Here is a 576,716-nt window from a genome sequence, read left to right as displayed (position 1 = left end):
GCAAAGAAGAAAAATATAAGAAATAATACATGGAGTACTGCCACTAACATGATCATTCTGGTTCCTCTTATTTAAACTCTCTTTAAGCCTTCGCTTGTAATTAATAAGAACTGTTATTTAAAACATTTCAGAAGGACTTCTGTTTAGTGTTGAAACATAAAAGAAAAATATTGGCCTTTCATCATCTCCAAGAGAAAAAAAAAGAAACCCACACGATTTATGTATATACTTTGGAATCAAAGCCCCTTTTAAGTCTCTTGGAGCTGATCATAAATAGAAGCCAAGTCTGATCTCCTCAAATAATAAAATAGTGGAAAAAAAGATAATGCACCCTACAATTTAAGCATTTGGACCACATCATTAAATGTGGTTCAAGTAAGTGCCATTAAATTAGTTCTAAGAATGCAATGCATTGGAATTTGTGTGGTTGGGCTGTGTTTCTCTATAGAAGCAACTGCTGATGAGAAAGTAGTCACAGGGAGACTCTGTATGGTTGCTTTCCCAAGAATGGTTTCCTTTGGATGGATGCTGTTGGCTATTGGCTATTCTTCCTCTAAAGGGGAATTGACAGGGACGCCTGGGTGGCTCAGCAGTGGAGCATCTGCCTTTGGCTCAAGGTATGATCCCGTGGTCCCAGGATCGAGTCCCACGTCGGGTTCCCTGCATGGAGCCTGCTTCTCTTTCTGCCTGTGTCTCTGCCTCTCTCTCTGCATCTCTCATGAATAAATAAGTAAAATCTTAAAAAAATAAAGAGAAATTGACAACTTTATTTTTCAAGTGGAGGAAACATGAATTATACAGATATTAGTGCTAGTACTCAGTTAAGCAGGTTACTTACTAGACAGTACAGTTTTTTTTTTTTTTTTTTTTAGACAGTACAGTTTTGATGGAGGTGCAAGTTTATCCTGAGAAGGAGAAATCAGCTATACATTTGGTGATGAAAGTGGGCTGAATTTTTCCCCAGAAAGGTCAATTCAGATGCACAACCTGAAGCATGGAGCCAACATGTGGTGGAGAGCCTGCTGAAACTTAATACGTTTTCCCACTGAAGTACATTTGGGAGGTAGGGGGAGGGAGTTCAAATAGAGATAAACAGCAATCTAAGACCAGGGAAGCATCCTTAGAGACAATCATTTTTTAGACAGAAAACAGAAAGGCTTATGTATACAGCTGATATTTACATGAATTCCTCCCACTGATGCCTGGGACTTTGGAAGACAGACCAAGAGATAGGGGGGAAGCAGCTGTCTGTGCAGATGTTGTCAACAAATAGGATTTGGAATTCTCATCTTTTATGCAAAAGCCCATAACCAGCGACTTTTACCTGGGGAAGATGGGCATCAAACTGATCTCTAAATGCTGGTGTATTCAGGGCTTATTTCTGAGCTTCTTTTTTCATCTGTCTTTTCTCGCTAGGTGCCCTCACCCAGTCTCCGGCATGTAAATGCAATCTATGCTGATTTAATGTTTGTAAAGTGATGAGAGCCATGCCTTGTTCATAGTAAACACCATAGAAGTGTCAGCTATCTTTATTTATTAGAGCTAATTGCCTACTATTTCCATTTGGATGTTTGATAGGTATTTCCAAATTAAGTCCAAAATGGAATGGCGGGTTTTACTGTTCCCCCAAACCAATCTCCCCCGTGTTGTTTTTCCACCCCTGTAATAGCAGCTTGACCCAGTGACTCAGGCCAAATGCTCAGGAACCGTAGTTGATTACCCTTTTTCTTTTATTCTTCATATCCAATTCATCAGCAAGTCATTCCAGCTAAACCTCTGAAATAGAAAACAAATCTGTCCACCCCTCTCCATCTTCACTGCCACTCTTATTGAATAAGCCTCTCCCTGTCTCTTGCCTGGAGGACTGCAGAAACCTTTTACCCATTCTTTTTTGCTTCTAGTCTTCCATTATGGTCCATTCTGCATACAGTATCCAGAAGGATCTCTTTGAAACATGAATAGGGGTTAGGCTTATGACTCACCAATGACTTGGCATAAAATTAAGTCTCCCTCTGTTCTAGTCCATTTGGGCTGCTGCAACAAAACGACTGTAGATGGGGTGGCATGAACACCAAAACAACAAACAGTTCTGGAGTCTCGAAGTCCAAGGTCAAGGAACTAGTCTGTTTGGTGTCCGGTGAGAGCCCACTTCCTGTTCATAGACAGCTGTCTTCTTAATGTGTCCTCATAAGGCAGAAAGAGCGAGGGAGATCTCTAAGGTCCCTTTATTAGGGCACTAGCCCCATTCATGATGATTCATGATCTATTCACCCTCCCCCCAAAGCCCCACTTCCTAATACCATCATCCTGGGAATTAAAATTTCAACTTACACATTTTGGGAGGATACAAACATCCAGTCTAAGCCACCTTTCCATGAATTACAAAGGCCAAGCCTTGCCGCTCCCCACCTCCTCCATACATCCTATCTCTTGCTCATTGTACTCCAATTAAACTGGACTTCTTTTGTTCTTTTCATTTGTTCCCTGCATTGTTTCTCCCCCCACCATCTTCCACCCCTGTCTCTCACTAACAATGGATTTTTTTCCCTCAAAATTCAGGTTGCAGCTACGTGTGGTGTTGAAGGATTTCCCTGACCATTCAACTCATTCTAAACAAGCTCCCACCCCCCCTTACTCAGGATGGGTCTGTCTCTGCACACATCACCAACTGAACTCCTCTCCTTCCTGTGCGTGTCCTACTGGCACACTGGTCATTTCCACCCACTGTTAGTGCAGGCTTCTGGAGTCCTGTTCGCTGCATCTCAGATGCTTTGGATAGTCCTAGAATAATGAAGAGACTCAAAGAATATGAATAAATACAAAATTATCCAGGAATCTGATCAGTGGGAGGGGCTAGAAACTGGAAGCTTGTTTAGGGAGAGCAGCAGCATGTATGATACGTAAGAATAATACAACTACAAGAGGAGGGATTTACTTAGAACAGGGGTGAGAAGCTCCTTGTAAACTCAAGCTCTTCACGTGCCGACTAGATCTCTCCCCTTTCCTACTCAAGGACAACATTCCAGAAGTTGCTCTTTTTCTATAAAAATCATACCCTTTTTTGGGGGGGGTGTTCTCCTGGATCATTTCCATCATCATACAAAGATGTGATTTTTCTTCCTTTCTTAAAACAAAAGTCAAAAATGACAAAGGAAACCAAAGCCCCAACTTTGGTTGGCAGTTTCCTCTGCCTATTTCTCTGCTCCCCATTAGGACAGAGTTTACAGAAAGGGATGCCTATTTTTCCTGCTCCAATCTCTCCTTTCCAACTCCTCTTGGCACCGCCTCCAATTAGGCTCTCACAGCTTACTTCCAAGGTGTGCATGGCTGCCAATGGCCTCCATGTAACTAGGCTTTGGTCCATGCCTGACGTTTCCCATCAGTAATTCTCACTCTGTCCTCAATTTTTCATGTGACTTCCATACTTCTTATTCTCTTGGCCACGTTTTTTTCTTCCCTGACAGCTTCTTCTCAGTCCTCTTTGCTGGTGTCTCCTCATCTCCCTCAACTATAAGTATTCAAGTACCTCAGGGCTCAGAGCTCGGCAGCTTCTTTTTCTATCTTTACTTACTTCCTTGGTGACCTCATAGAGCTTCATACTTTCAACTTCCATCTAAATGCTTACAACTCCCAGATTTCTATCTCTAGTCTGGACATTTCCTAAGTCTTGCCTATTTATCATCTCCCACAACATTAAAATGCCTGAAACAAAACCCCTGATTTTTTTTTTCAATCAAATCTCCTCCTTGGGAGGACTCTTTATGATTCCCCAGAGTGGAAGACAAAACCTGGGGACCTTGGATCCATACTGGACAACCCCTTCCTCCATCCCCGAGATGCTACTTTTAAAATGAACCCAGAATCTGACAGTGTCTCTCCATTACTCTCCTGGTGAAAGCATTGTGTTTTGCCTGAATTATTTCAATATCTTCCTAATTGTTTTGCCTGTTTCCTTTCTGTCCTATTAGAATCTATTTTTAGCATGGCAATCTGAAAGATCTTTTTAAAACCTAAGTCATCCAAAGTCAGTCCTCTGCTCAGAGCAATGTTTGCCTTCTTGCTCAGAGTAAAAGCTAACTTTCCAATAGACCATAAGGTTCCTGGGAGCTTCATACATTGCCTACAATGGCACCTGGCACATGGTAGGTATTTAATAAATACTTAATAATTCAATAAATTAAAAAATAGGCTCCTCAGAAAGAGAGGCAGAGCAATACAGTACAGCAATGATATCTTAAATTCACTTAGAAACTCCCAGTGAGGGTAAAATACATGTAGAATTTCTTGGCAAATGATTCTCCCTTTTGTGGTCTTTTCCCCATCGCCTTGATTTCCTGTTTCCTACTTCTCTCCTACTCATTTATTCCACTCCAGCAACACTGTCCTTCTTGCTGTTTTTCAAATGTGTTGGATATATCCTTGTTTTGGAGATTTAGTACTTGTTGCTTCCTTTGCTTGGAACTATCTACCCCAAATATCTGCATGACTTACTCCTTCACCTCCTCAAATTCTTTGCTCAAATGAATCTTTTTTGGTAACCTTTTTCTTGACCATCCTTTTAAATATTTTAATTTTACACTCATGACAGCCTCCTCTTCCCTAAAGTATTATTTCCATGCGACAGGTCCCTGTCTCATATTCTATAATTTTATACTTTTATTTGGGTAAATGTAAACTCCTTGAGGTATTTTGGTCTGTTTGGTTCTCTGCTGAATCTTCAACACTTCCATTAATGCCAGACATAGAGGAGGCTCTCAGTAGATGTGTGTTGAATGGATGAATGCGGTATAAATAAATGAACCCTGATGTGAAGGAACTAAAACCTTGGTTGGACAAAGAGTTTGAAAGACAGATAACTCAGGTACTGCAAATAAATCTTTTTTTTTTTTTTTTTTTTTGCACATAACTCAGATTATTTCTCATGGCTGTGGAGAACTTGCAAGTCAGGTCACTGAACTGCTATTGATTGTTGTTGAGGAATGAAGAAATAAAAAGGATGTGCCAGAGAACGATGGACATTAAGAAAAAAAAAAGTATTCTTATTTTCAAAACAGGGTAAAGCATAGATTCAGCAGACTAATATACTCCGAACAGGATTTTGGAATTGATCATTATATTCTGTGCCTAGGCACTAGAGGAAGTTTACCACCAAGATTGAATAAGAGTATACCAAGAACAAGTCATGTTGGCTAAATTAATTTCTTATTTGCTTTGTTGAAAACTAGAATGCCAGAGAAGCATGAGAGATAGAGTATATTTACATTTTAGTAAGTCACTAATGAAAAATCTCCCATTTTGGGGGAAATAAAATGGGGAAAAGTAAGCTACACCTGACATAAATCGATAGATTAATAATTTGTTTGACAATTAGTGGTTTCTATCAGCCTGGATAGAAATTCCACCCCCCAATTTTAATCAGTTCTCCATATTTTGGTAAGCATGCTCCGTCCTCTCCTTTTCTCCTTGAAGCAGAGATCAGTGGTGTACTGTGGCTCTCTCCCTAGTCCTAATCAACATATTTGACTCACTTGGAAGGAATGGCAAAATACACTGGACGACAGAATCTGGATCCAATCCAGTCTAGTCTGATTTGGAGAACAAGTTTGCCCCTGCCAAACTTAAACAAGTTGCCTGTGCTGGTGATATGGAACAGATATAGCTTAGTAGTAGCCCATGTGAAAAGCATTAGAGGTTTGATTAGGTAGGGTGGAAGTGAAGTCACTACAAGTAGGTCCCAGAGAGGATAGTCCAGACTGCTGGGGCAGCTTGCTCCGTGTGCCATGGCTCTGCCATCCTTGGAGGATGCTGTCCTTACCTGTATGGGTAAAATGGCTCCGTTTTATGTCAGTGTCCTAAACTATGGAAAGAAGAATATCTTGGGAAAGTGACTTCCTTTTTTAAAATAATTTTTAATTTACATGTGGTAAATTTCTTTTTTGGGGTGTGTGTTGTCCTATGAGTTTTAACATAGATACATACGTACATATATACATACATAAATACTTACATAGATAAAGATTTTTTAACCATCTCTCTTGATTCTCTGAGTAGAGATCACGGGCTTCTTCTGGTGTTTCCTTTTTGTGGTTCCATTTTTGGGCTGCTCCAGAGACCAAACTATCATATATCAGAGGTACATACAAACAAAGAAAAAACAACAACAACAACACTGCAGGATTGCTTTGGAGCCCGGAACTTCTTATCCAGTTCTCCTGTTCTTACTCACTTTTTAGAGTCCTCCAACAGTTGCTTCATGTATTTTGCCCAAGCTTTCTAGACTTTGTAAGTGGAGAGATGGTATGGGGTGTGCTTACTCCATCCTAACAAGAATTGAACCCTGTGATTTCCTCTTAAACTACGGTGACAGGACACTCTTCACTTCCACTCATACTCTGTTGGTAAGAACTTAATACCAGAGCCACACCCACCCAGTGGCAAGAGTGGCTGGAAAATGCATCCCCCAGCTTAAGGTAATGTACAAACTAAAACTCTTTTACCAAGAAGGAAAGAACAGCTTTTAGAAAACACTGGCAGTCTGCCACAGGGATGATAGTGAAAAATATATTCAGTGTGGCTTGAAAGAGTAAGATGGCTAAGAGGAGCTCATGCTACATGTTTATGAATTTGAAATAGCAGGTTAGAATGAGACTCTGCTTGCCTTCCTCAGTTCTATCTTGGACTCCAAAATAATAGATATCTGAAACTGAAGTGAGGGCTAGACAAGTCAATGTATGCAGAATTGCAAAGGAAATAGCTAAAGACTGGATTGGAATCTGGAGGGGAGTAAATGTGGGCAAGAAATTTTTCAGCAAAAGCTGCAACCTTTATCTTCAGCCTGCCAAGGGGAGCTTCCATGGAGCCACTTGGAGAGCTTCAGTATACACTCATTGCAACTGTTAGGGGACGGGGGAGGTTGGTGCCTGACTCATACCTGAGGTTAGAGGTGGCTGCCTAAGACTCGCTGATGCACCTAAGTTTGTTGAGATGAAGAGCGGACCATAGGTGGGCCATACAGAAAAGAGAACTGATGTGAGGCTATCTTGAATCCTGTCTAATGTGTCCACCTGGAAGAGAGGAATGACCTCAGCAGCAAGAACATGGAGGAGAATGTTGGGTTCTGGGAAGTGGCTCAAACAATGATCATTGAGACAATAAGCTGAAGGAGAAATATTTGTGGAAAGGTCCAGAGATTTTTCAGGAAAATGGTCTCGAGGGATAGAATTCTTTCTCACCCAAAGTACACAAAACACCCACAAAAGTAAAGAGAAAGCTTTCAACATCTGCCAAACATAGAGACAGCAAAGCCAGGTTTATGATTCAAGATCTTTTGTTTCATCTTATTTATTCTAACTTTGGAAAGGGCAGAAATTAGCTAGCAGGTGCAGAAACAGATAAGAAGCCACCCACCACCCACTATAAGCATATGAAATCCCCTCCCTTTTCACGCAGCACGCAGGCTTCCAGCCTGAAGCTGACTGAAGCTACAGAAGTAGAAAAGATATAATGGTTAGATCAAATTGATGATTTTGATTAAGTGGGCATTTTAATTACTGAATGAATGGAGTCTATGTTTATTATTTAAAGTGATTTTAGGAATGTCTGTTACTTAAGAATAAGAAAAATATCATGCTTTTCTTTACTATATATGATTACATTTTAAAGGGAAGGTAGGAGACAAAATAATGTTGCATCTTGATAACACTACAAATTATATCTTGTGAATATATCATAAGTATGGAGTATTTCAGATGCAAGAGAACAGAATCTGGTCTTATTTTCTCACAGAAGAATTTTGAGCATTTGTAGGCACTGTACATCAAGAGGAACACAGAAAGGAACCCTTTACATCAAGTGACCATGGTAGTAGTGGGATTCAGAAGGATCATGTTCCTATTTTCCCAAACTGAAGGTCTATCATGAGGAAGAAAGATTAAACTTGCTCAGGAGTTTAACACATCAACTGGGTGGTAACTTCATAGAGTCATATATTTAATATGACTAAGACTTCTTTAGTGTTATGGGGCCCCACAGATAGATGGGTTGCCTTGAGAGATAGGAGCTTTGCATCACTGGAGATACACAAGTTTCATCAGATGATGGTGTGGCAAGGTTGCTCGTAGAGGGAATGCAAACACTGGGAGGGGTGGTTGAGACTATAGGTTCTATAATCTCTCTGTCCAACTGTGCTCATACTGGGTAGAAATTGTAATATTGAGTCTCAAACACTTTGAGTCAAATTTATAATTACATTTATTCTCTCCTGTAACAAGAATCTACTCTGTTCTGATCACTTCTGTCTATTTGAATCTCACAGGAAATCATCCAAGTGGAAAAAAACTCCAACAAGTTTTTTAAAATCATGAATCCATAACTGAAAAATCTCTTGAATAATGACAGTTTAGCTCAGTCCAAATGATAATTAAATTTGTGATTTATTTTATACCTAAAAAAAAAAAAAAAAGCGCATTCCGGCTTCCCTGTCTCCCACCCTCTTTCATTGTTGCTTCCTCTGTCAATCACCTTCTCTCAGTTTCCCACTAGCTCTTTATAGCTCAATCCACAGAGAAAACAATCTCTGTTCCAACGTGTCCATGCCATTGTCTGGATATATCTCTCTGGAGTCCAGTGAAGGAAGCACAGCTGTTCCTGTTTAAAGATGCAACATGGGGTTCCATGTGCTTGCCTGTTCTCTTCAAGAGTTATTTATGTCAATGGCGCTTACACTTTTCTCAGATTCCACAATTGCAGGAAGCACATGGTGGGTGCTCAGTAAATAGGGAAACAATGATCGCCTTTTCACCTCTTATTTTGAGGTGCTACTGAGATACACCAGATTGGTGTCACAAAGAAAGTTGGATAGCTTTGAGGGGTGCTGGGCATTGCTTCCATTCTAAAATATTTACTGACCATATGGAACAGAGAGATAAAGCAAACGAGATCCCTGCGATCAATGTACTGGTAATCTAGTTGGGAAGATAAAATATGAGAAAATAGTCACAATAAAAGATATGAGTGTGCTAAATGTTGTCGGTAGGCTATTTGGCTTACAGATTTGGGGAGGACCTTGGAGATTAGTGACTTCATACTCTTCTGTTTACAATTGGATAAACTGAAGCCTTCCCAAGTCTCCTGCTGTCTTGACAATCCTATGTCCACATTACTTGAAGTTCTATCCCTTAACGTGATACTTATAGCTTACGTTCCCCGCAGCCATTGTCTTCTCCTTGCAGATGTCATTTTGTTGTTTGGTTAGAAGTGTGTCCAGTCTGAGGGTTGAAGCATGATTGGTTTCGGCCATAACTACCCTTCCTCTATGCCAATGATTGATATAGGGATGAAAGTGTGACGATAGGATTTAAGGGAAATTAGCTGAAGTTTTCTGAAAAAGCTTCTCATTTTCATTGAAAAAAAAAATAGGCAGGTGAAGAGAAGGTTCATTTTTGCTTCTTTCCATTTGCTTCAAGTGTAGATGCTAATGTCTAAGGATGTGACACCTAGAGTTGGGACAGACATATTTGCACCATAAGGGAGACATTTCTACACATGGTAGATGGCAGATTGGTGGAATCAAAGGAAGCTGGGGCCAACCTCTGTCTAAACTTCTTATTAGATAACAATAAATGTCCCTTTGGTTTAATTCTGTGTTTTGCTTTTATTCATAACCATAAACATTGTGAAATTTTATCTTCAGTAATTCTTCCGCTGCTGTCTTTCCACCTCATTCACTTTATTAGAACCTCTGGAACCTGGATTCCATTGTCTCTATGCCTACCTGGAACCCTGGCTCTCACCAGAGGGTACTGAGTCTGTTGCAGCCATTTGAGAGAACTGTCATTCTCCATTCTCCAAATATCACCAGGATCAGAGAGGTATAGATGCCATTACCTTAGATGCCCATTGCCTTGGTAGGCCATTAATTCACTGCTATTATGAGAAAAACCCCTCTTCTGAGGAGGAGGCAAGAGGAAACAGATTGTGATTATACCTGATTATGCCTGATAATAACTACCATCTGGCCAAGACATCCTCTACCCCTGCATGTCATTGTCATGTATACTCCCCACTACTTTACTCCCCAACCCAGGAACTCATCCATATTCCTTTTCTGAAGCCTCTGGCAACTGGTTCACAGGCTTCCTTTTTCTCCAAAATATTATCATCATCACAGTGACTTCAGCATCTAAAGAGATGCCCTTTCCAATACTTGAGTTCCAGAAATAGGTGTTCAATGCTCACTGAAATGGTCTTTTCATTATGCATAACACTGATGCAGTGATTTCAAAACATGCCAGCAAATTCCTTGACACCCCTTCAATCAAGAGGGGGTGTCTGTGTTTTCTCTCTTTGAATTGAGCTGGCCTGAGTGACTACCTATTAATCAATAAAATGCAGTACAAGTGATACTCTGTGAAATCAGAAGTTGGGTTAGAGAAGACCATGCAGTTTCTGCCTGATTCTCTTGAGATCTTCATCAAGGGGAGGCCAGTCTCCATGCGAGAAGTTCCACTACTCAAGAGACAGCCACGCGGAAGAGGTCATGAGTGGGGGCGCCAGCCGATAGTCTCAGCTAAGTCTGTCACCGGGCAGCCTTGTTAGTAAGCCATTCTGGAAATCTAGTTGAGCTTTCAGATGACTCTGTCCCCCAGCCATAGACCAGCCAAAGGGCAGAGACAAGCCATGCCTTCTGTGCCCTGTCTGAATTTCTGATACAGGATTTTTGAGCATATTAACATGCTTATTTCAAGCTGGTAGGTTTTGAAGTGTGGATTTTCCCTGCTACCTGAAGGTAGAGCATCCCTCTGAAAACTTTGTAAGCCAAAATGGCACAAAGCCAAGTTTGCATTATGCCATTTCACTTTGATAAAAGACCTACATTGGTACCTGGTTTTTGCTAACTGAAAGAAATCTGAAGAGCATTTTCACTTTTACAAAAAACGAAAACAAAGCAATGCAACAAAACTTTTCCAAACCAGTGTAGGTCTTTTGTGAAAACAAAGTGGCACAATGCAAACTTTGGGAAAGCTGAAGGGCACGTGTATTTGTTTTGGAGTAATAACAGGATGTTGGCCATTGGTTTTCAAGGGAGTACAGTTTATTTAATGTTCATAAAATTCTCAAGAGAGAACCTTCCAAAGCAGGGAGGGAGGAGAAGACAGTGATTATACCTGATTGCACCTCATAATGTCTATTGGATTTTGAACATCGTGATTGTGCCAGGCACGGTGCTTTGGTTAAGAATGTGGATTTTGAAGGATGCCTGGGTGGCTTAGTGGTTGAGCATCTGCCTTTGGCTCAGGTTGTGATCCCGGAGTCCTGGGATCGAGTCCCGCATCACGCTCCCCTCGGGGAGCCTGCTTCTCCCTCTACCTATGTCTCCGCCTCTCTCTGTGTGTCTCTCATGAATAAATAAATAAAATATTTTTTAAAATGTGGATTTGAGGTCAAACCAATATGGATCCCCATCCCTGCCCTGCTACTTAGCAATTGTGTTTTGGGACAAAAAAGCCTCTGTACCTTTCTGAGTATCAGTTTCCTTATCTGTAAAATAACATCTCATGGAATTTAAAAACAATTTCTTATTTATTTATTTATTTATTTATTTATTTATTTATTTATTTATTTATTTATAAGAGACACACACACAGAGGCAGAGACACAGGCAGAGGGAGAAGCAGGCTCCCTCTAGCGAGCCCGATGTGGGGGCTCAATCACAGAATCCCGGGATCACGACCTGAGCTGAAAGCAGATGCTCAACCACTGAGCCACCCAGGCGTCCCTCATGGAATGGTTTTGAAGAGTAAATAAGATAATATGTATAAAGCCATTGGCACTACAAATGGTAGCTGTTTTTGATAATAAGATAGAATAATATGATTTGTATAGGGCAGCAGTGAGAGATGAAGTTTAATGGAAGTAGAAAGTTTTTAAGTAAAACATAGTTTATTATTTTTTACCAGGGGGCCCCTTTTTGTTGGTATATTTGTTTTTTCTTTCCTAGCCCTTCTTTACTGGTTATAAATTATACTTAAATGTTTAAAGTATTAAATTTAGTTTGTACTAGTCATCTTACTCTGATATGAGACATAAGAAAAAATCTACAATTTTATATCACAGACTAGAACAATGATGTTGGGCAAGAAATTTTGGAATCTGAGAGAATTATGTTTTTTTATTATCTTAAATAAAAGGCTTTTTAAAAAATCAATTTGATCTTTTGATTATGTGTGAGGGAGTGGTTTTAGTTTCTAAATATTATATTTGAGACTCATCATAATATTTATCAATTTAATTTAAAAATACCTACTTAAGTATTTCAGGTATAAAGCAAAGAGCAGGAAAAATAACATTTTTCACTGAGGACCTCCCTCTCGGCCAGATGCTAAACCTTCGTGTTTGAGAAGCTGAGGTTGGTAGGGTGGTGCACAATGAATCAAAAGGTGGAACCGCTGGGCAGGGGGCTAGTCAGGGGTATTTCAATTCCAGTATTACTGGTAGGTAATGTGGTTGTGATTCAAACACGGGTAGGAGACTGGATGGGAAGGTGTGGGCATGAGAGGCTCCCGTGAAGGAAGATTTGACAGGCCCTGGTTTTCCAGGAGTCCTATGGTCAGATTTCCCTCTCCCGCCTCCAGTACCATATCGTAAATCAGTTTTTCCTTTTCCTTGGGGGAAAAAAATAAAATTAACAAAGAACAACTACTAAACAGGTTACACTAAGATATGTGAGCAATTTTGTCAGAAATATCAATTCTACATATTGCAGCAAAGGAAACATGGAATGTTTGCCAAGTTCTTGTGAGAAATCTCTGTCTAAAAATTGTGCCAGCTTGCTAAATATAGATTGTTATGGAGAACAGAGCCAATTGGCCTGTTAAATCCAACTCAAAGAGATGATGGGGTTATGCTGGATCTTACCTCACCAATCACTTCTACCCCAAGGGATGTGGGAATGAGGTCAGGGCACTTTTCTCCCTGGAGCCAGACAGCTTCCCAGCTTCTGTAGCTCTTCTTCCCCTCAAAAAGTGGCAGGAAGTATCCATATGTCCTCATACACCTGAGAAAAGAAGAAATCTCTTATGCAGATGGCTGAAACAAAGCTGTGTATTACTTTTTTTAAGTAAAAAATCCAAAAAGGGCAGTAGAGAAATCCTTTGAAGGCTCTTAGAGTGTCCTGAGACTTCTGTTCTGTGGCTTTTTAAAGAAAAAAGGCCAGTCTGGCTCCAAGGAAGGAATTACCCCTGATATTGGAAAGCACCTAGAAGTGTTAGTAACTGACTGAATGTAAAGGAGTCCAATGGCTCAGCGTGAGAGCTGTAATAGGAAGAGGGGTTGGGTGAGGAGAAAGGGACATGTAGTTGGCTTTGGATGTCATGAAAGTAAGCATACAAATTGCTGTTTGGGAGGGTAGTTTGAGTCCCTGTGAAAGCATAATGCGGGAGGAGCTGCCTGCAGAAGAAGGTGCTGGACTACTGCTGTCGTGGGTTGGATTGTGCCCCCAAAAAAGATGTGTCTAAGTCCTGGTATTTGTGAATGTGACCGTATTTGGAAATAGAGCCTTTGCACACGTAATTAAAGATCTTGAGCTGAGATGATTATGGATTTAGGATGGACCCTAAATCCAAAACCAGTGCCCTTAGAAGAGAAAGGAGAGGGGGATTTGAAATGCAGAAACACAGAGAAAGCAAAGATGTGAAGCACAAGCAGAGATTGGAGGGATACAGCTAGAAGCCAAGGAACATTAAAGGACTACTGCCAGCCACCAGAAGCTAGGAAGCAGGCCTGGAACAGATTTTCTCTCAGAGTTTCCAGAAGGAACCAATCCTGACAACTTGATTTTGGACTTCTGGCCTCTATAACAGTAGGAAAATAAATTTTTGTTGTTTTATAGCTGCAGTTTGTGGTAATTTGTTACAGCAGTCTCAGGAAACAAATACAACCGCCCACAAAGGCACCCACGCAAAGAGGAGACCCAAGATTAGAGGAGGGGGTGTTGGTAGGTCCAGAAGTATGTTATTCAAATTTAATTTTTTTAAATCACGTGAAATATAAAATCCAGGTCCTCAGTGTCCCTAGCTGGTCACAATTCAAATGTGCAATTGCTCCACATGGCAGTTATCCAAGGGGACAGGACAGATATAGTACATTTCTGTCATTGCAGAAAGTTCTACTGGGAAAAAATCACTCTAAGAGCCACAGATCACAGTTTCATTTTTATGGACAAGTAGCATGCATGGGGACTGTGGGCTTCAAATCTGTCTTTTCACTCACACCTGCACCAGAAGATAGCAGTTATCACTGGTAGTGTCACTTTTGATTATGAAGGAACAACAGCAGAAGGGTGTAAATATAGTACAACCACCTGCTTCAGGCTTCTTCCCACCTACCATCTTCCCGAACAACAAACATACTAAATGATAGTATTGATAGACAATTCTCTTCCAAGATGACATCCCAAATCACTAGGACAGAAACCATCAAACATGTTCTTATCTCTGACTGCTATGGGAGTCGTACCCAGGTGAACATATTTACTCCATTCCCTTCCTTGTATATGTCTATTTTCCCTTAAAATTTTAAGAGGGATTTCCTCCCTTATAGCAATTTACCTTCTGGTGGGCTCTGTAGTTATTGAGAACAGCAGGAGCTCCTTGATGGGCTTAAAAAACTAGGGAAAGATTCGTAACAGGAGAATGATGTGCTGTACACTTGATTGTCCCCAGAAGAGGAATCTGGCAAAGACATTAGGATGATTTGAAGGGGTAAAGACTGTTGGTTGTGTGGTTTTGATGAAAATGGGAAAGAAATTATGCTCTGAATTGCAAAAGCTGCTGTCACCGAGATCCACCTGTTCAGAACTATCTTTAGCTGCATTCAGGAACAATTTACCCACATAACCTTTCCTTCCCTTACTTGTCTCCAGGTACAGATATGGAGGAATTTGCAACATTAAAAAGGGAAACAGCATTACAGGATTGTGTGTGTGTGTGTGTGTGTGTGTGTGTCTGTGTGAGAAAAAGAAACAGAGAGAGAGAGAATTATGGGATATACATGTGTGTATGCACCCTAAACACATTACCTTTTCACCCCAAATCCCTCCCTCCCTTAGCTCTTAGAACCACATGTGCTGTTCCCTAAATATACCAGGCTCTGCTGTGTCTCCATCTTTTGTCCTTATCTCCCCTTTGCCTGGAATGCTGATCCATGTCCTCTCCCTATAGCAAATTCTGACTCATTTTCAAGGTCAGTACATAGGTCACTGCCTGTAGAAAACTCCCTTTTGTTATCCTCTTTTCCCTTTGGAAGGTATTCTTGCTTCTCTTGGTTTTCCCTCTTGACTGTCAAACACATTCATCAACCACACGAGATTTGAATTCATTGCATTGTAATAACAATGCAGTGAATTTACTTTTTTATCTGTGGAATTGATTCCAGGGTCATCACCAGTGGACACTCAAGGAAAGCATGCTGAATGGATACCTGAGCTGGGAGGCAGACTTGGAAGTTGAATGGGAAGGTGGTGAATCTCAACTATTCTCATTTGACAAATACTATTATGACCTGTTTTCATTTAGTAAACTTCGTTGGCTTACAGCTTAGTGGTAGCATGTCTTTTTACAACCAGATAAATTGTTCCTCAGAAGTAACAGATCTCTGCATTCTTCTCATCCGTCAACGCGCATTTGTCACTCACACCTACCCACCCCATTCCCATGGCAGTTTTCCTTGTCTTAGTAAATAGCACCCCCTCACACACACATATACACATTCAGTTGTATAAGCCAGAGAGCTGGAGTCATCCTTGATTGTGTTCCCTTCTCTTTGTCTCCTCCTGCCATATCCACTCTGTCAGCACAAACTCTTGACTCTATCCTCATGTGACTTCATCAAGATAAGAAGCTTTTGCACAGCAAAGGATACAGTCAACAAAACTCAAAGACAACCTACAGAATGGGAGAAGATATTTGCAAATGACATATCAGACAAAGGGCTAGTTTCCAAGATCTATAAAGAACTTATTAAACTCAACACCAAAGAAATAAACAATCCAATCATGAAATGGGCAAAAGACATGAACAGAAATCTCACAGAGGAAGACATAGACATGGCCAACATGCATATGAGAAAATGCTCTGCATCACTTGCCATCAGGGAAATACAAATCAAAACCACAATGAGATACCACCTCACACCAGTGAGAATGGGGAAAATTAACAAGGCAGGAAACAACAAATGTTGGAGAGGATGCGGAGAAAAGGGAACCCTCATACACTGTTGGTGGGAATGTGAACTGGTGCAGCCACTCTGGAAAACTGTGTGGAGGTTCCTCAAAGAGTATTTCTCTTTCCTTCTTACCATTTCCACAGCCACCACCGTGACCACCCACAAGTAGCTCTTGCTTGGATTATGGCTGTAGCTTCTTAATTGGTCTTCCCATATCTGTTCTTCACAGAGTGGCCAGATAGACATAGCAACATAAATTGGAGAATTTCACTGCTCTGGCAAAACATTTTAATGGCTTCCCACTGTCCTTTGAATGAAATTGAAATTCCTGAGAATGGGCTAAGAGGCCTTCTGAGGTCAAGCTCTCGACTGTCTCCCAGCTCCTCTTAGACTTCTTTCTCCATTGCATGTCAGTCTCTTTCACACTGAATTTCTTTGTTCACTTCAGAGCTCTCCAGACTCTTCTGCTTGGAACCAAATATTTGTTGCTCTTGGAGCATTGATTCCTCCCCAAATGTTGGGCTTAGTTTTTATGTAACTTCCCCAGGGAAGATTTCCCTGATTGTCGTTCAGTAATATCCCCTCTTGTTCTCTTTCCACAATGTATTTTGTGTCCTACATAGTACTCCCAGAAATTTTCATGAGTTCAGTTATTGGGTATTTGTTCAACTATTGTCTATTCTCCTTCTGGGCTTTAAGCAGCACAAGGACGGAGAACACGTGACTACCATGTTCGTTCAGTCACCATCATGGTGCCTGATACAGACAATATGGTCCATGAAACACACATTGAATGAATGGATAAGTGAGTAAGTATCCAGACTCATCTTACTGTTCATTGGCCATCATAACCCTTCTCATGCTTTCAGACTTATCTCCAATGCCAGCTCTGCATAAAATCTTCTCCAATCTCTCTACATAAAATAAATCCTGACTTCGAGTTCCTATATTGTTTGTTTAAAGCTTTGATGTTGAGAAGCAACATACGAAGTGGTTAAGAGAACAGGTTTTAGAGTAAGTAAGAGTTGAGTTGAATTCTTGTCTAGCATTTGTCACCTTTGTGATCTACTTGGGTGAGTAACTTAAGCTCCCTGACTTTTAAAAAAATTAATTAAATTCAATTTAATTAACATATGCTGTATTAGTTTCAGGGGTAGGATTTAGTGACTCATTGGTTGCATATAACACCCAGTGCTTATTACTTCAAGTGCCCTCCTAATGCTCATCATCCAGTTACCCCATCTCCCCAATCCCCTCCTCTCCAGTAACCCTCAGTTTGTTTCCTAGAGCTAAGAGTCTCTTGTGATTCTCCTTCCTCTGTTTTAGTCTTATTTTATTTCTCCTTCCCTTCCCTTATGTTCATCTGTTTTATCTCTTAAATCTCACATATGTAAACTCCCTGACTTAAAACTTCATTACACCAGGGAAACTATTTTCAATCTCATTTGTATAAAGTGCTTGGCACATAGAGGGAGACTCAATCATCGTTGATTGCTAGTATTATATTGGTTCATAATTTTCTATATATTTTTATACAAAAGTTTTGAAAGTAAGAACTAGTGATCTCTAGGTGACATGATTGAAGACATTTGATGGCTGTGGATCAAGTCAAAAGCAGCTCAATATTGGAGAACATTCTAGGTTCTGGAGCCATAGCAACCTAGTCTCAAATTCTCAGATTTGGGCAGCCCGGATGGCTCAGCGGTTTAGCGTTGCCTTCAGCCCAGCGTGTCATCCTGGGGACCTGAGATTGTGTCCCACATCGGGCTCCCTGCATGGAGCCTGCTTTTCCCTCCGCCTGTGTCTCTGCCTCTCTCTCTCTCTCTCTCTCTCTCTCTCTGTCTCTCATTAATAAATAAATAAAATCTAAAAAAAAAATCCTCATATTTACCACTTATTGTCTGTGACCTTAGATACATATCTTTTCCTTTTAAAATTCTAGTTTTCTGATGTGATTGGAATGATACTGTCTCGACAGGGGTGTTATCCATACGATCTCAACAGAAGTCCAATAAATACAACTTATGCAAGGGCCAAGAGCCAATACATAATCATAGCTGCAGAAAATACCTTTAATACCAATCTATTTCATTCAACCAGGATAGAAACTTGGTCAAACTCAACATGATCAAATCTGACATGACTAACAATGCTCATAGAACTCCTGTCAATTTCTTAAAGCAGCCAAATTTACCAGAACCATGACAAAAAATAATTTTCTCAAATTGATGAATCCAATGTAAAGGTCTGGGCATTTCTCCAATGCTTGCCCATCTGTCCTAGGTAGTGGCTTCAATCACCCCTGCAACAGCTGTGGGTTCAAAGTGAACCTTGACTGGGACTGGATTAACACTAAAACAAGGTCTGTTACAAAGATTTCTGATCAGTTGGTAGGCTCAGCTTTTTGAAGAGATATCTGAGAAATTTGGAGACAGATAAAAACAAAGTTTTCTTTAAAAGAGAACAATAAACAATATCCTCCAAGAAATGGGTATTCAGGAATTTCTAATGTTCAATTATTGAAAAACATATGTAAAAATATTTTTAAAAATTTAAAAGGACATTTTCAAAGGAGAGGAACTGGGGTTGTGTATTGGGTTGAATAATATCCCCCTAAAAATTATGTCCATCTAGAATCTACAAATACGCCTTTTTTGGGAAATAGTTCCAAATAATTTAATCAATGTCCAAGCAGGTGTCATCAACTTAAGGTGAAGTCATATTGGATTAGGGTAGTTTCTGTATCTGATGAGACTGGTGTCTTTATAAGACAGGAATTTGAACACAGACACACAGACATAAAGGGAAGATGGTTATGTGAAGATGGAGCCAGAAATCAGAGTGAAGCTTCCACAAGCCATGGAATGCCAACAAGTATAGCAGTTACTATAAATGACAAGATAATTCTTCCCTAGAGTCTTCAGAGGAAGTATGTCCTTGCTGGCGCCTTGATTTCAGACTTCAATCCTTCAGAACAGTGAGAGGATAAATTTCTGTTGTTTTAAACCACTTGGTTTGTGGTGATTTGTTCCAGAAGCCCTAGGAAACCAATACAGGCTGAAGTCTTGAGTCCAAGACCATGAGCCCTGCCAGACACTAGGTCTGGCTATATCCTTGAGCAACTTCTCCAAAGCCTCAGTTTTCTTATTTGAAAAAGACACTGACATCAAAGGCAGACAAGAACAGAACAAGAAAAGAAAATTACAGACCAATTTCTGTGATGAACTTCGATGCTAAACTCCTCCACAAAATACATGCAAATTGAATTCAACAGCATATTAAAAGTTCATACACCATGATCAAGTGGGATTTATCCCTAAGATGCAAGAATGGTTCATTTGCAACAACATGAACGGATATTGAAGATGTGCTAAGTGAAATAAGTCTGTTAAGGAAGGACAAAAACTACATGATTCTGGTAATGTGAGGGATCTAACAGAGTCAAAATGATAGAAGCAGAAAATAGAAGGATGGTTTCCAGAGGACAGAGGTGGGGTGGAATGGGGTTCCATGGGAATAAAGTTACAGTTACACAAGATGAATAGGCAGAGATCTGCTGTGCAACTTAGTGTCTATAGTTAACAATATGATGCTGTGCACTTAAAATTTATTAAAAGGGTAAATCTTAATTAAGGGTTCTTATACAAAAACCAAAAAAAAAAAGCAAAGGGACACAAGGGAACTTTTGGAGGTGATGGATGTGTTTATTATGATCGTGGTGATGATATCACGGGAGCATGCATGTATCTAAGCCCATCAAATTGTATACATTAATATGAGCAGTTTCTTTTTGTGAATTAGTTATTCCTCAATAAAGCTGTAAACAAAAGTGTTGGTGAATTATAGAGATATTAATGAAAGATCTTTGAAGTATGAAAGAAAGAAAAAGAAAGAAAGAAGAAGAAAGAAAGAAAGAAAGAAGACAGAAGAAAGAAAGAAAGAAAGAAAGAAAGAAAGAAAGAGAAAGAAAGAAAGAAAAAGAAAGAAAGAAAGAAAGAAAGGAAGAAAGAAGAAAGAAAGAAAAAGGCACTTGGGTGGCTTAGTCGGTTAAATAAGTGTCCAACTCTTGATTTCGGCCCAGGTCATGATCTCGAGGTTGTGGGATGGAGCCCAGTGTCCGGCTTCGTGCTCAGCAGGGAGTCTGCTCGAGATTCTCTCCCTTTCCCTCTGTCCGTCCCCTCTTCTCTCTCTCTCTCAAAATAAATACATAAATCTTTAAAAGAATTTTAAAACAGAGAAAGAAAAACAGTATGTATAGAACTCCTCTTTTGTCCTGTTTCCTATTGCTAACCACCTTACTCTAGATGCAAGTGCCTCAGCTGCCCGGTGCGCATCTCACATTTTGCGCCAGGGCCTCTCTGCCTGTAGCCACTTGGGGTTCCTGCAGGACCCACTGCTTTTAGGTCTTGCAGCCCTGGAAGTGTTAGGATGCCAGTACCATACAGGACAACTCTTGACTGAGAGAGGTAGAATACAGGGAGAAAATATTCTGCTCCACAAAGTCTCAGATCATTCCAGAGTGTTTTATGCACAGCTCCTCAGAGCTTCCCTCACCTGCTAGAACCCCAGTGGCTCACAGAGTAAATCATCCAGATAACACAACCCTGGGTTGGTATTCCATACTCCCCTATTTCACTCTCCCTAATCCTCACTCCTTTTCCTTGTTCCCTTCCCAAATTAAACTGCCTGCACACAGCCCTTATCATCACTTTCTGCTTTTGGGGGAACCTAGGCTAAGACACAGAGAGAATCACAGCACTGACCTCACAGGTTTGTTCCAAAGATGAACATTTAAACATATGTAAAGTGCTTAGTCTAGTGTCTGGTGCAGAGAAAGCACTCAATAAATGTTAGCCATTTTCCCCATATGAGATGGAATGTCCTGGAAGATGAATTTGAAATGCACTCTCATCAATCTCTCTTTCTAAGTGTTGAGTGGATACATAACAGTAAAAGTCGTTTGTGGTTTTCAGCTTCAGCTTCCATCTTCATTAACACAAGTGGGGCTGTAATGGTAGAAAACAAGATATCAAATTTCACTCCCCCTTATGACACCCACTTGAAGCCCTGAACCCAAGAACTAAAAGCAAAATAAAACTATTTACCAGCCAGAGGGAAAGGAGAATAACAGCATGTGGCTTGTAAACTTAACAAATGTAATCACAGTAATTGAGCAGCCCAGGAAATAATTTGGCCAGCATAATTATATTACAAATTACATATTGCACAATTAAACAATTACATTTTGGCCACAAATGGAACTCCAAATATACAATTTATGGTGAAGTGGAGAGGTAATTTAAAATGAGAAAAGAAAAGCAAAGGCCCAGAAATGCATTTACATTTATATCCATATTAGAAGGAATATACAAAGCAAACTAATAAAGAAAAAGGCCATTGTTTTCAACAGAAAAAAACAAAACTGAGTTGAATGAATTTGCCAAGTACTATGCAGATGCCTTACCACTCTTTGACTTTCTAGCATATGTAAAATCCAGTAGCCCAATTCTTTCTTATTAAGGAGAAATTTCTGTATTAGAGGTTTTTGATTTGAGCTATTAAACTGGATGAATAAAGTCCTGAATTTACTGGGAAATTCCAAAACTCAATCATTAAAAACACGTTGGAAGAATTTTATCTTATTTTTCCTTGACAAATACATTCTTGAAGTACGCTGATTAGAATATGCCAGAAAAAATAAATAAATTGCCTTCCTCACTCTGCTCTTCGCACTTCTTGGGAATTTGGTTATTTGGTCTGACCCTCATCAAATATTGACTATGAGCTTTCTACCTGCCAGGATGTATTCTAGGGGGTATGGTGGGGACCTTAGTAGACATAATTTGCTCTTGAAATGTATGTTAGATGAGAGCAAACAAACTTTAAACAAATTATTACAAATAATTCATGAAATGATTACAAATGTGTAAAATATCAAGAGGTAAGGGTGCCAGGTTTTGTGAATGCACATATCAGGGACTTCGAACAAAGCCTCATGAGAGAATGGAACCGATCGGGGAGAGGGAGCCCGAGGAACTATATTTACACTGAAACTTGAAGATGCCCAAGAAATATAGGACTCATTAATTATTTCACAATTAGCAGAGGGTAAGGAAGCCCTTCTGGAATTTTTTTACTGGAGGCTCAACACTCCACATCCTGTTGTTGATGGAAACCATCTGAAGGCAAAAGCGATTGGAGAAAATATTCCTCTGTCAAAAAAGAATCTTAACAACAATAAACCCCTCGGTAATTTGGGGATGAGTTCTCTAATCATTCTTGGTTTGCATCCTGCAGGACCAGTGATTTAATATGTCCATTGGATTTTTGATAAATGCTAAAATATCCTGACTCTTTTTGCTTAGTGCTTGGAGTTCAGGGGCCAGATATAAATAGGGTTTTTTGAAAATTGACCAAACGGTACTCATGTGGTCACCATTGATGGAGGGCTTTGCTGTGAGCCAGAGTCTCTGCTGAGAGCTCTGTCCTCCTCGGTCTTCACAACAGTTGATGGAGTGGGGGCTGTTCTTACTTTATTGTGCACATGGGACAACCGGGGTACAGAGGATAAACAAATGGTCTCAGGACCTCAGTGAGTGGCACCTCTGGGAATGAAGCCAGCATCTCTCTGACCCAAATGTCTACTCTCTAGCATTTGCTACCAAGTCTTTCACCTACAGAGGGGAAAAAAAAAAAAAAAAAAAAAAAAAAAAAAGGAATGGAAAGGAAAGAAAAAGAGCAAGTGCCTCGCCAGCAGGAGATTTGCTCCCACCATCTAGGACTGGCTTTCGAAGTGTGGTCCTCATGGTCAATATCACCTAGAAACCTGATAGAAATGCTTGAGCCACTGAGTCTGAAACTCTTGGGGGTAGGACCCAGCAATCCGGATTCTACAAGCCGAGGTGGATCATGATGCCAGTTAAAATCTGAGAACTGCTGGTCTAGGCTACTGTGGAGGGCCCTCCGTATATTTGCTCGGGGTCTGACAATCTCAGCCGACAGGGTGAATCTGACTCCTTTCCTTTTTTTAGTGGGGGATAGCCAATATCAGGAAGTAGATTTTTTATTAAAGATGCAGATTTGAAGCATATTCCAAGCTCTGAGATTTCTCTCTTTACCTCCTACCCCACATTGATTTATAACTGACCTTTTTGGTTCTCAAGCTTTTATATTTTTGATTTATAGCTGCCTTTTAAAACAGATGACCTCCTTCAGAAACTTGCCCCCTCAAGATCCTGGCTTTGTTTATATTTGAATGTGTGTATCTTAGTTGGAAAATGTGGGAGACCCAAGTTAAAATGTGAAAATCTGATTGGATCCTGGGAAGTGTAGATCTTCTCAGTGAAATTAATGAAGGAACTTTTTCCCCAAGACAGGGAAAGCAACACCACAGGGAAGAAGCAACTAATAAAAACAGGAAATCAAAAACCCCAGGGAAAGGGAAATAATAGGTAGGTGGAATTAGGTCTTTCTCATAAAAAGGAAAACAACATTGGAGTGAGATGGGAAGCTACTGGTTAAGTGACATGACCTGAGTTATGTTTTTTTGGTTAGTTTTTTCCTCTTCAGGTAAAAACTGCTCTGAGACTCAGCATTACATGGCTTACAGGTCATATTACAGAGAAAGAATGACATAAGGATGGGTTTTGTGGGTCACCTATCCTGACCCAGGCAAGGTAGTGATCAAATGAATTGGAATATGCTGCATACCCTCTCTGCATCTTGGGGGGTTTGGTGTACATTAAACATTCGCTCAGCACACAAACTCTGCTTCAATAAGTGTTTCTCAAAGTTATTTGATCTTAGAACCATTTTATAAGAATATCTATTAATATCCTGAGAGCATACTGATCTAAAGTCTTCAAGTACCACCGAGGTCAGTGGGGCTGAATCTGTGAGTCTTTAGTATTCAACTCACAAATTGACACTTGTGATTGGTGCTGTTCTGGCTCACTGTTAGAATAGACGGTGGGTCTGCAGGTGTGGTGAATGAAATATGAATCGGGCTCCTTAGGCAAAAGAACTGAGACAGATATTGAGGAAATGGTATGATCAAATATTTTTTTAACACTTTCATGCTGGGTTGAAAGTCCATCTGCTGGACGCTTCTGCTGGATGAAATTCTCATAGATGGTTTGCTGGTCCACGTTGGAATATATTTCATGATAGATTTTTTGCTCTGTATTTTTTCTTTTCTTCTCTCTTTCTCTCTTTCTTTCTTCTCTCTTTCTTTCTTTCTTTCTTTCTTTCTTTCTTTCTTTCTTCTTTCTTTCTTTCTTTCTTTCTTTCTTTCTTTCTTCTCTTTTCTTTCTTTTTTTGCCTAATTTGTGATGAAGGTAATAAGACTCCACCTTGGCTAAGGAGCTTTGGGGAAAACATCGTTCCTGGAAGCAGCAAACAAGACTAGGAGAATAGCGGAGTCAGTCCCAGCCTCTTTGTGCTTGCCAATGAGGTCTTCAACTATAACCTCAGCCTTGCTCATTTGCCAAGCCAGATTTGCTCACGGGCTTCTTTACCTGGTGTGTGAGATCCTCCATGGCCAGGCCTCTGTCAGCCTGTTCGGTCTTCTTTCTTATACCTTGCTATCTCCCCTGACACCGAGCTTCTTCAGTCCTTAAATATACCATGTTCTCTTTCTCTCTTCCCTGAGCCTCATTCCCTCAGCTGCAAACACCTTCCTTCCTCATTCCCTAGCTAATCCCCAGTCCTCTTGTTTCCCAGTGTTATTGAGCTGTAGTTGATAGACAGTACTGAATGAGTTTCAGGTGTACAGCACAATAGTCTGCCTTACGTATACTGTGAAATGATTACCACAATGAGATTAGTTAACCTCCATCATCATGTAAGATACAGTTTTTTTTAAAAAGATTTTATTTATTTATTCATGAGAGACACACAGAGAAAAAGAGGCAGAGACACAGGCAGAGGAAGAAGCAGGCTGCATGCTGGGAGCCTGATGTGGGACTTGATCCTGGGACTCCAGTATTACACCCTGGGCCCAAGGCAGGCGCTAAACCGCTGAGCCACCCAGGCGTCCCCATGTAAGATACGATTTAAAAGAAAAGAAAAAAATGCTTTCTCCTTATAAATGAGAACTCTTAGGATTTGCTACTCTAACAACTTTCATATAGATCATACAGCAACCTCATCCTCTTTTACATCTCAGTTTAGATATCACTACCCTCGGAAGCCTTTTATACTTGTTAGGGTGGTTTTTTTTTTTTTGTTTGTTTGTTTGTTTGTTTTCTAGTTGCAAGTGGTATAAACCAAATCTGTTTTTAAGAAGAAAAGTTATTAAGTGGTTCATAACATTTTGGAGCATCGGCTTGACTTTGGAATCTGACTTGACTGGAACTGCACCTGCTGCCAGCATTGATGCGAAACCTCATTCGGGAAACTGACTTTCTGACCAGTTGACCTGCTAAAGCTTGGGTACCTTGAAGGCCAAATGGTTCTGTGGCAGGTGGCGGGGGGGGGGGGGGGGGGCTTTGTATACATCTTTCTCAGATCTAAATCAAAATCTCTCTGAAATGAGTCTCATCAGTGTAGCTCAGGAAACACACCTGTGCCCTAATAACAAAAGGGACTGGGGTGGCAAGTTTTCTGGGTCCTATTTTAGCAAAGAGGGATACATAAGACTGAAGATTTCCTGAGGAGTCAAAAAGAGATCAAAGATGCTGGGCTGGCAGCTAACATGACACATGTTCACTACTTATTCACTGATTTTGTAACTCTGGGTTAGGTGCCCCCAATGCATTATACTTTCCATCCTGGCATCTTACCCCCCCCCTCCATATTGAAATCAGCTTTTTATTATTTTATAACTTTCCCCAGACTGCCTATAAGAGAAAGGACTCAATTTGTTGTTGTCAGTTTCTTTTTATTCACAATTACATTCCCAGTCCCTAGCTTATATTGTGTGCACACAGTAAATGCTCAATAAAGATCTGTTTAGAGAATATATTTGGCTCCATTAGTCTGGACTTCATAAACCTGGCATTCAAGGAACTTTCATTTATAGCTGCTGTATTTTTTCCTTTTGTGACTCAAGCCAACCTTCCTTTACCCCCCTCCCAGCTTTATTGAGATATAATTGACAGATAAATTACGTAAGGCTAAAGTGATGATTTGATACACGTATGTATTGTAAAACGATAACCACAGTGAGGTTAGTTAACATACATGTTCATCACCTCATACAGCTACTTTTTTTTTAGTGGTGAGAACATTTAAGATCTACTCTTTAGCAAATTTTATTTTATTTTATATTTATTAATGAGAGACACAGAGAGAGAGAGTGAGAGAGAGGCTCCATGTAGGGAGCCCGAGGTGGGACTCAATTCCGGATCTCCGGGATCACACCCTGGGCTGAAGGTGGCGCTAAACCGCTGAGCCACCCGGGCTGCCCACAAATTTTAAATATACCACACAACACTGTTAACTATAGTCATCATGCTCTGCATTAGAACCCCAGAATTTATGTATCATTTATCAGCAGACACTTAGGCTATTTCTATGTCTTGGCCATTGTGAATAATGCTGCAATGGAGACAAAGCTATCTCTTGGAGATAGTGTTTTTATTTCCTTCAGATCTGTACATGGAAGTAGAATTGCTGGGCCAGCCTTACTGTTTAGCTTGCACCCAATTCTATCATTGGATCAAGGAAAATGACCGTGAGATCTGACATTTTTGTTGAACTGGGCACTGGAAATCCCTAAGCTTTTGCCAGCTTTTTATTACTTCAAGCTCTTTTCTTGTACCGTCAACCATTGACTAGAACTTCATTCCCAACCAGAGCTATGACTCAGGAGCAATACTTTCATTCCTACCAGCCTAAGCCCTACACTGTTCCAGCCGGCTGACCCCTGTTCCCACTATATTAGTTTCGCTTGTATATGTCATTCCAGTGCTGTTTGCCTTTCACATTTGGATAGGCCTGATAGTTCAGTTTACTCTGGTAGTTCTAGGACTCTCAGTTCCAGTTTATCCCTTTTCTACTGGCCCAGCACAAAGGACCTAGTGTTCCTTGGAGTCCAGTTCAAATGAGGGGGGATGGATGGAAGAATATAACATTCTATTTTAGCCTATTTGAATTTGAGCTAGGGTGCACTATCTGGGTACAAATGCCAAATGGGCAGTAGTAGGAAATATTGATCTTGAGCTCATGAATGAAATCATAGCCAGAGCTGAGAATTTGAGAGTTATCAGGAAAGGAGAATAGCAAGAGTAGGAAAGAATCCCAAAATGCTAATGTAGAATGGGAAGTGAGGCAAAGACCAAACTTCCAGTCTGTTTGCAAGATGGAGGGAAGAGCTTGTTCAGATGAAGAAGTCAAAAGTGTGAAATATGAAAGAAATAAAGGATTAAGTTTGTGGGGAGATAAAGAATATGAAGTAAAGGATACAGCTGAAGGGATTTTCTTAGAAAGAAGTTGGGGGGAGGTGGCAGATATCCTTGTAATGTGAAGGAAAATAAGCCAGAAGTGAAGAGCCAGAGAACTAGTGAAGTGGGGAAGCAGGGGTTCTAGGGGATTTTCATGGCTGCTAGCTTTAAGTTTTTCAGATCTGCTGAGAATTACATGGCTGAGATGTCCTTAAGGCCCTGAAAAGAATGGAGACCATCTGAAAGAGCTGCTGTAAGGAATAGGAAGGAGCTATTTATGGATGCACTAAAGGATCAGGATCTAACAAAGTGGAATATGTGAGTTTATAGCAGCTGTTTTCACCACTTTGAGGTGATAGCAAATTATTCAAATTTTAAATTTTCCTGAAATTAATAATATTTGAGGTGTGGTTACAAGCTTAAAAATAGCAATAGCAAAAATGAGATATACTTCATATGATTTCAAAATAATTTCCAGTGACTCACATTTTAAGTTTTCTTGGGAAAGGTTAAGTGTGATATACTTCAAAAACAATAGGGCTGGCAATGGAACTAGACTGTTTTGAATGTCTCTGGCATACCAGATCTTGGACTAGGTGCTTTATATGTGTTGTCTTACTGAACTTTCACAGAATCTCTGAGAGGAGGCAACTAATATCTCCATTATGAGGTGCAGAAAATGAGATTTACAAAGGCGTTCTAGTCAAGTCACTCATCTAGTGAGTGGAAGAGAGATGATTTGAACCCAAGTCTTGGAATGCCAACATTTGGACTCTTGTCACTTCTCTATGTTATTCTTCAGGGAGACCTGAAAATCATCTTATAACTTTTGTCTTTTATTATATCCACATTGCCATCTAGGTAATTTCTGATTCTATGAAAGAAAGAAAAGTTTGTTAGAAGATATGGTTGGGTCTACTAGTCCTCAGAAGGTAAGCAATAATAGACAGTAGAGGGAAAAGATAGATGAAGGAGTTTTTAGAATGATTTCCAGAGATGCCATTGGGAAATACTACTTTCTTCTTAAATATGCCAGAAGATTTCAAGCCTTGAAGTGGATTCTAAATGAGAAGTGAGAAAGATAAACCTAGAAAGAGACCTCACATAGAATCATCTTTTATGTTCATTTTCATCTAGATTGCTTTATCACATCACTCTAATTTCTCCCTAGCAACCAAAAGTAAAAAACTGGAGTAGAGATGAACTCTTCATAAGACTAATGTCAAATTAGTAGGACTACTAAAGTTAAAAGCAAATGTGATCAGAAAATCCAAAGGAATGTTCAAGCACATTACAAAAACTAGGGATTTCAGCAAAATCACTGGATAAATGATTAATATACAAAAATCAATTACATTTTTGTTAGAGCAATTAAAACATTAAAATCTAAAAATTATCATTTATATTCGATTTTAGAAGTATCAAATACTTAATATATTTACTTAATATATTTAAAAATTCTACACTGAAACCTTAAAAATTATAACATGGCTGAGAGACATTAATGGTGTCTTAAATGGAGAATTATGCCAGGTTTATGGATAACAATATTTTTAAGATGCAACTATCCTCAAGTTGATCTATAGATTCAATGGAATCTCAATTAAAATCCAGCCAGTTAGTTATTTCGGTAGAAATTGACTAGTGGACCCTAAATTTTATATGGAAATGCAAAGAACCTATGATAGCCAAGAACAAAGTTAGAGTACTTATAATACTATAATGTATATAATAATATATATTAATATATGTAGGTGATTTATCACGCATAAACTTTATCACGCATGTAGCCTTTGGGGGTTTCAGTTTTATGGGGAAAAGATTGTCTATTAGATTTTTTATCTTCAGCAGGCCTAGGTTTTTGTTTTTTTAACTTTTCCATTTGACATATCAACTATAAATATTATACTTTATATTGTATAGTTATTCTACTGGGCAAAGTATCTGAATATTAAGTTTCAGTGCTCTGTTAATTTTTCAGAAATCCTGCCTTCTCTGTCTTTGAACTATTTATTTATTTGTTTGTTTATTTATTTTTTTATTATAGAGAGAGAATGAGAGAGCACGAGAGTGGGGGAGGGGGTGTGGAGGGGCAGAGGGAGAGGGAAAGTCTTAAGCAGACTCCATGCTGAGTGTGGAGCCCAATACGGGGCTGGAACTTTTGACCTTGAGATCATGACCTCAGCTGAAACCAAGAGTCAGCTGCTTAAACGACTGTACCTCCCAGGCACCCCTTGATATTGTTTTTAAGAAAAAAATTAAATTCCGGACTTTTAGTTATTTTTCAGCAATAGAATTTATCAAGGTGCCCAGATAACTTTATTGTTAGGAATGAAAGTCCCTTGTACATGTTAAGTTTGAGACACATTTTAGAAACCCAAGAAGAGACAATGAATAGAAAATTGGTTTTACATGTCTAAAGTCAAGAAAGAGGTCTATACTAGAGATATAAATTTGATGTTATTGGTGTAAAGATAAGACTTAAAGTCATAAGTCTGACCAGATCCCCAAAAAAGTGAATATAGGTGGAGAAATGGTCTAAGGACTCTTGGACACTTAAAAGTTTAGAGATTGGGTAGGTGAGGGACCAATAAAGACTAAGACACATTAGTAAGGTGAGAGGAAACTGGGAAGGTGTAGTCTGCTGAACCATAAGTGATGAAAGAGTTTCCAAGAGGACAGAATGATCAAATGTACCAAATGCTGCTGAAAGTTCAATTAAGATGTACTGGGCTCTTTGGCTTCAACAACCTAGAAGCCAATGACCTTGAGTAGAATAGTTTTGGTGGAGTGCAGGGGGAAAAGCCTGTTTTGAATGGGTTGAATGCAAAATAGAAAGAGAAGAAATTGAAGCCAGCAACTACCAATATGTATTAGTACAAATCAATACGGACAGAGAAATGGGGAAGTAGCTTTAGGACATGTGGAGGTAAGAGGTCTTTTTTTTTTTTTTTTTTTTTTTTGAGGTCTTTTTGAATCTAAGACAAATGACAGCATTCTTGTACATCTGCAAGAATTACCCAGTAAAGAGAAAAAGTAGATGAGGCAGCAGAGATGGAAACAATTTCTGGAGTGATGTTTTTGAGTTGGCAAAGTAGAGGGGATTTCACACATAAGTGAAATCTGGCCTTAGGGAGAAACATGGGCAGAGCATACTCAGGAGACAAAAGAAACTTTCTGAGCACATCTGTGAGTGGGTGGATAGTTGTAGTGGTATGAGCTTGTGGGAATCATATCTTCTGATTTTTTTTTTCAGTAAAATAGGAAACATGTTTATCAACTGAGAATGAGCAGATATTAGAACTTGGAGGAAGAAGGAGGAGGCATGTAACAGTAACCTAGGAGAGTGAATGAATGTGGGGCTGCCAGGTAGCCCAAAGGCCACTTGAAGGGAGAGGTTATGGATTTAAAGTGAAATCAGCCAAGGTAATTGTGTTTTTCTTTAGCTCTGTTCAGCTGTGTGTGTAGTGTATCCCTGCACTGTGCCTACCTCCACTCCCAATGCCAACCCATCCAGCTTGGTGGCCATCTTTCATTGCCACTCAGGACTCATGCTTGGCAAATGCGAGGTACCAAGTTGTGGAATCACTTCTGGCCAGCTGCCCAAACTGAAGTGGCTGGGCTTTTCAGGAGGAAGGAGTGTCCTGAGATCTGGGTCACCGAAGCAGAGGGTGAAACTAAGATGGCAGTCTTAGGCAAATGGGGTGAGTGGAATGGGGCAGAAGCTTTCCGCTTTGTTAGATAAGTACCCACATAATATTCTTGTTCTTGTCTCTTGGGCCACAAAACCTAAAATATTTACTATCTGACAAGGCTCTGAACTACAGAACTCAGCAAGAATTGTGATACATTAGTGCTGGAGAGAGTGACAGTGAGATAGGAGTGAAAAAGCCTCAAAAAATTAGGGAAAATAGACTAAGGGTTATTAGTTGACTGCACCAAGAAGGGTAGTGGATAGAACAGTCAATGGCATGAGATTAAAACTTGAGTCCTGACTCCCTCACTTTTTAAATATTCGTAGAAACCCAGGAGTGAGAATGGCCAAGTAATGGCAAAGGTTACTACAAGGAATAAAAATACAGTTTCAAAAGAGCTTTAAAAAGTCATTGTCTTACCATTATCATTATGGAACTATAAATGGTTATTGTGTTGAAGTAGGATTTAATGGACACTTGAAAACTTATAAAAAGGTTAAGTATATAATCAATAGTGAACCATCAATGTAGAATTTTTAGTAAGTTTTAATGCAGTTCTGAAACCCAGCTTTCCTATAAACTATTCTATGTGTCCTTGGTTTCAACTCTAATGTCTTGCTCATAAGTAAACTTGCCATGCAAACTATTCATTGCCTGTAGAAACAGGGTCCACAGAAAGCTAAAATTAGAACTACCATCCAAGGAATTGTTATTGAATATTTCAAACAACTGAGGCTCTCCTCCATCACCGTCATGGCAAGGTACATACAGGTACATAAATGGAATCATTTTTAATGGATGGGTGCTTTTCTAGGCTACTTTTTTTCTTTTTGAAAATTATCTCCAAGGGCTGAATTACACCTGTGATAGGCAGCCTGAAATGATGAAGAGCACTGAATTTAAGTCTGAATTCCCAATCCAACATTTCCCAGCAGTGTGATATTGGGCAAATAACTAACCCTCTTTGGACCAAAGTTTCCAAGGCAGTAAAATGGAAATAGTATTATTAAAGCACATTGGATTATTGTGAAGAATAAATGAAATGTGTGTGAAGGTTCTTAGCACTATCAGGCATATGCTGGGTAAACATATGAAGTAAGCCTGAATCTGAACTAACAAGATGTTTCATTGATCTTCAGACAACATTCTTCCAGGGTCATGACTTTTTAAAATGAGTTTATAAATTTGTGGAAAAGAGGCATTTTGTTGGAATATTCCAAATGGCTATTATGTGTTGTTTAAGTCATAGGGTAGCACAACTAATAAGCATCTCTAAGATGGAATACAAAATGTTATGGATAGAAACTGAAGTCTTCATACTCATTTATTCTATATAATAGGCCAGAAAACCGATATACTCCAGATAAGAGTGCTGGTAACTTAGGCCCACTGGAGAATCCATGTTCTATTTAAGAGCATCCAAATGCTTTTAACAATATGTTCCCTCCTCCCCTAAATCATCAGATATAGCTAGTGGGCCATCATTTTGTGGCTGTGCATAGACCCTGAGATCTGTGCATGGACCCTGGTGTTGTTGAATGAAATTTCCAGATATTTATGAATATCCTCTTAGTTTTGTTGAGATGCACTGATTTCTATTGCTGAGAGCTAACTAGCAGCATTTTTAACTTTCATTAAAATTAGATCTTTCACTGTATGGCCATTTGTCATAAAGAGACAAAGGTGCTGTCACCTAATGGGAATTTTGCACAACTCAGTAATGAGCTGTGAACAGCAAAGGCCTGTTGAGATATAATCCTGGGATTAGGCTGACTTCCTACCTAAGTGGTTTGTTCTCATAAGCTAATTTCAAAATCACCTGAGACTCAAAATTCTGCTTCAGCAAAATAAAGATTGAGTGTAGTAGGGCTGAAATTTTGGGATCCCTGGCTGTAGCCATAGGACCTGGTTTGGTTGAATTGCTTGACTTCTCCAAGCTTGCTTTCTTCTGGGAGTTTTGGCTTGGCCAGGCCAGTGAAGAGTAGTAGTAGACAAGGGATGAGAGGTCCTGGTGAGTGGTTAGCCTTATCTAGGGAAAATTAAGTTCAAACCAAGAAAATGCAAAAAGCAAGACTGGACTTGAAAATTGGAGATATACCCACAGAGGTCAAGAGTCTAGTAGAAGCAGAAATGGAGTAGGAAGCAAAGAGTAACAGTGAGGCAAGGCAGAGCAAGAGGGGCCAGGCATTTCCTAGGAAGCAGGGGCTGTAATGCTTGGTTTTACCACATGTTAAGAGCTTTCTGATTTGAATCTCAGTTGCCATGGTTTAAAGAGGAAATTGCAAACTAGGGGCCCAGATCAAATTCAGCCCATATGCTAGTGGTAATAATGATAAGAAAATAATGGCTAGCTCTTACTGAACACTTCATACACATGAGGTAAGTTCTAAGTATTGTATACTTATTAGCTCATGGGAACCACCAAATAAGCCTTGAGATGAATACGAATAGTATCCTCAGTTTACAAATGGGGGAACTGGATCAACAGTCAGTTAAGTTGTAGTACCGGGCTTTAAATGTAGGTAGACTGGTTCCAGAGTCTATACACTTACTTACCTACCATCCTATCAAAGGGGTCATATCCTAGTATTAGGGAGAACACACTCAGAGCTTGCAGAATGAGGCCCATACTCTGGTCTGGTGAGGGAGTAGTCCCTAAAAACCAGCTTCCATGCAAAAATAAAAACAGTTTCCACCCCTTGACTACTTTCTTTATGTGTCTCTTGGTCTTGTTCTCACATGACTTTCTTGAGCATCTTTTCATCGCCCCCCCTTTTTGTATATATATTTTTTATTGGAGTTTGATATGCCAACATATAGAATAACACCCAGTCCTCATCCTGTTAAGTGCCCCCTCAGTGCCCGTCACCCAGTCACCCCAATCCCCCACCCACCTCCCTTTCCACCACCCCTTGTTCGTTTCCCAGAGTTAGGAGTCTCTCATGTTCTGTCTCCCTCAGTGATATTTCCCACTCATTTTCTCTCCTTTCCCCTTTATTCCCTTTTACTATTCTTTATATTCCCCAAATGAATGAGACCATATGATGATTGTCCTTCTCCGATTGACTTACTTCACTCAGCATAATACCCTCCAGTTCCATCCACGTTGAAGCAAATGGTGGGTATTTATCATTTCTAATGGCTGAGTAATATCCCATTGTATCTTTTCATCTCCCTTAACTGTCATCAACAAATCATCTTAACAGATTACTTTGAAGGGATATGTTTAACATATTACCTTCACATTTCTTTGAAGGGGCTGTCCTTTTGTTGGCAAATTGTATTTTGCCCACCCAGTGTTTTAAAAACATCAAAAGCAGTTGCCAACATTTTAGATTTGAGAGATTGCACATTCAAATCTTGATTTCCAACTCTTCTTGAGAAATTGGACGACCAAGAGAAGTTCAGGATGGTGTTCTTGCTAACTACTGACATGATGTTTGGCAGAGCTGGTGCTACTACTCCCCAGAGCTCTGTCATCTGCATCCACCTCTGCTGTATTGTTCACTGATGGCACTTGATTTGCCTCAGGAGGACTTTGTGATCCCTAGTTTAAAGGTCCCAGGTGAGTTGATAGCATCGAGTATAGCAGAGTGATGTTAGGATCGTAAGGAGAGATATGCAGAAAACAATTGAATTTAAAATTATAAAGTGGGACTTAAATAATTGAAATGAAACTCCTCAGCTCTATGCATCTATTTGTATGATTTTAGAGTTTTGAATTTTATAAATAATGGCTAGCACCTATGGAACCCTTTCCAGTAGCAGAGAGAAGGCTATGCATTCACTAAACTGGTTCACTTTGTGCCAGTGCACATAATGAAGGTTTTGTTGGCCAGTGCATTGACACCTAGGCAAGACCTTAAGACTGGTTCTGAGGAAAGTGATGTGTGTCATTACGAGGTCTAGCCCTCAAGATCATTCCAGATATAATTATTCTCTTTCTTCCCTTTCCATGGAATCTTGGATACCATGAGTTAAAGATTATGGCATTACATGATAAAAGGATTTAGGGCACAGAATTATTACCTGGAGAACAGCCAGCTGGCATCGACCATCCACACTAGAGAAATTATCTTCTATTTTATTGGGCCACGGAGATTGAGGTTTGCTTGTTACTGTACCTACTGGCAACTACCATGACGAATAGTCTTAATATTACTCTGTTTAAAGCACTTTACATATAGGAGTTCATTTGGTTCTCACAACTACCTTGTAAGTTCTCTGCTATCCCATTTTGCAGATAAGGAGACTGAGGCATAGAGAACTCAGTAACTTGCCCAAGGTTATAGAGCTAATCAGTAGCAGAGCCAGGATTTGAACAGAGGCTGGCTAGCTTCAAAGTCTTACCATTGTCCATACTGTCTCTCAGCAAATTTCTTCTGAGGACATGCTAAGGTCCAGGCAAAACCAAGGCTCTGGGAATACAAAGTCCATAAATGCACACTGTCCCTATACTCAAGGAGCTCACAGTATAACAGAAGAAGTAGTTTCACGCATGATTAGGTAAACTGACATACTTATTGAATGACTGATTGTGTGTCAGACATTGGGGTAGGGGAAGAAGTTTACCCACTGTGAAAGGTGGTAAGAGGGTAAGTGAGGATGGAGATCTATAGGAGGGGTAAACCACTTCACACAGGAAAGACAGGGGACATCTCATGGGACTGAACGGTCTGCTTGGCTCCTGAGAGCTGCTTAGGCTTTTGCCAGGGTTTGAATAATTCCAGGGGCTTGCTAGGCATGTCCTGTTTCTCCTCGAGTACATGCAACCTGAAGCTCTCTCCTCTCTGACTTATGAGCCTTTTCTTTACCCAGTGAAGTGATCATCACTGCTTAGTTATTTTAGGAACAGGAACAGAGAACAATTAAAAAATCATCAATTACTGTAAATAAACCTGACAGTCAATATCCCTCATGATACCATAAACCCATGCAGCTATTGACTCACTAACAGGTGAATAATTCTCTAGGATCAATGATGACAATAATGCTTTGCTAAATTTAGAACCATCAAAATAAACATACAAGTACAGAGGGTCAAAACAATTCCTCATATCCACAGGGAAATTTTCATCAAGTTAATGTGCCATGATAAAGCAAAAACAAGTGGGAAAAAAAATCCACTTCTCCTTGAACGTACTCTTTTTTTTTCCTGTAGAGGATTATAGAATTGTTTTCTTTGTTTCCAAACTTTATGACATTTCATGCAGCAATGATATTAGCTTAGAAAAATGATGACTAGTCAGCATCCACATGGAGGCACTCCTTTTAAGATATTTGTGAAAGAGTCCAATGACCTTTAGCATCCCACAGTTTCAGCTTGGTTATTGCAAATGTTATTTGTATTCCTTGGTTTTTGCTGTTCTCCTCATGTTATATACGTCTTTATGTCGTTTTGCATATTCTGCATCTGCAATGTATAGTGTTTGGCACTCTTTTAACAGTGAAGCTTACAGGAAGCTTAAATTTTCTATGACCTTATATATTCAAATACTTCTTACCATATGTAGGTACATGGAGCTACGTACTGCAATTAAGAGTGAGTTGAGAGAGACCTGCATCCTAATCCCATCTCTGCTTGGCCCTGGCCTTGGGCAATCTCCTTACCTCTCTAAGCCTCCATGTTCTCATCTATTAAATGGAGTTAATGTGAGAATCTTTCTCATATGATAGAAAAGCACAAATTAGTGGAAGGAATGTAGATAAGGATGAACAGAGAAATTTAAAAAAAGCACCTACAGTTGGGTTGAGGGAACACCAAAGACTCATGACATTTCCTTGCTCATGGCCTTAAATAATTTTCTTTCACCCATAAAATAAATGCCAAAGTCTGAATTCCTTAGCTGGCCTTCAATATCTGTATATTTCTCACTCCTTCCTAACTTCATCTTATTAAAGCAGTCTGTGTTTAGATTACCAAGACCTAGGTTCTAGCCCAGAATTTACCATTTATCAGTTGTGTGCTTTGAACAGGTTGCTGAACCTTTCTGAGGCTTAGTTTTCTCAAATGAAAAATGTGGATACAAGTATCTTCTAGGCAATGGGTTGAATGAAATGCTCAACACAGAACCCCTTATATCGTACACACCTCGTAGAATGCTCTCCCTCTTTGATTGTGTGAAAAAGTCCTCTATAACCTGTAAGTCATTCGGAAGAGTTATGTATCATCATCATTTGGACAGAGCAGCTGGTCTGAACAACACTGTATTTATGCAGCTTCAGAGACATTGTATAAATACATAAATGCCTCAGTAGAATGCAGATAGATTTCGCTTACTGGCATCACCAAGTTTCTTCAAGTTGGCAGCTGCCAGTGAAAGACTATTCCAGTGGGATACACTTGAGAACGATGCCATTACAAAACTTAATTAGGACAAAAGGTATGGAACGGAGAAGATTAAAACCCCATGGCCCAGGACATTGCAAATTGGCCAGAAAATAGAGTGGGGAAAAAAGCAAAGAAAATTCTGCCCACAATAGGTTTTCCCTGGGCCTTTCCATTGTAAGACCAGTGACTTCTCCTTGGAGAACCCTCCCTACAGAGAACACTTTGGTTTTGGTCTGCACACTCTTCAGCTCTGTTGGGCTTTCTCTCTCATGAACTCCTTGGGTTAAATCAACTGTCACTTCTTCCCAGACTGACCACACATAGCTCTCCATGAGCTTGTAGAAAAGCAACTCTGTCCACCGCTCAAAGCAGCTCCTGCCTAATCCCATTATGTTTATGGGTGTTGGTCACATTTTGTTTACAGCTACAGACATCAGCATTTCAAGTCCTGTTAATATCCCCTTTGGTTCAGTTCAAATGACCTGTGAAAAGTACTGACTGATCCTTAATGGGACAGTCAATTCACCTTTTCATTCCAACACCAAAAAGTTTTCCACTTTGATATGTATAAAAATCACTGTGATAAATCACATTGAATCCCAGTTCTGTTTCACTTGCTATTAGACCCCATGCCAAATCTTGAAGGACCTGCATTCAATTTGCTTTCACATAATAGAAACTTTTTCCTTCTGAGGAAGGAAAGTTGCTTGTATTTTTCTGGTTGGTAAAAAAGAATTGCTCCTTCTCGCCCATGAATCAGGGGAAGCAGCTCCTCTTACAAATCCTGCAAATCCTCTGTAAGAACATGGTTTATGTTCCTGTCGATAAGGAACAAAACAAAAGAAATACAGTAATGGTGGCATTAGCAAGTCATAAAACAACTACTTTTGAATATTTATATTTTTAGGCAGTTTAAAATGCATGTTCTTTTTAAAAATAGACTGAAGAGATATACCATTTATTAAGCCTATACCAGGTGCAGGGCACATATTCAGTACTTATGAGATTACCTTACTTAATCTTCCCAACTTTATGAGATGATGTTATAGATATTGAGTAACTTCTCCAAAGCTGTGTATCTGCTCAGTGGTGGAGCTGGGTTTGTACTCAGGTCCACTTGATTTCAAAGTCCAAATTAGGGAACCCTGGGTGGCGCAGCGGTTTGGCGCCTGCCTTTGGCCCAGGGCGCGATCCTGGAGACCCGGGATCGAATCCCACGTCGGGCTCCCGGTGCATGGAGCCTGCTTCTCCCTCTGCCTGTGTCTCTGCCTCTCTCTCTCTCTCTCTCTGTGTGACTATCATAAATAAATAAAAATTAAAAAAAAAAAAAAAAAACAAAGTCCAAATTATCTCCGTCTACTCTGCTAACCCTCTCTAACTATATAAACTTAAAAGCAGAATCAATTAAAAATCAGAAACTCCCAAATCAATCGTATTTTTCTGCACAGATTTCTATTTGATTATAAAATGAACTGGTAACTTAGGGTGAATTGGAAAGAACATCACTTGTTTTTTTTAATTTAGGCTCTGTCACTTGCTGGCTGTGTCATCTCAATCAAGCATCTTAGATGCTTGAACCTTCCATTTTCTTATCTGTAAAGTGGGAATAATAATAATATCTACATTACACAGTTGTTATGATTTAACAAATAATACATGCAACTCTTCCTGGAGAATAACTGGAGAGTTGTTCAATAAAAGGCAGCCCTTCTTCTTCTTATACTGAGTGGACATTTACTTGGTGACGACACTGAAAACATTTACGCCAATTAATGCTAATATTTTGAACCAGAAAATTAGAAGGTTTCCTTCATAAAGAATCAAGAAAAAAATAAATGACTGAGAAATGGTTTCTTCATACACTAGCAATTCTAGTAGATGTTAAGGAATTGCTAATGCAACCTGCAAGGCAAATAGGTCTGTAAAAGGTCGAAATAACAAATGCATTCCTTTTCTTTCTCAAGTTTAAAATGCTTAGGGTAAAAATACATTTGTAGCTTTCTAGTGAGCCTTTTTATTCATTCCTTAAAAAAAAAGTCATGCCATAAATTTAACAGGTCTTAAGCTGTAAGTTAGAGTAATTTTTAAAGTGGTAGGCCAAATTATATGCATGCCACCTACTAGCATTTTTCTGAAAACACTAATGTTGCTCTAAATAGTGTCAGAATGGGCGATTTCTGAAAAAGCAGTAAAGAAACACTGCAAGCATTTTATTATTACATTTGATAGTCCTCTGGCTGAGCACTTTCAAATTGGGATTATTCTGGATGCTAAGAATAAGTGAAAACACACAAACATCATCCTGTAAATGACTTCTCCTTCTCCCTTCTTATTCTTTGATAGTAGGAAATATACAGAACACACTGAAAATTCTACTGCAGCCTCTTATTGAGGTGAAAAATTACTGGGGACTCTGCCTAATAAAAATCATTGCATCCAACCACAGAAAATCAGGAGTCAAAAACTCTAACCTTGAATTTTAGAACTTTTTTTTTTTTTTTTTTTTTTTGAACCTCAAAAGTGCATTTCCCTCTATTGGTCTATGAGAACACCATGCAGCACGATGGAACATAGGGAAAGGTGGCAAGTTCCAAGTGATCTTTGCTCTTCCACATCCAGCACAATGGACTAGAGTGAATGCTGGAATTTTGACCTTCCTCCTCCTTTAACCTTTCCTAGACAGCATGCATTCCATGTCTTTTTTTTTTTTTTTAATGGAGGTCTTCCTAGTAGGGCATTCAGCTATTTGTTTTAAAGATTTATTTATTTATTCATGAGAGACACAGACTGAGAGAGAAAGGCAGAAACAAAGGCAGAGGGAGAGGCAGGCTCCCTGCGGGGAGCCGATGCAGGATTCTATCCTGGATCCCGGGATCACCACTTGAGTCAAAGGCAGGCACCCATCCGCTGAACCACCCACCCAGGCATCCCGCATTCCATGTCTTAATGAGACTTTCTCTCAGTTTGACAAAAATTCTCAGAATTTTTGAGATTTACATGTAAGGTTGAGACTGTCAAGAATCAAGCAGCTTATGCAAAGTGTCATGGAATTTAAGATAGAGCCAGGACTCAAACTGAGTCTTTTTTTTTTTTTTCTTTAAATTTTTATTTATTTATGATAGTCACAGAGAGAGAGAGAGAGAGAGAGAGGCAGAGACACAGGCAGAGGGAGAAGCAGGCTCCATGCACCAGGAGCCTGATGTGGGATTCGATCCCGGGTCTCCAGGATCGCGCCCTGGGCCAAAGGCAGGCGCCAAACCGCTGCGCCACCCAGGGATCCCTCAAACTGAGTCTTTTGACCATCAGCCAGCCCATCACTTTGCCCTACAGGAGAACTAAAAGGAGAGTTTGTTTTGACAAGAGCACAAGCAAGAGGAGCCTGTGGACTGGATCCTAAAGCAGGTGTCAGAAAGAGAAAAAGGTGGGACTAGTCCAGTTTTGTCTCATTTCATCCAGAGCAGCCTCAGCCTCTGAGCAAACGAGATTCATGGTATGCTATCTGCTGAGATAAACTAGGGGAAACTAGGGGAGGCACATAAGAATGGGCAAATTTCCATCCTTGTTGTGATGGGGGAGACTAGGACAGTCACCCTCCAGTGCCTGTTCCCTCTGATGATAATAGTACCCACCTCACAGAGGGCCCGTCACTCTACATAAAATGCTTAGGGAAAACTTAACTAAATTACTAAATTGGGAGTAATAGCATAGCTTTATGAAAGAAAGTCCATTCCATCGTAGGAGTGCACATGTGCATTATTACAAATTTGGAAAATATCTTTATTAACAAATACTTAGTGTTTCATATGTGCTTCGCAATAATAAACTCATTTCTTAGTAAGGAAATTTTTTCACACTTTCATTTACAGAGAGGTTATAAAACTTGTCTAAAGTCACACAATTGGCGTTAGATCTAGGATTCAATATCAAGAGAAGTCAGGTTATCGTTCAAATAAAAGGATGAACCAAAAAATATCCATAATCCCCATACCCAGAGACTGTAATTTGCTCTTATGTTAGTTTACTTTTTTCTCCTCTCATGGTAGTTTATTTAGACAATGGATCATTTTTGGGAGCCTGGATGGCTCAGTCAGTTAAGCACCCCACTCTTGGACTCGGCTCAGGTCATGATCTTGGGGTCCTGGGATGGAGCTGATGTGGGGTTCTGTGCTCTGCACAGAATTTGCTTGTCCCTCTCCCTCCTCATCTGCTCCTCTCTTCACACGTACACACATACACACTCTCTCTCAAATACATAAATAAAATCTTAAAAAAATAAAGATAGATCATATTAATGTTTTTATTTGATCATTATATTTTGTCAGGATCATTTGATCATTATACATTGTCAGGCTCACACTCTATGATTTCAAGATTTCAAGATATAGGAACATCATGTATTGGTAATATATGAATATCCCAGACATTATGCTAAGTACTCTACATATATTTTCCAACTTGACCTTCATAGCAATCCTGTCAGTTAGGTCTTATTCTTTCCATATTATTGATGAATATTATTGATGAAAGGAAATTATGCATTAAAAGTCCTATTCTTGTAGCCTTCTTATTCAAAAATAACTATGCAGCAGAAATCAACACGGCAATTTAGAAGCAGTAACGTACCTTAAGATAGGCCTAGACTGATTTTACAGATAAGAAAACAAGCACTGGGAAAAGGTGATTTTTTCACTGTCATGCATTAGGTTAAGGACATAGGGAAGACTAGAACCCTAGATCTCTTAAATTCAGTTGAATGCTCACTCCACATCTCCCCCGCCTCCTCCCACCCACATAGTGTTTTAAATAAAACTATCAGTCCCTTTTCCTGCTATTCATTTCCTCCAAGCAATAGAAGTGACAGAGTCAATGTTTCTGAGCTGATTTGTCCCTTAGCATCTTGCCTTGCCTCGCATACAGCTGTCTATTTGCCTGCAAGATCTTCCACAACTCTGTTGATTCTCATGACTGCTTCCATCTGCATGAATCACCCAAGATATTAACATCCTTCTCTTGTGGGACCTACATTATATGCAGAGGGAAGTTAACTTTGAGCTGAACAAATTGGGTTTGAGAGGACATCTGTGATCCATTTTAACTTAATAGGAATTTAAACAAAATAAAGAAAATACAGTGTGGTTGAGCAGAGATATATGGGGGGATATGGTTAGAATTTTGTCAGGTATAATACAGAAAATCAGACTATGGATTTCTAACTGGTTATGTTAAGAGTACTAAAATGCAATTTTAAGTGCTGAAAATAGGGGTGAGTAGAAATGTAATAATGATAATAATAATAATAGTAATAATAATATCCTACTTAGCACAGGGCCTAGCACATAATAAGCCCTTTAAATAAGATACTTTATATTATCTATTTACCTTCAAAACTACTCAAACTATACTCACTCCCCTGGTGAGGAATCTGAGGGTTTATGTAACTCCCAGCCTAAGTAATTTACAAACAGTACAGCTTGTAGGTGAAAGAACTGGGAGCCATATGTCTTTTTAATGGACACATTTATTTCCCTCTAAAGTATAAGCTCCATGAAAGTAGGGATTTTTCATCCAGTTTTGATCATTGCTGTGTCCTGGAGCCTAGAATAGTGTCTGGCATGGATGTACAATTAAGCACTTAGAGTCTGGTTTCCGTCATTCAACTTAATAGTGTAGCAAGAATGTGAGGGGAGAGATACAACTCTTAACTAGGATGAATTATCTGGACAGACCCAAACAACCAGACAGGCTGTCAATATATCTTCCTAAGTCCATGTTAATGAAGGGACAGAATGTAGTAGAAGGATGCCAGTATGAGAGGAGGTCAGCAGCCATCATATAATGGAGGAGTGATAGTAGTGGCTTGATGCATTTGCAATACATCGTGTTATGAAATGACAAAGCAGCACAAATTGCTTCTATGAAAATAATAAGGATAATGGGAAAGCATCTCTTTCACTCCCTCTGTTTCCAGATTTTAAGATAATAATGATTGCATGCAAAACATTTTGAAGGGCTACTTGTAGCCATTCTGCCAAATGGGATTCCTCAACTCTCTGACTCCTATGGTTCATCTGAATGGGCACAGATCATGGCCTGTGGTTGGAAACTGTGATGGAATGTTTCATGAATCAGCCCAGGCTCTTGGACTTTTGACCCTGTATAGATAACTCTGGAATTTTTCCACTGAAGCTGTAGCTAGTATAAGAGAGAAAGGAATTGGCATAGTATTTAGTAAGATTGAGTCTACAGAAAGAGAACACACACACACGATGGATGGGACAGACTGGATGTGATCTCTGACCAATGAAGGGAAGATAGAATTTGGCTCTGAATGCTTGAGACTGCATGACCTTATTTCTTGACTGTAGAAATAACTGAAATAACTTCAAAATCTATACATAAATGTCTCATCATTTTCTCTTATCATACAATTACAGTAGCAGCAACAACAAAAAAGACCATTGGCACTTGGAACTTCCTTTTTTATTAGAAGGCTCTATGTTATAGTGATAAGGACATGGGTTTCAGAGACAGACAGACCTGGGTTCAAATTCAACTCTGCAAGTCACTTCCTTCCCATGGTCAGCAAGTAACTACAACTAGTTCAGTTTCCCCAATAGCAATTTGAAAGATGAAATACTAGTACCAGTCCCATAATAATGGTATATAAGGGGATCCCTGGGTGGCTGAGTGGTTTAGCGCCTGCCTTTGGCCCAGGGTGTGACCCTGGAGTCCTGGGATCGAGTCCCTCATTGGGCTTCCTGAATGGAGCCTGCTTCTCCCTCTGCCTGTGTCTCTGCCTCTCTCTCTCTCTCTCTCTCTCTGTCTATAATAAAGAAAAAGAAGAAAGAAAGAAAGAAAGAAAGAAAGAAAGAAAGAAAGAAAGAAAGAAAGAGAAAGAAAGAAAGAAAGTCTAGTTCATTAAAAAAATAATGGTATATAAATAAATGTATTTGTTTTTCATGGCTGTTTTAAGGATTAAAGAAAAATATATGTAAAATACCTGATCCATTATAGACATTCTATAAATAGTAAATTACAAACACACACACACACTATATATATAAATAAAAGAAATAGTAAGGGTAAAAATGTATTGGAGCAGGAGTCCAAGATGGCAGAGGAAAAACTCACAAGGAGACCTTAGTTTTGTCTGGTCCCAGGAATTCAGCTAGATAGCTATTAAATCATTCTGAACATCTGCAAACTCAACCAGAGATCTAAGAAAAGAATAGCTGCAATTCTACAAATAGAAAGGTGACCACTTTCAGCAAGGTTGGAGGTGCGGAGAAGCAAATCTGAGAGGGTATATGGGAAGTCAACTGAGGGAGGAGGGAGCTGGCTACCAGAAAGTGATACAAGCAGTGGAGTACAGAATCGGAGCTTTTATAGGTTTGCTTCAGAGAGGGATGTCCTTTCCTGAAAGGCACTCAGGTGGCCAAGCAGGGTGGAATCCAAGGTGGGACAGCATGGTCTCAGGATCCCCAGGGTCATGAAAAGAATGAGGGTACCTGAGTGCCACAGAGTTCGCAGGCATCGGAGTGGGGAAGCCAGCTGCAATCAGCAAGCCCAGGAGTGGGCTTTCAGCTGGGGGTGCCACAGAGCATGACCTGGGGCACAGTGTGTACGTCCACTCCCTGAGCAGGGGCCCAGCAAATGGCAGAACCCCACGGAGACCCCCCTCCATCGCTTGGGAGGCATGGTGCAGGTTCGTGTGGGAGGAATCTACAGAGTTTGGGGACTCCAGTGGGGCTGCCTGCCTGAAGATGGAAATGCTCAGTCACAGGCCGAGTGAGCACCAACTGCCCACCGGAACCAAGGAGACAGGAGTGATGGACTGCTTTTCCCTGAGGGGCGCTGAGGAGCAGGGCCCCAGGCTTTCCGCTCTGGGGACTGCAGGTTGGGAGGCTGCTATTTTCACTCTCATCCTCTAAAGCTGTGGGAAAGCCTTCCGGGAACAAAAGCCACAGAGAGAAACTGGAGCGGATGACTTAGCCTGGCTGCCTGGCGAGGGAGGTGCAATCCCACCCCGGGACAAAGACAACTGAGAATTAGTGCAACAGGCGCCCCCAGAAGCTCAGCGAGAGCATGCAGCCAAGACCAAGTCTACCAAACATTGAGAACTGCAGAACTCCAGCACTAGGGGACTATAGCATATAGAATTCATTGTTTGGGTTATTTTTCCTCATGATTCTTTAGTCTTTCAATTTAATTTTTTCTCTTTCCTTTTTCAGCCAATTTCTTATTTTATCAACTCTTTTTTTAAGACCTTGTTTAATTTTCATTTTTACAATCACAGTCTACCTTTCATTGTATTTAATTTTATCTTGTATATACGTAAGCTTTTCTTTCTTTACAAGTTTGGGATACAGTTTTTTCTAACAGATTGAAATACACCTAGACTCAATCTAGTGTATGGCTCTATTATCTTCACCCGTCTGATCATATTCACTTTTTTGTTTGTTTCTTCTTTTTTTCTGTTTTGTTAAAGTCTTTAAATTTTCATCTATACATTCTATCCTTTAAATGTATTTAATTTTTTTTGTATATATGTGTTTTTCCTTCCTTACAATTTTGAGATATAACTTCTAACAAACCAACCAAAATGCACTCAGGATAGTACTCTGTTCTATTCACTTTCCTGTTTATATTTCTTCTTTTTCTTTTTGGTCTTTTCATTTTTACAATTACATTCTATCCTTTCACTGTATTTAATATTTTTTGTACATATAAATTCTTCTTTCATTACAATTTTGGGACCTAGTTTTCTAACAAATGGACCAAAATGTACACAGGATCCAGGGTATTGCTCTATTCTGTTCACCTGTTTGATTATATTGTCTTCTTTTGCTTATTTATTTTTGTTTTTTGTTTTGGGTCTCTTCCGAGATATTTGTTTAGTGTCTATTTCTCTAGAATTGTTGCTGCCATTTTAGTATTTTGTTCCCTTGTTTATCTATTCTTCTCTGGGTAGAATTACAAGACAGAAAACTCACCTCAAAAAAGAGAATAAGAGGCAATACTGACTGCCAGGGACCTAATCAGTATAGAAATAAGTAAGATGTTGGAACTAGAGTTCAGGATAACAATTAGAGGGGCTTGAAAAAAACATAGCAGATACTAGAAAATCCCTTTCTGGAGAAATAAAAGGACTAAAATCTAATCAAATCAAAATTAAAAGGGTTATTAATGAAATGCAATAAAAATGGGGGCTCTAACTGCCAGGATAAATAGGAAGAAGAGAGAATTAGTGATCTAGAAGACAAAATGATGAAGAATAAAGAAACTAGAAAAAAGAGATAAACAACTAGTGACCAACAGGGTAGAATTTGAGAAATAAGTGATACCATAAAGTGAAACAATATGGGAGTAATTGGGATCCCAGAAGAGGAAGGAGGGGGGCAGAAGGTATATTGAAGCAAATTATAGCAGAGAACTTCCCTAATCTAGGGAAGGAAATAGGCATCCAAGTTCAGGAGGCACAGAGAACCCCCTCAAAATCAATAAATATAGGTCAACACCTCAACATATATAATAGTGAAGACTGCAAATCTAAGAAACAAAGAGAATATCCTGAAAGCAGCTCAGGACAAGAGGTCTGTAACCTACGAGGGTAGAAATATTAGACTGGCAGCAGACATATCCACAGAGACCTGGCAGGCCAGAAAGAACTGGCATGATATATTTAAGGTGCTAAATGAGAAAAATATACAGAATATTTTATCCAGTTAGGATCCCATTAAAAATAGGAGAGATAAAGAGCTTCCAGGACAAACAGAAACTAAAAGAATTTGTGATCACCAAACCAGCGCTACAAGAAATATTAAAAAGGGATCCTTTAAGTGAAGAGAGAGTTCAAAAATAACATAGACCTGAAAGGAACAGAGACAATATACAGAAACAGTGACTTTACGGGTAATACGATGGACTAAATTCATATCTTTCAATAGTTACTCTGAATGTAGATGAGCTAAATGTCCAATCAAAAGACAGAGGGTATCAGATTGGATTAAAAAGCAAGACCCATTGATATGCTATCTGCAAGAGACTCATTTTAGACCCAGAGACACCTACAGATTTAAAGTGAGGTGGTGGAAAACCATTTATCAAGCTAATGAACATCAAAAAAAAGCTGAGATGGCAGTCCTTATATCAGACAAATTAGATTTTAAACCAAAGACTGTAATAAGAGATGATGGACACTTTAAATTTAAATATCTCAAAATAGTAAGGAAGGAAAAACACATATATACAAAAAAATTAAATACATTTAAAGGATAGAATGTATAGATGAAAATTTAAAGATGATGGAGATGATATATCATAAGGGTCTATCCAAAAAGAAGATCTAACAATTGTAAACATTTATTCCCCTAATGTGGGAGCAGCCTATTATGTAAGCCAATTAATAACAAAACTAAAGAAACACATCAATAATAATGCAATAATAGTAGGAGTCTTTACCCACTCACTGCAATGGACAGATCATCTAAGCAAAAGATCAACAATGACACTAGGGCTTTGAATGACACACTGGACCAGATGGACTTAATAGTTATACTCAGAACATTCTATCTAAAGTAACAGAATACACATTCTTCTGGAGTGCACACAGAACATTCTGCAGAATAGGTTACATACTGGGTCATACATCAGGTCTCAACCAATACCAAAAGATTGGAATCATTCCCTGCATATTTTCAGACCATAATGCTTTGAAACTGGAACTCAATCACAGGAGGAAATTTGGAAAGAACTCAAATACATGGAGGCTAAAGAGCATCCTACTAAAAAATGAATGGGTCAACCAGGATATTAAAGAATTAAAAAAATTCATAGAAACAAATGAAAATGAAAGTACAACTGTTCAAAACCTTTGGGATGCAGCAAAGGTGGTCCAAAGAGGGAAGTATGTAGCGATTAAAGCCTTTCTCAAAAAATAAGAAATTTCTCAAATATACAACTTAACCTTTAACCTAAATGGGCTGGAAAAAGAACAGCAAATAAAGCCTAAACCCATGAGGAGGAGAGAAATAGTAAAGATTAGAGCACAAATCAATGAAGTAGAAACCAAAAGAACAGTAGAATAGATCAACAAAACTAAGTGCTGGTTCTCTGAAAGAATAAGACTGATAAACCCCTGGCCAGACTTATCAAAAAGCAAAGAGAAAGGACCCAAATAAATAAAATCATGAATAAAAGAGGAGAGATCACAACCAACACCAAAAAAATACAATTATAAGAACATATTATGAGCAACTATATGCCAACAAATTAGGCAATTTGGAAGAAATGGATACATTCCTAGAGATGTATAAGCTACCAAAACTGAAACAGGAAGAAACAGAAAATCTGAACAAACCCATAACCAGCAAGGAAATAAAGCAGTAACCAAAAACTTCCCAACAAACCAGAGTCCAGGGCCAGATGGCCTCCCAGGGGAATTCTACCAAACATTTAAAGAAGAATTAATACTTATTCTTCTGAAGCTGTTTCAAAAAATAGAAATGGAAGGAATACTTCCAAACTCTTTCTATGAGGCCAACATTACCTTGATCCCAAAACCAGACAAAGACCCCACCAAAAAGGAGAATTACAGGTCAATATCTCTGAGGAACATGGATTCCAAAATTCTCACTGATATACTAGCCAATAGGATCCAATAGCACATGAAAAGGATTGTTCACCATGACCAAGTGGGATTTATTCCTGGGCTGCAAGGGAGGTTCAACATCTACAAATCAATCAATGTGAAACACCACATTAATAAAAAGAAAGGACAAGAAACATATGATCCTCTCAATAGATGCAGAAAAAGCATGTGACAAAGTACAGCATCCTTTCTTGATTAAAACTCTTCACAGTGTAGGGGTAGCGGGAACATACCTTGATATCATAAACACCATATAAGAAAAGCCCACAGTGAATATTATTCTCAATGAGAAAAACTGACAGCTTTTCTCTCAAGGTCAGGAACATGGCACCCTCACCACTGCTGTTCAACATAGTACTAGAAGTCTTAGCCTCAGCAATCAGACAAAAAAAGAAATAAAGGGCATCTGAATCAGCAAAAAGTCAAAACTTTCACTCTTTGCAGATGACATGATACTCTATATGGAAACCCCCCAAGTTGCTAGAACTCATACAGGAATTCAGCAACATGGTAGGATATAAAATCAATGCACAGAAATCAGTTGCATTTCTGCACACTAACAATGAGATAGAAGAAAGAGGAATTAAGGAGTCAATTCCATTTACAATTGCACCCAAAACCCTAAGATACCTAGTAATAAACCTAACCAAAGAAGCAAAGGTCTGTACTCAGAAGACTATAGAACACTTATGAAAGAAATCGAGGAGGACACAAAGAAATGCAAAAACGTTCCATGCTCATGGATTGCAAGAACAAACATTGTTAAAATGTTTATGCTACCTAGAGCAATCTATACATTCAATGCAATCCCTATCAAAATCCCATCAACTTATTTCACATAGTTGGAACAAATAATCCTAAAATTGGTCTGGTACCAGAGAAGACCCCAAATAGCCAAAGGAATGCTGAAAATGAAAACCAAAGCTGGTGGCATCACAACTCTGGACTTCAAGCTTTCTTACAAAGCTGTAATCATCAAGACAGTAAGGTACTGGCCCAAAACCAGACACATAGAGCAATGGAACAGAACAGAGAACCCAGAAGTGGACCCCCACCCCTATGGTCAACTAATCTCAACAAAGCAGTAAGGAATATCCAATAGAAAAAAGACAGTCTCTTCAACAAATGGTGCTGGGAAAATTGGACAGCCACATGCAGAAGAATGACACTGGATCCTTTCCTCACACTACACATAAAAATAGACTCAAAATGAATGAAAGACCTAAATGTGAGACAGGAATCCATCAAAATCCTAAAGGAGAGCAGAGGCAGCAACCTTTTTGACCTTGGCCACAGCAACTTCTTGCTAGACACGTCTCCAAAAACAAGGGAAACAGGCAAAAGAACCTATTGGGACTTCATCAAGATACAAAGCTTTTGCACAGCAAAGGGAATAGATGACAAAACCAAAAGACAACCAACAAAATCGGAGAAGATATTTGCAAATGACACATCAGATAAAGGGCTAGTATACAAAATCTATAAAGAACATATCAAACTCAACACCCAAAGAACAAATAATCCAATCAAGAAATGGGCAGAAGATGTGAACAGACATTTCTCCAAGACATATACATGGCCAACAGACACATGAAAAAATGTTCAACAACACTCGGCATCAGGGAAATACAAATCAAAACCACAATGAGATATCACCTCACATCAGTGAGAATGGCTAAAATTAACAAGTCAGGAAAGAACAGATGTTGTGAGGATGGGGTGAAGGGGAAACCCTCTTACACTGTTAGTGGGAATGTAAATGGGTGCAGCCACTCTGGAAAACAGTATGGAGGTTCCTCAAACAGTTGAAAATAGAGCTACCCTACAACGCAGCAATTGCACCACTAGGTATTTACCCCAAATATACAAATGTAATGATCTGAAGGGGCACCTGCACCCCAAAGTTTATAGCAGGAATGTCCACAATAATCAAACTGTGGAAAGAGCCCAGATGTCTATCGACAGATGAATGGATGAAGAAGATGTGGTGTAGATGTACAATGGAATACTACTCAGCCATCAAAAAATGAAATCTTGCCATTTACAAGGACATGGATAGAACGAGAGGGTATTACACTAAGTGAAATAAGCCAATTAGAGAACAATTATCATATGGTCTCACTCATATGTGGAATTTAAGAAACAGAACAGAGGCTCATATGGGAAGAGAAGGAAGAATAAAACAAGATGAAATCAGAGAGGGAGACAAATCATAAGAGATTCTTAACCATAGGAAACAAACTGAGGGTCACTGGAGGGTTGGGGACGGGTAACTGGATGATGGACATTAAAGAAGGCATGTAATATAATGAGCACTAGGGTTATATAAGACTGATGAATCACTGACCTCTACCTCTGAAACCAATGATACATCATGTTAATTAATTTAATTTAAATAAAAATTCTTAAAAGGGTAAAAATGTATCATTTCCATAAACAATAGTGCCAATTCAAACGAGTCAAGAACATCCTTGAAAAATTATATATTTAAAATTAAGCACTGGACAAAGAATATTAACAAGCAAGTCATAAAAGAAAAAAATGTACGTGGACAACATAATTAGGAGAAATATTTTAACATCATGTGTTGCCTGGGAGATGCTAAACAAACAAAAAATACTATTTTTCACCAACTATATGGGGAAAATAGGGTAGCTTGATAAGATCTTACAAGAAAGACAATATGGGAAAATGGCAGTATAAATTGTTCTGTTTTTATAGAAAATAGGCAGTATCTATTACAGAAAAAAACAAGCATATTCTAATATAACAATTGCATGTTAGGATCAATTCTGTTAAAAAAGGAAAAAGCAAAATGCCATTCTGGACCATAAAACAACTCTTCAGCAAATTTAAAAGGATTGAAATCATAGAATATAGCCTTGATAAAATTAATTAAATTAGAAATCAAAAATAGAAAAATAGCATGAAGATCACTAAAAGCTTGGAAGTTAAATAGCATACTTCTAAATACCTGGTTAAAAAATAAGAGAAGGTAGAGCATATTTTAAATCAAATGGAAATGAAAATACAAAATATCAAAATTCAAGAGATGCAATGATCAAAATCTGTGTGAAATTTATAAAACAGACCATTTACATTAGAAAAGATTACTAATGGTCTCAAGAAATTATCTGAAGTTTTACCATAAGAAACTGGAAAATGCATCCACATACACAAAGTAACCCAAGGTAAGCAAAAGAAAGAAAACAATAAAGTACAGAAATAAAGATAGAAGTAGAAATGAGATAAATAATAGAGAAAATAAGTAAAACCAATAGCTAATTCTTGGAAATTAATCAATATAATTGATAAAACTGTAGACTAATCTTAGCAAAAACAAAGAAGACACAAATTACCTCAAGAATTAAATTGTGATTATCACTATAGATGTATAAATATTAAAGAATAACAAAATATTATGCAGAATTTCATGCCAATAAATTTGATAACTTAATAAAATGGACAAATTCCTTGAGAAAGACAAACTACCAAGCTGTCCTAAGGAGGAAAAGAAATAGCCAGAAAAATCCAATATCTATTCACTATCTTTAAAGAAATGATATTCATATTTAAAATGTTCCCACAAAATAAACTCTATGCCTAGAAGTCTTCATTAAGTGGAATCCGGAAGTAGAGACATATATACATATTCAATTGATTTTTGGCAAAAGTTCCTCAGCAATTCAGTGCAGAAAAGATAGTCTTCTCAATAAATTGCTTTATAATAAATGGATACCATATAATTGAAAAAATAAAACTCGACTCTTACATCACACATAAAAACTAACTTGAAATATGTCTAAATATAAAAGCTAAAACTCTAAGTCTTCAAAAAAAAGATGTTTGTGACTTTGTTTTAGGCAAAGATTTGTTGGATAAGAAGCAAAGAGCAGAAACCATACAAGAAAAATTAATAAATTGTATTTCTTCAAAATTATAAACTTCTGCTCTTCAAAAACTGCTAAGGCCATGAAAAGTCAGGCCCACAGATTAGGAGAGCATTAAAAAAATCCAGTTTAGATTTCTAAAAGCTTAGTGTAAGAAGCCATACACAAAAACTATAGCTATATGCTTTTATTTATCTGAATTTTAGAAATGGCACCAACTATAGCCATAATAACAGATCAGTGGATAGAGAAAGGAATACAGAAAGGCATAGAGGAGCTTTTGGAGAATGATAGATGTGTTCTATCCTTCTCTTGTTTTGGTATTTACCTGATGATATATATTTTATATGCATGCTTGTTAGAACATACCAAACTGTGCACTTAAAATGGGAGGATTTCATTGGATATAAACTGTGCTTCAATAAAGCTCACTAAAATGAACAAATAAACGAGCAGCGCTTGTAGCTAAGGATAGATATATGGGGGTGTTTTAAAGACAAAAACAAAATAGAAAACAAAAGCAAAATAAAGGCTCTAATCTGATTACTTACCCATAATTTATCATTGAATACATTATGGTATATTCAGTATATGCAGCATTATGCATTTTAAGTGTCACATCTATTTATTGATCTGGAGGTGTACACATAGTATTTTGTGGAACTCCAGTGATATGTGTATCATACCCTCCTTTTAGTATTAGGAAAAAAATAAATCATATATTGAGGAATATTTAATTTCTATTCTTAAAAATACTTCAGGATGCTGAGATTAAACATAGGGATCAAGGGAGATTATCACACCTTTTATAAATACACCTGTGCATTGTTTGGTTTTTTACAAAATCTTACAACTTAAACTCTTATAACTTAAAAAATCTGATAAAGTTTAAGAAAGAAAAATAACACAGCTGTTTTCTCTGAAGGACTTGTCTTTTCAATATTACTAGCACATGTTAGTCAAATACAGTGCTCACGTGTATACACTGTCCTCAAAACCTATCATGTTGTATCTTAGCTGTTTGCAGGACTGACTCTTACTAGATCAGAAACCACAGGAGGAAGAATCAAATTCATCTTTGAATCTCTGGGACCTTTTATTGTCAAGTGTTTTTTGAGTACGTACTAAGGGGTAGTGGCTGCCCAGGCAGTGGGCATATTTTCCAGTATGTAACAGAATGTCAAGCCTCTTAATTACTGAATTGAATCAAGGCACAGTAAGTATTTCATGGGAACAGAAGAAGGAAGGCACTAAATGAATAGACCACTTTCCTCTCTAACTAATGTAAAAAAAAGAAAAGAAAAAGAAAAAAACCAAAAACTTAACTGTAGTATCTGTCCACTTGTCATCGGGTTTAAAGTAGAATTTGGCTCTGCAATTTGAGTGTGAAATGAAAAATTACATAAAAGTCCAATTTAAATTGTTTTAAAAAGGAGCCATATGTTCAATATTTGGTGCTCCCTGCTCCCTCCTGTATCCATAAGACTTTAAGATCATAAATCACAAACCTAATAAAAATTAGGACCATCTATTTCATTAGAATTCATGAAAGACACACAGAGAGAGGCAGAGATACCGACCGAGGGCGAAGCAGGCTCCCTGTGGGGAGCCCGATGTGGGACTCGATCCCAGGACCCCAGGATTACACCCAGAACCAAAGGCAGATGCTCAACCTCAGAGCCACCCAGGCAGCCCATCACCACTTTCATAAATGGCATGTGGTCACAAAGTGAAAAACCAATACCTCCTGTACCCTACAAATAAACACTAGCATAGCTAAGGTATGGATTTCAGAGCCTACCTGGGTATATAATCCAAGCTCCATCTTTTTCTACCTTTCAACCCTAGGGTGAATCGCTTAATTTCTTTATGTCTCAGTTTCTGTGTCTGTAAATTGAGAATAACAAAAGCATCTACCTCATAGGGTTGTTATGAGGGTTAATGAACTATATTAATTAATTATGAATCCCATGAAACAATCTCCGGCCTGAGAAGTATTTTATAAATAAAGAAAAATACCAGTAGACCAGTTGTGCTCACTTTACATCTCTGTTAGTGAACATCTCTGAAAGAGAGAAGGAAGAGGAAGGGGCTTGGGGTGATCATCTCGGCCCCAACTTAACTTCTGCCCCCACTTGGCCTTGATATTTGGTATTTTTACCTCCCCATTTGTGATCAGGGGTGCTTAAACCAGAAACACCAACTTCTAAATGAAACTTCTAAATGAAAATATTCGGAAGAAGAAAATGTAAACAAGTCTACCCCATGCCAAATTTCTTCATTCTAGGATTCTGGGGCTGGGACTTTGTCACAAATTTGAGCAATGGTGTTATAAAACAGACTGACAAGGCTGTGAATTGCAACACTACATCAAGCTGGAGTTCTAAACTGTTATACTTTTTTTTTTTTTTTTGCTTTGAGTTTTTACTCCATATGCTTACCATTTCTGCAGACATGCTTTCATGCATTGGAATTTTGATTTTTCAGGGAAAAAAATGCTTGGGATTAAATCAGTCAGGATTTTGCTAAATGTTAGGGCAAGAGAGTTAGGACATTGGGGAATTAGTAGGAAATGAGCTGTGGTGGTGGTGGTGGGGGGTAAATCTCTGTCTCTCTATGCTCTGTCTCCTTCCTGGAATCTACATTATTTAAGCCTGCTGCATTTCCCTATGACATTGTGAGTCTTCTGAAGTGAAAACTAAGTCTTATCTTTGAACAATAAATAGCAATCGTAATAATGACAACAGGCAATGTTTACTACATTGCAGATAGCATGCTGAGTGCTGTCCATGAGTTAGCTTATTTAATGTCCACACTCATCCTGGCCACTGCTTTTATTTCAGTTTAGCGGATGGGGAAAGAAAGGAAAATTAATAACCTCAAGGTTAGAGGGCTAAATGGCACCATCAGGTTTGGGATGAAAGTTTGTTCAGTTTCAAAGTGAATTCCTTGAAAAATACCCTGTGATTCTCATGTAGGGTACAGTTTAGTGCTGGAAACGTATGAGGAGCTCAAAAAAAAGATAAATGTTCCCTCCTCGGGAGGGTGGGGGTGAAGAGGGGGCAGGCAGCTGGATAGAAAGAGCGAGATTGAAAGAAGTGTGGGGTGGCGGGGTCAACAGAATACTGTGTTTTCCATCCTTTAAAAAATATATGTATGGGTGTGTATGCATTCCTTTACATAATTTCAGTTATTAAAATTTACTAGTTTTTATGTTTAAAAAAGCATTTCAGAATAATTGGGCAGGTTTCTTGTACCATAATTGCAGAGACTGTGGTGGTGCTCTATAATGGATAACTGGCATAATGAGAGGGCCTGGACCCGTGGCGCGGAAGGCTTGAGTTGGGTTCTGAATCTACCACTTAAACTTCAGTCCTCAGGCAAGGGTCAACCTGTGTAATGTGAGTCTCTTCACCTTATAAAAGTGCAGATAATGCTAATTGGTGTTTATGAAAGCATTGTAAGTCATAAGGTCCTTTATCCATGTAAACTATAATCAAGTTTTCAAGCTGCTAAGGCTTTATGAACAGTGAGGATTCTTGTCCTTGGTGAACCAGAAAGAGTAGATCAGAGATATATAGGACAGGTGGTAGCATTGTATAAGAATAAGAAGGAGGCATATTTAACCAGAATGATGAAAATGTGGTACAGTTACCCCTTTGATCATGCAAACTGGCCCGTTTCTGATCTCTAGGGGGATAACTGTCAGTTTGATGGGGAAGACAGGAGGGTAAGAGAGCTAGAGCCTTCTGCATGGATGAAGATGTGGCTGAGAAGGACCAGTGAACATGCAGCTTTAGGGATGGAGGATGTGGATTTCTGAAGGATTCCTCAGTCTGGGAGCACAAAAGGAAGATGAGCCCAGGCACAGTTTTTACTGAGCATGATGCACAGTTTAGTGAAATTCTAGTTTGACTGTCTGTTACTATCTGTGTTTCCCTCGCCACCCAATTCACGTGTTGGTAGGCTTAAACACCACCACCACCCCCCACCGCCCATGTAATGGGATTTTGAGAGGGGGCCTTTAGGAGGTTTGGGTGGGGTCAAAAGGGTGAGAGCTTCAAGATAGGGTCAGTGCTCTTTGAAGAAAAAAACAGGGGAGCTTGTTCTCTCTCTTCCCCGCCATGACACACCAAGAAAAGGCCAAGTGGGCGCACCTCCGGAAGGCAGCAGTCTGCAAGCCATGAAGAAGGTTCTCACCAGAACCCAACCACACTGACACCCTCATCTGAGACTTCCAACCTCCAAAACGGTAAGAAAATTTCTTTTACTTAAATCATTTAGTTTGTGGCAAATTTGGTAATGGCAGCCTGAGTAGATTAATACGTAGTAAAAAGAAAAAAAAATCAGGTAAATTTTGGAGAATATAATCAACTAGGCCACTGGTTTTATTCTTAATTATGGGAGACATTCAGTGGAAGACAACTACTTGTATCAAAAAGATGAATATGGATTTACCTCTTTTGTGCTTAGGATTGTCTTTCAAGTGGAATCTACCTTATTCAATCTCTTTCTCTGTACTCTCCTCCACTGCCAATATAACTCACTCAACAGGGTTCAGGCTTGTTAGTTTGGGATTTTTAGGGAAAAAGAATATTGTTGAACACAAGATCCGTTAAGTCTAATTGCCTGTGCTGCCCTACCCACTCCACCCATGTATGCAAGGAGCTTTGCTAAAGAGGATAACTTACTTTGCCACTCACCTGGAACTCACCTATATGAGAGCAGGTGTTGAAAAGATGACTTTCATCCTAAAATCAAAATGATGATAAAAATAGCACCAACTAAGGCTATTTCACTTTTGGAATTAATAATGAAAGAACTTTCTTCTACCTTGAAAATAGAGTTTATCTCTCAATTTAAAAAATATATAAATTGGTGATTTACGTGTGTTCCCAAAACCCTCACTATTTGCCTTGGAACAGTTATGAGTTTTCAGAAGGACATGGAAAAAAAATGCTGGTAAGGCTCATGTACAAGAAATCAACAACGATGGTGTGAAAAAGGCATCTTATTGTCTGGAGATCATAAATCTCTTCCACTGCATCTTTCTTCCAATGAATTAAGAAAAAAAGTGACTGAATGTCAGATTCTCAGGAGTGAGAAAAAAGAAAGCTTCAAACTAAAATGTCCAATCCCTGTGCTGTGATAAGTTACTTCTGGCAGGTTGACAACACTGACTGATCATGGCTCCAGAACCACCTCTCTTCTTGCCTGGAAACTTAACCTTCAGATTTTGGTAGCAATGAAGATTGACTTTGTGCTTCTCAAAGTACAGACAGAGTAATTCAAAAAGGAGAATTGCAGATCTTATCCCATTATGCTAGTAAAGAAACTGATTTAGAAACCTGTTTGCAGAGAGCAGTTTTAACCCTATTATGGTCCAAAATTGAATGCTCTTTTTCAGATGAAATGAAATTTGATCCTTTTGTCAATGACAATAGAGGGTTCATTGCCCACATGTTAGAAGCTTGCTTGTGGTAGGTGATTCCTCAAAATTCCTCAAAATTTCTCAGTAGTTCTAAAGCAAATAAAATCACCTCTAGGTAATCTGATTGTGAGGAAACTCAAGACTTTGTGTATGCCTCTGTCTTGAGCATAGCCTGGCTTGACTGGGACAGACATATATTGTTCTTCAATGCCTCTCCTAAGATGACTACCTGCGCGGCGCAGGTCATGCTCCTCCCTGTGGGAGTGCTATAGAAGGCCTCTAAAGTCCACCTGACTGGCCACGTTCACACTTAGTAGGGCCACTCATTTATCTTGCTGCACTTTAGGCCCAATTTTTGTGTGTCTTAACCATGAAAAACAACTCACTGTCTTTCTGTATTATAAATCCCCTTGATCAGAAGGAAATTCTGCATGTGGCTTTCTTTGTTGCTGTTTTTTCTTTTTCAGGCTGAATAATACTAAATTCTGTACACTTTCTTCTCACACGCCCTGCTTTCTACTTTATAATTCATCCTATGATGAGCTGTGGCTTTCCAAGAGCTTTCTGAAGTTTGGGTTGGGCCTAACCAAAGAAAAGTGTGATGAATGTGTCTCAACAATGAATATAAGTGTTGTTTGCCAGAAGGCCCTCTATCTAACTGAACTGCCTAGGCCTGGAGCTCCTTAAATCACTAAAATTATTCATTACTCTTGTCTCTAAAACCATCCCCTGCTGAAATGAAGAAGGCAATTGGAAGGAAGGAGAGTGATCTTCACAGAGATCTACATGGCAGATTAACTGGCTAACAGCATGGTGTAGGAGGTGGTGACATGGTGGAGGGCAAAGAACTGAGAGTCACTGAGAGTCACAGGTAAGGGATAGCATTTTCCCTACCCTTGCCACTCACCAACTGGGTGTCCTAGGGTCTGTGTCTAAATTTTGGATATTTTATCTGCAACAAGAAGATACTGGAGAAATGTGTTTATGATTCTATTCATGTCTGAAATTTGGAATTCAGTAATGATATGAAGTAGAACTCTGAGAGGATACAATACAAATTATATTTCCAAGGTGACAAAGTTGATGAAGGCTACAGGAGAGAGTGCTCTGTGTTTATGGGGCCTGCAGTAGAGGAGTGTTGTGAACATCTGGGCATAGAGTGTGGGCTTTGGATGCCTGGAAACTGGGGAAGCAATGTGAGAGGGGGCTCCCATTTTGTTCAGAGCCTCAGCCAGTGTAGAAGATAATGTCTCAACTCTTCTGTGCTTCCTTACATAAGCCCAGCTGTGCTGAAATAGATCTCAATGATACTGGGGACATTCAATGTTTACCTCATATATACCTTTGAGTAAAATCTTATTTGTTGAAGACAAAATCATCTCCTCCTCTAGAGTTGCCAAGATGATAAATATCCTGGCAGAAAGGTTGATGACTATCAAGTTCTATAGTAAGCCCAAGAGACAACTAGGATTTATCTTTCCTTTAATTTCAAAACACATAACTCCAAAGAGATCAGCAACCATAGAGGCTTTCTTTGACTTTATCTAATGCTTTTGTCAGTGGTGTCAAAAGAAGTGATAGAGGAGTCTCAAATGAAACAAACACAAAAGTGTCCTTGAACTTTAGATCCAGTGATCTTATGCTCCTTTAATAGTTAAAATCAATACAGCACAGTGGTTAGGAGTGCACTTTCTAGACTCAGCCACATCTGGGTTGCAGGTCTGACTCTGATTTAATAGGGGTAGGATCTCAGTGAAGGCTGAGGATTTTTAGCTTCTGTTTCTCCTCATCTGCCAAATAGAGATACTAAGAATAACATCTATCCCATAGGACTGTCATAGAGACTAAATGATAAAAAGTTCTTAGTCCGATGCTTGGGATATGGTGAGTGCTCAATAAATGTACATCGTCATCATCATCATCATCATCATCATCATCATCAATTTATCTTCCAGGAGGCAAAAATGATAACACTGTGGTTCTAAATGTACAAAAATCACACTCAGAGAAAAGAAGGGCAGTCTTATAGTATGCTTCCCATTTCTGGCAGCTGGATATGGGTCTGGAAAATGAGCTAGAATGTGTGAAATATGAATCTTGTAGAAATAGGAAGAGGACTGCTCCAAGCTAGTCTCCCAAGCCAGGCCAGTGTCTGATATTAAGGCTTCCCTGCAGTCATATTAAAGTATTATTACTATATATTGCTTTGAAAACAAAAGCTGAGACCTGTGTCCTCAAAGTATCTTTTAGGCTATGCTGATTGGTCCATCCCAGCTTCTCATTTTTGGTGGAATCTTTGTTTTGATCATCATGAGACAGAAGACTGAGAATAGACAGATGACTGATTGGTCTGTGTACCAATGCTCTAGTTTGTTTCAAGTTTAATAAATACCAATGGGGAAAAAAACAAAACGAAAAACAAATTTCACCATGGCTCTGAATCTGGTCCTCTATGATTGAAATCATTGTTATAAGGACTGATAGAAAATGTAAACAATATTACAGTTGATATCATCACCACCCACCCAAATTCTTTTAGTGCTTTATGTAGTGGAGATTAGGGATAAGGTGAAATATTGTACTGTTGAGTAAGAGACAAATGTATAAAATCTAAACATGGGCTTTTCTTTCTTACCACAGTTTTTCTGTCAATTCAAAATTCATGTTTTTATTGTTTATTATTTTATTTTGTGGACTTAAACAAGTTCAAGCTGCAAAAATGGCATCTGTGTTTGTACAAGACAACAGACATCATTTGAATTTATTAATATGAAGCATTTTACACCTAGAAAAGACTCAAATAACCAATGTAGTAAGCAGATGGGAAAATATAATAAATAATCTGTCTCTCAATGACATTTATATCTTTTCCTCATTCAGCAATGGCAGACAAAATAGGCAAATGGACTTTTTTATAGTCAGAGTCTAGGAAAGCTTCCTTAAGGCTGCTTTTGTTGGAAGCTTATTTTTATTATGTTGGATTGAGTAATCAAGTGATCTGCATTATGTAATGCAAAAGTTTTAAGTCATTTTAGGGGAAAAAAATACCTAATTTACAAGAGTGTTCAAATGTAAATAAAAGCCAAAAGTGTTTTCTGAAATGGAGAACATTTTAGTGAAAGCACTTCAACCTAAGGCATTTAAATCTAAATTTTGCTTTCAGATGCACTTGTCCCAATACACAAAGCAAAAGAACCAAGAGCAAAAAACTAAATGGGTTTGGGGTGTTCAGCTTGAAGGAGAGAAAAATTAAGGAAAATTAAATTTAAAATTTTCTATTTTAGAAAGAATTTTAACTAAGAGAATGGAGATATATTGTTCTCTGTCCTCATTTACGCTAAAAAAATATTTTTTAATATAAAGTGTCTATGAAAATTACCATACGGGGGTATTCAATTGGCTAGAAGTCACCATTTACTGTTTGCAAGAGTTTTAAAACTGGAAGAAAGAGTGCCTTTTGTGAGATCTTTTGAAATATGATAGAATGTTTTTTTCCAGGTTGGCTAGAATTGATGCAGGTGTGATTTCCTCCCAATCCATTCCCACTCTCTTCAGATTCCTCTAGCTCAATTTGCTGGGTCAGCAAGGTGAATTATATTTCTCCAAAAATGTGATTTCTGCTATGTGCTGTTCAATTAATTAAACAATGGAGGCTGTTAGACTGTGGTGGCTCTAATGCTGGAATGGCTGCTGTAAGCAATCCAAAACCTAAGCCTGTAAATGCCTCAAGGTTATGATATCAAAACCTAAGAACAATGAATCACAAACAGCCAACCAGTCTTTAAGCCACAGCCACTTGGATAATTTCCTTGCATTTCTTCTGCACCTGTTCTGGTTAAGTCTAGCTCCTGGCTATGCGGTGCCCCTCACCACTTCCAGTTTGGTGTTGTCCCATTCCAATAGATTTTTGCTTAAATAAACTCTTAAATTTTTAAATGTGCCTCAGTTTATCTCTAAACAAAGTTTAGGGAAGGATTAGTTAGAGATTAATTCCTCTTAATCTTTATGTCCACCATGGTCAGAGAGTAAAAGTTGTCTGTCCTGCTTCTATCAAGTCTAGTTGAGATCTGTCACAGTCAAATAGGCATTGGGAAAGTAGTTGCATTTCTGAGTGCTTCTCATTGTACTGATTGATTTATACTCTTTTGATGCATCTCTTAAGAAAGGTTATCTCATTGCTTATGGCTGGCTGGTTTTCTTTGTTTTTTCTTTTCTTTTCTTTTCTTTCTTTCTTTCTTTCTTTCTTTCTTTCTTTCTTTCTTTCTTTCTTTTCTTTCTTTCTTTCCTTTCTTCTTTCTCTTTCTTTCTTTCTCTTTCTTTTTCTCTTTCTTTTTTCCCAGTCCACAGGATTTAAAAACTTACTTAGTTCAAAATAGGAACTAGCATAAGTTCATAGGTAGGCTTCCTTTTTTATGAAGGCCACATACAGCCATTCAGTGTGCAACTCAGATTCCCAAAATTCTTTTTAATAATAAATTTATTTTTTATTGGTGTTCAATTTGCCAACATACAGAATAACACCCAGTGCTTATCCCGTCAAGTGCCCCCCTCAGTGCCCGTCACCCATTCACCCTCACCCCCCGCCCTCCTCCCTTTCCACCACCCCCAGTTCGTTTCCCAGAGTTAGGAACCTTTATGTTCTGTCTCCCTTTCTGATATTTCCTACCCATTTGTTCTCCCTCCCCTTATTTTATCTTCTCTGATCCCAGCTGTTCACAGAGTGAGTTGGTATACTTTTGGACAAATGAGAGAATTCTTTCTTCTTGTTCTTGTGTACGGATGTTATGAATTTTACTTTGGGGGATATTTTTTTCTAGTGGAGATGGGAAAAAGAAGCAAAATAGATGATGGAGAAGGAACTGAGCTTTTTTTTTTTTTTTTTTCACCAGGAAGTTATAAGTAGGTAAAACTGACCTTCAAAAATGTTACCCAGGGCAAGGATAACAGATGGGGGAAAGAGACAGAGGTGGGTCTAGCCAGAAGGACACTCAAAGTCATAAAATCAAGAATGGAATGGTCACTGAAAAAAGAGACAAAAGGTCTTTATTATGTATATTACCTGTAACCAGGCCACACACTTACAAGTGTACTTAAAACTAAAGGAGCTGATGAGGGCTTTGGAGTTTGAGATAAGAGTTTGCCACTTGGCAGGTCAATTAATCTCTCTATGCTGAATTTCTGAATGGGTAAAATAAAGATCAGGAGAGTAGCTATCCCTAGGGTTGTTGGGACAATTAAATGCCAAATGTACATAAACACTTAACATGGCATCCGAAGCATAGTAAGAGTTTAATAGATATTAGCTGTTATTACACTGAGAAGTCTTTAGTGAAGAAGAAATTGTAAATACAAACTAAGGGCAGAGATAACTATAACACCTAATAAAGGATAGTCTCTTTATAAAGGTTGCCTTCTTTAGTTTCATTTCAGTGAAGGTAAAAATATTTATAAGTTTTACACTAGATCTTTCTGACATTTTTCCCCCTTAGCATGATATTTATAGAAATATAAGTCTTCATGTGTGTGTGTGTATATATATATGTATAAATATAAATCTAAATATTAAGTTGCTCAACTTTCATGTCACATCACTTAGAATTTCAAGATTGTAACACTGATAGGGTGAACCCACATATTTGAAGGATTTAACACCTTCTCTTTCTCAATACCACTTTCTAAAAAGGACCTCTAGTGCCCTACAAGAAGTAAGACGAGAAATTATGGATCACTAAATTCTAACCCTGAAACTAATAATACACTATACGTTGACTAACTTGAATTTAAATTTAAAAATAAATAAATAAATAAATTATGGGCCTTCCATCTACTCATAAAGATTGTTTTGTTGGTTTGTGGGGGTTTTTTTGGCTCTGATTGGGGGCTTAGGAAATCTGGAGTAGGATGGGGGTATGGGAAGAAATTTGGAGGAAATGTGTTAAATAGAATCCCATTATTTCATCACAGCAATTCTTTGATGAAATCTAATTGGGAACTCTACTACACACTTAATTAACTGATAGAAGATTTCATTTTGAGTTTGGCTTCAACATCAACTAAAAATACATTGAATTGTAAGTCACTTCCAAATTCCAATCAAGCTTCTTTAAGAATATGAATCATTTCCTAATTTCTATGACAACCAACTTATGCTTCTTTTTATCTCATGTGAAGCTCAGAATGACAGTGACCCAAATCAATGCCATCATTAACGAGAGTAACGTAACATGTTTAGATGCCTTATGTTGTTTGAGTCCTAAAGAAGTGTATCTATGCCTTGAAAATAAAAAAAAAAATTAGTTAATAAACTGATGATGAAGACCAAAATTTTTGTAGACAGATATTCAAATTTCATCTGTTTTTTTATTAAATGATTTTCCTCTATGCTGGTCTTTTTTGTTAATCCTCTCCATGCTCCCACTTACTTCACCTCACACCTTCCTTTTAAGCTGTGATAGCCAAACTGATTAAATTCAATAATATTGAATATCAATTATGCACCAGGCAATATAGGAGTTCTAGAAATGTCTAGGTGAAAAGACAGAATCGGTTCCTATGCTCACAGACCACAGGGTAGGCAGGTGAAAACTAATAAAGGAGGAATTGCAGTGGAATAGGGGCTCTGGTAGGGAAAAAATCCAAGTCCCACTTCCTTAATGAAATGGGATCAGATGCCGTTGTTGGAAAGACGGTTTCCCCTCACTTCCTATTTACAACCACAGCATGAAGACACAGCAGTTCTAGAACTCATTTTTTTTTTTTTTTTCTTATTAGTTGGCTGCCAAACCTTGGCCAAGGTAGTGGTCTTCTGCGAGTATGCGGTGGAGGGGTGGGTAGAGAAAACTGTCTGTCACAAGAAGCCATCTTGCTTTCTAAAATAATAATGGTCCCACATGTCAAGTGGCTTGCCAAAAATGTGCCAGCCTTTTAAAACAAAAAACAAAAAACAAAAAAACCTCCTGCTTGTCAGCACTTCTTTAGACTCAACATCCGAAGAGGAGAAACATCTTCTGTTCATCTTCTGATCTTACACATCACCAGCAAAATTGTCAACATGCTACAACACTTAGATCTTATAAGGGGAACTGGGAAAAAGAAAAAGATGACTTAAAAAAAAAACTTTAATTCATTTTCAGCAATGTATAGGGCAATCTACTACCACAAACGAACCTGGAAATTTACCTCTGATTCCAGTTGAAAAGGTTATATTTGAATGCCCATATGCAATATTAAGTAAGTAAATAATACAGCAAATAAGTTACTAGATAAACAGAAAGACATCTAGAACTAGCTAGACTCCAACAATCATGATAGAGTATTTTAAAAACACATTAGTTCATGAATTCAGAATTCCCTGGCTTCTTGTTTCTCCTGAGCTGTCTTCACCTCTTACTCCTGAGCTCTGTCTGAAGGATATGGATTTTCTGACCACATATATATTCATCTCTCCTGCCTTGCTTGTCTCCATCTGTGGAAAATCAACAACAACACAACAGTATGACAAAGATTTCATGGCATTGGCATACTTGGGAGAGCACAAAACTGAAAGTTTGGGCCCTCATTTTGACACTTAATGGATTTTGTGTCCCAGAATAAGTTACTTCATTTCCTTGAGCATCAGTTTGCTCATATGCACAGTAAAGTCTCATGACATATGTATATACTTATTTTTGTTTCTTCAGATGGGGCATCCTGTCACCAAAACTCCTAAGTCACATATCCTCCATTCTATCTTTCAGGCAGATATTTTCCAACTGTCATTACAGTTGTATTTTAGTGAAAGTAAATATATTTATAAGGTTTATATGAGATCACTTAGTAGGTGCCCTCTATGTCAGAGGATGTTGATTATCCCCTGATATCTATACTCCCCTCTTCCCAGTTTTTAGTGAGGCATGTGATCACTTGCATAAAGACATTTCCCAGCTTTCCTTGCAGGTCTTACCACATGTATAGGTCACGACCCATGAAATTCATTCATTTATTCAACAAACGGTTATTGAGCACCTACTATAGTCTGGGCTCTAGGGACATAACAGTGAATAAAATAATAGTTCCAATAAACCCCCTCTCCCACCTAGGTTGAGTTTATAATCTACCAGGAGGAAATAGACAAGTTAGAAATATATTATGTCATGCAATGAAAAGTGCTATATAGAAAAATGAAGCAAAATAAGGGGACAGAGCATGGAAGAAGAGATGAGTGTTGCCTCACTATTCATAGATTTGAGTGGGAATTAGAGTCCTGGGAATGAAGTCTAGCCTGGGAGTCAAGGGTTCTTGTGGTGACTGATGTCAATGGGGCAACAGGCACACTTTGATAATGACAGAGCAGACAGTGATGGTGGGGTTCTGCGTGCAGAGGAAAGGGCAGAGAACACAGAGTTCGGGGGCCCCTTCTATACTCCTGACAATTGTGGTGAGCGGTGGCATGGGGAAGGCAGGAGTGGAGGCATCTGGAGCACACAATTCCTCCTGACTCCTGCTACTATAGGCAGGAGCTCTAGGAGAAGTGGGCATTCCTGCCCATTATGGACATAGAAGTGTCCTGAGTTAGCTTTCAAGAACATGCCTTCAATATTATCTGGTTGGCGCCCTTTTTCTATTGTTTGTCCTTTCATCCACCCTTATGCTTAGAACAGAGATCTCTGATGGCAAGATTTCTAGCAGTCACCTTATATGTGAGGACAGGACCACATTCCAGGGAGTGGGAGGAGCTTGGTTTCCAGAGCACTGTATTTATTTAGTTTTTTCCAGAGGACTTTAGACAGTACAGTCACCATGCTAGCCCAGACAACTCACCTCATTTACTTGAGGGAGAAAAATAAGTGCCTCCTGTTTAAGTCACTATTATTTGGAGTATTTGCTACTTTTTTGCTACTTTCAAATGTAGCATGCAGGTAGAAGGCCTACCATGTATCCCTCGATCATTCTATTTGGGGTAAACAATGTAGTATTTTGGACAAATAAGTGCTTTTGGAGGCAGAACACCTGGAGTTGTGTCCTGATTCCACATCCATTCATTCTCCTTATTTATGGAATGAGAATAATACTACTCAACATTCCTGGTAGAGAAAAGAGCAAGTAGTAAGTCCCAGAGGTGAGAGTGAGTGTGTCTAGCATTAAGAGTTGGAAGTTCAGTATGGCTAGACAATAGCCACTCCAACATTTGATGAACTGGCAACCCACCAGAGTGCCAGGGCATACCAGCTAAGAACTAGCAACCAACAGCTCAATCTCCATGGCATGGCATATGAATCCTTCATGGTTTGGCCACTGCCTCAGTTTCCAGCCTTGTCTTTTGCTGCTCTTCTTTACTCACATTACCCTCTAGACACACTGAGCTGCTTACTGTTGTTTTACGCTCACCCACTGCATCTTTAGCTCCTGCTAACCTCCTGCCTAGCATGGCAGCCTACTGCCCCATTATATAACTCCTACATTTTCTATAGAACATTTCATATGCAACTTGAGTGTACCTCCCCTAGGTAGGTTTTCTAGACAATATCATTATTGTCGATTCCAGTAGTGGGTTTCACATCTATTACTGGTAGTGGGTTGAATGGTGGGCCAATTCCTGGAAACTCTCCACATCCTGGAACTTGTGAATGTGACCCAATTCAAGGGAAAAAAAGTCTTTGCAGATGTAATTCAGTTAAGAATCTTGAAATAAGTTTATTTCTGAGTAGGCACTAAATCCAATGACAAGTGTCCCTAGACAAGACACACAGAGGGGAGACAATGAGGAGAAAAGGCCATTCGAAGAGGGAGGCAGAGACTGGTGTTATGTAGCCACCAGCCAAGGAGCATGGGGAGCACCCAGACCCCTGGAGAGGCAAGCAAGCATTCTCCCCTAGAGTCTCTGGGAAGAGCAGTTCCCTACTGACACCTTGATTTCAGACTTCCAACCTGCAGAACTGTGAGAAAATGAATTTCTGTTGTTTTAAGACAGTTTGTGATCATTTGTTACAGCAGCCCTAGGAAACTAAGCTTTTAGAATTACATGTAAAAAATTGTCTTATGAACCTATTATTTGTTTGTGGCTGTCTCCCCCATGTAATAGAGTGAAGCTCCTTGAGAAGAGGAAATGCATCTTAGTTACCTATCATCCTGTACCCAGCCCAGTGCATGCAGGATGCATGGTTTGTACTCATGAAATAAATGGAAGAATGGATAAATAAATAAGAACTGAGCATTTCAATGTCTCTACTGCAGAATGCCAAAAAAACAAAACTTGTTTTGGTTTCTGAAAGATGTGTGTATATATGTGTTGCATTCTCTCCCTGCCTCCCCACCCCTGCTGGCAGTGCGGTCCTCGCTGGGTTTTACTTAGCATCATACCAAATCGAAGTGAATTAGATATTCATGCCTTTCCTGGCTTCCTGGGGTTTAACCTTCCTTTTGAGTAAGTCCTTCCTGGCTCTCATGGCGAGGCAGTGACTACATGCACCCTACAAGTGTGGGGTGGGGTGGGATTGTGTGTGACCAGGGTCCAGACCGCTATTCTGTACCCCTTTCCTTTATTTTTTTTTTAAGCTGAATGCAAATGTTCAGTTTGGGCACTCATTCCATGTGGAGATGGGTGAATACATGCTCGAATGTGGTTTTCCAACCATGTCACATTTTCACTGCACAACAAAAGGACCGTGAACCACACCCTGAGTGGTGTGAAGCCACAGGCCTTCACAATTAGGTTCCTCACCTGTCAACTCTAATTGGCTCAGATCGACTCACTCCCTGTGGTCTTTACTTTGGTTTGATGTCTCTGAAACCTCATTTCCATCCACTTGTAACACCAGACTCGAAGATTAGGGGGCTGCTGAACACATCTCCTAAATAAAAGAAACCTGCCCATCATTTATCGGTGGGAAAGCAGCTTCTGGCAAGGGGGTGGTGAACACAGCCCTGAGTTCTGGTTTAGCTTTGCCTGTGATTTGCCATGTCCCTGGGGGCTCGTGCGGCCTCTTGGTCTTTCTAGGTCATCCACACAACTCAACAGTCAGCTGTTTCTTGCACACTTTCTGTATGGCCGGGCATTGGGCTAGGTGTTGGGGACACAGCCAAGAATAGAGAGATCATTCCTGCTGTCATGGGGTTTACATTCTATCACAGCAGATAGGAGGTTGGACACACATTCTCCCAGTGAGGCCAAAGGGCTCAGAGAAGATGAAGTGTGTGGATGCACTTTATACATTGTAAAAATATAAAATCAACCAGAATTAGTGATTTTGCCATTCCCTCTTCAGGTATAGGTTACCCACTAAGACTTCTTTGTTGATATTACTGAAATGGGTTCACCTGTGATTGATAAAGGACCATCAAATGTCTGTTTTTCTCCTTGGCAATTTCAACAGGGCTTTCTAGACATGCTAGCAGGGTGTGTTTGGTGTCTGTAGTTACCATGGTTGAGGCCATGTAATGAGAACTACTATCATTAGCTCCTGTTTTGTACCTCTTCATTTTAGTCTATTTGAAAGACAGGATTGAAAGTCACTGGGAGGTTTTTGTTTTTTGCAATTCTTTTTTTTTTTTTTAACTGCCTACCTGTGCTAAATTTAGCTGAAAATTAAGTAAGCATTCATTTCTGGGCTGTTCCTTTTTGTAGATGATATGAAATTGGGGATAAAAGGCATCAATTCTCCATATGTTACTTTAAAGGGAAATGGTTTTGACTGAAGATTAATTTGGGGATTAATATGTGACAGGGCACTGGCCACACTGAAATGACCAGAAAGGTTAAGGGAAAAGAAAAAGAGTAGTATATATAATTCGTAAGTCAAAAAACAAAACAGAACAAACAACCCTAACACTGAACTGGAAAGACTGCATGCAAATTTATGGTAATTTGTGTCACAAGTATCCTGAAATGGGAGGCAGCATGCATGATAAAGTGGAAATAGTTTACTTGTGGAATCAGACAAAGGTAACACTGCAATTTTCCCATCTGAAAAATAATAGTAATTCACATGTACTAGACACCACTTGTAGCATTTCACACTCATTCATTGTCTTGGTTCAGACTCCCATCCTCTTGGTGAGGTAGATATAATGCATAAGATCACATTTATGATTAATGAGAAAAGATACAAAAAAACTTCTATGAAAGCACATTGCAAGTTCTGTTAAAAATATCATTATTACTGCTTTTTAAGACAGAACTCTGCCTAAATCTAGGCCTGTCACTTCCCACATGTGTGATTTTAGGGGGTGACAGGCTTAATCTTCCAAAGTGTCTGTTACCTCTCCATTATAGGGTTGTCATGGTTATTAAACAATAAGACACAGGTAAAGAAGCTAGAGTAAATTCTGGAATATGGAAAGTGATTAACAGAAGCTACTTCCCCCAACAGCAATCTGAACATTGTGGACTAGATAGTATTTATTCTACTCCTAAGGTTGATCTAGAGTAGTGATGACTAATTGAATGTTAGATGCAAATATAACTTAAAATTTTTACTGGCCATGTTGAAAAATTAAAGAGAAAACAGATGTAATTAATATAAATAAGATATTTTATTTAACCTGATTTATTAAAAATATGATTACAATCTGAAATCATAGAATTACTAATGAGCTGCTTTATGTTTTTTGTTACTGTTTCAAATCTGGGGTGTCTTCTACACTTGCAGCACATCACAAATTGGACACTAAATTATCATTGGAAATATTTGATTTGTGTTTAGATTTCATAAAATTAACAGTTGATGGTATAGAATCTTTCAAATAAAAATTAAAATTTCAGTTCCCTGGAGACACTAACCATATTTCAAGTGCTTGATAATCATGGATCTTCATCCCTCCTTATAATCAACCAGGAGTGGGAATTTAATTCCTATTAAATTCCTATAATAGGAATTTTTCTCTGTTCCATCTAACCTCAAGGAACCTCTCTGGATTAGTCGTCTTGGTTTGGGTCAAGGACTGTAGATGTCGCTGGAACTCTAACATGGGACGTGAAAATAATGCCCATTTTGTGTGAGGTTCTTGAAATGAGAGCAGACATTGAAAATAGTTCTGGATCCTGCTGGGTCAGTACTAGTAAGAAAGCTCCAGGCTGGATGAGGCCCAGCCAAAATTCAAGAGACTCTGTTGGAACCAAATAGACTCACTGATTCAGCCAATTTTATTTCTGCATTGAAGCCTCATGTCCATTTGCTGGGCTGATTCCAAAAAATTCAGTTGGTAAGAAATAAGGAAATGACCATAGTCCCAAAACAGAGGACAAAAGGGAGGAGGAAATTGATGTTTTTTTTTTTTTTTTTTTTTTTTTTTAGTTTAATTCTCAGATGGAAAAGATAAAACCTTGAGAGCTTGAGAGACATAGAGGGTAGCAGCTAATTCGAGGAGGGCAGCAGGATTTATTCTCTCGGACAGTGGTAAGATATTTCTTGAAATACTCCACTGGCTTTGGTCCTTCTTACACTAACTAGTGGGTGGAATTCAAAGAGAAACCTAGTTAATAGAAAGAGTTTCCAGCTGGGATAAATGAAAAGACCTGCAGCTTGGAATAAAGGAGCCTAGGGAGGTCACAGTAATCCTGGGCAAACATGTCACAGGAGTAATCATAGAGCATTGATGTAAGTATTCACCATCAGAGAAGCACTGTGATTTAGAGCAATAATATTCAGTGCTTTTGTTTGACCTTCAAAAAGCATAATATTAATAAGTCTCTACAGTAAATAATGAGACTTAATAGCAAAAAGAAGCAAGATAGCCACCTGTACCAGAGTACAGAGTATAGTCCCTTGCACATAGGCTCCACCAGGTGATCAAATTAGAATTCTCCTTTTCGACGTTTTCATGACAACTTTAGAAAACACGTGGTTAACATATGTGCTATGATGTGTTCCTAAATTGAATATTCAAGTTCATATGAGCCTTAGTAGACTGTTGCCACTTTCGCTAGACCTTTTGTTAAGGTCTCCCTTATTTCAACGTTCAGCTGCCATGCAAAGGCACCATGATTTGTACAAGATCCCGTATGGAATTCACGGAGGACCTAAGCCTAGAACTCAGGTCTTCTGAGTGTCTCATTTATCCCATGCTTTCACAGTAAAGAAAACTTGGGCTTTCTACAGTGAAATGTATATACATTTAAAAATGGGGAAAAATCCAAAATTTCTACCAGAATAGATTTGAAATTTGTCTGATTTCCAAGGAATGTATAGTCCCAAGTTATTTGGAATATGTATTCAAGAAACATGATTATAACTTAAAAGCCCTCATATATTACCATTAATACATAATACTTTTATAATCTGTCTTAATTAGGGCAGCATGGTGTAATGAAAAGAGGTTGAGCTCTACTACTTATTAATTGCATAATCTCAACACACACTTCAAGGTGAATAATCTTATTTTTCCAAAATGTTCCTTTAAAATTTTTTTTATAGTCCTTATCAATTTCTAGTGTACCAATTTTTTGTTTTTTATGTTTATCATGTTTTTATGATTATTGTTTATTACCCATATGCCTCAACTAAAATTTTTTTATTCAAGTGTAATTAGCATGCAGTATTATATTAGTTTCAGGTGTACATATAACGATTCAACAATTCTATACATTTCTCAGGGCTCATCAAGATCAGTGTGCTCTTAATCCCCTTCACCTGTTTCATCCATCCTTCCACTCACCTCCCCTCTGGTAGCCATCTGTTCTTTAAAGAGTTTGTTTTTCTCTCTTCGTTCATTTGTTTCTAAAATCCCACATATGAGTGAAATCATATGGTGTTTGTGTTTTTCTGACTGACTTACTTCACTTAGTATTTTACACTCTTGCTCCATCCATGTTGTTGCAAATGGCAAGATTTCTTTTTTTTAATGGCTGAATAATATTCCACTGTATATACCCACATCATGTTTATTACTCATCAATGGACACTTAGGCTGCTTCCATACATTGGCTGCTGAAAATAATTCTGCAATAAATGTAGGGGTGCATATATCCTTTCAAACTGGTGTTTTATTTTCTTTGGGTAAATATCCAATAGTAGAATTACTAGGTCATATGGTAGTTCTATTTTTAATTTTTTGAGGAACCTCCACACTGTTTTCCACAGTGGTTGCACTAGTCTGCATTTCCACCAACAGTGCACGAGGTTCCTTTTTCTCCACATCCTCACCAATCCTTGTTATTTCTGCCTTAACTAAAATTTAAACTCGGCAAGAACATTTACTTTCTGAGTGCTTGTGCTAAGCAGTGCTTATGTGAAATATTTGATCTGAATTCAGATTTCTAAAATGTAACAGTTGAAAAAGTAGATTCACACACAAGTTTTTCCAAATATACTGAAAACATGTTGAGTTTAATGAAAAAGTCAGATTTCTTCTTAGTGGTCTACTAGAGTTGGAGAGCACTTGACCCTTTGGGAATTCCCTGCCCCTGTATGGAGGACATGGGGGGTGAGGGCAGCATTGGTGGTGAAGAAAACCTCCTTTTCTGTCTTCCCTTGGGAGTCTGTGACTACACAGCAGGACAACAGAGGGCCTATCATCCTTGTCCACCTGGGAGAGGAAGGCACTTGAGGAAGAAGTGGGGAGGACAAAATCGCAAGAGGTTGGGAGCCCTGAGACTGGACACAGGCATAGCAGGAGCAGCTGGGACTCGGGCACCCAGAGCAGGAGAATCTCCAAGCTGCCGTAGCATGTGAGAGATTTAAAAGAGAAAAGAAAATCGAAAAGGAGAAACTTTAAATCCTAGGGTTACAAATTGAATCCTTTTCATCTTTGAGGGAAGGAAGATTAAAATTCCCACTTTGGTTGGTTTTTTTTTCCCCTCCCGTATTGGAGATAATATCCATAATAAGGTGGTATGAGGATTAAGTTACTTTTTTCTACTCTTCTCCCAGTCTCCTTCCCCAAGTTTCTGCCTCCTGACTTGCTTCAAAAGCATCCTCTATTGTCCATGTATTTATAACACTTGAAAACAGTGGCTTCTTTGCAATGGTGACTGTGAGCTCCTTGTGGCCAGTTCTGTGTCTTCTTTGTCTTCATGCCTTCAGTGCCAGGCATAGGATCTGATACACACTGTGTACGAAATACATGTTTGGCAAGTGAAAGGAATGAATAAATGAATGAATGACAAGCGCTAATGATAAATGAGCATTCCTATTCCTTGTGTTCAATCCAATTAAAGCCAAATCCTAAAATGCTGAGGTTTTTCCAATAATTTCTTAAAATTCTATTTAATTAAATTAATTATAATTAAATCATGCACATCATCAACAGATTTTTACTAAACCCCTTCTCTGCTCTGTCTCTGGGGTGATACCAGCCATTGTGGTGGGATGAATAATGCCCCCCCCAGCGGTGTCCCCATTTTGGTCCCCAGAACTTGTGAAAATGTTAATTTACATGGTAAAAGAGACTTCAAAGGTGTGATTAAATTGAAGATTTTGTGGAGGGGAGGTTATCCTGGATTATCTAGGTGAGCCTGGTGTAATCACAAGGATCCATATGAGGAAGAGGCTGGAGGTCAGAGAAGAGAGGAGATGCTACATGCTGGTTTTGAAGATGAAGGAAAGGGACCATGAGTCAGAGAATGCAGACAGCCTCCAGAACTAGGAAAAGCAAGAGGAAGTCTTCTTCCTAAGAGCCTCCAGAAGGGATGTAGGCCCATGGACCTACTTTTAGACTTCTGGCCTTCAGAACTGTAAGTTAATAAATTTGTGTTGTTTCAAGTCACTAAATTTATGATGATTTGTTATAGCAGCTATAAAAAACTAATACAGCCATAGAAGTGCATTTCTGAAATTTACAAATTTAATTTTGGCATACGCATTTTAAATATGATGGCCTCCTCTCTTGCTGAAAAGTCAGGCAAGTTTAGACATGTTTCTAGGGACAATATAGGGCAAACATACATACTGAATGGTAAAATATAAATATGTTATATAACAGTGCTCTCAAACATAGAGCAGGCCTTGTGATTCACTAAGAGATCTGCAAGTTTTGTTCTTTCTGATATTCTAAATTTAAATGAAATTCCAGTACTCTGCTAGAACATGATAGAACCCAGCAGCCTTCTGTATTTTTATACATGGACCCTCTAAGAATAGTTAGATATTTTTGAAGTAAAAAGTAAAATCAGCCTGATGAGATAAGTAGGGCTCCCATGTTTAAAATTATGTATAAGACCCCCAAAGTTCAGAGGAAGCTGACTGATTTGATCTGTTCTTATTACTGGCAACCATAGAGGCATTTCTACTGTGAGAACATCCTTTTATGAGGCAGAAACAAGATTGTCTTGTAGCCTCTTTTAATCTCAGAGCTTAGATTGTCCCATGCCATTTTCTTGTTTTGAGGGTCACTTTTCAACACAGGAGCACAGCTGTATGAGAGGCCTCCTTCTTTGGAAATACAAAAATGGCATAGCTTCCTATTATATCTCAGTTTCATTATGGGACAATTTTAGACTGACCCAGGCTGTATGACTCACTAATGTCCAATCATCATGTGCAGTGAAGGTAGCAGAGCTAAGAACCAACCTTTCCTTCAACTGGAAAATTTGCAGACAAATGTTTATTTTATGAGGATGCTTCCTCTTCCCCATTGATCTTATAGCATATAACTAATGCTGGCTGAATTGCAGCCCTAAAGGCAATATCCAGAAACCACTTACATTTCCTGTTTTATTATTTACTGTGGGTACATGCATCACATTATTTATTTGCACCCACATTTCATACATAATCACCCCACTGTAAATTTCTAAGCCAAGGAATGGCCATACATTTCAATTGTATGCTCATCTCCTTCACAGAAAATTATGTGGAAGCATTTACATTTAGAGCCAGCAGATTCAAGAACAGTGTGGAAAAACTCTCTGACAAGTGTCTCTGATCCAAATGAGAAATCGCTACACCACTGTTGTTGCTCTTGTAACACACAGGATTCATCCTGCTGTGGGACTCTACAGGTGTAATGCCCGGCCTTGCAGTTTTTATTTAGAACACCTTTTTCCTTCTAAACTCATAATCTTGCAATGTAGGGATTATGTCTGAAGGTTTTTCCCTCACCTCTCGATAATAATGACTGGTCTTATCACTAATGCATGGTTTTCATGTTTTGAATGCTTACTATGTGTCAAGATCTGTAAGGGAGTTATTTCTTTGTTCAACTCCCCACAATACTGTGAGGTGGATTTTATCAAACCCATTTTACAGATGATGAAATGGGAGTTTATGGAAGTGTGGCATCTTGCATAAGACCATAAGGCTAATCCAGGGCCTAGGGTTGAGTATCAATCAGTTCAGGGCCTAGGGTTGAGTATCAGTTCACCTAGGGTTGAGGCAGTTCACGTTGCCTTTCACAGTATTAGTAGCACAGAATAAATAATGAACGGATGGCTGACTTCTCGAACTCTACCTATACAAGGGCACCTGAGTGGCTCAGTTGGTTGAGCATCTGACTCCTGATTTCAGCTCAGGTCATGATCTCAGGGTCATGAGATCGAGTCCCGTGTGGTGCTTCATGCTGGGTTGGGCATGGAGCCTGCTTCAGATTCTCTCTCTCTCTCTGTCACTCTCTGCCACTCACACACATACTCTCTCTCTTTCTCTCAAGAAAAAGAAGAAAATCTACCTATATATACAACTTTTAAAATAGGAATAAATATTTCATATGAAAAGCAATAGAATTCAATGTTGGCGCACTGAGTCCACTAGCATGTCCTTACCATGCAATAATTTAGACAATCCAGAGCTAAGAGCTGTCTATTGAAGGCCAATTCAATCTCTGCCAAATTCCTGCTACAATCCAGTGCAATGTCTTTTCTAGAGAGGAAGGTTGGATAAAGCTGGGCAGGAACAGGCAGAGGGCTCTGGGGTTGACATTCAGGGTATGATTCCTTACTGAACTTCTTCAAGTGGACACTTCTAGATCTTTCCCTCCTCTGGGAAGTGATCTAGCTGGAAGGGTAGGATGGCTGGCCTCATGGGGTTGTGACCAATGCAGTTGTCTAGAGCCCCACTCTTGGTGTTTAATGCTCTGTGTTTACCATCTTGAGATTCTTAATAATTTCATCTTTGCATTTGTGTTTTGTAAGTGAAGTCTGATGACAATGGAGCAAAAGCTGGGGCTTAGAGTCTAAGCTCAAACAGGTTCATCTTGCCCAGGCTGGATTTTGACTGCTGATCCCTCTACCTGGGGTGGGGTTGGGGGCTTTGGTGCAGATACCAGGAGAGTCAGGATCCAGAATAGCCTTATGTACTGAATTATGGATAGATACTGGGTGCCTGGGAAGGTGTGCCCTTGACTTGTGAGTATCCTCATGACCGAGGATGAGAGGTAGGTAACAAATAAAGAACATACTATAATAGCTTGAGAGTGACTACAGAAGGAGAGCAATATCTTTTTACCTGACCTTTTTTTTTTTTTAAGATTTTATTTATTTGAGAGAGAGAGAGAGTGAGGGAGCGAGAGCATGAGCAGTGGGGAGAGGGACAAGCCGACTCCCAGTTGAGCAGGGAGCCTGACATGGGGCTCGATTCCAGGACATTGAGATCATGACCTGAGTTAAAGATAGACACTTAACTAACTGAACCACCCAGGTGCCCCTTTTCACCTGGTTTTTGTTCAGGGGGGCCTCACATTTTCATTTTATGTTATGTTCAAAAAATTATGTAGCTATCTCCGAAGAAGGATTAAGATCTTTTGGAAGGAAAATATGGCTGCCAAAGCTCACTGAATGGCTTGTTTTTTGTGTGTGGCTGTGCTTTTTTTTTTTTTTTTTTAACCTTGTGAGTCCTTTTTCTTTTCTTTTTTTTTTCTTTTCTTTTTTTTTTTTTTTAAAGAGGGCATCATGTTTTTTGTTTTTTTTTTAAGAGGGCATCTTCTTTTTTTTTAAAGAGGGCATCATGTTTTTTGTTTTTTTTTAAGAGGGCATCTTCTTTTTTTTTAAAGAGGGCATCATGTTTGTTTTTGTTTTTGTTTTTGTTTTTAAAGAGGGCATGTGAGTCCTTTTTCATTCATTTTTTGTTTGTTTGTTTGTTTTGGTATATACTGTTTAGGTACCGATCATTCCTCATTCTTTGCCGGGCACTTTGATAGGAATTTATACTTCCCAGTCTCTTTGGTAGTGAATTCTGGCCAATGAAATGTGGGTTGAAGTGTGACCTGGCTATGAGAAGTCTGACACGATCCTTCTCATTCTTTTTTTTTTTTTTCACTCAAGGACTGACTGGCTGCAAGGGATCTAGCAAGGGACTCTAAAAAACCCTGGAGATGGGATCACCACAAGATGGAATGAGATAGGATTTCCTAATTCATCACTGGAAAGTTGCCTATCAAACTCTGAAGAAATACACATTGATTTTCATTAAGCCATTAAGAACTTGGGATGTTAAGTATAGAAATAATGTTAATTAGCCCAATTAATAATATTTTCAGCAAAAGACATTTGTCTTATGCAGGGTTTGTAAGCCATAGCCTTCAACCCAAATTAGGCCACCACCTGTTTTTGTAAATAAAAATTTATTTTGGGGAACATAGCCATGTCCATTTGTTTATGAATAGTCCATGGCTGCCTATACGTTATAATGGCAGAGAAAGTATGCTCCACAAACCTTAAGGTATTTACTATCTGGCCCATTATAAAAAAATGTTTGCAAACCCTTGGTCTTATGAAAAACTGAAGGGTTGGTTGTACTGACTTTCATAAAATGTCTCTGTGCTGACTTATATGAAGTTATTTAACATAACAATATATTCTGGACAATATGATTTTGGTTCTTATTCTCCTGTTTCTATCACTAGAGTGAGTTGTTGTGAGGTTAAATCCAAGTAGATTTTGCTATTGTGCATGTGCATGTTGATCATGATAATGATATCAATACTACTACTACTAATTAAAATGATAACTGCTAGAACATTCGTTAAGCTGTATATAGCCAATGTGTTATATGTGCATTGTTTGATTTAATTCTCACAACACCCTATGAGATAGAAATTATCATCATATTTTATTGATAAAGAAACTGAAGCTCATATTAGCCCAATATCACTTGGGCAAGTGGAAAGGCTGGAATGATACAATTCCTGTGAGTTCTTGAGGGCCAGGATAGCCTTAACATCTCAAGGGCAGGAGAGGACAGAATTCCTACATATTACCATGGATATCTCTTCTTGAGCCACGAAGGATGGATTTTTCAGATCTGTAAATGAATAAAAAGGATTTTAAACCCCCAAAGATGCAGAGGACAGGCAACACCGTCTGAGAATGTAAGCAATTCTTCAAGACAGAAAGCAAATGACAGGGACCAATTTATTAGCACGGAGAAAACAGAAACCTTCCCACTCTCAAGGGAGAATGTCAAAGAAGAGACCCATTGTCACCAATTCCCAGAAAGGCTCAGGAATTGGAGACACTAGCTACCTCTAATAGTAGAGCTTAAAGATGGGCTGAAAAATATGAGGAGTGGTTATAAGAGGATCATTTAGATCCCCCAGATTTACCCTCTCACTCTACCTACCTTTTTCCTACCCAGTCAGGAAACTTTTAGCCACAGAAGCTCAGTTTTCAGTGATGCAGACACAGTGGAATTGGCAGAGGAAGGAGTTGGGAGCAGAGATCCAGTTAATATGTATTTGATGGTGAGAATAGCAACACCTTCCAAAGCTCTGCTTACAGAATCCTGGTTGCAAGGATCGTACCCTCCAGAAAAGATAATGAAGGAGTCCTCTTTGTGGAAACAGAATCTCCCCCAAATAAAAAAACTATAGATACTGACATTACGGGATCACCCAACACCACTCCCAGTAACCTCCTAGTGAAATCCACTAACCATCAAACTGGCCTATGAATATCTAGCTTTTTAGTGCTTCACTTTTAAATATGAATAGATAGGCAATAATTGGATTTTGAGGGAATTCTCTAGCTATAGAAAAGAGATCAAAACAGAGAAGCAGACTAAAGGGGGATTTAAAGGAAATAAAGACAATACAGGAAGTGAAAAAACAAAAACTGTAAGTGATTTCCTCAAATAAATGAAAGTGAGATGCTGTTCAAAAATACAAAAACAAGGGCAGCCCCGGTGGCGCGCAGCGGTTTAGCGCCGCCTGCAGCCCAGGGCGTGATCTGGAGACCCTGGATTGAGTCCCACATCAGGCTCTCTGCATGGAGCCTGCTTCTCCCTCTGCCTGTGTCTCTGCCTCTCTCTCTGCATCTCTATGAATAAATAAATAAAAAAAAAACCTAAAAAAAACACAAAAACAAAAACAAGAAAGAGCTCTTAGACATTAAAAATAAATTAGCACAACATTTAAAAAAGATCAATAGATGGAAGATAAGAAAATCTCCCAAGAAGAAAAGCAAACACAAATGAAAATTAGAGATAAAATTCAGCAAATTTCCCAAGAATCAAAACAAAATACAAACTAATAGACTCAACTTTTTGTTAATAGAAGTTCTAAAATGAGAGAATAGAAATGTAAAGAAAGAAATTATAAAAGAAAATAATGATGAACATGTCCAGGAATTGAAGGACATGTGCACACTTACTGGATGTCCATCGCAGAGAATGGGATAAAGTATACACGAAGGCACATTATTATAGAGTTTCACAACCCTGGAGACTAAGAGAATCAGGAATGAGACGCCCAAGGAGTCTCCCAAAGGAGACTTCTGCTGGGGTGGGGTGGGAGGGGCTAGTAATCTTTTTTCGACCTGGGTAGTGGCTACATGGGTGTGTTTACTTTGTAAAGATTTGTTGATTACAATTTATATACTTTTATTTGCATACATAAATCTTTACAGTGAGAAGCTCTACTTCAAAAAATAAAGAACACAAAAGCATATTTACAGTATCCCAATTTTACTGAAAAATTATGTGCATTTAAATTTTTTTAAATAATGTGAAGATAATAGAGCAAAATGTTAATAAGTTTACCTCTTGGATGTAGGCTTATTAAATGGATTTTGTTCTTTGTGAATTTATATACTTTTCTTAATTCTCTAAATGCATAAATATTAATTTATTAATCAGAAAAAATTGAAACAAAAATAATAACATTGAGATACTATTTTGCCCTTGCTTATAATATTGTTGAAGATTAAAAAAGACAAGAACATGAGGAATGGTCATCTCATACACTGTTGGTAAAAATTATAAACTGAAACATATATGATTATTAAAATGTGTCCACCACTACCCAATCAATTCACTCCTAAAAATTTATCCCAAGACAACAGATGGACAAGTATGTAAAGATCTTTATACAAGTTTGTTAATTTGTAGCTGTTTATAAGAGTTTAAATGGAAACTATTGAAATGTCCATTAAAAGGATATTGGTTCAATACATTATGATATATACTCAATGGAATGCTACATAATAATTGAAAATGAACACTTAGGTCTTTATTTATTATACTTTTGGATTATAGAACAACATGTATAGTCTGATCACATTTTAATGATTGTAATGAATATGCATATATATTGAGATAGAGCAATCGTGTTTATATCTGGATGGTGAAATTATATGATTTTTACCCTCTCTTCATTCTTTTCAGTATTTTGACTTCTCTTTTATAACTGTATTAGCCTCCCTAGGCGCTAAAACAAAGTGCCATAGACTAGGTGACTTAAACAGCAGACATTTATTTCTTACAGTTCTGGAGGCTGAGAAGTCCAAGATCAAGGTAATAGGTAAAAAAAGAATAATAGTTGGTTCATGGTGAGAGCCCTCTCTCTTTCTGGATTGCAAATAGCCACTTCTCACTGTGTCCTCACAAGGAGAAGATAAAGGATGGGAGAGAGCAAGACCTAAAGAGGAAGTTCTGGTCCTCTTCCTCTTATGAAGATAATAATCCCATCATTGAGGTCCCATCCACATGACCTCACCTAGACCCAACTACCTGCCAAAGGTCCTATCACCAAATACCATCACACCGTGGGTTAGGGCTTTAACATATGATACCTGTGGGACAGAAACACTTAGTCCATAACAAGTAGCAGACATAACTTTTATAATGAAAATGAATGACAAAGCATTTAGTGTGCCAGAGAATAGCCATGTTTTATTCTAATTTTCTTTTATACTTGAATTCCTATCAGTACTTGTTGTGATTTTTAAGGTAGATTTGTCCTTTACTAGTTATGCAGGGGAAAAGAACTGTCTTGACAAAAGCCTTGTATTCCTTGCCTATTTTTACTGGTACATTGGCCTTGGAGTGGAGACACCATAGGTTTAAGTCACAGCTTGGCCGCTCATCAACTGTGTACAATTTTGAGCTCAATTCCTTCAGTGGATAAAATTTGGATTATTCATGCTAAATTCATCTCCCACTCTCCCAATCTAGAACAGTCAGGCCAGAGAGAAGCTCAACATATATTTGTTGAACAGATGAATGACTGACTAAGTGCAATTGTTTTGTAAGCTTGAAAGTGCAAAAAACTTAGCTGTTGATTATGTACTCATTAAAAATGATAACTCAGATCTATATTTATTAACATGGAACCAGTTTGGGCTATAGAATAGTTTGGGTATTATATGATGACTAACATGTTCTTTTTAGTTTGTAGAAATTATACAGTATTCAAAATTATACTTGAAATACTGGGGGCAAAGTCCAGGAGTTTATGAGATGTTTGTTAGTAAAACTATGATCTTATAAATATTAACATTTTATACATATTTAAAATCAAGTTTTCTGCTGGATTTTGTTACTATATAAATGGAAGAACAATATTTTCTTCCAAACATGACTCATCCACAGAAATAGTGGTGTGGTGGGGTATAAAGTAATTTTATGGATAACAGTAAATCTTTGCAGAATAAGATCCCAATCTTTTTATGAAAACATGGGACACACTTCTAGATGCTGATTAGCTCTATGCAGAAACTACAGAGAATGGTAAGTATTCTAGTCATCTATTCTAATTAAAATTTAAATTGAAATCTGGGTTCTAATGAAGAGAAGCTTAGTGCTGGTCCTGTGGGAACTTTTCAGAGGGTAAGAGAGAAAATGCACAAAGGCAAAAAGAGATTTCACACAGACATTCTCTTTCCATGTGTTTTATTTGAACATAAAATTTATATTTTATATAGGAACACATCTTGCCTTGATGGAAGCCAAACACTGTCCTTTTGACATGGACATTCTTAAAATTGTGTCACATCCCAATAGCACAGACCCAACTATGTCATTGTGGACACATTGGCATTATCAGTCTGACACCATGTCTCAGGGAAATTAGGTGACAGCTTGGCTCTACCTGAGAATTGGATTCATTACTACCAATTTTGGGCATGTGATCTGGCTCAGACAGGGCTCAATGTCAAAGGTTGCTGCTGTGTTGGAGGGAAAAAAAAAAAGCTGCATGGCTAAAGGGATAATAAAGAAAGAATAAAACTTAAAACTGTATAAAAATCTTTTTGGGCAGCTTTAAAAATGAACTTTGGAGGTCAAATTATTTTACAAGGTCCCTTTCAGAGATATTTGTTAAACACCATACATAAGCACACACCCAGAGAATGCATTCAAGGGATAGCTTTTTCAAAACATTGAAAAGAAACACAATGTATGGAATAAAGACTTTTCAAAGGAAAAGCATCAAAATGATGATTCCTTACTAAATGAGTTATTGTCATCAACACAACAAATATAAGAAATGAGAAAATGGAAAGCCCCTCACAGTATTTTAGAAAATTTATAGTCACACCATTTGTAAAAGACATGATTTCAACGAGGTCTGTGACTCAAATTCAACGATAGTTTTAAACCTTGAGCTGCATTTGTTGCTAACACATGCCACAAAGTGTGTCATCCCTCTGTCTTAGAGTATATTTCCTGCTCTGTTTCTCCCCATTTATTTTCTTGGGTTAATTGGGGAAGTGAAATCACTTTTCTATTCAGGATTCCTTCTCAGGCAAGAACAAAGGCCTTTCACCCACTGGAAAATATCTGAAAGCAACCATGGTTCTAGAAAGGTAATAAACACTGCAGTGGGGCATCTTTGTCTGGCTGTGAGCGCGCTGCAGATGAATGGGTGTTAGCAGCTGTCCATCGGACACCCCGAGTGGCAGGTTGCATGCCGGAGAGAGAGCTCACAGTTAATCTATCGTGGACTGCATGCAGCATCTCGTCCTGAGCCTTCCTTGGTTACTATGCAGAGGAGAGGCTGGGAGAAGAACATCTCCCCAGCTACACGTACAGGAGGAGCATACTGGAAAACACAGCCTCCCCCCCAACACACACACACACACACACACACACACACACACACAAAACAAAAACAAAAACAAAAACAAAAACAAAAACAAAAACAAAAACAAGGGGAGATCTGACATGGGCTACCTTCAGACTTTGATTAAAATGTACCAAAATTGTAATTTTTTTCTTCCCTCTTTAACTGTAAGACATAGTCAGTGTTGCTTAATGTCAATGCTGTTAATGAAGTTGTCAGGCTTGTCACTTTCATTGAATACCAACTTTACTAAGAAACTGGTACTACAATTACCTCCAGCTCTATACGATTAAATTCATCAAAGCATGCTCAGGCTTTAGACTACATGGATTTTTAAAAAATTTCCCAATGCCTTTGGAGTCGGAAACAACTCAACGTGCCCACAAAAGACTGACACTTAAAATAATCATCAGCCAAAAAATTGTATTTAGGACTTTCTCCTCCAAAGTGGGCCAACTGGGGATTGAATTCCATTCTCCAAGAACCCCCCCCCCCAAAAAAAAACCCAGCTTCATTCACAGGTTTTATGATGCTTTTTGAGACACTTTAGGGCTCTGCATCCCTAATATCTATCTGCCTTTCTCATCCCTGCCATAGGTGAAGCAAAATTCCACCTTTCTCCTTTGTTCATTCATTCTTTCATTCAAGAGATGCTATTCCTGTAACATAAAAAAATTAATAAAAGTTTAAGAAAAATCTATTATATGTATACTGTATGGTACATTTTATTATACTATATAATATTATATTTATTAATATTTTTAGATAAGAAATATTTCTGTACTAATATTGGACTTAGCATTGTAAGTGCTAAAAAATAAGAGTAGATCTTTGAGACCCAGAAATTTTAGTAGGATGGCAAGACATGCATAAGTAGCTAGCATCGAAGGTATAAAGGGGTAAGCACTACAAGGAAGATAAAGCATTATGGGCTGGAATTCAGGTGGGAAGATACGAGAAGGTTTGAGGCTCAGGCTGCATCTGAACTAGGCTTTCAAGAGCAGATAATATTTGACTCTCAGGGGTACTTTCTGAGCTCTCCGCCTCAAACCCTCTGATCTTCACATGGCTGGCTCCTTCTTGATATTCAGTTTGAGATCAAATGTCATCCACTCAGAAATAGCTTTCCTTGAACACCCAACGCAGTGACACCCCCGCGCACACTCACTCTCTGCCACATCACTCTGTTTTCTTATCTTCATAGCACTTCCCACTCTCTGAAATTCTTGGGTTGACTTGTCTACTGTTTTCATTTCTTAGAATAAAAGCTCCATGAGTGTAGAGACCTTGTTCCACTTGATGAAAGCCACCTTCCCAGGGCTAGGACACTGACCGGCCTACAGCAAATGTTCAAATAATGTAAATGAATGAACTGAGGGAAGTAGAGGAGGGAAAGAAGATTTCAGGTATAGGGACAAACCCACAAAATGGTGAAGAGGCTCGAGCACACAGATGTGTACAGGAAACAGTAAAACATGTGGCCAGTCATGGCAGAAGATGCATTCCGGCAGGTGGATTGAGGCAGGAGCCCCGGGTGCCCGATGCTGCTTTAAGAACCTTGGACTGGTTTCTATTGTTGGCAGGCAGCCATGGCTTTTGAATAGGAAAATCACTCAAAAGCAGCATCAGTAAGGCATGGCCTTCCAGCAGAATGCAAAGTAAAGGAGCAGAGGCTGACGTCTGAAAGAATAGAGAACTATTTCACAGTTTAAGTGGGAAGAAATTAGATTCATTCCTTTAGGAAAAGACCATAGAATGAGAATTAATCCTCCACACCTGTGAGTTAGTGTCTCCAATCCTTCTCTCAGGAATGTTCAAGTACTCAGTAACCACAAGCTATGTGATGGGGAGAAGGAGAAAGAGAGAAAGAAAGGATGATCCTGAGACCCCTGTGACCAAGGAGGCCAGAGCTGGTTGGAGAGGGCTTACTTGGGTTGAGAAACACCCAAGCCCTGGGGTCTGCAGAGAGGGTGTGATCTGGAAAACACCTCACACTGTTTTTACAAGTGGCCCTGTCTTCAAGTGGAGGAAACTCAGCGTGGGTTCCAATATACTTTTCCATGTCTTACTCAATTTTTAGGACAAAGAAAATATCCCTCCATAGCATATTAGCCACTGTGTGTACCATCTTGCCATGTACTCTAGAATCTGAGTCTCACATTCTGAGGGCTCTTTAAGAAGATCTGAACATGTAGCAGATGGTGGGACCTGAAGCCAGGTCAATAGGGTCCAAATTCGGGCTCCACTCAGGTGGTCTGCCCTTGAATAACTTATCTAAATGCCCTATGCTTCAGTTTCCTCATTTGTAAAATTGTGAGGATAATAGTAGTGCTGATATGTAGAACTTTCATGGAAATGAATGAACTGTTACATGTAAAGTACTCAGAGGAGTACCCAGCACAAAGAAGTACTCAGGAAAGATTAGCTGTTACTATTAACGTTATGCTTATGATTGCTGCTTCTCATTGCATTCATAGCATTGGGCACAGTACTCAGTGCATGTTTACCACTGCTCATTAATATTAATGAAAAAATATGGCTTTTGTTTATGTTCTCAGGTTATAAAGAAATATCCTAGCAAGCCATACATTTGTCAGTCTCCATAATGTCAGGAGGTCATTTTTTTTTTATATTTTTTCTAACCTATTTGTAGTTTTCATTTTTTAATTTTTTGAATTTTTTTAAATTTAAATTCAATTTGCTAACATATAGTATAATACCCAGTGCTCATCACATCACGTGTCCCCCTTAATGCCTGTCACCCAGAAGGTCATTTTAGATAGAAAACATCTTCAAAAATTTCCCTGCAAGGTTACCAGGTCACTTTCTTTCTTTCCTTTGAGTGACCAGTTCACTAGCCCCCGTGCACATCATCATTATCTTCACCACTGTGCTAGTTGTGGTGTGTTGAACATTCCTTGGGTACCAGACCGTTTCTGTTTGATGCAAATATTTAATAAGCATGTAATGTACACTAGACTCTGTTCTAGGGCCTGGGAACAGTGAACAAAACTGATACTTTCCCCTCAAGGAGTTAGTACTTTATAAATGTGGCTTCATTTAATCTTCCCCAAAGTGAGGATGCATTCATTACCTCTTCCCTTTTATCAGTGAGAGGTTGGAGGCTCAGCATAGCTATTATTTTTTTAGAAAATCATACAACTATTAGGTGGCCAATATAGGATATGACTCCAGGACTCACTTCAAAGTGTGTTCTTTCTAATACACTACACCACTTCCTCAACATCTTGAATGTACAAAGTAATAAATATTCTCTTCTAAATGCCCATAGCTTAATGTTGAACGAAAGCACCTTTATTTTGAAGTTCTGTTCAATTGACATTTCTGAGAAAAATGGAATATAAAACTGGGCTAAAGGGTTGATCCAGATAGAATTCCAATAAAACATTTCTAGGTATCTTTTAACAAATATTTTTGTCAATATACAAGCATGTAGGTATTACTGAATATGAAAGCGGGGTCACTTTTTTCGTTGTGACAAGAAGCCAATACCAAGACGCTGAAGCAAAGAGAAAGGGACCTTACTAGTTCTCCTAACTCAACCACGGGAGGAGTTGGTGGATTCAGGTGTGTCTGGATACAGATGCTCAAAGAATATCATCAGGGCTTGTCCTGTCCTCTTTATTTCTCTGTTTTACTTTCTTCACTTTGGCCTCATTTTCAGGCAGGGAACTCTTTTTGTGGTTGACTTGTCCTATCAGTTTATAATACCATAGGAATGAAAGCCCCTTTTCTTATAAGGAAGTCCTGAGAAAGACTCTATTTGAACCATCTTGGGTCATGTGTCCACCAGGTCTAAGGAAAATAGAGGAATCTAGATGTAAATCATATGCATACCTGAACCTTACAGGTTAAGCTAGGTTTTTAAAGAATGCTGGAGATCTGAAAGGGACGCTGGAATAGCATGGATCCAGTATGGTTAGGAAAGTTCAAAGTTATATCACATGAAAAGCAAGCAAAGCGTGACAGAGTCCAGTAAGTTCACCAAAAGAAAGACACAGTTCATCACTGGAATAAAAGATTAATGTGGTCACTGGGGTAATTTCACTATTTTGTCACAAGGTTTAAATTGTTCATCTGAAACTTAAAACTGGAAAATTTATGTGGGATTAACATTTCACTGGAGTGATAAATAAATACTGGAAATAACCCTTCAAATATAAACATATGCTCCATCTGGGTTAGGCCATAAAACAGTTAGCTGTACTAAGAATATTTTTCTTTGCAAGTTGCCGGAAACTTGCACCCTTGCAAATTTTCAATCTTCCCCAAAGCAAATCCTCTTCTTGAATAAATTTATGACAGAATTGAAGAAAGCCTTTAGGTGATAAATTTTATCCACCCTCTAGACTCCATGCATTTTTCTCTTTCTTTGCTATTTTTCCATAAACCCCTCTTTGTGCTTTCCCCCCTCTCTCCCATTCTTTTCTCCTGCCTATGCCAATGCATTTGTCAATAGCCCCAGACCTGCTTAATTGTGCATAAACCCCTGCCATCGTGCAGGTAGATTGCACAAACAGAGCTAAATAGCTGCCACAGAATGATTTCCAACGAAAGGCCATATGAATGTATGATTTTGCTAAAGAACTCATACTTGTCCTGATACAAAGTTTGTTCACATGTGGAGGAGAGAAGAATGAAAAAGGACTGACAATTTCTGACTACTTCTTATACACTGAACACTGTGTCAAGTAGATTTCAGAATGTTAAGTAAGTCTATATGCCTTTAATGGAGTCACCCTTTTCCCAGCTTTCCATGAGCCAGCTATAATCACATTTTGCCAACAAGCAAACTGGTCTAGAAAGGGCTAAAAATGTGGCCCAAGTCACGCAGACAGTAAAAGCCAAAACTTGACCCGAGTCTGTCTGATTCTGGAAACTTTCTTTGTGTTTTCCAAGTCCAGTTACTGACTGTGATTTTTGTCCTAATACCATGTTCTCTCCATTCTTTCTCCTATATGGTTCTACAATTTCCACTTAAATTTCATCCACAGTAGGCTACTTTAGGTTACCATCAGCTTCCCCATGGATGACAGCAATAGCCTCTTAAATAATTTTTTTTTGAGACTTTATTTAGTTATTCATGAGAGACACAGAGAGAGAGGCAGAGGGAGAAGCAGGCTCCATGCAGGGAGCCTGATGCAGGACTCGATCCCGGGATCACGCTCTGAGTGAAAGGCAGATGCTCAAATGCTGAGCCACTCAGGCATCCTCTTCTTAACTAATATTAACTGACCTCTCTTACTCTCTTCCATTCTATTCTCCACTTTTTCTCTTGAACATTGCTCATGCCATCCACTTTCTTTAAAGCCCATTCAAGTCTTGTAGCATGTTTAGGGGTAAGCTTAAAGTCTTTGATATGATCTGACCCTCACCTACATCCTTAGCTCCATCTTTCATTCTCATTTTATATTCTAGTCATATTGAATTTTTCTAGATCCACAATTATAACATGCTTATTTTGTCCACCAGTCCTTGTGTTTGCTGTTTCCTCCAGCATCTGCCATTTTCTCATTACTTTGCTGACTCCTATTATCCCTTGGGAAATATTTCAAACGTCACTGTCTCTGGAACGCTTTTCCTGACTTCCTAGATTATGTTAGATTCTGCTTAGCACCATGCTTTTCCTTAGCATCGCTCATATCTCTGGATGGAGCATGATCACATTACAGACTGCGTGCCCAGGAAGGGCAGGTATCATGGGAGTCTTGCTCACCTGTGACTCCCTAATATTTAGTGCAGTATCTAACACTGCAGGAGACACTTACTTTTTATATTTGTCAAATGATCAGTGAATTCAAGTTATGCCCCCTGTCTGTGAGTCGCAGTGAGTCTGTGTGTGTGTGTGTGTGTGTGCACATGTACGTATGCAAACAATTGTACATAAGTTACATTACAAATGATATACACTATGATACAGTCACAAAAAATTAAGTGAATAATGAATAGCTAGCTACCATGATTAAATAGTTTATTAAATTACTAATTTATGGGATGCCTGGGTGGTTCAGCGGTTGAGTGTCTGCCTTTGGCTCAGGGCATGATCCCAGGGTCCCAAGGTCGAGTCTCATATTGGGCTTCCTGCACGGAGCCTGCTTCTCCCTCTGCCTATGTTTCTGCCTCTCTCTGTGTGTCTCTTATGAATAAATAAATGAAATCTTTTAAAAAATAAAATAAAATTACTAATTTACTCTTCTGGTAAAATGTATTCATTTAGATTATATAACATCTGTAATGCTGAAGACATGAAGAAATCATTTCTTCAGGATCCAACAGTCTACTTAGGAATGTAGGACACACACACAAAATAGTTAAGCAAAATGGGAAACATCATAATTGCTTAGAAGGCCAGAGTGTCCTGAGGATGATCAGTGTTGGCTGGCATGTTGGAGAGTCTTCATGAAAGAGATGGGCCTAGATATATAGTTAGGATTGGAGAACCAGAAGGGAGTGGGGAAGGTATTCTGGGTAAGGAAAGAGCATGATCAACAACAGAATCAGAGATGGGAGAGGAATTAGCTGGTTTGTATGGAGAAGTTGGAGAAAGGTTTTAGACAGATTGGAGGTGGATTTTATAGAGTCATGAAACCAGAATAAAAGGTTTGTGCCTTATGCTATAGAAGGTAGTTAGGAATTTTCTTGATATGGATGTGACATAAAAATAATGTTTAAGAAAGATGGAATCTTTCCTGAGTCTTTCAGAATGGACTAGGTGTTTCTTGTTTTATCTTGTTCTACTGATCCTAATGATCATTTCATAATTCTTGGGTTAATATGATTACTTCCACTAGACTGCACCTTCTTTGAGGAAGGATGTGATTTTGTTTCACATTCTAAGTGTCTATCACATTGCCTGGCACATAGTCAGCATACAATAGATACTTGGGTGACTGATGGAATGAATTAGTCAATCATTTAAGCATCAAAAGGTAAGATGACTTGAAATTAGGAGAGAAGAGATACAGGAGAGATCAGTTGGTTAATGACAATAAATGAGGCATGACAGGCGGATACTCAGAGTCACTGTAGGCACCACTGTTGGAGGTGTTCAGAATTGAGTGTACTATACTTGGTAACACATGGATTGCAGAGGCTAGATGAGGAAAAGAAGTAAAAAAAGCAGATGTAAAGTGCTGAGAAACTGCAATGGGTATAGGTGAGAAATTGAAAGGAAGAAAAAAATGATGAGCTTCCTTTGAGACATGTCAACTTTATGGTAGCCCAAAGTGGAGCTCCACCAAAGCAGCCAGAGAAAAAGGACAAGATCTTGACTGAGACGTCAGGGTGAGAGTTAATCATTCAAATAAGAGCTTTTGAACAAAATGAGAAATAGTTTTTTTAAAAATGATTCCTGTTTGGGTCCTTATCAAAATTTTATAGCAGAATAATCAAAACAATGTTACATAATCATTATGTTATAGAAGAGAATATATAAAAACATCTTCATGAGGTAATGTTACAAAGAATCGACTGAGGGGCACCTGAATGGCTCAGTTGGTTAAGCATCTGTTTTTGGCTCAGGTCATGACCCCAGAGTCCCAGGATCCAGCCCCACATGGGGCTCCCTGCTTCTCCCTTTGCCCTTCATCTCACTCATGCTCTCTTGTGCTCTCTCTCTCAAATAAAAAAGTAAAATCTTAAGAAAAAAAAGAATCTATTGAAAAATCATATCCCCAGTACTGGATTTTTCATCTATGGCCATTGGGATTATAAGAGATTTTGGCTTTGTTTTGCTCATTCGAATTTTAAAAGTGCTCTAAAAAATTATGAATATCTCATAAGTAGCTATAATGAATCCTGATACTATCATAAAAGTGCATGCTCTGTGTTTTTCAAAGTTGTCTTATCCATTAGGACAAGATGCCAATTTTGCCATATATATATATATATATATATATATATATATATATATATCCTTATATATGTGTACACATATATATATCTCCATCTATTTGTAAAATGTGAAGATGATGAATATGCTAAACTATCTATCCTTTATGGCCATCAAGTTTCTCTACTTTACAATATTATTTTCAATTACGTCCTCAAGTGGCACTTTTATTTCAAAATTTAAAATAGCACACCAGATGATATATATACCTGAGAATAGCTTTACTACATCATAGTCAATGGAAATAAATCCTGCCCCTTTTCACTCTAGTGTACTTATTTTGCAAATCTCCGTTAACTACATGGAGGCATTATGCATACGAGAAGTGGCATTTGTTTTTTTATTACCACTTGGTTGGAACTCACTCAGCCTTTCCCTGCACACTGGTTTCAGCATACAATATATAAAATGGAATCTTTCCAAATCACATCCTTTCTCTGCTTAAGTGTGGGTTCGCCTGTTGCTCACCCTGCAATTTCTCCTTGGTTTCCATATACCCTCCCGCTGGCGCCCCCAGTAGAGCAGTTCTGGAGAACAGTATCCTCCCATCAGTTTAGCGAACAGCTGATTTCTGCGGCAGACCTTTTGGTTGTGAGCAACTGTGTGAACTCCAGTGACTCACACACTCATAATTATGTGCACACGGGGGCTCTCCATCCTGAGTTTGTTTTCTCACCTCCTGTAGTGTTTAAGTCATAAAGAAAGGACTTTTCCACTCTTTCTAAACCCAAAACAACCTGCTTGGGGCAGCCTTCATGAGTCCTTTCGCAGGTTTCTGTTTTCCCTGTCCCTGCTGATTTCTCTGGCTTTCAACCAAGGTTTAACCATAAGACTCCCATCAGAGTCCTTAAAGAAGAAAGGTTTCCAGCATGAGTACACTGTATTAATAAATGAAACTCAACCTTTTAAAAATTACACTGTCAGAAAAACCCATTAGGCTGTAAAAGAGTTGAGGTAAACATTAGATTTTAATATCTACTGCTGCTTAGATTTTTCTGAACTGAAAAATCCCCGGTGAGCACTTAAAACTTCATTACTCCACTGAAAGGTTGTGAAAGGCTATTTAAAGGTTTTCAATTTTGTTGAAGTCTAGAGGTTATTACAGCTGGAAAGAATACAAACCCTAATATTACAAGGAATGAAAGGAATGAAATTTATGTTCTCATCTTCCCTGCAGTTTAATCCAGGTCTATTAGATTCATTGGTAAAAATTAGGGCAGGTTGAAAACTTTTCTGCAGGTTTGATGAAAAATAATATTTGGCAACTATGAAAAGTATTGCTGTCTGCATCACACTCAAGAAAATGCTTTATCTCCCAGTGCTCTGGTCAGAAGTTATTTCAAGATCAGCCTCTGTTGATCCTCTGAAACAGTTTCAAAACTCAAAAACTTAGAGCAAAGTTGTGAATCCTACCCAAAAGTCAATGTCTGCAATTAGACCTTCAACTCAAACTCACAAATACAAAAACTTGGTGCTTATGTTCTTTTTCCATGACTTTTTTTTCAAGTATCCTATTTTTTTTTTTGTAATGGAAGAAATGTGTGTCTTAATTTCCTTTTATTTTGCTGAACTTGGTATTTATATTATTTAACCAAGTGGTATTAGATGCTTTGTATATCCCTCATTTTTATTTCAAAGACCCTCTTGGTTCTCCCCAGTCTCTGAACTGTGGAATGGCTTTAAGCTGAATATAACTTTATTATCCATATGTCCTTCCATATATTCATCCACCTGCCCATTTATCTATCCAACAAACATGGCTAGTACTATGCCAGAGAGCCATGAAAAGATTGTCAAGTCCTGTAAGGTGGACAAGGCAACAAATTGTAACATAGAATAGCATGAGTGCTGAACTGGAAGTGTCCAAGGACCACTGAGCTCTCAGAGGAAGAGCCTCAACTTACCGCCTAACAGGAAGGTGCATTTGAGGAGGAGATATTGGAGGGTGGTTTCAAAGGATGAGTCACTGAGGGAATGGGACAAAAAGAACATTATAAAGGGAATTTTTTACTTAGAAAGGCACAGTGGTATGTAAGAGCACAGCACCTAATTCAGATTCAAAATGGTTTGGTATGGAGGCTAGTGTAAGACGAGTCTGGAAAAGTGGTCTGGGGTGAATGGTGAAAGACTATTGTCGAGAAGTATATTTGATTAGAGAATTTTATAATTTTTTCCTAATTGCAAACATAATAAAACAGACTTACTTAAAAATTGAAAGTTTTAAAAAGCATAAAGGTAAAAAAAATTTTTTAAGTTATAGTAATCCCAACCATGCAATGGAAATCCTTGCTAATATTCTGGTGTATTTCTTTCCATTCTTTCTTCTCTGCTTTAAAAATGTTGGGGGGGTATAGCTAAATCAAATTATCCACAAAATTCTATGAATTGTGTTTTTTTGCAAATAAAATGATAATATATAATTCTGTTATCTCTCCTTCATAATCATAATTTCAATGGTTGCATAACATACCACAATGAGTAAAACCATTCCTTAGTTGATTTTTAAAAAACTTAAACCATTTTAAGCAATGCTGTGATGACTATTTTCTTTATAAATATTTTTTGGGTAATTTTTGGATTATTTTCTTCAGTCTTATTTATCAGATAATGTATATGAGGTATTTAGCATAGTTGGCTCATATATTAGCAATTATTGTTATCAGAAATGAAATCGTTGGGTAAAAAAATAAGAATACTTTCAAGGTTCCTGGTACATATTACTTATTTTTCCAAAATTATTTTAATGATTTTTTTTATAAGAGATAACGTGAAAGTCCCTCCCTCTTTCATTGTATTTTCACCCACAGTAAATATTATCACAAAGACAGCTTTGCTAATTGTTAGTGAAACATAGCGTGCTCTTTTTTAAATACCTACAAATGGTTTATTCATTTATTTTTAAAATTAAAATTCAATTAATGAACATATAATGTATTATTACTTTCAGAGGTAGAGGTCAGTGATTCATCAGTCTTATATAACACCCAGTGCTCATTACATCATGTGCCCTCCTAATGCCCATCACCCAGTTGCCTCAGCCTCCCACTCTGCTCCCCTCCAGCGACCATTTTCTAGGATTAAGAGTCTCATGATTTGTCTCCCTCTCTGATTTGTCTTGTATTATATTTCCGTCCCTTCCCCTATGATCCTGTTTTGTTTCTTGAATTCCATATGTGAGTGAGATCATATGATAATTGTCTTTCTTTGATTGACTTATTTTGCTTAGCATAATACCTTCTGGTTCTATCCATGTCCTTGCGAATGGCAAGATTTCATTTTATTGATGGCTGAGTAGTAGTCCGTGTGCGTGTGTGTATGTGTGTGTGTGTGTGTGTGTATATATATATATATATATATATATATATATATATATATATCATGTCTTCTTTATCCATTCATCATCTGTCGATGGACATCTGGGCTCTTTCCATGGTTCAGCTATTGTGGACACTCCTGCTATAAACATTGGGGTGCAGGTGCTCCTTCAGATCACTACACTTGTATCCTTGAGGTAAACACCTAATAGTGCAATTGCTGGGTCTTAGGGTAGCTCTATTTTCAACTTTTTGAGGAACCTCCACACTATTTTCCAGGGTGGCTGCACCAGCTTGCATTCCCACCAACAGTGTAAGAGGGTTCCCCTCTCTGCTGATCCTCACTGACATTTGTTGTTTCCTGGAAACATAGCATGCTCTTATTTCAATTTATACTTCTTTGAGTATCAGTGATGCCAAATATTAATTTATTGTCAACTGAACTTTTGCATTTCCTCTTCTGTCTTCATGTTTCTTGACCTTTGCTTTGTAAAGGATTTGGAAAGCCCTCCTAGAGAACTGGGACTTTATCCAATTGGCAATAGGGAGTCATTGAAGCTTTTAAAAGTTTTTGCAGTTGTCCCAAAATGGCCATTCCAATAATATCATTCATTGTTTTTTATTATTAGCTCCAGAATAACACTCTTCACATATGATTTTAGGAGGCATGATAATAATATTAACATGATAAATAATAATAGTAGCTTCTATTTATTGCATGCCTACTAAGAACCAGCATTTTCTGGGCATTTCTAATATTATTTTAATTAATCCTCACAACAAAATAAGGTAAGTAGTATAATATATGCACCATAGCTTGAAGTTCAGGAGAGCTAATTTTCATTTTTCCTCCTTCCTCATTCTATCCATTCAAGAGATAATACAAGGAACACCAGTATCCTGTAATAAGATTCCCAGATAACTCTAAGGACATATCTGGGATTAAATATTAAGCATACTTAAATGCTTAATCCTAACATACCTAAACATAAACAATTTTTACTGTTTATATATAACTGCCCAATTGATTTCAAAAACTAAACTATTATTACTGAACTTGTTTCATAAAGAAAGATGATTCATAAAGAATAGATAACCTTTCTGGGAAATCTTAGTAAAGTCAATTAAGCTGTTCAGGTTTGAGGAGTCTCTACAATTTCCTCAAGAAATTTCTCCTCAGTTTTAAGAAAGATTTTGTGGTACATATCCAATTTTGAGAAGCAGCAGACCTTATCTAAATCAAGCAATACAAAAAAAAAAAAAAAAGAAAAGAAAGAAAGAAAAAGAAAGAGAGGGGGAAAGGTGGACTCACAATATTGGCTTTGATTTATGGTTCATTCTTTAACATCTGTTATTTTTTTCATTCAAAAATGTATATTGGTTCCTCTTGCGGTACAAATTAGGAATATTCTTGACACTTGTCCTCATAGAGGAGGAGATAAGCACTGATAACCCCACAATTTCCTTTAGTATTTTAAGTTGTAATAAGTGATTTCAAGGAAAACTATAGAAGTAGTAAAGACAGCTCTGAGGGAGTGAGCCTGGCTGAAAGTAGGGAGAAGCTAATCCAGGGAAAGAGCTCCTGAAGCAGACAAGAATGTGGAAATTTGGACAAACCAAAAAGGTCAGTGTGGTTGGAACCCAGGTTATGTGGGGGAATGAAAAGGAGAGAGGGAAAGAAGATAGGTCAGGAAGGACCCTGTGAAATGGTGATAGTTCTGAATTTTATCCTAGGTACAGTGAGATAGTCATGATCTTCCTTCTTTCCTTCTCCTTTTTAGTAGAGAATAGAAAAGGATGGCTCCACTACCAGGTATATGTGTAGGTGAAAGCAGTGATATTTGGCAGGAAATGGGAAAGGAATCTATTATAAAGTGATTTTGTAGTACTGTAGTAAACTTTCCAGAAATAACAGAGACCCATGGCTTAAGAAAGGAGTGTGTGTGTATGTGTGTGTGTGTGTGTGTGTGTGTGTGTGTTTGCTGCTGTTGAGGAATGAAATTCAACCTGGCAGATGTTGACATTTCTGGGAACTATGAGTTACAGAATATACAATGGGCAGGGATTTTTAAATTGAGATTGTTAGGAAAAGAAGCTTTCTGTGGTAGGTTTCCATGTAGCAGGCAGCAGGGTCTGGACTTGGTTCTGCTGGCCATGTGGAGACACTGGGGAATGTGAGCAGCAAAGTGACATGATCTAATGTGATCTCACAAGGTGACTGGAGGCACTGAGAGAATTCAATCCAGAGGGCCGAGACCACAGTCAGGGGGTGACTTTAGGTGTCTAGGCAAAAAAGCGATGAGATCATGGAGGGGCTATTTATGTGTTGCAGAGCTAATATATATTCTTCTCACATGTGGTCACGAATAGGAAAATGTTACCATTTACATATGTTCAGGACATATGACCTACAAAGAACCTAAATAAGTACTCTTTTTTCCAAGAAGCTGGAGGGCATATGGATTACTCTTATTGGTCCATTTCTATTCTCTTCATTAGTTATGTCAGCCAATATAAATCAAACACAAATTACCTACACCAGTGGATACTGAATTCATGGTTGCTTTTCTGAAATAAGGAGCAGGAGACATCATGATGCTATTAGTTCATCTGCACAACCAAACCCACAGTTCTTATCAGCAACAGCATCTAGATGACTGCCTAGTATTCTTTAGTTTTTGACAGGGCAGATGTCAAGTGTGGGTGGTCAACCATAAGCCTTGAGGGCTAAAAGGGGAGGTATCTTTTGCAAATGAGCAACATGTCTGCAAGCCTGTTGTGTGGAACACCACGCTCAATGATTCTCTCATTCCTTTGCTCTAAGCATCGTATTTCCTCTATGGTCCTTTTAGAATGGGAATATATTTAGTGGGGAAATCACTGGGTTGAATCTCTAGCACACAACGCAAGTGAGTGAATAAGATTGATTTTATTTCCTGCTTTGGAGACCGTGATTATTGTGATCACATTGGTTTGGGTTAAGGGAAAGGGAAAATTGGTACAGAGAGAAAAGGGGACATTGAAAAAAATAATTGATATAGAGAAAGATAGTAGTAGGAATTTTGGGAAAAAAATGAAAAGGAAAAGCTGTCAGCTGATTCCAAATTATGACTAGGTCTGGCCCTGGTACCTAAATAAACCACAGTGTTGTATATATTAGAATGCATATCATCTCAGATTTAGAAAGGAATTAAATATCATTTTGTCCAACCCTCATCTATTACATGAAAGTTCCTTATAATACTCCTAACAAGTGACTATGCTGAATAGGTCCTTGAGTATTTCAAATGACATGCACCCCTTGACTTTTGCAGGCAACCTGAAGTTCACCCTGAGGCCAAGATTGAAATTTAATTAAGTTGTCCCTCATGGGAATGGAGCCTGATCTGTGTTCTCGAAACTTTGTTTTGATTTCCAGGCCCACACTTTCTATATTTATTCATATTTGTATTTTTTCTCTTCTTTCTCCCTCCCTCTTTCCCTTTCTCCATCCTTCTTACATAAAAGGGTCAAAATGAGTCTAGTCTTCTTTTACGTGAAGTTCAAGTACTGAAGACCTATCATCATGACACCCCTCACCCTGCTCCAAGCTGTCACAAGAGTTAAACTCTTTGTTTTGTTTTGTGTTTGCAATCACAAATTACTTTTAATTTCATATTATAAATGCAATCTACCTGTTATGCCCACATTTCACGCTTATCTAGAAGCATTCAGTGGGGAGGTGCTCATTTCAATCCAAATGGGATATAATCTATCTTCTTGCAAGTTTCTTTTGCCTCCAAGTATTTGATTTTGCTCCACAGGTGATGGAAACTCTTTTGTTTTGACAGCTTCCTACAGAAAATAACCACACCTCTGTTGCTAGCTATTGGAATCTCAATTATAAACTGTTCTTTTAATAACGCTATGTTTTTGCTGTATTTTGCTGTATGCTGGGTTCTCAGGGATGTTACTATAATAAAATAGGAACTGTGCTGTGATTGTATAGATTTTCTATCATCAGAATGATAACTTTTAAGGCACCAATCAAATTAATGGTGGTGTGAGTAGGATATTCCCTGCTGTGTTGCTCATCACATAAAATGCCTTCCTCCCAGACTTTCTCGCCCTAAAAAGGTATACACATTCAAATTTTCTCCCTAGATGCCAACGCAAACCAAATACTTGAGGTGCCTTCTGTAGTGCCAAATGCTTCTGAGCCTGGGTCAACTTGATCTAGCCATGGGTAGACATCCTACTAATAGCAAATGTGTTCTTACTTTGACATTAAATGCCAATCATACACCGAACCAGTCATATGCCAGTGCCAAACATATAAAATCAACTTCCAATTCTCTCAATTTTCTGGCTACTGCTCTTTTCACTTGACTTTCATTATATATACACTGTTCTTTTTCTAAAGATATTTATTAATTTATTCATGAGAGATACACAGAGAGAGGCAGAACACAGGCAGAGGGAGAAGAGACTCCCTGTGGGGGGCCTGATGCAGAACTTGATCTCAGGACCTTGGAATCAATCACTGAGCCACTCAGGTGCCCCTATATAAACTGTTCTTAAGTTTTATGATGAATTGTGCACATTCTCACAGCTCATTTTTCTCCCTCTTTAACACCATAAGGTCTTCCTTCCACAGGTAGCTAATTTATTAAATAACATCTCGTTCCTCCTTCAAAACTCACTTCCTCCTATAACTTTTCTAAAGTGAACTTGAGCCTATCTAGAAACTGGGGAATTAAGGATTGCCACCAGAGCTGAAGAGAGGAAAAAGAGAAAAATATATATACTGGTAATCCAAACATTTTATAAGTATGTAATGACTTTATATGCACTATCTCATTTTCCTTTGCTAGGATTATCTAGGGAGGCATGTAATTCAGTCATGGCTAGTCAGCAAGGGACTTTCTGAGAGATCTTGCACTTGCACAGACTGTGCAAAGTTTGGAGCTGTAAGAGGGCTCTTTTTCTCCCTTTCTTTCCTTTCTTTCATACTTGTGGTGTTGTAGTATAAGGATACAGAGCTTGGAGCTACCATGGCCACCCCTTAACCATAATGGAAGCTATTGCTAACAATCCACTGTTGATGGCAAGAGAGAAAGAATCCTACTTCCTGATGATGTCACAAAGATGCTGTATCTGCTAGCTCTTGCAGAGTAATAAATCACTCCAAAACTTAGTTGCTTAAAACAATAACCATTTATTTAGCTCAGGATTCTACAGGTGGCAGTTTGGGCTGGGCTCAGCTGGTTGAGTCTTCTGGATCCAGGAGGTCTGACTGATGCATTTGCGGCCAGTGGCCAGATCAGTGGAGAGCTGACTGATGTGCAGACATGAAGGAGTGTGCACAACTGGGATAGCCCATTTTTATTCCACATGGTCTCTCATCCTCTGAGAAGTTAGTCTAAGCTTATTCACATGGCGGTTACTTAGAATTCAAGGTTAAAAGAGGAAGTGTGTGAAGTCTTTTGAAGCCTAGCCTCAAAACTGGTCCAACATTGCTTCTGCTGCATTCGATTAGCCCAAGAAAAAGGCAACACACTCCAGACCAGGAGGTAGAAATAGGCTCACCCTTGTGATGGGATTGCTACAAAGAACTGCAGCCATTTTTTCCACCTGCCACGAATGCCAAAACAACTTCGGAACTCCCGCCTTTGAATTTCTTGCTGTGTGGCCATCGGATATCTTTCTGGTTTAAACTACTATGAAACAGTTTTTCTATTACTTTCTGCCAATACATTCTAATTGATCCAACCTGCCCTCTAGCATTTCAGCAGCTGACCCTGAAGCTGAGGAAGTAAATGACATTCTAGACAAAATGACAAATTAAACTCTTTCATTCAGAACAAAAACACCCTGTGTGCTACTTGGAGTGCTGGTATACTGAGGAAATTACCCTCTTTTCAGTCAACACCCCAGAAAAATATGCATTTCTTGAGCTTTTGGGTGATTTCTACTTTTATTTATATTTGTTTATTAAATAATTTATTTATATATTCATGAGAGACACAAAGAGAGAGGCAAAGACACAGGAAAAAGGAGGAGGTAGACGCTCAACCACTAAGCCACCAGGTGTCCCAGATTTCTACTTTTAATTGTCTTCTGCTGAAGCATCTGTTAAAGATCAGCTGAGACAATCACCAGCATTCCTGGGTTGCCTACTAAATCTTCTATCTATAGATTTTCTAAGCCTCAATTTCTTCTGCCTTGCTTTCCAGGCAGCGGTTTGCATATTGGTCTCTCCCATCAGACAGTAGGACACAGGGTGCCCAAAACTGTTTTGTATCCATTCCTCCTCTATCACTCCCTCTTCCTGGCACACCTTCCCCATCTCCAGCACTTACCACCCTGCCCAGCATGTAGTGAATACTCAGTGTTTTGCTGAATGGAATAAGATAAATGCTGATAATGACATATGACAGACTCCACCAACCAGCGTCATTTGTCTTAACAAGTATCTACTCTTAAAATTCAAGCCTTACAAGGAAAGGTAAAGGGGCCCTGAGTAACATATAGCTCATTATGAGTTTGTATTAACCATGTTTCTAGATTCTGCAAACTTTATGCTTTAACATCTGTCCTACAGGCCTGTATTGGACATGCTTTATTCTGGACAATCTGATCATATGTCTGAGTCATCTCGCTTTGACCTCCTGCCTCCCTGTTCAACCCCCACTTGCTCCTCTAGAGAAGTCCTCTACCAGGGAGCATCCTTTTTAAATACAAACCAATCATTCAGAGTCCATACCCACAATCACCTTTGTTATTGGGTGCTCAGACACTGAGCTGTTATCCACTGGCCCTAGTCACCCAGGAGTAAGGACCAGATAACGAGGAACAGCCTCTATGCTCCAGAGCCCACTGAAATTATTTGAATTAGCCAATCATAAATCTGTTTGGCCTGCCTTGTCTTTTTCTTCCTTAATAAAAGCTCTTGCCCACAGTTCCCACCTCTCTGCCTCAAGCCCTGCTCCACTGGTTTCCATGCAGCCTTTAATGCTGTGATGTGTACCCCTTCTCTTGGAATCTGTGAGTATAATAAAATATCGTGTCAATGACAGGCATGTCCTGGCTGTTGGCCTTACAAAACCTAAATAATACTTAGCTATTAAAACAGAGTTGATGATTACATATCTGACCAATGTCTAGCCAGAGTCTACAGTAAAGAAGTAAAGATTTTCTTTTTCCTTAAGAGGACTGGGAACGGAGAATAGCTTAAGGAAAATAGAATTTATAGCCTGTTAGAAGAAGAAGGAAAGCCAGTATTTGTCAGCAAAACGAGGAGCTGGATAAGAAGCTCTAGGCACTTGGAGTGAGAGAGTAGAAGGAAACACAAGAAGGAACCTAAAGGAAGAAGGGAAAATATAAAGCAATTCTGACCATTTTGCCATTGTGTCTTCAAAGATTTGTTGAATATGTGGATTGGAGTTGACAGGAACCTGTTTTCTTCCTTTCTCCTTCCTGACTTTCAGAAACTCCTGCAGGTAGTTCTCACATGCAGCCAAGGTTGAGAATCACTGTACCAGAGACTTTTTCTTCAAAGTGAGGTCTTTGGGCCAGAAGCACTGGGCACCACCTAGGAGATATGTATAGGCTTGAAAGAACCAATTGTACATGTCTTTTTCCAACTCCACATTCGGTGACATCATGTTGGTAGGTTGAAATAGGCGAGGGTGAGGGTATATACACCATGGGAATTGGCAAATGCCCTTCTGACCTCTGGTTCCAGAGCCAGTTGTTAAATATTTACCAACATGCCATATCTCAGCGGCTGCTCAGAAATGCAGCATCTCCAGCTCCACCCCAAACTTGATGAATCAAAATGAACATTTGAAGAAGACCTCCAGGTAAATCATATGCATATTAATATTAGAGAAGCATTGATAAAGTCCAAGCTCTTGACATGGCATTTAAGGACTTTCAAAATGCAACTTCATATCTTCCTGCAACCCTTTCCCTGTCACATTGAGTCCCCTCACTAAAAGCCCTCAGAGAATCCTGATCCTTAAATCCCTTAAAATCCTTTAAAACTCCCATGTTTTTTTCTTTATCCCAGAAAACCCATTTCTTTCTTGCTTTGCTTTCATTGCTAGAATTGGATACCATTTCTTCTGACTGTGTGGACAAAAATAATACTTGTTTTTTTTTTGTTTGTTTGTTTGTTTTTTGCCCCCCTTAACTTATCACACAGAGCTCTCTTAGAGTAATGCTTTTATTTCCTGGTCATATTCCATTCACAAATTAATCTCCTCAACTTGCAAGATACCCTAAAGGCCATCCCATGAAGTCATCTCTGAATCCCTGCAAACCAACACATAGTAGGTGCTCAGCAAATTCTTATTAAATCTGGAAATAGCTTCATTTTGGAGATTTAATTCAAAAGTTCTGAAAACGTAGTCAGTTCTTCTAACATATGCATCTAGGACAAATGTGAAAAACCTTGAAACAGGCATAAATGACAAAAGGGGGGAGGGCTCGTCTGCTACGATCTGTGCCTAAGTACTTAGGAATCATGAAAATTAAAGGCTATTGCTGCTTGTTTTGTTGAATAATACATCTGCAAACTGGAAAACTGCATGTCTATTTTATTTACCAGCACGAATGCCCATTTGCTCACACACATAGCTGTTTGCAAGCAAATTTTGTTCCCATGCAAAACAAATGTAAATTTGGCATTAAACAAGTGCCAATTATTTCCTGAATGTGGAAGGGAAAGGAAGGGTGATTTAACAGATAGAGGCTCTGGACTAGGAAGCAGGGAAGGCGGCCTAGCTCAGCTGCACGGGACTTTTTCATCACAAGGAGTGAATGTTTAATCTGCTTAATTGGGTGGGCATTCACTGCCGATGAGCAGGGACCCAGTGTTCCATGTCATTTTCTTTCTCTATGAGATGGCTGCTATGACCTTCAGCAGACTCCTCTGCTTGCTGCTGGGAAATAGGAAGCTAATTTGGGCTTGTTCTCATGTTTCTTTCATACGGTGGAGAGAATTCGTTTGATAAGCCCTACGTCAGTTTTTATTGTGAGGCCTGATTACTGTGATTAATTTTAATCCTACTCGTTACCATTTATGAAGGACCCCACTCGGTGCTAGGCACTGAACAGCACAGCTTCAAGCTGCCTGTCTCAATGGAAGTTTTAACCCTTGCCACTACTCTCTAAGTGAGGCTGTGTTGGCCCAATTTTGTGGATTGGGAAGCTGAGGCTCACCTTCGCATCGTGTGTTGGTGAGTGGCAGGGGCAGAACTGCACACCAGGTCTTTTTTTGGTCTAATTAACACCCCTCCTCCCCTCACTCTACGGTGCCACAGGGCCTCCCTCATCTTAACAAAAACTACCTAATTAATCCTTTTCACAGCTGGACCATATCAATAACTGCTGTTCTGGAAAAGAACGTTATTCTTTTCTATGCGTGTCTTAGAGGAAAGAAGCAAAGTCTACTTTCCTGATACCTTCACCTGCTGTTAGCTTTACCCCTCTTCTCTCCTCACCCACCCCGTCTCTGGGAGTTTGAGGTCTCCTGGGCTTCCTCTCTACCTGGCAATGCAAACCTGCAGCCCTGTGTGCTCTGAGCAGGTTTGTCTTCTCCTGGAGACTTCAGCTTATGCCACATGGTTATACAAAGGCTCCTCCCTTTCTCCCTGTCCCTGTCGCACACTTACACTTAATCCCTCCCTGTTCCTAGTCCTCAGAGTCCAAGCAACGATAGCAGATGTGATGGACTATTTCCTGCTCAGGGCCTAATGAGTTTCAAATGACTTACTTTTAGTTCTAGAAATAGTTAGACATTCAACAACAATGTAATGAGTGCTATTGGGTGTCAGGTACTGTTATAGGCTCTGGATATGCAGTGGTCAACAGCACCGTTGGAGCTTGCCTGAGTGCCTACAGTATACCTCGCTCTGTGCTGGGATCTGAAGGTATGCATATATCCAATGCTGAGCATTTGCCCTTGGGAGTTCATAGTCAACTGGAAGCTCACAGTTTAACCTCCACAAGTAGTAAATTATAATAGTGTTTCTTGAGCATCTGCTATGTATAAGACACAGAAGTAAAGTGACTTGTCTATAGCTACATGGCTTGTGAATGGTAAAGATAAGATCAAAAATAGGCAATCTGAATTCAGTGTTAAAGCTTCTCATTCCATCAAGAATCTCTCAAAAAATTATCTTAATGAAGAAAGCCCTCTTGTAAATTTATTTTTAATGATTTTTATCAATTAATTAATTTATTTGAGAGAGAACGAGAGAGAACTCAAGTGTCAGGGGAGGGGGAGGGGGAGGATGCAGGGCTCAATCCCAGGACCCTGGGAACATGATTAAGCCCAAGGCAGTTGTTGAACAAACTGAGCCACCCAAGCGCCCCTGAAGAAAACTTTTATGATTAAAGATGTCCACTGTAGATGTATTTGTGAAAGCAGGAATTTGGGGATTACCAACACATGTAACCATAAGAGAATGTTAAGTGTTAGTACATTAAAACCTTGAGGGATCTTGAAAATCATTTAGAAGCCCAATACTCACTACTTCATTCTTCTCATGCTAGCGTCTGCAGGTACCTGGCAATATCTCCTAAAGGGAGGGTAGCACTGGCTGCCCAGATTTTTACATTGTTCTTTCTGTAGTCTCAACTATTTTCCCATTCTTATTTTTTTCAGAGGTAAACTTTCTATGGGTATATAAACTATACCTAATCTGAGATGTTCAATCCATTAAGCTGAACATAACTGGTGGCACTGTAGATCCTGGAATCACAAAGAACCAGCTAAGGTTCTAGAACAAGATGGTTTCCAGGTCCTCTCCTCCCTTTAATTGCATGAGTTTCTGTGGTAACAGAAAGGCAAAGAGCAGGAAAGAAACTATAGAAGGCTCTAGCATTGGGGCTTACACGAGTTCTGATGAAAGTTTCTTTGAGGCCGACGAATTGGATTTTGTCTTATTAATCAATGGCCTAAAATTATTATAATCAGTGTCTTTTATATTATCCTACTGATAATGTAGAAAAAGAACAAAAAAGGGAAGAAAAATGAGATTTGTGCCAATAATACCATACAATGGAATATGATGGGTCTCTCAACAATTTTACTATGGCAGACATATCATAAAAATAGTGAACTTTATGATGTAAGTTAAAGTGAAAAAAGTAGAATAAAAATTATATAGGATAAGATGAAGGTCAGATTTATCCTTAACCTCTGGCAAGTTACCAGATTTTAGGATACATATTTTGTACATCATCATTCCAACTGATAACTTGAGCCAAGTGTTCTAGCCTGTCTTTTCTTTGCCTGTTTGCCTAACTTTGTTATATATTTTTGCATCTGAAAAGGTCTCTATATCTATTTTAGAGAAAAGCAAAGTAAAAATAAATTAATAAAATAATAGTTTAATATCTCTTACTTCCTGTCCTATATTCTTTGACCTAGTCTAACCTTTAGCCATTTCGCTCTTCTCAGTACAAGTTCTGCTTTATTAGATCTGAAGATTATTTATTTATTTATTATTATTATTATTATTATTTTGACAGAAAGCAAACAGGAGTCAAAAGGAAGAAAATGCTTACATTCCTTGCCTTTAGTGTCAAGCTTTTTTTTTTTTTTTAATTTTACTTATTTATGATAGGCACACAGTGAGAGAGAGAGAGAGAGGCAGAGACACAGGCAGAGGGAGAAGCAGGCTCCATGCACCGGGAGCCCGACGTGGGATTCGATCCTGGGTCTCCAGGATCGCGCCCTGGGCCAAAGGCAGGCGCTAAACCGCTGAGCCACCCAGGGATCCCTAGTGTCAAGCTTAAATTGAAATCTAAGTGGGGGAAAGAGTAGTGTGAGGGAGCTGATGGTTCAAAACCAGCACGTGGAAAGGTGAACCCCATGTCTGAGTTTTAAGAGCAATGATCAATTAGCCAGAAATTGGTGAGTAGCTAGCATCAGAGGTCAAGTTGGGAATTGCAAATTTGAGAGTCTGGTATCCAAATCAAGTAAACAATAAAAAATAAGGTGAATTCCCAAGGCAAGACCTTGCATGTCAGAGATAAGGTACTAGTCAGGCAAAGGAAAGATGTTCCGGGGTTTGTTATGGCTGCAGCTGTGTTTGGCTTACAATTTCCCTTTACCATAGTGGTCCTTCTTTTCCTGCTTTTTGGGTCTCATGTGCAGTTGCTAACATCACGCAGCTGGGCTGTATTCTATCATGACTGAGATTTCTCCCTTTTGTCTTCCGGTGGCTTCCACAGATTATTCCTTCAGAAGCATTTTAACTTGCGCCAGTTGTAGTTTATATACTATGGAAAGATACTCTGTGTAGTCAGTCCTGTGCCTCAAGGGTTTTGGGGAAAGAGGCTGGAGTGTGTAATAATGGACTGATTCTTCCAAACAGGATCCAAGTCAGTTCTTTGTCTCTCCCTTACCCCTGTGGATGGCACATAAAAGAACACATTGAAAAGGAGTACTTTTCATCCCCAAACTGGCCCCAAGCAATTTCTATGAAATGGTTGTCATTTTACAACAAATGGGCCCAGCATCACTCATAATATTAATAAAATCATTATGCAAAGTAGTTGCTTTTCAAGTTGAATGATAATTTTCTCTTTTCTCTTAGACATCAAAAAGAACCAGATCCTACTACTGATTTTAAAACATACCACCCACCAGGTCTTCCTTGGAAATTCTAGCAGCTTATGTATTTTTGTCCCTGATGGAAACATCTAGCAGCTATGTTTTACTTGTTCATTCATTTGCTCATTCTTTTATTCATATACCCAAGAGACGCCATTTAGTGAGAATTATGATGTGATGGGCACTATATAGCTTCCTTTATAATTTATTAAATCTTAAGCTACTATGTGTCAGTCATCATCCTAGGTTCCACGGATCAAAAGATTATGCACTCAGAGAGGAAGAATAAATAAGTTGAATAAAAGTTATAGTGGGGACTTATGGGCAGATGGACAGTAATTCCTGGGGTAAACAAGAAATCAGGCTTCATAGAGAAGTTTTGAAAAGGTTAGATGTTGATTTAACTTCTAACTGAAGAAGACAAAACAAAATCAACCCCCCCACCAAACCAAAGCTTTCGGACTTTAGCAGGGAAGCACATAGAGACTAAAGAGAATTTGTCCTTGAGCAAAAAAGCTACTATTTCAACAGAAAACTGAAGTCATTTGCTGAAGCGGAAGTACAGTCAGACCAAAGGTATAGACAGCGGTAGATACTATTCCCAGGTATGGTCACGGAGGCAGATTTTCTGAGAAGTGACTCCAATCCCTAGGAAGGGATTCACTGCCTCTCAATGTCCCTACACAGCAGAGAACCCTTGGTAATGCATACTTCTGTCTGGAATAGCTAATGGTGTAACAAAATTACCAATGGATGAAGGCATCTGAGGACTGACCATTCTAACACCATATCATTTCAAAACAGCTTCTTAGGAAGACTCTATGACCTTAAGTATTTTTTAATAGGTGAAAAAAACCAAGAGTTCCTTCCTTAGGTAGGAAAGTTGGTCATCCTCATATATGATAGTATGTCCTTAACATGCTGCCCATACCCAATGACACTGAAAGTATAAGTAGATGAGGGCCCTTCAGGCGAGAAATATTTTTAAAGTGTTGATGTCTACGAGATATGTCATTGTCTTTTTTTATTCGCTAATGCATTTCCCAAGAGACTTGAACAGTCTCTGGCACTAGAGAGTCACTCAAAAAGTTTTTGTTAAACTGAATTGAATTGAGGGGTGTGATATAAGAGCAGATATACCATGTCTGGTGCCAGACTAACTGGATTTGAATCCTAGCTCTGCTCCTACCTAACCTCAGTTTCCTCCTCTTTAAAATGGGACATTAGGTTTATTGTGAAGATGAGATTACTAGAATATTTTGAAAACACTTAAGCCAAGGGCAGGCACACAGTAATGCTATGCCGAGCAAGTATTTACTATGATTAATATTACTCATGTCTCTTAGGCAATGGCCAGTCCTGAGCCGGTAAATTCTGGGATTCAACTTCCATATACATCTGTAGATTTCGGGGCAACTTGGCTTCAGAGTAACTTTTTTCAAATGCACTGCTTGCTATACTTTCATGATTCCAAGCTGCTGTCATTGCTTTTCACGTTCATCGCTTTTCGAACACTGTTTCTGTTGAGGTCATTATAATTCCCTATTTGCCAAATCTAATGCTTTGTTTTTCTTTTTGTTTTTTTTTCAAACTTCATTCAACTTGACTCTCCTGGAGAATTTACAACTTCCAAATACATTCTCCTTCTTTAAATTATTTTTCTTTGTCATTTAGAAGAATATTCCTTTCTGGCCCTCCTCCTAACTTTGAGATACCTCCTTCTTGGTCATTTCTGCCAACTACTCTTTCTGTATCACATTTATCAAAATGACTTATTGAGGTAGTAACATTAACTAACTCCTATTTTGCATATGAGCAAATCGAGACTCAAAGGGGTGTTTTGCCTAAGGTCATACAGTTAATATCTTGGTTTGAATCCAGGTAAGTCTGACTTTTGTGTCTGTATTGATATATAATCTGCTGTTTCACTGATTAGGCTGAGTTAAATCCTAAGAAATCTTGGAGACCATCCTAATAAAATGATAATATTAATAATCACTAACATTTATATAGTCTTTACACTGTACCAGACACAATTCTATAGCTTCACATACACTGGACCCCTTAATCCTCCAAGTGCTATGAGCTAAGTATTATTATCCAATTTTAGAAAAGAGAAAATCAAGGTACAAATTCTTAACAATTCTAAGCAGTTGGCCTTTATTCTGTCAGCAGTTAGACACTCAGAAATATCCTTAAGAAGGGAGGCAACATGACCTTATTTAGTTTCTACAGAAATATAAATTCCAGGAGTATGAAGAATAGAAGGAAGGGATTATTTTGGAACACAGAAATCTGCTCATAGGCTGTTGAGGATAGTCAATATTAAAATGATGAAAGCTTGAGTAACAGTTGTGGTAAGAATGATGGAGGGAAGGGATGTCTGAAGACATTTACCAGATATTTTCATCAAAGTTTAGTGACTGGATGGTTATAGGTGGCAGGAAGCAAAAGAAGGGTGTTGAGGTTCTTTGCATGGGAGATTTCATAAACAGTATGTTTTGTTTAGCTAATTTTAAAATTTGGGGTATTTAGCCATTCAGATTGGCCTTGTGCCCTATTAGTCTTAATTAACTTGTTTCATCTGGAGAAACTGTTCCCCTGCCAGTATGCCATCATGAGCTCTGCTGCTTCCTCCAGCTGATGCATGCTGAGCAGCCACCTTTTCCCTGAAGCCCCGTTCTGGCCCAAGGAAGAGGATTTTGGCTGCTGGCTCAGTGGCCCTTCCACTACTGCTGTTCAGTGACATGGCAACACTCTTCTCCTTGTGTAAGGTACCAGCTGCTGCCTTGCTGGGAGAAAAAGAAGTTAAACCACTCTTGGCTGCATCTTCAGCTCCTTCATGACACTGAACTCATACCCAAGACTCCAGACCAGAACTCAAAACCAGACTTTTATACTTAACATCCCTCTGCCCTCCTCACTTTTTTGACTGATATTGTAAGACTGCAGTTATTCACCTCTGGCAAACATGACTCTTCTAGTGAATTTCTTCTTGCCTTTTGAGATGGGTATCCTACTTTGGAAGTTAACGAGTATATGTTAGGTGTCCATTAGAACCATGAAAAACTTATGTGAGATGTGGATACAAAGGTGAATAGCACCTATCCTGATCTTAAGAATCTCTTGGGTTGTTGGAGGAATCCAAGAAGAAGGCAATATGGTTAGCACAACAGCAGAAAGTATAGAGTGTGATAGGAGCACAGAGGAAGGCACCATGAATGGAAGGCTGCCATTGGTCAAGAGTTCTAAGAAAAGCATCCCAGAGCACCTAGGCAACCAGGTGAGGCCTCGATGACACAGGAGAAGTTGCTTGGCTAAGAGCACGAGTGGAATGGTGGATAGGGTCAACAGGGTAAAAGAACTTATGTTCAGAATCAAGAAATAAGGCTGCTGGTTTAGGAATAACACCAACAGGCTCAAATATCATGATTTGAGTCTGGAATTTATCCACAGGATAATAGCAAGACCTTAACGGGTTTAAGCAGTAGTGTGGTGTGGTCAGCTTTGCTTTTTCAAAGTTATTCTGCTGCAGTGTGGAGGGCTAGATTGGGGAAATCAGAGTGAGGCAGGGAATCCGAGGCCATGGCAGCAGCCAAGTAGCAGCCCTGGAGAATTACACAAAGGAAGTAATAGTGAGAAGAGCATGGGGCAAGCAGATTCAAAGGATTCATAAGATGGTGGATTTGATGAGATTTAATGATTGACTGGATTGGAAGAGGAAAAAGAGAACAGTGTCTCTAGGATATTTCGTGGGCAGTAGAGCTTGACCATCTCTTTGAAAATAAATTCCATGAAATATACTCAATTGCATCACCACATTATCTCCTGAGACATGAAATTTAATTTCCTTTGTTAAACTCCTTGTTTTGAAGTCTTGAAGTTTCTTCCTGGGCTAGTGTCCTCTAATAATATTAAGTATACTTTTGAACCCTGAAGGAGATCCTGTCATTGGCAAAAATCAAGCATCCTGATGAGCATTTATGGATTATCAGTGGCCACAGCAGCCCTCCATCCAATTCAGGAAACTCTTCAATGTACAGAACTTTGAAAAGCACAGCTGTCCCCCCTGGGAGTGAATTATGTCGGTTTTGACACATCTCTATGGTAAAAAGAAATAATTCTAAAGGCCTACTAAATCTTTTCTCCAGCAAGACACCTACCAGCTAACTGGATAATCAGTAACTTTCCCCCCTCCCCCAATTGAAATATTATCTATCTTTAGATATTACCTATCGTCTTACCACATCCATAAAGCCCTACCAACAACACCAACAGAATTTGGTTTCTTCTCCTTTTTCTTAGTGTCAGTTCCATCCATTTTGTCCATCTGTTTCATTTATTTAAGGATTTATTGGGGCCTACCATGTGTTGGGCACTGGTATGGTTCTTGGGAATATTGTAGGGAATGGAACAAAATGCCTATAATGAAACTAATATTTGGTGGGAGAAGGAAGACAATAAATAACTAACCAAATAAATGAACCTGATCATTTCAGAGACTGAAATAGTATGAAGAAAAAAGAAGAAAATATTATTGGAGCTGGAGAGATCTGGGTGATTTATATGAGTCAATGCAGAAGGCCTTACTGAGTCTTGAGTGATCAAAAATAGAAGCCAGTCATGCCATGGCTTAGAGATAGTGCTTTCTGGACACAAGTCCAGAAAGGATAAGTTTGACTTGCCAGTGTAGATGAACACTTTCATGTATCTGCAGCATAATTTATATCCAGTTGACCTATTCCCTACTTTTCCATATTTGCACTCTGTGGGTTTCCAGGCTAATTGGATTATTTGCATACATATTGTTTCTTGCTAAAATCCTACAATTCTTGAGGGCAAGGATATATCATATATTTTATCCTTTTCCCCACAACCTCTAGCACAATGTTGGGAACACTACTAGATGCTCAATAAATTCTTGCTAAATTCAATTAAATTTACAGTAATAGAGCTGTTTTTCATAATATAAATAGTGAACAAAAGAAATATCTACTAAACAACACAATGACACTATAGCAAAAGTTCAAAAACAGTTTATAAATTTTTCCACAAAGACTTGAGAGATATGTTTTCATTTTAGTGATTGCTGTCCTTCAATTAGTTAAAGAGTCATCTGAATTTAAGAAAGCATTTTCCATGACAGCTGTCCACATTTCTGAGAGCAAGGAATTTGCCATGACATGACTTTAGTAATTACAAATAATTTCATTTGCTGCTGAAAGACAAGAGCAGGCAAGAAAAGAACATTTGTTTTCTGTATTCAACACCTAAGTCCTTGGAGCGAGCCAATGGCAGGAAGAGGGGCAGGTCCTAGAATTCTTAGTCCAAGAGGGAGTTGATGAGACACAGAGTGAATCTGAACAACAATAAACAGAATGAGAGGAGACACTGGATCCTTGGACCCAGTCATTATAGCTCCACCCATTATTATTGGAGCTAATAAACTAGGTAGCTGGATCAGACATAGAATGAGGAGTGTATTTAGATCCAAAGCAGGCAGGTCTGGGTGCCCAGAGGATCATCTTGGAAGTAGACTATTAGATGGCCAATTAGAGTCACAGTATCATTTTTATTTACATTCTTTGGCAGGCCCAGGGATGCATATTCTGCCCAGAACAGATCACAGTGTGATGCTTTATTTTGTATCTTCATCTATGTTGACGAGGTGTCACATTTCTCTATTTCAAGGATTTATGGTTATGACCCTGCTGCCATGGTGTCACCCAGGAGCACAGCATCATTTCAAACTGCTCCATCTCTACAATTATGATTCTGAGTTTTCCCCTCTATTCTTTCATTTCCTCTTTCCTTCACTTCTTGAGCCCAGCATTTTGCCCATTCATTCATTAACTTCAATAAATACTTAGAGAGCCTACTATAGATTAGATACTGTTCTAAGCACAGAGGACATAGTGATGAAACAAAGTCCTTTCCATAAAAGACAAGAACAGACAGTTCATAGAAAAGAAAGATGTATATAAATATATAAATAACCTTTATATAAGAAGCTCTGCTTCATTCATAATCAGAGAGATGCAAACAAAACACTATACTTAGATACCATTTTTCACCTTTCAGAGCGGCAAAAAATTCACTGTTGGCAAGACTAAGGGGAAACAGCATTTTTACACATGGCTAGTAGGATTGTAAATTGGTACGATCCCCATGGGGAGCAATTTGGCATTATCTATCAAAATTATAAATGTATGTAGCCATTGAATCACTTTAGGGAATTTGGACTATAGCTATATTTGCACACAGATAAAATGATATATGTACAAAGTTACTTATTTATTTAATAGGAAAAATGGAAAACACCCAAATGTCCAATAAACTATGGTATAGTTATATAACAGAACACTATGTGGCTGTAAATCAAACAATCCCAAAAGTCTCAATTTCAAAAATAAAAGTAAAATGAAGACTTTTTCTAAGCACTGCTGGGGAAGGCCTGCGATGGAAGAGCAACGAGCCCAACAGTGTGTTTAATATGTGTCCTTTAATGCATAAAAGCAGAAGAAAGCTAAACATATATATTCTTATTTGCATATATTTGTATGAGGAACCTGGAAAGATCAATAAGAATTTCATAAATGTGGCCATCTTGTAGAGAGTGATAACTGAAAAGTTGTGGGACTGAAAGACCTCAATGTACATTAAAATCATTTGATTTCTGAAACATATGAAAGGATCATTTAATCAAAGATGTTACAAAGTCTTTGTCCTCTTGGCACTTAGAGTCTAGGGACAGAGACAGAAAATGAGACAATAAGTATATAACATAGTGTCTAATGATTAAAATTACTAAGGTTTAAAAGGAAAGTTCAGTAAGGGGATGGAAGGTGAAAGATGTAGTATTTTAGGTAAGAGGTCAAGGATGGCCACTGTGAGTAGGGAGCAGTAAAAGACAAAACTGAATGAAATAAGAAGGGCATGCAGGGATCCCTGGGTGGCGCAGCGGTTTAGCGCCTGCCTTTGGCCCAAGGCGCGATCCTCGAGACCGGGGATCGAATCCCACGTCGGGCTCCCGGTGCATGGAGCCTGCTTCTCCCTCTGCCTGTGCCTCTGCCTCTCTCTCTGTGTGACTATCATAAATAAATACAAAAAAAAAATTAAAAAAAAAAAAAGAAGGGCATGCAAATATCTGGGGAAAGAGTGATCTGAAGAGAGGGAATCACAGTGGCCAGGACCATGCTGTGGGAACATATTTATTATACTAGTCAAGGTACAGCTTGGGACTTTCAGAGAGGTAGCCAGGGTGAGATTGTGTACAACCTATGGGTCTTTATGAAGGCTTTGGATTTTGTTCCCTCCGTGATTAGAAGAAAATGGGCTTCCCTTTGTCTTCAGATGCTCTGCCAATTCTTCTAGTCCCTTCTCTGTTCTGGCTTTATTTGCCTCCCACCCAGCCAAGATGCCATGATCAACAGTAAAAATGCTCCCTTATCCTCCTGCTGCTCCCTTTTGCTGATCTCCATTCTTGAACAAATTCTCTATCCACACTGCAATGATGGAGAGTGCCGGGTGGCAAGGAACTGGGGATATCCTCCAGTTGTCACCTGGCAAGAGATTGGGACCACCATTTCAGCAGCCTACCAAGAATCAAGTGTTCTCAACAATCCTGTGAACTTGGAAGAGTTTCATCCACAGTCTAGCCTCCGGTAAGACCATAGCTCCAGCTGACTTCTTGATTGTAGCCTTGTAAGGCTCTGAAGAGAACCCAGCTAAAATGGGCCCTGACCTACAGGGATTGTGCAAAAATAAATATGTGCTCTTTTTAAGCTGCTAAATTTGAAGTGATATTATGTAGTAATAGATACTCAGTACGTTATCTATCTGTATTCTCAAAACACTATAATAGGCCTTGATTCCAGCTCTTATCCCTTGCTATTGGAAGTCTGCTTACTTCCTTACTTCCTTTCTCCCCTCTGGCATTGGAGAAGTGTGAGGGAGATGATTACATCTTTCTCCATATGCTGAGATCTTGATGCCATGTAGGACCTAGTTGGTACTTAATAAATGTTCATTGAATGCCTTTCCCTCCTCTAATACTTTTCAAATACTTGAAGAAAAACAATTGGATTCTTGATGGGGTACAAAAGGATAAAACTTGTTTTGCAAGTGAATGAAACTTAAATAGATCACAGAGGGATAAAAATGACAACTGCATGGTGACATGTGTCTAATGCCAACTTTTCAATGGAATCATCTTGATTAATGAGGTCCTTCATTTGTGCAGTCACTAGGAAAATGAAAAGAGAAGGTCTATTTTCTCTCATAGTCTACTTTCAAAGGCATGGCCTTCTCATTATGAATAATCAAATACTACTCTGAAGGAAGGGCAAACTTGAAATGACTAACTTTTAGCTTTTAAGGCCTACTATTAAAGAGGAAAGCATTTTTTATAAAACCGACATTATGATTTCCCTTGGATAATTTCATGCTTTGAAAAATGACAGTGTTCCTATTCCATCTTCTGGTTAACAAATCTGTTTGAGGACTCTCCTTGCTGAGAACATTCCAAGGGTTTGTTTTTAATTTTTTGAGGGAGTTAATGAGATCAAGTGGCATATTATATTGTGGGTTTTTTTTAAATAAATGGGTATCCCATGAAATTATAACACACGTTTCAGACAGAAACCACTGTCACTTAGTATAAGATTTATTTTGTACCCATACATATTTATTATTGTGAATTAAATTCTAGTGTTTATTGTACATACAACACAGGGATCAAAGTCTTTGGAATTAAAGGATGCAGGTTTGTGTCACAGATCCAACTACTGCAAGCTATAAAACCTTGAAGAAACCTGCTGAATGTTCTATGGTATCACTACTCCTACTCCTGTTACCTAAAACCTAGAGAAAGGGTTTATCAGGACCATGAATGCTTGATGTGAGACTAGTACCACTACTTATTAAACATAGCACTGAAGGTCCTGGCCAATGTTGTGAGGAAAGAAAAAAAGAAATAAAAGAAATGAGGATGAGAGGAAAGATTTTAAAAATAATAATTGAAACTGGCAAGCTACTGGGAGAGTCTAGCAAAGTGGTAAATACAAGACCAAAGTACAAACCTTCATAGGAGTTTCTACAAAAGCAATAAGCAACCAGAAAATTTAATTAAAATCAAAACCAACCATTGAAGCAATAAGTATAAACAATCTTAAAAAGGCATACATAAGACTTACATGGAGATAACCTTAAAACTTGAATCAAGAGAGAGAAAATGTTCTGAATAAGTGAAGAGACATTTTTTGCTCTTGGGTGGTTCCCTCCCTTATGAAGCTGTCAGTTCTCCCCTAAATTAAACCACACAATGTCCTGATAAAATCTCCATTGAAGGTTTTGAAGAACTCAGTAAACTAAGTCTAAAATTTTTGTGGAAAATTAAATATCTCCAAAAAATCAAAGCAACATGAAAGACCACAGTTAAGAAGGAATAACTTGTCTTACTGATACTGAGACTTATCACCAAGCCAAGGTGAAGATGTCAGTGCTGCTTGACTCCATCTATGGAGTTAAGGTAATCGCAGTCACAATCTGATGGGGCTTTTGTTTGTTTTATTTTGTGGTTTGTGAACTGTGACATGCTGGTTGTAAAATCTATATGGAAGAGCAACAAGCCAAGAATAGCCACAATATTCCTGCTGGAGAACTATGTGGGGAGGTGGCAAACAAAATATCAAAACTTATTATGAAGCTTTAATAGTTAAGATGAGGTGTTACTATTTCAAGGAAAAGGTAAATTGATCAATGGAGTAAAATATAGAACTCCTTAAGCAGACTCACAGATATATAGAAATCTAATGATAGATAGGAAACTATAGAACAGTGAGAAAAGGATGGATCTTGCAGTTATTGGTGCTTGGAGAGTTGTTATACTACATCATATGCAAAAATCAATTCCATGGATATTATAGACAAATACGAAAGTCAAACCTATAAAACTTTTAGAAGACAATATAAGAAAATAGATCTGTAATCTTGAGATGAAGGATTATTAACTAAAACTTGAAAAACATAAAGCATAAGGAAATTATTGATATATTTGATTGCATTAAGTTTAAGAACTTCTTTTCATCAAAAATAGCTATAAAGAAAATGAAAAGACAAGCTATGCATTGGCAGAAAACATTAACGGCTATGACAGTCAATGGACTAGGGACCAGAACATAGATATAGATACCTGTATCTCTACCTATGTATCTGTATCTCTTATCTATCTATCTATCTATCTATCTATCTATCTATCTATCTATCTATCATCTATCTATCATCTATCTCTATCCATCTATCGATACAGATTTCTATATTCTGGTGCCTATACCTATAGATACATAGATATCTATATAGATAGAGAGATAGCAGAGAGAGGAGGAGACAACTTCCAAAAATCAGTAAGAGAAAGACAAACAGTAGAAAAATACACAAAAGACACAAGTGATAATAGGACATTCAACCTTATCAATAGTCATGGGAATGCAATTTAAAAGCACAATGTCCTTCCGTAGTAAAATGGATAAATTACAGTAAATTCAAACAATGAAATATTATCAAATGAATGCAAAGATGCATTGGCATAATGGAATTAGGAAGACACACAGAATGTTCTATTTCTTAAACTGGATATTGTATATATATGGATTCGTTATGCTGTTATTCTATCTTATACATACCTTATAACCATCCTTTTAGATTTAATAAATACCGGATCTAAGCTATTTTTTTAAAGGAAGGCATAAGTGTTTCCAGGTGTGGAGATATTACTAGAATCTGTCCTATCTTATCTGTGTAAAAGGGCTGGTAGGCCTGCATAGGAATCCTATGATCCATGGGATTTGGGACGTCAGGAAGAAGTAGCTTCCCCCACAAATATTCCTCACAAATTAGATACTAAAAATGAGATTATATTTTTGGCTTAGGTTTTTCTTTCTTAAGAGAAGCCAGGGAAAACTATGGAGCCTGACCATGTTTCTAGGTGGGGTGAAAGGAACTTTCTTTCTCATTGCACAAATTAAAAACAAAACAAAACAAAACATTGTGTAGGAGACAAAAATACTTACGATTATACCCTGTAAACCCTGCTCATTCAACCCACTTTACAAGGCAGTAAAGAAAATCAAATGAGACAGTGACTATAAAATAGACCTGCTGCAGGGGTAAGTGCAACAAATATCAGCTTATATAGTTATCATTACCTTATCATAGGGGAGAATTACAAAATGATTTTTAAATTTTCTTTGCAATAGCATTACAGGAATTTTCACATATATAGATCTACTAAAATGTAGCCATTTAGTTTAGGAGAATTAACGAGGTTCCTAGACTCACAATTCATGAAAATTGCAGGTACTGAAGTTTTAAATATTTGCCATATTCGGACATTCTGCTTAGTGGAGGAGAGCCATCAAAGCACATACCTTCCCCAGCAAGGGGCTTGCAGAAACAATAGTCATGATTTGCAAGTTGCTGCTATAAACTGATAGCTGACCGTTATTCTCAAATGAGGCCATAATTTGCTTTTAACTTTTTCTTTCTAATTTATGTCTTCACTTACTTATTTGTTAACTTATTCGTTAAGTATTTTTTTAGGAGGAGAGATTAAAGGCTACTTGTCAAATTAAGAGTTTGAAATTTTGGTCCTGGGTTTCATTTCTTGTTTTGCTTAATTAAGTTAACATGAAAAAGAAAACAAAAAAGGAACAGAAATTTGGGGCAAATGCAAAGTCTCCAGTGTGAGTCTGATATGGTATAACTGAGTAGAGTTAGAGACCCAATAAGAAATGTCAAATATCAGTGATTTTAAAAATAAGTAAAAACAGAAATTTGGAGTACCAAATTGTATCTGGGGAGGTACATGGTGAATGACGCTGGGATCATCTGAGGAAAGGGGGACAAGAAAATATTTGGAGTGGTTTATGTAATAAGTAATTTTAAAACAGAAAAACAGCCTTTTGTAATGTGATAGAAGAAAAGATACGCTTTATGCAGTTTTCTGCCAAATGAGAATTTGGCAACTTAATATTTCTACAGGGAAAAACAATGCTTAATATCCACATATCAGGAACTAAAAATAGCCAAAAGGTGCATTTGTTTGCAGTACTCTCATAACTTTTCCTTTATGTCCTTGTATGCCTAATGTGTCTTGGTTATATTCATTCTATATTTTTATAGCATTGTGCATAGGATGGAAAAAAAAGACAAAACCATATGTTTGTTGATGACCTGGGTCCAAGATGAGAAAGAGAAATGGTATTTTTATGTCTTATGTATTTCCTATGACCAAAAATGTAATTTTCCAGCTGTTCCTCCCTTGCAGAAGTACATACGCCCTAGAGAGTAAATACACTTCCATTCTGTTTTCATCTAGATGACCAACTGATTCTGATCAATCCTACGCCCCAAGTCTGACAGAGAATTATTCAGACCATTGCTTGATTTCGGTCTGTGCCTAATTTAGAAAATCCAGACTATCTCCCTAAATCATTCTTGCCTCTGACGTATATTCACCAGCTCACTGGGCCCTAATCCACCATTTTTTTTGTCAACTCTTAAATGAAGAATATTCTTCTCTATTACTGTCATGGAATGCCAATGTTGTAATCTTTAATTAGAACCATGCCAAAAATCCACCTTTTCTTTACCCCCTTTCCCCATTAACTTATAAGAGGAATAAAGGTGCCAGCATTATTCTCACCCGCTAAAAGGAATCAATCTATACCAAATTCTCTTGTGTAATTTGTATTAGCTTGTCACCAAGGACAAAATTTACATGTAGTTAAAGATGTGTCACTTCACACATAGCTTCCCAGAACTGCAGTAAAAAAAAATGCATGCTTGTTTAGGCATTAAAAAAATAGAATTGTTTTGAGAAATATAATCCACTTACACAATGAAAAGTCATGGAATGAACGTACCATATGCCAATAGTGATGTGCTTCAAAGAATAATGAGTTCTATTTTGGTGAGCTTGCTTTAAAGTTCATTGACATTATAGCCAATATATTTACTGCTGGCTTGTGAACAAAGCCCAGGTCCTAAGTTTCTGAATAATGGTGTAAAAGAGAGATATGGCAGAAAGATACTGTGTGCAATTTAGTGTTTTGCTTTTTTTTTTTTAATGTGGTAAACTGCCTCACTAATTTCATTTCTTCTTTCTATTTGCTTTGGAATAATTTAACTTACAAAATTTTATAAATAAAAAGTATTTTAATAATTAATCCTGACATCAACTTCAAGGCAAGTCAATCCATTTATAAAAAATTCCTTTATGTTTTAAATTCAGATAGATAAGCTCTTTTTAGGGGGTTATCTCTTTGAAGATGCCTATTAAAAAATTGCAAGTTGTAAAGACACTATTTTCTTCCAGCCATTTGTATTATTTTTGCTCTTGCTAGAACCATGCATACTGTAGGAGCAGAATAAATGCCCGCTTCTAAGAATAAAGTTTTAAACTTCTAGCAGGTTATATTTTTCTATTAAAGTTTACATAGTCTAGTAACTAGATTTTTAATTTTAAACCACAGTTTGAGATGACCCAAAGCAGAAGTCAGCATAGAAGAACAATAATGCAAATGAAAAGTTAAGTCTAGAATTGAATATAAGAGATTATATATTAGAGATTATATATTGTCTACCCTAAATAGTGTGAAATGTAATTAACTCTCCATGAAAAAACAAACAACAAACAAGCCAATAACAAACGAACAAAAAAACTAATTAGAAAACATAGATTTCCTAACCACAGGCTTCAAAAAACTAATTATCAAAAGAAATCATTACATTAATGTTAACAATATCCATTTAACCAAGGTATCTTTTTAAAGTGACTTTCACTACAATAACAGCAATTAAACTAATGCCAGATTTCCTTCTGAATTAGATTAACTAAAATTTTGCTTTTCTTTGAATATTTCATAAGCATATTTTCCTTAGAGAAGAGTGGGATACTGTCCTATCTTCTGGCTTATAATTTACTTTTTGCATTATTGAAATTCACATGAGAAAGAAACATCTGAAACAGTGCATGTCTGAAGTTCTCTACACAGCTTTCATGTGTTTATCATGCAAGTATTTATTCATTCAGTTTTCCGTGAGAGCTCACTATGCTCTAGGAAATGTGCCGAGAAAAGTGCTTACAGTGAAGACAGAGACATCAAGGCCCTTGCTCACCCTGAATTTAAGTTCTATCGGTAAGGGGGGAAATAGCAAATGAGCAAACAAAGTATTGATGATTATGTTGTGTTCGAGAAGGAAATACATAGGATGCTTTGGTCAAGAATAAAAAGGATGGGTCCCTCCTTAGATTTAGTGCTTAAAGAAAGCCTCTCCAAGTTAGTGGCTTTTGAGATGAGACTTGAAGGATAAGAAACTGGTCATTTGGAGAATGATCCAGGTGGAAGGAGTACCAAGTAAATTGGTCCTGAGGTAGCTAAGAGCTTGTGGTGTTCTGGGCATTAGCAGAAGACCACGTGGCAGGTGAATGGAGAGCCACACATGAGCAGCACAAGTGGACACTTGAAGAGCTAGCTCAGGGCATGGTCATTCAGAGCCTTACAAGCGAGGTGAAGAGTTTGGATGTGATTATTTTATTCTAAGAGCACTATGATGCTACTGAGGCCTTCTCATGAGAGTGAGGTGTGAGATATATGAATTTAAGCTTGACACAATTACTCTGGCTACTTTGCAGAGAATGTTTCAAGTATCAAAAGTGGAAAGGAGGGGTCAGTTAGCAGATGCTGTAGTGGTCCAGGTAGGGGAATTCGAGTTTGACTCGGGGTGGAGCCAATGAAGATAGAAATAATGGATGTGCAGTAACTTCAAGGCAGAATTGACAGGACTTATACCAAAGGCTTGAGGGAAGGGGTCAAAAGTAGTCCCTGGGTTTGAGGCTGGGTATCTTCCTTACTTGCAGAGTAGAAAGACAAACTTTCCTCTTCCCAAGGGTGTACATTACATAAAGGTTGAATTTGTTGAGTGTAAATGCCTGACAGTGTAAGATGTAAGGCAATGCAAGTTTTAACATTGATAAACTCAGAAGAAATATTACAGACACTCACATAGTACACTATGGAGAACAAAAGTACTATGCTTTATAATTAGCAGGGCATTGATCCTCAATTTTACTATTATTTTGTTATTCAGCAGATTACTTAGTATCCTTGCTTTAAAGGTTTTTTTTTTCTGTAACATTGCAGTGATGTCAAATACAATAAACTATTGTGAAATTATTAAAATAGCATATGTGAAAGTGTAATATGGAGTACTAGGAGAGAAATAAGCTTTATTAAAATATTTTCATATGGTTTACCTAGCTTCTACATATGAGCATTCTATTATGTCAACATATAAAGGAAGTTTCTGTATCAATGACCAATAAGATTCCATATCCATTTTTTGTTTTTTACCAGAAGATAGTCTCTTAATGCCTTGTACTCTGAAAGAACACATTTATTGAAACCAGAATGATAGTAATTAGCTTCTTTTTTTTTTTTTTGGTATGGTGAAAATATTTTGATGAATCCTCTATAAGAATATTATAACATAAAACAATATCTGTATGAATAAAATGTTTTATGTTAGAATGTGTAAAAGCGCATTCTTAAAAATTTATTATAGTATTTCTAGAAGAGAACTTCTTTTACCTCATTCTAGACACACAATACTTAATGAACAGCCTTACTAATATTTCTAAACTTCACCATATTTTCAATCTATTGATATTTTTCTACTACAAGATAAAATAGAAGTTAAAATAGAAAGTACTCTCTGAAAGCCACAAATTATGATCATCTGAATGAGAGAGAGAGCACGCGTGCATGTAATCCAAGCACAGCAGAGTGTGTAATTTCAAAAGGAAGAGGTCTTAAAAGTAACATAATTCTACGTTGGACCAAGTCTTTATGAATATAGCCTCATTAACAAATTATGCTGTGTGATAAAACACATTACTGAAATCTATTATGTGAAATAAAACTTAGTATTGAAACATAATTTTCACACACTGCAGAGAGTTAATTATTAAATATATTATCCATTGCACAAAAACCCACACTGTGGATAATGATGTTTTTGCAGAGCCCAAGTGTGAATGACAGAAAACCAATGTTTTCATCAGCCTATTTCACACTGATAAAATCACATTAGATTTTACTTATATGGCATACTTAAAAAAAAAAAATACAGAATGTAATACATTCCAATTGTGTAAAATTGAAAAAATATAGGAAAATATTATCAGTAATCCCTGTCTTCACCATCCCATCCTAGTGTTAAGATTTTATAGTATTTTTTTCTGGATATTTTATATATATTGCTCCTGTGTTTTAATTTACCAAAATACAGGAGCAATATATACAGTGCATATAATTTTCTATCCTATGTTCCTCACTTCATATTGTATTGAGAAAATTTCCCCATGTTATATAATGTTCTTTTAATTATGATTTTACTCAGCACATAATATCCTCAGAAGTTCTATTGGAATTTCATTAATTTATTGACTTATGTGTATAAACTTAGTATCTTCACAAGGTACTTTATTTCCATCCAGGCAGATCACATTTTCATCTTCACTTAAGCCCCCCGCCCTTTTTTTTAACCTCAACATCCAAATCTTTCTTCCACATAGGCCATGCAGATTGCTTGTTCAGTTCATTGCCAGGGTTTTTCCTTCCTCTTCAGAAAAGAAGTCTTATTCTACTCTGATTTCTACCTGCCTATTGCTGGTAAAAACGAAAAGCTATTCACTTGTCTACTTGTTTTGTCAGCAGCCACCTTACTAACTTTACTTATAGTTGACTCTCTAGGGTTTTCTTGGTAAAAACATATCATAAGCAAATAAGGAATTATTTCACTTTTTTCAGATATTTTTTATTTCATACTTTTCTTGACTTATTGCATTAGCGACAGTTCCTAGAATAATTATAATTATATCTAGCATAGAAAATATTATTGGTATTAGGATTAATTATAATTCTGCTAATATTCCATTGATGGATATGATATTGCCTGCCATCTTTATATAGCTATTTTTAGCTTATTAAAGAAATTTCTTTTCACACCTTATAAAAGTTAATATATTTAAATCGAGAAGGGTTGTTAGATTTTTAACAAAAGATCAACATTTCTCTGGATGCTGATATACTGTCTTACCTACAATCTATAATAATAATGGTAAAAATAAAAATAGTCAAATTTATTGAAATTTAATACTTGCCATGTACTAAGCTAAGCATTACACAAAATAAAACATCTTGTTTAATTCTTATAACAATTATATTAGATAATACTATTTTATCTCCAACTAATAGTAATCATATTCATACTTTAGAGCTAACTTTCTAATAATGAACATGTATGTCTGCATTTGGGGAATAAATCCTTGTTTGTAATGAATTACTTATATTGCTTGACTCTATTTACTAGTCTATTACCTAGGATTTACTAGTCTATTACCTAGGATTTTTACAGCTTTACAGACATTTGCTAATAGCATTACATTTAATTCTAATCACAATTCTATGAAAGATATATAGTGATCTCTAGTTTCCAGGTGAAGGGACAAGAGCAAAATGAGGGCATATGTAAAGAATTCTAAAGTTACATAGCTAGTAAATGATGAACCTGAGATTTGAATCCAGTAGTTGAAAAACAGAGAGTAAAACCCTATGAAAATCTCAGTGTTACAGATTGAAAGTTTGTGTGCCCCCAAAATTCATATGTTGAAACCTTAAACCGCAATGTAAAGGTATTTGATATGGGGACTTTGGGAGGTAATTAGGTCATGAGGATAGGAACTTCATGATCGGATTAGTGCCCTTGTAGGAAGAGACATGACCTGAGAGAGCATGTTCCCCTCACTCTCCACTATGTGAGGAATATAACGAAAAGGCAGCTGTTTAGGAGCCAGAGGGACTCTCACTAGACTCTGGATCTCCTGGCACCTTGATCTTGGACTTCTCAGCTTCCAAAATGTGAGAAGTAAATATTTGTTATTTAAGCCACCTAGTTTACTGTACTCTATTATACTAGTCTGAACTGACCAAGACACTCATAAAGAAAAATGCACCAGGATGGTTAATAGTATGGAGTCTAGAGCTTCTGTTTTTCTTACAAATTTGTAGAGATTATTTACATATTTTTGGATATAGTTCTCTGCTGGTTTGTATATTGCTAATAAATTCTCTCACTCTTCAACTGTGATTTCATTTTAAAATAGTAATTTATTACACAGAGAAAAACATCAAAGAAATATGCAACCAACTTTTTGGAGTAGTTACTTTTGGGATAGTTACCTTTTATGATATTGGTTCCATAATGTTTGAATTTTATATAATTATATGATATTTATGATCTGAAAAATATGTGATTATATTAAAAGTGATTTCTAGGTCTTCTTTGATAATCTTTTCTGGTATTTCAGCCACTCCTGAGAAGATCTCTACTTTTTCTGCTGTGTCAGCGTAAAAATGCATGCCTTATTTGTTTTTTTGTGGAGTTGAGATGAGAATAATTGGTTGTGTCCTCATTAGATACATGAAAACAATTATATCACAACTCCCGTAACCTTTCCTTTTGAATATTTAACATTTAATGATTTCAAAGAAAGGTGACAAGATAACATTTTAAGAAACTGTAAGATTCAAGCTAATTAACTTATTTTAGATATTAAATTGTCTCTACTCTAAATTACATACAGACTAAACTAAGAAATACCTTAAGAACTAGCTTAACTTTTCTCATTAATTATTTTTGCCTTTTGAACAATATTGGCCCAAACCTAGATATAAAGGAGGATTGGGCAGAAAAATTCCTTCCCCAGGCAAGACTCCTTTACAATTGAGGATAGGCATTATAATATACAACTTGAAATGTGTACCTTACAGACACTTGTCAAAATATGCAGTAGCAAATAAAAGGATATTTATATTATAAATCATGTTTATGATATATCCCTGTGTGCAAACATATCATTATAGAGCTTATGTGTGCATTGTCTTGGTTGTTTCATTTTGGTGAAATTAATCATGCTTTAGTACTTTTCCAGTAGACCAAGAAATCTGTTGGATTGCCAATGTATTTTTTTCATCCTATTGTTAAAAGCTGGTCATCCTTGTCCAGACATAAGTGCTGCTAGACTTCAAATTTAAATATTTATGAGGGGGGAAATTCAAAACATGTCCTCTTGCGGAAGGAAACACACTCTTGCTTGATTTGTCTCATGGGATTTAGGAAGCACTTTTCTCCCCTTGTTTTCTCATCTAATTTGTACAAATACAAATTTCATTAATATTTAAACTTAAATATTAAAAGAAATAAAATTTCAAACACAAAACCTCTGATGTGGAATGTCTCTTTATGGATCTGTGTTTACCAGGCATATCATCAGGACTGTAACTTTAAACAACCATCAATTCTGACTAGAAATCATCACTTAGAACACAACATAGGCCTCTAGGGAATTGTACGATACAAACATGGGGTAACAACAGAAAGGCCAACCACTCTGAAGAGATACTTGAGAGGAGCTTGGGTCCAAATTGAAGAATAGTTTTGATTGCAAATGCTTCTTAGAAATGAAGAAAAAGATTAGATGAACCCTCAGGCAAGTAGTACAGGATCAGTCTCTGGAAAAGGAGATAGTAGACCAGGAGCAGAGGGTAAAGTCCTGGAATTCAATAAAAATGGTAAGTTCAGATGATTCAGTAAGTTATAAATGCTCAGGTTTCCTCTTCCAGGGACTTATGATATGGAAATCTTTGCTCTAGTTGTGAAGTATAGCAGTAACCAGAAGATATGCAAGCTCTCTTTTTGTGAAGCAAATGCAACAGCAGGAAAGATGGGTGAACAAATAATCATAAGATATTGTGATTTAAAAAAAAAAAAAAGGAAAAAGAAAGAAAGTACAAGATACTATGGAAACATAAAACAGATGGACTCACCCGTGGCTGCAGGATCAGACAAAATGTCTCTTGAAAAGTACTACTTAAACTGAGATCCAAAGAAATGGCAAGTGTTGGAGATGATGTAGGGAAAAAGAAACCCTCATGAACTGTTGGTGGGGATATAAACTGGTATAGCCACTCTGGAAAATAGTATGGAGGTTCCTCAAAAAATTAAAAATAGAATTACCTTATGATCTAGTAATCACACTACTGGGTATTTACCCAAAGAATGCAAAAACACTAATTCAAAAGGATGCATGCACCCCTATGTTTATTGCAGCATTTTTTATAATAGCCGTGATATGGAAGCAGCCTAAGTGTCCATCCATAGATAAATAGATAAAGAAGATATATATATATATATAGATATATCTATCTATCTATCTATATATATATATATAATGGGATATTATTCAGCCATAAAAAGGAATGAAATCTTGCCATTTGCAACAATATGTATGGAGCTGGAAAGTATTATGCTAAATGAAATAAGCCAGTCAGAGAAAGATAAATACCATATGATTTCACTCATATGTGGAATTTGATAAACAAAACAGATGAACAAAGGGGAAAAAAGAGAGGGAGACAAACCAAGACACAGACTCTTAATGACAGATAACAAACTGATGATTGGGCAGCCCCAATGGCTCAGCGGTTTAGCGCCGCCTTCAGTGCAGGGCATGATCCCAGAGACCTGGGATCGAGTCCCATGTTGGACTCCCTGCGTGGAGCCTGTTTCTCCCTTTGCTTGTGTCTCTGACTCTCTCTCTCTGTGTCTCTATGAATAAATAAATAAAATATTAAAAAAAACAACTGATGATTATCAGAGGGGAGGTAGGTAGGGAGTTGAGTGAAATAGGTGAAGGGATTAAGAATATGCTTATGATGAGTACTGAATAATATGTAAAATTGTTGAATCACTATATTGTACATGTGAAACTGATAAAACACTATATATTAATTATACTCGAATTAAAATAAAATGAAAAACTTAATAAAAATAAACTGAAGGGGTACCTGAGTGGTACTGTCAGTTAAGTGTCTGACACTTGATCTCAACTCAGGTCTTGATCTCAGGATTGTGAGTTTATGCACCGTGTTGGGCTCCATGCTGGATGTGGAACCTACTTTAAAAAAAAAAAAAAAGATTAAAAATAAAAAACTGAGATCAGAAGTATGATTAAGTATTAGTTCAGAAAAGGAAAATATGGGAATTCCAGGAAGATAATGTTCCTGTCTGAATAAGGATTGTATAGTCTCACAAAGCTGTAGACATTCCATTGTTCATTGTCATATTGTGCTTTGAGTGTCTTTCTTGACATACAGTGAATTCCTGGAATAAGGGAATGTGTCTCAGTCATTGTTAAATATCCAACACCTAGGGCAATTCCTGCACATAGTAGAACTTTCATAAATGTTAAGTGGCTGTATAAAATACTTCTGTTTATTGAGATACCTACAAGAATGTTCATTTTCTCCAGGGTTCTAAGTCTGAATTCTGGATAAATTTCCACTGAGTGGACAATAATGCTTCAGTTTTGTTCTCATGATCCATGTTGTTGGGTTTCCCAAAGGTATGGTCAGTGATAAGACATATTACAAAGCATTATTTTTTATCCATTTATCATTTTTCCATGAAAAATTAGACCTTTATTATAGCACATATGTGTAAAATACATTACTTTAAAATAAAGTGTCCTATACATGTCAGAGGAACATTTTAAAATATAAAAATGGAAAACAATCTAAAATTTATTAAAAGTAAGTGTTGATTTGGGGCTCCTGGCTGGTTCGGTTGGCAGATTATGTGACTTTTGATCTTGGGGTTTTGGATTCAAGCCCCACAATTGGGTGTAGAGATTACTTTGGGGTTTCAGAGCTATACAGAATCAAAAGCTTTTAAAGAGATTCTCTTTAGCAGTAGAATCCTAGTTACTTTCACATTTATTAGAAAAAATAGATTAAGTATCTTAATAATAGTCCTTTTGGCTATTTTCACTCTATCAATATTCTCTTTTCTTAGCTGAAATAGAGAAATGACAGCATACATAGTGTGAATCACTTGTCCAAATATAAACCTCATGATGGTCTTTGTTTCAGGCATAGTCTTCTTGACAGCTTTTAAGATAACCAAAGGAAAAAAATCCAATTTGAGATGCTCTCCAACTTTCTCCATTCTTACCTTAGGCTGAAAATACATTTAAACAGATTATAGGGAGATTTTTGAATGAACTCTCAGTTCTTTCCAAGTGACATGGTTTTCAGAAATCATTTTTTGTTTTTATTTTTTGTTTTAAATCTGCTTCCCAACAGCTTCTGTTTTTAATTTTGCCATAATAGGAGGTTCTTTAGACTACAAAGATTACCCGACAGGTTATAATAAAACAGACTTTAAAATAGTTTCTAACTAAATTTGTCTAAATAGTAATTGATTTGCATAAGGCTTTGTTTTGGCCTTATTCATTTTTGAGGCTCAGGGCTTAGCATTGTATCTAGTACATAGTAGATGCTCAATAGATGTTTGCTAAGTAAATGAAAACATGGACGATGGATATGAAAATCCTTAAAATACCTACATTACTAGAATTTTATGTAGTTCAATTATAATGCTATTTGAGATTCTCAGGTAAGAGGCTCTATAAAGACTTCTCATCAATAATAGTAACAAGCCTTATTATTTGGGAGTGACAGCATATCTTCTGCTTCTTTAATGACTCATATGCCACAGTACATAATGTTTGTTTGATAATGAAACATTGCATCTTCTAGACAGTATGTGAGACATGATGATTTAAGTGGCTGAATTTAAAAATACCTTTCAAGCAGTCTCACTAAATGAACATGCCATACAATAAGGACTAAATGAAATGTTTAGTTTCCAGGTTGAAAATTATTGGTAGCAAGACTGACCTATTTTTATTTTATTTTTGTTATATACCCACAATTTCACTCCCTAATTTAAAACAAAAGTTCTATTATAGTAAAGATAGGATAAATGGCTGTTTCTTATTTTTCTTATGTGCTATTTAAGTCCATAGCCAGAAAGGATAAAGTATCTACACTGGGTAAGCAAAAATTGGATCTAAGGAAAACCACCAAATACTGTACTCAAACAATGTTATTCTTGTGAGTAGCATGATTATAGTAACATAAGAACCAAGAGCATTATAATAAGGGAGGGGAAGAAAAGGAAACTTACATTTTTTTTAACACCCTGTAGATAGTTTTTTTTTTCATGTTAACATTTTATTTAAACCAGTACAAGCATCATGCCTAACAGAAGACTGTCCAAAATAAACATGCAATATGAACTAGCAGAGACTGAAATCACAGCAAAAAGTTGTGCCAGTTGTTGAGTTTGTTAAATGATGACAGGGAACTGTTAAAATTCACAAGACCAAACCATTAATGTTTCAAGCCTCCTGTATGAGATTATATTGGACCATCTAGATCAGTGGGAACTGCCCTGGCAAGTTAGTGATCTCAAACAATATTCAAGTAATATACGTGTATGAACTATATTCCAAAAAGCACAGTTTCTATCACAACCTTAACATAGTTGTTTTGAATATTACAGGAACATAGTCACTGATTTGAAATGTCAAATGGCATAACAAGAAACAGATTTCTCAAGAACAGTCAACTTGGGACCATTAGTGTTAAGTGGCTTGAGTAGATACAGGGTGTTAAAGATACTGGTTTTCTCATTGTTTTATTTTGTTTTGCCTGCTGTAATAAAAATAACATGAACTGGGTTGCTTATAAACAACAAATATTTATTTCTCATAGTTCTGGAGCCTGAGAAGTTCAAGATCAAGGCACCAGTAGATTTGGAGTCTAATAAGAGCCTTTGACCTGATGTGTAGACTTCGTAGTCTTCTCAGTGTCCTCAGATGGTATAAGGGGGGGAAGGATCTCTCTGAAGCCTTTTTTATAAGGGCACTAATCCCACTCATGAGAGTTCCAGTATCATGACCTAAGCACTTTCAAAGGCCACACCTCCTAATGACATCACTTTGGGGGTTAGGACTTCAGTATATGAAATTGGAGGGGTACAAACTTTCAGACCAGGCACTCATAAAATTCTCATGCTCCAGCCTGGTTGGTGAGGCTTAACCTGGTTTTACAGGCCTAGAGACACAGTTAGGAGGGCCCAGGAAGGAGAGCAAAATGCATATGGACATACTTGGAGGCTCTCAGTTGAAAGAGGCACCCTGCTGTGCCCTAGCCCTGAGCCAGGACCTGCACTGGCCAAAAGGGAGTCACTAACATGGGCTCCCAGAGGCCACCATGCATCTGTCATTTTTCAAGCTCACACCATCACGATCCCACCTGGACATGAGATTCACTTTTTTTTCTTGGGCCTTTTTATCATATGCATGGGTGTCTGGCAGCTTGTTTGCCAGAGTGAGGGCTGATGGTTATCCCCCAGCATCAATCTCTCTCTGTTAGAAGCCTTCAAAGAGATTACATTTACAATAATTGAAAGTAAGCTGAGACTTCTGGGAAATGTCTGCCAAGGTAGCACTGGGAGGTAAGGCCCACACTCATACCGTCCTAAGAAGTGGGCATTCTCACTCTGGTAGATTAGGAACAGAAGTCGCACAAGTTTTAGTAACCTGTCCATATTTCCACAGCTGGGAAGCAGAGGAGCTGAAATGTAAGTGTGCAGACAGCTCTGTATCTCCATGACAACATCCTGTTCACACTCTCAGTCATCAATGGGGAGCCTTAATCTGTTCATTAAGCAACAGTTGAGTGAAAAGACGTAGAGCAATCCTGCTATGGCAATGCCATTCCAAAATGATTGAAAAACTCCAGTTCTACCTCTACTTAAAAACTTTAAGGGAGAGTTGATGGCTCTGCGGAATAGTGAGAAAGAAGGTGGGATCAAAACCACCTCTTGTCACGACAGCGTGGCTCCACTTGTGGGAAGAATGTAATGATATGACCACCACTGAACTGACCCAACTCCAGGACTGTCTCATCCTCTCCATGTCACAAAGAGCACTGAACTAATTGTCCAAACATTTGCACAAAAGCATCGTCACCATGTAGACAGTTCATTAAGGGTGCTTTCTTGGGTATGATCACGTGGAAGTACTGCCTGGCAAACAAACCCCAGCTCCACCAAGACGCAAATTAGAAAGAGTAGTCCAGATTGAATGGAGAATGGGCTTTTACTGTACACTGACTGGAAGAAGACATATTCCACCTCCATTCTTAGGCTCCTGAGCTTAATCGGCAACTGTTAATGTACCCAAATGCCAAAGACGATGCAAATACCCAAACTCTACTTAAATCAAAGCAGCTATCTTGCATTTAGATAACCCTCCATCATTTACAAAGTACGGTTGGATATCTGGTATACTTTGAGATGTAGCATAGCCCAATCTGAAAGCCATGTTGTAAAGGGCTTGAATTTATTTCTTACCTAATCCATCCCTCTTATTCTATTGCATTTCAACATGGAATTATCTTCTTATTCCCATATTCCCAAAAGCTCCTGATAACTGAAAAGATTGAGCCAGTGGACCTGGATAGAAGTAAACAAACGCAATTTCTTGCATCAAAGACACATCTCAAATACGTATTTCCTCAGGAAGACGGAAGAAAAGAAAACGACCTCATCACAATCTGAATGCAAAACAAGATATGATATGCACATTTTTTCTCCTTCACTCCATGAAGTTGTTTCTCCCTTTCTCCCTCTATTCCTTCACTTTCTCTCACACACAATGGGTTTTGTATTACATTATCCAAAAGAAAGTCAAGATGCCCTAGGCATCTATGTTAAGGCAATAAAAACTTAATGAGAAAGGCATAATGATATTAGTCATAAAGGTGTTTGTTCCTGCTTTTGTTTGCAAGCTCAGGGTTCTGTTGAGTCGGGAGATTTTCATGGTGCTAAACAATGAGACTTTCTGTCTTCTCCAGTTTGGACCCTAACCTAATGACCAAATATGTCTGCTCATCACAGGCAGAGTAGAGGGCACAAAACACAGAGGAGGTTAGACACATCAGTCTGGGTTTAACAAATCATGGCTGCAGACATCTTGAGGAGCCTTTTAGAGAACATTAAAGTCCTTACCAATTGATAAAGGCCACTAATAATAGTAACTTTATACCAACGCATTCACAGAGGCTGAAAATCATCTTCAAAAAAAAAAATAATAATAAGGTCTAATACAACAATACTACCAACCTCAGCACAGATGATGAAAAACATACATGAAAGCAGGGGAGTCTGAATAAGGAATCCATAATGCGTGAGACTTCTCTTTGAAGTTTATTGTTGAAGGGTTGTAAGCACTTTCTAAGCAAAGATGAATTGGTAGTTTATCTCAGAATCTAGAACACACAGAATTTATCATTTCGTATGGACATTTAATGTCCTAGTCTATTTACAGTGTGTATTCATGTCATTCTAAACCATGTCTTTTGTTTTCATGAGGTCTCAAGTTAAAGTCCCTCCTGATGGTATTTTATATTGATTCCTCTGGAATAGACCCCCAAAGGCTATTTCAGTTAGACTTCAGGGATCCAGAATGGCTGCGGATAAGCAGGTAAGCAGTGTCTTTCAGAACGTCGATTTAACGGGCTTAATCTTGTCAGTGTGCTACATACACATCAAGGCATTGAGTGATTTAAACTTTTTATGACTCTGCTGTTGTTTAGTATAACAAGAACATGTAATCATAAAGTTTTTCATCCCATTTTCTTCTGATATTTAAATAAGCTAGCCTCTTTATCTGCTTCTGGGAGGCATAGGAATTATCTCACACCGTTTAGAGAAGAGTAAACAGGAAGATAGAAGTAAAATGACTTGCTTAGAGGCACAGTGGATTCTCCGGAAAATGAAAAACTGATATCAGAAGTCCTTCCCCTCGGGGCTAATTCTCTATTGCACTTCCTTCCTGAGCAAATATACCAGAATCAAATCATCTCTCATCCTTGTCTTAACAACATCTACTTATGTAAGCTCTGCAAATTCAAAATCCCTACAAAAAAAAAAGGACAGAGCATTTATAGTTGTGACCCACACGATTTAAAGTTAGCTGGGAGGCTGGCAAAACACAGTGTCATGCTGAAGTTATTTTCAGAACAGCAGGCATCTCTTCTAGCAAAGCAGCTAAAAGGATGTCAAACTTGCCAACCTATTTTCTCCAACATAGTTCTTTTAAGATTGAGTGAATGGTAGAAAAATTTTATCTTCCCATATATTCAAATTAATTAACCAGGAGTTATGAGTCAGACTATAAAACAAAGATGCCAGCATGGAGTCTAGAGTTGGACTGTATGCATTTAAAACCTGGTGTGACCACTTATTGGCTGGGAAGCCTTAGTCAAGTTACTTAACCTCTCTGTGCCTCAGTTTCCTCATCAACAAAATGTTGGTTGTTATAGTACTTGCCTCATAGGGTTGTAATGAGGATTGAGGTAATTTATGCGGAGTGCTTAATGCTGTGGCTCATAGTAAGTGCTGATAAATATTACCTGCTGTTATCATATCTACCCAGAACCTAGTCCAAAGTCTGTTATGTTTCTGTCTTTTAAGAATGTGAGCTGTACCCTTGAACTCTAAGAAGTTTTTGTTCTAGTTGGGAGAAAAGACATACAAATAAGACTAGATATACAAATAACCCAATAGTATGGAAAATATACATATAAGTGTATATATATTATACAATAGTAGACCAGATGAAGGAATGGTCATTGATGGCCAAGTAGAAATAGAAGGTTCCATGGGAGCAGCCAGGGTGTCGGGGTGGAGAATTGTCACTTAGCAGATATTTACAGAGCATGACAATGTTCTAGACACTGGATAAAAGTTGACTCCCATGACATCAAGATTAGTTGAAAACTTTCAATGAAGGAAATGGAAATCAAACTGTCATGATATATCAATTTCAAAGAGCAAAAGAAATAATCTGGTTAGGCCTCTTGAACCCATGTTTATGTCTGGATTTAAAGAAAATTTCATAAGATTCTTTCTGGGAGAGGAGAAGTTGGGAGAGGATGGTAAGATGTATATGAGGTCATTCCTTACTATTCTTTCATTCATTCATTCATTCATTCATTACTATTGTTTTACTTTTTAAAAACAGTTAAAAATTAATTAAAAAGTAAACAAAAGACACGGCTGAGTTTTAATTATTCCTATATGGCTAGTACCTAGTATAGTGATGAGTAAATGGTGGGCACTCAATATATTTTTGTTGAATGAGTGAATCAAATAGTCTTTAGATGAATTAGAGAAATATCATCGCAAAATCTCTCCACCCAAAACTTTAGAGAAACAATGATCTCAAAGAAAACAAAAACTGACTTGAATCAGGAAGAGGCATATGAGTTCACTAATGTAAGGACCTATATCTTATATTCTAGATGATACTATAGGAAGAGGCAGCCATCATCTTTTCTTCCCCAGAGAGGCCAGGAAGGGCAGCCTGTGGGAGGGGGAAAGATGACTAGGAAGTGAAGAAAGGGTATGAAAGATACATCAGTCCAATATTTTTTTTAAACAGTAAGGAAGACTTTATTCAAGGCTATTGTAATAGGAGAAAAATATCGAATTCAGCTCCAAATACAGTAAGGGCAGCTGGAGTCAGAGTGAGGGGTTCAGTAGACAGACAGCTCCTGAGTATGTATATGTCAATAGTAAGATATTATTGCTAACCTGGCCTAACAAATTTCTTTGCTCAACAAAGGCCAAGGACTTAAACATCAAAGGTGGAACGAAGAATTTGATCAAATATTAAGGGTGGAGGAGTCTCATTAAAACTGACCTAGCACATTTCTTGCTAAACACAGGTCAAGGTTGAAGCTTGGTTAAAGAGGGAGTCCATCAGAAGCATCCCTAAGGAGTGTGTTTTGGAGTCTAGCTGTGCACCAATGTTTCCCACACTAAGAAGTTTTATGCCTTTATCTTTTGTGGTCCTTCCCAGGGAATCTTAAGATACAATGTTTCAGAAAAAGCTAAAACATGAAGCCATTGTATTAGGCAGCCTTGGGGATCCTCACCCCTCACATTCCTTTCTTTCCCAATGTCCTCGGGCACTATAGCTTTTTCTGTATTCTGTTTCCCTCCTCCTGTAATACAACCAGGATATTATGCAGAGGTTCTTATATTAATGAACTTTTGTGTCTGTTCCTCATTTGAGTCAATTTTTGTTTTCCTGGAGACCATTGCTTTACTGATAGGTTGGATAAAGGGTTTCGCAGTGATATTTCTCCAGTTCACTTAAAGTTTATTTGACTGGTGTATTTGGTAATCCGACAAATATACATTGATTGAGTATCCACCATGCTAGTGACAAGGCATATGAGTCCTTTCCTGGCCAGTGCTGGTGGGACCCAGAGGCTGAACAGAGGTTGAATAGCTCTGAAAGTTGAACAGAGTGAATTGGATTATCTTTATGGCAACATGAACAGACAAAAGCCATACTGCAACGTGGGCAAGAAGAGAAAAGACAGTTGCAGAGACATTGTCTTCATAGTCCAGAGCCAGCCAGTATAAAGCAAGGCTGAACCACCAGCAAATGGGTCCTGTGAGGTGCTTCTGTGTTCTTAATTAATTTGGCAAAGCTTTTGTTATTTTCATTAAAATGTGCCCCAATCAGTCCCTCCAGTGGCAACATAATGGAAAAAGTTATCTACATTTTTCCCTGCTATAGGAGAGTGTTACATCTACTTAAAAATAAACATAAGTGATGGCTTGAAGATAACCCACCTTTGGTATAGATTACTGTATTTGTGCCACCTGTGTGCATTCTTACTCTCATTTTTACCCCTAAATCCTAAGAATTTATCCAAGGGGAGAAATAATTGCTAGGAATGACTTAGTAGTACCCTCCTCAATCACAATACTCACAATCAATTTTCCTCAGTATGCTAGAGATTGCCTCATCCTATTTACATCTGAGCCTCAAGGGGTACAAGACTCTCCACAGTCCAGGAAAGATGATCCAAAATGAGATAAACTCAGATTTCTGCCCCATAGTCACCTGTAGCCCCAGGCTTTGACTTTCAAGTTTGCATTGAAAACATTATCCGGCAAGGCTTCCCTCACTTCACTTTTTCTGGGGAGGTGTTACTCCTCAGGCCAAATTTAACATTTACCATATGCCCAGATCCTAAGAATTCTTGCATTTTATCTGTATGTGTAAATTTGCCGTTTTCTTTAAGGAATAGGAGATACTCCCTCCACTCCCACCAACTTTAAAGGTAGGATATACTCACAATAGCCCTGATTTTGAACTTTTATGGAGTGGCGAAAATAAGTTTGGTGTCTTAAAAAGGACTCCACAATGGTAGTTCAATGTAAAAATTATGTCTGATGATTATCAACTGTGTGATTTCACTGCACTAAAAGCCCTCTGAATTGGGTCCATTTCTGAATAAAGATTGCAACTACTCTCCCAAACACCTCCGCTCTGCTGGAGATCTGGTCCTTAAGTACACTTTCTAGTCTTTTTAGATTCCTATCACATTTGCTTCTTAAATTCTTTTTCTTTCAAGAAAGCCCAAGTGATAAAGGGTAGGTAGCAAATATAATCACCGGTTTCAGCCATGAAAAGGCAAGTAGGGGAACAGGTTTCCACCAGGACAGCCTCAGTACCCTTTCTCTGTGAAGGCCCTTTCCTACTGGGATGCTAATGATAAAGTAGCACCAGCTATGTAAGGGAAAAAAATGGAAGCAAATGAAAAATTGAAAAGACATTTGGTAGCATTACAATTTCTGAGTAATAGGGCATTTTCTGTTAGCAAAACTGCCCTATTTCAAAATGTTATTCCATCAAGTTTTGTGGCTTTATTAACATGTGGATAAGCAGAGTATAACTGGGGCCAAAAAGAGGAGGCCCTACAACAAGAAACCAGATATTCCCAACAGAATGAGCTTGCTGATGGAGGAAGTAGTTTCTCAGACAGAAAGAGGAAGTACCAGAATATTATGATGGCTAAGTTGGCTGTACAGCAATTGTGTTTATAAGAATACAACCTGGAAAAAAATAAATAAATAAAAAGAAAGAATACAACCTGGGGTTGTCACAGTCCAGGTACATCTGGAATAGTTAGATCCAGGTCCCTGTATAGACTCTGAAAGATGGAGTTGGTTATAATAGATAATAAAAGAATTGGCATATTGATCAGTTTCTAGTAAGGAGAATACTTAGTTAGTTGACTAAAGATAATGTTGTACATAGGTTTTTTTTTTTTTTTTTAAGATTTATTTTTGTTGGGGGGAGGGGCAGAGGGAGAGGATCTTCAAGCATACTCCCTAATGATCATGGAGCCAGCGGGGGGCTCAATCCCCGGACCCCGAGATCAGGACCTGAGCCAAAACCAAGAGCTGGATGCTTAACCAGCTAAGCCCAGGAGGCCCAATGTTGCACGTTGTTAAAATTGTAATGCATACTGGTGAGTATGGAATCACCAAGGATGTTAAAGCCAGGTATCAGTTCTGCTTGGACTAAAATCAAGAAATGAATTCAAGAAGTGACCAAAGTCAGAAGTACAAAGCTAGCTACAGATAAGGAAGTAGTCAGATCTCTGGAGTCCTGGTGGCCATTTGTCTCTGAGAACAGTCCTGAAGAGTTGCAACCTTTTAGTGAATCAGAACAAGGTTTAATAGTTATTGACAAAGCCAGGCAAGGGCTTGGTATCAGGAAAGAATGTCAGGTAATACCAGCCAGCCAATCACTAGGGACAAGTTCAAGGAGCAGGATGCCATAGCTCTCAGGAACTGAGGCTCCAGAGACAATACAAAGATGAAAGTACAATGATAGAACTATCAGTCCTTGGAGTGGAACTCAAAATCCAAACTAAAGGTGTATTGAGAAAGACAATGCAAGGCCCAGAAAGAGGTACTAGAATCACTCAAACGCCTCCTACCCCAGATCTGAATAGCAAGGAGGTCCCCATCTGTAAGAAGAGAAGAGCAGATTAAAAAAAAAAAGTGCTTGCCATCCTAGGCAATCCCCAGATGCTGCTTTGCCAAAGAGCAGGATGCTAAACATTTTGAGAAAGACTTTCTGGACTTGACAAGGGAAAATGAAAGCCAGTCTCGTCATTTGACTTTTAAATGATCTCCTGGAGGAAGGTTATCTTGGAAATATTCAGCATAAGGGGATCTTTTTAAGTCAAAATTAAAGCAAGAATTTTCCATTGACAATAACCTTAGAAATTACCATATGAGCTAGAATTTTTCATGTCCAAAATGAGTGTATGCCAAAAAAATGCCAAAATCATCATGCAATACTACAAAGGATATGAGAAAACCTGGCTCTCAAGTAATTTTTGGAAGTGAGTGCAAATAAATGCTGAGTGTAAGAACTTCCTGCTGGGTGATTTATGTCAAAGGACATCTAAAAAGTAAAACTTGAGAACTCAGGTTGAAGAAACAACTAAAGACTAAAAGAGTAGTTTCCTGCTGGTCATGTGACAATGACTACAAATGATTCCCATGCCACAATCCCGTATTTTGTTGCCCATGCAAGGAATAACACTTAGAAGAAGAGAGATTTTTGCACTGAGAGGAAACTTTGAGCTGAACAAATCTCCTTTATTTTCAGAAGAAGGAAATTAAATGTCATGCCCCAAACTGAGCAGTTAATCAGTTTCAGTGCCACCACTGGATTTGGGACCTTGTAATTTCTAAAATTTCTATTAATCCCAATTAGAGCCCTGAAATCTGAACCATATCCTAAAGTCTCTTGTTTCTAAAAGAGTACTCCCATCTTTCTTCCCTTCCAATTAGACTCATTCAGAGTTGCTCAACAGATGGCTTTAGAAAGTGTTAACTCATCCTTTATACATTGGGAAAGAGGTGGGCACCAGTAGCTGGTCCCCTCCCAACCTTTCCCTGGGCTTAGAAGTTGCAGGCCCTGTTTTCCACTATCTGTGCTGGGCATCCAAAGATCTTTTGAGGCCCATGAGAGTTCAGGTTCTCAACTTGCTTCCAGGAAATTTAGCATCAGGAGGCTCTGGATTATCAGTTATCTATTGAATGAACGCAAATCTTGCTTTCGAAGAGTCATTTCCGTGGTTTAAACGAAAAACAATTCAGGAGGGAAAGAAGTACTATTTTCCTTACTATAAAAAAATATTCTCTAGCATTCACTTCGTGTTCAAACAACTCCAATCCTTTGGGGACCCTGCTGACCCCAATTTTTTTGATTCAGCTTAGACTGTGCTACGATTTAGCATAATTAAAGACGAAAAGTAACTTAACTGTCCAAGATTACAATGTCGAGTTTGTGATAAGTGTTTCTCACTGCAGAAGGCTGTCTGGTTGTGATTGAAACACCTCCTCCCACTCTTCGCATCCCACTCTTATCAGGCGCTGCAGTCAGCATCTTTGACCTATATTTGATTCCCTTTTGCAATATGCGCATTTGATCATGAAAGTGCCTGGGAAAGGTTCCTTCTAAACCACAAAACAAGGTAAGCTGTTCCTTATTTGTTTGAATATACAGGAAGCTGGTGACAACCAATTTTCTTCTTCTACATCTAAGTAATCGAAAGGTCAGGTGTTAGGAGGGATTAGGGAAAGTTTATGAGGCAAACAGCCCTCCCCACCACAAGCTTTATCAGAAACAAGCCCAGCTTTCTTTCATAAGCCTCCGGTGGGTGTCTTATGCTCAGAACCACCAAGGCTGGCGGTGTGGGGTGCACAGTTTATCATCCAGCAGCATCTTTGAAATGCCAAACTTTATTTATTGATCTTCCAATTCTCTGTTATCTTCAACAAGCCACGGGAAAAGTAATACATTTTGTATGGATTAATCCTTGTAATTCTACACAACGTACACCCAGAGATAACTCAAGCTCGCTTTGTCTTCTCATTATCTAAACAGACATGTCTTTTTTTAAGTCATCAACAGAGGTCATCTCCCAAATGCCCTTGTGGAATATTCATTAATCAAATAACTAAATTGAAATGGACCTTCAAAGCATTATTCATTTCCCCATCATTCTCCCAACATCAGTTTAAATGCTTTGTGGGTATAATGATTAGGCTGATATTTAATTAATTGTGAAATTGTGAATTAAGGCTAAGTTAAAAGATAAATCATTCTTCAGTGCATGCGATAGAAAGAGAGAGAGAGCCAGAAAGGGCAAGTGAGCTTGATTGGTGGATCTGGTTGGGGATTCTTAGCAAATGTCCCTTTATTCACAGCACCATGACAACATCAGATTTTAAGGTTAACCTTTGTGAAGCGGAGCTTATTTGTCCATTCCTTCTTGATGGACTTCAGATTCATCACCACAGCAATGACAAGATGCTACAGGCCATAGCACAAATCAAGATATAACCTGCTACTTTTAACCAGCTTTGTTGTAGAAAAGGAAAAGAAAACAAATCACTGAAGACTCCAGTATGGAAATCATAGCCGTGATTTTGTTTACTGTGTGTGATGACCAGAGTGCTATTGTTTTTAACCCTAGGTTTGATTCCAAACTAAGGCTTTCCCTGATCATCCCTGCTTCCATGCCCCTACTGTGCACTAACACTCATTGTCAGGAGCATCACCGTGTCAACCCATCATTATTCTTTACGTTTTTAAATCTTCCTATTTCTTCCTCTTTGATTGTTTACTCCTTGGACTTCAGGGTCCAAGTCTTATTCATCTTTATATGCTCAACATGACATCTAAAGCCAGGTTCTCCAACTCAGCAGAGCTGAGTTTGGTTTGCTCTTCCTTCCTCCTAGAGTGTTCTTTCTCTGTCCCCTAGCTCACTCCTTGGCTTCATTCATGTGGCTACTCAGATGTCATTTCTTTTTTTTTTTTTTTTTTTTTTAATTTTTTTCAGATGTCATTTCCTTGGTGAGACTTACTTTGATCACTGTCTCAGTCCGTTTGGGATGCGAAAACAAAGTACCAAACCTTTTTACCCAGATTTATTTTTTTTCTTCAGAGCACTTACTATTATTTAATATTATAGTTGTATTTGTTTGTTTATTGCCCATTTTTCCCCTCCTGGATATAATCTCCATGAGGAAGGAAACTTCCCTTTTCTTTTCACCACTGTATTCCCTATGCTGGTACATAGTAGATGTTAAACAAATATTTGATTTAATTAAATAATAAATGATTGGGGAAAGAAGCTTTCTTTTTCACTGTCATTGCTAAACTCTCAAAAACTACTACAAGAAGAAAATCTGGTTGAGAAGTCAACACACACACACACACACACACACACACACAGGAGATCCCAGAGATAAAGAAACAGATTCTTGATTTGAGTAGTTGAATCCAATGTGCTTGAAGTAAACAAACCCATGCACATTTCCATTTTATGAGCTAATACATTTCCTTGCTTATATAAAATGGTTTATGTTAAGTTTCCTTCATTTAGAACCACACAAAAACTCAACAAATTCACAGTCACTTGCAGGTCATCCATACATTAATTTTATTATCATCCATCTGCTTAGAGTACCAGCTGGTTTCATCTTTCGTGATCTGTCAGTGAAACTACATTTGCTTACCCCTATGGACATTAGCTTCTCCTCAGGCCCCTTCTTTACCCCTGTCAGTGTGTCTAGTTTCCAAAGCTCAGCCCTCTCACGCCAGTTCATCTCACAGAGTATTGGATAACCATCTCTATTTATGACATTTCTGACTAATGTAATCTGACTTGAAACACCTGCTCTGTCCCCCCATCCAATCTCTAGAAACCAGTCCCACCTAGTTTTGCCCACTCGGGTGCTATCAAGCCCTGATTCTGACAGAGCAATCTCTCAGATGCAGAGCACAATAGCACATTACTTATATACAAAAGTTGTCCCAGCAGCTACCTGATTGGAATGTTAGCTCCACTATTTAATAACCATTTAACCTCATGCAAGACACTTAATCTCTCTGTGCCTCAATTTCCTCATCTGCAAATCCAGAACAATAACACTGTCTAACTTACAGGGTTGTAAATGAGATAATTTATGCAAAGCACTTAGAATAGTACCTGGCACATAGCAAGTATGCAATAAATATGGCTATTATTGCTTTCAATAATAGCTAGAACCAGCCCTTCAATGAGATGCCAGAAGGATGAAGATTTTATACTCCCTCATATGTTTCATTAAGCTCAATTGAAAGCAATACTGTCTTTTTTTTTTTTTTTTTTTTAGCCAATCTTACTTCCTGACTAGATAATGAGCTCCTGTAGGGTAAGGATTGCATTTTTTCTTTCTGTAGCTCCAGCCCAGTGATGATCATTAAAAGCAGACTTGGATTGGTTATTAATATCCCATAATCAGTAATGGTTCTTAATATCAGTAAGTATAAATTTTATTAATGAAAAATCAGGGTGATTAGTGACTAGCCTCTTTTCCTTTCTTCCTCAGTGAGCTTTCTTCTGGGTTTAGGTTCCAGGGGACACACTCTTCCTGGACAGACATATGCTGTACCTTATATCCTTGTCTGCTTTCCTTCCCTGGGGAATTGACTGCCCCTGGGAAGCACTTATCAATATTGTGGCCCAGAGCAAACCCTAATCAGCCAGTTGAACTGCTTCACCTCTTCTGAAGTAGAAGCTTGAAACCCAACACGTCTGAGGCCAACAGGATACCCAGAAGCCCTCAGGGTACCAGCAACTTCCTTAACACTAGGCTAAAATGAATTTCCTAAAAGCCTCTTTCATTTAAATCCATTTTAATTACCTCTCTATCTCACTGTCCTAAGAATATCTTGCATAAAATGGTCGCTAATAAAATTTTGATTTTTAATGGATTGATGAATGAATGGATCAGCCAATCAATGAATAAACCAATGAATGAAGAAGAAACAGACAAGAGATATTTACTGTCTTCTCTATCCTAGGGCCTGGAGGGGGAGGCATTTATCTTCTAGATCTTCTAGAGCATTTCTTTTCTTTGCTGGCATTTCAGCATTATTTACCTCTTTCATTCTTCAAGAACTGATCAAAACCCAAAGAAGCTGGGGGAGGTAGAGAAAGTGGATCCAATAGTACTACCTAACAAAAATTCACTACTCTATAGAGTGGCATATATACTACTCTTGGCTATCTCTTTGCTTTTCACAGAGACAAAGAAAACTCATCCTTCAAATCCCAGGAAAGAATTGACTGGCTCCTTAAATAAGCCTTCACAATGCCACACCCTCCCCCTCCCTACTTCCAAACAGCTATTCTAACAGGAGTGGCTTGAATGGAAGGGCCGTGAGTGCTTGCAGTATAACGGATGATGTGTAATTCAAACGTTGCCAGCCATGAGGTTTTGCTGAAGCATGAAGATTGCTAACTTGGAGAGATGGCTGTTGTGGATAAACAAATCAAAGTAAAATTCACAGGTCAATTACTCTGAAGAATGCCCTACTAATTTTCCTTTTTGAAAAAGTACCTGTAAAGGTTTTCAAATGAATCAGAGGCTTTCAACCAGCTCAGCTGCTTTGACTAACAAGTGTTTCTGAACCCTTGGGATAATGATGGAGAGGTCTCCAGGCTACAGGAGTTTAGGAGGTACCACTCCAGAGTGGCACATCCCTTAGCAACCAGTAATGCAACTAACAAGCTACATCTTGTTTTGAGCAAAGCAGAGCTTTCTTAAAATGTGCCAAACAGTGAAAATCAAGTCAAAGTCAAGGCCACCTTTCTTTTTAAAAAAATGAATATTCCAAGAAGTCTCTTGTAATTTTTCACTGTGGTTGTTCAATTCCAAGGCTGCCCAACAAGATGAAGCAGCTGGTTGAGACCAGGAATCCAAGACCTTTGGATCTCATGAATCAGTAAAAATCTCCTGCCTGCCCCAAAATATGAAAACTACCATAGGGTTTCCAACATTTTTATTTGCCAAATATAGGCCATAAATTAAATGACATAAACTAATAATTACTTTCCACTGTGATCATGGGTTAATAAAATAAAAAATAGCAAACAAATATCAAAAAAGGTAAAGAGGATACAATTTCAGAAAGAAAACACAGACCTTTAAATGGAAATGCAGCTTTAAAAAAAGTTCCATGTTATTCTTACTTTTCTAATATCACAGAAGATGGATGCAAACATTACCTCAACATTGGTCTTCAGAGTAGCCTCTGAAAACCAATAGTCTAACTTGTAGCTGTATGGCTAAAATGCTTAAGTAAACGAAGGCAGAGATAGATGTGGGAATTATCATGAAATGTGTTTTAAAGATCCATCCATGTCTCCTAGTGCTGGCCTTCTCCCTGTCTGGCTTATCCTGCTCTCTTGGTACCTCCCTTCCCCCCATATTCAGGTCAGGTGGCCTCTGCCCTCCAACAGAACACCCTTCACTGACTGTTAGGGATAGGAACCTTCAGAAAGTCCCTCCCTATGCTTTTTATTCCTCATCTATAGAAGAGAATGCAGCCAATAGACTAGCCTTTAGAATCTATTCAGTTCTAATTCCAAAGACCTTTCCATTATCATCCCCCCAGAAAGCTCTTTCCTGCTTGTTCCAGGATCCTATCAGTGATATTTCTCTAGCACATCTTCTCCTGTTCTTCTAATACCCGAATGTTTTTCCCCCTTGGGAAGTCAACTCATGTGGTTCTGGTGGGGCTGAACTCCATAGCCCACCCCCATCCATCCCAGATCTGGTACATGACCCAAGCTGGGCCAGCTGGAGGGGGATCTTTGTGCTGTAGTGGGAAAGATGGTTTTGCTGGTTATAGCAAGTTGAATAGCGTCCTCTTAAATTTCTTGTCTACCTGGAACTTTGAAGTAGGATCTTGTTTGGAACAAATTCTTTGTAGATGTAATTAAGGATCTCAAGAAAGATCAGTCTATATTGAGTGTGGCTCCTAAATTCAGTGCCTGGTGTCCTTACAATAGAAAAGAGAGGAAGATTTTAGGTAAGGAGACATAGGAGAAATGCAGAGAAGGCAATGTGAAGGTGGAGGCAGAGACTGGTGGGATGCCTCTGAAGTCAAAGGAATCCCAAGGATTTCCAGCAAACACCAGAAGCTAGGAGGGAGCCATAGAATAGATTTTTCCTCAGAGCCTCCAGAAGGAATCAACTCTGCTGACACCTCAATTTTGGACTCTGGCCCACCTGAACCTCAAGAGAACAAATTTCTATTATTTTAAGTTATTCAGTCTTCGTAGTGATTTGGTAAGGCAGCCCAATGGAACTAATATACTGAGTTCACTGAGAGCCATCTTAAGCGCCAGAGAGAATCTTCCCTAAGAATGGAGGGAGGGAGAATGAGCTTTGATAATAATATTGGGTCCCTGGTTCCAGCTAGGTATGGAGTCAGGGGCACCTCTGGACTTCCCAGTGTGTGAGCCAATAAATAAATGCTCTCTCTTTGTTTAAACTCATTGGAGTTAAGTTTCTGTCATGGATAGCTGAAATGCCTCTGATGAAAACACTGCTCAGCACTGAGATCATCGTATCCAACTTCCGAGGTCCAGCCATGGTAGTGTTTTCTCCACAAAGTCTTCCCTGGGGTCCTCAGTCTGAAAGACTGGTTTCTTCTCTGGGTTCCTACAGCTCTATTCTCCTCCCATACATGATGCTATTAAACTCGTTTTGCCTCCCACCCCCCCCCTCCCCCGGAACTTTAGCCTTCTGAAAGCAAGATCCTCATCCTTATCTTTTTTTATGGCATAAGTTCCATTCCATTTATAAAGTGGGTGCTTGGTGCATATTTGATGAACAGATACATGGAAAGAGGATGGAACTAAGAGTGGGATTTTAGTATTTTTTTAAAGATTTTATTTATTTATTCATAGAGACATAGAGAGAGAGGCAGAGAGAGAAGCAGGCCCCATGCAGGGAACCCGATGTGGGACTCAATCCCAGGTCTCCAGGATCACACCCCGGGCTGCAGGCGGTGCTAAACCACTGTGCCACCAGGGCTGCCCAGAGTGGGATTTTAGTATTGATGGCAGAAGGAGAAAAGAACTATTTTGTCACAAGGGCTCTCCAAAGGCTCCTGATCATACCAAATGCACAAATCCCCAGTCCGCTCCCTCATAGATTGCCCTTTTAAGGAAACCAGCCAAAGACCAGGACCGCTGTGAACAAGTGTTGGGCTGGGTCCTTTGGCAACACAATAACTGCTAGGCTTTTGTAAAGGGGCCACTGTTACTTCAAATCTGAAGGACCTATCATATCACTCTCTTCTGTTTGAAACCTTTCAGTGGCTTCCCACTGCTCTTAGGAAAAAGTCCAAATTCTTTTTCATGGCTCACAAGGTCCTTGGAAATCTGGCTCCTCTTTATGTTTCTCATCTCACTTCCCCAAATGCCCACACCTTGATTCTACACTCTGTCTTCTTGCAATTCCTTGATCCTGTCAAAAGTTTCCTCTGCTCTTTTCTTGTCATTGTCTCCCTCTCTCCTCTGGGTCTTTATTCTTCTTTTAGAATAATCACTCTGCCCCCAGCTATTTCACCAAGCTTACATTAGACATCTGCTCAGTCATTATTACCTCCAGGGGTCTTCTCTCACCCCCTGGATCACCCCAGTAGCATGCTCCCAGAGCACTCTGCACTTCTTTAACATAACTTACTGCACTGCATTGTGATTGCCCATTTGTTTGTCAATCTCCTCATTATATTGCTTGAACCATGTCTAGTTTGATCAACATTTCATTCCTAACACACAGCCTGAGTAGAGATGCTTAATATATAGTTGTCAAATGCTCCACTGGTTACATACATACATACGTACATACATAAATGGGAATTTAATGGTAACTTTGCAAGTCTAACTTGATTCTCGCCATGTCATCCTTTGTTCATCACTCTCAAGGAGTGACCAGGTCCTCCTACCTGGACCAGAGAGGAAGGGAGGGAAATAAAGTCTGTAATATCAGAGAAACAGAGATGGGTCACCGTAAATACAGAGCACCTGTTCCTTTAGCTGTCCATGAGAATAGTAATGGGAGATTACCATGATGTGTTTAGTATTTTAAAGGCTTGATGAAAGTTCTACAAATGCCTATGACAAGCTTGCACATGCTAACAAAACCAGATTGGGCCTGGGTTGTCAGAGGTAAAGTCTGCATATGGCAGACCATGATATGCTTTATTTCTGTTTCTCCTAATGAAACTCTTGGGGATTGCACTCCTACTTGCAGGCAGACATGGTCATGCAAGCAGAATAGCTTGTTTGGAACAAATTAGAAGGATTTAGTTATTACTACTGGACTTCCTAGTCTCATCTTCCCTTGTCTCAGCAAATGTAGCCCAAGATGCCATGAGGTTTTCACATGGACCTCATAGACGGGTTGTGAACAAGAAATAGACTTATTGGGATAGACTATTGAGATTATTTTAAACTTGTTACAATAGCATAACTTACCCGTTTTGACGGAAAGACTACTATTATTATTTTTATAATCTCCAAGATCACGCATCATGCTTGGCACAGAAGATATACACAGTAAGTGTCTGCCAAAAGAACAAATGAATGAGTGAATGAATAGAAAACAATTACCTGAAACTAACTCACTGTAGACGCGGACAAATCAGAAAACAGACTTTGAAGATAAAAAAAAAAATTACATGTGAAATAGATGCCTCCAGGGATTGCTTGCCACAGCCTTATTCTTATACTGAAGTAAATAATTTTGCCAATAAAATTCAGTTAAGAACACATACTTTATAAGAACCACTACTAATAAATCTAAGCTCTTTGATTATATCAGTCATGAATGACTTTCTCCAAAATATCAGGGATGTAGGATTCATTGATATTGGTCTTAGCTTCTCAGTGGGATTTTTAAGACTTCATAATGAATCCAAGAAGTGGTTTGCCACTTACTTGATCAAACAAAAGCCTCTGATAAGTAGTATTAAATCAGTTGGGGACCAATTTTCAGAATATCTTTGGTAGAACTTTGTGACTGTGTGACTATGGGCACCTGTTGGAAATAATAACATGGCATATGCTGTCGTGTGTGTCTTTGCTCCCGAGTTTACAGATGCCCACAGTTTGACGTCAATACCGCAGGCAGGGGCTTTTTTCTCTCGTATATGGATTTTAAATTAAATTAACTCTAATCTTTAAGTCGTCTCCCAGATTATAAAAGCTGAATGCCTCATTAATGATGAAAACAGTAGGAGTAAATGTATTGGAGCAGGTTGAGCAATTTAAGTGCTTTGAAATACAACTAGTCCAAAGCAAAGGTATTGCAAACTATCCAATTAAAGGTTGATTCCAGACATGCTGATGGAGAAAAGCTACTGGAACAGAGTGATCATGGGGAAATAGTTGAGATCTTCTGAAGACAGCTCACTTCTTGCCCTCTATTCTTTGGGTCCTTCTGCTGTGTTCACATGAATCTTGTTTTCTATCTGAATCATGATGGGCCATCTTCTTCCACAACATCCTCCACTTCCAAAAGAGTCTATTAGTTATTTATCGCTGCATTAAAAAATGACCCCAACATTTAGCGGCTTGAATCAACAGTATTTATTTTCTCATAGCTTCTGTAGGTCAGGAGTGTGGCCACAGCTCAGCTGGATCTTCTGCTGCAAGGCACCTCACAAGCTTCAGGCAGGATGCCAACTAGGGCTTCAGTCATTCCAAGGCTTGGAAAATAAGAATTCTCTTGGTGAGGGATCCACTTAATTCAGTTAGGTAGTTGTGAGCAGATTCATTTCCTTGCAGGAATTTGACCTGAGGGGTGTCAGTTCCTTGAAGGCTGTTGACTAAAAGAAATATCAATGGATATTTGTTATTAAAGCAGCCCTCCATTAGCGAAAAAATTCTATGATATGCTTTAATGTTCAAATTAAAATAATTCTGCATTTTTACTTCATCCATCCCATTATGTAACAACAGTTAATACATACACAGGACTTACTACATTCCAGGCACTGCTTCACACACAGTCTGTGCTATTTGTTATGACAGCCCTTGTAAATTAATATACCTGTCATCAGGAATATTAATGTCCCAGGGTGATGCGTCATATAATACCGTGGTTTCCAGTGTCCCCTGGCACATCCCAGTTTCACTAGCTCAGGTGTGGTGGAAAGCACTTGGGATTTGGCAGCCAAAGCAAGAATGATCTTGAGCATGTAAAATTAGGCCAGCTCCATAACTTTCTGTAAAGTGAGACTAATAAGACCTACCCCACAGGGCTGCTGAGGGGATTAATGAGATAATGTGAAAGTGTCTGGCACAGTAGCTGACATATATTAAACCCCTAGTAAATGTCATTTATTGCTTAAATGGCAAGTCACATGTTAAAGCAATTACTAAAGACACAGAAGCATGGCTGCTGTTCACTCTATCTCTATGTCCATGCTATTCTGGAAAGAGATGGGAAAGATTCTCAGTTTTTTCTTCAGTGCAGGCATTTTCTTTATTTGCCCATTGCAATTTTTGTCCATGCTGGCCCAGATCTTTACTACTATCCTCCATTGTAAATGCAAAAATTATTAAATCCAGAATGGTCCAGTTTCCAGTGTTCTATGAACTCTTTAGACTGAAGATGATTCAGAAAATATCTAAGACTCAGTGTAACAAAGAACTCCATCAGAGTGAACACTCCAGCTCAATTCAACCGATGCTTATTGAGTACGTAAAATACCAGGCAGTAAGCTATTTGTCCATAAACTGAAATCCAATGACTAATATAACGAACACAATCTCAGTTTATAGGGAAGCAAGAATAGTTACAAGAACAGGAAAGATACTAATTCCTGTGTGTTTTATATTGCAATTGTAGACACCCTTTCCAAATATAGAAATTAACAAAGGATATAGCTCATGAGATGGTGAGAAGTCTAGATGAGCAATCATTGAAATAAATGGAAACATTAAGCCTAAATATGAGAACCAGGAAGGACACTTCAAATGTTTTAAATTCTTAGAAATCTATCATATGGAAAGAGATCTCATCTCTGTTGCTCTTGGTAACAAAATTGTGACTTATAGTGAGGCCAAATTTACTTCAATAAAAATAAATTTTTTTGCTATGGACCAAATTGTGTCCTCCTACCCCCAGTTCATATGTTGAAAACCTGACTCCTCAATGTGACTGTATTTGGAGATAGGGCTCTTAGGAGGTAGTTAAGGCTAAATGAGATCATAAGGGTAATCCTATAGAATTGGTGGCATTTTAAAGAAAAAGAGAGAGAAATACTTCCTCTTCCGGTGCATATACTAGGGAAAATTCATGTGAAGACAGTGAGAAAGTGGCTGTCTGCTCACCAGGAACTCAATGGGCCAGAATCTTGATCTTGGACTCCCCAGCTTCCAGAACTATGAGAAAATGAATTTCTGTTCTTGTTTAAGTGAAGCATCATGGTTTTTTGTTATGGCAGCCAAAACTAAGACAATGTTTAAAAATTGAAATTGAATGATTTAATGAGCATTGAGTAGCAAGCAGAGGCCCAGACACATGTGTGCTAGAGCGCATGATAGAAGGCATTTCCAGAGTGGTTTAGATGTTGGAGTGGCTGATATTTATGGTCCCTTTCTCCTCTGAGATCCTATGATTTCATAAATCTTTAAAGCCATAAGGACACAAAACCATCTTCTCACTTTATGGAAAATGAAGACTAGATAAATTGGTTTTGTCTCTGTGTTAACTCTGATTGACAGGGGCTGCCTTAAACATGGTTTTGAGAAGGATTTTTGAAGCTGTGTGAAAATAAATCCATGACAAAGAGAGCTAATGCTTATTGGGCACTTGTCATGCCTCTGGCCCTATGTTAAGCACAGTATTTGTATTAATTGACTATATACTTGCAAAACTCTAGGAGTTGGGTCCTAGCAGATTCAACATTTTTTTTTTTTGATAAGAGAATCAGGGCATAGAAAAGTAACTACTCAAAGGCCACATAATTAGTAAATGTCTTCAGACTACAAAACTAGTAGTTTGGCTTCAGAGCTTTTGCCTGTAACTATTACTATATACTTCTCCATCAATCCACTTGCAATATTTAATCTGAGTTAAGGACGCTGAAGAGTTACATGCTCAGAAGTCCTCATCTCATGATCTGTTTTGGGGGAAACTCAAACCAGGAAAAGTGGCCATAACATTTTTATTTAAATGCCATTGCCATTCATACACACATCAGAAGAAATTTAAAGACTATTTAATTAGTTGAGTAACAGATTAGTGCTCAGTATTTCAGATTCTGCAAGTTATATGGAAGCAGTGTTTGGAACTCCATTATTTCTTCCAAAATTCTGGGACCATATTCTCTCAGTTCATGCTATGATGAGTAGTAGAATGAGGTAATATCTGTTATTAAATCACATTTCTCTGGCTCTTCAGCCATACGTCATTGCAGGAGCACCAACTCCTTTCTAAATCAACTCCCACTCTCAGATATCTAGGTAAGCATCCTGAGGATCATGTATGCTCAATACTTACCCCAGTCATCTCCTTCCTTCCATAGATCTCTCCCTCTCATCATTATCTGCTGTTGAGTTTTCTTATGCAATCTCTTGTTCAGGTTACTGATAGTTGCAAAACCATTTCCTGTCCTGTCTCATCACCCAATTGTGTCTGTTGAAAGTTATATTATTGTCTTTCTCTTCTCTGGTCTATATTTGGTCAATCTGCTCAGGTACCCATGTCTGTTGAGTACTCTATCAACAGTCACCAAGTGTGACACACAGAAGTAGGTTTTTCCCCCAAGACAAACACAGCCTTCTCTCCCATTGATCCCATCATGCCCCTCAGGATCTGACAGACAAGCAATACGAGGCATGGGGAATTCCATGTCTATCCTTGCACAAGTCTCCATGTGTCTCACTTTAGAATTTATTTAAAGTAATCCTTTCTATCAAATTGGCCTCAAGAGTCCTGCATCTTTTCTCCTTCCAGAGAATCCCTGTGTTTCCTTTATTGTAAAGAAGGTGAGGAAAGATGATAAAAATCTACAGTCCTTGATCCTGCATTTTAAAATGCAAGATGTTAAAATCAAATAAAGTAGGTCAAGCCTTCTCCATATTTAGCAGAGACTAGTGCTTTCCTGTATCAGCAAATATTAAAGTTGATAGGCAATCAAAAGTGCTATATCTTCCTTTAGTATAAGAAAATATTACTTAGAAGCTAACATTCTATTTTTATCTTAGCCAAAGAAGTGGAACAAACCCAACTATATGACTTTATTGCTTATGATTTTGTAGATGGCTATTTTGTACACTTAAGTAGAAATACTTTATTTGTCATTTATTTGGACAATGAGTAATAGTTAACACTTTCAACTAATTAATTATGGGTGAAGTCTGCTTAAATGCAGCCTGTGGTTGAGCTTATAAAACCCTCAGGGTTTTGAAAGCAATATTTAAAGTTGGAAGGTCTGATAGAATAAAATGGAGGAATGCACAAGGAGGAATACTATTTGAATTCAAGGCTAGAGGTACCTGGGGAAAACTTTAAGTCTTTGGTTTATTTTAAGATTGGAGAAAGTTATGAATATCCTCCATTATTCTGGGACATAATAGCACTCAGTTGGACAAACATAATAAAATGTGTAAGTAAAATTAAATGATGCTGCTATTCTTCCTAATAATAGCAACTGTAACATCTAGGGCATATGCTACATTCCTTTAATGAAAAAAAAAAAAAGAGAATGTAAAAACCTCTAAAGCAGGCTAACACTATTAATACAATAAATTATTTTCTAAAAATTCCCCTCACTAACATCAATGAATGATTTTAACAACTTTCAATGTAAAGAGATGTTGCCATTGGTTTAATGGAGAGAATCATTGAGTTTAAGGACTTTGTCATGGGGGGACTGCAACTTGAACCCTCAAGTCTTTCATCTCCTCCCAAATATGTCACCAGACTCATGCTTAAGCCTATTTGAAATTGTAATCACTGCTCAATGAGGATTTCAGAAACTCTACTTCTAATCTGTCTCTTGGAGTCCATGCTGCTGCTCGGAAGATGAAGTCTTTTATCTCTGTTATAGCCCAGCAATAGCCAGATCCAATCCTTCAAAGTGGGGAGCAGTTGGGGCACTGGCTGAAACCTTAACCAACTATCTGCAGTTTGGCCTCAACATTCTCGCAGTCTAAATCGGGCAGGGGCTCCATAGCTGCTATTTGCCCTGTGCCATCCTCTGGTACCACAAAAGAGCAGCCCTACCTGGGGTGCAGGTTGACCTTTTATTAGCTGAAAGTACTCTTCTTGGTGCATTTGTTACCTTATCTCTTTCTCTTGGGCAAAATGAAATCTAAATGCATAGGACTTATCGGAGGAGGAAGAGAGAAGAAGAAGGAGAAGATGAAGCTGTTCAATATGCAGGAAAGGATTGATGTGAAGGTTACTAACATGATCATACATGTGATGTGGTTAAACATCCTGACCACTTGATGAAAAGAAAACTCATGGAGTCACCCAGTGGGAAAGCCTTTTACCAGCTCAGACCTTTCTTCATCCCAATGAGTGGATATTCCCCAAGAAAGAAAGAGCTTTAAAATATCTCTCTGCACCACAACATCAAGAAGTCTGATTTAACAAACAAAAAAGCAGTATCATCAAGAACATAAACACAGTTTAAGTTCACTAAACTCTATGTGTGTGTGTGTGTGTGTGTGTGTGAAAGAGAGATATACACACAAAGAGAAAGAGAGAGACACTTCTATCAGTTGTGAATTTAAATTGTGTGAAACCTGAAACTTTTATAATGTAGGGAGCCCACTTTAAAAAAAAGAACACAAAAATATAAATGAAATGTGGTTATCAGAATAAATGCTTATTTAGAACAAGAATAGAAATTACAACAAATTATAAGTTTTTGACTGCTGCCAAATACCATAAAAATTTCAAAACTAATGATGATTTTTATTAATTAGCTACCTGACATATCTGTATGTTACTTTTGGCTGCATATTCTCTGATGGCTTCTTCATATGACAATAATTTTGAAATGTAATTTTTCTTAGAAAAAAAATAAAACAATTAGTCATTTAGAATTGTTGACATTTTTATTATCAATAGTTTAGAATAATTTCTTTTACCTTTAACACCAAGTAGATGAAGAAAATGAAGACAATAGATTCAAGCAACTGATGGATGTGCAGCATGACAAAGTTTAAGTGAGATTTAAAATGACAATTATAAGCTCCATGACTCCTTGTTGTAAAATAAACCACTTTTCTATTATGAAGGAGGGTTATCAAAACACCATGAATCTTTGTGAGAAAAATAAATTCTTTTATTGAACAAGACTATATGTGAGACATGGAGAATCAGTAAGTCAAGGTTCCAACTCAGAATATAGAAAAATAGAAGCATAAGTTACCAAGATAAACATTCTTGGACATATTTTTTTTGCTTCTCAAAAGCCTACTTCAAGTTATTGGGAAGAATCAGATTTGCTTTATACATTTATCTATTTCTCATACATATAACAAAGAATTTGTTGAAGAAAGTTAGGCCTGAATAATGTCAAAATGGGGTTACCTATTTTTCTTTGGGATAAAAACATATCCAATCCTAGATAGAAAACATTTTTCCATTCTCAAAGATTTCTAGAAAAAGACATCCAGAGCTATCCTTAAATGGAATGCTAGTGTTTACATTGCTCTCAAAGATGAATTCATGGATCTAACTATCTTACAGAGTGATCTCAGTTTCTGTTTTGTTCCTGCTAAAAAAAGACTAGCTTATGCATAATCTTTTATGTTTCAACCATTCATGCAATTTTGCTAAACTCTCCCCAAGTTCTGTTCTTTTGTTTCTAACCAGGAAAATTCTAGTTGCTTTGATATTTTCTCACATAACTCTTAATCCATTTTTTATGACTCTTCTCCTAATTTGATCCCTCTTTAGTTGTGCAGCTCAGTTTAGCTCATCTTATATAAAAATTTGTTATTGTATCAGTCAGGAATGTGTTTGCCTGAAAGTAACAGAAACATCAACAAACAGTATCTTAAGCAGGAAAGGGGTTTATTTGTCTTAAAATGCAATAAAAGCACAGGAGTAGGCAATAAAAGGCAGGCTGGTAGCTCAGTGATGTCATTAAGGATCCTTTCTTTTCCTTCATCTTCCCTCTCTGCTACCCACAGGATGAGGTCTCTCTCAGCACACTTATAATCTCCTGGTCACTAGATGACTATTGCACTTCTAGGCTCATGCTCATATTACACACAGGAAGATGAAGGAAAGGACTTCACTCCTCTGGCAAGAGCCAGAAGCTATTTCTCTATCCATTGAATCAAGGTTGGCCTTGTAACTTGCCATGACCAAAAGAAGATGAAAGAATTAAAGATATTCCATTTACAAGCCTGGGCCTAAGAAGTCCTGCACTCTATCACTCTCTCTTGGAAACCTGCTTTGATATGACTAAAACTACCATCTAGAGGGAAAAAAAGACCATGTGTATCAGAGATTAGCTGTCTCAGTGGAGGCTACATTAGATCAGTAAGCCCCCAACTGACCCACATCTAGCCACAGACACTTGTGTGTGTTAGCCTAGATTATGAAGACTGCCCAGCTGAAACTTCACCTAAAGCAGTAACCAGAAGAGTCATGAGCTAAGTAAGTGGTTGTTTGAAGCCACTAAATTCTGGGGTCTTTCCTTATGTGGCAAAAGCTAACTGATACATAAGAGTTCTTTCAAGTTACACCATTCCCACTCAGTAGCTCCACTGACTTAAATGAATTCATTGCCGTTCTGGCTCAATGCTTATATCTCCATTTATCATCAGTAGGAACTGAGTGGTCCCTTTAGCTTCTTTCTGCAAACTTCCCATTTTTAGACAAGACAGCAATGAGTCTAAGTGGACTTCTCTTGTGCATATCCCACACATGGTTCCATATTTTTTGCACAGATTGACTGTAGGTTGCTTACCACAGTCATTCCTTCTTGCTTTTAGATGTTGCTGTGGGTAAGAGATCTCAATGTGTAATATCCCTCAATCTTCAGAGCCTAGTTATCAAACGTTTGGAATCACTTTAAGCTTCCTCTCTGTTGGCTTGAGGTGAATGGGGAATACCCCTCTTGCCCTTGAGTGAATGGATAGGATTTACCATATACCACCTGCCTCTAAAAATCCCTCTATCATCTCCTGTAACCCAATCCTTGATACCCAACTTGGTGTACTGGGTTAAGAATCTTTTAACTGATTTGGATCATTCTTTTGCAAATTCTACATTGTGGCTTCTCACCTCATGTTAAAATGTGACACCTATTTTCATTTTATCATCCTGTTCATTGACATAAACTGAAAAATCTGCATGTGGAGACTATTTCATCAGAAAATACTGGAGTCATTTGGGGCCAGAGGTAGAAAGGGGAGGAAGTTAGTTAGCAGCCTTCCAGAATTCAGAATTTAGCAGAAAGTATACCACATCTTACCTCAAATTTTAATCAGAAAACTCTACATTCACTTGAATAGTATCCTTCTCACTTGGGATTCGTAGCTACCTGAAGGGCTATAAACAAAATGTAATGAATGCCAGTGAGAAGGTGTCATAAATGTTGAGAGGACTCCTGGTAGGGTGCTGCAGGAAGCAGCTGCCCTACAATGTCTGTTCTTATTTAACATCTTCATTCACAAGCCAGAATAGGGAACAGACAGCAGACTGATGAAATTCACAGATGGTACTCATTTGGGAGATATTATGAATACCAGGATATCAGAAAAAATGATACAAAAGGACCCAGAGAAGGAATAACAATGAGACTTGACTTTGAAAATGCAAAGCGGTATGTCTGAATATAAAAAAAGAAAATCTCCAACATTTAAATAGAGGAGAGAAAACCAGAAGTCAATGTTGAAAGTGACATCAAGTTGGGATAATGAAATTAAATTTACAAATGGGCCTTTTGAAATAGAGCAGTAAAATTACTACTATATTTCTTAATCTGTGATCTCTGAAAGACGAATTAGGTGTTGCTGTTACGTGCTCCCATATCCTTAGCTTATCACATTGTTTTTATAAAATAACCTTTGGATTTGTCTATCCTTCCTCATCAGACTCTGTGTTTCTTGAGCACAAAAACTGGGTTACACTCCTTGCTGTCAACCTCAGGCCTGGTTCAGTGCCTGGCACATAGTTAGACACTGAATAAACATATCTTGCAAGTAAAAAGGAACTGCTTCTAACAGCATCTCTTTGAATAAGATGTGATGGTGAAAGTCATCAGATAATACTTAGGATTTCGGGACTCTAAGAGGGAGCAAGGAAGAGTTACACAGAAATTGGGAATAACAATAACCACCTTTCCTTTGTACAGAATTTTCATAATTAGTCTTTTATGTTTTTTCTTCAAACAGTAAGTCGCATCTTCAAAAGGGACAGAGGGGTTGAACTCCTCACTATGGAGATAAAAATGTTTGAGAATTGTAGATCTCTGTCTGATTTGCAGAAATTATTTCTGTCAGTTTGAGCATTACATCAGACATACGAGGCATGTTAGCACAGAGGGGAGGACGTGAACATTGACAAGCACAGTTCTCCAAGTACAGTTCTGGGACCTCTACCGGTCCTTAAAATTCATTCAGGGGATCCACAAGGTCAAAATTATTTTCACAGGATACTAAGATGTTATTTGTCTCTTTTAGTCTCATTCTCTTTTGAGTGTACAGTGGAGTCTTCCACAGGCTAAATAATGGGAGGATATCATTGCCTTAATGGCTAGGGAAGTGTTTGCTTGTGTATCCTTGTGGGTGGAATTTTTCACAGCTTGAATTTCTAATGCGACAAATATCGATAGATATGATACACACAAACAAAACCTCTTGGGGTCCTTAATAAATTTCAAAAATGTAAAGCCATCCTGAGACCAAAAAATTTGAGAATTACGTTGAGTTCAGACATTGGCTCAAACAGACGTAGGTTAAAATTCCCATTTCACTGATTTTACCCTTTCCTAAGTCTTAGGGTTCCTGGCATAAGAGTGACATTTACTTCACGGAGCTGTTGTGAGGATGCAATACGAAAATATGGATGAAGAACGGAGCTCAGTGCTGAGCACACTGTCAAGCCTTAATAAGTGGTTTATCATCATTGTAAAGGAGTGATAATGTGCAGTGACTTCCAAGAGCATTTTTATGACCCTTTGGAAACCAGGTTTCCTTTGCAGGACTGCATCCACCCCCCCAAGGACAGTAGAGGACAGGAGTTAAGAGGGCGGAGCTTTCCTTCCTCCTCCTTAAAATCGATGAGAAATTGATGATTCTGCTGCTTCTGACTTTTGGAGGCTGTGGCTTCATTAATTTCAAAACTGCCGCTAGAAGCTCCTGTGTGTAAATCAGAGCATGAAACACATGATGTCTCCCTTCTGGTGGTTAGAACAGGAGGGCATCAGTTTGGAGCAGGAGGAGCAAAAGGGCTCTATGTTTCTTATCAATGGCCTTTACAAAGACAAATCTTTGCCACTGGCAGTAGTCCCGCGTGGAGGGTATCAGGAACCAGGCTTTCTCCCTTCTTAGAGATAGCTGGTTCCCAAGGACTACTGCATTCAAAATAGTAATACTGATGTGAATATAAATCATAAGGGCAATCAAATTTACATTTCTCTAACACTTCCTAGTTAATGCTTTCACATGCACAGATGCTTTCACCAGAGCTAGAAGGTTCTTGGTGATTATCTAACCTTAGCCTCTGACGTAGAATTGACACAGAGGAAAACGGGTCCTAGACAAGTTAAGTTACATTCCCAAGATTATACAAACAATGGAAGTACCACAATCTTATTAAAATTCATGATAATTTGATATGTGCAGAGTGGATGTTATCTATTATGTCCACTTTGCAGATTAGAGAACAGAGACTTAATATATTAACTCTGGGAAACAGTTAAATCTAAGTAGCATAGCCAAGATTCAAGTCCAGGTCATCTGAGGGGACTTACCACTTTATCTACAGAATTACTATCCTAAAAACAAACAAACAAACAAAAACAATAAAAAAGAATTACTGTCCTATTTTCGGGAATTCTTACTTCCCAAAAAAACGGTGGGGTAATGATTCAGGAGATGCTAGCAGTGGCACCTCTACCCTTGCCCTTCCTTCTTCCACCAAAGGTTATAGTCCTCCTCTACTCTTACACGGACCTGTGCTACCTTAAAGCTCCTCAGTAAATCCCTACATTGGACCCGGTATATTGAGGATAATGAGTATATTCGTGGGAGATACTGATACCACTGAAGAACTGGTTTTCCTTAGGCAAAGTTGATGAATGTAATACAAGAAGCACCAAAAGCCTCTCTTGCTTGGGATTTTTTTTCTTGACTATTTCGCTGCTAGAGTGGAAATCATTCCACTACCCATTTCTTAACATTAGACTTATGAAGTCAAATAGCAATGCCATTGGGCAGGGTGACACATTAACTTCATTAAACATCATAAACTGGCTTTTCCAACTCGTATAGATTAGTCCTGTTTAAGGTTGGAAAGGCACAGGGAACTATGGTAAGAGCTATAGTGATGAGTAACTGGAGGGCAATCCGTATCAAAGGAAGTCCTACTATAGTTCCCTCTACTCTGATCTTATGAAGAGATGTTCTCTCTTTATCCCTAAAGCTACCGAAGCTGGCTCATTTGTGCCCATTTCCATAGGAGTTTTTGTGTAGCTCCATCTCAGGCCTTCTTGTCACTAATCCTTCAGTCTTGTTTCTTCCAGTTCACGAGCCAACCAGGAAGCCCATTTGTACTGCCCAGAAGTCACTGTGCACCCATACCCCAGGCATCTCTCCTCCATGCCAGTGTATGGCCAATAGTAGCTTATGACCTGCCACTGTGCACGCTGGAAGGGCTTCAGGCCCACCCGTGGTGAGGTTATCACACAGCAGCAATTCATTCCAGCAGGCACCTATGTGTCCCGCTGACACATCTATCAACTATGTCTTAGCTCCATGACAGCAGGAGCGATAGAGGCGTGCTGGAGCCCAGTCCTTGGCAGGAGAGCTGGTAATGCTGGGAGGCTGGTGGCAGCTGTCACTGTAAAGACGGTAGTGGCAGGTGGGAGATGAGTACAGTTAAATTGTATAGAGTGTTTCACATCATTATTTGACCACAGAACAAGACTTATTGACATGTGGAGGCTCCAGAATTGTGTAGAACACTGGTAGGGTTGCACTGGTATAAGTGTGTATCTGTTTCATGAGCACTGAACAAAGCTTGAATGACATGGGCTCATCAGGAAACATTGCTCTAATATTGTGAAAGAGCTTCATTCTTATGTGTAGCCCCTAATTAGGGTACTTAGAGCGAACTCATGGACCTGGGGCTTGGGTTCAAAGCCCTTCTCTGCTTCCTATAAACTGTGTGAACCTAAGTTATTGGACCTCCTGAGCTTCTGTTTCCTCACCTGTAAAGTGCAAATGATGACAGCTGCCTCATAGGATTTTTGCTGTGGACTTCATATCACTATTTCGCAATCACGAGTACTAGTCTAGCAGTTAACACTTTGTCAAGATGAACTACGTTATGCCACGATAATAAATCAATCTCAATCTCAAAATCCCACAATCAACACAACGAAATCTTTCCGCTCGTACTACATGTCCACTCTGGGTTGGTGAGGGCCATACGCAGGTGGCCAGGCTGACAGTCTCCTCGATGTTGTAACCAGTCACGTGAGACAGGAGGCCATCTCAGTCACCCCAGCCCAGGAGGGTAGCTCTGGAGAGTCTTGCACCAGCCGTCAAAACCGTTGGCCCAGAAGTGACACGGGTTTACTTCAGCCCAAAGCCTGGTCGCTAAAGTGAGTCTCAGGATCTCACCTGATTGCACAGTGTTTGGATAGCTCAAGATTCATTTGTTGAATGAATAAATGAAGGAATAAACCAATAAACAACTATATATATATATATATATATATATATATATATATATATATATATATATAGTGTTGTTTCCATGTGCCCAAACAGTGGTTTACACCTCTTTTTCTTATTTAATGATGAACCAGACTCAACGAGACAGAAGGTTGGCTTACGGATACATTGATAGAAATGCACGATTTCAGAAAGATTTTAAAGCATTCTTTTCCCTTCCTTTCCAGCATTAGTTTAGAGGTTAACTCAAACGCCCCGAAGTGCTGTGTTTAGTTTGTCTCATTTTACAACTACTCGAGGGGAATGTGACAACCACCTTAGGTGTCTCCACCAGAGCTTCTACATCAGTTAGGGAGAGCTGGCTTTCAAGTCGGAATCTCAAAGTCCAGGTCCATCGTAATCGGAACCCTTTGAAGCTTCCTCATCCCCATCTAGTGCGATAATGTAATCTACACGTTCAGAAGCCATCGGAGAGGCAGTAAAGGGAAAACCCGGCAAAAGGAGGAGACGAACTGCTCTCAGGGGTGAAATCTAGCTCGCACGGGTATTTATCTTGGGCAGACACTGTTGTTTAAACTAAAAATAATCACAGCCAGTTCCGTGGCATTAACCGGCTTAGTTACTCCCGCATAAAACCAGGAATGAAAATGAGGCCAAAGGTTAGCAGTGAGTCTGAGGATGATTCTATTTCTATGCTAACGCGGCTTCATCCCAGGTGGAGGAGTGTTACAGGCTCACGTCGATTTCTCGGGTTATAATTAATTTACTTGGGCTGTGTTTACCCGGAAAGGAGGAGAATGCTGGGTGCTCAGCTCACCCCCAGGACGAGCCCGACTACCACTTCCCGCTGGGGAGACCCGCCCCGCCCTTCCTGCGAGCTGCGGGGCTGGGGGCGCAGCCCTTCCTCTTTTATTGGCCTTGTCTTTCACCGTCGTCTCAGTAGGTAGAAAGGTAAACGTATTAATCATCTTGAAATAGACCTCTCTGCCCCCAAAGGACGTGCCCAGTAACACCTACCCAGGGAAAGAGACCAAAAAGAGGAAGGCTCACTCAGAAAAATAAAGGCGGGGGCGGGGGGCGGGGGGTGCAGCCCGGGTGGCCCAGCGGTTTAGCGCCGCCTTCAGCCCAGGGCCTGATCCTGGGGACCTGGGATCGAGTCCCACGTCGGGCTCCCTGCGTGGGGCCGGCTTCTCCCTCTGCCTGTGTCTGTGCCTCTCTCCCTGTGTGTGTGTCTCTCATGAATAAATAAATAAAATCTTAAAAAAAAAAAAAAAAAGAAAAGAAAAAGCAAAAGAAAGGGGGAGGAGAGAAGGCACTGAGACCACCCGAGGGGGGAAAAAGGGAAGCAGAACAATAGAATTTACATAATGAGCAAAGGAAAAAGGTTAAAGACTTTTTTTTTTTTTTTTTTTTAATTCATATGCTGGCTCTTTTTAAGAACGCCTCAAGGATTAGAATAGACATTAGTCACATTCAGACCAAATGAGAGGAAAGCAGACCTGGGATATTCCTTCTCCTTAGGGCCCCAAAACAAGCAAGTGCAGTTTATGTATGGAGGGCTTATGAGGAAGGGGGTGCCCAGAGAAAAACAGAGACCAGACAACAAAACAGAACATGCCCCCCCGCCCCCTGGCCCAGGGAACTAACAGTTTCACCCCTGAAACATCTTGGAGGGCCCTGTCTGTTGTCATGAAGCCATCCTGTCAGGTAGTCTTAAAGTCGGCTTAGTTCTTCCTCACCAACTTCTCCCCTCAGACAAGGAGTCGTCTACCCCACGATGACAGGTAGCCAAGGGGAAACCAAGTGGCAGCTGTTGGCCCCGCAGGCGGTGCCTTCACACCCAGGGCAGCAGACAAAATAAAGCAGAGGCATCTCAGGTAGTTCTGCTTGGTGAGGTGAGTGGCTCCAGGAGTTGCCCGCCCTCTCTAAGTGCCACTGCCCTTTGAACACCGGGTCAGGGTCCCATTTCCCATTTCTTAGCTCCTCTCATGGGCTCCCTTTTGTGTTCTAGTGGCCCGTGGGCCTCTCCCCCGGCACAGTAACTACCATGGGAATCTGATGTCGACTTGTGCCATTATTTTAGTCATGGTTGTGTTACCCACTGGCTTGGCTCCCCAGGGATGGTGGATGTACCTCTTCCTGGTTAACCACTGTGTCCCCACCTCCTAGCACGGCCCTGGTCAATGCAGACATGTGAGGTGGCCATGGAGGGAGATAAAACCATTACCTAGTCCAAGTCAAAGACTGGCATCCTGGGGCGCTGGGGGTGCTCAGTCAGTGGAGCATCTGCCTTTCGCTCAGGTCATGATCCTGGAGTCCCAAGATCAGACCCCACAGTGGGCTTTTTGTTCAGCAGAGAACCTGCCTCCTCCTCTCTCTACCTCTCTCCCTGCTCATGCTCTCTCATGCTCACATAAACAAATAAAATCTTTTTTCAAAAAATAAAAGATTGGCACCCAGACTATCTGCACCTCCTCAGCAATTTTTTTCTGGTCACTACATCCTTAATCTGTGTGCTCCTTAAGGGACTGTCTTCAGTAACTTTCTTACATATGTCAACAGAGGTCTCATATGCTCGGAACCCATTTTCCCTATTGCGAACACCTTATATTCATATTTGTTAACAGTTCATGAACCAATATTGATGCTATTCTTATTAACAATCTCATTATTAATTGGAGCCTATACTTGATTCAGATTTTCTTAGTTTTTACCTGAGGACTCCTTCTGTTCTAGGATCCCATCCGGGGTGCCACATCGCAGTTGCTCATCAAATCTCCTCAGGCTCTTCTTGGCTTGTACCAGTTCCTCAGACTGTGTGTGCTTTTGATGACCTTGACAGTTGGCAGGGCACTGGCCAGGTATGTTGTAGACTAGCCCTCTAACTGGGATCGGCGTGGAATTTGTCTCATGATGAGCCTGGGGTTATGGACTGGAGTGAGGAAGACCACATAGGAGAAGCGCCATTTTCATCGCATGGAGCCAACAGCACAGACTAGACACAGGACTTATCACTGAGGTGGCTGAAGGCTGATCCCCTGGCTGAGGTTGTATTCGCCAGGTTTCTCTACGGGGTGAGTTACACTTACGGGTCTGGGAGTTCTGCTCCACACTCTTGAGAGGAATATGTCTAAAATTTTTTGGGATTTTTCTGCATGGGAAATTTACCTATTCTCCCTCATTTATTTGCTTATTCAATTCTTTATTTATATCCATAGAGCCGAGGAATATTTATCTTGTACTTAAGGCTATAATCCAATACTACACTATTTATTTTGTTGCTTAAATTATTCTAGCTTTGGCCACCGAGAGTTTTTTCAGTTGGTTCCTGTATCCCTTGACATACCCTCATCCTTGTGAGGTTTTGGTGTTGGAAGCACTTATTTTCTGGCAGTATAAGATGCTCCAGGCTCACCTTGTCCTATCCCTAGGGTCAGCATTTCAGCCATTTCTTCAAGGAGCATTTCTTCCTTTTACTGGAGAACATTATTTGAAACCAAGAGAGGGCTGTTAAATGTACTCACTGTTACTGGAGTATTATTGCCTCTAGACCCCCTTAGCTGAAATAGCAAGGACATGTATGTGTGTATAAATCCACAGATATAGACATATCTATACATATTCTTATATGTAACCATCTGTATCTATGTTAAGCTAACCATGGGTTCATGGTGATATCTCCAATTCTAAGTCACTGCTACATGGACCACCCTGGCCTCCTGGCTGTGTGTGTCTGTAGACTTCCACTCCAGTGGTAATAAACTTGGCTTCCATCACCCACCATCCCTTTACTCAGTTGTTTGATTCCAGGCCACACATACAGCAATATCAGAATTGTTGACGCATACCTTTATGTGTCAACCTAGGGCTTTGTCAACTAGAATATAGTGCTTCCTTATACTCATTCTAGTGTTATTTCAGTCTGCCTCTCCCCCCACCCTACCTCCTCTAGTTAAGGTCATTTTCAAGCATTTGTATTACAGTTGGAATGTTCTGTGACATTCTGCTTTCCATCCTGTGATTACCAGACCTTCTAAAATGGTTTTTAAGTAACTGGCAAAAATGAAAATTCACTCTTGGTGCTGTAAAATTCAATGGTTTTTGATAAATGCATATCATGTATCCATAATGACAGTATCATACAGAATTGTTTCACCACACTAAAAAAAAAAAAAAAAAAATCACCTGGGCTTTGCCTATTCAACCCTTCCTTCCCTTTCCTTTGAATCTCTGGAAGCCACTGATTTTTTTTTTTTTCTATTACTAGATTTTTGCCTTTTCCAGAGTGCCATATAATCAGAATCATCCAGTGTAGCTTTCCTAAACCACCTTCTTTCACATAGCAATATGCATTTAAAACTCATCCATGTCTCTTTGCAGATGGATAGCTCATTTTTTTTATTGCTGGATAATATTCCATCATATGGATGTGCCACCATCTATTTATTGAAACCCATATCGGTTGCTTCCAGTTTTTGATGATTATGAATAAAGTTGCTATAAATATTCACTTGCAGGTTTTTGTATGGGCAGAATTTTCAAATCCATCGGGTAATTACCTAGGAGTGCAATTTCTGGATAAGGTATCTAGTAACTTTTAATAACTACCAACTAAATCTCATTGAGGGGTTAACCAAAAATATATTTTTAAACCAATATTTACTGAATACTGATTATGTTTCAAGCTTTGTAGCAAAGACTTTTACATCCCTTTTTTATTTATTCATTCATTCTAAAAATATTTATTGAATCTCTAGTATCATAGCCAGACTCTTTGAGGTGTTGTGGAGGGAGCCTTGAGGAACTTTTTTTCGAGTAAGGTGAAACATAAATGAATGAATGACTGAATACATAAAATGGCAAGTGAAGATGAGCATTTCTAACAAAGCTATGGCAGGATAAGGTGAATTAGAGTGTCAGGAAGGATGTATTTTATGTCAAGTGGATTGGAAAAGGTTTCATGTGTAAGATGACATTTGCTCAGATCCTTGACTGAAGAGAAAGTGGGTCAGGAACAGTTGAAATTCTATGCAGAGGCCCTGAGGCTGTAATAGACCTAGCATGTTCATATTTCCAAAAGAGCAAGGGGGCCACGGTGGATGAAGCCAATGAGAGAAAAGGGGGATGTGAGGCAAAGTGAGAGGAGAGAAAGAGGTTAGAAGAGCAGATTATATAGGATCTTAAGTCCATGGTGAGGATTTTGCATTTTCTTCTGAATAAGACAGGAAAGCTGAAGCAGAGGAGAGGTGGGATCTACCCAACGCTTGCCATGCCCCACTCCCCCTTTATCACCCACGAGTGAAGTTGTGCACTAGGGAATGGCCAGTATGGTATGATGCTGCAAAATCATTACAAAGGTACAGTTGCACAAATTTTACTTGAAGGAGGTGACATGAAGGAAGGGCATGTGACTCCTGCAAGTGTGATCACAACGCCATCACCAGAGAATGGCTGTAGGACGCCTTGTATTCTTTGTGTGTGTCATCGTGTGTGTGTTCTCACTTTCATTCTATGTGTTACTCAAGGAAGACAAGGTCCTATGTTAAATTCTGGGAAATTTAGGCTTAATCATTCAGAAATGTTAGCCTGCCTATAACACTTAATAAGCACTTACTATATTCCAAGGATTTTTCTAGAATATATAAATATTTTTTTCTACTATGTATATGGTTTAATCTACTTAGTCTTCATCAAAAATTCTGTGAATTGAGCCATCATAGAGAAGAAGGAACTGAGTTACAGAGGGATGATGTATCCTGCTCAGAGTCACACCTAAGACACACTAGAGCCAGAATTCATCCAGTCTGTCTGGCACTAGAGTCCTAATCCTTAATAGACTCCCAACTGGTTCAAGCTCACATGGCTTGTGGATGAGAAACTTGATTCTCAGCTTCCTTCCAGAAAAGCAACTGTATAGCTTAGTTCACTCACATGAATTCCAGACACTTTCCTTGTGAGGCTCCTCCCCTTCCCCAAACACCTGTTTACACTGTTGAATTCTACTTCTAAATCCAGGACTGTGTATACAACTCAGTTCTGGCCCGCTGTCTGGAAGAGTGATCAGTTTGGGGGTGGGCATGTGATTCCAATTGCCTAAAAATATTTAATTTTGGAATCTTTTTCCATTGAGAAGAGAGGATCTTTATTTCCACTGTGAAGCTATTAGCGGGCATCTTGCCAGCAATTGAAGAGAGGACAATCTTGCAGCATGGAGTCGATGGTCAAGAGAGTTTTTCCTGAGCTTTTCCATTATTTGAGCCTGTAAGTTCTTTTTGCATAATCCAGTACACCTTGGGTTTTTCTTACCTAGGTCTAAAGAATTTTAACTGATACAATAAGTTACCAAATAAATCATAGTTACATAGCCTTAGGAAAAGCTTCATTTATCAAATCCTAAGTTCAGAACTCTGAATTTTGCTGGCATATGTGGCTGAGGGAGCATTGATGAGACAGCGGTCCTAGCATGGAATTAGAAGACTGGGATCCAAATTCCAGCCCCAGCAGGTAGTAGTAGTTAAGTAGTTTCTGAGCAGGTGACCCATTCCCTAAACTTTGCTTTTCCCTCTATAAGACAGGAATTGTGCCAAATAGCTTGAGTGTTGCAAATGAGATAAGATACATGAAAGCATCTATTGGCATGGCTGGCACATAGTAGGAACTCAAAAAAACTTTAGCTGCAGGCCAGTTGCCCTGTACCAAAAACAGCATTTTGACTGGCAGTTTTCTGAATCATAAGACTAACAGCTTCAACATCCATTAATTGTGCAAATACCGGACATGATATGTGCCAGTCATGATACCAGGAGGCTAACGTCATGTGATCATAGTAGACCTTTCTTCCTATGAGACAAAAAGCTCAGAGAGGTAAAGAAATGTAATCTAAAGTCAAACAGCCTGCAAGTGGCAGAACCAGGATTTGAACCAAAGCTGGTACTGATTAAAGACTATACTTTCCCCCATTTATTGAAATTCCTCCCCAGATAGACTGGCTCACTTGTGTCGAGATGGTAACTTGAACCTGTCTCCTGACTATAGCACATATCTAGGGAGGCCAAATTCATCCCTATTCAATCTATTCAATTGAAAAATCAAGAAAGGTTTGGAGGGCCCTTTTTAAAAATTTCTTATTTTGGAGAAGATGCCGGAAAATCTACACTACTGAGGCCCAACCATTAATTCGGTGAAAATGAAGAAAATGCTTCTCTATCCACAGTTCCCATTTTCCTCCTAAAAGAAGAAGGGGGAGGGCGCGGAAATCCACATTTCTTCATTAAACTCTCTCCTCTTATTCCCAATTAATCTTAATTTTTAAAAGGATCCTCTGAATAATTAAATTGGTCATTGTGGGAAGAGGCATTATGATACAAGGAGACAATTGGTTTTATATTTGCCAAGGTTCTCAGGCCTAGGAGACTTGAATGCTCAAGTGAGAGAAATGGTAATATATTGCTAAAGAGTTCATTCATTGTTGTTTGTTCATCAATAATAGATACTTTCACTCAGGAAGGTTAAGTGACCCATGCGTTATTTGGGCGGCTTGGTTTTGTAGCCTAAAACACACTCAGAAGACAACCACATTCTTCTCCCCTTTAGACCTCCCCTTGCACCTAGAGACTGGTTTGAGCGGGTGTGCTGCGTAACCGGGACTGCAATTTAATGCAATTTCTAGTCCATCTCACTGATTGCAACTATTTAGTACGTTCTCAAAGAAAGATGATTACAACTGGCTGGTTCTTAATGCTTAATTTATTTACATGCATGCCTGCTACAGAGTTATTTTATTCATCTCCCAAATGATGGCATAAAATCATTGAAAAATGATGGGCAATAAACATGGCTATTGCGCTGCAGTCCTCGGTGGAGAATAACACCCACCGTCACTCCTAACATGGGTTGACCTGTGTTCCACTGCTCTTAAAACCCAGCCATAATGAAGGCAGCACAGACATAAAACTCCTTTATTGCTACTTTGTTCTGACAATACTTGCACAATAACAGATTATTTTAGTTAAAATAAAACCCGTACCAAATTGGCATTTTTGTGTTGGTAACTGAAGCAAAACCACATGTATATTTCCCCCCTTTTCTTTCTCTTTCCTTTCTTTTCTTTTTGAAAAGAATGTCATATTAGTTGGAAGAAAGGGTGAATATTTGGAACCACGACTGCATTCTAACTGTCTCTTCTGTAGTTGCCTGGGCAAGGCTATTCACATTAGGCTGAACAAATGCTGCATTTGCATTCTCGATAAGTGCTAGCATTTTTCACATTTCTCTGGCAATTCTCATTTCAGTTAAGAACACCTGAAAAGTTAGCGGGATTGCTTGTCATCCCATCAAAACTGGGAGGGGAAAAAATGGGATTTTTTTCTCTAAATTGCAAAAAGTCTTGAATCAGCAGAAAGTCTTTGCACTTTCTACTTGGGGATTAGAATAAGAATGAGACAATAAAGTGAAAATGGGCAGAATGGGTGTTTTCTTTTTTTTCTTCTTTTTTTTCTCTAACAAAATAGCAGAGGCAAGTTGGTGCCAGCAGTCAGTATTAGCCCACATGCCAGACGGCAGAATGCATTAATGAGTATACTCTCCCTACTACTTCTTATCCAAACAGCATCTAACAGCCTTACATTCCTCCATTTAAAAAAAAAAAATGCAGTGTCTATTTTTTCTCAGCCCAAACAAAACCCACAATCACGTTGCCTCTTTCAAAAATCACATTATGTTATTATAAATAAGGACAAGACATTTCTCTTCAAGGAGGTTTGCTGAAGGACTGCCATGCAAGTATTCTTTGTACTGCAATTATTAGAACTTCTAATAATGTCGGGTTACCCAAAGATGGGAGAGTGGAAAAATCAAAAGGTAACTGAGCATTCTACTTCCAACCTTGTGACCTTCCATAGGAGAATCATCACTGTTAGAGTTTCTAACTTATTTCTGATAAAAGCTAACGTAAAATGATGTTTGAAAATTAAACCACAGAAAGAAGCAGGAAGGAGCCCTAGTTTCATGAGATTTACACCTTTCTCCCCAGCCCTCTTTTTTTTTTAAGCTTTTAAAGGATTCAGACTCAGTGTGAGGCAGTTCTGGCTTCACCGAGATATAGGCACACCTCTGACTTTCTATCCTTAACTGGTCTGAAAGAGGAGAAAATTTTCTTTTTTCATAATTACAAATGTCTCTATTATCCAAAGAGATGAACCAAAAACATTTTTGCAGTTTTGTCTCAAAGCGTGACCCAAAGGCGGGGTATGGTTAAGAGGAGATGATAGGACTGTAGATATTCCATCTGACACAGAATGCTTCAACCAAGAAAGGGGAAAGAAAAAAATAAAAAGTGAAGAAAAGTCTGGTTATTACAGATCCCTTTGTAGAAAGAGAACTTAGATGGAGAAAGCAGTGAAAAACACAGAGAGGAGTTGCTCATCCAAGCCATGCTCTGCATCCCCCTGTCCCACGTGCCTGGCATTTCCTCACCATCCCTCCTTAGTGCTTTGCTCCTTTTCTCAGGATGGAGAATGTTCCGAAATTCTCACCTGGTACAAGAAGTGGTCGGTTCCCAAGCAATCCTGAGCACGGATGTGTGAGCCTGCCTACAAAGGTGTGTGTATAATCAGAGTGGCTATAAATCAGAATTACCTGGTGCTTCAGGTTGAATGCTGCCCCCCACCCCAAAAGATAGATCCATGTCCGAATTCCTGGACCCCACAATTGTGCCTCATTTGGAAAAGGATCTTTGCAGATGTAAGGAAGTTGAAGCCTTGAGGTCAGATCATGTCAGATTATCCAAGTATGTCCTAAATCCAATGACAGGTGGCATTATTCAACTCATATAGAGGAGAACAGACACACTGAGGAGCATGTGACAGGGGACGGAGGCAGAGATCAGAGTGACGTGACCACCAGCCAAGGTGCCAAGGAATGTTGACAGCCACCCAAAGCTGGAAGAGGCAAGGAAAGATTGTCCCCTAGAGCCGGCAGCAATTTAATTTCAGACTTTTAGTCTCCAGAACTCAGGATAAATTTTGGTTGCTCTAAGCCACCTAATTTGTGGTAATTTGTTGTGGCTTCCCTGGGAAACAAATACCGCTGGGGAAAGAGTCAAGATTCCTCTTCCAGGCTGCACCACAGAAGGCTTGCAGGTAGGCTGTAAGCCTCAAAGAGGTTTAAAGTCCTCCCAGGCAATCCCAGTGTACACAAAGGCTTACAGCCAGTGACTTTGGCTCAGGTGATCACACCTGCTTACCAACTAAACTCACTTCCATGCAGACCTCCAGACAAGCCTGATTGGGGAAAATTTTGCCTTTGCAAGTCTGTCAGCTCGATTTTTCTGACATTAGAGTTGCTAAGTTCTCAGGCTCACACAACCATATTCCGTTTATACTACTGTGATGACAATAACAAGATATCGAATCCTACTAGGCACAGTTTTATTTTATCCCCTGTGCGAACTTGCCGTCTAGGGAGGGATACAGATACAGAACCAGGCAATTATAATATGGAACAGGGAATATCCCCAAGGATGAGGAGAGGGCTTTGGAAACTCATGGGGAGGAGGCATATGACCCAGAGTCAGGCACAAGGAAAGATTCCTGAGGGAAGTGGCAGCTGAGGTTAGGCCAGAAAAATGAAAACCTACCGAAAATTGAGTTTCTCACATGAGGGGCTGGCTGAAGGTATCCCAGGAAGAAGGAACAAGTAGCATGAACGAAAGTTGTAGAGCATTGGTTAGCAAACTATAGCTCCTGGGTGGGATCTGCACCCCGCTAACTACTCCCACCCTCCCATATGCAGTTTTATTGGCACACGGCCACACACGTTTGTCTGTGTGTCCCTGGTTGCTTTGGCAGCTCAATGGCAGAGATGAGTAGTTGTGACAAAAACCATTTGGCCTAAAAAAGCCTGAAAAAAAATATTGACCATCTGGCCCCTTTACAGGGAAGATGTGTGTGGTCCTCTGCTCTAGAATCAAGCAGAAGAGCTGACAATCCAGAGAGAGATGCCAGAGAACAGGAGTTTGGAGCGTGAACTGGAGAGTGGCATGGGCAGGAGCCAAGGGGGAGTCGGGGCCCAGAGTCCTCAGAGCCTACCAGCCAGAATGCAAGGTTTGACCTTCAGGCAGAAAGCTCGAGTGAGCCACTGAGGAGTTCTAAGCTGGGCAAGTACCCGGTAAGAACTGTTTCTCAGAAGGAAAACTGACTGGTTTGAGCTGTATTGTTAATGAAATCAAGAGCTAGGCTCAAGCTTCGAACTCTCTGGGGCTAGAAGCCTGGGCGTCTGCATCACTGCAGGCTGACTCCTGCAGGTGAGCTGTACCACCTGCCCTGTGCTTCCTAGGAAGGCAGCCGAATGGGGCAGCATAAGCCCAAGGCTCACCGAAAATGGGCCTTATGTCTCCAGTCTGACCTTCTGGCCTGGCAGGAGAAATAAAGGCCTGGTGACCAGCAGAGAGGCTGCTGGAGGCTGAAAGGCATGATTTGTATTTGTCTCCTCTCCACCACCCTCCCTCCCTTCCTCTTCTTTATATTTTGGTTTGGAAAGTGTAGACATTTCTGCATCTATTTAAACTGGATTTCAACCAATTGGAGATTTGTCAGTGAATGGGGTCGTAATAAATAAAGCTCTCCAGACTTTCTCGGAGTTTGAAGTAGTAATTTCATCTTTTTTTTTTTTTTTTTTTTTTTATCAGAGCTGGTCTTCCATAAGCCTTTTTGATGAGTTTTGCAAAAACAAAATCCATGTGGACTGGAATTCTCAAACTTAGTTTCAGGTTAAAATTAAAGATAAACATTTACTGAGAGTTGATGTTTTGCAAAAAAAAAAAAAAAGTTGTTTCAAAGCCCTCTGTAACTCCAGAAAACTTGGCATGCTTTCTGAAATTCAGCCTTTCATGTTGTTAATCTTCCCCAAGCCCCAGTGATGTGACATAACCTGAAAAGAGCTAACTTAGGAATAAAATTTAAGCAATCAAATTGGTTAACCTTTCAGCATTGACAAATCAGCTTAGCAAATACTATGGCAGGTGTCATATGTGATGGTTGAGGTGTCCAGATGGGACATCAGCTAATGGTCATGCCTGTCACTGACCCATCATTCCAATGAAGAGGAACAAGACTCATTGTCTTACAGCACTGAAGACACACTCCACTAGCTTTGAGCCCAACCATCAATTGTTTTTTTTTTTAAGTTATAGCTTATTTTATGATATTTACTCACAAATGAAAGCACAGCATAAATAATGTTAAAATAGAATAAATCTACTTTCCGTAGAAGGGACTTTACGGGGTTAAGAAGGTAGAATAATGTATGATGACTGAAGGAAGTCTTGATATATAAACAGAAAAACCTGGAGATACAAATGAGTGAAAAGGGGAACAAAATGACTTGGAAATCCCCTTCCCTGGTGACCAAAGGCAAAAGTGACATGTTTGTTTCTGTGTTCATAAGTCTGTGTTTGAAAGCTATTTTTTAAATTGTGACTGCCCAACCAATGAATAGGAGAAGGTATTTTTCACCTTTTCTGACATGGCAGTCTGGAATGGTTTGCAGTGAAATGTTAACAATAGAAAATGAGGTACGTATTATTCGAGGTCAGCCACAGGAAAGCAAGACCTTAACTTATGACAGTCCTGGTACAAACTTGTAAAGGGCTGATGCCCTTCTCAATCGCCATGCTTTGTAACACAGGAGTTAACAAATGGTCCAAAATATGGGTGTAAGAACTGATCTCCCCCGCACCAGTTACAATAAAATGTTTTATAGATTGACCTGAAATGGGAAATAGGAAAATTGGACTATTTGGGGCTTTGCTAAATAGAAACTCCATTTTCCCACTCTTGGTTCCCACAAGGAGGAGAGTTTCTCTGGCTTCTTTATTTTTATATTGGAGAAAAAGAATAACCGAGTATGCTCATCCTAGCTCCCTGTTTCTCTTGAGATGGCTGCCCACAGGGAACATTCTTTTGCCTTTGCTTCTCTGCTGCTCCTGCAGGAGAAGGGTCAGGGGGCCTACTGACTCCAGTATTGGTGTGACCCAGTAGGTATGTCTGCCTAACTCCAAAACTGAATAGTCATAAGTCCACTTGGCTTCCAGAACTTATTTGTCTCCCCAACTTCGTCTCCATCAGCATCTTCATTCTTTATCTCTTTTATGTTTTCAAATTATTCAAAACTTGAGCAGAAGCAAAACCCCAACATTTAGCATGCCTTCTGTATCACTTCAATTAGTATTGGCAAAAATGGTACCAGAAACTTAATGGTCTCTGAGAAGTTTTATCCTCACCAGGATGTTAACACCATATGGGTGTCAGCTGTCCCAAGTTACAATCCATGGACTTTTAAACACTGTTGGAAGAAATGTTCCTACAAGAGCCTAATTTTGGCACTCTGCTTTTACCATTAGAGATAAAGTGAATTCACCTCTATGTTGACTTCATTCTCAGAGGTAGTCACGGGAGAACTTCCTACCTTCTAGCAATGGTTTAGGAATTTGGATGGTGGCAGCTCCAGTCACTCATGAACTCTGTTTAGTACTCTGGCCTTCACAAAATCTTGTGAACATTTTGGTTTTATGTTGCTATGTCCATTACTGCTGATTCCTATCATGAAATTGGTTAGGTCTCAGAGATCTTCCTTCCCCAAATTTTTTGACTTCCTGTGTAATTACTAAATTCAAAATCAGCTTGAACTCCTGTAGGAAAAGTATCTTTTGAGGTATGAACCAGCTACATAAATTTAAGGGTGGTTCACTCTCTTAGCCATGAAGGCAGCTCAAGGAAGTATAAAGGAGGAACAGAATTTGATCCAGCTATTCTTCCCAAGTTTACCAATTATTATTTATATGAAAAGTTATTTCATCTCTATTGGGGAAAAGTGAGTAAAGAGAGTCTGAAACGTTCCCCCTACCCTAAAACCAGAAGGGGAGATGTGGTGCTCAGAACACATTTTTACATTGCTTCTTGGTAAAATTCAATTTTCTTCTTCAAGGGTACAGGGAGTTGCCATAGGTAAAACATTTGGTAAAATGTCTTCTTGACTTTTAGCAGCAGCTGGGGAAAATGTCTGCACCAATGCAGTGTAAATAATTGATATGCTTTTGGACAACTTCCCAATTTATATTTTCTCTTTAAAAAGGTAAAAATAAAACCAAAATCCAAAAGGCAACCCCATGGAGATCAACTAGATGTGTGAAACTCACTTTTTCAAAATAAAACAAACCCAATTCTCATCCCAGCTTGGGCTGAGATGGTATGTGTACTGGCATGTGGACTAGGAAAGACATTTCCCAAAGGGTGAAAAGCGAGAGTCTAGTGCCTATTATTTTAGTAGTCACCTGAAGTATGAAAAGTTTCAGAAAGAAAGAAACTGAAAAAGGTTTAACTAACTCATACATTTATGTCTGGCTGTCCTCCAAGGGGCTGTTAATCCTGTGGCTGATGGACAGGAACTCCAAGCAGAGGTGCTAATCTAAGGGAAGCTGGGAAACTTGTGGGTCGGCAACTTGTAGTTCAGGGCTGTGACTCTGAAATCAGTCAGCTGGGGTCAAATTCTGGACCTTCTACTTATTAGTACTTTGATCTTGGGCAAGCCATTTAACATCTTTGGGTCTCTATTTACTCATATGTAAAATGGTGATGATGATAAAAGGCCTACCTCACTGAGTTGCTAAGATGAAATGAATTACTGTACTTAAGGCCCTGGGAGCAGTGTCTTCCACTAAGTAAACACCATATACCATGCTCTTATTAGATAACCAAGCTAAAATTGAGTAGGAGATGGTAGAAAGAGGTCAAAGTTGAGTACCAGAGACATGCTGGGCCTGCATTAGAGTTCTGGTTGTACCACTAATTCAACAATAGCTGGTACTCAGTACATGTCACTTAACTTCTCTGAGTCTCTGGTTTCTCCTTGGTAAAATGTGGGAAACACAGCCTAACTCCATAGCACTGTCTTGAGGACTCAATGAACACAAAGTTTCTGTAAGTCCTATCCAGTAATAAGATGTCAATAATTATTTATATTCGTCTTTTGCCGTCTTCTTGCCCTAACTTCTGAAGGTCTTCATGGTTTCTTACAACTAAAGTCTATTCTAATAGCCTAAAATATCACTGCACTTGCCAAGATGTTGTAATTGACCTAGAACTAATAAAGTAGATGAGGAAGTGAGGTAAAAGGAACTTTTACTCTCGGCTCCCGAAGCCTTATCTTGAAGGTCGACCTATCCAGAAGCATCACATTCAACCACAAATGTTTATAAGTACCAGAACAACACTAGTAGTCAAAGGAGTTACGACGCCAAAAATACCATCTTTTCTGGCTATGGAGAACTTACGTTAGAGGAGAAGAAAGAAGAAAAGCTCACTAGTAGCTCTTCTGGATAATGACTGTGATTCATGTACCGACAGATGTATAAACCAAATGTTATAGGGGCTGAGAATAGTAAGTGAGACTATCTGGTTTTCCATATGGAAAAACTTTAAGACAGAGGTAATATCTGACGTGTCCCTTAAGGCTGAGCAGGATTTGGATTGGCTGTACATACATATACAGCCAAATACATACCATACCAAACCAATAGGCATTGTCATGGAGTGAATTGTATCCCCACCCAAATTCATATAGTGAAGTCTTAACCCCCATTACCTCGAAATATGACTGTATTTGAAGATAGGTAATTAAATAAAAATGAGATCATATGGGTGGCCCCACCCCAATGTGACTAATGTTCTTATAAGAGATTAGAACCCAGGTGCACACAGAGGGAAGACCATGTGAAGACACAGAAAGAAGCTGATCATCTTGAGCCAAAGAAAGAGACCTCAGAAGAAACCAGCCCTGCTGACTTGACTCAGACTTGCAGCCTCCAGAACCATGAGGAAACAAGTTTCTGTTGTTTAAGCCATTCTGTCTGTGGAGCTTTGTTATGGAAGCCCAGGCAAATGAACACAATCATCAACAAAGTCTAGAATATAGTAGGGTGCATATTCAGGGAAAGTACAATTTTTCTTTTAGCTAATCTGAGTAGGGGATTAGGGAGAGATAAGAGTAAAAGAGGGATTTAAGTAAAAGAATGGAAGACCTTGGACATAGACTAGGAACCTGGATTTTATTCAGTATATAAAGGAGTGTCATTCAAGAATTTTTGAATGGAGAATGGCATTGTTAGGTGGGTCCTTCAGTTTTATTTATAATAGTAAAAACATGGGGAATGAGCCATTTATCTATGAATAGGTGAATTGATTTTCATGGGGGTAGGACGTATTAGCATAGGAAAGACTAGGAAGCACAGAGCAGTGTGGAGGCCATCTTTTTTAAAGATTTTATTTAAATCTTAGAGAGAGAGAGAGAGAGAGAGAGAGAGAGAATGCACAGGCAGGGGAAGCAGAAGGCAGAGGAAGAGGGAGAAACAGACTTCCCACTAAGGAGAGAGCCTGATTCAAGGCTCAGTCCCAGGATCCTAGGATCATGACCTAAGCCAAAGACAGATGCTTAACCCACTGAGCTACCCAGGTGCCCCATTCTGGAGGCCATTTAGGCAACACTTGTAAAAGATACTGAATTGTGAGATTGAGGGGAGGTGGATGGCAGTGGCAAGAATGGAAAAGAAGTAACATCCATCTAGTAAGTCCCATGATGGGACTGACTAGATGAGGTGGTGGAAAGGAGTAAGGAGACCAGGAGAACATCTGAGGAGTGAGTTGGTGAACTCAAATGTATACAGTGAAATGTAATGTAAACATGAGACTTCCTATGTAACAGTACACTGGCTGGAGAACAGTTGGATCCAATGCTGAGGATAGAAGTCAAAGCTCAAAGAAGATATAGAAGCCTCCTGAATAGTGAAATAGTTGTCACCACAACAGTGGATGGACAGGCCAATGGAGAGTGTACAGAAAACCAAGGCTTACCTATAATTGGGAGCTGATGATGACAAAAGATTTCAGGATAGATGGGGTAGTTAACATTGCTCAAAGTTAGAGAGATGGCATGTAGAAGCACAGAATATCTGTTGTTTTTTGTGAGCTTTGAGAGAACAGTGACTGCAATGTCATGGAGAGCAAGGCAGATAATGCCAAAGAACAGGAGAACAGGATTGTGCATGGCACTGACCATGAGTGCCTCCTTTTTTTTTTTTTTTTTTTTTTCCATGAGTGCCTCCTTACATTTAGCCCTCTCCTTTCCTCTTGCCTCACCCTAATCCTGGCCCTGTCATAGAATGAAGTGGGCTTGGCATGAGGCAATAGGGACTCCGAAGACTGGGCCTAAGTGGAGAAAGAATAACAAGTTCAACTTATTTTTATTTTTATTTATTTTTTTTTCAACTTATTTTTAAACCTACTTTATTGTGATAGCATTTATATAAGATAAAATGTGGCCATCTTAATTATACAGTTCAACGAGTTTTGATAAGTTTTTGTAACCACCAATAAAATCAAGATAAGGAATATTTTTACCAACACAAAAGATTTAATGATTTTCCTGTTTCATCTAATATCCTCCTCACCCCCAAGCCCCAGGCTACTGATCTGCTTTCATTCACTATGTATTAGATTTGTCTTCTCTAGAGTTTCATAAAAGTTGAATTGAGCAGTAGGGACTTTTATATATCTAGCTTCTTATTTTAGCATAAACGTAATTGAAGTTCACCCACCTTTTGTTATTATTTTTCTGCTAAATAGCTTTCCAGTGCATGGTTGTACCATTAAAAAAATTATCAAAAAAAAAATCTATTCACCTATTCATAGATAAATGGCTCATTCCCCATGTTTTTACTATTATAAATAAAACTGCTATGAACATTCATGTTGAAATTCTAAATGGTTGAGTATTTTGAAACTGAATATCCCAATTGTTTATTTTTAGTATGGAGAAATGCTTAATTTTAATATTTTGGTTTGTGTATTTTAGTGTTGTGTTAAAATGACTTAGTCCTACTAACATTTTTAAAAAAAATTTGTTTGGATCTTTTATGTGTCCAGGGAAAAACAGAATTTTACTTCTTCCTTTTAATTGGTGTGCCTGTAATTCCTTTTTCTTTCTTCATTGCACCGGCTAGCACCTCCAGGACAATGCTGAATAGAAGTGTAAGAATGAATATCCTTGCCTAGTAGTTCCCAGTCTTAGTAAGAAAACAATTGGTCTTATAATTTTCAGTGTTAGCGGAAGAAGCCCTCTCTCCAAATTAAAAAGGTTTCTTGGGATCCCTGGGTGGCGCAGCGGTTTAGCACCTGCCTTTGGCCCAGGGCCCGATCCTGGGGACCCGGGATCGGATCCTACATCAGGCTCCCAGTGCATGGAGCCTGCTTCTCCCTCTGCCTGTGTCTCTGCCTCTCTCTCTCTCTCTCTGTGTGACTATCATAAATAAATAAAAAATTAAAAAAAAAAAAACCTACTTACGTGAGATGTCCCTACTAACCATCAGAATAGCTAAAATAAAAAAAAAAATACTGATGATACCAAGTGGTGACAAGAAATTGAAGCAACAGGAACTCTACACATTTAAAAAAAAATAAAAAGGTTTCTTTATATAGTTCCAGTTTTTATTATGAATGGATGTTGAATTTTTGCATGCTTTTCCTGCATCTTTTAAGGTAACCATGCTCTTCATTAAAGAAATTACATTGCTGAATTACAACGGCAGTGAATTAAGTCAATTGATTTTCAAGTGTTAGACCAATCTGGCATTGCACTTGATCATTATATGTTTTTATTTTTATATAGCTAGCTTTGATTTTAATGCTTTGTTGAGGCACTTTTTGATTCTATGTACACGAAGAATATTCTGTAGCTTTTTCTATCTTATAGTATTTTAGGATTTGTCTTATGTCTTCCTTAAAACTTATCAGTAAATCTATTGGGTCTGGGGTTTTCCTTTGAGAAAAAATTCAACTTAGGAATTTAATTATTAAAATTGAGGATTTTTAAAGTTTTCTATTTCTTCTTAAGTTCTGTAATTTGTGTCTTTCAAAGAATGCATCCATTTCACCCAGGATGTCAACTTCAGTGGCATGAAATTGCTTAAAATATTCCCGAATTATTCTCTTAATATCTGTCGCTTCTGCAGTGATGGTTTCCCTTTTATTCCTCATTCCCCCTTATCCCATTAAAGGTCAGTCTAATTAAGATTTATTAATTTTATTGATCTTTTCTAAAAGCCAACTTTTGGTTTTATTGGTTTTTCTCTAATTGGCATTCATTTTTCTATTTTAATTGATTTCTATGTTATCTTTGTTATTTCCTTTTTTCCACTTGGTGTCTTTTGTTTGATGTTTTTGTTTTTTGTGGGGTGGGTTTTTTATTTATTTATTTATTTATTTTGCTATTTTCTCAATATGGAAGCTTAAATAATTTAATTAGACTTTTATTGTTTTCAAATGGAAGCATATTCATTTTTCTTTAATCATTGCTCCAGTTGCATCCAGAAAATTTGCAATTTCAAATTTGCAATCCAGAAATCAATTGCATCCAGTTGCATCCAGTTGCATCCAGAAAATGATAGACTTTGTTTTAATTTTCCTGCAGAGCAAAATATCTTCAATATTTTTTCTTGTGATTTCTTCTTTAACCAATAAGCTTTTTAAAAGTATATTACTTAGTCTCCAAACGTTCAAAGATTTTGAAGATTTATTTTTTGATATCCAATTTAATTCTGCATGGTTATATAATATATATCTTATGATTGCAATCTTTGTCTTTTATGGCTCAAAATATAACGTCCTAGTGAATATATGTGTATATTTGTAAAGAATATATATTCTACTCTTATTGGATAGAGTGTTCTAAAATTTAAAATTTGGCCAAGTTGATTTTGTCATTCATTGAGAGTGTTCAAGTCTCCTATATCTTTCCTGATTTATCTATTTGTTCTATCAGTTGTTAAGAAAGGGGTTTAAAATCTGTAACTAAAAATTGTGAATTTATTTCCTCCTTTATTTCATCAGTTTTTTGTTTCATGTATTTTGAAATTCTATTGTTAGGTGCACACACATTTAAATTTGTTAGGCCTTCTTCATGAATTGGTGCTTTATCATTGGGTTATGTCCCTTTTACCATTGATAATATCTCTTGTTCCAGTTTCTTTGATTCTAATTTAGCCACTCTAGCTACCCTATAATTGGCGTTGTGTTGTATATCTTCCCCTTACTTGTACTTTTAAACTGTTTCTTTATATTTAAAGTCAATTTCTTGTAGGTAGCATGTATTTGAGATTTGCTTTTGTTGTAATATGTTCAGGCTGCTATAATAAATTACCATAGACAGGTGGCTAATACACAGAAGAAATTTATTTCTCACAGTTCTGAGGTTGGAAAGTCCAAGATCATGGTGCTGACATGATCACATGAGGGCCTTTTTCCAGATTGTACACTTTTCTCTGTGTTCTCACATTGTGAAAGGGGCTAGGGAGTTCTGTAGGATCTTTTATAAGAGCACTACTCCCATTTATGACAGCTCCATCCCCATGAGCTATTTACCTCCAAAAGCCCCCCACCCCCAACAAAAAACAAAAACCATCACATTGAGCATTAGAATTTCAACATATGGATTTCGTGGGGGACATATTCAGACCATACCAGCTTTCTTTTTTAAAAAATTATTTATTTATTTATTTATTTATTTATTTATTTATTTATTTAACAGAATGAAAGAGAGAGAGAGAGAACACAAGCCAGGGGAGCAAGAGAGGGAGAAGCAGGTGCCCTACTGAGAAGGAAGCCCGACTTGGGGCTCGATCCCAGGACCCTGGGATCATGACCTGAGCTGAAGGCAGATGCTCAGCCAACTGAGCCACCCAGGCACCCATAGCAGCTTTCTTATCCCATCTGAGAAGATCAAATATATAATGTAATTATCAATATGGTTCAGTTTGTATCTATTATCTGGTAACTTGATTTCTATTTGTCCTACTTGTTTCTGTTCATTTCTTTGATTTTCCTTTCTTTTGGATTTATTGTTTTTATGGTTATATTTTATCTTATGATTTATATTAACTTTTCTGGGCTTCTTTGTTTTTTATGTAGTTTCTCCAGGGTTTGCAATCTACATTTTTTACTAAGCAGAGTCTATATAAAATATACCACTTCATCTACAATGAAGCACTTTCTAGTTGTCTTCTCCCATAATTTGTTCTATTGTTGCCATGCATTTTTCCCTACATATTATAGACCCCATGATATATTGTTCTTTATTTACTGCAAATAAGTATTCTTAAAAGAAATTTAAAAGTGACAATTTTTAAAATATATTTCCAATATATTTTCCACTTCCAACATTCTTCATTCCTTTTTGTAAATTCAAATTTTCATCTGGCATCATGTTCCCTTTTCCTGAAGAATCTCCTTTAATATTTCTCATAGTTTAGGTCTGCTAGCAACAAATTCTATTAGCTTTGCTGTGTCTAAAAACAACCTGTTTTCACTTTATTTTTTGGAATATACTTTTACTGGGTATAGAATTCTAGGTTGATAGTGCTATTTTTCTTTCAATATTTTCAATACATTATTCCATTGCCTCTAATTTACATAAAATTAAAATTTGGCATGACATGGAAATGTCAAATAAAATTTCCATGACATCTGAAATAATTCTTATCTTTATTTTTCTATATCTATTTGACTTTTTTCCTTGACTACTTTTAAGATTATTCTCTATCTCTGCTTTTGAGTACTTCAATTATAATAAATTTTGGGGTGTCTTTTTTTCTTTTTCCTGTATACTATTTCTTGTCTCTCTTGGATCTATAGATTTATGATTTTTATCAAACTTAGAAATTTTCTGGTGAGCATATCTTTAGTATAATTTCTGTTCTTCCCACAAACTCTTTACCTGGGGCTTTGATTATAGTTAAATCATTTGACATTTTTTTTGAGGTTCTTAGGTGTTTTTGTTTTGTTTTGTTTTTGTCTTCTTACTCTATGTGCTTAATTTTGGAGTGGTTTCTATTATCATGTTTTCAGGTATGTTTATTAATTATTTGTAATGTCTAATTATTATAAACCCTGTCCAGTAAAATTTCATTTTATACATTTTTTCATTTTTAATTTAATTTTGTTCTTTTTAAATATCTATTTATATTTTTGTCACATTATATTTTTCCTTAAAAATTCTGAGCATATTGAGCATATTTAACATCCTTGTCTGCCAATCCTATCATCTGTCACAAATGGATCAGTTTACATTGACTGATTATCTTTTTCCTGTACAAAGTCATTTTCCCTGCTCTTACATGTCTAGCAGAATTTTTTTATTGAAAAATGGACATTATAAATTTTCTAATGTTAAGTGCTGCTTTTTATTTATATTATTATTGTTTTGCTCTTCCTTGAGTGTCAGTAAGCTGTTAAGTTACTTGTGGATCATGTCAATCCTTGTGAGACTTGATTTTAAGCTTTTTATATATATATATAACATATATAGTATATATATATTTAAGATATATATATATACATATATATATATATGTATATATATATATATATAGTAAGCATGGGGCTAGTTTAGTCATACTTGTAAGCTGTGAGTGTTCTGAAGTGTCTACTGAATGCCTGGTGTATTCAATATGGTCTCTCCATATTGGTTGGCTTCTGAAAACACAAAAAGTTCTAGCCTCATGTGAGCTCTGGGAACTTTAACTTATAACCCCACCAAACAAATTCTTTTCCTTGAAAGTTATTCTTTGGTGAATTTCATAGTTTCACTTTACTCATGGCAGATTGATATTCAGCCAAAGACTCAACATGACCCCCATGTAGATTTCAGTAGCTTTTGCTTGTGCCTCCATTTTTCTGATATCCTCCTCTGAGAATGTCAGCTCCCTCAGACTGTCCAGTATATAATCTCTGTTGCCTTAACTCTGAGACACTGCAGGGCTCTGGTTAGGCTTCTCCTTTCTGCATATTGATACAGGAATTTTAAGGGGGAAACTGACGCAGTCTTAGGGCTTAACTCTGTTTTTTATTGGGGCTCACAGTCCTATGCTGCCTCTGGTCCAGTGTCTGAAGGCAGTTGTTTCCACATTTTGTCCAGTCTTCTAGTTATTTATAGTGGGAGGATGAGTCTGAATCCTGTTACTCTCTCGTGGCCAGACACAAAAGTTGTCTAATTTATTTTTTCAAGGCTGTGCTAAGCAATCGAATACAATATTTAGAGTACCAATTTATAGGACTACAGAGTGGAATTCTGCTTTTTAATAACAGCTATTCGTTATTGAGAATCTATGAGTATACAGCACAGGGCTAGATGCTTTATATATCTTTCTTATTTTGTTCTCATAATAGCTTCTAAAGAGATGTATTATTATCACTTAACAAGGGAGGAAATAGTGGCTGTTAGCAGTAGGGACTAGAGTTCAGGTTCAGACCAGGGACTGTCTTAATGCTGGTGCTGGTCCATTACCCTGTGTTCCTCTCCTCCTTTTGAGATGCATGAAAGAAGGATAATGTGGCAGTCCTTGAGGGATTCTCACAGTGGAAGGAAAATTTTAGGGTTAAAGAAGGGACTAGAAGATGAAAGAGCATGGCCTGGCAAAATTACTGTATACGGGTAGCCTAGTCTCTCTCTGCTCCGTGACTCACAGACTTCCCAGTTGCAGCCCGTGTCCTAATAAAATGGAATTCATGCTTTTCACTTTGAAATGTTCAGTTTAGATTCATCTGCCCTCATTTTCACAGGTTTTCTGCACCATTCCTAACTTTCAGAAAGTTTGCAATTTTTCCTCCTGCCACTTGGAGTCTTGGTTGGCAAAGGCTATGTCTGGCCTCTTATTTAATTTTCTCTAACTTCTTGTCACTCCGCTATGCCCCTGCTGGTTTTCTGTTTGGGATTTTTCCGTCTCTTTCTGCTGCTATTATGAAATAGACCTTTGGACTCTGGGGTTCTTTCCGTAGGGTTTTAAGCATATTTTTGTGATTCCTATTATTAAAAAAAATCCTTCCTCGATTATCAACTTCTGCCTAAGCATGAGCCAATTTCTGCACTTGTATTTTTGGCTATTTCCTCAAGAATGGAGCTCAACCCTCTTTTTCTGCAGATGCATACAATTGCAGCACCTCTCCCCACCCCCATTCCAGAACTAATCAAAGCACACAAACAGCATTCAGAGATTTACTTGAAAACCTCTTACTACTCAAATCAAATAGCTTTTCATCTGCCCTGAATTTATTTAATTTAACATTTGATTTGGAGATTCAACTGGTCATTAACACCCTTTATCAACTTCGGTTATCCTTTATCCTCATTCTGTTTTCCTGTATAAGACTTAACATGCACACAACTGGATATTACTTTACATTCTTCTCTTCTCTGGGGTAGTGCTAAATTCAGTTTGGAAATCAAGATGTTTCTTGCATCCAAATTTGTTACCTATATGTTGCAACTGGTCCCAGAGCTTTTGATCTCTCTTCTTATTAGGATAAGAATTAAATGCATGGTGACAGATAGGTTGTATCATGCATGCCAACTCTAATGCTGAGCTGATGAAGACTCTGAGGATTTGTTAAGCTTAGAAGGGAAAAGTGTGGCTATCAATTAGCAATGGCAACCATGTTAATGGAAGAGGAGGATAGTGACACAGATTTCAAATGTTTGATGATCCTAGAAACTTTTACTTCTCTGATGACGATGGCTATGGGCTGACCTGACAATAACTAATTTAAGAAAAATAAAATCTTAAACTTCCAGACCTGAAATAAATCTTACAGTATAATTACCCTTTTACGAGTGCTTATTTTAGGCCAGAAACTGCTAAATTGTTTTATAATTCATTTACTGAAACCTCTTAGGCACTCTGTGATGTATATATTATTATTATCCAATTTAGAAGCAAAGAATGAGACTCAAAATTATATAGTGCTTGCCCAAAGCCATAAAGCTAATAAGTGGGGGAACCTGGCTATGAATTCAGTTTTGTCTGATTTGAGACCTGACCACTGATGAGAAAAGTGAGACAGAAAAGTTTCACTTGCAGGCTTACGTGGCAGAGATAAACCCATTTTATTTTCTGCCTTGACATGTTTTCATGTCACATTTCATTCCACATTTCCCAGTTTCCCTTGCAAATAGATGGGACCATACAACTGAGTTCTAGCCAGTGGAACATAAGTGGAAATAATACATGCAACTTCCAGGTTCCAGGCCCATAAAACTTCTCCTGCATTCTCTTATGCTCTTTCTTTCTTCCTCTCCCAGCAAGACATGGCCTAGAAGACTGTGAGGTCCTAGGAGTTGTGGATCTAATAGAAGGAAATGTCTTAGGTCCCTGAATGTCTTGGTGATGTAGTGCCCAACGCTGACCACACTGGTCTGTGATATGTGTAAGAAAGAAACTTTTATTATGCTAACTTACTCTAATTTGAGGGTTATTTTTTACCAGAGGTAACCTAGCATGGACAGTTTGTCCCACTACCCAGCACAATGAGTCAAAATGTATTCTCCAAAACATGCTTCTCAAGTTCTGATCATTTGATTTCCTGCCAGTTTTATATTTTACCACAGATGCAAATGCCTCTGTTTTCTATGTGTTGCTACCTTAATGAGATTACTTCTTCTCCATTTTCATTTATTCTGATGCCTAGCAAGGTTTACTGTAGCAGCAACAGCAGAATCCATGTCCTGTAATGGATGCCTGCCATTTCGTATTGACCTGATTTTTGGTTCTATCTTTCCCTGTCCTCTAAATATCTCAACCAGAACTTCTTTTCCCATCAACTGTGCTTCCTTCTTACACTCAATTTCAATTTTTTCACCTAAATAGTATTGTCATTCTGACTCCAGGCTGAGGATTAAAAAACTCAATCTGTTCCCTTAAAATTGGAATTCAAGTTCATATTTTGTAGGGATTCTTTCTCCTCATGTATTGTTCCTTGTTTGGTTGTTTATCCGATATGAATCTTATGTTCCAGACTTACTGGCATCCTTTGAAAGGAAAGGCACTGCTTAAAGAAGTTTTGTGCTATGCCTTGTCAAACACAAAAACATTTGTGCTTGTTAACATTCTGTTGTTATTATGGTGTCTATCTGACGCTATCACATATGTTTAATACATGGTAATAATGTTTATGGAATCACTTCGTTATAATTACAGTAGGGACTCATGATCACAGCAGCAGGAAAGAAGCTATAGGCTTGTCAAATCAGATCATTATAACTGCCCCTTTCTCTATAAGTACATATGGGCAAGCTGGAAGCCTGCTGCCAATACCACCTTGCTGTTAGGCTGTGTGTTCATATGGGGCTCAATTTGCATCCCTGGGGCACATTTCCACACCCCCACTGAGTTATCTCTGCTTAAAAACCCCATGTGATGGGAATGGTGCCCACAGAACTGCCATGGGAGTGCCAGCGATTGAAACAGTAGAAAGAAATTGAGCCAGTAATAATAATAACAACAATATGTATGCATGTATATGTGTGTGGTATATACATCTCATTTTATTTCAGCTTTCAGTGTGAGACTCAATTCTATAGAATACCATTCAGGGAAATGTCACTTTACATGTTTCCTAGAGAAAAGCAAAGAGCAAAGCAAACACTATAAAGAGCAAGAAAAACATTGGCAGAGTTGAAGCAGGTTTTCTTCTAAGATTTGTGAGACAAAACTAATGAGAAGTGGAATATTCCAGAGAAGGAATTGTCCATCCAGGTCAACATTTCCAAAAGTATATTATCTGGAATTTCAGTCCTTCAGAGGTTAATAGGTGCTAACATAAACAGAGTGTTTTGGGCTCAAATGAGTTTTTTAAAACCTGGGTTAACCAAGTTAAATTGGTTTCTTCTTAGGCCTTTTAACACTGTAATGGACAATTAGACTTTAAGAGAGGGCAAGAGCAGAGGCAACACAAGGCTGGTTTTCCAGGAACAACTTATCAAGATCTTTAATTACAGAGATAGGCTTATCAAAATAAAAGTCTCATCATTGCCAGCATTAACAAAGAGCAGCAGGAGGCAGTCCTCTGCAAAACATTTTGGCCTGGAAATTGAGATGCACAGAAAATCTAAGGGTTTTTAAAAGACTTTACTTCGTGTTTGTAATGTACAGGCATAGGCTTTATGCCTCCTTTGAGGCTGTTTGGAAGATAAATAACTGTTCATTCCTCACATTGAATTTATGAGAGAGAAATTATAAATCCTAGATGATACTGACTTGATTTATTTCAAATCGACTTTCACATCCATGAGGTTGGCAGAGAGGACATAGAGCCAGCCCTGCCTTGTCACTTTCCTTCTTAAATCAGGAAAAAGAGGTCACTCTTTGCTGGCACTCTTTTACAAGACTTATTTCCAGCTATATCCTTCTATATCCTTGTACCCCCTCCCTTCTCTGGAACTACCACCATCCCATCCCATCTGTGATTCTGTCTTTGAATCTGCCACTTCTTGTGGTCTCCTTCCATCCTACCTCTTACTATGATTAACTATCACTCAGCTTTATAAAATATATCTTCTCTAGTTACCTCCTTCTCTTTACTACCTAATTTCTCAAAGACTGGTCTGCTGTCTGCCTCTTGCATTTCTTTATTTTGCCTCACTCCTTAACATTTATCATATGGTTTTTATTACAACCATCTCTCCAAACAGAAAATATCTGCAAATCATATATTCTGATAAAGATTTAATATCCAGAACATATAAAGAACTCTTAACACTCAACAGTAAGACAAGTAACAATTTTTTAAATGGGCAAAGGACCTAAATGGACATTTCTTCAAAGACGATACACAACTGGCCAATAAGCCCATGAAAGATACTCAATATCATAAGTCATTAAAACAAATGCAAATCAATGCCACAATGAGATACTACTTCATACTTACTAGGACAGCTGTAATGGGGGGGGGGAACCCACAAAACAAAACAGGTGTCAACAAGAATGTGGAGAACTTGGAATCCTTACACATTGCTGCTGGGAATGCAGAAGATGCAGCCACTGTGGAAAATAGTTTGGTGTCTTCCTCAAAACACTAAACATGGAAAATCATATGATCTACCAATTTCACTCCTAGGTATAAACTCAAGAGAATTGAAAACAGCCACTTGAACAGATACTTGTAAGCCAATAATCATCACAATCTTTTTCACAATCATCAAAAGGTGGGAATAACTCAAATATGATCAATAGATGAATGGATAACAAAACATGGTATATGGCTACAATGGCATATTATTCAGCCATAAAAAGCAAGGAAATTCTGACACATGATGCAACATACATGAACCTGGAACACACACTAAGTGAATAAGTCAGACATAAAAGGAGAAATACTGTACAATTCACTTATACGAAATATCCAGGGTAGGCAAATTCACAGAGACAGAAAATGGATTAGATGTTACCCAGAGTTCATGGGGGGAGGAGGAATGAGAGGTTATCCTTAATAGTCTAGTGGTTACAGAGTTTCTGTTTGGGATAATAAAAAATATTTTAGAAATAGTGGTGATGGTTGCACAAATTGTGAATGTAATTAATGCCATTGAGTTGTACATTTCAAATTGGTTAAAATGGTAAATTTTATGATAAATATATTTTAGCATCAAAAAGAAAAAAAAAAAAGGACATTCCAAAGAAATGCTTCTCTTGGGTGAAACAGGGCTTTGTGTATTCATGGAAGTCTATTCTTCAGGATCTTTGCCACTCGCTTCCAGGTGTCACTCTCTGTAAGGCTTTTCCTGACTGCCCCGCTCTGCTCTTTCCTGGGGCTGTGGCGAGTATAGCATAGGCTCTCAATAAATATTTTTAGAATGACAAACCAGTGAATACAGTCCTAGAAGGAGTTCAAAGAGTTCCTGAGGAGGATAAGAACTGTTATTTCATCTTCCTTAGCGGCCCTCCTAATGACACAAAGATTCACTTCCCTCTCTTTTAAGGAAGTTGAGCCAAAGACTGAGAAGAACAGGAACTCTATGTGAAGTGTAATAAAATGGAGTTCAGGACACACCATCCCAAAATATGGCATCTTGGAATATTGACAGAAGAACTCCAAGATAAATCCAAACAAATAGGCCTTGCTAAGTTTCCTCAGTTTACTCCCCTCTCAGCTCATACCTTTTGTCCTGTCACATATTCCCATGACTCTCCATCCTTCATCAAAACTCACATAAGAACACTCAGGTTTAACCACTTCTTAAGGTCTTCATTTCTTATGAAGGCTCATGCACATAAAATCAATGTTAAATAAATTTGTATGTTATTCTCTTGTTAATCTGTCTTTTGTTACAGAGCCCCAGCTTAGAATTTAGAAGGGAAGATGGAAGAGGTTTTTTCCTTCCCCTACACACCAAAATTAGATTTTTCAAAAATATAAAACCACCATAGTTGCATTTTAAAAATATTTACTATTTCCTCTGCTAACCTAACCAAGGCTGGGCTCCAAGGATCTCTTAACCCACATGAGCATACTGACCTTTTCCAGGGATTAAATAAAAACTAGAACAAAAAATAACCATTGTTATTTAGAAAATGATAGTACTGAGAAAAGGGGAAGAAGGGGGATAGAAGTAAATCCTCTGCACCTAAGTTAATGGAGGTTCTCACTGCTAGGAAAAACCCGGGTGTTCAGACATGGAACCAGGTGTATCCTCATCTGGGTTCAGCTGCCAGTTCCTGCCCTGATGCTGTGAACCCAGAAGAGGCCTTCTGTTGGAGGCTTTTATCTGCCCATTCTGGCCTCCCTCTCTGGCTTGTGCTTGCCAACATCAATGACATGTATTGTCCCCCACATTAAGTGCCTGCGGGATGCAGACCATATATGTGGCTGCTTCCTTGTCTTCCTCAGTCCCTGCCTCAGAGCAGATGCCTCACATGTATTTGTTGAGTGATTCCAATTGAAATAGGAGTTATAAACAATGACATTAGTCACACTGCCAGCACAAATCCACAGGCATTCAGGAGGTCTAAAAATGTAAACCCCTGTGGCCTGCTGAAATTATTGTTATACTGCAGGCCCAACTCAAATATCTGTTCTGCTTTGAAGCCTTTCCCGAATGTCCCCCACTGTCCTCCCTGAACACTGTGTGCACCCTTCTTCAGAGCTAAATGATTATGTGTTTGCTCCCTTTCTATTCTGTGAATCCCTGCTGGACAAAAACAACATTTATGTAGGTCTGTGTGGCCTGTTCCTAATGCCATGCCTGGTGTAGAGGATGCCATTGATAAATAATATTTATTGAACTTTTCTGGTTGCCTCTGCCTACCTGCCTTCCTTACACCTCATCTCTCCCCTCTCCCTCCTTCTTCTTTTCTTTCCCCCCTTCTAGGATCTAAATCTAGAAGTTTCAACGACTCTTCAAGAAGCTGAGTCATGAAAGTACCTACCAGGATTTGGTCATCTTCCCAGGAATCCTTTTTATATCTCCCTAAACATATCATCCCTTAGTCTATTTCCATCCCTTTACCCAAACTCATGGTTCTTAGAACATGGATTCTTTAACATTAAATCCAAAATGTGTGTGTGTGTGTGTGTGTGTGTGTGTGTGTGTGTAGAGGGCCTAAGGAATCTGTGAGCCTTGCCTCCCCAAGGAAGTTAAGAACCATAGATCTAGATACTTTATTATAATATAAAAGATGAATTTATTTTTATAAAATAAATACAAGAATGTGAAAGAAGATAAAAATCATTTAAAATGCTTCCACAGTTTTCAAAGCACTCATTTACCCAGAGGGGAGGCATCAAGGGGACTCTTTTGTAATCAAACGTGGAATAGTGACCGAGCTACTCTTCATCGTATCAGCATATCAAATCCACTCTTGAAAACTGCACAGAACTGTGATAAGCTGTGTCCTACATTCCAGGGAATGTGCAATACTCTCAACAAGATGACAGATTCAGGGTTTTATCCAGAAACAAATTATCTTTGTTTGCAGCTGACCTGCAGAAGTTCAAGTTTCTTGGGTTATGTGGACTTAGAAGGCATCTCCCTTTTGAAAAAGGAAGTACACCACTGCTGCCTCAGATAGATGTGGGGTCTTGGTGGGTGTGTACCTGAGACACACGTGCCAGGTCCAAGAAATAATTTTGAGCAATTACGAATGGTGATCTTGGATGCCTGATATTCAATAATCTGTGTAGTCTCTGGTATCTTACTTCATATGGACTTCCTCATACCCTACATCCTACCCAACACACCTGGCAGGCTGGTTATTAGCCTTCAGAGCTTTAATTAAAAGGATCCCAAGACATAGGATCACAGGCTGTCTTTAGGGGACAGCCCTACTTCAGTGATTAGCAGAGAAAAGAAACAGCTCATGCCCAAAGAAGGCCCCTTTCTCTTAGCAAAAGTATACAGTTAAGGAAGGTCATGTAGAAAAGTGTGCGTTCAATTTCAAGCAACACCAGAGAAATGCTTTCTCACCCAGCAAAACCAGGGGATGGTGTTCTAACCACAAGAGTTCTGATAAAGTAGAAGGCTCTAGGTCTGAAGGGCCAATACACTTAAATTGGGGCCCCATCTTCATTAAGCAAAGTAAGTGGTCTTGGTAATCACTTGACCTCTAACAACAATGGCCACCCTTAACTTAGTAAGAGATTATTTATTATTATCACATTTTATCCTCAAAAGAGGCTTATGAAAAAAAGGGGTGGACTTTCATTCTATAAAGAAGGAAACCAGGATGATGACTAGATAATTTGTCCAACATCCTATAGATACTATGCAGGGAACATGGTTTCTATCTAACATCAAAGCTTATATCCTAATCTGTTACCTTATACTCCTCCTTCCCAAAGAGTTTGCAGGCTTGTGTGCCGTCCTTCTATTTTCTGTATGATTCTTCACTTCATGTCCGCACCCCAGCTACATAACACCCTCAACTATGAAAGCTCTTTGTTCCAATCTTCCCAGAGAGTCATGTCCTATCTTGAATGGGAAGAAATACGCAAGCTAATGAAAGGTTCTAATGATCCAAACAAGGGTCATCAAACTGAGGCCCACAGGCCAAATCTGACCTGCTCCCTGTTCTTTGTAAATAAAGTTCTGTTGGGACACTCATGTCCATTATTTAAGTATTATCTATGGCTGCTTTTGCATTCTAAGTACAACAGTTGTGACAGATACATGATGCCCAAAACCTAAAATATTTACCTCCAGCCCCTTAGAGAAAAAGTTTTCCAGCCCTTGACCTATATTAACACACTTTCAATCAATCTACCTATTTCTAACTCATCTTGCACTACCAACTCCAAAATTACCCTGTGACTTGTATTCCTGAAACTTTCCAGGAACCTGTGGGACAGTATGAATCAACTTACTTCTTATCAGCATTTCACCATGATGTGTACTCGATTTCAGTTTTCTCCTCTCTGCTTTGTCAGTTATCATTTCCTTTGTCTTCCAAAAAAAATGTTGGTATCTCTGCTGCTATTTTAATGCACATTCTCACTGTTCCTAAAGGTTGATATTTCTTTTCTTATCTTACTGCCATTTTTGTGGGATTCAGGAATTTACTGGCTGGTACTTTTCAGAAAATAATAAGCCACTCAGGCATTTCAAGCAGAAAGGAATTTAATTTAGGAAATATCTATGTTTAGAAGACTGTGGTAAAGGCTAGCATTTCAAAGATCAAGTAAAGCCTCTGCTTATTCTCAGGTTCATCATTAGCTTTCAGAGGCAGGAAGTAGCAAGAAGCACAGGAAACTATCTGCAGTAATTGCTGATTTTATGATGCTGCATTAAGGGCGACATTGCAAACCAGTGTCCATGGAGACCTCAGGCCCATGGAGGTTCCATCTCTGCACATTCTTGCTAAAGGTCTTATAAAATGCACATTTGTCTGTCTCCTCCCTTCCACCCAACCTGGAAAGACTCTGGCAAGGGATTCTGTTAAGTGTATTCCCAGGGGTGGGGTGGGGTGGGGAGAGGCTCAGAAGGGGAATGGCGCTGCATTACCAACAGTCTCGTGCAGAGGGCTAGACCAGATGAGAGAGTGAGTTCAATTTGCCATATTTAATTTTTCCACTCACCTCCACCTTTTCCTCTCCACCATCAAGGTTTCTGTAAAGCCACTGTTGCCCACTGGATGGTCGCTGCATTCTAGATCCACAGACATGGGTAGGATTCCTATTGTGGTATGACCGTGGGCAGATCATTCAGCCTTGGCTTCCCCTGGTCAAAAAGAGAGGAAAAAATAACTACTTTAGGAATGCTGTGAAGAGAAGTAAGAAAGTGCATGTTAAATGTTTAATAAATTAAAATGCCACACAAAATGAAAGTAGAACTATGTAGACAAATTAATTCTGGTTTATGTTTCTCACTCCAAAGAATAGCGATGTACCTCTCCAGGGAATACATGTACCTGTCAATCTTGTCTTGGACTTCTTTTTATCTATCCTTTTTTTTTTTTTTACCAAAAAAAAAGCTATCTCAAACCCTAAATGTAGCAAAATGTCACCACTAAACTACATTTATTTCATTCTTCATCAGCCTATGGCAGATGTTCTGATAGATAATGAGAACCCTGAACAGCTCTAAGACTTGAGCAAAAGTGGCTCAGATTCTACTTTTTATTACAAAGCCTTGTTTCTATGCAGAGGCCTCAAGGTTACAAGATGTCATTATTTTTATAATTCCAACTGAGGTTTCTTAGTGGCAATATCAGTCTTAAGTCTTAAGTATATGTTACAGCCCAAAATAAAATATATTAATGTCTGTAGTGAAATAATAAAAACCAGAACTTTCACTAATTTAAAAATAGTCTTTTCAAAGCTAGTTTTCTGCCTTGATTAGAACTACTAAGAAATTAAAATTTATTAAATGTGTAGCAGGATGATGACCCAAAGGAGATTAAATTTCTGTTTTATGTTCACTCTTCTTTAGATGGATGGGCCAGAAAACTATGCTGGAATCATAGAAGGAAGATTCTCTCAGAAAGATGAAGATAGAAGGCTTTTAAATCACTAAAAATAACTTTATTCAGAAGTTTGAGCACATGGTCATCAGTCCATTATCAAAAAGAAGGAAAGAAGGCATATTCAAATTTTGTATGCTTAAAGAAATTTTTTTGTATGCTTTAAGAATTTAAAAGGAAAATAGTCCCAAATCATGGGAAGATCCTTAGAGGGGAAGAAAACAGGACAGTAATTCTGGGTTCACATGGAGGCAGATGCACGAACCACTTTTTAGATCCTCTGGCATAGCTTATGCCCCAGGACAGGGCTTCCTAAAGTATGGCACATTGACCCTTGGGGACAGATAATCCATGAGATCAAAACTATATTCATAATAGAGTAAGACATTATTTGCCCTTTTCCCTTATTTTGACATTTACCCACATAGTGGAAAAGCCATGGTGGGACAAACTGCTTACTCCTAAGCATGGATCAGAGCAGTACACCAAACTATTGGTATTTAGGATATTCTTCATAGCTACATGCTTACATCACAAAAATGCCAGTTTTGTTTAAGAATGCCTTTAATGAGCTGTACAAATATCTTTATTAAACATTGACCCTTGAGTACATGTCTTTTAAATATTCTATATGATAAAATGGGAAATACCCACAAAGCATATCTACTGCATACTGAAGGGTGACAAATATCTAAGGGAAAAGCACTTGTGTGATTATTTGATTTGCTACTTGAACTAGTCACTTTTGTTTTGGACTACCATTTTTTTGCTGGAAAGAATGGCAATTACTTTTTTACTTTGATTTGAGTAGTCGATGGATATTTTCTCAAAAATAAATGAACCCAGGGGTGCCTGGGTGGCTAAGTTAAGCATCCAACTCTTGATCTCAGCTCAAGTCTTGATCTCAGCATGGGTTCCTAACAAAAACAACAACAAAGAATGAACATAGGGTGACAGATCCAGGTTTGCCAGGAACTTCCCTGGTTTTAGTGCTGGAAGCCTAGCATTTTCCCAGGAGCCCCTCAACCTTGAGCAAAGTACAATGGTTGGTCACCCTAAAGGAACCTGCCATTTCAGGGAAAATACTGATAGTATTTGTGGTTGATGATAAAATTTTGAGCTTTCAGGCAAAATTTGTAATTTTGAAAATTCGTATTGACTATTATGAACTTATGGCTTTCCCATAATGACTATTATGAACTTAAAGACTTTTTTGACAAGATGAAAGTGATATTAATAAATGTGATTTTTATACTGTATAATGAAACATAATAAACACTAAAAACTATAAAGATCTGTATATCTTCATGAACCAACATTTTCCAAATGGCCAATGCATGATGTTATGAAGTTTCACAGGGATGAAACATCCATTTAAAGTCCAAGAGGATTCAATGACTTTTAATATAATAGTACAGTTTCTGCAAGTAGTAGGTATAGTGGCAGAGGTGTCTGAGTGCCAGTGCTTCCAATGTCTTAGTTGTAACTCTAATGAGAATGCGTAAGAGACACCAATTAACTAAGGGAGAGAGCCACCTTTCCCTCAAAATTCATGAACATGCTTCTCTGTCTTCTTTGTCAAGTTATGTCTCTGGTAACGTTTCTGAATACTGTAAGCTTGTTACATTGCACAATGTGAAGGAAACCTAACAACATTTTTGTCTTGTCCTTTGAAAATGCAAATAGTAAATTCATTTCCTCCCTTCTTATGGTCTACTTCATCTGCCTTGCCAGTTCTCAATCTGGGGTCAACCCGAACTTCTACTTTTTCTGCTCCTACTCTACAACTGCTGAGTGTAGCTACAGATGATCTCATAACTATGTCACAATGAGCAATGGATAGTTTGTAAGACCAGCTGTGCCCACAGGCTCTTTAGCAATTCCTTACTTTGCCCCTTGTTAGAAATCGTTCTCATTTACATTTAGCTCTTTGTATCAGTATCCTTCTATCCTCTGCCAGATTTTTTTTGAAGGAAGTTCTACACCAGTGTTTCATGGAGAACTGTATTCAGCATAACTCAATTAACTAGGTTGGTGAAAAAGGATCTTGAGAACACATATTTTTGGGAAGCACGGAACCAAACAAAAGATAGATTTTTTTTTTTTTTTGTAGGATCTCTAAGCAGGACTTTACCAGCTAACATGTATTAAGACTCTAATGAGGGTCGAGGTGTCTTCCACACTTCTGACTACATAATTCTTTGTTCATTGAGCATCCAAGTGACTTGCATTCTAAAGTATACACCTAGGGAGATATTTATTCCCTCTAGCCATCCCCACTTTTATTTCTCTGAATTATTTGCCTTCTAAATCAGTAATGGCTTTCTAATCACTTTCAGTTAAGTATTTGCAGTCCTAATATTCAGAATAGCATAATAGTGAAGCTCATGGATGATAGAATCAGACACCCTGGATTGGAATCCTGACTTAGACACTTACTAGTTATGTAAGCTTGAGAAAATTACTTAATCTCTTTTTGTGTTATAATTCTCATCTTAAAATGGGAATAATGATTATACTTTTTCATATTATAAAGATTAAATGAAACATAGAGATTTTTTTTAGAACATGGTGAATACTGTAAAAGTGTTAGCTCTCATAATTATCTATTTTATGTAGTTAGCTTTTGGAGAGAATAGATTAATCTTATTGATTTTATATCCCTTTCCATTGCACAGTTTCTGGTATTAAATAAAAACAAAAACCCCCTCTTCATCAATAGTGATATCTACCATTCTTATAGAGTTCTACAATTTATAGTAAACTTTTGTATATATTAACTCCTCAGATTGTAACAAAATCTTACTAGAGAGCCAGAGTAAGAACTAATATCTCTCTTTTCCTCTAAGGATAAAAAAGAGAAACCACAAAATGAAATAAAACAAAATTAAATTAGACAATTTCCTCAAGATCACACAGGTTAATAATTGGCAGAATTAGAAATAAGACTCTGATTTTGGGCAATTATCTAACACTGCAACTAGAATTCTCTGAAAAAAATACCATAGAAAGTGTTGAGACACTCCAATTAGTGACAAAACAATGTTCTTAGACAAATTATTGCAATTGAAAAAATAATCTGATTTTTAATTTCTTAAATGTGTATTGTTTACTTGAGATAGAAAAGCCATCTAGAATAAAAATTATTTTAAACAATAAGAATAAACAATTTCAAGATGGCATTTGGTTCTGAACAAAGAACTACAATTTGAGTTTTATTTGGCATGCGAGGCAGAAAGGCATAAAAGATGAATTACAGTCTCATTCTCTGAGTACAAATGGAATGTCCCAAATCAAACTGCTCTTTTGAATTCTATGAAGAAATTTAGAAACAAATTAACCATGTGGAATATCAATAAATGCACTTCTGGTGAGGGGGCTGAACTCCTGGGCTCAGAGACATAGAGACATGAGAAATCACTATTTGTTAGAATGGGCAGGATGCTTTAGTGTGGTGCCATTTTGCTTGTGAAGCATTATCCAGCCAATGTCATATCTGCCAGCCCCTATCTGTCCATAGAGAAGGGTACTTAATGTTAGTTCCATAGAGAGCACTTGGTTATATGTTGTTTTCCCTTTGACCCAAATTAGTCCTTTCTCCTCCTTACCCGCTCCTTAAGTGTTTATCTTGAGATTTCCCTTGGTCTCCAACCTCACTCATTTTCTCTTAGCCTTTCTGAACTCTGAACAAGAAGTACTACCAGAGGTCAGACACAGAAGCTGTCTGGGCCATCCTGCCTAATTCTGATGCCTACGTCGTGATTCCAGACTCTTCACCTTACCTAAAACTACTGGTTGTCTGGGATGTGCTGAACCTGGCCTTAGTTACTTTTTTCTTTTTCTTTCTTTCTCTCTTTCTTTCTTTCTTTCTTTCTTTCTTTCTTTCTTTCTTTCCTTTCTTTTTCTTTCTTTCTTTCTTCTTTCTTTCTTTCTTTTTCTTTTTGTCTGTCTGTCTATCTTTAAATTTTATTTATTTATACATACATACATAGGAATAGGACACCTTGTTTATGCCACAGGTTGGCAAACTATGGCTTATAGGCCAAATCTGGCTTATAGACTATTTTTGTAAACTGAGTCTTACTAGAATAAAAACAACCTCGTTCATTTTTGTGTTGTCTGCGGCTGCTTTCACAATACAATAAAAAGAGTTTCTTATTTGCGACATAGACCATATAGTCCACAAAACTTAAAATATTTAATATATGGACCTTTAAAGAAAAACTTTGCTGACCACTCTACTATACTAACAGAAACCCCAGATGTGATCTTCTGTTCATATTGCTTCTCCATTTCCTGACCTTCCAGCTAGGCCTGGTACTACCCACAGCTCTCATGGTCTGCTCTATTCAGAGATGACAACCCATTAGTTGGCTATCACTGATAACCAGGTAGCAGAGGTCAATTACCAAGAACTGTGTTGACTTTTCTTTCAGGATTGATTCCAAGAGGAGAGGCTAGTGCTTCTTTTGTGTTCCTCCAAGAGATTCTTCTGCAAACTTGGGTTTATCTCTCACTTCCATTTTTCTTTAACTTTCTAATCCACCTCCACCCAGTCTCATCAATCTGCTCTCTATGGAATAGGTCCTCCTGAGGTACCCAAATCAGGATATCTCTCTTGGGCAATACCCACAACTTCTAAATTTTTTTCTCAGTCCTCTCCTGGTTTCTGAAAACTCTTGACCTTGGAGAAATTCTCAGGAAAAAAAAAAGCATTATAGTGTCTCAAGTGCCAGTATAAGTATGAATGATTGAAGGCCAGTTTAATATGTTAGCTTTTCTAAGGTAGTCATGCTTTAAGAGAGTTTATTGCCTATGAAAAGTAATGGCCCATTTAAAAGAGGATGTTTTTAGTTCAAGAGGGAACCTTCTTAGCATCCTTCAGATTTCAGTAGAAAGTAGCCACTTGCTACTCTATGTGTAATGACCTACCTATCACCAAGACTTCTACCAACATCTTCAGTGTGGCCATTAAATCTACTAACATCTAGTCTCAACTCTTTCCAAACATCATCTACAACCAAGGGAATATACTGGTCACTTCTGTATTCTTTCCGCTTAACGATCTTATTTTTCTAGCAGGAACGATACATTTCTTTCCACGAACTGATGCATTTCATCTCCTTAAAGTTGTTTTGAACTTATTTCTCCCAGATGACACACACTAGATGTAAGATTCTTATGGGTAGGAACCCTTTATTTTTAAGCTTTGAATCTTCATAGGCGAGTACAATGCCCACAAATAAAAACAAATAATCCTCACCAATTCAATATACTCTTCCATGTCCTTGAACATATTTGAATATACCAATACATTCATCCTCAGCTTCTCCTGCTTCACCATCTCCATTCAGTGCTGTTCTTCTCAATTCAAAACTGGCAATGGAAGAAACATCTCTTGTAAGGTAAATGATTTCAGAAGTGCTTTTCATTCATTTTGAACATCTTGGTATTTTCTGTATGAAGAGGCTATATATAAGTCTCCTCAGAGAAGGTTTCCAAGCATTGTTTCCTTATTATCACACTTGTCTAATACAATGCTTTAAACACAGTTCATGTCTTCTAGCCTAAGATCTATTTTTTTTTAAGATTTTATTTATTTACTCATGAGAGACACACAGAGAGAGGCAGAGACAGAGGCAGAGGGAGAAGCAGGTTCCCTGTGGGGAGCCTGATGTGGGACTTGATCCCAGGACCCCAGGATCATAACCTGAACCGAAGGCAGATGCTCGACCACTGAGCAACCCAGGTGTTCCACCTAAGATCTATCTTAAAATCACAAGTTTAAAAAAATAAAACATAAAGCTAAAAAATAAAATCACAAGTTTGAGATGTTTCAAAGATGTCTCTTCTATCAAAAAATGACTCATCTCATGTCACTTCTGATGACATCACACACTCTCGGTTTAGCATTATTCTTTGTCTCTTGTAAGGTTCATCTCAGAACTATGACAACTGCCTCCTAATAGCTCTAGTTGCTTCCAACTTTAATATATTCTCCATATGGCCACCAGAGCTATCCTGCTAAAGTTGAAACAGGTTGGAATGCCCTGACCTTTCATATCTACTTAACTGAATCTTACCAGTTCTTCAAGAATCACCTTATATCTCTATGAAGTCTTCCTAAATTTTCTTACCAAAATTAATTTCCTTGTTCTCTAAATTCCATAGCCCTGCACGTCTTCATGATAGCAGATTTGAAATTCTGAAAGAATACACATAAATACATACATAGGGACCAATAGCCAAATAAAAAAGAAGGTATCAATAATTAATTGAGACAAAGCATTATGCCCCAATTCAGAACTATAGTAATACTTGGTTGCAGTTTATAGATTAGTCCCTGGGCTTAAGGAGGGCCTCTCTCAGTTAAATCTCAAGAGAACTTCCAAGTGGCGTTTGAGGAGAAAGAATACTGGCAAGACAGTGGGGATCCCTTGTGGCCAGTCTTGGCTTGAAATCCTCCTCAACCTAACCCCCAGTCTCATAGAGAAATGAGAAAGAGGGGAAAGGTCCGAGGTATATGTGTGACAACGCAAAAACAAACCTACCATCTAGCAAATGGGATCTAATTAGCATCTTGTGATCCTACCAATACGATCAGTATTTTCTATCCTAGGGAGGCTTAAAGGAGTGGGCACATGACTGTGGAAAGGAACAGAAATTTAATCCATGTTCTTTTATTTCCCATCTTTTTATCCTATTAACCTGTGAGACTTTATAGCCAAAGTCCATTTTCCATGAGAGGCCTGACTGCCTCCTTGGAGAAGGAAAACAAGGTAATATCAGGGAAGTTGGGCTCCCATGACATTTAACTCTGTTTCTTTGTGCTCCAGAACTAAAACCAATGACATTTTACTTGTGGCTCTCACAAGTTGCTAAAAGTGGGAGAAACAGGACATTAATTAAGTTAGCTTCAAGATCATACTATATCCTAGGCAATATTTAACTGCCATTCTATTTCCCATCTCAAGCTATACTCACTATATATTGGGATAATGTCTTTTAAAGTTTATGAATCTTCCCTTCTCTAATATTTATTGAGCTTAATCCCAATTTATACTGAGAAGTCATCCTCAGCTTTGGCATTTAATCAGGTTTTCTGGAGGTTACACAATGATCATTGCATGACAGCATGGCTCAAGCCACATGATGCCGGAGGTATGCTAATACCTTAAGTTTGAGTGCCCTCCCATTCAGCTTCCCCCAGAAAAATTAAACCTCATTGATAAAAAGCACCTGTTCTGGTTGTCTCAAAGTTATTACAGTCTCATAGCAAATAATTTCCCCAAATTATTCTTGGTCATTTAATTAGAAGTAGCCAGAGATTGCTTCACACAGATGTTTACTCCATTTTTATATTAGAATTGTTTATGGACATATCTATCACCCTGATTAAACTAGATATTCATTGAAAGCAAAGAATACTTTATTTATTTTGGTATTCCTCAGAGTCCTGGTATGGTGCTTTCCATTTGGTGGGCACAAGATACACAGCTATCAAGGAGATAATGCAGGAGGTTTTCAGTTGTTAAGCTGAACTCCCCGGATTTGGTCTAATGCTTTTATTACTGGAAACTACAATCAATTTCTTGAGAACTTTGGGAATGAAATGCTTCCCCATCTGTGGTAACTTTTCATTATCATCTTGATCCATGTGATTACTGGCTCTATCGGCCATCAAAAAGATCCAGAAGGTCCAAGGGATCAGATACAGCACCACAATGATCAGAACCAGACCCTAACCTAGTGGAGTGCCTGAAAATGATAGAAAAAGAGAAAAAAGGAGGGCTCAGCCATAAACAAGATTGCTATTGTGTGTTGTGCTTTGAAAAGAGGAATAGAAAAGCTTGAGTCATTCCAGAAATGATGCCTGATTTGATAGAACTTTCAACTCTCCAATTTATTCATTATAGAGAGCTGTGTAAAAAAATTACCCTGAAACTTAGTGGCTTAGAACAACATGTATTATCTCACAGTGTCTGTGAGTCAGGAATCCAGGTGCAGCTTAGCTGGGTCTACGGGCTCAGGATGTCTACAGGCAGTAATCAAAATGTCAGCCTGAGCTGTAGTCATCTCAAGGCTCTACTGAGGAGAGAGGTGCTTCCAAGCTCAGTCATACGGTTGTTGGCAGGATTCACCTCCTTGCTGGTTGTTGGACTGAGGGCTTCTGTTCCTTTGGGTGTTGGCCGGAGGCCACCTTCAGATCCTTGCCACTTGAGCCTCTCGACAGATTCGCTCCCAAGATGGCAGCTGGCTTCATCAGAGCAAACAAGCAGGCAGTACCAGAGAGAGCACAAATGAAACAGAAGTACCCATCTCTTTGTAAACTAATCTTGGAAGTAACATCCCGTCCTTTCTGCCATACACTATTCATTAGAATTGAGTCACTGTACTCAAGGGGAGGACATCACACAAGGGCAGGATACCAGGAGGCAGAGATAATTAGGGGCCATTTCCAAAGCTGCCTACCATATCCACATTCAAGTATAAATATGTGCCTCCACCATTTAGCCTTCTTCCGGTGCCCTAGTCCTTTCTTGCTCAGTCTTATGCTATTCAGGACCTACATCAAATACCTGGCATTCTTAATAACCACGCTGGAGCCCCTTCCACTTCCACGGCTATGGTAAGGCTAACATCACATTGCGACAGCTGTGAACCATCATGCCAGGGAGCTGTCATGCATTATTTCCTTTCAGATTTTGGAGAACTTTAACTGTTTACATGTTTTAGTCTCTGGTTCCAAGCACAGTTGTTGTTTCCATTGGAGAACAGGGTGACAAACACTGCCAAAATACAGGCTTTAACATTAATATCATGTTGATTAAGTTTTTCTTCACAAGCAAGAATGGTAGTAAAGGTATCCTGTGAGTTTCTTTTTGCATTTTTTGATTACATTATTGCATTGCTTCTTACTCAGGGCAGAAACTCAAAAATCTCTATGCGGAAATGTGTCTCCACCAAAACGAAGATTTTATTCCAAAGCATTATCGTATAGAAAGTAATGCTTCTGATAAAGGCCTTTGTGTTTGCTTGCTCTCTTCAGCACAAATGAAATGAAGATTAATCTTACTGCAACCTAAGCCAGAAATAATACTAATGTTCCTTCTATTGCATTGCTTCCCACAGAGCCACGCAATAAAAGCCCCTAGTCCTCACGTCCTCTGTGCTATCTCACAAGTGACTTAAAGGGACAGTCTGAGCTCATATTAATGCCGGCTTCCCATTGCTAGGCCACCCTTAATGATCTTCTTGTTATATATTAATTCTTCAACAACAGCTCAAAAAACAGAGAAGTAAAGGGAAGCCAACTGTGGGATATAAGGAAGGACTTGGCAAATGTCTTGACTCACCTATTGAGATTATTTTGAAAGGATAAATAATCATCACAATAAGCCAGTTCACTTCTGTACAGATCAGTCCCTTCATTGTCCCAACCTAATTAGAGTCATTTGTATTTAAGGAGATATTGATTTTGCATAATGGTTTTCCCTGGCATGACACACATGACAACATTCTCCTCACTTAACTTGGACAACAATCTTGTTGACTGATGTGCAGAAGCTCATGCTTGGGACTTTACCCCCGGCACCAAAGCCTTAAGAAGAGTTCATGTTGCTGTTCATGGTGTTATTGAATATATAAATAAACCAAGGAAATATCAGAGGGCCAAGCAAGGAAGGGCTGCATTCGTCTGACCTCGTTGGAACCGCTGTGCTGTGGGACTCTGCTGCTCAATTAAAATAAGTTTTGTTGATTCTCCTCTTGGCTGGGCCTCCTCTGCTCACTGAATGGTAACTCTGGTCCATCCCGGGGACAGGTAAAATTGAAAAGTCTTTTTATTTCCATAGGCTTAAGCCAAACCCCTCAGCACAGGCCATTCCGAAGCTGAGCTGGAGCAGGGCTAATGCTGCGGTTGGCAGCTCATGCACGGCCCCTCCTTGACAAGCCGGCCGCTGCTCTTATCCACTTCAGCTGTCTTTTAAAAGCCTCCTTCTCACAAAAGACAGAGCTGATCTCAAGAGCCTGGGAAAATAGAAAATTCTCACACTGTGATGGGAAACACTGTCAAGACCTGAAACTGTAGTGAAGCACCAGACACCAGCGTGTACTCCCAGATAAAGGGAGGGAAGGGGTGTGTGTAGTAGAACCAAGAACAACAAAATTCAGAGACCAGGAAGCTGGAATTTAAAATGTGGCAGAAGGAACCAAGACCAACTGACTCCTCAGAGAGGATCCGGCCCATGTTCCAGTCACTTATAAAGTAGGGTGTATTTTTTCTTCTCTTCTCCTCCGCCTCAAGTAGAATCGTGGGATGTGTGTGTGACCTCTAAGCCTGATACCCTCCACGTCTTTGCTAGGGATCAGAAAGTAGATTGACTTCTTTACTGGGGAAATTAATACTAAATGTGAAATGTTCAAGGTCTTGTTTCTGGTGTTCAGTTTTCTGGTTTGGGTGGGTACTCCATCCAATCAAGACCACAGCTCTGAGGAGGGAGATGTGCCACTTGAAATAGTTGGATCAGATTGTTTTAGGTATTCATCTTACATCCCTTTTGAGAGCCTGACAGTTTGCATCTATCCACCTATGTATTTATGTAGTTCTTATCACCAAGGCACTCTGAAACTCAAACGATAATTTCTACCCATGCGAGGTGATTGGGATGCGTTGTCCCTGCTGATTGATGGAAAAAGTGAGCAAAGTCATAGGCAATGCCTTACTTTTGGACAAATGCCCTTTAAATAGATTTTTAAATTACATAAAAAGCAGGTTTCAAAAGCATATTAATATACATGACAATGTATCACACAGCAAAGAGAGTGCTTGAGCTTTCAAATGTTCTGGGACTGCATCTTCCAACAGAAATTGTGATTTCATTAGCATTTGCGACTAGCCTTCCAGAGACATTTGCCAAAGGGATGAAAGCAGCAAAAAAAACACAGAAGCCCTTCCACGGGCCAGCACAAAGGTGCTAATTAGTGATAGTTTTCCTCTACGGGCAATGGCCCAGGATGCAGGACTCGTGACCATAGACCTATTTCCATTATGCCTAGGAAAACAACAAACACATTGAATGAAATGAAAATTTTACTTTGTGGAGCTTTATGTCAACTAATGGCCTCCAAAGCTACGAGAAGCTATTCTGCCGAGGATTATGAGAAGTCATTTTCTACAGAGGAAATTAGCCCCTGCCTGAATAAGGTGAGCCTGAATTTTCCAGCAGTGAGACTGGCTCAAAACAGAATTGATGAGTTGCAGAGGGAGGTAGGAGCAACATTCTTGCAATCGAAATAAAAAAAAAAAATTTTGGTTCCCTTTAAAACGAATCTGTGCTAACTTACCTGCTCAAAACTCCTAATTTTCCTGAAGAGATTCTTCAGCGAATCAATCAATACCAGCGGGGCCCATTTATTGAATATTCTCCACTGCGCCATGCTTTCTTATCTCATTTCCTTCTCATTATAAATCTGTGAGGAAGACATTCTTATCCCCACTTTCCAGATGGGCAAGATAAGAGTCTGCGTGGTTGGATCGTTTCCCTAAAGTCACTGGAGCCTACTGTGATAAAGCCAGATCTAAGCCAAAGTCTTTGACTTGCCCAAATGCAAGTTCTTTATCCGTCTGAAAGAGGTATGGAGATAAGACTGGTCCCAGATGTTGCCTGGAGCCTAGGCGTTGTTTGAATGAATAAAACCCTCTGCAATACCGCTGAGCAATCTATAAGTAGGTTAATTAAAGAATTTATCTCTTCATTCCACCTGATACTGTGAGAGACACAGACCCAAAGAATCTTTGAAGGAGAACTGTTCATTCCATAATGATATACTGGACACCAGCGGTGTGTCAAATACTGTGCCAGCTGCTGAACCTTGGAAAGGGAAGCTTCTCAGCTCGTTTGCTCTCGCCCTGCGGCCTACGGCAGTGCTTGTGGGCAAAAGGTAGAATGGTAGAAACCCTGTTGATAGGTGAAAAGTGAATGGAGATATAAACAGAATTTGGAGAAGGAGGAAGGGTTGTGCTACTGAAGAAGACAGGAGTGGGCCTGGCTAAACCTTTGGAGAATAGATGCATGACTAACTATCCTTTGAATTTTGAAAAGGGCACATTTAGTAAAGGGCACAGAGCATGTTGTGCACTGGGAATACATTTATTCCTAAGTGATGCTTTAGGATGTAGTAGTAAAACATTGTCCCAGAAGTTTAGGTTATGCCCAGGGAGGTAGTAACAGAAGGGGTTACCGGGGCGAACCCACGAGGTTCGTTTGAAGTGGCCATCAAGGATGAGATCCATGTACTTTGTCAAGCCAACTCTGAGGGTCAGCTCAGGTACAGATTCCACTGGGCAGTCAGCAGCAGTCTGACAATGAGTGACAAGCCTTGGTTTCATGTTATTAGTTATACTCATAAGGAAAAATAAGAGAAGGTTCACAATTGGGATATCCATCACCATTGTAGGTCCACATTCAAATTAGTCTACCGGTAAATCCTAAAGCTGGTTCAAGTGTAAGGAGCTGGAAGGAGGGATATGGATTGGAGGGTGTTGAAATATGGGAAAGAAAAAAAAAAATATGGGAAAGAAAAAAAAGAAATATGGGAAAGAATCCTCCAGAAGGGCCTGAAACGAGGCATGGAAGAAGCCCATTTATTTTGGTGAGACCTGTGTAAAGTTGCAGGAATGCTTTGGGTCCATTCTATTTGTGTGGGTCCTGATCTACTGAGAGCTCTCAGCTAAGAAGGGGGTCTGAACAGAATTTCCAACCATCCTCATGTCTCTCGAAAATCATAAAGCAGGCTGCTGTACATAATTCATGGAAGCTGTTAGAAGTGACCTTAGTCTCCAGTTTTCCAATATCTTATCATTTCTGGGAATTTCTAACTCATTTCCTCTCTCTTTGCACCTTCATCCCACCCTATAAGGCACATGTGAATGCACAACGTGCTCCCTCCTCATACTCTTTTCCCCCTTCACTCAACTCCCCACCTCTGAGGAGAGGACTTTAATCAGGCCTACTTTGCTATCATAACCTACCTCCTGAATTAGAGGTGTTTTCGACTCTACCCCTTCAGATTCCATAACACAGAAGTTCAAAGGTTAGAATAGAGGAAGAATTAAAACTGATTCACAAAACCAGAATTTCTTTTGGGGAAAAGAGTAGTAAGGCAATAATCTGGAAGTGTCCATAGTAGCTTCATCCCTTTATGCAAGACATACAAGATAAATCTCAAAGCAGAAAATACAACATTTGAGACTACTTTTCTAGGCATAATTGACCCTAGTGAATCCCTGGACAATATCATGTATTAACTATTTCAGGAACTGCCTATGGTGCTAACAGAACCAAGTAATTTCCACCTACTGGTCCTATAAGAATATAACTAAAATCATGGCGTGCCCAAACCTGGGACCATCACCATGAGAATGGTCAGTTTTAGGACCTTGGGATAACCAACACTGACATCCACAGAGGTCCTCTGACTTCAAATGTTCTAAAACAAGGCCCAGTGCACACAGGTTCCCAGGGAAAAGCAATAATCCTGGAGTCAAACTGAAGTTTCCCTGTGATTAAACAATCAGTGAGGTCATCACAGAAAACATGTGGTGAGTTACCAAGGAACTGTATTCTGTTTGCATAGAGAAGTGTTTTCCAGTGAAATGTCTGTAACTTGCTATCACTAATCTGTAAGCATATTACTTGAGATGCAGCTTGCTCTCATCCCTGATGAGACAGGAAGAAATCATCGTTTAGGGCTGTCATATAGCAACATTCTATGTTAACTTCCTTCCTTCTGCTTATTCCTTTGCTAACCTAACCAAATAAGAAGCACTCATAGTACAGTTTCCTCACGGTTCTATGGGTTCTTGAAAACCTATCTCTATTTAGTGAGTTTGCTTCCTCATCCATGGTGCCAGAGTGTGGATGAGTAATATCAACCAGGTTACATCTCCTCAAAATGAAAGCAAGTTCTCACTCCAGCTCCAAAGGAGACACTGAAATTCATTCACTCCTTTGGCAAATATTTGGTAATGCCTTCTATAAATATTGTGCCGTATCCTCAACATGAGATATGGTGATGAGCAGATACACGATACTCATGCCACTTAGCCTCATTAGACTTAGAGGCCAGCTAGGAAGACAACCTCTGAGTAGTTATGAGCTCTGATTATCATCAGGTAAAAGCCAAAGGTCAGGGTGTACAGAATTAGTCTGGGAGCTTAGAAAGTCTTCTGCTCCCTCTTCCCTCAAAGGAATATCTGTGTAAATTGAATTTAAATGAAGACTATGAAGTTGGGCAAGAGGGTTCTAGGCAGAAGGTCTAGCATGTTGTCCTTTTGTGAGGATTTCACTCCTCTGCAGTGATTCCTTTTGAGCAACGCCGAAGGTTTATCAGCAAGGGATAGGGGACAGGGGAGTTGGAGAACTCTATCTCAAGGCGACTGGGATGCATATGTCAAATGAAATCCTTGTCAATAACTTTCCCTTTGTACCTTAATTAATGTGTGTCGAACACTTCTCTATCTCCTGCTCAGATCTCTGTCCGTGTTCAACAATTCTGGGTAGCTTCCAAAATGGTGATAGGCGGACTTCTGACAAAAATAGTTGTTTTTTCTTTTTTTTTTCTTTTCTCTTCCATTAGCCATGGCCTCTTGCCATGTTGAGTCTCACAAATGGACACAAACCAATCAATCACCCTTATAAAAATGTCAAAATTCATCCTTCCCTACTGTGAAATGAATACACTGACCTTAACACAAATGTAGAAATAAATTTAAAAAAAAAAAATCTATCCCCACAATGGACCCCTGGCTGCCACACACAGATTTCCACACATTTCAGTTTGACAAGGCTGACATTGCTGAGAAGAATTTCTTCCCTTTTTTTGTTAAGCTGGCAGCAGATAAATATTCCCCCAAATTTACTAATAAGAACTTATTTACATAGAGGCTGTGTCTGTCAAGAAGGATAGATAGGAAGAGCCATTATCTGTCCAGAAGGAAGAAATGAGAAAAGGATGAATCTAACATCGTGAAGGGGGTAAGGGACACTCATTTCATATGGTCTTTAAAAACAACAAAACAGTGAGTTTTCTCAATTTACAGACCATTCAATATTTAACTGTTCCACTCAGTGTCAACGTCTAGTTGAGGCAGCATAGCTCTGAACTTGGCAGATGTCAGCTCCAGGCCTGACTCTGTCACTGGCCAACTCTGCGACCTTGAGCAGGTCAGTTAATAATCTCTCAAACTCTCAAGTTCATCATCTGTAAAACAGTCCTACCTCGGAGAGTGCTGCAGTGAACATCTCTTTTCTTCACCAGCCCGGGCATCCATTTCTACTCTTTTGGTAACAGACCTTTAATTATCTTTGGAGGAGCAGTCTTTCCACCCTCCAGACCTGTAGTTTTGGGGGATGTCCTCACCTCAGGCTCTTGGGATGGGGTGTAGGATCTGCACCTGGACTCTCAGAGCACTGCAACCCTTGGCCATGGGAGCTGCTGCAAAGTCATGCAAGGCTGGGACAATGAAACTCCTACTAAATATATTTTAGGCAAATATTGTGGAAAGTGATCTCTGGGTGCTCAAGTAACTGAGCTGATAGGAATTAGACCCAAAGCTGCTGGAATCCTTGGAGAAAGCTTGCTTAAGAATGAACCTGACAGAGACAGTAAGAGATGGGAGGTAGAGGGAGATAGATTTAAATACTGGGTCTTGCCATAGCTCTGTATTTTTTGGTTCTATCAGTCAATAATTTCTCTTTTTTGCACTGAGCTGTTTGAATCGGATTTCTGAGAATTCTCCTCGAAATAAGGATAATTTATACAAGATTTTTTAGTATATCCGAAGAGCTCCCTAAATGTGTCATGCATTGTGTTGCATGCATATGTATCTGCATGTAGTATGCGTGTTTGTATTTGTATAGGTTGCTCCCTGTAGCACCTGAAAGTTGACCAAAGAGACAAGAATCAGAAAAAATAGGCAAAGCTTCTTCCAGCCATGGCTCTGCCCACAGCTAACAGATCACTTTTCACAACTTCTCATTCACTTCTTTATACAATCTGACCACTGTTACTTGCAACACTGGAATTTAGGAAGAGAGAGAAAAAAAAAAAAAAAGGAAGGAAGGAAGAAGACAGGGAGACAAGACAGCAGGGAAGGAGAGAGGAAGGACATACCAGGCGGTGTTAAGATTTTAAAGGAAGTGTGATTGTCTTGGGGGCTTCTGGTCTCAAGTTGTGTTCTCCCCAAGATCCTATGGTTACTCTGGACCCCAGCACACTCTATCTGTGCTCCATTTCCTCTATGAAAGTCTGTTTTCAGATAAAAAATGATAACCTGAATCTGTTCAGGAACAAGGAACTGGTAATTGCTTACAGTTACTGTTTTCCTGGGGATTTGTATAAAACCAAAAACAAAAGTAACATGTTTGGGTGTCAAGGACAAAGGAGCTACTGATTGTGGAGTACCTACTGTGTGCTGGGCAGTTTACATATCTTATGCAATTCTCAGAACTATTGATGTGAGGTAGGCATTAAACACATTTTACAGATGGGGAAATAGGCTCAGAAGAGTTCAAACACTTGCCCAAAGCCACAGAACGCAAAAGAGATGAATCTGGAATGGAATCTCTGTTTAACTGACCCCAAAGCCCATGGTTTTGTTTACAGTTTTTCCTGCTGACTCTGGGATCCTGACTGTCACTGACACATCACAGTCTTTCTGGCCAGGGAGGCAGGAAACAGGATTCAAAGAGATCGAGCCAGCATCAGGATGAGTTGGTGGTAGGGCAAAGGGCAGCAGAGTGACAAAGTAGATTTTATCTGAGAAGACGAATTTTTAAATCCAATCACAGAAACCACCACAGCACTTTTTATTTTTTTAACTTCAGTTAAACGGGTTTTCTAAACTGCATACCAGCACCTAATCAGTTTGGTCCCTTTCTTTCTCTTTCCCTTTAATTTTATTTTAGGTTCACGACTTGTGTGGTTGGCTGGGGGGGCCGGGGAGGGTGAATTCTCTATACTCTGTGGTTTCCTCTCTGCCATTCTCTGCTTTCTCACATTGTAGTCTTAATTTGATCAGCAGTTATGAAAAGGAAACATTAATCCTGGGGAAAGGGACATTGTTCGTGGCCAGACAGTTTCAGTATTGCTTCTACCATGAAGCATTTTGTGCTCGGATATGAGTTTCGCCCCTTGGGATGCTGTAACTCCTTGACATGAGAACAGAAAGAGGGAATCAAGTTGCTAAGAAGTGGACAGATGACACCTGGTCCTGGGAAGGCCTGTCAGAGATTGTAGCAAATTTTAAATCCCAGTTGAGCCCCTGGGCGAGAGGGGCCCAGAAGAAGCTGCAGTAGTTGTATATGGTCACAGGGGTGCCGGTAGGGAGGGGCACCTAGACAAGGATGAGGAAAGGAGGACAAGGAAACATGAGCTCCTGCCATCCACTGTGATAGGCCAGTCTCCCATGCCGGGGAGTGTAAGCCTAAGGAATTTATTAATTATGATTGTGGCTATCATTTACATAGTGCCTAGTAGATCCAAGGTATCTTTCTAAGTGTTTCACTTGGTGACTTAGTGTTTCACTAAGTGACTACATCATCTTTATCCTTGCAGGAACCACAGAGGTAGATATTATAATGACAGATGAGGAAAATGAGGCCTAAGGCTTAAGCAACATGTGCAGGACTTGCCATGTTCTTAATCACCATGCTGTACCATCTCCTGAGTGTCTATTATGTACCAGGCCTTGGGCTAAGCTCCAAGGATACAGCCACGAATAAAAAAAGGTCAGAGAAATCTCAGACTAGTGGAGGAAGGAGGAAAATGAACTAATTATATAAGGACAGTATATAGCACAGTGCCCAGCCCATGAAAAGACATGAAGTAGATATTTATTGAATGGATGGATGGATGGATGGATGGATGGATGGGATGGGTGGGTGGATGGGTGGAAGGGTGGATGGGTGGAGTATGTAGGATGATAGCTACACAGGCAGAGATAAGCATGGGGTGCTGTGGGAACATAGAGAAGGAACCAAACTCACGTAAACTAGGCAATGCTTGAGCTGACTTTTGAGCTGAGGCAGAAGTTCACTAGATATTGACAACCACCGTATGAGAGTGATGCTATATTGTGATCTCACCATCACCTTGCTCCAGCAAAGCAACCGTGAGCTTTTCCCATTATCCAGGAACCAGAGACTCTAGAGCAAAGACTACATCCCAACCCACTAAGTCTCCATTCACTCTCCTTCCCAGGGTAGCCTTTCTCTGACTTTGGTTTTCTCCTTTCTCTTCAGTACAGGTGGCCTAGCTCCCAGAAGAGACCTATATTGCTGATGAACCAGATAGCGGCATTTTTTTGACTGAGGATCATTAGCATTTTAAAATCAGAATTTTAAGTTTCAGAACCCCATAAATATCTCAAGAATCAGAACCACAATTAACAAAGCCACAGTAGCAGCATAAAATCTTACTTATGTTATATAGTACTTTATAATATCCAGTGGTATCTCAATGTGCATTATTTAATTATAGATCTTAGCCCTGGAAGAGACAAAACAAATCATCCTTCTACCATTTGACATAGATGGGATTCATGCTCAGAAGAGATGAGATAAAGTATCTGTGATCACTTCTATGTGCTGGTTCAATACTGGCTATTGAACATCCTTATCTCATTGAGACTCATGGTAGCCTAGTAAGTAGGAGTTTGTGTTCCCATGTTTGTCACTAAATAAATTGAAGCTCAAAGAGGTTAAGCAACTTATCTGTGGGCCCTGAGGTAGTAAATTGGAAAGCTAGGACTGCAAGCCAATTTTTCTCACCCTCAGTGCAGTGCTCTTTGCATTTTAATATCTTGCTTCCTCATTTCTGAAGAGATTCAGAGAGAGGACTAGTGACCGAGAATCATAACTCCTTAAAGGGTTTTTTCATAGGTTATTACAAATGTTAAGCATCTCTGAAGTCATTGCTCCACAGACCACCCGAACCCAAAGGACTCTGACTATAAAACAGGTGTGCCTGGGCCAAGGGGCAGCTTTGGAGAAAACTGTGACAGATTCAAAGTTTCAGTGTTGGTCTTGGTCTCTTCAATTATCTTTCAGGACTATATTCTCTTCCATTTTTGTCTTTTGACACTCCTTCATCCCATTTAATATTATCTTGTTCCCTATTCCATATCCTAGGTGTTTTAAATAACCATATGGTTCTTAGGAAGTACGTGTGTATGTGTGTGTTGGGTCCACCCAACACTGATTAATGCTTATTAATGAACTCATTAATCTTCTTAAAATCATACCACATATGAAAGTAGCACCCACTGCCACTTGCCAGTTATATCATAAGAACCATCCACAGCCAATCAATCTGATGTCTCACCCTGGGAGCAAAAGTACCCTGAATGTCAAGACGCCAGTTACAAGTATGCTGGCAGCAACTGGACTCTGGTTGCATTTGCAATGTAGAAATGCTGCTCCCCAAGAGCTGGGACAAATGGAAGCAGAGAGGGAACACTGGGCTCAGAAATGTCCCGATGGGTTGGAGTGTCTTCCTTAGTCCCTGTAATAAAAATGGTGGCACCCACTCTCAAAGGCAAGGGGAAGCTGTGCACCTGCCAATCTAAGGGAAGAAGAATGAGGGATAAGACCAGGGGAGTTGTAGGAAGTCACAGATCTGGTCCAGGCAAAAGGAAGTCATGGGAAGCCTGGAGCAGGAGAGAAGCACAATTAGATTTGTGCTCTTAAAAGGTCTGTGGCGTCTGTATGACATTAGAGCACAGAGAACCAAGGGAGGATGAAAGACCAGTTAAGAGCCAGTGCCACAGTAGCTCAGATTAAAGATCAGGGGAATGTGAACCAAGACTGCAGCAAGAGAGACTGAAAGAATAGGAGCCTCAGAGATGGTAAGGAGAGGGTCTTACCCTAGATGAGGCCTTAGGGGTAAGACTGAATGAGGGCTCTCAGCTCCAGAGAAAGGAAGGTGGAAACCACCATCCATCGGCGAAACAGGCCCCACAGCACCTCTGAGTTCTGAGTGACTTCACCAATTGCCTGGTGTTTGCAAGCAGGTCTGTGAATGCCAGTCTGAGGCAGGAGGGAGATCGCTGGTGTCAAACTGGTTTTCTTTGCTATCCTGTCCTGATGATGTTAACACCTCCGGTCTCGTAGGACAACCTAGGGCATTTTCATTGCCATGTCTGGTCAGAGCTTCTGATTTATGTCCTGTCAAGAAGATCTATTTCCTCAGTAATAGTCAAGTTTCCACTGGTGATTTCCTTCCCCTCGGGACCTGAGATTGCAGCTAGCTCTGCTGCCTCCTGGGGCACATCACCTAAATGTTCCCTTGGAAATTGCTCCTGTAAATATTCTCAATCAAAACCCAATAAAATGTCTGGGAGCTTGTACTACCCTGAAGGCTGGGAATTGTACTAAAATCATATTCCAGAATATCAAGCAAAAGGCCCAACTCCGGCCCCATTCCAACAATACAGATCTTGGGAATTATAGCTGAGCCTTAATCAACTGAAGACACACTTCTTTGTTGAATGAAGAACATTTATCTATAATGTTGAGAGGTTTAGAAACACAGCACATGTTAGACACGCTAAAATTGTATTGAGAATAAGGGGGTGGTTTGTGAAGAATTATCATTCAGAGAATTTCTTCCTTTACTAGGACTTTTTAAAAATTCCATCTTATACTTTATACAACAGAACCTCTCAAAAGCAGATGTTCCTAAAAAGCCAATGCTTCCAAATGTGATATTTTTTAACCTTCTAGTGGTATATTAATTAGAGAACGGTCTACACGGCTGTAACAGAGAATACCAAGCAATTGCTCAAGCAAAATAAAAGGTCTATTTATTTCTTGGGGTATAATGAGCACGAGCTGGTGGGTGATCCACGCATCAGTTGGAGAAGGGATTTTTTTTTTCTGCTTTGCTGATCTCTCATGCCCTCAGATACTGTTGACAAACATGGCTAAGGCATTATTTTTGTGTTTCAGCTCATGGAAAGGAAGAAGAGGAGGTAAGCAGACTTCTTCCCGAAGATGGGACCTAGAAGTTGTCCATATCAATTCTATTCACATCCCTGTTGGCCAGAGCTTAGTTTGTGGCAATCCCTGGTTGCCAGGGAGCTGGGGCACATGGCTGCTCACTAGATAGCCAAGTGCCCCCATCAAAAGTACGGGACATTGGGTAACTTTGGCAACAGTTCTACTAAAGAGCTTTCTTCCTTAACATTACCTGGTGAGCCTTTTCCCCTGTGCTCTGGCCACACTAAATTTCTTGAGATTCTGGACATCTCCCTGATGTCTCATATCTCTATGCTAGGGTATGCAGCTCTTGCTCCCAGGAGTACACCTGTCAGCCAGCTTAACTCTTGCTCATCCTGCAAAGCCGATGTCAACTGTCACGTCTTGCATGTATGAAGAACTCCTCTGTGCTGTTAGTTCTCTCAGGGACTAGGAGGTGTTTAGGAGATACCACACCTAACAGAGCAATAATGTGCAGTATAATGCAATTTCTGCATCTGCCTCTAGACCAGGAGTTTCCCAAGTCAGGCCACACTTTACAACGGAGTCCTACTGCAAACCAATTTCATTAGAATCTCTGGGGCCAGGACCTAGGCATCAGGGTCATAAAATATTTCCCCAGTTGATCTGATGTGCAGTTAAGATTGGAACTAGCTTACAGGCAGAAATTTTATCTCTGGACTATTCCTACTTCAGGCAGCAGCTGGCGTCCTATTGACGTTCAATAAATATCTAGCGAATGAACAAATGAATGAATGAAGAATGACTTTCTGCAGAGCAGTGAAACTCGACCCCAAACAAGAATTAACAATTCATATCATTTTCTTGAACACAGAATATTAGCACCAGAAGGGACCTTCGTGATGACAGAGATTCATCACGCCTGACAGATGAGGAAACTACAAGGCTAGAAGATCTCCGGGTAAGCTCACGGCGGAGGCAGGCCTCTGGGCTTCTGGATGCCAGCTTGTCAGATGTCACACCAAAGATGACTTAGTTTTATGAATCTACCCACAACTTTGAACACAGAAGAATCCCTCTTGCTTCTAGGGCTGAGCTCTAGCTACTAGACCCCAGTGAATCGAAATAGAAACATTTGCCATTCTCTGGGTTTGTGATCATTTTAGGCTAGCTCTTCATTGTTTGGAATCTGCTTGTTATACCATTTTACTACATAATGAAGACAAATGTCCACAGTTTAGCTACAGATTTGGTTAATGACAAGATATATAATAATACAAGATAATAGGGCCAGGCCATTGCTTTCTAATTAAATATTTTTGTCAGATTCTTTCCCTCATTAATCTTCTTTTATTTGCGATGCTTTATGGCTATTTTGCCTTCCACCTTAAGTATATGTACACATGTAGTTTTAAGAACTGAAATAGTCTCCTGGTTTTTATGGGAATTGGGCTTTCTGCTCCCTGCATCTGTTTATGTGCAGACGTGTCATTGAGTTTAGGAGGGAAGACATCACACGTAACCCAGACAAGGCCTCTAATTGGTATGCTAGCCCACACAAAGCTATCTGATTGCATTCAGTAACTGGCAGGGACAGAAAGCATTTCCAAGGGAAATAATATCTCACTGTGAATCTGGGAATATCTCTGTAAGAACTGAACAGTAAACACCAGCCTTAATTTTAACATCTCACATTATGCAAATTTTTCAAAGGATGAGGTCTCTGATATTCAAGCCCACCCCACAGGACAGCGGAGTTACATTAGATTGCCGTGGGAGTCGGAGTCAAATTTCCAAGACTTTTAGAGCAGAGGCATTTCCAGAGCATCCTTTTCTCTCATAAGCAAAAGTATTTACCTATTAAGAACTGTTGAAGGCTGAGACTTCCACTGGCTATCTGGCTGCCGGCAACAACCCCTTTTAGGTCGAGCTTTAATGGGGCAGTATTTAGGTACTAATAGCCCTTAAAAGCTGCAAGGTGCAAATGTGAAACGATGAAATCCAGACCGCAATGGCCATTTGCAGAATGATCCTTGCAAAGCCGCTGAGAGATTTGGCGGTTGATGAGGCATCTCCATCAAAATGTGCTCCCAGGAATGCGTTCTCTGTGATACCTGTTTCATTTAATGGTGATCATTCTCACCCTCCACCCCCCTTCCCACAACTAAAGATGATTACTCTGACAGCAAGCTGTGTATCACCCATCATTTTCTGTCAATTTTCTTGCCTCTGGAAAGGATTCTGTTTGGGTTCTTAGATTAATTCTCTAGGCAAAACACTCGCCTCCTATTCTTGCTATTTCTGTTCAAAATAGGTATCCTGGGAGAGTTCACTGAGCAAACAAAACTTAGGCTATGATTTAAACCCAACACACCAATTACAAGTTTTTTTAGGGGGATGGGGCAGTAGAAGGGGGGCTCAAGGGTAACTTTCCTACTGAAGCCCACGTGAGACATGGGTCACCGCATGGGTTCAGCCACACTGCTCTAGTAGCTGAGCAGGAGAACTGCTGTTGATCCACTATCCAATAATCTAAATTGATCACCCATCAATGTCTGAGGCACTGGTTGTATGTATCTGAGGGACATTTATTGCCTAAGAGTAAAAAGAATATGATAATGACACACTAGGCATACAACCATTAGCAAGGGGGTCTTACTAACCAATTAGTGGTCAGCCTTCTCTGATGCCACTGAAGTAGCCCCAGTACACCTTCCAAAATATTTCTTAGGACCAAATCCCTGGGATTAGAGGATTTCACATACTGTTCTTTGTGGCTTTTCTTCCTAATGCTGAGTGCACTCAACATCTATAAAGATGATGAATCCTCATGCCCAAGACTTCATCCCTTCTCAGCTGAGCTGGGGAAACATCTTGACCTATGCAAAAGATATTGAGCGATGAGGGCAGATGTGACATTTAGAGGGACGATGAAGAGGGCCAAAGGCAATTGGAGATGGAATCTGGCCTTATTTCAAAAAGGAGACCAATTTCACTGCAAAACCCTCATCTCTTAATCGATGGGGCTCCTAGGAGGGTGCCCTGCTTCCTTTCCTCCTCCTGCAAAGGAGGAATTTATTTCCCAAATAAAAGTTTTGGGAAAATCTAGCTCTGAGAAACATGCAGAAGATTTTTTGGGTGGTGGTGTCAGACCATGGGTTAGTTACATTTATAATACATTAAGCGCTTGTTAGGATACATGCAGGGATGTAGAGGGTTACAGATAAAAACAGAAATGTATTGTCAAGGAGAAGACTCAGTGTGGATGGTGTTTGGAAACAGCGAGGCTTCACACACTAACGTGGGCAGCTGGAGGTATGCTGGGCTTAAGTTAAGAGCCACTTTCAAATCGTGGCCATAATCTTCCCGAAATCCAGACTGGGGGTTTCAGAACGATGAAGAATCCATTCTGCATCCCATGATAACTCTAGGATCAATGGTAGAACATTTTTCCACAGGCCAAAACATAGGCAGGGCAAAATTTCATCTCAACAGTGTGTCTGACTCCTGAGTCCTCATGAAAGGAGAGGAATTCTGACCCCCACCCCCCGCCCCGCCAAAAAAAAGTTGAGTTCTTGTCCTTCTTCCTTCCATCCCCACACCATTCCCTGGGAAATTATCTTGGTAAAAGGTTATGTTCCTCATTCTTCTACTCCTCTTTTAGACAGTCCCTCAGCAATCATAAAAGGGCTCTGAAGAAGCCGACTGAAGAACCTATGCAGCTCACAGTAACTACCATCATCATAGGCCCTCTCTTCTGCAGAACACCCACAGATACCGGGTGATCTTGTGTCCTACTGAAGAGAACCTGTGGGAAGCGCTGGACTACCTCAGAGATGCCTTCACCTGTCATTATGCTGCTGCCCGCTTAGGAAAGCTCTGGTTCCTCCCTACTCTCTCCCATCTCATTATTCTCTGCTCCACTTCCCTTGGTCTTTTGGATTCTTTACATCTCCACTCCACTGACTACTCCATATTTTACCTTGTGGTCTTAGTGTTCTTATTTATGTGCCCCCCACTTTTTTTCATTATGACTTTGTCACCTCTCAAACCTAGATTTCTTTTTTCATTCCCTTTAACCTCTGCTCCAGATCAGAGTTTCCTTCCCAAGCAAGTTTAAGGGCCCCAATAATAAGGCAAGTTGGTCTTCAGCTACTTAATTACCTTTTACCGCCTCTGCCAACCACACTTTGTTCTTTCTCTAAGGACCTTCCTGCCTTAAAATAGTGTTCTCTCTGTGTACCAGTTTGTATGTGTATGCATTGTTTTTAAAATCGAAGTAGAGTTGATACACGGTATGTCCTCACATTTTTCTTAATATTTTTGCACCGTGACTCTTTTGCCTTTTTAGCATGTTTTATCTTTATTTTTTCCATTCAAAAAATTGTGCAGTGACTATTTTTGTCTCCACATTATGTGCTTGCCTTTCAAAAATTTTATAGTACAATGTCACATACTTGTAAATAAATTGTTGTAATAAAGCCCTCCACATATTTGTTTACTTGTGATATTTGATTTAGCTGGTATCCTATCAAGAAGTCCTACCCATATTTCTCTAATCCTTTTAAATGAAATCTAAAATGGCTTCCCATATTTCTTTGTATTCATGTAAATTATTTGATGCCTCATAAATTGTAAAATCTTTATTGTTCTGCCCAAGAACGCTCAATTTAAAAAAGCCCCTCAAGGCATTTTGTTTTCTTTCTGAAGTCCACATTACACAACAATATATGCCAGATCACCTCCAGTTTCTGAAGTTCTTAGTAATCACACAATCTGTTGTCAGAGTCATTCTTTATGACAGTGTTTTCTTTCCATGTGCATTTGGCATCTGTTTTTTGCACAACAGTATACAGCTTTGAGGGGGACCAGAGAGAATTCTTTTTTTTTTTTCTAGATTGCCTTTAAGACTTATAAAAAGAAAATTATGTAATAGCTACCATTTATGGAGCATTTGCTATGTACTGCCAAGCTCTCCAAGCTTTACATGTCTCATTGAATTCCTTGTAGTATAGACATCTTTATCCCCATGTATAGTCGAGACAGCAGAGTTTCATGGAGAAAAAGCAATTTGTCTAAGGTTATATAGCTCCTGAAAGTGGGATTTGAACCCAGTTTTACCTGAGTCTGAAGTCTCTTACCTATTAAGCAAGACTGCTGTAGCTTTAACAGAAAACCTTGAGTTTTCTCCACTACCATGTGTCAAAACCACAATGTCAGGACTCTATCAGTGATGGAACAGTGTGGGGAACAAAGACCTGGAGACTACATATGACCACCAATGGCAGACATTGGTCCAAAGATTTCTCTATATCCTAAGTGGGAGCAAGTTAGGTTAGATCCTTAAAGCATAGTATTCAACAAACATGGACATGGGCTACATGGTGGCCCAAGCTGGTGGTCAAATCTCTCTCTCCTTCTCTCTCTGTCTTTCTCAGACACACACACACACACACACACACACACACACAGGAGGGGCTAGGCTTATTGAATTACATAACCAGAAGTCAATAATAGACTTGGCTCCAAGCATGGATGACTTCTTAAACAGTATATAAATTGTGGTAAGGATGCTTCTTTCATCTCTTGACACAACTCTTCCTAATTTGGCTTCATTCTCAGGCATGTTTATTCTCTTGTGGTAGCAGGATGGCCACTAGCAGCTACAGGCTTACACTGAACTAGCTTAGCATTCCTAGTGGAAAAGAACTTTTTTTCCCTACTGACTTGATGCAAATCCTGTGATTCACTGGGGAATATGTGGGGAGTTGAATGATGTGTTTTTCTATTAACTAAGCAGTTATTCTGACCAGAGGATATTCATCCCTGGGCCCTGGGGCTAGAGGAAAGAAAGGAGTGTTGTTAGCCCAATCAGTATCACATGAACTGAGAATAGGGAATAGATATTTCTGAAAGAAGATAAGATGGATTCCAGGTACTCATGACCAACAAATGTCACTACTCTTACAAGATGGCAGAGACCTACAGAGCTGAGGCACATGAGCACCAAGGTTGACTCAATACCTGAGCTGCTGAACTAAGTTTCTTAGACTCCAAGTGGCTAAGGACAAGATTAGTCACTTAGTTCTCCCAGGGAGTCATTTATCTCTACTAGCAAAGAACAAAGAATTATAAGAGCAAGGAGCCAGACATTCATTCACTTATACATTCATTTATCCTGCAAACATATGTCCATTCATCCTGCCATTAAACGTTGATGTGACAAACACTGTGATAGGTACTGGGGATGGAGATGAGTCCCAGTACTTTCCGTAAAGAATTCAGTCTAGAAGGAGCAAGACAGAAGGGTCAATCAATATCTGTAACACAAGGAGTTAAGAACAATATTCCATTTTCTCCCAATAGCCCCTTCTGGTAGCAATGCCCTTAGTCTGAAAAGAATTTTCTACAGAGAAAGCAAGCATAGCTCATGCATTAGAAAAACGTCATAATCAATCATGTGCCTGCTTCACTTATTAGGAGTCTATTTGTTCTCTCTGGGATTCTAACAAGAGTCTTCCTTCTTCTTAAGGAATTCTAAATCTATCCATAGCTAATTTTCTCTACAAGTGAATTAGAAACAGGGCACAAATGACCCCCAAATCATTTTTTAATGAATAGCAAAATAGAGTTTGGCTTAGATCCAATACTGGCTTCCTCACTTATTTGATATGAAGCCAGAGGTAAGGCACTTAACATCTCTAGGCTTCTGTTTCTGCATCTGTAAAATGGGGTTGTTAATAGCATGAAGGATTGTTGTGAGAATTACATGAACTATTGCATGTCAAGCTCTTTGCAAGGCACATGGCTTACAGTGAGTGTGTATCAATTGATAATAGTTGTGATCGTATTCTATATGCTATTATTATTATTATTAGATTACTAAATTGAAGATCGGAGAAGGCTAGTGGCTTGCCAAATTTCCCCCAGCCTGTTAATGGCAGGGTCAGGGCTCAGAACCAGTTTTCCTGACTGTTTCATGAGGGATCTTACCCTGACATCACCAGGTTTAACCGTCACGCAGTCTACGATGCCAATTATGCTTGGCTCAGACTAGTCCCAAGATCATTTGTATTCCCTCAGCACATACCTGCTGGGAGGGCGAATATGGCATTGACAAGAATAATCACATTTGACACTTGTAGAATATTTTATACTTTTCAAAGCCCTCTTGCATATGTTACCTCATGTGGGATTAAACATTTGCCATGGGTACTCCATTCATGGATAATCAGAGTGGGAGTTTTATGCTCGTTATGAGATTTGACTTCAGCTTGCTTCCTGGGAGATCCACAAATTGGTTTACTTAGTGTAAGATGCATTCATCGCCACCAGTTTTTAGGGAACTTAGGTCAGCCAAAATTGGGAGTTTGGTTTGTATGTCTTAGGGAAAAATGGGTTTTACAGGGATTTGTTTTGTAGAGGTTGGGGGCAGGGGTGGTGGCAGAGAAGAGCATAGGGATGTGATGTAGAGTTTAAGCTATTTCCAGTGGCCTGACAGGCACTTCTAGGAGGTAAGGATGCCTCCTCAGAATACCGAGGGCTCAGGCTGAGTGAGAGGCATACATGGCCCATCCCAGAAGGATGGGAATTGGCACAGCACCCACTGTCTGCAGTCTTCATGTGAGGCAATGTGTATAAGGCTCTCGGAACTGTACCTGTCACTTAACAAAATGGCAGTGTGGGGATAAAAGCGAGGGCTTCTGAGTCAGACAAATTTGAGTTCCAATACCTACTCTGCTGTCTGCCAATCAGTAACCTTAAGCAAGTCATTTAGTTTCTCTGGTCCTCAATTTCCTTATGTCTTAAGTGGTTATTGGGGTATATACCTCATAATATTGCGATGCAGATAAAATGGATTAATATAGGGCATGTAGGAAGTGTATAAAAATGACAAATATTGTTAATATTAGTTTATCATTAGTAGTGGTAGTAGTAGTAGTAGTTACTCTTTAAGCAGTTCTGAAAGCTGAGTTTGGAGCTCTTTAAGAGAGTGTGCCTCATTCTTGCTAGTAGAGAGCTCTGCAGAGGCCCAGCTGGAAGCTGCCCTCAGGGATGATGCTCAGGGTGGGCTCTCTGACCCAATAAAACCTAAGAGGTCTGGAGGTCAGTGCTGTTGCCAGGAGAATGGTTCATGGCCACTAGTACATGCCGTTACTGAAGGAAGCTATCTTCAGCAGTCCCACACTAAATGGGAGCCCCCCGAGGACAGGCATGGTACTATGCCTGAGATATCCTAGGCACAGGAGGTCCATGAACAAGGCTTGCTTTTGGGAGCTGCCACAATTGTCACTGGGAGACCCTCTTGGAGCTGGGTCTTTTTGGAATCTCTTCTATAAAAAGCCACTGTAGGGGTGCCTAGGTGGCTCAGGTGGTTGAGCATCTGCCTTTGGTCATGTTCTCAGGGTCCTGGGATGAGTCCCACATTGGGCTCCCTGCTTGGTGAGGAGTCTGCTTTTCCCTTTCCCTCTGCCCCTGCTGTCTCTCTTTTACTCTCTCTCTCTCTCTCTCTCAAATAAACAAAATCTTTAAAAATATATATAAGAAGACATTGTTGAAAAGCCTAAGGTCATAGAGGCCAGGAGTAACCACATTCCAGATCTGAGTACTGCAGGAAATATTACTGTTTAGGAGCTCCAGCCCACTCCACTCTACCAAAGACCCTCTTGGCCCCTAGAGACATGGTGAACGTGTGCATATATGTCTCTGTGTGTCTGGAATGTGGTTGGGTAGGAAGCTGAGAGAGTTCATATTTTAGTCTTTCAGCACCCCCTTATGAGACCCAAATGTGAATGGGGCCTAGGACTGCTAAAGAGATCCTAAATTATAACCTGACCACAGGTTCTTGGTGTGATGAGTGGCCCGAGAAAGGGAAGGTTCCAGTAACAAAGGAAATGAGAGCTTCGTATTCTACTTGATGGGAAATAACATTAGCATTCTGCAAAGAGATTTCAGAGAAAACAGCTCTGGACTGAATTATCCTGCTTCAAGGGCAGCCAAACTTATTGACCAACTGAGTTGTGTAGAATAACCTTTGCCAGTTCTGAAATAATAAGCCTCCCACCAACTTTACAGAGTATTTAAAAAAAAATGTTTTAAGTTCATAAAGAGCCTTTTGCTTCTCACATCTTCACCTTCTGTGGCTGCTGGGGATTGAGGGAATAGATTTCAAAGTCAGTCCCTTCTATGGCCTTGGATAACTTTATTACTTCTTGAGTTTTGATTTTCCATTGGGGAATTTAAAAAATATATATTAATATTTATTTCAATGTGTATGTTGTGAACACTCAGTGAAAACCTGCAGAAAAAGCACTTTGTGTAATGTTTGGTGATGATCACCATCACAGTAATAATTATAATATTTATTAAGTGCTTAATATGTCCTACACACTGAGCTTATGGCTTAAGCCTCATAACTATCCTCAGTTTAGGTATTGTTGTTGTTGTTGTTGTTATCATCCTAATTTGACAGATGAAGACAGTGAGACTTTGAGGTCAAGACATTTGCTCATAGATCCGGGATTGAGTCCCACATTGGGCTCCCTGCAGGGAGCCTGCTTCTCCCTCTGCCTGTGTCTCTGCCTCTCTCTGTGCCTCTCATGAATAAATAAATAAAATCTTTAAAACAAACAAACAGGGATCCCTGGGTGGCGCAGCGGTTTGGCGCCTGCCTTTGGCCCAGGGTGCGATCCTGGAGACCCGGGATCGAATCCCACGTCGGGCTCCCGGTGCATGGAGCCTGCTTCTCCCTCTGCCTGTGTCTCTGCCTCTCTCTCTCTCTCTGTGACTATCATAAATAAATAAAAATTATAAAAAAAAAAAAAACAAACAAAAAGACATTTGCCCATAGTGTCACTGCAAGTAGCAGGGCCCTATGTCAAACTCAGATATCCTGATATTAAAGAACAAGCACTGACCACTTGGCCAGCCTACTGTGGTATATTAAATAATTCTTCCACTCAGCCAGTATTGCCTGTACACCTATGAGGTGCAAGGCACTGCCAGTGTCCAATCCTGAACTTCCAGTAACAGCTTTTTTCAAATGGTGGGTTATCAGTTTAAAGTGAAGGACAGATTCAAGAAGATGCTAAAGAAACACTGTCTCTGCTGTTCTCAGACCTGAAAATGAGAAAGTGGCATCATGAAAGGGGAAGCAAATGAAACCTGATGGAGTTAAAGCATGGAAACACAATGAGAAGCAGGTTGTAGTACAGCTTTGTTTGTTTTCTTTCTCTCTCTCTAATGTCATCTATTTATATCATATCCTTGAATATATTTTGGAGAATGGAATTTGAGTCTAATTCCCTTCTGGGCCTAGCACACTGCCAGGCCTTCAGAATGCCTACAGATATTTGCCCTATCAAATTGAACCATGAGCATGTTTGGCATCAGCCAGCTCCAACTCCACTGGGGTAGAGACTTTCAAGAAGCCAGGGAGCGAACTTGGCAGGGATCACCGTTACCCAATTAGGTACTGTGCTTGGGTGATAACAAAATCTACAGACAACCCAAAGCCTTCCTCAGCGGGCAGCTCTTTAGGTGAAATGGAATACAGCTTTGGTCCTCAAGGAACATGCGCTGTGTTCTGAGGCAGCGACACTCAAGGTTCTGGCCAGAGGGGAGGATGGTTGGAGATAGAGCCTGGGAAACTCCTCGGTGGGACACAGGTTTAGTCAGGAAGACTGAGCCATGTTCAAGGAAAAATATCTCCCAGTGCAAGACCCCAGATCAGAGCTCTGCCCGTCAGGTAGATGCCACCTCCCAATTGAACTGAAGATTAACGGCCGAGACCGTGGCCCAGTGGGCTGTGGGACTGTGAGAAATCGACTTTACTTTCCTGCCATTCAACACTAGAATCCAGATGCTCTCTCTATAAGAACCAAAACATAATGTCACTTGATTTCTTCTCTTTTTCGCTATTTTAAAAAGGAAATCACTCACAAATATGGAAAATTTCCCACTTCCCTCATAGGTGTGAGAGAATAATCCATGGCTTTCCAGACAAACAAACCAGGCCCTTGTAAAAGTTTAGGTAGAAGGAGCGAGGCTTGTTTGCACCTCCCAAGTGGCAAGCTTTCCCCCTCTTACCTTGAATCTCTGCTGCCAACTTGCTCTGCACACAGTACGTGAGTAGAAGGGCAGCCGCCATATTGAAATCTGATCAATCAGGGCCAACCTCTTGGATGTCACAAACTCAATCTTACAGATAGTCAGACTACACAAACAGAAGTTCATTATGACTGGAAGGAGGGGGGGCATGTTATTAGTTTCCAATTAGCAGCAAACAGCAAGAAGCTTATCAACTGTTTATAGTGGTGAGCCACTGTCTGACATTAATAGCTCATAAAATATTTCAGAACATTCTAGATTAGGCAAAAGAAACTGAAGAAACAAATCCTGATATAGCTCAGTATTTCTAACCAGCTACCCCACTGAGTCACCTCAGCAATATCTTCTCTTCATTTGACTCCCTAACTCAGTACAGCGGTTCTGTGGGCCAATAAATGTGGCCAAAGCTCTCATCATGCTCTAAGGCATTGTTTTGGCAACCCCTGTGTGTCCCTGCACAAGGAGTTATGGAGGAAGCCTAAGGGACAAAGTGAAAGCCCAAGTTTAATGCTATACCTGCCATTCAAGAGATATAGAACCTTAGACCAATTACTTAGGTTACTGAGTCTCACTCCTTAACATCCACGAGTTGCAAGGTGTAACATTTACCAAGGAGGGTAATTAAGAGGACTGAAGGAGCTCATCTGTGATGGTCTGGCCTGTGATGAGCATGCGACAGACTCTATGAGGACAATGGTAGAGGTGGTGTCCTGTACCAGGGCATCACAGGGGACCAAGCAAGGAGAACCCAAGACCCTCTGGCCACTTCTGAAGGCTGGGAGCCAGGGCCGTTCAGCATTCCAAGGACGGAAGGAATCATCCCTTCTAATCAGGATATTTTGGAAAATCATCACGAAAGAGGCAACATCCGAAACGGACTCCGCCAGGGGAAGACACAAAAGGCCTGGATTTGCCCTGCCAGGCCGGGGGAGGCGGGGGAGCTTGCCCAGCGGCCTGGGGGCCCCCGCTCCTGGGGAGGGCCAGGAACACAGGGCATCGCCCGCCTGGGGCCCTGGACTGCGGGGCGAAGGCCAGGCTTTGGGGCGGCGGGCAGAGCCTTCACGGCTGGCAGCGCCCGGGGATCTGAGGCCCTGCGGGGACAGCCCCGTGCAGGCCTCCGGGATCGCCTCCTCTCTGGTCTGGGCCCTTGCCGGGTGCTCCGCCCCCGCACGCCCAGGCCTCGGCGGCCCGGAGTGGGGCTCCCCTCGCGGCGCTCTGCGGGCCCTGCGGGCGCTAGCGGCTCCCCGGACGGCCAGGGGCGCTCCGCAGCCTCCAGCCCCTCGCTCCGCTCCCCCCGGCGGCCCGCCCTCCCCCGCACCCCCACCCCGCGACCCCCCTGGGCCGCCCTGCACCTGCCGAACTCGTGGCTCCGAGGGCGTCTGCGTGGAGGGAGGGATCTTCCCCACTGGGCAACTCGATGACGTTGAAGCAACGCTGTGATGCCCTCACGACTGCACCTTGGAAAACTCCATGATTACCCAAGGAGTTGAGTGATGTATACTTCGAGTATAGACTTTAAAGGGAAAACAATTGTGTTATTTACTGACCCTTGGCGGGGGGGGGGGGGGGGGGAGAGGGGGGGGAGGAGCACGTTGACGGATACGTGGGATTTTACCATGCCGACAGAGATGAGGCAAAAAAGCAGTGCAAGTAGTGAAATATGGTAGGAAGAAAAGCAAGGAGGGGGAAAGCATCGCAGTTTGAGAAAAATAAAGTAATCCAGGCAGTCCAGAAAACAGTGTTTTTCAGTGAAAGAAAACGTTCATAGAGCTGACAGGGCAGGCTAAATCCCGATCGTGGAGGGCCTTGAGTGTGGGGTTGATAAGCTCGAGTATTATTCGGAAGGCAGTAAGGAGCTGCTCCTAGTCTTCTAACCGAGGATTGTTGTCATCGTCGACAGAAATGTATAGTTCTGGATCCTTCATTCATTTCCTTACCAGGCAAAGAGAAAGGATTTCTTACTGTGGGTAAAAGTTGGAAAATGATGTTCACAGGATAAGTATGTTGAGGACCACCAGAACCAGGAAGATGAGGTTTTTATCAATTAATGTTTGTAGCAATAATAAGCCGCCCTAAAATCTCAGTGGTTTAAAACGATAGCATTTCTTTAGCTCTGTGGTTGGCAATCTGGCCTGGTCTTAGCTGTGTGTGGAGTCAGCTGCCAGGTCCGGGGGGCACTGTTTTATCCTAAGCGGGGACACGGTGTCTCTCCTCCAAGTCTTCCCATGTTCCCGCACGCTAGTCTCTGGGGTGGCTCACCTGGGGCCAGCAGGCTTCCCAGAAAGTGAGCAGAAGCATGCACCGGCTTGGGGCTGGCACCCCAGGACTTTGGCCACATGCTGCTGATCAAAGCAAGTCACAGGGCCCGCTCATACTTCAGACATGAGGAAAGAGACCCACTTCTTAGTAGAAGGAGCTGCAAAGTTCCCATTGCCAAGCGGCCTGGATAATGTAAGAAAACTAACTTGTGGCCATTTTTTTTTACAATCGATAAGACTCCTGCGATTTAACCAAGATACGTACATCCTGTAGACTTATGCCCCTCCTCGATTACATATTCAAGCAAATAACATGGAATCCCAGCAGACCTTTCCATAATAGCAGGGTCAGGATTGAATATGGAAAAGCCCCATAAATGTGGGGCATTCAGGAATCCAAATGTGAGTCTGTTGCAGTAAGTTCTAAAGAAAGGGCTTATGGCCCACCAACCATTTGTAACCAAATGTGTTTGTGACTTCTTACCTGGGACAAAAAAAAAGCAAAATTTAATGGGCTATGAGGGAAGAATTGATCCATGAAGCAATTTGATAGCAATTGCCAACAGCTTACTGAGAATTAAAGTAATAACAGAAAACTGTCTGAAAGGGTTCAAGAGAATAACCTCCAACGCTGAAAGTGAGACCATTTAGCAAGGAATACAGAGAAACAGCCAGCATGACAGTGCTGAGACTGAAAATGTTGAAGGAAATTTCAGGGAGTCTTGATTCCCATCCTTTTTCTTTCTACTTCTTTTCTTTTTAATGCGTGAGGAAAATCAGATACATCCTCACCAAACTCAGCATGGAATTAAAAGGGCAGACAGGATTGCCCATAATTTTGTTAAAATAAATGTTTCTCTATGATGTGTGCGACCCCTCTGCGGTTGGAAAGTGGAGTCTGCTCTTAGCATATCCATTTCTCCTTCTCACAAGCATGTGCACATCGAGAACGGTATTATTAGGCTGCTCATGAATGCCAAGTGCCAAACATTGATTTCCATTTTGGGAAGGGAGTGGGAGGCAGGCCGCATTTAGTCAATGAGTTGGTCGTCTTTATCCAGTTCCTAGCATACTGGTGCCCATAGCCCCACTGTGCCATGACAATGGGACCCTTTGTTGACAGTCTTGGCATGAGCACTAAGGATTAACTGGGCACCGTGCCTTGATGACTCTCAGCTGTGGCTCTGCTCAGTTCAGAAAACAGCTAAGGTACAGGGGACAGTCTGAGAAGGCTTTATTTGTCACTGCCCATGGCTCACCACTGCTGGGGACAATCTGTTATTTGAAAGTTGTACACTGGGTCTTTTATTTCATACATAAGCTACACATGGCTCTTCTCCTTTATGATGAAGGCAGCTAGTTGCATTATTTTCTTGCCAAGAGGTATTTCCAGCCCAGAACATATATGGGGAACACATTTTATTGGGTGACCCACAGCCAAGAAGTTAGTTTTATTGTAAAGTGTGCAGGATGGAAACAAAAACACGTTTTTGGAAGCTGACAGCAAAAGCATAAATAATCACAGAGTAAAATTTAGTCAATCAAGGAAGGTTCTTGGCTGGGTTCATCTTAAGATATCAAACTCAATAAAAATAGGCTTGAAAGAGACATTAAAAGTAGAGCATCTGTGCGTGGGGATGGGATGAGGGTTGTCGTTGTTTATTTGTCCTGCCTGTCCAGCATGTCTTCCTTTTTTGTTACTAAAAAAAAAAAAAAAAAAAAAAACAAAACAAAACAAAACAAAAAACAAAACCTCCAGTGTAATTTTGGGAGTCCCTCACTACCAGCATATCATCGTACTCAGGCTCTTAATTTAGGTGTGGCTGGCCCAATCCCCCTGGCTCCCAGTTAAGCATATGACTCGAGAATGACAAGTCAGGCTATTCAAACTTCTTCCTCTCAGTAATTGGTTCATGGGTAAGCCTTTGACTCAAACCAAGATAATCAGTCAATTTTAGAATTTTGCCAGGACTCTTGGGAGAAGGTTATTATCATTTCACTGAGGCTTTTAAAGAAGTAGGATGTAAATATGAAACTGCTGCGTGGGGCAACATGATCAACAACAACAACAAAAGCAGAGGGAAGGAACAGAGCAGAATAGATTCCAGATGACATTCTGGGCTTCTAGATCCAGCCATGCCTAAAGGTATGTGGATTCCTTGACTTCTTAATTACATAAATCAATAAATTCTTCCCTCTTATTTAAACTAATTGGAGATGCATCCCTGTCACTCGAAACCAAAAGCTCCCTCTAATTACCAAGGTTCTCTATCTCGTCATCATATTTGGGGCAAGGAGAAGATAGAAGCCAAATTCAGGTGCTATGCTTTCTTGTAGGTTTCCAGGGATAGGCCAGCTACCCATTAAGCAGATTATTCCTGTATTTCCTTCTCTTAGGAGACAACATCTTTTTAATGTTCAATTTTTTTCTCCTGATTTAGATTAAGTTCATTTCCTCTCAGAAAGCCACAGAGAAATTCCATGTCCTTCTCCCCCTCAAATTGTCATATAGGAGAAGAGAAAACTTAAGTTATCCCTGTAATCTCATCTTTAAAGACTGACTTGATTCCTCTGATCATTTTTTTGTTCCTCCTTGCTCTACTGACTCAGATATTGTCCTTGTTAGTTTTTTGGAGTAGAGTGGTACTAATCTGATCTGGTAACTTCCCTACTTAAACCCCTCCCACTTAAAAATAAAGTCCAATGTTCTTTCCTTGGGATACAAGGCACCTCATGTTCTACTATGGAAGTCATTTGCCCTAGTCCCATTGCTCTCCCTTGCACTCAGCCTCTGAACTCTTTGTTCTGCTAACAGAAAGTGTGCTCCTTTCCCAGATTTGCCTTGAAAGTAGGCAGGGTCCTAGAAAATTCCCATGGATCTCTGTCTATATAAACAATATATATCAGCACTGTCCTGGAAGCTCATGTTATCCTGAAGGAAATGTTATACTGGTCAGCAAGAGAGATTTGCTTGCCAGGTCTCCCTCCTGGAATCGGGTGACAGCTCTGAGGCCCAGGACTATGTCACAGGCCTAAGTCCCAGAACTCTTGGGGCATCTGAGCAACCTCAGCTGTTGGTTTGAAGAGCACCCCCTGAAGCAGAGAAAGGGGTACCTGAGAAATTTTGAGCAACATATTTCTAGAGATTAGGACTCACAATACAGATTTTGGGGGGAACTTGGCATTTCAAGAGGGGGGATAAAATTTTTCCTCACTAAATATCATCAGTGCCCAGCAGAGATCCTGGAGGAGATAGAAGATGCATAAGAAAAATTTATGAATGAAACCAGATGCCTTTTAAAGTAATGGTCTGACAAGGATTGCTAGAAGTATAAATTCTGATTTCTTCTGCCTCATACTTATTTAATATGACCCAGAATAATGGTAGCTTTTCACAATAGCAAACCAAGTTTGTGGCCAGTTATAAACCTTATTTAACTTTCAACTAACAAAACAGTTCAGGTTTTTCGCTTGAACTTTGGTCTTCAGGGCAGAGAAAATGTCCGAATTTCAAAAATAGTAGGATGTTAATTGTTTTCTTCTCTTTTCTTTTCAATTACACATAAACATAGTTTTGTCTCAGCTGCTCTGCTGTCTTCCAGTTATACCAGTTACCTACAGATGTAGGTTAATTTTGGGTAATAATTCCAATCCAGTATGTCCTGTATGAATCACACCATTTCTCGAGGCTTTAAATATGTCTTACAAATACACCATCCAGAGAAAAATTTAAAGGTGGTGGAGGTATATGGTGTATGATCATTTTACTGTACTTTCTCTCCTGAACTTCATTAAAATCAACAAAAACAACACAAAAAAAGTGAAAAAAGTCAAATTAAGTCAGAAAACAACATGACCCCAAAGTAAAAAAAAAAAAAATCATAAAGTCTATCTGGTAAATACTGTGAGATATAAAGAATAGATATAAGGGAATATAGGGGCCAAAATATATACCCTCGGACCTCTGGCAGCAAAGAAAGATTTCCCTAAAAGTAATAGTTTTCTAAACATCTATTGAATGGTTAAAGAGAAGACAAAAAGGCTGTCAAAATTCTAAGGGAAAGAGAGTAAGATTTTTTTTACAACAGATGCTCACATCCATAAACCACAACAATCAAGACCATACACAGACCAATCACTCCAGACTTCTTCTGCCCCTGTGCCATCCTCTCCTCTCGTCCCCCTTGCCACCTCATTTCCAGGCAGACATTGGTTTCCTTCCTCTCACCATATACTAGGAATTCTAGGTTATAAGTGGAATCATGCAGGATAAGGTCGTTTTTGGTCTGTCTTCTTTCACTCAGCATAATTACTTTGAGAATCGTGTAATCCGTTGTGTGTATCAATAGTTTGTTCCTTATTATCATTCCATGTTTGGATATAGTACAATTAGCTTACCCATTCACCTATTTGTGGGCATTCAGGCTGTTGCCAAATCTCGCTGTTACAAAAAACAAAACAAAACAAACAAACAAAAAAAACCCTGCTGTAAATACATGAACATAAATTTGGATTTGAACATATGATTTCCTTTCCCTCAGCTAAGAACATAGGACTTGAATAGCTAGGTCATGTGGTAGGTGTATGTTTAACTCCTTAAACTGTTTTCTAAAATGATGATATTATCCTAGATTTCCAGGAACAGTGTACAAGAATTCCTTGCCAACATTTGGTGGGGTTAGTCTTTCAACTTTAAGCATTCCAACAGGTATGCAGTGGTATCATACTGTGGCTTTACTTTGCATTTCCCTAATGACTACTTATGCTGAACATATTTTCATGTACTTATTTGTCATCCATATACCATCCTAGGTGACGTGTCTGTTCAACTCTTTGGCCCATTTTTAAATTTAAATTTAAATTTTTAAATTGGCCAAATTTAAATTCCGTTGCTTATTATTGAGTTTAGAATATTCTTTATATACTCTGGATGCAAGCCTTCTGTCACATAGGTAATTTGTGATATTCTTTCCCAGTCAGTAGTTTGTCTTTCCATTGTCTTATGAGGGATCCCTGGGTGGCGCAGCGGTTTGGCGCCTGCCTTTGGCCTAGGGCGCGATCCTGGAGACCCAGGATCGATTCCCACGTCGGGCTCCCGGTGCATGGAGCCTGCTTCTCTCTGCCTGTGTCTCTGCCTCTCTTTCTCTCTCTGTGACTATCATAAATAAAAAAAAAAAAAAATTAAAATCCATTGTCTTATGAATGTCTTATGAGAAGAAGTTCTTAATTTTGATGATTTTTTACTTATTAATTTTTTTATCATGCTTTTGGTGTCATATCTAAGAAATCTTTGACTAATACAAGGCCACAAAGATTTGCTTCCATATTTTCCTCTGGGAGTTTTATAATTTTAGGTTTTCAGGTTTTCAGGTCTATAATCCATTTTAAGTTAGTTTTTGCATTTGGTGTCAGAAATGGATTGAGGTTCCATTCTTATATAAGCATATCCAATTTTTCCAGAACAGTTTGTTGAAAAGATTATCCTTTCTCCACTGAATTATCTTGAGCTCTTCTTTCAAAAAACAATTACCATATATTGTTTCTTTTTCTGGACTCTCTAGTCTGTTCCATTGATATATTTGATTACATTTATGCCAATGCCACATTGTCTTGATATCTTGATTTCCATAACCTTATAGTAACTTGAAATCAGGAAATAAAGTTTTCCAGAATTTTATTCTATTTTTCCAACTTGTTTTAGCATTTCTTGGCCTTTGCATTTTCATATGTATTTTACCAATTTTTATTTTTAGAAAGGCCTTCTGGGATTTTTATTAGTATTTTTCCAAATCTATAGAACAACTTGTGAAGAATTGTCAACATGTTAAGTTTTCCAATCCATGAATACAGTATATTTCTTATTTTAGGTAGGTGACTTTTACTTTCTCTAGCAATATGTCTAGTTTTTATTGCATAGGGCTTATGCATCTTTTAAAATTTTTCCCCAAGTATTTCAAAGGTTTTATTTTTTTTAAGATTTTATTTACCCATGATAGACACAGAGAGAGAGAGAGAGAGAGACAGAGACAGAGACACAGGCAGAGGGAGAAGCAGGCTCCATGCAGGGAGCCTGACACGGGACTTGATCCCGGGACTCCAGGATCATGCCCTGGGCCAAAGGCAGATGCTAAACCGCTGAGCCACCCAGGGATCCCCTATTTCAGAGTTTTGACCTTATGAAATAGTATGTTTTTTAATTTTTAATTTATGATTGTTAATATTATAAAGGGATACAATTGATTTGGTGTGTTGATTTCACATACTAAACTTACATATTAGTTTTAGCAGCTCCATAGGATTATAGGATTCCACAGAATGATCATGTTGCCTGAGAATAGAGGAAATTTTGTTCTCTATTTCCAAACTGGAAGCATTTTGTTTCTTTTGCTTGCACTGGTTAGAACCTCAAGTACAATGTTGAATAGAAGTGGTGAGAGCAGACATCCTTGTCTTCCTTCTGATCTTAGGGGGAAAGAATGTGGTCTTTCACTCTGAAGTTTGGTGTTGGCTATAGGTTTTTATTAGATGCCCTTTACCAGATTGGGGGAAGTTCCCTTCTAGTCTTAGTTAGCTAGTTTGAATTTTTTTTTTAATTTTTATTTATTTATGATAGTCACAGAGAGAGAGAGAGAGAGAGAGAAAGGCAGAGACATAGGCAGAGGGAGAAGCAGGCTCCATGCACCGGGAGTCCGACGTGGGATTCGATCCCGGGTCTCCAGGATCGCGCCCTGGGCCAAAGGCAGGCGCCAAACCGCTGCGCCACCCAGGGATCCCTAGTTTGAAATTTTTATATTAATAATGGATGTGGGATTTTATATAATGCTTTTTCTGTATCATTTGTTATGTCATATGGCTTGAACTTTTGACTATTAAAAATTAATGTTACATAATTTAATAAATTAATGTTAATAAGTTGTATTTATTAATTGTTTAATGTCAAACCAATCTTAAATTCTTAGAATGTACCCCACTGTTGGAATCAATGTGCTAAACTTTCCTTAAGAATTTTTTGTATCTATCTTCATCAGTGATAATGGCCTTTGGTTTTCTTTTCTTATAACGTTATGGTTTGGTGTCAATGTAATACTAGTCTCATAAAATGAATTTGGAAATATGCTCTCTTCTTCAGTTTTCTGGAAGAGTTTCTGGAAGAGATACCAGAGTACTGTTGTCATTTATTCCTTAATGGTTTGGTAGAAATCACTGGTAAAACACTCTAGACCTGGAGTTTTCTTTGTGATAAGGTTTTTTTCCCCCTTCAAAATCAATTGCTTTGTATTGAGTAGGGCTATAGAGGTCATCTATTGCTTTACAGTCTACTTTCAAGTGATATTATACTACTTTATATGTATTACAGGAACTTTACAATAGTATACTTCCATTTCTCCACTGCTAGTCTTTGTGTTAATTGCTATCAAAATTTTCCTTCTACATATATGTTAAGCCCCACAATACCCAATATTATTTTTGTGTTAAGCAGTTAATTAATTTTTTTATTTAAATAATAATGAGTCTGTTTACTTTTTAAAAGTCCCTTTTCTGTGTGTTTAATTTTGGATAGTTTCTACTGCTATGTTTTCAAGTTCTTGGGCAGCCCAGGTGGCTCAGTGGTTTAGCCCCGCCTTTGGCCCAGGGCATGATCCTGGAGACATGGGATAGAGTCCCATGTCAGCCTTCCTACTAAGCAGAGAGCCTGCTTCTCTCTCTGCCTGTGTCTCTGCACCTCTCTCTCTCTGTCTCTCATGAATAAATAAATAAATAAATAAAATTCAAGTTCTCTCACTCTTTTCTGCAATGCCTATTATGCCATTAACCATATTCAGAGTATTTTTCATCTCAGATAATGTAGTTTTCATTACTAGAATGTTGAGTTAGGTCTTTTGAAAATGTCTTTCCAACTTCTATGTAACATAGTAAATCACTCCTCTATCTTCTTGAATAAATCAAATACTGTTAACTGTTATAATGTCCTTGTTTCTTCATTCTATTATCTGTGTCATTTTTGGGTGTGTCAGTCAATTGATTTTTCCTTGGTCTGAATGAGAGAATAATATACTACAAAAAAAATATACCATTGGAAATAATCATAATCTAGGAAACAGAAAAAAATCTAAAGAAAGAAAGAAAAGAGAGAGAGAGAGAGACTGGGGGGAAGGAATGAAGGAACGAAGAAAAGAGAAAAAAAAAGAATATTCTAATTATTTTCAGAGAAAGTCAAAAAGATCTTTTATCAGTAATACAAATACAGGATGGTATGATAGACTTCTACTTTTCCTCCCTGAATCCATGCCATCCTTCTTCCTGATGGCATCCACCGCAGTGTTGTATTCTCTATCTTCCTTTATAGTTGGTTATGACATGTGACAAAGTTCTAGTCCACTTAATGCAAGAAGTCATGTGTGCAGCCATGCTATGTCCTATAGTTTCATTTTCCTTCCTTGTGTGGATGTGGCCAGGACCTCACTCTGACTTAGCATGCAGATGAGAACAGCACCCTGAAGGCTGGCACAGTGACAGATGGAGGGACTTAGGTTCCTGAATGTCTTCAGGTAGCACAATCACCCCACCCACATCAGTTATATGAGAATGAGATACTGTTCTGTATTATTCAAGTCACCATATTTGGGGAACTATTATGACAGCAACTCAACTTTTCATCAATAGTTTACATAATATGAAAAAGTAACAAAGAACAAAAAAAAATGGCTTTACAACAAAATATTAGAAGAAAAGTTAAAAATATGTCCCAGTACAAAAGAAGAGGGGGTAATATAAGACAACAGATAATAGATATAAAGTACAAAATCCAGAAGGTCCACCATCTGACTACTAGGGGTTCCAGAGAAAGGGTGAAAAATGTGCGTAGAAAGAAATTAATAAAGAAATAATATATAGATTCCATTTATATAAAAGGCAAAACAGACAAAATGAATCTTCCTGTTAGCCATCAGGGTGGTGGTTACATTGGCAGCATGATTGGAAGAGAGCACATGAAAAAGGCTGGAATCATTCCATTTCTTGGTTTTGGTGCTTGTTCCAAGGATATTTGCAGCTTGTGAAAAAATACAAAGTGTCCTCTTATGACTTATGCATTTTTCTCTAAGTAGATTATACATAAATAAAATTTTTAAAATAAAGATAATGAATAAATATGGATAAAAATTTCCAGCATTCAAGAGAGAAGCTTCATTTTAAAGAATTTTTCAGATGCCAAAAAAGATCTACAAGGAACATCGTATAATTTCTAAAATTTCCTAACACCAAAGATAGAGATCTCAAAAGTTCCCAAAGAGGAAAAAAATAAAAGATAATCTACAAAAGACCAAGAAGTAGGTAATCAAACAGGTCACCATGAATGCTAGAAAACAATAGAATAGAGCCTTCAAAGTTCTCAGAAAATCATTTTGATTCCAGAATTCTATAAGTAATCAGATTCTCTGATTTGACTTGTGAATGCCTCTCAAGAAAAAATAATTCAGTGAAACAAATGACACCTCCTAACCCTGTTTTTCTTCAGGCTGATCACTGAGTTAGAGACACACACTCTTGTATTTCTGAGTGGGCGGCCATTCAGTATTTACCTACTTCTTCCTTCCAGGCAAATTCATTTCCCTTGACTTCATTTTTTGGTCCTCCTCCTATCTGTTGTGGGCATTAAGTTCAATTATCCAATAATAGATCCTGGTTTAGTTTCCCCGTGTTTATCAAATATCCCAATCTGTTTGTTGATTTAGCCTTGGCAACTTAATTTTTCTCGAACCTCAGAGAACGCTTTATGAACCACCCACATTTCTGAAAACATTAGGGCAATATTCCCCCATATAACACTGTATCTTTTGGGAGACACTTCGGTCTTCTTCTGTGACAAGAACTATTTTTTCAGAGCCTCATTACTGACCCCTTCTTTCCATGTAATGGCCTCTTACCAACCTGATTCCTAAGGATAAGGTCTGCCAAGAGACAGTCATTTCTTTGAAACTGTATCTTCCAGAATGTAAAACAGGAGAGCAACTGGTTTGAAATAATTAAGGGGTCAGGTTTTCTTCACGACGACAGTGTTACCGGTGTCAGAATCGGCTGCTACTCCCATGCCTTCAATTAGATCCTGAACCATTTTAGCCGGAACCCCGGGGTGCTATTCTCGCCAGCTGGTGGCCGGGGGACCCCGCGGGGAGTCTCTCGCTGTGCCAACTCTCCCTGGGATCACATCCCCTCGGCCAGGGGAGCGGAGCTGAGGGCCGCGGGTGCGCCCGGCCTCTTCCGCATCTGATCCACGGTCGGCCCGGAGTTGCCCGCGGTCGGGCCAGTTCGCCTGAGGGCCTGGGCGGCCAGCGGGGGGAGGGGGGGGGGCAAGCGCCGGGCCCGCCATAGCCTGTCAGCCGGGCCACGAGGCCACGAGGGCCTCGGGGGCCTCGGGGGCCTCGGGCGGGAAATGTTGGCGGCGCGGCGCCTCCCGCGGAAGCCGAAGGCAGGGAGCAGGCGGCCTGTGCGAGGGGCCCTGTGGGGTCGTGATTTCCTCAGCCTCCGCGCGCCTCACGGGCCGCGAGACCCAGCCTCTGCCACCGGCGCGCTCCCGTCAGTCCGCGGCCGCAGCCCGCGGGGGCCCCCCTGCCTGCCGCGCTCCAGGGCGCCCGAGGCGGCGCCTGCTCCCGCCGAGAACCGGGGCGCAGCTCCCAACGCGGCACTGTCGCCAGCTGTGGCCCCTGCGGGACGAGCCCCTCCAGGCCGCAGACGACGGCGGGGCGCCGCGCTCCCACAGGCCTCACCGCCGGCCGGCGGGCCCCTGGGCGCCCCGGGCCTCCCTCGCTCCCGGGTCCAGCACGAGGCGGACAGTGTCCCGGTCGGAACCCCGCTCCCCTCCACCTGTGAAGGTCAGAAGGTCTACAGGAATCGGGAACGCGGCATTACTGGCTTCCCACAGCCCCCGTCCCCTCGAGCCTGACTCACTTGACCTGCAGCTCGGCTTCTCCCCGCCGCTCCTGTCCCCCGCCCCCCTTCCTGTAGGAGGGAGAACGGCCACGGGCCTCTCCTCTCCTCCTTCCTTCTTCTCACTATGTCTCTTCTCTACTCTTCTCTCTCTTCTTACTACTGCTTCCACCTCGCCCTGTGGCTTTTCCTCTCCTCCCTCCTTCTTCCTGTCTCTCCTCTCCTCTCCTCTCCTCTCCTCTCCTCTCCTCTCCTCTCCTCTCCTCTCCTCTCCTCTCCTCTCCTCTCCTCTCCTCTCCTCTCCTCTCCTCTCCTCTCCTCTCCTCTCCTCTCCTCTCCTCTCCCCTCCCCTCCCCTCCCCTCCCCTCCCCTCCCCTCCCCTCCTCTCCTCTCCTCTCCCCTCCCCTCCTCTCTTCTCCTCTCTTCTCGCTTCTCCCTCCCCTCCCCTCCCCTCTTCCCTCTCCTCTCCTCTCCCCTCCCTTCCCCTCCTCTCTTCTCTCTTCTCTCTTTTCCCTCCCCTCCCCTCCCCTCCCCTCCCCTCCCCTCCTCTCCTCTCCTTCTCTTCTCCTCTCTCCCTCTCTCTCTCTCCTTTTCTTCCAGTTTTCCAATTCTGGTGACAAACACCACCCGCCTCGCCGTCAAAGGCAGGGATTATTGTGCCTTCTGGGAAAGTAACTGGTCAATCAGAAGACAGTGTCCTTCCAAGTTTAACCCAATTTAGATCCTTAGAGAGCAGAAGAGGGACTCGCGAGGGAGGAAAGGCGCTTCTCCCACCCCCACCCCCACCCCCACCCCACCCCCGGGTGGGGAAATAAGCTCGCGGGCAGGAAAGGCCCCTGGCTTCAGCTCTCGGAGTCAGCACGATCCTTAGCCAGACCCGCTTAGCCAACCGGGGGGAAATGACCGGTATGACTTCGTGGCGAAACATCCCCCTGAAACAGTCTGCAAACCTGTAGGAAATCCCATCTCCCCGGTTCCTGAGGGGTCGGCGCCTAACGAAGGAACGGGAAAACAGAACAAAGGCAGACAACCCAGTCCTGCTCCACATTGAGGAAAGTCCTGGGGCCGAGGGCGGGCGGCTGGGAGGGCTCGGGCCTGCAGGTGCGACCCTGCGCGGGGCCACCGCTTCGGCTGCTCCCAGCCGCCCGCCGCCCGCGGACCCTGTTCCCTGCAGGGAGGGGAGAAGCCAAGGGGGTCGGGGGACAGAATACAGAGGCGGGGCGGGGGGGGGGGACGCCCACGGAGGGAGACAACGGAAGGCGGCCAAAACCCAAGGGCTTTCAAAGCAGGGAGAGCTCATCATCCCTCTGGCTTTGCAGAAGGCGCATCGGCGCGGGCGGCCGCGGACGCACGTGGGCCGCCTGCCCGCCCGGCCCTTCCCAAGGCTCCGCGCTCGCCCGACGCAATTTCTTCTCCTGCGGCCCTGCGTTTGCGGTGGCGCCGGTCGTGGTTGAGGACGCCTCATCCGTTTGTGACCTTGCTTTCCCGACGCCGTGCTTGCTTACAGGCAAGTGCTCGGGCCACTTAACCTTCTCAGTTTCCCCCGGGTGACCTTATGAATTTCCAACAGGAAAAATACAAAATCGTCAATTTGTTTTTTCATTACCCAGAGGATAAACACAAAGTAGGGAAGCCTTTTATCTTGCTGCACCGGCACACCTCCTCATTACTCAGCATCGAACAAACATTTGCTAAGAGTTAATAAATCCGGCGTGTGGCTTTCTTTGTGCAGGGAATGGCCTACCATCCAAGGCAATCTCTCATTAAGGAAAAAGAAATAGAACATCTCATATTTTATTCATGGCCTCAGAATCCCAGGGGAAAAAAAAATCCAAAAATTTATAGACGCAGAGAAATCCAAAACAAAAAGGCTACCACAGTCTTATTTCCAGCGACGCGTCCTGAGTCTCAGCCCCTCAGAGGAGAGGCTCATCCACAAACACAAGGGCCCCAACACCAAGGCCAGCCTGATTGCTCAGATGGAGTCCCGCGACCTTTCACCACATCCCACAGTTACAAGGGCCCGGGGCTTATGAAAGCGTAGCCCTTGAACAAGTCCAGTGGGGAATATATTCTGCAGCCATCCATCACCAACACCCTCTCAAGACGGTTCAGAGTCCCTGTTCCAGCCAGCTGTCCTCTGCAGAGGGGTCCAGGCGCCAGCCAAACCAGAGGCACCAGCACAGCCACTGCAGCAAGCTTTAATTTACCAACGATCCCTAGTCCTGTGAGCTTGGAAAGGCTCTGGTGATTTATTGGACTGGAGCAGAACTCTCATCCATTATAGTTTGTCTTAACTTAATCAAAGGTATCTTCTCCCTTCGGAGCAGCTAACCTACAAACTCCACGGTCACCATGATAAATGTGCCCGCCTGACTTCCTTTTCTGATTACTGTGAATGAAGCATCACAAACAACTTGATCCATTCCGTTAATGCTGCGGCTCCAGCGCCAAGAGGCTGCAGTCCTGTTACGGCCAAGCAGCTACACGGGGAGGCCAAGGTGACTGCACTGGGGGTTTGACTGGGCGATGTGATCCATGACCGCGAGGAGGACAGAACTCTCAGGGATTTCTCAGTTGCTTAAAAGATCCAGAAAAACAAAGCAGTTTCCTTGTCTAAGGGAGACCTTCCTGTCTGTATACCAACAGCAATATGCATCCCCCAGCCTTTACCAAACACACCCACTCACACACGCTCACACACATTCACACCCCCCACATACCAAGATAACCACACCTTTCGCAGAAAGCATGGCTAATTTAGAACAGTCTTTAATCCAAGTGTCTCCTAAACCTAGTGGTTGCCACAGAGATCAAGGATTGTATCTGGAAAAACAAGAACGCGAGGAAATAACAGATATTTTAAATGTTTGTGTGATACATTATGGCCCAAAGAAAACAGAATCATGAAGTAATCGGGCACTTTTCTGTATGACACAAGAGTCTTGGTTTTGCTTTTTAAATGACTTACATGGCAAGCATTCAAGATTAACATCTAGACTTTGCTTGCAATGTCCCGTTGGCAGACAAGAGTTAGAAATTGATGATCACGAACTTAAATGTCATTCTTTGACGGATTCAACCAAACCCTCTTCTTTCAGAGATTCTGAAGTCCTCCGAGGAAGTACTATTATATTCATCTTTGCAACCCTGGCAACTAGGCCAGTGTGTACGCGATCTGCTCAGGGTATTCGTGAAATGCAAATGTTAAACTGAATTGTCCACGTTCAGGAGGAGAACCCTATTCATTCTTGTAGCCTAGTACATATGAACATAATTCCAAGGATAACTATGAACCAGTAAGACCTCCAGTTGACTGCTTTGCTTTTAAATCATAACCTCATTAAAGAGGAACATTTTCTGAATCCCGCTGACCAGTAGGCTGCCCTCAGCCCCATCAACCTATATAGCATTTGAGAGAGTCCAGAAAGACAATGTATATTCTTCTATTTATAGTAAACATATTTTATTCTGTTAAATACATCAGGATAGAAGGTCTCTGCTATACAGTATTAAAATGAAACCCTGCAAAAAGAATAGGGGTCCTTGAATGATGAGTTCAGAGTTTAGATCAGGGCTCAGCATATATGACCCAGGTAAATCTGCCTAGAGCCACTGTTTGTACAGCACAAGAGCTAAGAATGGTTTTGATATTTTAAAAGGGATTAAAAAAACAATAAAGAAGAATATACAACAGAGGATGTATGTGGTCCTCAAAGCCTAAAATATTTACAGAATATTTAAAATATTTACAGAAAAATTTTGCTGATCCCTGATTCAGATGGCATTAGCCTATATTTGAGAGTTTTTGAGTAAAAGTAGTATGAGCAAGTAGAATGAGCAAGCAAATCTTTTTTAAAGATTTTATTTATTTATTTTAGAGATAGCACGTGCGTGTGCAGCGGGTGGGGCTGAGGAAGAGAGAGAGAGAATCCTTAAGCAGACTCCTTGCTGAGCCGGGAGCCCAGCATGGGGCAAGATCCCAGAGCCCTGAGAGCATGACCTGAGCCGAAACCAAGACTGGGACGCTTAAGTGACTGAGCCATGCAGGTGCCTTGAGCAGGGCTGATTTTTAGGTGTGTTGGTCAGACAACAATGTGGAGAAAGAATTGTGCTAATAGAGCTTGTATAAGATAGTAAATTAATGAAAAGAAATTAGAAAATGTATGCAGTATTTTCTCTGGCGTTGTATACTTCCTTACAGGGATGGAATACATTTACAGATTCATGATTGTTCGGGTACAACCATGATTTCATGTAATTTTATTGTTTCCTGAATAGGCATTTAATTTACTCTAATTCTTGGAGGAGAATTTAGCAGGATATGGATTTTAGGTTGTCGGTGTCAAGATGTTATGGAGGTAATCTGTATATTTGCCTTGTTCCATATCATATTTTCTATTTGTCTCTCATGTTCTGCAATTTCACTAGGACCCACGGAGGAGTAGATTTATTTTTATTTTCTGCAATTTCTTTCTAATCAGTGTTTCGTTAGCCTGTGTGTTTATGTATTCTTTAATTAAGAAAAATTGTCAGCCGTTACTTCTTTGAAATTAACTTCTCACCTCTCTCACTCTGTAAAACTCTTCTGAGAGGTATTATTGAAATTTATCATTCTGGCTTTTGCATCTTTAAATGCTTTTTCAAAATTCCTACTTCTTCATCTCTCTATTTTGCATGCTGCATCATTTCTCCAAATGCATCTTCTAGCTCACTGATTCTCTTTTCAGCATTTAATGTATGCTTTCGTCTGTCCATTTAGCTTTTCATTATAGAAACTCTACTTGGTTCTTTTTCAAATCATCTTCTGATCATATTTCATAAGGTCCTGTTTTTCCATTATTGATTCCGTTCCTTCTTTTATCTCTTTAAATATTTTAAGCATGTTTATTTTATTGTCTCAGATTGTACTCTTCTGTTTGTAGTGGTCTCCTGGTACTCTCTGTGGGGAAGGTTATAAGGTTTAATGAGAAAAATTATGGGAGTGGGAAGAACATGGTGTGCAGCCTACAACCAACTTGACATTCATGGAGTAAATCGTGATTAAAACAAAGAGATGAAAGACTTGAAAGACAAGTTGAGATATAATTTAAGAAGAATATTATTGCCTTACATTTAAAAATATTGGAGTTTAAAATATAGGTAATGGCAGCCATGGAATGTTAAGCAGGGAGGTGATCTGGTAAAAAAAAAAAAAAGTATTTTGGGAACTGGAGAATATCAGAATTTTAAGAAACTTTAGCATTTTATTCCCAAAACAAATGCTTTGATTACAGTAGAGGAACTAGATTTTGCGAGATAAGTTACTTTTCACAAAAGCATACAGCTAAAGGAAAACACTATATGAAAGAAAGATAATAAAAAGTGGAAGAGGCAAAATGGTTCGGAAGACCCAAAGTAGCCAATATTATATTGATGGAGAACAAAGTTGGACAACTGACACTACCCAACTTCAAGACTTACTATAAAGCTGTAGTCATCAAGACAGCATGGTATTGGTGACAGAGCAGACTAATAGATCAATGCAACAGAATAGAATACCCAGAAATGAACTTCCACACGTTTATTCAACTGATATTTGACAAAGGAACAAAAGCAATGCAAGGAAGGAAAAATAATGTCTTTGACAAATGATTCTGGGCCAACTGGACATCCATGTGCAGAAGAGGGAATCTAGAACTTCACAAAAACTGATTCAAACTGGATCATGGACCTAAATGTAACATGCAAAACTATAAAACTCCTAGAAGATATTATAGGAGGAAACCTAGGTGATCTTAGGTATGGTGATGCCTTGTTAGATACAACACCAAAAACATCATCCATGAAAGAAATGTGATAAGCCGGACTTCATAAAATTAAAAATTTCTACTCTGTGAAGGGCAATGTCAAGAGAAGGAGAATGCAAGCCACAATCTGGAAGAAAATATTTGCAAAAGACATATCTGATAAACTGTTATCCAAAATAAACAAAGAGCTTCTAAAACTCAACAATAACAAACAATTCTATTTAAAAATGGGCCAAAGACCCTAACAGACATCCATCATCAAAGAAGACACCCATACATCAAAGAAGACATACAGATAAGTACATGCAAAGATGCTCTATATCAAAAATCATCAGAAAAAAATGCAAATTAAAACAATGAAATGCCACTGCATGCATACTAGAATGGCCAAACTCTGGAATGTTGACAACACCAATTGCTGAAGAGGATGTAGGGCAAAAGGAACTCTAACTAATTGCTGCTGGGAATGAGAAATGGTACACACTTTGAAAGATAGTTTGGTGACTTATTACCAAACTAAACATACTATTGACATATGATCCAGCAATCATGCTCCCTAGAATTTAACCAAAGGAACTGAAAACTTATGTCTACAAAAAATTCCGCAAATGGATGTTTATAGCAGCTTTATTCATAACTGCCCCAAATTAGGAGAAACCAAGATGTCTTTCAGTAGGTGAATGGATAAAGAAGCTGTGGTACACCCAGAAAATGGCGTATTATTCAGCACTAACACGAAATGAGCTATAAAGTCACAGAAAGACAAGCAGGGACCTCAAAGGCATATTACCAAGTGAAAGAACCCAATCTGAAGGCTGGATATTGTGTGATTCCAAACAAATGATGTTTTAGAAAAGGTAAAGTTATGGAGTCAGTAAAATGATCAGAGATTGCTGGGTGAGAGGAGGTAGGAGCCATGAATACGCAGAGCACAGCAGATTTTAGGGCACTGAAAATATTCTGTACAATGTTATAATGATGGACGTATGTCATTATACATTTGCCCAAAGCCATCGAGTATATGATACCAAGAGTGAACCTTCAGGGAAACTATAGACTTTGGGTGATTATGACGTATTGATGTGAGTTTGTTCTTGATTAAAAAAAAAAAAATTACCACTTTGCTGAGTGATATTTATAATGGGAAAGACTTTGCATGTATAGAAGCAGGGATTTTATGGGAAGTATCTGTACTGTCACCTCAATTTTGCTGTAAACCTAATACTACTTTTTAAAAAATTAGGTCTTTAAAAAAAAATGTTGGGATGTCTGGGTGGCTCAGCGGTTGAGCATCTGCCTTTGGCTCAGTTTGTGATCCCAGAGTTCCGGGATCAAGTCCCACATCGGGCTCCCTGCATGGAGCCTACTTCTCCCTCTGCCTGTGTCTCTGCCTCTCTCCATGTGTCTCTCATGAATAAATGAATAAAATTTAAAAAAAAAAAAAAGGTTGACTAGAAAACTGTTGTAACTCTGGTGTGAAATGAAGAGATCTTACACTGAGGTATTACTGTTGAGAATAGCCAGAAAACTGTAAAGGAATGATTATCAGGGCTCCTAAATGAGTATGTGTAGATGTTTGTTGGGACAGTGCCTAATGGAAAAGTAATTCCAGATCGAAAGCTGAGACAATTATGGGCCCATTGACATTACTATAGACATAAAAATCTTAATGATATCTTCATATGTTTTTTAATGTTAAGATTTTCAAACAAAATGATGGCAGAGAGGAGAAAAGCCTCTTGGCATAAGATGGACATTCAATACGTGTTTACATTATTTTATTATTATTGTTATTATCATTATAATTATTATGTATTTTACTGCACGGGAACAAAGTTCTTGGGAAGAACTTGGATTTCACAGTAAAATATAGGATATTGAGTATGTCACATCCTCTTTATGTCCCAGGTTCCTTACTTTCCTACCTCCTTAGAGAACTTTTCAAATCTAATATGACAAAGGGATAAAGAACTCTGTAAATACAAAGCATCATTCAAATGAGACAGTATTTTTTCCTGGCCATAGCATTGCAAGCAGAGCTAGAAATCATAGTCTTCCAGGCATACATTTTGGAGTAAAAGCAGCGTTCAAAGCCCAGCTTAACTCCAATGAGCTTTGTGACATTGGACAATTTCTTCTTTTGTTCCCCTGCACCTAAGTTTCTACATCTATAAAACATGTATAATTGGAGTATTTATGGGGTTGCAGGATAGGTGACATTGGGATAACGTGTGTAAAGCAAATGGTTGGGCACGCTGTCGAGTTGGTTCTCTACATTAACTATGATCACTGTCCCGACCTTAAAGAACACGGATGCATCGTATGACTGCAATTACCTTCTTAAAGTTATGTAGTACGGGTGGCTCATGAAAACAAAATTCTGCTGGGATGCTAAGAACTAGAATATCCAGAGGCTTTCAAATTAAAGCTGAAGGATAATTTGATTTAGGTTGAAGAGAATGAACATAAATATATGTCTTTGCCCATCAGACACATATGAAATGGTTAAAAAAAAAAAAAGTACATTACCATTTACTCAACTTTTGTAGTTGGAAGTGAAGAAATCAGAAAGGGAGTGTCATCACTGTGAACATATTTCTTCTCGTAAAAGATGCATTTTCAGAACATGCGGAGTCAAGGAATCAGCTTCTACTATTCTATGGCTAATACTTAATATGTGTACTGAATTTTCTCAACCTCTGATAGTTATGAAATGTAAGCACATTGGCATAGAATATTAAAATAAGTCACTGCTGGGGCACCTGGGTGGCTTGGTTGGTTGAGTGTCTGTGCTCCACTCAGGTCATGATCTCAAGGTCCTTCCTGGGATCAAGCCACTCGTCGGGGCTCCCCGCTCAGCGGGCAGTCTGCTTCTCCTTCTCCCTCTGCCTGCCCCCCTGCCTCCCCCAGCTTATGTTCTCTCCCTTTCAAATAAATAAAGCCTTTAAAAATAAATAAATAAATAAATAAATAAATAAATAAATAAATAAATAAATAATTAAATAAACCACTGTGGACATCAGTGTAGCTGGAATTTCAGGAGTTAATTGGCTTTAGAGCCCAGAAACTATTAATTTCTAATCATCCATATTAACCTGGCAATTGCATATACCTAGCAGGTGCTGCCCAGGAAGCTGTATTTCCTTAGAATTAATGACATGCCCTAATTGTAGCCATTTTTCTAAGTCTCTAGAGTATCTGTAATTAAGAAATTTAACTGTACTTAAAATGATATAAAGTGCCATTAGTCCCACGCTAAATCACTTCAGATTACTGATTTATTTGCCACTAAAATTATCCAGGTAATTTCCTCAAACTGACTAATGTAAAGTTTCACACATGAGTACTCATACTGGATGAAGCTTGGGGTCTTTTTTTTGTAGGGGGAAAAAAAAGTTTGCTTCTAAGCTCCACAAAATTGTAATGTAAATCTGGGGCAGCCCAGGTGGCTCAGTGGTTTAGCGCCGCCTTCAGCCCAGGATGGGATCCTGGAGACCCGGGATCGAGTCCCATGTCAGGCTCCCTGCATGGAGCCTGCTTCTCCTTCTGCCTCTGTGTGTGTGTGTGTGTGTGTGTGTGTCTCATGAATAAATAAAATCTTTAAAAAATAATAAATAAAAAATAAATCTGTGTTGGTCTCTTCTCGGAGGTAGTTTCCTCACTGAGTAGGTTGGACTAGACTAGTAACTGCCATTTAGTTGGGAAAAGTAAAAAAATAAAAAATAAAAAAATATATCGGGAAAAGTTTTTTTTTCTTTAGTGTAATCAATAGAAAGATTCCCTCAAATAAAATCATTATTGAACTGGAATAGCTCTGGATAAAGGAGGAACTCTAAAGAGCCCTATCAATCTCTTGCCCACCTACCTAGCACGATCCCTCCTCCAAACCTTCAGAGCTCCCTGGACTCAACAACTTTCAGTTCCATTATTCTATTCTGTGTATGGCTTCCATTTCAAGTGTCAGATTTGTTGTCAGTGTTTTCATTCTCTGTACCCCCCTGCTAAACTAAAAATTCAGAGAAGTGAGGAACTTCTGAATAATATGGAAAAGAGAAGTAGGATGCAGGTTTCTTAAGTAGATGGTCCAGTCATTTGTGTTAAGGCAAAATGGAGGTGAATAACATCTAGAATTACCACATCCTTTTTATGCCAGCAGTTTACGATGTGGTAAGTGGTTCAACACAAAATAATTATTTGTTTTTCACTTATGTTCTCTTCAACACATTTAATTTTCTAACTTTGCTTATCCTAATAAGATACTTAAGTTTACAGGGGTAACCTGATAACCAACCTGGCATTGTACATGGATGTATACCAGCTTCTACTGGTATGGTAAGAGATATGGTGTTTTGATTCATTTAGGCCAGGCACTGATGTAGGATATATGAAATGGAATTATGTATGCTTGGTTTGGATCCAAGACCCTTAACTTTGTACCATAGTAGCTCACTGCTCCTTGACGATGTCATTACATTGTTTTATGTGAATCATCCAGATTTTATCCTTTCAAGTGATTTTTGTTCCTTCTTGCACTTTTATCTGGGATCATTTTCCTTTTGCCTAAAAATCTCCTCTTAATATTTCATCTATGTTTGCGAATCTGTTCTCTTCATTTTTATTTGTGTGAAAACATTGTGATTCTGCCTACTTTTAAACAGATGTCTTCATTGAAGTATAGAATGTGAGGTTGGCAGGGTTTTTTGTTGTTGTTGTTGTTGTTTTTTCAGTTCTTTAAAGATGCTTTGTTGCTGTCTTGCTTCCATAATTTTCAACTAGAAGTCAGTTTTTAAGTCTTAACTGTTGCTCCTTTGAAGGTAATGAAACTTTTCCAGACTTAGATGGTTTAAAGATCTTTTGTCTTTTAGTTTCAGCAGTTTTTTCCCCAGTGTACCCAGGTGTAGTTTGCTTGCATTCATCTTACCTAGAATGTGTCCAGTTTCTTGAATCTGGTGTGAGGATTTCCATTAGTTCTGAAAATTCTTATGTCTTGAAAGATTGTTCATACCTCATTCTCTCTCCTCTCCTTCTGGTACTTCACTTGACTAGGCTAGACCTGGTCACTATGTTTCATGTCATACAGGAGCTTTTGTATTTTTTCCCCATTCTTTTTTTCCCCTGTACTTCAATACAGACAATTTCTAATGACCAATCTTCCAGTTTACTAATCTTCTCATCAGCTGTTCTAATCTATAACCAAACCCATCTACTGAATTTTAAATTTTTTTGTTCACAAATTTCCATTTATTTCTATGTTTCTAGTACCAATTTTCTGTTGAAATTCCTATTTTTTATTAAGTTTTTTAAATATATCAATCATAGTTGATACATTTGGATCATCTATGGTTCTCTTAATTTTTTCTCTTGTTTTTTAATCATTTATCCTAATATTCTGATATGCCTGCCATTTTTCAAAAGTAGACAAGATGTATGACTATTAGAAATTAGAGAGATAATTTGAAGCTCCGAATGATGTTATTTTCCTCCAGAGTTAGAGTGTCTAATATGATGGCAATTTAGCTCATGTGATTATTTAAACTTAAATTAATTAAAATTTTAAAAAATTGAAAATTATTTCCTCAGTCATACTTAGTCACAATGCAAGTGCTCAGGAGTCATGTGTGGCTAGTGGCTGCTTTTTCATTAGACAAAACAGATCTAGAACATTTCCATCAGCACGTAAAGTTCTCTTAGACAAATCTGCTCCAGAGAATTTCTTTTCACTTCTGGAAGACAGTTACTCTAGTCTGTGATTGAGGTGAGGAGAAGCTGGGTTTTACTCTTTGGGAAGGTTGGCCTATTTCTGGTTCCTCTTACTCAAGATAAAGCCCATCACGGGTCCTAAATAAAATCCTGAGTTATTCTCCCGTCCTCCTCCCTCTAATTTTTGGTCTTTACAGCTCTGTTACACTGTCTGCAGGTCTGGCAAGCTTCTTAATTCCTTTGCTATGACTTCCTGCTTGGTCTCCCAGCTTCTATTTCTAGTACCACTTAGGAATAGGCAAATTCCTTAAGTAGAAAAGAACACCCGTACCAAATATTGAGCTTGCCTCAACGAATTTCCTTTGTGCACCTTGGCTTCTCAAATACTTTCAGTCTCAATATATCTCAGATATCTTCAAATAGGATTTTAAAATCCAGCTTTTCTAGTTATTTCAGCAGGAGGTTACTTGTCACAGCGAGAAGCAGAATCTTCTCATCCTGTCTCCCTATCTGCTGTCAGGCATTCATTCTCCCACTGACATGGTGAAATATGAAAATATTGAAATATTCCTGTCCAAGTCACTAACGACCTCTGTGCTATCAAATTCAATGGTCAATTTTCAGTTCTCATCCCCCACGGACTCACAGCAGCATTTGAACTCCAAATGTATACATTAAACTTCCTACTAGACCGTTGCAATTAAAAATTTAATAGGCATCTCAAATTTAATATGTCTGGTCATAAACTTTTGATGTCCCCATTCTGTTTCTTCCTCAATCTTGCCTCACCTCAGTAAATGACAGCTTTCTACAGAATTCTAATTGTGCTGGCAAATACTTTGCAGTCATTTCTCACTCTTCTCCAGTGACTTTCCATTTTGCTCAGAATACCATCCAATCTCTTACCATGGCCTACAAGGCCATACATGATCTGTCTTCTCTCTATGTTCATCTGCTGGCAGCCTTTTAGCCCCCTCACTTTCATGAACACTCAAAGAAGCTTTCCTCACCAAGGCCTTACACTTGCTATTCCTCAGTGTGGATGCACCTTGCCCAAATATGTACAAAGTCTTTGCTGAAACATCACTTTTCACAAAGGCTTTCTCTTCCTTTCCTTACATTTTTTTCCATAAAAATTGAACCCTTCCATCACTCTCTATCCTTTTACCTTGTATTGCCTTTCTTCTTTGCTCTTATCACCACTCAACAAATGATATACCTGTTTGCTTTCTGTCTTCTTTGCCAGAATGTAAGCTCTATCAGAACAGGGATGTTATCTGTTTCATCACTGCTCTATCCTCATCACCAGCCACATAACTGTAGAAATAACACATCTCTATTTTCCAGGTTAGGAATGGAAGAAACACAGAGGTGAAACAACACTGATCCAGGGCACATGGCTAGTGAGTGGTAGAGCTAGGACTAAATCTGGCAGCCTGGCTCCAGACTCTGTGCTCTTACCACGACATTGTACGCTCTCCAATAGAGGTCTTAGTTAATAGACTCAGCCATGTGTATCCACACAACTTCTTCTGCTTCTGGGATCTGGGGCTAAAATAAAAAGAGAAAACAGAATGGAATCATCTGGAATGCTTCAAATCCTCCCAGAATCCTGCTTGTTTTCTAAAAAGATGAAGAGAAAGAACCCCTATATCTTTTGGGAGAAAGACTGAGGTCCCTTTATAACCAATAATATGTCCGATGTCAAGCCAAAATTAAAAAAAGATTCAAGAGAGGAGGAGGAAGAAGGAAAGGAGGGAGGGAGAGAAAAAAGGAGGGAGGAAGGGGGAGAGACAGAAAGAGAGAGACAGACAGAGAGGGAGGGAGGGAAGTTATGCACCCTCATGCAGGTTCAGATTTTATTTCTTTTCACATCATACAAAAATCATACCACAACTTAACCCTATAATTGACTAAATGTACTTTTTATTGATTCCGGATCGATCTAAGGAGAGGTAGGAGGAGAAAAGGGAATAATAGATTCTCCCTACAAACCAAAACGCATATGCCCTCTTAATAGTTACCATTGGTAGGATAGAGAGAAGAAAGCCAAAGAAGGTCGATCCCTGGCTAGAAAACAGAGTAACATGTGTTGAGAGAAATACTCTGTCAGAAAGACTCAAGGAGCAAGCAGAAGAAGGATGAGTCCAGGGTGGCTAATAAAACCTACCAGTGGTATGGCCTAAGCCCAGAAACCTATGCATAAAGGAGTTTCATAGAGAGTAACAGTTTACTCAGGTGGTGTGTTTAAGACTGGAGTTTAGGGGATCCCTGGGTGGCTCAGCAGTTTAGCACCTGCCTTTGGCCCAGGGCGCGATCCCGGAGTGCCAGGATCGAGTCCTGGGTCGGGCTCCCAGCATGGAACATGCTTCTCCCTTCTCCTGTGTCTCTGCCTCTCAATCTCTCTCTCTCATGAATAAATAAATAAATATATATTTTTTTAAAAAAAAGACTGGAGTTTAAATAAGGTCTTATAGAAATGAGGCAAAGTCTAGTTAGGGAGAAAGTCATGTGAATTTATATGTGCTTTTATTTCTCAATGTTTGCTCTAAAAAAAATCCCAAGGATTGCTACCTTTTGAAGCCACGTATTCTATGTGTGGGCAATTATCTGAGTGTTATTTTCATCTGAAGCTAAACTCTGCCTCTCTATGACTTTCCCGACTGATGCTGCTTTTGCTTTGCAGAGTCACATTGGCGCCCATTTCCCAGACACCAGTTTTTTAGGTGTTTAAAGATAGCGTTCCTATTGCCCTACAGCACTCCTCTGTTATGCCTTCCACTCTTTTCTGTGGTTTCACTCCTCATTCTTGTAAACTCCAAGCCCATGTTCCAATCATCACCAGTTAGACATTTGGATCAGGAAGTCATCTCAAGTTCAACAACACTAAAATTGAACAGAATCACTCTGCTACCCCCTAAATAAACTCTTCCCTTTGACTTTCTGATCTGTCAAGGAGTCATCATCGACTCTATTCTCTACTCTAATCCCAAATGGAATCCATCACCATGTCTTTGTGAACATTACCCTATTTATTTCTTTCTTTCCATTTCCCCTGCCTTGGCTGGAATCCATGACATAATTAGCTCTCCCCTGGACTTCTAATTGGCCTTCTCACCTCCAACTGGCCTTTCTTCCAATTCACCTAACATATTCCAGCTAAATTAATGTTCTTATTAGGAATTGCTTGTCCTTTCTCATGACCATTAAATCAAATTAAAATACCTTAACCCAGTATTTGAGGTAATTCCCAATGTGGTCTGACTCTATGAGATTTGTCCTGAACCAGATCTCTATATCAGCAATAACTACAAAAATAATAATAATAGTTACAAAATATCCACTAATTCTGAATTGCTTCCATGTCTTATTTAAATAAGACTTTTTAGAACTATACTGTTCAACATGGTAGCCACCAGCTGCATATGGCTATTGAGCTCTTGAAATGAGGCTAGTCTGAATTAAGATTTGTATTAACTGTAAAATACACACTGGATTTTGAATATTTAGTGTGCAAAAAGAACAAATTATATTTTATTTAATTTTATATTGATTACATGTTGGAATGATAATATTTGCATTATTAGGTAAAATGAAATACATTACTAAAATTATTTTTACCTATATTCTTTAAATTTTTATAATACAGATCTTGGGAAATTTAAAATTACATATGTGGCTTGAATTTCAGGCTCACATTATATTTCTATTGAATGGTTCTCTTTCAGTATGACACATATATATGCATATGGACAAAAGAAGGGAGACAACTTTACACAATAAAAAGAATGATGGGGTTTGGTGTGAATATTTTGCTTTTTTTAAAAAAAATAGTCTTCACCATTTTAAGTTTTTATAACAAAAAGTATGATTCTTAATTAAGCTTAAAAAATATCATACCAGGGCAGCCCAGGTGGCTCAGTGGTTTAGCACCGCCTTCAGCCCAGGGCGTGATCCTGGAGCCCCAGGATCGAGTCCCACGTCTGGCTCCCTGCATGGAGCCTGCTTCTCCCTCTGCCTGTGCCTCTGCCTCTCTCTCTCTCTCTCTCCTTGTGTCTCTCATGAATATATAAATAAAATCTTTTTAAAAAAATACCATACCATGCCCTCCAGATAACTAACCCCTTCTATAAGATTTCTTCAAGGATCTCATCTAGAAGTGATTTCTTCTCATTGGATTTCCTGTCTGTGGTCTGAAACCTGCTGCACATAGAACCATCCAGGGTGTACTTAAAAATTACCAGGTGCCAAATAGGTCAATTAAATCAAAGTTTCTAGGGGGAGGTCCTGGCATCAATATTTTATAAAAACCACATTAGGGACCACTGACCTAGAGCAACCAATCATACGTGGGGCACTCAGTAGATGCTCCCTTTCAGTACAGTAATTTATTTGTTATTTTATCTCCTTCACTGGACTTATGGTGTAGATCTTTGCAACCTCCATGCTCCAAGGCTTTACACATCAAAGATCTTCAATAAGTGTCATTAAATAGCTACTGAAAAGTTGAAAGGATTTCCATGAGAGGAATCATTGCAGCTCCATGTAACAAGTTCTGTGTGTCAATTACTGAGCCGGTACTCAATACCTCATGTATTCCTCACCATGATCCTATGATGTAGATACTACTGTCACCCTCATTTTACTGATGAGAAAATGGGTCCAATAGTCAGTGACAGACTCAGGATTTAAATACATACTGAACTTAATTGCAAAGCACCCATGGTTATTCACTATTATTCTGGAAAAACGGTAGGCACTACGACTTGTTATATAGGGTATTGCCACAGTGCAGCCAGACCAGATGGGTAACAGATTGATAAAACAAGAGAGGGGGAAAACTTGCCCCTTTGTGACTGAAGTTTGGTGGGGGCAGAGTGGAGAAGAAAGATGAGTTTAGACTGAATGTAGGAGGCATAATCAGGGGATGCTGGGCTTGCACACTGCACACTACTCATCTGTGGGCTAAAGCAATGCACACTGACTCTCCAGAGGCAGGTTTCTCAAACCTTACCATGCTCCCAGTTTTCCTGGGGCCCTTGTTACAACAGAGATTATGATTCAGTAAATGTGTGTGTTGTGGTGGGAGGGGGTAGTAGGGGGTGGCACTGAGATTCTGTATTTCTAACAAGCTCCCAGGTAATGCTAATGCTATTGGTCCTCAGACTCCACGAGTAGAAAGGCTAGTCTCAACCAAACTGTGCAGAATTTACACTCTGAGATTTGCTCACATTGGAGCAAAAATCTTTGAAGAGTAGCCAACTGAATCAAATGTTGGGCTGAATTCAATTCCTCAAGCATTCATTAAGGATCTCCTATGTCCCAGGCACTATGGAAGGTCCTGAGTCTGCAGTGAATTGGTGCCTGACACATAGTACACACTATGAATGCTGAGCACACTGTGGAGTTCACGGATGTCTGAGTAATGATTCCTAAGACACAGTCCCTGCTCAAAAGGTACTCACAGTCTAGCAGGGGAAAGGGTTAAGTAAAGAGACAACTGCAGCACAGTCTGCTATGTGGTATAAAAGAAAGAAACCCATGGAGGAGGGTAGCACGAGAACATAAAAGGCCACCTAACAGAAGACTCCCTGTGGTGGAAAAGGCCACAGTCTCAAACCTCTCGCACAGAGAGGAAGGTTTCCAGCTAAGGAATGCTATGGATCACTTCTGCTTAAAGTTCCCAGAATCCAGGCGTGTGTCCAGCTATTTTTAATTAGCCCTACCATCAGGAAGCATGTGTAATCTCATGGAATGTAATGCCATCCACGCAGGAGCCCAGGAAAGCCTAAGCATTGTCCTCAACCCTGTTCCTCCTTCCCCACCTGTATTCAATGGTTGAAAACTCCTGCCTAATACTCTTTCTAAGTGGCTTTCTCATCTGTCCCTCCTTGTCTCCTCCATTGCTATCACATACTTCAGGTCCTGATAAACACTGTCTCCTGCTTCAGCCTCTTAATGGGTTCCCCTGCCTCCATCTTATCTTTTCTTCCCACTCAAGCACCAGGGAGATCTTCTTGAGAATCAAAGCTGATCATAGCCTTCCCTGTCTCTGAATCTTCAGTGGCTCTTGACTGCATACAAAGATAACATAGAGTTCCATATTTGACACACCCGTCACGTCTACAGGAATCACCTCTTTTGAAGCCACCTCTTCTATAGCCTGCGCTTGGGATGTACTGGATTGGAATTGATTGTCGATCTTGAATCTTGTCAAGGTGGATGATGTTTCCACACTGAACATATGTTGCTGCTTCATTCTGAATGCTGTACATTTCCCCTGCACAAGGCTTCCTCCTACTTATCCTTCAAATCTTAGCTGAGATGTTACTTCCTTGACAAGGCTTCCCTGCTTGCCAAGTCTGGGTAAGGGATGGTTAAATCCTCCAATATAGCAGTTATTTATATGTCGTAATTGCTTTCCCCACTTGAGTCTGAGTATCTTGTGCTAAAGACAAGTCAGCATCTCTTCAGTATCTATTTCTAAGACTAGCACAGCTCCTATCACTTAGTAGGAACTCAGTGAATGCTTGTTTGGGGTAGCCTATCTGGGCCATCAGCCCCATAACAAATACGCTCCCTCCTGGAGAAGGCACGATAATCTAATTAGAGAGTCTACCCAGGGAACCTTACACAAGTCAAAAGTTGGATGTAGGTTGTAAAGGAAGGCCTGTGGGTGTCCCAGTGAATGAGGGAAAATAATGCAATATTTATATAACCAGTACTAACTGAATAGACTAGAAAAAATGAACTTGGAACAAAAAAGCCCTTCTCTGGCCAGTCTAGTCAATGTAAACACTATCCAAACCATCATTTAACCGGCCACCTGGAAATACCTAGCTTCCCAAAGGATGCATTGGCAGCCAAAACTGAAGAAATTTTCCATCATCAGTCGGTTCGTTGTTTTTTTTTTTATCTGTACAATGGCAAGAATAAAAAAGTCTGAATGTGATATGAAGTTCATATCTCATTATGCATTACATTTTAATTACAGAGAATGCTAAGTTAATGATGTGCAATTTTTGAATAGGAATTGCTACTGTTATCAGTAAAACTACAACACTGAAATAAAATTATAGAAAAGGAAATATCACACCATTGTTTCTAAAGAATTTGCATTAAGCTCAGAGAGAGCAAATAATGAGGAATGAAAGGAGTCTTTGTTATTCAGCAATTTCTACAATCTGCCAAAATGTCAAATAATCCATTTAATCAATCAGAAAATTAAAGAATGTGGCAAACCTCAAGGTAGTTTGAGATTACAACTGTGCAAAGTATTTCGACTATAGCATGAATCTATGTCACAATAGCAATTACTTAATGACTCTTTTTTCTGTAACTTTGTTGATGTAAAAATGCAATTTAGGTTTCAAATTAATTGCAGCTGCGATCCTATTTGAATCTTGTATACTTGATTTGAGGATGTTTACACAAATTCTTTCAACTTCTGCTTAAATGAATCTCACGTTTATAGGAAAGCCACATCTATTAAAAAAGGAACTGTTGCTATGTTTTAGCCAAAAATTCAATTATAATCTTCAAGTCTTTCTTGGAATGTGGTAAGATCACAATCTGGAGAAGATTTGGGAGTTTTGAAAAGAAGCATGAAATATTCTGATAATTTAAGCTAGGGCGGGAAAACATTCATTCAAGTATTCAACAAATGTTAGTTCCGTCCATATATAGGCCCTCCTATGTAAGTGCTGGGGAAAAACAGGGGCGAGGCCAAAAACAGGCCTTTCTATTATGGAGCCTAAATTATCTTTGGGAATAAGAGCATTAATTAATTACCTAGTAAATAATTACAAACTGAGTCAAATCTCCTGAGAAAAAGAAACACGGGTGGGAATGTATAACAGATGAAACTGATCTAGACTGGGAAGTTGGGAAGGTGGCATAGGGGAGGAGAAGAATCTGGAGGTTGAATAGAAGTCCTTCCCTGGAAACAAGAAGGTGGAGTGGCAAGCTTGGAGAAGCTTCCAGACGGAGACAGCCATCAGTGTAAAGAGGCGCAAAAGAACTATCATGTTTGAAAGACTGAGGAACTGATGTAAACAGTGAACAGAGTGCATAGATCAACTGGGGATATGAGGTGGGAGTGGTAGACAGGGTCCAGACCCCACAGTACCTTGGAAGGCATGGTAATGACTGTTATTTATTCTAACAGCAAGTGGAAAACCCTTAAAGGATTTTAAGCAAGAGAGCAAGTTGACATGTGAGACTTGAATATGAAGAACTATGTCTGGCTGCACTGAGGCTGGAGGCCAAAGAGACTACAGAACAGAGAGGACATTGACCTTGAGTCGTGGCCATGGGGACAAAGGCAAGTGGACGTATTCAACAGATACATGTGACATACAACTTGAAATCGTTTAAAAACGGAATGAGAACTGAATCAAAGATTATTCCTGGATTTCTACTTTATGCAATGGATATTATTTGCTGACATAGGAAATTAGAGGAGTCCCAGGTTCAGGGCAGGAGATAACGGATATGTTTTGAACATAATGCAAGTGACATACCTTTGTAACATCCTAGTGGAGGTGTCTAGGAGGTAGTGACGTATATGAATATATGTCATCTGGGAAGAAGTTATTGAAGCCATGGACTTAAAAAGACTTACTTAAGGGGAGAGGAGAAAAAGAGCCAGGTCTAAATCCTGAATAACTTTATATTAAGTGTGTGGGCAGAGATGGAAAAGCCAGCAAAGGAAATGAACCATGGCCAAAGACATATGAAGAAAAATAGGAAAATGTTGTCTCATAAGGTCAACAGAAGAGAATATACATTTTTAAAAGGTACTGATCAACAAGGTAGCTGGCCATGGAGAGGTCAGTAAAATGAGAAATGAAATAGTTCTTCAGATCCAGCTACATAGAAGCTACTGGTGAACTTAAGAGCTGTTTATGGCTATGAGTCATGAGGTTTAAGCAAACTGAAGTAAACTGGAAGCAAGCAGGAGGGGAGGCAAAGAAAATGGCGATTGTGGTCATTGTAACATCAGCCTCCACTTGTATCTTTCCTATGTTTCAGGCACAATTTTATTTATTTAAATTTTTTAATTTAAATTCAATTAGCCAACATATAGTGCACCATTAGTTTCAGAAATAGAGTTCATAATTCATCGGTTGCATAAAAGACCCAGTGCTCATCACATCATGTGCCCTCCTTAATGCCCATCACCCAATTAATTACCCCTTGCTCTTATCCCCTCCCCTCCAGAGACCCTCAGTTTGCTTCCTAGAGTTAGGAGTCTCTCATGGTTTGTCTTCCTTTCTGATGACTCCCATTCAGTTTTCCCTCCCTTCCTCTATGATCCTCTGTGCTGTTTCTTATATTCCACAGAGGAGTGGAACCATATGATAATTATCTTTCTCTAACTGACTTAATTTGCTGAGCATAATACCCTCCAGTTCCAACCACATCACTGTAAATGGTAAGTATCCGTCCTTTCTGATGGCTGAGGAATATTCCAATGTATATATACCACAACTTCTTTATCCATTCATCTGTCAGTGGACATACGGGCTCTTACAGTTTGGCTATTGTGGATATTGCTGCTATGAACATTGGGGTGCAAGTGCCCCTATATTTGTATCTTTGGGATAGATATCTAGTAGTACATTGCTGGGTCATAGGGTAGCCCTATTTTTAACTTCTTGAGGAACCTCCACACTATTTTCCAGAGTGGCTGCACCAGCTTGCATTCCCACCAACAGTGTAAGAGGGTTCCCCTTTCATCAAGTTCATTTGTTTTTAAATTGATTTAAATTTAAGTTTATTTGGTTTTAACCCTCAGAGGGAAGACCCTGATATGTTTATGTGGTGATAGGAAAATGTACTTTTATCCCCTCGGAGAAGTGGAGAGATGGTTCCCAGTTGTATGTATCAGGAGAAATGGAGGTGCACCTCCCAATTGTGGTTCAGGGAGACACTGAACCCTGTACAGCTGGCCAAAGAGGGTCAGAATGGGAAATTTTTTTTGTAAAGTTATCTTTAGCCTAAGAATTCCTTTTAATTTTATGTGTGTGTCTGTGTGAGAGTAAAAGGAATGACCTTGAATCTTTAGTTAAGATGTGGAAATCATAATGGGAGAGTATCAGTATTTGTGTACTCTAGTTTTATGATATTTAGGAAGTTGTGGCCTCTCTCTCTAGGAGGCCTTCTCTGATTCCCCCAAGGACACATCCATGTATCCATCCAACCCTGGGCAGGCATTCTCATAGCACTCATCCTACTGATCACTTGTTCAGTCTGGGTCATCCCCCCTGCCATTAGGCTCCACTGAGAACTGTGCCTGTATTGTTCTTGGCACTATCCCCAGCCCCTGGCACAGGGCTTGGCACGTGAACCAGTGAATGAACTTAAAATCTCCACATTAAGTTTCAAGTGAAATTATGTTTTTGCCATTTTGTGTTAATTTCCAACTTAACAACCCTCGAGATGCTACGTTTCCAAAGTACGTAGTTCACCAAGGCATTTCTGCTCATGCATAGCTGGAGCTGAGCTTCAAAACAACTTGAAATGAGAAGGATGGAAATTATACCCAGATTTCAGATGAGGAATTTCAGCTTCAAGAGAGGAAATGAATGTCTCATGGTCACGCATCTAGCCAGGGGCAGCGATGGGAACTCTGACTGTAATTCTACTCTCATGTTCTCCAACTGTTATTGGACAGCATGCTCTGTATTCTATTATCAAAAGCTTGCAGGGGTTGCAAAAGGATGGCTGGGTCACTTTGAAATACCTACTTCTTTCTTCTTGCTGTCACCTGCTCTAGTAGAATTAGGATATAGACCCTCCCACAATCGCACTATTTGCACAAGAAAGTGGGGAAGGTCTAGAAAATGTCCCCAAGGGGGCCGAGTGATCCTTGATGCTTTGTTTCCCTTGTGGGAGGCAGGAAGATTACCACTCAGGTACTCAGAGGACATTCTGCCCCTATAGGGCCATCCCTGCTTTTTTTAGCATCATTCTGATCTTTAAGCTAGAATTACGGGAAAATGTTGGCCAACAGCAGACAGAAAAAAATCAGCTATGGGAGCTGTGATTGGGGCACCCAAGGCCTCTCTTTCCTGGGCAAATTAGCCATTAGAGGAAATAAGGAAATGGGTGAGTGTGTGTGTGTGTGTGTGTGTGTGTGTAGAGGTGGTGTGGTGGTGGTATTGGACACTCATTGCGATCTCAAACCTCTAAGAAGTAGGAGTAAAAGAATCATGTTGTATCACTATATACAAAACACAGAAGGAGGGTTTGGAGCTAAGAGACAGTATGTTAATAACTAGCACACCTAGTAGGAGTCATGCCCCAGGTCTGAGGACTGACACTGGGGGGATAACGAGAATCCTGTGAGAAGCAGCCTGGTGAATCACAATTTTCAGTCTCTCAGTTTCCAAACATGAAAAATAGAAATGAGGATAAACTCTTCCTGGTGAGATTGTTGAGAGGATTAATCAAGATGATGTACATTGAAGACATGGTTGGAAGACAGGTTTTTGGTGGATTACTGTTTTCTTAGTTCCTAGGCACCTCGGAGAAGGACAGAGTATAGAAATGAAGTGAGGAGGGAAGAGGCCATCGGTGTCTTAAGAGAAGGCTATTTCTAGACTTGAGAGGGTAGACCTGCTGACAGATGTTGAGGGTACACCTGGCTTTAAAGATTTGGATTTGATAAAACTGAGAAAAAATATTTACTGAAATTATTTTCTACAATCTCGTAAGAAGGGGCCACAACTAGAAAATACATATTCAAAGTAAAAAAAGTTGCAAAATCATGTATATTGTTTGCACAGCCTGGTTTTTTTCAGGTGAGCCTCACTACTTCCTGCCCTTTAACAAATCTGTTCCCCTGAAACAAATGGATTCACCCATATGTACACATCTGCCCCATTCAACTATGGTGAACAACTGTTCAACTCAGTCATGCTAGTTCCCTTGGGAGGTCTCCCGTCAATTGAGTTATTTACTTCACCTGGGCTCTTACATTTTCTTTAGAGCCATTAAAGCCTATCGGTAAATAACAGTGTATTCTCCATAAGCCATTTGGAATTTCAGACTTCCTGAATTTAATGTAGGCACCCAGGGTAAGACATATATTTGTATACTAATGCTTTTTATCAGGTCTCAGTGTCCTATTTAAGCTATCAACTGATTCACCCCTCAAGATGTGTTGGGAAATAGAGCTCTGTTCATTGTTCTTGTTTACCATGGATGTTAACCAGTTTGATCTTTAGCTCTGGCATTCTCGTAACAATTCAACTTATGAATGAGGTGTGAACACCTTATCTGAAATCTTATGAAAGCATATACATGGAAAAAAAAATATGTGGGGCCAGTTTTGAGGATTTCAAAGGAAAGACAATATAGGATTCCAAAGTTTTTCATTAGTGTACATTTCTCTACTGAGAAATGGGAGACCATGTGTGTTTATCCATGAAGACAGATGTCTTCAAAGGTGTATAGATTTTTACAAATGTATATGCTGATTTGAATAGTCATTCCCACAAAATCTCCAAATGACAATTTTGTGCTAGCTTCAGAGAAGCACACGATCTTTTTCTTTGGTAAAAAGACCAGCAATCTAATTATTTTTACTTATATTTAAAGAAGTGCAATGAATGCTACTAGTTTCTTGGTTGGATTGTAACTTTATGAAATTCAGAAAGAAGATAAATGAGAAGGAGCCAGATTGTGCAAGAGAGACTAAGACAAATAAAAGATTCCAGAACAAGTTAACACAGCAAGTGGAACAGGTAGTTCAACTTAAAAGTTACATCCTACGCACTACAAATAGAGCTAATCTCTCAACATCAAGAGATACTCTTGTGGACATTCTGACATTCATTTTAATAAGGAACAGGTAGGCTCTCATAGGTAAGAGCATGGTGTACTCTGATTCCTACTAGCTGACTCATGGTTTTTAAATATTTTCAGGTGTTGACTTGAGTGCAGTGCTGAGTCCCTCAGTCCTAGACTTGCTAGCCTTGCTTGCAACCAGCAGAATGATCTTGGAACTTCATTTCCTCATATGTAGAATAGGGGAATTAAAGAATATGACTTCTGACTTCCATTTCTAAAATAATTCATCTGATCATAGAAATTAAAGTTGAAAAAGGAAATAGCACAGTTTGATACTCCGGGAAAGAATAGGCAAAAGACACCAAAAGAGCAAGGGGATATAGTTAACTTGGTGAAACAGCATTAATACCAATTTTAAGAAGTCTCAAGCTGTAAGTTTCTGACATCTCCTTTCTAATAGGAATGTGGACTGGTACATCATGCCTGGAAAGCAATTTGGGAATATATACGAGGAACTATAAAAATGCCCATAAACTACAGTCATTCCACAATTAAGAAATTTATCCTAAGTAAGAATTGGCATAAAAGTGATAGGTGAAAATGCACGTCACAGTACTCTAACAGGGGAAAACTGGAAAAACAAAGCCATATGTCTTACAAGAATATAATGCTTAAAAAAAAAAAAAAAAAGAATATAATGCTTAAAGCATGGTTAATTCAAATAGTGAGAAATATCAGTGATTCTTTCTTGTTGTGATATATGATGCCACTATCTTAACACAGAGATGCCAGGAAGTGCCAGATTAAGTGTTACTTCACTCAACAAATATTTGAGTGCCTGCTATGTACAATTCTAGGCTCTGTGGGTAAAGTGGTCCTGGCCTCCTGTAGCTGATTTTCTAGTGTGAAAAAATAATCAATCAATATTTTAAAAGCAGGTAAATATGTAGTACATCAGATGATGAAAAGTGTCATCTGTCGAGAAAGATGAATAAGGGTAAGGTGGTGGGTGTCTGCAGGAGGAGGGGACTTATTTTATATAGGATGGTCATGGCAGGTCTCACTGATAAGGAGACTCTGGGGCAGAGACCCGAGGTGGTGAGAAGTGAGATATGTAATATCCAAAAAGAGTGTTCTGGGTAGAGAGAACAGCAATTCTAAAGACTGTGAAGTAGAAGCAACTCGGTACATTCATGAAATACCTCAAAGTCAGTGGGGCTGGACTGGATGAATGAGGGACAGGAGATGAGACTAGAAAGTGGGGGTGAGTATAGGCCATATGGGCCTTGTGGGTGATAGCCAAGACTTTGAACTTAATTAAGCAAGGAATTAAGTCATCAATATATTTTGAGCCTTTCTTTTGTAATCTAATTTTAGGTGACCAGTATGTTGCTTACATATTCTCTACTAAAACATACTCCCAGAATATTTATAAATCTCTTGGCTAGAAAGCATTTATTCTTAGTGCCTAATTAAACACATAAAAGAGGAAAAAAAAAACAAACCCGATGGAATGAAAGAATGAAACATGGTTGATATTATTATCTTAAGCCAACCAATTTATGTTATATTCTTGATAAGGACTGAAGGTGGAAATAAAGGTAAGAGGGGCCTGGCATCAGTGGCCTGCATCCCCAGATCATCATATGTCTTGGTGTCTTCATAAAGCAGACAGCAGGTTGTGAGGAGAAGAGCCATTCGGTAAAATCATGAGAGATTTCCTTAAATCCCATTCCACTCCACCCTTGGACTATCAATGTTTCAGATCCAAAGAGAGTCTAATCTAGAAGAACAGGGTCTGGGGCAGCTCTTTCTGGCATAGCTACCCTTGGGAAATCTGATTGCAAGAATGGGTTTGGAGATGGTCATGACTATCTGAAGCTCATGACCAAGAGGGTCATGTTATGTGGTGCTCACTGAGATTCAGGGCTCTGGTCCATGTAGACCCCACTGTGATCCAGAGCTGTTGGTTGGATCTCCCCCCAAGTCATGCCTTAATGGTGTGTAACCCATGGGAGTGACTGTGGTGCTAACGGTAGGCAAGTGAGTGTGTGGGCCAGACTGAAACCATTCCCACTCGGGCAAAGACACTTCAGAGGACACATCGTCTCCTTGGTGAGACCCAAATTGTGACAAAAAGATCAGGCTCTGCTATTTGAACCATGGCTTCAGAGTACCTGGGACCATCCGAAAAATGAGAGAAGGATTCTGAACTCTTTATTTCATCTTCTCTGGGAGGCTCACAATTCCAATAATTGTAACATTTTGGGATTTGAATGTGTAAGACAATCTGACTTTTCTCAACCTGCCCAATCCCAGATTCCGTGCATGCTATCCTCTGTCGAGTAAGGTGATGTTGGTGGTGAAAGCTCGCATCTTCCACTTGCGCCGTGACCACTGACAAGACGGAGATGGACTCATTCACTTGAGGAGTGAGATCCCTTTTTACTGCAGCATTCTGTTACACTGGCCAACATACCTATATGCACTTTACCCAGGCATACGAAGAGATTTGCTGCCAACCAATAACCCTGAAGAGACCAGTGGCAGGCTCACTATCCAGAGCTGTTGGGGGATGCTGAGCCCTTCTCAAAGGCAGCCACTAATGCACAAGAGGCCTCATAATTCCAGCAAGTACTAGAGTTTCAATACAAGAATAAAGGAGGGGAGAAACTGAGCGAACACATGTCCATCCTGGAAATCATGGGCATGCTGGCAACTTGGACTCATCATGCCCCCATGGGTGATACTAATTGCAGCCCACTGAGACTCAGCAGTGATTAATTCATCTAAGCAAGTGTGTCCATTAAAATCTATGATCTGCTTTTAACAGTCCTTGTGAAGATATTTAAAAGTAAATATGTTCTCCGGGGTAGAATACTTTATAGGCCAGAAAAATTTTCCAAGAACCACTCATTTGAGCTTCTCATAAATTCCTTGATGAATTGATATTTAAATCCTTGACTCTTGCCCATGAAAATCTGGCTGTTTTCAACCCTCACATGGATCTTACCCTGATTCTAGGGAACTTTTCCTGCTCTGGATCCCTATCGTAATTCTGGATACACCGTTCACTACATGCCATCTTGAATGACTAGTAATGTTGACCCCCCCCTACAGAATTAAGCTCTCCTTCTTGCAGTTCACCTTTAACTGTGTATGTGTGTCAGCTATTCTCTATTTCCCTAACTGTACAATAAACTTCTTAAGGTGATATGGCCTTCTACTTCTGTATTTGCTTCCATCTTCCTCCTTCCTTTCTTTCTCATTCATTTATTCACAAACATCTGAAGAGTTACCTAATGTCTCTAAGCATCAGGGACATGACGGGGTTCTGGATAGGTAGAGGTAAGCATGAGGTTTAAAGAATAAATTCGGGGCGTGTGGGTGGTTCAGTCAGTTAAGCATGAGACTCCTGATTTTGGCTTAGATCATGATCTTGGGGTCATGAGATCAAGCTCCATGGAGGGGTCTGCCCTGGGCATGGAGCCTGCTTAAAATCCTCTCTCTCCCTCTCCCACTGCCACTCCTCCTTTTCTAAAAATAAATAAATAAATAGGGGCGCCTGGGTGGCTCAGTCAGTCAAGCAGCCAACTCTTGGTTTCAGCTCAGGTCATGATCTCATGGGTCATGAGCCTGAGCCCCATGTAGGGCTGCAAGGTCAGCAGGGAGCCTGCTTGAGATTCTCTCCCTCTCCCCCTCCCGCCAACGCACACACAATCTCTCTCTCTAAACAAATCTTCATAAATAAGTAGATAAATAAATTTAATTATAATAAAATAACTCTGGATACAGATATGGGGTCACTGACTTTCACTATCTTTTATTTTTTACAGCAGTACACTTATACCATTGTGTAATTTTTTTTAAAGTTTCAGCATTTGTGTACTTGTGTGGTGCTTTTCTTCATTCACAAGTATTCTATAGACCTTAGTGATAAAGTCAAATGATAACTCCTCTGTGTTTAGAAGTTAAACCAGCACCAAAGTTACAACTGAACTGACAAATCTCCCCAAGTGCATTGATATGCAAATGTAGGGAGGCTATGGCTCAGCCTTGCCAGTGGGCAGTTTCTGCAGAAAAGGCAGCATTTATCTTACTGGGGCAGCCCAGACATTTTCAGAGCACAAGCTAAAATCCCATTGTGTGGAGGAAACAGAGAGGCAAAAGATAACAAAAATAATCTTTATTAGAATTCTCATTGAAAAAAATACAGAACACCAGTAAAAAGGGTCAACAGTCAGAATGAAAACAGTTCGAGGAAAAATATATATACAGAAAAAAAAGAACAGTGAAATAAGTCAGTCATGCACATTAAAACGGTTCATTTAAAAAAAAAAGAAAGAAGAAAGAAAGAGAGAAAGAGAGAAAGAGAGAAAGAAAGAAGAAAGAAAGAAAGAAAGAAAGAAAGAAAGAAAGAAAGAAAAGAAAGAAAGGAAACTATGAATCCAACCAAGACATTTAAGCCACATATGGAAAGGAGCTGCAACTCGACATTCTATAAGAACTGTTTTCTCTCTCAGAGATAATATTTTTAGACCAATGTCTAAAGGGAGGAGAGGATGTGAGATAGGGAGAGAGGGGAAAGGGAGAGGAAAGAAAGGGGGGAAAACAGAACAACTTATATCTCATGGGCCTTTTTTGCAACACGTTCAGTAATGTGCTACTAGGTCCTGTGTGCGTGACTTCAGTTAATCCTTACAGCGGCCCTGCGAGGCGTACTACAAGAGGTTCACAGAGGTTACATAACTTGCCCCAGGGCTCAAAGTTGAAGGGGCTGAGAGAGGAGAACCCAACGCCACCCCATAGCCCTCCTCCTTTCCTCTGACAGCAGGTGCTTCTCTACCACGCTACACCTGGACACCGGACAGGCCTTAGTGGACTGCTGCATCTGAGGCGGTGTCGATCTAGCCCATGAAACGTATACCTTTTTTGGAGCTTGGGAGTAGAGCAATCTGGACCACATTTCCAAGAGGGCACGTCTGATTTGACTATTTCTTCTTTGTTTCAGAATAGAGAACACCACAGGAGAAAGAAGCCATAGGAGGACCGACCACTACCTACCAGGCTGGCAGGCTATCAACAGTTCTCCTAGGGTGCACTGGTTCATCGAAGACGGAGAAAAATGTATGATAAACAGAAACATGCGACCCCGAATGTGCATGTCAATCGATGATCACGAAGATGAATCAACTCTCATAACCTAGATTCCTTAGCTGTCATAAACCCAAGGATAAAGAGACTCAAACACCAAGCATGTAGCAGAGCTAGACGCTAAGTCAGTGCTCCATCACATTCACAGCTGCACAGGCTAACGTTTTCTATCCTGATGGCCCCTTCTTAGTTGATGATTTTTCACAATGTATTTCATGGCTTCCATCCCTACATGAGACTTTATTACTATCACATAGGAATAAAAAGCCATAAAGCACTAGAGTGAATTTATCTTGGTCGGATGCAAAACTTATTTTCTTCACATGACTTCACAACCATTTCAAAGCTAACCAATCATTTCATGCTACATTAAGGAACATTTTAAACTACACATAAGTGACAGGAAGCACACTTAAATTGTGACATCACAAATTAACAAGGTGTTATCCTTCAACGACATTCTTAGCTACAAAGACCAGGAAACAAGACCAGAGACACTCAGCAACACTCAACCATTGAATTCACTGAAAACAAAGGACACTGGGAAGAATTCCTGGAGAAAAGCTCATCACTTTGACATTGGACTTGGAAACACAGGAGGAAAGACGGAAGACAGACAAATCACTGATACGAACCGAAACCAGGGGATTTCATTCAAACCTCTTGCTTCACTTTCTTCCTCGGGAAGCTTTCTTACCGGCCCACTGCCAGCATTCAGACCTTTCATTCTGGAGCAGGTGGACAGAGGGGAGACCTTAGCACCTGCTTAGCCTAAGTCAGCATTAAGCCTTCTACACCTAAATAACAAAAAAGAAGAGAGAGAGAGAAAGAGAGAGAGAGAGAGAGAGAAACCCTACAGCTTGCTAAGAGACCATGAGTGCTAAAAGCTCATCTGCAGACCTCCATGGAGGCTGACACCCCCCCCCCCCCCCCCACATCTGTAGAAGCCAATATCTATGCCAGAAACAATCCGGTGTACTACAGCTCTCAGTGATCTAAATAACTCAGGCCCAGGGCCCCAGAACATTCTTTATGCTGCATTAAAGTGACACTACTCTTGGAGTTGTTGATGCACTTTTAAGTGACCACACTGAAACTAGTTCCCTGTGACCACTAATAACTCAATGCCCTAAGTTCCGATGGATTCGCTGGCCTTTCCAAACTAAGCCTGGAATGCCTATTTACCAACTCCTAAAACAATGTCCCAGACTAATAAGCACTGCCCTTTGCTTTTTCTTTTCTTTTTTTTTTAATATTGTATTATTCAAAGTCAAATAAAAGAAACAAGAACCCGAGTTTCTCGTGAGGGGTAAAGTCTAGGCAAGCTATTTCCACCTGGAGGTTACTGTAATGAAATCTTGGTGTATGTGAATCACAGGGAGGAGACTGGAAATAGTTAAATGAAAGGAAGTGCATACATAAATTCAATTATCATGCATGAAACATGCAAATGATGTAAGCACTGCATCTGAAACTCTACTTTATATTCATTAATCTCAGGTTGCACTTTTGAAGGAGAAAGACATGCTAATTGGGTCCAGATTAATGCACTCCCAAACCTCTCCAATTTGTTTTTAGGTGAGGGTTAAATGATATGTATTAAAATAAACACAGCTGCTCATGTGCCTCCACCTTCCACCTCCCCCACTCCACCTCTACCTCTGCCCCCAGCTGCCTCCCCTCCCCTGCCTCACCCACCCAGCTGCCTCCCCTCCCCTGCCACAGCCCACTCCAGCTGCCTCCCCTCCCCTGCCACACCTCTTTTCCTGTAGGAAGAGGGATGAAAAAGCCCCGACATCTTCCTTTTGAAAAGATACAGGACGAACAAGCCTGTCTCTTAGCCTTTTCTAGTCTTTCCCTTTCCCTACAAGCCACCAAAGTGCAGGAAGAGCATGGATGGAAGATGCCAGACTGCGACATCCGGACCGTGCACAGGTGGGCAAGCCATCTAGCACTGCCATGGTCAGCGGGTTCTTTCTACAAGCTTGGGCCTGAGGCCTCGGACCAGCATGTACTGAAGGGTAGTTTCCAGGTGTCCCCGCAGAGGCTTGACTTGAAGCCAAACCTGCTGCAGGTCGATAGGACGATCCTGGGACTCGAGGTTTCTGGTTGCTGTCCTTCCTCTGGGGCTCGCCGGGCTAGCAGAGCCTGGCCTACAGCACACGGCATTCAAAGGGTCTTTGTAAAGGATCCCTTGCTTTCCCTCTTCCTCCTCCTTCCTGGCAAAATTATGCTTAAAAGAAGGACATTATTTACATATTGACTTCTTGGTTTGTTGGTTTATTTGTACTTGTTGGAAACATTAGTTTGGGACGCAAGGGAATAACACATCTTGGGGAAAATCATATCTTGTGAATAAGGACACTTTTAAAATAGTAAGACATCCACTGTGTGTGTGTGTGTGTGTGTGTGTGTGTGTGTGTTTCTTAGTTTCTTGGACCCAGTCTTGAGAGAAAATAAAACAAAAGAAGAGGAGCTGCGGCCTACTGGGGATGGACCTGGCCACGAAGGGTCCTCTCCGAAGGAGCGGCCACCAAGGAGTTAAAGGGGGGGGGGGGGGAGACAAGAAGCCTCCAGACTCATTTCACACTGAAAGTGATGTTTAATTTGAATCCTGCTCTTCCCAAAGGGAAAAGGTTCGTCTCATCAGCAGGCTCATATCCTCCTCCCCCTCCTCCTTTCAGATGAATTGAAAATTCAGATTGACCATTCATCACGATGTGACACGTTCTTTTTGTCCCGGGCCAAAAATCAAATGAGAGCCTGGGGCCTGGGACCACATCTGAGCAGGCGCTGGCTGGCCAAACCTCCCCGACCGACCGACGGACCAACCGACCGGGGGGAGGGACGTGCACGAGGGATTGAAGACAGGAACGGGGGCACAGACGTACACAGACACGGGAGTGGACGTGCACTCACAGCGGGACACACAGACACACAGAGCGACCGCCCGAATCGCCTTCTGCCTATTTGCGAACGTAGGGTTAGTCTCGGGAAGTAACAACCGGGAACCTGTGCACCTGCCGGCGGCTGCTGCGAGCGCCCTTCGGCGAGCCCCTGCGCTCCGGGCCGCGGGCTCCTGCGAGGGAGCGTGATTCTCCTAAGCGAAGCCTCCGTGGGCTGCAGACGTCCCGGCGTGGAGCCCGACCCGCAGCCCGACCCGCAGCCCGACCCGCAGCCCGACCCGCAGCCAGGCGCGGGCTCCACTCGCGCATCTTCCGCTGGCCCCGTGGGCAGTTCGTTTCCCGTGATGAGAAGTGAGCCTGCACCTCCTTGGGCCCCGGCCCGGCCAGGCGGGGGTGTCCAGCACCTAAAACGGTGTTTTCGGAGGCAAACTTTTTAGGGATCTTCACGGAAACCTATTCCCAGACCGAACCATGCAGCCGACGGAGGAAATGGGCTGTTTACCTTGGAAAAGAACAGGCAGGCTCCTCTCCGCGCAGGAATCCCCGCGGCCTTGCTGAACGTCGTCCAGAAGCGCCTGGCTCCTTGGGCTTCCCGGCATCTGAGGCGGCGAGATAACCCTCGAGCGCGGCCTCCTTCCCGGCCGCCCGGTATTAGCCTCCTGGTGGGCGAGATAGAATACAGCGAATGTAATAACCGCTCTCCACACAACGGGCTCGCTCGCTCTTTTAAATTGAAAATCCCCTTATTACAAAACAAGGGGTGTTCTTTTTCTTCCACCTTTAAGTAGGACTGCCACATTCATTGCTTTTTACAAAAACGCAGCTGCTTTTTAAGCTACAGATAAATAGAATCTGCTAGGCGGTAATTCGACTCGGTCTGAATGCATTATTTTCTAAGACACTTCGGCGAGGGGCTTTTTATTATAAATTGGAATGGACGAGGAAAGTCCTTTTCTCTTCTAATTATGAATGTGTTTTGTTCCCTACTATTAACCCACAATGGCAGATTGATCTTCTTCTGCTTCTCCTTCTTCTTCCTCTTCTTCTCTTTCTGCAGCCAGTTCAATAAATCAACATATTTCCTTTTTTATTTTTCTTTCCGGAAAATTAGAGAGGGCTGATGATTAAGTCTTCATGGACTCCAATGACAAAAATAAAAATAGCACAAGGAATAGGCAAACGCTGTAACCACAAACAGAGACAACGAAGGGGCCCTCCGACGTCCAAGGTGACGAGTCCTGTTCCGACACTGAAAGTTAAGATAAAGGGGATTTACTTGTTCATTTCATTTTAATTAATGTAATTTTAAACAAAATTAAGCTTCCCAGGCATCAGCATAAAGCTGATCTCCTTATACCCATTCACTTAAAAAGGAAGAAGACATAATGAGAGGGTAACATTTCCACAGAGTGCCCTAACCTCGTGTGTTTCTCGTTTGCTTGCTCATTACGTGTGCTAGTCGGTAATTTTATCAGTCATCCCTTGCTTCTGGAAGCAGTGCGCTGAAGAATTAAACAGGAGAGGAAAACGCTGCGATAAAGCCTCTCCGATGAGAATTTCTGCTGACTTTGCTTTAACTCCAAAAATAAACACTGAGAAAAATGGGGGAGCTCCTAATAATATCAAGAGGCAGTCCAGAAACTCCATTAGCCTCGATGTTGCTTTAATTTTGACCCCGATGTTGATATTCCTGAGGACAGCACTACCGTGGCCCACGGTGGCTATGGCCTACATCTATATGGATGTGTCACCTAGCCAACAGGAGGCCTTCCCACGGGGCATCAGTGGGGTTCCAATTAGGGGAGAATAAACACTGCCGCAGCCCGGACAGCGAGCGGGGATGGCCAGGCTGTCAGGAAGCACAGGCAGGTGCCCACCACTAAATCCACGGATGTAAAGCCGATGTCTTCGGCTCCCTTCCTTCAGCAGTAACGGAAAGCAATGTGCTGGAGATGAACTGTGTGTGGCAGACAGTTTTGGAACAATTTCTCCTTGTTTAGGTCATTTTGAGTTTATTTCCAGGAAGGATGATAGTGGGGAATCGAGGGGGACCTGTGTAGACATAAAGGCTGTCATGGAAGAACTCTGTGCTGGGATCACATGCATATGAAAGAGAGAGAGAGAGAGAGAGAGAGAGAGGGAGGTGCCTTGAAATCATCTTTGCATCTAAAGCCACGCTGCCTCTCCTATGCAGCTCCGTCTGAAATTTTTAAAGGGAGGTACTTATTACAAGCGAGATGCAGCCCCGATTTTTCGGGGCACCCACTCTAGCAAGAGGTATATTTGCAGTTAACGGTGGTGACGGGGCTGTTGAGAGTCCACTGCCCTGCCGAAGCTTTGCATCCATTTCCTGTCTTCCGATAAGCCTGGGAACAAAGGAGGCCCATCAGGACGCCAGCCTCAGTCTCGGTGACTACTCGATGCTGTGGCAACAGAAGCAGCCCAGTTTACCTGGAATAAATAACCAGGCCCCTTCACTGAGAAACAAATTGGAGTATATTAGTTATCTCTGTAAGAGTGAAATTGAATCCTCGGGCATCGACATCTCCATTGAGCCACGGCCACAATGACAAGCCTGCTTCGGCAATCAGGGATGTTTATTTCTGTAATATTGATATGTGAGACAAATAGAAGAAGAAAAGAGACCTTAATTGAAGGAGTTCAGTCCTGATTTAGAAGCATAATCTTTGCGGAAATCGGTTCTGCTGGATGACTCACAAAAATATCTTTGTGCCTCTGCTTCCCTCAATCCATTCCCTGACCCTGGTAAATCATGAACCCAGATGACAGACAGATTAGGCCGGGCTGAACGTGAACTTGTCAGGGCAGCATACAGTCACCAGTCTCCGCCGTCTGTATGATTGTTCTCAGGTAATAAAAACTGCCTCTGGTGAAGGTAATATATGCCACTCGAGGCAGAACCCTTGGCCCTCACTCAAGTTTCAAAACCACTAAGTCCGTAGCTCTACAGAAAGTAACCCTATGACTAAGCAGAGAGGAATGCCTGCCCCGTGGCCTGAGACACAGCGGGAAGGTGCTCCAACAATCTGGTCTCCTTCCGTTTTCTCTTTCAGAAAAGAAAAAGGGGAGAAGTCAAGCAAGAAAGAAGGAAGTGACAGGAGAAGGGAAAAGAGGAAGAGGAAATGTCAGAAGCCTGTGGGGTCCAAGTGAGTCAGTCCCATCCTTTCTACACAAATACAATTCTCTTAACGCCCCTGCCGCTTAGAAGCAGACTCAGCTGCAACCCTTTTAAGGCATCACTTTGTGACCCAGTAAACTGAGGCTAGTTGGGCCTGTCTCACTGGGCTTCTCAGAGGATGACGTGTGTGGTTCTGAGCTACGTAGGACGCACCCCGTAAGCAGCACTTTCCCAAGAAGAAACAACCATTAGCATTCAGGGTTGTCACTCATCGGGCTTCTCATCCCCCTTGTGCCTCTCTACCTGGAAATTCCTGATTCAGTCCCCTATCATGCTCCAAACTCTAAGAACACCTGGCAAAACAAACTAACCCATGACAAATGGACCCCTGCTCTGCCTCATTTCTTTCTTCCGCCCAATTCAAATCACTTCACGCTTGCAGTGGAAGGGCTGGACACTGATTTTGCTTTACCTCCAGGTCCTGCGGGTAGAAATGGGAGAGAGGAGGTGCCAGATGTGTAATAATCCAGCCCCAGAGGCCAAGCTGGCCCCTGTTCTGAGAGGGATCGTGGGCATAGCCAAGTCTGCCATTCACTAAGACATGGGGTCCCCGGGGAGAACTTAGAATCCATCTGGTTTTGAACCAGAGTGTTGTCCCCCAAGCCCAATTTCAAGTTCGCATGCACACCTTGCATGCCCCACACCTGGTTGTGCACATGTGCACAGGCATATACACACCTGCATGAATAACCTATTGGGAACGCCACCTGTCAGGGAACAGACCCTGCTCTAGAGCCTCACCTGGAAATCTTCACTCTACCCCAGCTGGTGCGAAAACACCGCAAATAGTGGGTATTTCTGATCTTACCAAACTGCCCAAATACCTCATCTTTACGAAACAAAATACCAGCCAGCCACACTCGGGGTTATAAAGGGACAACCGCCCTAATGTCCCTTTCAAGGTCAACATCTATTATCAGTATGGGTTGAATTTCATAAGACAAAACAGCAACTTCGAAAAACACTCATATCCTTTTTTCTTTTCTCTTCTTTTCTTTTTGGTAGGTTCCACACCCAGCGTGGATCCCAACACAGGCTTTAAACTCATGACCCCAAGATCAAGACCTGAGTTGAGATCTAGAGTTTGATGCCTAACCGACTGAGCCGTCCAGGTGCCCCAAAGCCACTCATATTCTGAAACACATTTTGCATGATTCCATTTAACTTTCAGCAACTCCAGTACTTTTGTTTTCTAAAATGAAAAAAAAAAAACTAGGCTGTATTATGAAGATGAACTTTTGCACAAGTACACTCACTTTCTTTTAAAAATACATCGCGGTGAGTGAAAAAAAAACCGGCCTGCTTTCCAACCTCTTCCTTCTAAACCTATTTTCTGAATAGAGTTGTTTGAAATAATCTCATTTCTATAAAGCCAAATATCTTACGATGATCAGACTTGACAATTACCACACAAGCAAACACAGACTCTTAGAAGGGCAACTTCAAAAGGATTTCTTCCCGCTGATGGCTGTTTGCCCACAAACAGAGAGGCTCCAGAAAGAGGCTCCAAGCTGCGCGGGCCACAGGAACTTCCAGCCCAGATTCTAATCACCGCTGCGCCAGGCAGTGTGAAGGCGATGGACGGGAGCAAGGAGACATGGTGCGTGTGGGATTTGGTGTGTCCTACAAATGAGGGAACACGGGTGTCTTCCCCAGAATCACATTCAGCACAGAGATGCTCTTGATATGGAAAGTAAGACAAGCTTTTTAACTCCTTGTCAAGGCTTCCTGACATCCACCACTTTCAGGAGGTCAAGAAATGTGTCCCCAGCTTCTGTTTTCTGTTCTCCTCCAGGGAACATGGTGAAGAATGGGGCCACCCAGCTGCCTTCTAGCACGTCACACTTGGATGACTCCCATCCTCACTGGGGGTGCGGGGGATAGGGGCGGGGGGAGGGTGTTGGAGGGGAACATGTCCATTGCATTTGGACTCACAGGAAAGAAAAAAATCAATTTAACATAAAAGACACTCACATATTTTTGCCTCTTTGCTATTCTGCAGAGGGTCTGTGGTATAGCTACATTGAAAAAGTTTTACATAATGAAGATTACTGAGGCATAAATCACATAGGTAAGAACTGAGATGTGTGACAGAGACGGGATCTACAGGCTAATTAAATTCAACAAGGGCTTCTGAAAAGACAACATGCCCACTAACCTTCCCAGGCTGATATTTTGTTTTTCAAGGGGCAGTAAGTGCAGAGTTGTCACGGTTGTAGAGGCCACAGTGTGATCCTTTAGCAAAACCTGAGGGGGGTCGAGGTGAAGATGAGATGCATGGATTTCTGTGTTGAATGGATGCCAGAGCCAAGATGCAAAGAATAGATAAGTTAGAGATTCGGAGGAACTAAATTTGAAGCCAGCCAGTAAAACGGATTGAACCTTATTACCTCTAGTCACTGAGAAATTCCCGAGACAGTTGGATGCAATTTGAAAAGGTCAGAAAAATATTTCCTGCACAGCATTACTGCTTCATGGTTTAAGGGTGTACATTTGTGAGATGCCAGCTCTAATCATTTTTATTGACTTTGCTTTCCAGAGACAGACAGACAGTCTGGGAAGCAAGACCACTAGATAAGAGAAAGGCCATCTTCTAAATGAAAATCTCTTGTATTTTGTTTTCTCACTTGTGACTGTGAACAATCCCAAATCTTGCCCATCAGAGGAGAAATCACACCACTTCATAGAAGAATGACGGGATGAAAAGAGAATCTAGGAAAGTACTGCTGCAATTTTCCTAAGGCGAGCTCTCTTAATTGCCATTTATTTAGCCTCTACTATATGCTAAGTATCGAAAGGTAAAGGATGCTGCGCTTTAATCCAAGTGTGAATGTTTAAAATGAAACACCATAAAATACACCAGGGTGTGCAGGTTAATTTATTGTCAGCATTTCCTTTGAGGAATGGCTTCAGGAAAGAGAGAAATCCACAGGAAACATAAGAAGTAAATGAAACATATAAATATAGACTCAAGATATTGTTTTAATGAAGGCTCTGTGGGGATTAGAACCCTTCCGAATACAAAGAAAAAAAGATTTGTCATTTTACTTTAAATGCGACTTGCGTGCAGTTAGAACTTTGTTAGCAAATACATTTGAGGGTCTTTTTTTTTTTTTTTTTTTGGTATGCAATTAGAAGTCAGAACTGACTTTTCAGTATGGAATGGCATGATCCATTCTAACCCCGTGAAGGTTTAATTAACATCTGACTTTTCTGTCTATGAGGAGCCATGTGTTTCAGACGCAAACACAAGACTATTTACTCTCCTCTTGTTTAGCAGCGAGGCTGGAACTTTTTAATGGCCTGCAGACCCAACTGCATGCTTTCTCATGATGGTCTGGCTCCATGATGATGGCCTGGCTGCTCACTAGGGCTTTACAATCAGCAGGATGGCTTTTCTTATAGAAAACCTTCTTTCTGATCCATGCCAGGCCTCATGAGATTCAGGAGTATTAAATGATACCCTGCCATCCACAAGCCACCACTTCCAGCAACACAAGAAGCCAACCACAGAATGGCTTTGCATAATCTCAGGTACCCCCAAGACAAGTGGAAAAGCCGGCTCATTAGCCGGACATCTGAGTTCTTGGCAGGGAGGATAAAATATCCATCTTCCAAGTGACTTCTTCCTATCTTACCTGAATATATCTGGTATGGTTAGATTGGTATTGGTGGATTTAAAAAAACATTTTTTTTCACCTTGTACAACATAATAGCTTTAACCACAGAAAATGCTTATGGACACTTCATGATGGTACAGAAGTTCCGAGTGAATCACACTTAAAACTCAAGCTTTTCCACATCTTCATTTCATAAGCCCTGTGTTACTAGTGGAAAACGTACCTAATGTACACATCTTTTGACTTCCACTACCTAAGTTCTCCATGAGGAAGAATTTTAAGCATTTCCTCTAACCATTAATATCATTAATCACAACAATAATAACAATCCTAAAAGTAGTATTACGAGTAACAATAATAATGATAATAGAACTAGTGACTATTGGTTGAGCATTTACGAGGTGTGGGCACCATGCAAATGTATTGTCTCATTTAATCATCACAGCTAACTGAAGTAAAATAAAGGTGGTTTTTTCTTTCTCTTCCCGTTATTAGCCATGAGGAGAATGAGGCTCAAGGAGAGCAAGAAACTCATCTGGGTCAGAAAACTAGAAAGTACTGATGTGGGATTCAGCTTCCAGGCTTACTTGATTCTAGTCCCTATTATTCAAAGCTGTGTGCTTTGAACCATGCCCCCTGAGCATTCACAGGCCCCAGGAGTGTCGCTCCTCACAGTTCCCAGCATTTCTGGAGTGATGTTGAACCAAATTTCATTGCTAAGATGGGCTGAGTCACGCCCACCAAACATTTGCTGACAGTGCACACAAGGCAGCCACCTTCCAGAGCTACAGGCTAACAGCTGGTGACAAACCCCCTTCCTGTCCTCATGGAATGCAGCACATGAAGGGGAGCCTCCTTCACAGCAGCCTCCCTCATTGGCTGGCGAGGTTCACCTCCACCGAATAAATTTCGGAGCCCAACTGAACACAAATTGCTTTTCTATTTGAATTGTTTTCAAATTATGTTCAGAGAAGAGCAAGAAGAGCAAATTTCTTCCTAGCTGGGGCCGCATTAAGGTCAAATGTGTTAGTTCCACGAATCCTTCTTTGAACAGGATTTTAAAAGGGAAGATGGGCAGTAGCTATTTTGTGATAGTCACAGGCAAGTAAGTAGGATGAGAAGAAAAGAATGATGGGTCACAAAGGCTTAGCACAGAAACTACTGCAGGTCTTTTATGTCAACAGGATGTACCAAACAGAGCCAGGTTCCAACAAATGGTTAGGGTACCTTTAACCGACAATCATTTATCCTAAGCAATTCACCAAATGTGTCCCCAGCCCCAATTCTACCTACGTGTGAGAGGTGATGACTATGAAAGTGTTGAAATGCCAGCTGGCATCCCAGCACACACTGTCCAGGCACCTGTCTACACCTGTCTGCAGTAGGGACCCTCTCAGCCCCTCCTGTCTGGAGGAGAACCTCGTTTACCTGTCAGGCCCCCTCACAGAGGGAGACCTTTCTTCCAACCCTGAAAGGAGACTCTCCTGCTGACAAAGCTGTCTCGGAACTCAAGAGGCACTAACAGGAGCCAAGAGGAGACACAGCAGCAGCTGGGCTGCACTTCTTACAGAATGAAGTCATTGTTGAGGTCCTCCAAGCGAAAGCATTTAGAAACTAGAAATGAGATTAGGTGCAGCTACTGAGGGGTAGAGAGAGGAGCAGGTGAAGAGGAGGCTGGTACGTGAAATGAACTAAGTCTGGAGTCTGAATGCCCCAGGGCTTGTGATTCTTTTGCTTTCCCTCAGTGCAGAACAGGGCAGAAAAAAATAGAATGTGAAATGGGGGCCTCTGCACCCCTGAAGTGCTCAGGGACACAAGGAGTCTAATTCTTCACCAAGGGAGAAACATAAAATACCCTCCAAAGGGATCTAAGTTTTAATAGGTCATGTTGAGAAGTCATTTTTTTAAGCCTTAATTATCTTCCAAAGAAGATGCATGAAAAATGTATTTTTTAAGACAGGTTAATTGGCTAATTTCTTATGTTGTGTGTGTGTGTGTGTGTGTGTGTGTGTGTGTTTATTGCAACCTACTCTCAAAGTACAACAACAATAACGATCTCTGTAAAGAAAAAATAAAACTGGAAGAAAACATCAAACTGGGTTATCATATGAAATTCCCCTTTACTGGATTCTTCCTGTGAGCAGAAACTCAGCTTCAGGCATTAATATCATTAGAATTAACTTTCTAGCAATGATGATAAGAAATGATGACATACAATTAAAATATTTATAGTATTTATAGCAGTAGAAGCAGTTACACCTCAGATGTCAAGATAATGAAAACAGCCTTTCCTTTCTCAACTCTGGATCAAACATAGCAATTTAGCAATTTCTAAAAATTCATTATTAGATTTTTATTTTAATTATTATTCCAACACTTCAATGTCACATGTTAAATGCTTTGTGTACCTGGCTATCCTTCTCAAGAGGATTTTGGTAGCACGAGAACCCAAATGTCATCCTGGTCCATTTTCTTTGAATTACAGGAACCTCCAGAGTATATTCTTTCCTATATTGGGAGACAGTGTGGCTTAAATTTTTCTGAATAATTTTCAAAATCAAATTTGAAAGTTTTCATGAGAGATGATCCTCCCCGGTGGGTGATATGAAGCATAACCTAAGGGGAAAACATGAAAATAATTAGCATAAGATATATTAGCATATAGATGCCTTTGAAATAATAAACAGCAGAAAACCAAAACGCTTATCCTCGAAAGAAAGTTATGAGAAAATATGAAATTAATATACACTTCTCGCATGACAACCTCAGCCTGAAAGCTAAACAGAATATTCTCATTCAGGGAAGGGTGGGATGGCCAGGGAGATGGAGAAATAACACAAACCAGTTCTCCTATGCTCTGTCTTCTTCATCATCACCACATCAATATTCTCTCTTTACCATTACTCCATGCTACCCCTTTTCCTTTATAGACAGAAAACAAAACAAAACAAAACAAAACAACCCAGTAGGAAAACAAGTGTCTTCCTTTTACTTCTTCTGACAGCAACCACCAACTGGACAGATCCAATATTATTTCTCATTTTTCTCCCCTCCTTTAGCTAACTTTCGATCTTTCCGTAGATGGCATAAGAAATGCCACGCACAGTAATTCACTTATCAAGAGGACTGAGAAGCTTCAGATGAAAGGGGGATGGTACTTAGCACTTGTTAACCATGGACCATAAACGCCACTGATTATTTTTAAATTTCGAGTTGGTACAGCCTCTCAAGGTAGTAAGCTTGCATATGTGGTGTGAAAGGAAGAATATGGCCTTTGGAAGCAAAACTCACTTAAAAATCTGATCTGGGTAACCTTGGAAAAATCCGTTAAACACAATTAGTTTGAGGGGTGCCTGGATGGCTCAGTTGGCTAAGTGACTCTTGGTTTTGGCTCAGATCATGATCTCAGGGTCCTGAGATTGAGTCCTGCATCGGGCTCCATGCTCAGTATGGAGTTCGCTTGGCCCTCTCCCTCTGTTCCTCTCTCTCTTAACTAAATAAAATCTTTAAAAGATGTAAAACAAAACAAAACAAAACCCATACTTAGCTTCATATTTCTGTTTCTACAAAATAGCAATGGTGTTGTCTAATTTCCAGATACTTGTGACACATAGAGGTTATATAATAAACACTTGGAATATAGTGGGGCTCAATAAAGACGGCCCCATTCCTTCATCAATGGTTTCAGGGAGAACTCCATAAATGTTTAAATTCTGGGATTTGGTAAGCCTCCTTTCCCATCCCCACTTCATATGTATGTAGACGAGTATATGGTCTAAAGACATTTATTAAGGATAAATGCCACAAAATAATATTTTGTTCTGGGTCCCTGGGCTCCAACCATACCTTAAAGTATCTGATACAGGTAATTGGACTGTCAAAACACAGTCAATGTCTCTATATCTGAATACTATTTACATTATTTCACTTCTTTTATTTTTTTTATTACTTAAAAAATTTTGTTTAAGATTTTATTTATTTATTCATGAGAATACACAGAGAGGAGAGAGAGAGAGGCAGAGACACAGGCAGAGGGAGAAGCAGGCTCTATGCAGGGAGCCGACGTGGGACTCCATCTGGAGTCTCCAGGATCACGCCCTGGGCCGAAGGTGGTGCCAAACCGCTGAGCCACCCGGGTTGCCCTTCACTTCTTTTAATATTTAGTTGATGACCACTTATATAGCATTTAGAACACTAAAAACGGGTCCTTTGCCAATAATACCATTTGCTTTTCTCAATTTGTTTTCAACTTTGAACTTTTGAGTGATGCTAATTACTTAACAAACGTTGTGTGTGTTGGTCTCTTAGCATATAAAGTGAGGAGGAAACGTTCTTTAAAAAAATATGGAACTCTGTAGAGATTTGAAACTCCAACTTGGTTTAAGTCACTTCATTCTCTTTCTGTGGAGCACAGATCTTGAATTTACCCTTTATTATCTAATACCTGCTTATATGTCCAGGAAAAAAAAAACAGCCATTGATTTCTTGAATGTTTGTATTCCCTCATCAATACATAGCACACTGCTGACACCTAGGAATGAGACCGGGATGGGGAAAACCCCTCCTGTATCTCTTTTTGACAAATACGTCACCTAGTTGAGTTTATGATAAGTATTTTGCTGAGAATGTTTTGGCTGCTTTGCATGAACCCAGACTATCCTATGTTTACTTTTTCCTGTTTAGACTTACCTGACTGACCATACGCCTTCAGGCAGACATCATTTTCAGGACACTCCTGCTGAATGTCCTTTAATCCTTCTCTTTTTTCTCCACTCGGGCCTAATAGGGCTTATGGCCCTTGAGGGCCAATTTAAAAGAGAAAATGTTTAGAAAGACACACCCTGGTAAATAAACCAAAAGCTAGTTTTCTTTGGCTTTTGGGATTTGAAAATATTTTGATTGCCTGCATGCTTTCTGAGAATGACTCCTTTGGCTATGAAGGAAAAGAGCCTATTACACAAATCAAATAAATACATATGTATACAGAAGGTAGTCTCAACGGTCTACCAGTCATATCACGGTTAAGGTAAAACAGGTTCTCTTCTGCAATTTCAAAGGGATTTGAGACTGTACCAATTTGTTCCCAAAGGATATTTTGACTTCTTACAGGGCCTAGTTTTAATGCTAATGTTGTGCAGATGTGTTTGTTCTATGTTGTTTTCAGAGTTTAAAACCATTTGAGGTGAGTTAGCAGGGAATGGGCAGGCCCGTCTTCCTGCAAACTCTAAGATCCTTTTCTGTTTTGTCGATATTCTCAAATATCTCAAATACAAAACGTCAAAAATCACAAAAAGGTACTTTGAAACTAACATCTCCTTGACTAAAAACCGAGGTGTGATGATTAAATTTCCCGCCAACACACAGGCATATTCTTCAAATACTCTCAATAAATAGGAAAACAAGTCGGCAAAAATAGCAGTTCATCTACCTCAGATATAAGCCCTTGGAGGATGAAGACGGCACTCAGATTCGGGGTGTACGATGGAAAAACAACAATGATTAGTTGATAACAATAATGATGACTAGGCATTATCTCTTTCAGCTCTACTTAAATCATCCTCTTCCATTTCCTACTTCCTCTTGCCAGGCAATGACTAAGCCTTTATACTGCACTCACAGACCGTCCTTCTTGTTAACTGGAATGGTTTGTCACCTGCTGAACTGGTGGTTCAATAAGAAACTGGCATATTCCCACTTCTCTTCCCATCCAACAACACAAATAATTTCTAAAAATCCACACCTCATTTATCTCTTCTTCAGCTTTAAAGCCATTAGACCTATTTACGTGGAGTCGTGGTAACATCACAGTATCAGACACATTAATGAACAGACCTGTTCATCCCTAAAATGTTTTCCTCATCAAATTCCATGACCTGAGCAACCAAGATGTCTTCAAGTAGGTAAATGGATAAATAAATGTGGTACATCCAGATAATGGAGTATTATTCAGTGCTAAAAAGAAATGAGCTACCAAGCCATGAAAAGCCATGGAGAGAACTCAAATGCAGATTATTAAGTGAAAGAAGCCAGTCTGAAAGGCTGTATACTGTTTGATTCCAAATGTATGATGCTCTGGAAAAGGCAAAACTGGACACAGAAACAAAATTGGTGTTTGCCAAAGGTGGGGTGAGGAGGGGGAAGAGGTTGAATAGGCAAAGCACAGAAGATTGATAGGGCAGTACAAATATTCTGTAGGATATTCGAATGATGGATAGACGTAATTATATTTTTGTCCAAACCCACAGAATGTACATCCCCAAGAGTGGACCGTAAGGTAAAGGTATGGACTTTGGGTGATTATGATGTGTCAGTGTAGGTTCATCCCCAGTAAAAAGCAACATACCATTCTAGTGAGTGATGTTGATAGTGGCTGTGCACGTGTGAAGCAGGGTCTCTCTGTACCTCCCTCTCAATTTTGTTGTAAACTGTAAAGTGCTCTAGAAAAATTAAGTCTTTAAAAAAAATGCCATGATCTGCCATATTTCTGGCCTTGTCATATTGCAGTCCTGATAAAAAAGCAAATATTCTTAGCTCTATACCCTGATTACCCACTTGCTTTTCAGACTGCTAGAAGAGCTTGGGGGCAGCTGCAAGCCAATGTCTGAGAGCCCTTTCCACAGTCAGCAGCTGGAGAGATACAGGAGAGAATGTCTACATTCCTTAAGGTCAGACTCAGTCACTGATTAGTTCAAAAATACTTTTTCCAAAATTTGTTCTCTGAAGGTGGGACACACATGCAGGTGTTATTAAAAATTCTCTAAAAAAAAAAAAAAATTCTCTGCAGCACTAAAACTCATGTGGATCTCCCATTTATCTCTGTGATGTGCAATCTGAGAATCAGAATCTTGGATCTGTCCCACACTAGCAACATGATTTGTTTCCTCTGTACTTGCAATGTCAACTATGGAGGGTTTTGGGTAGAAGAAAACATAAGGGGAAGTGCTTTATAAACTGGTAAGTACTCTAAATATTGTGGGGGTGGGGGTTGAGACATAGTTATCATGGTGATGATGATGATGGTAGTGATGATGATGATGATGATGATGATAATCATAATTGTTACATGAAGACCAGTTGATTTCATAATATATGAAAAGGAAAGTATGAGGAAGCACATAGAGGAAGTACAATGACAAAGTCCAAGAGTGCAATTTAATAGAAACATAAGATTTTGTTTATCTGACCCAGAAGGGGAAAAATCACTAGCTCATTCAAAAGTTCTTGTGTCAAATGAATTTTTCCAAGTTTCTTCCAATGTACTTGAATATGATTACAGGTAATAGATGCCTAACAACAGATGTCATTTATTGGGGTTTGTTACCATATACTTATTATCACTAAGCCTGTTGCATGAATGATCTCATTTAGATAGTAGGGGCAGGAACTGATATTGTACCGTATTAGGTAATACCGAGAATGTCTAATATAGAAATGCAAATTATATAAAAAGAACCAGCAGAGTTAGCCTCAAATAAGGCTATTTCATTTTTGAATGGGATTTCATGGAACTGATAAATTCAAGAGAAGGGATATAGGAAGAATGATTTGGGTACATCTGGACTGATGAGAAGAGGTATCAGAAAAGTGAGCTGGTAAAACAACATGGCTGCATGGATGGACAACAGGAAAGGTTTCAAGGAAATGTGCAGGTCAGGAACAAAATTCCCCATTCTTGATGAACAAGATTAAATCTCCCACCAACAAGTGTCCCTCTTGCTGTGGAACACTGTCCCCCCACTACACAAATCATCCCTGAAAGCTGTGCAATTCTTCCGAGGATTTGGTAGTCATTATATTCTCTGCAGTGTCTACTCCCTGATTGCCTCTGTGACTGGAGGTGATTTTCACCAATGTGTAGGGGATTTATAATTCTATTTTGGCTTCTCCATTTCTTCTGGCCCTCACCTGGGACAAAGCCTATACTACCCTTGGAGGGCTGTGCTCAGGTATGGAAACTAATCTTCAATTTTAATTTAACCAACCCCAATTGTGCAGACACGTTTGATGCTGAAAGTTCTCTAATGTGTCTCAATTTCAGGTCTAAATTTGTCACCATTTGCATCACTGAGAATGAAACCTGAGTATGAGTAAGCCAAGATGGACTCCCCAATACTCATTGTTTCCATGTGGCTTGACAATATGCTTTGGGGTTTGTTAACACAATATTTTAATCAGTACAGAAACCCAGAGTAGTTATTTACAGCATTTATCATCATTTTTCCCTTTCCACACAAGAGCAAGTAGGTGGGCAACTCACTGGAGAGAATATTACAGCATAAGAGAAGTGACTGCTTTTCCAGATTTCTACCTCTTAGAGTAAAATGGGAACACTTGCCCTTGCACCCCTGGTTACACTCAACAGTGTATTTAAGAAGAGCACAGAACTAACAGACTGTGGCTGTGGGATGATTTTGGCTAATCAAAAGGATCGATAAGTTCCTGAGATGATTTATTTTCAAACCCTGAAAGTAACCTCTGACAACACAGGAGATGTAGAAGAGCAGGCTGGTGGGTTCAAATCCTGGCTCTGTCTCATCAGAGTCTTTGTGCTTCAAATTCCCCAACCATAAACTAGGGAGAGTAACAGCCTCTACACTGAAGGCCCTTGTGAGTGCTCAGACCGGGACCTGGCACATAGCTAACCCCATGTCAGTGATGGGCATGACCATGACTATCACCACCATTATGCCCAATGAATCGGTTCATAGTTTCAGAGACAAAAGATCATGTCCACATCAAGCTGACTTTTAGCATGAGGGAGATTAAATGCCATTTCATTATCTCAGCAATAGCCAATTTATTCATTATCATACATAGAGTGCTTATTATGTGCCAAGCACTACAGTATTAAACAAGGCAGAAAAATTCCCTCTCCTTATAGAGTTTACATGGGGGGGTAGACAATAAAGAAATTAATAATATAATGTCTGTACTGATGAATACTATGGGGAAAACTAAAGGAAGGTGGAGAAATGCAGGGTGATCTTTACTCTGTCCCCATGTTCACCATATTTGACACAACAGCTCCCTGCAGGCCCTGCTTTTCCTCGGAAAGGAATTCTCAGGCTGACATTCTAAGGTAACTGCTTCACTGAAATCTCAACCATTTGGCTGCAACAAAAATAATCCAGCATATGAACGCATCCAGATAGACATATGTACACTGGTTTTCTGAAATGTAATGTGTATGTAATTTCCCGAATGGCTGGTTGTCACATCCATCTGGTCTTATTTCCATAGCACTTGAATGCACCACGAGGATATAAACCCTAAAAGCTAGAAAACAGAATTTAAATACCCAAACACATACGAGGTGTGTTTTCAAAAGCAGCAGACAAGCGAGCACTGTGGTAACTTCATTAACTTCTCTGCCACAGTTGAGAGTAGCTGAGACTCAGCATAAAGGCCACAGAACATAAAAGACATTCCACCGGCTGACCTCATTAAGTGGGTTTAAGACAAGCCTGGCGAGCTAATGACAAAAATCTACTTTGGAATTTCTGGACCTAAGAACACTGAAAAAGTCCAAATACACCAAAACTCGACCATGCCTGCTATCTGAAAAGGCGACAACCCAGTGTCAATTAGGTCCATGTGGTTCATGAATCAAACCCCAGGGATGGATGTTGCCCTATTCAACCACACTGAATAGCAAATCATGTTCTGTGTGTTTTTAGGTTTAGGCTCTGGTCCCATTTCCACTGTACAGATGTTGTAGGTTCCTAAATTAACAGTGGTCTCCAGGGAGATGCTCATCAGGCTGCATAAACTGAACAAAGGCCTCGCTGCCATCTAGATACCACACTGTTCTTTAGAAAACATTTTTGCTACTGTTTCCCCTTCTCTAAAAGACCTTTCCTATTTCTAAATTCTGTCAGCACCCAAGGGGTCTGGACCATGTTAGACTCTACTTACTTAAATGCCAGGTGGAATTCTCTGGTTGCTCTAGGAGTGTGTCCACTCCCAACTACTTTTACATCCCTTGAGTGGAGGAGGCACTCCCTTTCATGAAGTGACAGCATGTGTGTATGCCCCACGCAAAGGAAAACCCCTCACAAATACCGTCAACCTTATAGCAATCTTATCATCACCTGAATTTTATAGATGAGCAAGCTGAAGACTCAGAGAATTCGCCCTACCTCAGGCCATCTGATTTCAGAGACCACATTTGTATTCCACCCCCAATGCAGGGAGGAATAAATGCTTGTTGAATGAATATGTAAATGAAAAATAAGGGTATTTTTTATACCCTTAGGATGAAAGGAGGAAGAATCTGCCACTTAAACTATATCCTGTTGCAACAGTAGGTATACAATGACAGGATAGTTATTCAAAGTCTTTGGGGGCATTGTGTCTTATACTTTCTAGATTCCTATGATACATTTGTTTTGCAATGCAAAACATTTGTTAAATATTTGTGGAATCGGTGAAATATTTTAACCCAACATAACAAACAGCACCTGAATGAAATGATTTCCTTGGATCATTTGCCTTTTCCTGATACTAGCTCTTTATATGTAGGAAGAATGGATTTTTTCTAAAATCTGGCTCTTGGTGCTAATTGCTTAAGACATCCCTAGACATGCACCCAGGTTTCCACCTCTGGGCTTTGGGCCAGGCCTGAGGGAGACCTAAATTCCTGGTCCCAGCTTTTCAAACGATAGCTCACCTCATTTCCACAAAAGTCCTAGTAGTAACGGTGGAAATAACAATCTTTAACTACTGTGGGGATCCCTGGGTGGCGCAGCGGTTTGGCGCCTGCCTTTGGCCCAGGGCGCGATCCTGGAGACCCGGGATCGAATCCCACGTCAGGCTCCCGGTGCATGGAGCCTGCTTCTCCCTCCTCCTGTGTCTCTGCCTCTTTCTCTCTCTCTATGTCTATCATGAATAAATAAATAAAAAAAATAAATAAATAAAAAATAAAAAATAAAAAAATAAAAAAATAAAATAAAAAATAACTACTGTGAACAAGTCAATGAGTCAGAGCATCTTCACATATGTTTATTGAGGGGAAACAAATTCCACTCCACCTGTCAAAACCTGAATGATATCCTGAATTTCACAATATATGGTATCCCTGGGCCCTACACTTAAATGTAGTGATATTTACATAGGATGTCACTCTGTTAATGTGTGGAGAAACAGCATTATTAGCTTCTTTTTCCCAAACAGTCCAGAAAGTCTCTGAGTATCTACCTTCATTTCTTCCCTGTCCCTCGATGTAGTAGTAAGTGACACTAGGGAAGTCCCTGCATAGCTCATTTATAAAATAAGAAGAACGTAATGTCACTTGTCCCATCTCGTTACTGTGAAGATTACATATAATAACGTGTACAGAACTATTTTTGAGCCATGAAACATTACACAGCTGTAAGACATTATTAGAAAAGAAGGAAAGTATGCTTGTGTATAACATGCCTTGAGCAGCCAGGTGTTTAATTTAAATCTTATGTTAATGATACGTGTATGTGTAAAAACACACATGCGTACAGCTACCCCTGGGACAAAATGAACCTGTATATATACTGGTGGGAAATTTGAATCACTTTACTGCATAAGACTTCAAGAGCTAATGAATGCCACATTAGGAAAACTTCTCTATCTCTGTTGTTTGATGCAGAGCTACTGTGTTTTAAAAAGTAATTGTATCTACTATTTATTAAGTGTCAACTCAAAGACAGGCATTGGGTTAAGGTGTTGATACACACTGTGTGGTTTATTCATTGTAGCGCCACTCTAAGTAGGTATTATTATCTCTCCATTGCATATGAGTAAACCATGGCCCAAAAGAATTCAGAAATGCCCCCAAGGTCACACTGCTGGCAAATGACAAAGGCAAAATCTGCATTCAGGTCTGCCTGTTTACAAAGCTTGGCTTACCAAGTCAAATCCTATTCATCTGAAATTTGCATTGATTCAAGTATAGCATATGTTATGCTTCTCTGAGAGTGAATTCAAATGAATTCACTTTACCCTTTGTAAAATGTTCAAATGATCAAAAATGTGCAAGTTTTTCAGAATAATAAGGGGTTTAAAACTTTTTTTACACACATCTTTAGAGGGTTTACAATTGCTGGGTCAGGTAATGCATGGTATCTCATAACTTAGATTGCTGAGTTATGAATGGGGTTAATGACCATGAGTTTTACTTACTGATCCCCACAGTTCACTCGAGACCTCGCAAGAGTGCTCCTACTGTGTGCATACCACTTCTCCTGTGGTAGAGCTACATGAAGGTACAGGAGAAGGTTTAACAAAGAAGCAAAAGATATCCCTCAGGAAGTCTACAATCTACCCTTTTGAAAAGAAACCAGCAAACACGAAGCAGCCAAAGAGTCAAATTAATCTTAAAATACATTAGCAATACTTAGAAGTAATAAAACCAAATCAAAATTTCTTCAAAGGATTAAGTCTCTCAGCCTTTAACTCAGTCTGACCTGCTTCCCCCACATGCCAATTAGAGTTCAAAGAAAAGATTCATACACTTCATTTACAGATCTATTGAACCCTGGGCACAAGTGATAAATCCTTAATAAGTCAGAAAGATAGCTATATTTATTCTTAAAATTAACTAATTTGCACACAGAGGTTAAGTGATTTGCCTAAAGACAATTCACTGGAATGTCTGATAAAACTCCATAACTAATTCCATTTCACATTTTACATCGCTGACCTGTTTTCTTATTTTAAGGTAACTGTGTAGAAATGCTAACATGTGTCAGCAAGATTATAGAAAAGATTCTGACACCAAACAAGTTCACCTCTTCACAAAGAGACAAACAACAAACAAAAATTTTTACTAAAACATCTAGGGAATCTCATGAAGAGCAGAGTGCCCCAAACATCACTTGGAATAGAAGACATGACTGAACTTTGCAGGGAGAACTTTCCTTCTTTTCTCTGTGCTCTAAAAGCAGACATACATTTATTTAGCAGTCGCTTTCATGAACACAGCAGCAAAAAGTAAATATACCTAATGACCAAACTGGTTGGCAGACTCTAGTGTCTACACTCAACTCTTCATTTAGGTGATTTTTATGAATGTATTTAAACACACACATATGTTTTGGTTTTTTAACAATGAACTCCCTGAGACTATCCACAGAACATGTGGCAAGCTACTTTTAGCTACTGGGAAATAAAATGCTTCAAGTTTTCAAAAATAAGAATATTTCAAGAATAAAGGAATTTGGCAATAAGCATTTTTGAAGAGACTAATGCTAGAATGATCATCGAAGGTGAGAAAATTCTGAAGGTGATTATTCAAAGCATACTATTAAATAACCATAATTTTATTACACATAAATTTTATTTTAAAAATGCTGGGATTAGCGTCACTGATTAGACAGCAAATACCAATCATATGCTACAACTGGTGTTGATACAGAAAATGGAAGACCAACGGTCCAAGCAGGACTTATGTTCGGTTTTTCTACTTTGATTTAAGCTATTTCAAGGACTCCATGGTTTCCTGGGTCAGTTCATGGTATTTTAGCGTTTTTGTAGCCAAAATAATGAGAACAGAATCATTTCGACAAATTCCTTATGTTTAGTATTAGATTCCATTGTAATTTTGCTGGATCTAAACCTATCTTAGAGAACCCAAATGACACAAAACTTTGGGGATAGAAATTAGCATAATTGAAATAATTCAATTTTTGGTAATTATAATTCTCACTTAAACCTAAATTAAATATGCCAAACTATAATTACGTTCAAATTTGCATCATGAAAATTATCCCCATTTTGCTCATGGCATCTTAAAATATCTAATAAGGGATCTTAAACTCTTAAGTTTGAGTCAAGAGGCCTTATTTTCACAGCCTTTGGGAAGAGACTTATTATGTATTAAGCACAGTTATACAGCCTTTTGGGAATGGGAGGATGGGTCTATTATTCTTTGTGATATGATGTGCAGGATTTGTACTATAATCTTTGGGTACCTCTAAGTTAAATTGCCATTAATGAGCGCTGAGTGCCACAGCAGACAGTAAAAGATTAATGCTTTCTTTGGAGAGAAACTTTAAGCAAAGCAGGTCATGCTTTAGGACACTGGTAATGGGAATCAAAGACACAGTAACAGCTGTAATACTTTAAAACTGGGCACTTCAAAATAAGTATGGCTTTGCTACCCATCTTTAGGTGACTGAAGATGAGCGACAACATCAAGGCAACGAGAACTTACTTTTTAGTGCTGCAAACAGCTCATTGATTCCTAAGAATCCCATGATCAAATTATTATTATTAGTTATTTGGGATGCAAAAAAAAAAAAAAAATCCCTAAAATACTACTCACTGGAAGCTAACTAACCTTTCTACTACTGGACTTCATTAAATTAACCAGTTGATGTGGTTAAATTTGCAAGGTGGTTTATTTATCTTCATCTTTGGGACAGTGGGTGGATGTAATCTGGGAATATATTGGCCAAGAAATAGATGAGTCTGGATGTGCAGGGCTGGCACACTGTCAAAGCACACGATGAGTTTCTTACAAAAAAAAAACATATGAATATAACACCAGTTGAGTAAAATATTCACATTAATACAGGAATAAGGCAGAAGAACCCTGGCTGACATCCCATCTGTTCTTACGAATTAAATTTAGAAATCATATGTAATATAGACATTTCTGTCTGAATATCATAAAACCCTGACACATCTAGGCTTTCATTAGAAAGCTCCACGATGTGACTTGAATAACAATCTGTCTTAGCTAATTAGTATTTTCAGTTTAGCATATTCACTTCCAGACATATTGCTGTTTGCACATGGTAATTTAGGTAAACAGATACCATCCACAGCTGCATCAATTAACACTGCTAATCAAAACTGAATTCAGGTAATTAGGCACATTTATGCAAAAAATGTGTAATTTTGGAGAAAAGCTAGATTCTTCAGTAATATGTCAATAAGTAAAAAAATCTCCTTTTGCTTATGAAGATGAAGAATGAGGGGAAAGAAATCATCATTAATATATACATCATGCAGACAGAGTAAAAATCCCTAAATTAAATCTCAAACTTTAATCGGTCTGTATTTTCAGAAATTGGATATTTTTCATAAATGTTTCTCTCAATGTTTCCACATAGTGAAGTTGATTCACATCTGCCTAAGGATTTAATCATCATTAAGCAGGACTCAAATGGTTAATGAATTCTCAAGTATTTATATACTTAGAAGAGATGTTGGTCAAACTTGCTCTTCCATCTTGCTTAGTCTTTCTTAGGGAAACATGCTCTCAGTAGGTCTCCTTTTCTTACACACTTTACTGTTCTCTGCTACAAAGGACTTTCATTTGCCATTAAAATCACAATAGAAATTTCTAATTTTCATTCATTCATTTTCAAAACGAATATTGTGAATCATTTTCTTGTTTTCCTAAAAAAAGAAACCTATCTGGTAATTTTGATTAGATATTCTAGTCAGTTCAGAAAAACTAGTTTAGCTGTTGATAAGTTATCAGTAACCAGTAACTAAAAATGCAGGGTGGGAGGAAATTAGGCTTAGAGTTAAAGCTAAAGAAAAGGAAACAATTGGGTCATTTTCAAAAGCATTCTACAGTAGGTATGGGAATCTATCTATCATCTCAATTTCTCCTTTCTCTTTTCTGACTTTGAAACTTAGATTTATTTCTTAGTGCAAACCCCAGGACTTTATAATGAAATATTGAGTTCAGTGTCCCTAATTGTATTTTAATGGTAATAGTCACAATTCAGTTTAACAAACATTTCCTTGATACCTTCCATGTTTCAGGCACTGTCCTAGGCCCTTGTGGACAGATACAGGATGGCTTTAGATTCACAGACCAAAAGAATCAACTTTTTAAAAGTGGACCAAGACTCCAACTGAAAATTGATCTGTCAATTCCAAACTTTTGGAACTTCTTATCCTAATTTTGCAAAGGTTTACTTTTTGTCTAACCCCTACTAATTCTTTTGTTCTCATAATAGATCAGGAAAGGAGAACCAAAATTGTTTTTGCCAAATAGCATGTTATCTTTCTCTCATATTGCAGTAACTTCATACAACCTGTATTTTTGTGTATATATATTTATCAACAAGATTTTTCCCACATATTTCCTTAAACTCATTTGGCATAAGCAACTGGATAATTCCCAATGGAATAGAAATATAACAGACCCCTGTGCTTATATCCAGTTTCAAGAGCAGGCATCATCAAACATGGTGGCACATTTATCAATGGTTGTTAAACTGCTCAACCAATGAAAATGTGTGAGACAAGACAGGGATACCTCTGACTTTGACTCAAACAGAATTATTTATGAATTTCAAGTGAAAGATATGCTAAATACTTACATTTTTAAAGATTAAAAAAAAAAAAGCCTAATGGCTGACTTCCAATGAACTAAATAATATTTGGGGAGGGCAATTTTTAGTGTCTCTGAAATAAGTGAAGTTCATTGCATGGATGTGCCAGTGAATAATCTGTCATTCTAAAGCACTTTTGTTCCTTAGGAGTGAATCAAGGGAGAGCCAATTCTTCCCTTGTATGTAGTTCCTGCAATTTAGTAAATTCCTTTGTGTGAGGAAAGAGTTTATATTAATCTAAAACCCCTGTGCTCACAGGCACCCAAAATTTTAGCAACGTGGAAAACAGATATGGCAACACTAGCTCTGATGAAGAAGGCCTTGAAATATGGCACCAGCTCCCAACCCAGTCAAATCACTCTCCACCCTCAGTCTCAGTTTCTGGTTCATAAAACATGGCTCATGGACCCACCTCACTGTGTTGTAGGGAATACCTGGTACATAGAAGGTGCCCAAATCATTCTTGTCAAAACCCAATACAGATTAGTCAGTTATAGGTCCAGAAATACTAATGCTAAACTCAGATTAGTCAAAGTTATTTTATCAAGCAGTTCTCCATATTCCACAGTAATATGTAGAGGTGGTGCTAATATAAGTAGCATGGAATACATCAATAGGCCACATGCCACTTCATTAGGTGCCTTCCAATTCACCTGAAAACTAATTCTATGGAGCTTTCACAATTACCTGGAAAGTTAGCATCAGGGCATTTATTGTGTTTAGAGTATCTTTATTATTTTGTCAAACAAATTCCTAGAAAAAAATTCACTTGACCAATATTAACCAAATACTTTTATTCTAGAAGTACTGTCTGTTGAGGAGAGTAACATTTTGAAAAATTCAGACAACTTCTTGACCATTAGTGATTTTAAAAACCTTGAAAATCCTTGCATTTGCCACTTATCTCTGTTTGGCACCACAAAATGGCTCATAGTACATCTAGTCTTAATTTTTGTGGAATTAAATTGTTGATTCACAAACCACACAATATGCAATGAATAAAATGACACCACTGGTCACTCTCTGACCAGTCTATTTTTTTAAACGCAAGGACTCTCACTAAAATATGTGGCCCAAGAAAATACCAAATGGATTAATTTTGCTTGTTAATGGTAAAGAATGTTATTCCAGCCATAAGAGAAAATGTCAGGTCTGGGACTGGGTGGATTAGAGGGGAACAGATTGCCAGAGACAAAGGCAACAAAGAAATAAAAATGTCTTCTAAATACACTGAAGCAAAACAAATGATTGGATTTGGGATTTAACAAAATCTAATCTTATTTGCCTCTGCCCTTTCAGCACGTCTTTTCTCTATGCTAAGACAATATGAATCTCACCCTCTCAAGCCATGATTTTCTTTTATGGGAGAGATTGCTGGTAACTAATGGCATTGCATAGAAGATATTATCAGTAGGTTGGCATATTCGTTTTTTTATGCTTAGAGGATGTTGTATTTACAATAAATTTTAATGCTCCCGATTATTTTCATTCAGCTCTGGTAAGAGGTAAAATGAGAATAATCAAATTAGAGGAGATTATTGAATTACAGCTGAAGAATGAATAGTGCTTATTTTAGAGATTTAGTTTAGCAGTAGTGTTTGGGGTTTTTTTTTTTTTTTTTTCTTTCTTTCTTTTTGGCGAAGTGTCTCTAACAAGAAAACAAGTATTATCATGGAACAACTGGATTTTTTTTTTTAAGTTGGACATTTAATGTACCTAAACTAAAGCTGATAATCTACACTTTATCAGGCAAGGTACAGGACAACATATTTGTTTACAGCTTATGGTTGAATACTAGCCCCATGATTAAGAATTAGGAAATTATCTTTATAGCAGACAGATCTTAGTCAAACAGATTATTAATCTATGCTGCAAGGTATCATCCAGCTCTTTAGAGGATGCCAGAGTCACTTTGCCAGCTGAATTCTCTCTCACTCTATCACAGGATTTTCATCTTTGACTTCCTCATAGGCCTGGAGTAGAAGCCTATCTTTCAGAAAAAAATTGTTAAAAAAGGTACATGAAAAGCTTGTGCAAAAATAAACCAAAGCACCTCAGGCTTCTTAATTTTTACACTATAATATTTGGGACTTTTGTACCTTGACATGTTCAGAGTAAATGCTTTGATGAAAAGAGAGAGAAGTAAATTACATATAGAATGAAGAGAACTCATATTATCATTTTAATAATCCACAGACACATAAAAGGAAGATGTGTTCATTATGTGATGGGACTTAAAAAAGACCACCGACCTTGTAATAAAAAAATTTAACACGATATGAAAAAATGGAAACAGTTTTTTGAAGTGATGTGAATATGCAACTTTTCACAAGGGCATCTTGAAAAATTTAACAAAGAAAAATAAAACCCAACCATTATGTGACTTTGTAAATAACGAGAGCTTGCTCCTCTTATAATATTTTTGGACTTCATATAAGATACTGAATATATTTATAGACTCTCAGAGATTACAGGCAATGAAATTCTAAACGTTGGAAATAATCAACTTTTACAAACAGCTTCATAAGCAACCGTACCACAAAGCCCCCATTTTCAGGAGACATCATACAGATTTAACACAGATATAATATGCAGTTTAGGTGGCTGCCAGTGGATTAGAATAAAGATGTCACTGTTATTTATTTCTAACCTCTTCAGGATATTTCTAGATTGGTTTTTCTATTGAGAGCACGCATTTTCAGTGTGTGGAGATTGCCTTCAGGCTCCCTGCTTTTTGCGAGGTGGTGGTTTTGATGTTTTGATGGGGGGAGGAATGCCTGAGACTCTTCCACGTGCTCCCAATTATCTACACATTATCCCATGTTTCCTGCCACTGGGATGCTCTCTCCAGAGCTATGATCTTTCCAAAGCATCATCCCATTCAGATGTGCAAAAATGAAAATTAAAATAGGAGGGTTTTTTATTATTATTATTTGAATGACATACGACCTGCTTAATGTTTGCATTTAAATTGGCCAGAATAATTCAGCTCTGGCTTTTAATTTCAGAAGGGTTAATCACCCTAACAAAGGTCAATCAAACTTTAATCTTCAATAAAATTGCTACAGCCCCAATCACCTGCAGGACATTTATTATATTCCTATTTCCATGCGAAAGAATGCACTGCTTTCATTATGCATCACTAATCTTCTAACTCTTTACGTTAGCACATTTTACCAAAAATATTAATTCCTTTGAAACTCTGACAAGAGTTCATTTCTACACATCTCAGGAGATAATCCTGTTTAAAAGAACGGGTGCATCAGCTGTGAACCACTTTCCTGGCTCTTTCTAATCCTCATAGACCTTCGCTGCTCCAACTGAGTTCTTATAATAGGAAATCTCAATGACACAAAATGTTATGGAGGTTTAGGTTAAAACAACATTATATCATTTTAGGAACTTAATCCCCCCTATTGTCTGTGATTATGCCATTCATCTCCTTGTTTCTATCCATAATGTTTACGGTGTTCAAAAGTTATTGATTTGGAGGAAGCAAATGTTAACCATATTTGAATAGCAGCAGAAAGACTTAAATTCATTAATTTGTTCACTCGATAAATATATATTGAGTGCCTATTATGTACCACTTACCAGGAGGGGAGAAATGCAAAGTCAAATGAAAAAAAAAAAGAGAGTCTCTCTCATGAGAATAACACTCTCTTCTGAAAATAACATCCAGAATATAACAAAATAATATCTTAAGCCTTCACATTCAGCTTTTCTTATCAATGTCATTAAATTTTAGGGAAGATTGGAAATGTGTTGAGTCAAATTTTAACCAAAATTTCAACAGACAGTATTTTTCTATTATTTGGACACTTAAAGGGTTTAAAATTCACGATCCCATAAATGGCCCATTTTTAAAATTTGAGAACATGAAATTTGATTCTTATATTTATGAATATATTCAGAGTATCTAGTCTCCCATGAGTAGGAATAAAGCCATGAGAAAGTTTAAATGGGCATTAAAAATATGCATTGTTATGTATTACCTTGTTTCCAAATATTATTTCATTATGTTTAAAAACTGCTATTAACACACACAACGAATGGCATGGGTAAAAATAAATAAATAAATAAAACATTGCTTTATTTATGCCATGATATAGTGATCTGCATGACCGCAGAGGGAAAGTAAAAAACCTCAGTGTAAGTCCCAATTATACTGCAAATCAATTGCTTTGGTATTCCAGCAGTGGTGTGACACAGCATAAACAGCCCAAACTCTACCTTCTGCATATTTTTTTTTTGAGAAACCTTCCTCTCTATGTCTTTGTACTCACAGGAAGCACACAGGCATATATATATACACAGAGGCACATGCTCCTCCTCATCAATATTCAAGTTCATTAATTAGCAATATGTGATGGCTGTAATTTGGGAAACTCCCCAGAGCCTGAATATTCAATCAAGCAAAGCAAATCACAGTGAAAAGAAAATACAGGTATGACAGTCAATGGCCAGACTGGCATTGAGGAATAGCACATAATTTTAAGACATGCTAGTCTTTCTAAATGTTAAAAAAAAAAAAAAACCCAATTACTTTGACGAAAGTCAAGACCCCAGCCTTCCTTCCCCCTGCTTTGAGCATTTCTTAAAACTGAAATAGAACCTCTACATCTTCTATAGCTATACATGCTTTTTTCACTCCCATAACGAGGTTGACACAATAGAATAAAGTAGAGAAATGGCTTTTATTGTTGAGAGAAATAAATCCAATGTTACACGATATAAAATGTTCAATTGATATTTGTTAACAGTTATTCTGAAAACTGATGAAGATTAGATACAATGACAGTCAAAACATTGCTTTATATTTCTATTCTGTATCAAAAGCCATTTTATTATATTTCTGAATTTCCAGATTTGGAAAAAAAAAAACAAACAAACAAAGCTTTCAGAGAATATGCTGTAAATGCTCAAGATGCATATGGATCTTTTTAGGAATCATTTTCATCACAAAAGAAAAAATAAAAACGAACCCACAAGCCACCGAACAAAAACCTTAATAAGAAAGCTCAGGTGTGGAATTATGAAAACAAAACAAAACAACCCACAACAAACATACCTTTGGCTGAACAAGTTCACAATTTCTTGTCTTGCTTATACAGCTTTGCCATTCCACCTTGAGCAAAAGTCAACTCCGTGTCCCTTGTGATCTTTGTGACAATGCCATCATATCACTGGCAAATTTTTCGATTAAACTTTGCAGATGTAGTAGCAACTTTGTTAATTATGATATTAGCCAGCTGGCGGGTACAATCAGTCAACCGCTGTAAGAAAGCCAGACAAAGAGACATCTAATCATTGCAACCAGAGCAGATAAATTTTGTTCCTTTCTCATACGTGTCACAGATTCTATCCCTTCTGACCCTCTCCTCAGCCATCGACTGTCAAATTTAGATTCTGCGAGCTCCCAGCTTCCCTTTATCCCTGCCTTAGATCTGAAACTCCTGGTTATCAGGAAGACACGCGTCACCAGCTGTCTCCGAGCAGGAAAGCAATCAGGTGAATACTACTTATTATCTTGCATTGCTTTCTGAGGAGTGACAAGATTGATTTGGGACCTAGAATACATTCAGATCTCAGACATGTAGTTCCTAGGGTTTTGAGTTCAAACAGTAGGGTATGTGTAAAGTTGCAACAGAGAGTAGTACTTCAACCCCAGTGTTAAGGATACGGGATATTAGAAATTGAAAGAGAATTAAAAAAAAATCTATCAGAATTCTTTTTTCAGATGCCTTTGTATTTTCTTTTCCACATCAAGGTTACCTTGGTAATAATGTCTATGGACAGACTGCCACCCAGCAGAGCCAGCTTCATGCCTCAGTAACTTTAAGTCGACCCACAGAAACAGGATTCTGACATTATGAAGTTGTCTCCACCCATCTCCTTTTCATCAAGAAGAGTACTCTATAAATTCCCATTCCTGGAACTTATCCTCACATAGAAGTTGATATCAAATGTATAGAGAATAACGTGACAAACTGATTTGGGCATGGCAGCCAAGAGTAACTTATACCACTTTAGACAAAGAGACAGATGTCTTTACATCCTAATATAAATTTTTCCTTCAAAAAAATCAGTCTACTCAAACCATATAGAACTGTGATTGGTAGATATACACACATATACGTTCATGAATTTACTGAAATTGAAACGCATATTGGTAACACACATACTAACATTCCCATAAAATGACATTATAATATCTTTTTAAAGTGAAACATTCAGTTGGCCAGTGAAGAGTTTGATCTGCATGGTTAGCCATTAAACCAATGTAATATTTACTAAACGATTATTTTTCCCCAATGAAATGTTTCAACATCAGTGAAGTAATAACACTTATGCTGCAGACTTTTAAAAAGAATAATATATAACATGATGACAAAATTATATTCATCAACAAATTAGTAGGTCTTTCGGGGATGGAAGAATTTAGTGAAAAGTTAAAATGCAATTTGAATTACATTTTAAATAGGAATCCTATATATTTGGCTTCCAAAAGGGACCAAACAGTTCTCTACCTGTGAAAATTGCAGGTACAGTACACTATTTTAATAAATCATGGTATGTATCCTAAATTTACATTTTATTTTCACATGAGGATGTTCCTGTAATGGAAGGTCCAAAGTCCCTGCACTTGGTTTATTTAGCATGAAGTGCTGAAAAGATAAATGTATTTAGATGCAATCTAAGCTATATACAACAGGGATAAGTAGATGTAGGGATCCCCAAAACTACAGAGCAAGATACTTTCATTCCAGGAAGATAAAAGGGTTCCTTAAATCCTATCAACAGAGATGAGAGGGGAAACATATGCTTCCAGAAATTCTCAGACATTTTATCTATGTATATGTCTTTCTGAAAATAAAATATTCTCTATCCTTGGTGTCTGGGGCTGCGTTTAAGAAATATGTCAGGATCCATGAAAGCAAAAGAACAAAGGACTCAAAAATGTTAGAGGTTGAGGGTGTCGTGTGGCATAGTCTCAAGGACAACAACAACAACAAAAATCTTAGACCTGACTTTTAGTGATACTCTGTTAGGAAAGGATCTGGGCTGTCACCTTCATCATTACAGACTTGGTGACCACCATGTGGCCTGGCACGTGGTTGCTTCTCAAGAAGTGCACACTGATGGAGAATGAATACTTTTTTTGCACACATCAGCCTCCCCAAGGCCCAATTTACCCATTTTAAACTTAATGCCAAAAAAAAAAAAAAAATCACTCTTTAGGCCTCATGTTGGTCACTATATATCAATTATCATATATTCATTCAAAATTGTATCTTTAAAATAACAAAAAAACAATTCAGACCTGCAAAGAGTTCGAGATATAATTTTTCTTAAGATTCCAAAATAAATGTTTCAATGTTGTTCACTATTTGCTCCTGTGAAAACAAGTCTAACTCAGAAAGTTCCAATGAGTCAAAAGCTTTTTATTCTTTGACTGAAAGACTTTTTCCCAGGAAATTCAAAGAAGATAAAATATACCACTTATGTAGAGTTTTTCATCGCCGTTGTATCTGTAAGAGAAAATGAAAACAATCTAATATTCCCAAAGAGGAAAATTATTAAATAAATTACAGCAATTACTTGTAGGCAGTCATTACATGAGAATGGGGATGGCTGAGAAAATTAACTTCTTATGACTATAGTGAATGAAAAAAGCAGAATAGGGATTGTTTATATACTGATAACTGAGTACATCTGGACAGAGACTGGAAGGAAAAATGCCCAAAGAGGAAATATGTTCTATGGGACTAGAAAGTGTTCTCTTCTTGCATAGCCGCTTGCTTTGACAGCATTAAAGTTGTTAATCTCAAAAAGTCTGAAAAAGAGCCCCCATCTGTAAAATGGGAACAACAAGAATAATAGCCTCCTGATAGAGCTTTGGTATTCACTCAGATAATGCATATAAAACCTTTTGCATCTTTCCTGCGGTGAGCACTCACTACATATCATAGTATCTTTACTATGAGCCCCACATAAGTGGTCCTCACACATTGATCTATACAACATCTTTTATTTTTGTCTATGAAACATCACCAAAGAGTCGCTGAATTAAACGGCACAATCTAAAACACGGAAAACTAGCACAGAAATATGGCCTAGGTGATAAAACTGATTTATAAAATCATAACAACGGTAATAATTTCAGATGTACAACACGTGGATTTGAGAATTCTATATGTTACTCAGTTCTCACCCTGAGCGCAGTCACCATCGGTCACCACACAAGCAAATATGACACTGTATGGCAAATACACGTCAATGAAAACCTAATGGCAATAATAATAATAACAGATAAACATGACTTCAGTTACAAATTATACTTTGTATAAGACTTACAAGACCTCTCTTATTTTAGAAGACCTCCGAGTCCCAGTTCTGACTTGGGACATGCCAGGCAAGCAGCAGCCCTGCTGGGAATAGTGGAGTGGAAACGAGAAACGGACCCGGAGGAGTTTCATGCTCTTCCTTCTATTTTCCAACATGGTACCTGCTGATCTCTGCTCCCTGTGGGCACAAATTCTGACTATTTCTGCTCCCTATGGGCACAAATTCTGACTCGGAGCAGCATTGCCTAAGCTGCTCTTTCTCTAGGGATGACAGGGCCACACCTCACAACAGGTTATTCTATAAATGCAATGCACAGGTGTGGACTTTTGTGCAGATGGAAACAGTGAGAACAAGGCAATCTAGACTTGGAAACGCCCTCTCTGCAGAGAAGTGTAGATAAGTATTCACCACGGATCCACACGGACCAGTAAATCCTACTTATGCTTTTATCCATGTACCACCAACCAGCTTCTGTTGGCCCTCACAACATGCCTTCTGGTCACTTGAATGTGTTTAATTAAATCTCACACACATGTTTGTTTTATTTCTGCTTCTGGCCCGCTGGATGTAGAACCAAATGCCTACTTCCCCTCTCTATTGCACCGTGGTGTCACGGGGCAGAGAGCCTGCTTCCATTCCATTCCTGGCCCCTCACTTACCAGCTCTGGGACTTTGGGCAAGTTACCAAATTTCATTAAGACTGTTTAGGGATCCCTGGGTGGCTCAGCGGTTTGGCGCCTGCCTTTGGCCCAGGGCATGATCTTGGAGACCTGGGATCGAGTCCCATGTCAGGCTCCCTGCATGGAGCCTGCTTTTCCCTCTGCCTGTGTCTCTGCCTCTCTCTCTCCCTTTCATGAATAAATAAATTTTTAAAATCTTAAAAAAAAAAAAAACTGTTTAAAACAGTAACACCACCTTGTAACACTGTTGTGAAGATTAAATTATACATCAATGGCTCAGCACACAGTAGGCATTTGATAAAGGCTCTGCCATTGCTGAAGTAGCAGGGGAATCACTGGGAAGCAACAGAATTCTGCCATAGGAGTAAGAGACCCGCAATCAAGCTTCTTGGGTAAATTTAGATCCTGGTTTTCTCACTTCAATGACTAAAACCAACAATGAAATAATAATAGTAATAATAACTTCCCCATTAGAGTTGTAAAACTTAAATGACTACTGCAAAGTACTTACCACATAGTAAATAATGTTTGCAAATATTATTATTATTCTGCCTACTGTGCTAATTGGTTATTTCTTCCCTATTGCTTAACTATTGTCTAGTAAGAACAAATAAGGACTTTGAATGTGACAACCTCACGATACATATATTCACAGAGGTCCATATTCATACTGCACCACTATTTGCAAAAGCAAAAGCCTGCAAATGATCCAAAAGTCATCAAAGGTAAGCGGTTAAAGAAGGTTATATTCATACTGTGGAATGCCAGGCAGCCATTAAAATGAATGAAAAAGTACTGATATGAAATTATTTCTAAGATCCATCTTAAGAGAAGGAAGAATGGTGCAGCAAGGTGTACCATATGTTACCGTTTTATTTAATAGAAGTTTGTACATGATGTTTGTATATTTAGAGAATCTCCGAAAAGATATACAAGAAATCACTAACAGTGGTTGCTTCAGTAAGGAACGTGGGGCTTAGGACAGGAACAGAACTCTCCATCGTACAAATCTTCCTCGATTTACCATGGCTTTATGTCTTGATAAACCCATCAAAAACCGAAAATATCACAAGTCAGAAATGCATCTAATACACTTCGACTACCAAATATCATAGCCTAGCCTCACCTACCTTAAACATGTGCCAAACACTTACATTAGCCTATTGTGGGGCAAAATCATCCAATACAAAGCCTATTCTATAATTAAGTGTTGAGTATCTCTTGTGATTTTCTGGATACTGTACAGAAAGTGAAAAATGGGATGGATGTATAGATACAGAAATGTTAAGAGTCATAAGCTTATGGGGGGTTCACCCTCAGTGGCTGACTCAGAGCCTGGAGGTCAAGAGTCAACATCTACCCACTGAGCCAGCCAGGCGCCCCCACAATGTTGGTTGTTTGCATCATAACAGGACCTTTTCCTTTCAATTCTCATTTCAATGCTATTTCAGTAGCATTTGTTGCCTGCGTGAATTTTCTTCACCCAATAAATGCCAAAATGTTGATTTTTTCCAACAGTCTCTCCTATCTCAAAGTATGTCTTCCTTATAAAGGATTTAACCCAGTATATGAGATACAAACTGTATTCCTACATTCTGGATGATTCTAGAAATCATTTCAAGTAAAGTGTCCTCTTCATGTGACAAATGGACAAATGTTTGTCTTCAGACAGGCACTTGGCTCTCAAGGCTAGGTTCTCTAGTTGCCAGCAGAAATGCCCAGAGCTGAGGGTGTCCAATGGGGCATAAGATGCAACTCCTGGCATATAGTCAATTCCACACTGATAACCTGAAAGTTTGGTATGGGCTTCCAACTAAGACTCCTCTTGTCTTTTCAAATATGCAGATTTGAGAACTCACTGGTAATTATAAATGTTATCGAAACATATATCAATTGATAACTTTTTAAAAATATTTTATTTATGTATTTGATGAAGAGAGAAAGAACACAAGCAGGGGGATTGACAGGCAGAGGAAGAGGGAGAAGCAGACTCCCCGCTGAGCAAGGAGCCCAGGACCCTGGGATCAGGACCTGAGCTGAAGGCCAACGCTTAACCAACTGAGCCACCCAGACTACCAGTTGATAATTTTCACAGAGATTGTTCATGCGTCATGTTGCCACCTTATATGGGATGGTCTTTCCTACTTTTAAAAGGTGCATCTGCCAATCACAGATGTCAGCCATCAGAATGCCTGGATTTACAACAGCTTCAGACAACCTGTGGCCTCTGTTGCTTCTCTAGAAAAAACAGTATCGAACCCATAGTGAAAAGATGATGGTTAAAGGGGTTAGCTGATGTACAAGACACAATGGCCAGTGCTTGGGAGCACTTAATACCAGGTGTTCTCATCAGTAGCAACATCATTGTCATCATCACTAATTTTAAACACCATTAGATGGTCAATTGCTGCAGTAGGATATGGAAAACTGCTGTTCTTTCCACTTGCTAATTTTTCTTTTCCAGAGTAAATGCTATTCATGAAATGAACACAAGTTCATACAGCAACTGGTAATACTCATCCTCTATGCCAGTCCTTCTCAAACTTTTATGATCACGTAAATCACTTAGGGATCTTGTTGAAATGCAGATTTTGATTCTGTAGGTCTGCGTGGAGCCTGACATTCCACATTTCTGAACTCTGGAGGGATCCTGCCACTGCTGGCTTTGGGGTATCAAGGTTATGTAGACCCTGGACTTTACAGAGGGTAAGAATGACACGTTTGGTAATAAATGCAATGAATATTAAACAATATAAATATATATATATTTATCTATATATATATATATTTATGTGTGCAACCAAGGAATACCTTTTTCTTCTCTCTTTCATGCTTATCTCTCTGCATTTACATTTCTCAGTCTTCAAGTAAAATGCAGGTGTGCAATGAAAGTACAACTCGTTTCCTTTCTATGTTGACTCCTGCTGCATACAAGGCAAAGGGAAAAAAAAACCAATTATATCATCCACAAAGGAAGGGGCACATTTATAAAATAAATTTTTAAGGGAAAAGGCAAAGATTTTAACCTTGAGATATTTGTTTTCTCATGCTTATGTCTCTGAATTTACATTTCTTAGTCTTCAAATAAAATGTAGGTGTGCAATAAAAGTACAACTACTTTCCTCTTGATGTTGACTCCTGCTGGATACAAGGGGGAAAATCAGTTATATCATTCATAAAGGAAGGGTCTCATTTACAAAAAAAAAATTTTTTTAAGGGAAAAGAAAATGCCTCGAGGCATTTTTTTAAGTAGGCTCTACTCCCAGGGTAGAGCTCAACACAGGGCTTGAACTCATGACCCTGAGATCAACACCTGAGCTGGGATCAAGAGTTGGACACAAATTGACTGAGCTACCCAGATGCCCTTAACCCTTGAGATATTTTAAAAGAGTGATAACTATTATTTCCTTTCTTACCACAATCCAAGTCATTGTTTATACTCATTTTGTTTGACCCAACAACAAAATAAGGTATTAGCAAAATCTTTTTTCTGTGATATGTATGGTACTCTCGTGTAACTAAACATTTACGTCAGTTTTTTAGAACAAAGCCAAATGGTTTAATCAGTAAGAATATTGTACCCTCAGTAAGCTGATACTGCATAACTCTTAACAATTCTGGAAATATTTGCTAAGCTTTCATTATCATCTCTATTGCTATAAGTTAGTTCCCTTGAGGATAAATGGTGAAAAAACAATAAAATTTGAATATGGTAAAATAGGGACTCCTGGGTGGCTTGGCTTTGGATCAGGGAATGATCCTGAGGTCCTGGGATCCAGTCCTGCATCAGGCTTCCTACAGAGAGCCTGCTTCTCCCTCTGCCTGTGTCTCTGCCTCTCTCTCTCAATCTCTGTGTCTCTCATGAATAAATAAACTCTTTAAAAAATGAATATGGCAAAATAATACTCTGAATTCTAAAACGCAGCATCCAGACAAAAGCTAAGGAGTTATATGGTTCAACTCAGTTTTGTTTTTGTTTTTCTCATTTTTTTTTTCAAACTGAGATCCATGGTAAGAAAATATTTACCACAGACTTAAGTACCACACACACTCAGAATACTTTTGAAAAAAATGTGTTCATGAAACAATATTTACTGCATTCAGTGTGCTCTGATAATTCTCTTCTCTTTATTTTAATGGTATTAGTATTAATAATATTTTATTTTAATGTTATTAAAATTATTAAATTATTAATTTTTAATGCTGCTATGACCTATTCAGTTGATTTCAAAGTCCACTGATGGGTCCTTCAAACTTCCAACCTTGGAAAACTTCTGAGAGCTAAGGCTAGGTCTGTGGAAGTTCATGGGTGCAAGGGATGTTTAAGAATTGAGGCCACGTTGTCTTGACATTCACAGACAAAAGGCCTGGTCAAAAAGCCCATACAAGGGCATTTTAATTGCCAATAACAGACCATGTTTCCACCAATACATTCAGTATAAATGTTTTCTTCCCTCCCTTCTCTGGAGGATAATGTAAGAAAATCACCTTTCACAATTAGGTAGAATAATGGTGTTTAAATGAATTACCCAATTACCATTAGGAAGTAATAAGGAAGCAAGTGAAGGATGACTATGGGTCAGAATTGATGAATTCAAGGGAATGTGCAGGTAGCAATTTAGCATCTTTTAAACACATTCGAATATAGTAAGCTGCATTGATCTGGGAGTCACACCAGTAAGCCAAATGGACATTATTCTAACAGAAACTGGAACTTTTAAGGACTGGTAAATCATGAAAAGAGCATGGAAACAGAATGAGATTTTGGTTTGTGTTGATCCATTTCAGGTGGGAAAGGCCAAACTGTACCTTTCAAAAAATTCAAGCGGCACTGAATTGTTATAAACAACAAGCATAGGCATTTTCGTTTCCATTGTGTAGAAGGAAGTCAGCAATCAGGTGTATAAGATAAGAAACTAAAGCCAAGGAAGTCATGGAACCTAAGCGAAGTGACTGAAGCCACATGTCAATGCCTGGGTACTGGCTAGATCTCTTCTTTCCAATTGCAATGCAAGCAAGCAAACAAGCAAAGAGAAAGAACACCAGCACCGCAGTTGGTAAAAGACAGACAAACTGGTGAGAGGGGAGTACTGCTATCTTTAGTGGGTCTTGGAGTAGCTCTGTGTGAAGAAGGATTGGGTAACCTTTCATACTTCCTCCTGCACAGTTATTCTCAGATTCCATATGGGGAGTACAAAAATAGTGAAGAAAATCTCCCTAGTTCAGAGTTGGGTACCATGCGGAGGCTTAAGAGATACTTTTCAGTGGAAGAGAGTGGAATATTTTTACAACAGCAATATTTTAGAGTGATGATCAAAGATCATATGCCTTATATATTTTATCCCTAAATGTTTCTAAGGAAGATGTTTTTTTCCAACAATTCACTAATAGGTAGTATATTTAGTGTATATATGTTAGGATAAAGATATGTTTAACAGACTGGAAGGCCATATCACAATATTCCTCCTCTCAGAGAAAGACCTTTCCACAACTCTCTTACAGGCCCCTGACTCTTATTAAAAGCCAGCTTTTTGCTCTCTGCTGAAATTATTCTGACAGCTTTGACAGCACATTATCATTACAAGATAGTGGTATACTTAAAGATAAATAAGGATTCATGGAGAATTAAAAGTAAAAAGAATTAATACAAGTCTCCAAAATACCAAGTTAGAATATCAAAGGTTACTCAGATAAAAATTTGATATTTTCTCATTCAAGTAATCATACCTTTATATGGGTAAGCAAACAATCCATGCTGTGCCATCAACAATCATCCACTTCCACATCACACAAAAACAAATACATCTCATTTCCAAGATTTGTATAAAAGAAATGATGATATTTTAACATCTTAGATTTCTCAATATGGATTTGTTCTAATTCCAACTGATTTTCTCTGTAACTCAGCCTTTTTCACTTTCATAAAAAAAAGGAAAAGAAAGAAAAGAAAAAAAAGAAAAGAAAAGAAAAGAAAAGAAAGAAAAGAAGAAAAGAAAAGAGAAGAAAAGGATTCCCAGCAGGATCTTTTAGTTACATGGCAGATTTTTCTAAGTAGATTGTATAACTCTTGCTCTTATATGGTCTATTAATAAGATATTACGCTACTACACAATTTACTAAATTGCAAAGGTTGGTCATTCTTACTTTCTGTGCAAATCTAATCCTACAAAAAGCACATGCACATTCATACACACATGGTTAAATACTCTCAACTCTAATGGTCCCTTACTAAGTTATATGATTAAATCATTTGCGTGTTTTTTTTTTCAAGAAAGTTCGCTATGACCAAAAATAAAAGTTCAAAACAGAAAGTGAAGAGTGTACCTGAGTTTTAAATGACAATTTTTATTCATTTATTTGTAAAATTATCCACTTATTTTAAGAGCACCAGCCAGAATGAGAGTTTGGAAGACTATATATTAAGAGGAAAGATGAAACAGATGCAATACACAGCTAAGATCAAAGAGCCCCATCAATTCATTCAGAGAGTCAAAATCCAGCTGAGCCTCAGAGCCCTGTCTGCATAATAAGAAAGGTTGACTAAAACATAAGGATTAAACAGATGAGCTGTCTCCTGCAGAGGCGTGGGAGGGAAGCCCCACTGAGACACTTGTAAAGACACTTTGGAAGTGCACACCTGCTCCTCCACAGTCAAACATACAGGAGACCAGCCTGGCCAAAGATGGTCTACAAAATTGCCAGTTTTAAGAAAACGGAATTTATGTCCTAAGAATGTCTTTTTTTATTTGTCAAGATATTTTCAGTCCAGGAAAATGACAAATTAATAAATCACCTCCATTTTTCAAGGTGACTTATCAAATGCTTGCTTTTCAAAATCAAGTGTGTATTTTCAAGTGTGTGTATTTGATTCAAAATCAAGTATGTCATGAGACAGTATTAGGGAGCTGCCTACCTCATGATCAATTTCTTTCCAATAAATGGTGCTTTTCTTGAGACCACTTTGAGTAACACTGGTAAATATATGCTAATTCTATTTTCCATTCCTAGGAAATTATCATTCTTAGTAGTAGATCCCAATTTTTATGAACATCAGGCCAAGTTCTACTCAGAGCTATGCTAAATTACACAATTCAGTTCCATACAGCAAGAATACAGCACAGAAATCAAATGCATTTAATGTCCTGGGCCCGTGACAAATGGTACATTTATTCTAATGACTTCACCACAAGTTATGTTGTAGCTACTGATAAGAAATTATTCTGAACATAAATACAATTTTCTTTTAAGAAAGCTAAGCTAAGCATGCTGGGCCTTTAGGCTCTACTGGGAAAAGATCGTATGGAGTTATAACATTAGACTCCAAATAAAATTTAAAAACTTTACCTTTGGTATGGATTAACTTTCTCAAGCACAGCATGTACGGTGATTTAAACATGCAATTAATAGACCAAAATATATGGTAAGCATCAGCTTTTGTTTAATTCACCAAAACAAGCAATCCAATTTTGCAGCGAGAGCAAGAGTCTCTCAGGAGTACAATGAGCTGCAAAACATCAGGAAGTGGCTTCGTGGGGTTGAAGTGCAGTCTTTGACCTGCTCCCTAGTAGTCTAATTACATGATCACTCACTCAACCAACCAACTAACGAACTGTTTTTACAGTGTGGATTACGTGTAAGATGCTATGGGGGATACAGAGAACTATAAGTAACAGTACTAAACTGTAGGTGTCAAACGTGTGACATGGATAAATTCTGTAGAAGTGGAACCTTGTGGGTTAAAGAACTGGAGGTCTTTATTTAAGAGGTGGGATTGACTTAGGACCTGAGGGATGAGGTGAAGGGGAGGAAATTGGTTTTCAAGGGGAAGTACAGAGATAAAAGAACATAGAATCCACTTGGAGAGAGAGAGATATATCATTCCATTTTGCTGAGACATATAGAGACATGTGTATGATGTTAAAAGGGAAAAGAGAGGGCAGCTGGGTGGCTCAGTTGGTTAACCATCTGTCTTATGGTTTTGGCTCAGGTCATGATCTTAGGGTCCTGAGATCCAGCCCTGCATCGGGGCTCCATACTCAGCAGGAAGTCTACTTGAAAATCCCTCTCTCAGTCTCTCCCTCGGCCTGCTCTTTCTCTAAAATAAATAAATATTTAAAAAAAATTTTTTTTACAGATTTTATTCATTCATTCATGAGACACACACGCATACACACACACACACACAGAGGCAGAGACACAAGGCAGAGGGAGAAGCAGGCTCCACGCAGGGAGCCCGACATGGGACTTGATTCTGAGTCTCCAGGATCACACCCTAGGCTGAAGGCGGCACTAAACTGCTGGGCCACCCAGGCTGCCCTAAAAAAAATTTTTTTAAGAAAGGGAAGAAAGGTAACTATGAGGAACCTTTGCTGGTTCCCCCCACTCTGCCCCATCTTTTCAGACATGTTCTCTACCAGTAGTCTGGAAAATCACTTTGCATTTCTATCAAAAACTCATGATCCGGACATTGTGGATCAGAATCTTCAGAGATAAGAAATGAGAAACTTGATTTTGAACAAACACACAAATGAGACTATTTTTAATGTCTTAGAGACAATAGGGAACCTTTAAAGTAGTTTGGAAGAAGCAAACTGAAGGATAAGCTAGGACTTTGGGAAGTGAAGATTCTGAGACAAGAAGAAACACTGAGCAAGAAGTCAAATCAGAAGTTTGTTTTTTTTTTTAAAGATTTATTTTATTTATTTATTTTAGAGAGTGCAAGCTCGCAGGAGCATGGGAGGGGAGAGGGACAGAGGGAAAAGATCTCAAGCAGACTCTGCCCTGAGGGTTGCAGCTGACCTGGGGCCTGGGTCTAATCTTAAGACTCTGAGATCATGACCTTGAGCTGAAATCAAGAGTTGGACGCTTAACCAACTGAGCCACCCAGGCGCTCCCAGATCAGACGTCCTTGTTTTAATCTAGATGCATGGTAAGAATAATCACCTTTGCTCTAAAAAATAAAAATAAAAAATAAACTTCCATTTCTCTCAAAAGCAGAAGCCCTTAATCCTAAGTCTCACCACAATTTCTGACATATTAATATTCCAATGTCTTTAAAAATGATTTTGAAAGTCCAACTTATTTCTGTAAGACATAACTGTCTCCTTTAAAAAAAACTTCTAAAAGTACACGAATCTACAGCTGATCACTCCTTTAAGTACCCATTTTCAGAAGGTCTCACACAAGTCTGACCCGTCAGAATAACATCTATACATACTATTCCATTGGTCAAAAATTAAGACAATAAATAATATTCTGTGCTGATGGAGGTACTAAGAAAAGAGGACTATTAATATCTATTTATTTATATAGGTATTATTTATACCTATTTATGAATATACACTTATTGGGGCAATTGGTAATGCCTAACAAAAATTTAAATGTCCACCTCTTTAACAACAACAAAAATACTTCTAAAAGTCTATTTTAGAAAAGTACCTACAGAAGTATATAAGGATGGATAGTGCATGGATGCACACACACATACACACACACATAATGTAATCATTAATTTACAGAAAAAATGATGGAAATAATTTATAAGAGCCTCAGTAATGGAATAATTACATCAAGGTACATATATATTACAGAAATGGTGCAGTTATAGTCACAAATTCTGAAAATCTATGTGTTGTTATGGAATAATGCTCAAGATAAATAATTTAAAAACCAAATTATAAGAATATGTATATGTATAGAATAATCCAATTTTCAATGAAAAAGGCAATGTGTGCTAATAAGTGTATTTATGTACGTCTCTTTATTTATAGAAAAAGCCCCTAGGGGCACCTGGATGGCTCAGTGGGTTAAGCATCTGCCTTTGACTCAGGTCACGATCTCAGGATCCTGGGATGGAGCTCTGCCTCAGGCTCCTAGCTCATCAGAGAGTCTGCTTCTCCCTCTCCCTCTGCCCCTCATCCTGCTCGTGTGTGCTCTCTCTCTCTGAAATACGTTTTTTTTTTTAAAAAAAGCTCATTAACAGTAGTAGGATGGAGGAATAGCACAAGAAATAAAGGGTGAGGTTTTCACTCTAATTTTTACATGTCTGTATCATTTATTTCCTTAAACAAAAAGCAAAAATTCTTCTGTAACTTAAAAAAATAACTTAATATTTATTTTTGAAGTTGTTACAAAAATGAACCTAGTATTTGCAAAATCTATTAAATACTTGACAAGAATTTTTAAAACTTCTGAATATAAGTGACACTTCAGAAGTGTCACTTCTAAAGATGGTGTAGAGGGGAAACCAGCTTCCTTTCATTTTGATTAATTAGTTCTCAAAATTTAATGGACTTGCAGCCTTTAAAAATCATTCAGAAACGTTAACGATTCACGTATTGACTTCTACTTTACAAAAGCCTTTCCATTTTAATTAATCTATCAATCTTCCCATCTGATGGAGGAAAACTTTATATTTGCATCTTTAAAGACAAGAGTCTGAAATAAATAGATACACATAATATTAGAGCTATAGCCTAAATTATATAATTATGCTGCTTGATCATTCATTAGATACATCTCGTGAGCCCACCTTCACTTATGTTCTGATTTATATGCGTGGTTCCCACAAAATATCAACTTATATGAGAAGACTAAATATGAACACTAATTTTCATTTACGTATAATAGCAATCTGTTTTCAAAATGCTTCCAAAATTTGCTACTTAATGTACCAACTTCATACTATGTAAAAGATGGGGTTTTTCCTAAACCAACATCACAATTTTTAAAAATTAGCATAAAGCTAATTTATGTATTTTTTAAAAGTTAGAAAATGTCTTTTTACTCTTAGAGAAAATTCTTAAACATTATGGGAAAAAAACATAACTTTATCATGAAATTCTCTACAGTTGGGTAGATTTATGTATTTCTCAGATCTCATTTTTCAAGTTTTTAGCAATTGGTCTTATTTATTTATTTTTTTTAAGATTTATTTATTTATTTATGATACACAGAGAGAGAGAGAGAGAGAGGCAGAGACACAGGAGGAGGGAGAAGCAGGCTCCATGTTGGGAGCCCGACGTGGGACTCGATCCTGGGACTCCAGGATTGTGCCCTGGACCAAAGGCAGGCGCTAAACCACTGAGCCACCCAGGGATCCCTAGCAATTGGTTTTAATTGGAATGCTGCTCCTTCCAATTCTAAGAAATATGAAAGGAAAAATTAAATATAAATAGTTGTATGATATAAAATGAAATCACATTTCAATATATTTATTTATTTTTATTTTTTTTAAAGATTTTATTTATTTATTCATGAGAGACACAGAGAGAGGCAGAGACACAGGCAGAGGGAGAAGCAGGCTCCATGCAGGAAGCCCGATGCAGGAGTCGATCCTGGGACTCCAAGATCACGCCCTGGGCTTAAGGCAGGTGCCAAACCGCTGAGCCACCCAGGGATCCCCACATTTTCTTATATTTAATAGCACCAGTGGAATGCATACATTACAATAGCACCAGTGGAATGCATCCTTTGCTGTGTATGACACAGTGAAAGGAACAGCTTTACCAAGACTATTCATATAAAATATAAGGAGAAAACTATTTACCCACAGAATTTCCTAGAGTTTGATGGCAATTAGCAAATCTTACAGCTCTTACTTTGTTTAAATTACTTTTAAAGTCATGTTTTACAAATGGGGAGAATACTTCATCTAACATTAAGTTCCTGAGCTAAAGTACTCTTTTCCATACATGTAAAATTAGGAAGTTCAAGAAGATGACAAAAATAATATAAAATGTTGTCTCTAGATGTATGACCAAAGGACATAGTCAACTCCTGTTAGAATAGTTTCTTCATCACTTAAGCATAAATACAACTGGAGGTTTCTCCACCATCTGGATCAAGGACCCAGGACTTTTAGTTAGAAATACTTTGAATTCAAAATTACCCTCAGGTTGATGGAGAACATCTAGGAAGGACCAAAAATAATTCACCAACAAGGGGCTTATAGAAGAGATAAAGCATATACCTATGAAACAAATTAGAAAATATTTTTCAAATGTTTGAGTGTCACTATGTGTAGTACAGTCATAGACTAAGAGGGTGAGCTACAAAAACATCCATAATTTCTCTGGTACTTTTCAAATCCTCAGGTATGGTCATTTTCCCTCCTAAGTATAACAAACATGAAAGCACAGATCACAGAATATGCGTTTATTTTCAGCTTCCTTAATGCTAGCTTCCCTGCTTCAACCTCACCCCGGACTTATCACCTTGTAGCCATGTAAGAATTCCACACATCAGAGGTAAAAATACTAAAGTTCCAAGGCACAGATTAGTAGCTTAAGGGTGTTGTTTGCTATGATGACTTTTATTTCTTAAGACTATCAGAAAAACTTACTCATTTAATAAATACTGTTGAGCTCTACTATATGCTTGATACTGTGTTTGGAATGATGCTGGGAAATCGGAGACAGAAGATAAATAAATCATAAGGTCCCTAAACAGACATGAATTGGTTTTCTTGTTTTTTCTTTTTTTTTTTTAGAGTTCCCTCTCCCCTAAAGTAATCCAATTATCTTTCCTAGCAATGTCTCCCAGGTCCACCATAGCTTATTTCAATACCTTAAAATACCCTTTATTTCTTTTCTTGTTTGTTTATTTTAAAAACCACAGTAGGTATCCTTTACATGTGCTAGGCTTATGACATGTGTGTATGGTTTTCTGTTTGTTTCCAAAACACCTCTTAGGTCATAAGGTGAGGGCTACTGGACAGAAAGAGCAATACAAACATATTAACATTTGTTCTAGTTTAGGTCTAACTGTAAAAAAGCTTAGAATGAAAAGGAAACTGGGTCAATTTTAAATTTAGGCTACACAGACCATATCAGAAACCTAAACTGCTCCCCAGAGACTTCTTTATATTCCCAGTTTAGTTGATGTTATTTGAGATTTGCTTTTGTCTGGACTTAATTGAAAAGTGTCTTTCAATGTGAATACTATCATGCAACACACCCAGGTGTAACCAGGGTTAATGTCACAGCTTTAGATGTGAGAATAATCACTATTAACTTTTCTAAAGTTTTCACAAACCAGACCCTTCAAAGTACTGAAATTGGTCTCAAAGCTCCCCAGTGATTGTGCCGCTATAGAACTTTTTGCTTTTTCTCAAAAATACTTCAACTTCATCAGCAACAGATGAATTCATTAACTTCATTATTAATTCAAATGATTTTTTCATTTTTGTAAGCTCAAGAGAAACCAGCTCTCTCTGTGTTCTATAAAATGTAATCCATCTCTATTATAGTCATGAAAATGGTATTTGTCACTTTGCTAAGAAAAAAAAATCAATATATCATCCAAGGCTGAATAAGCATTTAATGCAATGAATTGAAGACGGTTAGAGAAATTTAGCTTGCCAGGAGTTTAGGACAAGATAATCGAAATCCAGAAAATTCACAGAAGGTTGGCCAATGAAATATATAGATGTGCCATAGAAATTAATATTTGGGCAGTAGAATAACCTGTCATCTCCAATCCTGGTAAGAAAATGGATTTAGACAGGCAAATCTCCAAGGGGTCACCATTTTAAAAAAATGAAAGCAAAATCCAAACATCAAGAAAAGATTTGAATGTGGCTGTTAAATAGGGAAGGCTTCATTCTCATTTCCTATAAAATGTACCAGATTAGAGGGATGCTTTTAGAACTGCATAAATGTAAAAAAAAAAAAAAAACCTTCAAGGTTAGAGACCTGTAGGGAGATTGCCATTGGAAATAGTTTGGCTTGGAGTTTTTGGGGGGCTGTTGTTGGTTGCAGTGGTTAATGACACAGTACAATGGCATTGTCGAGTTGCAGGGCTCAAAGCACAACCTGCCAGTCTCCTGCTCAGAGAGAACCTCTGATCCTGTTCTTCTAGCTTCTATTGCGTTACCTCCAGCAAAAAGAAAGCTTGCCCCCGACAACCTCCTGTCTTTAGAATAACTCTTCCAAACAGAAATTTCTGTCTTGAACTGAAATCTACTTTTTAAAAAAACTGCCACTCTTTGGTTCTAGTCCTGTATTTGGAACAACATAAAGTCAGCCTTTCCTTTGCACCAGTCCCTTAGATGCTTGAGGTCAACTATCATTTCCTCTGGCCCTTTTCTTTTCTGAACATAACCCATCTAGGCCCTTCACCCATTTCTCCTACTACACCACTTACTGTGCACACGGTCTCAGAAAATTCACGGTGCATTCATAAAATTCTTCCCAAGATACTTCAATTTATCAATATCTCTTCTACTTTGTACCATCAAGAGTGAACATAAGAAAGCAAGTATGTTCAATAAGCATAAAATCCATTAGAGCCCTGATTTACTGTGATTGGAAACTACAATATAAAAGTGAATTCCTTCTTTCTCACAGTAGCTTCACGGGATGTGTTTTACGTTGAATTTATGATCAATTACAGCAGAAGCTCTATAGAGGCAGGAATTCTTGTCTGTTTTGTACACTGCTCCATCTTCAGCACTGAGAACATGGATGGCCTCAATAAACATTTGGTGAATAAATGTAAGGAGTAAAACAGCCATTTGAGGATGCTAGATCTTTGCTTATTGCATTGTTAACAAGCTACGTCCCTTCCATTCAATACTCATGAAACTGATTTTTAAAATCCAAATATAGGGCTATGTATCTGTTGAATATTGTCTGGGATTAGATCAGGCATTTGCGATAGCTGAAACTGAATGCAAGTACCTACGCATGAAAAAAAGTGTGACTGTAAAGCAATGGCTTCCATCAATTTGCCTATGAGGCCTGATGGATTCAAAGTCATTTGGTTTTTATCATATCCTATACTTTTCAACTGCAAAGTAAACATCCCTCTGTACATTAACTTCACTTTTTAATCCTGCTCTAAGTCATTATTTCATTACCCTTCAAGTGATAGTCATCATATCCTACATGAGACAACTGAGACATAGCAAAATTAATAACCAGCTTTGGCTCATACCAAAGGAAAATTGCAGGATCAAGACCCAAATTCAGGTATCTCTTGACCAAATCCTATGTTTTCCACCATTCCATGCTCCCCGTTTTATAAAATTGAAAGATGATGGGAAAGAGAAAATCATGGCAAGGAATTTCTAAAGAGAGATACTCTCTAATAATCTTATCTTCCCGATAAGGAGAAGTACCATTCCAAAGAGTTTATTATAAGTTCCCAGTAGAAAACCATTTTTTCCTTAAGATATTTCCCCTTTTCTCCTCTATAGTCTCCAACAACTAGAGATTAAAATACTAAAAGAAAATTTTAACTTTGAAATTTACATCATATTTTTAATTTTCACTCCGATGACTAAAGAAACTGGTAGAGGTAGAAAACAAAAAATTTAAGGCGGGGAGAAACAAGACCCCAATCTGGACTCTGTGTGAATAAACTGTGTTTGCACAATGACAAGGCAACTTCTAAATGCAACTTTAAAAAACTGTGCACGAAAAAAATTTTTTTAAAAAACTGTGCACACATACAAAAAAGATAGTATTTCTACTTGTTTGTTCTGGCTCATGAAAATGAGCCAGAAGAAACTAGTGGTAAATTGAAATTTAAAAAAAAAATTGTTGGCCATTTTGGTGGGTGTCATGTCACATAGAGCGAATATACATGACAATAATTTGTATCATCTGTTGTCCAGAAACAACTCCCTGTATGCTAAAAAGATCAAGGCAATTTTGACCAATGAATTCAAACAACTGCCAATTCAACAAAAATATTCCTTCCAAATAGGCTAGCTAACATTCTACTGAGACAAACTACATAATCACTTGCTTGAATAATGGCATTATAACCATACAATGTACCGACCTTTTTAACTATCTTGAAAATTCAATTTCTTATTAAATAAGAGCACATGATGGTTCATCTTCATTTGTAACAAATCTGTGGATGCTCAATTCAGTTCATAACTTGCTCAATTACAAAGTAAATAAGCAACTCATAGAAATCACTTATTAGGGGGCAACAATGCAAACCAAAGATCTTATTTTCTTTACGGGCTTAAACTGCCCCTCTGTAGTTTTCATGAATAGAATTTTTTAACGCCATTTATTCTTGGCACTTTCAATAAGTGTTCCTCATAGAAGTTTAACTGTTAACTTTCATCAAAATTACAAAGTTGCTTCATTTCTGAGGTCCCGAACAAAGCAATTAAAAGTACTTCTTTGTATTTAATGTGGCAGATGGCAACATCTTAAGAGATAAGTTACACTAAGTCTTCTGGAAATATGTCTCCTCCATTGTTAGGTCTCTGAATATAAATGTGCTTAGGTTAACTGATTTTTTAAATAAGTTTTATTGATTTATTTTTTAAGTTTTTATTTATTTCTTCATGAGAGACACAGAGAAAGAGGCAGAGACATAGGCAGAGGGAGAAGCAGGCTCCCTGTGGGGAGCCCGATGTGGGACTCGATCCTGGGACCCCGGGACCACACCCTGAGCTGAAGGCAGACGCTCCACCACGGAGCCACCCAAATATCCCTAGGTTAACTGATCTAACCGTGCTAATTAACTTACTCAACAAACCTTCATTGACCACCCACTATGTGTCAAACATCATGCTACATCACGGGGATTTGAAGAAATAGGGCACAATTCCTTTTCTTCAGGTAGGTATACTCTAGTGGGTAAGACATAAACAGGAGCATAAAATGTGAATGTGGTGAGGTAAAAATAGAATTAGAGTATTGTCTAAGTTCACAAATGTCACTGGTATCCAGAAATGTGACTGTCACATAGTAGGCCCTCAGCAGATACTTGTTGACTAGATGAACGACTGAATGAATCTCAGTTGCCTGAGAAACAGAAGAGCTACCTGCCTACATCGAGTTCGGGCACTCATGCTGCAGACTGGAGTGATGGATGAGGAGGAAATGTTTGATTTTACTTGCATGTTTCCAGAATATTCTGGCTTCATTTGGGGAGGAGAAAGGGAAAGGGAGCAAGAGAAGATAGAGCCATCTTAACTGTTCATCTAAGAGGATTTTATTTTAAGGTGATTTCTCCTAGATGGCAGTCTCTGAGCCTGTACCTTGGAGAAAAAGCGCAGTTACTTTCATGCTGATCACACTGAAGCCCTAAGTTATAAAGGGACATATCTGGATTTAAGTGGTTGAAAGCAGAACTGGGCCAGCAAGTTCACTATATCATTCACTATGTCACACCCCAGCGAACATATTAATGAAAAAGCTGTTTATACTTGAAGGCAGACTTCACATTTCTGTGACAGTAAATTAAAGATCTGACTTAAGACACCAACAGAATAGAGTAACTCTAGTTAATCAGCTGTATGCCTACAATAGAATCTTTACAAATAAATTTATAATTATCCCTTCTCAAAGGTCTATCTTTATTCTCTCCTGCTAACTAGGATGTAAGTGAGAATTCAAGCAATTACAAAGATAGCTGTTGAGACAAAGTAATAATGGTCTCCTGGTTAAGATCCTATTCAAAGGATGAACCTTCTAAGAACTCATTTTACTATAAAAACTCAAGAAAATTAAGCCAATGAGTCTAGGTTTCTTCCACTTGTGCCACCTTACACAATGACGAATCTAGTAAAGAAAAGAAGCTGATTCCTGTCTAAATATTTGTCCTCTTTTAAAGCTGACTTAGAATACATTAAGTTTCTCTGCTGAAACTTCCAAGATTGTAGTAAAAAATAAAAGCAGTGTTATAAGCCTCAATTATTTAGTGTCTGCCACCTTACATCACTGCATTATCACTTTCAGGCTTTTATATTTTGCCCCACTGTCTTTCTGTCATATCCCCGGATTAATTTCTAACTCTGGGTAATTAATTAATAGATTCTCTGTTCTCACTCCAAAGCTATTCAATGATGCTGAAAAAACTTAGACCACTGGGAAGATTGATGCCATTACAAAAGGATGCCTTCAGAAACTCCTTCAATGCATCTCCCTGCCCTAGTCCTCATGAGCGCTCTGACAAATCTTCACCACTCCTCTCTTGTCCACCCTCAGCTGACTACCTTGCTTCCTACTTCCTAAAGAATAAAAGATCCCAAGAGGTGCAAATATCTTCATTTTACCAGCTGACAATCATCCTTAGCTTCTTTCTTTCTCTCTAGCAGGAAAGAAGCAAACATTTTTCTTTCTAAGGTCTCTCCTTCAGATGGATTAACAACTTCTAGCATTAGGTAATCGGTTTGGCTTCTGCTTCTCTCTTTCATTATAAACATATTTCCTACAAATGTGCTTCATTCTTTTACTTTTTCAAAAGTCGTCCTTTTATCCTACCACTGCTTATAGCTACCCTTCTAGTCCCCTCCTTTCCTTCAACACCAAATGTGTAGAAAATGTAGGCTGTCTGCCATTACTCTTACTTTTCTCCAGTCATATTCGTCATTGCATCCATTGTAATATGGCTTACGTTCCCACTAATTCAGTCTTTCTGACATGACCATAAACTTCCTTATTTCCAACCAAAGGTTGGATGCTTAATCTTCATACTGCTTGGCAGCTTAGTGAAATCTGGCACCCGTAAGACTCCCTTCTGCTTAAAATCCTTTTTTTTTTTTTTTTTTTTTTTTTGCCTTGGCTCCCACAGTGTCATTCTTCCCTAAGGTTCCCTTGCTTCACTCTCTCCTTTGGTAGACTCGCCCATCCTATTCATTCTTTCAATGTGAGCTAGTTTGCTAAATTTCCCTCCATGGCACTCTTCAATGCTTTTCTCCTCATTCTCCTAATTAGAGGTTGAGGAGAAAGGTGTTCTGTTGTTACATAAATATTACCCCTTTTATTTAGCCAACGTTCACCTGTCTGTAAAGGTACTCGAAAGGCCTTAAAATTCCTTTTGAGTTCCATGGCCTCTGGAGATCCCTACTAGGATTTCTTTCAAGTATTTCAAACTTGATATTTATCTCCCACCCCATCTCCAATAAATTATCCCACTCTCAGTACTAATATGAATGGCATTATCATCAGTTACAGTCTTCTGACCCAGAGCAATTTGCTGCTATCCCTGACTCTTCCCTCTCTCTGCCTCATCACATTCATTGGTCGCTAACATTTACTGATACTAACTCAGAAATATTTATTGAGTCTAGCCTTTTTCCATGATTGACAGAGTAAGCCATCTTTAAAAAATAATCATAAAAACAGGGCATTTCAAATCATAAGACCATTTAAAAAAAAGTGTAATCATATATCTTGGTTGGTCTCTTTCTACAAGATTAAAATTCAGATTCCCTTTGCACTCAAAGCTCATCACCAGGCAGCCCGGGTGGCTCGGCAGTTTAGCACCACCTTCAGCCCAGGGCCTGATCCTGGAGACCCGGGATCAAGTCCCACATCGGGCTCTTGACATGGAGCCTGCTTCTCCCGCTGCCTGTGTCTCTGCCTCTCTCTCTCTCTCTCTCTCTCTCTCTCTGTCTCTCATGAATAAATAAATAAAATCTTAAAAAAAAAAAAAAAAAAGCTTATCACCATCTGGCCTCATCACATCTTTTTAATTCATTGTTTACCTCCCCTCCTTCATATGTACATCTACCCAAAACCTCACCATACTGATTTTCCATGGTAATTGTGGGCCAACTTTGCAGGTGCTATGTTCTCTGCCTAGAAAGATTTCCCCTACATTTTCATCCTGCATCCGTTAATAATCAGACTGAATATCATCTTTTTAGGTAAAACCTTTTCCAGTTACCCCACAGAGCTATTAAAACTAACAAAATCTTCTCTAATTTTTTGTGTGGCAATTTATCCATTTTTCTGTCACTGATACCATAGTCTAGTCCTTTAGAACAGAGAAGTTATTTCACTTGTCTCTATATCTCTAGAACATGGCACAGTGCCTGGGAGATAGGCAGTAGTCAGTACATATAAAATTGATATTTTTGATACATATTTTATATTAATCACTGAAAATTAATGATAAACATTCAGGTAGGGGAAGAAACTCACCACACACCACTATTTTAATTTCAACATGTCTATCATGTTAAACTCAAAGGCTACCTTTACAAATTAGCTAAACATGTAGATAATAAAGAAAGTAGATTTTTAAGCCATTTTATAAAGCTATATTTATGGGACAAATTAGGACTCTTAACAAGACAGCCTGAAGACTAACATATTCCTGTCAATTATAATATAAAATCTTATGTGGACATGCATGTTTATATTTTCAGTCTATTTATCTGACGTATATTAAGAATATAATGTATCATGAAATGTACTTTAAATAAATAGCTTAATGTCTACTTCTATTAAAATAAATGGTTTTTCAATAATAAAATAGATTTATTTATTTATTTATTTATTTATTTATTTATTTATGTCCACATTTTAAATGACTCACACCTTCATGTCTTAAATATATTGTATACTTATCCTGTTGTCAATGTATAAGAAAATAAACTGCTTCTCAGATATTTAGACCTAATCATATTTTCTTTCCATCCTATTTGAAAATTTACAAATCAAGTGTTGACCTGCTTTGGTTTTTTTTGCAGTAAGAATGATACAAGTGGAAGTTTTCCTAAATTTGTTTGAAATACTCTGCCATGGCAGTGATATCAAAAATTAAATCCAGCTCCAAAATTTTTCTTTGGACTATATTGAAAACTCTAGAAGAATAAAAATAAAAGTGATTTTGGTAAAAACAGAAGCGACCATGTATTATCCACTACATTACCAATATGCATCCACAACTACATACATCTTGTTAATAGAGAAGAAGAATGAGAGAGTGAGTAATACAGGGCATTGTCACCACCTATATTTATGGTTTTCATGAAAGAAACCATTTGCAATTCACAGCAAAAAGCCTAAAGTATTCATTGCTGCAGAAGACAAGTGTTGCTCTCTGTGAGTTTTCACTATAAACCTTTTCAGTCTTTGTTGTCATATCTGAGCATCTGCTACCCTACAGTAGGAGAAGTCTAAACACAGCCCCATGCAGCTGTCAAGTTCTGTTTTAAACTTTTGTCAAAACCCAAATTCTTTGCAAGCAGTCATTCATTTGAAATTTGTATTCCTCAATGATTACTGGGGCATTCTTAACTGTTCCTGTGCACTCGTGATCCTGTAACATAATCACAGGAGTTGGGTATTAATATTTTTCTAATTGAATATCTGAAGGGAAACCATCACACTGATTTTGCCTCAGACACCTCTGAATAATTTGCACACATCTGACAACTAAATTTCACCTGTTTCAAAGTATAAATCCCAGAAAGAAATGAGAATCTAGTATCTTCCAATTAAAATACTTTCATAGGCCATCAATAGCAAAGTGGAATAAAAATGAACATACCACGAAGATTAAAATGAGAGGCTCTCAAATAAGGGTGACCATGGTTTCCAGGAAGGTAATCCTTCTTATATTACTTCCTTTAACACTTCCTTCTACAATCACAGAGAACAAGTCTAAGAGTCATTTATTCCATTTCCAAAGGGTAGAACTCAGTAGAGCAATAAGCAAGAAGAAATTACTCATTTTCCTTATCCTTATATCCTGGATATAAAGCAAATTGAAGTCTGAAACCATATGTATTAGGAAATCCAAGATATGGTGAAAATAAATATAAAAACAAATACAAATGACCCCTTTTAAAGCATATAATTTTTTTAAGAACGTTTTCTTCATGTTTCTAAAAGGAATTCAATACTCAGAGTTCTCCTTTATTGGTAATACAAAAGCCAAAGATAAAAGCTGAGGTTTTATAATACCACACCCACTAAACACATACGTTATTGTGCTAATAATATTTTTAGGATGATATTTTAATATTGTGATGAAATGCTAAGATAAAATAAGAAGTGTATTTTAAGAAACGTAGTCATTACAGTTTGGATTAAACCTAGTCATTAAAGTGTGTGTCTTTGCATTCTTAATCAGGTATTTACATCTTTCAGTTGGCTTGAAATGTAATATAGTTTAATAAGATAGAGCCATAATAATAAGTGATTAAGAAGGCCCACATTTCTTGATCAGATTAAGAAAATTTCTGTAAGTCCATGAAGAAAGCCTATAAGCTCTGCAATTGTGTATCTGTGGTTTTAAAGAATTCTAAGAATGGACAGCCAATAAAGTGGGTTCAGAAGGCTCAAAGCACATGGGAAAAGGTGCAGAACTGGCTTTTAGTAAGATGTAAAGAATGACGAGTAGAACAGAAAGAAAGAATTAGGTGGGATGAGTGAAGAGGAAGACAAAGCAAGAAAAAGTAGGCCAAGATCAAATTTTGCATTGGGTGTATGTGATGGGAGCTACCACTTGAAGTTCTTGAGCAAGGGAGTGACATATTCAATACAGAAGTCAGCAGGCAGGACTCAAAGGGCTATAATGGGTTTTACAGAAGGGAAAAAAAGATGAAAGAGCGAGTAAAATGTCGTAGTAGTTCAGTGACAAGGAACATAAAGACTGCCATGTACATCATGAAGTGTTTTACCCCAGTATTCTGTCTTTGTGCACCAAAGAATGTGGCTCACTTACATGACCTTGGTACTGATTTCAAGTGATTAGGGATGTATTTCTCTCCATTTTTCCTCTGAACGTGATATCACAGTCCACAGGTCAGAATTCACAGCTCTTTGGGGTATGTATGGAGGGCGACACTGTTTCACACTGACCCACAAAGTATCATTGTTGAATATCTGAACTAATCAATTAGGTTCACATAAACATTTGAACTTACAGCTTTAAAGTTAGAAGGTCTTTACCAATTTAGAAGTTAAAATTAGAAGACCTAGCATGGCAAGATCTATATTCTTACATAACAACACATTATTTTGATTTTCAGACAGGGCATGCCTTCTCCAGCTTGCCAGAGTCCCCACTATTCTCTGGCATTGCTCTGCTTGAGGCCCCTTCAAATTTTAATGTGACCTGCCTGGCTCATTTGAGTTCCCAATCTTGGATCTCAATCTTCCAAAATGGATTTATATTTTGAGATACTTTCCTCCAGTGGTTTCCCTAGCCATGGAAAGTACTAATAAACAAAACTTATCTTCATATACGGACTATTGCTAACAAAGAACTTTCCTAATACAATCCACACAGGCACCCTATGAGCTAGGCAAGGTATTTTCCACCATATTGCATGAAAGAAAGGAAAGTGTAGCAGATCAAGAGACACATGTAAGCTGACCCATTGCAAGTGTCTGAGGTGGCACCAGGTCTCACGTCTTTTGTCCCCTGTTAATTGGTCTTCCCATTCCTGTGAGCTCCCAGAGCTATACCCCAATTCTTGTATCTTGAGTTTTAGCCAACAGGTCTTTTTTTTTTTTTAAGATTTTATTTATTTATTCATCATAGACATAGGAGGAGAGAGAGGCAGAGACACAGGCAGAGGGAGAAGCAGGCTTCATGCAAGGAGCCTGATGTGGGACTTGATCCCGGGACTCCAGGATCGTGCCCTGGGCCAAAGGCAGGCACTAAACCGCTGAGCCACCCAGGGATCCCTCAACAGGTCTTTTATGACATCCAGCCCTATCTCTCATATTCACTCAACATCTGTTCCCCCTCCATTCTATCCTGGGACTCCAAACTCTGCCCAATCTCAGCCTCTATTCACTGTTGGCTAGCTTCGATGGATCCTCCAATTCCCACCTGAAACCTTACTGCCTGAGGAAACTTCCTCAGACATACCCCGCGACCTGGTGCTATCTCTCCTTCTTAGTTACACCTATGGTGCCCTCTACTTACCCTGTTGTCACATGTTCAACTCTAGGTGACTATCTTTGTCTCCATCTGAGCCATGAATGCTACAAGATTGGGAATAAGTGTTGCTCATTTTTTTGCAGTGTCTCCAATCCCTAGAAGAACTCTGCTGGTACGTGACAGTGTGGTGTCAAGATTTTGGTTTTGATTATAAAAATAGTGTTTTAATGGCATCAGTCTGTCTTAAATGAATAGCAACTGACATTTATTGAGCACTTCCTATCAACTTCTTTGGATGCTCAGATGTCTTTATTCAGATCAGAGCTGCATGATTCTGGATGGCAATAGAGTGTATATTTGTACAAAAATAAGATACAGGGATTCACTCGTGCCACTTTCTTATTATCTAGGGTTATGCTACCTTCATCCTTTAGTTGACATGGACTATAGTGGTGAGACTCCTTGCCAATGACCCTAAATTCTGTGTGGCCCCACCCAGGGTCTAGTTTCCAACCAAACATTGTCAGGCAGCTTATTTGGTTCATTGGGCAATTTCTTCCTGCTGTTCCACATTATCTTTTTTCCTTGTTGCTGATGTCTGGTTTGCCAGTTAGCAATGCATGGTTACAATCTTCATTCTTTAAAGTGTTTATTTTTTTTTATAAGTACCATTCTTTTTCCCTGGAATTCTTTAAAAAAAAAGAAAAGAAAAGAAAAAAAGAAAGGAGGAAAGAAAAAGAAAGAAAAAGCTGTTTTTAAACATCTAATCTCCCTAAGATTACTTACTCACTTTCATTTTCTAAAACAAAAGCCTCCATTTTGTCAAGACTCCCATAGCTAAAATTGAGTAGAGATTGCTTACTTTTTTAAAAATTTAAAGCTATCTTAGGTATGCCTTGTCTCATAGATCCTGGAGGCAAGGCTAACGTCCCATTTAATAGTAGGGAGCTCATTAACCACTGATGAATTTTATCATGGGGAAGAAGGAACAAATATGATCACATATGCTGAGTTTTTGAAACTAGAAGGAAACTGTTAGCAGTCAGTGTGGCAAAGACAGTAGGAAGATGTTGTGAGCATGAATACAATTTTGCTTTTAACCACTCTATGTTTTAGATATTGCCCAAACACAGAAAGGTGATGTGGAGAAGCAGAGAAACAATATGAAAATATTCCATAAAGACAGCAGTTCCATTGGGAGGCCAAATAAGAGTCCCCAGAAAACAGGTCATGAATGAAGAGTTCAAGGAAAACCACACTGCACAAAAATATTGTATTTATCATTACTGAGTTTTGTTTTTGTTTTTGTTTTATGTAGGCCCCATGCTCAGCCCAGCGCGGGGCCTGAACTCATGACCCTGATATCAAGAGTCACATGCTCTACTGACAGAGCCTACCAGATGCCCCACTGTTACTAAATCTTAAACTCTTATTTTTCCAGCTCTATATTGTATGTCACCTACTTGTGAAGCCTTTTCTGACTCCATAGCTTGAGTTCGTCACTTCTTCGACAGTGATAGGTCAATCGGTCCCTCCATTTATTACGGTGCTATGATGTTCTAAATCTGTACCTTGTGCCTCCCCAACCAGGCTAGAAATAGAAACTCTTTGGAGGTAGAACCAAATTGCCACAGTTGTTTCTCCAAGATCTAGCAGTCTCCCACAGGATCTGGCACTTAGTGGGCACTCCATAAACAAATGATCAATATTTAAATGATGATATTAAGCTTAAATAATAGATTAGATACCAGGGCAGGGCATTGCTTAAGAACAAGAATGGAACTCCATCTGAATTTCAGAAAACTATGGTCGTTAATGTAACGGTCAGCAAAGGGCTCCTCTATAAGGGCAAACAAGAATCCTCTATTTTCTACCATCGTTTTTACCTTCACCGAATGCAGAGAAAGTTCTATATTAACAAACTGTAACACTGGTAACACAATGATTGCTGCCAACAGGTCCTCTAAGGTGGCATCTCTTCCTTGAAGCCAAAGTCCAAGTGAGATCTACCATAACCAACATGTATGCTGTGTAGATGCAGCATTTCAAACAGTAGTGATGTGTTTGGAGGGCTGGGCCAGGAATCAGGCAAAAAACAGTTTTGTCTTGAAATCTGAGACATGATTTTGCTAAATAAAAATCAAAAATAGTGTCTCTGACATTTTCTGTTTATTAAGCCTTTTTTCTCTCATCTATTTCCTGCAGACACTTCTGCAGATGGAGATGGAGATAGGCACCTGCTACAGATCCTGTTCTCCCTTGGGAAATACACATTTGCTGTTTTTCATAGCCATTCTATTTTAAAATTTGCTTTCAGGAATGCTGAAAAGGGGAAGTTGCTCAGCTAACTTGCTCTGCCCAGAAGAGCACTAACCACTGTGGGAACTAACCAGTTTGCTTTTCTGGCTTTGTGTTATCATGCTTCTTTTAATTTCTTCAGCCTACTTCGATGCAGTGGGAAAGAATATTATTAATCAATGCAACAATGAGCCTGTGCCCTGGAGACAGAGTGATATACCCGTACCACAGTGGTATCTTCATTATCAAATAAATGAATTTATAGCAGTCTAGATTTCTTGGTTCTGTAGGTTATGAGATGATAGGCCTTCCAATAATAGACATATCCCATATAAAATTCAATTTGCGAGGGTATATTGTTAAGACATGCTGCTGAACTTTAGTGAGATAAAAAAAATACAAAAACAGGGGACGTGGCATTTAATTTTATTTTCAACCTGGGTATTTTCAGGTTTGTTGAATCTAATAATACATGAGTTTGTGTTTTGAATGTCTTTATTAATTTTATTTTTCCAGTAATTTATTTTAATTATATTTTTACCAAAGTATCAATCCACAACAGATTTAAATTCAGAGGGAAGAAAAAAGGTCCCCTTTGAGAATGAGAGCACTCAGAATGGCAGTGCAGCATAGTGTGCAGGGTCAGGCTGACCTGGGTGGGATTCCACCTAGAACCATGGGGACAAGTTACTTAACTTCTCTGTGACCCAACTGCCTCATATGCAAAATGTGCCTAATGCTATCTCTATCGCAGGATCCTTGGGAAACCCAGGAAATAGTGGTTTGGTGTCAGAGCCCTGTTTCCCTACAATAAAATGGATATAATACCACTGCCGCAAAGTTGTTGTAAGGATTAGATAATTGGGTAGCCTTGCAGCCCAGTGCCTATTTGGTGTCTAACAAAAACTCAGTTAGCTGTTATTATTATTGAAAAGTATCTTGCCCATAGTAGCTACTCAATAAATACTTTTATTTATTTCTCACTTTTGCATAGAAGATTCTGAAAATGTTAATGCCTTGTGGCCTTACTCCAAACCCCTGAGTGACCCGGTGGCATGGCCTGACCATGCCACATACAGAAAGTCTACAGAATGATCTGTACCCTTTGAGAAGCCATTTGTGGATCTAGCCCATTGGTGTGGACTCCTTGTTTACCAGTGGACATTTGTTTCTCTTCTTCTATTTTCATGGAGAACATTCTCCTTTGGGCTATCTCTGATTCAATTACAAAGCCCTGACAGGAGGCAGCAGACAGGGGTAGGAGAAGGCACCGAAGAGTGATGTCAGGTAATGAGGAAAAATGTCAAAGAAAGATAATTTGATCTCTTCTTTCACAAATTACTAAACATAATGTGTCTCTGCATGCCCTCTATTAAAAAAAAAATTGCTTGAGGAGGTAGGCATGATGGGTAAAAAAGAAGACCAAGAAGCTTCTATACTACTTTTGACTTTAGAGAACGCTTTGATTTGATTGTTACAACCCTCTGGCAGACCCTTTTATTCCCACTTCACTGACAAACTGAGGCTGAGGAAGTAAATGGTTTCCTAAGCATATACTGCTGCTGAAGGCATACTCTAAACTTAAACCCAGCCCTTCGAACTCTGAAAAATGTGCATAGAAAGTGTTACATATACACAGAGAGTATTTTAGGAGAACATCTCAGCCTAATAGTTTGATGTGCAAACAACTTGAAATCATGAATACAGGCCTTTTGTGAAAGAAATACAATAGGCAACTGACAACGAAAGCATGGATGGGGTGTGCACAGAGAAAAGGGGATGTATAGCCGAACATAAAGAAGAGTATTAGGAAAAAATGCTCAAAGGACTTCAGCTTGTGGTCTAAGGCATAACTAGGTTCAAAACTCAGTCATAATTGGAAAAAAAAAAAAAAAAAAAAGGAAAAGCTGACAGATATTCCTAAGTGGCCCCAGGCTTAGAGAGGCAGCCTTTGAGGATGTCAGACAACCCCCAGGAGAGCCCCAGCAGGCACCTTCCACAGGAGGACTAACCTCCCTCCTTGGCCCAGTTAACCACTCCCACTCTGGGGAGATCTCCTGAAGGCAAGGGAGAGATCATACTGTCAAATAAACTTCTCCAGCTGCTGCTGGATGCCTGCGATCTCATCAGCTCAGTATTTGATCTTTGATAAGAGGTTAGTGACCTTGACAAGGGCAACACCTCAAATGTTCTCCGTCATCTAGACCTTTATGTGGATAAATTTCAGGTCATTGCTTGAAAGGAGGTTTTACCAGGAAAGGCAAGAGAGGCAGGGTCTGGGCATCGAGAGGCAGCGAGGACAAAATGCACCTTCTGGTACATTAAAAGCTGGCAATGCGGAAGGCGGATATTGCCTTTTCACGATGTTGTCTAAGATTAGCCATCCTTCTTTGACTAATGCATATAGAAAAATTGTATATATGGGGTATGTGAGTAGCTGCACAGACATGCAATAAATAGGAGCGATACTAAAGATGGTTACTGACGTTTATTGACCTCCTACCATACGCCAAGCACTGTGCTTTATACTCATTATTTCCTGTAATCTTTACAGCAACCCAAGGGGGGGTGGGTATGATTACTTTCCTCATTTTATAGCCGAGGAAGCAGGGTTAGAACTGTTTAAACAGCTAGTAAGCAGTACAGCAGGAACTCAAACCCGTCGATCCAATTCCAGTTTAACTGCTATGTTTATGCATTAACTTAAGCTGCCATGTTTTCAGAGGATGACACAGACACACGCATCAATCAATACCGCAGACCCTGCAGCAGAGAAGACAGAGCCACCATCCACTGAGTTTTTAAGCTCCTGGTTTAACACATACCAAGTACACAAGAATTAGACAAACAAGGAGAACATGCAGCAGTTTATCTTCAGAAAAGATGGGAACCAAGGAGCGTAAGAGTGAAAATGGAAGGCGGATGGGGGTGGGGGTGTGTCAATCTTTAGGTGTGGAGCATGTGCAAAGTAGAAATGGGAAATGAATAACTTTCTGTGCCTCTGGAAGGTAGGAAGTAGAAAAGAAGCTTTAGAAAGCTTCTAAAGCGTGAAGGGATTGCGTTAAGTTCAACAAAAATTTACAGATTTGATGGGGCTTTCTGCTAAATTCTGACAATGACCAACTAAAATCCCTGGGTGGAAAAATGTGCCCAGGATCAAGGAGCTATGGCAATTTACAATTCACATATCTATTGCCAATTCATCTGTTTCACACCCCTGTGAACCTCTATTTTGTACTTTACAGATTCGAATAGGAGCCTCTGGGATAGTCATCAGTGTTGGGGGAGAGGGGTGAACTAGTATCTGGCACATAGCAGAAGCTAAGTAAGTGTTCTTTGAAAAATATCAAAGAAGGGCAAACATGGCACACACGTCTCAAACATCAGATTTTCTCAACAGTAAGCAAATTAAAACTCTTTCTTTAATAAAACAATCACGATATATAATGAAACAGAATGTAAAATGTGAGCCAATTTCTAAGCTAAAACCCAAAGCTTCGAATTAAAAATGCACTTGCTTTGGTACCTGCTTAGGGTCACACCCACACCCCAGACCCTGAGGGAGTCCTTGTGGTTTCCCCTCCACCATTCTTATTACTTGGTTGAAAAATGTGTACAAGAAGTATATGTGTGCAAATAGGTGAGTGCACATATTCAACCCAGACCATGGACCACTGCCTTTCATGTTTAAAAATGAATCCATTTAAAGGAACTGCTATCTTTATGTCATATTAGATAGAAATGGTACATCATTCCTTCTAGCTTATTAAGATAGTGTAGTGGGGCTCTGAGAACCATAGCAGCTGAAGGGGAACTGCCTCCTTCCCTCACTCCTCACCACCACCATTAGGCTATGATTCACATCTCACGTACTTATTTGAATGATCAACAAAAGAAGGACATTTTATTCTCCAGCCTTTTTCATTTAACAAATTAGAAAAGAAACACCCACACAAATCATCCCCTACCCATTTACCCCTTGCTCCCAGCCATGACTATCCTGGGCAAGAGTCTCGAAACCAGAAAGCAATAAGTGAACAAATGCGAGACCTCAGGCAACTGGACATCCAGAAGGCCATTTAGTGCACTCAAGTGCAGTGGAGGTTAGCTGTGTCGGGTGCCTGACAGGATATGGCCAGATCCTTGGCACCGTCACTTCAGTCAAGGAATGCACACGGTAACTGTGAAATATTTTGATGGTATTGATCCTGAACACTTCTTTACAAAATAAATGAGTATCTGAGATTCCTCATGGACCCCAAGAGACATTTATAAGTAGGAAATCTTTGTCAAGCTGAAGCTAAATTGGCTAAAGAATCTGTCTAACTGCTAAACTGGAAGGGACCTCATACTCTTGAAAAGATCCCAGGTTCACTCATGGTGCAGGCATCCATGGCCTTTCATCATTCTTTTTCTTTTCTTTTCTTTTTATTTCTTTTCTTTCTTTTTTTCTTTTTCCTTTTTTGCTTAAACCTCAAAGGCAAAGTTATTTGATTTTCCCACTGCACCTTCTATTAACTTCTGATTTGTTTGATAAGAAATATCCATATTATGACACTCATAAAACATAAAACAAACTAGGGTTCTAGTCCATGGTAAGGTGGTGCGTGTAAAGGCTCTAACTCCAATGAAAGAGGATCTGTAGGATTTATTTCAATATATGGCCCGTGGGCACCAGCTGGGGAGCATGTTGATTTATTCATAAAATAAGCTATGATATTATCACAATAATCTAACACATCTTGGAACTTTGGCCCTCCTGCCTTAAATATATACTATGTTTATCCCTCCTAGACAACTCTTACATAGTGCTCTTAAGCTTATATATATATTCAGCATGAACGCGAAGTGATATTATTCATCCCAATTTCACCACTAGCAAGGAAGTCCCCTCCAATGAGATGACACCACGGTCTGCTGCTGCGGAGATAGAAGGCAGACATCTCTCCTCACTCTATCAGTTCCCTAAAATCTCATCTTCAAGAACATGAGAAAAAGGCATCCAGCATGGCAGAGTGACAGGTCAGAAGGTCAAGGATCAATACAGTGATGTGTGTTGGGATATTTGCTTGATTAAGCGAGCTTCATAAAATATTTAAGAAGGTGTATACTTACCACTTAGGAAATAGTAATCAAATGAACAGAACAAAGTAAAATCCATTCTCAAGTTCTTGTTGTAATAGAAGTAAACAATCACAGGTAAAAGGTACTCTTTGAGGAACTTCACATATACTTATGTTTTTTTTTTTTGTTTTTTCTTTTTTTTTTTTATACTTATGTTTTATGGGAATTCTCACCCTGCCTATTTAGTTTCTGCTAACCCAGGAGTTACTATTAAAGCTATTTGGAGTTCTCCCACTGCATCGTATTTAGGCAGTGGTAGGAAGTAGCCCAATAACATGCTGGGAAGAGGGGGACACCCATTTGGGTTGACAAAATCCACTCTAGTTAATCCTCAAAAGTGAAATTTCTGCATTCTATAATAGGAGTTGCTGGGTATTTGATTAAATACCCCAGGTATTTGGTCCCCAACCTCCTTTCCATTTCTCCCTCCAACTGGCAAACATGAGAATTTAGACCAGAAGAACCTGAAGAAACAAAGTGTGTACTTTAATACAGAAATGCTTTTACCTGCCTTTCCTGCTGTGAACGAAATGGGCTGGGCTTTCAAAATGTTAGCCAGCTTAACTCCCAGTTGGTGGCACTGGAAAAATGTAGCCATGCAGTCTTACTGCTCTGTTTCTGTTCTTTAACTACCAACTGGAATATAATAGAGGAGTTGAAGGGGAACAAAAGAGAGATGGATCCAGAAAGAATCCAAAGAATGACAACAAAGCAAGCAAAGAAAATGATAATGAGTCAAAGACATTGTGCTTGCCAAAGTCAGCAGCCCAGACTATTTTCACATTGAAGATAATTACTCTTCCATTAATTGCCACTTTTCCCCTGAAAAATTCATATTTCACAAACTACAAATTATCTGTGGAAATTCATCTTTGCAACATTTTAGGAAAAGTCATACCAATGTGCTTAACCCAAAGACAGAATGTCTACATTCATGTTGCTCAGACACGGATAAGATATATTTTATGTAGTGGAGAGGATGTGGGTATAATGGAAAGAGCAGTGATGTTGAAAACACTAATATTTTTGAACTGGAAAGTGAGTACCCGGCCACTTTGATGGATTACAGGATAGGTACCAAATAAAGGGGCCGAGGGACCTGTGTCTCCTCGTATTGTATCTACAGGTACCTGAGCTTCCCATACGTTCAGTTCCTTCATCACTGCTCCATTGTCTTTGGTACTTGTTTCCTTCTCAGGCATATGTGAAAGTATTACAATAGTAAACACAAGGCTGGCACTTACCATGAAATCTTTATTTCCCATTTTAGTTTTAGAATACTTCCCAAGTATGCCATCGTCTTTGGTTTGTTCACATTTAAGAGTTCACACTTCCAAAGTTAAACCTCCTGGAAGGTTAGAAAATAGTGTGCCTTTGCCCCCCTTAAGAATTACAATGTATGTAATTTATTTTTATTTAAGAATGTTGTATGATATACTGAGTTACAATTTTCCAAGCTGAGGACAGAAAAACAGTAACAATAATGTAATTTGTACATAAATAAAATACATTATTAAATAGCCTAGCTTTCAATGCCTCAAATTGGTTACAGTTTAGGCAGTGTATATAAAGCTTTATATTACAGATTTCCGTGTCAAATTGACAAATGCAAACTTTCTTGGGGCTGGGATAATGCTAAATAAGATCAAATGTAATCTCATTTTATGAGACATGATAAAATCTTACCTCATCAGATGGGACATCCAGAATGTCGCATTTTCCCTGTGATTTTATTAATAAAGCAGAAACGGCCTTCCAATAGCTACTTCTTCCTTCAAAGCCTTGTCTCTCTGGGTAGTCAGAGTCAGGGTATGAGCTAGGTGATCCAAAGTTAGAATGTAAATTATAAACAATTTTTGTTGTTGTTTCTGCCAGTCTGAAAGTTCAGGAAAAGGAAAAAAAAAAAAGAACCGAGAATGTTCTACTGAACAGCAGAAAGAAAAGCTTACTATTAAGATAACTCTATACATTCCCATGTACTCACTAGCAGTTTACATTTTAACTTTCTCATAATCAGTTTTTGATCCCAAGTATTAGAAGTTAAATTACACCTACCCCTAGACATAGCCAGGGGTAGTTGGGCAATTTTCCACTTTAAGACCTGAATTATCTTCCTTTGATCATCTACTCTACTCAAATTCATTATAAAAATGACCAATTTACCATCCCACTTCACATGAGGAAAAGACAATACTATACACTGTGGGGTCTCAGGACAGAGCAACCAAATGCTACCTGGGGACAGATGAACATGATAGAGCATGTGTGAGTAACTTAAATTTTCCAATTATTCTTTATAAAACAATTGCTATACTGGCCATTATGAGTTCCAAAAACATACACTTAGAAGCATGAGCCATTAGCATATGTCATTTTCTACTGGCAGAAGCCAGCTCGCAATAAATCTCTTACCTTGTAGAGAGATGGAACAGCACAAGGCTCATAATAGGATGAGTGATGCATGAAATGTTCTTCAGCTCACTTCCCCTGGGATTTATACTTCCAAACCTAGGAACACCGTCTGCCTGCATGGATGGAATGCTAAGTAATGCAGTACAACCACCAATGCGTTATGTATAGCTTTTCAACTTTTTGAAATCTAGGAGAAACTGTGAAATAAGTAAACACGTAAGCAAGCATGTGTCTAAAAATTATGGCACAAATTGGCTGGAAAAATACACAGTTCAAATAAAGAAGATTCGTGATGAGCATGTGTTTTTAAGTAAAACTGTGTAAATAATATGCTTTTTCTTAGGAGCTGAAGGATTACTGCACTCCTGGTTATGGGTTTAAGACTGAGGCTGTTTTAGGGGATCCCTAGGTGGCTCAGGGGTTTAGTCCCTGCCTTAGGCCCAGGGTATGATCCTGGAGTCCTGGGATCGAGTCCCACATTGGGTTCCCTGCATGGAGCCTGCTTCTCTCTCTGCCTGTGTCTCTGCCTCTCTCTCTCTCTCTCTCTCTGTGTGTGTGTGTGTCTCATGCATAAATAAAATCTTAAAAAAAAAAGACTGAGGCTATTTTATATTGTACAGGGAAATCACTGGATCTTAATTACAGACAAAATGTTGGTCAAACAGTCAAATTTTTTTCAAAAGCATTCAAAGGAATGAAGAAAAAAAAAGCGAACCTAAGAAAAAATACATGAGAAAAATCTTGTATACTCAAATTCTCATTCAATTTGCTCATTTAATTTTGTTTTTAAATTGTCACTAACTTTTTTAAAGGCATAGCTTCAGATGAGATTTGCTTCCAATCTAAATTTAGCCTCCGTTCCTCGTGTCATATTTCTTCAGGCATGAGAAGGAAAATCAATGCCTCTACTCACCTTTGGAAGAATTTCACTGCCAAGTCTCCATGGTTCTATGGGATCCAATAATCCGTGGCTCAGTATTGATTTTTCTGTAACACCTGTAGAAACAGCCTCTCCTTCCTTTTTAACAAAATATAGCAACAAGAATCGTGTAGTTTCTGAATGAATTAAACAGAGGCTATTAAGCATAACCATTCTGCAAGGAAACGTGGGTTGTATTTTCAAAAGAAACGTTACATTTGCTTGATATTTTGGAGCTATTTAACAACTTTTTAAAGATAACGTGAACACCTACTTTTAAAGATAATCTGCACGTAATTTCTTCAGGTATGTGGTAGCTAACTTGTGTATGACAAATTGTACTTATTTTTTCTAAGGAAATAGACACATGGTAAGAGACAGATCAGTAAACCTCAATCCCCAATTTAAAAATGTCTCCAAAATCAAAACCCTTTTTGCATATGAAAAACCACATCATGTCTTTAAACACCTAAAGTTTTGATAAAAATATAGGATGACCCTTTCAAGCAGTGGCATAGAGTAGACCAAACCCTAGGAGAGAGAGTACATTACACTTTGGAAGTATTTTATGGCTCTGAAAGAGTTGGAAGAACAGGCAAGAGCCACCAAGCTTCCCACTTTCCCTGAAAAACAAAAACAAAAAAACCAAACCAACCCAGACCAAACTCCAGAAAGTCATGTTTCCAGCATTCTTCACACACCTGATTTAAACCTCAAAGGTATGAGTCTCCCCATGGGCAGACTTCTTTGGGCATGTCTGAATCTATCCCCCGTAGCCACTGTGTACGCTGAGTGGAGTCACTCGAGTTGGCAACCCACTCTGTCACTCACTCCATCAGCCTGAGAATCTGCAAAATAAAAATGCAGTGTTAAAAAAAAAATTCCTTTTACATTTGCTTTTCCCAGCAAAATCCTAGAGGAGAAAACACAAAGCAGGTTGTTTCTCACAATATATGTGACATCTTGGTTAAAAGTGACACGACCATGTTGCACTCTGACAGGTTTAGTGCTTGGAACTGACAGACAGAAGCCCGCAAGAACTACCTTCCTGCCACATATATTTAAGCTCATGTTAAAACCTTGATTTGATAGTCCCTTGATTAGCTTGAGCAACAGTGAGTGCTACTGCCTTTCAAGTTCATTATAAATTATGCTATTTCTCACATTACTGTCAATTTAAGCTCCTGTTTTACTAAAATGCAGTCATTTAAACACTCATCAAACCTGTGCACATTTCTGAGTTAAAGAATTAGATCAATCCAAACTCCAGCTCAAGGGAGAAGTTCCATTGTTTATCAGGCCATGTCTACACTGGCTGAGCAAAGCGCTCTGTTCAGAAGGAGAAGCGCCTTTGGCAGCTAGAGTCTACATAGCTGACCCATGGATGCTCGGGTGGAGCTTCTTCACCTAATTACACACGTGCAATGAAATTACTAAGCATTTGATGAAAATGACCCAGGACGACAAAAAAGCATGGCATGATTGTTGTTCTAATTTATTTACATGGCAGTCATTTAGAATATAATTCAAAGAACCTATTAAAAAAATAAGAACCGCTTCTCGGCCTTTTGGCTAAGATCAAGTATAGTATCTGTTCTTATCAGTTTAATATCTGATACGTCCTCTATCCGAGGACAATATATTAAATGGATTTTTGGAGCAGGGAGATGGAATAGGAGCTTGCTCTGTCCACTCCGCGCATCGACCTGGTATTGCAGTACTTCCAGGGAAGGTGCACCCCCTCGGGGGAAATGACCGGCTGTCAAAGAGAAGTTCTACCTTACGGAGGGTGTGGCGGTCCTCGGGCCTCTGTGGCTCAAGGTGATAGGCCTTGCTCTTGGTACGGCCCCTAGGGGGCTGGCTCTCAAGCCAGGCTTGAGCCTAGGAGTTTACCAGTCAGTCTTTTCCTCGTTCTCCTTGGGGCCCTCTGACACCAGAGGTCTCCATCCTCTGTCTGCCTGCGCTTAGCGTTCCCGGGCCTTTGGGAGCTAATGCAACCGTACTGACTCTACAGACCCGGTCGGAAGGAATTGATGTATTGACTCTTCCTATCCATGAACACAATTTCACTCCCTTCCCTTCCCTTTCTTTTCTTTTTCTTTCTTTCTTAAAAAAAAAAAAAAAGAAAAAAAGAAAAAAGAAAAGAAAAAGAAAATGAAAAAAAATAAGAACACTTGGGATCCCTGGGTGGCGCAGCGGTTTAGCACCTGCCTTTGGCCCAGGGCACGATCCTGGAGACCCGGGATCGAATCCCACGTCGGACTCCCGGTGCATGGAGCCTGCTTCTCCCTCTGCCTATGTCTCTGCCTCTCTCTCTCTCTCTCTGTGTGACTATCATAAATAAATAAAAATTAAAAAAAAAAAACTTTTTAAAAATAAGAACACTTATACTTCTTAGGCATGATGAATATGGGCATTGAAATAGTTGACGACTCAACATTTAGTCTGACCCAGGTTGTATGCTTCCCAAACAGGACCGTGGTGGCGTGATTTTAAAATACAGTACTTTTTCCTAAATGGTCTAGGTTAGGCTTTAACCCCTGACTTTATATTTGTAGGGGGAAAGCCTTCAGACTTCAGATAATTAAAAACTTCATTTAGACCTCCCAGAACAATGGGCCAAAACGGCAATTGATATTTTGCAGGAAATATTTTATACCCTTCCAACCTGCGCCAACAAGATATTATTAACAACTGTGGGTGCATTCTATTCTGGGGACAGGTCAATGCCCTTGTATCACCTCGAATTTTAAGGTCTTTTCACCAATTTTTTAAATAAAAAGATGTTTAGCAGAAATATTCTATTAGTAGCTATGAAATTATAGGTTTCTTCCTCCATCCACCCAAACACACTCCACTCTGTGAAATAACAGATACAACATTAATCACCTTTGGAATTTTGCCAGGCTTCTCTCATGGGTGAACTAGCAGGGCTGGACCAAACTGCCTTGAAGGAGGAAGCCCCCCTCACCTCCATGGAAGCCTTTAAAGGCTGTCACAGATCACTCATTCCAACTCTTCAAAGAAAGCAGGAGACAGGATTTAAACGTGTGGGAATCCATCCACACCATCATCTATGAACCATACTTTATTTCTACCAATATCACCTCTAAATAAATTTGCTACGTCAAAGTCCAAACCTCAGTTTCTCTAATTCCTTGGACTGCAGGAAGGATGATCTCTCATTTTTTTGCTACTCCCATTTTCCGATTTTCAAGAGCATGGCCAGTCTGTCTGTTTCTGTTTGATAAGTGTTTATAAGCTAAAGCTCCTTCTGCTGGGAGCAAAATTCCACCTTCAGACTGAGTCACGGCAACAAGTTAGTCGACTGACTTTGCAAAATACCACTCAAATTCTGAAATTAAAATAAATCTGGGATCCCTGGGTGGCTCAGCGGTTTGGCACCTGCCTTCGGCTCAGGGAGTGATCCTGGAGACCTGAGATTGAGTCCCGCATCGGGCTCCCTTCATGGAGCCTGCTTCTCCCTCTGCCTGTGTCTCTGCCTCTCTCTCTGTCACTCATGAATAAATAAATAAAATCTTAAAAAAAAAAAAAAGAAATCTGAGCTGTCTAAGAATCACTTTATTTAGCAAGGTCCATCCAAGATAAATCAAATCTAGTATCTCCTTGTCTTGTATGAAACCCCCAAGAATGTCTGGATATAAAACCGCTGTCAATGTTTTGGGCACACAATGTTGAGTACCTCATGAGGACGACATAAAGCAAACAAAGGTCCTTGTGGTGCTTTCTGTGTGCTTGGCACTGTTCTACAACACCTATGAGCTCAATGACTCCCCTAACAACCCTATAAGGCAAGTACTGTTATCTTCCTTTGACAGAGAAGAAAACAGAGTCAGAGGCAACGAGGAAGTTTCCCTGGATCACACGGTAGGAAGTGGTGGGGCTAGGATTTGAATCCAGACAGGCTCCAATCTATGCTTTTACTTGGCTTCTCTCCTTGCCCAGCCATGCTAACCAAACTGCTGTCATTACAGACAAGGATTTATGTCAAAAGGTGATTCTTTTAAATTGGTGCTTTCTTTCCTATATAAGTGGAATTAATTTGCCTGGAACTAAAAGCTTTACTCTGTGAACTGTTCTGGCCCCTTGGCTCATTTTTCTGCGTCTTCCTTGGAGGCATTTCCTTCCATATTGAGCCAGCATCTCCTCCTTTCAGAATAAGTTGGATGTCCTCAGAAGCAAAACTGTTCCTCGCTAATCATTTCAAGGGTACCGTTTACTCCTTTAAAGCTTATATCCTGGAAGATGCTTACTGAATGTGGAAAATAGCAAATAAAGAAGAAAATGCAAAGATAGAAACTGCCAATTAAATAGGGCCTCTGAGTAGAGCATGAACCTAATTGTTGCCTCATGGAATCGGACCTACTGAGGTCAGATCCTGACACTACCTTTTACAAGCTGGACAGGTTGTTTTTTTCTCTCTGTGCTTTAGTTTCCTCATCTTTTTTTTTTTTTTTTTTTTTTTTTTAGATTTTATTTATTTATTCATGAAAGACAGAGAAAGAGAAAGGCAGAGACACAGAGGGAGAAGCAGGTTCCCTGCAGGGAGCCTGATGCGGGACTCGATCCCGGGACCTGGGGATCACACCCTGAGCCAAAGGCAGACACTCAATCACTGAGCCACCCAGGTGTCCCTTAGTTTCCTCATCGATAAAATGGGCATAAAAATAGTACCATTGCTCAGGATCCTGAGGATTAAATAAACTAATCTATGTAAAATAGTTTGACTCAGTGCATGGCTCGTAGCAAGCCCTCAATAAATACATGTTGTTGCTATTACATTTAGTTGGTCGCTGCAACTAAGCCTAGCCTTCAGCTGCCACTAAGCACTAACAATAAAAAGTTTTTGTTATTTGGGTGTGAAAGTATTAATAGGGATTTTAGGAAAATCGGTTGTAGTCACAGGAAATCCTTTCAGCCCAGGGACAATTTAGCTTTAAGAATTCACTGTGACAGATCTCTACAAATAATTTCATTCCACTTTATTTTGCGAGAGCACAGGCAAATCACAGAATATGACACAACTACTTAGAAAGTTATCAGAGCTCACAATGTTGTCAGACACCTAACCTCAAGCACCAGGAGCAGATTTTTCTATATGGCAAGGTTTTAAGTAACTTGAAAGGATTGCTTGCCTAATTGGTTTGTTGTTGTTGTTGTTGTTTCTTTATATCACAATCCAGATTTCGGCCCAGAGTTACTGAAGTGAAAGTGACCTGGACAGTGGGGAGGTGATTTTAACAATTGTGCAATTCAACAGGAGCCAAACTGTCCATGCATTCAGCTCATCTGTGTCTTTCTTTAGTCCTTTTCTTTCTCTATACTCTAAAAGCTTGGGCTTATGTGTAAGTCCCAACTCTTTGAGGCCACATGGGTGATGTAGAAATGGCTGCTTAGGAACGTGAAATAGAAATTTCCATTGCAAAGAGAGCATAATGCAAGTACTAGAGGAAAACGACTCATTGAGTGAGCACTTGCAATCGAGCTATTCGGTAAATGTTAGACAAAAGGAAAAGGAACAGATTGAAACCTTTCTTCCTCTTGGTTCTAAAATGGACCCCATCACCAGAGAGAGACAGACAGCAGACAGACAGAAGCCTGGAGGCCTAACAGGAGAATCATGGAGAAGCCATTCTGGGTAAAACTCACACTTTTGCCTGAATATCCCAGGGTACACAGGACTGTGATGGGACTCGGGGACTTCTTGCTGGTCCCCAGGGGGCTAGGAGTGAGGAGAGTGCCTCATTTCCCAGTACCTCAGGGATGGCATATTCTTTGGCGATCCAGAGGGGAAGCAAGTATGGACGGATAAAGTAGCACCTTGGTCAAGACATGAATTTTTGAATAAAGAGGCCAATGTGCAGCCTCATCTGACATAAAGAAAGTAGACAGAAAATGGAATGGAGAAAGAAAGCACACAAAATCTCAATTTTTAATCCTACATCTGTGCCTGGGAAAGCTTCCTGCCATCAACATGCAGAAGGCATGGACTCATAAACTACCCAGGTCAACTGATTTCCGTTCTGAAATGAGATTTTAGGCAAATGATTAGCCTCCGGTTCTCTAGATGAGCACGGCATGTCCCAGAAATACTCACCTGTCTAAAGCATCATGAAGTGAGGGACAGTTCTAGCATGAGAAGTCATGGAGGGAGAAGGTGCTTGAAGGGTTAGAGAAGAGGTAAACTTCCTGACAGCAACTCAGTCATTAGAAAGTAAATGGAAAGGCCAGGAAATGCACAATGACTCCTATCTGCAAGAGGTGCCACACCCTCCACTGGGAATTATCCATGCAAATGACAGGGGCTCGAAGAGGAGATGCTCTCCTCGCCATTCTGCCACCAAGAGGATGTGGAGAATAGGGGGCGGCGAGAGGCCAAACAGCACAATCTGGTTTCTTACCTGATGATGAACCATCCATAGCAAAGGAAATGGATCATTAGAAACTTTGTAGGAAAGGTATTCACTCTGTGCTCAGGCTTTCTATCTGCAAGCATCATTAAGTCAGTTGAGCCTGGTACCAGGCACAGAATTGCCCTCAGCAAGCAAAATTCTTATTTTCCTGTGGCAGTCTTATTTTTATGTGTTAGGGTCTTAAAATCCTTTAACTTGAGTTATTTTATTTTATTTTATTTTATTTTATTTTATTTTATTTTTGTAAAGATTTCTATCCATCTATTTGTGAGAAACACAGAGAGAGAGGCAGAGACACAGACAGGGTCCCAGGACCCTGGGATCATGACCTGAACCAAAGGCAGATGCTCAATCACTGAGCCACCCAGGCGTCCCTAACATGAGTGATTTAAAAAAGGATTCTACTTATTTCAAAAAAAATAAAAAGATCCTACTTATTTCATATCAAATCAAGTACCAACAAATAACATTGATTCTTCAACACCAAACCATCTTCAAACGCCAAGTGGAAAGTTTACAAAAGAAAAAAGAAAAAGAAAAAAAAGATCAGATTTACAAGGGGTCCTCAACTGGCTACTCTGCAGACCTGCTATCATTCCTCATTATCTTTTTTTAAGTCCCCATACAAATTCAACCCAGGTGCTTCGGTTCTTAACAAAATGAATCTGAATTCTGATCATAAATTTTAATGAGACAACACTTTAGATCCTCTCAGTCATTCCAAATGCAAAACTTATCTTTTTCTGTGGTAAAACCGGAAATTCTATTCTTGGGAAACCTTGATCGTTTCACCTCTGCGGTTTTGTCTTTTTTTTTTTTTTTAAAGATTTTATTTATTTATTCATGATAGTCACAGAGAGAGAGAGAGAGGCAGAGACACAGGCAGAGGGAGAAGCAGGCTCCATGCACCGGGAGCCCGACGTGGGATTCGATCCCGGGTCTCCAGGATCGCGCCCTGGGCCAAAGGCAGGCGCCAAACCACTGCGCCACCCAGGGATCCCCTCCTCCTCTGCGGTTTTGATATAATGAACCAACGTGCGTATCAGTAAGGTCAGAGGGGACAGACCTGGAATCTCAAGCTTCCTGAAACTTTACCTCCCTTCCACAGTTACATATTTCTCATTCCCTTTTGTTCACAAGTTTTATAATTTCACAGAATTACAAGTCATACAGCGTGACACCAAGCTTGATCTTGCCATTATGCTTGATTGTTCAAAATTACACTAGTTCCAGAATGTTGACAGAATTCCTTTCAATATTTTCTCTGCTGGTTTATTAAGTGGCAATGTCATACTTAAAGAAACGATCATTTCTGGGGCCACTTGTTCAATTCTTTGAAGACTGACATCACATTAAAAAATGTTCCCCCCGAATCTTCTACTATTCTTTCTATCCTCAGTATATTTGACATGTCAGAAATAATTATAAGTGGCTTCCTAAATACGGGAGACATTTCTCTTTAATATTCTGGAATGGATGAGCGCAGGATGGCTTTGTTATCAGCTTCACTCTGTTTGGAAATATGCATTCAGCATCAGCAATATCTCACAAAAAAGCAGAGGCCTGCCCTAATGTCTTGGATTTCTCTTTCTGTGAATCCGGCTCTATCTTCCAGGCACTGTTTGTTCCTTACAGATAATTATTAATGGCAAAGGCTCTTCTTCCTCAGAGGTGTCCTTCACCTTCTCATGCCGCTTTTCATATAAACATGTTCAAGGCAGTGACTTCACTATGTTACTTCTTAGTATCAGGGCAGCTTGTTTATTTATTTTTTTTTAATTTTTATTTATTTATGATAGTCACAGAGAGAGAGAGTGAGAGAGAGAGAGAGAGAGGCAGAGACACAGGAAGAGGGAGAAGCAGGCTCCATGCACGGGGAGCCCGACGTGGGATTTGATCCCGGGTCTCCAGGATCGCGCCCTGGGCCAAAGGCAGGCGCTAAACTGCTGCGCCACCCAGGGATCCCAGGGCAGCTTGTTTAAAAACAGGTTTCTGATTACAATGGGGGGTGGCGGAGGAGCAGGATCTTTTTCCCAGAGCTCTTATTTCACACTCTCTCCTTCGAATGGGGTACTGCCTATCATTTTCATCAAAGGCAGAAAATCTGTTTTGTATCCAAGGTAAATGGAGAATGCCCACACCTATACTTCCTGTCAAGGCTTACTATTCTCATATATGGTAGAAAGAAGAAAGAAAGAAGAAGAAAGAAAGAAAGAAAGAAAGAAAGAAAGAAAGAAAGAAAGAAAGAAAGAAAGAAAGAAAGAAAGAAGAAAGAGAGAAAAGAAAGAAAAGAAAAGAGAAAAGAAAAGAAGAAAAGAAAAGAAAAGAAAAAAAAAGAAAAGAAAAGAAAAAAGAAAGGAAGGAAGGAAGGAAGGAAGGAAAGGAAAGGAAAGGAAAGAAGGAAAGGAAAGGAAAGGAAAGGAAAGGAAAGGAAAGGAAAGGAAAGGAAAGGAAAGGAAAGGAAAGGAAAGGAAAGGAAAGGAAAGGAAAAGAAAGGAAGGAAAGAAAAAAAGAAAAGAAAAGAAAAGAAAAGAAAAGAAAAGAAAAGAAAAGAAAAGAAAAGAAAAAAAGAAAAGAAAACAAAAAAGAAAAGAAAAGAGAAAAGAAAAGAAAAAAGAAAGAAAAAGAAAGAAAGAAAAAAAGAAAGAAAAAAGCTAGCGAAGGGTCCTGCCCAATCAGTCTTGGTTGTGTCATAGGATAAATAAAGTCATCTCTCTACAAAATGATGTATCCTATGCACCTCTTCAGATGGGTGGAAAGCAATCTAATACTGGGGACATTATCCCTTTTCACTGATAATCAAGATTATAGCAAATTTCCTGAATCTTTGATTTGTTGGTTGATATTAGCTCCACTGACGGGCTCTCAGAACAAACTCCACCAGATGGGCTTATGAGTGGAGAGGTCTGCGGCCCTCTGAAATCTCCTGATGCAAATTCTGGCAGACGGGTTTCTGGTATGGCTGCAGACTGATAGACAAAGTTCTTGGCTTGGGCAGATGGAATTGGGCTTCTTCTTTACCACTTATTATTAGCCACATGGCTTTGAGCCAACCACCTATGCTCCCTGAGGCTTATTTTATAAAACACCTTCTGAGGCTTATGTAATACATTGGATAATGTATATGACGGTCAAAGCATGATCCATCATATAACACCATACAAATGCTTGGCATTATTTTTTCTCAAGTAATTACCTATGACTAATGAGGAAATAGGTCAAGACCATGGACATCAAACAGATCTAGGGGAAAATCCACATAGAACATAATCATGTTTATTTAGCACTGAGAGCTTTCTTCTAAAGAAATATCATTACTCAAAACTTAGGCTTATGTATATATCATATATACAGGTGACCAATTTTTAATTGCAGTAAAATGTTTGAAACCACATATAGAGTAGATTTAAATTGACACTTCTTAATAATTTGGGAGGCATTTCATTGTCTTACCACACCTAAGGGTGGTAATTATGATTATCAGTGGCTAATTGACTAGAGAAATGGATGGAATCTAAATGGCTCTATGATATAAGTGAGAATAAATTTTAGGCATTAATCTATGCTACCTATTTTGAATACTATCATAGGTTTCTACTGCCAAAAAGTAGAAGTACCTCAATGATTCTGAGCTATCTGACCTGAGCGTATTAGTGATTCCTCTTCTCTCTAGGGGCATGTTAACTACAACAGAAATTTCCACATTCTAACATTTCACCAAGCATGTTGCCCAACATAATGACTTTTGGGTGGAGCTGAAGGCTGGGAGTTCCACTTCTCTGAATCTGATGTACCAGGTTTGGAAAGAACAGCAGGAAGTAATTGCAGGGGTGGGATATAGGGAGGAAACAATAAGCTCTGTCCTGATTCACTGATGAGACTGTCAAAAAAAAAAAAAATTAAATGACTTAAAATTTGAAGAAGACTTTGTAAGTTAGACGGCACTAGATAAGTATAAGACATAATTATTACTCTTAATAGTCTTGCTCAGTTTACAACAGATGTTATATATAGCTCAAAAGAGAAGAATTCTTTATCCAACGATGGTATATCTATTCCTCCATCATCCAATTCTTGCTTTCTCAGCTCATCTCTAAGCCAACATGAGTGACATGTAGAGTCTATTCTTATTTTCTTCTGTTTTTGTCAGAGTTTGACACAGTTGGAATAGATGGGAAGATCTTGCAGAGAACAGAGCTGCAAGTGAATTTGGAAATTTTAAAAATAGCTGTCTCTGCATAGTAAGGTATAAAGATTCCTGTATGTAGAAGGTTAGAGATACTTCTTGTTAATACAGCTAAAAAGCATGTAGCAATTATTGCAGGATGGTGGAATATTCTGAAAGCTTTGCATTCGCACATTGTATCTGTTAGGATGCCATTGTCACAAAAGTCAGATACATGTCACAACGATTTCCACTCTGAGCCTAGCCATCTGAATTGCTTCCTTGAAATAAATAAATCTGCATATGTACATGAGCATGTATGAGAAGACATGGGTATAATTATAAACACAACACAGTTACACGAAACTATGCCACTGGAAGAACCTCGGACACATTTGGCAGAGTGCTATAGAGCTCTACAAAGCTATCAATAGCCATCCGTAAAACAATTGAAGGTAAAACTAGGTTAATCAAAGTAGATATTCATTTCTCCACATGGGATGGGTTGTGTTTGTCTCCTTTATTTCTAATACAATTATCTTTGGAATTCTGCTGTAGGCACAGCACAGAGCTTAAGTAGGAAGGGGAGAAAAGTATAATGGGGCTCCATAATGGGCAGTCCTTTCCTAAATAGAATGAGGGAGATTCATATGGGCTAGCATAGAGTGATCACTAGGTAGGTAGGTAGGTAGGTAGGTAGGTAGAGAGATAGATGATAGATAGATAGATAGATAGATAGATAGATAGATAGATAGAGGATAGTTGGGTAGATGATACATAGGATGAGAAAGGACTTGTAGAAAATTAAACATAACACAGTCCCAAACAGGTTTCACACACACACACAGACAAGTATATGTATAGAAAAAGTATTTAAAAAAAAAGACGAAGATCCATCTGTTACCAGATGTTCTATGTGAGAAGGGAAGTAGAATTGAGGTGGGAGGGGGGCTCCTTTCCTCTCTTTAAATTTCACTGTGATTACTATCATTTTTATAATTAATTTTTAAAGAAATGTAAGTTTAAAGAAATACACATTAGGGCACCTATACTAAAGGAATACTGAATGTAATTACAGGTCTTTGGTAATTGAAGCTTCTACTTTTCATGCTGCTCACCGGGTTCTGCAGAGCAGATATTCTTAATTGACGTGAAGAGCATCTCGTCTGGCATAGGGTTACTGATCTGTTACAAGGTCTTCCAAAGCTCCACCCAAGACACTACGTCCATGATAACCTCAAATGTAAGGAGGTGAAAATAATAATAAATCCATCCTGCTCCTCAGACTATATTCAAACTCTGCTAAGAGAGTTTTCCTTCTTAGTTTTAATGGGACAGATAGAAAGCACAGGACAAAAAAAAATCATACTGTACTTATTAAAATCTTATCCATCCAGGCTTAGCATATAACACTCCCCCAATCAGCTGCTTCAGAATATGAGCTCAGATGGAAGCACACACTGTGTTCCCCACTGTCCACAGCATCATTCTCTACATCACGGTCAGTGCATTTAAGCTGGGATCCTTTGAAACATCGGAGCACAAAGAACTAAGAGTCTTAAACATTGGGTCTTATACTCTGCAATAGGATCAACTTGCCTTAACGGTTGGCATACAGGGCCCTAAGCGCTCATTCATTTGTTTGAAAATATGCCTGTATGATGAAGCCAGCACTTTGGTCATGGCTAGGGCATGATATAAATTAGCATCTCTCCCCTCAAGAAACGTGTAATTGTCCAAGCAGTAACTTCAGGTATAGAAAAGATCCTAAAAGGACACCTGGGTGGCTCAGCGGTTGAGCACCTGCCCCTGGCTCAGGGTGTGATTCGCGGTCTTAGGATGGAGTCCCACATCAGGCTCCCTGCCTGGAGCCTGCTTCTCCCTCTGCCTATGTCTCTGCCTTTCTCTGTGTATTTCATGAATAAAATAAAATCTTAAAAAAAAAGAAAAGAAAAGATCCTAAAAATTATCAATCTTTTCTAACCTTTGAAGAATTCATGTACTTGTCTTTGATTATAAAATACTACTCATTATAGAAGGAAGCATTACTTTTTTATGTCCATGACTTTAAAAGTCAAAACAAGGGAGTTCCAAGTTACATGAGGAGTTGGCAAAGCATGCAGTGGGCCAAACTCAGCCTGCCACCTGTTTGTGTAAACAGTTTCTTTGGAGCACAGTCAGGTTAATCTGCTTACAAATCATCTATGGCTGCTTTTGAGCTATAACAGAAGAGGTAAGCAGAAACAGGAGCCAATGCCTTCACTGTGTACATCAGAAGGTATACGTAAAAAAATGTAAAGTACTTGTTTGTCTTCCATTTTGGTATGTTCTTATTTGGGAATCTGTTTCCATAGGATAGTCTACAAGTGATTTCTTAAGAAACATGTGTGTCTCCTCCCTGATACGATTAAGAACAAAAAGAGATGGCGAAAAAAACAGTACTGTAAAGCATCAGTAGAAAAAAATATATATAAATTAGAAATGGAGGGACTTTACAATGTTTTTTAAATCTAAACTTTGCTACCACTTCATTCACACCCGGATGGGCCAAGGGCTGAAATCTGAATGTGTATGCTAAGGATAGGAGAAAAGACGAATTAAGTGATTAGCAAAATAATGGAGCTTATTTAACCAGTCTTTGAAAATGTTTATAATATTGTGAGAACTGCCCCCAATTCCTCAATGTCTCTTCCTGAAGAGAATCTGTCCAAAAAAAAAAAAAAAATTGCTTAAGCTAAATTTTTGCAAAACATTTGCATGGATGGAGCTACATAGTGTACTGCCAAAGATGCTCCAATTTAATTATGCCCAGCAAGTTGGCTGGGCCTGTTTGGCACTTCATTAACAAAAAATAAACCTCACTCTTTTTCCTGAGAAAATAGCATTTATAGTATTTTAGGGGATGGCAAAGTTCAGTGTGCTACATTTTGGTATGAAAAAAATGCATGTGATAAATAAAGCTTCAAAGTTTTTTTCTTCTGGCATGGTAACTGACTACCCTGGAAAATCAATGTTTTAGACATGTGAGTGAATAAAAGTCATAAAATTTACCTTTAAATGTCTCTAATCACTGAGAATAGGGGCACCTGGGTGGCTCAGTGGTTGAGCGTCTGCCTCTGGTTAAGGTCCTGATCTTGGGGTCCTGGGATTGAGTCCCGCATCAGGTTCCCCACAGGGAGCCTGCTTCTCCCTCTGCCTGGGTCTCTGCCTCTCTCTCTGTGTCTCTCATGAATAAATAAATAAAATCTTTAAAAAAAAAAATCACAGAGAAGCAATGCCATAAAGCAGCAAGAGGAAAGATCTGGAAATTGAGAAAATGGAGTCTTGTGACACTTCTAAACTAGAGGAAGTGTTTGGCATAAGCCAAAAACTTAGTCTTTTTAAATTCCAGCTTCTTTTGGTGGTAAAATATAGGTAAGGTGTGGATGTTGGGAGACAAGGTAAAATCAAGATACTTGTATAGTTGTGACTCAGTTACTGCTCAGAAGGAAGGGAAGGTACAATTAAATTAAAGGTAAATTACATACATATTAACTCCTTACATTGGAGCTTCCTGACTCAATTACCAACAGTGGAACAGAGATCTTTCTGGTTCTGCACCACATTCTTATCCAAAGAAGTCAGTCTGAATTAAGTTGAGAGGAATAAGTTGCTAACAAGGTGCTAGCAGCTGTCAATGGACTGCGGAACTCACACCAGCACCAACTAGAAAATGACGCAGCTCACTCAATGAGTGGAACATGCATAGGGCACTGGTAGAGCTGAGGACAGTTGGGAGGAGGGTGGCAAAGCACACCAAAGAAGGGTTCTTAGAGGAGGTGACACATTTGTTTTTGGTAAAAGAAGCCTCTGAGTGAGCCAGGACAGAGGACCCAGAAGTGACAGAGGCAGAGGAGACAGTAAGAGCTAAGAAATAATAGGGTTCATAAGCAGAATCCCCAGCTGTTGTCTGTGTCTGGAAAGCAAATTTTAAAACAGGAAATTGTTAGAGATAAGATGAGCAAGGCAGGATGTAGTGTATTTAAGGCTCGGACTCAAGTTGGGACCATTCTGGACTTGATCCAGAGCAAGAATACATGAGCCTAATTTAAGCCTGCGAGAGGCAGGTCTGCCCTAGTGGGACGTGCAAGGTGCACTTGAGGGTGACAAAGCTGTTTACCTGGTGCAGGTGGCAGAGAAAGAGAAATCACAGCTAGGCGGCAGCAGTTCTGAACCACCATGGGGGCAGTAGACCCAAGACGTAATTAGGATGGAAGATGAGAGCCAGTCCTGGCAACAAAAATGGGAAAAAGAAACCAAAATGGAGTCTCTGGTGTCTAGTCTAGGTAAATGCTGGCCATGGGTCCACAACATGATGTAGAAGAGCACCGAGTGAGAGAGTTGAGTGAGGAGGACAGCGATGAGGGCCCTGTACGCATGCCAGGGTGGACAGCGCCTGGTGGACACAGCAGGCAGCTGGATATTTGAGGAAGGGGATCTGAGCTATAAGTGACGTGTGTGCATAACTGTAAATCCTGACAATGGATGACAGGATGGGAGGGAAGCAACAGGCTGAGGACGAACCCTGTGGAAGAAGGGGGAAGAGAAGGCCACAGAAGAGACAGGGAAGGAACAAGCAACTAGAGGACCTTGAAGAAGGAGAGAGTGACCCACATGGCCAAATGCACTGAGAGATCCAGCAGAGACTCAAAACCTTCCCTAGGTTTAGCGATTTAGGAACCACTCATCCAGCTATGAACTGAGAGCAGGTGCCAATGCTGGGGACCACCAAGGGGAGACAAGGAAATGCACGAAGGATACCTACATCAGGTTGGCAAGAGGTCTGAATGAGACGGAGAGGGGAGACAGAGGCTGGCATGAAGATGGACTGGAAGCAGGACGAAGGGAGGAAACTCGAGGCAGCAGGAACAAGGGATTACACTTGAACAGACGACCGTCTGTCCCAAAGCACCAACCCGACCGCAGCAAAGCCAGCTGTGGCTCTGTCAGCGGCTGTGCCAACCTCCTCTCCTCTTCCATTCATCCTTTCTGTTCTACCACATTCAGTTTGAGAACCCTTCCAGGCGATGTGCCCTGGTCCTCAGGATAGCAGGCTCATTAATGAGCACAATATGAACTATGATGGAGTCGGAATCAAAATTTGTTGTATGAAATGTCCTGAGGAAATCTGAGAAAAAGTGATTGTTTTCTTAGCCACTATCTAAAACAAACAAACAAACAAAAAATCTCTTTACCTCCTACTTAAGTTCTATCGTTATCAGAGTGCTTGTACAGTACTTTAGCTAATGCTTTTGAGATAGATGTGCAGGTGTCTTAGGAGACGTCACACATGAGATCTGATCTGTTGGTGGACGGCAATTATCTGTGCAGTTAGTTTTCAAGAGCACAGAAATTCTTTTTTTTTTTAATTTTTTTTTCATTTATTTATGATAGTCACACACAGAGAGAGAGAGAGAGGCAGAGACATAGGCAGAGGGAGAAGCAGGCTCCATGCACCGGGAGCCTGACGTGGGATTCGATCCCGGGTCTCCAGGATCGCGCCCTGGGCCAAAGGCAGGTGCTAAACCGCTGTGCCACCCAGGGATCCCGAGCACAGAAATTCTTACACTGGAAAGTAATAGTTAAAAAAGAGGGTCACCCAGATATGAGCAGATTTGAGCTTTTCCTGGCTCTGTCACCACCTAGCCCTGTGACCTCACCCAGGCTCCTTCTCCAAGATTCAGCCTCTATTCTAACTGTGGAATGAGGGGCTTCCGCTTAATTGTTCCCTCTTCCAGAATTTCCAGCTAATGGGAAACTACCACCAATACCCCTTTATATTTTCTAAGATTGAGGAAAATTAAGTCAAAATACATTTTTGTGGCTACTATAGCAAATATTGAGCAAGATCAAGGTCATAAAATTACAGTCTATATCTTGGGTGAGAAACACCTCCTGGTAATAATTAGGAAAGAGAGCTATACACATTGTCTTCTCTTTTTCCAAATGAAAAGCTCGTTTGAATCTCACAATATTTTCCTTCCCTTTCAAAGTCCAGTAACAAGTGTTTGATGACAAATCAAAGCAGGATTGTTCCAGTCATAGTACACATGCCAGTGTCTCCAAACAAAGTCAGAATGACAATTTCTGGAGACAAATGATTCATTTCTGTTCCTGCTCTGTTCACCAGAAGAACATAACTGCAGTCGCGATTCAATCTGAGGTTCACTAATACAAAGTCCATGCCTTTGGTTACCACACAGACAGCAGTTTCTCTGTAGTATCTCCTTAGATGATGTTGGATAAAGTGACCTCAAAGAACTCTAGTGGGTGGGGATGAGGAAATTAAAAAGTGCTTTTAGTTTGATAGAAATTTACCTAAAGCGTATTCTGGGACCCTGGAGATAAAAGGGAAAAATCCTAATGCAAAGAAATCTTCTTCTCTTCCTTCTTTCTTCCAGAGACAGAAGAAAAAACATGCAATAAGTATTTCTGGTCCTTTCTTAGGCCTTGGTGGGATTCTGTGTATCCTTGAGCTCGCTCTAGCTATAATTTCAACATCAGAGAAACAAGACCTTCAAACACCTAATTCCTTTCTACCCTTTCCTGTTTACTTTTTTTCCCCCTTTTTTTTCCTTTCCTGTTTCTGAGCCCTCCTTCACTGACATTGGGTTTTGTGGATGTCATTTGGTATTTTGTTTTATTTTTTTCCTTCACCACTACTACGTTTACCCATTTTTATATCATATCTTCAGTCTCAGGCCAGGGCTTGGTGATCGCCCACAAGGATTACTGTGGCCTCTTTTATCTGGCCTTCTGATTGCTGAAGTTCAGACTCTTCATCTGCCTTTGTGTGGCTTCCAGACATCAATACACAGCAGAACCGCCAGGGTTGCTTCCCACCCTTTCCCGAGGACCTCATCACGTCCTCTTCCTCTTAGGTTTCCATGCTGACATTTTACCTGGTAGGTTTTCCTAGCTTCACAGTTCCTATGGGCACCCCATCCTGCCCTATGTGCTTTGTCTCCTAACTGTCTCCAATCTCTCATATTCTTCCCAGGCAAGGCATCTCGATGTCCACATCATCCAGCCATCCCTCTTTCATTTCTGAAACTCCTCCCAAAGTGTGTCCTAAGTGTGTGATGAGGTCTTCTCTGTCCTGCCTTCAGAAATGCCTGGCTCTAGTCTTCTGTCAGAACTCTACCTTTGCTGGTAATATCTGGAAAGCAAATGTGCCTTAGTTGCAATTTCTCAAGTACATACCATTCTTTAGGTCATTCCTGTTTTAATATCTAGACTGACCCTATTTGCATATCTCCTGCCTTCATTACTTTACAAGTATTTTCTCACACCAAACTTACTATATTTATATTCTTTCATTAGACTTTAAACTCTCTGAGTATGGGAATGATAGAGCTATAAATCAATCTTTTCAGGACTGTCCAGTCACCATTTAAAAAATGACTTTAATAGGGACAATAAAATAGAAAGTCTTACATGAATGTACCTGTTTTTCCACAAGGACATAAATGAACAAATCATGTTGGTAACCACATAGCTTGGCTCTATCTGCTTCCTAGTGGGCCTTGAAAGCACTAAGCCTGTTGCTTACCTTGCTTTCTGTCCTGTGGAGCTAATCCAACCACAGACTTGCCTTTGAAGTCAACTGGAACATCATGCATGGGTAAGCTCCAGAGAGCACACAAAAGCAAGAAAAGAAAACTGACATGTTATTCTTAACCAAAGGGACTGTGCTATTTCCGTGTTTCTGTATACACTTGGGCATCCCACAGACTTCAAGAGCCTGCAGGTGAAGTAGGAGGAGAAACTAAAGTTAGTGGTGTCTTGTGAATGGGGAACGGGCAGCAGATGAAGCACAACGGAACAAAAGTTTTAAGCTCCTAGTAAATAATTCCTCTTTTTTCTTTATCAAGAGCCATACAAATCACAAACATAAAATTCTTCAAGGTTATAAAACTCCTCCCTGAGAATGTCAAACTCTTCTGGAAATGGCATCTACTCTTCATCTAAGACATAACAATTGCCTTGTAAACTAGTATTCAATCCCATGCAACAGCCATTTATCCAGAATCTTTACTGAAAAGGAGTTGTGCTCATCAAGATGAGAGCATCATCGCTATCTTCAAGAAGAAAAGTATAAAGCAGCTCTCATAGCATATAGCTCTCCAAGGCCACTTACAGAGAACGCTCTCAACCAGCAACAATCTGCAATGCAGCAACACAGTGAAATCTAAATTACAGTTTTAATACTGCTTCTCCTAGTCAAGGGCTTAAAACCAAACAATGTTGGGAAACTAACTAAATTTACTATGTACATACCTTTTGACCCTGCAAGTCCTTTCCTACAAAGAAATTCCACAGAAATAAAAGAACCAACCAGAGACCCCACTACTTAACAACTGTGTGTATTTTGGGGTGGATTTTCCTTACCTCTCTGTCTCAGTTTGATAATTTGCAAACCATGGATAATAATGTACTTGCCTTACAGCCCATGTGAGTAAGATGCCTAGCATGTAGCAAATGGTCAAGAAATGTTAGTAAGGTGGGTATTATACTCCCTATTTTGCAGGGGGAAAAACTGTGTTTCAAAGATGCTAAACAGTTGGTCCAAAGTAATAACAGTACGTCTTGGATTTTTTTTTTAATGTCTTGGATTTTGAATCAAATTCAGTCTTATTCCAGAGACTATCATTTCCTGCCTTGAAGGCTGCTTCTTAACGTAGGGCCCTAAAATGAACAAAAACAGGGCACAGTGACTGAGAAGATGCTCCAAATGCCATCTTGATGATTCAAGGAAGTCTGAGTTGTCATAACCCTCTCTTTAATGTGTATGCTCAACTATCAGATTATTAGAATATTAGACTTTCAGAAAACACCCAAGAACCTCATAATCACAGAGTGCTAAGCTCAAACATGAAAATGACATGACCAGGCAAGATAGCCTAAAAAATGACTATGAACCTGAAAAGCTAACAGTCAATTATTGACAAGATATAGGGATTCACCATAGGTGCAAGAAAAAAAGCTTTGAGCTCCTGGACATTGATACAGCACTGTAATATGGATTTCACGTAAATATTTCAAGATGAAGCATAAGAATTGGTATTTGCCAAGCATTATCATCAAAATACTCTGGCTACTTTTCTGGGGTAAAGACCTGGATGACAATGAGCAAGTTATGCCAAGGTTATGTTGTCATGAATGAGCACCTGGAGGGGTACTAGAGAGGTGTCATCCCCAGAAACAGTGGACACAAGATGAGGATGCTATGCTGAAACAGACTTCGTTTCGAGGTATGGCACTAAAACTAAATTTTAAGAAGACAATGGACATCATGATCTAGCAAGTGAAATTGAGCATAGATGAATCTAAATTCAACAAAAACTTGATCTCTGTTCCTAAATATTGTCTTTGCTCTTTTCTGATTCACAAATTTAGCCACTTATCATATGCCCCGATGTAGAATGCTTTCACCTTCTTGAGGTTTTTTTGTTTGCTTCATTTCTCTGCAAATGCTGTGAGTCTAAATATGTAGTTTTCTTTTTAATGTGTAGTTTTATTATTTTTAAAAGATTTTATTTATTTATTCATGAGACACAGAGAGACAGGCAGAGACATAGGCAGAGGGAGAAGCAGGCTCCCTGCGGGGAGCCCAATGTGGGACTCAATCCCAGGACCCCGGGACCAGGCCCTGAGCTGAAGGCAGACACTCAACCATTGAGCCACCCAAGGGCCCCTAATGTGTAGCTTTAAAGGTAGAGATAGATAGAATGTATTTAAGTCTCTAAATGTATGTTCCAAATCACCTACTGGGTGCGGGATGGATAGGCAGGGAAAATCTCACTGAAGAATATCTCAACCACACCTTTTGTGTTCCATGCAGTCTGAAAGTGCCATCTGCAAATGGCTGTCAAAAATGAAACACAGCTTAGAGTAGCCAGCAGTGAGAGGAGTCCCTGACCTGGGAATACCAAAGGCACTCACAAGTCACAGAGAGAAGGCGGGTAGTGTCTTTGCTCTCCTTATCTGTTTAGACAGGTGGATGGTGAGCCCTGCTTCCCAAAGACCTGGGGAACCATGAGCTGCCACCTCTTAGAGACGAAGCTCCTCTGTTCTGAGTGGGGCTCATTAAATATCTTTCTGCCCAAAGCTGTCTCTGACATGTCTAAACTAAGTCCACTCACCTAACAGGATACTCAGGGGAGGCAGTCCTTTGCTGCACCCTGCCTATTTCCAACACATTAGGGCATTTGTCCTCCTCACTTACTGAATGCCCTACCCCGTCCACAGGGAGTGTTTGGAGGGAACAGGGTGCTCACTTGCCTCCAATTCTTCCCTCCCCTGAGTAGAGAAGGCAGATAGTATTCTAGGGAGAAGGCTCTTCTCCCTACATCTATAAAATATAAACTCCACAAGATAAAAACAAAGAATAATTACATTATTTCTGAACTTTTCAATACTGAGGTCTTAACCTAACTAGCGGCAAAACTTCAAGGTTTTTTTGATTAAAGTTTTAACATTTTTGGGCACCTGGGTGGCTCAGTGGTTGAGCATCATCTTCAGCTCAGGACATGATCTTGGGGTTCCAGGATCGAGTCCCACATCGGGTTTCCTGCATGGAGCCTGCTTCTCCCTCTGCCTATGTCTCTGCCTCTCTCTCTCCGTGTCTCTCATGAATAAATAAATACAATCTTTGAAAAAAAAAAAAAACTTTAACATTTTTTTGGGTGGCCAACCTTTGGCTTCCCTGGTAAATGACAAGTGAATACAAAGTTGTTTCTCCTTAACATCCTAAAACTGTATAATGGTGATAAGAACGAAGACTGAAAAAATCCCAAAGCTCTTTGCCTACTGTTAGGTGTTGTTTGGAATGATGTTTTTAGCTACGTGGGTGAATAGTGTAGTATTTCTGCCAGAGAACAATGCTCTTGGCAGGGCTTGACACACCTGGGATGCTGTTAAAGACAGATTTGAGAAGTTTTCCATTGCACAGAATATGTTAGTTAGTCTTCTCAAGATAGCAGGAGGAAGTTTAAGCATTTCAAAAAACTTTTCAATTTTCATTTGTGTCCAAATTTTAGAAGAGTATCATGAAGTACAATGAAGGCAAAGGTAAACCCCATCCCTCCCCCACACATACATAGTTTATTATAAACCTTTAGTAAAGTATTTGCAAGTTTTGGATGGTGAATTACTAACCATGTAACACAGTTATTTTTTTTTTAAGTCTTTACAAAATGAAAATCTTTTTGTTGATGAGATCAATTAAAAATGGTAAAAATCACTTTCAAGAGTTAGCCTCTATTGTAAACATACTCATGACTATTCTTACAACAAATAGTCTGAAACAATATTCTGAAGCAAAAAGCTATCTATTTGATTGTTAATACTGCTTTCTACCTGTGAGGGAATACCTTCTTCCTTCACAGAACTGAAGTAAGATTGTTAAAAGTCATTTTATTATATTATCCAATTAATTCTTTAAAATTCATTTTCTCTCTCCAATTATACAATAATTGATGAGGGAAACATCGTATTTTTGCCTTTATAAAATCCTCCTCAGTGCCTTTAGCAAATTGGTCAGACAAGATAATTAAGGGCGAAAAAAGCCAATTGAATATTTGGGTAAATAAATGATTTGAAGTTTTCCCAAATTTATAACAATAATCTTGATTTTCAAGCAAAAAAGATACCATTTTAGAGAGGTCATATACTGTACCAACTTTAACTCACCTTAGAATGGAAAATATAAAGCCCCCAAACTACACAGAAATTCTTAACTCTTTAAAATATTATAGATCAGAACTTCCTTGCCCTATATGCTGACATTTCCTATTTATTGTACTCACCTAGCCAAGAAATAAATACTATCGAAGAGATAACTGATTGAAAGAGGTTAAGGTATTCATAAATATCAGAAATCCAATGAATTGACGTAGGTTAGAGTGGATTCTATTGTACTGCACTGAATTAGCAGGATTAAAGCAAAATGAGGACTAAGCTCTGGATTCAAATCTTGACAGCACTTGGAAAGCACGAGGCTTAAAAAATAGATCTTGATCTCTAGGATGATATGCTGCCTGTTTATAGAAATAATCCTATTCTTATCCCATTTTTCTACCTGTCAAAACTATTTCTCTGGACTGATTATAAGCACAATGTCTGATGGGAAGCCACGTGTATTTCCTGTTTCCATTATGTAAGTACACGCTTCCTAGGTGGCTTCCTGGTCACTTGAAAGTCATATCATTTTCGTTATTTATTTAAAAATTTAAATTAAAAGCTAAAGTGAAACTAGTTTTGCATATGTCACCAAATGGAATTTATTTTAAAGATCAACAGCCTCATCATACGGGATGCCTAAAAGTGGAATGCCATTATTTGTGCATCACTCACAGCTTTTCATATGCTATAACCATAGCAAGCAAACAAAACAGAGGACTCAACGAACTTTAAAAAAAAATCTTTTGACCAAAACAAGTTATTAATTTAGCATACGTTGAAAATACCTTCTTTTTGTTTGTACATTCAAATGGATAAGCCATGTCCACTGTTTTGCAGAATATGAATTTGAGAAGGAGCCAAAGGTTTTCATTTTGCAGTGACAAAACACACAGTTAATTCAGAGAAAACAGAATCTTCACAACCAACTCAACTGATTGGGGCTGCGTGGAAAAAACTGGCTGATTAAACATTTCCCTTTCCAACTGCATGTGGTGTGTTCTTATGGCAAATCACAGGGGCTAAATATTGTTCACCATTGTGCACCCAGGTGGCAGCAAGATACCAACAATTACACACTGTAGCTAAGTGCCAAGGTTCATGCCTGAAATTAGCGTTAAAATGAAAGGACCACAGAAAGTTAGGGTTCAAGGGGAGACAAGCTCATCCTCAGCATTTCACTGACACCAACACAGCATGTGATGAGTACTTGGAACACATTTTCACTTTTTGGAACTCTCATGGGCTGTTCAACTGCTACTATTACAATACAGACTGCAGAACACTCCTTGTTTCCTAAAAGCAGCATGTAGCTCCTCATGGCCAAAGCTTCATCCTCACTCATTTCTTAACTAGCAAATAGGGATTCCCAGAGAACGGGGCTGTGTCAGCAGAGCACTCCCATATACATTAGACGGTACACACGGGCTATCATGATCACTGGTTCCAGGTGCCTGCTTTACCTTTCTAGGTTGCTTTACCTGGGGAAATTAATACACATTAGATTATATATTATGTATTAGTTAGTAATACCTCCTTGAAGTAAGCCCTATAGTCGTGACTATGTATATAAGTCATGGCTCTGATAGTAAAAGAGCTCCACAGCAGAGCTCAGGTATAGGAATTGCTTTGAGAAATATGTACCTGGATTTCCTACAAAATAAAATTTCTACCTTATGCACTTGATTTGAGAACCCACACAAAATACAGATGTGTAATTTTTTTTGAGATGTCAAAGCTGCATTTTTTTAAATACAACTGAGTAAAAATGTAAGTAAAATTAACTACAAGTGCTGCTTGTTGATAGAGGAAGAGCTCCATTAGGATTTTGAATGCTGAATTTAGCTTTTGTTGGAAAAAAAAAATCTAACATAAAGTATTAACCAATAAAACTTTATGATGGTTAGGAGAATGTCTCTTTTTGGGGAGGGGTGATCAGCAACTTCTGTGATACTAAATAATGTCCCAGGATATAGAGAAACATAAAAAAAAACAACCAGAGTCTGCTGCACCCTGGGCCTGAAGAGTGTTGATAAACATAAACCCACATTGCACCTTCTCTTAGAAACACCAGAAAGTTCATTCTACACCTAATGTATTGATGTTGAAAAGAGTGACAGATTATTCCTAGAAAAGGCAAAAACATATATGAAAGTAAGATTATTATGTGTGTGTGTGTGTGTATATATATATATACACACACACACACACACACATTTCTTAATGGGATCTCTGACACTAATTAAATATTTAAAGATCTTGGACTGGGGTTATAAATTTAGGAATATGATATTATCTTTCCCTGCTATATTTCCTCCTGTTGTCAATCTCTCCCCGCTTTGTGCCTCTCTTTTTCTTTTCCTGGCCTCAAATGTATATTAACTGCATATTCTATGCCAGGCACTGTGCTAGGCTGTGGAGCTCTTGTTTCCAAGCTTTCCAGGCCTCTTCCTCTTCTACCTTCTTCTCTTATTTTACTACTGGTTCCCTGAACTCTTTGCCAACATACCACCTGGTCCCACATTCGAGCATTAAAGCAGCCAGGACAGAGGGAATTTGTGAAATCTTACCTAGCCTCAAATCACTTTGGTTGTCACACACATCACATGTCAAATGATCGATGCAGATAACAGAACTTTAGGATTGCATTTCCAAGACAGACTTTGTTGGCACCATGGGCGTTGGCCCAGACACAGAAGGACGGGAAGTGTTGAGAGAACGATGACAAAAGTGTTTTGGGGCAAGAACGGTAAGACAAAACACAAGGCAAAGTTCATGGGGGGCAATGAGTAGATTAGTTTTCTGGTTTAGCAAATTCCTATTTAGAAATAGGTAATAATGCAGTTGGAAACAAAGACCAAAGCCAAATAGTGAGAGGTCTAAAGAGGGTTTGACATTCCAATGTTTTACCCTACTGGTTTTGGGGAATCTGCAGATGCAAAGGGAAATGAGAGAATGAAAGCATCAAGGTGGCTGCATGCTCCTATTCTAAGGGCACAGCCTTGCCTGTTATATGCACTGCTCTATTCTAAACACCTCGAGGAGGCCTAGGACATCATAAAAGCTCAATAATACTTTTTGAATGACGGGAAGAATGAATAGAGCCCGAAACACTTGGGTTTTAAGTCATCTCAGCTGCTTTGCTGGCTCTGTGACCTTGAGGGAGTTAACTTCTCAAAACCTTGGTTTCCTCTTCCACAAGCAGGGACACCAGTACTACCTTTCTCATAATGTAACTGAAAGGATTAGACAAGAAAACCTAGGTGGGAGGCTTAGTACATTGACTGGGATGCAGAAAATAAACGTTGACCATTAATAATTAGAATTAGAAGTCCCTTAAAATAGTTATAAGCAGCATGAAAGGAAGTAAATGTAAAAGAACCAAGTTAGTATTTGCTGCATCATGGGCCTAAATAGTGAGGGGGAAAGGATGATTTTAGACCACAGTTCTAAATACACATCAACACGGTAACTTCTTATAACACATTCTGACTGCTTTGCCAATAGAATCTTCTAAATTGGTGTATATGCCTAGAATATATTTTAAGCCCTTAAGAGGCAAGTGAAGTACTAGTTCCAAAATAATATTGGATTGTCATGTGATTAGCTGATAGTGTATGACTAACTGGCAAGACTCCTATAATCTGCAAAATCGGACAAATAATGAATATTGAATTAATGGTGCATATTAGGAGCCACAAGAACAGCGTCTGGCACAGGGTAGGCACTGAATAAATGTCTGTGGAATGAATGAAAGAATATTTTCTAAATCCTATGGGAGAACATTTAAAAAATAATTTATTTGATTTCCATGTTTCAAATTTCTAACAAATCAAATCCTTCTTCAAACATATCCCGAAAATCCAATATTTTCAAAGATGCCTGCAGTAAACTATGTTAAAACCCTTGAGATTGTGATAATTAACTGTACACCATATGTTCCTGACCATGGTGTGCTTGCTACCTTGTCTTTCTTTCTTTAAGGAAATTCCTGGCCTTATGGTGTATTTCAGTCTTTCCATTTGGACTGAATTCAATCGTCAGAAAAATACAGGACTTTCAAAGATTTATAAATCACAACTATGTTGTGCTTAAATAATGCCAAGCAACATTAAGAACATAAATTATGGCTCAGAGATGTTATTAAAAATGTGAAACAGTTCTGTTCACCGCAGGGTGTAGGGTCATAAAGTCTATCAACTTTAGAAAGACCTAGCGCCATTGATTCTACACAAGCCATCTCTTGAGAGAAAAAAAAAAGATTATAAAGACCACGAAGAAAACTACAATTTTCACATTTAAAAATCTAAACAAAGTTTTCAATGCTTCAATTAATTATCAGTGAGTGCTAGAGTGTATAATTACGGTTTTAGCACAACTTCTATTTTCTGAAATCATTCTGGGATCCTTTACACAAAAAGTACCCAACTGATGGTAATGCAAATTAAATTCTGCTCTCGGATCACAGAGGTGATTAAACACAAAATGCCAGTCGGTAAAATTTTACAATGTATCCTTGCCAACAGGCTAGACGAGTAACCTGGAGTGACACCTTCGACAGCTATCCAAAAGGGTCCCTTCCCCGCCAGGTTTTTTTAATTGTAAGTTTTCTAGATGATGTTCACTATAATTCTGAGGTTTGCCACTTGGTGGAAAATAAACTAAGGTAGCTTGAAGGAAAGATTTTATTGAATTATGCAAATGCCTCGCTACCCCTTAGGAAATGCTATATCCCAATAGCAAGCCCTGGCACATCCCAAAGGCAACTCAAATCTTTCAGCACTTTATCCACAATTTCTAATGAAATCAGTTTTCCACCCCCTAAACACAGACAGGTCACACAAATAGCTTCAAAGCCAATATAACTGTCTGGATGACAGATAAGAATAATGGCACACCAAAAAGACAGAAACCAAAATTAGAGTGGGCAGAGAGAAACTAAGAGTAATCAATTACTCTGCAACACTGGCATCTGGAAGGGAGTATTAATGACCAAAAGAAAGTAAACTTGGGGAAATCTAGCAAACATATTAGGAGAGGAGAATAAGCAGATATCAGAACTTAATTTCACTTTTCTAAAAAATTACACCGATGGTATGTTGATCCAGCAATAATATGGTATTCCGACTGGAAATATTCATGACAATCAAGTTCAATTGCATACAAATTTTTCTAATTAGTGTTTAAAACAACGCAGTTTGGAAGCTAATGGCTCTGTGTAACTTGCACAGAAAAACTGATTTAAGATTTTCATTCTGACTTACATGAAAATTGATCTAATATGTCACAACTCCAGTCCCCAAAAGATTTGATTCTTTAAAAGCTACATGATTAACTTTACTTGTGTCTACATCTCCCGAAAGAATTGAGGTGCAAAGATGTTCCTGGTAACATTCGCTGCAATTACCTTAAGTTTCTATACATGCATTTACCTATTCAGTACAGACAGATACAACTGCATATTCACATACACATATTTGATTTCTTAGTCCGTTTTTAAATTTAAAAGACACATGACATCTCGAAGCGAAGTCAGTTCTGTGACAGTGCACAATATTGATTCTTTCTGTCTTCGCAGCCTTTCCCTGACTTGCCTCTTTGTTTTCCCTCTTTACACCACCAACCATCATTTGCAATATTCCTCCCTTTAAGATACACTTAATTCTTGTAAGGAAGTCCCAAATTAAAATGGGAGGAATCTGGAAATACTCACTGGTTTATCTCAAGACTTCAATGCAGTTGCTTCAGCTGAGATAAATGCATGAAGACTTTTCTGAAATAACTTTTACGTAAGGATAAAATGATTTCTGTGTAAGAAACAATTACCAGCCAACATTATTATCACCAGAAAACGGTAAGCTAGAATGAGCAATAAAAACATTGTATTTGCAATGAGATATTAGAGAACAGCTATTAAAATATTTTACTCAATTTCTATTATTCCTTAAAATGAAAGTCATCAAAATGTCATTACAGGCCTTTCCCCCAGATCCTTCAGAGACTGAATTTAATCATTTCAGGAAATTGAGCGCTATCTACATTCACTTAAATCCTCTGAAATAACAGCAAGGCAAAACACAATGTAAAATTTATAAGACATTTTATATTAAGATATGTCCACATACACACATACATACATACCACAGACTGGGGAATATCGGCCTCCGGATACCTAGAATTAAACATTTCTTGTGAAATTAGCCACTCATCTAAAGTATTACCTTCAAGGAGACCTTAAGTAAGAAACCCAAGTCAAGGAGTCAGCACTGAGCTTTGCGAAACCCCAGTCTTCATAAAGCGTGAGAGTAGCAATTTAAAAAATGCCTTCAAAAAATCAGTTTTTGGAAAATGACTTCCAGCCACAATTATTAACGGTACCACAGAGCATAGAACTTTTAAAGTGCTGCTCCACTCAAAGGAGCTGAACACTGGAAGAAGCGCAATTAACACCAATAAAGGCATCTCATGCCTTGTTTCTGAAAAACTAGTGCTCTTTGAGGGACTGTCAAGCTGGAAGACCTTCGATGTCACCCAATCCCTGTTCTAAATTACCAGCTTTAGGAATAAAACATAAAACAAACATCACTTTTATGGATCCCCCAAATGATAATGTCCTCTCAAGAAAAAACAAAAACAAAAACAAAATCTGCCCGTTTCCAAGGCTGGAAGGAAACATATCAAGTACCTGGTAGCATTTTGTTAACAAAGGCTGGACAATCTTCAGAAAATGACTCACAATAAAATTCCCTAAGACAGTCTCTTCCCAAAACCTTTCACAGCTAGAAAGAATGGCTTACATTTTCGTTTTATTTAGGAAGCAGTTTTCCAATGCTACTGGCAAGTACATGGAATGGGTTGACAATGGCACTTAAAGAAAAATGTTTAATTTTTACCTTTCCATTCGAGGAGGATGCCACTTCTTTTGGAGCCCATATCTCCCGAAGATACTCAGTTCTGGCCGATTTAGAATAAAAACCATTAGCATATTACTATGAAAAGAGGAAATAAAAAAACTACACTACAGAGCTGCAGTGTCTCGGAAAAGAAGCTGACAGCGCTTATAAGCAATAAACGCCTCATCCTGATACCTATTCTGTGAGCAGCGTCTGATGAGCAGACTGTATGCTCCCTGCAGCATCAATTAAGCACTTTGTAAGGGACCGGCCAACGCACGGGGGCTCATCTGCTAAGCCGGGTTGCAGCCTCCACAGCCTGCTAATCAGCGCGGCGCCTGCCCTAACGAGGTTCTAGAATGCGAGGCCGGCCAGGGACCATTAAGGGGCACAGCAGCAGCACGGCCCCGGGCAGTCGCCAACGTTGGATACAAGTTTGCCTCAAAGAACCAGCGCAAGAGCGAAGGTGCCAGAGCCGCAGCACGTCTGCCCACTTGTGCCCCCGCTCCGGGCCCTGGGGAAGCGGAGGCCGAGCCGGCGGGGCACCTCCTCCCGGAGGGCGTTGGGGCAGGGCCTGCTCCTCCTGCGGCCCCAAGTGCCCGGGAGGTAAGAGAAGGGAAGGTCTCCCCTCTGTCCCCATCCACCTAAGGCGGCCTCATCCCAGGCACCAGCGAGATGCTAATGCACATGAAAAGACACGCCAATTTCCCCCACTTTGCTCTAAGTTTCAGAGGTCCCTCTGCAATAAAAGATAGCTGTTTGCGGAGGCTGCCTTGTTCCATACCATTAACTCAGAACAAAACATATTTTTAGTGGGACAGCGGTGTTTACTTGTAAGAACTGATGAATTGTCCGGCACCATTTATCACTCACAGACAAAGACGTTCAGCCACAATTTTGGACATAAATCAGGGTACATGCTCCTCAATTAAAAAAAAAAAAAAAGACTCCTTAAGTCCCCAAAACCACAGAGATTGAGGTCAGACTGGCCATAGCAACCAAGAACAGGACCTGGGTCTCCAGAAGGACCTAGCAACCGATAAATGAGTTCAGATCTCTTTTCATCTCCACTGGTGTGAAAGCCAAAATTAAAAAGATTAGATCACCCTGCACCCATTACAAAAGGCGCCACAATGAAAAAGTCATTTCCAGCCTTTGAATCACATCAAATAAATAACATTCATCCCTGCCATAATGAACAACTTTCAAAGTAAATTGAATCTCCATAGTACTGCTTTCCCTGGCTGCACAGTATTTACATGACAATATATCACAGGAAGCTCAGAATGGGTCTTGTAAATGGGGAACTTGGGATAAAAAGCATCTTTAGCCCCGATTACTGTATACTCAGACTGCTTTTCAATCCCCTTCATTTAAACAATGTGTTGTATCAAGAACATAAACAATGTTTTTAAATTGTGGGAAATGAAAAGTTTGCAGGACATTTTTAAATGTCTGGAGTCGCCCCTTCTGTGGGGCACTGAGAATGTAGAAATCACTTAACCTCCTAAATCCGTGCCCCGGATTCATTTTTGTGACAAAGAATTCTCATCTGTGGGTACACTTGCCTCATTGTTCGTGCCAGCAGTTTTTCACCCTAAATATCTCCTGAATTCTTATATATTACTTAAGATGAAAGCACGCTTGCAGATTTTTTTTTTTTTTTAGCATGTGGTTCATTCATTTTTTGTCATTTCCTCGAAAGTATAAGGTATTCTCTATTGCCAGGACAATCGTGTCTTTTAAGTTTCAGCAATATCTCCACACAATATATTCATCTTCTACAGTCTAGTTTTCACAAAATTTTTCCAGGTCATTAAAAAAAATTTCTTTTTCAGGGCTAACATCCCTAAACACTTAGGTTTCCATAAACTATTGTACCATTCCTGCATTTCAAATAGAGCATGTTCAATTAAGACAGTTAAATCTATGTTAAAAATATACCAGCTCTATCTTATCTTTTTGTGTCAGCTCACGTAGACGTTACTATTTGAACTCCACAGGGAATCTCATTAATTTTTAAAACTCTCTGACCTCAGTACAGTTGAGTATAAAAATAATTTCAAATTAAGAATGAAAGAGCATCACTTGAATTCCACACGACCATATGCTCTACGTTGCACAAAACATTGCTAACTATCATCAAACAGGATTTTTTTCCAGATACGAATTTAAACAGCATGATAAATGTCACCAGACAGACATAAAAAGCAGCTCACCCTTCCGACCAGCCCTGCTCACACCTCACCTCCAGAGATTCTCCTAACACAAAGCCCCGAGAACACAGGTTTGCAGGCAAGTGACAGCACAGAGGATATAGCCTCTTGAAAATATTTTCCTATTGAGAGTCGCTTTCTGTCTCAGCGTCTCTCTCAGCCACAAGGATGAAAAAAAAAAAAAAAAAAAAAACCCGCCAGCATCAGGGCATCCACGTTTTCTTACCTAAAACTTGTCGGAAGGATGGTCCTTGGGTCCTTGTCCTCGCTGTCACCTCCGGTGCCCCCTCTCGCCATCGTGGAAACTGGCTTCACTATGTTGATGGTTCTGTGCCTCAGGTGCAGCTGTGGCACTCCTCTGCCTGCACAGAACCTACGAGGGGAAATAAGGGAGGGAGAGAGAGTAAGGGAGAGGGAGGGAGTGTGTGTGTGTGCGCGCGCGTGTGCTTGTGTGTGTGTCAGAGAGAGAGAGAGAGAGAGAGAGAGAGAGAGAGAGCTGCTGACTTGAGACTAAGAACCTAAAACCTCCGGCCAAGACAAGCCTGAATAAAAATGATCAAAGCTCTGTCCTTCATCAAGAGAGTAGACAGATATTTTTTTTTTTCCTCCTCCACTGAAAAGTGGAGCTGTCATTGGGGAATCTCACCAGGAGAGCGCAGACAGAGGCAGACCCTCTCCAGAGTGTCAGGGCTGCCCAGCAGTCCGTGCAGAATACAGGTACCTATTGTTCCAGAGACAGATATGTAGCCAGCCAGTCAGACTCTGACAGATCTCAGCAAACCAGTGAGCCTGCCTTCGTTTTAACTCCTTATTTACTAGCGCTTTTTGGCCAAATGCAAAGGTCTTCTCATCACCCAGGAGAAATAAATGGAGATAATGCAGATGAACTCCTGGCAGGCGCTAATCCCGTATCTTTTACAAAGAGGGACTTTTCACTCCTGTGATTGAAATGCTGAATGTAAGGCAAAAATCTTATATCTTATTTTTTCGGGGAGGAAATGAAACATTTCGATTAAACGGGAAAGACTTAGCAAGGGAAAGAAAATCTTGACATCCAAGATGAATAGCACAGCCCATTTTAAAAGGAAGGCAGAAATAGGGGCTGCTCAAAGCCCCCTGAATATAAGTACATATACTTCAGAGCACGAATAAGGTTACCTTAGCCAAAGGGGTTCCAATCTTTTGCATAGGGGTGTGGCACATTGACCATATTCCGCTCAAAAAGCTACCTTGGCAGACCTGTTTTCCTAGGGGCTGGAATCTTTTGAACTCTGTGTTTCTAGACCTCACTGCTTTTGCAAGCGGCACCCCCCCTTCCCCCCCAAATCCACTTTCCCCAAAACCCCAACAGTATTTAAATTATCAGTATTTAAATTATGTCTAAGGCAGTAATATTAAATCAAGGGAGCTCAGAAAAAAATAACTTCTTCTACATTATCCCTGATGGGTTCTGAGATCCAGAGGGTATATGCGATTGTTTAAATTCTTGGACCTTTCTGGATTACAGTAGGTTTCTAACTTTCACCTTTGTATATTAATTAATTTTCTTCTAAGGCATGGAAGAAGGCAAAATACCTTGCATTTGACTGTTTGGCACTGTTAGAAGACAGAACATAGAAAAACAAGAGAAAAAGAAAAAGAAAAAAGAAACAGTAGCTTCTCATTGAGTTAAAATAAGAGATGGACTTACACTCCCCCCAAAGACTTAAAACATACAAACACTTCAGACTTTTTTTTTCCAGAATGAACACCAATTTCATTAATTGTTACCATATACCTAAGAAACACTGTGCATATTCTGACTTTGTAGGTGTGTTGCAGTATATAAAGTGGTTGTGAAATTCCTTTGTAAAACCCACACTCAAGCATCACTTTCCAAAGCCAGAGGGTAAATACTCAATGCAATAGGAGGAGGTTTAACCATGCATGGCTGTTAATAGTAATGAGATATGCAGTATGTATCTATGCACTGCCCAGCTGCTTCTTCTAAATAACTAGGGTTTATTTATTTTAAAAAATCCTAATAAGAGGTTGCATCACGATGTTTCAAAACTCCATTAAAAAAGAAAGAAAGAAAAAAGACTTATAAAAGACAGTCTCCTTTTTCTTGTCCTAAATCCCAGAATTCTGAAACCAGTTCTAGTCATGCTAATTTAACAAAAACACTGTGCAATTAATAAAGACTTCAGAAACTCTTTTAGAAGTTAAAACTGCTTGATTCAGTGACTTTTGAAAAGTCCACTTTGTGTTTCGTACTTGGGGAGAGCTTCTGTCATGCTCAGAAGGGCAAGGATGTCAAATGACTTTATACCTGAACAGGGAGAAAAGTATACAAGGTTTCACCTTCACCTGTGAGCAGCAGCAACAAGACAATCTTATAGCTTTTATTTTTTTTTTCCAAGTGGGATAGACAGAATTTTTTCAAACCTGTTTCATAGAACATGCGTATCTTTGCAGGCTTAAGGGGTAACCTATTTTTATCATGGCTATCTTAACAGCAAAATAGCAGAAGCCCATTCAATGGACGAAAGGATGATAGATTATAGGTCCACACATAGAACAGCTGGATCACAAGAGGTGACAGCTCCCATGCGAGGCTCTCAGGACTGCCTCTAAAGCTGCAGTTTAAAAGGGGCATCTAAGCTCTCACTCCTGAGCATGTGATAAGACTTAGGTGTAAGTACATTTAATTAGAGCATTACCCAGGCCCCATCCAGATGTCATTATCTTTTACGGTGGTTTTTCTTTTTCTTTTTTTTTCCCTTTGATCTTTCTGTCCAACTTCTGTTGTCTTCAGAAAACCAAGCTTCGTGTGCCAAACAGATTTTAAATATTCAGCTCTTAACATGTCTGAATACAGACAGTTCTCACAGTCGGGGTCCATTATTTTCTGGAGGCATGTGCAGAGGGTATTCAACGTTAATGAGACTCATGTGCACATGTAAATAAAAAACAGAGGACACACTCCTGCAAAGTCTATGTGTGTGTTATAAATGGATATCAGCATTTGCTCAAAGTATACATTTTTTGTTGTTTCATGAGTAGAAGTAAAGGTAATTTTTTTTCTCAATAAAGTATTTTTGACATCCTACTAGGATGTCTCTAGAACACCCCTGAAACCTTTTACACAGCCCCAAGTTTATAATTCACACTTCAGTCCCCAATTTGCCAAATAATTCATGTCAAGCAGAAGTCCAACATATAGTGCCAACTATTTCTTGAAAGAGAAAAAAACAAACAAACAACTGTTTCACGTGCTGGGTTTTTACGAAATAAACACATGAGGGTAGGGGCACCACTCATTAATAATAACAAGGGGGTAGGCTAATTCCCTTGGTACTCTGCTGGGCATTTATATTTATCTCTTTTCATCCACATAGCTTGAACTGAGAGACATGAAGTCAGATTTTCCAGGAGAAATGTGGAAGGAAAACAGAATACCTTCTTTGTGTTAAATAATATTTCAATTTTTATAATTTACCCCCAGGACTTGCTACAGACACCTTCAGTTACTCATTCACACAATAAACCTCACGCTGATAAAACTTCTAAGGGACTCTCCGGGAACATTGCAGGTAACCCGACTCCAGCAAAGTTAAAAATAGTCTCTGCACCAAATTAAACATTATCTAAGTTCTCCACACAGTTATTAAATACATAGAAGATCACCTGTGTGCATGACCTATAAATGGCTTGGATTACATATTAAAATTCTAATTAAAAGTTTTTGTCTTATCTCAGTTGGTCGATTCGAGATTAGAGAGTGAATTCTGGTGCAGAGTGAAAGCTCATAAGGAATGGAGATTTCCGATGGTTGCCAATTGGAAATGAATGGCGTGTTACAAAGTATTTCTAATAGAAAGAAAATAATACAAAACTAAAAACAACTTCCAAGACCTGCTTTTGATGATGGGTGTTTAGTGCCATGAAAATATTCCCTGGTGACTTATTCCACAGAACTTGAATTTCTTGAGAGTTGGAGAGAGACATACAAGAGGTGCAGTTTCTGCGGGGAATGTATTAGTATGATTACATTCCAACCTGAAGGCTTAAAAATCTGATCATAAAACCTGGTTAATTAGAAAATACATCATTAAATATAAAAGCTAAAGCTTTCAATACTTTAGACCCAGGAAGGGGTAAATGCTACTTACATTTCCATTTAATCCACTGAGTGAAACACTACTTCTGAGAGCCTTGTTGTGAAAAGTTAGTGAAAATCTAATGGAAAATATTAGGGACTACTTTATATCACCCAAACACCTGCAACATTTTAATATTCCACCATTTGATGATGAATAGGAGGAAAAGTAGGCACTGACCCCTAACAACACCCTCCCTGTAATGCTATAATGTATATACTTCACAGAGTTCACATGATCAACTTTCTGATATACAGTGTAAACGAGTTAAAAGTTTGGTTTCAGAAAAACTCAATGACATGTTTTACTCACCCATTAGTAAGCAATCAGATATTCTGAGGTAACAGTGGAGCATTCCGCCTTCCTGTTCTACAATAGCCGCTGGAATTCAACTCTAAGAACCCACAAAGGGAGAACAGAATGTTAATATTTTGAATAATCACAAAGGGCAAGAATTTGCATTGTTGCACGTGTAAATGAAACAATATGTTTTCCATGGTTCCATAAATGTCCTCTTGAGTGGTCTCAGACTTACAGCAAAAATGGAAAAAAAAAGGGGGGGGGGAGACATGGAGCTGATTGATGAGAGTTGATATTCAACATAAAAGCATTTCATACAAATTGGGAAACTCCCAGAAGGGAACTGGGCAGAAAAGTTGGTAAAGATTTCCCTGTACAGCATTTTAAAAAATCACAGACTCTTCCAGAACATGAGTATTTCCCTCAAGAATTACAATTTGGAAGTTTTTGTTAGCAGACATATGTTATTCTGTATCCCATTCTTTGAGGGAATTAAACCTACCTGACTTCTCCAACAGCTGTTTCCAGAACTTCACAGGGATGGGGAGAGTGGCCTAACACATGCCAAGCTCCAGCTGAAAGTGCTCTTCTCTTCTCTCTTCCATCATGTTGCAGTCTTCCTCATCCCACTCTTTTGATGAAAGTCAGGATAAGATATGATTTATTGATACAGCAAAGTCATTATAATCCTGAGCTAAAATGTTATTAGAGCTTTCCCTAGCTACTGCTGTTTAAGAAAGTCTTTAAAAACCGATTTAATTTCCTTCCACCCAGTCAAGTTTTCTCCACAGATAATTGGTTTTCATTAGATGCACAAAAAGCATCAGTGTAGTCAATATGTATGAGACATTTAAATATTTTCAAATGAAAGTATGCATGTATTTATGTTTGGGAGCCCAAACACACAATTCCATTTGATTATGTATCCCTGACCCTTAACACTCTTCCAGCATGAGAGAAAGCGTTGTGGAAATCAGAACAGCTGCATGAACAGCCAAGTTAGTCACAAGTGGTCGTAGAAGATCCATAAAGTTTGACGGTGGATGGCCTATTCCCTCATTTTAAGCATGTATATCACTACGAAGTAATGTATCCTCCCTGCTAATTGTGCTCAATTTGTGCATGCTCACAACCAGAATACTTGTGTTTTTATTTTCGAAGTCTTCATCATTTCACTGGGAAAAATAAACAAACAACAACATCAAAAAAAAAAAAACTTCTGATTTTTTTTCTCTAATAATCATTTACACAACAGCCCCTCTAGGATTTATAGAACCTATCTCAGTATATTATTATCATCAAAAGTGCATTTGAGATGCTAGTGCAGAATCACTAATTGTTCATAAGTACCTTGAAACATTAGATTAGCAATGTTTATAATTGTCTAAATACAGCATGACGCTAGGAAATCAATTACCATGCACATCAATCTTTGACATTTCAATGCATTATAACTGTAGCAAAGTTGCCATAAACTTAAAAAAAAAAAAAAAAAAAGCCAGAGTTTTCTTGCCTGAAAAATCTCACTAATGAAGAATTCAGTTGTAAACACTGGAGAAATAAGCGTAGTAGCATATGCAATGCTGAAACTGGTCTACTTACTTGAATCTTCGTCTTCCTCTCAATCAAAACCATTATTGAATTTGTAGACTTTCACGTTTGAGAATTTTTCAGCATCCTCTTCCTCCCACAGTCCCTCCTCCACAGGTAAATTGTCATCACATAACAAGCTCCCCATCTCAACAGCCAGTCAACTATCTTTTAAGAGTCACTGGACTTCTGAGAACTGACGAGATGCTCTGAAACTTCCTCCGTGACACAGGTGTCTGCTGCTGCCTGTGGTCAGATCAGATTCATCAGTTGCCTGGGTAGCCACAATTTCCTGCATTTTTTTCCTCCTGGGGGTCCAGAGTACTGAAGTGAGAACGGCTTCTCCCTGATATTTATTGGCTTTTAGAATGGAAGGAAGTGGTTAGCTTTTTTTTTTTTTTTTTCCATTCAAAATCAAAAGACAGAGTTTTTCTAAGTTGAATTTGGGTTTGAGATGTGTCCATTCCCGGACAAAAAGCAAATCAAAATAAAACACAGAGCAGAACAACTCGGTGTGCCTGATTCCATCAAATCACTGTGATTTAAAAGAAAAAGACAATTAAATAAGAAAAGAAAGGAGACATTCTAAGCAAATTAGTTTCTTCGCTCAGTCCCACACTATCCCCTTAAACCCCTGACCTCTCCGCAGACCACGTCTTCCTCCTGCTGAATAGTAACTATTTCTGAATAGCCGGCACTTAATGAAGCTAAGGTCAGGCTGCTTCGAGTTGGCATTTGCAGTGATAACAAATCAGAAATGATAGCATCATACAGATTTATGAATTTTTTACCCCTGCAGTCACAAACATCAGACGTTTACTTTATAAAGAGAGCTTTTAGATCCTTCCTGCAGTTTCCATAGTGATTTCATTTTTTTCCTTTTATCACAGATTGGCTGAAGAGCTGCTACCCTTTGTGCGTTAAAAGGCTTGTGCTACCAACTGTCGATATAAAAGGTAGCTGAGGCAGCGACGCAATATATACTGCCAAAAATAATTGAAACAGAGACATGTTGGTGAAAGGTTCCAGGAGAATTTTTTTTTTCTGCATCAGTGTGAAAGCACAGGAGAAAATAATTTTGCCTGAATTCTCGTAATTAATTAGAGTTAAATGTAGTAGTATTTTATGCTGTGTACCATAGTTATATTAAAACACTCATCATACAAAACATAATCCTCTCATAAAAGGGTTTAATATAGCTTACACTGTTCCCAGTGTCTGGGCTTGTTAAACACAAAAGTTCATTTACGAAAACATTTTCACTTTAGTTACTTCACTTTTGGCTACAATGTTTATTTCCGTGTTTATTCTTCTACTTCATCTCTCTCAGCTGATTCAATTCTTTTTTTCATGTTAGGAAAAAGTACACTGCATTTTTCAATTAATCCAGGCTGTCCATAGCAAAATAGTCAAAATTTATGGAAGAAACACACGCTTGTCTATCTAGGGCTTCACAAAGTGAAGTTCTGTTCTCAAGTCAATTCTAAATTTGTTTTAGGTACTTCTTCTCCCTATGAACACTGAGCATTTAAATGTTAACTGTTGCACTGATTTTTCTTTCAACTCTCATGTTAGTTAATAATGTTGGCACCTGAATAATCCTGGTCATAGGTTGCTATAATCCTAAGAGAAATGTCTGTGTTCTAATTACTTATTAAATATATTGAATTCTTGTCACGATGCTGTAGATGTTTTACAAGTAAACTTTTAGCTCTGAATGTGTTTTTTAAGATTGTGACAAAAATAACACCATTGCCAATTACCACTAAAGTTCATGTTCTATTTATATATAATAAGCTATTAAAAATGGCACGAAATGTAAAAATAATGGTCATTTTAGGAAAAAAAAGGACATTCCTATGAAAGTACTTAAGATATAATATATTCTTATATATTTCATAATAAAATCTTTGAATTTCTAGAAGATATATAGATCTATGGGCTTGACCCTAGGGTTATTACAACACATATTTCATCCCATCCCCATGCTTTTTTTTTTTAATTTCCAAAGAACATATAGCCTAAATAGGCTAGCTATTTCTGAATTTTTATTCAGTGTGAACAAAATTATGTGCCATAATAAGATTTCTTCTTCTCCTTTTCATCTCACTTTCATCAGAGAAAATAAGCTGTAAAGTGAGTTTTGAAGGAGAAAAATATAAATTGATATATATGGTAAAAATTCCAAGAGATACTGGGGTAGGTAGACATGGTAAACAAACACTATTTTAGTTAAGCTCTTTGAGGGTCAAGGAATAGAAATTCTCTTGACTTATTTTGGTTAAGGTCATAGTTGAGTTTAAGAAGACACAAAGTAATAATTAACATAGAATTGGCATACCAATCAATCTTCAGACTCGTACTTCTGAACCTCACAGAGACTAAAATGAGAGTCAAAGAAGCACCAGAGACCTTGTCTACTAGAATTTACACATTCAGTCATTGGACATATTCTTTTTGTTGTTGTTCTTTTTCTTTTCTTTCTTTCTTTCTTTCTTTCTTTCTTTCTTTCTTTCTTTCTTTCTTTCTTTCGTCTTACGTATAGTTGACACATAATATTACACGAGTTTCAGGTGTACAACATAGTGATTCAACATCTCTATATATTCTGCTATGCTCATAAGTATAGCTGCCATCTGTCACCATACAACACTGTTAAATAGCATTGACTATATTCCCTATGCTGTGCCTTTTATTCCCCTGACTTACTCACTCCATAAATGGAAGCCTGTATGTCTCACTTCCCTTCACCCATTTGGCCATTCCCCCACCTTCCTCCCTTCTGGCAACTATCAATTTGTTTTCTGTATTTATGGGTCTGTTTTTGTCTTTTGTTTGTTTGTTAAACAAATTCTTATTAAACACATCACATACCAGACACTTTGATAGATACTGGGTGTACCTCCACTTGTGAACAAGAGACACTATCCTTGCCTTTATGGAGCTTCGAATCTGGGAAGAAGTTAGGGAGCCAAAAAAGAAGTAGAGAGCAAATAGAATATAAATTATACTAATGAAAATGATAGTATTTCTAAAAAGGACTTCTGTAGTCTGAAACCTGAAGAATGAAGCTGCCATATACAGGCTATGTGGGAGGAGTGTTCCCAGACACAGCAAGATCATTCCATGCTTGAAAAAAGTAAAAGAAGCAGTAAGGTGAGTGAGGGTGATGGTGTTTCACCAGTTGTTTAGATGGGGCACAGCCTGTGGTTGACATTAATTTAGTTCTAAGCAGAAAAGAGTATCACTGAAGGGTTTTAAACAAATTAGTGACATTCTCAAATTTTATTTTTTAAGATCATTCTGGATGTCATGTATAAAATAGACTAGAACAACACAAATGTAAAAACAAGAAAATAAATTAAAAGATAACTACAGAGACCCAGTAAAGAGATGCTGATGGTCTGGATTAGGGAGTGCTGTCAAGATGAGCAGATGAAGATAGATTTGAGTAGGTAGTGGAGGTACAATTGTCAGCATGTGATGATAGATAGGCTGTGGGTGGTGAGTCAGAAAAGGAACCAACAATTCCCAGGTCATTATAAACGGGAAATACAAAGGAAGAGAAATATATGGTGGGGTGAGAAAAGCAAAAGTTCAGTTCTAGACATGTGAGATATTAGACATCTATAGATGCCACGAAGATATAGTCTGGGTTGGGAACATAAATTTGTGAGTTGTCAGATTACAGATAGTATTTAAAGACATTTCCTTCTTTCCCAGGGGGGAAACAAAAAGGATCACCTGGGAAAAGTCTGTACAGAAAGAAGAAAACGAGTCCTACACTAGATCTGAGACACATCAGCATGTCAAGGTATGACAAAAGGAAGAAGTGAGAAACAACCAAAGAGGTGAGGGGAAAACCAAAGAGACTGTGGTACCACAGAAGCTAAGGAAAAAGGCTATTTAAGAAAGAAGGGTATGGTTCATTGTGCAGAATATTGCTAAGAGGTCAGATGAGACAAGTCATAAAAGAGTATTTTTAATCAAGTGTTCACTGGTGACATTATGGATTGTTGGAGGCAGAGGCTATGCTGGAATGGACTGAGAGATGACTGGGAGGTAAGGAAGTGGAGATCTCTGTTTAGATAAATCTCCAAGAAGTTGTGTCATAAAAGAAAGTATATGGTACAGTAGCTGTTAGGGAGGAGATGAGGTCAAGGGAGATTTCTTTTTTTTTCAATATGAAAGATTCTGGAGTATGTTAACAGTGATGAGATTAATCCATTCAATGAAGTGTTCACTGATTGAGGAGAAAGAGAATGAGAGAAGAACTTAAGTCTTTGACAAAGCAAGAAGGGAGATGGGGTTTATAGCATCAATGGAAGGACTCCCCTTTTCTACGAAAAGGGTCATTTCCATCCTAATAACCCTTAAAACATGGGAGAAGAAAGAGAAGATGGATGAAGCAGCAGATACGAGTGTAGATTTGGTGGTGAGGAGGAGAAGGTATTCTTGACTGGCCAAGCGCTTCTTTATTCTCAGTGAAGTAAGTCAAGATAATCAGCTAAGAGCAAAAGGAGAAGAGATGATGCAAAAATTTAAAAAAAAAGTAAAATATGTCATCTTATGTTAAAAATTTATTCATTACACTTGTTAAAGATGGTAAGGAAGACTTTCTTTGAGAGGGATTACTCCAATGTGTTTTTGCAATAGGGAAGAGAGATCAGCTCACCTCAGAATACAATAAGGACCAAGTAGGGATTCATAGTCAAGGAGCAGGAGGGTGGTCAGTGGATGGAAAATTTCTAAGAGGAAACATCAAGGGTGAAGAGGATTCTATCTAAACTTGACAGGATTTTTGTTGAATGCAGTCCAAGGTGATAAGATATCAAGAGTGGGGCTGGGCTGAAGGATTTGATCAGGTATCAAGGATAATCAGATACCAAGGGTCATAGATTTTCACTGAATGATTCTTGCTAAAACTGGACTAAGTGAGCCAAGGACAAAGTCCAAGGTTGGGGCCTAGTCACAAAAGGGCTCTGAGGAGGCTGCTCAGAGTTTGGTCATAGAGACAGTCTTTGTCATTGATGGGGTAAAAAAAAAAATGAGCTTACTAGATAAATATAGAAGGGTTTTCAGGCAAGTCTGAGGTTTATGATTTTGAATTTAAAATGAAGCAAAATTCTGAATGCATATTTGATTTTTTTTCCCCAACAAATTTGATCTGCTTGACTTGAGAAGGTACCAGCCTGGGTCTTTGCCAAGAGAAAACACCAAAGAGAATTAGATAAAACGAACTGGGAGCATTTGCTAGGTCATGGTTATAATAATGGACTATGGAGTCCTATTTTGGGAAGTAGGGTAGAGAAGCCTTCTCTCTCTTTTCAGGAATGATAATGGTTAGGGATGAATGACAATGAATTATAGGTCTTAACAAGGTTGAAATTGAATGAAGAACTCAGATGAAAGGATATGAGACAGAAGTGTGAAATGAGATATCTGAAGTTGAGATATCACACTCAGAGAGTATAGTTTCCATCAGTGTCAAGGGTAATGACATAAGAATACATAACTGAGATATGTGGACAAATAGGCCACTGGCAACAGGGAGTTAAGGACCTGGGAGGTGTATGAGGTCAAGGACTTAGTTGCTTTTCTGGAACATGGTAAACACTTCCTGAATAAACAACTCTGGATAGAGAATAGTATGTTCTAGAAAGAATGTTCTTAAAGAGGTTCTAATCAGATCGTAAGGTTGATATAATAACTTAGGTGAAAGAAAAAGACCCCAAAATGCAGAGAAGCTATGTAGGCTTACTAGTGAATGACAGGCAAGGGGTACTTGAGTTCTTAAGGAATGGGAAATATGTCACAAATAGTAAATGTACCTTCCAATACACAGATTCTCAATGAGCAGTATTTGGACAATAAATTGAAATGAGACATTCAACAACAAAAAAAGCAAGTATGATTCTGAAGTATTCCTGATGATTGACATGATAGCAATCATGATTAGATTATGATGATGAAAAGGTATACTTTGCTCAAAATAAATACATTTAATGGAAGAGGTGGAAACAAAATACAATATGTCAAGACAGAGGATACCAGTAGAGAATTGCATGAACCTGTAGGTACAAAGAACCTGGTAGGTAGAAGAAGAAAGGAACAAGAGGAATAATGCCATTGGGGTGTCTTGCTGGAAAAGACAATTTGTAAAATAAGTAACTACAGAGGAAAGATGTGATGATGACAATGAGTAACTCCATTGATCTGAACTTGTTTGGAAAGTCTCCTTCTACTCCAAGCAGAACAATCTGATAACTTCTAGTCAATCTTCACAACAATTTCACTTCTCAGATGATACAATAAGCAGGGATGAGGACAGATTCTCTAAGCTTCATTTTGACCCATTAGGAAACATCAAATTCTTTAAAAGCAAAATGTATTGAGATGTATTGAGATCATTATGTGTTTTGCTGGAAATCAAAAATGAACCCTAAGTACCAAAGATAATGTTTTGGAGGTTAAAATCATAGGATCCTAGGAAGATCCTATTTCTTTTTGATTGGTAAAAGCCACAGAAGAGAAATGTGTACTCTGTGTTTACAGATTTCAAAAAGCTCCAGGGAAATACAGAGAGGACTCTGGGCTCTAGGAAGAGCACCAAAGGGAAGGTGTCTCCAGGATGATGAGGAATTCTTAGAACCTCAATTCTTTTTTTTTTTTTTTTTTTAGAGATTTCATTTATTCATGAGAGACACCCAGAGAGAGGCAGAGACACAGACACAGTGAGAAGCAGGCTCCCTGTGGGGAGCTCGATGTGGGACTTGGTCCCAGGACCCTGGGATCATGACCTGAGCCAAAGACAGACGCTCAACCACTGAGCCACCCAGGTGCCCAAACCTCAATTCCGAAGACAAAAGAAGAGGAGGTGGAGAGGATGGGGAGGGAAGGAAGAAGAGGAAGAAGGACAAGGACAAAAAGAAAGAGAAGGAGAAGAAGAGGAAGAAGAAGAAGGGGAAGAGGAGTCAGAGAAAAAATAAAAAGGAGAAGAGGGAGCAGGAGGGAAATCAAGGAAAATTTGAAGAAAGCAGTACTGCTTGACAGTATGCACTTCAGAAATGTGAGATTGGGATGCCTGAGTGGCTCTATCAGTTAGGTGTCTGACTCCTGATCTCACCTCAGGTCTCAAGCTCATGGTCTTACGTTCGAGCCCCTCATTGGGCTCCACACTGGGTGTGGAGCTGACTTTAAAAAAAAAAGTGTGTAACTGATTAAAGGCACAGGCACATATAAAAGATAGAAAAGCATATATCCAAGGATGGAAAAAATGGGAAGGCAAAGAGCTTCAGACAGGAAGAAAAAGGTCAGATTGAGTTGAGGTATGTAAGAAGTATGAAAAATGAAACAAGCTTTTAACCTGTTTAACCTGTTATTCTGAGGAAAAACAAGAAAGGGATCAACTCACTACTTGGCGCAAATGGAGTCATTCATTCATGCAGTTACCCATTAACTCTGATGGAGTCCCCACTGCATACTAGCTGGAAGCACACCCTTCACCCTCAAATAAAAACAACAAAAATTTTAAAATAAAAGTTACCAATAAATGAGTGCCTACCAGGAGATGGGCACTGTTGTAAGCAATTTCCATGCATTTGTTATGGAATCCTGTTAGCTATTCCGTGTTATAGATGAGGATTCTGAATTAAAGAGAGGTTGACTATTGATCAATATCACACAATTTACATAGCAGGAGTAGGGTTTAAATCCAAGGTACCAGCCTGAGAATTAATAAATCTCTTATCAGAAAATCTTGGGAGCCAGATATGTTTTAAGAATTCAAAATTTCTTTTGAACTTCAGAAATATCAGACAATGTATATAATTTTATTCCATAGTTTATTCCCAATACAGTCTGACGCAGTGCTTATGATAAATTTACTAACAGTTTTATGACGAAACATATTAGTGTAACACTAAATGTCCATGTATCAGTTCAAGTTAAGATTTTACTGGAAGAGTTTACTGGAAGAAAGGAAGGGAGGGAGAAAGAGAAGAGAAAAGGAAAGAAAGAAAGAAAGAAAGAAAGAAAGAAAGAAAGAAAGAAAGAAAGAAAGAAAGAAAGAAAGAAAGAAAAAAGAAGGAAGGAAGGAAGGAAGGAAGGAAGGAAGGAAGGAAGGAAGGAAGGGAGAAAGAAAGGAAGGGAGAAAGAAAGAAAGAAAGAAAGAAAGAAAGAAAGAAAGAAAGAAAGAGAGAAAGGAAGGAAGGAAGGGAGAAAGAAAGGAAGGGAGAAAAAAAGAAAGAAGAAAGAGAGAAAGAAAGAAAGAAAGAAAGAAAGAAAGAAAGAAAGAAAGAAAGAAAAAAAGAAAAAGAAAAGTTGGTTTTTAGTTCTTTTCGAATTTTGGAATCATGGATAAAGGATTGTGAGCCTATATTCTATATAAATTGCAGAGGAGTAAAATGGGGTGAAATGCGAAATACTTAACTGTATAGCTGGGGCACTGGCCAATCAGAACGAGAGACTGGAAGCTAGTTCTGGGGTGGGATTCTAAAGACCCCATGCTGTATCAAGAATTAAGCTTTTAGTTGCTATATTTAGGAAAGTCCAAAGAATCCTGGAGATGGAATTCGGGGCTGCCAAGAAGACAGTGAGTGAGAACACTAGGTAAAAAGGTGACCTTGAAACAACAACTCTTTAAAACAAACAAGAGGAAAGATTTCAATTTATTATCAGCCAGTACCTTGGAGAGAGACCATTACATTCTATCATTTCAGTTTTGGCTGTTATAAATGTATATGCAGAACAGAAGAGCAAGCAGAAAGAAGAGCCATACGCATATGGAGTGGTTATGGGGACAAGAAGGGGGTCAGAGAAGTTTTTCTTATGGCACTTATAATTTAATAATAATAAAAAATGACAGCAAACACCGACTAAGATTTTATAAGTGCCAGGTACTATTTTAAGTACTGTATACACATTAACTTATTTGATCCTCCTAACAATTCTATAAGGGGGACGACTATTATCCTCAGTCACAAGTGAGGAAACTGAGACACAGAGCAGTTCAAAAAACTTTTGGCAGGCTAACTGGTCACTAGGTATTGGGGTCAGTATTTGAATCTAGGCAGTTTGACTCCTGAGACCATGTGCAAAAACACCGCAGTACACACTGTGTTGTAATACAGACTTACACCTCACTGCCTTACTCTGCAATAAGAGTCTGAGGCTGGAACCAGGTCTCATTCATTCTCACATCCCCTCCACAGTGCCTAGGTCACAGTAGGTGCACAATAAATAGCTGTTGCTATCACTGCTATCATATGAAATAATGCTGGAAGATTCTGACCATGTAGGAGAAGTGGAGAAGAGGATTTTAGACAGAGAGAGTACACAGTGTGAGCATAGGTATGTATGTCTTTGGCAACAACTCCTTTTGTGCTTTCTTCTTCACTACTAAGAAAAATAATCTCCAAGTTGAATCAGGTAGAACTCACAGGGGTTGCAGACTCCAAACACTTCATGGACCAGCCTCGTAGCAAAAATGTATGAAAATGCTAGGTTAACAAAACAGAACACTTGGTAAGCACTGGGTGGACTGGAGAGTGGATACCCTGCCCAGAGGCATTCTGATTCAGACTTTCTGAGTGCTAGTTTTGCAGCTTCTGGTTTAGAGGATGTGAGAGGTGGAATGATGAAACATGAGCATTTAGGAATTTTGAAAAAAAATTTCAAGTCAAGAAAATGATGAACAGATAGGACCATTTTAGGTTATCTTAGTGTACATAGACAAATGGGAAATAATCCAGGGTAAATATACTCATACCCACAAAAAAAGGAGAAACATTAGATCTACAGATCAATGAGTCTGATATCCATTTCTGAAGAAAATTCTAACAGAGATGTTTGAATAGATAGGTTGTAAGCAATTAGTAGTGAAAACATAAATAATTGGAAATCCCCCTGGAATCTTTTTTTTTTTTTTTTTTTTTTTTTAATGAGTTATCCTGAATGAACTACATAGTTTTCTTTGGTAGGAGTTTTCCAGGCTAATGGATCATTGTCTTAAGACCTCTTTTGACAAGATGGAGAACACAGAGATAGATTTTTTAGATAAGAAACCGTAGTCTGTCCCTTGCCCTGGGGATGTTCTATAGCGAGTATTATATTGAAGTCAAGGCATACAGCCTATAAGAGAACCATGAGCACTGGGAGCTTGTTCAGAGGACACAACCAGGTCTGTAAAATAACTTGAAAGCACATCAGCATAGAGTAATAAAGATATTTGGCCTAGAAAAGACAAGAGTGAGGGGTACACAAAATGCTGTCTCTAAAAGTTCTAAGGCATGTCATGTGCAAGAAGAAGAAGGTGGAAATAAACATATTATAGATTACCTTGGAGGACAACGAGATGCCAGGGGTTGGGCCCTGGTGGCTGTTGGGAAGGTATCTGTCTAGTAAGTGAGGCAGACTCAGAATTTTATACCTTTCATGAGAGTCTTTTTTTTTTTTTTTAAGATTTATTTATTTATTCATTCAGAGAGAGCGAAGAGAGAGGCAGAGACACAGGCAGAGGGAGAAGCAGGCTCCACACAGGAAGCCCAATGCGGGACTCGATCCTGGGTCTCCAGGATCACACCCCGGGCTGCAGGTGGCGCTAAACCGCTGCGCCACGGGGGCTGCCCCTTTCACTAGAGTCTATTCCACATCTATGACTTTACCAATATGGAAACCGAGAACTGAAAGAGGTTGGTAATTTTGTCCAGGGCCATAGAGTGCTAGGAGAAAACCCAAGATTCTGAGTTTCTACTTCAATGGTTTTGCAACCACACTATGACACCTGGAAATTAATTTAGCTTCTTCTTCATGGTTCTAGTAACTAAAGAAATATAGTGTTAATTATCCCACTGAATTCTATTGCTTTACCCCCAAGGCTATAGGGTTTTAAGTGGAAAAAGCTAGAACCCGCAGGTTTGAACCAGTATTTCAGCTTGAAGTGGTATATTCTTCAAGTGTCATGTAGAAATTGCCTCCTTCTGAAGAATTTAATCTGCTTCATGAGGCAGACTGAATTTGACTTGCAGGTTTACATTAAAAATCTGTTATTTTCTGGTTGATAGTCAAATCTATTAAACTGACAGAACTTTAAACCTAGTATGCAAATACTCTCCATCAATACATTAACAAAAGTTTGGTGTGCCGGTAAGCAGCAATTTTCAATCACAAAGGTGTGCACATTTTCCTGTCATTTTATAGCAGCAACCACCATAGGGGTCATTTTATAAACCACTTAAATACTCAGTGCAAAAAAAAAATTCTCTGTACATGTTCCATGTCAAGTAACACTGACATGGAATATTTCCAATGGTACCTTTCGTATGAGATCTCAAATAGCCTGCCTCTGAAGGGTGAAAAGCAAAACCTCATCCAAGTTGACTTGAGCAGCTCCACTAGTTTTAGAAAAGGAAGGAAATTAAGACTTAGCACACACTTGGTATATGACAGGCACCAGTATATCATCTAATCCTCATGGCAATCTATGAAGTATTTTATTTATTAAATACATATTTGTCTGCATGTTGACTTATCAAACAATATTTTAGGCTGAAACATATTAATATTTCAATTTTGCAGATAAAGACATGAAGGTTCTAAGTTGTAAGAAATCTGTCCAACATTTCAGCTAATAAGTGGAAGAGCCAGAAACTGAACATAGATAGGTTTATGCCAAAGCTCTGTATGCTCTTTCTGCCATATAGGTAGCATGTGGATCAAAGTGGTATCTTCTTATGATATAAAAAAATCAAAAAAAAAATCAAATTTAAGGAAAATAGACTTGGAAGTTAAAATGCTTTTAGATTATTATTATAGTGTCCATATAAATTCCATGTATTTTCAAGATGTGATTTTTTTTCCATCATTCTATCATTAAGCCAAGTCACTAAGAAACAAGTTCTGATATACAAGGCTCAACATGGGGTTTAACCCTTGTCTTTCTCCATCACCAACTGTGGTTGGGAATGGACTCTGGGAAGAGGCATGGAAACCAGAGTTCTCACCACTGTTCCAGAACATATGCTCTCCCTCTTGCAGTTTCTCCATCTGCAAAATGAACAGGCTTTGAAAGATAATTTCTATAGCCCCTTCTGGCTCTAACCTTCTATAATTTTTAGTGTCTGTTCCTTCTCCTCTCAAAATTCAAAGTAGATCTATGTGGGGCCATCTCCAGCAGGCACAGCAAAGTGGAATAAACATGAGAAATTAAAAATCAAAATCCAAAGCGAACTTCTCATGAGGTTCCAGAAGACAAAGGCCCAGATTACAATACATTTAAAAAAAATGTATTTCCCCCTTGCCACCTCAGGCTTTCTGATTTAGTACAGGATCAAGGGTAGAAATAAGAAATGTGTGGGAAATTTTGATCTGCTTATAATTCTAATCCAATTATAAGCAGAAAATGCCAACTATATCTTCTAAAACCCATCATTAGATTCCCTGCTCATTTTTATAAGTTTAAGAGTTTATACAGTTTTGATGCAAATTCTAGACTCCTGGGTACCCTTCATATTCAACCAACATATGAAGAAAATATGCAGAACTTTACAAGATCAAAAATTCTTCCCCAAGGACACTTAATTAGATTCATTTTTTTCCTTTTTCTTTTGCTTTACTTCCTATTTTCTAAAAGGAAGATTGGCTTTTCCTGTGGTAAGATAGCACAGATACCTGACAAAAAACTGAGCACTCAATAGATGCTAAATGTCATTATTACTTCTTTCAACAGATATTTATAAAGTGCTGACTATGTAATAACATGGTGATAAGCACTGGGAATAGGACACTGTACAAAAAGAGCCATGCTCTTGGACCAGACATGAAAACTACCATTAGGCTAGTGGAAGAGACAGGAGAACTACAAAGAAAAGGTATGGATTCTGTGAGAAAATATAACTGGGCAGCTACTACAGGAGGCCAAGAAAGGGTTCTTTGAAGAGGAAACACCTGAATTGAGAGCTGATGGATGAGTATTAGCTAAACAAGCAAAAATAAGGAACAAGTTTCTGTAGACAGCAGGAAGAGCAGGTGCAAAGGCCCTGAGGTGAGAAAGCACATGCCAAGTATGAGGGAAGTAAAGATTTTTCAGCTCCAAAAAAACAATGCAGAGGCATGATGTAAGATAGAACTAGAGATGTAGTTAAGAGCCAAACCACAGAGAGCATCATTGGCTATGTTAAGAAGTTTTGATTTTTATTCTAAGAGGAATGGGGAATAATTCAAGGGTTTTAAAGAAATGAGGTGGGCAGAGAAAGGAATGTGATAGATCGTCATTTCTGAATTTACTATTATAACTTTGATATTATTCCTGGAAATCCCATTAAAGACTTTTTCTCTTAGTTCCAATTTACATAATTCACAGCAAGTTTTCTATTAGTTTCTCCAATTAGACATAGCTCTTCAAATAAAATTAATCATATGGTGGGCTTGGATTTAATTCCATACACTGATGGTGCTGATTGAATTATATGCTCATATCCATAATCATTTTCTAGGAGTCTCAGAAACTAGGTAAAGTTATCAAACAATGACAGTTTTAAGGTACTATATTTCTAGTTGTGTTGTTATTTTTACTAAGAAAAGAAAAACACAATTTAAAATTAGATGTTTAATCCTATAGATCCTAGGACCATTAGTTCCTATTTTTCTTTTAAAATAAAGGCTGAAAAAAAAAACCCAAAAAAACAAAAAAACAAAAAATAAATAAATAAAATAAAATAAAGGCTGAAATGTGAATCTTATAAGGTAAAAGTTGGCTTTATTTATTTAATCATTTTTTAAAAGAATTCCTAGAAATATGTTGATTATTAAAATTGAAAGAAAAAAATAAAAAGAAAATTGAAAGAAAAGAGATTGGGATAAGTGATCATTTATTACATATATTATATATTGATATATTAATTAATGTAATATAGGATATATTAATAATTGTTAAGTTTTTTAGTAACTAGATGGAAATGAGACCACCAAGGCAAGCGAGGGTCCAAGAACAGATTTTATTGCAGGCACCCTCGGGCGAGGTTCCACGACTCACGGGGGAAAGAGAGTGAGTCGAGGAAGTCGCGCCAAGACAAGGTGGTAGGGGGTTTACATAACGTTGTAAGGCAGAACGGTTTCCTATTGGTTGGCTCATATGCAAAGGAAGGATTGCAATCCAACCAGTCAGAGTGACCCTCACTATGCAAAGGAAGGATTGCAATTCGACCAGTCAAAGGTGACTTCCTCCTCTGGGGTTTGAAGGGCATTGGGTTCGGTTGGGGAAGTCCAAAGGAGAGGTGTAAGGGTCTGCTCGAGCTGTCTCCCAAGTGGAGGTGGTGACAGGAACCTCAGCCATTTTGGCGCATCCGCCATCTTGAGGAGTTTCCCTTCCCACCTGGCCCCAACAATAATTATAATAAATAACTTATTACTAACAAATATATTCATTACTATTAATAAATAATGACATATTTTATATAGTATATTATATAGTATATTACATTGCAATATATTATGATAAATTATTGTTCATTTTGTTAAATAAAAACATTGTTATCAACTTGGGTTACATGAGACGTGGTTTCTTCTGATCAAAACAAAGGGCATGGTTGAAATACTTTAAACAAGTGTTTGGATTAAAACTATGGAAATAAATATTTTTAGTTCTAATATGGCAGTGTAAAGTTAATATTTTCACTTTATCCTGTTGGAAATTCTCCTCCCTCAAAGAAACTGTGTGAATGTGAATAAGAAACTTAAGCTTAATTTCTTATAAAATTAGGAGACCAGTGACCTTAAATCTGAAAATGGATGGAGTGGCTGTCAACAGCAGTATAGATCATATGAGGTACCTCCAGGAAGATGAAGAGGGGATGGTCCTTCAGGGGCATGTATCAGAAGGAGCTCTTAAATTATTCTTTCTTGAACATAAGGTTAAAACCTAAATACCTGCTCTACTACCACAAGAGTGATGTATACCAGCTGGAGATAGGAGTTTCCTTGCATCTGATTTGATTCCAAAAACCAAAGGAGGAATAACAGAAAAGTCAACTTTAGCAAGAAATTAGCTGTGACAATGGGGGAAAAAAAAGAGTTTACATCATGAACCATCCCCAGAGTTGACTTTCTCTCTATTAGCTAGAGAGACTTAAAGGCCTAAAAAAGTCCTACACAACCACCTGAGTCCTAAATAAATAAATAAATAAATATCTTACTCAACTAAAGTATGGTCTTAGGTCTTCCCTGTCCACACAGAGAAACCTCCTACAAATCACAGATTTAAAAAAAAAAAAAAAAAAAAAGCTTTTTTTTTTAAATCTGCTTCAAGATGAGCAATCAAAACAGAACAGATAAGGATATTACACAGTGATACTATAATCAAGAAAATAAGAAAAGGAGTCACAACACAATGATAGGTGAAGAAGACTCACCAGAAACAATATTGAATACGTTTCAATGGAAGAGATGAAAACTTTGACTAATATTTGACTCTGACTCAAGCACTAAGGCACACTGCTGCTACTAATGTGCCAATTGCTTCTATGAAGCAAGAACACAACCTGGAATACATGACCCTAGGGAATAAAAAGGTCAAGAAACCAGAAATAGAATCTGAGCTCACAGAGATCTGAAAAAAAAAGTGAAAGAAATATAAAACCAAGTAATGAAACTGAATTTAGGAGCATTAGAGAGTATAGACACTGCTGAAATATAGTAATAGAAACAAAGAGCATACATAAGAAAAGTGAACAAACTAAAATGGAAGAAAGTTCAGGATAATGAAGAGTGTGAGGGAGGAGAGAGGAAAGAGGGAAAGGAAAAAGGGGAGGAGGAAAGAGAGAAGAAACAGAGAGTAGTTATAAACAGGCAAAAAATCCAACACACACATAACTGGAGTCTCAGAAAAAGAAAACCAAAGCAATGAAATAGAACAAATGTTAAAATATATAAAGACGGGGCACTTGGGAAGCTCAGTTAGTTAAATGTCTGACTCCTGATTTTGGCTTAGGTCATGATCTCAGGGTAGTGAGACTGAGCCCTGCACTGGAGTCTGCACTGAGCATGGAACCTGATTAAATTTCTCTCTTCCTTTCCCTCTGCCCCTCCCCTACTCCCACTCATGTTCTTTCTCTCTTTAAAAAAAAAAAAAAAAAGCCATAAAGACTGATTTCCAAGAATAACAAAAGAATTTAATCTTTCTACTGGGAAGGTATGCTATTTCAAGAAAAAAGTAAATCTAAATTTTTAATACTAACAAGTTATTAGAATACAAAGATGAACACCTTTGGTTCTCTAGCGAAGATAGTAAAGTGACTTACAATAAAATTTAAAAATCTGGTTGCCTTGAACTTCTTTAAAGCAACATACAATCTACAAAATCTTAAATAAACAATGTCACCCTATAACCTAATGCTAGACAAAATGCCATTCAAGTATAAAGAAAACAACAGTTTAAAATGTTAAAGAATCCAGAGAATATTTCACATGAAACATCATGAAGAATGTACTAGAAAATAAACTCAAGGAAACTCATAAATGGAAAAAAAAACTTTGGAAAAAGAACAATGGTAAAACCTAATCCACTTAACTGCAGGACTCAGATGAACAAAGGTATGTTTATATAAGAGAATATAATGATACAAACATGGGAAATTGGAAATATCATAACTAACATATTAGCAGGTGGAGACTTATCTCATGTTAGTCCATAATATACCAAAAGTACAAAAATATATATAAAGGATATAGAAGACCTAAAAAACAAATGAATATGATGGTTCTAATGGATACATATTAAGAATATAAACAGAACAGCTCTATTTTCAGGTATCTAATTAATAGTCATCAAAAAAGACAAATTTAGGCCAGAAACATTGAAAAAAAAAGAGAAAACACCCAAAAATAGAAATAGCACTAAAAATCTTACCTGATCCCCATGGAGCATAATAAAGCTAGAAAACAAAATTATCTACGACCCCAGAAAATCAGAAGCTCTCTGTCAAATACCTGTTGGGTCAAAGAGGATATTCATAAATCAAAATTGCAGAACCTACAAACTGACAAAAACAAAACAAAAAACAAACCCTTACATAAAAGAACTTGTATGATTCAGTTAAAAGAGCAATCATCAAACAAACAAAAAACAAACAAAAAAACCCAGCAATCATCAGTGAAATCATACTTACTTATATTAATAAACAAAAATAATATAAAATAAATGAATTGACATGAAAATAGAAGCAGATTAATAAGATAAACATGAGGAATAAGAAGATGACTAAATATTAAACCAAAAATTAGTAAATTTGAATACAAGAAATATGGAGATCTAACAAATACAAAAGATGGTCTTAAAAATGCAACAAAACACATCAACATACAATAATACAAACTATTGACTAATACAATCAAGAAAAGGACATAAACACAAAAAATAAGAAATAATTACAAATAGGAAATTTAAGTAATCATATCAGATGACTCTGATTAACAACTTTGCAAATTAATTTGAAAATCTGGTTGAGGTGGATAACTTCCTAGGAAAGTGTAACTTGTGGAAACTGACTTCAAAAGAGAGAGAAAACCTAAACTATCAATAGCTAAAGAATACATAAAAACATTTGTTAATTAGCTTCATCTTCCCACCTATTCCAAGAAAAGCCCCAAGGCTCACTTTGTTCACAGGAGAAGTTCTAATAAACCTTTAAAGAATAGCTAATTCTCATACTATTTCAGATTGTTCCAGACCACAGAAGAGAGAAGAGAGCTTCTAATTTTTTTTAATGCAGTAATGGAAACACTGATGCAGAACCCCACAAAAGTTTTCACAGAAAGAAAACTACAAACCAATAAGATGAATATAAATTAAGAAATACCATATAAATACTATTATAGAGAATCATAAGCATATTAAAAACAATATACTGAGACCAAGTGGGGTTTATTTTAGGAATTTAGGATTGATTCTTTCTTTGGAAATCTATTACTATAATCACCTTATTAGTAGGATCGAAGGATAAACATAATAATTGTTTCCAAACTTGCTAAAATAAGCTTATGATAAAATTTGACACCCGTTCTTGAGATACTCAATAAAGCAGAAACATTTGGAAAAATATATTAATATAGTCTCCTTGTTTCCAACGTTGCCCCTCCCTACCGACAGTCTATTCTTCATAAATTGACCACAGTGATGGTTTTTAAATGTAAGTAAAAATCACATTATTCCTCTGCTGAAGACCCTCTACTGTTTCTTCATCTCATGGAGAGGAGAAGCCAAATCACAATTGCCACAGGCCATGCGTGATCTGCCCCACTGCCTCTCCAGCATCATTTCCTGTCACTCTCTTGCTCACTATTCAGTCCAAACTGACCTCTGTTTCTTCTTGGACATACCAGGTACATCTGTGCTTCAGGCCCTTTGTACTTGCTATATCCTCTGCCTGGGATATTCTTAGCCCATATAACTGTAGGATTCTCTCCCTGTCTTCAACTTCTTTCTCTTTTTTCTCAAATGTCACCTTAGTGAGACCCTTTCCTGATCTAAACATTTGACCTCTCACACTATATCCCTCTTGCTTGCTTTGTTTTTCTCCATAGCATTTATCATTTTTTAAAACATATTATTTATTTATTCATGAGAGGCACAGAAAGAGAGGCAGAGACACAGGCAGGGGGAGAAGCAGGCTCCCTGCAAGGAGCCTGATGTGGGACTCAATTTTCAAGACCCCAGGATCATGACCAGAGCCAAAGGAAGATGCTCAACCACTGAGCTACCCAGGCGTCCCACATTTATCATTTTCCATCAACCTACAGAACTGGCTTATTTTCTTTCTTTTTTACTGTCTGCTCCCATTAGAATGTTCTAAAAATATCCATTAGTTATTTTTGCCCATTCTGTTTTCTGTTTTGTTCAGCAAGGCCTGGCATATAATAAACACATACTGCATATTTGTCAAACCAATAAATTAACAGTATATAACACAAAAGAACAAAAATGTCCTACACACACACACACACACATATACATACATAGAGAGTTATGGATAAATGTCCAAGGATATATTTTAACTGAAAAATGTAAGATGAAGTAGGATATATAAAATATGCTACTATTTTGTGTAGAAGCAGAAGGAAGAGTGGGAGAGAAGAAGGAGGAAGGCACTGAGGAAGGGAGGGGGAGATAAAATAGGTCACTATTTGTACAGGCAAAAACTATTTCTAGTAGTCTATACCAGACACTGGTAATACTTCATGCCTTTGGCAAAGACAACCAGATGGGCAAGGAACAGAGATGGCGGGGGAGACTATTCATAATAGAACGTTTTGCTTCCTTTGAATATAATGTAGGAGACTTTCAAAAATACTTTTTCCAAAAAGAAATATTTTAATTGACAAACATTATAGAAAGAGTTTAATGCCCATCAAACACATACACATACACACGATATATAAAAATATATTAAAATGAGTGAAATAACATCTTGCCTTTTCCCAACTCTGGAGTAGGAGGAAACTACTCTAGCAGATAAGTATCTGTGAATTATATAGTTTAATATATATTTTAATATTTCAGGGTAGCTCTAGTGGACTTACAAGTTTTAGGTTATTTTGTTCTATTTTTCTTTTCTCTGTTCTTCTTTTCTTTATCTTTGTTTTATTTTGTCTTATTTATCTGCTCAGCATCCAGTCCCCTTCTTAGGGTATACCCTTGATTTTGACTTTGAGAAACCATTTTTCACCGCATGCCTCAGGCTGAGAGATAAGCATGTGACGCAGGCTAAGCCAATTAGTGCATTCCAATCCTCTTATCACAGCTAGTGATTCAGATGTGGACTCTTAACCAACTGGGGGTAATCGATGACAAGACTCAAGCCTAGAACTTTTGGTTCATCTATTTAGGAAGCCGACTCGTTCCCACACTGGTCAGGTGTTAGAAGTCTGAAGAGGACAGGGGTTACTAAATGGACCTGAGAATATACTCAACCAAAGAAAGCATAGTGAGACCCAGACCAAACCCCACCTAAAGGTAGATAGCTCCACTTGCGTGGACTTTTCAGCTCATATTATCTCACAGATTTCCTTTAGCTTTATGTCAGCTTAAGGTTACATGTCACTCATAACTGAGGAGTCTTGACACATAGAATAGCCATTATTCTCCTGATTCCCAAACTCTACAATACTAAAATGCTAAGCTAGTAATCTTGCCCAATGTCACCCTGCTAAAATTGTTAAAACCATGATCCGAACTCAGGATTACATGGTTCCACAGCCTTCCTGCTTCTTACAACACATTAATGGTGAGATCTCAGGTACCAGTGAGAGAGAGAGAAAGAAAGAGGCAGAAAAATAGGAAGACAGAGACCAAAGGAGAGACTGAGACAAAAGAGACAATATTGTAGGAAAACAACACCACCTATGGGGAAAAAAAATCATTGAATAAAGGGGCAAAAATTCTCTGAACGAAGCTGACACAAGCACAAGAGATGGAATTGCCACACAAGGGTAAAGTCCTTATTATTTCATGCACCTGGCAGCATTCTAAGTGCTGAATGTACTGAAAGCAACTTTTAGGTTTTCCCTTAGAAGATATCACCAAAGACTTTTGATTATTGGGGAAAAGGGTGATTTCATTGACTGCTTCCTTCATGCTTTTTGCTAAGCCCCTGAAGAATAAGAACATAAGAGATAAACTAATGAAACATAGTTAATAATTTAAGTTATGACTTGTTCTTTACAGCCAGTATTTCTTTTGACATTTTCTAAAAAGGAAAAAAAAAGTGAACAAAAAACTTGCCCCAGGATTCTAAGCTGCAGGTGGCATCAAAGGAACTAAAACCAAGAGGAAAGTCCCATCCATCAGCTTCCCACTGGCCAACAATTTCAGTTGATAAGAACTTGAGGAAGATCGCTGTAAGACACAGCCATCCACTTTTTCATCTTGTTTTCCCTGGTGGTAATAAAATTGATTTTCTGAAATATATTCTTGGGGCATTGTATGCTATGAAGTGCTAGACGAACAAAGGTGTAATACTAATAATTGTCCTCATTATTAGAAAAATGTGGTGTAGAGCAATGAATCTCAATCAGGGGTGAGTTTTGACCTCCAGGACATATTTGGCAATGTCTGGAGACATTTTTGGTTGTCCCAGGTGGAGGTGGTGGTGGGGGTGTGACAGGTATCTCATGGATAGAGGCCAAAGATGTTGCTAAACCTCTTACAAATGCATAGGACAGTCTCCCACAACAAAGTATTTCCAGCTCAAAATGTCAATAGTGCTGAGGTTGAGAAACTGATTTAGAGGCAGCGCAGCATTTGTTTTGTGCAGCCGCAGCAATAACAATGTCATTGTGTGTGTGTGTGTGTGTGTGTGTGTGTGTGTGTGTGAGTGTTGGGGGAGGGAACTTGTAGAGTCAGTGTCTTCTCTGCTACCACCCAGGAACCTACTGAGTATCCAGCTTGTCCTCATCTGTGTGTGTGAGGTAAACATTTTGGCAATCATATCATCATCACCCCATGGCAATTTCAGGCTGCCCTTACAGAAAGAACAGCAGATGTTTGTGTCGAAAAGAAGGTTTCAATAGTACATATAAAATTAGCCTCAAATCTGCATCATTAAAATATTTCCAGGTGGGCTTTTTGGTTGCTGCAGTTTGGGGCAGCCTCTTGTCATCACTTTGGAAGTACCTGTCACATCTCCAGGATATGTTTTTGTCCCATCCCCAATTTCAGCACCTGTTCATCTGACAAGGATGGAAACGACTCTCTCTTTAAGCTCACATTGCTATATACTAATTTCCTGAGCCTTTCTGTCTCCTCATGCATTATGTCTCCACTCATCACCACTAATAGGTAAATAATCTTCCTAACCACCTGTGGCCATACTTCAAAACACCTTGAGAGGCTCTTAGAAAATGCATTTTAAATAAACTCATTAGTAAAACACATATAATCAAATAGCATGCTTAAAGGAAACAGAAATCCCACATAAAGGGTGAGTCTCCTAGGAAGACTTTTACCTTCTCTCACAAACCTGAACAGGGATGGGGGTGGAGGGGCCCAGTGATGATGGGGAAACTACTCCTGGCTGTCCCCACTAAAATCCCATGAGGGGAGATGATCACCAAAAAGATAAATTAGCAAACAGCAATTCCTTCCCAGTCAAATCGGAATGTTTGGGCATAGTTTTATATTCTAGTGATCAACGTGACTCAGAGTTACAATTTTGAAAAATCAACTATTCAGAAGATAGAGTAAAAAACAAAAACTCCTTTTACCCAGTTCCTATAGTCTCTCCCCTCTCCAGAAGAAATCACTGTTAACAGTTTCTTGTGAATCCTTCCATATCAATTTTATATTCCTTCAGCACATTTTTATTGAGTGCCTACTATGGACTTGCAGTGGGTATGGCTGTTGTAACAGAAAGACATGGTTCCTGCCTTTTGGTGCCTTGTATTTAGTGAAGGAAGGACACAGAAAAACAACAACTTTGGATGAACATGTAAATAAAAGAATTATTGTGGTCAGGCCATGGAAGGAAACAGACACAGGGTTGGAATAGGGGGCCTATACTAAGTAGAGGGATCAGAAAACACTGTCAGAAAAACTGAAACCTGAAAGAAAGGCAAGCAAGGAATGAGGGAAAAAGTTTTATATGTTGCTTTTTTTCACTAAATATATAGTGGATATTTGCCTGTGTTAATTCATAAAGATTTATTCTTTCTTTTAATTAATAATCCCTGAGAGCCTATGTGCAAGTCTTGTTCCCTAAGGATACTATAATGGGTAGTATCTTTGTCTTCATTGACCTTAAAATCTAATGGTAGAGTTCTGATATATCAGATTAATTTTAATGGCTGTACAATATTCCATGGTGTAATACACTAATATTTTTTTAGTTATGTTCCTATGAATAGACATTTTGGTTGTTTCCAATTTTTCACTATTATAATCCATGCTCCTGGAAACATCTTGATTCATATATGGCTGTGCATATTTTTGTAGGATATTTTCTAACACTGCATTTGCTATGTGACAGCATAATTATTAATGTGTCATTCATTGAATCCTTACAATCATACTTTCTAGTATGTGAGGTGCTCATCCCTATTCTATAAACATGGAGAACACAGAGATGTTGAGGAACCTATCAAAGACTACAAGATGGTAAGTGGCAGAGTCTAGACATAAAGCCAGAGTCTGACTCAAGGATCTGCTAAGAGCCCCTCCCCATGGGATAGCATCCATGGCTTTGGTTTCTGGTTACAAAAAAAAATTAAAATGTATTTATTCTTTAGAGTTTGAGAAATACATGTAAAATTTTAAAATCTGTTTGTTGTTTTCATTTTGTTTTGTTTTTTAGCTTTTGCCACTAATTTACAATCAAAGTATCAATTGTCAATGTATCCATTCAGGAAGTTGAAAGCAATGACATTGTAAAAGAACTTGATTAGCAAACTTACAAAAAGAAGGTCCTATAAAATATTCCTAAAGAATTTGTATGTTCCTGTCCTCCACCATCTTGACCATTTCCCAGGAAGAGACAGGTTTAACATGGAACCCCACAAGCTCCCTGCCATGAATGAGTGGCCAGAGTTTCTATTTTCACTATAACTGATTTCTTAGCTGCCCTGCTTGAAGACTGCACGCTTGTTTAACACTCTGCAGGAAGTAAAATAAGCCAAAAGACGGTGCCAAGAATGCTTGGAGGCTATAGGTCAGTGTCCTGAATCCTCAGATTCCAGGGCATTCCCTGGAAGTTCTGGTGACTTAATCTGTCTCTGTGTTGGTTTCCTCATACAAGATGAGGATAATATTAGAAATTACTCCATAAGTTATTAGCAGTAATTGTGAATAGTATATCTAATATCGTTAAAGCACTCGATAACTGTTACGATATTATGGAATCATCCCTTGGTCTCTCAATGATTTCTTCCTTCAAAAACTTACTACAACCCACAGATAAACACATGTGAACATAGGAAAAAAACTTGACGGGCAAAGTACTACTGATTTTCTATACCTAGCAGAAGTAGAGTGATACTTTTCTTCTGCTTTTGGTTCCCTGTGTTCTCTAAGTTTTCTTTACTGAATATGTGTTACTTTGACAACATTAGAAAAACCAATAATTAATTTTTAAACAATTTTCACCAATTCTACTAGTTGAGAGAAAATTGAATGATTAAACCTGGTTTTTAAAAACAGATTAACTACAAATGTTATTCGTGGGGATTTTGTTTTTAATTAGTTAACGTCTCTCGACTTGTTAGGTATTATTGTTGTGATTGTCATCATAACCATCATTAACCTCATCACCAAATGCTTTCACCATTTGTGATGCCTTCAATGAGTAGAGTGATTCTAATGTTAGTCACGTCATTTTCACACTCAGTTCCCTCGTTTGTCAAATGTGGCTAATAATATCTGCTTTATCAATCCCAATGCTTCACAAAAAGATAAAATAATACAAAATGATATAATGCAATAATGAGATTTACATTTAGATATATGTTAGGAAATCATTTAATCATAACTCTCATAGTTATACTTCCCATTATTTTATTCTGACAAGGTAGATAAGAACTCTTTCCTCACTTGAGGAATAAGGAAATGGAGGCACAGAGCATTTGCAATGATTTCCCAACTCACACACTGGATAGTGGCAGAGACTAAACTAAAACCTAGTGTTCTGATGCCTAATCACTTCTCAGTGGTCTCCTAGGTAAGCATTTATATGCCATCATCCAAAGAAAGAAGCCCTCTTCTGGCAATGGACAGCTTCTGTGCCTCTACTGATTGCAATCCTACTCCAGAGTAAAGCCCTTAGACCTTGGGGATTTTTAGAAGCATTTAGAGATGAAGTAAAGTCTCAGTGACCTTTTCAGCCCAATAATGCTAAAAGACAAACCAAAAAAGCTTAGAAAGTGTGAGGAGAAACAAGGCATTGCCTATAACTGTTTACTATCTCCTTAATAATTCTACTCTTCAACTATCTTTGAAAAGCCAAAGTTCTAAATGTTATGGGGAAAGGCTTTCAATAGCATTAGGTTGAAATGTAAAATAGGATATAAAACTGAAGATAGACACATAAAATGGATAGAATGGCAGACACAGATATAAGTACAATCTCAACACTGTATCTTTTAAAAAGATTAGAACACCAAATGGTCATTAGTTAATAATTTCAAAAAGTGAGATTATGAATGATTTTTAAATTTTATTACTCTGAAAGGCAGTTTTCAAATTTTCTACAATGAGCATAAATTATTTTTATGCTTACTAAAAGTAAGAGACGCCTGGATAGTAGTAGAGGCTGTGGTTGTTTTCCCTGTAAATATGGGGCCACGGTGAGCGCTGAGGGAGCAGACACAGGTCTTATTCCAACACAGGGCACACATCCTGATGTTATAATCCACAGTTAAGCCTATGGTTTTACCCATCTCCCCAGCTACTTGTCAAATAAACTCAGGCCCAAGCAATTCAACTTTTGGTGTGATTCTGGCCAGTGGTATTGGTTCAATTTAAATATGAGGGGAGGTTTTCTGGGGGCTTCGGGAAACAAGGTTCAACTGAGAAGGCCAGGATTTTCTCTTTTGATGTGTAGATATAAAGTTTAAAACTGCCAAGGCATTTGGCCACCATGGGAAAAGTCAGCCTCAGGATGAAGCTGACAATAGGAAAGATGAGAAAGAAATGAGGATCTCTAGGACACTGGTGAACAACTGAATCAAACCAGCCTGAGACCTGGCATGTATGTAGACCTTCCAGTTACAGAAGCCAATAGATCTTCTTCAATGTTAAAGCCAGTTTACATTTTCTGTTACTTACACTAAAGAGTCAGACATGTAGGTATATGCCTTATTTGTTTGTTTGTTTGTTTGTTTGTTTGTTTGTTTGTTTATTTATATGGAGGAACTCCTCTTCATTAGTATCCCAGATTTTTAAGTAAATGTTTTATTAAGAGTAACTTCACAATTGAAATTTTTGTCAATATTTTCTTTTAAAAAATAAATAGGGATTGAATTAGATAATCTCTTTATCTACATCCCAGATCTAAAAACACATGCTTCTTTGAAAATTCAAACTACAATTGCATGAAATTTTTGAATTTTAGATGTTTCAAACATAGGTTTCAGGTGTTTCAGGAAGCTATTTGCTTTATGACAAACTCTCCCAATTTAGAGAAAATACTGCCAGTTGTGGTTTTATGCATATTTATGATCTTTAAAAGTGGAGAGAATGAACCATAATTCTAGTAAGAGGGATGGAAAAATGTAGACAAAACTCATTAGCCTTGTCAGACATTTGATAAATAATTATAAACCAACTGCAGTAAGAGGTATGCATAAAGCCAACCTTTGATCTCTTTGAAAACAACTGTTCCCTCAACAATTTAAAATTTTAATCACATGTAATGTATCTTCAAGTATAGAACACATAAATGTTCCTTCAAATCTGCCCAAGTCTGGATCATTTTCCATATGATCGTTAGTTAAGAAGCAGATTCTGCTCTATACCACATTTAAATAATGGGCTAAATAGCATATAATTTGGGGACTAATCAGCAAAATGTTTATCATACACTAAATGTAATCTTTCCCACATTAACACCGTTGTTAGGCTGCAGAGAGATTAACTACACCAAAGAAATATACTCATTAGCTTTTAATGATCGTAACAGACAGATACCATAGCTTTAAATTGCTTTTCAAAGTCTGGTTTCTATTTTTATAATCAATGTTCTAACTAAACATTTATCATTATGAAGACAAATCCTGTAAGTCATACACATATTTCTGTCTCCCTATGACAGACATTGATTTAGAAAGGAGAGACTAGATCCAACCTCCAGGAAACAGCTGGTCTCCTCAGATAAGGAAATCATCGAACTGGCTTTTAATATTATAAGAAAAAAGGAGAGAGAAAGAAAAAAAGGAGAGACCATAGGAGCAGACAACAAAAATCTGAACTACCTAGATGAGACAACACAATTTATAATTCACAGAACATAACTTAATTATACTTCTTGATAGTCTACTTTAAACTATAGGTCATGTCTTCTAAATCAAAACTGCCAGCTTTGCCACTGATAGCAGAATGAAATGTTCTGAGAAAATCAGGCTGCATGAAAAGGGTTAAAAGAGGACACCTGAAATTCTGGGGAAATAAATCTGCAAAACAGGCCACTCTAAAAAGTGCAAATAGCAGTAAAAGCTTAAAGAAAGTTAAATGCCCAGGAAAATGCTTTATTGTCTTCTTACATGAATAGGTCCCTATGGCACAATGATTTAATAAATACAGGTACATGATGTTATCAGAATATCTGCAAATTTCCCCAGGTAATTGATGATGGAATGCTATTTGTCCAAATTTCAAAAGTTTTAGAAATGAAGTTGTTGGGCATGTTCCCTTTTTAAGAAATGAACATAAATCAGATTTATCTTTTCCTAGTTTTCTCTCCTAGAAGAATCTCTACTGGAATTTTCATAATGTCAACATTAAAAGAAAAAATCATTATCTTTGCTTTATTTGGGACTAAATGTCACCTAAAGAAATGAAAATGTTAATGAAAGACCGTTTCATTTCAAGTCAGTCGGCTGGCTCTGTTTAAGCAATAGTTTTCCTTGGTCAACTTATTTTTTTTTTTTAAGAACTGGAGAATTTGGAAGGGACTTCTTTTTCCCAAATTTGTAAAACACTCTGAAGGCTCTGAGAAGGGAGGTGTCCACTGAGTATATGAAAGATGTTATTTAGAAATTTCTACTTGGCCCACTAATGGTTCCTCTGTACAGTGTTGAAGAGAGCAGTTGCCCACACTTTATGTCATAATGTTCATTCTCAGTATGTTTTTTGTTTTCTTATAGCTAAAAGTGATTGTAAGACATGTACTTCTGGAATTATGTGAGCCAGTTACTAACCTTTAATTAATGCAACTCCAGGGTGGAGGAGTTCACCAGCATAGGTAATACAAACCTGCAGACAATCCCCAAATCCTCGTTTTGGAAATTAAAATGTATTACATGATTTTAAAAATATATTCAATTTTTAAATTATATTTACCTTGCCCTAGTACTACAATGGGTTTGCTTTTCTAGGCCACAGCAACGGTAACCTCTGAATATTTCAATGATGAGGGAAATTATCCTGGTTAAAAAAAAAAAATCAGTGAATACAATTTTTATATATTAAAATAAATATATTTCTTAATCAAATAAGAATATTAAAATTAAATATATATCAAATATGAGAAATATATGTCTTAGTAAGGTAAATTTATATTTTAGTATATAGTGAAATAAAAAATATAGGGGTGCCTGGGTGGCTAAGTTGGTTGAGCATCTGATTCTTGGTTTTGGATCAGGTCATGATCTCATTTCATGAGATAGAGTACCACATCAGGCTCTGCTCTCAGTGCAGAGTCAGCTTGAGATTCTTTCCCCTCCCTCTCCATCCCTGTCTGAACACACACACACACACACACACACACACACACACACACAAAGGCCTCCCTTGGATGTTAAAGAAATTTCTTGAAAAAGAAGTCTGGAGGTAAACAGATCAAAACTGGAGTGGGGGCTTTTATCTTTCAATTCTACCATCCTAGCACAGGGCTTCAATCTCAAGGTTATATTATCATGTGATTGCAAGTTGCAAGCCTGAAAGAGGACAAAGCAGAGGACAGAGAGGAGATGGCTCTCAGTTGGATCAACTTTTAAACAATCTTCCTGGGAGTCCCATGCAACACTTTATCTTGTACGCTACTGGCTACAATATGGTCATAAGGCCAAATGTAGCTACAAAGCAGCCTGGGGGGTACAGTCTAAAATCCAGTGACAATGTGAACAGTTGATATTGGGATAGTGTTATACATAGGAGGGGGAGAGCGGAACAGAGGCCCTGCTCTGCTGCAAATCTTTCAGTTAGCATAGTATCATCTACACTAGACACTAGCAGTCTGGACCCAGAATGTCTGATAAAATTCTGGCTCAGACCCTATGAGCCGTATGACCTTGTGCAAGAGTCTATGTTCAACTGTTAAGAGGACTAAGTGAATTAATACATGTAAAGCACTTGGAATCTGCCTATCACGAAATCAATACTCAAGATATGCTAATTAATAATAGTTTATTTTGAAGTGTTAGTTTATTCTAAAAAGAATGGATTATCTCCTGGAATTCTGTGCATCTTAAATATGTTGGTCTATTTAGTAAGAATCTTCTAAAAGTCCCTTGACATTCAAAATTTGTCAGGTTTTTAAATTCCTTCTAGCAGTAACATTTTGCAATTCTTTGATTGCTCTATCTTTGCTATTTGAGGGATTAGGTGGGGCTGCATCATTCCTTAATGCCTGAAGGTTGCGTAACATTTGAAAATTGAATTTATTTCGTGATGCTGATCCTTTTTTTTTAATGTCAAATACACTTTTTTTTGTAATTGAGTTGGGTCTATTGGGAATAATTCTCATGGAGGACAAAAAAAAGGATGGAGAGAGAGAGAGAGAAGGTATCAAAGAAAAATCCTTCAGAAATGAAAAGGTTACCCACTGTTAGCAACTTTCAAACTATTCTTAAGAGTTTTTGAGCCACTGTCTCAGGTAATGATGGGCGAGGGTCATCACCTTCTTAGCCCCTGGCTGGTCACTCCCCTCTTTACCTAAGGAAGCAGAGAATATGCTAGGGATTTGGTTAGCACAGTTATATAGGTTGCCTCCCTTTATCTGCCTTTGGCTTCTTGAGGTCCTACATTATTCCCATTTCCACCAGAAGAAACCAAAGGGTTCAGGAAGATGAGACATCTAGACTGAAAACTCAAAGTGGTGAGTGGCAAATCCCATGCAACCTCTTCAATACATCCTGCTCCTCTTAGGAGTTTACTGATGCAACTAAACTCCTAAACATGGATTTGAAAGGGACTGAGCAGCCTGAGAGAGGCACACAGCTCATGGAAGGCAACCTCATCTTTGTCTATAGGATGTGAGTTCTGTCTTTTCTGAGAGTCTGGAAAGAATGTGCCATCTTGGGTTGTGAAGAGACAGATTAATCTTTCTGCTAGCAAAACTAGTTTTTCAATCATCCAGTGGGCACTGATATCATATATTGATACACATGGAGGGAGCATTTTGGGGAAGATGAGATTGTTTTGTTTTGGCTCAAGGAAGAGGCTTTTATTATTGTTTTATGTTTGTGTGTGCGTAAGTCAGTGAGTGTGTGTGTGTGTGTGTGTGTGTGTGTGTGTACAGACACACGCACGTGCATTTGGGGTACCAACGAGAAGAAAGGAAGGACAGGTTGGTAGGATATCTGAGGCACATCAGCTGAAGGGTGCACTTTTAAGTCTTTCTCTTAGGAGGTATAATCAGGTCTAGAAGCTGAAGAGCAGGGCTTCTGAAGGATTGCAAAACTAGAGGCATAAACAATGCTGTTCTCAGGTCATGAAAGATGAGCATACTTTTCTAATCAAATCTCCAAGGGAAAGGACTCCAGCGATTAGGAAGTGTGGGTGCATAATGGTCTCACATATTCAACAGGCTTGTAGTAAGGACCTACTGTGTGCTATACCAACCGGGAAAAAACCCCTAGCTGGGATTGCCATTAGGTTTCCAAAAATGCTCGACTTAGGGGATTTCCAAGGTCTGGATCCAGGATGAGATATAGTTCCTGCCCCTCATTTCTAATCACATAGAAGACACTAACAACAGCCATGAATTTTTCTATATAAAAGGGCATATCCATCAACAATATGTGGAGGTATTAGAGTTACATTGATCAGTACAACCCATTACGATTACTTTAAACAAGTGAGCAAAGGGGGCAAGGAAGATAGAGGGGGTGAATAAGCATAACCTCAATGTCAGCAGAGCTCCCTGCCTTTGCAATTACAATAAAGTTATAATAATAATAATAATGATAATAATAATAATAAATAAACAAATCCTTCCTATACACTCACAATAATGGTCCCTGCTCTAAGTCCTTTGCGTGCCTTAATTCACTGAATGCTCGCAACGTCCTTTTGAATAAGGATCCTGAAGCACCTACATTATAAACACCACTATACAGACAAGGGCACTTTAACACAGAGTTAACACAAGTTATGTAACATGTCTAAGGCCAAACAACTAGTAAAGGAGGAGTTGGGGTTTGAACCAATTGCAAACAGAACTGGGTTAAATCATATTCCATGTGTGATGGGAGAGTCTCATCCCTATTCATCTCCTCAAGAATTTTAGAGACAGGGTGACATCTTATCACCTCTGTTTTCTTCATCACCTCTGTTCCAATCTGATGCTTTTGCTGAATTATTGCAGTACGTGGATTGTTTTTACCTTCCTCCACATAACGTCTTGTTCTCTACTATTGATTTGATACATAACCCCTTTTTCTTAATTTTCACTGTATATATGTATATCCATATATATTCATTCATTCATATATATTCACAGAAGATATACATACAAAGATATATACGCATATATATGTGCGTATCTATATATGCACATAAGACCATCATATGAGTCAAAGAATTGATTGACTAGACAGTTTTTAAGGAATTATGAAACAAAAGTTAGATCTATGACCAGAATCAGCATTTTAATGCCATTAGCTTGAGATTAGGAATCATAGACACAAAATGGCATTCCCAAAAAGCTAATATATATACATGTGTTATGTTTGGTTAGCATCACTTTTCAAAATGGCAATTTGAATACCTTCTTGAGAAGGCAAGCACCTTCCAACTTACCCACCCTAGGCCTTACCTCTCCCTGCTGCTTCAGGCAGGTCAGCTTTATTTGCTTGCATCACCACTCTGAACCAGGAAAGCACTTCCATGAGCCATCCTAATAACAGTTTCTCTGCATTAAGCAAGTATAATTCTTGGGTTGTCAGCTTTTAGCTTCTGGAGTTGAAAACCAGAAGGCAGAATGTAGGATATGTGGGATGGAGAGTCCAGTATACATTTCATCCATATTTCTAGAGGGGGGGGGGAAGATCACTGTTACATAATGTTTATTATTTCATTATTGATCATTTGTTAGCAAGAGTAGAAAAAAAATCTATCTCCAAATAAATTTGCAGAATCTTAAAAAACCATAATCCGTTCTTCTCATAAAACAAAACAGTAGGGAGGCCTGGGTGGCTCAGCGGTTTAACACCTGCCTTTGGCCCAGGGTGTGATCCTGGAGTCCCAGGATTGAGTCCCACATTGGGCTCCCTGCATGGAGCCTGCTTCTCCCTCTGCCTGTGTCTCTGCCTCTCTCTCTCTCTGTGTGTGTCTCTCATGAATAAATAAATAAAATCTTTTAAAAAATTAAAACAAAACAGTATACAATTTGGTCTATGCTTCCTGACTAGGGACAGAGGCCAAAAATTTGTACAGGTAAAAGCCAGACTCCTGGAAAGAGAAAACTGGGAAAAGAAAGGGTTGTTAGAACTTCAAAGTAACTGAAACCTTCAGATGATACCAACCAGTCAATTTAAATAAGGTCATTTGAGGTGGGCTGGCACAACTTCTCCAGTGTTTCTGAAAGCCTTAAAGGTAGCAGTGGCTCTCATTCAATCACTCATTCATTCATTCAAAACTATGTGTCGGGGTCCACCCTGAGTCACGCACTGCTCTAGGTCCTTGGATGTGACGATAGGAGGAAACAAAGCAGACCAAACTCCTCCATCTGGGAGGGAAGGCCAGGCCCCAAGCAAACATATGGTTTATACAGTAGTTTCAGAAAGGTGACTAAGCCCTCTAAAGCGACACAAACAAAAAGCAAACACTTAAAAAGCAAAGAAACAGGGGCCTAGGGAGGCCAGAGCCACCGAGGAGCTTCCTGTAGGTTCCGAGAGAGTCAGAGAGCTCACATTAGAGAGAAACACTCAGAAGGCAAGATGCAGCTTCCTGTTCCTAAAATGACCATCACTCCTGCTGCTCAGAGTCCACGTTCTCCCAGGTGCCTCAGCCTTCCTTTATCCCTATTCTCCTCGTCTGTTCCCTTCCACACACCCCCATTCCGATTTATTATATCTTCAAATGAGTTTCGTCCACTTTTGTTTCCCCTCTTCCCCCAACCTAGGGGCTCCAGATCTCACCCCACACCCCTCTTGTATTTACCAAGGCATTTTTTCCTTACCCAGCTAAGAAATGTTTAGCAGATCGCCAAACCATCCTGAACCTACAATTTCATCTCTATTTTCTGCGCATTGTTCCTCTTTTCTACTTGGTTCAGAAATGTCTGTGCGGAACCATTGTGTTCCATCCGGAAAGCAAACTGGAATAAGGCCATTACTTTGTATGATATTATTTGCAGTGACTTTTTCCCACTCAAGCGGCAAGAACTTTGCTTAATGATTTTTTATTCAAAATATGAGAAAGCTTTTCACATTCCTTTTTTCGCTAAGGATATAATATGTATTCTAGGACAAGATAAATGTGCAGTTATCTGAGGGGGGAGAAATGACTTTTCTTTGACAAAAAATATCATTTAATTTTAGGAAGAACTATTAGCCAATAGAACCACTCAGTTAAGAGTTGCAACAAGTAATTTCAGTTGTGGGTGCTAAAGATAATGAACCACTTCTCTTTCGCTTATCACTGGAAATGGCCAAATCATTATGGATCTCAGTAGTAACTAATGGTCTAAGACAACAGGGTTGAGCAAATGACTATTTTATAGCTCAGTGACTCTTCGAATGCAGGCTAGACCATTCAGGTATTTAAGTGTTATCCACGGCCTCTTAAATTGAACAAATGAGTCTATAATAATTAAAATACTATAAATACCAGTGACACAGTTCCTGAGTTTTCAAAGAGATTCTCTATTCCTAAGGGAGCAAAATGAGGTGTTGCCTTGTTAGGGATGCACTGTTTATACCTAGAAGCATCCTGACAAGCTGGCGAAGAGGCTCATTTGTGTACCCGTGGTCCCTCAGCAGCCCCCCCCCTTTCCCCGGAAGTTTCCACGAAGGGGGCACTGAAAGGTGACAGCAGCTGAGCTCACTTCACTCTTTCTAGGGTTTTGCATCTCAATGAGCAGCCCTCTCACTTCTGAGTCAGGCTTCACCAACATGTCACTCTCTACAAGATCGCAACGCATCAGGGCAATAAAAAGTAGTTTCTATTTTTTAAATGATTGGAGACACCCTATGCAGAAGGTCTTCCATCTCCTCACCTTTGGGTGGATATCCCATTTTCACAAGAGAAAATGTTGTTACAGTCTCTTCTGGAGAGAGGAAGTTCAAATGAAGTTACCTTGATATATAACTATATTAACACTGGGCACAAACAATGATTCAGGGGAACTTTCTATTGCTTTCAAAACACTTAAAGAACAAGAACTATATTATTAATTATAGCTCTGAAATATTTTGTTGACCTTCTGCTAAAGGCATACAAGAACACTGAACCAAGGTCTAACAAAATGGCACTGAGAGGAGGTCAGGTAGTGAGGTCAGGTACTACCTTGTTGAAGTTTAATTAGTTGTACCTCTGGGGTCCTGGAGAAACTACCTGAGTAACCATAATAAATTGGCTTCCACGAAATAGGGAAAACATACCCTTACAGGGACATTTTCAAGAAGATATGACCTAAAAAAAAAAAATGTGGTTGATATTTTTTGATTGACTGTTTGGGGAATGCTGTTTCCTAACAGATAGGATTCATGTCTTTTTTCATTAATTCTGGAGTATATCTAGCCCAGGGCACTTACCAGATAAAGGTTCAAGCCATTCATAGAATCACGGACTGAAGGAAGCTCAAGAGGCCACAGCCAATAGTTCCCTGACTATAGGAAGCACCCAACTCAAAAAATTATATTTTTTAAAAGGTAAATTCTTATCTTTTCTCAGAAAAAAAATAAAAAATAAGACATTCCAAACATTTTCTTAAAGGCAAGAAGGTCTTCCTAATATTTCGCTACAATCCCTTTTAACCTGTCAAGTGTAGAAGCAGAGAACAGCTGCTTAAAATCATTCTCATAGCTTCGTTACTTCGTTCTGTGAAGATGGTGATTAAGATCTTTCTGTCCCCAGGGTTCTTAGCCTGGGGACAGAAACCTAGTTCTTTAATGTTCTTTCACAAGACTGGTCCCCAAACCACTAATAACATCTTATTTATTTATTTTTATAATAAATTTATTTTTAATTGGTGTTCAATTTACCAACATACAGAATGACACCCAGTGCTCATCCCGTCAAGTGCCCCCCTCAGTGCCCGCCTACCATTCACCCCCACCCCCCGCCCTCGTCCCCTTCCACCACCCCTAGTTCGTTTCCCAGAGTTAGGAGTCTTTATATTCTGTCTCCCTTTCTGATATTTCCCACACATTTCTTCTCCCTTCCCTTATATTCCCTTTCACTATTATTTATATTCCCCAAATGAATGAGAACATATAATGTTTGTCCTAATATTTTAAAATGGATCCCTTAGAGATCGCCAGGTTCTCCTCAGCAGACTCCCATTGTAAGACTCATGCTTCTGAAAGCAGTGGCTTTTAACAACCTTCTCTTCTTGTTCTATTTTTAAAATGATTGGAGACATCCTATGCAGAAGAAGGTCTTCCATCTCCTCACCTTTGGGTGGATATCCCATTTTCACAAGAGAAAATGTTGTTACAGTCTCTTCTGGAGAGAGGAGGTTCAAATGAAGCTACCTTGATACATAACTGTATTAACACTGGGCACAAATAATGATTCAGGGGAACTGAAGCAGAACCCTTTCTCCTCAAGAACCACTTTTCTTGTCCAGTATACTACAGGGTGATCAACTGGCCTGGTTTGCCAGGCTCCAAGGGTGGTCCTGAGATGTGGTTATGTACGGTGCTAAAGCCAGGAAAATCCCAAGAAAACCTGGATGAGTTCATCCTCCTAAAAATAAAGGCCAGCCTGTTCAGACTGGTGGGGGAGTGGTGGGATGCTTGGAGCCCTACGGTTCTCCCCAAAACTCTAGCCTCTGGAACCACTTTAACAGAGCTCCCAAGGCTCTGAGGAACTCATCCTGAAAATCAGGCTTTCCAAGAATATTTAGCATAGTGCTAAGTATAGAGTGGTTGGTTGCTCAGTAGCAGCAGCACCAGTACCATTTTGGGCATGGTGATTCTTTGTTGTGGGGAGCTGTCCTGTAGGATATTTTGCAACATCTTTGGCCTCTATCTACTAGTACCCTCCCAACTGTGACAACCTAAAACATCTTTGGAGATCATCAAATACCTCCCAACCCCACCCTATTGAAAACCACTCGTATTGGGATAATCCTCTCATCCTGTCAAGCTGTAACCCACTAGGTAGGTCATAAAAATCAATGTAGTGGTTCATGCTAGCATTAAAACAATGGGTAAAGGGTAGGATAGGATAGAATAGGATAGCCTAGAATGGAATAGAGTGTAGAATCTCCCATGTAGAAAGGGTATTATTTTGTGAAACATTTTTTTCAGATTTATATATATGTATATGTACATGCATGAGGTCACAATGTACGTTTTTACCACGAGTCACTCTCAAAAAAGTCTGAAGACTGCTCTGCTAGGATCTGCCCGTCCTATTTGCACATGTTCATGTTAGGACACATCCTTCTGCTCTTCCTTCACCCACCCATCCCATCTAGCCTCTGAAACTCAAGTTGCCAGTCTCTTACAAAATCAATCCCATCAGTGGCTTATATTTATGACGACTGAATTATCCCATATGAATTACCTGTGAAACCTCTCGCTGTTTGCATGTATCCACTTCTCCAAATGGTCAAGGTCACCTTGAACTTGATTTAAGTTCACAAAAGCAGGCGTCACTGACAGGTTTGATATGAACATATTTTATTCTACTGTTCAAGTCACTCCCTGTAATTGTGTCAGCTCTCAAAGAAATACTTGTGGGGTGCAGGCTGCTCCCACCTAGAAGCATGATTTGTTTATGTCCCCTCAGGTAAATACTACAGGTTCTCAAATCTGAGCCATTTCTCACTCTAGGCTTCATTTCACTCCTTCATTTCACTATTTGGGCCATACCATCCATGGCATTTTGCTTTAAATCAAGGCTGTCCGGCATGCAGCTGATGGTCTCAGATTATGCACAGACCACACCTCATGGATACAGCAATAATAAAACCAGGACCCGGGGGACCCTGGGACAGTGCCTAGTAAAGAAAATCACTGACGTTTTTGTCTTCCTGAAGCTGTGGGGACTGAGGGCCTCATAGATTTGTAGGCCTTACTCCGAGATCAGTTGGGCCATTAGAAAGAAATTATGGTGGGTTTGATTTTTAGTGGGAATAAACATTGCCAGTAGTCCATCGAAGATCATTTGTCTTGGTCCTCCATTCACTTATGGTCAAGAAGTAAAAGTCAGCAAAACTGAAGGATTTGTGTTTTTGGAATGATGCTGAGCATAATCAGCCTGAGCTGATGTGATCTCAAGGCCAGGAAAGAGGAATTCTCAGGAGCTCTTTGTCCACAATTGTTCAGATAACAGTGAGGGGATTCAGGGCCATTAGCAGTTGGCTATCACAGATGTAATGGGTTGAATCACGTCCCCCCAAAATTCACATGTTAAGGTCTGAATCATCCATTCTTCAGAAGGTGACTTCTTTTTTGGAGATTGGGTCTCCTTCTTTATAGAAGTAATCAAGTTAAAATGAAGTCATTAGGGTGGTCCCTAATTCAGTAGGACTGGCATCTGTAAAAAATTTGGAGACAGACACGGACAGATGTAAAGACTGGAGCTATGATGTCACAAAATAAAGAACTACAAGACACTGTGATTCAGACTTCTGGCCTCCAGAACTATGAGACAATAAGGTTGTTTAGGCCTCCCGGTCTGTAGTACTTCATTATAGCAGTCCTAGCAAAATAACAGAGCGGAGGATGGAACTACCACTTTCTCATCACAAGCACAAAAATATACACACCACACACACTATACACACGCACATACCACACACACATACCACAAGCACCACACACACATACACCGAACACACCACATTCACATATACAACCTGATACTTTCATTCCTATTATCTTTCTGTTCCATTTTGCTGATTAAAGATCTCTTTAAAACTACTTATCTTATGAAATAAGACATCATTCAAACCAACTCCCTTTCTCTCTTTCTCCAACTTTCCTTCTCTTTCTTATGAGGAAATGAGTAGAGAAAATTTAAAGTACACATCCTAGGCCCCATTTTGCTAAAGCACTTTTGGGAGCACAATCAAGATTTTTCTGCTTCAGAGTCACAGTTTTTCCCAGAAGAACTTCTCAAACTATCATGAGGTAAGTCATGGAGGTCTGGTTAAAATGTTGAGTCTGACTGATTTAAGAGATCTAAAGCATGGCCTGAGATCCTGCATTTCTAACCAGCTCTCAAGTGAGGCCAATGCTACTGGACAGCAGACTGCATGCTGAGTGGCAGGGTTTATAGGAAAGCAATGTTTCCCAAATCTGGTCCATCATCAAAATTCATCTTGGACCTACTGAAATCTGAATTTCCAGAGAAGGGGCCCAGAGATTTTTTTTTTTTTTTTTAAGAACAATCCCTAGATAATTAACATCATCATCAAGGTGTGGGAATTACTATTCCATATCCCACTGCTCTTTAGCTGGGTTTTCACACTATGGAACAAGGAGAAGGGAATGAAGTTCCAGGATTAAGCAGCCCAGACCCAGATATCATGGCAACAAGGCCTTGGGAGGATTCCTGAGCTAGCTGGGTGTGGGAGTTAATAACCGTTAACAGCAGGGTATCCCTGGGTGGCTCAGTAGTTTAGCTCCTGCCTTGGGCCCAGGGCGTGATCCTGGAGTTCCAGGATCGAGTCCCACATTGGGCTCCCTGCATGGAGCCTGCTTCTCCTCTGTCTGTGTCTCTGCTTCTCTGTGTGCGTGTGTCTTTCGTGAATAAACAAATAAAATCTTAAAAAAAAAAATAACCATAACAGCAAAGTTGGGTAAATATTTAGAGCTGTGTTTTGGGAGAGGGTGGCAACAGACATGATTAAAGAAGGTAAAGGAGGAGGAGGAGATGTGGAGACACTAAATCCAACTAGAAATCTATCACGTCTCCCACACACTTTGAGTTTCCAGGGGTACAACTAAGACTAATAGCGTGAGATTTCCAATTAATGTTGGTAATGGAAGAACTCAAAGATGATAATACAATAAGCACACCAGGACAGGAGATGGCACAGATGTGGGCTTCCTAGGGTATGGGTGAATTTCTGTACCAACCTTGTCAATGTGACCACATCAACAATGGTTTGAATATCAGATCTAATGTCAGTTTCTGGATTAAGGATAAATAACGCAGCATTTGCCAGTGTGAAGTTCTTAACTATACTTAAATCACCTACCCATAGAGCTGAGTTGTAGGAAGTTATGGTTTACGCCTGGGGTGCAGTTCAAAGTTAAGCACCTTGTGGATGCTTGCTAAGGACTTGTTGACTCTCTGATTGCACCCTGCCATGAATGCCTAGCTCCTCTGTATTTTCTATAATCTTGCCAGATGCACTGGAACCAGAGAAGCACCAGGGTGGGAGATTTCTCCCATCTCTCTTTCTCTGCAAAAACTCCCTGAGCTGCTTATAAATATGCTGATCAAAACCTGCATCAAAGAGAAAATGCATTTCCATATTCCCAGTTTCCTTTATGATCAGAGAATGGATCAAAGAGAAAACACATCTCCCCATTCCCATTTTTCTTTTCATTCCTGATTTAGAGGTCAGACATGATTCACATGTGGGAATAGAACAAGCAAGGAGAAGTCCATTTAGGGGCAGAAGTCCATACGAGCTCAAGGTACAAGAATTTTCAAATTCTTTCCCCAGATGCACTTACACAGATAGAAAAATGTCTTAATTCTTTTACTTAATAGATTCCATTTTACTAAAAGACGATAATAACCATTTTTACAATTTGATACTTGAAAGAAAAAGGAAAAGTATTGTAAGCCTTAATATAGTACATGATGGTCTATTTAATTTTAGTCATAATGCCTAATTCAAAAATAGTATTTTAGGATTTCAATTGCACTTTAGATATAGCTAAAAGATGAAAATGAATTTGCTCCTTTTAATTGAAACTGTTCCAAGATCCATCTCAAAACTGACTCACTTCCTTGGTTGTTTAATTGATGATGACTAGGTTAAGTTTGAAAATTTTAATTGTTGACATTTCTCTCAATATTTTCCTGTCATTTCTTTTTTGCTTTAATTTTACAGACCCAGAAGTAGGAACCCATGCTGTGAACATGAGTAATTTTCTTAACAACTTAGTGTGAATTAAAGAAATTAAAGTATGCTGTCGTGTTTGTTTGAACAGCTTACCTAGGATTATAATATTAATGTCTCTGCTTTCTTTTGGTGAAGGTGCTATTGACCTGAAACAGTTTTGTTACATATTTTAGAGACAGTGCCTATACAGAAAACAAATAAGCTATTTCACTTCATAGCTCCACTAGATAAAGAACTCGGTATACATTTCAATATACCCAACAATGTGATTCCAGTAACAATGTATTGACTATAGTGAACTAAAATAAATGCAATTTCTTAATATCTAAAAAGTAATTATTTATCTTGTTACAGGGATTGCTAAACATGCATTCCTAATTTGAAAAAGAAAGGAGGAAGGAAGGAAGGAGGGAAGATAGGAGGGTGGGAAGGAGAGAGGGGACAAGGGAGGGAGGGGAGACAGCAGGGAGGGAGGGAAAGCAGGAAGGAAGGAGGCAGGCAGGAGGGAGGCAGGAGGGAAAGAGGGAAGAGAGGGCAGACTGGCAGGAAGTCCTAAATTCTCTTTACTTTTAAATCCGCCAACTGTGTTGCTAAGGCCACACCACACCTTCCTGAAGATTAGCTTCTAGAAAATGAGGCCAACTGCATCAGATGGCATATAAGATCCTTGTCAGGTCTGCTGTTCCATGATTCTGTGTAAGAAAACTAGACTTGCAATGTGCATAAAGGTTACCTTATAGATATGTGGTGTTCCCTATTTTACTTTTGAAAGCCTGAACTTCTAGAGCTCTCCTACATTCCTCTGTGGTGTTAAAAAAGAACTCTCTCCAACATTCATAGAAGACTTTTACCACTCTCACCATGGGCCCGGGGCAGAAATTTCCCCAGGTCTGCTGCGTTCGCAGTTCTTTTCACTTTAAAGGGAAGCCTCTTCCTTGAAGCCGCTTCAGAGTGGACCACGTGGAGGCCCAGCCCTGAAAGACCCCAGTGACTCCCGGGGAGCCTCCCTGCTTCCTGCCAGCGCCCCCCGGGCCTTGCCTTCCAGCGGCGCCGGGATCCTTCTGGTCTTTGAGCGCGAATTCTCTGCGTGCTCCTCGCAGTAGATCAATTTCTGGCCTAAATCCTTCCTTTCGTGTTTGTGCCGTCACTTCACGGTCACGTTATCACTGCTCAGGAGGCTCCCTGAGAGCACAGGCTTGCACGCACACACGCGCACACACGTGCATGCACGCACACAGACATCCTGGAGCTCTGTCACCGAAGTATGACTTCTATGCGGCTCCGGAATCTTAACTAACGCCCCCCAGGGGTCCAGCGTCCCGAACCACAGTGTCACGCGGCGGCCTGGCACCGGCCCGAGGAAGGCCGAGCACGCCGCAGGCACGCGGACCCTTCCCCCACAGCCTTCCCCGGGCCTTGACCTTGCACGCGCGGACTTGACCACGCGCGGCAGCCCCCCCCCCCCCCCGCGGGGCCTGCTCACCCCGCCTCCTGCGCGTGTCTTGCCGCGTCTTCCCTTCACGCGGCCGTCTGTCTGTTCCGCCTCGCCCTGTTGCTGCGCCCGAGCCGCCGAGAACCGCAGGTGCTCCGCCCGCCCGGACCGCGCCGCTGCCCAGGAGGCCCTTCCTCACGCCGGACTCCGGCGTCGTCCGCTCGTCCAAGGCCCACGCGTAACCTAGTCGCTTCTGGGGACTCTGCTGCGGCCTCTTCCAAGTCGCGATCACCTCCGACCCCTCCGTTCCTGCCGAGAGCCTTCGGGAGGATGATGGCTGTGACTGGGCCAGGCCCGGCTGCACGCCCGGCAGGGGCCGCCCGCGCGGCAGCGGCACCGACTGCTGGTCTCGTTTCTGCAGTTCGGGGCGAGGCAGCGCACGCAGAGCAATTCTCGGCAGTGACAGAAATCAGGGGGGATGGGCTTCACTTTACACGCGGGGTTTAGAGAGCTTAGCGGTTGTGCCAGAGATCACCCAGGGTCTTGGTCTCTATGATGAACTTGCATACTTTCTCCTCTTCTATGCAGTGTTTTCGTTCATTCATTCATTCATTCATTCATCCAACAAATATCTATTGAGCTCCCACGATGTATCAGGTGTTGTTCTACCCACTGGAGAGACACCCGGACAGAAAACAGAGGATGGTCTTTGCTCCCAGGGAGCTTGCATTTTAGTGAGGGGAGGTGGTAAAAAAAAAAAAAAAAAAAAAGATAAAGATAAAAAAGATAAAAAAAAGGAAAATATGTAGCATTATTAGGTAGCATAAAACACGCTGGAGGAAAAAAGAGAAAGAAAGGGATGGATTGTGGACAGTGAGATTGGCTGATGTCACAATTTTAAACAGTGTGGCCAAAGTAGGCCTCACTGAAAAGGTGGCAGTCAAGTGTTGGAGGACATGAGCAAGCCAGTTATGTGGTTGTCTGGGGGCAACAGCACACCAGGGCCAGATCCAAGGCCCAGGGGTAGAAACAGTGAGTTGACCAGTGTGTGAGGTAAAAGAGGGAATGAGCAGAAGATAAAGTCAGAAGAGAGGGGTGGGCCACCAGTCATGAGGGCCTTGGCAACTGGGATCATTCTTTCCCTCCCTCAGAGTCATGGCTACCAGGGAATGCTGTGTGTGTGAATGTGTGTGTGTTACTGCATCATTAGAACTACGCACTTATGTCCATACAGGCCATTTCCCAACCAGATTATGAACTTCTTAAACACCCAGAACATTTCTCATATCTTGGGGGAACCTCTCTGAGATTCTGAAATACTATACCGAGGAGGGCACATCTGCCAAGACTCCCTACTTCTTAAACCCATGTGGTCTGTGACATTAATCCTTGCCCGCCACATAGAGACGTGGCTTCCGAATCCTGAAGAACTCATTATACTTCAAAGTGTTCCTTCATTATCTATTGCCATTTTTCTTTTTTCCCAGTTTCAAACACAGTAGTAATCATTCAGGACACCAAACACCACCAAAGCCTAACATTCTTCTCCATAGAAAATTTCTGGTGACGTTACGTCAACGACTATGTGCGTTGTATTATCAATAATCCACACCGACAAGGATGGCAACATTATAACTGTGAGATGTGATTTATAAAACCTACCACCAGAAATAAGAGAGAGCAATATCATGCGTCAGTTTTCAACAGCCATTAAGGCTATCACCATAGACTGTGGGACCGCATCGCATGAACTGCCAGCACACTGTGCCAGTGCAAACACAAAACTGAATGATTCTTGGATGCAAGCGTATCCAACTCAGAAATTCTTAAGTGTAATCCAAGGAACACAGCTATTTGCTCACTTGTTTAATAAATATTTATCAGGATAGTACTACATACCAGAATTGGGAAGACAGCAGCAAGTAAAAACAGCTGATGCCATGATTGAGCTCTCATTGATCGAACTGTCATACAGGTGTCAACATGACAAGTGCTATAAACAAAAGGTACATGTGTTAGGAGAGGCTTTAGGAAGGGAATTTGATTAGTCAGGTGAAGACTTATCTGAGGAAGGAAGGCTGGAGCTGTAATCTGAAGGACAAATGGATAATTAACTAGGCCACATGAGAAGAAACCATATCCCAGAGACAGGGAACAGCCTGTGCAAAGGCCCTGTGTTAGGAGGAGCATGGCAAAGCCATAAAGACCACTGGTGATATCATCACATTCCTATCAGGCAAAATGGGTATAAAGACACTGAGAACAAAAGTACAGATGTTCCATGGGAGATCCAGAAAGTCGCTACTGGAGAGAGGGCTGATGAAATTAGGAGAAGAGCTGTCTTTTGACTACCATGTTTCCTCTATCACACTCCCAAGTTGTGCCTTCCATGTCTCCTACCCAAAAGGCTGGATTTTATTTAATGCTTGGACTGCTAGAGCATCTGCCTCATTCCTTCAGTGACTGATGCAATAAGTTTAAAGAAACGGGCAAACAAGATACATCTAAGGAAGTAAGTGAATTAAGATGGAGGAGAGAAAAGGTGGGAACTGAAAGGTCAATCCAATAACAGCAGATGAGAGCTCTAACAGAAAGATCTCCCTTCTAACGCTGTATGAATACCAAGATACTACAGCATCTATCGCACTCTTCAAAGTTGGCAAACTATGATTTCTCTTGAAAAGCATATAACCAGGTCTATTCCTATGACTATTTCTTAGAGCTAAAATTAATGTTTTGAGGATAATGGCAGTGATTTTAGTCAAAAGGTCATACTGAAGGAGTTTGCTTATTCTTTTTCCATTTTTGGTGAGGAGCCTTTTCCAGTTTTGTTGAAAAAAAATTGACATACATCATTGTATGAGTTTAAGCTGTACAGCATGTGGCTTGATTTACATATACATAGTGAAATGGTTACCACAACAGGTCCCATTAACATCCATCTTCTTGAAAAGATACAATCAAAAGAAAGAAAAAAAAAAAGGAAAAGTATTTTCTCCTTGGATGAGAAGTCATAGGACTTACTCTCTGAACAAACTTCCTATAGATCACACAGCAGTGTTGGCACAGTCTTCATACTGTACATTACATCCCTAGTATGTATTTACAACTGGAAGTTTGTATCTTTTGAGCAATTTCCTCCAATTTCCTCTCCCCCCACTCTCTTCCTCCAGTAACAAGAAGTGTGATCACCTTTCCGACACATTTGGGTTTTTTGTTGGTTGTTTTTTCTTTTTTAGATTCCACACATAAGTGAGATCATACAGCACTTGTCTTTCATTTTCTAACTCAATTCACTTACCAAAATGCCTTCAAGTTTCATTCATGTTATTGCAAATGGTAGGATTTCCTCATTTTTAATGGCTGAATAACATTCCATAGTGGTGTGTGTGTATGTGTGTGTATATATATATATTTATTTATTATATATATATATTTCTTCATTCATTCATTCATCAATGGACACTTAGGCTGTTTCCATGTCTTGGCTATTAGAAATAATTTTGCCATGAACATAATATTTTTTGAAGTTAATGTTTTCATTTCCTTTGGATATATTCCCACAAGTGGAATTGCTGGATCTCATGGTAGTTTTATGTTTACTTTTTTTGAGGATCCTCCATATTGTTTTCCATGGTGGCTGCACCAACGTGCAATCCTAGCAACAGTGCACAATGGTTCCCTTTCCTCTATGTCCATGACAGCATTAGTTATCTTTTGCCTTTTTGGAGATGGCCATTCTTATAGGTATAAGATGATAGCTGCTTGTTGTTATAATTTGTATTTTCCTAATGACAGTAATGTTGAGTATCTTTTCATGTACTTGTTGGCCTTTCATATATCTTCTTTGGAGAAATGTTTGTTCAGGTCCTTTGCCCAGTTATTTTGCTATTGAGTTGTAGAAGTTCTTTATATATTTTGGAAATGAACCCCTTATCAGATATATGGCTTGAAAATATTTTTTCCATTCCATAGATTGTCTTTTAACTTTGTGGATGGTTTCTTTTGCAGTGCAGAAGCTTTTCAGTTTGATGTAGTCCCACTTCCTTATTTTTTATTTTGCTGCTTATGCTTTAGGTGTCATGCCCCCAAAATCATTACCAAGACCCATGTCAAGGAGCTCTAGTCTTATGTGTTCTTTTAGGAGTTTCATGGTTTCAGGTCTTACACAGAAGTCTTTAATCCATATTGAGGTAATTTTTGTGAGTGGTGTAAGATATGGGTCCACGCTGGTTCTTCTACATGTAAATAAGCAATTATCCTAGCATCATTTATTGAAGAGACTGTGTTTTTTCCATTGAGTATTCTTGGTTCCTTTGCCAAATATTATTTGACCACACACACTTGGGTTTATTTCTGGTCTCATAATTCTGTTTCTTTGGTCTATTTTTCTCTCTGTGTGTGTGTGTGTGTATGTGTGTGTGTGTGTGTGTGTGTGTGTTTTATGCCAGTACATGCTGTTTTGATGACTACAGTTTATAGAATAGTTTGAAATCAGGAAGTGTGATCTCTTTTGCGTTGTTCTTCTTTATCAGGACTTCTTTGGCTATTCAAGGTCTTTGTAGTTCCATATTCACTTAAGGAGTGATTTCCTTTTTTACTTCTATAAAAAAATGCCCTTGGAATCTTGATGGGGTTTGCACTGAATCTAGAGATGGCTTGTGGTAGCATTGACATTTTAACAATATTAATTCTTCCAATTTGTGAATATGCATCTTCTTTTCTTTCTTTCTTCAATGTCGTATAATTTTTAGAGTTAAATTTATTCCTAAGTATTTTATTGTTTTTGATGTTATTGTAAATTGGATCAGTTTCTTTATTTCTTTTTTAGAAAAGTAGTTCTTAGTGCATAGAAATGCTATAGATTTTTGTATGTTAATTTTCTGTCCTGCAACTTTACTAAATTCATTGGTTATATCTTGAAAGCTTTTTGGTTGAGTCTTTAGGATTTTCTAAATACAAAATCATGTCATTTGCAAAGAGAGACAATTTTACTTCTTCCTTTCCAATTCTGATAGTCTTTCTTTCTTTCTTTCTTTCTTTCTTCTTTCTTTCTTTCTTTCTTTCTTTCTTTCTTTCTTTCTTTCTTTCCTTTCTTTCATTCTTTCCCTCCCTCCCTCTCTGTCTCTCTCTTTCTTTCTTCCTCTTTCCTCCCCCCTCCCCCCCCTTCTCCTTCTTCTTCCCTGATTACTCTAGCCAGGACTCCTAGTATTATGCTGAATACGAATGGTAAGAGTGGACATCTTGTATTTTTCTTGACCTTAGAGGAAAAACTTTTAATCTTTCATCATCAAGTATGATGTTAACTATGACCTTGTAATATATGGCCTTTATTATGTTGAGATATGTTCTTTATATGCTTAATTTGTTAAGAGCTTTTATCATAGATGCTAAATTTTGTCAAATGCTTTATCTGTGTCCATTGAGACAATCATATGATTCTTTCATTCTGTAATGTGATGTATCACATTATGTGGAACCATCCTTAAGTCCCAGGGATAAATCTTCCTTGGCTATGGTATATGTTCCTTTTAATTTGCTTGTGAATTTGGTTTGATAGTATTTTATTGAGAACTGCTACATCTATATTCATCAGACCAGTAGTTTTCTTTTCTAGTATGGTCCTTTTCTGATTTTTCTATCAGGATAATACAGGTCTCCTAAAATGAGTTTGGGACTGTTCCCGCTTCAATTTTTTGGAAGAGTTAGGTTACTGCTATTACAATTTACATGTTTCTTATATTGCATAACTTATAACAGATTATTATAATTATGGGTATTGTTACTACATTTGGTTTTGTTTTTAACTTTTATTTTCTTTTAAGATTTGGTTATTTGTACAGAAAGAGAGAGTACAAGCAGGGGGAGCAGCAGAGGGAGAGGGAGAAGCAGGCTCTCCACTGAGCAGGAAGCCTGACATGGGGCTGGATCCCAGGACCCTGGAATCCTGATCGGAGCTGAAGGCAGATGTTTAACTGACTGAGCCACCCAGGAACCCCTGTTTTTAACTTTTGTCGTAAAAGTAAATTATGCACCATTATTACCATATTGTAGAATCTAATATAATCATATAGTTATCATTATCAGTTAGTTGGGTACTACATTTCTATGTTTTTTATGATGTTAATTAGTGTTCCTTTACTTCCACTCAAAGAATTCCTTCTAGCTTTTCTTGTAAGGCAGATCTGGTGTAATGAACTCCCTCAGCATTTGTTTATTTGGGAAAGTCTTTATCCCTTCTTCATTTCTGAAGGATGGCTTTGCCAGGTATAGAATTCTTGGTTGACAGTTTTCTTTCAATATACATATTTTAAAGACTTTATTTATTTATTCGAGAGAGAGAGAGAGAGAGAGAGAGAGAGAGAGGAAGAGACACAGGCAGAGGGAGAAGCAGGGCCCATGCAGGGAGCCTGATGTGGGACTCGATCCTGGGACCCCAGGATCATACCCTGGGCTGAAGGCAGGCACTAAACTGCTGAGCCACCCAGGGATCCCCCTCTTCCAATATTTTGAATATGTCACCCCATTCTCTCCTGGCCCAAAAAGTTTCTGTTCAGAAACCCACCAATAATCTTATAGGGGTTCCCTTATACTTCTCTGTTCTGTTGCTGCTCTTAAAATTCTTTCTCTTTGACTTTTGACAATTTAATTATAATGTGACTCAGTGTAGCCCTATTTGGGGTCCTTTGGATCTCGCAGATCTGGATGTCCATCTTTGTCCCCAGGTTCAGGAAGTTCTTAGCCATTATTGCTTTAAATATACTTTCTGTCCCTTTCTCTTTATGTTCTTCTTCTCCAATTCCTATTATATAAATATTGTTTCTTTTCATTGTGTCTTATAATTACTATAGGGCTTCTTTATTCTTTTTCTTTTTTTTTTCTTCTCTGACTAGGTAATTTTCAATGTCTTATTCTGCAGGTGACTGATTCTTTCTTAGGTATGGCTGAGTCTACTTTTGAAACTCTCTACAGAACTCTACTGAATTCTTCAGTTCAGTTATTGTATTTTTCAACTATAGAATTTGTTTTCTTTTGGTATTTGCTCTTTCATTGTCAAACTTGTTTTGTTTATTCATTGTTTTCCCAATTTTATTTAGTTGTCTGTGTTTTCTTGTAGTTCACTTCTTTAAGAAGGCTATTCTGAATTCTTTGTCTGAAATACATAGATCTCCATTTCTTCAGGATCAGTTATTAGAGATATCTTAGTTTCCTTTGGTGATGTCACATTTGCTTGCACAGCTGTATTTGTACTTTATCTGCACATCTGAGTAATCAGTCTCCTCTTCTAGACTTCACAGATTTGCTATGGCAAAGGTAGTTCTTCACTAGTCATCTCAGTTTGCATTTCTAGATGTGTTTGTTGGTAATGTCCATGGGAAGGTAGAACTGGCTATTTTGGTCTATTTTGGGACAAGGCAATTGTTGGAGCTCTAAGGACAGGGATGGGAGCATGTGTCCCTGGCTGAGAACAGTTGAATGGGACTGCTGGCTTGGTTCCCTACACAAGTGAGGATGTAGGATATGTTTCATAGTTGCTTGGATTCTCTGGTCAGATTTAACTATATTCAGGACTGGGAACTGTATTCAGTAGTAAGTAGGGCTATGAATTAATTTCCCTACCCTGGCAGGGCAGTAGGACCTATATAACTCATTGTTTGGGGACCCAAATTAGGCCAGAGTGTGCACTGAATTCCCTGAGGCCAGCCGAAACTTCTTGTTTTGTTCTGCATGGGATGTATGTATGTAAGGCTGATGTAATGGGCTAAGGCCCTTCCACGTACTCTGTATGTAAGGCTGATGAATGGGCTAAGGCCCTTCCACGTACTCTGGTTAGGTTCCCTGCTTAGACAGGCTGAAGGCTGTAGTCATTGTGTGGGGCTAGGAATTAGCTTCCCTGCCAAGGAGCAGTGGGAGAAGGAGCTCTAATCTGGCAAAGCTTTTTGTTGTCTTAACACAGACAACCCACACCCCAATTTCCCTGACCAAATGGGGCCATTGGCTTTGTTTTGCAAACTATAAGCTCTACCTACCTACCTCAAGTACCAGTGGGCTACATAGCTTCCAGGAGTTATCTACAAACCTTTCAGTCAGCTGGGGCCAAAGACACTCTCCACAGTGATATTGAAAGAGTTTTTATGCACCTTATGGAGTCTTGAACTACCTGAATATTATTGTTATTTTTTTTTGCTAATGGACAATCACTCTGATTTAGCTCACAAAACATTGAGAAATCAGCATGAGAACTACTTGGTTATACCAGTCTTGAAGTTTTTCTGTGCAGTGAATCTGAGAGCCTGATGATATTTATTCATTACATTTTTAATGATATATCAGGTTACTATAGCAATCCTTGTTCCCTGGAAACTTCTTTCTTGCAACACACATTTATTGTATGCCACATTAACAGTCTGATCCCATTGTTCGAGCTGTCTCATTAACTCAAGTAATCTGAAGCTATTTCAAAATGTTAACCAGTAACAACATATAGAAAACATGGTTATTTAGAAATAACATTTATTTAAGGAAAGAGCCCACCTTCAAATCATCCTTTTCCATGAAGTTTGCCTTGATGCTGCAAATAATCATTTTTATTAAATCTAGAATACTTAGGGGTTTATGTCATTCATGAAATCATAATTTATGATTAAATATATATTCCTTCTTATCAATTATTTTATATGGTCTTGTATCCCTACATATGTTAGAGTTTCTATAGATTAGAAGCTGTTACAGGTTGAATTGTGCACCCCCAAAAGATAGTGAAGCCTAATTCCTCACTGTGAATGTAACCTTATTTGGGGATAGGATGTTGGCAGATGATCACATTATGATGAGGTCATTAGAGTGAGCACTAATCCAATATGACAATGTCCTTACAAAAATAGGAGGAGCTAGATGCAAGACAGACCTGTGCAGAGGGATGATGATGTGGATACACAGGAGGAATGTCATGTGACGATGAAAACAGAGATTAGATAATGCTTCTACAAGCCAAAAACCACCAAAGATTGCCAGCAAACTACCAGAGGCCTGGAGCAGATCCTTTCCTCATGGCTCTTAGAAGGAATCAACCTTGTCAATACCTTGATCTTAGACTTCTTGCCCCTAGAATTGTGACAATAAATTGCTGTTGTTGAAGCCATCCAGTCTGTAGTACTTTGTTACAGCAGCCTCGGGAAACTAATACCAAAGGCAAGACTAATAACTTCTCAGTTTCTAACACAATAGCTTTCATTTTTATTCCGATGTAAAATAACTCATGAGCAGGAAGTGTTTTTTTCAATCATTCTCCCATTCATTTGTTCATGTATCTTTCAATAAATATTAACCATCATATCCATTGAGCAAGGCACAACACATAGGAATGAAGATCAGTAAAAGTCCTTTCTTCTAGTTTCCAGTAATAATAACTTCCTTGTATTTTCTAGTTGCTATCTAACAAAAATTATGTTAGATGCAGGGGGGCCTGGGTGGTTCAGTTGGTTAAGCTCTGACTCTTGATTTCAGTTCAAGTCATGATCTCATGGGTTGTGAGATCGAGCTTCTCACTGGGCTCAGTGCTCAGCAAGGGTCTGTTTGAGACTCTCTCTCTCTCTCTCAAATAAATCTTTTGAAAAATTTGTTAGGTGCTTTACCTGTACTTTTCCATTAAGTCTTCAAAACCAACCTGTTAATATAGATATTATTGCTCCTCGCTTTCAGGAAAAGACCAAACTCATTGAAGCTTAAAATGTTAGAGTAGGTTATCAAAGATCACAAATCCAGTAAGCAGCAGAGTTACTGGCATGTGAAGTCAGATCAGTCTGATTCCACTCCACATTTTTCTTCTACTCCATTCTACCTCTGGTAAGGTATTGGGGCTAGAGGAACAAGAGGACTCTAACACAAGGTACATATGTAGTAAGAGAGAGAAAGAAAGAAGCAAAGCACTATGGGTGTTCAGAGAAGGAAGACATGACAACTGTTCAGATGAATCAGGGAAAAAAAAAAACCAACACTGGGTGTTATTCTATATGTTGACAAATTGAACACCAATAAAAAATAAAAAATAATAAAAACTTCAAGGAGGCAGAGGAGGGATCCCTGAGTGGCTCAGCGGGTTTAGCGCTGATCATGCCTTAGCCCGGGGCATGATCCTGGAGTCCCAGGATCGAGTCCCATATCAGGTTCCCTGCATGGAGCCTGTGTCTCTGCCTGTGTCTCTGTCTCTGTCTGTGTCTCTGCCTCTCTCTCTCTCTCTCTCTTTCTCTGTATCTCTCATGAATAAATAAATAAAATCTTTAAAAAAAAAAAAAGGAGGCAGAGGAAAGGTCAGGGTGAGTAGCAAGAGAGAGGGAGTACTAAGTAGATGGATCAAGGGCCAGATTAAGGCAGGTCATCAGAGTTGAAAAGCAGCAATGTCAGGATGCTAGAGGCCATCAATATAGGTGTTGCTGTCAAGGAGGCCCTTGCACAAAGTAGGTTAAAGAAGAAACAGGTACTGAAGTCTCTGAGTTAGATTGGTATGTCCAAGGTGGATGTAATTTGTATCCACTTGTAAGAGAAAGTTTTTTGCTGAATGATAGTGACAAAACAAACATCCAGGAATCCCAGTGAGGAATAATATTGACGATTCTTCTTCTTAAACATCTGACTCAAGATAGAGAAAAGGATACCCCTCACTGGAGGCAGCTTCTAGGTAAATGATATTGTCACAGAAAAGACAGATTTTAATTAGGGGTGGGTGAAAGCAGTATTTGAGGCAAGGATGGGGGTAGAATTTAAATGGATAAGGATTCTATACATTATCATGGAAAAGGCTGGCTAAGGAGTGGAAGATTCAGGGTGGATTTGGGGAGGACCTCTATCATATTCCTGAGAAGACCATTTTCTACAGAATTATAAATTCAATAGTGAAATCTTCAATCCTGACTTAACATATGGTCAGTGGACAGTGATGAATGCCACATGCTGAGCTTTGGTATATTATAACAACAACAACAACAACAATATTTTTTTTCTCTAGTTCCAAGCTGTGGTCTTCTTTATAAAGTCCTACATTTTGTTTCTTTTTTCTTCATTGCTGAAGCCCTGATGATGATTTTTTTAGTGCCTAATGAACCCGACTAAATAGAACTTTGCTTTGATTAATATAATTAGGATCTGAGGTACATTATACACTGGTCTCCCATCGCTCTGTCTTCTCTCCAGAATATGGGTATGATGAAAAGATTTGGAAGGAAACAAATGTTTCTGATACAAACATGTGAGATGATGTTTGATGACACTTGATGAGAAGAAGAAAAGTAGTGGTCCTACTTTCTGATCTAACATCAGAAGAGATAAAATATGTTAACTCAAGCCTATGAAATTACTGGGAGGAAGAAAATAATAATAAGAGAGCCAACAATTACAAAATCATAAGAGAATATAAACCCATATATGATGTCCACATAGGAAAGATCTTGTAAGAGTACTAAAAACAAACACAGACTGTAAGTCCCGAGGGCAGAACAATACCGTCTCTGGCATCTCCCTTTCCAGAATACAATTGTGTTGGCCCATCCTAGGGACAAGCAGAAAGGGAGGGACAAATGCTTTTAGGGAAGCACAGAAAGATAGATTATTCCTGAACAGGCTTGAAATTAGAGTGTATTTAGCATCAAAGGACCTAAAGTCTGCTGTCTGAGATAAGAAGGTACATTCCACTTCACTAGAGTTTAGAACCACTTAAGAGACAGAAGAGATGGGGACATCAGGCAGATGATGACCACAGTGTGAACTTTACTGTCCTGTGGAAAACACAGATTAGGTGTGCAGAAACAATGGGCTTCCTAATTTGAAGCCAGTGGTTATAAAAATCATGCCTGTGTCACAGGCAGCCCTGCTACCGTAGGCTTCCTATCTTCAACATGGAAGGATAGAGTAGAAGGTGCACCCCCTGGCTCAGAAAGGAAAAGAACAGAGAAGGCTCTTCACAGTACATCCTGTGCTTGCTCCTGCAGTTCCAGTCACACAGTTCATTCTTCTACCTCTGGAAGAAGTAAGGCAAGAAGCAGAAAAGATAGGAAGAAATTCTGTGATGCCCTTCTCCATGGAAACATGAAGTGAGGCGAAAAAAAGGTTCCTATCTGAATACCCTACCACTAAACTCTGGTACACTCTAAACTACCCAGAAGTTGACTCTGTGTCTTAGTTGGTTCAGCTGCTATAACGAAATACCACAGACCAGGTGGCTTAAACAACAAACATTTGCTTCTCACAATTCTGAAGGCTGGGAGGTCCAAGGTCAAGATGCCAACAGATCCAGTACCTGGTGAAGGCTCTACCTGGTTTGCAGATGACTACCTTCTTGCTGTGTCCTCCTGTGGTAGAGAGAGCCCTAGTCTCCTCCCCTTAGAGGGACACTAACCCCATCATGCGGGTTCCACCCTCTCATGACTTCATGTAAACCTAACTACCTCCCAATGGCCCCATCCCCTAAAACCATCAGGTTGAGGGTTTAGAGTTTTAAGGTATGAATTTGGGGGGAGACACAAATCTTCAGTCCAGAATATCCAGGGAAGATCTGAACTCTTATTGTCTTGGTGGCTCTCCTTACAGGAAGCAATCTGAACTTAAGCAACAATGAGAACCACTCCCAGGGCAGCAGGGGAGATAAGAACAGGAAGGGTAGCATCATTTCTACAAGCATGTGCAAAAAGGCATTGCAGGATATTTTGTACCACTATGCTATTTTTTTTCTGTCACAGGGTTTTAAAAATAAATTAGGTGCCAATATTTAAAAACCAGGATATTGCACTTAAAGTGTTGGATTACTCTCTTCTCTTAAAACACTGGGTAGCCAGGCTTCCCTAAGCCCCTATTCTAGCAATCCACCTGGGCAGATTGTTTTTGGCCTCTCACTTCTGCCTCTGACCCACTTGCTTGACTCATTACTGTGTTCATCTGGCCCTTGGAGGAATTTTGGTTAATAATATTTCTCCAAGTTATAAATAGATTGCTTGTCTTGGCCTTGGATTCCTGAAGAAAGTATGAAACAAGAGAATTAAGAAGAGGAGCACTTAGCTAACTCAGTCAGTAGACACGTGAGTCCTGATCTCAGGGTCTTGAGTTTGAGCTCCATGTTGAGCATGGAGCCTACTTAAAAAGGAAAGTCAAGAAGCAACAAAATTAGATGGGGAAAAAGGGTGAAAGGAAAAATTGCAATATGCATATTAGAAACCGGCACACTTAGAGGAACCTGGAAAAAAGTAGCAATGAAAGGAAAAGGTAAGTGGCAGCTAGGCAGTCAAGACTTGGTTGTAAGGCAAGAAAATCAAAGATGTGGGGCTGCTAGCAAGTGACAAAAGGCAGCCAGGGAAGAGGGATGCTGAGAAAACCAAAACACTGCAGTCAGCCAAGAATAATATTACTTTGAAAATCACTAACCTTCTGGCCAGCTAGTCTTGCAAAGACAATGTTCTCCATAACCAACTACAGTGTAAAGTATTACTATGATCAAAGACAATTCAGACAGACAAAGTGCAAGGCAGAGGGAGAAGGGGGGACAGACTGTGACAGAAATTTACCTCATATCTGAGACAGATGTGTGTGCCCCTGCCAAGTCCACTTTTTGCTGTTAGTGAGAAACTGAACCACAGGAGTAAATTAAACACACAAAGCAGCTCCACATCTCTTGCTTGGATTTAACTACTTCCTCTGCATTTGTTCGACAGCAAAATCGAAAAGTATAACTTCTATATCTCTGAAGCCTGATCAAAATGGCCAATTATATTGCTCAAAAGTTATTTATCCAAGACCATGGTCTGCATTTCAGTGTCTTTCCACCAGATGGTGGTGGGCTATACAACAGTGCTTACACTTGACTGTAAAACACAGGGGTTGGAGTGAGAGCTAGAGTTGAGTAGATATTCTGGGCCCCACCTGCAAACATACTGACACAGGCTTGAACTCAAAGACCCCTATATCCCACAGGAGTGGTAAGCACCATATTCCCTGACATGTAAGTCATGCAGAGTTAAGATGCATGCTTATTTTACAAAGAAATATTTTTGGGGAAAAAATGTCAGTATTTTTATCAGATATATGTCGATAATGATTTTTAGGTCGTTTTGTATGGAAAATATATTTTCAAACTTATAAAGTAGGCTGCATATCAAAATATAGTAAGAAAATAATTCATAGTGAATTAGTAGGCTGTTAACTGGAAAAAAAAATCCCACAGCTAAAATAGAAAAATATTGGCATTAGTATACACTGGCACCTATCAAGGGTAATCATTATAATAAATTATAAATCTCTAATGATAGGAGAATGACACAAAATCTTATCAGCATTATCATTTGTGCCTTATTATCTTTGTTCAAAAAAATGACCAGTAAGACGTGTTTTGTTAGGTGTTCCAGTTCATTTATCCACAATGTACATTTTCTATATGTAATTCATGTTCAGTGGCTATATTGATATTTGGAGATTCTGTTTTGGGAGGTGGAAAAGGACATTAACATGCACCAGCAAATATAGTCAGGAAGCTATTATAATATAGTTTAAAAGTGTCCTCATTAACAGCCAAAGACTTTGTGAAATTAGATGAAGTGTGTACAGCTCCCCCAGTAAGAAAGATGTGGAGAACTTGGGGCAGGAAAAAAAGATTTGGGTGTTAGCATGTAGAAAAAAAGTAGAAGTGGAAGGGATTGCCCAGCGAGAAGAGGTAAAATGAGAAGAAAATATATAGGATAGGGAATTCTGAGTCTCTCTTTTTCTCTTTTCCTTTTATCAGAATTCATGGTGTTGGCCTCTTGGCTCTTTTGGTTTTGTGAAAGTTGGAGTTTATGCCTGATGATAAATGTATATACTAGGACTATAGATCAAACCAATGAACTGCTGCAGAACTCCTGCAATATTATACTGAAGGCTCTGATAAAGTCTGCAGGATTTAGAATTAGGGCAGAGTTAGTAGAGACCTCATTACACAATGCAATTTGCAAGACTCAATTGAAAAAGTGAATTAATACAGGGGATCATAAAAATGATATATATTTAACGCCAAAGTTTTATTTTAATCAAATTTTTAGGTAAAGTCAAAGCTTTTTCTTCAAGCGTGGGTCTGCTGAATGGAATTTCTTTTATTACTTTTTCCCAAAATTTTACCTTTTTTTTTATCTGCTCCCAATTTAATAGCAATTCTTTAGTGACTCACCTTTCTTTAGCTCTTCTAAAGCAATTTAATTTTTGTAAAAATAACAACTCCTGTCTTCTCTCTCTCTCTCTCTCTCTCTCATATTTCATCAGTTTTACATAACATTTAATTAAATTATACCCAGTTTGGGAACAAATACAAGTGTCTTTTAGTAAATGCACAAAGTATTTGGTAGGAGTGGAAGTGCCCAGGCAAACCTGGCGAGTCAGCTAAAAGGGCTTCTATTGGCCAGAACTCTAACTCACATCAGATATTTTAAATACATTTCAACAGAAATAGAAAGTACCATTTCCAAAGGTGAAACATGAAGTAATTTTTCTCCACATTGAAATTTTCCTTTGAAATTCAATAGCTGTAAGACACCCAATATTTAATTGAAATTTCTCAGCCATGCTGAAAGTCTGTCTGAAATGTTAGCCTCTCCATCAAGCCTTTCCTGATGCTCTAAATTGCTCGTGCTCTCTCCATCTTAGGAACCCCTTCAGCGATGTTTTTAGACCTTACTTATGAGACGTATCTCATTTTACTTTACAGTGTGGACAGTTACAAACTGATCTTCTCTCCCTTTATATGATATCAACTACCTGGTAAAATAAACTACACCTCTCTCATTATATATTTTCCAAATCAAAGCACATTGCACAACATGGGCCCTTGTATGCTTTAAGTGGCACTGAAATGTGTATGTGCATTTGTGCATTTGTGTGTAGTGAGGCAGAGGCAGGGGAAATGAAGACCAAAGAAAGTTCATAAATGCCCAACCTCTCATAAGAAAAGGGTGTAGTCAAGAAGTGCATACTCACTTCTTTTCACAACTCTCTACATTGTTCTAGTACAGTGTTCACCAGCTACCTCTTCTAGTAGATGTCTCAGCAGTAGCAACAATATTTTATCATCTTTATAACCTAGTGTCTGCTATAGAGACTGGCATCCAGTACATGCTAAGTAATGATTATTGAATAAGTAAATATGAAAGGCTGAATGGAAAGCCTTTTAAAGATTCAAGGAGAGTAGGGCATGAAAAGGATACAAAACTACCAGTAAGGAAAGTGAATTTGACCCTTACCTTGACTGTATAAGGTATATTCAAATGACTAGTACTTTTTTTTTCCACAAAAGGTATAGAATGTTACTAAATTCTAGGTTCAGAGAGGTCTTTAGAAATTAGCTTATTCCATTTTAAAGGTGAGTTGACAGATTGGCCCAACATCACATCAGCTAGTCATCAGAATAAGACCAAAGTAATTGTAAGTTCTTTTGGCTATACCAATTCCAATTATCTTCTGAAAAAGATGGATTCTATAAATGAAAAGTCTTTGGCAATCAGAATCACTGATAGGGGTTGGAGTAGACCATGCAACAAAAAGGTGCGGAGCAGTAGAGAGAGCAGAATAGTGTTTCCAACATGATTCTCACATTGCCCACTCTGCTGACTCTAATTGCTTTTCTGTCTTGCTAGAAAGTGGCAGAGTTAGGGGTCAGAGTCAAGTCTTCTCAGCTTTAAACCAGAGTTCAGGTGTCTTTAAAAAGAAAACCACTATTCATACATATACCTTTAAAAAGTTCTGGAAATCAGTTAACAACAAAACCAAAATGGAACCTCCATGGAATAATCAACACCACGTTCCTTTGTCAGTAAATCTTCCAGCAACAGAATTATAAAAATAAAAGTCACATGAAAGATAAAATATCAAAAATATTTAATATGAATAAGAAATTTTTACCACAGCCCAGAAACTTAAATATTTAAATGGGAGTGGGGGATAGAACAGACTGTTTTATGAAAACTACAGCTTAACAATAAAAAAGGGAAAATTATGATGAACTAGATCAAAAGCTAGTTTCTGGCTTTTTAACTTTTATTTATTTTTTATTTTTATTTTTTTAAAGATTTTATTTATTTATTCATGAGAAACAGAGAGAGAAAGAGAGAGAGAGACAGAGAGACAGACAGAGAGAGAGAGAGAGAGGCAGAGACACAGGCAGAGGGAGAAGCAGGCCCCATGCAGGGAGCCCGATGTGGGACTCGATCCCAGGTCTCCAGGATCACCCCCTGGGCCTAAGGCAGGTGCTAAACCGCTAAGCCACCCAGAGATCCCCGAGCTTTTTAACTTTTAAAATCATCCTCTGGGACTGAGAAAAAGGAATGACTCTCTTTGGAGGATGGGAGATACCTGGTTGTTGAAGAAGTCATAACATTTTGGGGCACCTCGGTGGCTCAGAGGTCGAGCATCTGCCTTTGGCTCAGGGTGTGATCCCGGGGTCTTTGGATTGAGTCTCACATTAGGCTCTCCACAGGGAGCCTGCCTCTCCCTCTTGCCCCTCTCTCTGGGTTTCTCATGAATCAATAAATAAAATCCTAACAACAACAAAAAGAAGTCATAACATTTTGATTTTAGTTTTCAACACCAAGAAGCCATTTTAAAATGGTAAAATGGGAGGACTCCCCAAGACGGAGATTTTAAGCTCCTTTTATAAGATTTCCTTGCAAAGCAGATGTCAATTCAATTGGCTGCCTGTTTCTGAAGAACCTGCTGGTTTCCAGATGATTAGATCTAAAAGGGTCTGGCACATAGTAGGCATCATACATATAAGTCAACTAAACAAACAAGTATCACATGTCAAGAAAGGCTTGCGATTCGGACAGAGTGAATGTTGCTTTTTTTGAGGGGCGGGAGGTTGTCAGCAGCTCTTATCAGGAGAAATCCTCCTACAAGGGATAGCTTGTGAGCTCCAGGAACCCTTCCCTAGCTGGATGTTTACAGCTAATGCCAAAGGTTTAACTCTTTCTTAAACAGATAGGTCACTTGACCTCATTTTCTACCCCAAGCCCGGTGCTGACATCCATTCTCCAAGGCAAACCATAAGTACCCAGCTAATCAGCAGCCCAAAGACCTACTTGTGGAAGCTGAAGGATAAAAGGAGGAATGCCCCGCCATGGGGAGGGAAGGGAGAACTGAAATAGACAGTAAGTTCGGTTTAATGATGCCACCAGAAACTGGGAAAACAAGAATGAGTACACCCTAGAACCAGAGTAGTCTACCATTTATGGAGGCAGACTCACAGTCAGGTTTAATATAATATCACAGATTTTATGATGGAAACCTATCTAGGATCAATGAGTAGTGAGAGCAGAGGGATTTAGTTACTGGTTCAGGAGAAGCTTGTTGAGCAGTTGGAAGCCACATAAAAATGAGTGCAAGCACTGACATGCAAGGCAAAGCCTTGGAAGGTGACAAGTTAACATTTTGAGATCATGCCAATAAAAAAAAAAAAAAAGAAAACACATCTTGACTAAAGACTGGTACAAACCCAATGTCTGCTCTGGTTAAGTATCTATAGCCCAATGTAGTTAGAATCATAGCATAATAGCACAGACTCATTTCGTGAAAAGAGCAGATCTTGCATGATGAAAGGTTAAGTGTCTCAATGTCATATGGATTTTCTTGAACCTTTACCTTATTTTCTAGAGGAATCCATCCTACTGAGTTTGTTTAGAACTATCATATGTTGGTACAGACACAAGGCCTTTCGAATTCATCTATCCATTCGTTAAATAGTTAGTAGAGGTTTCCCTTGTCCAAAATTTTAGCTTTTTTTTTAATAATAGGAATACTCCTATTCTTTTTTTTTTTTTAAGATCTTATTTATTTATTCATGACAGAGAGAGAAAGAGAGAGAGAGAGAGAGGCAGAGACATAGACAGAGGGAGAAGCAGGCTCCATGCTGGGAGCCCAGCTTGGGACTCGATCCCGGGTCTCCAGGACCACACCCCGGCCAAAGGCGGCGCTGAGCCACCCGGGCTGCCCAAATTTTAGCTTCTTTAAAAACTAACAGGTTTAATGGGGCACCGGGTGGCTCAGTCAGTTAAGCATCTGACTCTTGGTTTGGGCTGGGGTCAGGATCTCCGGGGCGTGACACGGGGCGGGCGTCCGGCTCTGTGCTCAGCGGGGAGTCTGCTTGATTCTCTCTCTCCCTCTCTCCGCCCGTCTCCCTCTGCCTTTCTCCTTCGCGCTCTCTCTCTCTCAAATACATAAATAAGCCTTTTAATAAACGAGCAAACAAAGCAGGTCTCATCCGTCACAGAAGGGAGCCTGCGGTTGTGCCGAGGCGGACGAGCCGCGGAGGGATCCGCCAGCGCAGACTCGGGGTGCAGGGAGGCAGCCCAGGTGCCCGCCGCTGCCGGGGGTGGAGGCCGTGCCCAGGTCGCCGCGCCGCCGGGCCGCCCGCGGGGCTGGCTCCGCTTTCCTCTCCCGTCGCCCCACTTCTGCCCGGGAGGCAGGTTGAGGGCGGGCTCGGGCAGGGGGCCCCGGAGCGTGTGCGGGGCGTGGGGCGAGCGGCGGCGCCCGGGGCTGGCCGCGCTGAAGCCGCAAGACCCGCGGTGCCGCGCCGGGGCCGAGGGTCGCAGCTGCTCCAGGCGGCCTCGGCGCGTCGGGCTGAGTCCGGGGTCCCCGGCCACTGCGGAGCCGCAGCGCGCCAAGGCCAGAGTCCTCGCGGCCGCGGGAACCCGGGCAAGTGCAAGCCTGGCTTCCCGCGCTGAAGTCTCGGGAGCCGCGGGCAAGCGCTGACCGTGCCCCCGCGGAGGCTTCCCGCGCAGTCAGCCCTACAGTGACTTCCTTTCCTAGACCTCCGCGGTCAAATTCAGCAAGCAACTGCCGGACACCTAACGTTTCCGTGGACCTGGCTGCGTGCTTCACACGCAAACTGGTGTCTGCTCTCCGGCTGCTGTGCCAAACTGCATCTTCTTTTCCACGAAGTCATAATGATAATGTATGTACACGTGCGTTACCGAGTTATAGTCTGCCCATAAAACTTTTAATCTGCTTAAGGGGGGAGCTTCCATCCTGGAGCCCTCCGGAGACCCGTTCACTGGGAGAGAAACAAAGTACAAGCACCAGCACTTAGCAACACCAGAAGAAAGGAAAGGGGGCCGGGGAGCTACACACCTGCTCTAACATTCTTACAGAGGAAAAATAAATGGAAGAGTGGAAAGGAACTTAGAATAATCCACCTCGAGTCACTTATTTGACAGAAGACGATTTTGAGAACCTGAGACGCTAAGCAATTGCCCCAAATTATACACGTAGGCATCCCTTTCTTAACAGACTTTTGCATCACATCTTTGGGGTTAATCTCCCAGAATAGTGCCACAGGAAAATAAATGTCCCATTCTTCCCCCCTCCCCGCCCCCATGATAACAAAGAAAAAAAAAACCAAAACCCTCAACATCGAATCTCAGCTCACTGCTCACCACTCCACCTGCCTGGCTCAGCACCAATGCTCAGCATCATCGGCAGAATAAATCCTTTTCCACTCTGTGTTAGCTTGGCTGCTATCGCGGTCAGCTCAGGCTGCTGTAACAGGACATCATAGGCTGGGTGGCTTAAACAACAAACATTAATTTCTCACTGTTCTGGAGGCTGAGAGGTGCCAAGATCAAGGCCCTGGCAGTTCCAGCATGTGGGTGGTGGAGGCCCCCTTCTTGGTCTGCAGATGCCTGCCTTCTTATTGTATCCACATGTTACAGAGAAGGAGGGGAAACACGCACCTTCCGGTCTCTTTTCATCGGGGCATTAATCCACCATGAGGGCTTCACTCTTATGACTTTACCTCCCAAAGGCCCATCATACCACAGATAACAGTGTCAGCATACAAACTCTGGGAGAACACAAGCATTCACTCCACACCACATACATAGGCTAGGTCTTTTCTGATCAAATATCATATACAAATATTGGCCTAAGTGCACTCTCCCTCTGTAAGGCTGGATGGTTTAGCCCTCCCCCCCCCCCCCAAAAAAAAAAAGATATATTCATGTCCTACTCCTCAGAATCTGTGCATGTTACCTTACTTGGACAAGGGGTCTTTGCAGGTCTAATTATGTTAAGGATCTTGAAACGAGGAAACCATCCTGGAATATCTGGGTGGGCCCTAAATCAAGACAAGTGTTATTATAAAGACACACAGAGGGGAAGCCAAATGAGGGGTGAAGGCGATATGAAGATGCAGGCAGCATTGAAAGTAATGTGGCCACAAGTCAGAGAATGTCAACAGCCACCAGAAGCTGGAAGAGGCAAAGAGCAGATTCTCCCTTGGAGCCTTCAGAAGGAATGTAGCCCTGTCAATGCCTTGATTTCAGACTTCGGGTCTCCAGAACTGTGAGAGAAAAAATTTCTGTGTTCTAAGCTATCAGTTTGTAGAAATTTGTTACAGCAATCCTAGGAAACAAATACAGCCTCCACCTGAGAAACCTAATCCTTCTACCTCAGCCATGTCTCCTGCTCCAAAATGCCTATGAATCTGGTCATTTCAACACTGGTGTGGAAATTAAATACCATGGAACTCACTGGAAATACTTTTAACATATATTTTTTTAGATTTCTTTTTCTAAAACAAATTAAGTGCTTTAGGATGAAATTAGATATCCCAGCTTTGTTGCAAAGGAAGACTGAAGTCAGAAGTTCCCTAATTTTAGATTTAGAGGCCCCTTCCAACTCTGCTCTCTTACTCAGGGTCCTGTAAAATTCCACACAAGAATAGATATGATAAAGCAGTAAATGAACCCAACCTAGTTCCTTGCTGCACAAGCAGCTGCCTTGTCCAGGCCTTCATTATTAATTCGATTGTAGATGTCTTGCTGTCTTGCTGTCTCGACTTCTCCAAACTCCAATCCGATGTTTCTGAAGTGCTTTCCTAAACCACTGTGTCTGTGACACTGTACGAAATATGTTGTGGAGCAATGCACATATATCCAAGAATGGAGCAAGGCATGTTGATTTTTCCATTTTCTCTCTGTGCCACACACACACACACACACACACACACACACACTTTCTCCCTCTTTAAGTGGGGGCTATGACCCAAACTGCTCTAATCTGTGCTTGAAAGCAGCAAAGCCACACCTCATACTGATGCCAGGATCACCTTTCTAAAATACAGATTTCACCATTTTATTCCCCTAATTAAAATCCTCCAATGGTCCCAATCACCTTCATTTATTCCAACTATACTTTTTTCATTGAGAATCTACAAAGGCCACTCAACAATAATTGAGGGTTAAGAGGTATAAACACATAGCCCATAATACAGAGAGATATATGAACCACCAAAGCTTTAGCTCTTGCTTTCCCCTCTCAAGCAGCTAACCTCTCATACCCAGTATGGCTCTCATGCACTTGAATATTAATTCACTTATGTTTCAGGAGGCAAACTGTCTCATTTAATTCTTCCTTCTTTCCTTCTCCACCTGTTCCTTCATCAGTCTTTCCATCATCCACCAATACTTAACCTCCTTCAGTGTCGACTAAGTATTGTGAGCCCTTGGGGAGCTTGCCGTCTAACTCAGAAACCCTCCTCAGACCCTCCTGGTCATCCTCTCCTCAAAGCACAGGGAGAGTGCACTTACCACCACAATGGATGATGCACATCTCTAACTCCTCCAAGCCTGAGCCCCAGAGGTTTCTTTTTTCTCTGTCAATTACTAAAAAAAAAAAAAGGTATATTGAAGTCTCCATCTATAGTAGTGGATTGGTCTATTTCTCCTTACAGTTCCATCATCTTTTGACTCTGTCTCCCCACTATCAACACTGCCCAGCCCAGAGAAAGGCTTGAGGAAGAAATGAAGGAGGGAAGGATGGAGGAGAAGAAAAATAAAAATGAGTTCTCAACAGAACAACAAAACTGGCTTCTTTTATTTAAAAAGGGGGGGGGGCAGAAAGATTGCAATGCTAATGGAGAGAGATTTAAAAAAAAAAAAAAAAAAAGGAAGGCAGTGGGAGGGGGAAACAGATGTCCCAGCCCTTTCAAACCTAGACTAGAGGTAAACCCAGAAAGAATTTCAATTTATATGAGGCAATAGACCATTCAAATCCCTACCCCACAATCCAAAGCCTTGAGCAGGCACCATGAAATGTGCTTTCTCTCTTCTGGAAGCCATGCTCATAAATTCACCGTTTCTCAGTCGCATTCCATTGAAACAATTGCTGCCCCCACTTGATGGAATCAAGGACCTGAATCATGTTGAAACTCAGCTGAAAGTAAATTTTGGAGTTTTAGAGTATATAATGATATCTACAGTTCCTACTCTGATTACAGGAAGTGCCACATTAGCACTTTAGGAAAGAAAAGATCCACACTCTACTTAAATTTTGCCAGTGTCATAAAGAATGCTTAAGGCTCTATAATACGGACTACTACTGTTTCACAGAAAAAATTCGCATTTGTTTTGCACTGGAAAACCACAAATGGATTCCTTTCATCGCACAGTCACGGGGGATCACTTGAGAACAGGAAGATGGCTTTATCGAGACCCAATATGGGGGACCTCACTTAAGAGTTCTTTCGACATAGGGAATAGAGATCTCTACATTCTGCCAACAGGTCTGTTAGCAGGCTGAGCCTGGAGAGGTAATCAAACAGTACCTGAGTCTAAGGTTTCCAGACAGACTCCCTATAAATTACCTGAATATATCTTCATACAGTATTAGCTCTTTTTTGCCTCCACCTCTAAATTAACAAGTCACTATCAATTTTGGGCCTTTATAGCTAGGATTCCCATTAAAGACCAGATCTTTTTTCATGTAAAAAGGAACATCAGGAGACTACTCCCCTGGCTGGTGAGGTCTAGCAGCCTGGTCTTCTCCATAGTTTCAACTGTTAGATTCATTTTACTCTTTAGATGAGAATTTTCAATGCCTTTGAAAAATACTTGGGAGAAATTCAAGGTCAGGCACAGGGGCTTAAAACATTCATCTTGATGAGGTACAAAACCCTCTATTGTTATTGGCAGAGCAAGAAGATGACCCTTTTGACAAAAGTTATGTAATCAGTTTTGTCTGCCCAACAGAAAGAAAAATATCCATTTGTGTAACTATGTGGATATTCCTTGTCAGGGGAAATAATGCTTGAGTTAACTGTCCATTTTCAACTTGAAACATCTTTGTTCATCATGGTCATAGTGACCTCCCTATGGCCAGACATTTGCTTGAATTAGCTCTCATCAGTTAATATTTTTCTATTTTTTTAATCCAGATTACTTATTTCTGAATCTGTTTTTTCCTTTCAATTTTAGTCTCTTTCTCCTAAAACATGACTCTTTTAGCATACCTAATTTCTTTTTTTGTCTAACATTCAATAAAACAGTCAAAAAGCATTGCAAGCAAGTGCTACAGGGCTAGGGAAAAGGACAAACAAAATTCAGGCCCTGTTCCTTACCCTTGAAAAATAACGGAGGAGCCATGAAACCCATGCATGGTAACAATGAGAAAATATTTTGATCCAGATCACAAAAGTAATTGCAAATTAAAGAAAAAAAAAGCTACAAATTGTGCCTTTTCAAGGGTCCAAATACAATAATAAATGGGACATATGTAAGAATTTTCAGAGACTGCTTCCTGGAAGAAATAAGAACTGTGTGTGTGTGTGTGTGTGTGTGTGTGTAGGAGCATCATTTCATCTGTTTTGGGTAGTAGCTTCCTTTATTTGCCAAAAGTACATTAATTTTATTTATCTTGACATTTATTCCCCTCCATTTGCAATCAGAACTCTTAATCCTAAAAGAGAAATAGAAAATGCCTTATTTTCCATCTGCTCTGTCTTTTCTATTTCCTATTATATTCATATCATTTCTTAACTATTTAATCTGATGATCTTACATTACTGTTGAATATTCATATTTTAGTCTCAGTGTGTCATTCATTACCACTCGCATTTCATCCTTTCAGAATCATTCTGTTTCTTTCCTTCAAGTTTATTCATTACCTCCCATCTTGATGTCTGTGATTCACTCATGTTGGTCTTCTGACATCCTGTCTCAAAACATGATTGAAACCCTCTTTAAAAGCTTGAATCTCAAATAATGTATTCCCTTACTCCATCAACTCCACTGATTTCTGGTTCATCTCTTCCTCACATTTAAATGGTTGACTCATTTCTCCGACTACTTTATAAACCTTTAACTAACATTATCTACTTCTTGCACAAAATTACATGTATTTTCATCTCTTTGCGAAGCCTGTTTTCTAATTGGTTTCGTTTATTTAGCTTATCTCTCCAATTTTCTTCTTTTATAGTCATTTTTCATAACTCTCCTTATTGTGCCACTTTTAATCACAGAAATGCACCTTGGTTTAAATGGCCTGAAGATAAATATTGAATATGCATATGTGAACAGTCTAAACTTGATTACCTAATGGTTTGGGTGAGGATGAAAGGAACATGAAAATAAATAGTCACCAGCCAGATTTAAATACATGACAGGATTTGGCATTTATACTCCCTTTTCCAGTACCTCCTATAGTCCCTCATCCCTGATCTCTCTCAAGGCTAGAAACGGAAAAGTAATCCGAGATGCATTTTTCTCCCTGGTCCAAATGTTACTTTTCATTTGTCCATTTATAGATCAGAAGTTGGGTTCTGAGCAAAGACAAGGGCAGTTTAAGGTTCTCCATCAATGCCTTTTCACGTTATACAATTTCCCAATCATTTCCATGATGATCACTTTATTTAATCCACTAATACTCATAAATGGTGTCGATACAACAGTGAGGCATCATAAAACAAAAAAATAAAATTAGTTGCCTGGTGAAATTGTGCATATGATTTGTTAATATCATTTCTTAAAACCCTAAGCCACCTTTTGGTACCACTGAGCAGATCTCAATCAAGAATACACAATAGGATTCTGTCCAGAATGTGGAGCCATCAGTAAGGTTGACGTCTTCTCCATTCATACTCTAGCTTACACCAAGGCAGGCACGATGAAAGTGAAAGGCTCATTTTTCTTCATTTAAACGGTTGGCAGATCTTCTCTTTATTTCTTTGGAGAAAGTTTCTCATAAGCAGGATACATCATATTCACAGAAAATGGATATTCCTACATCTGGTTCTGGGTTGTTTATAAATCAGAGATTAAGTGCCTCACTGCTTTGAAACCAAAGATGTCCCAGTATAGCCTGTAGGGCTTCTTCTTCATGTTAGTCCTTATTAACATTTATACCATTTGTTCTTTCAAGGCTCAGAGAACCCCGACTCAATCCAGCGCTCAATTATACACATTCTCTACCTGTGGGCTGCACCAGGATTTTACCGAAGGCCATAGCTGGGTATCTGACCTAGGAGGATCATTAGGAATTTGCATAAATTGTCTTAAGACCTGCATGCATTTGCTTAAATTATGACATCAAACCCAGTGCGGTTTTAGAATTAACACTGAATTCTGGTTATCTTCTGGGGACAAGTCTGTCTAAAAGTAGTCATTGACTCAAATGGCTAGCAGGAGGGTACAGATAGGTAACATAAATGAGTGGAGGAGGACAGTAGCTAAGTACAAAAGAAAGACAGGTGAAGACTTCGGTGGACGAAGGGCCAGGCCTCAGCAATAACTCCTGAGCCTAAGAACACACGTCTCTGAGCCACAGGCAGCTAGAGGACACAGGCCGACAGTACTTACTATATGGGTAGAGACTGCTCCTGAACTCCTACCACAAACACAGTGGTTCATTTGTAGGAGGAGGTTTCTCTACACATGCCTACTCCTCCCTCATGCTCACTCACCTATACTCACTTCAAGTCCCAAAAGCATGTTAAATGTCAATGGTTTGGAGAAGCAATTAGAGTTGGGTGGGTGCTTGATTCTGAGTGGTTAAGTGGTAAAGAGGAATTCACAGTGCAGGTCCTCTTCTTTGGGATCCCAGATTGGCCAAGATTGATGGAACAGATTCTCTCTTCAGTAGCACCCATGTCTCCCAAGGAAAGGATTGTAAGATAAAATAGAGGACCCCCACCTCAGTTTGAATTTCAGATTAATAGTATTTCTTTAGTTTGCTCCCAAATACTGCATGAGACATAGTAAAATACTAATTGCTGTTCAGTTGAAATTCAAATGTACCTGGTCATCCCGCATTTGACCTGCTGAATCTGGAGACCCTACCCAGGACCAGCGCTTCTTTCTCGGTGGTGCCTTCACTCCCAGGTCTTCCTAGTCTCATGTGATGCTACCGGGTAGATGGGGGCAATCACTGGCACAGTGGACTCTAGTATCAACTGTACTGCTCAGGTTCAAATCCTAGGCCCACATGGAAATTTTTTTAACTTCTATACACCTATGTTAATTTCCCAGTCTATAAAACAGAGATGATGGTGAAAACCTATTTTATGTATCTGTTTTTGGGAGGAAATGAGTCAATCCACACTAAAGTTTGGCATAGAGCAGACACTCGATAAATGCTGGCCACAGTGATTGCCACAGATTGCCTCGTCCTGTACAGATGGTAATCTACCTGCTAATTAAAGTTGCATTTTAGTTAATATTTAGAATTATTTTACTGGTGTGATAAACATGTGTTTAACATTTAGCAATGCTGGGGGAAAATATTATTTCAAATTCAAATTTGGAAAAGTGTAGTTTTAAATTTTGATACAAGGTTGAAGAAAATTCTTAAGGAAGGTTATATTAAGCTCACAGGATAGACTCTCAATTCTTCATTCGTCCCCCAGTCCTATTTATCTCTTTTTCCTCCCTATCGCTCTTCTTCAGCTTATCAGAAGGAAATGTAGGAGCAGCAAACAGTCACTTGTTTTATTCACTAGACAGAGCAGGATGCTTTCTCCATCACAAATGATTTACTTGCCCTCTAGACACTTTCCCCACCCCCCTGAAACAGACACACACACACAACCACCTGTCCCACCTCAGCACCCCACCCTGGAACTCTGTGTCTTAGGGCATTATTGTTCTCTTCTCAACTTAATAAGCTGAAAACACAGACAGAGCAGTTAAGAATCTGCTCAAGGGGGCACACAGGGAGCCAGCTGGGGAACTGAAATGAGACCATCCCACATCTTGGCTCCCCGCCCAGTGCTCTGTCCAACAGACCATAGTGGACACCTGGGTCTGCTGAATAGGAGCCCTGCAGTTGCCAGGGCAAAGGATGAAGCCAAAGTTGGAAAACTCTTACGATACTCCCCATGGCGATTAATCTGTTTGAAGGTCTGGGCTCTGAACCTTGGATTCCAGGTCTGCATTCCTTCATAAAACCTCATGTTTTGAAAGCCACAGTCAATGACCCTGTGAATTTAACTAGACACATTCTTACAAAGCAGCGTCATAAAGGAAAGCTCCTAAGTGATTGGAATCTGCCAACATGCTGTCTTGTGCTCCTGGCTCCCAGTATGGGGGCCCAGGAGAGGAGAATCCCACGCCAAGTCAATTTTCACTGCTTGGGCTACCATTGTGGAATGCTGGGCTTCCTTAGAGGCATGCCTGTCATTTTGGATGCTCTTCTTAATGAAGGCTCAGGCACTAATCTAAAAGGTCAGTGCTTGCTCACACCACTGTACTGGTGGCCACGCTTAAATTGCATATCCACGGTTGGTGGGGTAGGGTCTGTTTCAGGCATGATGAAACCCACATCTCTTTAACCTGATAAAATGAAATCTATATGCTCTTTGCTTTTAAAAGCTTCAAACTCTATCCACTTCAATGAATAAGCTAAAGGAAAGCTAAGATCAAGTGCCATAGCCTCCTGTAAAGGAAATTGTGATCTCCCCCCCCCTCCCCCTCGCTTTGTCTTCATCTTTCTCTCTCTCTCTCTCATATTATTGTTTTCATGAACACTAAAGACAAACCAGAACAAATGACAAATGATTCTGGTTTGGAGAGGACAATAGTCTTCATCCCATTTAAAAATCTTCAGAAATGTATCTCCCCCACCCCATTTCTTTTTACACTTACTCAAATTAAATAAGTTCCATTTGGTCCCTCAGCCTAACTTACCAATCTGCCCCACACCAGCTACCTGCTTGCTGCTGGGGGGACATCAGAGCCTGAACTGTGTGTGTTCAGGATACCATCCACCTAGTTGAGTTGTCTGCGCTGAAGCAGCCATGGGATAAATCAGACCCCTGTGAGAGCAATTCCGGCGGGTAGACTCTCACTCTTTATTTACCTAGCCTTCATTTTAGTGCCATGTGATGACAACATTCTGATGTCCTTTTAGGAACAATACTTCCTCCCCTATCTTCAGTCTGTGTGCTTGAGATGGGGCTAATCCCACCCACAATGGGGCCCATAACCGAGGTGTAGCTAGTCAGCATTTTTCTTCCCTCTTTGCCCGAACAATCAGTTCTGTATTGTGCCTGAGACTCGGGTTAGGTCAACTAAAATCTGCCCCAGGGCTTTGCTAGAACTGTGAGGAAGGTGGTACCCCCTTCCCACTGGGCGTGTGAGGCAGGCAGATCATAGGTGTGTCACCCCAAAGGGAAAGTCTGCCTGAGTGAGAATGAAGAAGAACACTGACAAGCAGTGCCCAACAGTGAGAGACTGATTTCTATTGACACTGCATGCACACCTAGGGCCAACTTTGCAGCAAGTCGGGAACACCCCTGGTGTTTTCAGTTATAAGAGCCAAGGCATCCTTCTTTTTGCTTCAGCCAATTTGGATTGGGTTTTCATTGCCTGCCATAAAAAGACTGTTGAAAATGGTACAAAAAAGGTTTTGTCAAGAACGCTAGGTTCAAACTCTTTTCATGAGAATTGTATGTCTCAGGTATGATGCATGTTCAAATGTATAAGGAACTACAAAGAGGTACATGGATTCTGTTATTAATCTCTGCTTCCTCCTCACCAAAGTACAATAACAGCCTCTATCCCCATATCCTTAACTGGAACAAGTTGGCAAATAATTCTTGTTCATTCTGTACTCTCCTCACTGCCCCCTGCATTGACTTTGTCCCACATAACTCAACTAGGTGGCTGAAATTTTTTGTTTTGTTTTGTTAGTTTTGGGGAGTTTTTTTGCTGGTCTGACCTAGATCAGAAATCAGAAAACTATGGCCTGCAGGCCAAATATGGTCCACTGCCTGTTTTTTTGTAAATAAAGTTTTATTGGAATACAGTTATTCATTTATGTATATATTCTCTACAGCTGCTTTAGCACTAGGAGAGCAGAGCTAAGTAGTTGTGACAGAGACCATACAGCTCATGAAGCCTAAAATATTTACAATTTCGCCTTTTACAGAAAACATTTCTTGGCCTCTGATCTAAAGTATTAACTTGGGAATGACTGAAGCCCCTACAGCATTTGTCTTTTGTGTTTACAGTGTCTTTTGTGGCTTTATTATCTTTGCAGCTACTGTTCTTTTTGCAGGCTATGGAGATGAGAGGAAGACATTTAAATTTCTTTTGATAAGAAAAGTCACTGCCAACCTAGGATGGAAATAGAAGCTAAAAAAGGATTTTCCTCTTCCTCCCCCATGGCAATATGAAGAAATATGGATACCATCTGTGCCAGATTGTTGGCAATTTGCCACCATTCCCTCCTCTATATCATCCTCTGTACCTCATAGTCTAAAAGCCTGGAAACCACATTTCCCAGAATGCCTACTATAAGGTTTGTACCTTAAGCTAGACTGCACCAATAAAAAGAGCCTCCAGGATATACAGAAGACAGGAAAAAAAAAAAAAAAATAGAGTGATATTAGTGCTCTCCAGCAGAGGCAAGCAAATGCATGGATTTCAGTTGGTGGATAAAAGATTTTGCAGTGATCTCTGAAAAATCACCTGATTAAGTGTTTCAGGTAGTGGTGACCATTCTGTAGGTCCTGCAACTTTAGCAGGAAACTGACAGCTAGCAGAAACCCTATCTGACTCTCCAGCTTCCAGTTGTTCCCATGGTTTTGCATGCATCCAATCTCCTAGTTTAAGATCCCTCCTACTTGAAATACCTTGATCAGTTTCTGTTTTCCTATCTGACCCCTAACTGATATACCTTGACACTCCCTGGATAACACAATGAAATAGTCCCGTTAGCCCCAGAAGCAAGAGCTGACAGCGCTGCGGTTTCTTAATACCCCTGCAGAGTTAGTCAGTGTGCCGATATTCTAAGTCACTAGGTCATTGATCCTGGCGATCTCCCAATCAATTACTGCTAGTTAAGGCATCGTATGCAACCAAGAATGCTGGTCATTGCCACTGTTGTCACAATTTTTCAGATAGAGGTGTGGCAAGTGCAAGGATGCAAAAGTGGATAGATTTGTGCAAGGGACAGAGAGAGGATTAGGGTCTTGAAGCACCAACCCTGTGAGGCCCGGGGAGGATGATGACAATGGAAAATGTTTCATGCTAAACTAAGCTATTTAAAGGTCATATGACTGCCTGCATACCTCAGTCTCCTGGAAAAGTGTAAGAAAAGTAAATTAATGCATAAACTAACATGTAGTTTCAGAATAGCTCAAAGGGATATCAGACTAGAGAAAATGGGAATGGTGAGCCATTAGCAGAAATCTGCACAGGGCAGTAACAAACACCCTGACCTGATTTCGAGGAATGTGGATTTTAGTGCAGCGGCAGACACACCTGGCTGAGTGACCTTGGCGGAGTCACCCCTTACAAGGCCCTCGTCCTTTTCCTTTTCACTACAGAACAACCTCGAAGACTTTTTTTTTTTTGAGGCTGTGATCTTATTATCTATGGCTTGGAGGGAATTTGTCAGTGGAGGGCCTCAGGAGTTGCACACAGATGAAGACCACAGATGTGAAAATCTCATCCAAAAGCACAAAGTTCTTTCTACCCTTGATAAGTTATCACAGATTCGATCGCACCCAATGGACACCAGAAAATAGCCAAAGGCACTGTCAAGATTTCTCTTCCTCTTCCCCTTTGCTCCTGCTGTTCCATTTACTATCAGTGTATCTCTCTCTCTTCCCCTCCCTCCTTCCTTCCTTCTCCTCCCCCCCCCCCCCCCCCCCCCCGCCACTTGCCCCACCTCCTTCTTTCTCATCCACTTATCTGTAAGAAGGCCTGACTTCACAGGAAAAGGCAGAGAAAGCCAAGGGGGCAAGAAATTGCTGAAAAGAAAACAAACCAGCTTTTACTAGGTTTGGGGTTTTTTTTCCTTCCAGGTGTGCACAAACACCACCACTGTCACTGTCAAGACGGCTTTTCTATAGAGGAGAAGACTAGGAGGGACAAGAAGAAAGATGACAAGAATGCTAGCATGCTTAGGAAAATTAGGAAATTTTTAAAAATTAATCTGGATCACAGTTTATTGGAGTAAGAATACCCTTTATAGAAGAACTATGTCCTCAGACGTTTTGAAATTGTGACTTATAAAAATCCAGCCACATAAGATGTTTTCTGATTTTCTACTCATTAACAATTGACTTATTCAAAGCACTGTCCCTTTTTTGCAGGAGCGTGTCAAGCTACAAACACTATGTATTTGAGATTTTAAGCTGCTATGTAATTATCAGAGGGGAGTTACTGCTTGCTAGCAAGTGTCCCTGCTCCACAAAGGCAAATGATCCTTTGGCATTTTAAGTCAGCCAACTCCTTTTAATTAAGGGGGAAAAAAAGTCTTGTTATTTAGCCATTCTCAGTTCTGCACTTCTTTGTACGACTTAATAATTTATTTACAAACGTTAACTTGCAGCCATGTGTTCTGCTCCATTTGGGAAGCTTGCATGGCTGTCGTGTGTTTAGTGTCTCTCCAGAACTCATTGTTTTGATAAAATAGGATATTCTACATTTATGAGTGTCAAAAGGGACTTCAGCAAGGACTTAAACAGACTTGCCAGCTGTGTGCTCTGGGCAATGGGAACCTACGGGCCTGTCTCCCTGTCCCTTGACTCTGACAAATAGACCTTGCCTAAGCCAGGCAAGGAATTTCAATGCCTGAGTCTCTTGTTGAAATGTTTGGAAAGCAGCCCTCATGGTCATCCAAAGTAGCCAACAGTTCTAAATGGGCTCCACACTTAAGCCAAGTAGAGAAGAAATACTGAGACAGAGAATGTACTGAGAGGTTATTTTTGGAGGAAATACCAGGTTGTAGATTAGGAGGATATTGTACACATCATCATCCTGGCTACCTTTTCCCACATAGCTACTGTGTGCCAGACCCCAAGCCAGCCAGGCATTTCTTCCATGTTAATTCATTTAATCTAAGTCTTACAACCAGGTACGTATATATCCCATTTTATAGATAAAGAAAATTGGCTTCAGTGAAATAAATAACCTAGTCCATGGACACACAGCTATAAGAAAGCTAAGTCAGAACTGGAAGCTAAGTGTAAGACCAAAGCTGGGTTATTCCAAGGCTTTGTGCAATTACAGAAAGGTGTCCAAGGGCACAAGGCTTAGGAAAATAGACTAATACAATGTGTTTTTCTTGCTAGCAGCTGCAGTCCTAGCCCGGGACACATGGGTGGTAAGTAATGCACTGACTGTATAGTTCAGTGTCTACTCACTTTCTCAGCATAATGACTCTGTGAAGTATGTGGACCGGCCAATTCTCTGTGGTAGCTCTCATGCCAGGCCAGGTATGTCTAACTTCAGTGTGATGCTGAATCTTATGTAGCATCTTGGCAGGGCCATGGTGCCCAGGTTTTGGTCAGACATTATTCTGAGTGTTTCTTTGAAGATGTTTTTCGATGAGATTAACATCCAAATCTGTGAACTTTGAGTAAAGTGGACTACTTGCTATAATGTGGGTGGGCTTCATCCAATCAGTTGAAGGCATGTGTGTATAAATGTTTTAATCTGTGTATATACGTGTGTGTGTATACATATTTCTGTTTCTCTGAAGAATTCTGACTAATACAACCAGAATTTAGAATCTGGGTTCTTTCCACAATTCCAAGGAAGTTTTTCTTGATACCCATGTGAGAAGATGCACAGAGAGCAAGTAAGAAAATTCTTTGTTGGCTGAAATACGTTATTGAAAGGGTGCCAATTAACAAAACTATGTCAATGTAGAAGGAAGTCTTTAGGACATGCTTCAGGGCTCCACACTTGGTTCTCTGTCCCATTCAACACTTCTGTCAGTGGCTTGTGATACAGGATCATGCAAATCCAATATGAGGATGAAACGAAACTGGCAGCGATAACTAACACGACAGATGATAGGATCAAGATTTTGACAGGTTGGGTTACTATGCTGAAACTAACAAGAAGCATAATGGTATTACTATACATTTTAGATTTTTTTAAAAAAATCAATAATTATAGCACAGCTATAGATTTAGATTCAGAAAGGTAGAATTTAAATTTCATTCTTCTGAGGCTCAATATATGTCAACAATGTGACACAGCTCCTTTAAAATGTTAATAGCATTGAAATCAAAAGATAAAAATATTAATGCATCCTGTGTATCAGTCCTTGAACATAAGCTGCATAGGTCTGAAAGCATCAGAAATATCCCATTCTAAGAGGTTCTACAGTTCAGAAGGTTGATGGTACAATAAAGTACTGAAGAGGAGGATGTTTGGACATGTTTAGAATTTTTTAAACAGAAAAATCGTGGGAAGAACTGAGGATTAATATAACAGAGGAGAAAATATCTGAAGGAAGACAGAAAAGGGGTATTCAAGTAATGGAGGGAGGAAGAACCAGTCTTCTTTTTGCAGACATTTCATGTCAAAAAAAGAGAAAAGGCTTTCTAAAAATTGGACATAGCTGAGAAATTTAGGATACTCTGTGAAAAGGGAAGTCCACTGGCCGAAACTATCTAAGCCTGCCTATATGATCACTTTACAACCTTCCCAAAAGGATAGACCATGTTAAAGACATTTCCCTTCTCCTTTCATCTCATAAAACTAATAAGGGGCCAGAAAGCTAATTTGGCATGATCTGCACTTGGTGAGCCATGGGTGACTTTTAGGAATCACCTACTTCTCTAAATCATTGCAATTGGCTAATAATTTTTCTCAGACTTCCCAGAGAATGGGCACCAATTATATCAATAATTCATTTGGAATTAAATAACCGTATCTTTCTGCATGCTTTTCCAAAAACCACAAACATGAATAAATACCACTGTTAGTTTTACTATCCTTTCTATTAAGGTGCCAGTTACTGTCATGTTTTAGATACTTAATCTCATTTAACCTTGATACAATTATCTGAAGCTCAGAGACCTTAGGTCTCTATCCCAAGACACAAGCCCGCAACTAGCCAAGTTAATATTTAAGCCCAAATCCAAGTGATCTGGAAGTCTCTGCTGGGAACTGCTATATTCTGTGGGCCAGTCTCCACAAATGCCACACCTATCCTCACTTTCCACCGTGCTTCCTCTACATGGTTACCTACAGTGCTTGTCTCCCTCTATCTCTGTGCAGCCTACATGATCAAGCTCCCTCTCATCCCCGAAACAAAGCCTGCCTACCCTGAGAAGCCCAGCCCACAGTTTTTTCCTTACAGATTATTTCAGTTCAGTTAAAGAAAATCAAATGGAACTAGTTTAGGCAAAATGAAGAATTTTTTTAGCTCATGAGGGCGAAGAGCAGGAAAGAAAGGGGCAGGTAGATCCACTCTCGGAAACCAAAGAAACCAGGGATCAGAATCTGCACTTTCCCTCTCCCTGCCTCTCTTCACCTCTGCTCGAGTCACCTTCCTCTTCTCAGGCTGCCCTTCCCCAGCAGGCTGGAATTAAGGCCTCAGGCAGTTTATACTCCTAAACTCAGCCCCAGAGAACAAGTTTTTTTTTTTTTTTTTTTTTTAATTTCCTATATTGAGATATATTTTACATACAATAAATGCACCCATTTTTAGGGTAAATTTTAAGGAGTACTGACAAAGTTACATACCCACATAACTTCTACTGTAACTTTAATATGGAATCTTTCTAGTATCACAGCTCAAGTTTTAAAAAAAACTGAAGGAAGGACTCTGGAGAAGGTACCTGCCTCTAGAAATCAATCACCACGAGTTTGAGAACCAACGTGGACAGCGCCCACTAAAACCAAATGGTAAGAGTGGAGGAAGAGCAAAGGGCACCCATACAGCATAATGAAAAATAATTAGGAGTTTGAAGCAGGAAAAACATACCGGGAGACCCAAATTACAGAGTAATTTTAACAGGGAATTTTTTTTAACAGGGAATTTTTAATATAAGAAAGTACTAACTATAACAAGGAGTTAGAGTAATAAGGGATCAGCATCCAGGAGAGGGGCCCTTAGGGCTGAGATCTGTGGCCACTGAATGGCAGATGACATTGTGCTGGTGGAACTTGAAGGAAATCCTCCCTCTGGAACTTTCCAGAAATCCATTGTTTCAAGTATCAGGAAAAGCTGTTCATCCACAGAGGTCTCATTGGAGGTGATCCACTGCAAAATTGCCTGAGGTACATGGCAGGAGGAGCTCCTGGTCCACTGGCGCTGCTGGTTGCTCTGAACAGAAGGAGCTGGGAACTGGAGAAGCCAGGCCCTGGAGAGCAGCTGTGGGGGCCTGCCAAGCCAGCACATCAGAACCAGGGAGCAAAACCCTTTCTTTCTGTAATGACACAGCTTAACATCATGCCCACAAGGCATGATGTCAAAGGGCCCAGATCCATTTTCACAGATTAAGCAAAAGATATTTGGAAGTGAGAAGCAATACATCTCTTATCAGCCCACACCCCAATTTGTTTCTATTAACCATCCTCTAAAGTCCTAGACTTTATCCCACCCAATCTAACATTGATTATGTGCCTCCCCAGCTATATATATATATATGCATACATACACACATATTGGTTTTCCCAACTGAGTTAGGAATTCCCAGAAGATAAGAAACATGCCCTAAGTGACTGGAGGTTTCCCTTCTCTCCATCCCCACAGTGTTTCCTACAATACTAGGCCTGCAGGAAATTCTTAGTGAATATTGTATTGACAGAGATTACAAAATAATCCCAAACCTCTACATCAGAGTCGCAAAGAAGAAGCCTTGGGCCAAATCATCCCACAGACAGGTTTGTCCTTTTTTTTTTTTTTAAATCTTGCACAGTGTTTTGTCTATCCAATTTTTTGAGGTTCTAAATTAGTGGCCAACACACAAAACTGGAAACTTGACATAGAAATCCAACAATCTAGGTCTTCTGGGGGGCTCAGTCAGTCTGAGCATCTGCCTTTGGCTCAGGTCATGATCCCAGGGTCCTGGCATCAAGTCCCGCATTGGACTCCCTGCTCAGCAGAAAGTCTGCTTCTACCTCTCCCTAGGCCCCTCCCCTTTGCTTGTGCTCCCCCCCCAATAAATAAATAAAATCTTAAAAAAAAAAAAAAAAAACAAGAAAGAAATCTAACATTCTGGAAAGCTGTAAGATGGTGCCACAGTGAGCCAGCACATGCTGCTGAGGCTGACTCTCAGACCCTTGCTCCACCAGCACACACATATGCTCTGTGAGGCTGTAGTCCTCCAATGGCCTGTTCATTTTTGACCAAGGCTTTGAAATGTGTGACTGAGTCCTCAACCTCTGCTCAATAGGACAGATCCCTTTAACTTCTACAAGTCAAGGAATGTGGAAAATAAGCACTAAATAGACATAACTATGTTGCCGATGCTGATGATTTCTTAGCTCCTTCTTTTCACACACATATCAGAACTGTTGAGTGTCTTTAACATGAATGATCTGAATGAGTTCATAAGAAAATTGACGCAGTATAAACTTAGGACCACTGACAGGGGATTGGAAGAAAAACTGACAAAGGGTCTTGTTTAAGCACCATCACTGTTCTCATCTAACCAGTACCCTGGTGCAATCTTAGAGTCTCCACGACCCTCAGTTTCCTGCTCTGAAAGGAAGGAACATGCATAGTCTTGACTTTCTGTGAGTCTAGGAGGTTGTTACAGACTGAAGCTCTATTCATTAGGAACAACTGGAGGACCTGGTCTGGCTAAAGAGCACTTAATTAAGCAAGTGTTTTAATTAATCATTCCTTTTTAAAGACTTTTCTTTTTGCTGGTTTAAGAAATCAGTTTATCATCACCTGCCTCTCTTTAAGTTTGACAACTTTACTGTGGCTCTCCTATTGCCAGGAAAACACCAAGCCTCTCAGAGAGGCATCTGTATTATGATCTCATCCATGACAGTGGGAATCTCCTGGAAAAAAATAAACTTTAAAAATGCAACAGGATTTATTTAATTAGCAAATATTTACTGAATGCCCAGGGCTGCCCTAAGACCTTCTGGTATGTTGTATATACATTTGGACCACCTCCGCATTATTATAAATTACACAGCTCATCCACAACCAACACACAGGATAAACTTGGATCCATACTGTTAATTATACTTTTAAAAATCAAAATTACATTTAATCAAGTGCATTAAAAATAGACCCTTCAGAGTATGACTATTTATTAATGAAGTCGGGTCATTTAATTACTTAATCACACATTCAGATGTGTAAAGAAAATGCAGCTTCCTCTTTCTTCTTTATTTGATACTTCATCCTCCCTCTGAGCTTCCTCCTGCTGGGCAGAACCGTTTAGTCCAACAGGTAACGCTAATCCAATGAAATTATTTCAATAGTCCCTTTAACTAAATGCCATCTTTGGCATTCTGGATCTGCTCAACAAGCCATGCTCCTTCCAGGGGGTGACTGGATAAGTGGAGTTCTGAAGGGTGCATTATGTGACCCATGGAGAGACGATAAGAGCCACGGATGCACAGAATGTGCTCTGGATGCTTGTTAGTCTCTGTTACAAAGTGGCTGGACAGTGCTGATCTCTGTTCCCTGGACCATCAGTAACATGTGACATAATTGATTACTCTCTTCTCCTTCAAACACTCTTCATTTGGCTTCTGGCCACCTGTCTCAGTCAAGCTCCAGCCGCTATAACAGACCACCCTAGACCACCCCAGACTATCCAGCCACAGCCAAACCAGCTCAGACACAAAGAACCACCTAGCCAACCCACAGACTCCAGAGAAATAATAAATGTTGTTTTAAGCCCCCATGCTTGGGTTTTTTTATGAGATGAAAAAGACACAAAAGTAATAAAACTTGTAGTGATAGTTAAAAATGTATATTAATATATTAATACTATATATAGTAACATTCTAATATAAGCAACTTAATTAATAGGGGGAAAAAGTCTTTGTTTACCTTGAAGAACAGGTATGTTTGTTCCTTATAGATCATTTGTATTATGGAATTGATCCTGTTCAAATTGCTTCAAGTGGAGTGGAGGAGTGCTGGTGTGTGACTTTTTTTGTCAATGATTCATTTATTCACTTACTCACTTTATATGAGTACAATCTAAGCTACCTTGATGTTGATCCAGTTTCTTAGTTGGTTCACCTGCTATAACAAAATACCATAGACTGGGGTAGCTTAAACAACATTTATTTCTCATAGTTCTGGAGGTTGGAATTCTGAGAAGAGGGTGCCAGCAGGGTCGGGATCTGGGGAGGATCCTCTTCCTCAGGACCCATGAAAACTTCTGCATGACAAGAACATCACACTCAAGGCATGAGACTCCAGGAACTGTGTGTTGGACTCATCAGACTATGACTCTCTGATACCACCCTAATGTTCGCGTGGGAATGGCTGTAGGTACAACTTCATCTAAGGACCTGCGATCATTCCCCCTCCCCCGACCCTGCCCTGTAGCCAGGGCAACTACACTTAGACTGGGTGCTCCTGGACCTAAACAGGCACTCTTAAAGATCTTTTTTATGAATAAATGAAACTTTTAAACATCCAGCAGAGCTGGGAGCTTTTTGCTCACCACCTAGTTTCTACCATTAACATTTAAAGATACTTTTTATCACATATCTATTCCTCTATCCACCTGCATACTTATTAACTAGTTATACTTTACATTTTTTCTTTTGATGTAAAATGTACATGCAATGAATTATACAAATCTGAAGTATACAGTTGCAGATGTTGACAAATGCATACACATACTTACTTCTTATTACAAATATCTATCAAGATATCAGAACATGACTACCACCCCGAGAAATTCCATCAGGTCCTTTCCCACTCAATCACCACCCCTACCTCTCTGGAGGTAACCAGCATTGTTATTTTTATCTACCAAGATTAGATTTTCCTCTTTTAGATCTTCATATGGAATAATACTATATGTGCTCTTTTTCATACGGTTTCTTTCACTTAACTATGAGCAAACAGAACTACTTAATAATAAATATGTTGAAATATTCAGCAGGAAGTGTACAGGTAACTGCAATTTACTTTTAAATATATCAAAAAAATAAGATGGGGGAATCCCTGGGTGGCTCAGCGGTCTAGCACCTGCCTTCGGCCCAGGGCGTGATCCTGGGGTACTGGGATTGAGTCCCACGTCAGGGTCCCTGCATGGAGCTTGCTTCTCCCTCTGCCTGTGTCTCTGCCTCTCTCTCTCTCTCTGAGTCTCTCATGAATAAATAAATAAAATCTTAAAAAATAAATAAGATGGAGGGACGAATGGTTGTCTGGAAGTTTCACCCATGTTGTATGTATTAAGAGTCACCTCTTTTTTATTACTAAATAGTATTTCACTATATGAATATACCACATTTTATTAATTTTCCTTGAGGGAACTTGAGCTATTTCTAGTTTAGGCCTATTATGAAAAAAGCAGAACATTCTTGTGTAAATGTTTTGTATACTTACATTTTCTTTTTCTTTCTTTTCTTTTTTTTTTTTACTTACATTTTCATCTCTCTTGAGTAGATCCCTAGAATTGAAAGCTCTGGGTCAGAGGATATTCATATTTTTAGTTTCATTGAAAAAAAAATAACAGTGCCAGACATTTGTCAGAGTTTATGCCATTATATATGGTTACCAGTGATGCATGAAAATTCCACTTATTCTGCATTGACTGGGCACCTAATTCCCCAAATATACATCCCTAGCTTTTGAACTGGGTGTGAAAGAAGAGAAACAATGAGCTCCTTTTACCTCTATTTCCCTTCTCCCCACAATCCTTCTTCCTTTTGTTCCCCTTCCCATCTCCCTGACTTGTGTATCTGTTCACCAAGTTCAGGGAAGGCAGTCTTCAGTGTTCCCATTTGCTCTACATCATGCCTAGAGTTATCTGGGCCCAATGAGGAGAAAGAAACCACGTGGTAGGTTAATCAGGGGGAATTTATTATAAGAATTATTATCCCTGATTAAAAAGCAACTATAAGATAAAGGAAACTCCATGTAGTACCCTAGGGTAGCTGGAGAATAAACAAGGAAGAACAAACTTGGGAGGGATTCAGACATCACTGGAGGAAAGGTGGTTTGGCCACCAGAAAAGTTGCCTGGCTTAGTGTAGCCAGATGGAACAGATAATGGGCGACCAATGACATGGGTATGCAATGGAATTCTGGGTGTGGGACAGAGGTGGAGTCATCAGAGCATCCAGGCTGCACAGGGTGGAGAAGCTGGTGCTTGTAGACATAGTAACAGCTGAATGTGTGACTCTCTAGGGTGTTGACAGTTCCTTGCAGGCTGTACGTGGTTCTGGAGGACTACAGAAGAATGATCTAACACCGGGCAAAGATGTAAAGTCACTGAAGGACCTTGGGCCTGTGGCTGAGCCAGGCTCTATGGAGTGCCTTACACGCATGCTGCTGACCTCTAGCCCATCCGAAACTGCAGGAAGCCTCTTCCTTTTACAAGATCCCTCCAGTGCCCTCTATGGAGAAAGCTTACCATAATAAGGAGAAAAGTTTTGAGGAATTTCATTGGTTATCATATAGCATATATATATATTTCTTCAATATATATATTAAATATATATATTTATATATTAAATATAATATATATATATTAAAGCGTGCATTCTGAGCTCAGAGGCAACAAATTGATAGCTGACACAATGTCATTCTTTTCTACTCCTGGCTTAGATTAAGCCTAAATGATCAATGGGGAGTAGTAGAAAAGAAAAGCCCTGGCTTCCCAATTGTCGTAGATTGTTTGCAAAAAGAGCCACAAGAATTCCTCTCTTATCTGCATTCAGGCCTCTTTGCAATGACACTTTGCAGCTTTCACCCTCCAGAGGGACAGTCTTTTTCTATTCCTTGAATCTGTGTTGACCATATGACTTATTTTGGCTAACAGAACATTAGCAAACTTGATATAAACAAATTCGATAAGGTCCTCGCTTATTGGAGCTTCTCTCTGTTTCTACTGGGAACCTTTCTCTCACCATATGAACAACTTGATTAGCCTTCTGGAAGATGAGGAAACACGAAGAACTCAGGCATCCCAGAATTCCTACCTCAGACCACACTACACCATCCTAGACCATCCAGCCGCACTCAAATCAGCACAGACACAAAGAACCATCTAGCCAACCCACAGAACACAGAGAAATCATGAACATTTGTTGTTTTAAGCTACCATGCTTGGGTTTTGTTATGGAGCAAAAATGACACAAAAATAATAAAAATTATTTCAAAAAATGTATACTAATATATTAATATTCATAAAGTAGCATGCTAATATAAGCAACCTAATTACCAGGGGAAAAAAAGCTTTGTTTACCCCGAGGAATGGATGTTTGTTTCATATATATCATTTGTCTTATGGAATTGATCCTGTTTCCCTTTTCATTTGGATATCAAGAAACACAGAGCCAATCTGTGGCTCATCTTTAGCAACAATGTCCTCTTTATGTTCATACTCTTCCCTAAGTTTTGACTTTCTATTCTATCCGTCTCTGTTCCTGGCTTGTAATTCATTTATAATTTGCCAATTTGAGTTTATGCATTTGTATAAGCTGTCTCAAATGATTTTTTGAATGAGATTAGATATAATAATATAAAACTAATGCAACCATTTATGGATATAATGCTTGAACCATAAAATGCATAGTGTTTTCCTCTGTAATAAAGCTAGTGTGCTTCATTGGGTGAAGCCCACTTTTTGCAAAAGATCAAATTAAAATTGATAAGTTTGGATTAGAGGCAATAATTATCTTACACTGAAAAGCAAACAAACAAAAAAATTTCCATTTTTATGAAATTTCAAATTTTTATGAAATTAAGAAGGATGTCCCTGGGTTCTGTAGTTGGCATAAATTAGACTGCAATTCCAAAATAAAACAAAATTAAGTTTTATGAAGTCTTTAGACACAAAGTAAAAAAATATTCTAGTCTAGTTTTCAAATATTCTGGTGCTACTATTACTATTAACCTAAGCTTTAAAGAACTTAGCTGTTTCTGCTTTAAAATATATAAATATATAGAACATTTTTAACTAGACATTTGGATAATGTTGAACCATTTTGCCATGTTGATCCATTCCTCTCCCAATCAAACTGTTCTTGAAAGAAATATGAAAAAGTTAATAGACCAAAACAAGTTACAGATCTTGAATTAACCAGAAGTGATCTTTTTAAAATGACAAGATTGCCCTTTTATGATAACAAATGTGGATCTCCTATTTGAAAGTGGACCAGAATCCCAGATTGGGAGGGGGAGGCCAGTCAACTGTGAAATAGGTTGTCAAAAATATAAGTCTAAAATATGATTCAACCAGGAAAAAAAAATCCCAATTGTGCTGAAAAGTCTAGGATGTTCATTTACTTAGCAGAACAAAATCAGCTGAGGCTCACTGCAGATTTAGTTGAAATTCCACAGATAAAAAGTTTGCTGCAGTGACAAATCTCTCTGTAATTGGAATACTTCAAAATATTAAACATGGAATCCAAGAGTAATTGGAAGGCAGCACATGTTTCCATAATTAGTCCATCACTTTTATTTACCTCATGTATAATACATGGCAGCCCACATCATAAAATAAATTAACAGCTAAATGTCAAATCTCCCCTCTTATTTAGGCCATCTGCTTAGGTGTTCAGATTGACACTCACTGCCATGAGAAATTGTAGAGACCAGAGAATCCAACTATCAGAAAAGAGTTATTAGAAAATGCATCAAACACCAGGACTTGTTCTTTCTGGCTTCCCCCTCCACTCCCACCCCCACCACAAACTTTCAAAGTCTAAAGATTTTGTAATCTAAACTACTACTGGTGCAAGTCTTAAGCACATTTCAGGACACAGGAAACTGAATCATATATTCTACAAAAATGTGATGCTCTCAGAGCTTCAATTAAAGTCATTGAAGAAAGAAAGCCTGTGGGCTCAAGGCCCATCACTGTCTGAAGTCCATCCGTAAAATTTGCAGAAAGGAGAATCCTGGAGAATCCCAACCAAGACCACTTTCTTCATAAAAACCAGTTTTGAAAGTATTCTGTCTTTTCTGATATCAATGTTGGAATCTCTGATTTGTACCTCAAGATGAGAGTACAGTTGGGAAACCCCCATCAGCTCTGGGGAGGCACAGAAGAGAGGAGCACACTCTATGGCCCCTGCTCCTGGGTCATCCTCCCCCTGCCTTCTCTCTGCACTCTAGGATCCCTAGAGTTTATTCCAAAACTCATGTACAGCTCATGAAAGCCAAGCCAAGTCAAACCAAAGAAAAGGTTTTTACCTCACTACTTACCTATCTGCCCAAGCAAGAGTGATATCATCATTTCACCAATTAGAAAGACAGATTTTGAAAGCAAATTACCATCCAACCATACATGCCCTGTATGGGGTGTTGCCACCTGCTGCTGCCCAACCTTTTCTCTCATAAACTTGGAGTCCCTTCTGAAATATTTTCAAACTTTTCATCAGGTTCATTTCAATCAGTGTCATCATTCAAAACAGAAAGAAGGGAAGAAAGTGACTTCAAGTGTCAATAATGCTGCTCCCCAGGTGGAGTAGAAAGGAGAACCGGCTGGTTGGTTTCACTCCCATAATTCTGTCTTTGGGAGAAAGCCAGATTGGAACTGGTAACAGCACTTGTGATACACCTAACTTTATGAGATTAGACTTCAACTATAGGTTTCAACTATAATGCAAATACCTTCTGTGGTTTGGGGCAAATTGCATAACCACCTCTTCTTCCTCCAAAGAATAATAAAAAATAATTGATTGTACTCGTAACATGCCTTTCATCACCATAGCACAAATGCTTAGATTAGCTCCCTACCTACCTATCACACTGTGATGTGAAAATTAATTAGCTAATGTCTGTAAAGTGCTTTCAAGATGAAAAGTGCCATATGAATGCTAAATGCCACCTATGAGTACCAATAAAGACAACCTCATAGAGAACATAATAGAGCGACAGGGGAATGAGTGAACAACCAGTTTAAAAAAGCAAGGTGACAAAAAATAAATAAATACAGTAACCATACAGAACAGACTTCCCAAGTCATAGACTTTATTGTTCAAGAAAAGAAAAAGGCATGCAAATACGGAAACTTGCTTTAGGATCAGGACTAGAGCCAGTGGTGTACTCAGTGAAGTGCCATCAAATCCATAGAGTGCTCTGGAAGGATACTAGTACCATAGAATGTTCTCAGAAGAGGTATAATGAAATGAGGGATACAACGGACTATTTTCCTGAAGACCATTGCCCCTGTCGGGGCAGAAGGGATAAATCAATGCCTTATATTTATTCATAGCTTCATAATTTTCAAAGTTCTTGCCCCATAGCCCACTTCCCTTCATCTGCATAATAACCCTTCTGTAAGAGCTAGCATGAATATTATTTCCATTTTACAGATGAGAACATTGAAGGTTAGAAATAGATTTGATAAAAATTAATGAGTTAGCAAGCAATGAAAGAGGAGCTCCCATCAACCTTTCTACCACAAAATCAGTGGGTTTTTTTTTTCCATTACACTTAACTAGTTAATGGGCATTTTACAATTAGAAGGCATTGTCAATACATTTCAAATTATTTCCATATGTGTGTATTCTCTATCCAAATAATTTCACTTCTAGCAACTTATCCTACATAATTAAGAAAATGCTCAAAGATCTAACTATGGAGACACTTACTGAGTCATTAGTCATAAAAATGACTGAGAGATGGAAATAGCCTAAATGTTTAGCAGAAATGATGAATAAATGCTAGTATATCCACAAGATGAAATATCCAGAGGTAGCCATTTAAAATATCCTGGAAATATCTTTACTGACCTAAAAAATAAAAATGTTCATTATATAATTGTTAAATGTTGTACAAAATCTTTTTAAAAATGTGTGCATATATCATAGAATGATATCTAGATGGAGATACAACCCAATATGCATGGTGGTTACCCCTGAATGACAGGACTGTGGTGATTTTCATTCTCATCTATTGCATTGGATCATCTGTACTATCAGATTTTATTCCATTTATTTGTATTATAAAAATCACTATACAAAGCATTGCCATAGCCACCTAAGTCACTCGAAATCACCACAAAGAGGCTGGGCTGAAGAAAGGTCAACTTCATTTAAAATGGTTCCTTATAAGTGCCCTGAACAGAGGCTACTCATAGGGCATGAAGGTAGGATTGCTCTGTCCCTCTGCTTTCCCCCTCCTCATCACTCATAAGCATGTAAGAAGGTGTCATTTCCCTTTCTTACATAGCAATCCATCCAAGCACCTGTTAGGGTTGGTAAAATCACTGCTCTCCATTTCTCCACTTCGGCCTGAGATTCTGTTTACATTGCTGTTTACATTGCTGAGAAAATGCTAATACTGCACTGAGAGGAGCAACAGGTTCTAGAACTATCTCATGTCTCATAGCACTGAGATGAAACCTGATTTTAGGAGAATACAGACAGAAGAGAAAGCATTGCAGTAAGAGAAACTAACATTAGACACCAGGAAAGGATTGCCAGAGGAAGAGAGAGAAGCAATGAACTTGAGAGAAAGGTATTCCTGTTGGCCTCAAAGACAGAGAATCAAAGATTTTTTAAATTAGTATGGTAGGCAGGATTACAAAGTAGTTCCCTAAAATATTCCTAATTCCTTCAACTGTAAATATGAGGAGTTATTATGTCCCTGATGATGTCACATGGCAAAAGGTATTTTGGAGATATTCTTAAGATTACTAACCAGGTGATCTGGGGTTTATCAAATGGGCAATTAACTTGGTGGCACAATGTAATCATTTGAGTCTTCTAAAAGCAGAGAGTTTTCTCAGGCTGTTAATAGGAGGAGAAGTCAGAGAAATTAGAAGCATGAGAAGGATCTGAGATGCTGCTGAAGACCATGTTGGTCATGTGATGAGGAATGTGGGTGGCTTCTGGAAGCTAAGAGTGATCCCTGATAGCCAGGAAAAAAAAAAAAAAGGACCCAAAACAAGTAACCATAAGGAATCTAATCCATCCAACAACTTGAATGAGCTTAGAAGTCAATTCTTCTCCAGAGTCTTCAAATAAGAGACCAGCTTAGCCATTACTTTTGACTTTGGCCTTGTGGGACCCTAGCAGAGAACCCAGGTGACCAGGATTTGTGACATACAGAATTGTGAAATAATTAATGGGTATTGATGTTTGGGTTTTAAAAAAATTTTTTTTAGTTAAGATATAATTGACTTATAACACTATATAAGTTTAAGGTGTATAATATATTGGTTTGATACATTTATATATTGCAATATGATTACCATGATAGCACTAGTTAACACCTCTATTGTTTCACATTATTATCATTTTTTTTTTGTGGTGAGAACAATTAAGATCTATTCTCTTAGCAATTTTGAAGTTTATAATACAATATTATTGTCTATAGTCACTATGGTATGCATTAGACATCCAGAACTTATTTATCTACTAGTTGCAAGTTCGTACCCTTAAACAATACCTCTCCAATTCTCCCACTCCCTTCCCACAATCCCTCACCATTAACCACCATTCTACCCACTGTTTTTATGAGTTAGGCTTTTTTAGGTTCCACACAGAAGCGAGTTCATACAGTATTTGTCTTTCTTTATCCAACTTGTTTCACTTAGCATAATGCCCTCAAGGTCCACTCTACATTTTTGCAAATGGCAGGATTTTCTTCTTTCTCATGGCTGAATAATATTCCATCGTATATAGATAGATAGATAGATAGATAGATAGATACATAGATAGATACATAGATACATAGATACATAGATACATAGATACTACATCTTCTTTATCCATTCATCTCTTGATGGACATTTAGGTTGTTTCCATAAGTTGGCTATATAGACGCAATAGGCTTCAGTGTGGAGATATCTCTTAGAGATACTGATTTCAATTCCTTCAAATATATATACCCAGGAGTGGGATTACTGAGTCAATTTTTAAATTTTTTGAGCAGCTGGCATACTCTTCTCCATATGGCTACACCAATTTACATTGCCACCAGGTTCCCCTTTTCTCTGTATCTATGCTAGTGTTAGCTCTCTTCTTTTTTTTTTTTTATAAACACCATCCTAAGAGGTATGATGGGATCTTTTATTGTAGCTTTGATTTGCACTTCCCTGATTATTAGTAATTTGAGTACCTTTTCATATACTGATTGATCATCTGGATGTCTTCTTTGGAAAAAAGTTTGTTCAGGTCCTTTGCCCTAAATGGGCTTTGTTTGAAACCACTAAGTTTGTGGTCATTTGTAATGCAGCAATAGGCAACTAGTTAGAAAGTGCTATAAAAACTAACTTTGTCCATTTCCTTCATTTTATCAATAAAGAAACTGAGACCCAGGGAAATTGTAGGATTTGGGAGAAAACTGTTATAAAGCTGGAACTAGAGTACAGGTTACATATAGTCCAGGGTTCTTTCCACCATCCCATTTCTGTGCTCCCACCAAGCTTCTGAAAATCACTTTTATCCAGCCTGGCTTAGAGTGAAAAGATAAGATTGCTGGCAGAGATCCCTGCCAGCATTGTGATTTTAATGTATTTCTTGATTTCTAAGAAATGAACTAAAATTGATATTGAACGCACAGACACTTCTCTAATTTAAAAACAATCAATAATATTTATAACTTTCACCCAAGATTTAATATGCTGACAATACCATACAACCCACTGCATTCTCCAATAAGTGACAATTTCAGTTTTCAATTTAGTGAAGTTCAGCAAAATTTATCGTATTCAAATTCCCTAGGATGTTACACGTGGTGAAATCTTTCAAGACAGACTTCTGCAATTTTCCCTAACTGAAATGACTTAAATTGTTTGAAAAACTAAGAAAAAAGTTAGGAAACTTTTATGGAGAAAACCCTAATACCCTTTTAAAAGTCACTCATATTTTTATGCTGTTTCTGTGACATTAGTGTCACACTTATTTAATTCTAGTCACTTTTTCTGAACGCAATACCATTGGTTGCGTTTCTAGTAATTTTCAAGAGTAAGACAGACATTAGCTCCTGCCTCTCTTGGGATTAACTGAGTATCATTAATAAATGTAGCACAGTTCATGATGATATGATGGATAAGTTAAAAAAATAAGAATGAGTAACCAGCACTGACTTTGCTCATCTTCTAAGCATGATAAATTCAGATACATTAAAGAAATTACCAAATCACATTGTATTTGAAAAGGCCACTTTTAACATAACCCATGTGGTTCCAGATTCATTTTGCCACAAATTATTTTTCTCTTGGATAATCCCATTTGGGGTTTGGGTTTAGGCTTCATTTTCCTCCCATTGCAGCCCCTTAGTACTCATGGCTCCCCCTATGAAATGCTGAGAGGTGATGCTGAATGGTTATTGGCAATGCTTGCTGTTTACCTGTACACTTCCACCAGCAATGTGAGAGTCACTCAAGAGAAGCCAAGGCCTTTAAACTGCATCTATATGGTACAATCTGTTCACCTTCAATTCCTTGTTTATTGATTTCCACAAACAGGTCTGGTACTCACTTGATTGCACAGTTTTTTTCCCCCTGTAATCTGCAGACCTGAGGTAATAAATCCCAGGTTCTTTACAGATTTTACTCTAGAGCAGTGATGCCTCATTAATGCATCATGGTGATGATGGAAATGTTCTCTGTGATGTCCAATATGGTAACCATTAGCTGCATGTGGCTACTGAGCACTTGGAATGCTCAGTCACTCTTATGACCAGGGAACTAAATTTTTTATTTTATTTTGAATTTTAATTAATTTAAATTTAAATAATCACATACTACTTGGCTGTAAAATTAAATAATCACATAGACATACTGTCAGCTACTGCAACAACCACAGAGATTTAAGTCAAGACCTATGTAAGCTACTTAAGATCCAAGCCAGGCAAGCTCTGGGAGGACTGTGCTGACTCCTAAGGTATGTGTTTCTTTAAGAATTCTCATTTACTCTAGTTGTATTGCTTCGGTCTCAATTACCTCACCATTCAACACATAAATGTACATGTAACTATACTCCTTTTTGCTTATAATAACAATAACAATAGTAATACTAATAATAATGGCTCTTACTTACAAAATGCCTATTGTGTGCCAGGTATTGTATCAAATACAATTGTATGAAATCTTCTAAGAAAGGGTTTCTGCATACATTACTTAATTCATTTTACAAGTGTAATAGTTGAAACTAAATAAATGAATCCATTATCTGAAGCATTTGATGTTTCCCTTATATCCATATATTTTACCTTGCAATATATGCTAATAATAAAAATCAGATAAAGTATCAGCATTACACTTCTTTCCATAAAGGTACAACATGCTACATATAATATTTTATCATGAAAAAGATATCTCACTGCTTTCCTACCAAGATTTGGCTCTATGACTGTCAATTTCTCTTGGTTTCTTTGTAGCAAAGCATCAAAAGCAATTGTGGGTATAAGAAAAAAATTTTCAATCTAAAAGAGAGGTGGTGCCAGATAAATTTCCCCAGATATTTTGGATCCACATGCATCCAGAAACAAACAGCTTAGTAGCTATGAGAGAGGATATATTTCTTGGCAGAAGGGCATAGGGCTGGAGTATTTGACAATTAGATGATATAGTGGCTAGGTCTAGAAAATCGGGGGTTACAGGATGGAGAAGACACCCAAGTTTTACACAAGAAGCATCTGCCTAATCATGGTCCTCCATTTTGAAAGGACCCGGAACAGAGACTTTTGAGTATGATACCATTTTCTCTGTCATGATGAAGAGCAGCACTCCCCACTAGCAATCCGCTAATACTCACTACTGAGCTGCTTTCGTATTTTGCTCCTTTATACCCAATAAAACATTAAGGTGTTTATGATCAAGTGTAATTCAACCACATTGGTAAAGTACTTCTTAAAACTGAAGACTTAATAACAACTCGATTTAGAGACTGGCTGTCACCAGCAGGCAGAGAGCTATGGTACACAAAAACACCAGTTTGTGTGATAAAAGCTTGACAGCCTTGCCTACATACAAACCAAAGAAAATAACATGCCTATGACAGCTACAACAGCAGCAATTTTAAACTTCTCACTGATGAAACACACTTTGAAGTCATAACTCTTGTATAAATCTGGATGTCACTTTTTTCATGTTATAATTTTGCGATCCAATGGATCATTGTGTAGACCCTCTACCTGCAAATGAGCTCGATAATGCAGCATGTGCACAAATCATTGAGCTATCAGTGACATCAGGGGTTTGGCTGCTGGGGTTATTAACAGATATTTTTTCACCTAGAAGCACAGACTAAAATCAATCATTCTGATAACTAGGCATGGCATGAGCTGTCTGCACTTTCATTTCAATCTGATTAATCACATATACACAGACCTTTAACTTAAAGGAGCAATTGTTCACATTTAATCACAAAGAAACATTCAAGCATACCATCAGACATTACTAAATTTAACTACAATTTATGCTTCCTGTTTTAGCAAATATGTTTAGGATAATATGGGTTTCTGGATATAAATACATTGTTTTCTTCATTTGACAAATATTAAAATCGAAGCCAAGTAAAATAATCCACGGTGGGTTTTATCATTTATCATCTGATGCTTTTGAAGTTTCCATTATACCATACATTTTATTGCACAATTTATGCTGATAATCAGAGTACAGGTAAATTATCAGCATTATGTATTTTTCAGTAAAGTAGAACAGGCTAGATATCAAATTTCATCATGTTACATGTCCTACATCTTGCCAAGATTTGGTTCTATTACCCTGTCAATTTCTCCAGGTTCTATATTGCAAGAAAATAAATACAGTTGTGGTTACATGGTTCTTTTTTGTTTTTTGTTTTGTTTTGTTTTTATTTTTGTTTTTTAGTCTGGAATAGAGTTGGGATCAAGTAAATCCCTCTTATGATCCTTACAACAGTGTTCCCAGAGAAACACAACATTCCAGAGGCACATCTGCTGTTACTATAACAACAAAAAGGCAGAGTCTAAAGAGAATCATCTGCTCTAGAGGGCAGTCCACAAACCAGGAGGATCCTTGGGTTCTTCTCCAAGAAGCCAAAGGTGACTTTTAATTAAAGGAAAGAGAACTTGAAGAGAGTTTTATGTCTAAGAGGGGCACAGGGTGGTCAGAATTTAGGAAAGATAGAAGGGTAGCTCAAGATTTATAGACCAAAGGTGCAAAGCTGCTCTCAGAGAAATCAGCTATTAGAGCTGTAGGAAAATATCCAATGGCTGGAATGTGTGCACAGAGTTAAGAACTGGTCCAGGGTGATACCCAATAGAAGAAAGAACCACTCTTCAGTAGTCTGACCCAAAGACAAATAGCAACACCATGAGAGGAAGGTGAAGTTACTAGCCCACCTCAATCATCCAGGACCCTAGAGATATATATTGAGAATGGTCTTGGACTGGCTATCCAGGGAAGTGTCAACATGCTCTGTTGAAGAGCTGAACATGGCAATGAGTCTCAAGCAGTCCATCCGAGACTTCGCTTCTTTCCCTGACTTAGCTTTCTGGTATATTGGCTTCTTCTCAGGTCGTTGACCTTTTCGGTCGTCTTGGCCAGGTTCCCATGTGAGATTAATTTCTATTTTCAAGTACACCCAAGCCTGTCTTTCACTCCAAGGAAACCCTATCAGTTAATTAATCTCACTCTCTATTACTAGTCTCTTGGTTTTAATGTCTCTCTATCTAAGCTCTATCTTGGCCTCAACTGGAGTTTTCAGACTCTCCCTGGATTGAACTTTGCCCCTTTTACGGTCAAAATGGTTCATTAGCCAATTAACTTTCTGTCCAGGGAGGGAGATTAACGTCCAGCAAAAAAAATGAATAAGCAGACACATATACAATAAATGGCAATTTCTATAAACGCTTTGAATGAAATAAACTGAACTAAAGAAAATATGAAGTGGAATGATTCTGCTTTGGGAGGGTGGTCAAAAAAGACATCTCTAAGAGGGTGGTTTTTAAATGGAGACCCAAAAAAAGAGAAAGTAGCTAGTTGCAGTAACAGCAATGTGCAAATCTTTGTGGTATATGATAGAGGTGTGGTTATAAAACCACTAACCCCCAAGTGGGACTTCTCAGTAGTGACTCAAGGTTGCAGGGTCTTGAAAAGAGGGCGAGAAGTAGGTATGAGCCTGATCACAGATTTACGAGTCATGGTTAAAGAGTTTGGATTTCATTTTAAGTTTCTTACATGGCATATTGTTACAAGGCCTGAAGAGACCTTTGGGACTCATCCCATCTGTCAGGTAGAAGGTAATTCTTTTGCTTTTTAATCCATGCACCAACTTTTATAAGTCAACTTGACTAATGTTTGTTTATAATCAGTGAGTAAGCTGCTACTTTAATACTGCTACCCTGGAAGAGGCCCCTTCAAGGCATGTTAAATTAACTGATGTGAATAAAAACAATGAATAAAAATACCTCTCTCATTTAATGAGAACAGCAACTTCTGTTTCCCTGGGCTTTTTTGGTCCCATAAGACCTTTTAAAACAAAGTGAGCGTGTTATGGTTCAAATGCTAAAAACATAATCTCATCTCTTTCTTGTTGGGTTACATTTCAAGAAGCCATTTTAGATCAATCTTTTTGAGCACAGAAGCTCTCAGAAGCTGTGGCTAAAACATACCTAATACCACTGCTAGTTGCCTATTTTTCCCTGAAGTTGTTTTCACAAGGAACCAAAAGAGGTTATGATTCTTTAATCTGACACAGGGTCCCTCGAGCTTGAGGCTGTTGATAAAAGAAGCCCCAGAGTTTTTGTTCAATGTCCTGGTTATCCCCTTGGTCTCAATGTAAAAGGTGAGGCAAAATGCCACTTCCCTAACTTGCCATTGCTAGAGGGATTATAAAAAGTTTACACAAGAACTTTCTGAATCTATTCATATGTTGTGCATGTACCATCTCTCAGGTACTCGATTCCATATGTTTATTACTCACCCTTCAAAGGGGTGAGGCTGTATAATGAAAACTGGATTTTATTCCAGTTCTGTAACTAATTTGTTTCGCGACCAAGTAAAAATTTTATCCTCTCTTAGCATTATTTTTATTTGCAAGATGACCTCTATGGCTCCTTCCAGCTCTATTATTCTATGAATTTCTATCAACATGGACTCAAAAATAATGCGGGTATTAGTTACAGTAAGCTAAACTGCTGTTACAAATAGACTCAAAAGTACAAAAGCTCAAACAAAATAGAATCCATCTCTCTTCACACAGTGGTCCAGGACAATGTTCTAGATCAGCCCCCTTTTTGACTCAGGAAACTGTTGTAACCATACGTGGTCTCCAACTCTGCAGATAACCCTTCCAGCCTATCAGAAAGGAGGCAAGTTGAAGTCCATGGCCAGAGAAACCCTGAAAGGTAAGTGGAGGAAATCTGATACATAACTCTCCCTCTTTCATTCCTCTAGCAAGAGTTTAAACATGGGGCCATAATTAGCTACAAGGGAGGCTGGAAAGTACAGCGCCAGGCAGGCTCCAGACAGAACTCCATTATAAGAAGAGAAGAATGGATTTGGGTGGACAAATAGTCTCTGCTACATACCCAACACCTGTATGGTCCTTCACGGCCTACAAAGCTTCTTATCAACTGAATTTTCACCACAACTCTGTGAAACAATTATTAAGAATTCCATTATACAGAGGTAAAAACTATGTCCCAGAGAGATTAAGTATAATATATAAAGTCTCACAAATTTGAACTAAGTTTCAATTTTAAGTCTGTTGGTCAGTGTCTCCCCTGTTATATATACTAAACTGAAATAGCTGCATAGAAAATAATAATTAGTATACAGCTGCATGAATAAGGTGGGGTTTGAAGAACAAAGATGCATTACTGAAAAAAGTAATGGGAGCATCTAAAGCACTCTGTAGACCCAGCCCAATCTCCCATGTGTTAAGAGGTCTCTAGATAACCTGGGAAGAATTTAAGAAGTGGAAATTATATATATATATATATATATATATATATATATATATATATAAAATTATGTGTTTTAATATTATATATATGTTATATGTATAATATATATTTATATATACATATATACATATATATATTTTTTAAGAGGCTGATGAAGTTGGCAATTGAAACATTTACTTATTTTGCTCTCACTCTCAGCTGGTCTACAAAGCATGTCTAAGGACAAAAGAATTGCAAGAAACACTGCCTGGAAGTAAACACAAATCATACAGGAAGGCTAGAATCTAAAATTATCAAAAATAAAAAATATAGAAGGTCATCTCACAGACAGAGAAGTGGTTTTGCACTGGCCATAGACTTGCGGGCTGCTAGAGAGGACAATATATCCCTCCCCACTGTCACCCATCATACAGGCTTACAAATCATTTGCTGCTTCAACTATTTTATGCTTGCTATGAAAATCCAACCATAAACCGCCACTAAACCAACCTCATGTCTTTTAAAGGATCAGTCAAGCAATCCCTGAAGCACAACCTTGAAAAATTCTAGCTGGATTCTTCCTTAGTTTAAGCCAAATTTCTACGAAAATAAAGAATTCCTAAATAATACATTAGGTATAATTTCTTTTTTTAATTTTTTTTAATTTTTATTTATTTATGATAGTCACAGAGAGAGAGAAAGAGAGAGAGAGAGGCAGAGACACAGGCAGAGGGAAAAGCAGGCTCCATGCACTGGGAGCCTGACGTGGGACTCGATCCCGGGTCTCCAGGATCGCGCCCTGGGCCAAAGGCAGGGGCCAAACCGCTGCGCCACCCAGGGATCCCTACATTAGGTATAATTATTCTTAGTTCTAGTCTTCCAAAGGAATTGAGATAATATTTCAGGATGATTCCTCTTCCAAATTCCTCCCTACTCCCATTCATATGATTTCACGATTTAAAAGTAAAGGTCCCCTTTCTCACAAATCTGTTCAAAAGTGGTCATTTTTTAAAGGGATGGGCATTTTATGGATTACCAACTCTATATAACTAAAGTTGTGATGAGTCTCCGAGTCCAGCTGTCATTCATGAAGTACTCAAAATGAATTTTCAGAGGAGCATTGGTAAAGCCCCCCAAATCAGGGATCACGTGCTAGATGTAACAAGGCAATGCATCATTTCACACAAGTTAATTCTGTTCTATTCATGCCCTCTCTGAGAAGTGTTGAAAAGCTTATCAATGTATATGACTCCTCACAGAGAATTTTAAGAATTATGTCACCCTACATCCTCTCATGACAAAGCTCTCCTGGACCCTTTCTTCTAATTCATTTTCATTCTAGACGCTCCAGGGGCCTCACAGAGACAGTACTGGCTTTTGTCACCATTTAAGAGAGGATAGAAATTCTACCAAATTATACCACCATGGCTTTTTAAAAAAACAATCTAACTAGACCCAACTTACTTTAGCAATTTTGAGTACTGTTTTGCTTTTGTATCCAAGCCTGTCATCATCGGGTTTTATTTATTGAGCACTTTTGTGTTTATAGCATTGAATTCAGCAGATAACAGAGCAGAAAAGAGAAGAAGCAGAGGAGGATTTTTACAATCTAGAGAAAAGAATCTAAATCTACCTCAAAAGCTAATAGCATGTTATTAATGCAGTTCGTCCTAATGCTAATTTCTCTGGTCTTTTGTTTACACAAGAAAGCTCCAGGCTGGTTTATGGTGTCACATTTATCAGCCAGGAGAATATAAGCAAATCCCATTATGCCTAATTCAACCACCCAAATGAACCAAAATGTGTATTATGGTATCTCTTGATGCTGCAATTTCTACTTAAAAACAGAAACATAATTCTAATGCTCAGCAAATACAAAAGAAAAGCAAAGTGTTTTTCTCACAATTCCTGTTTTGACTTCCTCATTATTGTCTAAGCCCTAAGGCTCATCAGCAACTATGGAGAAAGGAAGAAAAAAATTTTTTTTAATGTAGTCAAGAAATCACTCAACACCAAGAATGAACAGGACTGGTGTGAAGGTGACCCATGGATGTCGTATCTCAACTACCTTTTTGGCAGCACACCTCTTCAGGTATTCAGACCATTCAGCAATTTCTCAAAACTGTGGCTTCTCAAATGTTTCCCTCACTGTGTAGCTTAGAAAATGTCCCCTCTTTATCACAAAATCCACCATTTTTCATAACACCCAGCTCCTTCATTTCTTTCCTCCTCCCAACGAAAAAGCAAAGTCTCAGCTCTAGTTGCAGGACAAACCAACTTCTAGGTGAAGGTGTCAGAAAGGAACAATGACCATATGTACCCTACTTTTCAGGGACTTTTAAGAACAGAGGTCTGATAGAGTGAGCATAACTTTCAAAAACATCCACGACCAAGGGTATGATTTTCCCACTGGGGTGGATCTGGACAAGTATGTAAAAAATATCTATAGCAACTTTGATTAAAGGAGTCATCGTTTCCAACTTAAATGCTACAGGGTGTGTCAGTGAAAATAAAATTTCACCCCTCTGAATGAAAAAATCTGACTCTATGCAACTATCCCTTCCTTGGTCTCTTTTTCTTTATCTTATGTAGTGAGCTTTGCCCACTCTTATTAAAATTGGATTACCCCTTCTGCTAGATGTTGAAGTTCCAAAAAATCTCACAGCCAATTATTCAAGCACAAACTCAACTGTCTCTCATCCATCTATTCATTCATGTACTATTCCATGGATAATGCAACACACACACACGCAATCCTGGGGGTTGAGGATTTCCAATACATAGCACTTCTCTTCCTCACCCAATTCTCTGTTAACTGAGAAGTAAGACAAAAGGAGTAATAAATGAAGATCCCCCTTTTTTTCCCCTGAGAAAACCACTAGAGAAAACTGTGTCATATACACAGACAAGAATTCTAAATACCCAATATCAGACTTAGGGAGACTTATCACCTAGCCACAGAGAGCTCCAAATGACCAGAGCCCTCCCTTGTGAGTTATAAGGTTTACTACATGACCAAGGGCAATCTAGAGCATACACTCACCAACCAGATCCTCAGAACGGGAAGGAAAGGGCAGAGTAACACATGCCCATTTCCTCCTACTCCAATCCACCAACCCCATTCATCACTCCTTTTCCCCAGGGAAGTGAAGGGCTGAAACAAGGCCAGGAGTGTCACATTTGGCAATGCCCCTTGAAGTGGACTGAAGTATAGGATTGCAGCAAAAGTGCCTCCAGGCCCACCATTATATACCTTAAAAGTTTGCTCTCTTGACCCACTGGGCTTCAGTACTAACCAGAGGTGTGGGTCTTCTCCAGAAAGAAAGAGATGCCACTGCCAGGATATGGTGTCCCTGCATGAGGACTCTCCCCATCCCAAGCATGCATTTGCTCCTTTGCAGATACTCATGGGGCCATTGATCCCAAAAGGTTCCAAACTGGACAGAGCCATGAACTAACTAAGCTCATACTTGCTGTGGCCCCAGATTTTGATGTTGGCTCACTTCTTCAACAGCTTCAAGCTTTCACTCAAATGTTGCCTTATCAGAAATGCATCTCCTGACCACCCTATTTAAAATTGAAAGCCATCATTTCCCCCAGCACTCTCTACCCTCTTTCCCTGTTTTGTTTTTCTCGAAATCATTGCTTCTTACTTGACATGTCACTTTGCAATTATTAAAAATCAAAAAGTAAATATAATTGTTTATTGACTCAGCTGTAATGTAAGCTCTATGAGGGCCAGGTGTTTTGATTGCTTTGGTTACTGAAACATTCCCAGTGCCCAGAACTACTGGCAGCTGGCAAACACTAAGAATTTGTCAGATGAACAAATGAGTAGAAATAGTCCCTCAGCTGGATATGGAGCACCATACACTGCTGAAACTCTCGAAGTTAAAATTGCCAACAAGTCCGGTCTCCTCCCCAATGCTTAAAGCAATCTATCCCAGTCATTCCTTATAGATAGTCCTCCTCCAACTTAATCTCCTGGGTTTTTTTCCCTTGATAGTCCTTGCCGGTACACCAGGTATTGGTATTCCTGAACTGAATTCTTTCCCCAAACTTTGAAACCTTTATTTAGAAGGAAAGAGCAGAATATATGGTCTTTGGGGATAGGACTTCCTAGAGAGAGAGAAGAGAGGAAGAGATGCACCTTCTGATGTCCACTTCCTCACCCTAAATCTTCCCAGTTAAGCCATTCATCTCCCATCCCCAACTGTATTCCAAGAGATGGAGAAAGTCCAGAAGAATTATACCAATGGCTTTCTTCCCATGTGGAAGGAAACATCAGTCAGGGGGATTAAACTGACCTACACCAAAATCATGATTTAAAGTCTAGAAAATTTATGGTCTAGAGAAACAGAGACGTAAACAATTAATAGGAAAAATAAGTTATATAGTGATATTGGTATTAAGTATTATGGGAACATAAACAAGGAATTGGCTGTAGCCAATATAGTTGAGATGTATCTGTCAATGTATTTTAAACTCAGTATAGTTTTTAAAAATATATTAAATGTATAACCTCTAAAATACATTTGTCCTAGAATCATTCCTTAATTTCATTGAGTCCTTTCTCCATTGGCAAAGTAACTTCTTAGCTATCTAATTCAGTCTTCACCTCTGCCTCTTGCCACTTAGGTATGTGCACAGCTTCACACACCTGCATGGGTGTAAACACACATGGGGGTGCACACACACATGGTGCCAGTGTCTCCCAGAGACATAGTCATAGCAATCTCCACTTACCCGTGCACATGGCTACCTAGAATAAAGACTATATTTTCACATCATCCTTCCACCTAGACGTGGTCCCAGAATATAAGTATAATTAGTGTATGTAACTATAATAGGGATTGGGAACAATGATTTCTTTCCTTTGCTCCTACTTGCCATTGGGAATGTGGTTTTCCTGGTTGGAGCTGGAGCAGCTATCTTGGATGGTAAGATGATTTTGAGAACAAAGCCCCATGAACAAGATGGAAGAAACTTGTGTCCTTGACACCATGAAATGCTATGCTAGTCCTAAGCCCTATTTTCAGTTTTTATATGAGAAAGAAACGAACCTCCATCTTGTTTAAAGTTAGTTGAAGCCTCTGCTATTTTGGGTTTTTAGACATTCATAAATAAAACTAATTCTAGTCCATTCTCAATCAATTTATCTTTTCTCCACTCCTCACCTCTCCCCAAGTCTCTCTCGCTTTCCCTTCTTCCTTCTCTCTCTCTTACACACACACAGACATACATACACACTCTTAGTGCTACTCCCATTGTAGAACTTTGTGCTTTCCTTTGTTTCTTGTTGATGTGCCTTCCTCCCACTTATTTCTAATCTCCCTTACCCTTGCTTTAAATAGTTACTTCAAATGTTACTTGATCCCAAAAGCTTTCTTATTCACATCCCCAGCCACTTTCTTAAATTTGCAGAGCAACTTCTGCCAACTTCAATAGCCTAGAGTGTAATTCTTGACTGATTTATCTTCTTCTCAAAAAAGCCCTGTTTCTGAAGAGTAGGTATCAAAACTATTTTACTCTGGATCTCCAGAATCTAGCAGAGTGCCTGATGCAAAGACACAACCTGCAGCACATATTAAATAAAGTAGGTCGGGTACTTATTAATAATCTCATTTTACAGAAAGACAAACTGAGGTTAGTGATTTATATGAGGCCACATAAGTTAATATCCAAACTGTGTTTTCCTACTGTACTAGGATGTATTCCAATTAGAAAATAACTATGATTTCAGGCACTTGGAAATATCCTTCTGTTCCAGGCTGAATGAACTATGTTCACAAATAGACCCAGACTTGTAGGAATAGCCCATGGAAGCCTGCAACATTAGTTTTCTTCACTTAATTTAGGGACTAGCACATATTCCACAATCCTAGAGAGTAGCTACAATACCCACTGAATTAGGGAAAGTGTAGTCTCAGTCTTTTTAATGTTAAACCACAGTCAGGTTTCTTCCTTTATGTTTATTCTTCTACATCTTAGTTAAGCAATTTTTGGCAAATTTTTATGGAAGTGATTGGTGAATACTAGATAACTTTTATGCAACTATAATACTTAATATAAACAAATTTTAACTTTTTCTGCACAGCTAAGAGCCAAGTGATCCAACCTCCAGATTTATTCAAATGATATGCAAATGGTTCATTACCAGATGAACTGGAAAATATGATAATATTTTATAATATGTTATGCTATCCTAACAATAAACTCAAGAAAGACACCTAAAATGTTGTATTAAAAATTGCGAAGAAAATTATAAAACTCAAGGTCCACACCACCTAGAAAGAAAGTTAGCAGATATCCTAGGAAAGGTCTACCTCCTTCTCTTTTTGCATCTGTGACTCAGAAGAACCTGACCACAGAAATATTAATGCAATCAGTCATTTAATAGCACTCCTTAGGGTCTGCTGAGCCACTCTCTGACTCTTGCTCTATATCCATCCATTCCCTTAGAAGTGGATGCTTCGCACAACCAGCATGAACCTCTACAGGTAAGTCAGACCATTTCACTCCACTTCTCAAAGCTCTCTAGAAGCTCCCATGATGTGTGTAGCCTTATGTTATCTGGTCTTTGGTTACTCCCATCCTGTTCTTCTACCTATGGTCCCCTCAGCTTATTCCAACCCAGCCTCACTACCTTTCAGGGTCATTGCATTTGCCATTGTCTCTATCAGGTACAATTTTTTCCCAGGTACATTATGTCTCACTGTCACAGTTCAATTAGGTCTCTTCTGAACAATCATCTCAGACACGTCAACCCTGATCACAAACCTAAGACAGCAGCCTCTATCCCCCTCTCCCTACTTGCTCTGCATATTTTTCTTCACAGCAATCATCACCATCTGACATTACATTAAACATTTATCCATCCATCCTTCTAGTATTTGTTTGCTTGTTTAACTATCAATTTACTTGTTTATTAATAAATAAACAAGTATCTGTCTTCCTCCTGGAACAGAAGCTTCATGAGGGCTCCTTGTTTGTCTTCTTCACTGCTGAACACTGTACCCAGTCGTAACAGACTCTCAATAAATACTGATCGAGAGAAAAAAAAACAATTCATCCAACAACTATATCTATCTTAGGTCATGTGTAAGATGAGTGTTATCCATACTGCCTTTGGTCTCACAATATTGACAGTTTAATTGGAAAAGAAGCTGCTACAACTTATAAACATTCTGGGGGAAAAATCATTTTGCCTCTGTTGTCAAAGGCTCCCTACCAACATCAGAGGAACTATATGTCTAAGGTTTTACTTGGTCTACTGTGTGGAAGGTTAAAAGAACAAAATATCTTTTAGGAAGTTTGGTTCAGCTTTCTGTTGATTCTTTCCCCTTTATGGTTTCAGCTATCAGGCTATTAGGTAGGCAGAGAGAACTAAGTTGTCAGATGGCTTCTCTTCCATTTGAAATAAAAGAATTTAAATTTCCATTCGAAATAAAAGAATTTGATTAATTTTAGAGTTATCTTAGCTGACTAATATTATCAACCAAACAACTGATTATCTATACAACACACAGAAAGCATAAAACAATATAAATAGCAAAGAAGACTCAAGGAATCTTCTATAATAGTAAGTATAATAAAAATGATACTGAGCTCTAAGGGCTACAAAAATAAATGCATTTACTATATCACAATAATCTTAGGAGTTATAGACCAGGAAACTGAGGCATAGAGGAACTAAAAACGTTCCCGATGTCACACAGTATTTCTTATATTAAATAGAAGGGTAGGAATTGCACTGTCTGGCTTCCATTTGTTCAAGTTGATGTATTTGTAGCTCTTCTGTCAGTCTTGGCTCCTTCACCCGTGGGGGCATGCTCCCATCTTAATGTACAACCTTTGTTTCCTGCTCTTTTTCATGAGTCTTGGGACTTTTCTGCTGTTCTCAGCTCTGCAGTGCATCACTTGGCTGCTCTCCTTAGGTGACTGCTTCTGGCTCTTAGGCTCTACATGATATTGCCTTTCCCTCTGAAACACGGATATAGAGAATAATCCCTCTATGAGTCTGTTCCAATCTGATTCCAACCCCACTTTGAATTACATTTGAAAGTAAGACCTGTATAACTATTAGTCTCTCTGTTACAACAACCAAATTTTGTCATATTGGCAAGAACTGGCAGCGGTTGCAAACGTTGGGTCTTCTAAAGTATGTAGTCTCCTCATCTCTACCTTGTGCCCTAGTTCTATTCTGCTGCTTTGGGATATGGATCAACCCATAGCTCTCCACTGGCTGTTTAACACATTACACTGAGAGAAATCTTTATATCCTTTGTTTTTGGTGGAGGAGATGGAATGACTGGCCACCTTGGTTGCTTTGACAAAAATTGCTTACTGCAGTAACTAGGTATATTTTAAAGTTCAACCTAACAAGCAATTAAACTGTTATTCTTGGTAGTGTTGCTTCTCCCTACTTCTTTGAGGGGAAGACCAGAAAAGAGAAAGCAGAATTCTCCATCTTCCCCACATTCTAAGAGGACCATTTTGCCATAAATTGGGAAAACAAAATTTGCTGATTTCTGAAGTGCACAGATCAGTCACCAAAGCAAACATGTAAAGGTCTTCCTCTTTATTCTCTTATACACAAGGTGAATAAAAACCACCTTTGAAAATTTAAAAATGCATGGAAACAAATGAAGATAAAAACACAACAGTCCAAAACCTTTGGGATGCAGCAAAATCAGTTCTAAGACAGAAGTTTATAGCAATATAGGCCTACCTCAAGAAGCAAGAAAAGTCTCAAATACACAACTTAACCTTACACCTAAAGGAGCTGGAAAAACAACAACAAATGAAGTCTAAAGCCAGCAGAAGGAAGGAAACAATAAAGATTAGAGTAGAAATAAATGATATAGAAACTAAAAAAATAACAGAACAGGTCAATGAAACCAGGAGCTGGTTTTATGAAAAAATTAATTGATATCTCTCTAGCCAGACTTATGAAAAAGAAAAGAGAAAGGACCCAAATAAATAAAACCACAAATGAGAGAGGAAAAAGAACAACCAACACCACAGAAACACAAACAAGTATAAAAGAATATCATGAAAAACTATATACTAACAAATTGGACAACCTAGAAGAAATGGATAAATTTCTAGAAACATATAAATTACCAAAAACAGGTACCAAACAGGAAGAAGTAGAAAATTTGAACAGACCAATAACCAGCAAAGAAACTGACTCAGTTAATCAAAAAACTCCCAACAAACAAAAATCAAGAACCAGATGGCTTCACAGGAAAAATCTATGAAACATTTAAGAAAATAATTAATACTTATTCTTTTCAAACTATTCCAAAAAAAAATAGAAAAGTAAGGAAAACATCCAAACTCATTCTATGAGGCCAACATTATCCTGATATCAAAACCAGACAAAGACACCACACACACACAAAAAGAGAACTAGAGATTAATATCTCTGATGAATATAAATGCAAAATCTTTAACTCAATAATACTAGCAAACTGAATCCAACAATACACTAAAAAAAATCATTTACTGAGAACAGGTGGGATTTATTCCTGGGTTGCAAGGGTGGTTCAACATTCACATATCAAAGTGATATATCACATTAATAAAAGAGAGGAGGATAAGAACCATATGATCATTGCAATTAGATAACTAGGACTAGATCTAACCAAAGAGGTAAAAGACCTGCACACTGAAAACTATAAAACACTGATAAAAGAAGTTTGAAGATGACACAAAGAATTGGAAACACATTCCATGCCCATAGATTGGAAGAACAAATATTGTTAAAATATCTATATCATTCAAACCAATCTATACATTTAATGCAATCCCTATCAAAATACCAACACCATTTTCCACAGAACTATAACAAACAATTCTAAAATTTGTATTGAGCCACAAAAGACCCTAAATAGCGGGATCCCTGGGTGGCGCAGCGATTTGGCGCCTGCCTTTGGCCCAGGGCGCGATCCTGGAGACCCACGATCGAATCCCATGTCGGGCTCCCGGTGCATGGAGCCTGCTTCTCCCTCTGCCTGTGTCTCTGCCTCTCTATCTGTGTGTGTGACTATCATAAATAATAAATAAAAATTAAAAAAAAAAAGACCCTAAATAGCCAAAGCAATCTTGAAAAAGAAAAGCAAAACTGGAGGCATCACAATTCCAGACTTCAAGTTATATTAACAAGTTGTAGTGATCAAAACAGCATGGTAGTGGCACAAAAATAGACACAAGATCAACAGAACAAAATAGAAAACCCAGAAATTAATCCATAGCTCTATGGTCAATTAATCCTTGACAAAGTTGGGAAGAATATAACAATAGGGAAAAGACTGTCTCTTTGACAAATGGTGTTGAGAAAACTGGACAGCAACATGTAAAAGAATGATACTGAACCACTTTCTTATACACAAAAATATATTTAAAATGGATTAAAGACCTAAATATGAGACTTGAAACCATGAAAATCCTAGAAGAGAACACAGGCAGTAATCTCTGACACTGGCCACAGGAACTTCTTTTTTGATATGCCTCCTGAGACAAGGGAAGCAAAAGCAAAAATAGACTATTGAGATTACAACAAAATAAAAAGCTTCTGCACAGCAAAGGAAACAATCCACAAAACTAAAAGGCAACCTACGGAATGGAAGAAGATATTTGCAAATGACATATCTGATAAAGAGTTTTTATCCAAAATATGTAAAGAACTTATAAAACTCAACACTCAAAAAATGAACAAACCAATTAAAAAATGGGCAGAAGACATGAATAGACATTTTTCCAAAGGACACACACAGATGACCAGTAGTTACATGAAAAGATGCTCAACATCACTTATCATTAGGGAAATGCAAATTAAAACCATAATGAGATATCAGTTCACACTTGTCAGAATGGCTAAATCAACAACACAAGAAACAACAGGTGTTGGTGAGGATGTGGAGAAAGGGGAACCCTCCCACACTGTTGGTAGGAATACAAACTGGTACAGCCATTCTGGAAAACAGTATGGAGGTTCCTCAAAAAGTTAAAAATAAAACTACTCTATAATCCAGCAATCACATTACTAGGTATTTATTCAAAGAATATACTAATTCAAAGAGATACATGTACCCCAATGTTTATAACAGCATCATCTACAATAGCCAAATTATGGAAATTGCCCAAGTGTCCACTGACTGATAAAAGAACTTATATATTTATATATGAATTATATATATATATAAAATATGTAATGGAATATTACTCAGCCATAAAAAAGAACGAAATCTTGCCATTTGCAACAGCATGGATGGAGCTAGAGGGCATAATGCTAACAAAATGAGTTAGAGAAAGACAAATACCATATTCATATGTGGAATTTAAGAAACAAAATAAATGAGCAAAAGAAAAAGGAAAAAGAAAGATAGTGAAGCAAACCAAGAAGCAGACTTTTATCTATAAAGAACAATCTGATGATTACCAGGGAGGAGGCGGGTTGGGGGTGGGGGAGGCAGGGGTGAAACAAGTGATGGAGATTAAGGGATGCAATTGTCATGTTGAGCATGGGAAATGTTGAATCACTCTATTCTACACCTGAAATAAATATTATGCTACATGTTAACAAACTGGAATTTTAATAACAACTTTAAAAAAATAAAACCAAATTTTTTAGGGGCACATTGGTGGCTCAATTGGTTAAGTGTCTGCCTTCAGCTCAGGTCATGATCCTGGGGTCCTAGGATTGAGCCCCATGTCAGTCTCCCTGCTCAGTGGGAAGCCTGCTTCTCCCTTTCCCTCTGCTGCTCCCCCCACCACTTGTGTACTCTCTCCCTCAAATAAATAAATAAAATCTTAAAAAAAAAAACAATAAAAAAAACCACATTTGAGCAACAATTAAATACACCAGAAGTGAAAAATTGCAGATAGAGTTTGGAAATATTCACAGAGAATAAAAATTACAGTGGACTACAAAATACAAGAAAGGAAATCAATATAGTGATAAACATTGATTATAGTTGGAAGAACCTCATATTTACAGTTCTTTACAAAAAATAAAACATGTTCTCAAAAGATTAGATTCTTCCAATATATATCAAAAACATGATTCAAGTAGTTATTTATTTTGTGATCGAATTATGCTATCAAGAAACTGATAGTTTACATGTTTTGAGGCTGTGACTGGTTCTATGCATCTAAATCTATTACAGAATCTTCTGGCAGAAAGGAATAGCTAGAGGTTTTCTAACCCAGGCACTTTGACTCTGGCATGAGGAATTTGTATTGAACCACCCATCCAATAGATTACCTATTGCTTATCCAATTTTGAAGTCCTCCAGGGATACAGAATTGCCAACATTTTTTAAAATAGCCTATTCAAATACTCATTACCACATTAGCTCCTGGAAAATTCTACGGAGCCACATTGAAGAGAAAAGCAAGGAGACTCAGGTGTTACTGATGTCCGTAACAACAACACAACTGGGGTGGGAGTGTCATGGGATAGAAGAAAATGACGAGAATGGTAAAGCTGCAAAAGGCTGGAAAATTTAGGGAATAAGTCTGAAAGTTTATTATCTGAGAAAGGAATAAAATATATGCTTCACCAAGGACAGGGAAAAAGAACCTGTGAAAGTAAATTTATTCTATAATTTAAGGACTCCCGAGAGCAGGGGTCCTTCTATATTTGACTTAGCTGATAATGATGCTGAGCAATCCAGCATAAGTGGGGAGAAGGAGGCTGTGTTCCAGTCATCTCCTATTATATAGCCACCCCAAAGCTTAATGGCTTACAACCACCACCATTTTATTAGCACTGCATATATTCATAAGCCAGGAATTTAGGCAGGGCTCATTTGAGTGATTCTTCTAGGTGGTATTGACAGAAGTAACCAGGCAGTATTCATTCAGCTGGCAGATAAAGTGGTCTGGAGGATCCAAGAAGGATTAATTCACAAGTTAGCCCCTAGGCAGGAATGGTTCAAAGGATGGGGCTCTACTGGTTCCCTCAGTCAGGGACCTACATGTTGACTTTCAAAAATGGTGGTCTCAGTGTTGGTGAGCATCTTACGTAACAGCTCAAGGTTCTTAGTCTTTGAAAGGGTTCAGAAGGAAGCTTCAGGCATGACTGAGCTTTAGAAACCCCAGAATACAATTTCTTCTATATCCTTTTAGTCAAAAATGCCTCAATGGCCAGCCCACATTCAAGGAGAAAAGAATTAGACTCTCCCTCTCAATGGGAGGCATGGTAAAGAACATGTGTCCTTCTTTAACTCACCATAGTCTATAAAAATTTTTCTAGACAAACTTTTTCGTGAAATAATTTGGCAAAAGCAATAAAATATGTACCCAGTTAAGACATAGAGTTCAATAACACCTGCTATAGCTATGTTGCTATCCAAGTGGAATTGCAAATAAGCTAATGCACTTGTGTAAGAAATGTCTGTTCACCTGTGATCCTGCAGGCTCACTCAGTGTATGAGAATAGACTGAGCGAGGGTGAATGGGAATATACACTCTGGTCCTTTTGCTGCTATGGAGCAATTACTGGGTGCCTCTTCATGCTGGTCCGTAGTCCGTACTGAAGATCTCTAAAAAACAAAATGGTCCTTGTCCCTAAGAGTCCTCACCCTTTGTGGTATTAGAACACGGTTGAAAATCATATAAAGGAACTTATGAAATTTTAGCAATTCAGAAGACTTACTAATTTGGGATATGATTAATCCTGAGTTAGGGTTTAGATAAAACTTCACACAGAGATAGCACCTACACAAGGTCTTCCTTGGAGGAAGAGAAGTTTGTCACATGAGCCAGAAAAAGCAAACAGAATATGCAAAGGCAGAGGAGTCCGAAAAACCATGACGTGGGTGTACACATGTCTGTGTGTGCGTGCACATGTGTCTGTGTGTCCTGAAAGTAGTTTAGCATGTTGAGAAAGGAGTGGGAAAAGAGAGGAAGGCAGAGGGTTTATATTTTAAGAATAATCTTGTGTTTCATGTACTTGATTAGAAAAATTAGGGAAAGCTATTTTAGGGTTTTAAGCAGAGGTCTAACATGATCAGTTTTCATGTTTTAGGAAGACTTCTCTGGGCCATGGTAGAGAAGCTGAGATTCTGTCCTGACCAGGTCACCTCTCATTCAAAGTAAAAAGGAAATTAAAGGCAGTTTAGCAATTATTCAGAAATCCCTTCTTACAACTAACTAAAATTCCGCTTCCTGTGTCCACCTTTTCTTCCTGGATTCCTGGAATACTTGCTGTTGATGCATCAAATTGTACTTCTGGCTTCTTTATCCTCCCTCAGATTGAGAAGCCTTTCTGTCCAATTGGCTGAGAATGTACTTTGCAGTCTTATTTCCTCTTCCAAGAAATATATGTCTGATGGGAGATGCTCCTATTACAGCTTTAAGACCCCCCTACCCAGCGAGTTTTGAAAGATCAAAACAGAAAGAAATGCTTTGGCTCTGGCACAGAGCAAGTTCAAATACTTGCTTTTTTTTTTTATTATTATTGTAGAATTTATTTCAGTTTGACATTCTTTATGTTGTTGTTTCCTTCTACCATGTTATAAATCCTTCTTGGACTGGAAACCGCTTTCAAACCCTTCAGTAGCTAAGCTGCTCAGCTGTAAGCCTATGAAGTCAGGCCAACATGGGCCAGTGTCACATCTGAGGTAAGTTCTTAATATTAAAAGTTACTTTCTAGGATTAGAGTGTACTTGTGTACATACAATATATAGTCTTACATGTACATATAAAAATGGTTTTATTCATAAATGTGGTTTTAAGTGAAATAACTGGAAGTTCAGTAGGCACGTATTTAAAAAATAACTAAGAGAAAAATAACTAAGAAAATATAAAGATTAAACCTATATTCAAGCAGCATCATATAATACTTTTGAAAGCATTAAATGTCTCATGAATAAGTTCTTATTTCTAATATTATGTAATCATCATAAAGATACTGTATTTATTCTTCAAATTGGCCATTTCAGGAAAAATAAGAACAACATATTCAGTGTAGACAGATCGAACGGGCAGATCTTAATCATCTGTAATGCACAATCCACCTTGATAGAATATGGGAAAACAGCAGTCAGGTGGCAGCCCGCCCCAGTGCCACAGGTTACCTGAGCCACGGGGAGAAAGCGTGGGTGTCTGATGAACTAGAATGGATTTATCATGCTGGACACTTTTCTGTCTGAAATATCCTTGCAGCTGACCCCCTTCAAGGCACCTTTTATTATACAGGGAAAAAATTGCATTTGCCTTCAAGTACAATGAAGGATGCTTGGTAGAAAATTAATTTTATTTTTAATTAGGAGCTGTTCACATCGTCTGCTTCATATCTCACCCTGTCAGCACACCATGGTCTGCATTCTTCATGAGCAGGAATTTTTACCAGAAGAGTTTCTAGCAGAGATATATTTTACATAATGCCTATTGTGCTATGCATGCGCAACACATTTCCTGAATATCATGTCCTTATATTTCATTCAAAAGAGTCCAAGGAGAACTAGAATAATATTTTGACATTTAAGCAAAAAAAAAAAAAATAGAAATAGAAAATAAAAGGAATTTCAAGGAGAACTAGAATAATATTTTGACATTTAAGCAAAATTAAAAAAAAGAAATAGAAAATAAAAGGAATTTCAACTCATTAGAACAGTGGATATCAATTTCTGGCTAAACGTTAGAATCACCTGGAGAGCTTTAAAAAAAATCATTGCCCATATTGCACCCATTGGTATTTTTCTAAAACTATCCCAGGAGATTCTAGTGTGTAACAGGATTTGACAGGTTACAGCACCAGAAGATTCTTTATAGATATAGAAGTTATAGAAATGTTTGAATAATAATATTTGAGAAATATTTTCTCCATGGCTTCTTTTATTTGAGGCTCTTAAATAACATTTACAATACTGTGTAAAATAGTTCTCCCCAAATCAACCTAAACTGAACAACTATCAGGAGCCCACTGTACATGTGACACTTTACCAGATGTTTTAAGTCTATGTGAAATGGAGAAAAGCTTATCTCAAGCACAGTAGGATTTACCAGAAAGCTGATGAGTTAAATTTCACAGACTTCGTGTGCACAGACCCCTTCCAAAGCCATGGAAGGGCTCTAGCAATGTGTTAACATGTTCACATATTTTAATAGAATGTGCAGAAATAAAAAAATCATAGTTTTACTGCTATGATCTTGTTCCCTTCTAATTTCCCATCATATTTCACCCTGCGCCTGGTGGTGTCAGTGGTGTGAGATAACTTGCAGGAAAGGGAAGTTGAGTTGAGAACACATTTCATTTGGTTTAGAAAAAAAAATGTATTTATATGGTTTATTGTCATTTCTGTGTACACTTAGGTTGTTGCTAGCTGTCCTAATACAGGAATGACTTGCAGGAACTTTCCTATTGCCTATGCACTGATTCACCCAGCCTAGTGACATAAAATTTCAGGGCCAACAAAAAACTCATCATGACATTGATGAAAACCTGGCTAATGAATGCTGTCGATTCCAAGAGAATTTGTGATTAGTCACTGCACATGAAAAACTTGAAATGTCCTAAAGCCTTATAACTCATCTCTGAAAGAAACTAAATAGAAGCTTTCACAAATTCAACAATAATTCCAGTAATGTATCTGACATTACCATTAACAAACTTTTAAGATGAGAGAAGCTTTAGAAACCTTTCAATAATGAACACTAGAGGAAAGGTAAGATTATCTTTTCTTTTTCCCATAGGAAATATTTTACAAAATTGTTGTTAAATTAAAAGTTAAAGAATCCAGCCAAAAAATGTGTGGGGAAAAGTATTATAGATATATTACAGGTCAGGAAGTTAGAGGAGTTTTTTAGTGAAGTTATTTTTTTTCTGGGTCTTACAATGTTTATAGACTTTGTTTTTAACTTTAATGTGATTTATTTTCTCATTCTAAATAAATATTCATTTTCCTATCTATTTTTGTATCTGTAATTATGAATTATTTTTCTTAAATAAAGTCCCTCAGAACTTCAGCACCCACCTGGACATACCCTAGCCTCAAGAAATTGTTCAAGCGCTAGCCCATGATGACTTGTCCTAGAAAACAGCCATATGATTAAGACTCTACCCTCCTCCATAATTAAAGCATTTGGCTTCTAAGGAAAAAAGACAGAATAGGAAGTAGATACTGATCGCAGGGGGTAGATAGGTCAGTGGGAACACAGTATACAAACATTGGGACTCTTTGGGCAGACAGACTGAGGGACTACACTATTAAAACAATGTTTACCGGGATGCCTGGGCATCTGCCTTGGCCCAGGGCATGATCCCAGGATCCAGGATTGACTCTCACATCAGGCTCCCCGCAGGGAGTCTGCTTCTCCCTCTGCCTGTGTTTCTGCCTCTCTCTCTTGCTGTGTCTCTCATGAATAAATAAATAAAAATCTTAAAAATAAATAAATAAAACAATGTTTACCATCTATATACACAGTGATGAGCAGTTTCCAAAAATAAATCATATTGTAGTTGCATCATGCAACTATGTGATGTATATATTGAACCCATAGGTGAGCCACCTGTGCCAGCTAGACAAAATGAATTATAAGGAAAGAAATTAGCAATTTGCACAGTACAAGCACCCCTGCCCTGCCTTTCCCTCCATGAGCATCAGCCTCCACAGGAGCATGATGTGGGATGCCCACCCAGATCTGCTGGTCCCTCGTTTCCAGGTGTCCAAGGGCCCCAAATAGTGTTAGAGTCTTCCTCTAACATTGAGTATGAGTCTATTTAAAGGTCCATGTTTACATACAACGTGGAGCCTAAACAGAAACCAACTTCCTGGTCTTGTACTGATGATAACTCGATTCTTGCCTTTTGTGCTGAGTCTTTAACCTGAAACTCTCGGTTTATATATAAATGCTGAAAGAATATGGCAATGAAAACTCACATATCCAGCATCTACAGTGAGTGTTCACATTATGCCACATTTGCTTCCTCATTCAATCTCTCCATTTCTACTTCCTTATTTTGATAGAATCATTACAAAGTTAAAGACATCACATCACTCATTCCTAATACTTCAAAATGCAGCTCCTGAAATAAGGACATACTCTTAATAACCATGATACCATCATCACACCTTTTGAAAGTAAGTGTAACTCCCTATATGACCCATGTGATCCATATTCACATTTCCCCAATTGTCTCTAGCATATCTTTTGGTTTTTCAAATCAAATCTAATCAAGTTTCACACACTGCATTTAATTGATATGTCTCTTTCTTCTTCTTTTTTTTTTCTTCCCATGATATTGACTGTTGAAGAGACCAGGCTCAATTTCCGACAGAATATCCCACATGCTGAATTTATCTGATCGTCTCTTAACACGAACTAATTTGTTCTGTTGTCCCTTGACTTTCCTGTAACCAGGAGATTAGATCTATATACTTGATTGGCTGCAAGAATACTTCACAGGTGATTCTAAATACTGAGTTTGGAATATAATCTCATAAAATGCAACTTCACCATGTTACTATATTAGTGCATCCCCAACAGAACCCTGAAATTTCTACCCAGAAATTTTTATCTTTACAGATAAAAATACTAAGGCTGGCATGACTAAATGACTTGCCTAAGGTCGCACAGCAATGAAATAATTTAGATCACAAAGAATTGAAATAACATGACTCAAGGCTTGTTTTATTTTATTTTATTTTTTTTTTTCAAGGCTTGTTTTAATGAGTCTTAGTTAAGATGGGTATTTTCCCGAAGCTTGAAAGAGAACATATTGGAAGAAACAGATCAATATTACTTTATTAAGACATAATTCAGATGGAAATACAACTGAATTCAAAAAATAGATTCATAAGCAATAAATTTATACAATAAGGATATCACACTACTATAGGGTGATGGTGTGTCAAAGTACTTGTAGGTCAGTTGAGCTCAGTAGACACAGAGCCCTGAGAGTCATCCATGACAGCACCCTCTCTCTAATGCCGATGTGTGTGAACCAGACTAATGCCATCTTGAATAAAACTGCTATGGTGAACATTCTGTGATCTGAAGCCTTCTTGGGCCCACCCCCCTACCTCCCACATTTTTTTGGTGGTGTTGTTTAACCTTACATATACCCCCCAGGGCATAACAAATTTGATCTGCTTTGTAGATATAACTGATTCTCAAACATTTCCTCCTGGGTAGCTTCCTAGCACATACTCTGTAGCCCCTAGGACTATAAAGGCAGGTCTTATGGGAGATAGGGTTGTGGAGATCTCCTCACCTTGTGATGACTCAAGACACGCTGCTCTCTCTAAGTCCCCTTAATAAACCATTTCTTGTTAAGTGGACATGGTCTTTTTCTTCTGTTTTATAGTTTCTTTGACCTTTGGGGTCGTTTTGCATATAGCTCTCTTTCATGGAATACCAGGTCTAAACCTGGATGATTCTATCTCCAAAAACAGATCTGAAGTCAATCCTCTTTTCTCCATAGCCCCTGTCACCACCCTCATCCAAACATGCATCCTCACCCGGGGATAATCAAGGCATCTCTTACATCTTTTCCTTCTACTCTCGGTTCCCTTCCACAGTTCTCCACAAGACGTACAAAAGCAATCTTTTTTCTAAGTAGTAAAAATAAACATGTTACCCTTATCCTTAGGCCTGAATACAGCTTTAAATTCCTTGACTGCCTCTCACCGATCTCACCAAAAAGTTCACAAGTGTTAATATAGCTAACAAGGCTCAGCATGGTCTGTTCTATCTCAATCAATTTTATGCCCTTTTATTGCACCATCTTTTGCTCAAATGACTGACCTTTGGGGGGAAAATGCCTAATGCTCTTTGTTGACTTTGGACAACCGTTCAACTTGTTCTCTCTGCCTGGGATTTTTCATTCCATCAGGTCCTCCACCACAGCTCCATCTACCCAGCAATTTCCTAGGTCTTTTCAGTTCTCCGGTCAAAGGTCTCTACCTCAGGGAGGAAATCTTTCCAGACTTTGCAGACCCCTCTGAGACCTCTGTGGCCCAATCATCATACGTGTGCTCTACTTTCACAGGCCTTACCATTGTCAGTGATGTGAATTTAGCTTTGTTATTACCTTCACCAGACTGAAAGCTCCACAAAAATTGAAACTATGTGATTCAACTCACCCACTTTATTCCAAGAAGGGGCTAATAAGTTGCTGTTGAATGGATGCTGTCCTTGGAAAACCAATGGAGCTTTCACCCTAAATGCTCAAGTTTGGGTGGCGCACTGGTTTAGTGATGCCTGCAGCCTGGGGTGTGATCCTGGAGACCCGGGATCGAGTCCCATGTCAGGCTCCCTGCATGGAGCTTGCTTCTTCCTCTGCCTGTGTCTCTGCCTCTCTCTGTGTGTGTGTGTCTCTTATGAATAAATAAATAAAATATTTAAAAAATAAAAAAATAAATGCTCAAGTTTGGCCACAGAAAAACGAAACCGGTGAAGGATGCAGAGGCCATGCTTGGAAGCCTGGGCCACAGCATGGTAGGACACAGCCATCATGGAGGCCTTTACACTGCAGGACACATGCAACATGAGCAAGGAGTCTAGAACTAAGAAAATACCATAAAACCCTCAAAATCCCGAAAATATTACAATCCTTCAATAAGTATTCCAAAACTTCACCACATCTTGATGGGTAAAGATGAAATAAGTGATTAGCAGTGAGCTCCATCAATCCAGCATCCTTTCCCATCTCAAACATCTCTGCCTGAACATATTTCCTCTGATCCCAGAGGATAAGGTACCCTCACTCCTTGTTCAGGGCCAGCCTCTCATCCTGTGCTCCAAATCCTATTCTCTTCTATGTCCCTCAACTTCTCCCCAAACTGTACTCCTTTTCTTACGTCTTCGACCTCTTCTTCTCCCTTTAGTTTCCTTCCCCTCTGAGCACACTCAACCGTCTGCCTTCTGAACTATCAAATGCACCATTGACCCTGCCTCCTTCTCTAGCTGTGACCCTCTCTGCTGAAGGAGGAGTTGACACTCACTGTCTCCGCTTCCTCACCTTCCATTCTTCCCAGGGTTTTGGTGGCTGCCCCTGCTGTTTCATTAGAAACGCTTCCGTCAAGTTCACCAATGAGCTCCATGTCCTAGAAACATTAAAGGGCACTTTTTACCATCCTACTAAGCTGCTCTGCTGTACCTGGCAACAGAGACAGCTCTGTGCTGTTAGAAATTCTTTCTTTCTTCCATCCTTTTGCCATGGTCTCTCCTGGCTCCCTTGTGCCACATGCCTCAGTCTCCTAGAATGTGTCATTGTCAGATCGGGCTTATGGCACTCCCTGGGGTGCAAGTAGTGACTTTTACTCTCTTCAACAACCACCACAGATATGCTAATAGCTTCCAAGCTGATACCTCTCCAGAAGTTTTGATGGCTCCCCTCTTAAAAGTCTCCGAGGCATTTAAAAATTAACATGCCCCAAGCTGAACTCACCTTCTGCCCCCCTCTCTGTCCTAATTCTCCTTTGAATTCCCTCACGTTGGGTCCTTGTTACCACACCACACAACTGATATAAACTACCTATTTAATAGTATTGTTCACTGAAAATTGAACTGGAGGAGGAGAGTAATACAGGGTGCAAAATGGAATGCAAATATGGAAAGCCCTAGAATTTGTTGAGGCTCTGGATGGGTAGTATTCATGGATGATCTCATTGAATCCTCACAGCTCTACAAAGGTATAATTATCCTCTATTTTCCATATGACAAAGCCAATGCTTAGAGAAGTTAAGGTGCAGGCCAAGGTCACCAGCCAGTAAGTGACAGAGCGGAATTTAAATCCAGCCCTGTCTCCTTAAACGCCCTTGAGCATTCCACTTATGTACTGGCACCTAATTATAAACTGAAACCTTGTGCCCTGCTGTCTGCATGGTGCCCACTGCCCTCTCCTTCACAATGCTGCCCACATAGTCCCAAGGCACCCATCTCTTTGTGAGTTGGGAAGAGATGCAGCATTTTCATCTTATTTGGTTTGAAGGATCAGTGTGTGGTCTGTAAAACAGAAAGTTCCTCTCAAAAGGGAAAGATTGGAAAGCTTCCTGACCTGCCCTGAGTAGCTGAGGGGAAAATTTCAATGGTCTGAATCACATCAACAAATAGGACCAGAGACAGTGTGTACTCCAGTTTTCTTCCAGGCAATTTCAAGTTCATTCTGCACGTGGGGTAAGCTAGACAGCGAGAGACAGATGAGAAACCTGAGAGAGGAGAAAGAGAACATATAAAGCTTCCATTTTAAGAATTCCACCCAGGACCTTCCACCTTTTTAAAATTAGTATTAATGATTTCTAATTTGAAAATTATCAAGCTAAAAAGCAAAGGTGGAGAGAAAAGCTGGACTGAGAATTTTGTTTTGCTTTATGTGACCTTAGGCTTATACTTGTTCAATGCAATCCAAATCCACACATGCACACTTTTTTTAATGATGTCCCTACTTTTTCTCATTTTTCAACATGAATTTAAGACATACTTATGTGAGCTATGTCTTAGCATTACTTAGCTTCCAAATAGGATTGTTTCAAAGAGGAAAGTTTCCTAAATATTTAGACTGTTTCCCTGGCATGGGCCCTGCTTCATGGATCTGACATCAACTAAAGAACAGACACAAAAATAAGGAAAAAAAGATAAGTAAGTGAAGGTTATAAACACTTTGAAAGAACAAGTATATAGAAATGGTCTCTCCAGAAAAGGCAAGGTTTATCTGAATGTGGGTTATTTGACTTCATGGAAAATGAACACATGATATTTAACATCAGGCTGAAACTCTCAGTTTGTTTTGTGTCCTAAATGTCACCCTCAATTCCTGTTAATTTGGAGAATGCTAACCCACCCATCCTCAACTCAGGGTCTTGAGCTCTTGATGATCTCCTTTCTCATAACCTCAACCTCTCTTCTCTCCTCAAGCTGCTCTTCTCTCCTTTCTCATAACCTCAACCTTGCATCAGGCCTTCTTGACAGCACTTAATCTTATATTATTCTCTCTCATCTGAAAAACAAGCAAACAAACAAGCACAGCCCATATCGATCTTGAATTATCTCCCCCTTTCTTCTTCAACCAAACATTGAACTCTGTTCACTTCTGTCTCCTTTCTCAACTCCCATTCACTTCTCAATCCATTGAAATCTGGTTACTCCAATAGCTCCCTTCAAGGTCACTGAACATCTCCTTACTCCCATGTTGCCAGATCCTTATGACACTGCCAACCAGAACACTGTTGATCCTGTCTCTTGCAGTATTAGACTTTCTGGTTTGTTTCTATCTTTTGAAACTCTCCTCTCTCTGCTTCTGCAATACCATGCTTTCCCCCCTCATCCTCCCCAGTCTATCTCCACTGCTCATTCTCAGTCATCATTTTCAGGCTATAGGCCTCTGCCTGGATTTAAACACTGCCTACTAGATTCTCTCCAAGGTTCCCATCTCTCCTCACACTACACAATTTACCTGATGGACCTTTCCACCGCCATGGCTTCAGGCACTAGATAAATGTTGCTATCTCCCCAATCTGCAGTTCTCCATCTTGAATGCCGAGTCAGGGGAAGACCTGGGGTTGGATCTGGATGTGCCGTTTCTCAGCTGTCTGGCTTGAGTATGTCACAGACTCTTAATGTTCCATCCTCTAGTCTTAAGATTAGACATAAGAAAACCTCACTTGTAAGGGGGTTATAAGATCTATCTGACTCAGTACCCCCAGCCCTTTCTCAGTCATCTCATCCATAGAGAGGAGCTCTGACCATATTATCTGCTTGGACTGTCCTCCACTTTAAATGCAGTAACTCAATGGTAAAAGTTGAATAAAAAAATAAATACTTGATACTGCCCTCATTATTCAAGGGATCACTGGCTACTCAAATGAGGCACCAGCCATGTCAAATGTCTAAATAAATCTTATATAAATCCACTCCAGAAGTGGAAAGGATTTCCCATCTTACTGATTTGAAGAGATAAGACAGATCTATGAATTATGCCTGTATCACAACACAAGGTAAGATGAAACCCACTGCAGATGCCAGTCCTTCTCAAGGTGCTTCTAGAATAGAAAGGGCAAGCTTTCCTTTCAAACAGCGCTAAAATAAAGTATGTGCCTTAGAAAGAGATGATGTTGGAGAAGAGGCAGAATAAGAGCTATTAACTATAACCCTTGGGTGCACTTTAGTCATATTTTAGGCAGAAATATTCTGAACCAATATTGCCCCAAGAATACCACATGGCTGAGTTTCATTCTGCACTGTCCAGAAGGCATTTGGTCATTCATCTAGAAGCTCGCAGAAATTATTTTCTTGAGTGACTGCTATGTTCCAAGGACTATGATAAACGTTTGGGACAAAGGGGTAAGCAAGACACATATGATCCCCAATTCTCCAGAAGCTTCATTCTGATGGGGAGAGATACAAAGTATACAAGGTAAGACCTGAAAGCTAAGAAGGAGCTACACATGCCCAAAACTAGGAGAGGCACATTCCAGACAGATAGCCAAAGCCAGAGAAGATAAGGAACATAAAAAAGGTGGTGTGCCTGCAGCAGACTGAAAAAAAAGAGAGAGAGAAGGAGGAAATAGGAGGAGAAAAAAAAAAAAAAAGGCAGGCAGGGGCCAGGTCATAAAGTTCTTAGAACTTTATTGAACATGTACTACTTTGTCACATACTTTTCAAGGAGCAGAGAATTCTGTACTGCTTCTATCACCTTCCACCATATTTTTCAGATAGTAGGTCAACAGATTGACATAGTGGACTGTGATCAACATTATTTAATGCCATGATAGAATAACCTAGAATACAAACATCAGAGTGCATTATACAAAGTAAGGATGGATCAGTATTATTTGTGCAAACTTCGTTTCACTTTGTGTGTGCATGCACACATGTGTCTATGTGCACTAGTTTCTCACCCCCAGGACTACTGGGCCTGACATTCTGGGCCTGATGATTCTTTGTTGTGAGGGATAGTCCTGTGCTTTATAAGACATTTCGCAGAGCACCCCTGGCCTCTACCCGCTGCTCCTAGTACCCCTACACCCAGCTGGCTCAACTCCAAAAGTCTGCAGACATTGCCAAATATCTCCTGGTGAGCAAACTCTTCCCCAGTGGAGAACTACTGTATTAGCTGTAAAATGTTCCTGACAATGGATAATGTGCTCTGAACTCTCAAAGCAAACTACAGAATGAGTCTGTATATGCTATATTCCTGCTCCTTCTCCCCTCTGACATCTCCCTTTGTACCCCTCTATTTTCTCCCTTTTAGAGCTAAGGTTTCTTCTGCCTCCCACACCTCTTCTCCACCTCACCCACCATGTCCTTCTGCTCCCACTTCAGGTTCTCCAGCTCTTATTTCTTCCCGCTTACTTCTTCTCCCCCCAAAAGGGACCAAACTCACTCCTTAAATAACATTTTGAAGATGTGTGGATCATCATCTTTGGAGACAATGCCATTGGGAGCAGCAGCATCTTGCTTAGGCAGCCTACACCTCTGAACACGCTGCGCTCACGGAATGAGTGCCAAACAGGTGTGTGCTTCTGCATCCAGGACCTCCCCCCACCCTTTTATTTTTCTCCTGGTCTTTCTTTATGTATTCTGGATGTATATTCAGAACCTACAGGATGTGGAAAGAAACCTCATCCTCTGGCAAGGGTTTGGAGGGGAAGGAGTGGGTGTAGTGATCCAGGAGACGTTTCAAAATATATGCTAAACAAAAGGACCAGAGAAACACTGGCAGCGGGTGGGGGGAAGTGGGGAGTGACCTAACAGGTCTCTTGGATTCTTAATTTCTGTACTTCTCGGCTCCGTGGAGCCTCTGTGCTCCCCGCTGTGTGCATCTGCTGTCTGCCTGCACTGGACCTCCCCTGCAGAGGACGTCTCCGGGACTGACACCCGCTCCCCTGCCTGTGAGGCTGCCACATGCCCCTGCTGTGTGCATCCACCATGCCTTTCTCTCTCCTCTCTCCTTTCCTGCTGCTCCTATGTCCCCCCCCCCCCCCCCCCGTCTCTATTTCTCTCCTTCTCTCTCCCTCTCTGTGATTCCCCAGTTTGGCTCCCGTTATGTAAGCTGGATCCTTTATGTTTTCCAGTCTCAGTGCTGGCTTTCCAGTTCTTCCTTCTCCCTGGAATGAAGCTTTCTCCTGCTTTCCCTTTCTTCCCCATAAACACACACAAACACACCCTGACACAGGCTTCCTCACCCTAAATATTCTATAAACCTGCTAGTGGAGCAGAGACCACAATGAATAGTTATTTTTCTTCCAAGAGCTTTTGAAAAATGCAACTCTGTTCAAACTTGCTCATTCTCCCTGTGCTTGCTTGTTTCATCTCTAGCAGAACACAGGTTTCTAGAGAGGACAGCAAGTCATACTTCTGTAGTCCTGGATGCTCAAGGTGGCCAAGCAAATCTTTTTTTCAAAGGAAATATCACGAGCAATTCAGGTGGCATAGCCATCTGAGATTCCAGTTAAACTCTTGAACGTTTATACTTGCCGAGTTTTCCTTCTCTTTCCCCCACTTATTCTGACAAAAGTACCATTAGGCAGACTTCACTCTGTTTCTCTTGCTCATTTGCCTGTAGGAGAATGGGCAGTCTTTCAAATGGGCCATACATACAGCCATTGAACTTCTACATTTGTCCACTAGGACCCACCAGACAATGATTAAACCACGGTGTTTGTGTGTCGATTTTGCAGAACATTTGCACCCATTATTCCCCAAGCAGCTTATAAAAAGCCCAGGAGGGGTGAGAAGAAAAAGGAAAAAACCCAAACCAACTTTAATGACTATTACAAGTGGGTACCCTTAGGGGTTTTTATATACATAATCTTATCTAACTCTCCACAGCAGCCATACAGAGTTGCTACAATGATCCATGTTCATAAAGACAAGGAAATTGGGGCTTTTCCAGCTAGTGCCCAGTGGAGTTAGGTTTATTCACTCATCCAATCGATGGTATTGATTTTGAGGCTTAATGGTGAGCCAGGCACTGTTCTAGGCTCTGAATCCCATTGGACCTCTTTGCTAAAGGAGCAAAAAGTTGCATACAGACACATCCAATCTGCATTATAACCAATAACAAGAGGAGAGAAAACCAAGATCACCCTCATTAGTGTCCAAAGAACCCCAACCAATGATAACATGAAAAGTATAAAGAAATATGTATTGTGGTTACCAAGGATTCTGTCAGAAGTCCATGTTTTGAATTTTTAGCCTTATGCACTAGCTATAGCCTCCTTCATGAAAGAATAACTTTCTAAGTTCAATAAGTCTCAGAGAAGAGAAAGCTTCAAATAGTGACTGGGGCTCAGAGCATGAATGTAAAAGTCAATTGTCTGACCTGCTCAGCTGGGCCACTTGGCCCTCTCATGCACACGCACCTGAGGAGCCATCCTGGGTGGCATCTGGCCCCCAAAGGGCTACACACCGTCTGTAATAACCCTCAGCCCTCCTCTGTGCCTTCCACTTCCCAGTGTTTATGCCCTTCTCTTCTGGTCTGCAAAGAAAAGGAACAAGATAGTTGTCTTTCTAATTTGGGGAAGGAAATGTCCCTCCAGCTAGGGGAGACAGGTGAGTGGAGGATTCCATGTTAAACCACTTCAGAAACCCAGGGGCCATGCATCTGCACGTCCACCCACTGGGTCCCACAATCAGAAGCACTGCCAAAGGGAGTCAATAGCATTTGGATCCTATAAAGAAGCTACTTATAACTGCTAATGTGGAGCAAGATAATGAAGGGAGGCCAGGAAGTGCTCAGCAAAGTGATAATAGGGAAATTATGACATCTGTGGCCCCGTTTGGTCTCTAGTCAATAAAGCACACAGCCCAATAACTCTCCCATTTCCCCAGAACTGTAGGAAACCGAGCTGGTCCTACTAAAAGGAAAGATTTGGAAAATTACATATAAGAATCCATGTCTCAGCTCAGACTCAAGTCCACCTGCTGTCATCTCCCCTCGCCCCAAAGAGCAGAAGCTCTGACACAATTACAGACCACCGTGTCTCGGCCCTCAGGCTTCCCACATGCACCTGCTTCTGAGGTCCTGTTTTGCAGCATATCTGATGCAATGCAGTATTTTTTTTTCCTTTAAGACCTAACATAAAGGAAGAGGGTTGCTCTCTTTAAAATCATATTGCAGATGCTCATCTGAGCTTTTCAAGAGTCTAATGTTTATATCTTCCCTTTCTGACCTAGCCTAAGAATGTGGTGGCAGGAGGAGAGGAGCTTATCTCAGGAGTGAGTTAAATACAGACAACAGAGATATCGTCTTTAGAGAGTACTACAGGGAGAGCCTCATACACTGGAAACAATCTTAGTTTTTCAGTCTTTTGGAACTGAAATAAAAGACTTTTTTTTTTTCTTTTTCTTTTTCTTTTTTTTTTTTTTAAGAACAGAACTCCAATACAAAGATTTGAGATGTTGGGGTGGAAGGGTGGTGAATAAGCCAATCAATTTAGCATGAACGTGGGACCAACTCTTTGTTAATAAGGATCAAAACATGAGTAATACAGAGTGAGTAGTCATTCACCGTCATGACATCCCTTCAAATGCATCCTGGGAACAAGTTTGCTGCATTAATGAGAATCAGGATTGTTGTCATATAATTTCTAATTTCAGTCATGTCTAAATATGTAGCTAATCAGCTAACAGAATCAAAATATTTCTTCAACTACAACCTGAATTTTATTTTAACCAGCCACCAAAGATGAGAGAACAATTTCATGTTAAGGTGATATGGCTTTAAAATAAAATTCAAATTTTGAATGATCTATCCCACAAATCGACAAAAGGCATCACTTGAAGAGTGACATGAGCTTCAGAAAACAAGTGCACTCACTCTCAGATTCAATATAAATGTAATTCTCCACCGAAACACCATCCAGAAAGCTAATAAGGGGACATCTAGAAGTAAGACTTTATTTTATTGTGCACATGCAAACACACACACCAGGTTTATTTACAAGCTATTCTATCACAGATGCCGGGATATTTTTTATAAACCAAACAAAGAATGTATGGAGAAAGGATTTACTGAGCAGAACACATTTAAAAAAAATATTACTAAACTAGGAAAAGGAACACAAATATATACAATTCATGCACATCTAATAAAAGCTTGATAGCTAAGAGAATGAAGGAGAAAGCATAAGAAAGAGAGGAAGCAGGAGGATAAGGTATGAAATGTCTGAATCGTCTGAATGACAACAGCCATTTTATCTAAAGTGGCTATTAGGAACAATTTCATAACTGATACACATTTTAGTGGTGCCCTCTCACCCTGCAGAACGATTCCAGAGATTTTTGAGAGAAGCATTCCAATGATGATAAACCTATTTACCCACACAGCTTTCTATTCCAGCTATTACTTATAAAATAGTGACCTCTATGGTCCCCGAATGCTCAGCCTCAGAGGGTGATGGGAAGATGGAAAGCCGAGAGCTGAATTTAGAAGGCAAGTCCTGCATTACAGTGAGCATTGCTCTGTTCAGGGGACCAGAGCTTCAGGAACCAGAGACAATGTTAGCTTAGGAAACAAAGAGGGAAAGTTCAGTTGCAACAGGAGCAGGAGAACAAGAAAGGTGACCATAGAATAGCTCTGAAGTAATCATTTCCTAAGAAAACAGAAGAATGACAGTCAGTCTAATTAGATTCTAGCTAGGTCTACAGACAGCTTATGAAGAATATACAAGGGCAGATCATAGATAACAGATTGATAGCCTGAGGGCTGGATTCAGTCTGCAGATATGTTTTGTCTAGCCTGTATGATTTATTTAGCTCAAAATTTTGCAGATTGGCAATTTGGGCTGGGCTCAGCTGGGTGGTTCTTATGGTTCTGGTTGGGCTTTCTTCTAGTCATCTGCAGGTTGGTAGGGGGTTTTGCTGACCTTGCTGGCCTGTCACATCTCTAGACAAGGACTAACTCAAGTCTGGTCCAGATGGCCTTTCTGGTAGGTACATGGTACATCCTCTGGTAGGCTAGCCTGGGATTGTTCATATGGCAGTTGGGCAGAGTTTCAAGAGAGTGAGAGGGGTACACAAGAACTGGCACCTTGTCACTTCCACAGCATTCTATTTCCAAAGGAATGCACAAGGCCAGTCTGGGATTTAAGGATATATGGATATAGAAATAGGTATCACCTATTGATAGGAGGGCATGCAAAGGGGAGGTGATCTTGGGAGGCTTGAACAACTGCAGCCATTTCTGCATGCACTCTCCCACATCTGGTAACTAAGCCCAGATCCAAGTTATGGTTGCACTTCCTGGATGACATCACCCACCAAGGTTCCTGGCACTCTTTTTATCCCTCTCTTGTTACAACCAGCCAACCTGACACATTACTTGCTTGTCTTTTATTATCTTCTCATTTTATTACAGCAACAGAAGGGAAGAAAGTGGGCTAATAAATCCTTCTCAGGGTATTAAGGGATCTATCTTTTCAGTAGATCTCTTGTTCTTTTTCCCCTCATAACAACATTTTTCCTTTCATGATCATGTCTCTTGACCCAACTTATTTAAAAATTGCTCATAAATTCTAACATTTAGTAAAAACTGATACCATTTCTAGGTATTGCCCACGAAGATTTATTTAAGGCATCATGGCCTAGGTATAGCATGTAAGAACCCCAAATTCAAAAAGGTATTGCTAAAAAAAAAAAAAAAAAAAGGTATTGCTGATTATCCCTACAATAGCATACAGCTATCTAGTGATAAGGAGCAGAAAGGCTAAGTATATTTCAAAACACTTTTCAAAATCCTTGGACTAGAAAAAGAAATTATTCAGATCATAAGGTTCCTAACCATCCTCTCCTTCTAAGGCTAGTTGTTTCATCAGTGATTCCAGGCAAAGGAAATCATTCCTGCTGTATCTGTGGTCTGGCTGGAATTCCATCCATAATTTAACTCCTTTCTCCTTTGTGTCTCTCACTTCCAAGTGCAGTAATCTCATTCATCTTTTGAATTCAATTCCAAGGCTGTCTGAACCTCCCCAGACTTAGCTCTTTCTCCTATATCCTGTGCCTTGTATCTTCAGTAGACATGCTGCCAATATGCCTACATTTGTAGTTTCTATGTACTGACCTCTCCTCTGTTTACCACCCTGTAAATAGCAATGGTCCTTGTATCCTGCTAATGTCTACAACAATGTCTTTCATATTGTAGAGTCTGAAAGATTTGTCAGAGGAATAAGTGAATACATGATTTCTATCTTAACAACAAGGAACATCTCCAACTTTACACTAATTTACATGGTACTTTTATCAGTTTCAAAATATTGACATGTATATTATCTCATTTTGTCCCTGCCCCTCTGAAACCATGAAGCTTTGATAAGAGGATTATGATCCCATGTGTGAATTATGAAATGAAGGGCTAGGGTAGTTAAATGATTTGTTGAAGGTCATCCAAGTAATGACTGATTAGGCTAAGATAAAAATCCAGATCTCTTTGTTTTTAGTTTCAGTATTGTTTTTGTGGTCATGGACTCAATGATAGCATGCTAATTTAAAAATTAAATATAAGGAGAGCACTTAAAAAGTCAAATGTCATCAGGAGCCCAGAATGCCTCAATTATGGGATATTTCTTGGGCTGGTTCTTCAGGTATTCACATCAGTTAGCAGTGAATATAGTCAAAGACCCTCCCCACACAGCGATTCTCACTGATAGTTAATTTTAATGGACTGGAAATGGAAAGTTGTCAGTTCCCAAACTAGTTTCTTTCTGGCCTCTATTAAGATAACAAAACAATGGAAGCTTGCAAATAGCCCTTGACCTGAAGGGTGGGTTATTGTCATTTCCTTGAAGAAATCAAGGCTTAGAGGTCAAGTAACTTAGCCCAAAATCACACAGAGAACAGTAGAGTCAGTACTTGAACCCAAGTGTCATGGAGAATCCTGTGCTTACCCACCCACTGGCCTTGGGATACTTTCTAATGTTCATCTCCATGAAGATCTCAAGGCAATTCTAGAATCGTCTTCAGGAAATGAGATCATTCTTCTCTGCTTGTTCTCCCCTCACTGCTTCCACTGCCGTCATTGGTGGCTTGATGCCAACATTATTCCCTTGGCCAAGCAAGGCATCTACCTTCAGACAATTCAGTGAGGCAGTCAGAAACACTGTCCTTCCTTGCAATGTGAAGCTAAGTATAAGTGCTTCCTGGGGGTGGTTGTGGAGATTAAATGTGATGGTTTTCATAAATAGTTTGGTGTGATGCCTGGTACAGACCTTCTGACGACTCCTCAGAAGAGCCATCAATCACCGGCTCCCAGGCTGTGGGTGACCATGGGTAACTAAAACTGAGGAAAACAAAACTGCAGATAAAGGTGGGGAGTGGGAGCAGGGGACTTCTGTACTCTACAGTATCTCCAAGTAGGGGCTCAATAGATATATTCTGAAATAAACTAATATTTGCATTAAGAGAACTAAGTGCTTGAGCAGATGTGTCCCCGAGGTGTGAAGATGCTGTAAAGTCAGTGGGTACAGTCTCTCAGTCTTGACACTGGGAGGGGGATACCCTGATGCACAGTAAAGAAGGCATCAAAGGAAGGCCTTAGGATGTCCCAGATGATCAAGGAGGGAAAGGGCATCTCAGGGGTAATTATGGTCTGCAGAGATTCAAAGTACCCATGGATTCCAATTTGGGAAGCCTGTAACATTTTCCTTTACTTAAAAAGGGGTTAGAATTTCCCCTTCTAGAACGAAGTGTTCCTTCCATCAAAAGGAGGCAGCGGGGTGGGGGGGGAGAGGAGAAAGCTTCCACCTGTCTCACTCGCTGTAGCTATGAGGTCCCACCATTGCTATATGCTCAATGCGTATTAATATGTGCTGAATGAATGAATAAGCCCCTTTTCCCAATTGGACAGGGGCTAGAAAGGAACTGGGAACAGAACCTCTAAATTTAGAACATGTGCCAGAAATAGCTACTTGTAGATAAACAGGGGATGGGGAAGGAGTGATAAGAAAAAAAAACTGGATTCCCTAGCAGCCAGGACCCCCTTTATGCACAATGCTCCTAGAACATGTTTTTCTCCCAAGCACCTCTCTCAGTCCAAGGTAGCCAACTTTCTTTACCTTCCTCATTCTAACCTATTCGCTTCTAATGATTTTTTTTTTTAAATCTTATACACTGAAGGGCACAAACGGTGGGGGTGGGGGTACATTCTACATTCTCCAAAGCACACTCTACCCCCACCTAAGCCATTTGTATCAGCCCCAGGTGGACCCTTCACTTTTAAATGCAGAGGAGGAAAACAAAGGCACTCTGAAATGCTGATCCTAAATCTTTGAGCCCTCAGAGGACTGAAGAGAGACACATCTACATTTCAAAGGAAACCAGACTCGGATTCCTCGATTATCTGAGTATCTGTAGGAAGATCTCGGGGTTAAGAATGTTTGGACAGTCTGGATCACCCGGAGAACAAGTTCAGTCCACAGAAAGAATGGGAGACGGTCAAGAAAAATTGAGGAAATATGGAAAGTAGCCCAGCAGCCTCTGTGCTTATGTTTGTGGACCCCTAGTGGTTACAGAAACCAAAATGGAAACCACCTGTCTAGTGAGATTGTTTTAGGCGCCAGCCTGGGCAGGTAACGATGCCAGGGGAAATGCAGCCCGCTCTCCAGTCAATGCGTGCCATGGCTCCTAGGCCCTCAGTGAGTACACCCAGGACAGATAGACAACCAGGCTGGCTGTGAAGGTTGAGGCTTCACAGGTAGCCCCGGGCCACCCTGAGGCCTCTCTTATTATCAGGGATTAAACTTCTGCCTCCTGGAAGACAGACGGCTCCACACAGAAATTAAATTCAGTCATAGAGGAATAAACGCTGTCAGTACACTGGAAATCTTGCAGTGAGATTCCTACCTCCCTAACCCAACAGCCAGAGTTGGTTAGACTATAGGACTAGTCCTCTTTCCAACTTAATATTCTGTCGCTGAAAACTGTCACTTTTGAAATGTTTGTTTGGAGTCTCCTTAACATCTCCATTTGCTCTGCTAAATGATATTGCCCTTCAGCTTGTAATCTATGTCATTGGAGATATTTGTTTAATATGCAGGTTCCTGCCTTAGGGATCAGCTTCATCAAGCCCAAATCCAGGAGCAACCTCATGAGGCCCTGATCTCTTCTCTCTAAACTCTGCCCTCAGAGTGGGTGCTTCACAGCTCAGTTCCTAAGCCTTCTCCTATTATCTCACAGGTGATCGTTTTTGTTTTTCTAGCTGGAGTTTTACTTCCTCAAGAGCAGGAACAACGTGTAAACATTTTTAACCCAGGAAAGAGAAAAAGAAATAAGCATATTATATATCAACCACTGTGCTGGGAGGGTTCCCACATATGCTCTCATTCCAATTCTGACAAAAGCTTTTCAAGGTAATATGTCAAAGCATAATTTTCTGAATGTTAAAAACAATTTTTATACAAATATACAGTGAGAATGTGTCGAATTTTACTTAGCTCGTTATTAAGGAAAACTAGCAGGATGGCAAACCAGTTCACAAGGATGATGAGAAGCAAGAACTGTAGGAGGCAGGAGAGGGGAGAAAGGAGTAGGGGAAGAAAGAAAAACAAATAGTGAGAAAGTGTTACTTAGTTGCAAAACTAGTTAATGTCCTATAAGACAATACAACCGTCACTTTGGGGGCTATCTTCTCTATTGGACAGAGATGTAGGTCATCATATTTCACCACTTGTACAGAATTGGAAAATATCTAAACCCTCATCCACCATGCAAATTTGTTATCCTAACTAGACAGATGTCCTTCCAGGTGTACTTTCTAGAAAATGTTCTTAACATGGCATTAAAAAATGACTTTATGTCCTTTCTTGTCCATAAAGAAGACTTTATGTCTTCTTCCTTTGATTCCCTGTTTTGGAAGTTTTTCTTAACAATAAATATAACTTATCCCCATTCTATAGATACAGAAACCAAGGTTCAATGTTAGTGAAGTTCCTTGCCTGAGACCCCAAATAAGGAGAAGAACCACGTATCAGTGCTAAAATTTGTCTAACTCCAGAGTCCAAACTTCTACTGTATTTCTATACCATTAGATACATAAAAGGTATTCAACAAACTTTCTAAATTGACTGACATAAGAGTAGCATCCAAAGGGTTAATATATCTTAGCCAAGTAATCTAGCGTAGTTGATACCTGTCCCAAAGTGCTTAAATTACCCACTGGAAAAGCTTACACACAGAGAAAGGGTAATCTCAGTGATGGTCCTTCAATTCCAAGTCAAATCCTACATTTATGTCAACGAGGCAATCAACCATCTTGATGATCTCCCTATCATAAGCAGGATTGTCTTAGATATTGCACATGTAACCTCTCTAACTTTGTGGCATTTGCCTTTAGATGGCCGTTCAACAGATATTTTTTTTAAAGATTTATTTATTTATGATAGACATAGAGAGTGAGAGGCAGAGACACAGGAGGAGGGAGAAGCAGGCTCCATGCCGGGAGCCCGATGTGGAACTCGATCCCGGGACTCCAGGATTGCGCCCTGGGCCAAAGGCAGGTGCTAAACCGCTGAGCCACCCAGGGATCCCCAACAGATATTTTTTTTTATCACCTAATGGATACCAGGAACCCTAGTCCCACCAATAGCACAATTCACGTTAAGATACTTGAAAGGAGCATTTAAAAAAAAAATTATTTGATTTTACTTTGTGAGTTATAAGATTTTATTTCAGATCAGAAATAAGGACCTGATGGTAAGCAATGATGCCACGTGTTAAAGACTGAGAACCTTCTTGGTAGTTAGGAAATCACATGGACTTTCTCTTTTAATTGTAGCAATCTCCTATTCTATTAAGGAGTGCCTTCAAAGGTGATATCTGGTAACTTGGAATGAAAGAGAAACAATATCATTTTTCTTTTCGGGACAGACACAATGCATTTTCATTTGGGAAGAGCCAAATAATAGTTGCAGTAAATCATGCCACTTTCCTTTCCTAGATAACTTCAAGAAGTCCATTATTTTCTTCTTACTGAACAAGAACTAATTCCTCTGCGGATTTGTGTGGCTGTAGTACTGCTTCTGGACAGCAGAGGTCACTATTAACAGGTACACTGGATTACCACATTTTAATAAATGCAAAAGAGCTAGAGGAAGAAGTGGTTTTACCTAAACTGTCTACTCTGTGGTCGTTGTACAAAGGACCAACAACAAAAACTGAAATAAAAAAATCCTCATCTTTTCCTGATAATACAGCCACCAAAATCAGAATCATATTTTCCAAGAGCCACCTACCTTGTCATTGATTTAGAAGTCCCCCATTAACCAGATAAGGTAGCCAAGAAAAGTCTGGTGTCTGAGGTTCCCCACCTTTTGTTTGACCAACGCTGGTAATAAAATGTTCAAATCATAAATAAGAGATCAACTCAAGGGTACTAAATTCTAAGCCTCTCTTAACATCTAAAGATTAAAATGTTAAGTGTCCAGGACCTAGGCTAGCTGTTCTCAAGCTTTGGTCTGCATTAAAATCACCTGGAGGTTCTCTTTAAACCGTAGATTGCATGTCCCCTCCTCAAAGTCTCTGATGCAGTAAGTCTGAAGTGGGACCCAATAATCCCAATAATTTGCAGTTCTGATTCTCAGGTGCTTCTATGGCTGCTAGTTTAAGGACCCTACTCTGAGAACCACTGGTCTCTACTCAAACTTGAATCATACAACCAACACAACAACATGGCCCCCTGTGGGTAGGGGAGGTGGGGAGAGCTTTATTTTAGAGCTCAATAAACCACATTCTGGGTAACTGGAACTTAATCTAATAATGTTATTCTGCTGATATTTTAATCACATCCCATGTCATCCCATTATTTTTCTTCTGCCCTTATCTTCCTATTATTAAATGTTTTACTGGTTATGTCACCACTTCCTATCAATCTGTCCAGCACCTCAATGTTTGTGCTGAATTCTTCATTTCAAGTTAACCAGCTTTAAAACAGAGTTAAATTTCCTGGAACACTGAATTTAGAGCAATGGACAAAAATCATAGAGACAAAGGGAGTAAGTCAAGCAGTGATCCAACGAAGAAGGGTTTCATGGAGAACAGCAAGAAAAGGCCTCATGAACTCATATTTTCTAACATGGAACAAAGATCCCTCTGCTCCGGCCTATCCTTTTGCTCAACCATTAGCAGGCAGGTCGGGTCTTGACTGGGCATTAAAGAGGATGCCAGGGATCCCTGGGTGGCGCAGCGGTTTAGTGCCTGCCTTTGGCCCAGGGCGCGATCCTGGAGACCCGGGATCGAATCCCACGTCGGGCTCCCGGTGCATGGAGCCTGCTTCTCCCTCTGCCTGTGTCTCTGCCTCTCTCTCTCTCTCTCTCTCTGTGACTATCATAAATAAATAAAAATTTAAAAAAATAATTAAAAAAAAATAAAAATAAAAAAATAAAGAGGATGCCATAATGTGACATAAACCTCCATGCTAATAGAGAGACCCATCAGCAGTAAAAATATAGAGTGAATATAATGCAAAAGCCATAGCAAAATATCACTGACTCATGCATTCGTCTCTCAATCTCCTGAAAATATATATTAGTGCCTTTATAGTTACATTCATCGGGTCAGACTGAGCTAGGTGAATAGCCACCATACAAGAAGAGGGTCTTTCAGCGCCCTCATGAAAGAATTCACCTCATTTCTCAGGGCTATGAGTGAATGAAAATAAGAAATTACAATGGAAATCACACTGCAATCTTCACTCGAGGCTAGGTTACAATGAAGACTCTAATAATACATAATAAATATGCAGCAAACCATGCCCGTTAAAGGAGACGCTCCTGCTACTGGCACACAGTACACATCCATCACGGCTCGTTCAATAGGCCAACTGCTCCCCGTTGCAGGAGTAAGGCTACTCGCCAGGAATGACAGGCACAAGAATTTCCTGTGCCTGCTGAAAAAGGGAAGCAAAAGCGCCTTTCATGATACAGGCCCATATACACTTGCTTTGTATGCAGAACGGTCCTGTTCTACCACTGTCACCCTTGGCTTTTTGAAATGAATATTTATAGAGAAGCTTTTGGAACAACTTCATTTTAGACCCAGGCTGCAATCAAATAGGTTAGGTTTGCAGGGCCAACGACTGCAGAATGTTAGGGTGTCCAGGGCAATGGTGACAGAGAGGCAAGACGAATTCTAACCATCCCTTCAATGCAGTACTTTAAAATAATATTTTATTAATTCAGGCCACATACAGATTTCTTGAGGCAGAGGGAATTTGCATTTTAACTAATTCACTTTGTGATAAAGATCAGAAATTGAAGAGTGTGCCTCCATTAGTGATGAAAAAGCCTAGAGAAATTCCTGTCCACTGGATTTTGGGGTGGCACAGCACCTCAGGTCTGGGATTGTCATGTACTGTCAGCAGCACACTGTGAAGCACACAGCATATGGCATCCTCAAGGATGCCCTAACCATTTTTTTTTAATTTATTTTATTTATGATAGTCACATATAGAGAGAGAGAGGCAGAGACATAGGCAGAGGGAGAAGCAGGCTCCATGCACCGGGAGCCTGACGTGGGATTCAATCCCGGGCCTCCAGGATCGCGCCCTGGGCCAAAGGCAGGCGCCAAACCGCTGTGCCACCCAGGGATCCCACCTAACCATTTTTTTTAACGTGTGAGTCAGTCACCCTAGCTCTTCTGTGGGATAATTCAAACAGCTGATCCCAACCAACTTGAAGGTGGGAAAAGCTCTTTGTCTTACTTTCGATTTCTATCACACCGGCCTGTGTAGGGTTGCAGCATTTTGTCTGTGGCTAATTTAATAGTACCTAGCTAATTGGCCTCACTACATCTGAAATCAAGAAGGGAACAATTTGTTCTGTCCACATCAGAACCAAACAGGCCAAGTTATACTTTTATGTAACCCTAAATTAACTTTTATTGGATGGTATCTTAAATGAAAATAAATGGCAAATTTGCTTTTATTTCACTAACATTGAGAGATATGGGGAATGTCATCAATTCAAGACCAGCTCTGTTCAGAGAAAGAGAAAAATTGAATGAGTCTTTAAACAGTTTTAGTCTTAGTCAAAATCTTGTAACCCAATTAATCTATAATATTTTCCTTCAATCTATTTTTTTTTGTTTTGTTTTGACCAGAACAGGAGGATGTCTATTGTAATTTTACTAACTATGATACTCTGGACACTTAATATAGAGCAAGGTCATGAATATCAGACTTCTTTGAGTTCTTATCTTTCATGGTTCAGAGACCTCATCTCTTCTTTGATCATCAGGGTTGCTCCCAAATTGAATCTGTTTTTCTCTCCCTTCTCTCTGCAGCCAACTATTGCATTCTGGACCAAGAGATTAATGGAATCATGGTTAGAGTGAAAAAGAACCTAGTGAACCAAAGGATGATAAATGAGTAAATAAATTTCAAAGAAAAAAATTTAAAGAGAGAAAAAATTGTGCCTGAAAAGGAAGATGAATAGAAACATAGATCTGGCAATCAAATTTGAGCATCATATACTCTTATGGATAATATAAAAAAGAAAAGAAAAGAAAACCTTCCAAAGAGATAGTTTAATCCCAAAGAGAATCTTTCAAACAGAAAATCTTTCACAGTATTTTATTGACACAATTTTCAAGTTTTCATTGAATTGCAATTAAAATGCTAAACAAATTTTAGGTGAGACTTAAAGGAAGTATGAGTTGAGTCAGGTATGGCAAAGACAATGGAATTCAGAAATGAGTAACATCCCTCTCTTTCTAAACAAGGGCTGCTGTTTCATTAAGGCGTCTTCATCAAATAACGAATAAATGATATGATAGAGTGACACCAAAGAGAAAACCATGACACTCTTCTTCATTAACTAGCTGCTTCCAAAAAAGGTACGTGCTGACCACGTGTTTTCCAGATTCCAGGGGCTGTCCCAGATTATTGGATGGTCAGTAGACCCAGTGTACCAACATGACTTCTCGGGGTTTTATGTGACATTACCAAGTATCCAGCCACCCTGGTCCAATTAAGGGGAAAAGACAAAAACAATGGAGTCTGTGTCTTGTTTTACTGTCTTGGCCTTATGCAGGGCAAGTTTCCCTGTGTTCCTAGCCACTATGTCCTCCACCCTATGCCTCAGCAGCCATATCCCAGCTCTCAGAAAAGCAAGAGGGAGGCATCTGCTCCAACTGAGAAGTAAAGAGAAACTTTAAGAGAAGAGATGGCAAGGCAGCACAGAGAAATTGTAATGACTAAGTAGAAAGAAAGGTAAGGGGGGGGGGGCAGCAAAAGGAAAGGAAGGAGAATTAAAAGGATGCCTAGCCACAGAATAATTAGCAAAAAGTGGCTCACCAGGTCCAGGCCAAAGGTTTTTGAACCTAAGAACAAAATGCAACAGTAAGTTGCCATCACTGAGATTGTCATAGACACTGGAGCCCAAACTTTCCTTAAGCAGCTAGCTTAGACCAGGAGCTTCCAGACTGAACACATCCAGAAACATCATCCTTGGGACTAAAGCTAATGGCCAAAGACTTCCACTAATGCTCCTTGTTGCGATTCATGGGAGAGTGACACTACCAACTGTGCTCAAATGTTCTACTTCATCACACTACAGGTGTAGTACTTACTAAAAGAGATAGCATTAGATGTGAAAACAGAGGGCTATTTTTCTTTAGGTTGAACGAGTGCAAGGTATTGCTATCACAATATTTAATAAGATGACTGTCATTTTCCTGAGTTGATTTATTAAGAAATATGCTATCAATATTTGAAAGCAGCTGTCACTAAAAAAATCTTGCTCTGAAGAAAAGAATGATCTTGGCAAAATGCAAATTGTATTGAAATCCATCCCTCTCCACTTCTACTAGCAATTCCCTGCTTATCCTTCATTGGTCTTCCATCATACCTAGGAAAGAGAAAGTTCCTAAGGCTCTCCACCAGACCCCTGTCTTCTCCTACAGTCCCTTCTTGAGCCCTTTCTTAGCCAACAGGGCTGAAAGGGTAGTTGGTTCTTCACTCCTCTCTTAACTGTTGGTCAGTTAATCCTTACTCTTCCCTAAGTGTTTAGTTCCATAGCCACTTTCTCAGAAAAGCTTTCCTTGAATTCCCTAATGGAGACAATCCTACTGGTACCCTTCTCTCCCTGCTACAATCAACACAATATATTTGACATTTCAATGATGTTTGTCTCCCTCAGAAGACTCAAAGATTCAGGAGAGTAGTGATCATGTCAGTTTTATTCACCTTTGTCTCAACACCAAGAATAGTGTCTGACAGTAGATTTTCAATAATGAATGAATGAATGAATGAATGAATGAATGAATGAAAATAGATCCATTATCAGAAAGTTATCCATCATGGTTCATCTGAAAGAAAGAAAGAAACAAGCAAACAAAAACAAAACAAAACAAGTGTTTGGATTATAGCTCCTCACCAAACATTGATTCATTGATTAATTTATCCCATAGGCATTTATTGTGCTTCCTGCTAAGTAGACCAGATACAAAAATGAAGCATAATTCCTGCCCTCAGAATACTTATTCTTTAAATCTGCAAAATGCCACATTGTAAATACTTTCTGTTTAATAATCCAGGCCATCTTGGTTGCAACTACTCAACTCTATAGTACAAAAGAACCTATCAGCATATGTAAATGAATGAATGTGGATGTGTTCCAATAAAACTTTCTTTATAAAAACAAGTTGCTGGTTGTTTTGGCTTTAGTTGGTTGGGTGACTATAATTTGCTATTCCCTGCTCTAGAGGAAGTAACAAGACATATGTGTGTGTATATGTATATTTACTTAATTATATTTAAATATAATCAATATTTTAATATTAATATTTAATAAAACAATATTTTAATTCACAATAAATATTCTGACTCTGTAGTCAAATGATGGGTCGCTACAATGGACCCTGCCCTGGGCTAGATTTTTTTTGTCACACAAGATGAAGGCTAGCCATGCTCTAGGGGAAGCTCATCGTATAATGAAAGAGACTCTCATGTCCCTTCCTTTTAATAAAACTGCTTGAAAAGGATGCAAGAGGAAATTCTCTAAACAGTAAAAACAAAGTTTTTTAAAAGCTCAGAGGAGACAGGGATGCAGGTTTTGGTCTCCTGACAATTCATCACTGCTAAAAAGCACACTGAAAGCCATGCCTGAGAAAGAGAATCTGAATGTCTTAGGTTGGGTGGATGCCAGGGATAGGGGCAGGGAGTAGGGGTTATACAAGAGCCCATGAGTATAGCTAGATAGAAGGTTCTATGGTGGCTACTGAAATGGGGAGGAGAAAACAGATCCCAGGACACTGCAGAGGTTTCATCTGTGAGATCGATCTTCTAATTGGTTTATACTGCAATGATATGGCAGGACTGTCCTTTAACTTACAGAGATAGCACCACACATGTGCAGTCAGAAAATGAGTTCAGGGTTGTTTACCCACCAATGGGGATAACAGGGGCCCTGAGACATTAAAACTCCATCTACCAAGTTTTCCTATGACCTACACACATTTATCAATAAAGGACCAAGGTTAGGAACACTGGGAACAGTTGAGAAACCTAGTTTGCTTGAGTTTATGCTCTTAGGCTAACTAGCCTACCATCGCAGCACCATTGATGGATAAGGCCTCTTCTATATAAGATTCCATCTCACCTTTGATTCCCAGTCTAACAGGAACCATATCTTGGTCACTGACTTTAAAAGCCAAGTCTTCACGTAGAAGACCCAGTTCTAAGCTTACTAATAAGAACCTGATTTGCAACTTGTTTCTCCCAGGGTCAGGGAGCTCTACTCTGGGGATGTTGGATTATTGACTTGAGAGGCCTAAGAAAGAACTCATTGGTACTCCAGAATGCACCTGCTTCAAGGAAGGGATCCAACAGCTCCAGCATTCATCTCCTCTGACACCCTCTGCTGGAAGTGCTAATGAGCAATTGAAAACCTGGATGAGAAGGCAGGCAGGCAGGCCCCAGGGGAGTCAGAGAACCAAGGGGGGCTGGTGGAAAGTACCACTGACTAATCATCCCCTGACTCATCCAGATCTCTTGGACCATCTTTCACATCTCAGTTGTTTCACAGAGCTCTGTGGGAACCTTCATCAAGGCTGCTCCATCTTAGAGCCTACTTCCTGCTCCCTGGCAGGCTGTTCTTCAGAGCCTCACCATCACTGACAAAGGGGCTGGGCCCAGGGGCTCTGAGCTCCAATTCCAGCCCCACTGAGTAAGTTACAACAGGTTATTTTCTCTCTTGAAACTGCCTCTCACCCTCAGAGTCTCACAGGAGGGGGGTAGCATCATTCATCAGCCTTAAGCATAATTTTATAGGCACAATCTCTGATTAACATTAGAGAAATCACACATTAAACTGGAGGAGTATTCCTTTCTGTAATTGTGAACAAAATAAAGGGTATGGAGGTCGAATCCCTGGGTTCTGATCCCACCCTCTCGCCCCAGCTGAAGGTCCGACATGGGACAAGTCATTCAACTACAACACGGATTTGTATGTTAGCTCTGAGATAGGAATAGCATCCAGTCCTTTTTCCATATGGAAAAGGACTTTGGAAATGATAAAACTCTTCTGGCTCTTATGAGAGAAGGCATGGCTTACAGAAGATAACACAGAATACGGAGCAAGATTCAAATCCACGCTCTACTCCTAAGGGAAATACTTAAATGACTTCTTAGAAGCTTTGTTTCTTCCTCTGCATATTGTGGGGAGCATCCCCTCCAGAGACAGTTAGGAAAATGCAGTGCCATAATGTACAGAGAGGGTCTTGTAAACTGTGAAGCCCTAGACCAGATGTGAGTTGCTGCTGTTCCCATGACAGTATTTGATAAATTACTAGCCAAGTTCTGCGTATCTGCGCAGTATCTGAGTTTTGAGAAAAGTACAGAAAGAACATAAAAAGGAAACAGAGACAGCAGTACTAGATGCTAGGGAGATTATGAAGATTATATTTCTCTATGCCAGTAAATTAATTCTTAATGGAGAGCTCCCAAGGAGAGAAATAGGCTAAACCTGAGAGGCCAACCATAGCGCTTTCCAAAGAGAAAGCCATTTTCCTCAGATCAAGTCTGAACTTTGCCAGGCATGGTTCGTTGGATATTTGAGCCTTGATGAGTCTCTGGTCCCAGTGTATGGCTGTAATTTGCCTCAAAACTGTCCCCCACCCCATCCCCCAAAAAACTCACTTTTTTTTTCCCTTTTTTCTGTTGGCAACATAAGGACTCTGAAACTCCAAGAGTTGTGATTGCTTTTGTACAACATTCTACAGACACTAGAACTAAGCCAGATAATGAAGAAAGAATGTAATTGTTGGGAGTTAGGTCAACTTTAATTCCAGGCCACTGAGAACTTGCACAACCATGAGCACACTGCTCAACCTCTCTGTGCTTTTCCCTCAACTATACAATAAAGACTGTGATATGTCCACTCCTCATAGGTCTGCAGTGAGGGTCATCATGTCAGCCAAACCCTCAGTAGAGTGCTAATCAGTCTTGGCAAAAAGGGGTCCCCTCAAAAGAGTTATTTACTGGATGAAATTAAGGATAGGGATCAGAAAAAAGTCTTTATGTAACTCTAAATAACAAGTATTATTAGTGGTTTATGGATTAATAATTTATAGATATGAACAGATTTTACAGCTAAATTCTTATTTGGTTTCCTTTTCCTTCTCTTTTAAGACCTCAGATACATAAAGTTTATTTAACTATACTCATCCCTCCTCACCTCTATGCTAACAGACTCAATATATATCCTTTCATTTTACCTTTCACACGTGTGCCCAAACTAGAGAGAGACTGAGATTGAGCTTTTCAATTGTTTGCCTTCATTTTACTTATTGATTCCCCTACTGACAGACACTCCAACCCCTACAGGGCTTGATAGTCCACAAACATCATTGCATTGAACCTCCATGTGGCCCTGAGCCAGTCTGTCAGAAGTCCATTCTCAAGAGCTGGATTCCAGGTTATGAGACACGCACACCCTATTTCACATTCTCATCTAGAATGGCTGTTCTAATTATGCTTCACTCTGAAGTGCCTGAAAGGTGCCTGCATCCTTACAACTTTGCCAGCACTTGATATGATTTGACTAATTTTTGCACATTTATTGGGTCTGAGGTAGTATCTCAGTGTAGTTTGCATTTCTGTTTACTAGCAAGGTTGAATACTTTGTCATTTATTTATTAGTCAATCAGATTTCTACTTTGGAAGTTACCTATTTATCCCCATTTTTCATTTTTCTAATTTTTTTTATCACTGATTTACCATAATTTCTTGCCTAATTCTAGATAATTAACCCCCTGTTGTTTTTAGACAGCACAGATACCTCTTCAATTGTCAACTTTGTCCATATGTCCTGGGGTAAGCAGAAATGTTTGGTTTTGATAGAGTCAAATCCATCAGTATTAGGATTTTTGCTTAGGGTTCTTGTTTAAGAATCCCCTGCTTATCCTGAGATCACAAAAAATAACCCTCTACTTTCTTCCAGAACCCTGAACCAACAGTAAGTGACACTTAACTGCTGTATGAGCTGCCAGCCTCTCCTCTTAACTTTTTATGTCCTATAATGTGAATGCTTCTATTTTCCTTTTCTATTTCCTATTATTGGGCACTGCCCTATCTTTTTCCCCTACTGTTTCAATTCTTGTTCTTGACTGTTTTCACAAGACAGTGGATAAATATATTTATATATTATTGGCTGATTAGATTTAAGTTCATAACAGTTCTCAAGGATGTCTTTAGTTTGAACAGAGCACATTTTAATGAAGTACTCCAACACACAGAAGAGTGTGGTATTGAAAAAACGAAACAAAACAAAAACAAAAAGAGGGGGTGGGTGTGAGGGTATAGAGCTATTTAGGCAGACCTAAGTTTGAATCCTGGCTTTGCCTATTACTTTGTAATGTTAATCAACTCACTTAACTCTTCTGTTGGAAATAGTAATAGCTGCTATATAAAATATCTTGGTTAGAAATAATAATGGAAATAATGACTACTACGTAGGATCTACTGGCTGGAAAAGGTTAGATTATACTAAGGCTGTAAATGAATGCTGAAATATCAAAGGCTTAACAAAGCAAAGGTTTCTTTCTCTCTCATGGAGAAACATGTCCAACATGGGTTAGCTACACGTGGTTGCTCATGTTGATAGACTCTGGCCAATAGAAGCTCCTTGTCTACAATGTTATTGATCACAGAGCAGGATGTAGAAGATGCTGGGGTTCACCTCCCAGATTTTTCACTCAGGATAGAGGTGCTCACTCCCCCAGAGTAGCCTGGTATATTGACTGCTGTCAACTTAGACCTGAAAGCTTCCATAGCCCTCAGTGAAAGAGAGATGCAACTCCCAAAGCCTGGCCCTTCCCTGGGGCAGACTGCATGGATAATGACCACCAATTTAGGTTATAAGGGCCCAGGCTCTTTTCCTCAAATGAGGGCAACTCTCAGGGCCATATGGAGCTCCATAAAGGATTGGCCAAGTCTTCTACTGCAACTTCATCTTCTCTTCTAATCCTGTTTCCCTTACTCCTTCCCTGGGATGGTCCCTGAGACCACCCACCAATAAAATGGCTGTATGCAAATCCCTGTCTCAGAGTCAGTCTCCTGGGAAATGAGACCTAAGAGTTCGGTACTGGGAGGGATCCTAGAAAGCTGACTTTGACATGGGACTTGGGAGAACGATCGCCTGCGGCAGGAAAGCCCCATCATTTCTAGACTGATAACCCTGGGCATGCTGTAGTGTATATGAAACTTTCATTGATGGTGAAACAGAATGGGATGGTAGTGGAAGAAAAATCCACTGGTAGATGCACTATCTAAGGAGTCTAAGAGGTTTGGGGAAAGACTTTGGAACTGAATGGCTCTTACTGGGTAATATCAATACAATGGAAAAAGACAATGGAAGTTGAGAATAGTTTATCTCAAATTGAAGGTGAATTGTCAAAGCCAGAGAGCTTCCTTGAAAGCACCAGAAAAGGCTCTTGTCTCCTACAGCCATAGGCAGAAAGGAGCTGAGGATCAAGCCAGGCCAGGATGATGAGATAAGAGCACTCATAAAGGTTGAATTCTCAACCCTAGCAAGTCTCTGATAACATGGTCAGGGACTTAATTGGGAAGAAGTGGGACCCAAAACCTGGGATGGAGACATTTGGATAGGTGCACTTGAAAACCTTGAGTTGTCAGATTTCCCTAAACCTCTTGAGCCTGCAGAAATGCCCAGAAATGATGTCTTCGCTAGAGCAGGTCAACAAAGCTTCGGATGCATTCTTTCCAATCCTATCAGGAAGCAAGACCTGAAGCAGTCTTCAATTTACATGGGGCAAGAAAACAATATATGTTTATGATCTTATCTCCCCCACCCTCTGTTATTAAACAGTCTGAAGGGGCTTGGACCATCTAGACATTCTTTAGAATATGATATTGGTCAATTACATCAATGACATTATGTTAATTGGTTATGATGAGCAAAATATGGCAAGTTGAGGAGGTATTAGAAACTATGAGGATTCAAGGGTTCCCTCCTTAATGAAAAATTTAAGAGCCTAGGGGCCCGGAACATGCCAAGACATCCCCTTCAAAATAAAGGACAAGTTATGGCATATCATACCTTCACCCATAAGAAGGAAGCATTTTGGAGATGGATCACCTGAATGCCTACTGTCAAGGAAAACCCTAGGAAAACCTTAGGGTGTAGGGTTCTAGAGGCAACATAACCTATGCTTAGATATTCTGCTCCAACCCACTCACCAAATGACATGGAAGACTGTCCAAGCTGATCTGAGCTGCAGTGCAAGGAGTCATATAACCTGCTGCTTGGGTCATACAACCTGCCAGACCTCGTGGTAACAGAGATACCTGTGGTGGAGAAAAATGCTGTGTAGAGTGTGTAGTAAAGAAATTAACCCTGTACAAAGAGAGGTTTGGCCTTTGCCTTTGCCTCCTGGAAGGTAATCTCTGTTTGCCTGGGGGCCTTGGACCCATAGATAGTACCAACTGATTTTAAGTGAGGGCTTTGAGTCATGTGGTATCAGTTGATCTGGAGACAAATCAAGTATGTGGACAATCAATCAATCTTGTCTTTCTAATGGATCCCAATAAAAACTCAAAATACCAAGATTTAAATGACTTTCCCAATTGGCAATACTGTGTGTGTACTGTTACATATCAGTGCTGGGAAAGTAATGCATCCAGTCTCCTCAGAATGAGAACAAACTAAGTTTCACATTTGGTAGTTCCCCAAACTCTGTCCTATGTACTTTTTCCCTTGGCTGATTTTAATCTGTATTTTTCTCTATAAAAAGCCATAACTATGAGTATAATAGCTTTCAGTAAGTTCTGTAAGTCCTTCTCACAAATTATCAAAACTGAGCATGGTTTCAGAATTGCACCCCAACCCCAAAAGAGACATTAAGTTGAAGTCAAAAGTGAGGATAGTTTTGTGGGTGGGCTATTCCCTCTAACTTTGTAGTAGGCCTAAACTCCTCACAAGGAGCCATGGGACAAGGCCCAATGGGAGAACCACAATGTAGACCCTGTAGGATTCAGGAGCAAGGCTGTGAAATCTGTATCAGAGAATTAGACACTATTCAAAAATAGTTCTTGGCATGTTACTGGGTCTTAGAGATGAGTATCTAAACACAGGAATCATGTGTCTATGTATCTACAACTGCCAATCATGACTTGTCCATACAATCATAAGTTTAAACAGCCTAATAATGATCCATCACAAGACAGAAATAGTACATTAGGGGTCAGTCATAAGAAGGGTCACAGAGCACAAGTGAGCTGTACTAGCAAGTGGTCCAGACTCCCATGTCACTACTATTGCACCATTACCTCCCGTCACACCAATAGTCCCATAGTGGGGTCTCTTATAACTAGCTGGTAGTAAAAGAAAAATGATAGAGCTCGGTTTACAAATGAGTTTTCACTTCTGTAAATACAAGCCAAAAATACACTTCCGCTGTCCTGAAAGACAATAGTGAGAGAAAAATCCTCTCATTGGACAAAACTTTGGGTGGCCTATCAGGCCATCTGCTTTGTGTGATAAAAGCATGTATAGACACTTGGACAGCTGTGAATGGTTACATTGGTTGGTTAGGGACCTGGAAGTAAAAAGATTGGAAGGTCAAGGAAAAAAAGTCTTGAAAAAAGTCTTATACATGGACCTTTGGGGACATACACAATATAAAAGGCATTTATTGAGCCACCACCTGGCAAGAGAGAGAAATAAAGAGCTAGGATGACAGAGTGGGGATAAAAATCAGAGAGGAATTTGGGGGCGCCTGGGTGGCTGAGTCGGTTAAGTGTCTGCCTCTTGATGTTGGCTCAGGTCATGATCTCAGGGTTGTGAGATCAGAGCCCTCCGTCGGGCTCCACACTCAGCAGGGAATCTGCTTAAGATTCTTTCCCTCTCCCTCTGCTCCTCCCCCGACTCATGCACACTCTCGCACTCAAAAATAAATACATAAATTCTTTTTTTTTTAATTTTTTAATTTTTTTTTATTTTTGATTTTTTAAATTTATTTATGATAGTCACACACACAGAGAGAGAGAGAGAGAGAGGCAGAGACATAGGCAGAGGGAGAAGCAGGCTCCATGCACCGGGAGCCCGATGTGGGATTTGATCCTGGGTCTCCAGGATCGCGCCCTGGGCCAAAGGCAGGCGCCAAACTGCTGCGCCACCCAGGGATCCCTAAATACATAAATTCTAAAAAAAAAAAAAAAAAAAGTCAGAAAGATTTGGAGATACTATACTGTTGGCTTTGAAGATGGAGGAAGGGGCCATCAGCCAAGGCATGCAGGCAGCCTCCAGATGCTGGAAAAGGCAAGGAAATCGATATTTCCTAGTGCTTAACAGAAATTTCCATCAAGGCAAATGAACTCTTCATTTGCATAGCATCACTAGCATGTAGCATGAGGCTTTGCACAAAGTAGACACTTTATAAATATTAATGGATGAGTGAATGAATCACTGAATTAACTCTTCACATTCATGATTCTCTGCAATGGTGAATTACGCATGAGCTCTACTCTGTCTTTGGAATGACTTTCCACCATCTTGATAAATCTACAAAAGTTCAACCCATCCAAAGTACAGTTATCTCTACTGTAAAATCCTCCTACTCCTCAACATGGTTATGTTCCGAATGCACCTCCTTTACTGTTTGTACATACCTCCTCCGCAGCATTTACTATAGCAAACTGTATTTATTTATATACATGTATATCTCTTAAGATTGTGAGTAGCTTAGAGAAAGAGGGTGATGAATTATTTATCCAAACATCCCCTAGAGTCTTAGTATCATGCCTAGCACATAATAAATTGTTGAACATTTGTTGAATGAATAAGTGAACGAAGAATGAAGGAGAGACAATTTCAAGTCTATGCAGAATGATTTCAAAACCCAGGGGAGGAAATCTATATAAACCAGGTAAAGAAGGGATTTCCCTGAGAACCTGGGACAAGATTTGGATTTCTGGGGCTAGCCGGAGGAAGGTCAGAGAGGCATCTTTACAGTAGCCTAAAAACCCAAGAGACTAATGTCTAAGGGTAGAAATGACAACTTGAGCCTGACTGGTCTATCTTTGGACCATGAGATTTAGAAAGGAACCATGGATTGCATCAAACCTTACAAAGTTCCCTGGCCTCAGCCTTCTGGCCTCAGACCTGAGCAGTGGTCACTCTAAAGACAGGGAAACACAGACTCTAAAACCAGGCTGCCTGCGTTAAAATCTCAGCTTTGCTACATTCTAGTTGTGACCTGGTGCTCAGCATTCACATTTTCTATGCCTCAATTTCCTCCCTGTATATGGAAATAATAATAGTATGTATAATATAATACTATAGTATATAATTAATTATTAACTTTATATAATTATAATATATAATATATAATTATTAATCATAACCTAAAAACACCCTACACGATTTTGTATATCCTATAATTAAAATTATACTATAAACATAAATATAAATATTCTATTATATAATACATATAGTGTAGTATGTACATTTATTATATATAATATATATTATATAGTACATATATGTAGCATATATATGTAGTGTATATATATTATATATATTTAAACTTCAAAAAATCCTACACATATATTATATATACTATAATTATATCATTATAATATAAATATAATTGTTGCATATGTATAATATATGTATAGGGTGGGTTGGGGTTTTTTTAGGTTTAAATATGTCCTGTGTTTAGAATACTATCTGGCACATTACAAGCGAACAGCCAGGATTAGTTATATATATAAAAATTTAGACTATTATTTGGAATCATCTTAGAAAGGCTCTCAGGACTTCTGAATACTATCTAAAAAACACAGAAATGCTGACTTGGACTGTTACAGAACTTGGTAAAATTTCTGCAAATTTTTAATTTTTGCTAACTTTTTTATATAGTCCCACAGAGGTCAGCAGTAAAGTCTCCAAATAATCTCTATCAGTTTTTTTTTGGGGGGGTGGACATTAATAAAAGAGAGGGGCTAACAAGAATGATTTGGCTACCAAATCTGTTTTGGAAGAACAGCACCCTAATGTAAAGCAGATGCTGGCATTTGGAATAAGAAAGGGAACTCCCCAGGTCATGGAGACAGGCACAAAGGAAACAAGGGACACCACAGGATAGAGAAGTGGCTCCACAACTTTAATCTGCAGTCACATGGCTCCCTGAAAATGTCCAAAATTAACCTCATCTCTGCCTCCAAATGTCCCATATCTGGCAGGCAGTGTATCACGTGAATAAACTTGAAGTTGTTTTGTTATATTTTATCCTTCTCTTTTATCTCTCATATCAAGTCTGTCACCAAATGTTACCTATATTTTCTATTTCTGATTTCTTCCCATTTTATTTTTGAAATATAAAATATAAAACTGTATATGTCCAGTTTAAAGGATAACAGCAAACAAGCACCCATTTATTCCTCCATCCAGGCTAAAAAACAGAATATCGGGCAGGGCTTTTAAGGTTCTTTATGGGCTCCATCTAGGTAATTCTATCCTTTGTTGCTTCACTAGTTTCCACAGATTTACCTTCACTCCTGTAATTCCACTGTTGTCACCAGACTATCATCACCTCATGCCAAGATCAAAGTTGTAACTACTTCATTCATTCACTCAAAATATTATCAGCCCCTCCTTCTAGATGAGCAGTATGCTGGACCTTATTGAAATCAACAGTGGAGCCCTCTGCCAGGAGCTTATAGTTGACGGAATAGATAGACCAGAGATGGTCTACATACCAAATGTTATGAACACATGACAGAATTAACAGAGGTGCTTTGATGGCTGGGAGAATCCTGGTTCATCTCCCTGTCTCCTCTTTCGAACTCTCCTGCACTCCATTTTTATTATATTATATATGTAGCCTAGGATTAACAAGAATTTCCCTCTGCCTAGTTTTATAACCTTCCAAAATCTGACACAAAGGAACACACATCAGGCATAGACCTGACTCTAAGCTCTACCCCTTACAAGCTGTGTCACCTGAGAGAGTCTACTTAACTTCTCTGAGCTTCAGGATCCTCATCAGTAAAATGAGAATCTTCGTAACATTTCCTGCTGAGTTATTGTAGGTATTAATATCATGATGAACATCAGAGTATTTTGCCAGCAAAAACACTATGCAAATGTATGAGATATTCTCTTTCCCCTCCTCTTGTCCTTGTTGAAATTTATCCACCATTTAAGATTCAACAGTTATGTCTTCTACAGACCCTGAAGTTTCTAGTCAATCTCTCTGACCCTTGACTCCTCTAGTTATTCTGGTCACCACCACATATTTTGGGCTGTGATGACTTTGCAGCAGTGAGTTTAATTTCTCAAGTCAGACTCTGAGCATTTTGAAGGTAAGATATGTCTCACATTTTCCTAGTGTTCTCTGAGGACCCAACACTCTGCTTGACGTCATTTAGAACATCTTCACATATTCATTGCTTATTAAGCATCATATGACTAGCACAGTGTTAGAATTCAATTATAGAAACTCTGTTTTGATGATATTTCTATATATTTCCGCCAGAAATTTGTAATGAAATTGAAATGATTGCAAATACCAATAAGATCTAAACACCTAATGTGTTGTTAAACTGATGTCAAATGAGGAATTGGGAGTTCCAGATTTTGACTTACATTCCCTATCACTGACTGCATTCCCTCAGACAAACATGGCCAGATGCTTCAGTCTTGACACATGCAAAATGAAGTCATTAACTGCTGCCCATCAATTCTGAAAAAAAACTGTCAACATATTCTATAGAAGTCTTTGGAATGCCATGATCTCCTAGAAATAAATAAAGTAGGAAAACATTGGTCTGGGAAGACTTTTTGTTGGATATGACACCAAAGCAAGGGCAACAAAAGCAAAAATAGCAAAACCAGACAAGAGCGATTTCATCAAGCTAAAAAGAGTCAGCACCATAAAGGAAACCACGACCAGAGTGAAAATGCAAACTACAGGATGACAGAAAATATTTCCAAACCAAAGAGCCTCAATAAACATTTCTCAAAAGAAGACAAACAAAAGCCAACAGATACATGAAAAGATAGTCAACTCTACTTAACAGCAGGGATAAGTAGATGCATATCAAGACCTCAGTGAAATACTACCTCACACTTGTCAGAAGGGCCATCACCAAAAAGACAAAAGATACCCAGTTTTGACAAAAATGTGGAGTAAAGGCAACACCTATATACTATTTATGGAGATGTAAATTGGTACAGTTATTATGAAAAACCATATGGAGCTTCCTCAAAAAATTAAAAATAGAACTGCCATATGATCCAGTAACCCCACTTCTTGTTATAGATCAAGAGAAATGAAATTAGTATCTCAAAGAGGTATCTGCATTCCCCTGGTCATTGCAGCATTATTCACAATAGCCAAGATATGGAAACAATTCAGATGTCCACTGACAGAAGAGAATGTGTAAGAGAATCTTATTGTTGGTAATAAAAAAAGAAGAAGAAAAATGAAGTCTTGCCTTTAAGACAACATGGATGAACCTAGAGGACATTATTCTTCCTAAGGGAAGGAAGCCAGATAGGCCAATACTGCCTGACGTCATTTATGTGTGGAATCTAAAACAGTTGAACTTATAGTAACAGAGTAGAATGCTGATTACCAGGTGTTGGTGGAAAGGGAAGATGGAGAGATATTGGTCAAAGGGTACAATGTTTCAATTATACAAGATAAATAAGTTCTGGAAGTCTAACAGACAGTAGTGTGACTATAGTTAGCAATACTGTAGCCTATACCTTAAATATGCTAAAAGGATTGATCTTAAGTGTAACCATCACCACCACAGAAAGGGTAACTATGTGTGGTGATAGATATATTAGCCTGATGATAGTTGTCACTTCACAACGTAGACAATATCAAAACATCAAGCTCTGTACCTTAAATATATACTAACATTATTTGTCAATTATACCTTGATAAAGCTAAAAAAAAGGAGTCAGATATGTTCAAGATATCCTTACAATTGTTACTGTTTCTGCATTACCCCAAATTAGCTGCAGATATCATCATAGAAATCCATCAACTCCATGGATAAGGTGAATTCTTAAATCTGTTTTTATTTAGTCTAATTCAGTCAAAACAAGAGAAAAAGTTGGGGAGACACATATGGAATTGGGAAGGGGGTAGGGAATGCCGTTAGGACTAAGAAAACTTCGTTTTTTTTTAAAGATTTTATTTTACTTATTCATGAGAGACACAGAGAGAGAGGCAGAGACACAGGCAGAGGGAGAAGCAGGCTCTATGCAGGGAGCCCGATGTGGGACTCGATCCCAGGACCCCGGGACCACACCCTGGGCTGAAGACAGATGTTCAACCACTGAGCCATGCAGGTTCCCCAGGACAAAGAAACATTTTAAATCTCCCATAGAAGGCCTCATTTTCTCCAATCCAAATTCCTCCTTATGTCCCCTCAATAGTCAAGCTTCAAAGTGAGAAAGAACAAATCTCCAAATGCCAGGAAAATTACAATTCCTTTCTCATCATTTTCCTTTGATTTTGTGATAGGCAGTTGATAACGTAAACTAGAACCTATAAATCAGAGTCAGAATACTGACTTTTCATATTTTTCAGCTGTTCTTCTTTTAGTATCCAGAGTTTGTCTATATTTTGAGCAGTTCACCTTGACTCCTGGTGTAAGTCCAACAATGCATGAATTATTGTTAAAGGTAAATAAATAAATCACTGTCATTAATTAATGGGACTTACCATTTCTTAAAGGGAAGGTGCAGAGTGGAGCAGGAAAAGGATAAGATTTAGAACCAGAAAGACCCAATTTGAAATCCATTTACTTATCATCTAGATCATGGGCAAGTTACCTTCTCCAGGACTCAATGTTTCCATCTATAAAATTTACCTTACAAGACAGATGTAAGACTTAAGAGTGAATGTCAGTAAAAAAAAATCCATCACAGTATTTTCTCTAAATAGTTACACAATCGATGTTAAACACCTAGAATGCAATGCTAGCAGTTTACATTACACTATCTTTAATCCAGTTTTCTATACTTCTATTTTAAGTGGTACCAGTGACTGAGGGGATGGAGAGGTGATCAGAATATTCCCCCTCCTGGGAAAGGAGGAAAACAGTAGTGCTTAAAAAATCATATTCAATATTACCATTATTTTGAATTGGATTATGCGGATTATTAGGGACATGTTTCCAGGTTTCTCTGCAGGAGCCAGGGAATAACGTCCTAGTAGTTTAGATTTTGGTTCAGGTGGGTTGTGGGTTTTGTTGTTTTTGTCACTGTTGTTTTAATGAATGCTAGCGCTGATCATTGTCACCACAGAATAACTTCCAAGCAGACATACTTTTAACAACCAGCATTAACCGTGGGTATAGATTTCCTGGTTGTGTCTGTGCTGCTGCTGCTTGTAACGCTGGAGTTCATAAAGGTGAAGAGCATCTGACAGCATACTTCTGGCATTTGAAGATTTCATTTGACAGTATCGACTGCAGTGAACTCAACACCCACCAAACAACATTGATAAGAGTATCTCATGTGGTTTTTGAGAGGCAGTCTGATACAATGAAAAGAGATTTGGGCTCAAAATTCACAACAGCTGGTCCCACCCCTGATTCTACATTGGATTTGCTCTGTGACCTTGAGTATTTTATTAAAGCTCTTTGGCACTGGGCAGCATCTGTAAAATTGGGGCAGTATCATTGTAATACAGCTTCAACTCACAGTTCGGTGGCATGGCATTTCTATTACAATCTAGTGCGCACCAACAATGGGATAGAAGCTCTACTGAATGCAGAATAAATCTCTGGCTGACAAACTGAGCTGGGAAGGCAGGTCACACACCCAGAGGAGCGATGGGGAAATAAACTCAGTGGAATCGCAATGAATTACAAAGAATTTTATAAATATAGTTTTAGATAGACTTGTATAATGATAATAATTAAGAGACAGGAGGATGTCGTACTCAAATCAGAATAGAAGGACAAGGAGATTGGGTACTATTGCTAGCCTCCATTTTAACATTTAAAGCTACAATTATGTTGCTTTTGCTGGACATCACAGCCAGGTCATTTGTATTTTCCTGTCTGATTGGCTGAACCCAGGCTCTGCCACATGGTTTTGGCTGTAATGGTAGGTGCATCCCATGCTATCAAGACAAGTCACATATGCAAATAACCCTCAGATTCTGGCTCTTATCAGCTACAAACATAGTGGGGGGTGGGAGGAAGAGTGGTGGAGTGTCTGTTTATGAATTCAATGGCTTCGAGCCCAGGGAAATATGAGGATGGTTTATTGCCACAGTTACCACCTCCTGACAAATAGAAGAGAGGTTGTGACCATGACAAAGACAGCAAAGTTACTGCAATAAGCAAGGGTAGCTCCTAGAAATGACACTCAGTAGGAGCATGTGCTTGGAGAAGCACCTGGACAGGACCAGAGCATGGATGAGAATCTTGTCACTGTCTCTGTGAAATAAGAGAATAAAACGCCAAAATGCAAGCAAGGTGCAATGAGAGGATCCGATGTGAAAGTAAAGTATAGAACATGGTATCACTCCTCGCAATGGTGAATAGTCCAGATCAGTGCTGCTCAAAGTGTGCTCTTTACACTGTGTCACTACCAATATAGCAAGACGTGTACAAAAATTAAGGGTATTTAGAAACTCTCACAGCAGTTTCATAGAGTCATTATGTCTACTGAATCCAATACTAAAAAATCTAGGCTCAGATTTTGTTTTGTTTTGTTTTTTAATTTTATGTTTCTAGTACTTCATTTTTATTATACTTCACGGAAGAATTGGTTTAGGACAGATTTTGAAATTGTTAAAAACGGTTCTCTACCACATATAGCACATTGAGAAGAAACAGTCTACTTCACAGCCCACACTAGTCTGTTTTGGTTAAAGGGTTCTGCAAACACACATTCATCCAGGTATATGAGATCTCATTAAGCACCCCTTAAGCACCCAAGTATATGTTGGTAGCAGATACAGATATATGTCGGTAGGAAAGGAAGCAGATGCAGTGTCAGAGTACATACATCCAGAGAAGAGCCTGTAAGCAGAATGTCTGAGTTATTAAGCAGTAGATTTAGACGCAAGGTATGTATCAGTCTGGGTTTCATCAGGAAACAGAAATCACACAGCAATTTAAACAGGAGCAGTTTAATGTAGGGAATTATTGAACTATTAGAGGGTAGTAAATAAAGAGATGTGAAGAGCACTCTACAAGTACCCAAAGGCTAAGTGAGAGTACCTACACCTGAGGATCAGACCTCACTGGAGCAAATGGATAAGTGAGAAGTGTGCTGGGTTGGCTGAGCCCGAGCTGGACCACAGTGGCAGAGCACGCAGAAACCAGCCCACTGGGTACAGCTGAGTTAATGCTGGGGGAGGACACACAGAGGGATAGGCACAGGCCTCAAGTAGGCAGTGTCTGCATCTTGACGGGGTGGTCACCTGGGTCACCTGCACCACATCTGCAAGGTGGTCACCAAGCCGAGGCCAGGTCAGCGTGTTGGCCCAGAGATTGCACACTCTGAGCACATAGCTGACACAGAGCAGCACCAGAGTATGCACACACACACACACACACACACACAGACACCACCACCATCACCACCACCATGCACATTCCCTTAGCCCTCGTGGACCAGGCAGGTCATAGGAACAGGAAGGAAAAGCTAGGAAGAGAAGCCCCCTCCTCCTCCCGCCATGCTCCTCTAGCATTCTCTATTGGTAATGGTTAGCACCATGCTCTCTATAAAAGACAAATGCTCAGTGTCCACTGTTGCAGGATTGGACTGAAGACTGAATTTGGAGCTGAGAGCTATACACTGATAACTAGCGCAAGGTTAGAAAGAACAATGCCACACCAGAGCTGAGAAAAAGTGACCCAGGAGGCAATTTCTCACAATAACTCAGTGAGTCTTATTATCCCCATGTTACAGATAAGGAAAATAAGGCACAGAGGGTTTAGTAACTTTCCTGAAGTCACATGGCTAGAAAGTGGGAAAGTAGAGGTTTTAACCCTGGAAGTTAGGCTCTAGAATCTTTGATTTGTAACCACTATGTTATGATGCTCAAGGTTGTGGGATAATTAAGTAATGATAGCTAATGTTTATGGAGAATTTACTATATGTCCTACATTATGTTGAGTACTTTATATCCCTATTCTCTCTCTCTCTTTTTAAAGTTTTTATTTATTCATTCATAAGAGGCACACAGAGAGAGGCAGTGACACAGGCAGAGGGAGAAGCAGGTTCCCCACAAGGAGCCTGATATGAGACTTGATCCCAGGACCCCGGGATCATGACCTGAGCCAAAGGCAGATGCTCAACCACTGAGCCACCCAGGCGTCCCTATCTCTGTTCTCTTTAATCTCTCTCACATGCCTATGACACACTATGGCTAACCCCTCTCTTTTAGAGACAAGGAAATTAGAGCTTTTAGGGGTTTTATTACCTTGCCCAATGCTGCACAGCTTGTAAGTAGTTTTGTCTCCAGGTCTTCGGCTTCTAGCCTGAATACATACGTAACTATCTGGGTCTCTTTGTAGAAGGAGCCAGAGAGGAAAGAACACAGCAACCCAAATCATCAAAGGCAGCTTCAGGAGAGAGAGGCGGCCTATGCTGGACTTTAAGGTTTGGTAGGATTTGAATAAACAAAAGGTACAGAGGAGGTTTGCTTATTTGATGCACGCACAATTTTTAATAAATTTTTAGTGTACTTCCACACCTTTAAAAGTCTGGAGCTTTCACACAAAATCTGAATTTCGAGCTTCTAAAAATGTAGAGGATATGTCAACACTGAGTTACACAGCACCCATTCACTAGGGTCTAGTAGCAATAGGGCCCCTCAGATCTGCTGTGTCCTCACCAGTTTGCCACGCTCCCCGCCCCCCAACCATCCGCTGTCTCACACCCATCTGCTTCACTCATTTACATCACAGGGCTCCTGTGGGAAACTGAGACCACACGCGGAGGCAGAGATTCTTAGGCTGGGGAGAAAGCATGACGAAAGATAGGAAAGGAGAGATTATCATGTCACAGGCATGTGGGCACATACGTACATGTGTGTGTAGTCCAGCTAAAGAGGAGAAGAAGTAGAGGAGTAAGAAGTAAGTGACAGCACTGTCTGGAGCAGAATGGGGAGATGAGATGGGAGCTGAGCAGAGGAATAAAGGAATGGCAGTGAAGGATTTCAGCAGGGAGATGCTATGGAAGACTCCTCTCAGAGCTGTGGGCCTGGGGATGTAACATTTCAAATGCTGAGTTGGGGAGACGTCTGGGTGGCTCAGTGGTTGAGTGTCTGCCTTCAGCTCAGGGTGATCCCGGGGTCCAGGATTGAGTCCTGCATTGGGCTCCCTGCATGGAGCCTGCTTCTCCCTCTGCCTGTGTCTCTCTGCCTCTCTCTCTCTCTCTCTCTCTCTCTCTGTGTGTCTCTCATAAATAAATAAATACTTTTTAAAAAATGAAATCTGAGTTGGGAGGAGAGATCATACAGGGGAGAAACAAGTGGGATAAGACTTGAGGGGACACTGTCCTGAACCACATGAAACACAATTAAGAGTCTTAGACCAGGAAGTATCCCCTTTCCTGCCTGGATTAGCCAGGAAATATTTAGCACCTTATCTGGCTTTATTTATGTAAGTAGTCCTAGGTATTGTAAATGGAGCAGGAAAAGGTTATGTTTGGGCTAGAGGGTGATGTGGGGAAAGAGATGATTTTTCGCTCCTAAATAGATGGGGAAGACTGAACAAGAGAGTGTTGGCAAATAGAGAAATGTCACAAAAAGAGTCTGCAACAACAGCCTTGAGCCATAAGTGTCTCTTTTCTCTTTTCCTTCTACACAATCTACACCTACTCCTTGTAAATGCCTATACACTTAATAAAAATAGTTTATGGTGAGAGCAGTTTGCATAGAGCAGGGCACCTAGCAGGTGCTCAATAAATACAAGTCTGAATCAAGACCAACATTTCAGTTTGCCAATCTGCATTTCTTTCAGGCCCGCAAAGACCAACTTCAGCAGTAATAGATTCAGTACTTTGAGGGCATTACTGCAGCTCAAGAGGAAGGAAACCACTAATGAGGAGAAACTGCAGTGAGAGGAATAGGATGAAAGAGTAACACATATTTTTATTCCTACAGGAAATAATTGCCTAGAAATCGCATAAACTTTCCCAAGTTGAAAAAGAATACTGTACTTTAAATTCCTTCTAAATCCCACGATCTAGTGACCACATTTTTTACCCTGAGCTGAGACATGTGGCACAGTAAATACAATTACAACCAAAGTCAATATACTCTTCTTTCCATTGTGTATTTCCTCCCATCAGTGGGTTTCCAATGGTTAACGTCAGCATAGCATTGTAGTCCTTCAGCCCAAAGCATTTCAGTTATGAAGTCATGAATGATTTCTTCCAAGTTAAGAAAGAAGAGTATGATATAGTAGAATGAGTATTCATATAGCATACCAAGGATTCTAATACTAACCTTGCCAGGTATTGAGACTTTGGGCATGTCACTTTACCTCTCTGGGCCTCAACATCTCCCTGTAAGAGATGAGATCCAAGAGCAACGGTGCCTAAATCGAGCTAAATAATGGAATCGCATGCGTCTGGGGAGGGGAGGCAGGGGAGCAGTGGGGGGCAGAATTTTAGAAACATGCATTTGGGCTCCCCAGCCTATTACTCAGAATATCTGGAGATAAAGCCAAAATCAGGCCCTTAGCAAAGAACTACAATATCTCAGTGGCTTATGTCAATAATACTTAGGTCACAAGTCTACAGGTGAGTAACCGGTCTTGGCAGGGCTCAGCTGCATGGCTCTGCTGATCTGGGCTGGCTCAGTCACATCTCGGGGTCAGCCAAGAGTTGCCTGATGAGGGCTGGCATCTGCTGGGGCAGTCCAGCTCTGCTGGGCATGCGTGCATGTTATCCTACTCCAGAGACCAATGTCCTACATCATGCATGTCTTCTCATGGCAACACCAGAGGTGCCAAGGAGCCAGCTTAACTTCACAACCTCATCTCAAGCCTTTCCTACCTCATGTCTGTGGAATATCCAACTGACCACAACAAAGTCTAGGCTAACATCGAAGGGGAAAATTATGTTTTTCCCATGGAAATTAGGAGGAAAGATGGAGCCTTGTGAAGAATAATCCAGTTGCCACAGGATTCCAGGAAACTGTATTATTATTATTTTTAATCCCCAGGTGACTTGGATGCACAGTCAGGAATAAATGATCCAAGGTATTTTCTGGTTCTATCATTCTAAGATGCTATAAATTGATAAAGAGAAAGTAAAATTGGGTTGAGAATAAGGTGATGGGGGGTGCAGAGAGAAACGAATACTTACCACCATCAAGCAAAAGCCATTACTGGTGGCACAGCAAGATGAGGGCCAGTGACTTGTGGAACATATGAGAGACTATCCTTCATGAGCATCTGTTTTCTTCCAAGCACTTCATATGAGCTTCCTCATTTTGTTCCTGACAAACTCCTACCAGTAAGCTGTTATGAGTTTCATCCTTTTTTTTTCATCTTCTTTTAGACAAAGAAAATGGCCCAGAAAGATAAATTCTCTTGCTTCAGGTGACATAGCTCAAACATGGCAGCACTAGGATTCTAACCCTACTTGGGCTCCAGAGTCTCAACTCCTTTCACAGCAGCTATACTGCCTTTGCACAGGGTTACAGCAAGGACCTAGGTAAGCACTATCAAGTCTAGAGACTGAAAAACTCACTGAGAAGCTACTCCTCTGTAAAGTGGGTGTAACAGAACCTGCTTCGTAGGGCCTCCGTAGGAGTAAATGAGTCAAGGGTTGTAATGCTATGCATTGTGTATATACACAAAGTCTGGCACATGGTAAAGGCTAGTTAGGTGTTTGTTAAATAACTGTCTCATTTGGACATTGTCTTGAATATAGGATAGAGAATAGTGATTCTCAAAGTAGGTTCCACAGACCATATCCCACACTGACTGGGGTGGAGCCCAGCTACTTGCATGTCGACAAGTCCTCCAAAGGATTCTGATGCCTGCTGAAGTGTCCTAAGAATCTTGCTGTCCTCTGGCTCTTATTAGAAAGCCTAGTAAGTAAATATCAAAATAATGGTATTTGCCATTTATTGAATCCTCCAACATAGTAGGCACTACACTAGGCACTTTTAATCCTCCCAACAAATCGGGCAAATCACTATTATTACTCCCAGTTTGTAGATAAGAATATTGAGGTGTAGAGCTAGTAGATATAAATAGCAAACTGGCTGATCTAGAATTTGAACCCATTCTGTCTAAGCCAAGATTTCCACTCTTTAATCTCATACCACATGACTGAAAAAAGGCTGTTGGATACATCAGGAGTAGTTGTTAGACATAAAGCTCTGGTTTTGGGCACAAACCTGCCACCCATGAACACCCATCCTCCAGGGGCACTTGAGAAAGATAAACAGCAGTTGCTCTTTTCTGGGATTGGAAATCACACAGTGTCTCAATCTCGGCCTTGCTGGATGCTAGACTCTACCTGCCATAATCTCCTCAGATGAGCTTGACCCTTCCTGCCTCGGCTGCCTTCCCTAGACTCACTCTCTGTTTTCAGCCCTCAGATGTTCTGGATTCTCCCAGACATGCTGGTTTCTTTGGTGTCCAACTAGACCTGAGTTTCCTACAAACCCCTCCCACATCTCTGATCTCTTGCCTAGCCAGCCCTGCACATGCCCAGCAGAACACACCTGAATGGTTTCCTGACCTCTCAGGAAACACACACATTCCTACACATATTAAGAGTTTTGTAAGAGATTCATAGGGCCAGCTCATTTAGCAAATTTTAACACTGCACCATCTACACTGTTTGGGCCTTATCTTAAAACAGAAAATGAAATATCCTGGTTTTTAGTGAAGAGACCATCTCTTAAGGGTAGCTGCCAAATCCCTGAATGTGCTCTTCTTCGGGGACAGTGACATGAGATTAACTGTTTCTTGATTTCCTGCCATTTGCATCTGAGCTATTTCAGCTCTCACCTGGAGTGCCTTGATGCAGCTGTCTGGAGCACATAGTTATTTGCAAAGCGCCACTGCCAAATTCATGTGCGGTGGAGAGGAATAAAGGAAACTTTGATCTCACCTGGGACAGAGGCCAGCTATGCTAGCCAAAGAAGCAGAAAACAGAAAGAGCAGGGCTCAATAGGGGCACCACCCACCCTCCAAAAGAGGCCACAGACAGAGGGAGGGAGACAGACAGAGAAAGCCTGTGCACATACGTCCTTGTCAGGAAGGGCTGGCAGTTCCGAGAAAGCCCCAGAGGAGAGAGCAGCTGCTTTTGTTTCCTTGGAGGCAGAGTCCAGTAGGGAGTGGGTAAGACAGGAGTCCGGGAGACAATTACTGGAAAGGCATTCCCTGGTGCTCTAATGAGGCAATTAAAGCCACTGAGGTTTCCACAGTCAGGGCAGGACAAGGCTCCGAAGACCCCCAGCCCAACCCTCTCGTTTTACAGAAGAGACAACTGAGGCCCAGAGGAGGAAAGCGACTTGCCCAAAGTCACAGTGCCAATTAGGGCTGGGACCAGAACCAGGTGTTCCAACACCACGGAGCACTTCCTCTGCTGGAATCAAAACCCCACTGGTGGGAGGGCTGCATCTGAGGGCAAGTGGAAGGGAAAATGCTCCTGGCAGCAGTAGGGTCTTCACTCTCTGCAGCCTGGGTGGGTTTCTTTCAGGGGGCACAGTCCCGGTTGAGGAGGAGGCCCACTGCTGAAAAGAAGCCCGGATCAGGGTGGGGAGGGACAGAGGACCGAGTCAGGGCTGGGGGTGACATGGAGGGCTATGACGGCCTCCAGGAGGCTGTGACTTTTACCTGCCTGCCTGAGCCAGATCCTGTGTCATATTCCTGCCACCCTGAACAAAAATATGATGCATCTCTGCATCTCTAGGAAGCCCATTCCCAGGGCTCTCAGGGAGTCCTAAAAGGCAGACAGCCCTGAGATGCCATGAGTTTCCAATTCTGAAGGGCCCCCTAAGCCCAGAGGCCACCAAGCCTCCCAGTGTTTCCTTCGTTCTTAACAAGCCCAATAAATCCTCTAACAAAAGGCAGAAGAAAGAACCTGAAGAATGCGCCCTGCCTTTGCCTCCCTCCTCTGCCCCCCTCTTTCCCCACACACTTGTCCTCCTGAATTGCCTCTTTGTATGCCCATCTCCCAGAGCAGGCTCAGCAATTTGCATCTTTGCTGTTCTCCTTTTTGAAAATGACAGAAAAACATTCAGCAGCATGGAGCCTGCCCTAGCAGGGCTTCTGCCCACAGAAACAGAGGCTCGGAAGTCAACTTGACATTTAGCCAAATGGATCCCTCTCATCCCCTCACACATACCCAAAAGTAGACTGTAATAAAGAAGATTCTGAGAACCGAGAGTAGGGGACTAAAGGAGAAAAGGCATTTCCTCTCAGGATGCACAATTTGGTAAGTGTATCTGTGCACAAATTCTTGTGTGTGAGTCACTGGAGATGGTGGGGTTCAGGACATGCTACCCCCAAATATGGCACCTTGGCATGCTGAGTATTATAAACTGAGGGTGGTTCTGACCTCCTCCCCTGCCTCACCCCTTTTCCCTGAAACAGGTCACAAAACCCTCACTGAGAGGTGCCCTCCCTATACCTGGGAGAATGGAAGAATCTGAGCAAACAGGTCCTTGCTAAGTTCCCTACAGGTTACTAGTTTACTAGACTTACTCAGTAGTCCTTAACCTATCACAGTCCTCCACGATTGCCCACCTATCATCAAATCTAGCACAAAAATACCCAGGTTTAACTGTTTCCTTGTTCTTCATTTCCTTATGAAGTCTCCCGTGTCATACAAAACAAATCTGTATGCTTTCCTTCTGCTAATCTTTGTCAGTTTAATTTTCAGACCCAGCCAGGAACCTTAAGAGGTCAAAGAAAACCTATTCCTCCCCTACAGAGACCAATGGCAAGCCCTCAGTTGTGGGTTTTATGCCCCTTTCCCTAGCCTTTAAAAGGGAAAGAAGGGGAGCACCTAGGTGGCTCAGTGGTTGAGCATCTGCCTTTGGCTCAGGTCGTGACCCTGGTGTCCTGGGATCGAGTTCAGCATCAGACTACTCTCAAGGAGTCTGCTTCTCCCTCTGCTTGTGTCTCTGCCTCTCTCTGAATGTATATCATGAAAAAATAAAATCTTTTAATAAATAATAAAGGGGAAATAAGGAAGAGAACCATGTATCTCATGAACTGTGTGCTTTCTCACAGTTCCTTCTACAAGAGCCCAGCCTTCTCATGTTATAAACACAGCTGCTGTACACCAGAGGTTAAATACCCCACCCAAGAACACCTGTGATTCAACACCCATTCACTTTCCATATACCTGGTGACCCTATTTCTTGGTTTTTTTTGTGTGTTGTTTTTTTTTTAAGTGCTGGATTTAGGGAAATGTAGCAAATACTGTCACCAAAGGCCTACATTTTCTTCCAATTAAAAATATATGCCAAAAGGGCCTCTGCTATTTGTCTTTTTTATCTAACATAGCCTCTAGCACTTTCTACTGTCAGTTATTTTGCTCACTATCCATTCACAGACAGAAGGGAGGAATTCACTAGAAGGGAGAAGCACTCCACTGCGGCACCAGGAGGCCCCCTCTGGTGGAACTGCAGCCTTTGTCCATGCTAATTAGGCAGGCAGGCAGGAAGAGGCAAGAGTATTGGGAGTGCGGCTGAAAGAACCGTGGCTCTTCACTTGGAGCTGTGTGGGAAATGCGGACAGATGTCAGTCCTGTGGGTACATTGGATGTTTTTTTAAAATGATAGTTTGTTCTTCAGGGTTCTCGAGCCCACCAGTGTCATGTTACATATAAAAAGGATGGCTCCCCAGAGGTTCAGGTGGAATCAGGCTTCCTCCTGTTTACAAATAGCAGTGAGCCCCACTGTCCAGTTCCTACCACCCGTCAGGCTTTGTCCTTACCCACCTCCTTCTGCTAAGCAAATCTGTATTTGTACTTGGGAGCAAGAACCCAGGGCATTATGGTGGCTGACACTAACAACCTAAGGATGGACCCTGGTATTGGGGTGTCACCTGGCCTGCTTTTCAAGATCTGTGGGAGATACTGGGAGCAAGATTGAGAGGAAGGTTAGAGAGATTTCCCACACAACCCTTCCCTGCCTTGCACACTCTCCCCCATCTGTACATCAATTGCAACAAAGGCACTATTCTAGTGGGGAATGTTAATGTGGATAACTGGGGAAGCTTTCTAGATTTTTAATTCTGGCAAGTGGGAGATGGTAGGGCCTGAGCCAGTGCTAAATTCTGATAGGACTTGACATTTCCAGATGCAAAATATTTTACATTTATATATTTTATATATGTGCATATATACATATATATGTGTGTGTTGTATATATATGTGCATATACATATATGCAAGCTAATTGTGTGTGTGTGTATCGGTATCTCTCTATATATACACAAGCTGATCGCTGTAGGACAGGGTAGACCTTCCACTGTCATATCATAAGGTTGAGCAGAATTCTATTCCTAGGCAATACTCCTGGACAAGGACAAGTTTCTTCTCACACAGATGATCACCCAGAAGGATGCTCACAGCTTCAAGTGAGGTAAATCTTGTCCTAAAATCTTAGTCTTTGATGGAGGGAGTATAACCAGGAAAATCTTTATTTTAAAACTTCCTTTGTTTTGTAAGCTATCGGGGCTATTTTGAAGAGAGTTTTAAGAATGTGGGAGCATGAAACAAGCTGCTTTAAAGTGGCCAGCAGGTGTTAGCTAGTGGGGACAGGGCATCTTACCTCTCCCTGTAGGGAGATAATAACTAGTTCTATTGTTGTAACTTTACAGAGATAAACATTTATTTAAGTGTATGGAGGTATCAGTACGGACAAAGATATTGGATTTTTATGAACTTCTAAAATAGCACTTGGCACATGTACGTACTCAATTCATGTTTGTTTTAAGAATAAATGGTTGGGATTCTCAGCAACAGCAACTGGAAGCATTTATTCCAGGCAGAGGCAAGTAAGTTTGAAAACAGAGAGGAAAATGGATAGACCATGATGAATGCTACTGACGGGCAAGAGTGTAAGTCTATGTGAGGCATTCCTTTATGGGCCTGCAGAAACAATGGGGGCACATTTTAAGGGAGTAATCTTCTGCTCAGCTGAGGGAAAGAAGCTCAAATATTGGTGACTGTGGCCAGGTAAAATACAAGCCCAAATGTACATGCAAGCACATTTACACACACACACACACACACACACACACACATCTATCTTTTTCAGGCTTCAAAGAGTGATTGTCCCTGAGTCCTACCTTTTCAAGGTAAAAAAAAAAAAAAAAAAGTACAAGTTCAACCTTGCCACAAATATATTTCAAATACATCAGGACAGCAATTTTGTTTCTTCAGGAATACTAAAGCTTCAGGATATCAAATTAGAAAAACCGTTAAATTATTTTAAATTATATCTAGCACCGATTATGAAGGACTAATTGAAACTAAAGAGTCTAAAATGTCAAACCCGAAAGTGAGATGATGATGATGATAATAATAATAATAATAATAATAATAATAAAGTGAAAGTAAAAAGTGATTTTCAACTACTCTATAAATTATTTTCTTTCATCTCTAGACTGATGGGAACGTCTTTAAAAAGCCAAGAACCAGAATATCACCCCAAGACATCTGGTCCTCTCATCCTTTAGTGAAGTGCAGATGGAGACTCCTATGTGGTCTTGGTAAGAGGAATTGGTCACGCTCATTAGCCTGGGCAGATTTAGCTTTCAAATAATAAGCTAAATTGAGAACTACCAAGAGACCAACTCTTGCAAAAGCTGCACTGTAGCCTGAAGGGGGACATGCCAATTTTGGATTAATTAAAAAGGTTATTAAATTGTTCAGATGGCATGTTAATGAGCAATCTGCAGGGCACTCAGTCAAAAACACGCCTCCTAGCCTTAATTACAGGACCCTTATATTGAAAAGAATCTGGGCGAGCCCGCAAAGGAACACAAAGTGCATCAGTCTTGAATATAATACGAGTATAGTCAAGCCAGGACAAATCCAATGAAGAAAGATGGTAGTTCAGCTGATACTATAAACTGTTTCAGAAGAGAGCTGGTGCTGATTCCAGCCAGCTCAGAGACCTGGAATTAATTAGAGATATAATATATAATGTGCCTTCATAATACATTTTGGACCCAAGAGGTCCAAGTGCTTGGTATATTTTATTAACTCACATTTTCCCCAATTCCTGCTCATAAAATTAGAAGCCTGAAAGTATTGTTTCTATTTCATAAAGTTTAACTGAAGGTATAGATTTAGACATTGTAATGTCTACCATATACTTTAGAGTTTGAATGCTGGTACTTCTGCCCAGGTCAGTACTTCTCAAAGTATGGGCCACAAGGGAGCACTGAATAACACTCAGCCTGAGCTATGATTCCAGGTCCCCGCTTCAGTCCTTCTGGGTAAATCACCCATAATTCTGTAGGCTTTCATTTACATAAACCACCAAGGTTAATTTTCTAGTAAATTCCTAAGTCAGTTAGCAGTCACTATAATTTGGCATCATAAACTAAAAGTAGGCAGCTTCTAGAATTGACTGAAGAATATAATTAAATATTCTTCAAAGATAGCTGGCTGCCACACAGTGTTTGACAGGGACAAAAACCTCTTATGGTGTATGATCACTTGCAGATTACTGGAAATTCCACAAAATTCAGGAAGGGTAACTTGTTTTCATGGCATCAAGAATTTTCTTGAGTTGATGATTTAAATAACTGTCATGATCTTTTTTGAATTTAAAATTTCTATTTGTTGGGGACACCTGGGTGGCTCAGTGGTTGAGCATCTGCCTTTGGCTCAGGTCTTGATCTCAGGGTCCTGGGATTGAGTCCTGCATCGGGCTCCCCACAGAGAGCCTGCTTCTCCCTCTGTCTGTGTCTCTCATGAATAAATAAATAAAATCTTTAAAAAATAAAAATAAAAAATAAAATTTCTATTTGTTTTTATCTTTCTCAAGTTGGTGTGTCGTGGGTTAACCCTATAGCACTCTTCCTATGCAGTAATGTTATCTTCTTTTTTTAATTATAAAGTGGACATGGGTGGAGCAAATGAACTATGGGTTTTTTGCACTCCCTTGTGTACAGTAAAGAATGATGGAGAGCCACTAGTCAAACCAAAGAATAATGGGAAAGCAGCTGAACAATAGCTTCAGAACTTTTTGATTATTTGTTATAACTAATACATGAAAAAAATTAAGGTAAGTCAGAAACCAATACTTTCTGCACTATTCTAAAGTTATACCTTTAGAACTAACTAACAACTTGGATAAATAAACATTTATTAAACCTTTATTATGAGCAGGTACTATGCTGTGGGCTTTTTCAATTTAGGCTATTTCAATTAATCCCCCCAAATGAGGATTGCCAGATTTGTGTAAGTAACCAGTAAAATATTAATTTCACCTAGATGAGAAATAATTTTTTAGTATAAATATGTCTCAAATATTGCATGGGACATGCTAACACTAAAAGATTGTGTATTTGAAAATCAAATGTAACTTAGTGTCCTGCATTTTGTCCAGCAAACTTATCCCAAACAATTTTGTATTTTTACTAAGTAAAGCAAAAGAATTTGGTAAAATAGGGTCTGTTTTAAGTGCCAAATAACACTGATTAGTATTGGCTGTCTGAATGTTCTGAGACTATAAAGTCTGGGTTTCGTCAGGGACAATAATTGCCATGATGCCTGCCCTGGGTAAGGCACAAAGATTTACTGATACAGATGCTGAACTTCTGCTATCTTTGCCTGAGGGGCTTAAGTAGAACCTCTATCTTGCAAAGTCCTGCTACAAATGATCTATTGATTAGGTTACTCCCTTGTGTAAAATTTTGAATTCCTTTAATGCTTCCATTGCTCTTAAGATAAAGATAAAATAGAGTTCTTAATGTAGTTTTCAAGGTACTAGCTCTTGCCAGCTGCTACAGCATTGTCTTTGCCATGTACCCTCTCACTTTCTATGTTCCAGCCTCCCTGGTTTTGGTCAAGCTCCTCAAGCAGGTTTTTACCATTGCCTAGAAATCTCTTCCTCCTTTTCTTTTTTCTTTTTAGATTTTATTTATTTATTCATGAGAGAACAGAGAGAGAGGCAGAGACACAGGCAGAGGAAGAAGCAGGCTCCTTGCAGGGAGTCCGATGTGGGACTTGATCTCAGGACTCCAGGATCACACCCTGAGCCAAAGACAGACACTCAACCACTGAACCATCCCCTCTTCTTCCTTTTCTTTACCCAAATAATTTCTGCTCATTCTTTAGATCCCAGCTTACACATCTGTCATCAGATAAACTTTCTGGCATCCCAGAGAAGGTCAGGAGCTGTAGACTCATAGAAACTATCACAGTTTGTGAGAATTATTTGTGTCAATATTTGATTAATATATATCTTTATTCCCTGACCACTACAGAATTCTTGAAGGCAGGGTCAGCATTTGTTTTATTCACCGTTTTATCCACAGAATTAGTGTCTGCCATACACTGTGTTCGCATTATATATGTGTTGAATGAATGAATTTATTGGCTTAATGAGTTGTATATTATGAATAATCTTAGTGGTCCATTTAAAAAAGAAATTAATACCATTTTTTTTTCTTTCTCAGGCCATCATAACAAATTTAGGTGGAACTCTGGAATGCAATGAAAACAATAAGCATTGTTTTGCCAGTACAAAGCACAATTGCTCTTTAATTTATGTATTTGCCATCAGTATTTTTAAATGCTTCCTTAGAAAAACACTTCAGGGGGCACCTGGGTGGCTCAGTCGGTTGACTGTCTCACTCTTGGTTTCATTTCAAGTCATGATTTCAGGGTTGTGAGATCTAGCCTCGTGTCAGGCTCCATGCTCAGTGGGGTGTCTGCTTGAGATTCTCCCTCTCTGTCTCTCCCCCTGCTCCTCCCCACTGTTTGCCAGCAAGCTCTCTATCTCTCTCAAATAAATAAATGAATAAATAAATTATTTAAAAAGGAAAAAGAAAAAACCCTTTGGTGAAGAGTTTAATATAAATCAGAGATTTCTAAGGTATGTATGTTTCCTTTTTTTGTCATAATTTAACTATTAAAAATTTTGTTAAAATGCATTCTAACCACCATCCCTTGGGAAACATTTTATCTGGTTTATTCATCTGTAATGACTTTTTTTTTAATATAGCAACTAGTATAGGTTGCAGTCCTCAGTTACTCCATCAAACAGTAATTTAGGTGTTTCTGTGAAGGTACTTTGTAGATATAATTAAAACTCCTGACCAACTGATGTCACATAAAATCTAAAAATATTGAAGATTTAATCCTGAATAATATGGGTAAAACTATTCAATTTTTTTTTTTTTAAAATCAGGGCTGAAGCTTCTCCCAAAAAGAGAAGAAATTCTGTCTGTGAACAGTCCCTTCAGCCCTTGCCAAGAGTTTCAGCCTGCCCATGTCCTTCCTATTCTATAGAGTATGGATGTGCTTAGCCAGCCTCCACATTTATGTAAGCCAATTCCTTGTAATAAACCCTTTATTTATAATATACATACACATGCACACATACATGCACTCTACTTATCTGGCTGAACCTTGGCCAATACACTATTCATTGGTCCTCACAACCAGTTGTGTTCAAGCATATTAAATAACTAAATAGATACTAAAATGAATAGGATAGAGCTAAAAACATTGCTAATTGCAGAACTTTCATAGTGCAGGTCACTCTCTACCTCTGCCCATCTCAAACCAAGTACTATTGCAACAAAATAAAAAATATATATAATTTAATATATCTTTAAACAAAACTCACACTAACTAGTTTTTTAAATATTTAGTAGTAACAATACAGGAAAAAAATGTAGTGGCTGGATCTAGAGCTCATTTCAAGAAAAGCCTTATCTTCATTGGGGAGATATTTTGATATGCCAACTTAGAGTAGATATTGAGCTCTGAATGTAGATAGAACTTTCCTGTATGTGGGAAATGGAAAAACCATTATACTGGAGGATATAATAGAAGAAGAGGAGTTATGGGGAATGCAACAGGAAGGCTAACTTTCACATCCTCTATGACCAAACTTTATTTCATCCCCTACTGCATTTCCTACTCATTAACAAAGTCACTAAACTCAGGTTCAAGTGAATTTTTTAAGAAACCAAGGAAGGAGCTGGGCTTCATATAAATTGATAAGGCAGCATGGTAGTTCAGCAGAAGGAAAAGGAAGGTGGGGTAGGGGAGAGACAGAGAGAAGGGAGAGAGAAAAAGAGGTGGTAGAGAAGAAAGGGAGAGGGAGAAGGAGAGGAAGGGAGTAGGAAGAAGACAGAGGGAAGGAGGAAGAATATGCAGGAAGAAGTAAGCCCACTCCCTTCAACCCCACCACTATCCCACTCCCCGACCCCACACAACCACTCCCAGCCACATGTGGAGGGCTACGAATGCTCCCTGGCCACAGAAGTGTGATTCTTGGGAAGTTTATCCAGATCTCCTAGGGGAAATGAGGAGGATACCGTTAAACCAAAGTTACCTAAATATGATGTCATCATTTCCTTCTATTACATACTTACGCATTTTCAGGAAGCTGAAAATTTTACCTAATTGGCCTAGTGTTAAATTGTTAATAGGTCATTGTAAATTCCCCTAAGGCAGCAGCCAAAGATCAAATTGGCTAATTAGCAATAAAATATTTCAAATATTGTTAAAATTCATAGCAGTTTGTCAGAAGGGCAAATTCTGCATTTCTCCAGCATACACATTCAGATTTCACAACTTGTGTCTTCATATGCTTAAAAAATAAATATTTACAAACCATTAAATACACTGAAAATTTCCTACTTTGGTGCAAACTCTTGGAAACTGTTGCCTGTTAAGTTTTCCTGGTTAATATTTATCAAAAGAAGCAAAAAAGAGTCTTCTTTCTTCTAACAGTTGTGGCTACATTCACTGGAATTTTCCAAATGAGTTTTCTCTTACCTGGTTCCCTTCCCAGCTTTGTATATGGTGTGGCTTGGAGACAAGGTAAAGAATAGACAAATACATTCCTATCTGTGATTCCTGGCAGCGTTTCGTTGTTGTTTTGTTTTGTTTGGGTGTCTATTCAGTCCAATTCAAGTAATATTTATGATTCAGACTCTATGCTATGTGATAGCAACACAGAGATGAATATATAGCTCCTGTGCTCTGTGAATTCGACATCTAAATAATTAAATGCCAGTCATGCAAAGCAGTATAATAGAGGCAGAGAATGGTGGAAAGAGTAGTTGCTCAATCTAGGGTGGGTTGGAGGTCAGGGAAAGTTTCATAGAGGTAGCCTCATAAGATGATAGAATTTGAACTCAATAAATTAGAAACTTAAAAGTACAGGTGCATTTCAACTAATACTAAAAGGCCAGGGATGGGAAACACAAGGAAACCTTAAACTGGAGAATATTAACAGAAAACTAACTGCTATTTAAGCTCAATAACAGTCATGAGGAATGGGAAATAGAATGAATAAACAAGAAATGGATAAAGCACCTTAGTCTTTCAGGTGGCTAATAATTTTAAAACTTCTATTATGAAAAGACATAGCACTGTACAATCAACTGTAGGTCTCAGGGACAGCTAGAGGGCTTGAAAGTCAGTGTAGGAAAAATGAGTGAGAACCTAGTATGTGTGCCTTGAGAGAACAGCAATTCTGTGCTATTCTTAGACCTAAACCAGTGTTGTCGCACCTAGCACTGCTGTTCTCTGCTGCATTCCCACACATAGAAGGTGCTCAATAAATAATAATAATAAGAGCTATTATTTACTGGATTCAGCTTTCTATGTGTCAGGACTGATTTCTCTTGATATTATAAAATCTGGCTAGGTAAAAAAAAAAAAAAAGTCTTGAACTAGAAGTCTTATAGAGAATTTACATTCCTAGAACTTATATTCAACATGCAAGTACACAGTCTCTGTGGGCCGCTTCCTCCACTGTCATGGTTTTAACTATAACATAGTTGAAATAATCTTCAAATGATGATATCCCAAGCTAACAGGAATATCACTTATTAGCTCTGTTTTTCAACAATTTATGCAAGACCAAGATAATGAAAATAAAATTGATTTCATTGACAATGGCAACCCGTATTATGTGGGCTTTGAATGGAGGATTTTGTAGGTCTTGTTATAGAGCATCAAGTTTTCATTTAGTACATAGAAATCAAATCATAAACATTTTAGTATCCTATCAGTAACTGTTTCTTTCCCTTTCTCCTCATGCCACCCTCTGAAACTAGACATATACAAAAAACTAAGTGACCTAAATCATGTTAGAAACCTTGCAAATGGAAGTAAACATGACAGGACATGGACATATAAAACATTTTCTACTTTGACACTGACCTTGCAAAGAAAACAGCACATTTTGAATGATAAAAGCAGGTGAGAATATGTTTACTAAAGTAAGTCAGTTGAACATACCTCTGGCCAACACCTATCTATTTACAAACCACCATCTCTTATAATTGCTTTCCTTAGCACCCTAGAGCCCATAATCTGGAATCCAAATTTAGGAAAATAGCTCAAAGGAGGTATTTTTTTTTAAATAACAACAAAAATAAATAAAACCAAAAAACCCCTAAACTTTTAACTCAAATTATGAGTTAAAAAGGGTTACTTGCTCTTCCTATGGAAGCTCCTAAGAAACAAATTTCACAAAATATAAATTAATGGAGAGGAGAAAACAAGAGAAAGAAATGGAGGGAGTGGAGGGGCTTATCCAAAGCCCCACAGCAAGAGAATGATGCGGGAAGGATTTAAACTCAGGTGTGCGTGTTGAATAAGGGTAGAGAAAAAAAAGCAAAGGATTTTATTTATTTATTTATTTATTTATTTATTTATTTATTTATTTATTTATTTGACAGAGAGAAAGAGAGCATAAGCAGGCAGAGATGCAGGCAGAGGGAGACAGAGAAACAGGCTCTCTGCTGAGCAGAGAGCCCAATTCAGGGCTTGATCCCAGGACCCTGAGATCATGACCTGAGCCAAAGGCAGACACTTAACTGGCTGAGCCACCCACACATCCCACAAAGGACTTTTGAAAACTGAGCAACTTGACATCTCGGTTAGGTAGCAACCTCAGTTTGAATCATTTCTCTTCTCAGGCCTTTTTCTCAAAACACTTGTAAGAAACACCAAGCAAAGAGTTACTTTTGCCTCCTCCCTCCCTCCCCCCTTTCTCCCTCCTTATCTTTCTTTTCTTTCTTTCCTGTTCTTTTCTTTTCCTTTGTTTTCCAATTTCTGACATAGGTACTGTTGGGAAAGAAATAGCTTTAAAATGAAGCTATATAAAATACCAAAGGAAGTAATAAAAGAAACCTAATGACCTATAAGCCAAAAAAATAATTTCTAAAAAGCTGCTGACTTCACTAAAACTTGTTGCTTGACATCTATTCAAGTGTATTCAGCAGAACACTAGTCCTATAGATGATGTGCATGAACGCTACACACAAGGACATACACGCACGATTCTGTTGGCAAAGAAGTTTGGGAAACACTTTTGATTATAGCTCTTCCCACATTCCTATTGGTGGTTTGTTAACATTGGACCTTTTGAACTTTTTGAACTTTAACTCAGGGTTTCCCGAACTTACTTGACCATGGGCCTTTCCAGAACATATATATGGTTTTGGCTATTTTTTGTTTTCAGAAAACCTATTAAGCTATGGAAACTATGGGTTTGCAGAACACCTTAAAAAGCACTGTTACAGCTTGCATGTCATCACATATACAGTCTGATTTGATGAGCATATAAAGGTCCCTACTGACCCCTGTTATCATGCCTAAAATGACAATCGTTCTTTATTTTTTTTTTTAAATTTATTTATGATAGTCACACAGAGAGAGAGAGAGAGAGGCAGAGACACAGGCAGAGGGAGAAGCAGGCTCCATGCACCGGGAGCCCGACGTGGGATTCGATCCCAGGTCTCCAGGATCCCGCCATGGGCCAAAGGCAGGCGCCAAACCGCTGCGCCACCCAGGGATCCCGACAATCGTTCTTTAGAGGCTGTTGGCCTTTAATAGACAAATGTCCAAGGAATCAGAGCCAAGAGATACCAACTGGTTAGTGCAACCAACTGATCAACAGGAATCCTAATTAGGCCTAGAGCTGCCTAAATGCTGTCTGTTTCAAATGAAGAGAAGGGGATGGCTGAGGGCAGAGGTGAACACAGACTCTGCTGCTATTAGTTCATCTGCAAACTATGGATTTTCTTACCATAAATATTGCTGTAATTTATCCTTTCCACTGCTCCCAATCTAGCTCAGATTTTTGTTACCCCACACCTCTCTTCCAGGCTCTTTACATTATCCATCATGTACATACCCACCAAATAGACTCCCCTAAATACTGCCCTTATCCTCTCTTGAAGAATCTTGAATGATTCCTTTGCCTGTCAAGTCACTATCTATACTCCGGCCTTCAACATCCTTCAAAGCAAAACTATCCATTAGTTTTCATTGGTCCCTGTTCCTTTCACTGCAGTTTCTTCAGTCTGCTCTGTGAGTTCTAGGCTCTTGCTACCTTCTTTTTTCTCTTTATTTTCTTCTTTCTTTCTTTTACCTGCTATCCACATTGCATTCACTTTCAAGTTCTACTTCCCCCAGAAGGCTTTTAGTAACTTCACCCAACACTGATATGTTTCCTGTACCCAGAATTGAGGGTGTTATTAAACGTATTTAGCACTAGCTTGTATAATTTTATTTTGTTCTCCATTATAATTGTGTGTGCTTGGTTCCCTCTTACCACCATTTGCTTCTAAATACAAGTCTCTTAAGAGAGTAAACCTTGTCATAATCTTAATTTGTATTCCCTACCACATTTATCATGAATAAAGAACACAGGAAACACTTCCTCAATTATTGACTGGAATGGAAACAAAATGATAATCACAAATGAATACCATGCAGGTATTAAAGACTGCCAGATAGGAAATTTTCTTGATAATACTTTATTTGCATTAATTTTAATATATTCTTTACCATAAGAAGCAAAATTACATGCCATTATATGATTTTACAATTCAGACCTTTCAGACTAACTTCTCCCAAATGAACTCAAATATCTCTTTTCACTAAGAAGGTAAGAAAAAAAAAAGAATGAAGTATGGCTCATAGGTTTCATCCCTCCAAATTCCAGGGATGTGTGGCAGACAGACTAGGATGGCCCCCAATCATCCATGACTCTTGATATTCATGTCCCTGTGTAATCCTTTTCCCTTGAGTACAGGTGGGACCTGTGACTTTTTAAAAAATAAACTATAGCACAGCAATGGGATGCCACTTTCATGATTCTGTTATGAAGATGGTAACTTCTGTCCTGTTAGTTGACTTTTTTTTTTTTTTTTCCCTTCTCAGCTTGCATGCTTTGATGAAGCAAGTAGCCATTTGGGTGACACTCACATTGAAAATAACAGTAAGCTAGGAACTGAAGGGTTATTTCCAATAACCCTTCAGAAACAGAATTCTGCCAACAATGTGAGTCTTCAAATGAGACCCAGCTCTGACCAACACCTTGATGGCTGCCCATGAAAGACCCTGATGCAGAGGACGCACCTGAGCTGTGACCAGGTCCCTGACACACGGAAACTCTGAAATGACAAATTTGTGTTGCTTTTAGTCACTAAGTTTGTTATAACTTGTTATGCAGCAATGGATGAACATGATCAAATTTTAAATTATATCTGTGTGACTCTTTAAGATGTATCTGTCAAAAGACTTTAAAGATATATCTGTAAAAAAAACCAGCTTTGTGATTCAAATATTGAGTATGGAATCCTACACATCATGGAAGCTTATGCTGGGCAGATTAAAAATGTCTTCCATATCTAGTCATAAATTTAACCAAGGAGGGTGCCTGGGTAGCTTAGTCAGTTGAGTGTATGATTCTTGATTTTAGCTCAGGTCATGATCTCAGAGCTGTAAGACTGAGCCCTGTGTCAGGCTCTGCACTGGGTGTGGAGCCTGCTTTAGATTCTCTCTCCCTGTTCTTCCCTTCTTCCCCCCTCTAAAATAAATACATAAATAAAAATAAATAAAATAAAATAAATTTAACCAAGGAATCAAAAGATTTATATACTAAAAACTTCAAGACATTAAGGAAAGAAACTGAAGAAAAGACAAATAAATGGAAAGATATTCCATGCTCATAGATTGAAATAATTAATATCATTAAAATGGCCATACTGCCCAATGCAATCTACAGACGTAATGCAAATCCTATCAAAATTCCAATAGCATCCTTCACAGAAATAGAATAAATAATACTAAAATGTATATAGAAATTCAAGATCCCAAATAGCTGAAGCAATCTTGAGAAGAAAGAACAAAGTTGGAGGCATCCCCTTCCCTGATTTCAACCTCTACTACAAAGCAATAGTAGTTAAAACAGTATGGTATTGGCTTCAAAACAGACACACAGATCAATGGGACAGAATTAAGGTTCCAGAAATAAACCCACACATATTGGTCAATTAATTTATGACAAAGGAATGAAGAATATATAATAGGAAAAGAACAGTATCTTCAATCAATGGTGATGGGAAAAATTGTACAGCCACATGTAAGACAATGAAACTAGACCATTATCTTACACCATACACAAAAATTAATTCAAATGGATTTAAGACTTGAACTTAAGACCTGGAACCATAAAACCTCTAGAAGAACATATGGGTGGTAAGCTCCTTGACATACATCTTGGTGATGATTTTTTAAATCTGACACCAAAAGTAAAAGCAATGAAAGCAAAAATAAATAAGTAGGATAGCATCAAACTAAAAAGATTCTGCAGAGCAAAGGAAAACATTAACTAAATAAAAAGACAATCTACAGGGACGCCTGGGTGGCTCAGTGGTTGAGCCTCTGCCTTTGGCTCAGAGTGTGATCCTGGAGTCCTGGGATTGAGTCCTACATCAGGCTCCCTGCATGGAGCCTGCTTCTCTCTCTGCCTGTGTCTCTACCTCTCTCTTTCTCTTGGTATCTCTCATGAATAAATAAATAAAATTTTTTAAAAAAAGACAATCTACTGAACGGGAAAAATATTTACAAATCACACATCTGGTAAGAGATTAATATCTAAAACACATAGAAAACTCAAGAGAAAAAAAAAAAACAAAAACAAAAACAAAACAAAAACCCACAAGCAATCTAATTTAAAAAATGGCCAGAAAATCAGAACAGAATTTTTTCCAAAAAAGACATACTGATGGACAAGAGGTACATAAAAAGGTCTTCAACATCATTAATTATCAGGGAAATGCAAATAAAAACCACAATGAGATATCACTTCATATCTGTTAGAACGGCTAGCATCAAAAAGACAAGAAATAAAAAATGTTGGCAAGGATATGGAGAAAAAAGAACACTGATGCACTACTGGTAGGACAGTATGGAGATCCCTCAAAAAAATTAATAATGGAACTATACAATCTAGCAACTCTACTTCTGGGTGTTTATGTGAAGAAAATGAAAATACTACTCAAAAATATATATGTACCTCCATGTTCATTGCAGCTTTATCTATAACAGCCAAGGTATGGAAACAATCTAAGTGTCCATTGATGGATGAATGGATAAAGAAATTATGATACACACATAAACAGAGGATATTCAGTCCTAAAAAAGAATGAAATCTTGCTACAACATGGAGGGACCTTGAGGGCATTATGCTATGTGAAATAAGTCAGGGAAATACTGTATGATCTCTCTCTTATATTTGGAATATTAAAAACAATGACAACAACAACAGAGATCATAGATACAAAGAAAGGATTGGTGGTTGTCAGAAGTGGGGGATGGAGAAATGGGTGAAGGGGTAAAAAGTAATAATAATCATTAATGTCTTATGTAATACTGGGTAGAAGCTTCAAAGTATAGACACCATCATTAAGAAATCACATTGTTTAAAACCTTGGCCACAGTGTTCAGAAAGTAATGTCTAAAATAGGCTAGGGACTTGGTCACTTTAAGAGTGTGTTAGATGATTCTGTCAAAGTCCACACGTTTTTGTTTTTGTTTTTGTTTTTAAGTTCACACGTTTTTAAAGGGGCTAAAGCTACATATAACACAAAGGCAAGCATTTAATGACTAAGTTAAAGAACTGTATTTCATGTACATTAATTAGTAAACATCTACTAGCTGGATATTTGATGGGCAAGACAACAGCAGGGATAGAGAAGCTACTGAGTAGAAAATTGCTAATTAGAAAAAAAAACAATGTGACTTTTTTACAGATTCACATTTTGTATCACTACAAAATTGGCTCTTTGAGTTGGTTTAGTTTGTTACCATTTGGCAGTTGGAAGAACCCACAGAATCTTTGAATCTTTTTTTTAGAAATTTTCAATTCATTTGGTAAAACAGTGGTTCCTAGACTTCTGGATTTCAAGAACCAGAAAAAAAAATTTTTTTTTAATTTAGTTGGCTAAGTAGATGGACTAAGTATACTGTCCCAGAGTGTAAACTTCATTTTGCCAAGTTAGAACATTTAAAAAAATAAATCACCATGGGTTGCCATCATCATTTCATAAAGGACAATTCAACTATAAGTGGTCACTTTGTAATCTCAAAATAAAGAACAGAACTTTAGTTTTAATAAATCTACCTTTAAGAAAAATTTACTCTATTGATCACATTTCTCTTTTCCTTGTAGATTATCACAGTATTTGGGAACCCTCGGCTAAAGAGATGTCTTTACAAAGCGAGAGCTAAGAGACTTTTAACTAAGACTGCCTAGAATACCTCCAAGGAGGTTCAACTCATTTAGGAAATTCAAGGTGATTTTTTTTTTAAAATAAGTTTCTGATATATAAGTGACAATACCTGAAGATAAGCAAGATGTTTACCAAAGTACGTATGCTTCTTTAAGTCTTATTTTGAAGTACATTCAGACCTTTTAAAATGCAATGATTAGGGGGCGCCTGGGTGGCTCAGAGGTTGAGTATCTGTCTTTGGCTCAGGGCACGATTCCCAGGTCCTGGCGGGTCTGGGATTGAGTCCCATATCGGGCTCCCCACAGGGATCCTGCTTCTCCCTCTGCCTATCTCTGCCTCTCTCTGTGTGTCTCTCATGAATAAATAAATACAATCTTTAAAAAAAAAAATAAAATGCAGTGATTATCAGACTCAAATATTTTAATAAAATTTCTCCCCATTCCCCCAATAACAGAGGGGATAGAAATGTTGGTTGTATAGAAATTTTCACTGACTTTGTTATCTCTTCCTCAAGGAAGACAGGTTCTGTGACCCAGAAGCGCCAACCCAGCCACCACTGTGCCCAGGTAGCAGCCCTTTTGAATCAAGGTATGGAAGCTCAAAGGAAATAACTTCTGGAGGCCTCCACATCCAAGTGTAAAATGTTGAGTGAGGGCAAACAACACATCCACATTTGACACCCCTCCCCGAGGCACAAATTTAGGCCCTCAGAGAACCTACAAGTCCCCAAAGGTCAAGAGACTCTGGGGTGAACTCTGATGGCAGAAGTTCCTTATGGCTGGATGGGTATCTCAGCACATGATCCCCAGATATGTCAGTGAATGTGCAGACTGCTCAGCCACCAATGTTGACGGGACTTCGAATTATATCACAGAACTTAATTGGAAAAAGCTCAACCATCCCATGGATTTAGCTCCTTCCTGTTTCTTTGGAGGTGACCTCTCACAGTGCCTACCTGCTCTCTCAGAAACCTTCAGGAACTGAAACGAAAGGAAGCACGCAGACATCTGTTGTGGAAAAGAGCAGTACCTGAGACGAATGTCAGGGCCAGAATTAAGCTGATTGGCACACATTAAAATGCAACATAATGGTGTATTTGTCGAGGTGGCCCTCTCCTGCAGTTGGCACACGAGGAATAATGATGGCTTACTGACAGAAGCAGGGACTCAGCCGCTTGATAACATTGTCAAGCTGATGGTTTGAAGTGGCCCCAACATCGCCTGCATTTGGCTGGAAACAGCAGCCATTCACTGTCTCAGGCAGGGTGCTGAAAAACAGACCCACAGCCCTAAACAACGCTGTCCATTTTGAAAGGCTTGAGTAAAAGCAGTCTCTGCCATAATTTCCATTGTCATTCTTCCCCCACTGTTTATATAATATGGTCAGGAGTGGGACTGTAAACTAATATTACATTCAGGAGCCTCAAACAACAAACACCAGCGCTGGGTTTTCCGGGGAGAGGATTACCAAGCTTCCTACAGTGGCAGGCTCGCCATGGCACACACAGCCACCTGCCTTATTAAAGCCGTCCTTTCCTGGGAAAAGAACATTGCCACAGAAATAATGCATTAATTTGGCATTTCCTTCGGTCTCACTCAGCACGCAGTGTGCTTCTCTAAGCATGAAAACAGCACATCTTCACAGAAACATTTCTAAAATGATGTGCCTACTCATAGAAAAGATCAATTTGAATAGATTGAGTCCCCAAGAGGGCAATTCAATACAAAAAGTTCTCAAGTAAAGTTAAGACAGATTGTCCAACCAGTTTTCGAGCCCAGCACAGACCTTTACCCTTGCCCGTATTTTAGCTTATAGACCCCCTCTTTCTCTTTCCCTCTCTTGCAATGTATATATACACACACAGACACACTTATTTTAGCTCTCTGTATACTGAGAACAAAGCTCTTGCTATGTCAGCATAAAAGCTGTTGCTGTTGAAGTGAGAAAAAAAAAAAGTGTGCTCTAATATAGGGAATGGAAACATAAAGTTATTGAATGTGACTTTTGCCTGAGAGGCTGTATTTGGGTTGTTGAAAGTTAGAAAAAGAGAGATGAAATAGGATTATAAGGGGAGGGTGTAGGGATTGGGAGAGAAAGGGAGTGACAAAGATTGGCTGATTAAAATGCTAGCTAGTGGGTACTGTGTTGAAAACTCAGATTTGAGAGGTGAAAGGCCAGACCCGGTGCAGAACAGCCAAAATGGAATTAGAGCTTTAACGTACAATTAGCAGACTGAGGGCCAGAAGCTACACGTTGCAACAAGGAAGTGACAATTATAAACAGCTCAGGAAAGGATGGAAATCCAGAAGTGATAATGTGCTGCTGAGAAGGGAAAATGGAACTCCCTGGATCAAGTACAAGAGGACAAACACACAACCCACCAAAACTAGGGCACATTAAGTGAAAAATCTGATAGCTGTGTGTGGCTTTTTTTCCCCCCTTCTTCTTTTGTTTTCATTCTTAGGGCAAGTATTGTTGCCACTGAATTTACCAGGTTGGTTTTTGCCTGGCAGCCGCCTCAGATACCTAACCGGTAAGAAAGCAGAGAGCCAAAATTCCTCTAAGACATAATTCGTGTATTCTCTGCATGTGTGTAAATTATGATACCACAGACACTGCACTTACTATTGCCGTCCTCCATCTTCTGAGACAGGCCTGAGAACAGTTTATCCCATGTAACTTTGATGCTTTCAACAACTGGACCCATGGCTGGGTAACTCAATAAGTAAGAGTCCCATATTAACAAGCAAAGAATAGGAAACAGTTGTTTCCAAACATGGCTGCCTAGTAGAACCACCTGGACAGGCTGTTAAAATTCCCTACTCCAGTGTTGTAGATCTTGATCTTGGTAATCATTCCACAATGTATATGTATATCAAGTCATCTTGGTGTATGCTTTAAATATATTTGATTATATTTGCCAATTGTTCCTCATTAAATTAAAAAAAAGATTTAAAAAATCAGCAACAACAACACACACAGACACAAACACACAAAATTTCCCATTCCAAGACTGTATGCCAGACCAATTAAATGAGAATTTCTGGGGTGAGATATAAGCATTCTTTTTAAGTATGAGAAGTACCAGAACTGAGAAAAATCTCTGCAGCCCAGTGGACTTTGATGAGTTCCACACCCCTAAGACATAAATGGCACTCCAACCCTATCCTGTCCAATCTCTCAAATATTGGCCAATAGATCTTGAAAGCTCAAGTGTTAATGTGGACAGCTCAGCCTCAATCCATTCCCCCCTCTGGCAGAGCCACTCCTAAATACCGAGAGAGTTAAGGCTTGATGACAGAGAAGGCCAATGGCGGTGGCTCCAAGATGTTAAGAAGCAGATTCAGCTTGCAGAAGAAATTTCATCCCTGCAACAGACATGAGCTCTAGGCCCTCCCACTTCACCCCCTATACATATCCCCTCAATACTATGACAAGTATCATTTTAGGGCCCAAAACCATCTTAGGGCTCAATTTTATGGGTTGACAAACCGAAATGGGACCATTACCAATGGTTTTATGCCCTCTGGGATTTTGCTGTAGGTTTAACATTGCCAGTTAGTGAAAGTAACCTAACATTCAAGGTTTGCTCTGACCCCACCGGCTTGTTCTTTATTCTTAGGGACCAAAATCAGAATGTTTTAGTTTTAGACTCATTATCCTTTACAGCTCAGCACTCAAGGACTCTATTAACTCTGAGCAGAAAGCAATTTCCAAAATTCCCTTCTTGTTTTTCTTTTTTTTTTTTTTTTTTGTAAATATCAATTGAAGCCATAAAGGCTGACTGAGCTCTTTGTTAATCCAATCACACAAACGATACTAGGTATATAATACCTTCTATATTGTTACATATTTGCCACATCATGCACTATAAAATCCTTTTCTACAGTAAATTTTTATGCCTCCATTCTTTATCAGATGATTTTGTTAGTCCTGACTTTAAATCTGATTTCTGACTCAAAACTCCACAACCTTAAAAAGCTCCTTAACATAATTCCCTCTACACCATTCTCCTTGTTTCTTAATTCTTGTAATTCTCCTAAATTATTTCTGCATTTGTGCTTGTTACACTAGTTAAAAACAAAACAAAACAAAAAAACAAGAACAACTTGCAATGGCTCCCCAGGGCCTACTGAACGAAGTTCAAGCGCCACAGGCGGTCTTTAAAAATATTCCATAATCTGACTCCAACCTTGATTCCTAGTCTTTCAGTTAACTGATCTCTCACTCCCCCTGGAATATGCCATGCATTGTCTCACCAATGTTTTTGAGTGTGTGCAGTTCCTTTTACAGTAAGACTCGTCCCCCATCTTCTCTATACTAAACCGACTGGGTAAAAGGGTTCTCTTTCTTGATCCTATGTCATGAATTCTTTTTTTTTTTTTTTTTAATTTTTTTTTTAATTTATTTATGATAGGCACACAGTGAGAGAGAGAGAGAGGCAGAGACACAGGCAGAGGGAGAAGCAGGCTCCATGCACCGGGAGCCTGACGTGGGATTTGATCCTGGGTCTCCAGGATCGCGCCCTGGGCCAAAGGCAGGCGCTAAACCGCTGCGCCACACAGGGATCCCCTATGTCATGAATTCTTAACCTGGAGTCTATCTAGTCCTTGGGGTCTTTACATGGGTTTATGGGATGTGCATACTGCTTGAAGTTATTATACAAAATTTACTATATTAAATAATATACAAAATTATTATTCAAAATTGTGTGCACACAGAGTAGGCTATAAATTTGGTGGCTTCAAATGAGCTATGCCTCCCAACATTCATGCCCTTGTGTAGTTTCCTCTCATGAATCTGGGCAAGCTCTGTGATCTGTTTTAACAAACAGAATTTAGAGAAAGTAACTGTGTCAGTTCTGAGACCAAGTTTTAAGATTTCAGGTTTTTAGGGAAGTCAGCTCCCACGTAAAAATTCCAGCTACCCTGAGACCACCAGACGATTGAAGTCCAAGCAGGTAAATGGAGAGGCCTATGAGGAAGAGCCCTGAAGGCCCTGGCCAAAAGCCAGTAGCCGGCACCAACTGCCAGCAGCGTGAGTGAGGCTATTTTGGAATTTCCAGCTGCCTCAGTGTCTCAGATGACACCAGGTAAAACAAAAGAATCACCTGTCAATGCATACACTCCTGAGGAGTTAAAAAAAAAAAACAACACTATTGTTGTTTTGGGAGGATAGTTTGTTTCTCATTAATAGATAACAAAGCACAGGGTATGTGGGTGCTCCTGACTATAAACTTTTCTGAAAAAAAAAAAGATCCAGATTCTCAAAGGAATTAGTGATACAAGACAAGTTAAGTATCTTTAATGCATATATTTAGCCATTCTGTGGTCAGTTTCCTCCCTTAGAGACTGAGGATGGCTATTTGGAGGATTGTATAGCTACCGTGCATGTAAAGCACTTCGCAAACGTTAGCCACTACTACTACTACTACTAGTAGTAGTAGCAGCAGGAGTAGTAATAGTAGCAATGTAGCTTTATAAAACAATGATAAGTTTTCTTTTTCTTTTGGAGACTCAAGTCCCATTCTTTGGGACAGCTTGTGAATTTTACAATGTTCCATTATTATACATACCTGAAGACTGTTCCTTTAAAATGAAAATATACATCTCAATGCTTACATATTCATACTGTAGTTTCGACAGACACCACCTTCCAAAGCTAATGGAATCTGTTGTCAGAAAGTTATGTCCTAACCTACACGTTTATTATTATGCTTTCCATATACATCAAAAAAAGCTACATTCTCATATTGATTTCTTTACTCAGTCAGTGATGTTTCCCTTTCCTTTGGGGATAAAGTAATCATGCACACACACACACACACACACACACACACACATCCTTTTAGATCTTATGTAAGAGAATTTAAATAGTGGAAAAGTCAATAAATATAAAATCTCACCAACCTAGTTGTGATAGTTAATGTTATATCTCATCTTGGCTAGGCCATAGAGTCCAGCTATTTGGGAGAACATTATTCTAGACCTTTCTGTGAAGGGGTTTATAGATGAGATTTACATTTAAATTGATGGACTTTGAGTAAAGTAGATTGCCTTCCTTAATATGGATGAGCCTCATCCACTCAGCTGAAGGCCCGAGGGCATTCTGCCAACAGACAACCTTCAGGCTTCACCTGCAACGTCCACTCCTGAGTGTAAAGCCTGCCAGCCCATTCTGCAGAGTTTGGACTTGCCAGTCTTCATTGTCACCTGAGCCAATTCCTTAAACTAAATCTCTACGTATATACACACATCCTATTGGTTTGGTTTCTCTGGAAAAATCTATTATTTCTGATGTTCTCCTGATGGGCCACTTGAGGGCCTAAGATGATTGAAGCTTATTTAATTGAGACCTAATAGGTAACAACGTATAGCATAACCTCAGCCCCAAATTCTTTTTTTATTATGAATCTATAGAAATATTCCCAAGGAAAGCACTAGATTACAAAAGGTGTTAGATCAAGCCTGATGTCCTTTGAGTTTGTGATGTTCAATCCTCTGTGGTGGACCCACTCTGCCTATCAGATCACAGGATGCTTCCCCTATAGAATGACAGTCTCAGGTTCTTGTGATATCTACATTTTGCCCAAGGCTTTTTATAAGCATAGCAAAATCTGCTGTCTCCGAGATAATATTCTTCCCACATCACCCATATCTGAGGGCTTTTGGGTTCCATGCTAGCTAGCATTTTTCCCGTATTTCAGGCAACACTACTCTCTGTATTATTTGTCAGAAAGGCTTTGTCATACATATTCAGGAAACATTTGCTTGGGAGACAAACGCAGTGAACACTATGCTGTAGGTAGAAGGGGCTCCTATCCATTCTTTCTGTTCCATTTCAGATAATGACTTTCTGTCTATCCTTTAAATGAATATTTCTCGATCACTGAAATGTTAAAGAAAAAATCACTAGAAACCAAACATATTATTAATCTAATTCTAATTTCCCATCTTGCCTTGGTTTAATGACAGACTTCTTTTTCACTGAATTCGCTCATTATTTTTCACTTTCTTCTGTCCTTCCCTGTCTATCCCCTGTTATTGTTCTATGTGGGTCCCTGTTTCTAAGCTTGCTCTTACTTTCTCCTTCCTTCTCTCAGACCTCTTTTCTGCTGAACTACAAATAGCGTTCCACTGGCTTTTAATTCAGCTTTTGCCCACTGAAGCTCTTTTCCCTTTGCTGTGAACCTTTCCAAATTCATATTCTACCCAAATAATTTTATTCCCCATCCCTACTGCAATGCAATGGTTTCTTATTATCTCCTCTTTTCATAGTTCTAAGTAGTTGAGAAAATTAGGAAAATAAAATGATAATTTCTGGCCGTTCATTACCATTCCTCATAATTATTAACCATAGGAGATGTGAATACTGGGTAATATGGTACATTTCTACTTGTAGGATCTTCAAGTCTTTTTTTTTTTTTAAGACTTTTTTATTTATTTATTCATGAGAGACAGAGAGAGAGAGAGAGAGAGAGAGAGGCAGAGACACAGGCAGAGGGAGAAGCAGGCTTCATGCAGAGAGCCTGATGTAATCCTGGGACTTCAGGATCACGCTCTGGGCCCAAGGCAGGTGCTAAACTGCCAAGCTATCCAGGGCTCCCAGGATCTTCAAGTCTTACTCTAATTTCTCTACCTTCAGTTTGTTCATCTGTAAAGGGAGTTTTATAACAATAATAACACGTGCCTCAGAGGACTGGTGCTAGGATTACATAAGATTAGCTATTAAAGCATGTTATAAACTATGAGTGATCCTACGAAGGTTAGTACTCAGTCATCCAGGTGTATACTCACCCGAGATTTCCTGTGGATTAAAAATTAAATTAAAAACTCTTCCATAACAAGTAAATAAAGAAACTAAACAGCACACAATTAACAAACTTAGTCTCAATTGTGCTACATTCTTTCTGTCACCTAGAAACTAATTAGTACGACATAATCACATACTTCCTGCCCAGTAAACATACAAGTCCCAGAGGAACAAATGATTTGTATCATGAATCACTGGCCACTGCTTACTGGTAATTATCATATAAATGAGGTGCTTCACATTGACCTCTGATTCCCTAGTCCTTTTCTGAGACAGCAAAGATATACCAGTTATGCAAAAACTTGATAAATTTTAAATTACTTTTCTAGCCTTGCCTTCTGGATATTCTTTGTTTTGAAAAAAAAAAAAAAAGATCACCACCCCAACAAAAAAACTATCAAAATACTAAAATATTAGTTTATGTTTAGAAATGCCTTTCACGATTAAAAAAGAAAATTCAAGAAAATTTCCAAAACTCTAAGAATAATCATTCCTACTAGCCATATGGAAGTGACTGTACTCATGCCTTTCTTAAGGAATCAACCAGTCCATTAAAGGATGACACCCAGCCCTGTCCCTGACTAACTATATGAATTTAGTCAGCAACTTTCCTTATCTTACCCACAGTTTCTTCCTTTGTATAATTAAACAGTTAGATTAGGTAATTTTAGGGTTCCTTTCTGCCCTAACATTCCTTCATTCTGAGTCTTAAAAAAAAGGAATATACATGCCATACACTTTAAATTATTACTTAATATGGTGGTTCTCAACATTAGCTGCACACTAGAGTCAGCCTAGGAGCTTCAAAAAATACTGATGCTGAGGCTCCACCCCCAGGGCATGGGAATTAATTGGTCTGGATGTAGCCTGGACACCAAGGATTATAAAAGTGATAATGTGCTCCTAAGATCAAGAAGCATTCATTAATTAATACATATGTTTTAAATGTGGGGAAGAAGTTCCTCTTCTTTTCCTTCTTCATTTGAAGAAGTTAAATTACCTCTCTGAGGCTACCTAGCCAACTGAAATATGGAGAATCCAACCAACCCTGCATGACTGTGGGAACCCCAAGCAAGATAGCAGCAGTGGTGGCACTGGCAGGGCACTGGCTCAAAGGAGGGACACAAGAAAAGAGTCATTTCTTTCTTTCTCCCCACTGCCTGATCCCCCAACACCTGAAAATGCCAAACCTTCATCCACTACTAGTCAAATATTGGAATATCACTGGAAGAACTAAATGAATTTCCTAAAGTAGAATTTTCAAAACTATTCCATCAACTCAGTGAAAACACAATGAAGGCAGGGACTCTATCACCATTATTTCCAAAATACTCAGAACAAATATTGATTCAATGAAAAGATGAATTGGTAACTGTTTCCATGGGCCTTTGATCTCTGTCCCTCCTGTTCATCCCTAATATGCATACACATATACACTTTGCCATCTTTCTAGGACTCTGCTTTTCACTGATGTAAAGGATCTAAGTCTTGAGGGCCACACCTTTTTTTTCCCCTTCATTATAATATCACTACTACTTATCACTGGAGATATTATCCCATAGATAGGGTCATACAGATACTGTCCTATAGGAATTCTCAATAAAATACTGGTTGGAACATATGAATAAATGGACTCATTTTTCCTCATTCATGGTTTTAGAATATGATGAGAGAAATGTCAAGAAATGATGGAATTATAGGAAACATATATAAGAGTTGACTTTGTGCGTATGTAAAGCCACCTGGGTTTGGTTTTTGTAGCCCCTAGTGAGAGCCTCCGGCCAACTCCAGGAGGGCTCCCAAATCAATGAAAAGATGAAGGCAAAAATTGTTTTATCACATGGAGCCTCCACCAGTGGGATCGCAGCTTATAGTGTTTGCCAGCCCAGTCCTTGATTTCAGAGATCATTATGTGACAGGCAGGCAGGGCCAGAAATAGAAGAGGAGAACAATATTCTATCAGCCAATGTTCTAGTCAATCAGAATAATTCATGTGTTTTCTCTTTCAAGAGGAGAATATGGAATGGAGTATGGTTGAAGCCTGAACTTATCAGTGAACAGGGAAAAAAATAAAAAAGACAAATTGCTCATGTACCAGTCTTTCCATCCATCAGCTCCAATATAATAACAGTCTCTACTTCATCATTTTGTTCACACAGTCAAATATTCACTGAGGATTCTGACCAGGCATCTTCAACTACCTGCCTGATTACTGAACAAGTCAGGCTGTCTTCGGCATTTTGTGCCTAGTGCTCACTGATGACTTGAGGAATAAGGAGGTTATAAAATACTTAACGGTGGGTAATATTTTTGAACTATCTTGCATGCCACTCTTACGTGCCCTTACAATCAATTCAGCACAAAATAGTGTTTATCCTGACTAATCATATCTGAAAATTACAGAGTGAATAATCACTCACGATTATGAAAATCAAGGGGGCTCCTCTTAATGTAGCTTTGTGTGGGTCATCTTCTAAACCTCCCATGTTCACAAGTCTTCAATGAACTCGAAGAAAATAATCAGAATAAACCAGATGGCTTTACAGAAGCAAAGCTTTTTTTTTTTTTTTTTTTTTTTTAAAGTAGGCTCCATGCACAGCAGGAGGCCCAATATGGAGCTTGAACTCACAACCCCAAGATGGAGACCTGGGCTGATATTAAAAGTTAGATGCTTAACTGACTGAGCCACCCAGTTGCCCCTAAGCTCTTTTTAAAGATTGGGTAAATAGGTCAATGTTCTTTAGAAAGAAACCAAACTATTAGTCCTGGGCACTTCTGGAGAAGGAGTGAGGTGGAAGAAAGGCAAAGCTCTTTCCCAGAAAAATAGGGGTGACTCATTCACCTTGAGGAGGGCCGTGTGCCCATTAAGCCCGCCAGGGAAACATTTAGCGGGCTTGAGCAGCAATTTTCTAAATGAGTAGTAATTTCCTTAATGAATCTTCCCCCTTAAACCTTTGTGAAGATAATTATGTATATAATTTCAGAGGCAAAAAACAGACCCTTAAGTGCCGGAAATGACTTGCCCACAGTCACACTATGAACTTCAGAGCTTCGCATCTGCTTCTTATGCCATGAGACCACACTCCTGACTCTGAGATGAACAACTTGGGGCCTAAAGCCTAAATAAATCATCAGAGCAACTGCCACATGCTTGCTTCTAGAATCATCCAAGTCATTAATAGGAACCTGGCTGATACAGTCACATTTTTCTCTCTGCCCTTTACATACCACTGTTGGTTATTCAGAAGTGTTGAATAGTCAAGAGAAATTTCACTTTTTAACTTCTCAAAATGAAAGACTAAATTAATCACATTCTCCTCAGAAAGGAATTTGCTGAATATGTAGATTTCAAATGAAAGACAGAAAGGCTTCATTTTCCTTGTCCCTCACATATTTTTAAATAGCATACTGGTTAAAAAGCAGTACAAACCATTTCCTTGGCAGGATTGTTTGTTTCTCTATGGAACAGGGTCTGATTTTTTCCTACTCCTTCATCTTTTCACATCACTTCTCAAGATCCATTGGAGGTGTATGGCAATGCTGATAATAGGGGTTAAGAGAGTCTTAATAAGCGTGGAAAATGGAATTGCACAGAAGGAAGTGGACAGGTGTTAGAATTACAAATCTGGGTTCAAATCTCAGCTCTGCTACCAGCCTTGACTAGGTTCTTTCACAATATATTTCTTCATCTCTTCACAAAATGGGAAGAAGGACACCCACATGGCTGGCATGCACATCGGAAATAATAAGGACTGCACGCAGTGCCCAGATCATCAATGCTTCTCTAAGTCACGAGCCCTATCTTTCCCTTAAAATGCTGATCAGTCCAAATCCTGGAACAGTCCCAGGTGGTTTTCATCTTGTGGGGATGTTAGAAGACTCTGCCAGCCATACTACAAACGTGTCATGAACAAGAATGCCAGACAAAGTAAGATTCAAAAGGCAGCTGGGGACAGGGATAACGAGTGAGGATCCATCCTCACCTGGTCACTTCCATGGACCCTCAGGCAAGTTCTGTTCTGTGTCAGTTTCTTCACCTGTGAAACACAGTAAAAACAGTACTTGCTATTCTGACTTCACACATTTATGGAGAGAATGAAATGATGCGCTTAGTGATGAAAGTGGAAAGTGTAATTCTTAAGCACAATATAACAACAAGAGCATGGCAATTTTGTCTCACTTTCTTTCAATTAACTATATGCATTCCAAACTTATTTGTATAACAATGTTATATTTCATTTTCTAATACTCTCTTGAACAAAATCTATATGATCTTGAACTGTAATACACCAAAAAAAATGTGTATGTAGGTGTGTATGCACATACACACATATATATGAAGATCATGGGATGATAAGAGATGCCTTTGAGGCAGAAAACATTTCAAGTCTACTTTAGAATTCTGTTTTTTTAAGGGTTGGAAACCACTGAATAAGGAATTTTAAAACTCTACAGCTGGATGGAAGGCCAATTAATCACTGGGAGCCTTTCCCCTAAGATCAGGAACAAGACAGGGATGTCCACTCTCACCACTGCTGTTCAACATAGTACTGGAAGTCCTAGCCTCAGCAATCAGGCAACAAAAAGACATTAAAGGCATTCAAATTGGCAAAGAAGAAGTCAAACTGTCCCTCTTCGCCGATGACATGATACTCTACATAGAAAACCCAAAAGTCTCCACCCCAAGATTGATAGAACTCATACAGCAATTCGGTAGCGTGGCAGGATACAAAATCAATGCCCAGAAATCAATGGCATTTCTATACACTAACAATGAGACTGAAGAAAGAGAAATTAAGGAGTCAATCCCATTTACAATTGCACCCAAAAGCATAAGATACCTAGGAATAAACCTAACCAAAGATGTAAAGGATCTATACCCTCAAAACTATAGAACACTTCTGAAAGAAATTGAGGAAGACACAAAGAGATGGAAAAATATTCCATGCTCATGGATTGGCAGAATTAATATTGCGAAAATGTCAATGTTACCCAGGGCAATATACACGTTTAATGCAATCCCTATCAAAATACCATGGACTTTCTTCAGAGAGTTAGAACAAATTATTTTAAGATTTGTGTGGAATTAGAAAAGACCCCGAATAGCCAGGGGAATTTTAAAAAAGAAAACCATATCTGGGGGCATCACAATGCCAGATTTCAGGTTGTACTACAAAGCTGTGGTCATCAAGACAGTGTGGTACTGGCACAAAAACAGACGCATAGATCAGTGGAACAGAATAGAGAATCCAGAAGTGGACCCTGAACTTTATGGTCAACTAATATTCGATAAAGGAGGAAAGACTATCCACTGGAAGAAAGACAGTCTCTTCAATAAATGGTGCTGGGAAAAGTGGACATCCACATGCAGAAGAATGAAACTAGACCACTCTCTTTCACCATACACAAAGATAAACTCAAAATGGATGAAAGATCTAAATGTGAGACAAGATTCCATCAAAATCCTAGAGAAGAACACAGGCAACACCCTTTTTGAACTCGGCCATAGTAACTTCTTGCAAGATACATCCACGAAGGCAAAAGAAACAAAAGCAAAAATGAACTATTGGGACTTCATCAAGATAAGAAGCTTTTGCACAGCAAAGGATACAGTCAACAAAACTCAAAGACAACCTACAGAATGGGAAAAGATATTTGCAAATGACATATCAGATAAAGGGCTAGTTTCCAAGATCTATAAAGAACTTATTAAACTCAACACCAAAGAAACAAACAATCCAATCATGAAATGGGCAAAAGACATGAACAGAAATTTCACAGAGGAAGACATAGACATGGCCAACATGCATATGAGAAAATGCTCTGCATCACTTGCCATCAGGGAAATACAAATCAAAACCACAATGAGATACCACCTCACACCAGTGAGAATGGGGAAAATTAACAAGGCAGGAAACAACAAATGTTGGAGAGGATGCGGAGAAAAGGGAACCCTCTTACACTGTTGGTGGGAATGTGAACTGGTGCAGCCACTCTGGAAACTGTGTGGAGGTTCCTCAAAGAGTTAAAAATATACCTGCCCTACGACCCAGCAATTGCACCGTTGGGGATTTACCCCAAAGATACAAATGCAATGAAACGCCGGGACACCTGCACCCCGATGTTTATAGCAGCAATGGCCACGATAGCCAAACTGTGGAAGGAGCCTCGGTGTCCAACGAAAGATGAATGGATAAAGAAGATGTGGTTTATGTATACAATGGAATATTACTCAGCTATTAGAAATGACAAATACCCACCATTTGCTTCAACGTGGATGGAACTGGAGGGTATTATGCTGAGTGAAGTAAGTCAGTCGGTGAAGGACAAACATTATATGTTCTCATTCATTTGGGGAATATAAATAATAGTGAAAGGGAATATAAGGGAAGGGAGAAGAAATGTGTGGGAAATATCAGAAAGGGAGACAGAACGTAAAGACTGCTAACTCTGGGAAACGAACTAGGGGTGGTGGAAGGGGAGAAGGGCGGGGGGTGGGAGTGAATGGGTGACGGGCACTGGGGGTTATTCTGTATGTTAGTAAATTGAACACCAATAAAAAATAAATTAAAAATTAAAATTAAAATTAAAAAAAATAAAAGGAAGGCCAATTAATGAAATTAATCACAGATTAATAACTATAGCTAATGTTTATTGAACTGCCACGTATCAGGTAGTGATCTAAACTCTCTCTTTCTTTCTCTTATAACTTTTTGATCCTCGTGATGTCCTTCTGATAAAGTACTAAAATTACTCCCATTTTATAGGTAAGGAAACAGGTTCAGAGAGGCTAAATAGTTAAAAAATTAAAAAGGAAAAAAAAAAAAAGAGAGGCTAAATAATCTGCCTTACGTCACAGAGCCAATGGGTGGCAGGGCCAGGGTCTGAACTCATAGTATCTACTTCCAGAGTCTGCCCTCTTAACCACTACACACTTTTGTTTACATTTTGCATTTCAAGTGATCACCCTGTTACTGAATTGAGCTCAAAACTTTACCAGATATGGAAGGAAAGGAGAATACAGGATAAATACAAGACAAAGTTTCCCATCTCAAGGATGTTTCAGTAAATCTGTAACAATTAAGATAATTTACAAGACAACATATAAGAACATCTTAATATGGTGACAATGCCATATAAAAGATGAGAAGAAAAGAATAATTACAGATAGGGTATGCAAGCCCACTCTAAGAGGTAATTAGTGGAAAAGGCCAGTGAATGGGTTGTTAAGAAGATGGGAGTGTGTTGCGGGTGGGGGATGTTTTCAGGAGAGAATACAAATTCTGAAGCATGGAACTCTGTCCTTTGGAGGAAAGCTGCTCATTTTTAAGAGGAAAAAAATGCATAGATGAAATAAGTGGGTGGCAGTTAGTAGAAGACTCTTTTTTCTTGACCAACTCAAATGCAAACTGTAAAATTAACACAGAGAAGTGGGTCACATTTTGGGGTGAGGATTCTTCATCAAGAGCTGTCAGCAACCAATTAGTCATCAACCCATGTGCTCTCTATTAAATCAGTTGTGGACAGGAAAAAAAGGAAATTATGTCTTCATGTAGGGAAATCTCAGTATCTAAAAAGTTTTATAATCATGGATAGACACATAAAGTGGCTGAAGAACTCTGGTGAGCAATATTATCAGCAAGGGCAAGAGAATATAATATATTTCCAAATGATTTAAGTATGGAAGAAATACCCCACTAGTTTGTTCCTATCTTTAGATTAGAAGCAAGAGATAATTACAGTTTCAGGTGTAGCTTGATGGAGGGGCCAAATCATTGGCCCCATGACACTTGCTTTTTGTTTCTTTGTTCAGCTCTGTACTTCTTCATGTATTGGCTCTGTTCTTAGATCAGTCGTGTGATAGGTGTGGCAGCTCTAGACCTTTCCTGAGTTCAAGAAAACTGGAAAAGAAGATTAGCTTTTTTATTATCTCAGAAAAAAAATTAAAAAAAAATAAAGAACAGGATTGAGTATCATAGGCTCTTAATGGCTTGGCTCTTTGATATGTATCCCCAAACCAATTGTTGACAGGGAGATCTTAGGTCAAATATTCCACCCTGGAGTTATGATGCCAGAGTTAGTTCCACATGAGCTAGTAATGGGATGGGTTCACCACTCTACATAAAAAAAAGTGAACTGCTGGCCCAAGAAGGGAGACAGCTGCTATATGGTAAAAATAAACAAACAAACAAAGGACCACTACAGTATATCAAGCCCTTCACCCAGCAACATGACTAACATGGTACTGACATACAGCACCTTGTGTTAATATCTGTAAAAGCAACAAAATTCAGACTATATGGTTTTTAAAGCATGTGTAGCAGCTGCATCAGCATCACTTGGAGGTTTGTTAGAAATTCAGATACTTGGGCCCACCAAAGACCAGTTCTGGTGATGTGTATGGAGCACACCATTTCAAACCTAGATCTGTGGTGTTCTGGTCCTGGTTCTTTTCCCCCTAACAATAAGAGGTAGAAAGCACACTTTTTTTTAACCGTGAAAAGTGCTAATGTTTTGTTATCTAGCCAATTCCCTATATATTGACCCCAAATGTAAACATTTTATCATATCTATATTTCAGAGTGGAAGTGCTAACATACCAGGATACAGGTCCCATCTACTGTGACCCTGAGCAAGTCAGCTAAGTTCTCCATGCCTCGGTTTTCTCAGTTGTCTTATAGCACAATTGTGAAGATTAAACAAAATCTTGATTATAATGTTTCTAATCCATACCTTATGGGATGCTCAAAATGGTTGCTTTTACAGTGCTACCCTAGAGCAGTTATTTAACTCAGACTGCTCTTCACAACTCTAGACCTCCATGGATTTGCTTTAAGAATTCTCCAAACTGTGAGGTAATGCTTCCCACAGATGAGGATATAAACTGCTCTAGGAACATGTTCACCTTTGCATTTGTTTTATAACTTGGGGTTCCAGGCAAGGTTTTTTTTTAAGAAAAGAGTCTTGTCTTATTAAAAATATTCTAAATTTTCTCTAAATATATATAAATGTATACACACACACACACACACACACACACACACACACACACCAAAGAGGCCCCATATATTCTCCTCCTGCCTGACGCTCTTAACATGTTAGGAGGTCAGGAGAAAATCTGAACTAGTAAAGAGTTGTGGATTTGGTCTTCATCTGGCCAATTAGCTTTATTCTTTGCTGGAATGCACAGAATTAATCTTGGTCTGCCATCTTGAAATCTGCAATTAACCAAGTACACCCAAAAGATGAAACAGGATGGAGCAACCCAAATGTCATTTGATTTTTGATAAGTACCACAAGGCACAAGACCTAAGTTGTGTTAGCAGTCATCATTATATCTAAATGTCTACATTATAGTCTATCTACTTGTGAAATAATATTTTTTGTTTAATTCTCAAAGAAAATAGCAGCTATGTTCCTTTAATACTACATAAGATTTGTAAGTTGCAAGATTTTCTTTCTTACTTCAGGGAACAAAAATATACATACTTAGCTAAATACACAAGCACATATATATCTATCTCACTGTTCAAGCAATTTCAGATCACTTACAACTGTTAGACCCCTTGTAGTTTTGAAGCTCAATATTGAGTATAAGATTATTTTTTAATAAGAATAAACATTATGGGTTTCGTTGTTTACCCCCAAACTAGCATGAGGTTGATTTGTCATTACAATGATTTAAAATTCTTGAATAAATCTGATAATTCTATGAAATGTTACATATTTAATGAAATTAAAATGTCCTTTCTGATTTTTAAAAAAAAAAAAAAAAGTAAAATGACCCTCGGGTGAAATAGGAGAATCATTCATTGAAAATTGGACTCACTTTCATTAGTATCCTAGGGCTGCTCTATCAGAATAGCACAAACTTAGATGACTTAAGACAATAGATATTTTTTCTCACAGTAAAGCCAATGTTGATTCCTTCTTGGGGGCTTAGAGAGAGTATCTGTCCCATGCCTCTCCCTAGCTTCTGGTGGCTCTAGCAATTCTTGGTCTTCCTTGGCTACTTTTCTTCAGACTCTGTCTCTTTCGTCACATGGTCATTTTCCCTCTCTGTGTGTCTTCACATGATGTCTTCCTCTCTGTGCAGATCTATCTTTGTGTCTCTTCCTCTCTCTTATAAGGACTTTAGGCATATTGGATTAAGGGCCCACCCTATTCCCATATGACCTTATCTTAATTTATATCTTAATCACATATGTATGGACCCTATTTCCAAATAGGGTCACATTCACAGATTTGCAAAAACCCAAGAGTATCAACCTATTTTTTTCAGGGGACACAATTCAATCCACAGGAGTTTCTCACCAGTACATTGAAAACAGGGTATTGGACTATTGGACATCAGATTCAGAAAGTGACAGCTATTTTCCAGAAGGCTTATTTTCAACTCTTAGCTTTGTTCTTTGCTTAGCTGACACTGAATATAATAGAACAATTTTCGTTATTTTATGTAATTATTACATAATAATAACCCATCCTGCCTTTTTAATCTCTTTTTCTCTACATATATGAATATACTCAGTGCCCCACCTAAGGTAAATTATTCATTGTTCCCAATGCTTACATTGAGTTTTCTCACCTCTGTGCCTTCCCTCTTATGCTCAGCCTGGAATGCTATGCTGTTTTGTGATAATTTAGATTACTCTTCAGCAAAGTCCTCCTACCACTGTGGGCAGAGGATCTGTCCCCACATATTCAATGCTTGGTTCAGACATGGAAATTGCTTTGGCTAATGGGAAATAAGTGAATATGACATTAGAGAAAGTTCAAATGTGCTTGCATGGTAGGACTTGTGATTTGTTCTCTGTTATCACTATGAAAAATGTGTGCTTCTGGGTGGCCTGCTTATTTATATAAGATGGCAGATACATGCAGTAGATTTGAACTAGATCAAGGCTAGATCCCCAATCCCTAGCCAACACACAGAGTGAGAATAAATGAACTCTGTTCTGAGGTAGTCTATTACACAGCACTTTTATGGCATTTGCTGACTGTTACATCCTGTTTACTCATGTTCAATCTTACCTTCTTTCAAAAACTCAGTTTAAGCTCTTTCTCTTTGTTACTTTCTTTGATTTCCTCCTCTTGAAAGCATTTCCTCTGTCCTCTAAACTCTCCTATTGTTTTATCTATACTTCTCTTAAAGAACTCATCTCCTTCCCCACCTCCTCCATTTTATTTTATATTTGTACTTTACTTCTCCAATTAGACTATCCACCACTTGAAGACAAACATATATTTAATTTATGTGTGACCCCATCATAATGTTTTGAATGGAATATTCAAAAACTTCTGCTTATGCTTTTTTAAAAAATTGGTCCTGGGTCCTACAAGATAGAGGAAATTGCCTTTAATTCAAATATTTGCAAAAATCAATATAAGAAGAAAACTGAAAGCAGGAACCTATCACAGATGCATTAGAGTAATGAAAGTGAATAGTCTCTGCTCAAAAGTGGATTAATTAAGAGCAGGGATTTTATGAACCTCCAGATCTGGAAGGCCTCCTCCCCCAGCCACCACTAGCCTTGGCCAAGCCACCATCATCTCTTCTTGGACCACTACATTAGGTTTCTGCTTAATGTCCCTACTTTCACCCTGGGCAGTCTGCAATCTCTTCTCCATGTAGTGGTCAGAGGAATATTTCCAAAATATAAAGCGGGTGCTTTCACAATCGTGCTTAAAACTCTTTCTTGTACTGAGAAGAAAATCTAAACTCTCTAATTGGTTTCCATAGTCTGGCCTCTGCTTGCACCTCTGATCTCATTTTCTACAGTCTCAAATAACTATGGCCTTATTTCTGTTTTTTCAACATGTCAAGTCTGTTCATACCTTATAGATATCACTCTTGCTGCTCACCCACCTGGTATGCTCTTCATTCAAGCCTCTATAGGGCTGGCTTCTTCCAGTCACTCAGGTCTCAATTCAAATGTCAACTCCTCAAAGAAGTCTCCCCTGAACACACAAGCTCATATTGTCCCTGCTTTCCCAGCAAGGGACTCTCTTAAAATTAGTGTATTCATTTATTTGTTCACCCTAGAACAAGCTGGAACATGACCTACAATCTTTCAGGTTATATTCTTGTAAGCAGTAAGATTCTGTGCTTAAGGATTGGGTTTTGAAGTCAGACTGTTCAGATTTGACCCTGGGTAAGTTACTTACATGAGGCAATTTCATATCTGAATTTTCTTATTTGCTAAATGGAGACAATACAATACAGGAAACAACCTCATAGGTTTGTTATAAACTAATATGCACAAAGAAATTAGAATATTCCCAGGCAGGCACATAGGAAATGCTATAAATGTTCACCCTTAGTATTATCGTTGTATTATTCACTGTTGTATCCTAATGCCTAGGGCACTCTTG

General features: G+C 39.2%; 1 protein-coding gene, 8 long non-coding RNA genes and 1 other non-coding gene across 59 annotated transcripts; 7 read left to right on the top strand and 3 right to left on the bottom strand.

Annotated features, from left to right (window-relative positions):
- Window positions 1-79,535: 79,535 nt before the first annotated feature.
- LOC144282381 (uncharacterized) lies at window positions 79,536-106,776 on the bottom strand. The gene is made up of 3 exons (XR_013350832.1): window positions 106,533-106,776; window positions 103,390-103,585; window positions 79,536-79,751 (listed from the first exon to the last, which is right to left on the bottom strand). It is a non-coding gene; the product is annotated as an uncharacterized LOC144282381 (long non-coding RNA).
- A 35,100-nt stretch (window positions 106,777-141,876) lies between these two features.
- Window positions 141,877-222,602, top strand: LOC144282378 (uncharacterized). 3 transcript variants are annotated; one of them, XR_013350829.1, is made up of 6 exons: window positions 141,877-142,020; window positions 166,015-166,352; window positions 172,786-172,876; window positions 218,119-218,141; window positions 218,984-219,070; window positions 221,774-222,602. It is a non-coding gene; the product is annotated as an uncharacterized LOC144282378 (long non-coding RNA). The 3 variants fall into 3 exon arrangements; XR_013350828.1 differs by lacking the exon at window positions 172,786-172,876; XR_013350827.1 differs by lacking the exons at window positions 172,786-172,876; window positions 218,119-218,141.
- On the bottom strand, window positions 146,365-379,483 carry LOC144282376 (uncharacterized). 28 transcript variants are annotated; one of them, XR_013350818.1, is made up of 18 exons: window positions 378,753-379,414; window positions 377,653-377,781; window positions 377,163-377,244; window positions 372,935-373,081; window positions 370,493-370,553; window positions 341,981-342,127; window positions 341,274-341,416; window positions 340,361-340,473; window positions 339,635-339,824; window positions 309,952-310,066; window positions 309,737-309,846; window positions 305,221-305,428; window positions 302,968-303,172; window positions 283,977-284,184; window positions 275,748-275,998; window positions 275,252-275,408; window positions 196,224-196,365; window positions 146,365-151,223 (listed from the first exon to the last, which is right to left on the bottom strand). XR_013350818.1 is itself a non-coding variant. In XM_077845932.1 (17 exons), the coding sequence occupies exons 15-17, from the start codon at window positions 284,025-284,027 to the stop codon at window positions 274,828-274,830; spliced, it is 534 nt and encodes a 177-aa protein (XP_077702058.1). In that variant the 5' UTR covers window positions 284,028-284,184; window positions 302,968-303,172; window positions 305,221-305,293; window positions 305,397-305,428; window positions 309,737-309,846; window positions 309,952-310,063; window positions 339,635-339,824; window positions 340,361-340,473; window positions 341,274-341,416; window positions 341,981-342,127; window positions 370,493-370,553; window positions 372,935-373,081; window positions 377,163-377,244; window positions 377,653-377,781; window positions 378,753-379,478; the 3' UTR covers window positions 274,108-274,827. The 28 variants fall into 28 exon arrangements, 18 of the variants coding, with proteins under 18 accessions (XP_077702058.1, XP_077702061.1, XP_077702059.1 ...); XR_013350824.1 differs by lacking the exons at window positions 146,365-151,223; window positions 196,224-196,365 and adding exons at window positions 274,108-275,153; window positions 338,456-339,296 and having other exon boundaries at window positions 309,952-310,063; window positions 378,753-379,415; XR_013350826.1 differs by lacking the exons at window positions 146,365-151,223; window positions 196,224-196,365 and adding an exon at window positions 274,108-275,153 and having other exon boundaries at window positions 339,635-339,764; window positions 378,753-379,483.
- Window positions 233,398-273,138, top strand: LOC144282380 (uncharacterized). Its single transcript, XR_013350831.1, has 2 exons — window positions 233,398-233,622; window positions 271,701-273,138. It is a non-coding gene; the product is annotated as an uncharacterized LOC144282380 (long non-coding RNA).
- Window positions 277,817-281,292, top strand: LOC144282379 (uncharacterized). The gene is made up of 3 exons (XR_013350830.1): window positions 277,817-277,916; window positions 278,954-279,548; window positions 280,488-281,292. It is a non-coding gene; the product is annotated as an uncharacterized LOC144282379 (long non-coding RNA).
- LOC144282790 (U2 spliceosomal RNA) lies at window positions 342,832-343,022 on the top strand. Its single transcript, XR_013351231.1, has one exon. It is a non-coding gene; the product is annotated as a U2 spliceosomal RNA (small nuclear RNA).
- Window positions 379,484-410,514: 31,031 nt separating the features above from the next.
- Window positions 410,515-447,019, bottom strand: LOC144282375 (uncharacterized). Its single transcript, XR_013350816.1, has 6 exons — window positions 443,407-447,019; window positions 442,937-443,011; window positions 422,250-422,343; window positions 420,402-421,073; window positions 415,396-416,370; window positions 410,515-410,687 (listed from the first exon to the last, which is right to left on the bottom strand). It is a non-coding gene; the product is annotated as an uncharacterized LOC144282375 (long non-coding RNA).
- LOC144282374 (uncharacterized) lies at window positions 416,475-419,169 on the top strand. Its single transcript, XR_013350815.1, has 3 exons — window positions 416,475-416,966; window positions 418,405-418,484; window positions 418,907-419,169. It is a non-coding gene; the product is annotated as an uncharacterized LOC144282374 (long non-coding RNA).
- A 1,683-nt stretch (window positions 447,020-448,702) lies between the features above and the next one.
- Window positions 448,703-460,123, top strand: LOC144281645 (uncharacterized). Its single transcript, XR_013350075.1, has 6 exons — window positions 448,703-448,843; window positions 450,660-450,920; window positions 453,703-453,846; window positions 456,155-456,274; window positions 457,125-457,255; window positions 459,645-460,123. It is a non-coding gene; the product is annotated as an uncharacterized LOC144281645 (long non-coding RNA).
- Window positions 460,124-472,416: 12,293 nt separating this feature from the next.
- Window positions 472,417-559,403, top strand: LOC144282372 (uncharacterized). Of its 21 annotated transcripts, none has more exons than XR_013350809.1 (16): window positions 472,417-472,513; window positions 474,757-474,820; window positions 489,930-489,993; window positions 500,687-500,828; window positions 509,511-509,661; window positions 511,248-511,356; window positions 514,589-514,937; window positions 515,027-515,140; window positions 518,029-518,472; window positions 537,322-537,477; window positions 542,302-542,377; window positions 542,616-542,703; window positions 543,404-543,509; window positions 544,923-545,035; window positions 556,469-556,592; window positions 557,044-559,400. It is a non-coding gene; the product is annotated as an uncharacterized LOC144282372 (long non-coding RNA). The 21 variants fall into 21 exon arrangements; XR_013350814.1 differs by lacking the exons at window positions 500,687-500,828; window positions 509,511-509,661 and adding exons at window positions 477,298-477,452; window positions 481,823-481,860; XR_013350810.1 differs by lacking the exon at window positions 500,687-500,828 and having other exon boundaries at window positions 509,489-509,661.
- The last annotated feature ends 17,313 nt before the right edge of the window (window positions 559,404-576,716 follow it).

This window comes from Canis aureus, chromosome 13 (assembly GCF_053574225.1).
Source record: "Canis aureus isolate CA01 chromosome 13, VMU_Caureus_v.1.0, whole genome shotgun sequence".
Taxonomy (NCBI): domain Eukaryota; kingdom Metazoa; phylum Chordata; class Mammalia; order Carnivora; family Canidae; genus Canis; species Canis aureus.
The sequence above is the reverse complement of the archived record's forward strand: the minus strand, read 5'-3'. Positions and strand labels throughout refer to the sequence as shown.

Bases quoted from the DNA above. Each gene is read 5' to 3' on its own strand.
- LOC144282376 (XM_077845935.1), bottom strand. From the start codon at position 284,027: ATGACATTTGGGTTCTCGTGCTACCAAAATCCTCTTGAGAAGGATAGC. The intron at 275,409-283,976 runs GTACACAAAGCA...CTCGCCCACCAG, and splicing joins CTCTTGAGAAGGATAGCCAG to GAGGCTAATACCGGGCGGCC. The intron at 275,154-275,251 runs GTAAACAGCCCA...ACACCGTTTTAG, and splicing joins CCTGCCTGTTCTTTTCCAAG to GTGCTGGACACCCCCGCCTG.